Source organism: Lagopus muta, chromosome 5 (genome assembly GCF_023343835.1).
Source record: "Lagopus muta isolate bLagMut1 chromosome 5, bLagMut1 primary, whole genome shotgun sequence".
Taxonomy (NCBI): Eukaryota; Metazoa; Chordata; class Aves; order Galliformes; family Phasianidae; genus Lagopus; species Lagopus muta.
Window position 1 is genome coordinate 3,190,275 of NC_064437.1, and position 576,716 is coordinate 3,766,990.

A 576,716-nucleotide genomic window follows, 5' to 3' on the forward strand; every position below is an offset into this window, starting at 1 on the left:
GCTGATACTATGCATTTTCAGATTTGCAGAGCTTTGTTATGTGTGTGCCATACATACTTGAGTTTTCTGGCTCTATGCAATCCATTTAGCTATATTTCATAGACCTGTAGTCAGTGGTCACAGTCAGATAAATTATAGTTCCTAATGGAGGGCTTGTTTGTGCTCTCAAAGAGTAAAACCACTATAAAATTGATCTCCTCTTTTGAGATGCCTTTGACAGGGGCTGTCGTATGGCAGTTCAGATGAGATGGAAGCAAAGGGCTCCCTGTGGATGGAGGACTAATGAACTTTATTTCTGGCTTGGAGACTAGGATTGAATTCTTAACTTCTCGGTGCCTGAGCTTTCTCTTCTCAAAAGTGGAGACTAAACAGTGTCTTCATGATGGACAAATGCAAACTTCAGAGGAAATCCAAAGTTTGGGTGTGGATAAATAATGTCTTACTGTGTGCCCTTCCCTAATTCCCTGCAGCAAACTGCTGGGTGGCATTTTCAGGGCATCTCAGATGAGACAGGGAAGGCATGGGACACCACAGCTGCATTAGACACTGGTTTCCACTTTACTTTTCTCACTTTGCTCCATAAAGCCCCGGTCATCCAGCCCCAGCAACCTGATCGATGTCACCTGGAGAGGTTCCTGCAGAGGTCATCGTCAAACATCTACTCTTTCAGGGCCCTGAGGAAATACTATGAGGCCAGGTGTTACTTCCCAGAGAGCATGGCTGAACAAAAATTATGGAGCAGTTTCTCTGCTGCTAAACCCCAGACTCAGCAGAGATTTTGTCAGCCTTGAGCAGTGAATCCTATTCGGCTGGGAAGTGGCCATCACTTCATCCTGTAATGTTTCATTCGTCTCATCTATTTTTATCTTTCCAGTTCTCTTTCCAGTGGGAGCGCTCATAGGCAGTCACAAACTCTGCTACTGGGGGGAAAATAGGATTTGAAACAAATTTGTCGCTGTTAATTTCTTTCAAATTGTTTCATGAGTCAGAGGATGCAGCTCTCAGTGGTGAAACATCTGTTCATCTGCAGCATAAAGGCAGCCTCTGACACGGTGACTGGGAAGAGGCCAAGAGTGGAGGAGATGAGCTCCGGTAGGGATCAGGAACTGGGAGGGCAAAGGAGAGAGCTGGAAAAGTCACCTGCCTGAGCATTCTGATACCCCCCAATGGTATTATGTGGGCATTCCTTCCAGTCTTCTGCTTGTGGAGGTGACATGGGCAGAGGCAATAAATTTTCTTAAAAATAATCATAGAATCATAGAATGGCCTGGGTTGAAAAGGACCACAATGATCATCCAGTTTCAACCCCCTGCTGTGTGCAGGGTCACCAACCAGCAGACCAGGCTGCCCAGAGCCACATCCAGCCTGGCCTTGGATGCCTCCAGGGATGGGGCATCCACAACCTCCTTGGGCAACCTGTTCCAGTGCTTCATCACCTTCTGGGTGAAAAACTTACTTCTAATATCTAACCTAAACCTCGCCTGTCTCAGTTTAAAACCATTCCCCCTTGTTGCATAAGATAAAATGAAGAAAGCTGAGGACAGAGGAAAAAAAGGCTTGTCATGTCTGTTTTCAGGAAGACCATGGACCATCCAACTAGCCAAGGGCATGTGGAAGGAAGGGTGATTTTGGTGACGTTGGAAACCAGCAGTGCTGGTTGCCATTCTTTGACTCCATTGACAGCCAGACTCATTGGCTGGGTGGGAGTTGTGCTGCTATTCATCAGCAGGCCCTTAAAGGCATGGTCTGCAGAATTAAATGCATTCTGAACAGACAACAAGTGGCCAGGTTATGGCTGGAGAGCAGGAACACAGCTATGCACTTTCTTCATCCTCTTTTGCTGTATATCCAAGGGCTGAGAAGCAGAGAGAGAAATGCTGAGTCTGCTAAAAACTGTTCAGATACTTGTGGGTGCTTGGAGAAGTTGGCTTACAATTACGAGGCCATTCTCTCTGCTGGCAAATTAACAACTTAGGAAAAATTACAACAGGAGAGAAAAAGAAAATGAAAAAAAGACACGAAAATTCTGCTAATGAAACAGAACAATGAAAATCAAAGCTAAAGATGGAAGAAACTGAGTGGGCCCCATCCAATTCATTCCCTGCTAGGCTGGATTTCTGCCTATAGTAATTTATGCCATAGCCTTAGAAGTGAAAACAGATTTCATTTACTACTGAACACTACTACTCTGTGCAGACAGAGTTCATGGCCTTGCAGCATTTCTGAGGAGGTACTGTAGGATTATTGCTCCCACTTTGCAGATGGACGAGGTAATGCCACTCGAATTCTTTAATTTAGGCTCTGGTGATGGGAAATCTGAATGAAGACTGGGGTTCCTGAGGGCTGTCTCCTTGTCTCCTGCTGTCACGTTGCATGGCCACCTTGGGAAGTATGGAGATTGCAGAGGTACAGTTAAAATTGGTGTTTGTGTGCATGAGGCACTGCTTGAAGGTCATTCCCTCTGCAGGGGTTTGTTATTCAGTGGTCTGATGGGATAATCAGGTGGAATATACTCCTCTGATAGACAGAAATCAACATTCAGCTTTAACTAAACCATAAGATAGAAGAAGGCTCGAAATTCTGGCTTGCTTTTCCTTTCCACTAGTCTCACGGCATCAAAGTAGAGCCCAAAGAAAGGCTTCTTCTACCCTATAGGACTGGGATGGTGTTGGTGGGCCTCTGCTTGCTCATAGCACCACCTCTGCCACAGTCACAAACTTTCCCCAGGGAGCTGAGCCTTGAGAAACACACACATTCTGTTGCACAAATGGCAAAAAGCAGGTAAAATTAGCATTTGGAGGAAAGTTCTTGTGGAAAAAAACTATATGTTCCCTGAGAGCCAAATGAAAAAGAAAAAAAAAAGCTCTCCAACCCAAGCTTGCAGAGTCTGCTGTAATTTATGATATACCATATGAATCTAACTATAGAACTTCATTTAAAAATTTTATAAAGACTGTAAATCTACAGTGAAATGTTCTAGGGACAATCTGCTGGCAGTAACATGCACTCTACAGGCTGACCTATGGGAGAAACTGTTTGTCAAGGGCTTGATCCAAAGCCCGCTGAAGACAATGGAAGTACTCTCATTGACGTCAGTGGCCTTTAGATCAAAAAGCCCCAAAAGCCCAACACAGAAAAACGAGTAGTAAGGAGAAGCAAACCACTGTAATCAATAGACACTGCTGTACGAGGGTCTTTAACAATAGCTTAATGGGCTACAATGAGCTTCTTTGGACACTTTTATTTTGCGTTGTATATGGCTTATAATCTTTATCCTGAAACTTCTAATGGAATTTATCTCACTGGAGAATTTAGGAGAACATCTGCTGCAAATGATGGGTAAAGACATAAGCTGTTGTGGGTGGGGTGAGCCTCAGGAGGTTCGCAGTTTGGGTTTGGCTTCTGCTTCGGATTCTTATCTGAACTATACAGATCTCCTGTGGCTGCAAAAATTGGACTGGAAATCACAAGAGTATGAGACTTCTTGTGAGATTTCCAGCACTTTTCTTATGGTTTTGACTGAACACCAGATGTGGAAAAAATATTTAACAAAACTGGATACAGTTTTATTCGTGTCTGGTTCTAGAAAGAGATGAAGGTTCAGGAATCTAATTTTATCCTTTCCAGTTTCACTCATTGGTTAGATTAAATTGTAGGTTTTTTTAAAAAAAAAATTGCAATTTAGACCCAAAATTTAGCTATTGCAACCAGTCCCTGAAGAATCGTTCAAGTAGATGAAACCCTAAACATTACATTGATCATGAACAGAATTAAAACCGTATGCCTTTGGCAAGTGGAGTGCAAAGAATGATCAGGGTGAATGGTGACCATTAGGAAACGTCCACTAATATTCTCTCTCTTTCAGAATTATTTTTATTTGCTTTCCATACAAATGCATTTATATTTTTGACCCTTTCCTGCCCACTAAACATCCACACTCATAGGCTTTGCCTAACACTGATATTTTAAAGATTTTTTGTGCAGTTGAGCTTATCGTGTGAAAATTTAAAATTGTACACCTGACCATAGAGTTTACTTTTCATCAGAGAGACTTTGCAGTCTACTTTCACAAGCCTACAGTACTTTCTGGGTGTAACGCCAGTACTAAATCTCACTAAGCAAAGGCAAGTTCTTCTAAACCATAGGCTTTATGTGTTTCTGTGGACAACTCACTAGCAATGCAGTTTACTCTGATTGCACCACCTGTTACACTTGCTTTTAAACTGATGGTCTCTCATCAGAGGTGATTTTTTTTTTTCCAAGCTAAACAGTGAAGGTGAGATTGGGGAGCTCTGAAGTCACAGGAAGATTTCAGGCCACGCATTGGCATTTTTGGGTGATGGAAAGTGGCCTGAAGAGAAGTGAACATCATATGTCAAAGGATTCACACTGTGCTTGAATCACTGATGTTGGAAGCAAAGCTGAACAGCAAAACCAAAGAGATCAAACCAGAAAACAAATTGTTTAGAAGTGACAAGGCTGGTGATGACCCAATTCATTAGGGTACTTTATCAGTCATGATTGCATGTAAAATCTTAAGTTTAAGTGGAGACGCGGGAGTAAGTTTGTCCCTTTGGGGTACATAAAGGCCATGCTGAATGAAAACTAAGTTGTCATTTCTTTCAAGCTCCTAATTTGTTATGTATTCTCACATATAAATCAAATGCGACTGATGAAAAGGCCAGATATTATCCCATCCAGGAATCCATGGAGCAGTGAAATGTAACTCCAGTGCCTGAGGAGATTGCCTCGCGTTCACCATGGCTCACCATTGTGCTGAAATTATGGCAGTGTTGGGATGTCTTCTTCACAGATCTAAAGCCAAGCCTCCTGTGAGCCTCTCCCGTCTTTTAGCAGCAAATAAAATAATTATTGTAAGAAACAGCTTCGAAGTGTGGACACCAACGCTGGAAAAGGATGGAGGAGAACCCCTCCTCCTTCTGTCCCTCCCCCCACTGGTGGTGTTTGTTTTTAATCCTATTAGTTTGGAAGGAGAGAGGGGCTCTGGTGAGCTGGGAGAGATGTTATAGCTGTCCTTCCAGCTCCCTGGATGGAGCAGTTTGTGGAGAGGGATGTGCCAAGGCACTCTCAGTGCCTCTGGTCCCATCAGAGGTGGGACCTGGCCTCAGTGGGGCTGGAGCAGGCCTGGAGCTGGCTGTTGCAGCTTCCTTGGGAGCTGCTTCTTCCTATAGACCTGGGAAATGCCCACCGGGATCAACCCTCCCAGAAAAATACTGGTTTTAGCAGCACAACTTGGGAGAGGCTGAAGAGAGGGGTGAGGAGGGAGGCGAGGGCTCTCCCACTGCTTGGCGTGCTCCTCTCGCCGGGCTGCACCTCCAGCCCATGTGGAAGCAGTTATGACCAAATAACACATCCCGCGGGACTATTTCTAGTTATTTCACAGAAGCCTTATGAAAAAAAATAGAGACTTTATTAACCTGAGATTCAGGGACTTGAAGTCATGATAGAGGCTGTAAACTCTCAGCCTACGGTTGGGTTTTACAAGGATGATTTGGGGGCTGGAGGAGGAAATCTTGTGGAGAGAGACTTAAGGAGCTCCAGTCGGTTATGTGTAGCAAAAAGCAGATCACACAGCGATCTGGCTGTGCAGTAAATGCCTTTGCAGGAAAAAATACTGCATACAAAGGGCCTTTATAGCCTAATGGAGGAAAACATAACGAGATGCAGTGAGTGGAAATTTAAGACAGGCAAAATGCAGAGATTGGAGAGAGAAAGGGGGCTGAGTGCTGGGACAGAGTGTTGAAGGGGGCAGGGAATTTGTCATCCTCATACTGAAGAACTGGAGGCCAGCCCAGATGACTCTGGTGAAACGTACACTGGTTGGCTCAATTAGTGAGTGTATGTGTGAAGTTATTTTCTTGTGGGTTTCTACTGAGAATTAGATCTGAATTGTCCCTTTCAGCCTTAAAAACGGGGGAACAATGCCACGGAAGGAGCTAGCTTCCCAAGTCGTACCAAAATGCAATTTCTAGAGTCCCCAGACCCCTTTGGAAAAGCCATAAGTAAAAGAAGTGGTTTATTGCGAGCTGTGGGCTCGCGGAGGACAGACAGAATGATGCATGCCACCACAGGCTGCTAGCACAAACCAGTTTTCTTTCTTGCTCCCCCCAGCATGCTTTTCTTTTTTATATTTATTTTTTTGAAACTAAAAATATATCCTCAGAGGCATTAGTCACTCTGCCCACATATTAATAAATTGCATAATGATGCCACCAAGCATCCAAAAACCTTTCAAACCGTTATATATTATTTCTTCCAATAATATTCTAAAAGGCCAGTGAAGCTTAATGGAGCCACATGGTATTGTATTTAATCCAAAAATCTGGAACTGTCTAAAATCTCATATATAAATTAAGATAATATACAATATGTTTTTTCATTTAATTTGGTTCTCCCCATTTGAGAAGGCTATAACTGAAACTCTGTAGGGCTGCGTCTTTTGCAAGAGATTTTCATCTCCCAGATCTTAGATTTGTAGATGCTGTTCTCACTTCTAATTGCTCAAGGCCGTTCTCCACAACAACTCAGTCAGTCCTTTGCCAGCCAAAGGAAAGTTTAATAGAACACAGTTTATCTGAGCAAAGTTTAAAAACTGTGCAAGTTACGAGAGGTTTCCTGGGATTTTTTCCTTCTGGCCTCCCCCAAAGGCTCCTTCTGCCTTGCTGCTGGGTATCTCCCTGCCCTACAGAGGGCACGGTAAGCTGTGCACAGCATTGAACACTGCTCAGCAGGTGCCTTCTTGACTCTCCATGGTCTCAGCTGGGTATTTGGTATCCGCACACAGGAATGTCTTGGAGATCAAGAGTTAAAATAACTAGCAGATATAGAGTGAAGAGCAGTGAAGAAATCCAAACCCAGATGCAGATGTTTTGCAGGTTGGAAAAACATAAGATTTAGATTTGGGTTCTGAGCATGAGGTTTACTTTTACAAAAGGCAACTCTGAACAGATCCACCTCTGCTGTTCAATGTCTGCAGGAGGTGGCAGAGGGGTTTCCTGTAGTCTGGCAGATGATGGGAGATGTCACAGACCACGAATTGTGAAAGTCAATAAATGACATCTCTTCCTCCTCCTGTCTTTTCATCCTTAAGAAACGTCAGCTTTAAGAAGCTATGTCTAGGGTGGAATTAGGCTGTGCAACAGGAGCTGTGCACATCAGGACCAGAATTCATGTCTCTTCTTTGTCAGCCTTTCTTATTAGTAATCCCATAGACCCTGAAAATGCACATCCATTCACCAGACTGAGAGCCAAAGAGGGAGAGAGAAAAGGATATATATTCTTGGGCACGCTCTGCTCTGCATTTTGACATCCTGCAGGAGAAGAAAGCCAGGTGTGGAAACAAACTGAATAAGATGATTTCTTGCAGGGTCAGTGGAGTAATAGCAGAGGAGGTGCCGAAATCCAGGGCATACCTTTCATTTGAGAGAATGTGTATGAGAATTAAACACGTTCTGGAAAATAACAGCTCTATGCACTATGAGTGAACAGCTTTGAAACTTATGAGCCCAGGTTTTGTTGATCACTTGAATAAGATCTCTTTCAGGCTTAAATACTTCTTCTGGTAGTTTCTGTGCTTTATTATTTTTATTTTTTATTCGACTGGCTTTGAATTCTCCTTGACTTCATCAGGACTACAGCTGATCCTGGATAACAATATTCTCAAGGCTGTAATCTGCTTTTGACAAACTTTCGGTAGGTCAGAGGTCCATCGCTCTTCCACAGAACTGATCTGGTTTTGGAAAGCTGTGCAAAAATGCTTGCTGTATTTACACTTTTCCTTGCTGTATTTACTCTTTTCCTTGTTTTATTCCACTCCCTTTGTGACGTCTCGCTCACCAGAAGGGCAATCTAAAGCTTTTTCATCTTTTCACACAGCACGGACAAAACTGCATGGCTTGAACTGACTTGTGTGATCTCCAGTGCCTGAAGCCTCTCCAAACAGGGCTGTATGTTGCTGCTGCTCTTCCAATATCAAACTACAGTAATAACAAGCATCTCTAAGTGCTTTACTTAATGCCAGATTCATTACCCTGAGAGTCTTCCCATAAAAATATCTGGGATATATAATCAGATCTGTACTGGTCTTCTTACAAACCTCAGTGTGAAGGGCAGCTTGGCTCAGAGGAGGCTGCACTGCATGCAAAGGAGGGAGATTATCCAGAAAGCTAGATAGTTTCTGAAGCAATTTCATCTGTGAAGACAAGAGCAAGCCCAGGCCCTCAAGGCCACTGCAGCCCCATCACTTGTGCCCTGAAGGCACCGAGCTGCTGTGCACACCTTCCTCACCACCTCTGTCCTCTTCTGTGTGCTTTGGGACCCACAGTGAAAGCCTGAGTTTGGACTTGGGGCACTGTTCCATAAAATACTGCACCATAAAATATTATTGTAGGGAAGAGTGAAAATTTACTCATTTTTGAGCAGGGAGGCAAGGTAATTTTCTCTCAGTCTAGTAATTCCCTCATTTTTATTGCTGGTGTTATAGACCAGCTCCTCCGAGGTGCTTGGATTTTGCCTATATTGCATCCTTCTTCACATCCGCTTTCAACAGTAAAAGCCGTGCGGTTTTGATCTCTTGCTTTCATGCTTGCTGCCACACTCTGGAAAATTTAAGAAGGGCGCAAGGAATGGGTTAGTCACACTTGTTAATATTTATCCCATTGCAGAGTGAGTAGGGCTGACCTCAGAGCTCGGGCTTTGGAGAACAGTTATGAGAACAATTCCACCGCGCCGAAACGAAATCTGCATGCAAAGCTCGTTTGGTGCCTGGAAGGAGCTAGAAGGAAATAAAGGTCTTACATGATGTATTTCCGCAGTTAATGTTTTGTCCTGTTTACAGAATCTCACTCGGATACTGGGGGTTTTGTTTTGTTCATGTGTTTTTCATGAAGATAAACAGCCATGCAGTTTAAATATTTTCATTAGACTGAGACAAGAAGGAGGACGACACGGGGCTATTTTTTTCTTTAATTGTTAATATCTTTTTTTTTTAATGGTTATTTCTTGTAAGGTCCTTTAGAAATAAAACGTCAGGTAAATCAAAGAGATGGGGAAAGTGACTCTCTTTAATTATTCTTGGAGCAATTTTGAGTAATGTAGGCTAAATTAAAAAAATATACAAGCAAGATATTTTGGCTGGGAAGTATGTGTAAAGTATGAACAGCAGGAAAAAAAAAAAGAAAAAAAAAAAAAGCCTTCCTTTCTAAATAGAAAATCTTTGAAAGTAACAGGGGGAAACTGATGGGAAGGGCTGAAGTCCATATATTCCCACCTCCTCCGCCTTGTGCTCTCTTAAAGGTGAGCTGCAAAATGCAAAAGAGAAATGTGTTAAATTCAGATGACTCGCTCGGGTGTCAGGAAGTGGTTCGAACAAACACACCAAGTTAACTCACACATTCCCAGCTTTTTTGTTCACTCCCCCCTCCTTTCTCCTTCTCTTCCCATCCAATCTCTTTTTTCCTGGTGTGTTTCTGCCTCCATACACTGTTTGCCCATGGGAGCAGCACCCCCGGGGCTCGCGGGCAGCCATGGCTTTCTGGGAGGATTTTCCAGGGAGAAAGAGGAGGAGAATTTGAGAAAATGTATTCCTGTGCTATCTACCCTGTCTGCAGGAGAAATGAGACAGGCTGTGAGGACATATGTGGTGAGCTTTGGTGGCTGTGCCACTTGTGCTTCATCCCAACTGTCCTTCTTGGTCCATCCACCTGCTCTGCCATGGGTCTTCGGCAGCATCGTGGCTCCTGGCATCCACAACGTGAAGTAACGTGGCCTCAGAAACACCAGATTTGAGCAGTGCTGTGTTTGCCAGCGAATGTGTTCAGTGGTAGGCACAGACAGAAGCAGTTGGATGTGGGGAATACTTTTTGAGCTGCCAGTGGCAGCGCTTGGTTTGCAGTTGGATGTGTGAGATAGAAGTAAGTCTCATTCGAAACACTTTGAAACTGGAATAGGTCACCAAGATTAAGTCCTGAAGGCAAGGCATCCAGCTCCACTGTCCCCCATCCCATGCACCAAGCACGCTCCTGCCCCATGGAATTGGCACACATACAGGGCTGTTCCTCATTAGCTTCCACATCTCCCTCTGGAAATCTTCCCCTTTCTCCCCCTGTTTGGCAGCAGGTGTGCAAGGGAGAACTTGTAAGTCTAAGTGAAACGGAGTTATCTGATTTATGGTAAGTAGATTTTCTATTTGGAATAGCAAAGCATAGCAGTGTGTGCATTACCTTGTAGCAATGTAATATAAGCACGCACAAACCCCATGCCTTTCTGCCTAGAATATAAAAGGACTGTATTATTGCAACACCGTGTGTGTGTCTGCACAGAGCTAATTCGTGTACTACAGCATGTTTGTCAAAGGACCCTCTGTAATTGCACTCCAGTATGTTTTAATTTGTGATCAAGCAGTAAGACTGGTATAAGTCTCCCTGCTGATTTATGTTTTCTTCAGCTACTGCATAACTGCATTCTGCAGCAATTCCTGATTTTAATTTTCTGTCCTTTAATAACACAGGAGGCATTTAAATGCTTAGTTTTTGTGGGATTCTTTTATTTTTATTTTTTTATTTTTTTGCAAGAGCAAATCCAACTGCACACCTGAGACTCTTCAGCTAAGGAGAGCCAAAATGGTTTATGAAATCAACTGCTGCTCTCCTTTGTTAGGGCCATTTCGGTTCTGTTCCCCCCCTCCCCACCCCAACAAAATTTTCAGGACTGTTTGCTTTCCATTATGGCCAGAGAAATAAACTGTGGGTTTGGAAATGTCTCTGCTTAGTCTCTGGAATAGAAATTAAGTACATTAAAAAAAAAAAAAGAAAGAAAGAAAAAGAGAGAGAGAAAGTGAATATTAATTCACATTTCTCCTTGGGGAGAAAGATTTAATGAGTTTAAGAAAGAGGTTCTGCTCCTACCGAGTGTTGAATTTGATGAAGTTGCCCAACTTATCATGGTTTAGTGGAGGAGGCTCAGCATTTGACAAAAACATAACAAGACAGAAATTCAGGAAGCAGTCCCCTTGGAAGGAGGGGGTTATTCATGCAGAGGATCTCTGCTCCATCTGTTTTTTAGCTCTTTATTTTTCTTTCTGGTGTAAGCGGTTGTCAGCACTGGAGGAGGACAGAAGTGAATAAAGTGTGGGGACACTGGGACAAATATATCCCAGTCTTGAGACTGTTTTGGACACCAGCTGTGCATCTCGTTCTCCTGATGCAAAGCAGCAGTGGGACTCTGGCTTCACTCCTGGAGCTTCAGTTTGGTGGGGGGGACGCCCAAAGGCCCCAGCTCTGAGGTAGGGTGATGAAGCAGTGACAGCATGGGTTCCACAGAGCCCAGCCGTGATCTCTGGGCTGACGTGCTGTGGGGTGTGCACAAGGTGGTGTTCATGGTACATTAAGCGTTGCAAACTTGCCACCCCATGCTCCCTGTTAAACAAGGGCTTTCTTTTTCCCTCCCCCTTTCTTTTCCCCTCGTGTCCTGCTGTGGCAGCCCAGCAGAAAGGTGATAATCTTGTATAGCATTATCTTACCTCAACCCAGTAGGCAATAACTGGATGCTGCAGGAGATGAAAGTGATCCAGTTGAGCTGAAGAAGGTTTTGTTACAATGTAGTGTTGGTAGTGACAGTCGTTCCTGCACACATTCAGAATGGCAGAGCTGTCTGAGATACTGCATTATAACATAGAACCAAAGGATCATTGAGTCCTAAAGACTGGAAAAGACCTCTAAAATCACCAAGTCCAACCCATCCCCACTGCACCCATCAAGCCATGTCAGTCAGTGTGACATCTACTCTTTTCCTGAAAACCCCCACGGATGGTAACTTTACCATCTCCCTGGGATGCATCCCAAAGACCTGCATGCGTCCTGAAAATCTGCTTTCACAATGAAAGCCCTTAGCATCTGACATGGCGACGCTAATGGCAACATGCCACTACCGGGACTGCTGCAAGTCCCTTTTTCAGCTTTGTTTTATCATCACCTCTCACCTTTCCCACAGTGTCCACCTTTCAGGACTTGTGGTTGGTGCTTTTGTATTTATCTCTCTATTAATTCTGCCATGCCATGGTTCCCATCTGGCATGAGACGCCGCACTGCAGGACTCATGTTTACAACATATCACAGCACCACAACCAGCTCCAAAGCATCAATTCACATTACAGCTGGTCACCTCATCTTTGGCACCTTCCTGTGCCACCAACTTCAAAACCCCAAAATCACTGGTGGCTGGGAGTTTAAAAACTTTGTGAGATGCTGCGGCTCCATTTATGCAGCAAAGCTGTGTATTGAAATATGAATTAGTACCGTGCGTATCGGCAGGGAGGACCATCTGCTGTGCTCAGCACCCGGGTTGGAAGCTGGTTGGCTGGCAGGACAGCATGTGTTTACAGAAAACCCTAACAGTTGTAAAGGAGCCATTTAGGTTTATCGTGTCAATTCCTGTAAAACTCCACGAGGAGAGATTCCTTTCACAAACTTGCATAAAAAAGACAGATAGACTACTTTTGACCTCTCTGAAAACATGTGACAGTTGAGCTTGCTGCAGGGGTAAAATATCTAGAACGGCAAAAAAAAATCTTGTCATTTCCCCCTCTCATACATTAGACTCTTTGAGTACAACATCCATTCATAGCTTGGTTCTTGCATTATAATTTAACTGCCTTTTATTTTCCTTCTGAGATTCAAATGCAGGAGTCGTACATGATTTTCATGCCGTATTATGTGAGCCATTGTGAAAAAGCTGTCCAGAGTAATGGCTCCATTTCAAAATGATGCATGTGCCAAGATACAGAGATCATTTATTCTTCTTAAAAATGAAATGAGGATGGGATTAAAAATGTTGTGTTTTGCGTGTATGAGCAATATTCCTCTAATCAACCATTCCAAAGGTACTGCCTCCCCGTAGCTTCTCTGTCATACAAATTATCCAAGGGAAGGCGTGTGTGAGCTCACCAAAGGTGCTCGTGGTGCTGCATAAACATCCATCTTACAGGGGCTGTGCAACTTGCAGAGTGCCTGGAGTTGTCTCACCTCTGTGCTAAGGACAGGGTAAAACCAAGCAGCCCTAGGGATGTTTCTGCATCAGGCTTTTAGTTCTATTTCCATGGAAGGAGGAATTATTAAAAAGCAATCATAGTGAAAGTGCTGAAGTCCTGACTGTTGTGTAACTGCTGTATTACACAATCCACATGCATATGGAAGCAGAATAAAAAGGGATTGTTCTCTGATGTCAAGCTGAGGCTCACGCCAAGCCCTTCAGTCGTGGTATCCCATGCGTGGCTGTGGCTGTTGAAATGGGAGAACAGAGAGCAGGCAGGTTTAGGGGCATCTCTGCATCAAATTGCAATGTGCAAATAGAAAAGAAATTTTAAAAAAAGATTGTAACTGATATCCTAAACATGAACATAGTGTGGTGGTAGTTCACAAAAGGCCCTATGGCTTACATTAGATAGCCAAGATTGGGTAGGGACAGGAGACTGGTGGGAAGAAGAGAAAATGATGCTTACCCTTAGCCAGGCACTGTGCTCCCTAAAATCTTCTCTCTGCATCACCTGTGAAGGAGCCTAAGGCTGCCTATTTTCAGGCTGTGTGCGGTGCCCTCCTGGGTCAGAGCAGAAAGGGAAGAGCATCACAAGCCGGCGTGTGGAAGATGACTCACCACGTTGTTTTCCACATTTAAAATATAACCCTGTGTTCTTGCCAATGTATCAATAGAGTCAGGCTCTCTCCCCTGCAGCATCTCATGTGTTTATATTTGTATATACACTACGTAATGCCTCAGCCAATAGATCTAGCCATCTTTTTTTCCAGTCTTCTTTATTTTATTTTCTACATTTTTGCTCCCAAATGGGCACTGAGAGACTGGAACTGCAGCACATCCAGTGCAGCTCATGTAAGCACGAGGTATCAGCAGTTTGACAGCAGTATATTGGGAACCATGATCCCATTTCAGGACTGGTCAAAACTGGTCAAAAAAAAAAAAAAAAAAAAAAGGTTGATCTAACTGGGCTAAAAGCCAGCCCAACAGTGGCTTGTTGTCAATGAAACAGCTGGCAAAGCTGTACTGCGTGTTCATCTGTGAAGATTCTCTCACCTTCCATGGGGGCACAGTGTGTCCCCACCAGGGTTTAATGCTCCTCGTGGGTTTGGAGTTGGGAGGTTGAGTTGAGACAGTTGTGCAAAGCTCACAGTAAGGAAATAGGGCTGACAGCCCAGCTAAAACCTTCCCCAAAAAGCATCCTGACTCAAGGATTGCTTTCTTCTCAGAAAGTGGGGCATAAATATAGAGTTAATTGGGACCGGGATCTGTGGCAATAACCTGTTTATGGGAAACCTCCTTTCCTGGTCCAGAAGAGCTGCAATCATGCTCTGCCATCTAAAATTTGTTGCTTTATTAAGGTTACATTCTCTGCTGAAAAAAAAAAAAGTGAATTAGTTTGATATGTTTATTGTCCTTTGTCAGGGCGGCCATATTTTTTCCCGCTTTGAAAATAGATGTTGCTGCTTCTATGTCCGTATATTTATCCTTTCTTTTAGCTTTTTCATTACCGTTCCCTCTAATCATTTAATGAGGAGCGTTCAGGTTCCTGATGATTTAGAATTATGACTCACAGAGACACTGGCAATATCTTTGCTGGAGTAACGCCGATCCTCTAAGTTGAAGACTTTAGATTGAAACCACATGTTCTTGCCGCCAGCTCCCATAACAACCCCTGCAGTTGTGTGACTGTCACCGGAATATAAACCATGGCCACTCTGTAACCCTCTGCAAACAAAAGCTGCAGTATTTAAATTGCAGTTATGCTCCCAAAAGTGCCTATTTTAATCATCGCCCCGCTTTACTCGGGAGATCTGCTCCCTCTGCACATTCCAAATATCTCTGCAGGTTTTTATAGACTGAAATGAGATTTTACTGCTTTCCACTGCTCGGCCCTACAACCAGACAGTGCGGGGTGGGTGCGCCAGATTTGTTCCAGACCTTCTGAGCAGAATGAGCTGAATTCCAGCCCTGCAGGATGGGTGATGTGCCTGCCTGCTCCTGTCCCTGGGGTGTGTGGCATTGGGCAGGAAAGAAAGAAAGCCAAAACGCTGTGTTTTCCCTCACCTGCAAACCAGGTTGTTCTTTGCAAGGGGAAAAATCCCTGTGAGGCCCCTGGAGCTGGAAGGACTCTTGGTTTGCAGCTACCTGGATGCTGCCTGCTCTGGGAATGGGGGAGGAAATCAGGTTTAAAGAAATGGAATCGAACGCAGAAGCTGAAGACAGGAGAGTGCCACGTTTTTGTGTGCTTGCTGCATCAATATAAATAATATCCCATTTAGAAGCTTGAACGCACATTCTACATTTATGAAATGTAATATATGTATTTTGCTCCTGTGAAAAAAAACTCGCATTACAGTGTTGGGAATGTTACTCTGATATATGTGTACTCAAAATAAATGTTGGTAGGATAGGACCTAATTCATTTTAGATGGTTTTATTAGGCGTCTCCTAACAAATCCCAGAGTATGTAAATGAAATATAACGGTACGTACATATTCATCAGTCTGTTCTTGGAATTAAATATGAGCGCTGTGACATTTGGTTTTCAGGAATGACTAATTAACATGTGTGCAGGATGTTCTCATCTTCCTGCTTTGGAGTCCCAGAGTCAGGGAAAAGCAGACAAAACATATTTCCACTCTTTCTGTCGTAGTTTGCAAAGCAGAAAGCCTTGCACAACAGCCAAGAACTTCTTCAGCTTTTTTTGTACCTGTTTGGTGCTGACACAGGGCTCCTTCTTGAGCGTCGCCTTTGTTAAATGTCACCTCTTCTGTGCCAAAGCTGGAAGTGCATACAATACAACCCGCTTTGTGTCTGGTCACAGAGCAGGTGAGCAGCAGAATGGCCTCTGGAGTCAGTGATGCTTTACCTCCAGGCTGCAGAATTGGGCTGAGATAGGGCTGCTGCCCGTGCTGTGTGGGGTGGTTGCTGCAGGGATGTTTGGGTTTGATTGATTTGATGCTGTGTTGGGGAGCACCAGGATTAACCACGCTGTTGTGAAAGCCCTGAGGAAAGCTTACTTTTGTTTGCAGCAGTCCTGGCCACCATCACTTTTGTGCCAGAGCAAAGTGTGTGTGGGGCAGTGCTTTCTGTAGCAGAAAAAAATAAGTTAAGAAAAAAGAAGCAGACTTGATTTCTGTTTGAAGCAGGGAGGGCCGGCACCACGCTGCCCCATCTGAGCATCCCGGAGGAGCTGAGCAGAACAAATCCCAGCAGGAACACACAAACCCCTATTATAGCGCTTATAAAGCTTCCCATTGAATGCAAGCAGGTAGGTGGGAAGGGCCCTTTTATTTCTTTTCTTTTTTTTTTTTTTTTTTTTCCCTTTCTCAAAGCTCACTCCCTGCCTTTCATGCAGCCAGGATCAAAGGCATGCCGCAGGCATCACTGCCCACCCCATAAAGTCCTCTGCACCCCCCCAGAGGAGCCGGGCTGCTCAGGAGCATTCAGGAAGACTTCAGTCCTGAAGTCCTTTCAGACTTTCTGGGCTGTGGGTGGCAAATCATGCACCCACTTCACTGGAAATGAGCTCCTTCAGCTGGCTGGGGACAATTTTGGGGGTAGTTTGGTGAGATTCTTGGTGTGGTTTTGTTTTTGGCAATGGTTCATGAAGCAGTAGGTTGTTATTGCTGTCAGTGTTTCAACTTGAAGCCCCCCTCCCCTTGCAATAATCCTTCATCCTCACTCCCCAAAGAGTGAAATCCCCCTGCCTGACCCTGTGCTGGGTTCCAGCAGGTCTGCCCTCACTCTGCTGCTGCAAACACTTGGGTTGGAGCCATTTTGATGTCAGAGAGACACAACTGGGACTGAGTCATCCCCGCTTCTTTTTCAGTCATCTTCATTAACTCTTGCAAGCTGCAGCCATGGATGCAGCACTCTGGAGTGATGCACGGGATGCTGATGCTGGGTAAAAGCACAGTTCTTGCAATCTTTCCCAGCACTGCTGCTTTTCAGCTGCTACAAGTCAAAACTTACTGGGCTGTGCTGTGGCATTTTTTTTTTCCCCCCAAAAAAGCTGTTTCCTATGTATTTTACTGACAAAAGCCCAAAGCTTCCTTTCCGTGCTTTATTTTCTTTCTCCTCCGAAATGATCGTTAGACAAAAGCAGTTTTGCTGCTGGTTAATCAAGAGAGTGATGTGGCCTTGCATTTTAATCCTAAACCAATTAGCAGGATTTGACATCATGCCATTAGACTGCTTGAAACAAAAATCAAGGACAGCATAATGCCGCTAGAAAAGAACAATAACCATCAGCTCTGCCCTGTCAAAGGGGAAGGAAGAAATTTGGCTGCGTGTGTAATTTCCAAGCGATCCCTCCAACCTGAGCATTCAAATGAGGGAGCTAAATAATAATGAGTGGGAAAACGTTGAATCTCTAATCGCATTGCCCCAAACCGGACCGGTTCTGAAAGCAGAAATCACTATTTCTGCTCATGAGATGACACAGATCGGGTTGCTTTTTCTCCCATCCTGAGGTCTGTGCTGTGTTTTATTCATCCTGAGTTCCGTGCATGGCTCTGCGGGGAGGTTGCACACGCGGTGGCAGCAATGCAGATGCACAGCGAGCGACCCAACATTTGGCCTCCCCATGAAACAACTCCCTGGGCACAAAAACCTTTCTCTTTGTCCGACGATAATCAAAGAACGAAACACCTCTTAGCAACCGTATTTTGCCGCGGGGCTGATCCTACAGCAGCAGTGCCGGTGCCAAGGTTGGAGCTGGGCAGCAGTAAGCTGCCTGCAGGCAGGAATAAGCCTCAGGAAGGTGCATGGGGAGAGGAGAACACATCCAGGCCCTGCAATGAGCTCCCGCACCCCAGCACATCGGGGCACAGTGCCTGCTGGGGCTGGCAGCAGAGAGCCAGAGCAGAGCGGAACCCGGCGCCTCGTAGAGCAGGCATATGGCCGGGCTGCAAATGGATGGGTTTATGTCCCAGGCAGTGTTTTCGTTGATATTTATTTTGATTTAATTTGGCTAATGTACAGGGCTAAAAAACGAAAACGCCCCGTGCTCCTCAGCATCTGATGGGGAGCTGAATGCGTTTGGAAATTAGTATTCACACATAGGCAGCGATCTGTGAGGTCTGCCCAGCAACTGTGCTTGAAAATCATGAGTCACCCCATGTAAATCAGGAGATGACCCTCAGAGCAGCAGGTTTTTGAAAATATTCAATTCTTTCTATGAACATTAGGGTTTCTTGAGTTTCTTCTTCAGCCTTTTGCCAATTGCTTAATTTTCCTTGTAATAAAATTGTAGCTTCCCACACCCTCAAAATTCCTCAGAGAGAGGGAGTTTAAAAAAGAATTCAAAGATGATGAGATTTAGGATAAAATAGTGGGAGACAGCAATTCCTTCCCCTGGCTTGGAGAAGCTGAGGCAGAGCTGGGGAGGGCTGGGAGCAATGGTTACTGATGGCAGCTGTAGTTTGAGAGACCAAGCAGCAAACCTCTGCCCAACACCTCCAAACTTGGGCAAGTGGCAGAGCTCTTCCTATCTTGCAGCTGCAAGAGGGATAAAAACATTCCATTTACTCCACAGAAGTAAATGCCTTTAAAATAGAGGGGCCACAGCAATGGCAGAGTTGTGCATAGACTTTGCTGTCTTCAGAGTACCACAGATCTTTCTCAACTCATCTCTGGATAGAAGCACATTCTCCCCACATTGTCCAGCCCCATCCCCCAGCTCAATTTGGCCATCATGGCAATGACAGGAGTTGCAGGGGGCTTTTGGGGCTTTGTGGCAGCAAAACGTTTGTCCTGGAGATTTGGGCTGAATCCAACACATCCAAGCAGTGCTCAGAGCAGTGATTTGGACAGTTCTGCAGGGAAATCGGGACCTAACAAACAGAACAGCTAAACGGAGGACAAGAAGCAGCAGAAAGAGAAACCATTTCTATTAAACCATGAAACCATTTATATTAAAATAATCATATTTGTATTTTTTTTCACTTCTACTGTTATCAAGTATAAGTTTGAAGATCACAACACCTGTAAGAAAATAACTGCCTCAGAAAACAAACCCCTTTTTTTTTCCTTTTCTAATCATGCAGCTGTCCATTCCTGGTTTCCACCTCCTGAGTCACTCTCCTTAGATGTGCTTCAATTTTATGTGCATCCACCTTCATTCAAATTGATTCCTTTTGATCTTGGCATCATGTCTATAAGCAAACAGGGATGAAACAGCATCCTGTGAGTTCCGCTGTACCTGGAGGACCAGGTCATGACAGGAAACCCCAAGTCATCTCCTGGAGCCAGTTCTGAGCTGCAGCTCAAGCAACACAACAGTCCTTGTGTGCGTGATAGCTTTTTTAATAGCCAAGCGGTTATCGTAATTGTGTTTGTAATATCAAGGGTGCATTATCACACCAAGTGATGGTGACCATTCAATAGTTACAAGAAGCACTAATTAAAAAGGAAGTTCTCCTGTCCTAGCAGTGTTCCCTAATCCCCATTATGGAAATTGGTTAAGCCAAGAGAATGTTTCCTTTATAGTTTGAGCTCTTCAGAAAGCCTTTGATGTCCTAAGCCAAAGCAAAGACCCATCAGGATCTGAGAGACGTACTTGGGTCCCCCGTGCCAGCTTTTCACTTACTTCTGTCATTTAATTTCCCACGTAATATGAGAAAAGTCTCAGCCAACATCTTCATTTTCATTCATTAGTGAAATCATCGCAATAATACAACTCCGTGCTTAGCTCCCTCAGAGGGACTTGGGAGGTGTCTGTCACTGCTGGGTGCATATATGAACAGCTCCCCATCCAAAAATGAATGGTTAGAAAAGTTCCTGAATATTGAAAAGGTCAAAGCACTACAGGACCATTATTACCACTCAGAGCTACACGAGGCATAAAAATCACATGAGTGGGAAAGGTGGAAGAGGCAGCTGGCTCCCTGGGTAACGCTGGGGCTGCATCTCTCTCCAGGCTCAACAGTAGCTCTTCTCACTCCTCCCTGTTTGTTTTTCCCCTCAAGAAGAGGTCATTTTGTGTTGTGCCTGAAGGCACTTTGTGCATCCGCTGTTATGCCGTCCTCTACAGCTTTAATCTGCATAGGTGAGCTGCATCCCTAAAGAGTTTAAAAGCTGATAGAATGAGAGCACAACAAAATTACCACAGCTCTCTGTTCTAGGAGGGGGGGAAAAAAATGTCCTGAAGAGCTCTCTTTATTAATATGAGATGGCAAATATTTTTTCCTGTTTATTAAATCATATGAAAGGTTAATTATGGTTAGCGACTGTGGGTAGAAAACAATTCTTGGAAGATGCTTTTGTAACAACAGGTTGGCAGTATGCAGAAGCCATCTGCTTCCTGCAAATGTTAAGGTACAATCTCAAACTTGTGAGGTTAAAAATTACAGATTGCATAGTAGTTTGGTAGAAGGAAAATCCATGTTGTGTTGATGTAAAGTTACTCGGTCTCCTTGACACGCAGCCTGGAAGGAGTGCCAAGTTCCCAAAGGACAGTTCTTGGCTGGAGAGGACTTTCATGTGGGGCATTCTGTGCTCACGACGGCGGTCTGCTGAGTTAATTCAGCCAGTTTTGCACTGTGATTTGTTTTTCTAAAGCAGGAATTGGTTTCAAATCCCAACCCGGGAAGAAGAGCGGACTGTGGATATAATACGGGCTCCTTTTATGCACAGAATCCAGCTCCTTCCACAAAAGAGACTAAAACGCTGCTCTCCTTGTCAAGGTGCTGTGCTCCTGGAACTTGTTGCTTCAGTCTGCAATGTGAAAATGTAGCTGCAGTGGGAAAATCTTTGAGGAAAGGATTATGTGTTTTAAAAGGAAGAGCGATCTCCCTCCTCTTCTACAGCAAGCTGGGCAGAAAGACATCAGGCAATTTGTCCAAGAGTGTGTGGGAGGCTGTGGCTGATGGAATTAAACCCAGACTTTTCAGATCACATTTAAGTGCCTTAACCACAAAACCATTCTTCCTCTCTGTGGATCAGCTACTGTAACTTCAGCAGTTGGGCTGGGTTTGCAAACATGTTGATCTTCTTCCAGGGACCGAGTTTAATTGTGCTGAATTTTCCCCTTCCGCAGCGAGCATCGTGTGGTTCTTCCTGCCTGTAGCCAGCACTGCCCAAACTGAGCTGCCCACCAGCAGAAGGAGGAGGGATGGGTCCTCTCCAGGTTCTCCTCAGCCAAACAGGGAGAAATTCTCTTTTTTCCAGAACCTGAACCTAGCGCAATGCCATGTCAATACCAGCCGCTCTCCTGCTTTCCTAATTCTCACAGTAACTTCACTTCCAATTCATGCAGGCAACAGAGACACTGAATTATTTACTATGCAATAAAATATTTCCCTGTCTCATTTCTAGACTTTCTACCCTGAGCAATGTTTTCAAGGATTTGTTTGCATACAGGGGCTTTTCCTCCAGCATATGACTTTTTAATACTTTCCAGATAGACAACTTCTTTTTCTAAAGCACGTTGTAAAGCGTTTGCATCTTCCACTGGTGCCCTCCTCTGTTATCTTCTATTTCTGGGCTGGAATCATTGATGGGGAGGAAGGAGCCAGCACCACTCCTCTGCCTGCCACCCAACTCCATGCCCCATCCCTGAAGGTGCCTAAGGCCAGGTAGGATGGGCCCCTGGGCAGCCACATTTGGTGGGGGGCAACTCTGCCCATGTCAGGGGTTGAAACCTCCAGTCCAACCATTCTATGATCCTATGATTCAATGCTCCGAGCTCTTCAAGGAAACCAAGTGTGGGTAATACCAGCAACGCTAGAATGGACTTCCTGGAGCTCTCCATAAGAGTTGGCCCCACAAGCAGTGAGGAGCACAGAGAAATTAGGGGTGAAATATTTCAGTCCCGCCAAAGGGATTTGGATGCCCAACATTCATTAGAATGAGTAACAATTCCCAGTCCTCATCAAATGGCCAGAGCCCAAATGGCTACATGAGCCTGAAACCATCTTGGTTAATGCATGGACACTTAAGCCACAGCATCTGACTTCACTTATATTTTAATTCCAGAAAACTTGGTTGATAATATCCAATGAAATACCCACATCCCCTCCTCTCTGCACCCATTACAGCACATTGGGCCGGTGCTTGCCAGCTCGGCTATCAGGGGAAGGTGATGAAGGTAGTTAATTTGTTTGCAAGTTGGTGAATGATGTAAAAGGTTCACCGTCCATCATCATAAAGACTCTCAAAAAAAAGAGACAAATGGTTCTTCCTCCCATTTTGCCTGCGTTACAGGGGGACATTTGAAACTGAGGGAAAGTTCAGCCCAGCCATATGTACAGAGGGCTGCACACAAATCACAGCTGCAGCTAATTGGATCCAGAGATCTAATTGGTCCCTGCTGGCTGGCCAGCACTACATGCAGGGTCATTGCACTGGGGCAGCCCCAGCACCTTTTGCTGTCCCTGACCTGCAGATGGGGCAAAGCTGTGTTGAGCAACAGCTGTGGGGCTGCACTGGGGAGAATGTAGGCATAAAATAACATAAACATAAAATAACATAAAATACCTCCAGGTGGTCCCTCCAATTAATACCTCTCCCAGAAAATTCCTTACACCAAAGCACAGAGATATCCCCAATTAGGAAGTTTCCCACATCCCCTTCCTTCCAAAAGTGTTTTGCAAGTTCCTGGACTGTGCTAAGGACGTTGGTCCTTTTTAACTCTTTTTGGATCATCACACATGAGCCATTCCAACAACTTGGGGCATGGATGCTCCCAAAGTACACAGAGAAAGAGGACCCGACAAGTGGGGAAGAGAGCCCACAAGTTCGGTCTGAATGGTGCTGAGCAGCCCTGAGAAGGCTCCAACTCTTCTTACTTTATGCAAATCTCCTCCGCCAGTCCTAATTTTAATAAAGGTGATTAATTGTTGCACCGCGGACAAGGACAGTTATTCCCTGACTTATGCCACAGCGTTTATTGAAGCTGTATCCTTAAATGAATTACTACAGGGATCATTAAATTTTGACTTAAATTGGACATAGTAAGCTCATTTGAAAAATAAAAAGCTTAGCAAGTTATATATAAACTAGAGGAAAAATGAATCTCCACAAACTCTCCACCATCCCCTTTTCAAGCAGTGACTTAAAGGGCAGATTGGAGTTTTAATTTGCAAGGCTACTTTTGATGAGAGAAGTTTGATTGCATTTGGTCAAATCCTAATCGAATTTTTGCTCAACATTTGGTGCTTTTGATTCATCCGACTCAACAAAGAGAAATATAAATAACATGGAATCATAGAAGAATATCTTGAGTTGGAAGGGACCCATAAGAAGCATGTGTAAGGATACATATTATGTGCATTATTTGGGTTCTGCACAGCCATTGCTCCCCACATATGGGGCTGCAGTCCCCTGTGCAGCGCTGTGGGACTCAGTGAGATGCTCACATTGCCCTGCAATAGGTAAGGATGGCTTTTGAGGACAAAGAGGGCACACTGGAAAGGCTGCTCTCAAACGCCTGCCCCACGTGCTGCTCCTTGAGACCCCATCCCTGGCTCTCCATCCTCCACGCCTCTCTGTATTTTAATTAAAAATCTTAATTAATTTTTCACTTGTGTCAACATTTCTTTCGGCGCAGCTATCAATGACTGACATATCTCTTGGGGTGTTTTGCTAGAGAAGGGAAGAATGCTCTTTTTATATCACCATTATGCAACAAACTCAAAAGGGCTGCAGTTCACCCTGGATCTTTAAAGAAATGCACAATAAATGCATGAACCAACGTAAGCCCAAGGAAAAGGAAAAGGAGGAAAAAAAAGAAGAAAAAAAAAAAACAACCAGGAGGAATATAATGTAAAACTCCCATTGCTGTGAAAGTGTCTTTTACTTTGCCTCTGCACACAAGCCTTCCTCTTCATCCTTCACGCTCTTCCTCTCCATGGAAATTTCTATTGCATCGCCATCTCGTGGCTTTTTGCAAAAACTGCCAGTTTTGCAGCTTTACTGTGCAATGGCACTGATGGAAACATCACTCCCACTGGACACAAAGTGCACGAGTAATCCCAGTTATTATTGCACCTGTAGGGCTTTTACATTTCCAGCTTTTATATTATTATTATTTATTAAAGTTTTGTTTTCATATTTGTTTACAGACTTAGGGTGTTTATTACATTATTATTGTGTCACTAGCACTGCTTTGGGGAATGGTCATACTCCAACCCATGCTACCTGTCTGAACAAAAGGCAGTTTTTGTGAAGCCTGTAAGCAAGTTTAGCCTTGTGGTCCTTTCACCAATAGCTTGTGGAAGTCTAAATGATCAAATATCAAAAAACAGTGCTGTGAAATGCAGCTTCATGCGACTCAGAGGTGTCCATCCCTCAGGGAACATAAGGATGTGTTTGCAAGGAGGGATCAGCAAAAGGGAGCCAATAAAGCAGCCACACTGCTACAGCCTGCAGAGGATGTGGCTTGTCTTTCCTGCCTGCAGGTGTGTTAAATCCCCATTACTCACACCCAAGGTTTTACCCAGTCCCTGACACCTGGGTGACAAGTGAGATAGCCTCAAATCTGGCCAGCCCCTAAGCTGGAAATGCAAGCTCTTAGTGCTCCAGTTACAGTTCTCCTGTCACATCCACCTTGTGACTGTGGTCCTGGAGCCTGTTTTCCTGCTATGAAGGAAGAAAGTCCTTGTGTAAGGCTGTGTGTATGCTCCTGGTTTTCCTCAGCATGGCAACAGGTGCGTTAGTTCTGAAACTCAGGTGGGCAATGGTCTCTTCTAATACTAGGTAGAGCTGTGGAAACCTTGTAGGTCTCCAAAGCCCTCAAAATTGCAATCGGGATTTTGATGACAGAAAGCAGAATGAAGTTGAATGCTAAAAAAGTGAGTTTAAACAAACCCAGACAAGAAAGAGCAAGTTTTGGGAAAGAGAATGGGGTGGTTATGGGCAGCTTCAGCTCCTTGAGCTGCTCTGGAAAAAGCTGAGGCACCACGGAAATACCCCCATGGTGATGGGAACAGTTCCTCCACGATTCCTAGGTCTGTCCATAGAAGTACAAATGTGATCAGGGGGATCTGTTTAAACCAGGGAGCTATTGCCTGCAAAGAGCCCCAGGGAACCTGGGGTTTAGCTCAGTTTTGGGGTTTTCTGAGTGCAGCTACCCCCTTTTTTGGGGAAACCTCCCACTCACAAGACACTGGCTATTGGCATCCTGCCACTTTTAGGCCCTGTCCCTGCTGGGTATATTGTTCTGCATTTAAGGTATTTGCAAGAGGCAGTTAGCAGCTTACGTGCCATTCCATCATGGAGTAACTTTAGGAAGAAATGAGAAACTTGTTGCTAACTTGGTTTTCATTGAAATGAATGGCTTCCTTTATACCGGCCACCTCTCAGAAATGTTGAGATTTAATTAATCCCTTGCTGGAAATAATGTACAGCATTAGCCCTAATCTCTAGTGCAGGATATCGTTGCTAATGCTAAGCATAAAGAAGGAGGCTTGTTAAACGTACAGCTGGAAGCAGGCTGCGCCCAGCATGGGCAGCACTGCCATCCATCGACAAGCCCCAGTGTGTGCCCCTCTGGGGTGGGGGAAATATTTGTTTCTAGTTGTGTTTGGAATTATATTTTCATGCTAAAGCTTTGCTACAAGGGTTGTACAGCAGTGTGAGTCCCAGCTTTCAGGAATCTAAATATGGTTAGTTGCTCAGCAGAGGTGCTGGGGTGCTTTTCTGTGCTCAGACAGCTTTATGCCCTAAGAGGATCACCTCTCTTTCAGAGCAATTAGCAGAGATGCTGGAGCCCCTGTTGTCTCTTGGTCATTTTGGTAGTGCTGAAGATTTGCAGCAACGCCCGTCCCTCTGTCCCCCTATGCCTCCTTAGCTCCTGCTGTGGCTCTCCATCCATTTCTCCTAGAAACCACTTCTCTTCCTCACGCTTTGCATTAGGCTTTATATCAAGGACTAATCCCAGCACCAGCAGTGTCAGAGAGAGGGCTGTGGATTTCAGGAGACTGCAAGGACATCCGTTGTTCATTTCAGGGCAGTTTTTTAATAGATGATTAAATAACCAGATGAGAACAGTACCAGCACATCACTGAGAAGCGTTCCGTTCTCTAAGTGAGCCTGGCTGTGATTTCTTTTCCCCAGGAGGATGAAAAATGTGAGGGGTTGGGCCACGTTGGTGCTCACTGATGTCCTTTGATGGGGCTTATCTCCACGTACAGTGTTGTAGGTGAGATGTGAAATGCTGATGGGGTTTCGAGGGGAGGCTGCAGCACTTTCTGAGTATTTCTGAGTGCAGAATATGAAGACGTGCTTTGGGTCTTTACTCACAGGATCCAACTGGAAAGGATCAAAGGAAAAGTGTCTATTTTTGGTTTTACATCTACTAATCGCTCTGAACAAATGAGCAATGCATCTCAGAAGTAATCTTTTTTCAGGTTTCCATCTGCTAAAAGTCTTGTAGGTGCTGTAACTTCAGAATAATTTCATGCCTGTACTTTTCACTGAAGACTCTGAAGTTGGAGTCACCAGTGAGTAGAAGAATGCAAATTTCTTTTCCTGACACTTGTGTCCATTCAGAAAACTACTGAAACAACACGTTTCAGGGCTGTGAACACCTACACCCAAAAATGTTGGAAACAGTGAGCTTTATAGGTTGCACAGCTCCTTTCAGTGCAAGGTAAACTGGCAATGCTACTCTGCATCTTTCTAAGTCCTTCTGAAGACCTCGAAGCCAATTTGGAAGGGATATAAGGGAGAGAGGTGTGAAGTCAGACAGACAGGGCAGAACCCGAGCCCTCCATCGCACACATCACCTCTGCAGGCTTTGGTGCTGATGCAGACAATGGCACATCAGGGAATGCAGATGGATTGCTTCTGCAGAATGTATTTGATCAGTGTGGATTTTATGCAAAGGAAAGAAAGAATGAAAGACAACTCAATGAGCTAAACAAAACAGTGAGTGGAAGTAGGTGAGAAAGATTAAAGGGGATTAATTCAAAGAGATGTTTCCTTTCTGCAACGTATGAAGTTATCCCTTTGCCCTACGTCATGCTCTAAATCCTATTCTGCAGTGATAATGGAGTGGCACAGAGGGAATGGGATAGGCTGTGGGGTAGGATAGCACAAAAGTCAGAGTTATTTGCTGGATTTATACTGACCGAGTCTTTCCTAAAGGGAAGCTTCTCACTATTTTATATCCAAGCAGTATAACTGTGCTTAAATAAATATCTCCATCGTTTGACAGCCATAGGCTCATTCCTTGGAGGCCAGTGGTGATTCTAGGGTGAATTTCCCAGCTTTCTGTGAAAGTGAGGTTTCACACCAGTTGTGAGCGAGTTCCACCCACTGCACCATCGTGTCGCAGACCTGTGGAAAGGAGTGTGGGAGCAGAAAGGGAGACTTCAGAGCTGTTGCTTTTCAGACGCTGGTTATCACAGGGTATTCTGTGCATCATTCTGAATTTGGGCTTGTTTTTGTGTGAAAGCCATTGGCTGGCAAGATTGCAGCAAGCATTCCTAGTAGTGCTGTTTTGAAGGGGAAAAAAAAAAAAAAAATTCTTGGAAAATTTTGACTTTTTAACTGAAAACTTGAAAACTTCAGCTGAAACCTTTTCAGCTGGAGAGCCTTCCCCAGTGCGGCTTCTTGTTTCTTTAAGCCAAAATGAAATAGCATAGAGGGAAATGGAAAATTTTCTGTTCTCGTGTAAAAGGCAAGTTTCTTACTGGTGTGCATTGATGGTAGTCTCTGCCCTGGCTGCCTGCTGGCCTCCAGCTCCACTATGGCTCTGTGGGTTGGTGTTCCCTGAGGTGCAGTGGAAGCTTTGCATAGTGGGAAACTGCCCGTGCTTGGCCACAGATGTTTCAGAGCATGGAAAATTTCCCTTGGAAGTCTCTATGCCATGGGTATCCAACATAGGCACCGATGGGATAAGATGCCTGTCACTATTAAAACTATGAATTGGTTACCAGGATATGACCAGGATCTACAGTGAGAAAGTATATACTGGGTTGATAAATGTTTCTGGGAATATCTGGACCCTCTGTTGTTGAAAGCTTTGTTGAGGAAGCGTGATTTGGGCATTGGAGACTGAATTCAGTGGGGTGGGAATGCCAAAGGGGCCCCACAGCACAGCATCGACCACCCATGTGTGGTGAGACCAAGGGCAAGCCCCTCCAGTGACCTCCAGAGAAGAATTACAGGGGATAAACTGTTCCCCACACATCCCACCCCTGGCTGAGGCCTAGCCTGTTAAATTAAACCCATTTCATGAAGGGTTTTAAATGCTGCTTGCCCATATGCAGAATTATGTCTTTAAAGATTAAAAAATCCAATATAAACAAAATAAATCCAGGGAGCTGAATGCATGAATCATTATTTTAGTACATATTGTCCATTCTAATCTGCAGTCCAATTGTGAAGTCATTCAAAATGCTGCTTCTCAGTAATTAGCAGGAATCTAACTCGGAGCCAATTTCTGATTAAATGTGCTTAAAATCAATAAAACATCATGAGTGATTAGAGTCACGTGTGATTAGCCCTGTCGAACAAAGCAGAATAAGTTATGGCCTCACTTTAACTTGTCAAAAAACAGAACTGGGGGTGGGAATGAGGAGGAACAGCTGATATTTCTATAAAGGGTTTTTCCAGTTCTCTGCCTTTCTCTTTGCTCCTTTGGAAGAAGTGAAAGGATTGGTTTGTTGTCTGAAAATTACAGGCTGAGGGGGAAAGTTTAGGGGCGGTTTGGCTCCTCTCGTGGGTTTGTTTAAGGATACCCTGAAAAAGGACATTTTTAATTCTGCATCTCAGCTGCAGGAGTGTGACCTGCTCTTCCTGCAGTCACCTTTCCCTCTGCTCATTCCTAGCTATCTGCAGCAGGAATAGCCCACACCCGTAGGAAAGCAACACTTTTTCACCTGGAAGAGAAAGGAGGTTGTCATAGAATCATTAAGGTTGGAAAAGGCCTCTAAGATCAAGTCCAATCCCAATCCATCCCCATCAAGCCTACTGTGTTCTCCCCTTCCCTGTGGTCAAAGGCATGTGTTGTCACAACCCCTGCTGCTAACAGAATAAGGGTCCAGCATGAGATGCTGCTGCCAGCAAAGCATCTTTTTGGGCAGGCAGTGTTTTGCAGCATCCCCATCTGCAGCAGCTCTGGGCGGAGGTGTGTGAGCACCCAGCGCATGGGAAGGAGCTGGCTGCAATCTCGTGTTGGGTGCGTGGGGTGGGAGAACTCCTCTGGAGCCCAGTGCTTGGCGTCAAGAGATGGAGAACAACACTCATAGCTACTGCTTCTTCACAGACAGCTTTGTGAACGCACCCACACCAGTAGGACCTTTGGAGGAAAATCTGTATAGATCTGTACTGCACCAGGATGAGGCTGCTGGGGCTGCTTTGTTCCTATCTCAGAAACCAGAGCAAAAAGAACACGTCCATGACATGCAGGCAGTGGCAGAAGAAGGGAAGTTTGGGAAACTCTGTCTCAAGCGTATTTCTGCTGCCAATGGCTGTGTTTAATTGTATTGTTCTGTGGCCGATGGGAAAGTACATTGTTTATTTCAGTAGTATGGCCACATGTTGTTTCCTGCTTGCAGCAACGCTCAGGCTTCCACCCTGTGAAGCTCAGAAAATTTGGCAAAAGCTTATTTTTCTTTCTCTTGTGTATTTAATCCTGATGTGTTCCCTTCTGCAGACAAAAAATTGTTTCTGGAGTTTCTTGACACCGCTCTTTCCAACGAGATGCTTCTTTCTCCTGTTCCCTTGGTTTTTCTAGAAGCTTGCTACCACATTTCACACCTGGGTGATTCAATAAGCCAATGGGAAAGGCTGTCCTTTCTGTGGGTGAAGGATCTGGAAGTGTCCTGACCCAACACAGAGGCTTCTCCTACGAGTAGCCTGCAGTTGGCAGTGCCACAACCTCCAAGCACCATGCCAAGCTTTGGGCTGGCATCTCTTTCAAATGAAAAGGTCTTGCAAGCTTCCAGCCAAAACACAAAGGAAAAAAAAAAAAGTCTATTAAGAGGTGTTCTGGGTTCAAAATCCAGAGTCCTTCATTGTATGCCATTGGTGGGTGAGTGATGCCAACATAGGGATGTCACCTTTCATTGTATGGCAGCACATGCCAATGGGGACAACAGATATGATTTACCACGTATAAAGGTTATAATTTCTGTAGATTTCCTTACTGCTGCCCTAGCAAGCTGCTGATCTTGAAAGACAAAAAACAGTGCAGAAACCAAGAGGATCCGCTGCTGTTGTCCATGGCTGTAGCTGGAGTGCCCCCAAATTACAGCAGCTGAGCCCTATGGTTTGCTGTGCTCCAAGAGATAAATCACTATGTTGACCTCATGGATCCAACAGTGAGGTGGGACCATCTGCATCCATCCTCAGTGCCACGGCACACACCAGATCAGATGCTTATTTTGCTGGGCTTGGGGCAGCAAGCAGTGGGGCATTGGGTCTGTCCAACGGGCTGAAAGTCAGTGCTTTGTACCTGGAAATAAAACCCAAACTGAATGCAGGAAACACATGAATCAGCTAATTATTCCTCTCCCCACAGCCCCTGTGCATAGTTTGGTGTCTGAGTTGGGGTTTTTTGCTTTTTCTCCAAAGCAGCTGGAGATGGGATGTTGAACATGGTGTGTTATTGCTCTTAACGGTATTAAAGAAAAACAACTCAAGTGTTCATTGGCATGTTTTGATTATACGTGAGGGTAAAATGAGTGCCAGATTTGAAATGAGAGAGGCTTTTTCCTCCAGTTCATATCATCAGGGTTTGCTGGGGGAGCAAAGTAGGGAAACAAGACACTGGGGTTGGCAGGGGCACTGGGTATCGTGTCCCTCTTAGAATTAATTTGGCATTTTCACTACACAAATTCCTGCTGTGGAAGACTGGAGTCCTTGGTGGTTCCTTTTCTCTCTTCCTTTGGTGTTCCTATTTGTGGCTTTAATTATTTGTACTAAAAGCCTTAAGCTCGTTATGGCATTTTGTGAAGTGTTTTTGTGGCTTGTGTTGAGTGAGTGTGTGCAGAGCAGTTGTTCCCTGGACCACTTTGGATTTAATGTTTGTCATACGATTGCCTGTGATTTCATGACCTCTATGGCTGAAGTGAGCCCTGTGCTGTTTTTTTTTTTATGTATGTGCAATTTAGCTTTTAATTAAGGCCTTGTTACCAAGGGAATTGCAGCTCAGTTGGCTCACATGCCTCAAGGTTCTCCTGGCTTGATGCTGGAGAAAGGTAGCCCATATTTGGAAATGCTCAGCTTGTTTCTCTTGTTCCAGCCATCCAAACTGTTTGAATTAATCTTCAGCCTCCTTTTCCAATGTTTACTGAAGAACAGCATTTTTATTTTTTTTTTTAACACTCCTTTTTATCACATAGTGTGATCAGCCGAGCCCAGACAATGTGCCTTCACGCTGTGGTCTGGTGCTCATTTAGCAGTCTACAAAGTCCTAACGAAGTGCAGATGCGCTGGGGAAGAGCCTCCCTCTGGCTGAGTCCTCACTGCAGCATTGCAGACCAACGTGGTTCTGCTGGCACTGGTTGGTGGGATGATTTGGTCCTGAGAGGTTTTACGTACTTCTCTCAACCTCATAGACAAGCAAACTGGCCTGTATTTTTATTTCTCTTCCTCTTCTCTCCTAGTTTCCTATGCTAACAAGGTTCGTCCTTCTGTTTGGCTCCCACAACTTATATTATTCACAGATCTAAGGTCTTCCTTTTTCAAGTAAAGAAGCAATTTCTGTAGCCCTGTTTTTAGGTGCTCAGCCTGTACCACATACCTAGGACTGATTTTTCAGAGCTGACTCCCTTCTCACGCTTGTGTCCTCTCTCAGCTGTCTCTAGGATACCCGTAGGTTTTGGGAGCTTTAACAGACACCTGCCTCCAGATTAATGCCAGACAACCAGAGCAGATAGGTACCAGACCTCCATTCTGCCACTTTGAATAGATCTGGTCCCCCCACCTTCCCCTCCCTCCCCCCCCACACTTCCCCCATGCCCCTCCTTGAAGCAGGGACCATAAATTTACTTGGCAGCAAGTTCCTGAGATGCCACCAGGCTCAGCTGCCTTTCTAAAGTAACCTGAAAAAGATTACTGCTGCTAACAGGTTTTCACACATCTGTTTTGGAGAGGTTTAACAGAAGGTGAACTTGAGCTGTGTTTTAAGGCAGTCGCTTGGGATATAATACTGGATAATCATATGCTGTGCCTATGGGTAATTAATAGAGGTGGCTCAAACATCAGTACTTCAGAACCAAGCCAAGTCTGAAGAACCATTAATTCTTGAGAAGCTTATAGCCAGTGCTTTTGTTTTTGAAATGTGCGGGTTTTCTTTTTGAAATCAGGATGCAGATTTGAGCTCAGATTTTGCATGTTTTAAAAGTTTCTTTTATGCTAGGTGTGTTCCAGGATCTCCATCCCAGTCCAGTTTTAATGACTTTGTGTTTTCCTCTTGGGGAACACTTCTTATTGCTGCCTTTGTTTTAAAGCTATCAGTTTCCCCTTCAGGTTTTTCCAAGCCCAGTAGTGAAATGTCAAGCTGGGTCATACAATAATTTTTAGGAATCATTCTGGAGTGTTTAGTATTCGTATAGTGGCCAAACTCTGAGTTCAGTCAGTTGTAATCATCATGCTGGAGCACAGTCAAGGTGAGAAGTTTGGCCTGGACCCTGTGGCCATCTGGCCACGGAGAAACCAGCTGCCTCCTGGGCTAGAAATGTCCTTCATCCATCATGATCAATCTCAATTTCTACAAACAAGCCCTCATTCTGAAGCTTACCTCCCCACGCACAGAAGACCACACTCTCCAAATATTATCATTGATGGTTGTTTTAGGTTTTGCATGGAGAAAACTCAAGTCAACACCTTGGAAACAACCATAAGTAGATTACCAGGCCAACTTCCACATCCTTGGTGGTACCTCCTGGGAGAGAGGGTGCCTGGAGATCATTTGACCCAACGTGTGTAGAAAGGCATTCGTGAAGGCACAGGATCTTCCTAAAGGAAAGGCAGATGAGCAACATTTAAAGAACTGCTCTCAATGGCACAGGAGTCTTCTCCTGATGTTGACTTCTCTGTTGCTTTGTAATTGAGGAAAATAGACACTTGCAATGCAGTAACTGCATCCCACTAAGTCCAGATGCCTCAGGTAGGTCAGATAAATCATGCTTTGGCCACTTATTTCTCTCCACTCGTGCCAAAGGGAGTCTAGACCAGTAGCTCTAGTGTAGACATCAACCCCGGAGACACACAACATCCAGGGAGATGTGAATCTCAGCTGGTTTGTCTCTGCCTTTAAGCCTGAATCTGAGGAAAAAAAAAAGAAAGCCATGCTGCAGGCAAACACAATGGTAAGAAACACAAAACAAAATGCTGAAAAAGAGAAAAGCTATGAGATGGCCAACAGTTCTGGGAAGGTAAGGGCATCTATCTGAAAATGAAACAGCACAATGAGAGAGCAGGAGAGAAAAAGGCAGCATTGGACCAGTGCAGGAAAATGAAAATTTCCTTTCAACGCTGAAAGTAACAGTTTCTAAATTCCACCTTCTCTGTCCCTCCCAAAATGTAAATTCTAGTGGTTACCCCTGTAAAAATCTGGAGCAGTTCTGTGGTAGTAAGTAGCAGATTCTTGGCTACTGGAGCTTCAGTGCAGCAGATGGTTTTTTTGGAAAATGACACTTGCAGGGCCCAGCTGGTAACCACAGCTGAGATCTCCCTATCAGAGATCTTAGGAGTCAACTGCTGCATTGGCTTTGATTGCACTGGAAACAGCAGCTGGGCTGCTGGAGATCGCACCCAGGTGTGGTGTGAGGAGGTACAGATGGGCCAATGGCTGACCCACTTCAGGCAATGCCCCACCAGAAATGTCTGCATTAACTATGACACTGCCAGAGTGTTTAGCAAATACTATTTCTTTTATAGGTGATCTGTTAAAAAAGAATTCCTTCCTTAGGCTCAGGTAGTAATTAGGTCCATTCTGGAACAGAAGCGATCGCCTCATTCTGGCCCTGCCTGAGGCACCTTGCTGCTGAAAGGCCATTCTGCTGCCAGCATGCTGCAAAGCCAGGCCAGGAATAGGCATTCCAGCAGGAAATGTTGGCATCTAGAAACAGATCCCTCCCAAAAAACATGAGTAACTTGAAATATTAGAAGATCTTACTGAATAAAAGGGTGGAAGAATGCCTCAACTTACAAGAGTCAAAATGAAAATCAGTCAGTAACAGCACATGGGGAACTTTGCTGCTGCTGTTATTGAAATGCTCATGCTCCCCAAAAATGTTGAAGAATCATAGAATCATAGAACACTAAGGTTGGAAAAGACCTAAAAGATCATCCAGTCCAACCGTTCACCTATTCCCAATAGCTCCTACTAAACCATGTCCCTCAACGCAACATCCAGTCTTTCCTTGAACACCCCCAGGGTCGGTGATTCCACCACCTCCCTGGGCATCCATTGCAGTGCCTGACCACCCTTTCTGAAAAGTAATACTTCCTCATGTCCAGCCTGAATCTCCCCTGCCGTAGCTTGAAACCATTTCCCCTGGTCCTATCACTAATGACACGAGAGAAGAGGCCGACCCCCAGCTCGCTACAACCTCCCTTCAGGAAGTTATAGAGAGCAATGAGGTCTCCCCTGAGCCTCCTCTTCTCCAGGCTGAACATTCCCAGCTCCTTCAGCCTCTCCTCATATGGCCTGTGTTCCAGACCCCTCACCAGCTTTGTTGCCCTTCTTTGAACACGTGGCATCACTTCTTGCACCAGGTCTCTGGGTGCTTGATAGTAAGTGAAGGATTTCCAGATGTTTTCAGTGTCAAACAGTGGCTGTATCTCAACTTTCCCCAAGAGTAAGAAAATACAACTTTCTTCCTACCATCTGATCTGAATGTTATTTAAGCCTCCTTTCCAATAGTTTTTGTGTCCTCAAACTTTGTCTCTGAAACTTACTTTTTGCGCCCATGCCATATGCACACCCACCTGGATGTGTTATGTGCTATGTTATGTTTTATGCTGTGTTAAGTGCTATGCACACACACCTAACCATGATGTGTTATAAGTAGAGATAGCTGTGGATTTTCCATCCTGTCAATTTCCAACTGAAAAAAAAAAAAAAAAGTACATTCAAAAACATCAAATTTTGCTGTGGAAAAACAGAAGTCCTTTTTCTCTGTTTGAACAGCCTCAAAATAAAGCCGTTATGGTAAAATTGAGATATTTTCTTAGGGAATCAGTTGTAATCAGGGCGTATGTATTGTACGAAATAAATGTTTTGTTTTTCTGTTGTTTCAGTCAAGTGTCAACCAGTTGGTGCCTGTTGGTAAAAACGATCAGTTCTGAAAGTCAAGAGATACAGGTCGTCCTCCCAGCTCCATGGTGGTTGGATTCCATGATGTAGACGTGTAACTTCAGCTCCAGATGCCACGTTGTGTGCTGGGATGTGCACAGAAAGGGTGATCAGGCACTGGAGTGGACTGTCCAAGGAGCTGGTGGAGTTGCTGTCTCTGGAGGTATTCAAGAGCCGTGGGGATGTGGCACTGAGGGATGTGGGCAGTGGGGACACGTTACAGTTGGGCTTGGTGGTCTTAGAGGTCTCTTCCATGATTCTGAGCCTTTCCTATGATTCTGTGATCCATGGTAATACTGGTGTTTCAGAGATAAGATTCCATCTATCTGGGGTCTTGCTGTGATGTGGACCATTTGTTGATCCCTGTGTTTGTGCATTTGGTGCTCTTTAAAAATCATCTCTTTCACCTGGCTTTCTTGTTCTCCAGATGAACCCAGAGCCAACAGAGATGTGCTAATACACAGAATGATAATGATAAAGACTTTGTGTCACTCCTTCCTCACCTCACTTCCTTACAGGGCTTAGACATCACACAAACAAACTCAAGAGTTACTTAGATTATTTAGTATCTCATCAAATAACTTAGCTCATTGATTTCTGTGTTTTTTTTCTCCCTAAATGTATTTTTCTTTTTGCATTCAGGCATGCTGCAAAAGGAAAATGATCCATTCCATAACTCTAGGCTTATCTGTGATCCAGCTCTGAGCACCCTGAAAATTTGCCCCAGCTTTCTGAAACATCTGTCGTAGAGCAAGCATGCATCACAGCTGTTCTGTGGTGTTTAAAGGACAGAGGCACCTGAACTATTGCTCCCCTGCCATCAGTTTCCGATGAATGAAAACCATCTTGAAGACACAATGTTGCTGATCACCAAAAACAGGGCAGGATTGTTGCTTGTTTCCTATTCTCTAACAGGGGAGCACCAAAAATAGAAGCAGCTGCATCTTTCAATGGGGTGAGATTTGAATAATGTTGCTGTGATTTAAATAAAATGGGAAAGCTGGGTGCAGTGGGGGGCTTGATCGGACAAGTGCAAATGAGACCACATTTCAGCATCCTATGGCAGATGTGATTCCAATTTCTCTGACCCTCTGCTCAAGAATATTTGAATCTGTAGTTTATTCTTACGAAGGCAGCGACACTGACACAAAGGATCTCAGCAGGCTGCTTGGAGAATGTCTCACAGCTGATGCTGGCAATGGACAGATGCAGCAGACCAGCGACTGCCAGATGATCTCAATGAGATTTTAAACCAAAAACAGAAGAGGGCTGTTTTTCTTCCTTATTTCCCATACCTTTGGATGATTTTACTGGTTTTAATGAGTTTTGGACTCTGGAAAATTCTACCAGTTTCAGTAAGTTTTCTTCAAGTTTCTTACTACCAGCCATTCAGAAACACCTGTCAGCTGTACTTTTTGAGAATTATATGTATCTCTTGCAATATAGCAGAGACTATCCCCGAATTCAGTCCCTTCTGTGATGCTGTCTCCCGTTGTTCTTCCCTGTAAGACCGAACCTGCAGGTGTTCCTTAGCACAGGTGTTGAACCAGTGCACAGCAAAGCTGGTAATTAGGAGGATTCTTTGAAACAGCCAACAGAAAGCAATTTCTGCATGTGAAATGGATGAATGAAACCATCACAATAATTTAGGTCTGGCAGTACCTCTACACATATGAGGTCCTGATGTAGGATGGAGCTGAGGCCAATGCAGGATCACCATTGTTGCTGTGCTGTGCTTCAAATGAAGCAACTGTGGTCCTGCAGGGATGCAGGGCTGTGGTCTTGTTGGGGTGCTGGAGTGCATTTGTTCCCCCAGCTCTGCTCAGCACTGGCTGAAAGGTTTTGGAGGATGTCTCTGTCTCTGCTACCAGCCCATGATGTTCTCAGGTATCGCACCTCTGCTACACCCACCATCCCCTCCCTCTGAGTGGGTCCCAGGGCTTCCTGGGGGGCTGGCCCTTTGCTCTTGCATCCTTCACATCCTCGAGCTCATTTGTCACGTTCCCCCATTTACCCATCTCACTGTGATGCATATTTACTAATTCTAACATTTCCTCGTTAGTCATTCCCTCCAGGCCCATTAGTCACTACAAATTCCCAAACGAAAGGCCGCGGTGCATCGTTCCTTCCAACAGACAGCTGACACGTAGTAATTAGGCAGCTGAACATAAAAATAATGAGGCTGAGGCTCCTGCAGATCTCTGTCCCCCTTCTTGGCACCTGGGAAGCTTCACACACAGCCCCAGCAGCCACCACTGTACAAGCTGCTCCCTGCACAGACGTGCCTCTTTCTCTCTTTCTCCCTCAAAACTTGCTATCTGGCCCATTGAAGGGCTGCTCAAGCATTTAGTTTCATGACTTCTGGCAATGTTTTCCAACCTAGGCACTGAATTATCGAGCCTCCCTTTCTCAGTATCATGTAGGGACTGGTCCAGCTCCTCCCTACCTCCAGGGCATCCTCGTGCCAAGCTGCCCTGCCAGTTTGCTGCAGACTCTCTAACTCAGAGCTCACTCTTGGAGATGATGCATTTTTTCACAATAAATTTACACACCATAATAAACAGAATGATCCAGGCACTGGTTAGACTGTCGTATGCGATGCAAAGTGTTATGAGACCAAAAGGCTTTATGTGTCCATCCCAATTTTCCTGTTTTCTTGTATTCATCCTCTTTCTCTCTCTTCTGCACTGCTGGAAAACCATTCAGTTGCTTTTATTCTTTTTTTTTTTCTTTTTTTTTTTTTTTCCTTTCTCTTATTTTTTTTCCTTTTTTACTTTCTTCTTTCCCCTCCCCCCCCCCCCCCCCCTTCTTTTCTTTCTTTTTTTCTTTCTCTTTTTCTTCCTCTTTCTTTCTCTTTCTCTCTTTCTTTTTTCTTTCTCTTTTCCATTTACTTTTTCTTGGCTTTTGTGGCACTCACTTTCCTTAGCCACAGAAATACCCTGGAAACCAAGTTCCCATGCACACACCCAGTCCAAATCGCAGTGCCTGGCATCGCTGGAGTCACTGGCAGGTAGGACGAAACTTCCCCTGCAGCTCTTTTTTTCCCCTTCTGAAGCAATGTGTCTGGGCTGCATTTGGCTTAAACAGGCCCTTGATCTGCTTTGTTTATGGTAATTTCTTTATTCCTGTGAGAGAGAGAGGGAAGCCAGCACTGAACGGATATTGTTATGGGACTGCAGATGGGCAGATGGCTTGAAAAAATGATTGCAAGATTTCGCTTGCACTCTGGGCCCGTCTTTCACATTTGGGTGCAGAGACCAAGTTTGTCTTCTGTCACACGAAGCCTCGATTAGTTTCCCTAAAACCAGAAACCACTTTGAAAGCAAATCCCCGAGGTCACTGGCGCCACAGATTTGGAGGTGAAGGATTTGAGGTTAAGAGCTGACAACCAGGATGGCGAGGCAAGATTATGGAAATGAGGATCTGCAGCAAATTCTCTCTTGTTTCCCCCTTGTAACCTGCTAATGACATTAGCGTCCGTCTTTGACAGCCCCTCCTCACAGGGGAACTTACTTCAGCACTAAAGACGCTTTTATGAGTCCCAGAGATACGGCAGAAAAACATGTGGGCAAAGCTGCTAAGACCCAGATATGGGACAGAGTCCTTAAAAGCCCAGCATTGACTTAAAGGACCCGAAGTGAGGAGTGGAGCACTTCTCTCCTCTCTTACAGCTGTGAAGCTGCAATCAGAGGGATTAAAGCCCCCCACCCATTAACACTGCTTTCCCAGCTCAAGCTGCTCATCGCTCAGACATCTCCCCTCTTTTTCTCAGGGTGTTCCCCACCATAACTTCAAGGACAACTGCCCAAGGACAGACATTACTAGAAGTGAAATCGCTCCCCATGAAGTTGGTGGACTCACGCTGTAGGACTCACACTCCTGCCCTTGTCTGCAGGACTTTTCTGCTGGTGTCGGTGAGCTCAGATCCATTCCTCTCCTCCAGTGAGGTGGCAAAAAGCAGGGTGATCTTCTTCCTTTTCTACCCAGTAATAGTTGATGAAACGCTGTCAGTTACTTTCTAATCTTGAAGTGAGTAGTGTCCTGTAAGTACAGTGAACCATCCATGTGGATAGAGGCATTAAGTATGGAAAAACAATGAACGTGGCTGTTTGAGAAGCACCTTACTCACCTATCTAAAACACCTGCCATTCTATTGGTCTCAGATGTATGAATTTGTGGCCTTGTTATGAATATTCTGATGCCTCAGCTCTCTAGCATTGAAGCATTCATTGAAAGTAGCTATAGCTTTACAAATAGAATTTTTTTTCAGAAATAGAATTTTTCCATCTGTTTGTTCCATTTTCCCATCTGTTCCTCCAGCCTCATAGTCTTGTTCAACCTGTTTACGAAGATTTCCTTTAAGTGAATATATATATTTTTCCATTCCAGGACAATTGTTTCTTTCACTGTGGTTTGACTCGTTCTTACACTGCCTTTCCGAGCCCCTCTGTGTGCTTTTGCCACTGACCTATTTAGCCTTCCAATACACATTTTAATCCCTTGATGTGAACATATGCCTTGAGGCCATGAGGATTTATGGTTGGATATATGGAGATCACTGGTGGCCCTTTGGCCAAAACCTGGTGAGAAACCTGGGATGCTCCATGGATGGTATTAGGAGATTTGCCTTGGTGCCACAGGCATGGGTGACAGCAGGGCACTTCCAGTTGTACTGCTGTTGGCCAACATGGTGAGTGAATGTATGCACCTTAGGTTTTTTGCAAAAGTGGACACTTTGCTACCAGAATAAGCACAGCAGCACGCACCCTGCTGCAGTGGCTGCTCTGCACAACACTGCCTTTCGATCACCAGCATTTTCTGCAAATGTACTTGTCCTGCGTGCCCCAGGTGTTGCTCATCTTTGAAAGTTATCACACAATGCAGAAACACTAGGACCGTGTGATAAGCAGCAGATAAATACAAAGTGAAGAATAAATTGCCACCAAACAAATTCTTCTCATTGTTGGTTGCCACTGAAGATGGTCTCACGATTCTTCCCAAGAGCTCCATTACTGAGAAAGCTGTGCTAGCTTCTGGGTGGTACCCAAGGCAGTTCCCAGCCCATGTTTATAGAATCAAATAATTATTCGAGTTGGGAGGGACCCTTAAAAGCCATCTGTTCCAACTCCCCTGCAGCAAATAGGGAAACTTACAGCTCCATCGGGTGCTCAGAACCCCTTCCAGCCTGATCTTGGGTGCTTGCAGAGACAGAGCCCTTAAATGGGAGGAGTTCTCAGGAACATCCAGGCAGTGTTTTATTATAGCTCAATCAGAAGGTGCACTGCGTTTGTCTCTCTGTAAGTGTCTGAGAGGCGCAGGGAAGCTCTCCTCGAGGAGTTGTCGTTTCTGCCGCACGGAGCACAGATTTGCGTCTCTCCAGGCCACCCAAAAAGGGATCTTTGATTTGTCAAAATAACCCTTTCTGCAGGGGAATGGAGAGCTTGGAGGATATCCAAAAATGTGCTAATCTACACTTTTTAAATTTCTCTTTTTATGTAAAGGAGGAGGGAGGGGGAGGGGAGAGAACTAATAATAAGCTTGTAAATCATGTGGTTAAGTTTAAAGAAAAATGCTTTGGGAAACTTTTCCAGTCTTCTGCAAGAAATTTTGCTTTTATTCCTTCTGTCTCCACAAGACTTTTGCCTTCTACTGTTTGCCAGCAGCAGGAAGATTGGAAAAATTCTACTGATTCTGTTATCATAAGCAATAACTGCAGAGTGCTTTTATTGTTATCCTCCTCCTCCAGAAAGAGCGAGGTCAAACCCTCTGTTTAGCTAAACCCAGACTTCTCTTGTGCTCCAGATGTGCTAAGCAGAAGAGCTATGTGTAAACAGAGTTTTTTTCCTATTCAAGAAGAAGTTGAGTGCTTCCTTGTGTGTCCATGAGACCTTGCAGACTTCTGGACTCCACCTTCCAGATAAAAGGTCTCAGAAAAAGTCTTTGGTGCAAAGGAGTGCAATTCCTGCTCGCCTTCAGAAGGACTTCCCTCAGAAGGACTCAAACCAAGCACTGCCCCATTGCAGCCATCTACTTCTTTTAAAGGTTTATATTGAACAGCATCCTGCTCAGGCGTGTATGATGGAGGCAGCAGCCTTCACAGCAGCCCCTACACTTGCTCTTATCATGTCCTTTTGGACACTTGGAGCTAAGCACAGACAAGCTGCACATTTCCTTCCAAGGACAACTGCTTGGTTCTTGAGCTCTTGGGTACCAGAGGCCAGTCCTGCCTGTTTTATAGCAAGCTCATATAATAATAAACTTTAAATAGTTTGATAAAAAGGTTATCCATCAGCAATATGAGTTGTTTTAGTTCTCTTTGTTCACAGAAAACAAAGGTTTTCTGATCACAAGTAAATCCCCCCATGAGCATTGCCTTTAACCAAAGAAAAGCTTTCTAAAGAACATTATCCCTTTGGGTAATGATGCACTCCCCCATGCTCATGGTACGAGGCATTCCTCTCCTTCACTTTGTTACTTTCTGCAGCTCAGCTTCCATACGCTGCTGCTGATGTGCAGTGCCAATGCTGTTGGTGATGAATTTCTTGCAGAGCTGACTTGAGCAATGTCTCTCTGAAGTAATCATTTTTTTTTCTCCCCAGCATTTAGCTGAGCACAGAGTCTCCAAGACCTTTCATCGAGCATCCATCAGCAACGAGTTCAAGCTAAGCAAGAAACTGCCCTGTTCCAGAGGCTAAGCAAATCATGTGCCTATGTTGTAACTAATTATTTGTATTGGCTGATTGCTTTTTAATGTGTCTGTTTTACAGGTAAACAGATTTATCTTAGAAATGCAAACATCATAATGACGTTGGGTTTTACTCATTGCCTTCCTTCAGAGATGGAAAGGCTGAACACTGAAATTGGTGTGATTTAACCTTTTACAGAATTCAGCTGATTTTCATACCTGTGCATCATTATGTCCCAAGTTGCTGGGAAAGATTAGGAAAGCCTGAAAACAATTGTGATGATACCACCCAGCCCCCAGCTCTTCCTGAACACCCCCATTTAAAGTGGAGCATTTAGAGGAAGTTAGAGGGGAAGTGGTTTCTGGAGACCACTGCGTAGGCTGCCGTTCAGAGTTTTAAAGAACATCAGCCATCAGAACATCAGGCTGAATGGGCTCTGAGCACCTGCTGGAATGGTTGGTGTTCCTGTTCATTGCAGGGGTGTTGGACAAGATAGCATTTAGAGGTCCCTTCCAACTCTAATGATACCCAGAGGGTAAAGAGATCCAAAAGCTTCAACCCCCCAAAGCTCATGACTAAAACTGCAAAGGCTGGGTGAAGGCATAAAGAGAGACAGTAAAGCACAGCTTTGTGGTTCTGAGAAGGCTCTCTCAGGCTAACAAAATAAGGAAAGGGAAGAAACTCACCAAATTAAAATTCTTCAGTGTAGATGTCACACGTATGCTGATTGTGAACCCCTACCTCCATGGGCTGGGGGCACAGTCTGGGTGGTGTCTTCACCCCAAGGTACTCCTGCATCTCTTTTACCTTTATTTCTAAAGAAAAGCAGATCTAGAAAATCTCTGGATGGAGATACTCAGGACTGACAGCAGTTGCCTTCCTTTTACCATGTGGCCAGACCTGGAGACCCAAACCAGCCATCAGTTTCTCAGCACATCCCAGCCTTGCCCATAGTGACACTTTAGGTTCCCATTCCCATCAGGAGGGCCCCTCACCTCTTGCTTTCCACCACTGCATAAACTGATTTCAGTGGAAAGGGGCCAGGTTTTCGTGCTTATCCTCCCTACTGCACTGGCCTGGGAGAGGAAAGGCCTTTACCTGCTGCTGGCCGCGGGCAGGGGACACAGTGGAAGAGGCAAGACTGAGGTGCCTGGCGGCAGCTTTGTGGCTGCATTTCAGTTTGCCTTCTGGGCCGGGGTTGCAGCTGGCTGGCCTGATCTCATTCCCTCCCACTGGCTCTCACTGAGAGCAGAATATGCCTTCTCCCGCTGATTTCTGCTTGCCATATTGATTGCAGCAGGGTATAATGGAGACAAGTCGGGCAGAAAGCCAGCCACCCTTGGGAATGATTAAAGGGCAAGCAGGAAAGGATAGAAGTGAAGAAAAACAGGCTGACACTTAGGATGTGGTGGATTTGGGGCAAATTATGCCCCTTTCACCACCTCACCCCATGCTCGGGACCGTGCAGCAGAACCTCTTTTCAGCTCTGCCCAAAAAGAGGCGTTGCACCGACCCCCGTGCACGCAGGGAACAAAATCCCCAGAACGCCTACAATATCCCCATTGTGCATGGATTTGCAGACTGATTATTCAGAGCACAGCCAAGGAAAGGTAAGGCTATGACCCATTGTTTTCGTGCGATCAATTGAATACTGTCATTTGCATTTAAAACGCTCCGAATTCGCACTGTCAATATGCCAAACAGCTGCTCGGGCTTTTCAGCATTCCATGGTGACAATCACACTATCGTACATCATTGGCACCAGGATTTGCAATACTCTCAGTGTCAAAATTTTGTGTTTTTTTTTTTTTTTTTTTTTAAATCCCCCCCCTCCCCCTCCTTCCCTCTCTCCCCCAAATACCCAAACCTGTGAAAAATCCTCTTTTAAAACGATGGCGTTCGGTGCTGCTAAGCAGGCCTTCGCAGATGCCAGCATATCAAAATTCATCTCTTTTCTTCCTCTCCTACAATTAAAAGGTAGTTAAGAAAGAGGCTGTTCCTGATAGATCCACCTTCTGTTTTCTCCTTTGTATGCGTATTATTCATTAGCAGTCTAATAAGAGTTTCAAAATGCTCTGTGCCTCTGCCAGCAGGGCATATGTATGTAGACATGTGCTTGTGACAGATAAGTACATAAACAGCATATTGGCACCAGAAAGACATCTGTGCCTAGAAAAACGCTTGTGATATGTACATAAATGACATTTTAGCTCTAGTCAAGTCCTTGTGGCTTTGAGAGGAATATGTGACTATACTCTTCTCTGTGAATATTGAAAAGGTGCATCTTAGGAAGGAGAGAATTTCAGAGGTTTACCGAGAGCCAAAGGAAGAGCTCTGGTGTGGGAACCCAATGCTGAGCACAATCCAGCACCCCCAAATCTGACTCGATGTGGCCACGTGAGCGCATCACTGCACGGAGCTGGCGAAAGCAATGAACAAAATCTTGTCCTGAAGACCAAAAAGTGGAGGTGTTTGGGGTGTGGAGGCGCAGACAGGGGTCCCCATGTGCTTCCTGTTACCTGTGTGTAATTAAATTACCTGCGTGTAATTATCTGGCTGAGAAATGTGAAGAAAAGCTCTTCAGCACAAATGTCTTCTATGGCAGAAAAGGGAAATGGTGGTTTGTTACAGAAGGGAACCAAATGTGCCGTCCTCTGGAAACCTTCCTGGGTTGCACCAAGGGCCACTTCATAGGTATACTCATATTGTTCAGCTTAGGCTCAAAACACCTCAGTTTAACCATTCACAGTGACAGCCACCTGTTTTACAGCTTCAATCCATTCTGGAAGCTCCATTGCAGCCAGGAGGTAATAAGTGAGAGGTATGTAGGAGAGCATTTGCATCTACTCCTAAGTAGGAAAAAGGGAAGATGTAAAATTGGAGGTTTGAGTATTTGCCATGCACACATAGAAGTAACGAGGGACTCTCTTCCCTGATTTTGGGGCTTGGAGTCTGACTCCCTGAGATATTTGAGCCCTGAGCTCCCATGGGTGAGCTTTTGTCCTGGTGAAGTCACACCAAAGTGTGGAACTTTGGCTTTTCCCCCTTTTAGCACTGGGTTCAAGCACATACTCCGCAGATTGCTCCAGGAGGTACTGGTGCTGCTGTACTCACAGCTCCTCACTTTCTGCAATTACAAATCTCCCATAGGTTTCACCAGATCCAGCAACACAAATCCTAAAAGGAAATGAATGTCCAAAGCCGCCATCGCCTCTGGGTCCATTTCGACTCACCTGGGTTGGATCGTGAAGCGACAGCTGTGCGTGCACAAAGCCCTTTGGGACGTGACCCCATGCACACAGTGGAGTTCTTCACTAGCAAAAATGGTTTTTTGGGATCTGATGTGAGAAAGAAAGAAAGAAGCAGCAAAATATTCCCTGCTTCCTTTGACTTTTCTGGGCCTGTTGGTTGGCATGGCCAGGTGGGCATCCCATACCTCCTGCATCCCCTGGAGGTCCTGCAAGCTGCAAGGGGAACCACAGAGCTGTTACTTGACTGCAAAAAAAGTGTTCAGGGGGAAAATTGTCTCCAGTCATTCTCATTTTGCATGTGATTTTTCCTACATATGTTTCTAATCATTAAGAAATTCTGTAGCTTAAATAATGCTCTGGAAGTACGGTAACTGTTGGACTACATTCTGTTGTAACCTTATTGAATTTCACTTCTCTGGAAAAAATAATGGGATACTATATCTTGAAAAACAAATGGTAATTGAGTTTTTAACAGAATGTTTCTCTTTGTGTTTCAAAACCTTCTGCACACAGTTAGACATCTAGCCAGGGAAGAAGGTACAAAGCATATGGGCCAATTTCTGTCTGTTGGCTGATCAAGATGCCTTAATATTTAAGCAGTGATGGGTGTGTGTCCATGCAATATGGCACAGTGTATCTCTCTGCCCGATACCCACGAGCTCAGGTGAGATGGCCAAAAATTTTGTACCATGGTTAGAAGAGCATTCTAGGAGGAAACGGGGAAAGTGGGCTTACAACCTGCTCCCTATTAGGTGTTGGCATACCATCCTTATCCTGCATGAATTCACATTTTGGCTATTAGACAACAAAGGGTTTATATTCCTGTGTTTGTGGTGCTGCCCAGGGACACAGGCTTACCTTCTAGGTGACAAGGTTTTGCAGAGACTACAGAAATAAGAATTGTCCAACAATTTTTCTTTGCCCATACGCCGTAGTGCTGTGATTTCCTGAGTTCTCTGGGGATTTGCACATCACTGTGCTCTGATTTGATTAAAAGCTGGGACCTGAAACAGCACCATTGCAATGGTAACTTACAGGTGTTATTGCCTACTGAGATTAGGAGAGGCATGGTAATGCTGGAGTATTCTTCCCTGATTTTTAATAAATCTATCAAGTTAGGGACTTTGTGAAGAGATGCATTTGGACATGGGAATCTTCAAGGCAAAGTAATAGGCATGAGGTTTCTGACTGACAAGACACATGTGAGTACATGCAAAATGTGCTCCTCCAGCTAAAAATAACATTTCTCCTGTCAACCACGATGCATCCACCCCCACAACACCACCCAGAAGAACACATTAACACCTTGGCTTTGCACGTAGCCCAATTCACAGCAGCCACAAGTGGTAGAGGGATCTGCACTCTGTGTGCATGCTGACAAATCATATGGCATAGCGAAGAACAGAGGAGTGAAACTGGGCTAGCAGAAGTTGACGCCTTATCATCACAGTCCCTTTGAGCATGCTGTAGGCTGACACCTCCACCAACCGAGTCATCTCCCCGATGCCAGGATGAAGAGCACGAGCCCACTATCCTGATTTAGCCTCCGAGGCTCAGCTCACCACACTGAGAGGATGCAGTGATGTAAAGAGGCAAGGGATCAAACCCAGGTGCACCAGCAAGGGGAAGCAATGAGTGCCCAACCACCACTGCTCACAGCTGTGCTACAGAGATGGTACAGTACAGACCAGTGATGTGCAGTGTTTCTCCCATTATGGGTCCACAGTTTGTGCCCAATCCCAAAACCTGTAAATGATATTTCAAACCTAGGAGTGTTGGGTTGCAGATAGGCATCACCCTTAAGGAGGAATCCTGTGCTAACTAAGGTGCAAATCTGTCATGCAGTCTGTATGCAGCATAGCAGTCAATAAGTAGAAAAGCACATGGACAGTAAAGAGAAATTGAAATCAACATCTTTTGCCCAAAGATTATTTCCCATCAATATGTGATGTTGTGTTGCTGTTTTGTTTTTCTAAAAAAAAATTAAAGCCTTCTAGAAAATGTTGAAGAAAATAAAAAATTACCATACATAGAATCCCAAAATTGCAGGGGTGGGAAGAGACCTCAAGAGATCATCAAGTCCAACCCCCCTGCTGAAGCAGTCCCCTACAATAGGTCACATAGCTAGGCATCCAGATGGGTCTTGAATATCTCCATAGGAGACTCTGCCATCACTTTGGGCAGCCTGTTCCAGTGCTCCATTCCCCTCACCATAAAGAAGTTCTTCCATATGTCAGTATGGAACTTCTTATGTTCAAGTTTTAGACCATTACTCCTTGTCTTATCACTACGTACCACCAAGAAGAGCCTGGCCTCATGCATTTGCCTCCCACCTCCCACCACAGATATTTATGAACATTTATCAGATCCCCTCTCAATGTTCTTTTCCCCTGGCTGAACAGATCCGGGCTCTACTAACATTCTCATCATAATTTCTAGGCCAGCCATTTTAAAATCATTATTGACAGTTCTTCATCATTATAAATGTGGTTTGTGAAGTGTAGTTCTTAGGTGGTGACATACATATAGATAGACAGATATAAAAGATGTGGAAACACATCAAAGCTAAAATATTGGCAGCTGACACGAGGGTGGTTCACGGACGTGGAGGTCACTGTCGGTCCATTGCAGCCTTCCCCTGGACAGCATGAAGCTTTATTCAGAGGGGCTTTGAGGAAATCAAGGAGATTAAAATAAGTAAGTTCCAATCTCTCCTTTAGCCAACAAGCACATGAGCCTGTGTTCTCACTCTCAGAATTAAGCTCCTATAACTCTCATCTAAGTTGAGCCTAGAGCTCTCACAGTGCTTCCCTTGTCCGAACTTCACCTGACTCCAGCAAAGCTGAGCAGGCTTTGGTGGGTGCTGAAGGCATCTAGGCCTTCCCAGACAGTGCTTAGAGCTTAACAGGATCAGCCCCTTGGCAACTTGCATGCTGTCCATCACCTCAGATGCCTTACACTTTTTAATTTATGCAATGCCCACCATATGTAATTAGCTAAGTGAGTGTCATGGCTTTGTGATTTTTGGTTTTCGGTGTTCCACATCATAACACCATGTAGTGCACTGGAAGTTAAAGTGTTAATGCTCCAATTCCAGGTACCTGTTCCGGCACGCCATAGAAGTCATGGGATCTGGCCCTTCCAGTTGGTTCTAGTTGGGCGCTCTCTTACTGCCTTGCAGTGGGTGCTGGAGGGTGCTTTCCTAGCCGTTCCAAGCTTTTCAGGTTTGTCTGGTCTCAGGAACTCTCTCTCTTTCCTATTTTATTTGGTTTATTAGTCTCAATTTCAAGTAGATTGTATTATATTGTGTTATCTTGCATTCTGATATCACAGTAAAATAAGTTTTTCTCCATAGATCATCGCCGCTGTTTCTTTTCCCTTTCTTGAGCCCAGCTCCCATCTTCCTACCCCCTTTCCGTTTTCCTTCCTATTTCGTGGGGCCGGGGGGGCCCAGGGGCCTACTGCCCCCCTGTCATGGGCATGGATTGATCTAGTTAACTCCGTGACAGTAAGCTGCTTTTTCTTAACCTCAAATGTTTGTAATGCTTCTAATCCCGGTTAGGTGTCTGTATAAAGGAGCTCCTTGTTAAGGGCGTAGGGGAGGAATTTTCTTCTATAAGGAAATTAGGTCCTTGACCGAGATGTAAAGCCAAAGGTTTGAAAGATTGCACTGGGCACAAGCTGTCTATGCAAAGCAGCTTGCCCATAGTGAGTCCTGTCCCAGTGAGCCATGGGCATCCTCGTTATTTTTCTTCACTAGTCCGTCCTTACTCCTGTTTCAGCAAGTTTAACACCAGCACCAAGTGCTTTCCTGGGACGAAAAACCGGGAGTTCGTCAACCAATATGGAGTTTCGCTTTTGGCCCATTTCCCAGTTGGAAGAGCTGAACGTTTGGATGCTCTTGGCGGTTCTTGTCATGCTTCTTTTGATTATTGACTTTGTGAGGAAGAGGCGTCCCAGGAATTTCCCTCCAGGGCCACAGCTATTTCCTCTGGTGGGAACCATCGTGGATTTAAGGCAACCTCTCCATCTTGAGATGCAGAAGGTAAGATCTTCATGGATATTTCTCCTACTATTAATATTGTACATTTTCAGTGGTTTTTGTCACCTATCAAAGGCAAAACGGAGGCTAGTTCTGCTTTGCAAGCTGTATAATAACAATGTAGGCAACTATTGGGTTTATCCCTTACCGCCATCCCCTCTTCCAAAGGAGTTGGACAGTTTCATCAGAAGGGAATTTGTACCAGAGGAAAGTCTGCATGTTCCTCCTTTTTCTTCCCGTTTCAAAACAATCATTTTGTGCTTCAGCCCAGGAAGGGTTTGGAGGCTATGGGTCAGGATGGGTGAGAGATAGTGGGAAACAAACTTTGAACAAGGAACTTGGCCTCTGAAAATTGTATTGTTGTTGTCTGTGCCCAAAGATCTGCAATTTGTACCATTACATCTGAAAGAAAGACTAAGGTCCAAAGTTAAACACCTCTGTGGCTTCTTCTGTGTCACAGGAAGAGGCAGTGATAACTTTAGAAAGGTTTCTTTGACTCCCACCAAAGCCAACAACAGTGGTAATTGATGCATGTGGAGTACCTTGTCTGAGAGAGTGGGAGACAAGGTTCTGACGTGCTGGTTGCAAGTTTCCTTCTGGTGATTGACTTTTAGTCTCTTGCTTCAATTTAAAAGAGGACCCCATCTCATCTACCCCAGCCATTAGCAGGGCTATCCCCAAGGGAACAGAGTATGTTCAGGTCATTTTAACATTTATAATTATTACTAATAAAATTAATCACATTCATCTGCATGCAAGCACTGGCAGAGCTGCCCATGTGATCCCAGGCTCATTTCAGTAGCCACCATGTGAGTTCAGGGTGACCATGCATGTCCTCTCCTGCAGAGTCACACTAAGGAGCATGCACATTGAATTCCTTGGCAAATGAGGACCCAAGAGAGGATATAATTGTCCTCTGCCCTTATACATCAGGGAGCTAAATGCTGAAGAGGAGAGGCTAATGCTAGCAATGTCCATGCAAGGAAAATGGCTATAAATTGGCTATAAATGCATTCAGGCTTAAAATTAGAGGAAGTTTTCTGAGCATCAGCAGTTGGAGCCACTTTCTAACTGTGACAGCTGGAGCAAGAAATCTCACTACTTTAAACAAAGTTGGTGAAATAGACTGTGTTGTGCCTTGCTTTCAACAGCAAGAGCCTGGTCTCAGTGACCCAGGTGGAGCTTTCTTCTCCTTCACTCTTTCAGTGAAGAAGAGGGAAGGAGCAGGTGCCCATCAGTCAAAAAGTCCTTGGGTTCAAGTTAAATTGACACAACAACCTGGTAAAAGCCAACATGCAAATCATCCCTGCCACATCACAGTTCACTTATATTCACTTATAATATTTCTTATGCCATCTCCAGCCTTTGCAGAATAGTTTAGGTTGGGTGGGACCTGTGGAAGACTTGGGTTTGGATTTTTCTTAAGCCCAACCCAATGCTCCAAGTGGAACTAAACTCAAAGTTAGATCCCAGGTCTTGTCCGTCTTCTTGCCCTCAGAGAGTAATGGACTCTCTTTCAGCTTACTGCAAGGTATGGGAACATCTTCAGCGTGCAGTTCGGAGGTCTGACTTTTGTGGTAGTCAGTGGGTACCAAATGGTGAGAGACGCTCTTGTCCACCAGGCTGAAATATTTGCAGATCGGCCGCATATTCCACTTCTCCAAGAAATTTTTAGAGGCTTTGGTAAGTACAGCTTCCAAGATTTTGGCAATCTATTTGCAATGATAACAATTAGAGTGAAGGAGGCTGAATTCAGCCCTCAGTAACTGTGCCAATAAAAGCCTGTTGTAGAGGAAGACAAGAACTGAACTCAGCCTAATCTCACAGGTATATATTTGAATCTGTCTGGGATTTAGGGATAACACGGGGATCAACGTGATGTGTTGAGTCAGGTGAAAGACAAGAAACAAATGCAGGCTGTCCAGTGCCCCTTGAACAGTGTTCCCCTTGGATTTATCTCCCCTTTACTTTCTTTCCCTGGCTACACGTAGCTCCAGAGGCGGGTTCTGCTGCTCCTGCAGCAGCTCTGCCAGCAGCGTGATCGTACTCAGAGTATTTTGGCTTACACCTTTTTTTCCCACGCAAAGTGACAAAGAAGAAAATCCATAAAGCTAGATATTTAGCATAAGCCAATTACCCTTGAATTTTAATTCCCAGGCGAAGCTATAGCTTCCCAATGTCTGCTGTTCTTACTTGCTTTGGTTTGGGGTTTTTAAGACCGATTGCCATTTCTGAATCCTGTCACTCACGTTCCACACAGAGTTAGCTTTTGTTTGTCTGTTTTTCTACAGGTCTCATATCCTCAAATGGGCACATATGGAGGCAACAGAGAAAGTTTGTCTTAGCGACGCTGAAAAACACTGTGGTCAGTTTTGAGTCAAAAGTGCAAGAAGAGAGCCAGTACCTCGTGGAGGCAATGGAGGAAGAGAAGGGTAGGCGGTCCTTGGGCAGCACTGTGCCCAGAGCTTTCAACAGCCTCTTACCAGATGAATTCACACCAGTGTGACTCCTAATATGCAGAGCAACTCCGCAGTAGCACAAATCTCTATCTTAGGTTTCCAGATTGTGCTTTTTAGGCCTGCCATTTCAATTCTTCCTAATTAGAATTAAACGAATGTATACTCGGTGCTTATTAAAATCGGTATGTTTATGTGTCTAAGAAAGCCCTTTCTATAGCTGCAAAGGCAGAAATGCAGCTCTCATGATATCAAGCACATTCGCTCAGAGGCTCCGTTAACCTCTGCTTGTCCTTGGCTTTGCAAAGTATTTTAAAACTTGTTTAGTCAGGCTTTCCTTTTGTATCATGCACAGATGAAGCGTGTGCTTTGCTCTTTTATGGTCCGGCTTTTAAGAAGTGCCAGAGAGATATTAGTAAGAATAATTTGTATGTTGGTATATGGGTGATGTAGCACTTCAGCTTTAAATAGAAGCAGATGGGGTTTAGCTAATTCTATGGAGCTATATATAGTAAACAAGAAAGATCTAAATAGGAATTGTGAAATTATATACTGAACTTGCTCCATTTTAATTGCAGTTGCTCTGAACAGGCCAAATACTTCATGTTGCCAATTGATTATAGTCCTTTATAGTCCTAATCAATAAACTAATTAAGCTGCAGTTTCAGGCCTTTCTTCCCATTAGTAATGACAAATAGTGATCTTGTCCATCACTCCAGTATCTGAGCACCAGCCCAGCTTAATTACTTTCTCAGAGTGGAGAGATGAGCAGTGCTGTGCATGGTGCCTTGCATCTCAACATGATGCTCCCCACTGCGCCGGCACAGCTCAGAGCCATGCTGGACTCATTACAGATATTACTCTCTCCTATCACGGCAAGTAGTGATGTGGGCTTTCTAAATGTGCCCTGGGAGATGGTAGCCTCTGCTCGATAGCTCTCCTGAGGAAAGCAGATGTGATGAGCGTCACGCCACGCTTTGATCCTTTAGGAGCCAACGTGCATCATTAGGACCAGAGGGAATGGTTTCAAGCTACGGCAGGGGAGATTCAGGCTGGACATGAGGAAGTATTACTTTTCAGAAAGGGTGGTCAGGCACTGGAATGGATGCCCAAGGAGGTGGTGGAGTCACCGACCCTGGGGGTGTTCAAGGAAAGGCTGGATGTTGTGTTGAGGGACATGGTTTAGTGGGAGCTATTGGGAATAGGTGAACGGTTGGACTGGATGAGCTTTTAGGTCTTTTCCAACCTTGGTGATTCTATGATTCTATGATTCTATGATTCATGTCCATTGGCCATGTGAGCTATTGCTGGATTTTCCTGCTTGAATTCCCCGTGATGTGCGGCCAAAGGCCAATACAATGACATATTTGCAATGTGATTGGTCTTAAGTTTTCTGCCCCAGGCAAAGGTTTGGAGGGACCTTCTCTTGGTGTTTGATGGACGCCAATGACGAGTTGGAGCAAACAAACCCAACAGCCATAACTACTTGTTACTACTGGAAAAAGGCTCAGATCCTGTTTCAGAAGCTCTGTGCTAACACTGGGGTCTGCCACAGCCTAGATGTAAGTAGATGTCCTTGGAGAAAGGATGCTGGGGCACACAGCACCCAGCTTTTAGAGGTAGTGGGGATCCCAAAACAAGGGTGAAGTCTCAGCATCACCATGAGTAGGTAGTAGGTGAGGCCTTACCCCATTTTCACATCTGTTGTGTACAGAGTGCTATATCTGAGATTAAAGACCGAGCCTCACAGTTTTCATTTTGTTCCCCTCAGGGCAACCGTTTGACCCTCATTACAAAATTAATAGTGCTGTTTCAAATATTATCTGTTCCATAACTTTTGGGAACCGCTTCGACTACCACGACAGCAACTTCCAGGAATTACTGCACTTGCTCGCAGAAACACTGCTGCTGATAGGAAGCTTCTGGGGCCAGGTAAAACCAGACTGCTGCTTTTGTAATTTCAGCTCCATGTAAGAGCTTGGAAATGAGTTTCTAAGGTACTGAAGTAATCTGCTTTTCCCTGTAGAAAAAGAGTTGTGTTGTAAGAGAAATGACCATGGGTATTAATTTACATGGGGCTGGGTTAATCCATTAAATCCATCAAGAAAGCAAGCGAGTTAAAATGATTGAGGCACATGGAGGAAAAAAGATTGTGGGATTGTAAAGTCAACCTTGTACCAAGCAGAACAGAAGAGCAATGGAAGAAAGAAAAAAATACCTTTTAAACATCTACGTTTCCACAAAAAGAAAACAGTAGCACTTAGTCAAAATTCCCATCTCCTCCCTTCTACCACTTTCCCAACCAAATTCTGCACTGCTCGTATTGTGTGACAAGATGAATGAGATCCTAAGTTTATTACCAAAATAGATGGCTCTGGGAGCTGCCATAGCTTCTGTATTGCCACACACCTTGGACTGGACAAATTGGTCCCTGCCAGCCCCAACACCAGTGGGCTCCTCCTCATTGACCTAATTGACCTTCGTCTCAAAACTGATTTATCCTTTGAGTGAGTGGAACTAACAATTTGTACTACAATCTCAACTGTGAGACCTGACCTTTTTTCACCCCAGTAAGTGCTTTTGTGCTCTGTTTGATTTCTCACCAGCTGTATAATGCTTTCCCTCTGATAATGAGATGGCTACCAGGGCCCTTCAGGAAAATCTTCAGGCACTGGGAGAAACTTCAGCGTTTTGTGAGGGGAGTGATTGCAAAACACAAGGAGAACTTGGACCAGTCTGACTTGGGAGATTACATTGACTGTTACTTAAAGGAAATAGAAAAGGTGAGAGGGAAATACCTAAGGCCACTTAAAGCTTGATCACCAAAACGAGCAGACAAGACTCAAGGCAATTTTGTTAGAAGAGCTTTTTCCTTCCTTACCTCTTTCATGTCAGACTTTTTAGCAGCAGCAGGAATTTGATCGCTTTGAAAACGCATCGATTTTTATATATTTTTTTTTCATTTGGAAGCATTTAAACTTTATCTTCTATTTCTCATTCTGTCAACTGGCATAGGAGGGCTCTCGGGGAACTTAGTCATGTTCCTATGAGAATTTGCAGGAGGGTGTTTTGGTTTTGGGTTGGGTTTTTGAAAGCATCCCCTCCCTAATAAGCACTTCTACTGTCTTTTTTTTTATGTAAGTTTAAGGATGACACCAACTCCTATTTCCATGAGGAAAATCTGCTCTGCTCCACACTGGACCTCTTCTTGACTGGAACAGAGACAACAGCAACCGCCATCCGTTGGGCTCTGCTCTACATGGCTGTGTATCCCCACATTCAGGGTAGGGCTACTGATGGGTCCTTCATCACATAACCCAAAACCAGATAAGTGAAACAGAAAACTGAGTTGTCTGTAGGCTCACCACACAGGCCATGTGCAGTGGAAATGCTAAGTCACTGCTTGAATCACTGATTGAGCACCTGGTGGGAAGGCAGGGCAAACACAGGGGAGCTCAGGTGCATGCAATGTACCTGAGTGACTTGAAAGAGTGGAGCCAGGAGCCGCTCTTTCCCAGACCTCACTTAAGGGTTGGCAAAGGAGGTAAGAGCATCTTGTTTGAGTTCTCTGCCTATTCAGGGACTGTGTGAGCCTTCCTGAGGTAAGTGAATTCTTTTTGCTTTTTCTACACCTACTGTTATTATATCTGAGCAGCCCATCCCTCACCTTAGTACAAGACCTTGCTGCCCTTCCTTCTTGTAACAGATGTGCTTGTGGCCTGGCTTTCTCATTCGGAAGTTTTTGAGCACGTATATGTATATATATTTTTTGTTTCTGTAGAGAAAGTGCAGCTTGAAATTGATGCTGTGATTGGCCAGTGCCGCCAGCCCACCATGAAAGACAAGGAGCACATGCCCTACACCAGTGCAGTGCTGAGCGAGGTGCTGCGAATGGGCAACATCGTGCCATTGGGAGTGCCCAGGATGTCCACCAATGACACCACCTTGGCTGGCTTCCACGTGCCCAAGGTATGCCCAGGACACAGCCCTCCCCTCACCCTGTCAGCGTGGGGTCTCCACAGCCCCCATCCCAAACCTCACTTGGAGGCACCAACCTGCAGCATCTTGCAACATCTCTCATCTGTGGAGTAGTCCTGGCAGATGCTGTAGGGCTGTTTGGATCTCACCTCTTTATGGAAGAGAACAGTGAGATTCTATTTTGTTGGCCATCACTTTCATATTTTTTTTCAAGGCTTATCTCTCAGGTTTTACAGAAGATGACTTGCATGAATTTTGGAAGCAGAGGACCAAGAAACACAGGAAAGCAAACAGTTTGGATTTGTTAATTCCACAGAGCATTAGAGAACATCTATTAAAATAGCCCTTGATAAATGCCAAGTAATAGTTATTGATGAATGTACACTGTTCTGACATTATGAAAGCAAATATGAGATTTGGATAGATTGAGTCTCTTGCACAGACATGATCAGTTGCTTCTTGGCAAATTAAAAATTAAAAGTTCTGGGCATTTTGCTGCGCATTGATTAGAACATTTTTTTAATTTCTCCTAATGGAAGATAGGAAGGTAAACCAGATACAGTTTTAATAAAAAGTAAAGCAGGTTGATTGACAATTACTTGGTTAAGTTGTTTTCAATCCCTATGATAAGACAACTTGATTGATTTAAAAGTGAATTCATATTAACATCACCACTAACAGCAGCACAAGGTATGGATCAGCAGCATGGAGGTGGACAGTGGCACATTGAAGTGAACAGTCCTGCAGGCTTTTGCCCTCATTTAACCATGTTGGTTTGGAAAAACATTTTGTGTGTTTAAAAAAAAATGAAGTATCTTGGTTCATGTGTGTAGAAAAGAGCTAATAGTAACCCAGGCTGGCAGCATGTTGGCTCTTCATGGAACCTCTTGTTTCCCCCAACCTTTCAGGGTACCACGCTGATGACCAGCCTGACTTCAATAATGTTTGACAAAAACGTGTGGGAGACTCCAGACACCTTTAATCCTGAACACTTCCTGGAGAACGGCCAGTACAGGAGGCGGGAGGCTTTCCTGCCCTTCTCTGCAGGTAAGAAGATGGATGGGGAGATGGTTTTGCTTTTTGTAATGCTTTTTCTTCACCCCATTGGAGTGGGGAGCAAACTGTTCCCAGTCTGATAGCAGCTCATGCCTGGCATTTCCCACAGTGAAAATCCCCTAGTAGTTAATATTGACTGCTGTGGGCAGGAGGGAGATCAATTTGTTATTGCAGGATGAAAAACAAGGCTTCTTCCTCCTGTGTGAGTTGGGTAAATGGGTGCGCTTTTTTTTTTTCCTTTTTGAGTGTCCCCCCCTTTGCTTATCCGAACGGTTTCATCTCTCTGCTGAGCTGGGAACTTCTGGGGATGTGTTCTGCACGATGTGTGGGTGAACATTGCCACCTAACCTTGCTAGGAAGAAAAGCTCCTGCAGCCTTTACAATGCAGCATGGGTGAAAGGAGCCTGGAGGCTGCAGAGACCCCAGGCCAGCGCCCTTGGTCTGCAAGCACTGTCCTTCTCTGTGTCCCATGGCACCATTGACCCCCTTGCACAACACCCTCCCTTCTGTGAGAACAGCAATTAAGGGTGATGCTTAAACTCTGGACTGAGTGTGGTTTTCTTTGCTCCTCTTCCAGGCAAGCGTGCCTGTCCTGGTGAGCAGCTGGCCAGGACTGAGCTCTTCATCTTCTTCACTTCCCTGCTGCAGAAATTCACCTTCCAGGCTCCGTCTGCCACTGTGCTGAGCTTTGCCTTCACAATCAGCCTCACGCGCTGCCCCAAGCCCTTCCAACTCTGCGCCCTGCCTCGCTGCTGAGGGAAAGATGGAAAGCATTCCCTTCTCAGCTGTCCCATGAGGTTGCAGGCTGCAGTGCTGGGACTCCTCACAGCCAGCAGCCCTGTGTGGTGTGTGGACAGTGGGGAGGGCAGGAGGGCTGCATTCTGCACGCCTCAGTGAGGACAAGCACTGGGACACACACCTCCCCCCTCCCCTTGTGCTCCTACTCCTTTCCCTGATCAGTTTGATAAAATACATGAATTCAAAAGCCTTATTGCTTCATTTTCACCCTCAGCAACACCAAGGAAGTGGCTGTCAGTTGTAAGCCATGGACACACTTGTGCTTGCTGTGTCTCTTCTGTAGCGGGCACGTTCATCACCCAGAGACCTTGCAATCGCTAAAACTCAATGCTGCTGCACAGTGAATGGCCATGGGCTGTGTGTTTGGGGGCCTTCCTGCTCACTAGGGGTGGCTGTCTGCACATATGAGACCTAGGCTCATACCCATTGCTTTAGTGGATAGCTAGCTGCCAGCGCAGATCCTGACCTCAGGGTTGGTGCAGTGTGTGTTTCCCCACAAAGCAGTGTTTCTGCTTTGCAATGGGAAGTCAATACCTAAATATAATACATTGCAGAGGAAACATTAACGTCCTTTCTTTTTTTTTTCCCCTTCCATATGTGTTGGAATTTATATAAGGAATATATATATATTCCTAATATATAGGAATTTAAATAAGATGGTAGAAGCATCTTATGGGCTGGCCCATGGGTGTCCAAACTTTTGACTGGCCTGGGCTGCACTGAATGAAGAGGAATTCAGTGATACACCTTTGCTTTGTATGTGCTTTCATCTCAGATGCCACTTTGGCAGACTGCCCCTCTGCTGCCATCTGAATGAACCACTGCAATGAGAATAACTGTATTGGTGGGAAGGTCCAACCTCTACTGCCATACCACCAACAGCTGCCTCTGTTGTCAGGGGCTGACATAAGGCAGGAGGCACTACTTTTGGAGCAACCCTTATATATTATACAGTTAACATCTATAAGTAACAAAAATTATTTTAGCTTTTAATATTGTTATTAAAACTTTAAAAAAAAGTGAGAGAGAGCAATAAAGCCTTAAAACCAGTGGGATGCGTGGCCTCATTGTTGTGCCACTAATGCATCAGCCTGGTTCTGTGGCAGGGGCTGCAGCTCTCAAGGTGTTCACCACAGATTTTGGATGAAATTTTACTCTTCCTGTGCTTCAACCTTGAAAACAGTTATCAAGGGAAGCTGCTTGGTGGGAAGTCCCAAGATCTGCCTCCAACACAGGTCAGGGCCATTTCCACAGCACAGCGCTGGGCTATGGTTGATGGACATTCTCTTCTGCCCATGTGAGGGTCTCTCTTGAAGATTATTCCAAGTCTGCAACTCAAATTTAATACTTCAAAAGCCCATGCTGCCTCCTATCTGCTCTCGTTTGCAATATATTTGCGAGAAATATATATTTTTTTCTTTCTATTTCTCCCTCTGACCTTTCGTAAGTGACTTTTCTACGCACGGATTGCATCAGGCTTCATTTCCACTGGACTTGGACGCCTTCCCAGGCAAGCGCTGTGCTGCCGCGCAGTTGCTGTGCAGTGACAGATCTGCGCCGCAGGGGAGAGTCCTCTGCACATCCCATGCCGGCATTCATGCACTCCAAACTCTCATCCTATTGCGTTTTTAATGAACTTTTCTCTGTTACAGGCACGTTTATTTTATTCCTGATACAGAAGACATAAAATATCAGTGGGCTTTTGTTTTTTTCACGTATGGAATTTCTAAAGCCATTCTGGAGTGGACAGTGACTTCTCTCCATTTCTAGTCTGACCTCTGGAGCATGGGTACAGCTCTTTTATTTGCACGGCGTGAGCAAACACAAGCTGTTCGATTCCCTCATATCGACTTTCCCTCTTACCTTAACGAAACCTTATATACTCACGCTTCCCTCTGAGAGGGAATAAATGGTTGCAATCTTCCTTTACCTACATCGAAAAGCTATAATTGAAAGATCTCTCCACAAAAAAAAAAAAAAAAAAAAAAAAAAAAAAAAAAAAAAAAAAAAAAAAGCAGAAGGCGTAATGGTGTTTAACTTAAGAGCGGAGCATCCCATGTGAGTGCAGGGGAACGCTTCAGGTTGCACGAAAAGGTTGAACTTCTTAAAGTTGATCATAGGACTGCAGCAGCTTCGCTGCGCAACGGCACTCGGGAGCCTCCGAGCAGCGCCTTCATCCGGACAAATCCATTCTGCCACAGCTGCCGCCCCCCAAACAGAAGCAGCCCGCACCGCCCATCGCATCACGAGTGCGGACTGCGGCTGCGCGGCGCGACGGGAACGCGGCAGTTCTCAGCCGGCCGGCAAAAGAAATCTTCGAAGGGGAGGGGACGGGAGGAGGGCCGGGAGCGGGGTCGGTGTCACAGCCGGGCAGGACGCGCTCGTCCCTCCGCAGCGCTCAGCGCCGTCTGCGCCCTGCCGGCACCGCCCCGTGGCAGCGGAGCCTCGGGCCGTGAGTCGGAGGCGCTGTGGGAGCTCCGTGCAGCCTTATCTCGCGTCCGTCGTGGCCCGGCTCCGTGTGCGGCTGTGCGCGGCGGGGAGGCGGCGGCCGCGAGCGGGGACCGTGAGGGTGAGGGAGGGCCGTGCGGGAGCCGCCGGGCTGTGGGAAGGCGGCGGTGGGAGACGGGAGCGGAGCGGGGAGCTGCCGGTGCGCTGAGGGTGGGCTGTCGTCGGCGAGATGAGAGATGCGCGGGTGGCGTCGAGGAGGGCTTTGGCGAACGCGTGTGGCTGAGGCTGAGGAAGCGGCGGCCCAAAGGCAGCCCCGAGGCCGGGCCGGCCCGAGCCCCTCTGCGGTTGTGCCCACAGCTGCGGCCGCACCATGCTGCGCTTCCTGTGGGACAGCGTCTCCCTGCAGATGCTCTTGGTTTTCCTCTTGGTCTTCCTGCTGGTCGCTGACTACATGAAGAGGAGAAAGCCCAAGGACTTCCCTCCCGGTCCTTTTTCCTTCCCTTTCCTGGGAAACGTGGAATTTCTGATGGTTATCAATGACCCCATTGGCATAGTGCAAAAGGTAAGGGGATTCACAACATGTGGTACTGGCCAACACAATGCAGTCTAATTCCAGTCACTTCCATGGCCCACAGAGGGGCTCTAAATGAGTGGGGAGGACGTTTAGCCCATGATCATCAAGGTGGATGATCTTTGCCCAGGACTACAGAGCCACATCCTTGGGGCAAAGGGCATGGGACAGAACCATGGGTTCCACTTCAGCTGTTGGTTGTTCTGAGGACAAGTGTGACTGGGAAAGGAGTTAAACACCAGGTGAAATTCCTTGCTCAGCTAAGTCTTGCAAAGCCTGGAAAATACAGCCTGGAGGGTTTTACCACAACTTCAGAACACTGATAGGAGAAATGAGGAAAAAGTCTGCACGCAGTCAAGCCAACACTTGTGCAGCCATTCTGCTGCCTCTCCCAGGCTCAGTTTGCCCTATTTCCACTGAACTCTGCCTGTCCTTCTCTGCGGGTGCAGGATGCCAAGGCTTTTCTTCTCCCAGCAGAAAATGTCATTGCAAATGTACCCTCATATACTTAATTACCTCATCCCCAGCTTACTGAAAAACATGGAGATGTCTTCAGCATGCAAATAGGCAGCCAGTCATTTGTGATTGTAAATGGGCTGCCACTGGTCAAGGAAACCCTTGTGAGCCAGGGAGAGAACTTCATGGATCGCCCAGAAATTCCTATCAACACAGATGTCTTTGGCAATTTGGGTGAGTTATCAATAGAGTCTTATATCTAAAAAGCATTGATTTTTTTTTTTTTTAACCTGCCAGGAGGAAAGCTGGAGGAAATGCCCTGGCTTGACATTCATTCTGAGCAGTAGCACGAGCATGATTGAGCCTCCTTTATAAAGGCAGATGTCCTCCATCATCTTCGCCTTGCTGAGGACATCTGTCTTTGCTCACATTGGAATGCTTCTGCCAGGGCTGGTCTTCTCCAATGGGCACCTGTGGAAGCAGCAGAGAAGGTTCACCTTGACCACCCTCCGAAACTTTGGCCTGGGGAAGAGGAGCCTGGAGGAGCGGATCCAGGAGGAGTGCCGGTTCCTCACGGATGCGTTCAGGGATGAGCAGGGTGAGGAGCACTTCCCTCAGCAGTTGCACTGAAGGCAGAATCCACCCTGGACCATTTTAATTAAACCTACACAAAAGCCTGCTGAAATGTACCTCATTTCACAGGGAATGCTAGCAACCTGCCAGCATCCCATTTTCTTTATACGGATGTTTTGCCCTCAGATTAACTGATAGATGCAGCTGTGTAACACTCAAAACAGTATTCTTACCCCACCTTTGTTAGATTGCTGAATTTCAAACCTCTAGAAAATTCCATGAGCCTGTTAGTACTAATGTTCACAATTAATTCCTATGGTGTTTCCTCTTCTGCAACCATTTCAAGTCTTTCCTTCCAAAGTAAACAACCATCTCCAAGAAGGTGTTCTACTGGATACCATTCATTTCACTTATTGGACATTTTCCCTCTGATGCTGTCACTTTCTTCTCCTTTTCTGTGGAGAGAAGAAGAGAATTGATTGTTCCCTTTTCCATCTCCAGGAAATCCTTTCAATCCTCACCTTAAAATCAACTGTGCTGTTTCAAACATCATCTGCTCCGTCACCTTTGGCAATCGGTTTGAATACCATGATGAGGACTTCCAAAGCTTGCTGCGGATGATAAATGAGACTGTTACCCTCCAAGGGAAGATAATGAGCCAGGTACAGCCCTCCTGCCCCCAGCACTGGTAGCATGCGGATTTGAAAGGCAGTGTTTCTTCTCTGGAGTCAACCACAAAACCTTGAGCACTTTTTAGATTCTGTGAATGTCCTGAGTTGGAAGGGACCCATAAGGGTTATCAAGTCCAGTTCCTGGCTCCGTATAAGAATTCTTACGGTCCAAACCCTATTTTTGAGAGCACTGTCCAAACGCTCCCTGAGCTCAGTTAGCTCAAGGCTTTGCCCACTGCCCTGAAGAGATGTCCCGTGCTCCCCTCCCTATGGGGCAGGACTTTACTCTGTCCTGAGACAGCTCCATGCCAGTCCCTTGGATCCTGCTGCCAGAGAGCAGAGCTCAGCACTGCCCCTTCACCCTGTGAGGAGCTGCAGGCCATCATGATGAGCTGCAGGGCCACCATGAGGCCTCTCCTCATTCTCCTCCACGGTGAACAAATCAGGGGACCTCAGCACTCCCCATACATTTGACTTCTAGACCTTTCTCCATCTTCTTTGCACTCCTTTAATGCTCTCCAATAGTTTCATATCCTAATATATTGCAGCACTCAAAACTGCACACACTGCTGAAGGTGAGGCCATCACCAAGCACAGAGGTCAGGCCAAGTACAGGAGATGGTCTCTCCTCTGAGACCATGAAGACACAGCTTTGAAGGGTTATGTGATCCTTCTCCACCTCTGGATGCATCCTGGTGAAGATGCAGTCCCCAGTGATCACAAAGCTGAGCTACCTCAGCTGGTTTTCCTGTACTTTGGGAAGGAGCTGAATACAGTAGAGGGTTTGGGCAGGGCCCAGGGGAGGTCATGGGAAGAAGCAATGATAATGTTGCTAAGGACGTTCATTGCCATTCATCATACGGTTGCACAGAGGGCTTCTTCATGTAATTTCATTCAGCCATATTTTCAAGCTGTGCAATGTTCACATTGCTCCATTTCACTCAGCATCACCACCTCCACTGAGTGCCAGGCTTCCTGCTGTAACTCTGAGGAATGCAGTAGTTCCTCTGACAGTGGAGACAGCAATCCTTTGTCATGCTCTTCTGGAAATGAGTTAATTCCATCTACTCCAGCACTGTAGGGTTGTGGCTTTGCAGGCTTTTCAAGTCTTGAAAACAGAAGGGGTTTCAGTCCTTTACTCAGTTTTCCTCTTTTTTTCTGTCCAAAGCTGTACAATGCTTTCCCTTTCATCATGAAGTACCTCCCTGGATCCCACCAAACTGTTTTCAAAAACTGGAAGTTAATGAAAAATTTTGTGTGCAATGTGATCAGCAAACACAAGGAAGACCTGAACCCCTCAGAGAGCCGAGACTTCATCGACAGCTACCTGCAGGAGATGGCCAAGGTCAGCAGTGTGGAGCAAGGCCTTCCTCAGTGGGGACTGGAGATCAGGAGGGCTGAGAAACAAACCAGATCCTACCTGAGCTGCTGGTGTGTCCATATGTGAGCTCAGGATGGACATCGGGTTTGGGGCATCCACTGGAGGGATGAGAATGCAGCTTCTGCCAAAAGCCTTGGGGCAGAGCTGTGTGGGGGTATTGAGGAAGCCCTCGCTGCTCATGTGACACTAACACTTGGTTTTCTGAAGCCCAATGGCAGTGACTTCTGTGAGGATAACCTGGTGGCATGTACTCTTGACCTACTGTTTGCTGGGAGTGAGACCACCTCCACCACCATCCGCTGGGCCCTGCTGTATATGGCCGTGTATCCAGAAATTCAAGGTACAGGTAGCAGCAGGGCTGTGTGCTTCCTGGGTTTTGCCTGTGTGGTTTGGTAAGAGAGTCACTCTTTTGAAAGACCATCAGGAATCCTTCTGTACTCAAGCAGGAGAGATGCAAAATATTGTTTTGTTTATTTGTTCATGTTTGTGCTTTTTCTGTTTTAACACTTGCCGTGGTAATTTTGTAATGTTTTACCTTGGAACCAAGAGACAGATGTGGCCACCAGTCATAGAAGCACTGGAGACCCCTGAGGGCTTTCCAGCAGAGGTGGCAGGAGCTTTACACAAGGCACAGGGCCCATTTAGTAGGTGGAGTGATGGACTCACAGAGCGGTGCCATGAGTCCCCTGGTGGCACATGATTGCCCTGGGATGGTCCTTGGGGGACCCGCACAGCAAACGTTATCTGTTATCCCCAGGAGATCCATGGCTTTGCTGCACCATAGCTGATCCCTGCTCTTTCCAAACAGCCCGTGTGCAAGCCGAGATTGATGCTGTCATTGGGCAGACACGACAGCCAGCCCTGGAGGACAGGAACAACATGCCCTATACCAACGCTGTCATCCATGAAGTGCAGAGGAAAAGCAACATCATCCCTTTGAATGTCCCAAGACAGACAGTGAAGGACACAGTCCTGGCTGGCTTCCGGGTGCCCAAGGTAACCCCATCCTAAGCACTGAGGTCTGAGCAGGAGTCTCCCATTTCTCCATCTATGCAGGAATCAGTATAGTGACCAGGAGGTAGGGTAAAAATCCCCCTCCTGTTAGCAGTGGCAGAGAAAGTGCAAAGTGATTTTCTTTCTCTCGTCTCAGGGCACTATTATGATTGCAAATATATCCTCTGTGATGTTTGACAAGAAGGAATGGGAAACCCCTCACAGTTTTAACCCTGGGCATTTCCTGAAGGACGGTCAGTTCTGGAAAAGGGAGGCTTTTATGCCATTTTCTATAGGTAAGATCAGCTGCAGTTCGATGCTTCTGTGCTGAAGCACTGGGATGAGGCTTCCACTGCACAAGGGAGACCCTGAGCAAATTTGTGATGGAAATAGCAGACGTTGGCTCCACCATGGGAGCTGCTGCTTGCCCCCTGCCTATATTGGTGAAAAGCAGCCCCTTCCTCACCAGTCACCATGGCCCCCCCCCAAAGCACCAACAGCACCATCTCTTAGGCCTTTTAACAAGTGCACGAGACTACAGAAATTCCAGAGACCCCGAAAATGCATTCAGCAAGGTGAGAGCAGTGCTCTGTGCTCTCACTGAGAAGAGGGTTGGCCAGCAGGGACAGGCAGGGGATAGTCCCTCCCTGCTCTGCCCTCGTTAGGCCCCATCTGGAGTACTGCATCCACATCTGGAGACCCCAGCACAGCAAAAGTATGGAGCTGTTGGAGACAGCTAAAGGAGGGAAGGATTAGATTGGATGTCAGGGAGAAGTTCTTCACAGAGAGTGGTGAGGAGATGGAACAGGCAGCCCAGAGAGGTTGTGGATATTCCATCCCTGGAGGTGTTCAAGAGCATGTTGTATATGGCCTTGGACAGCCTGGTCTAGTACCAGATCTGGAGATTGGTGGCCCTACCTGTGGCAGGGGGGTTGCAACTTGCTGATCATTGGGGTCTCTTCCAACTCAAGCCATTCTGTGATCCTATGATGCATTCCCACACAGCTGAGGTCAATGGGCTTTGCCACCACCACCACAGCATCTTGTCCTGGCCAGCATCTTCCTTGTGAAGAGTGATTTTAGCATCTCCAATTTCCTGCCCTAGCATGGCACGCTTTCTCTGGTGATTTGGTTCCATTCCTTGGAGCCCAGCCAGGCACACAGGGATTACATGTGAAGCACTGCTCATCCCAGCAGGGTAGGGTAAAATGTGTGTGTCTACACTGACATGGATGTGCCCTCACTGCAGCACCCAGCTGGGGACATATCATGCTACAGCTCCATGAGGAGCTCAGCTGGGATGACAGTCCTGGTGCTGGAAATGTAAGGTGGGCACGGGGATGTGGGCAGGGTGATGTTCCTGCAGGAGCTGTGTGCCGAGGCTTTTCCAGCAGAGAAATCAGCTGGGCAGCCAGCAGGGCTGACTGGGCACTGGGCGGCTGTCTCCGCAGGGAAGCGCGCCTGCCTGGGTGAGCTGCTGGCCCGCGCCGAGCTCTTCCTCTTCTTCACGGCTCTGCTCCAGAAATTCACCTTCCAGGCTCCCCCAGACACCATCCTCGACCTCAGATGCATTCTGGGCATCACCTTGGCCCCACGTCCCTATAAGATCTGTGCAGTGCCTCGATAGGAAGCAGAGCCACTGCTCTTGGAGAAGGAACATCTCAGCTTTGGCACAGATGCACAAACTGAGTTTTCATCAGCCACCATGTGCCATGGTAACAACCTCCTCACGTGTTCTGTTTCTTTCTAAGTAATTGCGGAATAATTTCTTTTTACAAGCAGATCTTGCAGGCTGTGTCAGATGAGAAGGCCTATCAGCACTTGATGGGCTGGGGCACTGGGGCAATGCCAGTGAATGAGGAGCTCAGGACGTTTTTAATTCCATGCTGGATGGCCATGCATCACAGCTGTGGATCAGTACTGGTAGAGAGCAACACCTGAGCTCATCTCACTACACTGGTAAAAGCAGTAATTGCAAACAGTTCCTACTTTGAACTTAGGAAAGCAATTTGTCAAAAGAAAAATACCACAGTGCCCTGTGATCTCTCTCTCTCATGAGCATTAATAAATCCCAATTGAAGCATTTTTGATGTGCAGCATTTTGCAAAATGATGACTAGCACAGCCTTTTCAGCACTGCCTGCAGTCTCCAGCCGTGCCAGCATTTGGGGCAGCAGGGGGTGGGATGTAGAGCCATGCTGAGCTTGCACAGCACCAGCTCTCCCTTAGCAGAAAGGAGGGCACAGGAACAGCACAGGCCATTCTTTCAGAGCTGATGAATATTCATGATCCGAGCTCTATGAGCAAACCAGCAGGAAAACCACCAAAGCTGGTGGCTGCGTTCTGCCACACCACTGCAATGAATGCAGTGACAGACACTCAGAGGATGACAGGTGCCACTTCTGACATCTGTTTCTAAAATAGCAGCACCTGGAGCCATAGCAAATACAGGTCCTGTCTCCTAGTGTTACCTCAGTAGTCTTCTTTTCCCTCCCCCAATCCTGAGTGCTCTCCTCAACACTGGACAGGCAGCAGTGAGGAAGGCTGAGCTGGCACTGCAGTGCTGCCCAGGATGAAATGCAGGGGCCATGACCAGGTTCAAAGCCTGATGTGGAGATTACACACTGCCTTCTCAGCATTTCTGCTCACCTCGTGCACTTCTCCCCTCTGGTCTACCTAGAAGTCCCAGCAACTTTACTGCTTTCTTATCTACACACACTGCCTCATGGGAGACAATAAATGGCTGCAATCTTTCTTTTCTGCTGCATTTATTTTTTAAAAGGGCAGAAGTAATGAGGATTTTTCCTTTAAGTGTGGTGTACCCCATTGGAGTGCAGGTGAACACATCAGGTTGCATGATAAAGCATTACTGAACTTGTTAAGGTTTATCAGGTGAACGCAGCAGCTCCTTTCATTCACTTCTGCGTCTCCTCAGCCACAGCTGCCGCCCCCCAAACAGAAGCAGCCCGCACCGCCCATCGCATCACGAGTGCGGGCTGCGGCTGCGCGGCGCGACGGGAACACGGCAGTTTTCAGCCGGCCGGCAAAAGAAATCTTCGAAGGGGAGGGGACGGGAGGAGGGACGGGAGCGGGGACGGTGTCACCGCCGGTGTCACCGCCGGGCAGGACGCGCTCGTCCCTCCGCAGCGCTCAGCGCCGTCTGCCGGCACCGCCCCGTGGCAGCGGAGCCTCGGGCCGTGAGTCAGAGGCGCTGTGGGAGCTCCGTGCAGCCTTACCTCGCGTCCGTCGTGGCCCGGCTCCGTGTGCGGCTGTGCGCGGCGGGGAGGCGGCGGCCGCGAGCGGGGACCGTGAGGGTGAGGGAGGGCCGTGCGGGAGCCGCCGGGCTGTGGGAAGGCGGCGGTGGGAGACGGGAGCGGAGCGGGGAGCTGCCGGTGCGCTGAGGGTGGGCTGTCGTCGGCGAGATGAGAGATGCGCGGGTGGCGTCGAGGAGGGCTTTGGCGAACGCGTGTGGCTGAGGCTGAGGAAGCGGCGGCCCAAAGGCGGCCCCGAGGCCGGGCCGGCCCGAGCCCCTCTGCGGTTGTGCCCACAGCTGCGGCCGCACCATGCTGCGCTTCCTGTGGGACAGCGTCTCCCTGCAGATGCTCTTGGTCTTCCTCTTGGTCTTCCTGCTGGTCGCTGACTACATGAAGAGGAGAAAGCCCAAGGACTTCCCTCCCGGTCCTTTTTCCTTCCCTTTCCTGGGAAATGTGCAATTTTTGTTTGCCAAAGACCCCATGGCTGCAACACAGAAGGTAAGGGGACTTGCATCTTGGGGAGGGGGCCGTCCCAAACTACTCACATTCAAGCCCCGTGGTCCACAGAGGGTTCTCAGTGCAGGAGAGTATGTTTGGCCTGGGCTTAGTAGGCAACATGGATGGTGTTTGGCTTGGAATACAGAGCAATGTTCTTTGGGTAAAAGGGTATGGTATAACACTTTGTGTTTTACTGCAGCTGTAGGCATATCTGTTGGGAAGGGAAGTCAGGAAGAGAGTTAAACATCAGCTGAAAATACTTGTTCTGCTGAGCCTTGCAAAGCCTGGAAAATGCAACCTAGAGGGTTTGAGTCCAACCGCAGAGCACTGACAGAAGAAATGAGGAAAAAGAATGAATGCTATCAGTGCAACACTTATGCAATTATTCTATCTCTCCCAGAGTCATTTTGCCCCATTTCCACGACAGGTCTTCTGGTCCCAACCTGTGGGTGCAGGATACCAGTGTTTTCCCTCTTCAAGCAGAAAAATTCATTGCAAATTAATCGTGGTTTATTTCTTTACCTCATCCCCAGTTTACTGAAAAACACGGAGACATCTTCAGCACGCAAGTGGGCAGCATGTGGTTTGTGGTAGTAAATGGGCTGCAAATGATCAAGGAAGCCCTTGTGACCCAGGGAGAGAATTTCATAGATCGCCCGGAATTTCCTGCTAATACAGAACTCTTCAACAAATTCGGTGAGTAATCAGTGGAGACAGGGATCTGAAACACAAAGTCAAAGTGCTGTCCAATTAAATGTGCCAGAAGGCAATGCTGTGGCTTTGCATTCTTACTGAGCAGAGTCACCAGCATGGCTGAGCCCCCTTTATCAAGGCTTACGTCCTCCATCATCTTCCCCTTGCTGAGGACATCTTCCTTTGCTCACATTGGAATGCCAGGGCTGGTCTCCTCCAATGGGCACCTGTGGAAGCAGCAGAGAAGGTTCACCTTGGCCACCCTCCGAAATTTTGGCCTGGGGAAGAGGAGCCTGGAGGAGCGGATCCAGGAGGAGTGCCGGTTCCTCACGGATGCATTCAGGGATGAGCAGGGTGAGGAGCACTTCCCTCAGCAGTTGCACTGAAGGCAGAATCCATCTTGGACCATTTTAATTTCCCCTATGCTAATGCCTAGTGAAAAATCACAGAGTCAAAGGATCATTTCAGTTGGAAAATCCTTCTAAGATCACCAAGTCCAATTCCAGCCCATTCCCAGCATGCCCACTAACCACATCCCTCAGTGCCACATCAACACATTTTCTAATGCCTCCATAGATGGTGACTCTGCCACCTCTGTGGGCATCCTGTTCCAATGTCTGCCCACTTCTCCTAGAAATTCTACTTAATACCTCACCTACATGTATAGCAATTCAAGGCCATTATGTCTCATCCTATCATTGGTTACCTAGGAGAAGGGATCAACACCAAATTCACTGCAACCTTCCTTCTCGGAGTGGAGAAGGGCAATTATTTCTCCACTGAAACTCCTACAAACTGAGCAATCTCAGTTCTCACAGCTGGCCATCAGAGTTGTGTTCCAGACCCTTTACAGCTTTGTTGTCATTCTCTGGACACACTCCAGGGCCTCAATGTCTTTCTTGAAGAGAGGGGCACAAAACTCAACCCAGCACTCAAGGGGGAGCCTCACCAGTGCCAAGAACAGTGGCATGATCACCACCCCCTCCTGCTGACTACACTACAGCTGACACGAGCTAGGATGCCCTTTGCCTTCTTGGCTATGTGGGCACACTACTGGCTCACCTTCAGTCAGCTGCCAACATTTCTCTTCATCTCACAAGCAATGCTGGTAATGTGCCAGCATCCCAGACTCCCTCTACAGGTGTTTTGCCTTCAGATTAACTGATAGGTACAGCTATGTAACAGTACTCTTACCCCACCTTTGTCCTCTTGCTGAATTGGAGACCTCTAGGAAATACCGTGGACCTGTCAGCACCAATGTTCACAATTAATTCCTATGGTGTTTCCTCTTCTGAGTCATTTCAGATCTTTTTTTCCCAAGCAAACAACCTTTTCCAAGAAGGTGTCCACTGAAAACCACTCATTTCATGTTGACTATTTTCCCTCTGATGATGGTGCTTTCTTCCCTTTTTTTCTGTGGAGTCAAGAAGAGAATTGATTGTTCGGTTTTCCTTCTCCAGGAAATCCTTTCAACCCTCACCTTAAAATCAACAATGCTGTTTCAAACATCATCTGCTCCGTCACCTTTGGCAATCGGTTTGAATACCATGATGAGGACTTCCAAAACTTGCTGCGGATGATGGATGAGGCTGTTACCCTCCAAGGGAAGATAATGAGCCAGGTACAGCCCTCCTGCTCCAGCACAGGTGGCCTGCAGATTTGAAGAGCTGTTGTTTCTTCTCTGGAGTCAACTGCAAAAGCCTGAACACTTTCTTAGCTTCATAGGTGATCTCAAGTTGGGAAAAATTGACCAGGGCACTCACGTCCAGTTTCTGACTCCACACAGAAATATTGAACATCAACACCTATGTCTGAGAGCATTGCCCAATGATGCTTTGATCTCAGTTAGATCAAGGCTGTGCCCACTACCCCCGGTGCCTGTTCCATGTCCAATGTTTCCTCTCTCTCAGCCTGACCTCCCCTCACACAGCTCCGTACCAGTCCCTTGGATCCTGTTGCTGTCACCAAAGAGCCGGGCTCAGCTCTGCCCTCTGCTCTCTGCAACAAGGCACAGGTTGCTGTGAGGCTTCCTCTCAATTTTCTCCATGGTGCACAAAACAACAGACCTCAGCATTCTTCATACGTTTTGCTGTCTTCATAGCACTCCTTTAGAGCTCTCTGATAGATTTGTATCCTAATATATTGCAGCACCCAAAACTGCACACTGCTCAAGGTGAGGCCATCAAGCACAGGGGGCTGGTGAATCACAGGAGATGTTTCCCTCTGCTCTGGGGTCATGAGATTTTCCCTGGTGCTTCCCACAGCTGTGTGGTGGCTCTCCATTGCTGCATGTGTCCTTGCAAAGATGCCAGATGTGCTCCCCTGGATCACAAAGCCAGTCTATCCCCGGCTGGTTTTCCAATGCTTTGGGAAGGAACTGAAAGCAGTAGAGATTTTGGGCTGTTCCCTAGGAGAGGTTATGGGAAGGAGCAAGAGCTAATGTACAAGGGGCGTTTGTTGCCATTCATCATTCCATTGAAAAGGGTACATCAGCCAGCAATTTCTGTGCAATGTTCAGTTTGCTCTCCCTCCCCCTGCATCACCATTCCCGACCACAGAGTGCCAAGCTCCCTGCTGTGACTCAGGAACTCACTAATCACTCTCACCATGGAGATACCAATCCTTTCCCATGCTCTTCTGGACAGAAGATAATTCCATCTACTCCAACAATGTAGGCTGTGCCTTTGCGTGCTTTTCAAGTTTAAAGAATAGGAGGGGTTTTTCAGTCCGTTCTTGCATTTGCTCATCTCTCTTTCTTTCCAAAGCTGTACGTCTTTTTTCCGTCCATAATAAAATACTTCCCTGGATCCCACCAAACCATTTTGAAAAATGTGAGGCTCATGAAAAGGTTTGTGTGCGAGAAGATCAGCAAACATAAGGAAGACCTGAACCCCTCTGAGAGCCGAGACTTCATCGACAGCTACCTGCAGGAGATGGCCAAGGTCAGCAATGTGGAGCAAGGCCTTCCTCAGTGGGGACTGGAGATCAGGAGGGTAGAGAAACAAACCAGATCCTGAGCTGCTGGTGTGTCCATATGTGAGCTCAGGATGGACGTTAGTTTGGAGCATCCATTGGAGGGATGGGGATGCAGAAGTCCTGCAGCTTCTAGCAGAACTCCTAGAAAGGAATGGGTCTGATTTTTGAGGAAGTTCTTGCTTTTAATGTGGCACTAACACTTGATTTTCTGAAGCCCAATGGCAGTGATTTCTGCGAGGATTACCTGGTTGCATGCACTCTCGACCTGTTTTTTGCTGGGACTGAGACCACCTCCACAACCATCCGCTGGGCCCTGCTGTTTATGGCCGTATACCCAGAGATTCAAGGTACAAGTAACAGCACTGCTATCCATTCCCTATTTTTAGCCCTTGTAGCTTGGTGAGAGTTTATCCTTGTTGAAAGAAAGAAGTGGAAATATTCTGTTCTCCGACAGATTTACTGCAAGTACTGGTTTTGTTTTCAAGTGTTTACCTTCAATGTTTTAAAACTTTTCCTAATGATTTTGTTGTTCTTTCTCATGGGACAAAGAGGAAAATGTGCCCATATGCCCCACAAGCACTGGAGACCACTGTGGGCTGTCCGGTAAAGGCAAAAAGGGGCTCTGCCAAGGGCCCATTTAGTGTATGAAGTGAGAGATGAACATGCAGAGAGGTGCCACAAGTCCCCTGGTGGCACAGGATTGACCTGGGATGGTCCTTGGGGGATCTGCACAGCAAAAATGTTGTGGTGTCCCCAGGGTTTCTATGGTTTTGCTGCACCATAGCTGATCCCTGCTCTTTCCAAACAGCCCGTGTGCAAGCCGAGATCGATGCTGTTATTGGGCAGTGCCGACAGCCAGCCCTGGAGGACAGGAACAGCATGCCCTACACCAACGCTGTCATCCATGAAGTGCAGAGGAAAGGCAACATCATCCCTTTCAACGTGCCTAGAGAGGCGGTGAAGGACACAATCCTGGCTGGTTTCCGGGTGCCCAAGGTAAACTCAGTTTGGATCAGTGAGGTCTGAGCAGGAGATTTCCATCTCCCCTTTGCTGCAGGGACAGAGCTGCAGCATTGCTGCCTCTCCCAGAGGTCACTGCTGTGGATCGTGTTGTTTTGCTCACCCAATGCTGTTCTCCAGCACATTGCATTCTCAGTGCCCAGGATGAATGCCATGAGGCACCCATGAGGATGAGGTGCAGCATCCGGGCAAAGCAGGGAGGGACAGAGCCCTGAGCATGCAGCTTTTTCTTAGATGAATTTTTAGGAATAGTTATGTTCATGAGAGAAAAGGGTGGATATATACTGATTGCATATCAAAGTAGTTCAGAAGAAGGCAAACATGGCCCATAAAAGGAGTGGGACACATCCTTGTGAGATCTGACTATGGATGCTCTTCATGGCTGGCACATGGAAGGGTAAAAATCCCACCTCATGATGACAGTGGCAGAGAGAGTGCAAAGTGATTTTCTTTCTCTTGTCTCAGGGCTCTGTTTTGATCCCAAACCTATCCTCTGTGATGTATGACAAAAAGGAATGGGAAACGCCTCACAGTTTTAACCCTGGGCATTTCCTGAAGGACGGTCAGTTCTGGAAAAGGGAGGCTTTTATGCCATTTTCTATAGGTAAGATCAGCTGCAGTTTGATGCTTTTGTGCGGAAGCACTGGGATGGGGCTTTCAGCTGCACAATGGAGAACCTGAGCTAAGCACTGATGGAAAATGCAGACACTTGCTTCGGAATGGGGAAGTGCTACTTGCCCACTGCCCTTATCAGTGCAGACAGACCCCTAGCAATGACCTCTTAGACCTTTCTTCACAAACATATGAGACTACAAAAATGCCTGAGAAATGCATTCAGAAATGCAAGTGCTCTAATGCTGCTGGTCCCATACGACTGAGTTCAATGGGCTTTGCCACCACCACCACAGGGTGCCCTGTCCTGGCCAGCAGCTTCCTTGTGGAGAGTGATTTTAGCATCTCCAAATTTCCTGCCCTAGCATGGCATGCTTTCTCTGGTGATTTGGTTCCGTTCCTTGGAGCCCAGCCAGGCACACAGGGAATGCAGTCCTACTCAATCCAGCAGGGTAGGATAAAACGTGTGCATACACATTTATATGGATGTGCCCTCATTAAGACCGTGCTACAGCTCCATGAGGAGCTCAGCTGGGATGGCAGTCCTGGTGCTGGAAATGTAAGGTGGGCACGGGGATGCAGGCAGGGTGATGTTCCTGCAGGAGCTGTGTGCCGAGGCTTTTCCAGCAGAGAAAGCAGCTGGGCAGCCAGCAGGGCTGACTGGGCGCTGGGCGGCTGTCTCCGCAGGGAAGCGCGCCTGCCTGGGTGAGCTGCTGGCCCGCGCCGAGCTCTTCCTCTTCTTCACGGCTCTGCTCCAGAAATTCACCTTCCAGGCTCCCCCGGACACCATCCTCGACCTCAAATTCACACAGGGAATGACCTTGGCCCCACGGCCCTACAAGATCTGTGCAGTGCCTCGATAGGAAGCAGAGCCACTGTTCTCAGAGAGAGAACTCTCAGCTTTGGCACAAGTACACAGACTGAGCCTCTGTGCACCTCTCACCTCTTTCTACTTGAATTTCCCTGCTTCTTTATTGCTTACTTATTTACTCATACTGCTTTGTGGGTTACAATAAAGGTTGCAGTCTTCCTTTTCTTCCTCCTTGATGTTTTACACAAGCAGAAGATATGGTGTAGCAAATCAGGAAAGGAAGGTAAGAGACTAGCCTGGCTGAACTGGGACCTTCTAGTTGCCTTCTACAATAGTGTCACTGCATCAGTGGACAAGGGAGGAGCCACTGATGTCATCTGGCTCAACTTCAGTAAGGCCTTTGACATGGAACCCCACAACATCCTTCTCTCCAAATTGGAAAGGTATGGATGTCACGGGTAGACTGCTCAATGGACAAAGAACTGGCTGCAGGATCGAGTCAGAGAGTGGTGGTCAATGGCTCAATGTCTGGATGTAGGTTGGTGACAAATGGTGTCTCCCAGGGATCGATGCTGGGGCTGTTACTCCATCACTGACATCGACAGTGGAATTAAGTGTACCCTCAGCAAGTTTGCTGGTGCTACCAAGCTGTGGGGTGCAGTTGACACACCAAAGGGATGGGATGCCTTTTGAAGGGATCTAGACAGGCGGAGCAGTGGGCCCAGGTGAACCTCATTCTGCACGCAATGGTATAAAGGCACTTCAGCTGTGCTTTCTGACACACCACCTTACTAGAGTGGGCCTGCCTCAAACCTCTGGAAGAACTGTGAAGTTTTCTCTGACTGGTTGGTTCCTAGAGGGGCCTGAGAGGGTTTTGTATGTGGGTCTGGCAATATTACCTGCTTTGAGGAGTTCCCAGAAGAATGTAGGTAGAACAGTTCAGAGGTTTTTCCCTGCAATCTCCTGGCCTGACAGCAAGTCCAAGCCTTTCTCTGTCCCGCTGCAGTTGACATTCTTTCCCCATCAAAACTAGTATAAAGCCTCAGGCTGCTCACTCTACCCTAGCAAGCCTCACTGCATCCCCTACCCTTTTCCTGCCTAGTGTAAAGCCCTTAAATGGAACTCAAAGGCCTGATAGCAGCCTTTCAGTATCTAAAGGGGAGCTACAGGAAAGAAGAGTAGAAACTCTTCAGCAGGCTCTGTGGTGATAGCAAAAGGGGAAATGGCTTCAAGCTCAAAAAGGTCTAGATTTAGGTTAGATACAAGCAAAAAATCTTTTATAATGAGAGTGGTGAGGCACTGGAACAGCTTACATAGTGATGTTGTTGATGCTACATCCCTGCAGACTTTCAAGGCGAGGCTGGATCAGCCCTGGACAACATGACCTAGCTGTGGAGTCCCCGTGCATTGCAAGGGAATTGGACTAGGTCGCCTTTAAAGGTCCCTTCCAAGTCTACAGATTCTATGATTCTAGGATAATATTCGCTTTAAGAGTGGAGCATCTCACGTGAGTGCAAGGGAGCTTTTCTGAGTGCTTTAGAGTCCATGATGCAGCAGGGAATTAACTTGTTAAAGGGTAGCAGGTGAACGCAGCAGCTCCTTTTACTCACTTCCGCATCTCCGCAGCCACAGCTGCCGCCCCCCAAACAGAAGCAGCCCGCACCGCCCACCGCATCACGAGTGCGGACTGCGGCTGCGCGGCGCGACGGGAACGCGGCAGTTCACAGCCGGCCGGCAAAAGAATTCCTCGAAAGGGACGGGAGGGGAGCGGGGCCGGTGTCACCGCCGGGCAGGACGCGCTCGTCCCTCCGCAGCGCTCAGCGCCGTCTGCGCCCTGCCGGCACCGCCCCGTGGCAGCGGAGCCTCGGGCCGTGAGTCAGAGGCGCTGTGGGAGCTCCGTGCAGCCTTACCTCGCGTCCGTCGTGGCCCGGCTCCGTGTGCGGCTGTGCGCGGCGGGGAGGCGGCGGCCGCGAGCGGGGACCGTGAGGGTGAGGGAGGGCCGTGCGGGAGCCGCCGGGCTGTGGGAAGGCGGCGGTGGGAGACGGGAGCGGAGCGGGGAGCTGCCGGTGCGCTGAGGGTGGGCTGTCGTCGGCGAGATGAGAGATGCGCGGGTGGCGTCGAGGATGGCTTTGGCGAACGCGTGTGGCTGAGGCTGAGGAAGCGGCGGCCCAAAGGCAGCCCCGAGGCCGGGCCGGCCCGAGCCCCTCTGCGGTTGTGCCCACAGCTGCGGCCGCACCATGCTGCGCTTCCTGTGGGACAGCGTCTCCCTGCAGATGCTCTTGGTCTTCCTCTTGGTCTTCCTGCTGGTCGCTGACTACATGAAGAGGAGAAAGCCCAAGGACTTCCCTCCCGGTCCTTTTTCCTTCCCATTCCTGGGAAACGTGCAATTTTTGTTTGCCAGAGACCTCTTGGCTGCAACAGAGATGGTAAGGGGATTTAAAGCATCTTGAAGGAACCCACCTAACCCCATCACATTAAATCCAATGGCCCACCGAAAGCTTTCCACGAGTGGTAAGGAGACCGCCCATGTTCAGTTGCAACATGGATGATCTTTGCCTTGGAACACAGAGCCATGTCCTTTGGGCAAAGGGCATGGTACAGTGCCATGATTTCATCTGCAGCTGTAGGCTGGTCTAATGGGAAAACTTTTTGGGAAGGGAGTTACTGGAATATTTTTTTCCAGTTACAATTACTGGAAAATCCTTCTCAGTTGAGTCTTGCAAAATCTGAAGAATGCAGCCTGGAAAGCTTCACAGCAACTCATGAAATCTGGTTTAGCAAATGAGGAACATGACTGTGTGCAATCAAGCCAACATCCTTGCACTTGTGCAACCACATCTCTCAGGCTCAGCTTGCCCTGTCATGATTGCAAGTCTGTCTGTCCTTCCCTGTGGTGCACGATGCCAGGGCATGCATTCTTTCTTCAGAAAACGTCATTGCAAACCAATCACCATTTATTTATTTATTCATTCATTTACTCCTTGCACAGCTTACTGAAAAATTTGGAGATATCTTCAGTTTGCAAGCAGGCAGCCAGTCATTTGTGATTGTAAATGGGCTTCCACTGATCAAGGAAGCTCTTGTGACCCAGGGAGAGGACTTCATTGGTCGCCCTGAAATTCCTCTTGACACAGATATCTTCAGTAAATTGGGTGAGCTATCTATTTAAATTCATATCTGAAATGTGCTGTTAATGTGTTTCAAATATACCAGAAGGGAAGCTGGAGAAAATGCCATGGCTTGACACTCGTGGTGAGCAGAGTCACCAGCATGCTTGAGCTCCCTTTATCAAGGCAGATACCCCCCGTCTTCTTCCCCTTGCTGAGAGCATCTTCTTTGCTCACTGTGGAATGCTTCTGCCAGGGCTGATCTCCTCCAGTGGGCACCTGTGGAAGCAGCAGAGAAGGTTCACCTTGACCACCCTCCGAAACTTTGGCCTGGGGAAGAGGAGCCTGGAGGAGCGGATCCAGGAGGAGTGCCGGTTCCTCACGGATGCGTTCAGGGATGAGCAGGGTGAGGAGCACTTCCCTCAGCAGTTCAGTTCAGTTGCACTGAAGGCAGAATCCATCTTGGACTGTTTTCATTTTCCTGATGCTAATACCTGCTGAAAAATACCTCATTTCACAGGGAATGCTGGCAACCTGCCAGCATCCCAGATTCTTTCTACAGGTGCTTTGTCCTCAGATTAACTGATAGATGCAGCTAAGTTACACTCAAAACATCATTCTTTGCCCACCTTTGGTTTATCACTCCATTTGAAACTTTTAGAACATTCCTTGGGGCTGCTGACACCAATGTTTCCAGTTAATTCCAGTGGTGTTTGCAACTATTCCACATCTTCCTTTTCAATGAAACCAACCAGAAGATGTCCACTGAGGGCCACTCATTTCACTTGTTGAATATTTTCCACTGATTATGGTGCTTTCTTCCCTTTCTTTCTGTGGATATGGGTAGAAAATTGATTGTTCGCTTTTCCTTCTCCAGGAAATCCTTTCAACCCTCACCTTAAAATCAACAATGCTGTTTCAAACATCATCTGCTCCGTCACCTTTGGCAATCGGTTTGAATACCATGATGAGGACTTCCAAAACTTGCTGCGGATGATGGATCAGACTGTTACCCTCCATGAGAGCATAATGAGCCAGGTACAGCCCTCCTCCTCCTGATGAACAAACCAAGGGACCATATCTGATCCTCATACACCTTGGCTTGTAGACACTTCAGCACTGACATTCCTTTGAACACTCATTGGTAGTTTTATATCCTTTTTATATTGTAGACCCAAAATCTCTCAAGGAGAGGTTTTGGGAAGGAGCAACACTGAACAAATCAAGGATGTTGTAGCTATCCTCCACGCAGTGTATATCAGTCAGTAATTTCTTTCAGCCATATTTTCAAGCTATGCAATGCTGACATTGCTCTCTTTCCCATCACATCACTGCTCCTAACCACTGAGTGCCAAGCTCCCTGCTGTGACTGAGGAGCACACTAGTTACTCGATTGTGAAATGGAGATACCAATCCTTTGTCATGCTCCTCTGGAGATAGATAAGTTAATTCCATCTACTCCAGCATTGCAGGGCAGTGGCTTGCAGGTTTTTCAAGTCTTGAAAACAGGAGGGGATTGCTTTCCTTTATTCAATTTGTTCATCTCTTTTTCTGTCCAAAGCTGTACAATGCTTTCCCCTCCATAATAAAGTACCTCCCAGGATCTCACCAAACCATATTTAAAAACTGGAGGCTGATGAAAGGCTTTGTGAAAGAGAAGATCAACAAACATAAGGAAGACCTGAACCCCTCAGAGAGCCGAGACTTCATCGACAGCTACCTGCAGGAGATGGCCAAGGTCAGCAGTGTGGAGCAAGGCCTTCCTCAGTGGGGACTGGAGATCAGGAGGGCTGAGAAGCAAATGAAATTCCCCACCTGAGCTGCTGGTGTGTCCATATGTGAGCTCGGGATGGACATTGGGTTTGGGGCATCCATTGGAGGAATGAGGATGCAGCTTCTGCCAAAAGCCTTGAGGCAGAACTGTGTGGGGTATTGAGGAAGTCCTCGCTGCTCATGCGACACTAACACTTGATTTTCTGAAGCCCAGTGGCAGGGAATTCCATGAGGATAACCTGGTGGCATGTACTCTTGACCTACTGTTTGCTGGGACTGAGACCACCTCCACCACCATCCGCTGGGCCCTGCTGTATATGGCCGTGTATCCAGAAATTCAAGGTACACATAGCAGCAGGGCTGTGTGCTTTTCCTGTTTATAAACCTTGGTGAGAGACTCCTTTTGGCTGAAAGGAAAAACAGGAATCCCTCTGTACAAATGAGGAACAAATGCTTTCTTCTGTATTCGGGCACATGCCTAAGCTGTTTTAAAACTTTCCCTGGTAATCCTGTAATGCTTTAATATGGGACCAAGAACTAAACGCAGGCACTTCCCCCCACAAGCGTTGGAGATCCCTGAGGGCTTTATAGCAGAAACGAAAGAGGCTTTGAAGGGAGCATAGGGTCCATGCAGCAGCTTGAGTGATGAACATGCAGAGAAGTACCATGAGTGTCCTGGTGGTACATGATTGACCTGGGATGGTCCTTTGAAGACTCGCATAGCAAAAAGTTCATGGTCTCCCCAGAGATCCATGGCTTTGCTGCACCATAGCTGATCCCTGCTCTTTCCAAACAGCCCGTGTGCAAGCCGAGATCAATGCTGTCATTGGGCAGACACGACAGCCAGCCCTGGAGGACAGGAACAACATGCCCTACACCAATGCTGTCATCCATGAAGTGCAGAGGAAAAGCAACATCGTCCCTTTCAACGTGCCTAGAGAGGCAATGAAGGACACAATCTTGGCTGGCTTCCGGGTGCCCAAGGTAACACCAATCCCTAGCACTGAGTCGTTAGGAGGAGACTCCCATTTCCCCATTCCTGCTGGGAGAAAAATGCAGCATCGCTGCCCCTTACAGAGATCACTCCTGTGGATCATATTTTGCTGTCCCAAAATCACTTTCCAGCACACTGCATTGTCTGTGTCCAGAATGAAGGCCATGAGGTGAGGCATCCACACACATCCTCAAGGAATAGAGCCCTCCTCATGCAGACTTTTCTTAGAGGAACTTTGAACAAAAAAATGCTGACGTGAGAAAAGTGCAGATATATCTTGATCAAATAGCCAAGAAGTAGGAAAATATGGCCAGGCAAAAAAAAGAGGAACACATGCTTGTGACAAATTGCACTACGGATGATCTTCATGGCAAGCAAAAGGGAACATTAAAGCACTCTCTTGGTGCAGTGGCAGAGAGAGTGCAAAGTGATTTTCTTTCTCTTGTCTCAGGGCACTATTTTGATCCCAAATCTAACCTCTGTGATGTTTGACAAGAAGGAATGGGAAACACCTCAAAGTTTTAACCCTGGGCATTTCCTGAAGGACGGTCAGTTCTGGAAAAGGGAGGCTTTTATGCCATTTTCTATAGGTAAGATCAGCTGCAGTTTCTTCTTCATCACAGTGCTTCTGTGCTGAAGCACTGGGATGGAGCTTCCAGCTGCAAAATGAAGACCCTGAGCAAACTAGTGATGGAAAATGCAGACATTGGCTGTATCCACGCGAGGTGCTGCTTCCTATATGGGTGAAAAATGGTCACTTCCTTAGCAGTGACCATGCAGCCACCTCAAAGCACCACTCCCATCTCTAAGCCCCTTATTCACAAACACAGGAGCCTGGAAAAATGCTGGAGACCCCAACAGTGCTTTCAGCAAGGTGAGAGCAGTGCTCTGTGCTCCCAGTCCCACACAGCTGAGTTCAATGGGCTTTGCCACCACCACCACAGGGTGCCCTGTCCTGGTCAGCAGCTTCCTGGTGGAGAGTGATTTTAGCATCTCCAATTTCCTGCCCAAGAATGACACGCTTTCTCTGGTGATTTGTCTCCAAGCTGGGCTCATGGGGACTGCACGTGAAGCACTGCTCATCCCAGCAGGGTAGGATGAAATGTGTGTGTCTACACTGACATGGATGTGCCCTCACTGCAGCACCCAGCTGGGGGCAGATCGTGCTACAGCTCCATGAGGAGCTCAGCTGGGATGGCAGTCCTGGTGCTGGAAATGTAAGGTGGGCACGGGGATGCAGGCAGGGTGATGTTCCTGCAGGAGCTGTGTGCCGAGGCTTTTCCAGCAGAGAAAGCAGCTGGGCAGCCAGCAGGGCTGACTGGGCGCTGGGCGGCTGTCTCCGCAGGGAAGCGCGCCTGCCTGGGTGAGCTGCTGGCCCGCGCCGAGCTCTTCCTCTTCTTCACGGCTCTGCTCCAGAAATTCACCTTCCAGGCTCCCCCGGACACCATCCTCGACTTCAAATTCATTCTGGGCATCACCTTGGCCCCGCGGCCCTACAAGATCTGTGCGGTGCCTCGATAGGGAGCGCAGCCACTGTTTTGGGGAGGGGATCTTCTTGGCTTTGGAGCAGTTCCACAAACTGAGCCCTCGCTGGTTGCTGTGGGCTCATCAGCAGTTTTATTTCTTTGAAAGCAATACGAAATCACTTGTTTTTACAAGTGGATCTTGCTCACTGTATCAGGTGAGAAAGACAATTGGTATTGGATGGGCTGGGGCACTTTTGGGCTTGCAGCACAGTACTGTCAATGAATGAGGAGCTCAGGACATTCTTAATTCTATGCTGGATGGCCGTACTTCGTAGCAGCAAGAAAATCTGCAGTGTTAGAGATTGCTTTTCTTGAGCTGTAGCCCAGATCTGTCAGAACACAGTAGCAGCCCTTGCAGTACAACATTAATACCAGTAGCAATCAGAAACTTTTAACTTTGATCTCTGGAAAATAATTTGTAAGAAATAAAATACAAGCATAACTTGTATCATCTCTCCTTCTAGTGCATCAATAAATAATTACTAAACATCATCCTGTGACTCTGCCACATCCTCTACTTCTCTGTGCCAGACAGGTGGAACACAACAGGTTGGGCAAAGGTGATAAGTCTGTTTTGCAGATTTGTAATGCAGAGATGAGAGAACAAGCCCTGGGAACCAAACAAACCCACTGATACAATGCAGGAACCTTGACAGCTTCCCTCTAGATGCAGGATGAGCCCTTCCTGACCCTGCTTTAACCAAACCCTGGCACTATCTGCCACGCAGCTACCATTGCTGTCCTCTTCTTCTCCCACTGAGGGTTTCCTACACCTTCCCTGCACAGCAGAAATGGGGATGTTCAATTGATTTTCCAGACCTTATGTTCCTTCTTTTCCTTCCTTCTTCAGAATAGCGAGAAGGGAATGACAGTGCTTCTCACTGGCTGCTTCAATCCTGCCATGTTTTAACAGACGCAAAATATCCACAGACTGTATTCATGTACATGAACGTGATTTTCTAATGCCATTCCAGACTACACAGTGACTTCTCTCGACTTCTGCTCTCTCTGGTGCAGGTCTGATCCCTGGGACATGGAAACAACTCTTTTATTTGCACTGCGTGAGCAAACAAATACTAATCACTTCCCTTTTATTTTATGCTCTATTGCTTCCTTATCTAGCCACGCTGCATCATGGGAGGAAACAAATGGTTGCAGTCTTCCTATTCTTTTCTTCCGCACTGATTTTTCAACAAGGCAAAAGCCGTGAAGATGTTTATCTTAAGAGCAGAGCATCCCATGTGAGTGCAGGGGAACGCTTCAGGTTGCACGAAAAGGTTGAACTTCTTAAAGTTGATCATAGGACTGCAGCAGCTCCGCTGCGCAACGGCACTCGGAAGCCTCCGAGCAGCGCCTTCATCCGGACAAATCCATTTTGCCACAGCTGCCGCCCCCCAAACAGAAGCAGCCCGCACCGCCCATCGCATCACGAGTGCGGGCTGCGGCTGCGCGGCGCGACGGGAACGCGGCAGTTCTCAGCCGGCCGGCAAAAGAAATCTTCGAAGGGGAGGGGACGGGAGGAGGGACGGGAGCGGGGCCGGTGTCACCGCCGGGCAGGACGCGCTCGTCCCTCCGCAGCGCTCAGCGCCGTCTGCGCCCTGCCGGCACCGCCCCGTGGCAGCGGAGCCTCGGGCCGTGAGTCAGAGGCGCTGTGGGAGCTCCGTGCAGCCTTATCTCGCGTCCGTCGTGGCCCGGCTCCGTGTGCGGCTGTGCGCGGCGGGGAGGCGGCGGCCGCGAGCGGGGACCGTGAGGGTGAGGGAGGGCCGTGCGGGAGCCGCCGGGCTGTGGGAAGGCGGCGGTGGGAGACGGGAGCGGAGCGGGGAGCTGCCGGTGCGCTGAGGGTGGGCTGTCGTCGGCGAGATGAGAGATGCGCGGGTGGCGTCGAGGAGGGCTTTGGCGAACGCGTGTGGCTGAGGCTGAGGAAGCGGCGGCCCAAAGGCAGCCCCGAGGCCGGGCCGGCCCGAGCCCCTCTGCGGTTGTGCCCACAGCTGCGGCCGCACCATGCTGCGCTTCCTGTGGGACAGCGTCTCCCTGCAGATGCTCTTGGTCTTCCTCTTGGTCTTCCTGCTGGTCGCTGACTACATGAAGAAGAGAAAGCCCAAGGACTTCCCTCCCGGTCCTTTTTCCTTCCCTTTCCTGGGAAATGTGGAATTTTTGTTTGCCAAAGACCCCTTGGCCACAACACAGAAGGTAAGGGGATTTTCAGCACGGTGAGGGGACCCACCCAACCCCATCACATTAAATCCAATGGCCCACAGAGAGCTTTCCACAAGTGGGAAGTAGGTTGGCCCTTGATCAACTGCAACTTTGATAAGGTTTGGCTTGGAATACAGAGCCACATCCTTTGGGCAAAGGGCATGGCACTTCCACTGCATCCGTATGTGGGTGTGAGGACAAGGGTGACTGGAAAGGGAGTTAAACAACAGCTGAAAACTTTTGCTCACCTGAGTATTGCAAAGCCTCAAAAATGCAACCTGGAAAGTTTTATATCTAATCCTGAACACTGACTCAAGAAACAAGGAAAAAGACTGCAAACAATCAAGCCAGTATTTATCGCATCACTCTCCCAGGTTCAGCTTGCCCTATTTCCATTTCAAATCTCCCTGTCCTTCCCTATGGGTACAGGATTCTAGGAAAAAAAGTCCTTGCAAATCAATCCCATATTATATACTTACCCCCTTCCCAGATTATTGAAGAACATGGAGATATCTTCAGCATGCAAGTAGGCACCCAGTCTTTTGTGATCTTAAATGGGCTGCAAATGATCAAGGAAGCCCTTGTGACCCAGGGAGAGAATTTCCTGGATCGCCCAGAAATTCCTATCAACACAGAGATCTTCAACAAATTGGGTGAGTTATCAATAGTTACACATATCTGAAGCACAGTGAAAACAGCATTCTTTTGGACATACCAGGAGGAAAGCGGGGGGAAACGTTGTAGCTTCACTTTCGCTCTGAACATGGCTACATTCATAACTCCTCATTTATCAGTATGCTGTCCAGTTTCTTCCCCTTGCTGAGAGCATCTTCTTTGCTCACTGTGGAATGCTTCTGCCAGGGCTGATCTCCTCCAATGGGCACCTGTGGAAGCAGCAGAGAAGGTTCACCTTGACCACCCTCCGAAATTTTGGCCTGGGGAAGAGGAGCCTGGAGGAGTGGATCCAGGAGGAGTGCCGGTTCCTCACGGATGCGTTCAGGGATGAGCAGGGTGAGGAGCACTTCCCTCAGCAGTTGTGCTGAAGGCAGAATCCATCTTGGACCATTTTAATTTCCCCTATGCTAATGCCTGCTGAAAAATCATAGAACCACAGAATCATTATGGTTGGAAACAACCTCTAAGATCACCAAGTCCAACCCCAACCCATGCTCAGTATGTCCACTAATCATTTCTCTTAGTGCCACAGTTCCTTTTTCTTGAGAACCTCCAGGGATGGTGACTCCATGACCTCTCTGGAATCATATGCCAATGTCTGATCAATCGTTCTGAAAATAAATTTTTTGTAATATCCATCCTGAACCTCCCGTGGAAAAACTTAAGGCCATTACCTCTTATCCCATCACTGTTATTTAGGAAGTTAGGCCAAACCCCACTTTGCTCTAGCTTCTTTTCAGGGAGATGTGTAGGGCAATAAGGCATCACCTGAACCTTCTCTCCTCCAGACTGAACCATCCCAGTTCCTTCTGCAGCTGGCTATCAGAGTTGTTTTCCAGACCCTTCATAGCTTCATTCCCCTTCTCTGGACATGCTCCAGAGCCTCAATGTCTTTCTTGAAGAGAGGGGCCCAAAACTCAACTCAGCACCTGTATGGGAGATGCTGAGTCATGGCCTCAACCGTTGATTGAGCACCTGAGGAAAGGACCCCTCAGCCCTGGGAGCACAGGTGAAGGCAATTCAGCTCTGTGACAGAATTCAGCTGTGTGACCAGAAGGGGTGGAGCCTGGCTGCACCTCTCTTAGACCTCATTTAAGGGCTGACTGCCACTAAGGAAGGATCTCTTCTTGGAGATCTGTCCTTGGTGAAGCTTTCCTGTGTGAACCTGGAATCTTCTGCTACAGATAAGCAATCTTTTTCCCATCCTTTATAGTACTTTTCTATTGTGTCACTCCTTCTATCATCATATCTTTGTTGTAATGCCTTTCTCGTTGTATTGATCTGTCCAGTTACTACAGCACCCAAGATGTGGCCTCACAAGTACTGAGCACAGAGGGATGATCACCACCCTGCTCCTGCTGGCTACACTGTATCTGATATGAGTCCAGATGCTATTTTCATTCTTGGCCTCATGGGCATACCCACCTTCTGCCAGCTGCTAACTAACCCACCAACATCCTCTTTCTCCTTATCTCATAAGCAATGCTAAGCAATCTGCCAGCATCCCAGACTCCTTCTGTAAGTGTTTTGCCCTGAGATTAACTGATAGATGCAACTGTGTAACAGTCAAAACAGTATTCTTAGCATACCTTTGTCTATTGCTCCTTTTGAGACCTCTGGGAAATTCCAGGGGCCAGTTAATACCAATATTCTGAATTAACACCAATGATGTTTGCTCTTCTGAAGCTGTTTTGCATTTTCCTTTCTAAGCAAACAGGCATCTCCAAGCAGGTGCCCATCCAGGATCTTTCATCCCACTTATTGAATATTTTCCTCTGATGATGGCACTTTCTTCCCCTTGTCTGCAGAGACCGGAAGAGAATGATTGTTCCCTTTTTCCTTCTCCAGGAAATCCTTTCAACCCTCACCTTAAAATCAACAATGCTGTTTCAAATGTTATCTGCTCCATCACCTTCGGCAATCGGTTTGAATACCATGATGAGGACTTCCAAAACTTGCTGCGGCTGATGGATGAGACTGTTACCCTCCATGGGAAGATAATGAGCCAGGTACAGCCCCCCACCCCCAGAACAGAACAACAGACCTCAGCAATCCTCATGCGTTGGCCTTGTATACCCTTCTCCATTTTTGTAGCACTCCTTTGGATGCTTTCTGATAGTTCTATATCCTTACGTAATACAGCACACAAAACTGCACACTGCTCAAGGTGAGGCCCTCACCAAACATGGGGACTGGCCAAGCCCAGGAGCTGTTTCTCCCTGCTCTGGAACCATGACATTTTCTTTGCTGCTTCCCACAGCTTTGTGGTGCCTCTTCTCCCTTAAGATGTTCTGGTGCTGGTGCAGTCCCCAGTGGTCACAAAGCTGAGCTACCGCAGCTGGTTTTCCTGTGCTTTGGGAAGGAAATGAATACAGCAGAGGGTTTGGGCGGGTCCCTAGGAGAGGTTATGGGAAGGAGCAATACTAAAGTTTCCAAGAGCACTCATTGCCATTCCTCTTTCCATTGCATCAAGTACATCTGCCTGTAATTTATTTCTGCCACATTCTCAAGCTGTGCAGTGCTCACGTTGCTCTCTTTCATCACTGCTCCTGTCCACTGAGCACCAAGCTTCTTGCTCTAACTATGAAGAATGCAGTAATCTCTCTGACAGTGGAGATAGCAATCCTTTGTCATGCTCTTCTGGTGAGGAGTTAATTCCATCTCCTCTGCTGTTGTAGGGTTGTGGCTTTGCAGGCTTTTCAAGTTTTGAAAACAAATTGGGTTTTCAGTCCTTTACTCAATTTTCTTCTTTTTTTCTTTTTTTTTCTATCCAAAGCTGTACAATGCTTTCCCCTCCGTAATAAAGTACTTCCCAGGATCTCACCAAACCATTTTTGAAAACTGGAGACTCATGAAAGGTTTTGTGAAAGAGAAGATCAGCAAACATAAGGAAGACCTGAACCCCTCAGAGAGCCGAGACTTCATCGACAGCTACCTGCAGGAGATGGCCAAGGTCAGCAGTGTGGAGCAAGGCCTTCCTCAGTGGGGACTGGAGATCAGGAGGGCTGAGAAGCAAATGAAATTCCCCACCTGAGCTGCTGGTGTGTCTATATGTGAGCTCAGGATGGACATTAGTTTTGGGGCATCCATTGGAGGAATGAGGATGCAGCTTCTGCCAAAAACCTTGAGGCAGAACTGTGTGGGGTATTGAGGAAGTCCTCGCTGCTCATGTGGCACTAACACTTGATTTTCTGAAGCCCAGTGGCAGTGACTTCTGTGAGGATAACCTGGTTGCATGCACTCTCGACCTGTTTTTTGCTGGGACTGAGACCACCTCCACAACCATCTGCTGGGCCCTGCTGTTTATGGCCATATATCCAGAGATTCAAGGTATGAGTAGAACATGCACAGCCCTCTTGTAGCTTGGTGAGATATTCTGTTCAGGCCAAGAGAGGAGAAAAGTTTGATAAGATTCAACTAAAGCAAGTGTAGAGTTTAGCACCTGTAGAGAAATAACCACAAGCAACAGTACAACAGTTTGGGGATGGATGACCTACTGGAGAGGAGCTCTGCCAAGAAGGACCCCTTTATAAATACCTAAAAAGTGTGGGAGGCAATTGTATGTGGCTGGACTCTTTTCAGTGTTGTTTAGTATAAGAAAAGGAGGAACAGCCAAAAACTGGAACATAGGAGGTTCCACACAAATTTGCAGAAGAATTGCTTTAGAGTAGAGGTAACAGAGCACTGGAAGAGGCTGCCCTGAGTGCTTAAGGTGTCTCCTCCTTGGCAGATACTCAGGACTTGCCTGGATGTTTACACATGTGACCTACAGTAGGGAAGATGCTTAAGCAGGAGAGTTGGACTCGATCCCTAGTGATCTCTTCCAACCCTTGCAATTATGTGAATCCCTCAGTACTCTTGCAAATTAGGCACAGGAAAGTTTGGTGGTTTGTTTGTTTGTTTTTGCATTCATCCACATGCCTCTGCTATGATGATCCTTGCCCTTCTAATATTGGAATACCAACAGACAAAAGGGGCAACCTCTCCAACAAAGACTGGCATTTTGGCAGAGGTGACAGGTGCACTGCACAGAGCTCAGGGCCCCTTTAGTACCTAAAGATGCAAGATGCCCTGGTGATACATGATTGATGTGGGATGATCCTTGGGGGAGCCAAACAACAAAAATGACATGGTGTCCCCAGGGGAGCTATGGCTTTGCTGCACTATAGCTGATGCTTCCTCTTTCCAAACAGCCCGTGTGCAAGCAGAGATTGATGCTGTCATTGGGCAGACACGGCAGCCAGCCTTGGAGGACAGGGACAAGATGCCCTACACCAATGCCGTCATCCATGAAGTGCAGAGGAAAGGCAACATCATCCCTTTCAGTTTGCCTAGAGAGGCAATGAAGGACACAGTCCTGGCTGGTTTCCACCTGCCCAAGGTAACTTCACTATACATCAGACAAGCCTTTAGGAGAACACTCCCATTTCCCAGTCCACAAACGGACAAAGCAGCAGCATCCTTACCCTGCCCAGAGATCACCCCTGAGGAAAAAATACTTGTGGTGGATTTGAATGCAGATGTTCTTCATGGCAAGCACACAGGAAAGTAAAATTTTTCCTCCTGTTGGCAGTGGCAGAGAGAGTGCAAAGTGATTTTCTTTCTTTTCGCAGGGCACTATTGTAGTCCCAAACCTATTCTCCGTGATGCTTGACAAGAAGGACTGGGAAACCCCTCACAGTTTTAATCCTGAGCATTTCCTGAAGGACGGTCAGTTCTGGAAGAGGGAGGCTTTTATGCCATTTTCTATAGGTAAGATCAGCTGCAGTTTGATGCTTCTGTGCGGAAGCACTGGGATGGGGCTCCTAGCTGCACAATGAAGACCCTGAGCAAACTAGTGATGGTAACAGCAGGCAGTGGCTGCACCCATGGGAGGTGCTGCTATCCTACTGCCCATAATGGTGCAAACTAAACCCTTGCTTAGCAGTGACCATGCAGCCACCTCAAAGCACCACTCCCATCTCTTAGCCCCTTATTCACAAACACAGGAAAAAATGCTGGAGACCCCAACAGTGCTTTCAGCAAGGTGAGAGCAGTGCTCTGTGCTCCCAGTCCCACACAGCTGAGTTCAATGGGCTTTGCCACCACCACCACAGGGTGCCCTGTCCTGGTCAGCAGCTTCCTGGTGGAGAGTGATTTTAGCATCTCCAATTTCCTGCCCAAGAATGACACGCTTTCTCTGGTGATTTGTCTCCAAGCTGGGCTCATGGGGACTGCACGTGAAGCACTGCTCATCCCAGCAGGGTAGGATAAAATGTGTGTGTCTACACTGACATGGATGTGCCCTCACTGCAGCACCCAGCTGGGGGCAGATCGTGCTACAGCTCCATGAGGAGCTCAGCTGGGATGGCAGTCCTGGTGCTGGAAATGTAAGGTGGGCACGGGGATGTGGGCAGGGTGATGTTCCTGCAGGAGCTGTGTGCCGAGGCTTTTCCAGCAGAGAAAGCAGCTGGGCAGCCAGCAGGGCTGACTGGGCGCTGGGCGGCTGTCTCCGCAGGGAAGCGCGCCTGCCTGGGTGAGCTGCTGGCCCGCGCCGAGCTCTTCCTCTTCTTCACGGCTCTGCTCCAGAAATTCACCTTCCAGGCTCCCCCGGACACCATCCTCGACCTCAAATTCATTCTGGGCATGACCTTGGCCCCACAGCCCTACAAGATCTGTGCAGTGCCTCGATAGGGAGTGCGGCCACTGTTCTCAGAGGGAGAACTCTCAGCTTTAAATGGTATGCACTGACTGACCCCTCACCAGCTGCCATGGGCCATTGCAACAAGCAGCCTTACGTGTTTTGTTTCTTTTATAGTAATTGCCAATTCTCTTCCTTTTACAGGCACATTTTACACACTGTATCAGCTGAAAAAGATTGGTCAGGGCACTTTTGGGCTTGCAGCCCAGCACTGTCAATGAATGAGGTACTCAGGACTTTCTTAATTCCATGTCTGATGGCCATGCATCACAGCTGTGGATCAGTAGTGGAAGGGAGCAGTACAAATAGTGACTGGAAACAGTTTCTACTTTGATCTTAGGAAAACTGTTAGAAGTACACTGATGCCCTGTGACATCTCCCTCTCTTGCACATTAATAAATCCCAATTGAAGCATTTTTGATGTGCAGCATTTTGCAAAATGATGACTAGCACAGCCTTTTCAGCACTGCCTGCAGTCTCCAGCCATGCAAGCATTTGGAGCAGCAGGGGGTGGGATGTAGAGCCATGCTGAGCTTGCACAGCACCAGCTCTCCCTTAGCAGAAAGGAGGGCACAGGAACAGCACAGGCCATTCTTTCAGAGCTGATGAATATTCATGATCCCAGCTCTGTGAGCAAACCAGCAGGAAAACCACCAAAGCTGATGGCTGCGTTCTGCCACACCACTGCAATGAATGCAGTGACAGACACTCAAAGGGTGACAGGTGCCATTTCTGACATCCGTTTATAGAGCATCTGCAGCTGGTGGTAAAGAAATTGTGGATCCTGTTTCCTAGAATAAGCTAAATTCTTTCTCCCCCACTGAATCTTTCCCCCAAACCTGAATCTTCTTCTCCACACCTTGTTAGGAGGCAGCAGGGAAGGTTGAGCTGACACTGCAGAGCTGCCTGGTAAAGAAGAGGCACACCATTTCTCCCACGGTTGCATACTGACCAAGCACAGTTCTGTAACACATAGCACAATTCCAGACAACAGTTTGGACAAAGATGATATTTCTGGCACTCGTGGCTCCTGTTTCACAGATCTGTAAGGGAGAGATGTGAGAAAGTTATCTAGGAAACAAACACATTGATACAATACAGGAACCTTGAGCAGGTTTCCTACTAGATGCATAATGAGGCCTTCCTGACCCTCTTCTCCCCACTCCCTGGCTGCCACGCAGCCACTACTGTGTCCTCCTGCACCCAGCAGCCTTTACTCCCTCCTCCCACGCTCAGGAAGGCAGCAGCAGCTCCCCTCGAGCTGAGGGGCTGAAAACATTCACAGCTGACAGCCTCTTTCCTTCCCTTCTCCCTGAAATAAACACCTGCATTTCTGTTCTTTGATGGGTTAAAATGCTTTTAGGTCCTGCTTCAGAAATGATGAAAACCAATTCTTCCAAATCTGGCCATTCACTTCTCTCTCACTGGCTATTTCCACTAGCTCAAAGTCCCTTCCTTTTCCACAAGATAGTCCCCAGCTCCCCTCCTCATGGAGGATAAGAGACCAAGGTAATAAAAGTGTTTGCTTACATATCAGGCTGCTCAGGCCAAGGATTAGGATACAGACGAGCTCTGGTGAAAACAGGTCAGAAATGAGGACCTTGAAGGAAACTAGGCTTTTTCCTCCTGCTGATCTTCACTTTCAAGTCTTCTTTTCCAAGTAATAATGAGCAGAGAGCTGTCCTATTAGGTGTGGCTGAGGAGAGCATGCAGAGATCTGAACTTCTTTCAGTACCAATAAGCAATGATGTAAGTCATTCAAGAACTAATTTCTAGCAGCTTTTAACCTTTCCACTTCACCTGCCCAGTTCTCTGATGATTACTAGAGACAACTAGCTGGACAAGGAAGCAGAACATAAAGCAGGAATGAACTGGGAAGGGCATCACACATCCAATTTGTTGCTGCAAGACAACGATATCCCGTAAGGTAATATTTGATACAGTGTGACTGGAACAGGACACAGTTATTTCATACGTTGCCTAGAAGAACAGATGCTTGCATTAGCTAGGTACCATTAAGGGCATAACTGAGAAAAAAGACACCAATGAATTCATTTTAAAAATCTTTATGTGAATATAAAAGAATCATTTCCAAAGAAATAAAACAAAAAGAAGTTTAAAAATTAGTGCAACTTTTCAAGTTCTATGCAATACAGTGTTTACATTTATTTTCAACTGACAATGTAGACACTGATACAACATGAAATCTTACCTCTAGCTGGACTAGTGGAGGAAAAGGAAAAAAGCAAGGAAGCCTTAAGAAAATTATTTTACTAGACATTATCATCTCAAACAATTATTTTTGTTTTCTAATTTCTAGACTATGGCTACTTAAAACATTGGTATTGCTTATATTTTTTACTTTCAAGTAAGTGTATATTGTAGAAAATAGAATACCTATATACATATATATTTCATGAAGAAAAACTTAGGTGAAAAATTTATTTTTAGTGACTGTTTCTTAATCCATTACAATACAGTTGTTCTAAAAATCATCTTCTCAAAACTGCTGCCTGATCCACCTTGAGTAAAAGAACCCAATAGCCCTAAATTTCTATTATTGCTACAAAGCACTTCTCCTCCCTTATGGTTATTTTCTTAGATCCTATATAAAAGAAAATTGTGAGTTAAATGATATGTCACTTATTTTTGCTTCTCAGGATTCATACTACCTGTTTTACCAGAAACCAACCAGAATTACCAATAGTGCTGATGAAATTCAGCAGTATTCCAGTGTCACCTCAGATGAATCTGTTCCTAACTGTGAAATCTGGAAATGCACACTGCATCAAAGAGCGTTGGATTGATGTAGTTCTGCTGTTATGTGGCATGTGAAATGTAGCTACAACACAGCAGTTCTACTCGTAGCTTTTGTTTCATGTTAATGATGTTAACAATACTTTTATTCCTCTTTGCACACCCAGATGAGGTGAAGTGAATACGACAGTATGGCTTAGATTCAAATAATTATTTCTGTGCATCACTTCCTCATTCACAGAGCATAACCCATAACAGCCACTGTTCTGCAGGTTCCCAAAATTCTAAAGAAACACTAAATAACATTGTATTTACCCATCTAAGTTTTAACAGTTTGGAAAAAAGCCAAGGAAGAAAATTTTCTCCAAATACCTGAACATTTTAAATGTTTGCATCCTCAATAGGTTTACTGGAGACCACTCCTACTCTGAAAAATCCTTATTCCCATCTGTAATTAGGTATTTAAATTTTTCATTTCTGCTTAGAAGATAAGCTTCTAATTAAATAATAAGGAGGTTCTTGGTCATTTTTTGGTCCCAGGGTTCGCAGTTTTGAGAAGAATACAGAGATATTTGCTCCAAGGTTTTTACTATTCAGCACCTGACACGACTATTGACACAGCTCTACTACCGTGAGAAACACCGCATGTACCAAGCCTATTAACTAGATGAGTACTTGAAGGATGTCCAGAGTTTTCATGCTGTAAAGAACAAAAGCTAAGAGACTCATTCAACACCATCAACAACAGGTTCATATTTCACCAGAACACGCTGAAGTACCAGGCTTTAAGAAATGTAAGCATCCTGCTAGGGCTTACTCTCATGTTCTACTACTCACCACCATCTCCCACACCACCACCAGATTAAACACACACAATTGTATCTTAAGAATACAAAAAACAAAACCATCGCTGCCGCAGTCAAAGACTTCAAAACTCAAGAGGTAGTCAAAGAAGCACAGAGTCCTGAAGAACACAAACTGACAGACACAACTGTTCAAAAGCAGTTTGTTGGAATGTTCTTTGCTCATACAACCCGACCTTTCAGATGAATCTGGCTTTTAAATAATACCTTGTATAGATGTAAGTTTCACAAGAGGAAATCTTTATGCAGTGCTTAGGTGTATAAGACTGTAAGCCCCATCAACACTATTAAGAAGCAGTGCTTACTAAGTATTACAAATGAGAAGTTTCCTTTTCTCTGGCACTGCATACAGTGCCCAAGAAGGCAGAAGGGAAGGAAGATTGGGAAGGGAAAAATCAAGGAACAAGCCCTGCTGAGGGGCATACAAAATGCAAGACTACTCAAAATTCATAATTCAAACCAAACTCAAAGCAGAAACTTCAATTCTGCAAAACAAAGCTGAACCCAGCTCTCAAATAAAAGATGGCCTTAGTGGTGAAGGTACTATATGTTTTCAGTGACGAGATTTATAATAGATTACAGACAGGTGCAGCAACCTCGTTTGCACACTGTTAAGCGTATTCATTTAAAGGACTGCTATTACTGTCGTTTAACCAGCTACAACAAATTTGTTCTAGACAGTTTGCAAAAAAGGATGGACATAAATTTCTTAAAAATACAGTTCACAAAAATGGAACACTTTTGCAATAAAGGGACACACACATTTGGAGAAAGGTTGCAACTCCCCCCTCAAGTGTCAGATATCAATCCTGACTTTTCTCCCTCAGTCTTTGCTGCCAAGGATTAGCAAAGCAGCATTTCACTCACCTGCAGAGCACAGTTAGTTCAGAATAATTGCAGTGAAACTACATTTAAAAATGAAGAAAAATAATTTCTATTCCTAAGGTTGTATAAATAGCTGGAAATAAAGGTTTCTTCCTACACCATCTCCACCTGCAGCCTTGTCCCCTCATCCTCCCACGTCTCACAAATGCAGTGCACAGGTACTCCAGACTTTTAAAACACAGCCCAGACTTGAGTTAATACAATAGGTCTTTTTTTCTTTTCTTTTTTCTTTTTTTTCTAAAACAAAAGCTTATTTGGCTTTGGTGAATTCAACATCTTCAAGGTAGGATTTCCTTAGTGTATATAAGCACTAACTTGACCTTTACTTAAATAGACTGCATAATTGTGTCTCTGACTTGAGATGACAAAGCCTGTCTCCTGTCATACAGGTCAACTAGTAATACAATTCTAAATTTTGTTTTTAAATAAAAGCAAATATTTTCTTGCTTCTAAAATTGTATTTTATATTATATTATAGAAGAAGTATTTTTAAAGCATGTTACCAATTTTTTAAACTTCTTTTTAGAAGAGGCCAGCAAAAATGTCAAATATTGCCAGTTTCCTGAAGTATATTTTTGCATAACATCTTCCTATTACAAAAGTCAAGTCTCTAGTCCAAATAAATTGATTAGTTTTAAATATATAGTGCCAATTTTTATATTTACAATATATCTTCAAGGCAAATATAAATCTTAAGTTGTGCTTGTAAATACATACTGTAGTTATTAAATCTACTTCTATTGTGCTACCTTCTGGATACCACTGATCAAGTTAATCAAGCTAAGTTCTTGATAAATTCTGATGCTGAATTCACAGATGCCCACCACTGTAACATCATCTTTCACCAAATAGTTGAAGTGGAAGGTATAAAACATTTAAGGACACTTAAGCATGTAAGCTTCCCTCACTGTCTTTGTGGTTCAATCAGGTGTTGCACTTGGTACTTTAACAGGAAGATTCCTTCTAGTATTGGTGACATGGCGCTGTTGAGCTAGGAAGGATCGTCCTGGGCCATCCCTGCAGGCACCATCACTGCCAAGCAGTCTGGCTTCCATACCTAATTTCTGGAGTGTTAGGCTCTGCAAATGAGATAACATTTATTACACACAGCAAACAAAAGATTGGTCATCTTTCACACACATAGTTAATATGCGTAAGTAATTGCTTTTACTATACTTCTAGGAGAACCTTGTAGTGCCATACAAGGTATGAACCAATGCAAAAGAAAATCAGATTCGTTCACCACAGAATATGTTAATTTTAGTTCATTGCAAAGTTGTTTCTTTATTAAGCATGCTATTTAACTTTGCTTTCATTGTTTGATTTTCCTTCCCAGCCTTCATGAAACTCTATACATTGTTTCAAATGAACACAAACTTTCTCTAGTCCTTTTCACAGCAATCTAAGATCTAACACTGCAACACTGCTGTAAGTATGGCTCTAACTTAATTTCACAAATGCCACGCTAAAGACTCTACAGATCTGAAGCAGGAGTCTGAAAGTCTTTGGAATCATGGCCTCTCTTTGCCTAGAGTTATGTGAGAAGTGGCTATTGAGCATTAAAGAATTTGGTTTGACAAATCCAGCTGGAAGCTTATGACAACTTATGACTGTTAAGATGGCAGTCATGACCTATGACAAATTTTAAGTCTCCTGTTCCAAAGCCAAACAGAAAAGATTAAGTATAATAATTTTACCAAATAGTTGACTATTAAAACATTTTCCCTTTATATTACTATTGGGAATGTTGATGCTTGGAATGTTGATTCCAAGTTACCTCAAGACTGGAAATTCTAGCTCATTTACTAACTAACTCATTAAACTTCGCATTCTTGCCTGCAGCCAGCATTAGAAAGTGCAAGAGAGTGATCTCACTTCAAACTCAGAGTCTCAGGCTGCTCTCCTCACCTTAGTTCAATGTTTTTAGGCATGAAGCCCTGCTAACCTGCAAGTTGGATATTTCAGACAAGTAGCTAAATTATTGCCTTTCTGTCCTAAGCACCAGTTCACAGTGAATATCCAAAAAAAAAAAAAAAAAAAAAAAGAATTTTTCAGTGCCACACTTTGCAACATGCACTTTTAAGATTTCTAAAACATTAACAAACGATCTTTTGACCCACCTTGTTGTACCATGCAGTTACAATTAAATTTTCCTCATAATCACGTAACTTAGCAAGTTTGTATTCAGCCTGGAAAGAGAGATTGGAGAAGACAATCTCAAATAAGACACAGAAATTGTCTGCATAAATTTACTGCAGCTCAGTAAGAAAATAAGTTATGCAGAAGAAAACCTTAAGCATGCAAAATAACTAGAAGGTGTACAAATGTAAATAAAGTTGTTTCCTTAAACAACACAGAGATACCTGTGTATACCTGTGTATCTGAGACAGTGACTACCTCAAGAAGCAACTAACCTTTATATAGAAACTGCACTTCAACTTAGAAACTTATTTTCAAACTGGAAAAATAAAGTGTGAAAGTGTATTGCAAAGTCTAGAAATAGTCTTGAAGTCTTTTTGCACTTTAAAGTGAAAGAGACTTAAAGACAAGAACATAACTTGGCAGAATATTCTTGTCACATTACTGAATTTCTATTCTCTATGTACTTTTAATGACTAGTTTGTTCATATAAAAGAAATTTGAGGCTACAACATTTGTTAAGCCAGACCTCTAGGCCTACTAACTCATAGTGATGAATTCTGTATTTGTCAAGTAACTCTTCTAACTTGTCCCATCAATATTGTTATGGAAATAAATGCAGCATTTCCCAGTTTCCCTTTGGCTTTGAACTGCTGCCAATGCTCCTTCCAGAGAAGCACAGGCAATGAAATTTTACTAAATTAGCATGTTTTACTCCTCAGTACAGTTTCAAGCACTCCAGTTGATGAAACCACTGATACCATGGGTCTAATAAAACTGTCATTGCCCTAACACCTAGTTAGCCACACAAACTGAATTTCATTACCACCGAAAAAGATCAGACTCTGCAGCTCTGTACAAGTTACTGTGTGGCAGCAAAATCCTTACTCTTGTGCTGTACTTCGTTAGCATATCTTAAAAGTTTTTAGAAATATTTCATATTTGTGTTTCAGACGTACAAGGAAAGACACTGCTAAAAATCTATAGGTTTAATAGTCTGTGCAGTTCCCAAATAAAAGGAGCATTGAAGGGTACTGGATCATGAGTAACTTCAGTGTCTAACATCCAAGACAGCAGAACACGCTAATTGAAGTTATTTTTAAGTATATATAGATTTTACCTCCAATGCTTCAATTTTTTTGTCTCTCTCTGTTATCTGTTTTCTAAGCAACATGATTTCAGCAGATGCTGGATTCAGCTTGGGATCCAAGGTTTTTATCACCTATAAAAGGCAAAACAAGTGCATTACATATCAGCTTTGCACCTCGTTTGCTCACAGGAGAAATACAAAAACAGACCGAGTACAAGTTGGTCAAGGAGGATGAGAACCAAGCTTTTGTTTTCTTAATCCAGTAGGAAATAGGATATTAAAAGTTACTGAAGATGACTAACGCATCTCATTGTTCAGGCTGAACTATATATTCTCATACATTTCTGACTGGAATCAAGTAATCAAGGGCAGGAGAGGTTTGGGAACAGGACAAATCAATATAGTCAACAATTTGTGTATCTTCAGAAATATGCCACTCACATTTCTTGCTTTCTCAAGGTACATTTTATATCTTTCTTCCATTGCTTTCATGTCTTCGTCTTTTTTTCGTAAAGCTGCTTCCAGCTCCCCAATCTTCTGGGCTATTTGTGGAAACCACGAACAGTGACAACCAAAACAAAGATAGACACGGTACTTAAGCCTCCTCCCTCCTCCTCCCCCCAAGTAACTTTTCAGCTGCTGTGCAGTTTCCTATCATAGGGTTCCATCTGACTCTGAATTCCCATTTATCATTCAACAAAAGTAACACCCCAACCAGCCTCAGCCTCTGTGTGCAAAACAAGTAAGCAAAAAAAACCAAACCACCAAAATAAAAAAAGCCCCAAGCGATTGTTTTTTCAATTGTTTCACATTTCAAATCTACACTCCAGAAGAAAGCCTTATCCAGACTGGTATCTCACAGTCCAGAGACTATGCAAACCATTTCAGAAGAAACAACATAGATCCACAGAGAGGAAAAAATAAACAGACAAAAAAAACCCGACTTACGGTTCTGACTAACATCAGGCTGTAGTTCTGCAAGAGCAGCCTCTTTCTTCTGTAACTCATCGTGAACTTCACTCAATTTTTCCCTACAAATGAAAGAATTAAGCTTAATTCTACACATGATTTCATGCACAGTTCTAAGATACAGCAGTTGCAAGTTAATTGTAGGAAATGTTTAAGCAACAGCTTTAAACTCTGGTGATGCTTTTGAGTTTAAATATTAGTATGCATTTTTGCACAGCAATACAAACAGTAACTGAGATTCAATGCAAAAATTACCTGAAGGTAGAAGCAAGAAAGAAAGTGAGCAGAAAAAAACCTCTCTAGCACCTCTTAAGCATAAACTCCATTTGCTGAAAGGGTGGATACATTTCAGAATACTTAAACGCATTTTGAGTTGCGCAAGGGTTACGTTTATAAGTGTTACAGAATCAGAACAATTCAGTTACTGCTGGTGAAGAAGAGATGGTTAAGTGGATACCACTGAAAAAGATTCTCAAGACCAGAGCACAATATTTAAAACAGGACTCTGAAAAAGCCACAAGACATCACTATGACGACTTGGGCAGTTTACACACTACAAGAATCAAATTATTTGGCATAATTAAGTTACTGTGGGTGCATGTGTGTTACTTACATATGTGCTGCCAATTTCTGCTTCAGGTTGCTAGACTACAAAGGAAAGTTAAAATTTAGTTAATTTCAGCATTTCACAATGTGCAATATTAAAAACAAACCTACAAGCGATCCTTGAAAACTGATCACATCTAAAAAAGCTAAGCAAGCTTTAGAACCTCCATTTTTTACTTATTCCCATAACTGCATTCATATTTTTTGTACCAAATAGATACCAACTCCAGTATCTTTCTTTCTTTAAAGTTATCCTTCTCATCACAGCACCACTTAGGCATAAAACTAGAGACTTACTGCAGTGAAGTAAAAGGCAGAGGAGTTACAGCTTCTTAAATGGGGAAGGAAAAAAAATAGAAAAAAAAAATGCATCTAGCTAGGATCCTACTTCCTTAGTATCAGTCAACACCAAACACACTGAAAAAGAAGAGGTACATCTAAACAGTATTTGATGCTGCACTGAAGGATTTTAAACAAGAACTGCTAAGCCATATTCATCAGGGTCAAGAAAGCTGAACTTTCACTTACTCCTTCTGTCTTAGAACCTTGCTCCTGTAAAGTCTTTTGCAGATCTTCAATCTGCTGTTGTAACTCTCCAATACGCTCCTTGTTTAGCCTTTAAAGTAGAAAAGCCAAGGAAAGACAGTTAATATCATCTAAACAGATCACAGTACAGTGAGTTTTTCTTCCTGCCTGGCTGATAATTTTGCAGAGGATTTACCCAGCAGGACATAAGCCACAAATAAACTCATTCCAAGTTATTTTAGTATGACTTGGGTTCTGGTGAAACAAACATCTGGCAGCTCTATTAAAAATTTTATAATGATTGAACTGAAACCATTTTAAGGTTTAAGTGAACTTAAACCTTAACTGCTCCTAAGTTATCATGTCCTACAAAACTGCTCTCAGCATTTGTTAACTGACAAAAAAATTCAAACCATATCCCAGCATCATTTGCTTGCAACGTTAGAAATCGAGTTAGAAAACCAAGGATCAGAGCTAAGAGTATTCTACAGACTACAGTCTCTTCACACCAATCCAGACTCAGAGCTGCTAAATTTTATGTCATATTTAAGATTTCCATCTAGCTTGTCGTTATCCCTTCCTGTTCATTTCACACTGGTGAAATTAAATGGGCAACTGGCTGCCAGCACAGTGCTATGCTACAGATACCACTCTGAAGGACCAGGAACCACATCTTGCTGTATTTTAGATACTGTTTTGCCCGTCACCTTTTTTCAGTTTCTAATTCATTTACTGTCCACTGCTTTTGCTCCAGCTGTTTCTGGAGCTCCGTAATACGTTCATTTTCTGATCCTTCCTGTTGCAGTAGAAGCATCTTATTTTCATGCTGAAGCTGAATAAACATTTCTCTGAAAAACAAAACAAAACAAAAAACAACACAAAAAAAACCTGAGAAGAAAAGAGTCACCACTGATAGCACTGATTAAGAAAAAAGAAGAGAAAAAGTTCTTGTTCAACTTAAGTTGAACACAAGTTCTGAAGAATATAGATAGGGTAATAATTCAATTTTGGATGGAAAGGTAACTTAAAATTCAGAAACACCACAAAAGCATTTTCTTGAGATGAGCAAAGTTGTAAATTATGTAACTCCAAACTCAAATTATTTGTGTCTTTACGCTTCACTCTGCCAGACTTTCAAAGTAACCAGAGCTAGCAACTAGCTGTTCTATTTTAGCTGCTGCGTATTTTGTGTATTACATATGGAAAACTGTTATGTTTTTAAGAAAGAATGCAAATCTTTCAGTGTGGGGAAATAATTACTAACAACTACATGAAGGGGTCTATGTAAACATGAGGGATGCAAATCAAGAAGTGGGTGAAAAGGCCCTGAATCTGAGCTTTCATGGAGACAATTATGTTACGTCCCATCCACAAAAATCATAAAACAAACTCAACCTTTATGGCTTACCTATATTCCACTGGCAGAAGCTCAGCAGCAAGATTATCGTGACTTTTAATACGAGATGCATCTGAAATTGCAGAAGTTCAGTTTAGCAAACACACAAAAATCACTGATTATGAGAGAAAAGCCTCTGAAGATAAAGCAGTACCTGTTCGACTCAGATGATCCTGCTGCATCTGTGAGTACCGGAGCTCTTCGTTGGTCTCTTTTAATGCATCACACTGTACTATCAGTCTCTAAGCACACAAATTTGAGATGGAAGTAATTAATACTGCAATATTTTAAGCCCAAATAACATTAATAATGGGTAGTACTAACATAAGGGGTAGTACTAACTTTTTTTTATATATTTTTGTTTTACAGAGATATGTGCACACAGACTCACTGAACACATTCATTTTCATTAGCTGCTCAAATAAGCAGCTCACACTTACCTCTTTTTCTTTGACCAAAGCTTCATGTTTTTCTTCAAGTCGCTTCATTTCAAATGCTAACTTATCAGCTCTTTTAGATTCTTCAGACAGCTTGTGATGAAGCTCCTGGACCTTTTTATTAAGAGATTACATTTAGCATACAAATACACACGCGACATTAAGAATTATGTGAGAACCTTCATCCTATCCTATGATCATAAGCATAAATTTTTCTCTTTAAAATGGATTTTTAATATAATGTTAAGAACATTATATACAAGTGGTGATCTCAGTAGCAGCTAAACAGTTTCTCACAAGATTACAAGTTACCTCAGTTAAAGTAAAGGAGAAAAACCTCCAAATAATGGATAACCAACCAATCAAGGAGGAAGCTACAGTTAAGATTGTTAATATGCTTGTTTTCCTCTGTTTTTTAAAGGTGAAGAGCTCTAAGAGGTCTAAGGAGAGAATACAGGTTAAGTCCATGGCCTGTTAATTTAATGTTGATGTTGTCAACCATAAGAGGTAACCACCATATTTGAATATTCAAGTCCATGATATTTTAGATTAAACTACTCATTATTATTTTTTTTTTCCAGTGAAACAAAAATGTTTTCATTTAGGTAAAAGTATCTGAAGAAAAAAAATAACATCTTTATTATAGGTGCAGCCCTACCTGTCTTTTGTAGGTTTCTAATTGGGCACGGGCTGCATTGGCTTTCCTCAGTTCATCTTCCAAACTGACTGTATTGTGCATGTACATCATGTTAGTTTCCTGCAGAGATTTGACTTGTCTTCGGAAGTCATTCAGATCCTGCAGCTTTTTACGATACACTTCAACAGTTGACTCCAGCTTACTTGCTTTGTCTGCTGTAGCTCTTAAAGGATAAACAGGAATTAGAAGACAGACTGTTCTTTCAAAGATTAAATAAATCAGATTCTTCTTACATGCACGTTCAAGCTATTTCCAAAGGAAGGTTCAACATACTTCAGAGCAGAGTTAAATCTTGAAGCTCTGTTTTTAACTGCAAACTTGCTCTTATGTGCAAAGATTGTTTATAAAGAGTGAAATCACCACAGGGCTCACATTGGACTAAGTCAATCGTGCCAGAAGTATGAGCAGACAGTAGTGTATCAAATATCTCTATGGAATCCTGCAGAGTGTAACTTAAATACACAACATCCTGTGCTGCATAGTTACCTCAAAGTTCTGGTAAGTGGAAAAGACAAAAATGCAGATATCCTCACTAGAGGGATACTGTGAGAAAAACCATTAGCAGATATGATCAAGGATTGCCAGCTGACCATTAACAAAATTTAATATCTGTCTCATATCATTAGAAGCTAGTGCAAGGAAGTTACACGAGAAAATCTATTATTAAGATGTTATTATTTCTGATGTTATTTAAGAACCACTATAATATAAACACCTGAAATCATTTTTTTCCATGTTTTATTCCTATTATGGCCATTGATCCTGGCATGAAAAAAAACTAAGCATGGACTTTTTCCTGTGGTGACGTGGCATTCCCCAGCTTTCCCTTCTCTTTGTTGTAATAAAAATGCTGCAAGAGAGACTTGAGATAACACTTGAGGATAAGTACCAAACCATGGGGGAAAGCTGATAGATTGTTTTGTGATGGTGCTGCCCTGCTGTTACTCTTTCTCCTGGTAACTTCTTTCTGCATCAGTATGTTAAGAGGAGTTGCCGGCCCATTCAAATGTCTGATGTAACATGGCAACGAAGCAAGTAGGGACCAGTGGCTGGACCAGAATCCAGAGGTGACTGCTGCTTCATCTGCTTCAACACTGCTGGATGTGGAGGGCTGGGAAATACTAAGGGTACCCCCAACATTTATATGCTTGCACATGTAAGCCAGATAAGTGGTGTTTATTGTAGGCCTTTATGACATTACAGTTGATGTAGTGGTTGAACCTGATTATCTTGAAGGTTCTTCCAACCTAAATGCTTCTATGATTTTCTGTTTTATAAATAGTGGTATCAAGAAGTGAACCTAAATCTAACCTAGAATTCAGATACCAAAAGTTACGTCAAAGTTCTAGCTGCACATGTGCTTTCTGACATCAGAAAAGGCAGGCTCTTGCCAACACGAATGTCCCCCGTTAGTAAAATACATGTATGCATCCCTACAAAAATATCTTCATTCTTCCAGAGCCTAAGTTCCTTTCATCCCACATGAGCAGCAATTTCTGTATTTATTTAATCCTTCTTTACAGAAGAACTCTAAGTTGCTGTTCTTATACAAACAAGAGAAGCTCTGCATGTAATTGCTCTTCATTTCAGCTTTAATTAAGAGCCCTTTTCCAACATGCCCTTTGTATCTTGTTTAGGCAAGAGTTATCCACAGATAGAAAAATTCTTAAGAAATACAAAGCTTTGAGGTTAGTCATTAAATCCTACTAATGTGGAGCAGAATTATATACCTAAGAATGTCATTTTCATCTTTCAAGGCTCTAGATTCTTCAGCCAAGGAGGTTAGTTCGTTGTTTCTATGTTGTAGTTCAATCAATTGTTTTTCTAGATCTTCACAATGGACACGATAATCATCTTTGGCAGCTTCAAGCCTACCACAACAAAAACAGGAAGCCTGTTAAGAATATATTCATCACACATTTGGCTTATAATGTTCCACTTAGTACTAGAACTAATAAAATAGATTTTTAAAAAGGAAACCTATTGATTTAAGAAGCCAAAAAATGGTACAGTAAGTACGAAGCATTTTAATGCCTATTTTTTAACCCACAATGGATTATATTACATATTGTAGATTATATTCGTTATTATTTCAGGGAACCATATGAAAAATGAAAATGCTTTTTTTTTTTTTTTTAACATATGGATCACAAAGATTAACGTGTGAAAGGGCCATAAAATAATGATTACAGAATAACAACTTGTTTTTCTTATTAAGGTTGAGGACTGCCTTTAATATAGATTATGTTAATACAGTAGTGAAGTACTACTGAATTTTAGCAAAAGAAATTAAGATGGAAAATCCTGAAAGACTATCAGAAATTCTCAGGATATATTTGACATGACAAGTAAGGCTTTTTTCAAAGAAAAATAAAATGGTTTCATACCTGAAGTTTTCTTCCTGCAGTTGTTCTAGCTGCAACTGCGCATGAAAATACTTTTTTGCTACCGCAGTATTTGGATCATCAAGAGAGTCATCTAATTGCTCCAGCCTGTCATTCAGAATCTCATTTTCTGACACCAAGCTGTTCTTTTCATCCTGAAGGGCAGCCACCTAGCACAGATAAAACAGCATCAACACTGTAAGACCCGTCCAATTGGAAAGAACTAGAGCAAGACAGCAACATGTCACCAAATTAGTTTATGAGAAAGGCTGAGTGTTTAGAAACTTCAGAATGTAAATACATAGCATACAGATGTTTAGTGTTTGATAGTTGTGAAGCACTAAAGGAAAAGTATCTCTAAAAAAAGAAACTTTTGTAACTGAAACCATGGAAGAGGCGTATGATGCGATATGGAGAGAAACTGATTTTCAGTAGAAAAGATACAATGGGCACCATACAAAAACCGTAAAGTACTGGTGGAAAGGTACTCTCCATCTTGCTTGTCCTTAGCAATAAAAGCAGGATGGCACTGGCACACTCACACAGTACTGCCGTGCGCTCAGCAGTGAACGGCTGCGCAAGAAGCGGTTCCAAGCGCCAGAAGCTGGTAAGCACACACGCAAAAGAAAAAACCTGGACTGCTTCAGATAGAGCATGCATTTTTTGCAACAAGTTCGAAACTGAGTGTTCACAGCTAAGCAAATGAGAATACGGCACTGTACTGAAACAGTAGGTATATTAACAGCCATAAAATGGGGGAGGATTAAGAGGGTGGAACTTGTAAAGTTTTTCTAGTGAAAACTACTGTGTTAATTTTAACATCCTGTCAAACATAAGAGCATGTAGCACGTGTTAGTTAACTGGCATTTAAACAGGGACAATATGCTTTGTGGGTTATGCTTTCCTGAATCATAAAGAAAACCTACCTTTCTTATATTCTTGGAATCTATCAAGGAAGATTGAGACCTTACAAGTGAATTTATTAAGAATTAGTTTAAATGAGAAGTGTCAATCATTATTATGGCTTCAATAAATAAGTTAAAAAGCATATCATGGTGACATTATTAGATAAAACATCATATACATATAACCTAAACCATGCAATACTAAGTAACAGCATGTTTGTGATTGAAATTTAAAAGTTTATCTAACAGATCTAAGAAACAAAACTATTTTTCCTGTGGCACTTCATTAGATGCTGGCTTTTTTAGGTCCAGCCTTTTTTAAGTACTGGATAACAACTTACTGTATACCTGCATGCAGAAACACCTGTGAGTAAACAGCATATCAGCCTTACTCAGTGTAATATTTCCTGTCCAAGGTTCAGCCACTCCTTAGATCATAGAATGGCCTGGGTTGAAAAGGACCTCAAAGATCATATAGTTTCACCCCCCCCCCCCCCCCCCCCGCTATGTGCAGGTCACCAACCAGTAGATCAGGCTGCCCATAGCCACATCCAGCCTGGCCTTGAATGCCTCCAGGGATGGGGCATCCACAGACTCCTTGGGCAACCTGTTCCAGTGCTTCACCACCCTCTGTGTGAAAAACTTCCTCCTCATATCCAACCTAAACCTCCCCTGTCTCAGTTTAAAACCATTCCCCCTTGTCCTATCACTATCACCCTCTTATACAGTTGTACTCCCTCCTGTTTATACCTCCTTTCAAGTAATGGAAGGCCACAATGAGGTCTCCCTGGAGCCTTCTCTTCTCCAAGCTAAACAAGCCCAGTTTCCTCAACCTTTCTTCATCTCTAGAAGTGAGAACTTCTGAATAGTAAATACAATGCTTTCCGAAGTTTAACAACTGTAATCTGCAAATTCAATTGTCAGAGCAATTCTCTTGCACATTTAAAAGAAATTGTTTTCTCCTTCAGGGTTCTATTCACAAGAACTTTTACATCTCTGCTTTTACCAAAAAGACTTACTATTGCTTCAGGAAAAAGAACTGAATTAATATTTTAAGTCCCCAAGAAGATCATCCTATCCTATCTACTAACTGTATCTACAGTTAGTAACCAGAACTCCCTTCCTATGCAGACACAACTATTTCAGTCATTGCTGTCTGTAAGAAATCTAAAATTGGTCTCTGGAGTTATTTATTACTGAGGCTCATACAGCCAGTACAGCACTCTGGCTCCTACAAGAAGATGCCACACAAACGTTTGCTTTGTACAGGATCAAATACGAGATGAGCTGCTTTAGCACATAAGCCTCTTTCTATTCTCACACAGGAATCAGACTTAGGGCTAGCACTTGTCTAATTTTCTTTGGAAAAAAAATAAATAATAAAAATTCAAGTTCTCACTTATTGCTGTGAAATCAACAAATCCTTTCTCAAAACACTCAACTGCTATTACCACTAAAAACAGAGGTACATGTATTATCCTTGCAAGTTAAGCAAGGGGCTAAGCAAGCAATTAGATTCTTATTTCTATTTCTCAAAGTATTCTCCATGATCAAACTGTGTACAAGAAAGCTCAAATTTTTAGATAAATTTTATAATCTTGTATCAACTGCTTTTGAAAACCGCATAATTTTCCTTTGATTAAATCTAATGACTGATTAGTAAATGAATGGCATTTCTTTTTAATATAAAGTTCAAAGGACTAACAGCAGCAGTGATAAAAAGCTGTGGCATTTTTGTTTTGATGGCTGTTTGCTACTAGAGGTGAACATAAAGGTAACAATGAAACAACCTCTGGGTTAAGGGTTGACACAGGACCTCAGCTTACATTTCCATCAGCAAAGTCATTGTATACAGTGTAGAGAACGGTTGCTTCCCCCCTCCAAGAAAATACAATTAAGAAATCTCATCAAAAGTTAAATGAATACAAAATTCAGTTTGACTTTCCTAATTTCTGCATCTTAACAACACCACTACTACACACTGAAGAAATAAGCTGCTTACTATTTCTTACCTGTAAATCTAGCTCTTGACATCTTTGTGCCAACTCCTCTTTTTCTGCTATTGCTTCTTGAAGATCCTCCAAAGCTTTTTTAAGCTTTAAAAGAACAAAGACAGTCAAACACTTCTAGTCTCCGAAGTGTCTCAATTGCTTAAATAAATCATTTAAAGGACATTAGGCACTCACACAGAGTTAGAAACCTGCATCTACTGTTGGATCAGGACCTCAGTTCATTTAAACACAGTTCAAATGAGTACTGCCTGTATTAAGTGTTGAAACTCAAACATTCAAATTCAATACAACTTATGCTAAAAGCAAAACAAGAACAAATAAAACCAGAGGTAACTGTATTGTCACAATTTCAAAGTCTATGCCTGTTAAATGCCTCCAGTTCTTTGGATCACATATGCTGATTAAGTAAGTTGTGAGACTCATACATGTGTATCAAATCTAAAAGTGGGATGCCTATCTTCCTTCTCTCAACATAAAATTCATTGTCAATACAGCAATATCTTTTTAAATTCAAGCTTGCTCTGGGCAATCAAATACCTTCATCTCAGAAGAAAACAAAACATTTAGTCTGATACAGCTGAGTCTTGATGTACCCTTAGCTCTTCTTGCTACATAGATTTGTATTGGTAGGTTCTACACCACCAAGGAGGATTACCTAGCTTCCTTCACATATATTTTAAAGAAGCTTTATTAGCACAAGCCTTTTAATCCATTTCTTAGAACTGGCAATAAAAGAGAGCATTACCTTACTGTATAATAGCCTACATCAGGATGTTGTTCTACCTTTTTTGAACGGTTTAATGCCAGCTCTGACAGAACAGACATCAAGCAGTTTGTGCAGAGAGAAGAAAAAAAGATCTAACATATTTGTTGATTGTTTTGTTGTTGTTGGTTTTGTCTATTTTGTTTTGTTTTTAGAATTGGAGAGGAAGAGCAGTCCTCTTCATTTGAGGGAAGTCAAGATACCAGCATAATCTTCAGTCTGGAATTACAACAACTACAGAGTGTTAAGCACTCACCTGTTGTTCCATTTCACTTGGTGCATCACTTGCAGAAGAACCCATTGCTTCCTTGCTCATGAGCTACAGAAAAAGGCCACGGGAAGAAAAAAAAAAAAAAAAAAAGGTTAAATAGGAGGTTAATATTCTGAAAATCCACTGTCTACTACTGCTGCATACCAGCTGTATTTTCTATCATGTCCTTGTTCCCCTCCAATACATAAAAACAGATTAATAATAATAAAAATATTCATTGTTGATACAGAATTTGAAGAAAATCTAGAGTAAGATGGCTGATCCTCCCCCCCCAACTGAAGCGCAAACAGTAACGTGTTACTTGATGAATATATTCCTCAGTCAAGTTAAAACAGCAGACCAGAAGATAGGGTTTCACCCCTCAAATTTAATAGTTATCATACTTCTTTGTGCCACTGTGAGCTAATTGCCATTAAAAGCAAACAATAGGAACGTTAACACAGCTTTCATTGATCTCTGATACAAAGATGCACATTGTTTGTCAGCAGTTAAAGGGCTTTACTGCTTACTCAGGAAGTACAGTATTACTTCTTGACCTCACTCAGTTTGATTAGTCACAAAACAACAAATGAGGTGTACGGAATGATTTCTGTAAATAGGATGGATTTTAAACCTATATAGATCATTTTAATCAGGAAATTTTAAAGTCTAATACTATCTCCATTGTTATCTTGATGGGGGTGCATTTACACATTAATTTTTCTTCCAATGTCAGTACTGCAGTTATTGACTACTTCCACATTTTGCTGAGCTTCAGTCCTGACCCTCAACAAATGTGACTATGCTCTGAGCTGGATCACTGAGATGATCCAACTAAGAACATAATAAGATGGCAGTGGGAGAGAACCATGACAAAAATAGAAGGGACTCAGCTGGGAGTTTGTACATCAGGAGCTGTTGGAACAATGCAGCCCCACAGTTATGATCAGCAGTCTGGATACAAGACTATAAACAGGGAAGAAATTTCAGATCCAGATTACAATCTAATCAGCAGTTGGCAACTAGATACGTTTCTTAACATTTCTAGATGCACCTCCACAGGTTGTGCATTTGGACATGGGACTAAAACCAAGACTATTTGGTTGGTGGCTATCATCTCCAAATAGTTACACAAATTTCTCAGCTGAGTGCACTAGGCTGGGAGTTACTTACTTCTTGAATGGCTGTCATGACAACATGTTGAACAGACTCTTCAAGGGTCATGATATTTTGTATGTGTTCTGTGGAAAGTAAGATTTGTAGTGATTAATAACAATGTTCATCTTGATGCTTCGAACAACTTGACAACTTTTTAGAAAGACCCAGGAGAAACTGTTCTCTAAAGAGCTGCTCCTAAACAGGTAGTGCTCTTCTCACACAGAGCATTAGCACTAACCAACATCACCATAATCCAATTAAACAGTAAGGAATTATAAATTCCTAAGTGAACAAATTTTATCCTGTATACAACAGAGAAAGGAGATCAAGACACACATACTTCCACAGCACTTTTTCTAATACTCACCTATACAGATGCACATGAATACGTTTTTGCAAAAAGTCAAAACCCTTGCAAGTGAATTAATCAAGTGTAACAAAAGACATTTACTGCTAGTATCTTCATTGCCAATGCAACCTGACAGCTTACTTCCTATGTGCTCTTTGATGCAATCATTCCAGACTACCCAGGAATCAAACCTATTCTGTGAATGAAAGCATGGCAAGGTTTTTTTAGCCTCCAGCTCTTGTGAGAGACAAATAAAACTTCAGCCTCTGCAGATAAACAAAAGGTAGCTTTTCATTTAACTTGCTTGAGTGGTAGCAGTTGAATAATATGTTTGAAGTCTTTATTTGTATTTTACAATGTAGGAATAATTCCCCCACGCATACTTTAGACTATTCTTACCCAATCCTGAACAGTTTGAATCTTGAAGTTTGAGTTTTATACACAGATTTCCATAGGTGTTCTGCTTTTAAGTAAATACCAGTTTCAGGTTAGGCATCTGATTAGGCAACAGAGACATCTTGATACATAAGAAAGATTCTACGTGCCTTCCACCTTAAAAATCACCATGTCCTGAGTCAGTCTGTTTGTTCATCAGATTAAGGCAGTGCATACCTTGTTTCTTTTCACAGTTGACTGCACAGCCTAAAATAAGCTGCATAAGCCTCCCCAGTTCAGTAGGATCTGATTTCTCAGAAATCTTATTTAAGTCTGGAATAAGTTCTTCTGAAATCTGCTGATCCAAAAACTGAAACATAATCAAAAAGAGACATCAGACTTTTGGTTTTGCTTACCATGAAATCATGAGTCATTCAAGAAATTTCGACAATGAAGGGGCCATTAATAAATTTGTTACGAAAAAACTTACGGAAGGAAAAGCTTGTAACCATTAAATGTGGAGATACAAACTAAAAATACTGGTTTATCAGAGAGTACATATTCATTATTAGCCTAGGAAATCTGAAATGGCCTCGATAAAACAAATGTTGTTAACGTATTTGTTACAGGACTTCATACATGATACAGACGTAACACAAACTATCCTTTTATGGGGCAAGAAAAAGCAGTTCTAAACTCCCTCTCCTCGAGTGTGCACTTGTGTAGGTGGCACTCAATACAGTGCTAGCCAGTGTCTTTTATGAACCTCTGTACCTGATGTTTGCCTCCAATCTAATCAAAAGTAGATGGCATTAAGATATATATCAGCCAGCAATTATTGCCATGTAGTTATGCACTTCAATAAGAGTTCATTAGAATTGTCCCAGCAAGAACATAAATTTTGAAAGTCTATTAACTGGGGTGTGTCATCTTTGTTATTATTTTTTTTAAATGACCATTTGCAGAAGAAAATAAAGCAGCAGTAAGTTAAAGGTCTTATGACAGCCCTCAGATATGAGATAATAATTTTCTTCTACCAAAAAGACAAAATATATATATATATATTTATATTTATTTATATATAGAATATATATATATTCTAAATTTATTTCCTCCCTTAGGTTTTCATCAACCTAAACAAACTCCACTCCTGGGCTTGCCAGAGAATCTCAATGCTGGCAATATAGAATGGCTTGGCACTTGATATCACAAGAGGTGAAACCAAGAAGCAGTAAGATGATCAGGTAAGTTTTTCACTGTAATTAATCACTGTAATCACTGTCCATAAAAATTACAATGCTTTCTATTACTCTTTGTTTTTGTTGGTTTTTTTTAAAGTCATGACACAGCACCCATTCACAGCTACTGTACTTGATCTGCTTAAGAGAGAACACCATTATCTTTATCCCCAGAATTTATAATTTATCTCCCAGCTTCTAGATGAATATGAGAATAGGCTAAGGCTGTTAAATGTGTTCCTGTTGAATAGAAAAGGATTAAAGCTTTACTTGGAAGGAGCAAAATGAAGACACATCCAAAAGCCTGCAGGATTCTGTAGTTCAGTACTTCTGACATTTGTCCAGGCAGCAACAGAAAAATAGTCTCCAGATTATTCTCTAAGTCTTATCTAAATTATACATGCTTAAGTATGTATGTGTGTGATACACATAAACATATCCAATTTTATACGATTACACTAATTTTTGTCCATTCAGATCTCTCATTTAACCAGATAATTACTACATACATCCTACCCAAAAAGCCCCGCATACACACTACTTAGCCAAGGTGAAAGAGGAAAAAAAAAGGGCCCTAAGTGAAAGAGAAAAACATATTTATTGATTAGAACAATCAGAATTCCATACCTCATGATAGTAGTCCATAATCCCTTGCAGTATTTTCTTCAGATTACTGGACTAATTGTTGTACATGAAAGATAAGGTTACAGGTTTTTATTAATCTATTATTTAAGTACAGTGAAATCAATAATTTTTACAATCAAATGTTTATAAAGCAGCTCTGGAAGAGGACCACAATGACAGAGGAAGAGAAATATCACAACAGAAAATCTCCACGTGCCAATTCCAGAAGTCACTTAAACTATTAATAAACAGTTCAAGCACGTTCAACGTAACCTCAACAAGTCTGAGCCTAATTCTGATCTGTAGGTTTTGGACGGCCAGGCAGGCTCAGGAGGGACACCAGATCCACACTCATAAAACTTCTGTTACTCAGAGTTTTTAATACCTTTATCCTCCAGTTGTCACCAACATCTTCTTTAATGCGATTTAACCAAGATGCATCAAACCAAGCAACATCTCTGAAACGAAATTAAACGATTGAAGCATTAATAAGCACGCGTGCAAATAAATAAGACATCAGATTCTCAGCATTAAATCATCATGATGTTTAACTAGGGTCTTTAATGAAGCAAGAACTCCAGGAGATTGCATGTCATATTCATGTCACAGAAAATATCCATCCTCCTGGCTGAATTAAGACAGCATCTTCCTGGCCAGAAAGAATTTCTGTACAGGTTTGAGCCATCTAGACCTGGAAACACAAGTAGGTAAAGGCCTTTGTCACGCTCAGTTACTATACCTACCAAAGCTGTCACAGTGCTGTACAGAAATGTCATCATTTGGAAAGAGCTGTCATTAAATTTGCTACCTACTTTTGTACATTTGGACTTTTCACAGCATTCACTGCAATTATTCAAAGGCACTTATCGAGGAAAAAAAAAGACATTTTATCTACTTTCATTTGATAGTAGTTGTTTTTGATAGTTTCATTTCTATCTGTTTACCCTAGACAGAACTATATTCACTTTCACCAGCATAAATGAGTTGTTGGCAGAGGAGTTTATACACCTTAAGCTGCAAAAAGTTACAATCACATCATATCTAACTACATCTCAACTTTACACAGCATTGTTTATCCACTGATATCAAAGCACCTAATAAGAGACAGATATTACCCCCACTATTCACTAACTTGCTTTTAAATAAAATTGTCCTCAACAACCCTAGCATCACAAAACACACAGTAAGCCAGTGTTCTGGCCATTATGCTACATTGCTGCTACAGATCTTTGCCTGTAGGAGTGCTGATTATTTCTTATTCTCTGATCCTGACACGGCTGTCTGACTGACACACTGGTTTAGCAATAGTGGCATCCTGCAGGGACATCTAGCTAAGTAACAGCGACAAGCAGAGCTTGTTAACACACACAGCACAGAGATGCGGGGAAGTGACCCTCAGCAAATCTTCACTAGGCAACCCCACACCAATTGTTGTACACCTCAGGAAAAGGGTGAGTGTTTACACAACACTCCTCAAGATCTGTAAAAATAAACCTTTTTTAGGTTGACAAGTAATTTCTTAATAATCAAAAATACAGTTTGCATAAGAAATGATAATTTATTATTGGAATCACCACCAAAACCAAAACTGCAGTGATAACTAGTTTCAATAAATGCCTCATGTCAGAATCCTCTTTGAGGAGACTTCAAGTTCGAAAATTAACGGGTCACTCAGTTGAACTCTGTCATCATGCCAGTACAACTGCAATGATTTTGCTGGTGATCAGCCCACTCCCACTACTTTAAGTAGTAATGGACCAGTGCCTTTTGAACTTTTAGTTCCTTATTCTATAGAGGAATGTAACCCTAAACTATGGGTATCCACAGAAACACTGCTGATAAGAAAATTGAAAAAGATCGTATTTTTTGCCTTGTTACTCCTAAGTATAAATTTAATAATACAGTATTAGAATATCTCCTCATCCCCTTCTCCTTTCTATCACTTTATTTTACCACTATATTTTTGTTCAGGGGATGATTTAAAGAAACACTTCATTTTCTGCTACAAGCCACCTGCTCTGAATTTATCACTGTAGAATAAACTTCTGGGTGGGAAAGTGACTTACATACACAAGCCTCAAGAAATTAAATACCTGTTCTTTGAACTTATGTATCAACTTACATTTGATGAAGCACCTGAGCCATGGCAACACCATTGGTCAAATCCTGAACATTCCTGCAAGGTGCGGCAGTGTTGAACGTCTGCAACTAGGAGAGTGAAAAACTTAGTCAGTTTTCTTAGTCAGTGGACAGAAGGACACAACATAAGTTACCAATTTCCTTTTCCTCTTTAGGAACGAGGTCCATCTATATACTTTTCAGGCTGTCCCCTTCTTTTGTGGGAGTCTGAAATCTCTTTTGAATGATGTAGATTTTAACCTAATTCCCTCAGTATTTGTAGCTGTTGATTACAACTTGTACCTTAACAGTTTGCTTTACCATGCTTTGTTTTTTCACACTAGCGTTTTTATTATACCTCAGATTATAAATCACTAATTTGGGAACTAAAGGTCCCATTCACCCACCCCTCAGATTATGTTGGAACACTTAACTGTGGATACATATTGCCTCAAGAAAAATTGGCATCAAACAGAAAGTGAATGCTGAATAAGATAAAAATAATCCAGCGTTTTATTGATGCACTTCATAACAGAAGTCACAGCACAAATATGTCCTGACATTTTTTGGTGATTAAGAACAAAAGGGAGAAAATTATGCAAAAACATTGGAAAATGCAGTTATGTGAGAGCTACGGCACACTTGGGGGATATGAAGATGACTGAGAAAGACTGAAGCATTTGAAGCAGTGCAAGCTGGCAATGTATTTATTTCCTTCAACACAGGAATTCAAACATCAGTCCACAGATGTTCTTATTAAAACATACAATTTCAAAATACTGTTACACAAAATAAATTTCTACTGTAAAATCTACTATACATCTTCTCCTGGTACTTGAATTTCATTCGTATACCGTTCCTGATATTTACAGCTAAAATAGCTTTATATTTCCTGGCAATTTCCAAGCATCACACTACCTAGTGCATCCAACCATGTTTAAGCAAGTCACCTCTTCTACATATTTCTACCTAAAGATTAAGCAACAAAGCCCCAGTTTTCACTCTTCACCCCTATTAGAAAACCAGATCACAGATGAAAGTTCTTTATAGGAAGTTTACCCATCTATTCTGTATGAATCTAATCCTTGTGTTCTAGCTACTGCTTCTAGGCACAAGTATAAATGGAGTCCCTTTGTGCAAGGACTACACAAAAGGGATTCAGCTCCCATCCTGACCATTCAAATTTAACAGCCAAACTCAAAGAACGAACAATTTCAACACTTCTGCATTGTTACAGAGCTCTGCAATGAGCATTTGCCTATCAGACTGCTATACACACAGCATATAACCAACTATCCCATCAGTCTGAGGAAGCATCTATAATACCAGCATCACACATCCACAGGATGCTCTTTTGTCGGGCTATCTATTAAGCTCTGCATCCAATACTAACAGTTTCAAGCTATAAAGCCTTAAAACAGATGTACCCAGTTCCTCAAGTCACACCACATCAGGCAAAAAGTTTCTAAAACTGTTCATGTAACCCCAGAGGAGGGAGAAACAAACAATTTTTTATTCATTTATTTTTCAATTTGAAAAGTCTTCTTAAAATCTTGTATTAAAGCGAGCAAGAAGTCAGTAAAATCCCTTGCAGGTTACATAAAAGATTAAGCAGAACACAAACTGAAGCAGCAGTGATTGACAGCACTGCTTTCTAATAGCATAGCAGCTTTTGTGTCAACACAGGAGCAGACATAAGCTCACATGTCAAGATTCAGCACGCCAGAATTCAGGGGTTTATGGCACAATACTTCAGTGCTGCCTTGGATACACAGCCTTGTAAACCAAATAAATTGCTAAGTAGGGTAACAGGTTCTGTCATTTTAGTTCTATGACCAAGGCCACCAAATTCTGCAAAAGCTGAGCAAATAGCTTTAGAAAACCTTGTGGTGTGCAGCTGCTTTATGTATGCTGCTATCTAGAGGAATAAAACAGCTCATTAGGATTAAGCAAAAAGCAAGAACAAGAGTCTTAGTCTATCTGCACATTTTAAAGTTTTATAAACAATATGATAGTAGGGGTATTAATTAAGGATTCTCCAAACCCCATGCCAATGCAGTCATTTCCTCGAGTGTTTTTTCTGTATTTACAAAACCAACATGATTTGGGAGCACAGGGAGGAGGTTGGTAGAAGCAACTGTAGATTTTTAGTTTGCACCAGTACTAATTTTTTCAAAGTTGATTAGTTTTTCTAAATATAGCCTCAAGGACATGCTGCTACTCAAGCTAAAGACCATTTCAGGAGTCTGGCTTAAACAACCACCCCATTTATTTCTACATCAGGAGCAGATATCTTTCTCATAGGCATACACTATGACTATACACAGGACTAAGTCACAGGGACATTAACATTACAAATACTGCCAGTGCCATAAAGCACCGAAATAAAAGCACATCTGTTGTAAAAAAAAAGCCTTCTGTCTCCATGCTGCCATAAGAGAACTGGGAAGGACGACTTAGTTCCATCAGACTTTCAAACTCCTCCCTTTTAGAGACAGTTTTAACACAGTTTTCCTTGTGCATCTTCTGATTTGCACATGTAAAGCTTTGGATTGTGCACTCTCATATCAGATATCTAATAGATACTTTAAGAAGGAGATCATAACCAAGCAGAAACAAGGTTTTCCTGTAAACAAACCAGTTCAGTAGGTTTTCATACCAGTGACTGAAAGAAGTTGTGTCAGTGACTTCTGTACAAACAAGACCAAGCCTTTACCATGACATGACTTTTATTCAGCTTTGGACACAAAAAGATTCAATTTACATGTGTCACACTTGTCACCCGCACCTGATTTCACATAATTCAGCTCTGCTTTTAGATCAGGAGTGCTAATGCAAAATGAACTATGGGGGGAAAACTGATTCTAAGGCACACTGTACTTCCAATCCCCACGTGCAATCCTTATTCACTTTCCTCCCCCTTTTATTAAATTACAGATGACACACACCAAAACACACATACGCTGTAAAACTGCAACATACACACACACACACACACACACACATTTAAAGGCCAGTGTGCACAAATGCCTCACAAATACTTTCAAGGCATTACAGTTCTCTGGCCATTCCCCTACAGAGGATCTGCTATGCAGAAGTGACCCATATGTAGAGAGGTTTATCTTAACACTGCTCCAGTTTGGAGACGAAAACAGCAGAAAACTGAGAGGCACAGTACCAGAACATCCCCAGCTCTACTGATAGAGCTCCTACATGCCATTCATAGAATGACAGAACAGCCTGGGTTGAAAAGGACCACAATGGTCATCTCGATCATCTCGTTACAACTCCCTGCTTTGTGCAGGGTCTCCAACCACCAGACCAGGCTGCCCAGAACCACATCCAGCCTGACCTTGGATGCCTCCAGGGATGGGGCATCCACTCCTACCCAGAGTTGACTTCACATGCAGGAACCAGTTTATTTTCTTCACTTAGGGAATTGTTTCTGCGGTGGACTGGCGAGCTCTTAACACATTTTAACACAATCTTAACACACATTACTTAATATTTCTTAGGAATTTATGCACATCCCCTGTGTAGTTTAATGCAACTATATTACATTTTTCTGTAATGTCATCAAAACATTCAACTCAATGACACCCACGTTACAGAACTAACAGGTAGCATTTTTTAAGCAATGAATGTTTCCTACTATAAAATGTGCCCAAATTGTGGGGAAAAAAGGCCAGGGAGATACAGCAGCAGAACACAGTCATAAACTGCTGAATAAACAAATGCAAACTTTTATTACAACAGAGACCTGCAGAGCCTTCTCAGATGGCTTCTCCACGTTGCCTCAGCATTCCCTTTCAGACCCTACTGGATAACGCGGCCATACTAAACAATTAGGCACATATAACATTAGGAACTTGGAAAGAACAAACTGAACGAAGCTGTGTGGTTTCTGCTCCTGATGATGTTAATTACAGAGCGGTTTCCACACTGGAGAACCGCTGCTCGGGCCCACAGGACATTCACTACAGGTGACATTCACCACACCGCCTCCGCAGGGCTATTTCTGACAGAACGTTTTCCCGTCTTTAAGCACCGTTTCGTGACGCAGGCCCGGATCTCACAGCCCGCCCTCCCCCGCTCCCACACGGCTCCTCAACCCCCGGCCCGCCCTCCGTCACCGCGGCAACACCGGGAGCCCAACAGGTGCTCGCGCGGCCTTGACGGAACGGGCCCTCCAGCGCCACTCACCCACAGGATGAGGCTGTCACAGAGCAGCGGGTCCGCCGCCTTCGCCTCCATGGCGTCAGCCTCTTCTCGGCGCCCGCCGCCTCCGCTCAGGGCGGCTGCGCAAGCATCCGATGCGCGGGTCGCGCTGACGGCGGGAACCACGCGCGGCTGACGTGACGGCTCCCGCCACGCGCCCACCTCCGCGCGGAGAGAGGGACGGCACACTCCGCACGTACACGTCAGCGCCCGCTCCCGCCTTCAAACGTCGGGAGTGGCAGAGGGCCCCACCAACCAGCGGGCAGGGCTGCCGCTGCTCACACCAATCACGGGGGAATATTCGCGTGGGCGGGGCTACTCCGCTTGGCGGCTGTTTACCTCAGCGGTCGATTGCGGCGGGTGTGTGGGCGGGGAGTGGATGCATGGCCGCTCGGTGGCAGGTGACACACCTGCGCGGGAAGCGCAGCTCCGTCACAACATGGCGGCCGCCGCCGAAGCTGCCCGGTACCACAGGGAGCTGCTGGCGCGGCTCAGGGCAGCGCGTAGCCAAGCCGTAGGTAGGTCGGCCCGTCTGCGCCAGCCTCACTGCTGCTTTCAGGGCAGAAATCGCTTAGAATGCAAAATCCGTTTTAAAACTCCCTTCTGAAAAATCCGTGAATAAATCTCTCAGAATTCCTTCACGACGCTTCAATGAATATCCCCTAAGATATCAGATATATTTTCGGCTGTTTTTTAATGTACGCACTTTACTCCTCTGTTACTGATTCTTTTTCAGCAGGTTAAAATCATAGTGGGTGGCATCCCACTCTTAAAGCCACCCAGCAACACAAATGGCTCATTTAAAACAGCCTGTTTTGTTTGTTTTCATGTTAGCTTTGCTTTTTAAGCAGTGAAGACTCACAGACTTCTGCACTACAGTTTGTACTGCTGAGAGCATCTGTTTTCTTCATTATTTGTTTTAGTGCATTATTCCTGTTTTTATTTTTTAACTTGCCCATCAGCCTTCATCATTTAGCTACTACTTCCTCCTCCTGGTATTTTATGTCACTCCCTTTGCAGCAATACTGCACCACATTAATACTCACCGCTTTATGCAGTACCCCACTCAATTCCCACACGTGTATCATTCTCCACACCCTCCTGCTCATTTCACATACACTCCTACACATTCAGTATCTCACACGGTTTCTTCATACAGTTTCTGCAGGCAGCTCCTCTTTCCTGGATTTACACTACACGTGCCAATGAATGCCAGAAGCCACCAGCTACTTTCCAGGGAAGACAAAGACAAGAGCAAGCCAGCCCCATGCCACAGTACTTAAACAAGGCAGGTAAACCAAGCAGGTTCATCAGCCGTGAGTGCAGGTGGTAAGGCAAGTCCACAGAGATGAGGCAAGTACACTGTGCCTTGTCATGATGAGATAAGTATAGAAGCCAGGAAGGCAACCCACTGCTCAAGGTCAGGGACAGTCCCATGATCAGCACAGTGATGAAATAGTTTTGAGGTCAGTCTGGGAATTCATTCCACAGGTCGCAGTCCAGGTCGGTGAAGTCCGTAGCTACGCATAGCTGTAACTGAGCTGAAGGCCCAGGGCTGAGTGTAAATAGAACTCCTGGTCCCACGGGCAGAGGGTATGGAGAAAGGAACCGGGTGAGGCCACTAAGGCCTGTTACTGCACTCACAGCCCTGACAACACGCTCTACTTTCAGTGGGGTCATCTCCCATAAATACAGAAAAGACTGCAGAAAATACTTTTCCTCTAGAGGGCTGTATAGTACAGACAGAAAGGAAGCATCTGATTCTACCAAGGTCTAGTAGCCCTATTCACAGTTGTTTCTTGTTCAGAAGTATCAAAAAATTATTCATATGGAATGGCTATACTGGAAAGGTAATACAGACTGTATATAGTACAGTAATGTTGGTTGAGATCCGTAGGACAGATGCTAATTGCAAAGAAAAGGCAAAATGCACAGGTTCGGTAACCTGGGATTGTATCAGAAGAGATTTGCACACCCGTGCTGTGTGGCTATTGTGCCCTCCTCAGATGTCTGACTCTATGATGGAGTGCTCACTGAAATAACAGTGTTTCCAAGGAATGTTACACTGAAGCCATAAGGAATTGTACAGAGAACTGCAATACAAATTTGTGTAACTTTGTATCTTCCCAGTTGCAGCTGTACCAAGGCATGTCAGGAACTCCACAGCATGGGCAAGGCATGCTCGAAGTTGGATGATGGAGTAAATGTAGTAGTAAGAAGGGGGAGCTGTTTAAGTTATGCAGAGTTGAGGTGGTTAGGTTTTATTTTTTAATCCTAGCTGGAAGTTTATTTGCAACCTTCAGCACACTTGAAAATTCTGGTTTTGTGCCAATCAAGATGAGAGATTACGACCTGTAATAACATTCCAATCTAGTTTGGCACCTCACACCAGTATTGTAGTTCAGTCTCGTGACATTTTATGTCTGCTATTACCTACATTTTAGAGTCAAGATAAATTACTTCTTGTAATAGGAACTTATTTAAACCATGTTCAATCTTTTTGATGCTTCCTTTGCTTTCTTGAGAAGTATCTGACAGTCTTTTAGAAAGGGCTACTTTTCGTAACAGTAAAGAATGGCATTTCCTGCAGTAATTTAAATTGGTAGGCATAAAAATAAAACCTTTGATTTTCAATAGCATTTACAATATCACCAATAATTTGAATGCTTAGTTTGGACAGTATGTCTTGGTGATTCGCATGGCAAATAAGCATACCTTTTGTGGTTTAACAGATATTCTTGTTCTTGCTCAAAAACCCTCACTTAAACGAGTGCAGCTTTTACAGATTTTTTTAAGCACTTGGAAACAAAGACAATGGAATGAAAAATACCAAACAGTGACACTTGCAGTGACACTTGGTGGCTAGTTACGTAACATGCACATTCCTAGCCATTAGAATGAAATGAAAAACAAATCTCAGCTTTTCTATCATATTTAGTAGCTTGACAGACACAATTTATGGAAGTATGCACTTCCCTACTGTAATGCTACAATAGCATAATAGCAGGGTGACAAAGTCCTTAGCTACAGCAAATGAGAATAAACCCAAATGCAGCAGCCAAGGATGCAGAAATGCAAAGAGCTTCTTACCTACAGAAAGCCTCAAGTGGGCAGGGATCCCCAGGAAAGGTGCCCTCACCTCCACTGCCAACCCTTAAATGAGGTCTGGAAAGGGGTGGCTCTTGACTCCACCCCTTCCACTCACTCAGATGCATAGCATGCACCTGAGCTCCCCTGTGTTGGCCCTGCCTTCCCACCAGATGCTCTATCACTGGTTCAGGCCATGTATTTCCACTACACCTACCATCTTTCAAAAGCTTCAAACATCAAAGAAGCTTCTTGATACGCTGTGGAGCGAAGGCATATTTGAATGCTTCAGATGCAAAAAATATTAACTAACCTGTAACCAAACTTCATGCACTTAGTAATTACGGATACAAAGTATATAATACTGTATTTCTTGGGCCATGAGTCCCTTCATGTCCTGTCGTAGTTTTTACACTATACATATCCTGCTGCCTAATCAATCAAGCTCTCTTTATAATGGAAGCTTTTAGTATTTTCATTAAAAAAATAAAGCACTTTATCTCCATTTATCCTCAAGATGTGGCCAGTTTAGAAGCTAGTGTAATAAACATAAATATATGTTCAGCATAACTGAACACCTAAAATCACAGAATATGAAGAAAATGCACATTATTCTAATGTAAAGTCATTGAACTGACTGAAAATCTTCAATACCTCACTGGTCTTGCACAGGTATGGGTCCTGATTGCTCAATAAACAGAACCACAGGTCACTGGCACCCAATGCTGTGTCTTGTGATCAATGCTGCACCCCCATGGCCTGACACTTTGTTACAAAGTTACCAGACAGACCTATGTCAGCTGGAATAGCCATACCAATCTATTGCTTACTCCTCTGGGGCACTGGTTTAGGGAATGGGGAAACAGCTAATTTCATTATTGCTTTCCAATCTCACCATTAATTGCATTTTACAAGAATAGCAGCTCTGAGGGAAAGGGAGACACAGAGACAACCTTACACCACTGTCTGACTTACCTCCTTATTTCTAGCAGGAAAAAACAAACAAGCAAACAAATATCCAGAGGAGATTAAAAGAAGGGAAAAACAAAACCAAATCAAAGAAACTGTAAAAAGAGGCAGTACTGATGACTGAAATGCTGACCAGGGTAGCCAACCATTGAAGCTACAGGTCTATGCACTTGTATGACTTCTGGTGAGGTCAGGAGGTTCTGTTATGTATGACTCCCTTATGAGGGGAAAATACACAATATAGACCTTATGCCTGTTTTGCTGGTGATACCAGCATGACTGACTACTGTGCTACTATGTTGATGCATCTCAGGTGTTTGAAGAACATTATATTGATTTTTCTTTGAGAATGCTCTGCAATACTTTCCAGGTCAATTATGCCCTCAGAAATAGGAGCAATGTAATTATTATGAATCTAATTTTTTTTTTTCTATGTAACTGAAGTATGTGTTTTGTAAAATACTTCAAAAGATTTTTGTCTGTTACAGGGGATGAAAAGCATTTTAATGCATTCATCATGAAAAACATCAGGAATTCTGGATGTTTTAAGTATTTCTTAAATTTAATTTTTTTTTTCTTATGAGTGTATATTCTTCAAAGGAGTCTTGTAGTTGAGCTTTTCTGAAAGGTAGATATATTTCCACATGGAACAAGTGCCTTTCAAATACTTTCATATTTGCTGGAAATACTTTCTCCACTTGAGGCCCTTTCCTTTGAATTTCCTTGAATTTCTTTTCTCATTTCTCCCTTGCAGTGGGAGAAATGAGAGGAAATTCACTTTGCAGGGTCAGGAAGGCAAGGAACACTATACTGAGACAACCTTCCATGATCACTCCTCAAAGAAATAGAAAAGATGAACGTAGCGAGTGACAGATAACATGTGCTTTAGTGTTCCATCACCCCCAAGCAAGGAGTGGTTGAAAAGGCATGGAGATAATGCCACAGAAGCAAAAGTCCTGATAATTCCCAAAATTCCATAAAAAAAAACTACACTGGGAACAAAGTCAGAGGTGGAAAACATTGTATCTTTGGCTTCATACAGAAGGAGAAAAAAATGGTTATAATCTTTAAGGCATGGCCTACCTGCATCTCCTCAGGAAAATACCTCAGAATGAGGAGCTGTCAGGAGCAGCAACTTCAGCAGAATTAAGTTACACCTCTCTAACATTATTGCTTCCCAATGGGACCTCACTTTTTCACTGTAGCCTCCCTTCCCACCATGCTCTCTACCTTCCTCAGTTGCTTTCCTAACATTTATCAATCTCCTATCTGCTCTTTTCTATTTTGGGCATTTTGTTTACTTTTTCACACATATCTGCACTTCTATTTTGGTACTCTTATCTTTTGTGTGCGTATGTGTGTGTACAGTGGACGAGGTCACAAGGAGCAATCTTTTTAGACTCATTTTGTGGCAGGGTACTGACATACAGTTTTGCACCCGCAAACCAATTATGGTAAAATATCTGATCTCTCACAAGACAGAATTTTCAAAACTATGTTCCATATTACTTACTATTAAGAAACATTAACATCAGTATTCAAGATTAGCTGAATAAAATGTTAATAACCTGTTTGCTTCCATTCTGTTTAACTATTCTTAACATCTATCCACTGTTATAAGTAATTCACTAAAAAATACGCTTTAAAAATAGAGTACTCAAATAGTACTCTCTAGCTGAAGAAGAGAACTGTGTTCAAAACAAAACACACCTGTGAAAATATCATAGCTATCACTTGCTATCAAGTGACACAAATGTCCCAAGCCCAATCACAGCTGTACAGGGCAAGATATGTAAAGCATAACATGGATTGTTCTGTTGCTCATCACAGCACTCTGAACACAGCAAGTTAGCAGGCGTGAGTCAAAAATGAGTTCAAATTTCCTTTCATATTTATAGCAAAGTTTTTTTTCCTTGTAAAATAAGCTTCAATTTGTCCAAATGTCTTGAGCACATTTTTATTCAGATTTTAAGATTCCGTATTGCAGAGTGAAATCCAACTCCTGCAGCAGTGGATTGAGCCTCTTTTTACCGGATTGTTCACTCTTAAGCAGTAGCAGAGCAGTCACAACTATTTTAATTGGCATTTCCAACAAAGCTACACTTTGTGCCCGGATCATTCTTTTAAGATAAAATACACTGATTTTGCAAGTCATTCTCTTGTGTTTCCATTTTAGAAGATTTCTCCCTTGCTTTCCTGATGCAATTCAGTGACAGCAGGTCTGACATGCTTTCCTCTTGCTTAGGAGCCATGTCAAAAGCAGCTCTGATAGCCTGGCTCTTCCTTTCAGCAGAACACTGTAGCACTGCCTTCATATTTTGTATTCTGCAGCCAGCATTCACCACTCTTACTCCCCAGAATGGAATTAGGTCACAGGTGGGACACACTGGGAATTCATAACGCAGAATCCCATCTCAGCCTTGAACCCCTTACTTACTTTGTGTCAAATGTCATTCAATAGGCTCTGCTCCAAAACTCTGCTATTTCACATCTTTTTATGTCTCAATCCCAACTTTAGTTGGGAAGTAGAATAGGAAGCTTTATGTGGAAAACTGTGAATTAATAATGCAAGCAATCCAAGAGCTTGGCATGAACAGACCAACTGAAGCCAACTGTTGACTTTGATGGAACCTGACCACTTGAACTCTAATGGTAACTAAGGAATAATAGGTTGGGTGCTATTCAAAAATGAAGACAAAATCCTGCTTATTGAAACGATGCAGCTTTTATCATCCAGTTTCCAAGAGCAGCCTGTCCATAAGGAAATAAGCAACTGCAAGAGACATTGCACAAATGCATACAGCTCTTGGCAAGTAAAAGGCGATCTGGGTTTATTTCACCCTTATGAAAAGCCCATAGTCTTTTTGCTATTACTTTGTCAAGGGGAGTTTTGGTATTAAAACAATCCCAATCCTTTCTTTACTAAGTTGTAATGAAATACTTGTGTGAGCTAGCAAAAATAATTTGATGTGTTCAAATCAATTTTCCAGTGAATAATCTTCCTGTCTAGAAAAAAAAAAAAACAGACTCTTTACAAGGACTGACATCCTTGTTATCAGCCTTTATGGATTTAATATGCTGAGCAGAGAAGAGCAGCTGGGAAGATGTTGGAGAAAATGAGCTCCATTCAGATACTTGGAGTCCAGTGGGGTGAAGCACTGTAGTAGAACAGCCTGGAAAGGATGCCACTACTTACCCATGTCAGTTCTCTGGAAAAAGAAACAGCTCTGGCTTCTGCATCTGTTAGTCTGGCACCTTCAACAAGTAATTAAATCACACTGTAGATTTGTATACATACTTAGATAAATAATAAATGACAGCTATCACACTGTCATGCAAGCATGCATGCATACCCAGGGCAGGAAATCACATACAGTATTTCATTTGTTGCCAATTTATCTCTAACACAGTGAGGAAGATGCCCTAGGGACTGGTGACTAACAAGGAGCATTGTTTATGCTACAAATCCCATCCGGTTATTAGTCTTTGAAAAGTGTTTTGTTTAGCTTATCAGTGCTTCAGCAGGAATGCCAGGGGCATTATTTTTGTACTAAGTGTATTTCTATTCCAATATTACTGACTCCCACTCAACCTCTCCATAAGAGGTTATGTGTTTCTCTAGGGCTGAAAATTAGGCACGTGCTTCAATGCCTTCTTGAGTCAGGATCAGGGTGGTTAGCACTGCACAAAACCAAGGCCTTGACAGGTTTCCTTATTAGTTTTGCTTCAGTAAATTGGAGAACATCTTTGTAGAAATCAAGCCTTTCTTAAGGACTACAGTGCATGACAAAGAATAAATACCTTATGAAGTATATATGCTGATAAATTAAAAATATTTTAACAAGTTAGATCTGCTTAACTTCTACATTTTGCTTGCTTCATTGGATGATACTGTGTTACTCAACCTGATCCTGCACTGCTGCAATACCAAAGTACCACAAGCATCTGGCAAGTTTTAAGCCTCTTTCTCAATAGTACTACAGTTAATGGTTTGTCCACACAATTGATAGGCTGCTATTTTTTCAGGTTATCAAACTACCTTGCAGCGTGCCCTTGATCCAGTTAATATTTAAAAATAGTAACGCAATATTTTTATTACATTCCGGTATCTTTTTGTTCATGTTCAATATCTCCTGGGAGGAAAATTTAGAGTTGCTTTTGTTTGTTTTACCCAGGAGACTCCTGTTGGTTTGGTTTTTGTTAAAGCAGATTTGCTTTATTGAAGGGAACAAAAACCCCTCGCATTTCCTTCATAACCTTATTTAGAACATTTGAGACACTCTTGCCATGGGGAAGCAAGTTAATAATTGACAATGACACCCAGCACGCCTGCATGAATGATTCCACACCATAACACTGACAGCTGGCACAACTTACTGAGCTCCTCTCAAACATTTCCACAAAGAGGAATGGTAAGCTGAATTTTATGTGCATCTTCTGAACCAAGGCAGGAAATGTTTATTAGAATGGTTATTCATAAATAATTGAGGTATTATTAATACTTTTAATCATTAAATTACTTTTGGAAAATTTGTACAGGTAAATCCTCCTTTGTAAAACATCTTATTCTTATTTTACTTGTGATCTAATTTAAATAATGAACTGTCCAATGCATCATCACTGATCATCTCAGTTGTCCTGTAACCAAGGCAAGGAGCAACTGCTCACCTACCACAGGAAGCAGTTCTGTTAATTGCTTTTTTCACTTAAATTCCTTGTTTTCAAACAGGCTGACTCATCAGTGATCTTTAAAAGCATCGCTGTGGGACAACTGAAAGTGCAGTGAGCTGAGCTGTATTGCAGAAATAAAGTTGCTACACCTAGGAGCTTCTGGCTTTATTATCAATGATAGGATTACTCTGCAATTTCATGTTTTTCTCTTACATACAAATATGAAACTGTACTTAGTCTAGTGACATGTTTGTAATACAGGCTTGATTTTGCTCTACCAGAATTTCCCCGAAATGCTCACTTTTCCTTTTGAGCCAAAAGCTGTATCCAAATTTGAGAAGACCTCTTCCTTCCCCTGCCCTCTCCTTCCCCTCAGAAAAATTGACTGTCACACAGGGAACTTCTGTTTTGAAGGGCTTCAAAACCTGAGCTCTGATCAGGAACTCCCATGGAGAGTTCCATCCCAACAGCCAAAACACCTGTGGTGCTCACAAAAGAATATAAACACGAAGCTCTGATTGTAGCAGAACTTAAAGCTGCTTGGAATGTTAGAAGTGACAGTTTTAATTCCGCTGTTTCTAGATTACATATTGAATTAGTGTACAAGAAGAAGATCCCTAGAGGTCTTTTATTTTGGGCCCAGTCACACTAAATGTTGTATTTTGTTATGACTATTTAGTGCCATCAAGAACAAACAGGCACAAGACTCAAAATGCTGGCTGCCATAATCATGGCTTCAATCTCTAATTCAGTCTTCAATTCAAGTGTTCCAAGGCTGGCTCAAGATTTTGGAAGGGGGAAATTTATTCTGGCACATAAATATCCGTATCAGATATTGACTGCCTTCTATCAGGTCCATCTGGACAGTCCTCTTCTAACCAGCACAAAGCCATCTCAAACGCAGCTTCAAGCATTTGAACTAAATGCATCAGAAAACTGATTATTTGCACAAAAATCTATTCAAATAATGAAAGATTCAACTTGTTTTTCCTAGCCTGTCTACTTGGGACAAGCATAAGGCACTGACATCTTCGTTGAAGGCGACTCAAATTGCTTGATGACTGTAAAGATGCCCCCACCAGGTCACACCAGGCCCACTTAGCCCTCTGTGCTGCAGTGGATATTTACAGAAGAATAAAGAAACAGGCAGTTTTATGAAGCTTCCCCAGAACACTCTTTCAGTCAGAGGTACCACCTTTGTATTTAGCAGCACGCGATGCCCAGTACCTATTGGATTCAGAAATCTCCAGCATCCATCATAAGCCCACTCACTGCTTCATTATCCATATAAAAAAATGCCTATTTCTTCTCGTGGAACCTAACACCTGTCAGTCATGAGAGCTGGACAGATTTCCCACATTGCTTCATTCAGTAAAAGAAAGATTACAAGAAAATCAAAGTCGCTGCTTTGTGACATTCAAATGATTTTTCTGCATCTGTACATGCAGATATTCTTCATTGGGTGTCACCATCAGAGGATCACTGGCTGTTTCCTTGCTGTAATTCATAAAGCCCTAACTTTCATGTTTTCAGCATAGAGCTTCTCAACACTTGGCTGATGAGGAGCTTACTTCAGCAGCCAGAACTGGTATCATACAGCAACGTAGCAACATTCAGTTTTCCCATTTTCTGAATAGCACAGACTCCATTCTGCAGATTTGCCCATGTTAAGTCAGCAGAAGATGAATCATTGGAAAAGTTATAATCATTCATCCCCTAGGAATCATATAGCATGTTAATTGCTGTACAACACATTCTAATACAAAATAAACAAGTAGTTTCAACTTGTTGAGACTGCAGAGGGCAAGAGTGCTGCTCACAACTTCCATCAGTTACAGTCTGGGAATGCTGGGTTTCCCTTGACTCAAGATAATCAGAAACACGTTTGCTTTGTTGTGAGACAAAGGAATGTGCACAAAGAAAAGTGTGTTAGTACTTCACAGAAATAGCATAGCTACCTCATCAGTTGATGTAGTACATGGATGTGTATACATATGTAATATGTTTACAGACACAGAGGTTGGGAACTCCAAGCAGTTCCTCAGCTGACATAAACTATTACAGCTTATATCAGTTGAAATAATTCACTTCTTAATCTATACTAGTACTGCATAGGAAAGCAAAATACAGAACTGGTCAGTGCTTGTGGAGTTTAGATAATATTGTGTCAGAAGATATTTGCCCAGAGGTCATTTGTCACTCTACTAGACTTATCTCCAACACTAGTCCTTTCTCTAGGATTACAGAAATAATTTCTTAGCCCAATTTTCACCATCTGCTGAGGTAACTATTAGTTGTGCCAACACATCTATTTAGCTTCTGTGATTCTTTGCTAATTCATAGTAAATGATTTTTGTTAAACTGAGCTTGTCAATTGCAATAGTACTTTACTGAAGACTGCACCACTTCTCTTTCAGGAATCACTCCAAGTTCAGCAACCTAGTAATCACAGTGACTTCAGCTGCCCCATCTGTCTCCAAACAGTGACTCTGCCAGTAGAAACCAACTGTGGACATCTATTCTGTGGTAAGTTTGTGGAGTTGAAAGTGCAGTGCTTATAAAGGCTACTAAACGCAGCACACTTCCCACAGAAATATCAAATCCTGTGCAGGAACCATTCTAAGCATTTCTCCCAGTAACTGAAGGTATGAGGAGCAGCTGAATCCCTAGGTTTTTCAGCTCAGAGAAGAGGAGGCTGAGAAAAGCATTTTTCTCACAATACATTTCTCACAAAATACATTTTTCTCACAAGGGGAGCAGGAGGCTGCACTGATCATCTGCTCTCTGGTGACAGCAGCAGGATCTGACAGAGCTGTGTCAGTGGAGGGTCAGCTGGGTTAGCAAAAGGTTCCTCACCAGAGGGTGGTCAGGCACTGGAACAGGCTCCCTAGGGCAGTGCCCATGGCCCCAAGCCTTCTGGCATTCAAGAAGCCTTTGAACAACAGTCTTAGACATATTTAATTTTTGGGTGGTACTGCGAAGTGCCAGAAGTTGGACTCAATGATCCTTGTGGGTCTCTTCCATCTCAGGATATGTTTCTATGATTTCTGAAGTAAATTCCCTCACTAATAACAAGTTTAATCTTTTTCTGTTTATTGCCTTCATACATACAAGGGGCCACTTTTGAAATGCCCAGGAAGACACAAGACAAAAAGCAACATAATTTTGTAAGGTGCTGTTAAATTACAGCACAAACTCATGGAGTAACTAAAAGGCCTAGAAACCCAGTTTGTATTCAAGTATGTGGAAATGAACTTAGTATCTCTCAGACCTCTGACATACTCCAGTGAGTTTACAGGCAAAGTTTACAACCTTACTGCCCCAGCTGCTTATCAAGTTCCTTGCTAAATGCTGTCATCACCACTGCAGGGGGTGACAGAAAAGAACTGGAGTTTATGATCTGATGAGGTTGAAACTGCCACTGAAGGCAGTTCAGTGCTCCTGTGCAGCATAACATCAGTAAACTGGCAGAAGGTCACCCAGGCTGCTGGAGGCAGTAATATCTGATTCTCCAGCAGCAAAACATATCAAAATGCACTGGGCAAAAACATAAAGCTCCTTCCTATGCTTTTCAAAGACCTTACAGCAAGTTTAATTTATAATTATGAGCCACTGACACTTTCTTCATCATGTAAGACTGCTATAAAAAGACATAAGCAGAAATGAAAACAAGGCCCTGTATTACACCTGTTGGTACAATAAGAATTAATTTTGTTTTGAGGAAGTGTCATTTTTCTCTAGATTGAAATAATGCTCTCTCAGACCAGCCCCTCATCAACACTGCTAATATCTCCATCCTCTGAAGCCACAACAGATCAGTGGGGTGATAACAGCTACAGGCATGCTGTAGGGCCCATCCACAACATGCATGACACCATTTAATGCTTTAACTTTTTTCATGTGTTTTTTTACTACACACTACTACCACAAAGGAAAAGGATAGCTTAAATAAAGCTCACTCCAGAAGAAACAGTAAGCTTATGGCCTCCAAGCGTGTTTCAAATAATGTCACAGAAGTTACAGTTTCAAATACAAAGATAGACACGATGACAGATGTCATTAATTTTTCTCCTTCTCTGACCTAGTTAATTGTCCGTTTCCCCTTTGTAAATATGACACTGTTACAATCAAAAAGGTCAGCACAGTGGAAAGGTGATAGACAAGCATTACAGCAAAAGGACCAGCACAGATGCAATGGTGTTACAAAGGAGAAGTACTCACCCATGTCCAAGGATCCAGGCTCGCAGAAAAGACTCCACAAAGAAAGGCTCTCCCATCAGAAACCCTTCCCTGGGGCAGTCAGCCCTTAAATGAGGTCTAAGAGAGGTGCAGCCAGGCTCCAGCCCTTCCTGCAGCACAGCTGAATTGCCTTCACCTGTGCTCCCAGGGCTGACTGGGCCTTTTCCCAGGTGCTCCATCAGTGCTTCATGCTGTGATTCGACAGTTACTCTACAGACATAACGATCTGGGCTTTATTTTTATTTTGAGGTTTGTGGAGAAGTACCATCTATAAGCTTGGTATACGTTGTCATTAGCTGTATCTATTTAAATAGGCTTTACATTCCCCATATACATCATCATTTACACTCTGAAGCATAAATTCCAGTGCAGTGCATTATCCATGCTCTGACTATGTTGATGTAGTAGAAGCGTAACGTGTCTGTTTTTCATGTCTTAAACCAATAAAATTTTACATTGGGCTTATCAAAACCATTCTGCATAGATCTAAGTCTGTTGTGACTGAAATCAGTAATAAAACTTCTCCCAGTGCCCCATGGAACAGAGCTAAGGCAATGCTGAGCACTCTTAATAAATTCCACTCCGGTAAAAGTTTTATTTAAAAAATGTGGTCAACCCAGAGCTTTTAAAGAAGATTAATATGGGCTTATAAAAAGAAAAACAAAACATTTGATTTTATTATTAGTAGTAATTCATACAGTTTGTCCTGAAGTTTTCCTTTTCAGCTTCAGTTTGAACCATATGCTCAGGAAGTTCAATTGAAAAATGATCCTTGTGCAATATTATTTTTTTCTAATTAACGAAAACCTCAAAGGTATTTTAGAAAAACCTATGGACTCCCTCAGAAGGTTGTGTAGCAGGCTGGATTAAAGCAGGATTTTGCCCATTTTATGAAAAATGCACCAAAGCGCAAACAGGTCAACTTCAGAGGAGTCCTTCCCTTCCTGTTCCACTAAACACAGGATTTTGCATGTAGCAAATTTTAATTTCCATGGGGTTCTATTTTTAAAGCCCTCAAAGAACTGTGAGATCCATTAGTACCCCGTTGTCATCACTGGGACTGAGTACAGGCACAACTGTGTGGCTCATGATACAGGATCTGGATCCAGAGGGTCAAAGCAGTTCCTGAAGTCAGGCATGATGGCTGTCAAATGCAAAAGTTCAAGCAAAGGCTTGAAGCTGGTTGCCAGACTGAGTTCATATATACCACATGAGGATTTAGATATAAATGCAGCCGTGAGCCCAGCTAACTTTGTCTGTGCAAACAAACTAGAAGAGCCTGAAAGAAAAACCCTGCACTGAAATAAAAACAAAGTGCACAAGTCAGAGCAAGGTTCATGAAAATATCCTTAGGGCAAATGTATCATCCCTAATATAGGGATGTCCTCTTTAGGAGGTAACTGACATGAACATTTTTTATACTTGACTTCAGACACGTTTCTCCTCTAAAATCCTTCTTTTCAAAGACAATGCGAAATAAAGTCTGGGTACAAAAAAGGCTGCAGTAGGGGCTCCTGAAGACTTCCTTCTGTAATAGTTCTTAAGCTACTTACTGGTTGTTTTTAAAAACAAACACCATTGTTCAATGCAATAAAACAATCCCAACAAAATGGCAATACAGTGTTCCACTGCTGCTTTCACTCTGATCTTTGTCAAATTTGATCAGTTTACATGTTAAGAGATACTTGTTCTTGACTGTCACACTGAACCTGGGAGCTGAAAGTCAAGCTGTGCTACTTCTGATTAGATGCTATTTATCTTTTGTTGTTTTTGCTGTTAGTACCAGCACTGATATTCATGTGTGTCAAGCACTGCTATCAGGGACGTGCACAGGCTAATGTTAGTGTCCTCAGACTCTGCCCTCTTCAACACCTGAGAGCTTGCTGTTAAGATGGCACTGCATTTGGAAATTAGTTAGCAGTTGTTCTGGTAAATCAAAAAGAATGCATTAATTAACTCTTCCACAGTGTACAGACAGTACTGTGCAATGCATACATGTATGTACACATACTGGAAGGGTCCTTGTGTTCCCGAGTGCTTCATCCACAATCAAGGAAGCTGCAAGAATAAGATACTAAGACACTCAGAGTCTTCGATAGGGGGAAGTTCCATGTTGCTGTATATATCAACACAGATCTACAGCTCCATTTTTACAGTTTGCAGAGTAAAACCACATCTTAAAATGAAAGCAAAGAATTACATTCCATTTCTGCAGTCAACTGTAGAAAGAATGCTTATTAATTCTGATAACATTCTATAAACATTAAATATCCTCAAATATACTCCATGCATCTTAACTTTTTTTTTCCTGTAGGCTCTTGTCTAATTACATACTGGAAACATGGTCCTTGGTTAGGAGCAATAATCTGCCCTCTCTGCAGACAGAAGGTAAGACATCTTCCCTGCACACATCTGCATTACAATAAATAGAAAATGACAAGCTTGAGCTCTTAGGATCAACTTTGTTCATCCTCTAATTTTCCATTGCATTTCAAAACTCACAGTTGAATGACTCTGCAGCCAATCACATTTATAATTTGACACATCTTATCAGGCAACAAATATTAAACAGGCCTCTGGCATTTTACTTTTGTATAGTTTATTGAATCTCTGGGATAACATTCCGTAAAAAGCAATACAGGACATGGGACTCCCTCATCTCCTTCGATCGCTGCCAGAGCCTGCCTGCTGTACTGGCAGTTGGATGCAGGTCATAAAAGGAAGATGTTCTTGCTGTTGCAGAACTGCTGGAACTGTACAAAGGTCAATGTGCAATAAAGAGCCTATGAAGAGACGTGCTACTAAACACTATCCTTCATACTGAAGATTAAAACACACAGTGGTAACGCCTGTATTCTTTCCTTATGAAGGTGGTGGTTCTGGTTAACATCTCTTGTGAAAAGCTACACGATAAGCCAAGTAAACAGACTGTTCACGACATCAGAGCGTACAACAAGCGTTTCTCAGGGCAACCTCGACCTGTAAGTATTTCTGAATCTACATTTATGTAGTTAGCACTGCATAACACACAGAGGATTGCAAGAGACTCAACAATGAAAGCTGGTTGGTCTCAGTATGTGAATTATCTTTTTATACACTCACTGATGGTACTACAGGGGAAGTGTTAACATTCACTGCTGGAGACAGCATCTTCTAGTAATGGTGCTTCTCAGAGTTTTTAGCTCAGAGAAATCACTCTGCAATCATCCTAGCAGGGAGGAGAAGGCAGTGCAAGATGACACTTAGGAAGTGAAGCAGAATTAGAGAGAGTCAGTGTAAAACTTTCACATTTGAACTTATATTTGGACTCCAGGAGCTTAAATTACATCTAAGTCTTTTGTTCCAAAGCAGATCCCAGCTTAGAAAGCAGCTGTTGTTTTTTTTTATTGAGGTATTGCCAAATTCAAACAGTCTACACTGGCTCTGTACTTCATTAAAGCTGGAATCCCAGATGGTGTGGGGACGTGACAGGTACTGGAAGTGATGTGAAAGATGAGGGCTGGAGGCACATGTGAGACCCATTCTTGACAGCATGCAGAATATCACCAAAGCAAATCTTCCTATCCTGTCAAATCCCAGTGGGGGGCCCAAACAGGACTGTGGAATCTGTTTTAATTTGTGGACTAAACTAAGCACTGTGCTTAAGAATGTTATTTTCCAACCCAACAAATTAGTATTAACGAGCAGGAATGATTATTATAATGACTCAGTCCTACGTTTCCCATCCACACTAAAGTGAGACTTGAGGCCTCTTTCTCATGTACTCTTTTTCATGCACACACTTGATGCCAGACTTTAAAGAGAGCACGTATACTCAAGACAGCCATTAAGGACCAGTTTCCCAGAGTGTCAAGCATAATGCCCTGTGCAAAGTGCTGGGGAAGTGAGGATTGCCTTAGGAGTGTGCCTGTAGATTCTGCAAAATAACTGACCTGCCTTGGTGAACTGGGACAGCACAGAAAGGCTTTGCATTCAAGAGATTTGAATCTAGAAGTGCTTAAAGACTCATGCAACCAAAAGAACTGCATGGATTAGAATGGAGCAGAGCTTAACTCACCTGCGTGTTTAGTTTGCAGATTACCTCTATGACATGCCATTGCTCCTGACTCTTGCCTTGCGAGGAATCTTCACCTGGGGCGGTCTCATGTGCATTTTTTTCCTAAGAGTTGTTGTTTGCTCCTTCGGAACAATCATATGCTTATCGTCCCCTTTTGACACAATGCCTGGGCCTCTCTGTAGAACACTCGGAACAGCTGATGACATGGTGGTTGTTTCCCTTCTTCTCATTTGTGTGATAAACATTTGTCAGCAAATTGCAACAAACGGGGTAAATATGGCAAGGTCTGCAGCTCAGAGGATGCTGTCAGAATCCTGAGGGACTCAAACTTTGATTTCTCAGTCAAACTCAATCAAACAGTGACAGGCTTCTCCTCCATTTGGGGCAGCGTGTGACGGATTTGTCATTCTGCTGCAAAGACTGAAGCAGGGCTCAAGTGATATTTGGCATGGCCAAGTGACTCGATGTGCAATTGCTTAGAAGGCCGTGCCATTGTGTATTTACAAGACTCTTTCATGCTTCATGTGTCTCCAACTTATCCTCATACGCAGTGCCTGAATTGAAAATGCCTAAGCCTGTCAACAGGACCTAGAATTACAATGCCAGGCAGCTGGCAGTTGAGATTTTTAGAACTTTTAAGCTTTGACATTTCATGTCTTGGTTCAGTTTGAATACAATTTAATTTGAGAATTTAGCAAACTGCTGTTTGCTAGGTCTCAAGTAACACAAGTAACATTAGATAATACCTCTGCAAAATCTTGTGTTGGTACTTTTTGCTGTCACAGCTGATTACATATCCAATGGAATACAGATTTTTACAGCTCTGCTATGAGTACAGTCCTGGTTCTAAAATTGGACAATATGAACCTGATCGTAATACTGGCTTGGAGCAAAAATGCAACTGTAAAATGGGAGTATTACAAGGGGAGAATGGCATATAAGGATCATGCAAGAAGTGTGGGCAAATCTCTGTGTAAGCCTTTTGTGTGAACCTACACAAAGTTACAGCTTTGGTGAACTCTGTCCTCTTAAGCTTTAACAAAGTCAGTATGAATGGTTGTTTCCTCTGTGGACTCCATACACTCCTTGTGTTTTCCTTGCAAGTCTTGGTACTACTTTAGGGAGAGATAAAGGCTACGTTTCTGATGATAAAGAAGTTTATGGAAAATCTGCTGAAGTTGCTGAGTGTGTTGAGTGTGACAAGTTAAAAATGCTGGTAGTGTGCCAGACAAGCCTAAGCATCTGTCACTGTACAATCTGTACATTTGTTATGTATTTGGAGTCAGTGAACTTCATTTTTACATATGAGTTGTATATTAAAATTGATATGTTAAAATATATGAATATTTATTGTTCACAATCCACTGGTCTCCAACTGTTTTTTTTCTTTTTACACATTTTCAATTGACATATTTTATTGTACCCTTTACTGTATGCTATGATATAGCAGTATGTCACAGTTATTCTCTTGCTTCTTAGACTCTTCTTGTAACGATGGTTTTTTTTTCATTTTATTCCCATCAACTTTCATTGTCTTTAATTATGTCCCTGAACTTGTAAAGCTGTCTCTCTTAACAATGGGTACTTTGGAAATGGCAACAATTGCTTTTCCATGAAGTATAAGGCAGGAAGTGCATTGTTTCTTTAAAAAAAATTCCCAGATGTTTTTGCGTGCTGACTACAAACATGTAAACCTCAGAAACCAGTATTTTCCAAGTTCTCTAAGTGTAGTTTTGTTATTGTCTAACTTCTGTTTGCACTTAACTGGGAATAAAAGCCTATGCCAATAGAAAAGAGTGGCTTTGCTATCAGTTGAAATGTATAAGGATGGAGTCCATTTTTATGAATGTTCACTCTGTGGGCTCGTAAGTTGTTTCTGTAGCATAATAGAGGCTCGCCATGAGGGCCACAAACTGCAGTCTGGAGAAAAGAAGGGCTCTCATTAGTGACCTATGACAGAGTTACAGCCCCCAAACAGAACAGCATCTTTTACTAAGAAGTAAAAGACAAAGGGCAGAGGAAGAACTGCGGAGAATCTCACTGAAGGTTTTGGCAGTGTTTGGATCATGCAAGATCAAAACAGCATTCTCTGAGGTGAAATGTTTCTGCAGTGTACAAACAGAGCATCCAGCCCCTCTACTTCCATGGCCAGCCATGCCATGAGGTGATGTTGGGAGCCCTGCAGCTTCCCATAGGAATAACTGTCCAGCACAGTATTTAAAATCACCTGAAACAAAGTGAAAGCCTCTTGTTGGCCAGCAGGCAGCCAGGAGGATGTCCAGGCACAGACAAGGCAAGCCTAAAGAAGGAAAATCTCTCTCTCCCTCTGCATTCTCTGCACCTGCTGTCACTGGGCACAGCTCTGTGCCTGCGAGTGTGCAGATACACAGGTTTTGAGCTGAGCCTGTGTGTAGCAGTGTGGTAAGAACAGGCATGGAGAACTGGACTGTTGCAGGACTGAGGGCTGAGATGCAGCTGGCAGGGTGGAAGGAATGCTCCTGCATTATGAACATGTTTGTAGCAACTCTGCACAGCCTCATCCTTCAGTATCAACAGCGGGCTGGCTCACTTCTGCACAGAGATTCACATGCACTGAGAGCAGGTTACTTGCAAGAGACAAAATGGCTCAAATTATCAATAGCAAAACCACTATACTGCAAGAATTGAGACAGAAAAAAGAGCAGGAAACAAGAAAGCAGAAGGAAAGACTGCACAGCTGCAAAAACAATGTCCAAGTATGAGCCACCAAAGATATACTATAATCAGAGTAAAAAAAATACGAAACAGAACACTCCAATGGAAATGATGTCTCAGCTGTAGCTGCAGCAGGCACTACAAGGACCACGTGTGCAATACCTGTGCAAAGCACAGCACAGGGGCTCAGATCCACCTGAGCCAGCGGCGCTGCTCCTCGTGCTGCTCTGAGAGGCCGCCTGCAAGCAGCAGCACCGCACTACCCACAGCTGGCTCTGATTCTGCACAGCCCCACTGTGCCTGGTGTGCATGGTGACAGGTAGAAAACACCCTGTACTTCATAGCGAATAGAGTGCATTTTATTGCTCCTTAACAACAAAAATGGACATTTCAAATGATAAAATTGTATTTTTACAATGCATGGTGCAGTAAGATGAATTTACCCTCATCGTAGGCAATTTATCCCTGCTGTTCCCAGAGGATGCCACTGGATTAGGAGCTTTTCATGATGGAGCGATACTCTCTCTGATGTTCCACAAGTTTCAAAAATACTTCATATTTCTTGTCATAGAATCTGTATAAACAAGTAAATTTCAACAAAGCTTGAGAATTTAAGATTTAAATCCCTTGTAATATGCATACTTAGCATCAAAGTAGCTCTGACTCTAACAACAAGCTTGACTCGGATGAGTCCTGCATACTGACTGAGCGTTCTCCACGCAACGAGTGACTCCAAGTTAGAGCCGCACATTTGGTTTCCCCGCAGCCGCCTCTGATGTTCAGTTCTCCCGGAGCCCTACAGACGCTCCCAGCTCCAGCCGGGCCACCAGGGGGAGCCCGCGCCCCTCCGCCCAGCGCCGTTCCGAGGCCGGGTGCCGAGCTGCCAGCGCCGCGGGACTCGGCCGGGCAGGCGCTCGCTGAAGCGCAGCTCGCACCGTCCCAGCCTGCAGGCACCTCCCCAGCAGCTCAGCTCGTCTCTCGCGCTGCGAGCGGCACCCGCGAGCGGCAAGCTGCGGGCCTGGGCAGATATCTATAGGGTAAGGGGCTTCCTGGGAGTAGATCACCACCTTCACCGCGCTGAAGAGTTTGGGTGCCCATGTGATCTTTAAAAACCGGCCGTCATAAATGCTGATGCATTCAAGCAGGGCCAGAAAGACAGAGCGCAACTCAGTTTCAGGTAAATTCTCGTAGGTGAACACACAAACATCAGCATTACCTTTTGTGCTCGTGGTTCGGTCGCACGACTCGCCCGATTTTTCCCATTTTTGCCATGGCCTCCTAGTAAAAGACAAACACAAGCTGGAAAAGCCTGTTTTGGTTTAAAATACTTTTTGACAAGAACAAGATGTTTCAAAACCAATCGGAACATTACTGATGTATTTTGTTTCGACTGAACAGGCCAGATGGCTTAAAATATGTTCAATCCCATAATATAGTAGTCATGAGAACAAAGTACTGCAGACCTCTCAGTAAACCAAAATCTGTTCCTCTTTCTTACTGAGAGTCTGAGACAGAACAGACTTATCTTGTATTATTTACACTAACCAAAGGAAATGTTAAACACTGCATCCCCGGAGGGGAAATTTCTCAAATAAAACGATACATTACATGAGATCTCTTAATCATATTTCTAAAATATCAATTCCCTGCAGCAAGGAAGGACTTGAGAGTGCTTCAGAAGCTCAATAAATCTTGCAAAGTCCTGCCCTCGCATTCCAAGATAAAAGTGTCAGAAACAGATTTTGAACCTAATCCGCTTTTGGCCAAAATAAAGACAGAGGAAGGGATGGATCCCTTTGGAAGAAGTCTGTGGGACAGCCGTGTGCAGGTGGGAGAGGACCAAGTTGTTTGGTTCCTTTCCCGATCTCTGAGATCCTGATTTTCTATCATTTTCCTGAGCAGTCCCACTGGCGTGAGACTGACCACCAATGTGAGCACGGAGCCAAGCTCAAGCTCAAGCTCTTGAACAGGAGAGGAGGCAGCAGCCTAAGGCTATTTTAATTGGAATTTCTTCCACAAGGAGCATTAGAGCTTAAGTTTTCAGAGGGAAAGGCATTAAACATAAAATATCAGGATTCAAGAAACAGTGAGTGACGAAATCTCTATCAGACCTCATAGTTTCTAGCAGGACCTTAAGTCCATTTTAATGTTAGTGCCTAAAGCACAACACAGAAATTCTCAGTGACTTCTGGACAACAGCTGCTTGTGCCAAGCTGCTTCTGCTGGAAGCCACCTCCTCCTCCTCTGGTTACTGCCAGATTTTTAAAAGGGTTGGATGATTTTATAACCTGTTTACTGTAGTAAAATCTCTGCTTTCCACTAATCCAGCATTTTACAGCTGAGGAACTCACACGGCTTTACGATGTGGATGCACAACGTAAAGCAAGTGAAGTGAAGTGAAGATAAGCAAGTGAGCAGCAGACCTTACATCTTCTGGTTGCTGCTTTCCAGTGCGTTAAAGAAACGCCATCATGAACTAACTGCCAGGATGCACGTGGCCTGCCTGTGAGGCCAGCAGCTACCCTGCCTCCATGGGCAGCGGTGTTTGGCCAGCAAGGCACGCAGTGCCTGGGATGCCACACGTGTGCCAGAGCTGCAGGCGGTCCCTATGTGCCATTACTGCCATGTTCCGGGTGTGTTTGCTTTGTCCTTCAGCATCAACAGATCTTTCATACTGCCTATCAAAATGTGAAACACATATTTTCTATGTTTGTCAACTTCAGGAGATAAAATACTGTTGAAGTCGCAGGTCTACCAAAGCAAGACACACTGCCAGTGATGGTGGTCAGCATTTTACTCTGATAAAACAGCAGAGGAGTGTTTTGGTGCACTGATATGCTTGTACTCTTTCGTGCATGCAGAAGTTGGTTGTATTTCGACTCCCTAAGAAACACACTTGAAGTAACACTTCCAGTGAGATAGCGTGTTCTCTTCTCTGGGACACATGAATCTGTTGGCACAGTGATTCTGCTCATCAGCCAGATTAAAATGCTGACACAGACAGCCTGGTATCTTTCCCACTAAAAGAAATGAGTGCTTATTCTCTGTTTTTTAACAGGTGATACTAACTCAAGCACAAGAGTCCATCTCTTACAACTCCTTTACATGGCCAGCTGGACTTGAAGGCTCCCACAAAATGAATGAGCACAGGAAAAAAAAAAAAAAAGAAAGAAGCAAAAGCCAATTTCCTCTTGTATAACCAACAATGCTTTTTCAGACAGTTTCCTCACTTAAAAGAAAAACACAAGAAACATAAGGAAAAGGGGCGCACTGCTTAGAAAAGCCCCTCAAAGCTTTCTCACTAATGGGAAGAGTCACATTGCTTTCAATTCCCTGCTTTACAACTCCTGTTGAATTGCCCTGGTGCTACTGTTCACACCAGTGAAAGAAAAAAAGGGACACCTGAAAGGCTGTAAATGTCTCAGAAAAATCAACTTTTCTCTCAACTGCAAGAAAAATGAAAGGGAGAGCCTTTGCTGCTCACCCCCTCTGTGCACAATTCCCCTACTGGGGAACATTAGGAGAAACCAGACAGTTCTGCTCCCCAGGAAGGTTCTACCTCTGCCATAAATACTCTCCACTAATGTTGTGTTTTACTCTGGGCCTCTTACAGCTTTCAGCATTGAAAAATGCACTAATCACTTCTTTGGGAGATAAGCCAACCTTGTGAGACAAACAGACAGTAAGCCCAGTTTTATTTTTACACTATTCCTCATCTGACTAAAGGTCTTCTCAGGTTGGTTCAAGAGAGAAGACATCAGTGCTGACGCGAGCAGACACAGCCAATGCGGGTGCTGCGGCTCATCCTCTAACTCCCTGCTGACTGAGGCTCCATACTAACACAAGGAAGAATTCTTACCATCAGAGTGATGGAGCACTGGAACAAGATGCCCAGAGAGGTGATGGAATCTCCTTCTCTGGAAATATTCAAGACCCATGTGGACACAGGCTGACCTGTGCTACCTGCTATAGGGAACCTGCTTTCGCAGGGGAGTTGGATTTGATCTCTAGAGATCCCTTCCAACTCCTGTAATTCTGTGATTCTGTGGTCAGCTTCATATTTTGTACTTTTAAATCTACTAAATATCTGCAAGTCTTGGGGAATTGACAGCACTGGGCTCTCACAGCAACCACCACAGCAATGCCAAATGCTATGTTAAAAAAAACACGCAGCCAGCAATTTTCAACAACTTGTTCTAGGTTGCTCAAACTATCATACATGAATTCCTCTCTTAATCTGGTCAATTTGTTCTTTGTTGGTTTGAACAAATACTTTGCTCTCAGAGGAGACTCTTTTCAACAATTTTCTGGGGACAAAGAGGAACAGAACACTGAAAATATGAATTTATAATGAAACTGGAAACAAAGGATCATTAGAATCGCATTACTCAATCAGATCAACCTTGTGCACTGCTCTGTCTCCAACAAAGCCTTAAATATAGCAAAGCGATAATGCTGCTGTTCAGAAATAGTTTGAGGCTTGACATCCAAATCCATAATTCCAGTCACCAAGAATTTCACAATCTTGATTTGAATGACGCTCTATCTTCTTTGTTTGGCAGTCTAGACAGCACAATGAATACAGCGATTTAAACATAATGAATTCTCTCTTAAAACAAAATATTTTGTAAAACTGCTTTTTAATCATTTCTTTTCTCCCTTTACATAAAGGCTATGCTATAAATAAACCCTGAAAGTTCGCATTTGATCATCATTTCTAAAGGCTGGGCAAGAGGCAAGTGAAGGGTTTACACAGAAAAAAATAGAGGCACTGTGGAGCAGAAATAAAAGGATGCATTCATGATTTCTAACCTTTTGTCACAGTGTCAAAGCTGAGACAGACAGAAGCCAGTAAACACTCTGCTTACCATGGAGAGTTAACTGAACAGCATTACCCTAGCAGGGCAGAAGGCAGAGGCCCAGCAAACCAAACTCTCCAGGGCCCACCAGTGTTTCAAAGCAAGGTGCCGTTCTGCAGCCCCTCTGGAAAGTCAGTTGTTCAGAGCCATTCATTCAGCGCTGGTGGCTGAACTCTGCTCTTCAGCACCACCTGGGGCAGAGCCTAAAATTAAGCCTCCACAGGCAGCAGATCTCCCAGTAATATCATGGTCCAGCTGACGGCTCATGCTGGAAATTTCAATCTTTGCCCTTTTAATGATGGAAAGGAAAAGGTTTTTAACACTGTGTTGCAGATGTATGGCAGCAACCTGCTGTGTCATACCAGGAGACACCAGGAAAAAATGTCAGCACAGCAGCAGGAGGAGCAGACAGGAGGTGCTTACAAGGCTATCTAGACTGGGAGTCTGCTCTCCTCTGATTCCCAAGTCAATCAGCTCCTGCAAGGGCTGACTCCAGAGCATCCAGTGTCATCCTGTGCATCCCACAAGAGCAACCCGTCTGCCTCGGGACTGCTGAGGGAGCCCAGGAAGATCAACCTACCTGCAAATAGTCTGTAAGTTCAATTTTCAATGGAGACTCAAGGACTTATGTGGCTGAGTATTACTGAAAATTAATGGGATGTAGGCCCTTGAAAGCATATGACAAATGAGAAATCAGATTTACATACCACAGCCATAGCTTTTAGGATAAACCAAAGTCATCAAGTAACTAAATCTCGTTGAAATGAATGACCTGCGAACATCAGATCCCTTCAGAATTTACACGTATGCTCTATTTAGGTACCTTAAAATTGCATCCAAAGTTAAATGGATGAGGCATTCAGGCACAAATGCAATTTCTCAGCTGTGCTCTTTCCACTTACTCATTTGAAAACCCCAAGAAATGTTAGGATTTTTAACTAGTGTCCTTTTTAACAGTAAAACCAATTATTATCTGAAGTTTGACTGCACCATTTCAGTGGCTGGAAGCATTTGGCCTGTAAATATAAAAGCACACATCAAAGCTCACCAGACTGTTTGGGCACACCATGCTTCAGTTTTGAAAACAGCACGGTCAGATACTTGGAGGAGGAATCTTTAGGCAACATGAAAACCAAGAGGTGCACTCAAGTGCAAATTCAGCATGCTTTCTCTCAGAATGGTGCTGCTTTATAGCTTGTCCAGTGACAGCCATTGCATCAAGAACGAATCATCTAAGAAAGACACGAAGGATGACAACTAACTGCTGTAAATCAGTTTGCAACCAGAAATTGTAACAGAAGTAATTGAGGAATCTCAGAACAACTGGAATGAAATGCACGGCTTGCTTCTCTTCCCAAGCCAAAGTTAATTTACCTCAGCACTCAGGCAAAAGACAGAAATTATACTCAGTTGTATTGTGGCAATAGAAGGCAAGTGATCAAAAGCTGCCATTGTTACAATGGCATTACATTGCCAAGCAATGAGACAGCTGTCCAGCAAACCATGGTTCATCAGGTACTCCTGAGAAAGACAGGAGTGTATGTATGGAAGATCAGCCTCCATTCCAAGCCATGCAGAGCTCTGAAATGTGAATTTCCCCTTAGTTACTCAGACAACATTATCCAGCAAGGCTGCTGTTTTCTTACAGGCTTTTATGTAGGGATTGCTTACCCAATAGCCTGGAGATGGAAAGTTCATCTTATCTACGCTTACAGAAGTTGCATGAATTCAGTTATGTAACAGAGCCCCAGTAGAACATTCCTTTTTAGTGGTATATGACTGCATGAAGAAAGTATATGATGGATCCATACACAATATTTTTCTAGTGGCTTTCCCCCAACCCCTTAAATACGTTTGAGTTATAGGGGAAGATCTTGGCAGCGTGCACAAAGCCCCAAATCTGTAACTCAATTCTCTGTGGCATTCTGTATGGAGTGAGCCAAGTTTTAAAACACGTTATGGATAAATGGGAGAGCCGAGCAAAAATTTCACACCTACGACCGAAGGGTGAAAATTTGGCTTTCATTCATTTAGTGAAAAGGTGGAAAACTTCACACAAGCTTGTGTTTTTCTTTTGCTCTATTCCAACATGGATTTTTGTGTTAGGATCAAACCTCAGAGAGAGAATACAGAGAAAGAGGGAGAAGAAGAGGATGGAAGGGAGGAGGTCCAGCAAGCAGGACAGCAGATCTGGGCCTCAGTTCTACTCTGTCTTCCAGGAAGAACTGCTGGCCCTTTGAATCTCCCTACCCATGTGATAGATAGCAGCATTGGCCCATCCTAAAGAAATATTTGATCCATTTATTCGTTAAAGACTGTTACTGTGGTAGAGGAGAATCAGGCAGATAGGCAGAAGATGCCCAATGTTTTTATACTCCTACACCCATCCAATTGCAGTTGACAGGGCCAACTGGACCGGCCTTGGATGGGTCACTCAGAACTGAAGCAAAGTAGTTTTCTGGTTTGAGCACCAAATCAGGATACAGAAGGTTTGCAAAAGATTCCCCAAGTTACTTTCAACATGTAATTCACTCTAAGTTTCAGTTACCTCTCTAAAATGGGCTGTGCCCATTGTTTTCCCACAGGCTTGATTAGTTATACTCACAGTTTGCACATTAGGTTTAGCTCTAGTACTGTACCATGGGTGGGACACAGAGGCTTTAGTTCTACTCTGCCCTCCGTGCCTGATTGAAGCACATATCACTCGACCTCTCCTGTGACGCAGGAGAATGGCTTTCACTCCTCAGTATCAGAGAGAAGAACAAATAGAAAAAAAAGATCACGTAACAAGAGCCAAGAGCAGCTAAGGCCACCGCACCACCTCTACCTCCTGAGGTACTTTTATCCTGCTTAAATGACCGCTCTGAGTGTCAGACGGATTGTGGCCACCACAGCTCTGTGTCACACAGAATTTGTGCTTTAGCCAGGCTGGCCAGCCAACAAAGCTGTAAGAGGAGCAGCAGTGGCAATGCAGCTGCTGTGAAGGGTGGCTTGTCGTGCTAGCGATGATATTAATTACTTATTCTCCAGACCAAATTTAGAATGGGATAAGGGTCAGCTATGATTGTCACATCATCTATCAGCTGGAAACTATGTTTGGGTCTAAGCTCCAGCCACACTGCTACTAAATATAGGCTGTTTTGTTGTTCATCTGACTCTGCACTCCAAACTTGCCTTTGACTATCAAATAATTAAGCAGTTTGCATTGTGAGGGCTCCACTGCTGGCAACTCTTAGTGTCCAAAGCTGTTTGGATGCAAACTTGTCAGCTTAGCACGGGTTTCAGCTTACCCAGGCAATGGAAAGAGCCCAAATGTTTAGCTCCTGTTTCAGTCTCACAGACTACTGGCACTGGGCGCCATGAATCAACAGTCTGCAGGCAACATCTAAGCAGCCTTTACTGGACTGGGGCACAGCTCAGCCACACTTACCAGACATTAGCCTGTACAAGATCCTTCATGAAATGTATGCCCACTTCTCAGTGCCTGCAGGTGAAGGTCCAAGACAGCAGACACCGCTGTGATGCAAACACAGCAGCACAGAGCTGTGCCCTATGCCCACCCAGCTGCTCCCCACAACCTGGAGCACACTTGGCCTCTTCACTGCTCCCATGCTGTGGGTGACTTTGCCCTGACTGGCAGCTCAGCCACCAAAGCAGAGGGTCCCTGAGCACATCACCAGCTAGCATGGACAGTACGTTTCCCTCAGCCCCTTCTGAGGTGGAATACATTTATTAACCACACACAGCATAACTGTTGAAACAGACTTTGAAGGTTTGTCCATATAAACTACGCAAGAAAATAAATGCATTTAACTCACTTGGGGGCTTGGAAATGAACAGGGAGCTCCGTGTAGTAGAAAGCAAGCTCACCTGGAAGTCAAAAAATCAGATTCCTACATCAGAGCCTAACATAGGGAACTGCAATATAGCTGTAAGCTAAATCAACCCTGTTCATACTCACTGCTGCTGGTGATGGAGCTCTATTGGAGTATGGGAGCACTGTTCTGCTGCACAACTTGGAATGAGTTACTTTGCTTCTCTTGCTCCCTTCTTGTACTGTCTTAACACTTCCATATCCTCAGTTTTAGGTGGGAAAACCTTTGGGGCAGGCAGAGCAGGTGTGTGACTCCACACTAACTTGCAGAACAAAAGAAATCAGCTGGACAGAAAGCAGGAGTCATTTGCACAGGGGAAGGTAAAACAGAGAAGCTGAAGGAAAAGCATCTGCACAGGATATCCTGATGCTCAGCTGTGTACTTGACACAATATTTTGTTAAACTGCACCACTTCCTTTAAGGTGATAGATTCAGATTTATTTAGCTGATTTCTTTTCACATTCATGCTCAGCGTAAGGCTTTCTGCGCATTTAACTGGAGCTTTTATTTGTCATCTGGCAACAGGTTGGGATTTACCGGAGGGGGGGGGGTAGGAATGGGGGCTTTCGCTTTTCTTTTTTCTTTTTGCATCTGTATTTGCTTTATGAGCAATGGCTAAGGCATCATTTACACGTGGGGAACTAGATCGGGTTCCCTCAATTCCTTCCATATGTTCACTTACGCTGTCAAAACATTTTTGCGATCTAATTAATCTGCACACATCTCTTTGTTCACCCCCCCCTCAGTAAGCTTCAGCACTTTGGGGTTACCTGGCTGAGATTTGGTCATAAAAACAATTCCTGCCTACACTTTGCTTTATGGTTACTCCATCAAGAAAACAAACCTATATGCAACATCTCACTCCTTTCCATGTAATTATTCTTCAGCATCTTTCCAAAGTTCTGAGGCATTCCTTTTTCTCTCACCTTTCAGATTTATTTTGCACTATGCTCCAGTATCTCCTGAGATTAATGAGGGAAAATCCCACTGAGAGTTTTGATTTGAAATTATTTTTTAACTAATTAATCCAATGTGTGGCTTACTATTAAAAAAATATATCTCAGATATATGCTTACATTTTACTCAGTCTGGACTGCATTTGAGAAATTACTCTGGGTCAGGGCTCATAAAATACAAGAGGCCTTAAAAAAAATAAAGCCTATCACAACTGTAAGCCAATAGAAGCTCGAGTTGCTAAAATAGAGTAAAACTGCATAAAAATAGGAAGAACCTTTCTGACAGCCTTACAGATATTCTATCTGCAACCACAACAAAAATATTTCCCAAGAAACACCGGTGTTTTTCAAGTATCCAAAGGGTGTAATGCAGAGAAACTTGAGGAAACCAGCAATTTTCTACAACTTCAGAACTGGACTGCACAGCCTTCTGCCCCATGAAACACAGTACAGGGAAAGTATCTGTCTATCTGCAGGGAGCAGCTGGTTTCCCTCCTACAACTGCTCCAGTCAAGGAGTGCTGGTGCTGGCCTGTCTTTAAAGCAGCCCAGCAGAAGGAGAGCCTGGCACAGCACAGCTCTCCATGGCCAGGGCCTGAAGGAGGCACCCTGGGCTCTGTGCCTGGCACAGGACACTTTGTGCAGCCCTGCCCTCAGCACAGCACTTCTCATGCAGCTGCAGGCACTACAAAGACCATTGGGGGAGGATTTGCTGGGCCACCAAGGGCAATTGGCCCCAAGATACTTTCAGCATCCCGTGGGACTCTGGCTCTGCGTCCTCCATCACTACCTCTGTAGTGATCCAGCTGTATAACAGAAAGGTTCTCTATTGTTTACAGAACTGCCTATTGGGCAAACCAGAGCTGGGGAGGGAAAACAATGAACAGACCAGAAACAGTACAAAGAGCTCTGCAGGTGTTGCCAGGGCAGGAGAATGCATCCCACACATTCCAAAGATTGTAGGTCTCAAACCAGCCTTTTGAAAATGAGAATAAAATGCTTGGCAACTCCTCATGGTCTGCTTCTCTTTTGAGATGTGACCTTGTCTTGTTCTGATCCCCTTGCTCCTATAAACATTGGCTTGTATCTGCTGGAGACCATTTGGAAACGATAACTGTATTTTTCTTTATCATTAAAGCACCAACTTACACAAATGCATTGGGAAGAAGCCATTCTTGGGGGCGAGTGTGAAAAATTACCCTCTACTACAATACTGTAGCACTACTAAAGCCCTCTGTCAAGCCTGGCTTTTTTGTGTATAATAACAAAAGCAAGGGTTATTAATCCTCACCCAGAGCCTAAAGGAGCCGCTGGCTGCAGGGATATTGTACAACCCTTTTTAATGTTCAAATCTGAATCTGCCACCCAGAACCCACCACTGCCAGCAGGAATGTTTAAAGGTACCCAAGGCATCTCTTTCCTTAGGAAACCTTCTAAGAAGGCATTTGTCTTCATCTGGCAAACAGAAAAAGAGCAAACTTTATAACTGACTGTGCCCAAAACAATAGCTGATTCTGTCTGAAAACACACCAGCTAGAATTAAAAGTGCAGTTAGCATGTTAGGGAGTGAGTCATTGAGTGGTAGCAGTTTGATGGCTCACAGCCCGAGATCTAACAGAGCACCATCCTGCTCTGGGGGTTATCCTTAAAGCTGAGATCTTGCAGAGTAGAGCACAATAGACAAGAGGAGTCTGCACACCCTTCCCCCTCTTCCCCCAAAATTTTGGCTAGGTGGGAGGTTGGTGAGCTTGCTTATAACCTGCCTTTAACCTTCAAGGAAAGGTGAACCCTGTAACTCCAGCGAGGCACGCTTCCCCTACAGCACCCAGTTGGACACCATTCCACCAGAAATTTCTAATGTTCAGCCCCTAAAGCACTTATGGGGAAAGCAAAATTCTTGACTGTGAGGAGGGCAGCAGGATGTGTCAGCTCCTGCATCTTGACCTTGGATAAGACATGCAAGTCTTCTGCACCTCTGTTTCTCATATATTCCATTGGAATCAATTAACACCATTAGATATCAAAGATGTAGGAGGGAAATCTAGCCAGTGTGAGATACAACTGAAAAAAAAAACACTTTGTGATTTACAATTCATCTGATTATCAGGATTGAGCCAATTCCTATTGCTGAGGGTCCGGCCTTCTATTTAAACACAGCAAGCTGGGAGAGTAGCACACACTCAGATCATGGAGCTTTCCACTTGTAGGTCACCAAGCAGAACCTCAGTAAGGATGATTATGAGTTATCATGGTATGCAAGCTTTTTATAACATCTTTTGCACAGTGGTTTATTGGTTTCAAATTAATTTCTATTGTACACACTTTGCATAGCACGAAACACTCTACTGCTCAGAAACTGTTCACCCTTTGCAAAGCTGTACGAGAGACAGTGTTACCACTCTCTGAGCAAATTCCCTTTTGAAACTGTTTGAAGAAGTGTACAAACTGTGAGCTGAGCCTGGATGACCTCAGAGAGCCTTTTCCAGGCTGTGGTACAGGCCGAGCACGACAGGAAAAGCTGCACTGCAGCTGCACATACTGTTCTTTGGGACAGGCAGAGCCCAGCTTTGCAGGCTCGTCCTTCACTCCCCAGAGTCCTGCAGGTCTCACTGGGCCTACTCACAGACAAAGAGAAGCGTGTGTGCAGGCAGCAGCACAGCCTATTTTTTGCAGAGAATACTTTCTGAAAGTAAAACAGAGGAGAAGCAGCAAAAATGAACAACTCTGTCATTATCTACTGTGCTGAGAACTCAGCAGAGATCATTTCAAAGATCCATATTGTTTACAGCAGCTGATGAGTGCAGCAAGTGCTGAAGCTGTGCTCTCGCTTAAAGTGCTAACATATTTACAGTTTTCAGTCCTGTCCTTAGTGCTTATCTGTCATTTCAAAATGAATGCTCCTTTTGTAAAGGCTAATTACTTGCATGAACACTGCACTAGCTCAAAATCTCTGATTTGTCTCACTTTTCTATTAGCAGCAATCTTGTACTTTGCTTTATACAGCACATGTAAAAAAGAGCGTTTTTGTTCAAAGATATTTCTTTGCTGTGACAAAGCTAGAACAGGGGGAGGGAAATTAAGTTACTTGCCTGATGGAAGTCTTAACTTTACAACATGAAATGCACTTAGCCATTGTTCTGCTCTGGCTTGGTTTCTGGTTTTAGAATAATTTGTCAAGATCTGTACAAAATCAGACTGGGCCACAAACAAAATGCTTGTGAAGAAGCTGTTGGCTCATGCTGAAGAATGGAAATGTAAAAATTTTGGTAGGACCCCATCCCCTCTTCTTCCAACAAATGGTGGGACCTTGAGAGACTGAAAAGCTGTCAGTCATCTCATTTTTACATGAATAGAAGGAATGCAGGCCACTCTACAACTCAGTAACTTAATTAAAATGAAAAAAAATACAACCCAGACATGCAAGAAAAAGGATACAGTTATAACAAGGAGGTATTATCCTGGTTTGCATTACGTTCACTGGGTTACTGATCTGTCATAAACCAGCTTCAGAGACAAATCCAAAGAGCCATGCAGTGCAAGACGTGCCTGCTCTGTGTGCTAACCCCAATCCCACTGCAGTGGGAAAAAAAAGGGTAACATCTGATCAGCACAAGGCTCCTGCACGTCTTCAGCTGCAGCAAGGAGGGCTCAGCACCTGAGCCAAAGGAGCACCTCAGCACTCCATTACTGCTTAGAGGCAGCATTTGATGCCTGCAGCTACAGAAAACGCTGCTTTTGAATTAAGCTTTGTTGTTTCTACCTGCGACTGAATTTGTGCTTTGAAGGATGTGGTTTCCCATTGCTACCCAAATATTTTCTTTAAACCAGAGTTTTGCATAGCAAGTGCATTTCATTGTAAACGTATAATGCAACCTTTGAAAATCATGAGTGATGTAAGTATGGGTATTAAAGCCTGATGTAAACTTCTGAGTGCTATTCACACCATACTACATGAGCCACCTCTCATATTGTATATTAGCAATGAAAACGACCACAGAAAAAGACTATTTCCACTTCTAATGTAAGCTTTTGTTTTCCAACAAAGTTGAAGGATTTTCTGATTAAAGTGAACTGGGTCAGCAGTCTACTGGCCTTCCCACTCTTATCCTGCCTTCAGTCCATCAGAGCAATATCATTAACAACATTATACATCTTCTTTGCACTTCTTATCCTATCGCCTTTAATGGAACTATAAAGCCTGCCGATAAAATACTTAGAGATCCCTAGATCTGATTCAAAGATCAGCCAGACAAAGAGCCAATGAAACAGTTTGTTCAAAGTCACAGACAGAGTAGGTGGCAAAGCCAGAAATAAAAGCCCATGCACTCTGATTCTCATCACGTAATTTTAAGTTTTCTCACTTGCAAAATTTGGCTTTTATTTATACCAAAGTAAATTCAGAAGAACTTGGTACCTCAGTGGTTGATGTGACATTTGAAGTAGTACAGCTGATAACGGAACTTCACCAGTATGCCTGTTACCTTGCACTGGCAGGCTGCTAATAAGCTCCTCTCTGGCAAACGCAGCTCCTCTTCCCCTCATCACTACAAAATACCACACTGCAGTTTATATGGCATTTGTTTGACCCACAGAGCCAGGGAATTCAGTACTTATCTCAAGGACATTAAACAAGCCTGCTGATCTGAGGTGTCTGAACACTTCTAGACATGGGTATCTGTTCATCCTTAAGGAGTTACAATATGAACAGTGATGGTGATAAACAGAGAAAAGTCCTTCTCCCTTAACCCTTACTGTTACTGCTGCAGAAAACAAACCCAGTAGAAAATGTACAGAAATTCTCCTCTCCTCTACAACCTTAAATGGCTGGGTTGCAGATGAAGTTCTTTCCACATTTTCCTGCTTCCTGAAGTCACGATCAGAAGAATGACAACTGACCACTCCAGGAGAATTAGGAAAATTTCAAAACGTAGCAAAAATGTGAACAGGAGGAAAATCAGGCAGAAACTTCAAAGGCAGCCAAATGAAATGCTCATGTGAAAGAGATCCTGTGTAAGTAGCCGCTAGGGGGAACAAGAGTCATGCTGCTTAATTAAGCTGTAGGTTCACTTCTAGCAGTGGGCCTGCAAGGTTATCCTTTCCCAAGCAGGCTGGGGATGCTCCAACACGTTCCCTGTAAGCTTTCAGGTGGGACAAAGCTTTCCTGATGTTCAGCAGTGTTTCAGCTTCGTCCCTCAGGTCTGTGTAGGCCTTGGCACAAGCAGTTATCTAGCTGCAATTAACCTATTTTTTCACCTGAAGCACCTGGTAGAATATTTTTTTAAAAAGACATGGGAACAGAGGGGACAGGAAGAAGAAAAGGAAGAGGCACAGATGAAGAAAAAGGGCAAAAAAGACAAAGCATATGTTTTGGTGCTGACTCTTTTAAAGTAAAAGAGAAGAAAAACCACACACAGCTCATATGTAAACTTGTGTGTGAAATGCAGAGTGCCACACAGCCCACACGGTTAGAATCCTTACTCTAGTAAGAAATGAGGGATGGCAGAGGACCTGCGCCCACACTTTCCTTGTTGTCTTGAGAAGCTGGACAAGTGCTGCCTCAAGAAAAGGAGACATGCAGCTTTCCAGAAGGCAGGAGTAAGCAGGGAGGAGCTACTGAGTGCAGTTCTCTGCTTCACGTCATCCCTCTCAGCTTCCTATAGGGAGATGCAACTACACGATGTACATGATGTTCCCTGATCAGAGCATGTTGTGAAGTTACACCCTCGCCCTTGGGGAAGAAGCTCCACTCCACGTGTGTTCAAGCTCTCCACTCCCACACCATCACAACAACCAGACTTTGTCACCTTGAGCCATGGCTGAAGCTGCAAGAGAAAAATGAATGAGGCAAGAAGTAAAAGCCCCCCTTGGGTCACTCTTTGTCTCCTGTGGCTCAGGACACCGAACTGTTCAACACTGCGGCTGGAACTGAATCACAGGCAAGCAACATTTTCTACTACCATAAAAACAGCAAATAAGTAATAGCTTTCAGCCTGTAAACACAAGAAGACTTAGGTTAAATAGAGTTCTGAGTGGCACACTGTAACTGGTCGGTTGTACTCTAACTGGAAGCAGGAACTCCTATTAGAGCTAGCTCAGCCTAAAGAGTATCAGATGTTACTCAGGCCTTAGAAGGTCTGAGACATAAACTCTGCGTGCAAGACAAAAAGAAGTCAAATGACTCATGACAGAGTTTGTTCTAATATAAATGACTTTTTCTGGCTCTTGGCTTTTAAAGACTTGCCATTTTCAGATCTTGAACAGCTAACCTAGGCAGCTGGCTTCCTTAGCCAGTGTCCTTCATTTTGTGTATAAAATGCTGGCATTTACAAACTCATATTCCTCTGGCTAAGGGAGGGCAGTTTATTTTAGCACTGCAATCAATGCCATCATAAATCTTTCCTCTTCCAGCCCAACACTGGAAGCATAGCCAGTGCTAACAGTGCTGCGTGGATAAAATGTGCACCCATAAAAAAGAGCATGCACCACAATGCTTAACCAAAGAACTACAACCCTTGAGAGTACACCCGAGGAAGCAGCAAACGTGCTGGCTACCCAGTCATTCCATGGGGGCAAAGATATACAAACAAAATGAAAAGCAAAGCTTGCCTTGTCTCCCTTCCATGCAGTACAAGAAACATCCCTTAGATGGGACTATTGCAAAATTAAACAACCTTACAACCGTGGCCAGTAAATAATGAGTAATATGCCTGTATATTCAAAGCTCTTATACCAAACAGTCAAGGAAAGTGAGGATAGTTCATCACAAAAAGACCCCATTTATTAGAAGAGTTTCAAACAGCTTAGCATCTTTACGGCCATTACTCATCTCTTTCACCTAAGCTAAGTGCCAGCTTCCAACCCAGAGACGAACACATACCTCATTTATCAGCTGCAAGACACTCAAGCACAGTTTCTCTCAGTCCAGCCTAAAGACACAGCATTCAATAACTAAACTGCTTAATAAGAGGCAGGGAGACATCAGTCTGGGAAAATTTCACAAACATTCTTATCAGACATTTTGAAAGCATAAGGAGTCTGACCCAAGGCTGCTAGACTCAGAAGTATTTCGCTGAATATATCCAAGATGTTTAGCTCAGTTTTGAGCTACAGGGCTGGGAAACGAAAGGATCTTCCAAATGCAACACAATTATCATCTTCCAATTATCACCACCACTCTGTTCCTTGATAAAACATGGCGCCTCCAACACGGCTTCCCCACTCATGCTCCTTCAGAAGATCTCTGTATGGTCAAGGACTACGTGGAAACTGTGTGAAAAACCTACAGCGTGTGCTCACACAAACAGGTGCTACGTGGATCAAAACTTATTATATACTGAAGGTTAAAAATATTCATGGGAATGCAACCCCCAGTACTGCTACACATTAAGTACATTCCCTATACACCATTCTTAGCTGAAAACTACACCTGTAAAACTTAACAACACAACTTGTTTTGCTGTTTATCCACCCTCGCAAGGCATAGCAAGATATGGACACAATGCTTCTTTCACTGCACTGGAACAGGCTGCCCACGGAGGTGGTGGAGTCTCCTTCTCTGGAGATGTTCAAGACCTGCCTGGATGCCGACCTGTGCGACCTGCTGTAGGGAACCTGCTTTGGCAGGGGGGTTGGACTCAATGATCTCTGGAGGTCCCTTCCAACCCCTACAATTCTGTGATTCTGTGATTCTTTCTCCTTATTCATGTTTACCCACTGTTTTCCAACCCTGACGTGGAGGATTATCTTTGTGCAACAATCTGCAACTTATGCTTTTCCATGCCCAGTTGTTGGTTAGCCCCTCTGCTTATATTTCCCTCAAGAATGACAGTCACGGTCTTGCTACTCATTACGTGGACATTTGTCTCAATTAAAACAAATCAGAACCAAGAAGCAATTTTATATGGATTCTCTCTCTACAGTTCATTGCCCAATTTCTAGTATCAAATTGTATTTCAGAAATAAGTGCTGTGGGGGTGAAAAGTTGTTTCAGAACAAGAAAGTAAGCAAGAGTTGGGAGTGATTGTTGTACATCCATGTCCAAGAAACCAAGGAAATGAATACCCACGGCTTAAAGAGACCAAGAAGGAGACTGAGAACTGGATTCCAATTCTGAAGATGAGGAAAGCCAGTATGCTAATAAAGCCACTGGGATTTCTTGCTAATAAAACTAATAGGGGATCTTTAACATTTCAGATCCATGATTACATAAAAGAGAAGAAAGAAAAGTCTACTTAATATTAACTACAGCAAAATGGAAAGTACTGGAAGTGCTTAGATCATAGCAGCCATCAAACTACACAGATAGGGCAAATTTTGAGAAACAAAACCTTCCAGGCACTTATAGGAGAAATGACAACACAGTACAACAAGGTAAAAAACGTCTTGAGATACAAGAAGGCTCAGGTATGTCCTGATGATACAAACTACCGGCACCAAGTCCCATGACTCAGTGATCATAACGTCCTTCAGAAATTTATTGAAAAAGAAACCACACAAGCTATTTCAGACAGCTATTGCAGAGTCTGCATGCTTGTGCTTTGCTACAGAACAGTCTGATCCCCTGCACTGACATAGCAAGAGAGCAAATCCCAGATGGAAAATTTATCTCACAGCATAGCCCGATTGAATTTCCAATTCTCTGGTGCATAACTTGAGGGCTGTTCTGCTCAGCTCTTGAAGAGGCGAGGGCAAAGAGCCTTTAACTTTTTTGACATCTTTAACATCATTTAGGCAAGATGCTCTGAAAAGGACCTTACTGGCTACCGACAGTTACAAAGGATCCACGGTATCCTGCTTTGTACTCATCCTTCCTATAAAATATTGCTATCATGTTTTCCCCTGTCTAAATGGCCTGGACAGAAAGGGTGTCCAAGGTCCAAATGACTTCAGCCATGTCTTTGAGCATGTGGTAAAATCCGGCCTTAAAATAGAAAGGAGATGGATTACTGTACGCTTTAAAGAAAGCATCTGTCTACTATAAAGACACATTTATGGTTTGCTCATATTTATGGCTTTCCTCAAGACAAGGCCAGCAAACTAGAATAACTGCAAGGTAGCGATATTACACAATAATTTCTTCAACAAGGTGATCTTAGTCTTGGTCTGTTTGGAAACAATCAACAAATTGTACATCTTCTTGCAGTGACTCCAGCACCATCATTTCGGGTCTTGTTACACAGACGTGCACCCGTTGAATCGGAACTGTCCCAGTCAGCATCTTTCTTCCTGTTTGACAGGTCTCGGTAAGAAGAGCGCTACTGGGCTAGTAAGAGGCTCAACTTCTGCAGATTAACAAAACTCTAACTCCTGCTCTTTGCCAACATCAGCTGATGTGAGTTTATTAAAAGCTAACAGGCATGACGATCTAAGTGCTGAGCCCACAGAACAGATTTTGTTTATACACATATGGTCGCTTCTAATACTGTCATTGGGCATGTGCATGCAAGATATAAAAGTCAGGTGAAGCCAGTGGAATTATGCCAATGCACAAACCTGGACGAATCTCCCATATAAACAGTGAAGATTAAATAAATTTTGTGGGTCATTCGAACACGTTGGAGGCCCTAAATGTCTTTTCAGTCCATCCTCATAAATGTGGGAAATAGCTAACAAAACCTTTATCGCCGTTCTCAGACAGAATTAATAAACAGGTAAGCCCACTGATTTCCCGACACAGCGCCTTCCACCACTGCCAAACAGAAGGCCATGCTTTGTGTCATTTCATTAGTCTGGTATTCTGTTACCTACTTCCAGAAAAATAACATGGTCCCATCTTTATCTGTTGGATTTCTGAGATTGTCGTCTCCAACTTCAGTGATTCTGTGCCAGATACTCAGCTAACGGACATGGTTGCAGTTCTGTCACAGTCAACGTATTGCACTGACCTACTGCAGCTGCCTTTCCCTGTCATTAAAAGTTAGCAAGAAATTCCAAATCTGAACATTTGTGTCCTGGGTGACATTTACATTGGCACATGCTAAGTCCGCACAAAAGGACAGCACTGAACAGAAGACATTGCCTTCGTATCCTATTACCTCCAGTATCCACAACTCATATCTGAATGGGTAATAACCAATTGCAAGAGCCATAATAGCCTTTATCATTTCAGGATGTGTCATCTACAGGCAAACTGTGTGTCAGATTCCTGTTTGGGCTCTGATCCAGCAAAGTACTCCAGCAGATGGGCAGCCCTGCTTGTCTTCAACTGAACTTGTGGCCTACTTGAAAGTTAAATGATGTACCTGAATGCTTGACTGGATCAGGGCACCGGAGTAAACTGGTGTCACTGCTCTGAAATCCTGGAGTAATGCTGATTTACATTAACTGAGAATATTGCATTATGATTACGGACTACACTCATCTGTCATTTGAGTCGCTACATGACCTGCTACAACAAACTTTGACATTTTCCTAGACAAGTTTTTACCTGTAATAATTTCAAGTGATATAAAACGGCTACAAATCATCTAAGGTGACAATGAACCAAACACTGCTGTACAGCACGTACTGATCTGATAATTCATCAAATGTATGACAACATATAGCACTACCCACAGCACTCCACCAAGAACATTTAACAGCCACGGAATTATTTCTCTGAACTCCAGTACAAAAAGCAGCCAGCAGGATGATATCAAATGAGGGCAGCCCCGCTTCTCCTAAAAGGACCTCGGGGACTCCAAGGAGATTTGTGTGTCTGCACTTCAACAGCACAGCAATGTGGAAATGTTAAAGTTAGTAAAGCAAACAGTCCTCAAATGAGAAGGGCAACAGATGTCAACTAGTATCACATGTCCGTAAACAGCAACAAGACAGAGGGTACTTTGCTGAGCGCTTTGTGAAAGCATCATGCTCTCAGCTCCATCTCAGCTGTTTGTCTCTGAGCAGTGGTGCTTGTATGTGTGATTTAACACCCGCCAAGAGTGGACTTCCAACCACACATAAATACTGTCCACTGAAGTCGGCTGAAAGAAAGTAGAAATGTTTTCATATATTTATTGCGGCTTTTGAAAAGTGAAAAAAAAAATCATACTGAATGCTCTCAAACCAATTGAAAGCTCATTGTGTGCTTGGCAGAGACAGACAAGCATTTATATTTCTCAGCTTTAATGCAGAAGGATCATCCTTAGGGCAGAAGAGTAGTTCTGATTCATCCACTTCTTACCCTTACTGCTAAGACTTCTGACACAAAGGCCAAAATATGCTAACTAAAAAGGCACTCTTTGTACCATAAACACTACACCACAAGGAACTGGACAGTGGCCATCAAATCACTGCCTTTTAATTTTTCCCTCTCATCTATATTTCTCTAAAGATTTCTGGTAAGAAGGCAGCTGACTCTATACAAAAGCCAGAGGCATTGCCAGCATCTTGGTGGTTTCATGCATGCTGTATTGAATCCAACCTTTTCGATGCAAGCAAAAAAAAAAACACCCACCCAAACCATTTCAATTAGGCAAAGATGTATTTCAGTGTCAAAACACCATGGAGAGAGGTAAAGGAATGGAGTTCTACTGCTGAATCACTGCTTTGAATCCAAGCCTGGCTGCAAATATTGAACACAGTGACCACAGTCACTGAACATCTTAGCTGTTTATGTGGACAACAGCTTGGTTCTCAGCAAGCTGTACTGTCTGCATCACAAACTGTCCATGACATTACTTGATAGCTTTGCTGACAGTCAGAAGTGAGAACACACAAAATGAATGGACTGTGAAGATTCAGCTCTTTTCACCACCAGAATACTGTGTCTAACAATAGCTGTACCAGCTATGCACAAAAATTTCAAGGCATTTTTTTCATGGAGCACATGCCCTTTCCATAGAGACTGATGACGAACATATCCAGGATGGGATTTAAAAGAATCACTGACATAAAGACGTGGCTGTGCCATGCCCAGCCAATATACTACAAAGAAAAGCAAAAGCCAACGCCCAGCCTTGCCCAAGAATGGCCTCCACTGAAGCATGGACTCAAAGCGCAGACGAACAAACTTGGAGCTTCTAAAGAAAAGGAAGGCAAGCTCACAGCACCTGAACACGCAATCTGCACACAGCATGGCATCTAATTACAACCACCTCCTTCTTCTGACTTTCCAAAACACCCCGATTAAGAAAATAGGAGAAAAACATCCCAATGTAACATGAAGGCCCTTAGCAAAAGGTGCATTAATTGGGTAAGGCAAGCCAACGAAATGATTAATTTGCTGCTCTCCTTCATTATTATGTTTACACAAGTTGATTATAGCACTTAATTACTAATTTACCCTGCTCAAAAACAAGAGCACTTTACATTTTTAATGAGATGAAGGAAGGCAATATTACCTAATTCAACAGGGAGAAGTCATTTTATTTCCTCTTTTGATTTCCCAAGTTATTACCATTTCTAAGGAAAAAAAGCTGTCCTCTCCCTGATCTTTCACTTGGTTCTTCCTTTTGAAAATATGGAAATCAACTAGAACACCTGTATTAATTTCAATCCATGACCTGACAGGTAATACTTTGAAAGAGGAACAGAGGATCAGATCATCAACTGAAGCATGTCCACTGACATAAGCGGAGCTACACGAAATTGCAGAGACAGCCTGATCCAGAAGTGAAAACAGCCCCATCTTGCTCCTTCTGTCAGCAAAAAGTTGAGCAGGTCCAATTACTACTTATGTGTCTTCTTAAGAAATGCTGTCAATTCACTATTGCCAGTTGGTCCATTACCAGAGCTGTGGACTAACTATATTGTACTAGAAAGAACCAACTTCTAGCTCAACGTTTTACACCAAAAATGAATGCAGAAAGTTACCAGTGAAACGTATTTTATACAACCAGATGAAGTTCTTCCTCTTCCATATTAACCAGTAAGAGTGACCCACATTAGATACCAGCTCCAAAATAAATTTGGCAGTTTAGTTTCATACTAGCAATTTTATTAATTGCTTTAATATGCAATTAAGGAATAGTCAGTGGAGTGCAGAGTTTTATAAGGCAATAACCCTGTTCCCTGGTGTACAGCTTTGTCCCAAAGAGTCGGGTATCCAAAAAAAGAAAAGAAAAGAGCTGGATGATTGCCAAATCAAACAGCACCTTCTTCCCATTTTCAATTACATACAAGTGAAGCAGATTAATGAGGATATAGTGGAAACTTTGACATTTATTTATTGAACATTTTTACTGAGAAGGAATTGCTGGCTTGCTATACCGGAAACTATATTTTTACTACAGAAACAATCACATGGAAAAAAAACCAGGATCCTGCTGCTGCACATGGAAGGAATGGCGAGAACCAATAAATGGACCCATCTAAGCCAGAAGCAGTAAGGTTATTTCACTGAATGAGGCACGTGTTTCAGAAATCCCCCAAACTATAGTATATGTTTCATAAATCCTTATGTCATATGATTTTTACACAGCACTATCTTCTGTGTCAGCGCTGACCCGGGCAGGCTGTGCTCCAGTTCACAGGAACAATAATCAAGGTATTATAAAACCTCCAAAAGGAAAAAGCTGTAGCAGGGGCAAATGAAAAGATAAACCAAATTGCACGAAGAAATTCAGATTTTCTCCTTTTCCCGGAGACTCTGGAGACTAAATAACCAAAAGATGAAATGGGAAGTAACTCTCACCACACCGCGTGTGGTTTTTTTTCCTTTTTGGATAAACCAATTGTTTTAATTCTCTTTTACCACAGAGGAGAAAAATGCAGTGAGAATAAATGAAGAGGAAAACAGAGAAGTCAACATTCTTTGAAGGAACGACATATGGTGGCCAGGCATGAGAGATGGAGGTTATAAATCTTTCCTTGATAGAATTACCTAAAGATGAAATTGCAGCTCCAAGGGGCTCGAGCTCCTAAAACCACACACATCCAGCAAATTAACCTCAACGGCTACAAATTTTACAGTAACTTTCATTTCCAATCTGTTGTGTTTTTTTTTTCCTCCTGCGAAGGCTCAGCATACTGAGAACTCTGTGACAAATACAGATGCAGTGAACAAAAAGCATGAAAATCTTTTCTGTCCAAATCACACAAGAAGATAAAAGAAATAAGGATTATAAGGAAGTACCACGTCCTGTAAATGGCCACTGCTGTATTACAGAAAAGGGAAGGAGTTGGGAGGTGCACTGAGACTTGCTTCCTTCTGAGAAGAAACTCATTAAGGGAAAAGCATATTTGTGTTCCAGCCATTATAATCAGTTGCCCAAGAAGAGGAAGTGTGAGAATCCAATTGCTTCACAAACGTGCTGATTGGGTTCACTATGCAACAACTGTAGGTAAATCACTCCCTGTTCCTGGAGCAATAATCCCCCAGTTTCTCTGCAGCAACTTCCCCATTTCCAAATCCCAGTGATGGAATGTAACAGGACTAAGGATCAAGACAGTACAGGATTATGGGAGTAACAGCAACCACCACAACCACCTACTTTACCCCTAAGGAAACAACGGGCAATGCCAATCCATTTCCCAACCATTAATCTAAAGTCTAACACTAATTACAGTACACGGTTACCATATGTTTCTTACTCTATACTGTTTCTCCTTACCACACACCTTCCTGGGTACCAAATTTCCTGAGCAAACAGCAGATGGTCAGAGCACTGGCTCTGTCTTGGTGCCCTGTGCCCCCCAAAAGCCCACAGCACCAGAATGAATGAGCAGGGCAGCACTAACACCTGATGCACGCTGCAATCCCAAAGCTGCAGCTTTGGTGTGCAGACACATCCTGAGCTCAGCCCTGCTCCACAGGCTCACCAGCTCCCTGAAGCATCACTCTGAGCAGCACTGCTACTAATGGTTGGCACCGGTGTGCTTTACTGCCTGCTATGTAGTCAGCAGACCTTATGAAATCCAGACTAAGATTACCAGAAGTATTTTGAGAGACCTTGGTTTTGGGTCCTATTTCCAAGCTTTCCTAAAGATGCCTGGATTTTAGAGAAGAGAGAACAGCAAAGCCAGGAAAACCAGACGGCCTTTAAGCATTTTGATTTTGACATGTCCGAAAATCATTCTGAGAAATGTGACCAAAATCACTGGGACAAATACAGCAAAAATTCCCCTTCAAACAAACATAGTCATAAAGAAAGAGGCTACTGCTAAAAAAAACACACAGGGTTGGTTGTTTGGTGGTTTTATTTGTATTTTTTTCTCCTTTACTGTTAGACTGAGCAAACAAACAGTTTTGGAAAACTCAATAACTAAGTAGGAAACATCTATCAGAAGGCAGATAATAACTTCTTCTATTTGCAGAAACTACAATGACACTGAATGTTTGCAGCAGCACCTCTACAAAAGGTTTTGCTTTGCAGAAAGTGTTAGAAAAACAAGAGGTTATTGAACTGCAACGTTAGATGCCCCTTTACACCTAAAAAAACATTTCTATATTTTATACTGTTCCTGATCTCAAGTACCTGAATTCTTTGGAAAATATTTCAACATAATTGAAAACATTTGCTGCACAATACAGCTGATATTGCCATTGGTGTCACCTCTTTAACTACAATCTTCTGAACAGACACGAAGTCAAAACACAGAGTGGCTTCTTCCCACCGCAGGTTTGGTGTCTCGGATGGGGCCTCACCTGGCTCCCAGCAAACACCACTGGCAGTGGGGTGGAAAGAAACATGTCATAAAAGTCCAGTGAGATGAACAACAACAGTTGTTTCCAAACTTTTTCCCCCTTTTCTGTTCCAGGGGGATCCCAAGGAAGTGCCTGGGGCTGACCTGCAACTCAGTGAAAAAAAGGCATCGCCCTGCAGGCCAGCAAGAGCCTTGCAATCAGACCCGACACGAATGGAGAAAGCAGCCTGAGGCACTGGAATGAAATGGGATTTGTTTCTTTTTTTTCTTCATATTCTGGTATTACTTTCTTTGATTCAAGAAAAGATGGGAAGGGACCGTATTTTTATGAAGACAGACTTACTTAATTTAAAGAGTTTTGAGATGGTCACTGATTGCATAGTAGTGTAAGGTATCTTAAACTAGAAACGAAATGCTGCTGTAAATGAAACAGATAACAGAAAGGCAGGAATTAAATATGAGTTCCTATCACCAAAAGCTGCTACTGAAATTACGTTCATCAAAACAATTAAGATTTCCTTAGAAGCACTGGAATTTTTAAGTAGAAATGCATATTGTACAATGTATTTGTTCCAAGGGGATTAACTTTAATGGAAGAATTCTTATGAAAGGAAGCTGTGCTTTCTGCTAGGAGAGGAAGTGCCTTATGGTAGCACAAGGACAGGTGGGAAAACAGCTGATTCTGAGAACACAGATGGTTCTACAGGTTTCTGTGTCTTACTGTCACTTATATAAACACAGTTAAGTCATGCTTTGGCTGATCCACTGAACATAAAAGCATTACTGCCACTTCTACAACCATTAAGGGACTGAAATAACACAAATAAACATGAAGTTCCACTCTCGTGATTAACTCTGAATTCACTGGGAGCAAAACAAAAGGTGTAGGTGTGTTTTTTGTTCTTTTTAACTCTGTAAGTGCTATGGTATTTCTGACATTTAATGCTCCTCAATGTGAAGTGGGACTCGGAGCTGAGATGAAAGTGTGACCTTCTTGCAGGAGAGGGCCTTGACAAATGCCCTCTTCTGCCTTTAGATTAAGATTATATGGCCTAACTTACAGAGAACAGCTTATACTGCATGTCACCACAGCCAAACATTAGTGAATCTTCTGTGCTCATAAGTAACAGTGTTAAAGAATGAGGGTGGACAGAAAGCGATGCTGGCTCCCTCTTGGCTCTGCAAACTTTTCCACTTGAATCAAAGCCTGTGCATAAGGCCAAATTTCCAAACATAAAATATAATTCAAAAAGACATAATTGAAAATAAAAAATCAGGTACTGCATACCTGTATGGATGCAAAATCCCCAGAAGCACAAGCTCCAAGAATAGCGGCACCCACAAGAACAGACTCCACTTCTTTGGACAGGACAACAGGCTTGCCTATACAGGAAAAAGTCACACATCTGTTAGGAAGAATAAAGCAATGCAGCAGTAGCTGCACAATAAATAACTAAAGGTAAAAAAGGAAAAGAAAGGAGGAATGAAAAAGGACTTGAAAATCCATGTTCACGACTCCATTTATACAGTACAACCCACTGCAGATAAATGTTAACCTGTGATGCGTGGTTCCAGGACCCCCCCCCCCCCCCCCAAAAAAAAAAAAAACAAACAAAAAAACAAACAAAAAAACCCAGCAGAATGTAAATAAAACAATTTCAACATAATATTAATGCAGATCTTAAAGCAAATGAAGAACAGTGGTTATTCAGCTCAAAGCACTTGGCTGTAACCTGCTACCCACACCCTTCAAACCAACCTGAAAACTGCAAGTTGACCTTGAGGGGAATAGAGTGGTAACCTTTCTGTTTCTTTTGTAATGAACAGCAAAAAAACAAGAAGGCTGTTTGTGTTTGTTTTTAAATATATGCCAACAAAGCCAGCCTGTTTTTGCTGGAAGGCAGAAAAATATAAATAGTGACCTTTCACAAGCTGTGAATGAAATAATAAAGAGAAATCTTATCTTCCAATACAATATAGTTGAAAAAGAAAATTAAAACCTTAGAAAAACAGAATAAAATACAATGAAAAACTTTGCATATTTTGCAAAAGAAGTGAAAAAAGCCAGTTTCATCACCCATGGGTGCCATCATACTTTTCCTCAGTTCACACAAATTTTTCAGAGACCTGCACTATCAGTGTAAAATCAGAAGGAAAAAGAGCAATGAACCACTAAAAACTGCCTGCTTTCTGAATTCTTAGAGATGCCTAAACTGTGTAACAACTCCTCTAGCTGCACTCTGGATGCTCATCCCACTAAAGCAAAGAATTGTATATTCCTACAGTATTTGGCACGCGTGTAAATTTCCATTACTGAGATAATTTCATTGGATGCATGATGATGCAAACATGGAGGTGGGAGGAGGACTTCCTTTTCCAAATAGCCTCAGTTATATGATGCTCCTGCAAGCCAACTGCGAGATCAGAAGGAGCTGAAAGGGGAGATGTAAAGAAAGCTCTGAACAACTCCTACAGAGGAAAAGCCAAATACATGCTTTTAAAATGGGACAGAAAAGTATTAATATAAAAACCAACTATCAATGCAAAGCAAGCTCACCTTGCACCCCAGCATCTGCCAACATGCTGGTTTTGCTGTGTTCTCTCAGTTTAAAGCTGCCTGCGATCATTTTCCAGTGCCACAGCACTCTTCATGCCATTTTTTCTTATAGTTAGCACAGACAGTGTGGTGCAGAAAGAAAACAGGTACAGCACAGGCTTGTTGCTGGACTGCTGGAATGGCTACTAGGCGTGAGCCAATGCGACCACAGCACCCCGTGGGTTTGTCTGAATTACAATAAACACATCCACCGTGAAAACAAGAGTGCAAAATCTGACTCGTGAGCACTCCTCCTGCTAAGATGGAGCACAGCTCGGGACTTGGGCTGGCTGGGATCAGACACAGACAGCCTAACACTACGCTCACAGCCACGCGGCTGCTCGCCGGGCGCTGAAGCAGAAAGCAACTTTCAGCACGCTCTAAAATTTACTGCACATTTCCTGCACCATCAGAATGAATGCAGAATTCTTACCAAGCAAACAAAAAGATCAAGATACTTTTTAAGTGGCCTGTAAAGTTATCTACTGGATGTCTGCATGGCTGAGTCACGGGCATTTGCAGCTAACAATAATATATTCAGATTTTTTTCCTCTCGTGAAAGAATGGGGGATTGATCCTGGAATGTTAGTTATTTTATCTGATAGGCTCAAATGAGTTCAACACAACCGGGAGCATTTCACTTAGATGAACTCTGACATCTCTTGTCAGTCACAGATTTTACAAATGGGGGAGAACTCCAGACTGCAAAAGGGCCTTTTTGTACTGAATTGTACTTGGCCATTAGTTACAGTCAAAGAACTCCTGATTACATTTTAATCGGAATACGTTTTCACAGATCCTTTGTTTTACACCGCAGGAATCAGCCTCCCAAACTTTGCATGCTGAAATTCACCTAAAACATTTGAGTCACGAATGGAAAGATATGCACCTCTCAACATTCTTCACAAACAAAGTGCCACCTCGACCACAACACGTTCAGTGAATTGTAAGGCCAACAGGCATTATCATTTACTTCTCCATTTCTGTTCTCAACTCACTACAAAAAAGAATATTTTCGTCTTCCCTTCTGCATCAAGGTTATGAAATGTGGTTTGATGTTAGGGCAAGTCAGATCTCCCAACCAAGTATCCCAAATCTGAGCATCACTGTGCTCATGACAGCTCAAACAGTCTTCACATGATATACACTCTAAACACATACTGCTCAAAGTTATTCTGAAGTCTTTGAAACTAAATTTTGTTATTTTTTTCCCTGTTATTGAAAGTATATTCAACTGACTCAAAAGTGTGCTAAGACAGCAGTGCACACAGGTTAACAGAGATCAGAAGCACTGAAGCCACAAACCCAGCACCTTCCATCTATCAGTAGTTGTACAAAACTAAATGGAACATCATGCAGGAGCAGGAATGCAGAAATTGCCCTCTAAACCATATGAAAGGTAATTTAGAACGGATTTGAACTCTACAATGCATTGTGTGTCCAGCATGAGCAGAAATTGAAATAGGATGAACCTGACAGAGATTTCACTAGAAATAAAGCACATCTGACGTAGAAACAAACTCATCAAACATATCACGCATTATCCTCATCAAATTAACTTCTTGTAATCTGATGAAGTGGAAGAATTTTTATATCATGCCTAGAATACTTTTTATAAATCTGGTAGTGAAGAACATCACAGACATAACTTACACCTACTGGTTCTGAAAATTCCACACAGCTTTTATATTAATTCTACTGCACTTTCTTAGGAAGTTGTGGATCTTAGGCTAAGATCCACAAACTAGAAATAAGTTGGAAGATCCTCCAAAAGTCCATTTTCTAACAATACGAATTATGGAGCTTTATTTGCACCACATCTTGGTATTATTCTCTAATGCCTTTAAATTTCAGGAAATCCAGTCTTGCAGGAAGTTACATTTCATTCCAATATTTTTGTCCAACCAACAAAATTCAGTTCTATGTAAAGGAAGTATTTATTTTTCCAGACACGAGGCACTTGGCCACCTACAATAATAAAGCAGTTGACACTCCTTTACCCAAACTTCCTCTCGCTTACCAGTAATGTCAGCATGCATCTGCACAAAGAGAGGGTTCTTGCTCAGCCCACCACACAGGAACAGGGTGTTGATATGATGGCCTGCAGCCTCCATAGCTTCCAAAATATGTCTTGTTCCTAACTTGAAAAAGGGAAAAAGAAAAAACAAAAACTCAACAGATGAGCACAAGAGAGCAGCCACAGGAACAGAAGAACAACGTGCTACAAAGTGTGACAGAAATGTAGAGACACTACCTGCCCCTAGCAGTAACCCGAGGGCTGGGAGTAAACCAGAAGGGTACAGACTTGGCTTAGCTTGAAAGAGTAAATGGTATTGTGATTAAGGACAAGAAAAATCATGCAGATTGCACAGAGAATTCAGAAGTACAAAGGCACAGTACACTGCAGTGAGCATCCTTGGGCTGGCTGAAAACAGGAAAAGGTAACTTCCACTCTATAGTGCTGGGAAAAAAGGGGCTTGCAGGGAAGTACTTACAAGGGTGAAGACTGCAATTACTAGAAGACAGAAATGGGCACCAGCTAAACTGATGGCAGTGATAAGCAGCTGTTTGTGACCATGAGCAGCACGACACAGAAAAGGTTTCCATAACCCTTATATGTCAAAGACACTCCCACCAAAAACTCCTGTTTTCTTGTTTTCTTTCTACAGATACATCTCAGTATCACTCTCAGTATTGAGATTTCTGGCAGAACAGAACAAAAAAATAAAACAAAAAAGGAGCAAATGATAAACCTGTACTTTCTGTCTTTTCAGCAAAAAGGAAAACCTGAGGAATTTTCTATTGGCTTAACTATTTCTCTTGGCCTTTGCCCTGCACAAAATAAAATGTTCCATTTCATGCCTGGATTAATTGAAACATGTCTAAAATGTGGGTATATTTTTAAACTTTTCATTTCAAAGTCTTTATTCTCAGGAGCTCATATTAGAACAGGTCAGTGTTCTGTAAATGACAAAAGCAAACAGGTTGCCAATAAAAAATCTTCCCTCTTTGTGCTGCCCCTGCTTGCCATTGAAGCCAGCGCTCTCTGTTTTCTCTTCCAGTTTCACTGACCGTCTGTCCCCCTGAATTCCCAGCTCATTATAATACCCTGGAAGTTAATTCTGAAGTACAAACTTGACAAAATACCAAATCCAAGTCAAAACTTCAACCCAAGCTGACCGTTCTTAGGCAAACTCCCCACCAAACACAATCTGGTCCCGTTCTGACAAACCGTTATTTATGTTTTCTTTATGCTTTGCTGCGGGTTCACTAAGAGGTCTGCTGCCTGCAATAAAGCCCTCTGCAAATAAACTCCACTAAAACAGAAACTAGCAGATTTTCTGCAGATTGAGCCACGTGCTGTGACTGGCACAATCCTGGACAGGTCTTCAAATGTATTTTTGAGTATTAAGGCAAGCGGTTACGAGGAACTTCAGCAGCCGCAACGCAGCTGACTAAATCCATCACTTCCCTATTGACACAGAGAGCTCATTTCCAAATTATTTATGGAAAAAAAACCCAAAAAACTACTTGAGAAAGTCTGTCTCCTCTGACCGGGCTCGATGGCCACGGCTGGATCTCTGTTCTCACAGGCCCAACTGGCGCATCGCGTTCTGCAGTGAATGGTCAGAAGGATTTTCTCTTTCACTACTTCTGAAATTCCAATGTACGAACAACTTGTCTCCCAACGTACACATGCCAAAGATCCTGAGAAAGGACACGCTGTGAAAATTATTTTGTGTTTACCTGCCTGGAAAATTGTATTCACAGAGCAATTTAAATTAAAGCCTGACTTATTTCACTGTGGGTCGGGGGGGGAACTAATTTAATCCTGGATTGGAGAAAATGCAAATGGAGGGGCTTGAAATGCAAATTTTATATGAAAAGAAAAAAAGCGTCTCCTGCTGAAAAGAAAACCAGAGATTAACATTCTGCAGGCAGGCCTACACTTTGTACAGGACTTTTACTTAGCTTTAAGGATGTCTTGCTGCAGTGGTTAATGGTACGGGACTGGGGCTGTGCTTCTGCAAAGCAAAGCTAACCTGGGAGTGGCAGAGCATGGGAGGAAATGTAAAATTTCCAGGTACAGCACCAGCAGTTGGTAAATACATCACACCAAACCCAAGGCCGCTGCTGTCTGCTTTCCAGCTACTACCTGAATAGTGTTTACCAAAAAATTAATTTCTGTTAACTTACAATGAAAAGTATTGCATGACCTTTTGATATTAAATCACACGATCGAGGCAATTAACGATCACAAATGCTGAATGCAGAGCTGAACTCAGTATGTGTGTTTTCCAATAAAACGTGAGTTGCATTGTACAATGAGATAATAGGTGACTTTCCCAGGATTTCCAGCTGAGAAGGTTTCCACCTCATTAGCACAGCACAATACCTGAGCACCTGTTCGATACTGGGAAGTTTTCAGTTTCTTTCAGGGTTGTATCAGTAGCTGGCATTGATTAAACTCTCCTACACATTCTCATTCAAACTGTGGGATTAGACTGAAACATCAGGTAGAACCCAGCTACATACATCCTAAAAAAGATCAGAACTGACAACCATCCATTCCAGACCCAAGTTATTTGCTGAAGATGGAGGGTTAACACACGACATGTACAGCTCACAGTGAATTTACAGCAGCCGCCCACCCTGTATCCCAGATGGCTGACCCAACCTAGCGAAGTTGCTGTTTAACCAGTAGAGGAGTTTGGAAGTTTTCCAGCCAAATAGAGGTTTGTCAGGAAAACTCCCCAATTCATCAACATGTTAATGTTTTGCAAGTTCAACAAGTTCTGTTTTTTTTTATAATTACAAAGAGGATGTCAAAGGAATGTCAGCTGCAGTCACTGAACGCCTGGGGATAGCATGCCCCATCGCAGATACCCTGTGCCAGTGCCTCAAAACAACTCCTTTGACCCAGGTTCTTGTGTCAAAATAGAACTTCTCATGAACTGGAAATCCTGGTTTCTGGAAAGTCTCTCATCTGAGAAAACGAGGGCAGAAACAGAAGTATTCCTATCACATATCCCATCCATGCATGCTAGCAAACTTCTGTGCCATTTTCATAAAGGTGGTCTCTCTGCTTTACAGAAACACAGCCTCAGATTGCAATTGTCATATATAAGACAACTGCTTGCCTTCCAACGGGGAGACCATGAGAGGAACGAGCTGTGGTTCATTCAGTATGTAGAGATACAGACCCACTCAGACTTCAGCAATGTGGTTCTGACTCTCCCATCACACAGCGAGGGGAAATCTGTGCATTTAGGAACAGTCTGAAGCTGAGGTAAATTTGGGGAGAGCAAGTTCCTTCCTAAAAGGAAGTCAGTGCTTTTTTTCCTCCACTATCTCGGCTTCGCTCTAGACAGCCCACGATGCCAACACTGCCCCTCATAGCATCGGCCTCTTTCTCACATATGCACCAGAAACAAAGGCTCTGAATTGTCATAAGGGGAAATCTTTCTAGGGAACATATTCTTCACACCATTTCCTACAGCGGGGAGTAGTCAGCAATGTGGTAAACAGTATCTTGCTCCTTTAAGAAGTCCATTAAGTGAATTCATCTATTACTAGCAATCTGTTTAGTGGAGGGGAATGATCAGTCTGCCACAGAACACAAGACAATTCATTTGTTCTTTTATGCACTTAAAATGGCTTACAGCAATTGCTTGAATCGTGGCCAAGTAGATAAGGGCAAGTTCATCCAGACCCCGAGACAGCGTCAGTCCGACAACCTGTGCAAAGATCAAAGAGAAAGCATACAAATCCAGCCAAAGTAAAACTCCATGGTTTCTTGTTGTAACAAGTTTAAGTGATAATTCTAAGCCTTATTTTTGTGAGCTGTACACATAACGTTATGTCAAACATGTTATTCTTGATCTAGGGAAGAACCACATAAATTGTTATTATGCTTGCAAAGAAATAAAGAACAAGCAGCATATACTATGAGATTAGAGATAGATTAACTCTGACAGTTTTATGCTATGACTCAGACATTGCCTGTGAATGTATTTTATGTAATAATATGAAAATGTTATCACATAAAAACAAGTTTTTGAAAGCACTTCTCACTTCCAAGTGCCATAACACTGAAAGACAATTAATAATTAAAGACTACACCTTTGCCTTCATTACTCTGAAATAAATAAATACCGTACTGTAGTTACTCTGGGTTAATATCAACCTAGGCCAGATGTGAGCACCAGCAGAGAAAATGACTGCTATTACCACTGTTTGCATACAGCTCTCATACCAAGGGAAAATCTGAATCTGCTGCAGTGTAGAATTCTTTCATAAAATCATATAGGGATTAGTGGAACTCCACAGATAAGTAACCTATTTTTTGATGCTTCCTCTGTTTGTGGTTTAAATGTGTGGTGGTGCTTACAACTCCCTTTCCTACCTCAGCCTCACGCACAGCAGATTTTGGTGCTGGTGAGTAGCTTGAGGTATTCATTACAAGAACACGATGCCACTTTGAAGTAAATTTTTGTCTCACTCATGAGGTATTTTGATATCATCAAATGATACCTTTCTGATAGCTTTCCAGCCCTGCACAATTACATCTGGCCTGCTAGCTATCCAGTCAGCAACCATGAAGAGAAATAATCATCCAAATCTTTAAAGATGGGCTGAAAATGGTCCCCAGCAGAGCATCTCTGGTGAGCTTCCAAAAGCTGCTTTCTGGTTCCACACTGCAATGCTCTGAAAATTTCCTTGTGCAGAACACAGTACTTCAAGCCCTGTGAGTTCTGAAAGTAGCATTTTTAAAACTAGAAGCAAGCATCAGACCACATCCAGCTTTGAACAAAGACCTATGAAGCACCATGACTGCATGTTTCCATGCACGACAGTACGGCCATTTTTAACAATAAGCAGAGGAGCCTTTAGTTTCTGTTGAGATTTAACACCCAACAATTATAATACAGTTCATTTACCAAACATTTATCTGCATTTGTTTTATTCCTTTCCCACACAGACATACTCTAATTTGTGCTGAGATGCAAAATTAGGCAGACAGGTGAGCTAATGACAACTGTGGGCGCTGCTAACAGAGTTCTGAAGTGTAAGTTCTAGGAAGGTTCCTGGGAGATGTACACTCTCCTTATTTTTAGGAAATAAACGTGGTTGTAATGATATCTGAACTATAATGATCTCTGGTTTTCTACTGAAACTTTAGCACACTTCAAAATGCAGCAAGAAACCCAAATCCTATGGGACAGTTTAAATAGCTAAGGAGGAGTATGTTCAAAATTAAATCTCCTTCCAAGTTTTTTTTTTTGTTTTTTTTTTTTTACCCTGTATTGACCTTTTTGCAAAGACAGGCTGTTTCTTACCATGCCCTTTAGTGTCAGATCTGTTAAGGGAGATCTGTTTCCATGGAAATCTGGCCAAACATGTAAATCAACAGTGAGGAAACCCACAGGCAAGGATTTCTTAATCAGATCCAGGTGACTGTTCAAGTATGTATATATACTTTGAGCACTAGAAGAAAAACAAGTCGGAAAATGAGTGGGGGAGGTTATTCATCAAACATAAAACATTTGTACTACTATCAAAAGCAGAAAAACCCAACAAAGAATCCCAAATCCCAGAAGTAAAACAAAGAGGGAGAAGCACCGCAGTGTGCAGCAGTGGGGATGCCTATCTGCATGCCTCAGTTCTGCAGGACTAGAGCTGGAAGTTTGTGATCTTGAGCCTGCACACTGCTTCCTATGGGTCCCTAATTGAGCCAAAGCTGTTGGGTACTTTGGGGTCTGATGATGCTTGTCTCTAACAGCAAGGTGCTGACACGGTGAAAGGGAAAGCTGGAGGAAAGAAAGCCGAGAGAGAAGAACGAGGAGGATTCCAGAGAGAAATGAAAATTCCTTTCCAGCAGTTAGACAATTTCTCTGATTAATCAATAGCACTTTCAGCTTTCCTTTTTTAAACCATAATTATTTCAATATGTGTTATGATTAAAATGTAGCACTGAGGGTGGAGGAGAGAAAGCAAGTGGCTGCTATTTTAGGGAGGAGCCGAACATGGGCCTAAACACGCTTGCATCTCAGTTCAGATACACCCAGCTCCACAATATCCAACAGACATTTTCTTGGACCAACGGTGATCTTTGGTCTAACAGTGAATTCTTCAGTGCTTTGGCTTCCAATAGCTCCAGTGACATTCCATTTAAAAAATGTTGCAATTATGCTCAGAATACTTTTTCAAAGACTCATAATGTCATAAACAGATTCATATATATTTTTCAACCCCTTGGAAATCTCCAAGTGGGGCATTTAATTCTAGACATGTGGGTCAATAATAGCATGTAACCCTAATTACAATTGATTAGTCATTGTCTCATCCACTATAGACCCAAACAGTGATATTCACTTAGCCTCTACATGTATATTCAATCACACACTAATGAGATCCCTAAGGGAATTTGGCATATGCTTTACTAGTTTGACTTCTGACCTGCTAGCAGCTGTATATTTATACTTTGCATTCAACCATTCAGCTGCATGTTTTTTCAATTATACCTTACCATGTGTATGCTATCAGAGGATATCATTCAAAATGAAGTACACTTGGAAGACATTAAAATAACTAATTCACATCATTATTCACATACTTTTAAATGTGCTTTGTGTGTCTTCCTGGACCTGAATTATGGTAATTTTGAGGTCACCATTCCCCCTCCCCCCCCCCCTTGCAGAAGTGGCCCTGTATTCTACATCTCTAAAACTTACTTGTAGGTAAGCAGCACACCTTAAACACAAAGTCATTGTATTTCCAGGCTAAATCACGCTTTGATGGTGGGAAGAAGAAGAAAAGAAAACTTCACTCATCCAGAAATCTACCAGGCAGACATCTCAGCTTCTATCTGATCTCTGTGCTGCTTGACCACTCTTGCAGGGATCAGCTGTTCGTACCCCCCTGACAGAAGACTGCACAAAAGAAGCTGGAGCTCACCCAGATACGTTAACACCCAGATCACCTTGGCATTATGCTTTTTTTTTCACAGCTTTTCCTCTTTTTTGTCTGTACAAGATGTGAGTGTGAGCGATTGGCAAAATCCTTCAAACTTCTGCCAGTTCCAGTTTGTACCAAACCTCTGCTGGACGTAATGTTACAGCATGAGCTCTCTGGAGCTTTTTCTATCCAGTTCCATGTGAAGCTATCAGTAGCAGCTGGATCTGGTTTGCAGAGCTAAGCACAAGCTAATAAAAACGAACAATGCTGAAAGTGGAGAATAAGAATTGAACATGAGTTTGCTCAGGATGATGTCCTTAGTGAGGAGAGAATTTCAGAAAGCAACAAGAGTTTGGTAGTTAATCTGTTTAGGAATCTAGAAGATGTCAGTCTGAATTTTTGAGAAAAAAATGGAAAAATTTTCCATTTCTAAACTTGAAATAAGGCTATAAAAATATGCAGGTATAGCAAACTGTCAAATACTATGATTGTATTCTGCTTGAATGGTCGCAGAAGAGCTGACAGATGATGTGTGTGTTACTTCATTGCTTTCCCTCCCCCACCTCAGGAGCCATGTCTTTAGATGGAGAAATGGCATTGAGAAGCAAAGGAAAAGCAATTCTGTCCTAAAATAATACCTCTTTGCAAAGCACCAATGAGCATGGCATCTTTGATGGCAAACATACTTCTTCCACCAGGAGATTTGGAACTGTGATACCAGGAAGCTAAGTATTTAGACTTAAAATCATAAATGATGTTCTTTGATCTCCTACCCTAGACTACACAGAGTGGATTTTACCATATCATGATGGCTAGATGTCAGACCCACACAATAAAGAGGCTGAACACCAAATGTGATGTCTCCTACAGTGATTTCTGCAACTCATGAACTGTATGAAAAAAGGAGCATGTTGTTCAGAGTACATCTATGGGTCAGACCAAAGGCTAAATTTGCAGCTGTTCGGACAGCCCTCATGCAACTCAACCTCTTCACTTCCAGTAAGAGAATGGAAAAGAGAACATGGGAATAAGGCTGGGAAGGCTGCACAAATGGTCAGCAGGAGCTGGTTTCTGGCAAGCCCATTTAAGCCACACATGCCCTAACAAGCTACCACAAATCAGCTGGAATAGTGCTAAGTGCAGCATGCAAAGTCTCACTGCTGGTGGATGCAAAGGAACAAAAATCTGAAAAGTGAAGCTTCTGAGACCAGCTCACTGACACTGCTGAACCTACTTATGAGCAGCGCTGCTAGATGGAGAGGAAAGGACAGGCTTGGGAAGGCAGAAGTAGGCAGCAAGTAAAAGGCACAGATTTTTGACATCACATGTTTATGACACCATATCCACAGTATATGTGGAGTTCTGTTCCCAATATTCTGTATTTAGTGTCCTATCCAGATCACAATCCAAACTTTTAGCTCTATGAAATTAGTTCTGGTCAGTACACTACCACACCTAGTATGGACAAGCAAGCTGCTGCATACTCAAGACACAGAAAAAAGTCATCAGAACAGAACAAGACACAGAAAAAGTCATCAGAGATCAAACTCATTCTTTGTCTTAAGCTTATGCTTCACATGGGGGCATGGGGAAAAAATGGATTGGAAGCCAAAATCTTGAAAAAAACCCAAGCAGTAAAGATCAGTCCTTATTCCAAACACAAAGATGCGTTTGTTTCCTGATTTTCTTTCTTAAAGAACAACAAAGAGAATTCTAGGAAGCGTGAATCTATTCCATATTGAAGGAAGTCCAATAGGTTTCTGAGAATTCTGGTCAAGGTCTCAGCAAATAATTAAGCCATTTAACATTAAAAGCTATGAAAGGGTCATCCAGAGAAACCAGGTAGCTTTATCCCCCCAGGGAGGACTAACTGTAACTGAATGAATTCTAGTACATCCCTCAGGACTGGCCCTTGCCATTTACACCAGAGTGATAAACTGGAGATTAAAGGACAGATTCACTGTTTCTGTCTTTAATCCAAGGAGGAGAAAAAATAATTAGGATAACTAATTTTTCATCCAATGTACTTTACTGTTCAGCTAAGTTGGTCTCATAAAATTCAGATCTGATGGAAGTGGTCCTCATCCACTTCCAAAGTACATCAAACTAAAATTCGACATCTCTCATATCTGCATGCTCAAGGAATCCTGGAATTACCAGCAATACACTCCCACATCTTAAGTTTTGTCTGAAAATGTATCCTGGCTTTTTATGTTCTATTTGTGCTGTCACATAGGAGTTCCATACAATGGTTATAACTTCCTTTAGATGTTTATTCCAAAAATATTGCATAATATATTCCTAATTTAGCTCTATTTCACCCCTGGAGCTCAATAGATCACCTACAAATTAAGACATCGTTAGCCTAAGGCACACAGCTTAGCTGAACAGGGCTGATGCTACGGTACCAATATGCTGGGTTGGGTAAAACAGGCTGAAAAGCAGGAAGCTGGTGAAGCTGGTATCACCATCTAGCTACCCTCAAAATATCTGAGAGGAGATTAAAGCTTTCCTCTCTGAACAACCACCTGAAAAGCCTTTGTAAATACTTCCAATCCACTGTTGCTCTGTTGATTCCCATGTTCCAGAATATATACACAGCAGAGCGATATCTCAGTGCTGGGGATACAATATGTCAGTTGATAAGGCAGGCATGTGATGAAGAAATAAGAACAGTGACCTGGCTGCAGCTTTGGATTGTAATTCCGGGAAGGCAACATGGCCTTGGACCACATGCTCTATCTGAAAAAGAGGAAAGCAACATTTTTTTGAATGATTGTATCTTTAAAATTCAGTCCTGGAAAGGAGCAATGCAGTTTCCTAACTTTAAAAAGACAAGGGAGCTTCTAAGTTACTCATGAGGTGTAAAGTCCCAACCCAAGTGAAGCCAATGGCCAAACTCCCACTGACATTCCAGGATTCAAGATTTTGCTTTAAAATGGTAACAAAAAGCAACGCACCAAGCAAGGCAATATGCTGAGCATGCAGTGCCTCAGTCAGAAGAGTAACACCGAAAGGATGGAAGTTTTTCCTGCCCAGCAATACTTGAGAGTACAACCTCTAAGCTTTCCCACTCAATTGCACGCATACTTTCATTGGAACTCTACCAGGAGCATCCTCTTGGCTCGAATCCCTACGTCATTCTATATCATACCATTACAATAAAACACAAGGTGTGTTGTCATCTGGATAAGTGCTCCATATGTTCATTGCAGGAAACAAAATGTTTCCTCTGACAAGCAATTATTGCTTAAAGAAAAAAAAAAAAGCTGAATACTGGTTCTGTTCGTGCTGTATTTATAAATCATCCAGCCCTTTCACATCACAGCGACTACCATTACTCACATAATGAAGTATCAAGTAGAATCAGTGTTTTGCAGCCTCTTGAAGTGACAGTAAAAAGTAAGGAGGCAAAACTAGAGCTACTCAAGAGCACAGACTGCATTTGGCAGTATATATTGGCTGTAAAACACATTATGTATTGTATTTTTCACAGTCTGTGTCTAGACCGTAATCAGTGTAGAGAAACCTTTATAATGAAGCATATACATCAGAACACAGGAATAAAAATAACACACGCCTGTTCTTTCTGAGATTTACATCAAACACAAAACTCAAACATGCATTAGAACAAAGCCCTGACCTAACTGCAATATTAATAGTCACCTAGAACATAGGAACAACTCATAAATCCAGAAATACATCTATAGATAAATATCATATATACACATGTTATGAAAAAGATTTAAACAGAAGTGTTACTGTTAGAATGAAGTTAGATATTTAAATGTCCTGAATACAATGACTACAGCTTTAAAACCATAATGATAGTGAATGCAATCTATCTTCCACACCACTTTACACATAAACCATGTCTTCCTGTATGTGCAACCTCCACAAAATGGCACTAAATATTCTAAGAATGTTTTAATAAGATAGCTTTTGTAATATACCTTTATTTACTCTCAGTTGACCTTTGCTAAGTGTCCCTAACAAGCACATAGGTTTTGCAGCATTTTCGTAAATGACTGAGGAACACCTTGTCCTCTGGTACCGGAATGGAATCCAGCAGTGGCTGAAAAGGATCTTTGAAATCATCTTCCAGATAAACCCCCATGAGGCAGCCAACAAAACACATTTGATTTGCTGTATCCTCTCCTGGGCTCGGTTAAATGTCTCCACCCACTTTGTGTTAAGCACACAGAGACTTCTCTCAAAACTGTTTTTATGAAGTATGCACAAGATTTACCATTTTCCCTTTGAAGTGGTGTTGTTGCGAGTGATAATTAAATCTTACTTCTGGCTGTAGCTGTTACCTGTAAAATGGGATGCTTTGGTTCCACCTTTGCCTTACCTGAAAAATGTAACACACACATCCCACCTGCTGCAAGAGTGATTTATGCACGAGGCTCAGTGCAGACCTGGGATGGGAACTGGAGGTGCAGATGGGGAAGAGTGCTGAGTGTCCCACTGAAGGTGTGACACTGTACAGACAGGAACCAAAGGTTCACGAGGCCAAGGACTGCACACACGAGGGAACATCAAGTCACAGCTCACCACTCAAGGTGTATCTGGGCTTCCTGATCCCAGATTATTTCTGTTCCTTGTACCGTGATTGTTTCATATGGAATGCATAAATGTGGTGATGCCCAACTCTGCTACTTCCAGGACACGTGCATCGATCACGAGGATTTTAAAAACATGGGTGGTGCTAAGTCTGAGTAAGACAGCAATTATGGCTGCAATTTGCAGAAAGCCAAACCCACCTGTATGTTTGGAGCTTAGAGCTTGTCCTTGCAGGACCAGGCCCTGTTTCCTGTGGTTCCTCAGTAGGAATTTGGCACCTTGCCTCTAAAGGCAGATCATATTGATTGAGCAGAGAGACACATGGAGAAACACAGAAGCACTCACTGAGGTCTTCTTGACCTCATGTGTACATTTCCTCATCTCAAAGCCTACCTTACCCTCTTGCTACTACAAAGTATGAAAGCTTACTTGCCTGTAGAATTATAAAAATCATCACTGCAATTATCAAGAAAGGACTGCATGCCCTTAGAGCTCCGCCCCACATATAATCCCCTAGCAGAATGGAAATGAACAGGCTGTAAGGGCATAACAACCAACTAATTGTTTACTGCTTTCTGCTCTGATCTTACAAGGATGCTTTAGGCATAGCTCTGGCTGAATTGGCAGTGAAGCTATCTCAGATGATTGCAGTTAGCTCCCATCTCAAGCTCTGTGCTTCTGTACACTTACCAGCTTCCCTGTAGCACTTTGACCTCCTTCATTCAGCCACAATCCAGGTACCATGGCAGAGAAATAAGGTCCCCAAACACCAGGAACAAAAATGGGTGTTTCACTGATCTGGAAAAGTAAGAAATAGCCTCAGTGACCTGTTGTAGTAGGTGCTTCTCAGCTAATGTTTGGCAGCTGTCACAATCCAATACTGATTTGTGCTCCTCCACTGAAGTTACCATCATCAGCAAAAATGTGTAGGTGGAGATTTACTCTGAGGAGAATGAAGGAGAAATATGTTCCCCATTTGCATCATTTTCAGATGACATGATACAGCTGCAGCTACTGACTGCCTAACTCCTATTTCTCCCACTCACACCCATTTACACAGCAGCTGGGCCTGGCCACAGGCCTGGCCACACCAAAGAATGAACTTTCAGGAATAAGAACTGTATTTCATATGGAGAAGGAAAGTGCTTTGCTCCTTCAGAAAAATACTCTAGTTAAAATGAGCATTTGGATAAAACATTCTGTGCTTGATTATCAGCAGAAAACACAGCTAACCTGGCCAGGCAGCAGTGCTTACAGAGCACTCATCCTGTGTGTTTTTATAGCTGAGAATCAAAGGGAAACCCAGCTGACCGTTCCCAGTCAGATTCCTTGTGTGGAAACTGCAAACCTGGCCTGGATGGCAGGGAGTTGCTTGTCCCAAGTCAACAGGAAACACGTGCCTGGGTCAGCTTCAGGTTCCCTATTTTATTTAGGCTTAATTAACTTAATTACAGAAAACTTTCCTTCCCTCTGTGAATCCTTACATCAAGGCAGCACTCTCTTTCATGAACTAATAGATCATCCATATCTACAGTGATGTCCTGTCCCTGCACAGCACTTCAGTGGATAGATCAGTCAGGATGTGGGACACACTTTCATTTCCTTTCTCTGCTTCAAAAGATGCCAATTACCAGTTTATAAGGGTGGAGGGCACTTTCCTTCCTCTTACTAAAACTGTCAATAGACTAGATAAACTTTCTCTACTTTCTTTTGAGTGCAGAAAGAAAGGTAAGGAGGTATGACAAGCTAGCAAGCAAGGCACAGAATGTAGTACATGCTACAAATCAGCAGTAAATTGCCATAGCAGCTAGCTGAGCATTCTGCACTGTTTGAACATGACTTACTCCTGCAGTAGGGACTGGAGAAGGCAGCTCATCCATTGCCATAGGTAGATGACCTGTCCTCTCATTTGGAGAATGATTCACATCACCTCTTCCAGAACCAACAGGTTGAGACGTTCAAGGTACATGCAGCCATAAATTCAATGGGAAAATAAGATGGCAGTACAGTTCTACGCCATCAGATGGTGCATGAATGCACTGCCCACTAAGCTGTGTTAATGAAGTAAATCTGCAGCTGCTGTTCTCTAGAAGGTAGGAAATGCCCCAAGAGGAGGAAACAAGAATTCCCTAACAATGTTGAGTCTGCACGTTTGCAACACAGAAACAAAAATTAAGAAAGGTCTCAGTCAATGGGACAATGCTTTTTTGTATTTAGAGCTTGTTCTGTGTTAGAAAAACCCTGCACCCATTGAAGGATGCTTGTGGATTGATGTTGATTTCAATAACACCAGGATTTCACATCCAAATAGCTTCAAGGAACAGTAAACAAAAATTCAGCTCTGTTTCTGTTCCACTCAATGCACATTCTCTGTATATTTAAACAGGCCAAACCTTAAAGACAGTTTTTGCTGGCAACTGGGGAATATGCTGGATGATGCAGTTTACTGGCATTTGTGTATCACACATGTTCAGTAAATATACCAGCAGCAGGGAGGGTTCTGCACAAACAATAGTCTGCTTTAGCCATCGTCTGACATTACAGCTGATTCTCGTCATGAAATAAAGTAGAAAAACAAAGCAGCAAAGACTGGTTGCTCCAAATACATCATGACAGTTTCAAGCTATCCTCATTTCTCTTTGGAACGCATCTAAATAAGAAGAGAATTCTGCTCAATCCCCCCTATCAGCCATAGGACACTGACTTACTTTCACTAAAGAGGTATGCCTGCACATGTGTCTGTGTGTCTGCGTAACGTTTTGGCTGACTAAACCCATTAAAGAGCAAGAATAGCTGCACTGAATTTAAAAAGGCATTTATGACTCCAAGTGGACAAAGCTACGTCAAAAACATTGCAAAGACATTTGGTTTTGTTTTGTTTTCTCTTAAAACTACAAATTAATGCAGCCTTGGGTTTTCAACACCTCTGTGGGGCAAGCCTTCTCTTACAATTTCACTAACAAAAAGAAGTACAACAAAAAGTATTGGCTAAATGTTTCTAAAACTTAGAAACCTAAAATAAACCGATCTTTAAACCAATGCCACATTGCCAACTTTACTGAGAACGCAGACAGCACAAGATCAAAATTGCCAAATGTTATCTGCTCCAAACTGATGATGGGAGCACACTGAGAACCCCAGCATCCTGTCTCATTTACGTGGCAGGGGGTTGGAACGCAATGATCCTTGGGGTCCCTTCCAACCCAAGGCATTGGCACAGCACACCTTACTGTAGGTAGGAAGGGACCTTCAGGGCAGAAGGGTCTGCTTGTTTGAAGCCTCCTCTAAACACATTGTTGCACAGTGGGAAGAGACCAAATACTCTAAGGATGTTTGAGGCACAAAGGTGCTTTATGAATACATGGGAAGTCACAAACATAGAGAAGGACAACAGTTTAAATACATTATATAGATATATAGATACATCTATCTTTCTTCTGTCCTTACTCCACCTTTTATCAAGTCGTCCTGCATGCCTGATAAAACTAAAGGGTTTAGATTGATAAAAGGACCAAAGTGTCCCTGGAGCTCATACTGGCGTAGTATTTTGGACACCCACAGGCATTTGCCAGGACAGTCTATTGCCATGCTGGCTTTTCACAAATTGCACTGAGACTTTCCTATCATTTTACTACTGAAGTAGTTTGTATATATTCCAGCAAATTTTCAGCACCCATACAGAGCAAACAAGAGAGCTCCACACTGATGGATGGATGGATGTAACAGGTGGGATACCAGGTTATCATTATTTTTCAGTTGCAGTAATTCTCCAAAGTAAAGAACACCGGCTAGCATGCTGGGATTTATTAACACTGTATGTGGCATTGCTCAATTGGATTAGTTTTTTTTTAATTTTTTTTTCTACCTTCACTTCAACAATTCAATCCACATTTTGCAGCCATCCGGCAGGTAGGTTAATTCTGGGTCAGTTGTGCCTGGTTATTGATAAGAAGTGCAGTAATGAACTCCCAAAATCAGGCACATGCTCTTCGAGAAGAAATGGTGAGCACTGTTCTGCAGATACATGTATAAAAAGAGACAGCAAACAGCTTCCATTTCCCCTCCTTGATATGACTCGGACGCTTGAATTTTTCAAGCCATGCAGCAGCTGGTGTTTGTATTTTCATTGTAAATTCTAAATTCTGCCTGAGTATACATACCACTCAACCCCACTAAAACACGAGTACACATAAGCATAAGGTTGGAGAAAAAGTGTGCCACAGAACTCAGAAGACAAGCACAGGGTGCCACTCAGTTATTCTTGTGCCACTAATACCATGTCACAGAATCACAGGGGCTGGAAGGGACCTTTTTGGAGTTTTCTATTGCCTTCAGACATACTTATGATGATACAGATGGATCAATGTGGTGTCACTTTATTCCTTTAATGAGCTTAAGAGAATCCTTAATCTTTTTAGTAGAAAACAACATCTGTTTTAGATCTCTGGGCAATTGATTTTTATTTTTAAAGCAAATAAGAGATGACATCCTTCTTTGAAAGTTAAAATACATGTTCAAAAGAAGCTTCATATTTTCTTCCTTCTATTTAACTTAAATCCACCCTGCAACACGCTCCTATTGTGAGACATGTTACTGTTTATTATTTTTTACATATAGAGAAACTGAAACACAGAGAGGGTCAAGTTACTTGTCCCCTGCTGGGTGTCAGAATGCTCTCTGCACAACAATTACTGCAGCAGGCAATTGAAGACAGGAGATGAGAAGCATTTGATCCTATTCCCACAGACTATTGCCCCATCTATGATGGTGTTTACTTACGGAATTATTATACTCCATAACTGTACCCCACAGTTCATCTGGCATTGGATGGGGAAGAATTCTTTTGTGCAGGAAAACGTCACCTTTCACATCTCCCCAATACAGGATCGTAAAGGTTGGAAAAGACCATTAAGATCATCAAGTGCAATTGCCAACCCCTCATCACCATGCCCACTAACCATGTGCACTGCTATATCTTACCCTTCGTTTCGGTACAGGAAAGCATTAAGAAGTTTCAAAGTTTCCATTCATTTTAATGGAAAAAGAGAAGTTCAACATCTGAAAGGGCAAATAAGGAGGAAGAGGTTCTGTCTGGGAGGACTTAACCTCAGTGTGTGCTCTATAAAAGTTCGTACTAATATGTAAGATATGTAAACATATAGAGCAATCAGAAACAAATGATGAATTCAGTTTAATAGTATTCAGCTGCAGTGCAACTGCCAGAAGGCACTTTTTGTTATGAATAGACCATTTGGATGAGTTACAGACCAGATTTCTACATTGGTGTGTGCTAGGAAAATCAATGTCAACCGATCTGAGATCTAAGAACGCATCACTAGCACATCTGGCAGCTCACAGGAATGAAATATATCTTTAAAAGAGATAATGCTATATGGAACTAAGCTAAAGAATGAAGGAACCTGTTCAAATGGCAGCAGTACAAGGGTAGAAGCATATTTGGTTTATTCCTCCCCCACTTGCCACTCCCTCAAAAAAAAAAAAAAAATTCTATTGAAAAAGATGGGTTAAAAAACCACTGCTTACTACCTACAGCTAACTTACAGCTAATGTAAGATAATGAAAATGACAACATTTAATCCAAACTAAGTTTAACTTTCCCAAATGTCATTTGGGACAGAAAATGGAACAGAACACAGACCTTCACAAAAGAATCACCAAGGCACGTGGCTATTCCATGAAATTAGCAAGACAAAAAGCAAGATTTATTTGACTTAGTTTTGTTTTGCTAGACTAGCCATAATGACTGGGCACATGCTTGTGTTTCCTCATCAGTTCTGCGTAAATGTTACAGTAATCAGAACAAGATAAAATAAAACAGGCCCTGCCGGAGAGAGCAGTTTTATGGAAGCATGAATTCCAACACAATTTTCTTCCTTAGATGACACCTTCTGTTGCTGTTAAATGCTTACAAAAAACTCCTAATAGCTTAAAAAAAATTCCTAATGACAACATTGTTGAAGGACCTGGCTATTACTTGAAAAGCAAATCTTTGTATTTACAGGGTATGCTGCTAAATATACAAGCCTTTCATTGTATTTTCTTTTTTCCTAATATTGTGCCTGTGATTTCAGCCATAAGATTCTCTATTAACTTGCAGTACAGCATGCAGGGACAAAAATTAAACTATTCGTGACCTATAAAAGCCAAATTAAACTTGCATTCTACTGTCACTAATTATTTGAAGTAAGAGCTTAATAATGAGAAGCTAATTCAGAAAAGTTGTTTCAAAATCATTTCACTTATCAGTTTCCATAGCCAGAAATTCAGAACAGCTGCCTTCGTTATGCTAAGGCAGGTATGAAAAAGAAATCTAAGACACTAAAGGAGAATAGGGTAAGAAACAAGGCACAGCACTGTATCAGTCACCAACAAATGAATGCTCTTTGCAGGTCTGGATTCTGATCATCGACAGGTCAAATGCTTTCATTAAATTCTTTGCTGACTTTTAACTTCCAAACTTCATCTTACTGTAGATTAAGAATACTGATCTTCATCCAATGCAGGGGTTTTACATTGATGCATTAAATCCTGTATTAAGAAAACTGCATCATTTTGCTTCTGCTGACAGATGGGTCTTAATCAGCCATTTGGCCACAACTTTCTGACAAAGAATGAGATTAATTAAAAAAAAAAAAAAAGAGAGAGAATTCAAAGGGAAACCCAAGAATGTTTCATTTCTAGGTTTCGGGTTCAAATTCAGGTCATACTGATAGCTACTGGATGTATGATGCATATTGTGGAGCAGGGTTGGGGTGCACAGCTGTTTTTTTTTCAGAGTACTGATGCCTACTGTACGACTGCCATCTTGGCACTACTTCTCAAGCACTAAACAGGTTTAAATCTTAGCTTCCCCATAACTCTGAGGGCAATTCTCCTGGTCAAGGTTATGATGAGTTCGGTGAACTTATTCAATGTAAGTATTACTAGCATATAATTACTAATTAAATAGTAAACACACATCAATATTCAAGCTTTAGCCTGATATTTCAGCAAATAAGGTCTTGGAACACACACAAAAAATGTACTTCAGAACCCAGAGAAAGTTAAAATTAATTAATATTCCAACTCCTGAAGTTGGAATTCCAACTCCTAAAGGTCACATACCACCAGTTATTTATTTGATTATAGTTCAAACTTCTATCCTCTGACCATCATGGGTTTGCAATGTAGCTGCATAGCTTTTGGTGGCAAGTGACATAGCTCTCCTCCCTGTGACAGGTTGGCATCACGTGGCCACCCACAGGGATAGAGTTGCTCTCCAGCCACAACAAGACTGGGCCACAACAATTTTGGCACAGAGCTAACTTTAACCCATTGAAAGCATGGCAGTTATTGAGTAAAGACCACAGAGGCAGAATATGGACTTTGGGATTTTGCCTCAACACATCCAACCACAGATGTTTGGGGAATTTATTTACAGGCAATTTAAGAATTCTGATTTATGTGATGCAATCACTTTCATAAATGCCTTGTTGGCATGGACACCATCATTTGTTGCAAAGGCTACGTCATGGGTTTATCAAGGACACCTAGAAGGTTTCTAAACCTTAGCAACTGAGAATGAATTAAAGCAAAACCAAATTGACCAGTGACATCTGTGGAGGTTAAACAAGAAACAAACAGACAAAAACACCCCTCAGTCAAAGGCATCAAGTGACATTTTTTCTGTAAAAGACACCACAGATAAGATTTCCGGCTGTGGAGCCAGCCAAGGTTGAAAGAGACAGACAAGAAAGGCAGGTATGATTCAGTGTGCGACCTACAGTAGGAATGCTGAAAGCCAGCACAGCTTGCAGCAGCTTAGCAAACGCAACAGATCCACTCAGGCCATAGAAACACACAAACACCTGTCTGATTTTGCTGCTTATTCTTCACTTGGTGGCATCACAAACTAATCACAACAACAGATGGTTTTCTGAATTTTCCACAGAACACTGACTGGTCTACAACCTACACGCCAAATAAGGTATGTGATTAATGCCCAGTGAAAGAAATACATGCCTAGGACAACCACCTAATCTCTGAAAATATTCCAGGTGACTTATATGATGGGATTATACATTGCCCAATCTGGCTTTATATCTTCCAAGAATTAATGAGAGGAAAATTTCACTGAAATTAGTAACATTTTCACCGTGAGAGTTTTATTCAAGGCTAAATGAGAAAGGTATTTGCATTTTTTCTTAGGATTTTTAATGAAAAAATATTTTGAATCACAATAATATCATTTAATCAACTTTATATTTACATGCACAAAGATAAAATTGTCTGAAGCAGTGCTCCTGGCCTTGGAAGCCAAAGCCTTAACTTGTTCAAACCTGCATGCTAACCACCAGCTTCCTCAGAATAATGCTGATGTACACTGCTTGAACCTGGGCTAGCACTCACTACTATTTAGACACATATAGGTCATCTGATTTCAAAATGCCAGAGACACGCATTTCCCATTGATTTCTGGAACACAGAACATGAAGCCTTCTCTTTAGGTATCCAAGAATGGACTCAGGCACTCACCCTTAGGAGGGTATGGTGGCCCTAGCTTTTAAGTGTCTAGAATTAAGAAAACTAGCATATGTCCACAAAGGTGAGAGACATCTCCTTGAATGGGAGACGGTATACAGTTAGATAGCAAAGGAAAAGGGAATTTGTTTGCTTCTGCATGCCCATGTTCCTTATTTCAAATAAAAAAAAAAGGTAGGGAATAAGAATAATTAAAGACAGCTTGTGCTGTCAGAGTTTTGTTTGTTAAGAGTATCAGTCTAGCTGCAGATACACACTTCAAAATCCAAAGGCTGGACATGACTTTACCAGACATATCCCTCACTCAAGGGGGATGACGACCTACTCACACATTTACTGTTGAAAATGTAGCCACCAGCTGAAATGATTAGGCAGGGTTTGGGGGTTTCCTTTCCTCACCCAAAGGAACCCGGTTCTCAAAAGAGTGAAACACATCACCTAAAACATTATTTGCAATCGATAACAATTTATTTCTAAACTTATCAAGAAACAAACAAACAAAAAAGCCCTGAAACTTTTATTCAGCTGCATTTTCTTTTATCTTCTTAAATGCAATACAAAAGGCTCTTGCCAAGAGCTGGGACTCTAAGAGCTCACAGACTGCACTCCCATAAGCAGCTTTCCTGGAGCTCTGTCACCAGCAACCAGTTTGAAGTTGTGTTTCTGAGAAAACCTTCTGACAAAGGGATGCTGTGGGGCTAAAAGAGCTCGCTGTGCCCTTAACAGAATAACAGGCACCTCTACATGGCAACCCATTTTGAGATACCAACCAGTTCCAACCTCTTCAGCTGTGCTAACTGTGGGTATTTCACGTTTTTCTCCACATACCGCACCAGTTTTCAGCCAACAGTGAGTATGGTGTCAATACATCTTGGGTACTGCCACATGAATAAATTATTACAGGCAAAAATAGGAGGCCAGTTGCCTGGTAAAAACCACCTCTACTCATCATCTTCCTGTGGCATATCATGTGACAAATCCCAGGGACCTTGCACATTCCACAGGAAACCAGGGCCAGGAGTGCTACTGCAAAGTCGCTGACAGCGTGCAAATACACCCCATAGATTACACAGTTAATTTCTTCACATGCCTATACTCTTAATTACTTGATTACCAACTTGGCAATTGCTTTGTCTATGCTGATTTTAAAATTGCTTCCCTTTCTTTTTTAGATACCAATCTTACAAAGCAAACATGCAATGATATCAGCCTTCAGAGAATTGTTCAGCGTTAACCGGGAAAGCTGAACAACTGAGACCTGTTTTAATCAGTAATATTTTTCATATTATACCAGACTACCATTTTTCTTGAGGGGAAAATATAATGCAAGAATAGCACCTACCTACTAAATCAAAATTGGGGGGTATTTCATTTTCACTCTGTATTGCCTACCTGATCAGAGCAAGGCAATCCAACTGTAAGAAAGTTAAATTTGGCTCGCTGCATTTAGGGCTGCATTAAGCCTTCCCTACTATTTTCTTTCTCACAAAGAGGGAACAAAAACAGAGTGGGTGCTCCAGTTCAGAAATGATATGGAAATCCACACAATGTGTAGTATTTCAGCACTGAACTTTTACAAGGCCAACAGCTATGTCCTTGCAGCTCCTCCCCATTCAAACTAATATTTTCCTAGCTCTGCATAAGGAGAGTGTCCTTCACATACTTTATGATAATAGAGACAGCCTACAGCTACATTCTTCTCCCGGTGCCATTAGAAAGGCATTATGAGCAGGAAAAGAGATATCACAAACTAATTGTGATCCACAACCCACTATTTAATGAGGAGGGTGCACCACGGAAAAACACACAAGGCACTGTTATGAAGTGCAATGCATCTCTCTGTCACCTCATCTTTTACTTAACCAGGAGTGCTCTGACCACAAAAGGTGAGAGGACTACATCTGAACAATGCACTCGTCAAGTCTCAGACAAGTTATGCTGTAATTTGCCAGTTTGAGAAAGTTGGAGCTGTAACAAGACATGAGTGTTTGGTACTTGGCTACTTCAAAGCACAAGCTGGAAGATGGGCATGGCTTAATGGTATCCATATCACACTACTTACGTACGGACACTCTGTGAGATGAGCAATTAGAGAGAGAGAGGAAAGAAAAGTCATTGTCCATGAATAAATACAAACTTCTCAGCCTCCTATGAGATCTGCAGAGAGCTGGCAACCATCTCCTGATGGCTCAGAGATGACTCTACTGACCCACTGTGAGCAGCAGACATCTGCATTCATGTGAGTAATGCACCCACGTGACTACAAAACTCCAAGGAACACATATATATCTATATATATATAATTTTGAATTAGAGTCACTGACCTCAGACATGATGGAAGATGGTGGCAGTTTGGAGTTTGGTTGCACTACCATCTTGGAAGTTGGACCCCAAATGCTGTTCATGTAGAACTGAAACTCACGAACAGAAAATAAAGGCACTAAGATCTATCCTTGGAATTGAGCATCCTTGGAAAGGATTCCTGAAACCAATAGACTAGTGAGGTTGTGATTCAACAGATGATCTAAAAAGGTATCACAAAGTAAAAAGGTGTTGGAGGACTATGATAGAGCTGTTTTGTTTATAGAAAAATGACATTTTATTTATACAAAGCTTTTCCGAGGAACATTGGTTGGTTATGCTGGTTGAGACACTGGTGCCAAGACCTGAGAATTGCCCCTAGAGAGGTGCTGGGACCAGCTGATCAAATGGCTTCTGTGTCAGTACCAGGAGAGGCCAGGAAAGTTGAGAGAGTACTTCCAGGTAAACAGGTCATTCAGAGTCATAGATGAGATAAGCCTCAAGAAGTAGTGAATAGGAGCAGAGGGAAATCTGAGCACAGTATCCAAATCTAGAACTGTCTCTGGGTTGAATTGCCTGAGACACAAAAACAACACTGTTGTCCTCAAAAGAAAATCCGCCCCTGTAGAATTTTATTTGTTACGTGTGAGGTTGACCTCCCATGTTTATGTCAGGAAGCAAACTTGGAGCTGAGCCTGGGACAACTTGAGACAGTTTCAACTCTGGAAAAATTCAAATAAGAATGAATTCATGAGTAACCATTCCAGGCATACTCAGTTTGCACCATTTCCATCCACCTTAATCAGAGATGCAAGAACGTCAAATCTCTTCTCAGAGACCCTAACCAAATGCTCAGCTTTGAAACAAATCCTATAAACTAGATACATTTTGGCTGTACCAGGCTTAAATACTCATATTTAAATTCTGTCATTTTTCAGAATCCGTTAACATCAGGCACATCTTGTGCTACTGCATGGGAAAGCAGACAGTAGGTGCACAGCAGTGTATTATGTCTTGTCTTTTCACTCTGAAAGGCCATGGTTTCTTACATAAATTGGAAAAAAAGAGTTTTAATCTACTAAATTGTTTTCAATGTCCAAAAGAGGAAAAAAAGCCCACATTCTTCATGGATTGATAAGTTTTTTTTGTGAAGCACTGAATAACAGTACCATACTGATTTATTTTAGTTTTATTTTTGTGCAATGTCTGGATATAGACATACAGATTAACCTTTTTTTGCTCATATTTACTGTGTCGCCTTTCTTGAAATGGGAACTACAAGCATTTTGATAAATGGACTGAAAGGTTGTCTGGTTACACAATAGCTTCTACTTGTATCCTCTGCTGAAATGCTATTCAACACTCTTCTAAAGTTATGCTGCTGGAGATATAGGGCTTCAAATGAGCTGGAACAATTTATACCACTCATTTATTGTTACTTCTCTTCCAATGATAGATTCTCACTGTCACAAAATGCCACTTGATGTGAAGATTATAAATCTCTCTGCACACACAACTCACTGCAGGACATTTCAAATATTCACTTTAGAAGACTAAATTTGCTGCTATGCTGAATTACATTCCTGAAAGTTTACCACAACAGAAACTATCTCCTTTCAGTGATCTAACAACAAAAATAAAGTCAAACCAAAAGATCCATATAGCTCAGTCACCTGTTTGCAGTGGCTAACAACAGATGGCTTAGGGAAGACCATAGGCACAGGGCAATCATAGAATAATCCTTCTCCAAAGTATCCTTCCAGGCTCCAGTATTTCTGTTCCCACTTCCAACCCACATGAGATGCCAAACCTTTAGAAGAGACTGAGACTGCACACAAAAAATGAACACTAGAAATCTCTCAGTAAAAACTTCATTTGTGCATTAGAAAATGCATTTATTATAATGCTGACTTAAAGATCAATATAAGTCTTTAAAAGAACATAGGAGTTTTTTGGGTTTTTTAAATGTCTCAGCACTATTCCTGCAGCTCGCAGTCCCTCAGCTTCAGTTCTCATTCCTAAATAAATATGCTACAGATATGATTTGCAGCACTACCTCATTTTATGACACCAGCAAGACCTTGCCCCAACCTGAAAGGTTAGGAAACATGCACACAGAACAGCTATGATACAAATACTGTGACTGCTCACCTCGCATGCCAGACAGGATAACAATTCTGTCTTCAAATAACACTTAAAAATCCCTGAGGTTGTCTCAATGCAGTCTGAAGTGGGCCCATTCCTTGTCACTGTGACTAAAGGACTGCAGCACACAAATACATTGTCCATAAGGGAGTTTGAGTGCTGTGTTTCCACAAGTAGCTGATGGCAGAACTGCTAAGTTGCAGAAAGATATGAGCTATCCTGCTTTACATCCTTCCCCACTGACTGTACCATAAGACCCTTGCTTTTTCTTGAAAGTATTTTCACTGTCATCTCTAATATGCACGGTAAGTAGATGAAATCTTGACAACCCAACTTGGCCAACCCATTCTATCAGATGGTGACAACCCTGAAGAACTTGAAGCTCAGTAGCTGACGTACCAGAAATTTAAGGGAAGGGTGGGAGACAAATCCCAGGTGGTACCTAAACAGGTAGCCCAAGTTCTCTTGCATGAATGTAACATTCCTTATTATTTACAGGATTGAATTATTCTTCAAAACCTGCAGTTCTCACTGCAACTAGTGAAAAATATCAAGGAAAAGAAAATCTTTTCAAATGAGGTCTGGCTTATTTATCTACTTGGAATGCCCTTCCCATGCACCTTAAGATATTTACTGCATAATGCAGTACATTTTAGAGAGATGTTTCTCTTTTCTTTTTCACTGTTTGGTAGTGCAGGCCACTACCAACAACAGTATCAAACTTACATGTAAAACTAATCTTCTTTTACAATACCTCTGAGTTAATGGAAGTAGATTTACATTATGTGGGATATGCCATCACACACTATTTTAAACATGCTTTTATTTGAATAGCTAAATGGGTAAATCCTGAGAACCTTACTTGGTGTTTATTCAGCCCTTACTTACTGAGACAAACTCCCAAGGTCAGAATAAACACTGGGAGAGAACCTCAGGCCTTCACCCACAGTTATAAACAATGAACTCAGCATAAACTGTGATTCCCAGCTGACACTGGGAAAAAAGCAGCAGCTAATGTTTCTCCTCATTTGCATCCAGAATGATTGTATGAAAAGGGATTGACTTTCTTGCTAACAAACCTTGCCCCATCTAAGTCAATGAAGGAAGGTAAATTGCAGAACAGACGCAATCAGGCAGAATCACATGGGACACCAGCAATATATTTTTTGATCCCAAATCCCATAATACTTGCTACAAATACTGCTACATCCAAAATTTTAAAGCTAACACAAAACAATGAAGTTGTTCTTCATGCAATTACTGTACTCCCTTGAAAACTGTTCATTCCAAGGCCCAGAGATATCCCAGCAGATGAATAAGGACATCCCTTATAATTTGAATCTTAATTGTTCCTTCACAGTCCAGCTAAGTTCTTCTGAGAAAAAGACTAGCATCAGAGAAGGACATCACTTGTCCTTTTGGTTCACCATGAGATCTAGAATCATAGAATCACCAAGGTTGGAAAAGACCTAAAAGATCATCCAGTCCAATCATTCACCCATTACCAATAGCTCCCACTAAACCATGTCCCTCAACACAACATCCAGCCTTTCCTTGAACACCCCCAGGGTCGGTGACTCCACCACCTCCCTGGGCATCCATTCCAGTGCCTGATACACCAAGAGAGCAGGCTGCTTGACAAATTCATGGCACCAAACAAAAACTAGGTAAACAAGACAACTGGAAAGACCATTAATTATACAGAAACATGCTCGTGATGCTCGTGATCTGATCCCCATCTGTCTGTCCTAGGAATGCCAGTAAGACACTCAAGACTACGAGCTTCAGGCTAATATTTTCTTCTTGGGCTGAAGGGAGAAATCAGAGTTGGTCAGTTTGCAGCATTGATAAAATATCATACGTGTCACGTCTGGCAACATCATTTTGAAGAATATAGAAAACAGGAAAATCTTTTGTTACAAAGGAGGGCCACAGTTGCTGATAGACTGTTGTGAACATAATAATACAATAAAACAGAATCAAGTCGTTTTATCCTTTCCCTACAATACTGTGATATCTATACACCAATGAAGCAACAATTTTTAAATTCAGTTTAATTCAATTTTTAAAAGTTTTCTTGCTGTAGAATCTAGTCTCCCTCTGCTGAGAGACAGACAAAAACCCCAAACCCTATTAAAATACATAAGAGCTTCAGTTAAGAATTAAAGATACAAAGTGGTGGCTGCCAGAGCTTCTTACAGGTAACATTCAATGCCACAGCGGAGGGTACAAATCAGGTGACAGTATTTCTGGCAGGCAGACTACACAAATCTTACTAGTGTCAGCATAGCTAGGTAAGAAGCTCATGCTTTCTAAGGCAAAACACGAGTCAAGCAGCGACAAACAGGAGATGGGCCCTATTAGGGGACATATCTGGAGGAAGTCCAACATAAGCCTTCACATCCATTGTGCTCATGTCATAGAATAGAAAACCCAGAGAAGGAAGAAAACATCTTTGTTTCATGCATTTATTGTACAGGGCAACACAGTGTCATCTGCAGCATATAAATGTTGTCATTTTAGAGCAGGGAAAAATCTTGCATGCTTAAACATACTTAGCAAAATTTCTCACTTGAATCTACGGTCCCAAAGCACTGTATAGGTGCAGTTTGTAAAAGTAAAGATTAATAATTAAAAAATCTACTAAACTACAAAGTGTCTCAGTCTCCTGTCTAATAAAAATGAAATAGTAGTTCCCACTCTCTTACTCCATTCATTCAACGTTGCAAAGACCACCAAAGAGAAGGCACTGCAGAAAGGCTTAGTATTATAGAACAGATATCCTAATGTAAGGCTGCATGTCACACAGGACGGTTTGCAGCTAACCGCAGCATGAAAACCACTGCATCTGCTGGAATTTTCAAAGCAAGCATTTTCACTGATGTCAGTGAGACGCCTGTAGAATATCAGTCCTCTTATAGGCTCCAAGCAGAATATTTTTCAAAGCATTTGCTCTATCCCCATCTATTCTTCGAGTCTTTGAACTCAAATGATCTGTTCACAAAAGGAAAGGAGAATGGACTGCAGCTTTCTGGAAATGCTGCTAAGCATTATCTAGGGCACGTACAATATAGTGACTGTACTGTTTTCAGCTGCATCCCATGAACAGGTTGACTGCCCACAAAGTGACGCGATGCAAAATTGGGTTTCTGTGACAGGCATGCAGTGAATAGGAATGTCCTATTCTCCCAGCCACCAAAGCTTACCTGAGCTTTGAATTATGCCAGGCCAGGAACAAAGAAATATTGCTCATAACAAAAACTTTTAATAACTCATTTTCTGAAAAACCCTTCCTTTCATCTCTGCCAAGCTTCAGAAAAGGCTGGGAGGCAAGCAGAAATAAACATGATACAGACTCACCACTGCTGGCTCTAAAGTAAACTCTCCAACTTCCTATTTACATTTTAAGATCTGAAGCTTTGTGGTTTACTAGTTCTGCAAGTAAGTGCTTTGGGTTTTGGAGGCTGCCTGCACATGATGTCCCACCACTACTGAATTCTTCCTAGCTTTTATTAATATAATGAGGTCAGAAAAGCAACAATCTTTTATATGCCCTGCTAGCAGAAATATTTTACTTCTTGCCTTTTATAAACAAAACAAAGCAAACAAAGCATACAATGTCAAATTAATGCCAGTGCAGGGGATATTACAGCTTTGTTTGTTTCTTTTGCAAACCAAAGATGCTAGAGCATGGAACAAGGCAGCCTCATTAAAAAAGGGTGTGGAGAACTTCTTTGAGGGATGAGTAGAAGGCGGAGGCATTTTTATGGCTATGTAACCCTTCCAGGGCCATAGATTGAAAAATACCTAAGCAGACCCAGTGACCTCCTCAGAAGACACAATCTGTGCAGAGCAAGGATGGGCAACCTGTAACAACAGTCGTGAAGAAAATGTGGTTTTCATCTCACACAGCCCTCCCTGAACGTAAAATGTCTTCATTAGCTGGGAAGGCAGCACTGTGACTGCTGCCAAACTCAATATATAAGCTAGCAGAACTGAACTGAATGAGGACAGAGCAAGGGAGAGGTTCCTGTGACACTAATTCAGTCCTCCCATTTGAAAGACACCAGCTCTGTGACTCATGTGTAGAACTGGCCTTACAGAAGAGGAGAATATTAAAAAAGCAGGAGGGCAAGCACTTATCAATTTCAAAAGCAGGCACAGGTCATTGAAAAAGCTTCTTCAGATTGCCTCAGCCTCAGAAGTGTTGCTTTTGTGTTGGTTTTTTTTTTCCCCTCCTGCCTTCCTCCTCTCTCATCTCACCCTCCCAAACCCAGCCCCTTTTCCTTGGTCAGCAGAAGGACAAGTTGCTGCCTTTGCTGAACCTGGGTCACAGCCAGCTGGCACCCAGGCTCCTCGCTGAGGGCTCCTGGCCCTGTCCCCACGGAGACTGCACGTTTCACAGCAGGGCCACATGTGCAGCCGTGCTGCAGGGTGCGAGGCTGAAGCGCTGCTCACAGCTCTCCGCTCCAGAAACACTTTCCTCAGTGCCATCCGATGAGATTAAATATAGCTGGGAGAGCAAGCACCAGGCTGTTTTGTCTCTGCAAGTTTTCCCCTCATCGCAGATGATTTCAAGCAGCTGAGGAGTCCTGTAATAATTACTCTAAGGTCTGCTGCTTTAACAACGTGGCATGTTCTGAAGAGGAGACTCTGGTATCAGAGCCAAAATATACGGAATCCACTTGCTGGTCTGGCTCCCACCGAGATTACAGAGATCAGGCTATGAGAACACTTCGAGCCAGCATGTCTCTGCAGCCTCCACTCCAGGATGTACTGTAAAGGACACGTACTGTGCATGCTTTGGGGGTGGAAACGTGCTTTGCACTCTATTTGTGTGAACAAAGCTGGCAGCTTGGGTGGATATTGTGGAGCAATGAAGCTCTATTGTGTTTGCCAGTCATCACGAGAATCAAATGAACAAATTTAGAAGAAGCAAATTGGGCTGAAGTTCCCTTAGAAGAAAACAGGCAAAGACTAGTCAGGCTTGGTAAAACAGAATACGGGATATTCTTCCTAAAATAATCCATAGTAAGCATTGGAACAGCAAAACAAACTGCCCATTTTGCTGCTCAAACTCAGTTCCTCAGATCACGTAGTGAATATAAGCAAGATAGAAAACAATCTACTTGTGCCTCTCAAATTTTAAAAAAGGACTGAATTCCAAAATTCAAACCACACATACATTACCACCAGGGGAAAAAAATAACTTGTGCACCACAGAAGATGAGTCAGCTCCCAGTGACAAAGATGGAGGAATAACAAAAAGATGTAAAAGAAGAGACTCCATTCAAACCAAAAAAGACTCCCCGACAATCCCAAAAAGTAAGTGTTGCATACAGAGCGCTGATAAAGAAAACAGAATGACTGAAGAATGACCATATCACTAAATGAGGATGGGAAAAAAAACAACACACCAAAACAGAGACCCTAAGTAGAAAGGGACAAACCCATCATATTTCAAAACAGCAGTTTTGAAATTCAGTGCCCCCTCTCTCAGTAAGCTGAAATCAGCCCAGACAACGCTCCCATTAGATGATGTTCTAATTCCTCCAGCTATGAATTCAGAAAGGTGTTACGGCAAGGATAACAAATATTTCCCAAATGGAACAACTGTCCTGCAACCTGTACTCTCAAATTGCTTACAGTCTCCCAACACATGTTATTATGAGGGGGAAAAAGGTGAACTTAGTGTCCCTGAGAAGGCTCTATTCTTTACCAGGTACGGGAAATCGCAACGTTCATCCATCAGAAAGCAGCAGCAGTACTGCTAATTAATGCAAGGAATACTAGGAGCTCTGTGATACAGGACACTTTGTGTAGTTGCCGCGGCGGCACAAGCAAAGTTTCCTTTAAGTTTCAAAAGTAAGTGTGGGTGCTGGAGCTTAGACACCCTTCCTACAAAGCCCGATGGGCGGCAGCAGCCCACGCAGAACAGCCAGCCACTGCGTACCATCACTTGAAAGGAATACCTACACTGCTCAGAGATCAAAGCCACAGCAAATGAATCCCAGCCCTACACTAAGGGACCGACCTTCAAAAGCAAAAGGACAGCTTATTTGCCATTTCAAAAGCAAGCTGCACTGATGACTTCTGCTTGGGCAAAGGAGGCAGCAGAATATCATGTAAAATGAATAACTGCTCCAAAATATTCAAAACACTATCAGTCCCCACGCCCCCAAGCACGGATAATGGATGAGCCCTCAGGTGGCAGTGACTTTAGCAGCTACCTGCTAGGACCTGGCCATGGTTCCTAATCACACTGTGCTTTTTGCCTCTTTCACAAGCTAGTTAAGTATCTCAGCAGAAACACAGTGCTTTGCATATGCTTGATCATCCAAAACTGTCACTGGTTAATTCTTAGAAGTGGATCTTCTCTTAAAAGTGATACCGTTACCACAAACTATTACAGCCATGAGTAAAATTAGGCTCCATTTGTACACTCTAAAATATCAAAGGCATAACTAGTAAAGTCTTTTGTTCAAGATCTCTAGAGTCCTTGAGGTAATAAAAATTGGGTCATGGAGTAGTTTCTGTTAAAAGTTTAAAGTCAATGCCATGTTCAAGCAATACCTGCTCTGTGACTCATGGAGGATTCGGTCTGAGAGTGGAAATACTGTACCAACAGACACAGCAGCAGTAATGCTCCTGCCCCCACCAAGAGGAGGAAGGGAGGGGAGAGAGGCATAGCAGATGATTTTGAACAGTTTCCTGTTACAATCTCTTGAAAAAAATCCAGCCGTACTTTCACCCTGCTTTCTGTTTGCTGAAGTTCTCCTGACAGTTGGCTCTTTCGGTTGCCAGAACCACAACAAAGGACGGCCTTGAGTTTCCACACAGGCCATTTTCTCCCTCTCTCGTCTCTGATCATCTCACAAAGGTATTATTGTTGCTGGCTCACTGGGGCTCAGTGCACCTGAGGCAGATCAAAGGCACTTTTTAATGCCCGCCTGACCACACAGGTCTCTCTCCCACTGCATTAAATTAAACTCGATGATTAATCTCTATAGCCCTGAGGGTCCCTTGGTGCACACAGAGAGAGCAAATATATATTTCTATCAAAACACAAGCATAATATACTTTCATTTTATAGCCCTAATTAAAAAAAGGAACAGCTAATTCCAGCCAAATGCAGCTGCATATAGGTCTCATTAAAACACAAATACAACTGTGCTGTGTGCTCGGCATTCACTTCATGTAGTGTACGTAGGTAATAGATAAAATAACAGTGAACAGAAATCTTTCCATAGATCAAATGCAGAGCAGTTTAGAATTTGCCTACTAAAGATTGCTATACCTCTGATCAGATAAGCGAAGGAAGATAGTTAAGGAAATGATTATAAAATGCTGAGTAGTTATATCTAAATAAACCCAACACTGCACAAGCATCTATTTCTGAGTTTGCATTCAAATGATTAAGAGTCTTGAAAGGTTCCATCTTGTCTCTGGCACACAACGTATGCACACTTCACTTCAGCTTTAATGACAGAACAGAACAATGAGTAACACCAACATGGATGTTGCCATGCCACTTCTGTTACATTAGTGCAGCTAACGGGGCCACGTCTCACAGCATCTTGGAGTACGCACACAAAAAGTGCTTTTAAAGTCTTTACACTGATATGCTTTCATTCAATTTGTTGTTTTTTTTTCCCCAAACTGCAGTTGTGAACTGAGTTCAGAACCATGTTAGAATTTACCAATACACACATTTTAAAAATTAATAAATAACCATACACATGTCCTCCTCCAGGGTGAGTTACACTAAAGGAATAAGTTACAGCCAGCTGGCTCGTTTCCAGCCCTTCAACATTGCCCTCAGACCTTTTGGGGGAAACTGATTGAGAAGTTCTTAGCTCATTTTAGCCCAGTATTATGTATCTATTAACCCAGCTTATTTTAATGATTTAAACTAACTCAGCTAAATGAAACAGGTTAGGAAGAGTTCACGCAAATGGCTTCTTCTGAAGGACCTTCACCAAATGAACTGCAAACAGTGAAAGTAAGGGCATGCTTGGAAGGGCAACTTCACCCCCAGAGCTGGTGTTTGCAGGGTGCCATTCCAGCACCTTAATAGGTATAGACACCAATGTGATTTTTCAGAGACAAAGTAAGCTAATAGCAGCACACTAGATATTCAAATCTACAGCTTGGGTACGAAACCAAATATATTCCCTATTGTTTTACAGCATCTAAGCTTTTGTTAAATCTCTGCTTCACAATACTGGGATTATTTTTATCTTTAAATTCAATCGTGCCTAAATGCTTTGCTGCACTACAATCCATGTGACAAGATCACTTTAATGCATGCTGTTACTACAGAGGCAACTTATAGATTCTGCTAAACCTGATGCTTTATTATCTGCTTCCTTTCTTTTTCTCTACAGGAGATCTCTCTCCATGAAGCATGTTAGACCTCTCTAAATTCAATAGCACTCCCACTGCCATTTGCCCATTTAGTAAAAAAAACAAGTCAATAATCAGTCTAAATTTAAGAGTGAAATGAGTTTTAAATAAAAAATGTGGCAGAAAAGGGTACTTATCTAAATGGAATGCTTTCAGACTCATACATTTTAAAAAGGTATAAATTTCAAAAGCAGACACTAAATTTTAATTGCAATTTCAGAAAAAGCTTTTGTATTAATTCACCGAGAAAAATTAGCGAAGAGAAAATTGCTTATCAAGGTTTTTCTTTCTTTTTAGTCACGATACAGATTGTAATTCCATAGATCATGGCAACTTACAGAGGTAGAATGATTTATATTGATTAAGTGAAGTGGTGGCGGAAAAGGGCTGTGACTGGAGACACGCATTCCTTCTCCAAAGACACTATTCTGTAACACATTAGTGACAGGCTTGTCACAGATAACTCAAGCTCAGAGTCTGGCTCAGATTTCAGCCTGCTCTTTAAGCCACTCTAGCATCGTGGTTTCTACTTTTCATGTCATTTTTCACTATTGATTTCTACCACTATTAAAGTCCTTGCTAAATGCATGGTAATACATAATTAATAACCAAAGGTAAAGACAGAGTTAACAGAAAAAAAAAAAATCAAGGGAAAGGACGAGAGGCACAAAGGTCAGTTTTCCCTCCAAACACATAAGTTACTATATTCTCTACAAATTAGGACTATACATACAACCTACCCCCATGTGGCATGAAGATGTTCCACAGATCAGAGCAACTCGTGATGTAATTGGCTGGTTTTCACATGGCAGGTTATGTCCTCTCACATCTGCTCCAATTACTCCTATTAAAATAAAATCAAAATGCTATTTTAGTGAAGAGCAAGCCAACCCTCACAAAACAGTGCTTTTCCATGCACAAATAATTGCCAAATATCTCACACCACTACCACAAATCATAAAATTCTACTTTCTCAATAAACAAAGCTATAAAATAACTCTGATAAAATATTTCTTTTTTATTACAGATGCATGAGGACACAAGATGTTTTCTTGTTCATGTTTATCATCATGATCTTTAAGCGTTGTATCAACTACAACCTGACCTTCATTCCTTTGAGCAGTGTGCTAACATACAGAGAAAAAGACCGCCCTGCTAGGAAAGGCACCACAGCAGGTATGTTTATTTGTTGACAGTTTATCACGCACACTGTTTGATGTGTTTTGTCAGGGGATGAGTTGGTAAAAGGGAGAACTTGGCAGCAGACTGGAAGGCTGCCAGCCCTGTTGTATTGGCTGCTGCTGCTGTCTGTGTCAGACAGAACTATCTACAGCACACATTAGTCCTTCCCTGCGAGGAGCCATTCTTGGCTGTAACTTTCTGCATGAAGCTTCTACATGCAGGATAGCACAGGAAGGAGGACAAATACAGCAAGCGCTCAGCCTGCAGCAGAACTTCATACTGGGAGATGCCAGAGAAGTGCCAGGAACTGCTTCCAGAATGGTGCAGATCTGCAGTGAAACTTCACCACGTATCTGATTATGCTTAAATCAGTTAAGGACAGGCTGAAGTGGAAATTTTGCCCTTCCTTCTCTTCTTAAGTTGTATTCTTGCTTGCATGGCATTGCAGCAACATAACAAACCATGTTTTCTTGACCATTATTTTTTAATAGATAATATGCAGTCTAGAGACTGGTTTGGCAATCCTACCACATAAATAATAATATTTCTCTTTCTAGAAGGATAGCAAAAACATGTGATGGATATTTTATATTTTCAAAACCATAGATTTTACGAAGTGAAAGGTGCCAAGTGTTGTGGTTAGTATGCTACATTTGCTTAACACTTTCTTGTTTAGGTCACAACTGCAAGATTCTGTTATCAATCTGTCTGCTGGGTCTTCTCTTATCATGGTTGCCACGGTTATCACAGAATTATGGTTGAAAGTTACTTAAATAATCAGAAAATCAAGGGCAAAAAAATCAGTGTCTTTAAAGATACGTCCTCATATCCATTCATCCTAGTTGGCTTGTGACTACATAGCAGCACAGCTGACATACACAGGGCTTATTTGTAGGGAGCAGCAGAAAGCTGCAAGTATTTTACTTATGCTTTATTTTTCACTGCTCAGCACAGGCAGGCATGAGTTTGTATTAAGAATTTTGGATAGCGTTATCAAAAAGGTAGCACTGTTTCAATAACACCAAAACTTCCTGAGGCAAGATTTTTTTCTAACTTACCAAACTCAAAAACCTCCATTTCCTGCTGAAAAAGTTACATTGAATCACTTTGTTTTTTACTTTATTTAGATAAAGCTAAACAGTATAGTAAGAAAAATACAAACGTATTTCAATGTATCTGGAACTGAGCACATCAGAATATTGTGCTAGAAAAGAAAAACCACTAACATTAGGCCTTCCACACTCCAGCTGTGGAAAAAAGCTGGAAGTCTCAGATGAGGATTGCCTCTCATAGGCCATCTTTCTCTCCATTCTTGTTTGCTAGTTTAGATGAACAGTATTTACCTAATCTTACTCCTAGACCAAAAGCACTGTTGCTGGTAGATATCCATGCATTCTGTTAGCATAAACTTCCATGAAAAAGTACCCACTGCAGTATTTAAAGGATGAATATCTCCTAAAGCAGGAACGAAAACCAACTTAGACATGAGACTTCTTACTTGGAGTTTAAAATATTTATTTTTCTTTCTTATCCCCCAAATTTTGAGCAGTAGAAGATGTGCACTCTCATCACATTGCCTTGCCAGCCCAAAGGTGTTTCAGCTCAGGAATTCAAAGTGGAGCTGACAAGAGTTAATGCACAATTTGGAAGTCCAGCTGCTAAGAAAGAAGCAGCAATACCTGAGGGCCTATCTATAAACAGATATTCAATTTTGGTACTTACTGTTTGTTGTTGTTGTTGTTGTTTTTAATTTTAGTTATGCTATTTTATAAGAACAACATCTGAGAAGGCTGCTGGATATAAAATGGGCTAAGCAAAAAAAAAAAAAAAAAGCTAAAATTAATTCAATACATTCCTGCTTCCCAGAACAGTAAATATGTGACTAAGTACCTAGTCCTCCAGCATGTGCATCAATGAGAGATGCTGCTACTGCAATCCCTTCGGGGAGACCGAGTTCTTTTGCAGCTTCTGGCGTTAGACCTTTTCCAACAGACTCTCCAGGAGACAAGACGTGGTTTCCTGGGCAGACACAAGAAAAACCATACACCTGTGAATTTACTAAACAGAAAAACAAACATGTGTGTTATTACAAGAACTCCCTTCCTCTCCCTGAAGTTAGTTGGTATACGTAACTCTAAAAAGTGCATCAAAGAACTCTATCTGATTAAGAAATATCTCTCATTATGTACCTGTATGTTAAACACAACCACGCTACATCAGGCTGCTCCATAGTAATTTGAAAGTTCAAAAGCATTCAATGCCCTGTCTAGCCACAGTGAAAAATCTCACCACAAGCAATTAAATTCTGCTTGGCAGCTTTCCAAGAGATATGAAATACTCGTACAGAAATTCCAAGTTCCTGTGGTAGTTGCTGCATACACTGCCTGCAGCCATTCTCTATGCAGGGGAATGAGACTCAGCTCAGCCCATGCTCACCACTGAAAGTTGATCCTGTTAAAAAAAAAAAGACCTTTTCCCTTTCCACCTCCTCCTCCCTCCCCATCTCCATCCTCTCTAAGAGCTTCCACTAACAATGAGTTGGCTACAGTAACAGAAACTCTGAAAGATAAACCAGCAAATTACTGCATTGTTGCAGCTTTACTTTCTCATAGGTTTAACCATCCATCTTTGAGTCCTCATTGGAGGTGTGAAGAATGTCGTGGCCACCCCAAACACGACCAATGCAACTCTCCTCTCTCAGGCTTGTCACTAGGAGTGACAGATATCATCTCAGCATAGGTTTACACTATCATAATGCATATTTATTTTTTTCTAGCTGAAATGTAACATATTTCAATAGAGAACGTCACACATATAGAGCATTTCAATGTGTATAAAGGGAGCAGAACATTGTCCACAATAGAGGTTAATTAAGAGGAGCAGCATATTGCTATTTAGCAGGAATACACAAATGCCTATGAGTATTACGTTCTAGAAATTGTTATGTTATATCATTGTTTAATGAAAAGGTTACAATATTAAATTCACAGTTGGAAAATGGGTTGTCTATATATCACAGTGGTAGTTGATCTTAGGCTTGGCTGCAGATGATACCGATTCTTCACTTTATGGAAGGCAGCCACATCCTGACCGAAGCAATGCATGGGGCACTTGGTGATTAGACAGCACACAAACTTCTTAGAGTTCACTTCTCCAAGAGTTTCTATTCTGTTGAAGCCACACCTCCGCCTCTGAAATATTAGATTGGATTTTACACTGGAAATGTGCAACAAATCTGTCATACCCAAAACTCCTGGCTTGACTTTAGGTTTGTATTCAAACATTAGGGGCAGTAACCACAAGTCATCATTTCCAGCTCTCCACTAACTTATGCAGAAGAATGTGATAACATCTTCACATCTCCTCTCTCAAAAAAGTCTACATTTTATTAATTCTTATTCACTGTGCTAGCTTTTACAAGAGATGTATGTTTTGTGATTTTTTTCCCCACAGTAGGATTTGAGATCAGGTTGCCTCTTTTCAAGTTAAGTTTTTTGTTGTCTTCTGATTTCTTAAGACATCAGAAAATAATACAAGTAAAACAGAAGTTGCATGCTTCACCTGACATTCAAAGACCATGCAGGTGGAAGGAAGTTAAAAAGAGTTCATGCAGCTAAAACCACATCTTTTTCTCCAGAATCAACTGCATGACATGAAAGCACACAGATATATTGTATATACAGCATGAGATGAAAATAATCTGAAACAAAACATCTTTCCAGGCACTCAATTTCACTGTTGGCTTATTGAGGCTTATTTGTATCAGTCATATTGGTTAAATATTTTCATGTTCAATTATTATATGGTTATGCTCCAATTTAGAAATCAGGGTTACTAAAAAATCTTTTCCTACCAGCTCCTCAATTACTGTATTTCTAGTTAACAAGCACTAATGGAGCATTTCCAGGTATAAGGAGAATCCTCTCTTCTAATGGAACAGAAAATGACCCCATCAATTCTGTTGGTACAAGTGATGTACCAGAATGACCAGCAACAGTCCTCCACAGGATTCAAATGTGTGAGAGAGTGCCCAGGGATGGGTTTCCTGTGATTTGAACACACAACACAACAACAATGTGTGTTAATGAATTCAAGGTAGAGTTCAGCCCACCTCATTTATGAGTTAAGGTAAAAGCTGAACTATTATTCCTTGACTGAAAGCACCTCCAGACAATTTGGGAAGTGACAGCACCCAGAAATCCCCCTCACATGGAATGCAAAGGGGACTCTCCAGCAATCAGGGAAATCAGCAAACAGAATATTGACTGTGACCCTCTACTTCATCCTTTCAGTTTTAGCAATCAGTGTATGTTCTCCTACATGCACACGATCTGTTCTTAAATAGCTTTATAAAAGAGCAAAGCAGGCTCTGTGTGGCCACTGTAATCACAGGAGTTGCTTTCTTGCACCCACAAAAGAGTGAGTAAGTAGGTGTGGAATGGGCAGAGACCTAGGAAGGGAATTATTATTCCCATGCTCTAATCCTCACTGAAAAAGTAGAAAATTCAGCTAAGCACCGGTATACCTGCAGTCTGTAGCTATAAAGCTATTAAAAGATAAGGTAAAAGATGTAACATTGCAAACAGAGGAGCCACAATTGAAAAGCAAAGTATTTGAAACAGATTGTACACCAGTACTTGGCTCGTAGAGAATGGAGATTCTTACTTGAGCAAAATGCAGTGGCTCTTGAAGTCAAGGGACAGCTACCACAAGAATAAAGGCATCGCACAGCTACTCACCAGCAATTCAACAGCAGGTGCTGCCACCCTTAAATCCTACCTGTCATGGAAAAGAAGCTGCCAGAGGGGGAGGAAGGGAAATGAGCCGCCCGCGTACACAGGCAGTCAGTGAGAGTATTTCAGAGGCTGTAAAAAAGAGGCAGTGAAAGGACCGAGTCTTCTCAAGCCTCCTGCCAAAGTAAATGTATCGAGTCCTTTGTTTACAGTAGTCTCCTGTGCAAGTCATTTACCTTTGCTATAACGATTTCCAAAATTAGACCTAGCCAAACAAACCCATAATAGCTGAAGCTGGAGAACTTTCTGTTTCACATTCGTACAGCTGTTTCACCAAGGCAATGCCTTAATCCACAACCTTTTCACTTCGTACGAGACATATTATTTCTAGCTATTTTTCCCCTATAAAGCAGCAAGTTTACAAAAGGAAAAAGCTGTCTGAATCTCTTCCTCCTCTTTAATCCTTTTTTGAAGACTAATGTTAGAATTTGCTATGATCAAGTTTTGTTTAAAGAATTTATGTGGTACCAATGACCCTCTACCTTTTAGGCAGTCACCACAGCAACCAGCTATTTACCAGACGTAACACACAAGGCAGACAATACATCTTCAGTCAATTTCAGTGATCAGAACTCACTCTACAGTCTTGCTAATATTTAACAGAACTAGTTTTTTTAGTACATAGACCTTTTTAAAATAACAAAAGCAGGGGGCCAGCTAATTCAGTCATGACATACTCATCCACTTGAGAACAGCTTTTCATCCATCATGCAGAACATGACTGCACTGCATATGCAATTAAATTTGGCTGTATAAGTGCATAAAAATACAGAAGAAAGAAAAGGAAAAGGGGTTGCTCCTTTTCTTCACTAACTTGACACAAACAAAGTTGAAGGGGTATAGCAATCCCTCAGAAAGAAAAATAAAGGATACATTCTGTCTCTGTTTCACAGACACCTCCCTAAAACAGGTCATTTAAATACTTTTTAAATCACAGAATGGTTTAGGTTGGAGGGGACCCTAAGGACCACTACTCAGCTCCAGCCTCTTCCCATGGGCAGGGCTGCCACCCAGTAGATCAGGCTGTCCATGGTCCCAACCTGCCTGGCTTTGGGCACCTCCAGGGATGGGGCACACACCACTTCTCCGGCCATCAGTAGAAAGATGCACTGCCCATTTGAGTAATCCAAGGAATAAAAAACACAGGTGTTCTTTAACCTCCTCTGAGCCACAGTATTAGAAGCTTTGTGGAGCATTTTCTCCAAAGATTTGCTAATACTTGGAATAGCCCATTTACACAGTGAATTCATTACAATGCTTGCAGGCAATTCCCAATTTTTGTTTCATATAATAATCACTGAACGCCAGAATTCTGGGATATGCAAAGAATCTGAGTAATATAGTTCTACTGTTGTCATCAACCCCATCTCACATAAAATAAGTTACCATTACATACAATAATCATGTTTTACTGATGAATGTACTTAATACAACTCTTAAATCTAGCTGGAGAGCAGAAGTGGCTAACATTCAGAGAAGAATGTAGCAGGACAGTTATGTTAATGCAAAAATAGTATTCATTTTTTCTTAGAACTAATGGTATGGTGGTTAAAAAAGTGTTATAAATGGTCAGATTTTTTACTTTTTAAATATAGAAATATCCTTGGTAAAATTTCTCAGTTGATAGTTGAAAACATGAGAATTTTCTTCCAGAAAAATCAAAACAAATTACTATAGGGCAGCTTATTTAAAAGTGAGAAAACCACTCGGTTAAACAAAAACACTTGGGCTTTCTTCAGTTCAAAATTCATCTCTGTCTACGTGAGCTGCCATAGCAGCTTTAGGCAAATCTCATTCGGGTTCTTTCCATCCCATCCTTCCATACAGCTTATGCTTCTGACTGCACTACATCTCAACTACCTAACACACAATTACTTAAGGCAGACCTGTTAGGTTGCTAAATACTGGCAAAAGCAACCTAAGTGCAGGCAGATCTTGATTCATTAAGCTGAAAAGTTGGTTTGCAGACCACAGGAGCCTACTTCAATAAATACTATTTCTTCTTGTCCAAATGAAAGAGAGCTACCTCATGGAGAAATGAAAAGCTTTCCTGGTTAGAGGTCAAGAGAAAAAACATTCTGCATCATTGGATCAGTAAGCATGTATGCTGATGGACATGACTGAGTTGTCATCTTCATATTTCAGTGAAATAGTGCAGAATGAACATCTTTTATAATGCATGGTTCACTACTCATTAAGCTGACATGCATGTAGGTATACAGTACATGTATTTAAATGTCTTTCTAAGTACCTAGACGTAACATGTTGGCATTTAAAGTCAGCTGCCCGACCTCCCATTTTGCTTGCAATCAGTAATTTCAATACACCAATCATTTGTATTTCTGAAACCTACAGTATGTTATTCCTAACAGCATCTCTAGATACTGCAGCTCAACAAGCATCATCAGTGTAGATGATGTGACTACTGCTGTACTTTCAAAGCTGCAGGAATCAGAGTCTGGTTTGGTACAGTATGTCACTAGGATTGCATGCACAACTGTATAGCTTGTATTATTTATAGGTTTCTACTTAAATTTCTATTACAGGGCAAGACTCCTCTCAGTGGCATGCAGTAGCAATGCCCACAAGCTGATATACATGAAAATACATTTAATCATAAGAATAAACATTCTTATTGAGAAAGGCTGGCCAACGCACTGGAAAAGGTTGATTTTGGAGTCACCATCCTTGGAAATACTCAAAACTGAAGATACAGCCCTGAGCAACCTCCTGCAGATGACCCTGCTTTGAGCAGTGGATTCTGACTACATGATGTCCAGAGATGCTTTCTAACCTCAACCATTCATGTGATTCAGTGACCTCAACACTTAAAAAAAAGTAGAAGTCAATGGTCAATGTCACTTTTCTAAGAAAAAATAACTTGTTACTGATGAATCACAGATTATGGAAAATGCCTCAAGCCTCGAGGCAGGAGGAACCCTAAAACTGCTTTGCACTGTGCCAGTTTCACCTCCTTCACAGTTGCTGCAGCTCTTGGATGGTTTGAAGTGACAGGAAGCCAGAAAAAAAATGTTAATACATCTGGAACACTCTTCACTTGTAAATTCCACAGATAAGTGTAAATATCCTGTGATTCATTGTTTTAACTTAGTTCAAAATTGTAACCTGTTTTAATTTATTGGGAGTAGGAGAAGACAAAAAAGATGAAAGGATTCCATATGGAAGAGAAATGTTTTACTTACCATTGTCTACTATTTGCGAAGTGTGATGTTTAAAGCTCATTCTTAAAACCCAGTTTTGTGAAGAACTGGCAGTTATGAGTTGACCTGAATAAAAATCATCATCTGCCTCTTCTAGCCTTCAAGGATAATCCCTCATAAACTTTGGAAGACCTGGCATCAAAGGCCTTACAGAAGTTAGAAAATTGGCTGAACTAATAGATTGCTGCAATGTAAGTTAATATTCACTCTATTCTCCCACCCTGCGCTGATTCTTCCGTTTTCACCCTAAAATGTAAATAAATTAATAGAATTTACAAGGATTAAAATGGATTGCTTCCAACAAAACACAAAAGCAAAAGGATGCTAAGTGCAAACAACAGAGTACACAATATCATTACCTCTGTTAGTTTTGTATACGGAAGTACATAATAGCATATGCAACACTATAACTGTTCATATGAAATCTTCATGAACAAAAAGCTCGCAATTTTCTTAATTGTTTGAATGCTTAAAAGACCAAAAGGCTTCACTTACCCACATCTGAAAATCCCTCATATTGTAAAGCTTTCTCACAGTAAGAATGATAACCTGCCTGCTGTAGGGGCCCTGCTTTGCAGGGGGCTGGACTCGATCTCTAGAGGTCCCTTCCACCGCCTACAGTTCTGTGATTCTGTGGTAACATATCAAAAGAGTCACAGCTACCTTGTCAAAATCCTAAACTGGATAAGGTTTTCTTTATTATTAATTTATGAGTAAGTGATACAAATTAAAGAACATTAGATATGAATATTCACATATTTCTGCAGTTCAACAGATCTTACTTTTCAGGACACTCAGAAATGGCCTAGGTAAGCACATGAAACCATCAAAATTCCAGGTCTCAGTGTCCTGGAATGAAGGGAGGGCTTATGGTCAAGAGATGGCAAAGAGCTAGGGTTGTCAACAACGTGTCAGCCTTCCATACACAACACACAGGAACAGTGCCGGGTAGTACACACAGTGTTCTCCCAGGTAAATTGAGCCATTTTCAAACAAAAACAGACCCAGAATAAAATATTACCATTCAATAAGAAATCATTATCTGGTCCCTTAAGTAGCCCCTGAAGTAGAGAGTCGTGGTGAAAATTTATCAGTCTTTTTCCTCCAAATGGAATACACACTGCAGTACCCTAAGAGGTCTACAGCACATGAAATTTTAAAGGAATTGTTAATGTCCTTCTAGGTTTTAGAATACCACAAAGAGATACTTGTCATGCATTTTCACCACAACAGATAAATGCTAATGCTTGTAGTACGCAATGCTTTCACAGTGGTTTTGAATACAAGCCATCTTCTGCTCTCTTGGTGGGCAAATTAATGAGATCAATAAATTTTAGAATATTTCCAGATACAAATCTTTACCTTCACCAAAGCGATTGGAACGTTCACAAAGTACACAGACAACTTATTCTGTGGAGTCCCCAAAAGGTTACTCTGCTCTGAGAAACGCAAAATGTCAAAGGCCTGGGAATTTTCATATGTGAACCCACACTTTGATGTGGGAAAGGTCTGTGGATGATGCTAAAGGTCAGAAGTGAGGGTCATCCTTAATCAACAAGGTTATACGTTACATTAAACTGAAACTACAAGAAGCATAGTACCTGGAACCACAAGCACTGCTCTGATTACAGTAAACAGATTCTTAAAGGGCAAGACCTTTTAAAGTGATGCTGAAAAGCGTATTTATCAGAATAAAAAAAAATAAGTACATTAAATAAGTTTCTCTCAGGTAATTTCCATACATATTTTCAGTGTCATGAAAGTTAAAGCTACTTCAAAAAACCTTCCAGTCATAATTATTCATCCTCTGATTGGAAGCAACACCAACTTCAATTACAGATTTAAGAATGAATAACATTTCCACCCTGAAAACTGGCAAAACTACATATTTCTGTTACAATAAGAAAATTCAGCTGATTTTATTTTGTGATTTTTGCTTTCTTTAGAAAGAAATTATGATTCACAGCCTAGTGCTTCTAATCTTTTAGTGGTATTTTTCTCCCCTATCTGTCCTATCACTCTTTTCAATGGGAACGGGCAGACATTAAAATATATCCTTTTATTTGAGCTAAAGAAACCTTGAGCAGACGTATCTGGGCTTGGGCAAGCTCTACAGGAGAACAAAAGGGAAATTCCATAAGAATTACTTCAGACTTATTAGGGTCTTGTTTATATTTTTATTCGAAGAGGAGTTTTTGACCTTGCACAGTTTCCCACCAACCTACTCCTACCCAGGTTATCTGTCAATTTCGAGTTCCTTAATCTGTAAGGCAGCTAAATGTACTGCTTAGCATTCTGTTCTGTTAGGCACAGCACAGTATTATAAACACACTGCTGACCATACGAGTTACTTAAACAAATAGCTTTCGTTTTGTATAACGTGCTAAAGTTAATGGGAACTGAGGTAGTTCATTTCATGGGACATTGCCTGAAGCAGTATTAGAAATACAGACTCAACTGAGATTGTCAAAGGCTTGATCCCTTATTTGTTGTGCTTAGAGCAGCATTCCTGGGCTCTTGGGAGGAGGTCTATGTGATGCTGCTTCCTCACCAATAGTGCTGACACTTCTGGAGCTGCCAGGGGGTCTTCCATAATGCAAGATTGTTCCCGCTGCAGCTCGACCAGTGCTGCTGCAGTCAATGAATGGCACTTCCCTGGTAGATGGACCTATACTGCTTTCATTAATTTAAATTAAGCAAAGGAAAGCTGAGCTCACTAAGAGTGTTCCTAGTAAGTTAGGTAACACTTAACATTCAGTAAACCAAATAAAACCCCCAATTTTCACTGGAACAGTGTTATAACTGTCTTTTTCACAAGTACAGAGACAACTATAAGACAGGGTTTAGACTGATGGTTATTTGTTTGAAAATCAGTACAAGTGTCCAAGTAAACAGATGCTTTTCCTGTTAACTGAAAATAATTTCTTTTTTTCCAAGAAGCACCTGTCAACTGAAGCTAATTTACTGATTTGCTCTGTAAATATTGTATTTTGAAAAAATTATAAACCTCATATTGCAAATTCATTATTCTCGTATTGCCAAATTTTGAGCCATGAACAGATCAGCTTTATGAGGCCCCCATCACAACAAAAAGGTCCTTTTTATTAATGGGTACTTGAAACATGTATGTTGAGTTACTTAAAGAGGCAAATTGTTTTGCGCTGCCTTTTAAGTGTATTGCATAAATATTGTATTAAAGCCTTAACTTACAGTTCGTAAATAATTTATCTTAAAAATACTATTCCACAAGACCATCAGCTGCTGAGACATTTATTTTCTGCTAAAAACATGTATTTGCTGCAAGTCTTACTTTAAGCAGTAGAAGATTTGCTAAAAGCCACATGTTTCAATACCATTCCTGTAACATTTGTCACCAAAACCTCAGAAAGCTACAAACCTTATATTCAGTAGGTTTTATACCTTTGAGTAAGCACTTTCATTGGCAGGGGGAAATGCTGAAATCTACTCAAGGAAGTTTTCAGATACAATTATCTATCTGAAAATAGCTTATAGTATATTTTGTGATGATCAGAACAGTTCATAATTTCATTATGTTTCACTTCACTACAGTCCTTCCCGTGCCATTTCTATTTCATGTTGCTGCATTTTAACTACTGTACAAACTTGTTCAAAGTACTAGACATTAAAAAAATCAAAGGAAATTTCAGATAATTAACTTTGATGAACGAGCATATTTTAATTCATGTCTGGTAATATTCTTGTTAATGACATGTCTGCTTAGGACATCCATTAAAAGTCCATTAACTTAACAGGGAAAGTCTAATAAAGTTATCCTGGAAATTTTCTGGTATATGAACATTATGGACTTTTAATGAATATCTGCTGTAGGAATTGCTATTAGCAAGCCTACCATTCTAATTAAACTCAGGCTCAAAGAGAGTGGAGAAACAGTACGAAGATACTAACAAGCAAAAGTCCATTTTTGGAAAATTACTGTAAAGGACATTGGTATGGGTTACAAACATGCTAACAATAGCTGCCATAAGCATTTTTTTCCCTCCAACACACCTATTTTTTCATATTTGTCCTTCACCAAATCTTCCAAGCCAATCATCTTCCAGAAACTGTCATCCCAACCTCCATCTGAAGCATACGTCCACTTGCACACTAGCGTACATAAGGACCTGAAAGGAGAGAACACATCATTTTAAAAGTGCACAAAACTATCTCTTTAATCACTGCTCAAAAGTCCCAAGCATAATGCTAACAATTTATTTATTTAAACTGGTTAATGTTTGGACTGTAAGCCTTGAGACACCTTTAAAAAACCTGATGTTTAAAATGTTTTTCTGCTGTAACAGCTCCTTGTCTAGCCACTTGATTGCATCAATCAGTCAGTCCGGCCATGCAGCTTCTATGGCATGAACATAACAGCCCTTCAGCAAGCAGCTCAGGGAAAAGTTGTTGCTTCTCCAGGCTGTACCTAAGTAGAAATGTTTTGCTTGAAGTATGTTCTTAGAAAACCTATTTCTTACGTGCAAGCTGAATTACAATTTGCAGAAGATGCATGCACTGATAATTAAATGGCACTGCCTCAATACCTGCAGGTATAAAAATGCCTTTGCCAGGTGAATGTGTTCAAGTAAATTGCACAGAACTGTCAGAGCTTCTGTCCAGCATGTGTTTAAGTACCACTATCATCAGCTCTGTGTTTCAGTAGAAGCTGATGACAGTTCAGTGAAATGTTGAAATAGCATTAGCCATGATGCAAGTGAATGCAACATTAAAGGTTTTGATTCAGGTCTCATTGCTGATAATGGTAAATGATGAACTTCACCACGACAGTACAGCATCACAAACACTTATACTTCTCCTAAAGTGATCCATACTCTTAACATACCATTTCCCTCCAAAATATGTTCCAGGAGACATTGTATTTTAATACACTGCTGCCTGTCCAAATGCTAAGAACTACCTCAGATCAGTATTCAATCATTTTTCATAAGTCAGTAAGCTAAAAGGCATTAATAATGGTATTTTCCCCAAATCAGCTCTTACTGAAAGGAAAAATTAGGACACAGAAATTCAATGAAAGATCATTTCATGACATTAGGAAAAAATGTACATATAAAGAGTGAAACAATAGTGCATTATGTTTTCCCAAACGCAGTAAGTACCAAATCATAACAAATTATCATCAAAAGTCAAAACAGAATATGCATTTTTGTAATTACACCAATGTTATGAACAGCTGCCACATCCTGAAAAAAAGCCCTATGACAACTAGATGTCATGGCTTCTCACTTTCAAAGCTGATAAAGCAGATCCCTCTGAGTCTCCACGCTTATCCAAAGAGAAACTTAGCCAGCTCGCTGGGCCCTGAAGAGCAGGTTTTACACCTGCAGGGGCCAGTTCTTCCATGCAGCTCACTCTAAGCAGCATTACATATATATAGCTCAGTGAAACGTTGTGAACAGGGGACAGACTGGCCTGTGCTAAGTATATCCACAGCCTTATACAGATTCTTAATATCTAGGAGAAAGTTGTATATTGCAGAAGGGCATTCTGCTCTCTTAAATTACAGCTCAAGAATCTCAGTTAATGGATTTGCTTGACATGCTCACAATGACCAATTAACTTTACTACATGGTTCAGAAGAACGTAGCTGCATTGGTCCAAGTTCCTGCTGCTTGCCTGATAAGATGCTCTAACAATTACACACAGATGTGCTCAATTCCTATAGCCTGGAGAGCCTCTATACACGCAGACAGGATAGTTTCTTCATGTTTCCTCACATTTTTGATACAGTGGCATAGATACATATTTGTTTTATTGGCATTTCCCCTCCAGCTTATCCCCACAATGAAGCAATAGCTCAAATGGTGACTTGGAAAATCTGCATCCAAAAGACTGATCAGTGAAGAGGAAGCGGAAGAACCAAAGCATTTACATTACCAGCAACTCCTAGATTTTATGAGATGAAGGCCAGACATTAAACAGAAAAGGTACTAATGTTTGCTGCAGCATACTCCCTCTTTTCCCCTACCTCACAGCACTACCTCAATTATTTGGTCACAAACAACAGACTTGCAGCAACTGATCCTGAGAAGGAGACTGATAGAAGCTAAATCTCCCTTTATTTTGCTATCAGAATCACTGGGTTCAAAGGTGTTGAGTTTATAAGTAATAATCCAGGCAACCATCCTTTCCTGGCTGCCTCGTCCAGCACAGGACTTCAGAAGACATGGTGCAGAACCCCTCAGAAGCACAGGCCATATTGAGCTAGGCTGACAGACACTGAAAAGAGAAGATTCTTTTCTTCAAGCATATTCCAAATACGAATAATTTCCCCCTTTTCTGCTCTGAACAAGATGTTTCACTCAGAATATTCCCACTGAAATAAGCAGCACTTTTACATGGAAAATTTTATTTTATGTAAATCATATTTTCAACAGGAATATGCTTATGTTTAGAGGTTTGGTTGGTTGCTTTCTTTTTTTAAAACAAACAAACAAACAAATTCTAGTCTACAAAGAACCATAGGATCCTATTTGCATCCAAGAGCCCCAGGAAAAAAAAATCACTGCCACATTCATTACAAAGTAGATTTGGCTAAGCGTGGCATATTACACAATCCCTTTTATTTACTGTCTAGTTTTGAGCTCTTGCACATCTCTTGCTGAGAACTGGCTGTGGATGTGCTGATGTCCTGTACGACCAGAATCTCAGTATGTCCTCATAAGAAAAACATGAGCTTCCAAGTGCAGTGGTTGAGCATATGCTGATACCTCCCAAAATGCTGTCTGAAAGGAACCAGCTGCCCTCATTAACCTCCAAAAAGATACAGGCAAACTAGACTCACAGCCAAAGCAACTCAGGTACTCAGAGGTAGTTAAAATAAATGGGCTATGCTCACATTGTCTTCCCATTCTGAGAATTCTTCTCATACTCTGTCTTGCTCCTTGGAGAGAAGGAAATCAGAAACACTCAAAGAAAAATGGGAAACACTATATGGTCTTTTCTACCTGCATGAAAATGCATCTAAAAATAATTTACAGAAAGCTTTATCATGATTTGAATATTACCTATTTAAGAGTTGCCACAGTTTTATGCATTGGTCTGTTCTTTGCTGGGATAGCACTTGCTGCCTTCGACAACAAAATACATTTCAGTCCATATTCTGTAATGGCAGGGGTCTTCTAGATGTCTTCCTACCTTGGGGTATAAGACTTAATATAGAAGTCCTGTCATTAAGAACGCTTACCTTTAATACAGCAACAACAAAACAAGTTTCCTCCCTGAAAAGTGACCTCATAAGGTATTCCCACATGATCTGCCATTCGAGGTGCTGGGTACAATGCTAGTTAGCCTGCAACACGAGTCAGCTCCCAGCTTTAAAAGGCAAGTATTCTTATCTTGATCACCTTGAAGTGAATAGAAGCTTTGCTCTTGATTCCAAAGGAGAAGCATCTGCTTCATTCATCCAAGCAGGTTAGAGATTAATTCAAACTAATGAACTTAATTGATTTTTCAGGCATCATTAGTACTGCAAGAGTTTAAGCACAAAATACGGATCATTTTAATGAAGAAAAAAAAAGCCCTTGCAATCTGGGTCACACATAAAGAGACTTTGTGGTAATGAACTAACTGCACCTGCTGAGGAATGCAACCAAAACTAAGCTCTGCAGAAGCTACGATAAAGCACGGCTAGGTCCCAAAAGCAATGCCATGCAGTAGGATAAAGTAACTTTCTGTAGTCTGTTGGACAGATTTACTTCAAGCCACAAGCAATCAACAGCTGAGAAAGCTATATGAGGTTCTAAAAGCAAGAAACAGATCTGAAACAATGGAGTGCAACTGTCAAAACATCAAAACATTTTTCCTTTTGTTATGCAAACTTGAAATTCAAAACAGATTTTGAATTCAAAATGAAACCCAAGGCTTAGGTTCTGCTCAAACTTCTCCACATCCTGACATCTGGACCAAGCTGTCAATGTCCTTGCAAATTATGCATCCCAGTCTTGAGGTTTTTTCACCAAAAAAAAGTTTTGCTGTTTTTACAAAAATGTTCCAGACAAAAAATTAAGACATAGCACACACACTCCCACCATCCAGGCCTTATATTAAGCAGAACTAGGCTGCTTCAAGAGCTTGAAATACAGCAGACATTATCACAGAGTAATAACGTGCAATTATTCTCTGCTCCATATAACTAATGTCATGTATGTTAAGACATGATCTTCTGAATAAAACCAGATTACTACTTCCATATACATCCCTGTTAATCTGTCATACCAGTGTTTCTGCCTACCTGCTGTATCTGGCTACTTCGGGGGAAAACAGGAAAAGAAGAGGGTAATTTGTCTTAGGGGAATACCTCCCAGGTAATAGGAGAAAAAAAATGTGACATCTAGTCATTGAGACTTGGAATGTATAAAATGTATGGCATGCTGCCCACATCAAGTGCTTGCTAAAAAGAATCAAAGAGCTGTGAGCGGAGTTCACAGCAGTGTAAGAAGAGCTGCACCTGTTGTCACTCAGTCACTACTATCAAACTCTTGGGTAGATTAGCGTTAAACCACAGGGCCAAGTCTGGGTGTGCTCCACTTCACATGTGCTGTCTGCATTTTACTCATTTCACTTATTCAACAGCTCTTTAATTGCATGTAGACAAACCAAAACATGTCAGGGTCTGTTCCATCTACCCAACCATCCAAATCTCAAGTCCCTAATATTTACAGCACCCCACTACTTTTTATTATTAATACTCTGATTTAAATCCTATGAAATTCCTGCTTGCCCAAATCCATTGTCTTAGCACAGCAGCTCAATGCGATTCAGTGCGAAAGCCAATGGTATCCTGGGCTCCATCAGCAGAGGGGTGGCCAGCAGGGACAGGGAGGTGTCCCCCTCTACTCTGCTCTTGTGAGACCCCATCTGCAGTACTGTGTCCAGGTCTGGAGCCCCCAGTACAAGAAAGACAGAGGGCTGTTGGAGAGGGTCCAGAGGAGAGCCATGAAGATGATCAGGGGACTGGAGCACCTCCCCTACGAGGACATCCTTTCAGTACCTAAAGGAAGCCTACAAACAGGAGGTGAGTCAATTCTTTGAAAGGGTAGATAACAGCTGGACAAGGGGAAATGGTTTTAAGTTGAGAAAGGAAAGATTTAGGTTGGATGTCAGAGGGAAGTTCTTTACAGAGAGCGTGGTGAGGTGCTGGAACAGCTGCCCAGAGAGGCTGTGGATGCCCCGTCCTGGAGGTGTCCAAGGCCAGGTTGCATGGGGCCCTGGGCAGTCTGGTCTAATATTAAATGTGGAGGTTGGTGGCTCTGCATGCGGCAGGGGGGTTGGAGCGTCACGATCTTTGAGATCCCTTCCAACCCTGGCCATTCTGTGATTCTGACTCCTGACAAGGACTTCCTTCTAACATAACATTAAGCATGCCAAAAAGAAAGAGATGGAGAAGCAAGTTTGGAACAACTAGCAGACACATTCCCATTGCACTCAGAGGTCTTTGCAACAAAGGTAGCAAGGACATTGTTTTAATTAGCGACAAATTCTACTGGATTCATCCTTTCTATGCTCTGAATAACATTAATAATAATTCTAATAAAAAGTAGTCTGCCTGCCATTTAGAGTTTTGAAGGAAACAGCACTTCAGTTTCAAAAAAGTTTTAGTAGGAAAGACTTTTTCCTGTAAGTAGGGAAGTCTGGTGGAAGCCACCAATCCACCAAAGCAACCAGGATGGAAAACAGCTTGGGACCTCTAAGCTGCATACATTGAAACGAATGCAGTGACATAGTGTCTGAGTAAGACCTTGTACACTTTCAGCATAATTTCTCTTTCAGACTCAGATATACTGCTACATCTTTTGCACAGCCTTTCCTTAAAATATGCATTGAAAGTATTTGAGTTTCAGCAAAGATAGTGTATGCTCTCCATTTTTTCCTTAATGCCATTCTGTGAATTCATATGGGGCTCAGAGATTCCCTCACAATCAATGAGATTAAAGCTCAATGGAAACAAAAATTCATGGCCTTCTGCTCAGCAGCTCTGCTCTCTCTTGCACCTGGGAAAGTTAGAAGCCTCACTGAACTGGGCGCATAACTTTCCTTCAATAATGTCAAACAGGTCCATCTCCCTTCCTCTACCACAAATCTTCCTGGCAAAGCACAGCCCATGACAGAGCACCATACTCTTATGAAAGAGCTATGCTCTTAGAGACAGCCCTTGAGGCACTGGGATTCCTTCACATCTCTGACCAACAGACCCAGGCATCACATGAGTGTTTAAAACCCGCTCTATCACAAGAGGAAATGCACTGGGCTGTAACAGGCAGCAGTTTTGCTTTATTTCCACCGAGATGAGAGTTTCTTTTCAGAGTTTGAGGTATTAGATCAGATTTTATCTCAGTATCATAGATGTTCCCAACAGCATCCAAGAAGAAAATACAACACAGTTGCTTGCAGAGCTATAACATTGTTTCCTCGCAGTTTTTTTCCAGGACCTCAGTGAGGACACATCTCAAGGCAGACAGATGTATTACTGTGGGCTTTCAGGCCTCTTGCCAGGATACAGCACACAGAAGCAGGACTCTGAGCATACACTGATCTGTGATGAAGTCTCACTCAGGGCCATTAGCAATAAGGAGCAGGGAAGAAAGTTTTTCAATTTGACAATTAAAAAAAGAGAGATCAATTATTTTTGCAAAGGGTGGGAAAAGTAATTAACTGAAACTACACTGCAGAATTTGGTGTTTATGCTGTAACTCTCAGGAGGTTTTGGCTAGCTTTTTACGTTACAGAATTTTCCAAGCAAATATGTTGCTTACTTAAAGGGAAAGATTTTATTGCCTGAAAAATACAATACACATCTGCAATTTTCTACACCCACAGCTATAATTAATCTCCTCTGATTACAGCCACTCCCTGACAAGATTCCATGTTATATTTAAACACTGGATGCCACTCTGACAGTAAAAAACAAACAGAAAACAACAGAACAATAGGATCATTTTCAAAGACTCCATAGCAGCATAAGATTTAGAATCAGCAATGTCCTTTAAATTGCACTATCAACTGCCCATCCCAGCCAGAACTCAGAGTGACCTCTAATTGCCACTATAATGGGCTCAGAAGTCTCTTGAGAAATATAAAGCGTAGATGTTGTCTGTGCTACAGAAGAGGTATGAGATTGATGTTGTATTATACAGAAATACTTCAAACTCAATGACATATTGTTGGGGAAAGCAATACTGTGACACTCAGACTCTAAGGATCAGCCCCCATAAATAAAACCCTGGGTTGTCTAAGGCACCTTAAGAATGTAACCTTTGTACATCTTGCCAGAGGTTTGAAATAACACACACATGTGTTTATATACATACAGATATGTACTCAGGATTGGGAAGATGTACATGTCTGTAATTGTTTGCTGGAATCTATTGAAGCCTGTCTTTAGTAAATATAAACAAACACATCAAACACTGCAAATGTCAAATAAAGTCATACAAGAGAAGATGAACCTCAAAGTTAAATGAGAAGGTATTTCTTTTACTATTTGTAACAGAGTCCAATTGAGAAGAAAAAAAAGTATGCTTCTCTTTAGGAACAAGCTATTAAAAGCCTTAGAGCATTAGATTTTAAAATTCAGTTTTCCTAGAAGTTATGTCATCAGGCCTGAAGGGAAACACCCATCCCAAAAGCAGCATGGCAAGTCAGATTAATCCCCTGAGCATATCCAGTAATTTCAGTGGATTCCTACCAGGGATGCATTTAGCTAAACATGTTGAGTTGGATGAAAAACTATAAAATAAGAATATCTTATCCACCCACATATGCCTCACCACGTCATGAGGCAAGGGGAAGCAAGCAGTCAGACTGCTTTTTTTCTTTTTAATTAATTTTGTTCTGTTTTATATTACAGACATCCAACTAAGATTCAAGCCCATTGTCTTCGGCATTGTTGAAAAACACATAATGAGGCACAGTCCTAGACACAAAAATGTATTGTCTAGACAAATCAGACATAGCATGTGGGGCTGGAAATATTAATCCATTCCATGAAAAAATGGCAAACAGGGGAAAAAGAAATGGAGAGATTTGGCCAAGGGTCAAAGGATAACCATCAGTCAGAGCCCTGAATTGAATCCTGAGACTTAGTCCAGTGACCTGGGCAGAAAGACAGATACCATCATGCTGAACATACCAGAAATCCTCCTATGCACAACTATGGCCTGAAGCTTCAGACATGAGAGGAATAAGAAGCATACACAAATAAATCTATCTCTACCACCACAGTTTTTAAAACCTTAATAAGCAAAGGAGAGATTATAAAAATCATCCCAAAATGACAATGCAAATGAACAGCAAAACTGGCAATGAAGCCCATGCACCCAGATGACCATCAGGCACTTGCCCTCCAGCCAGACCTATGCCACTATGCAGCATCAGCAGCACTTCAGAAAAACAGACTCTTTCAAGGTCAGTATTTCAAGTAAACAATAGGAAATCAAATACCTATTTCAATAAAGAGGCTGTATTTAAAATATATATATTGTTTCCTGTTACACAATAAGAGGAGCACACCACTACTCACACATCCACACGCATCACCTCACACATCTGCCAGCAGTAACTGCTGCTTCAGCCATCGGTCCTCACATGGCCACACGTATCCCTCCCATCTCTTGGCTGTGTTAGGCTTCATTATGCAACAGAACCAGCATCAGCAGCTTTTAGGAAGGCTGCAGTTGTTGGCACCGTGACACTTCAGGCATCCCCCTACCACATGAAAAGTCAATGTGGGACATGCACCACCAACATTCTTCTTCAGGGAGCACAAACGATGAGCTATTTTGGACTCTTCCAGGTTTGGAAAGCATGGCACGATGCTGAGAGCACGTCTGGCCAGCAGCAGTGCACACACTGATATCCTCTGCTACTGCAAATCTGACACGAACAATGCCAAACTTTGTGATATGGTTTGAGCTGTTCTCATAATATTCCATCGAGTTAGGGTAGCAGGAACAACCTAAGATCAATATTTTGAGAAATATTTCTCAAATTTGCTAGAAAGAAAGATTTTACCACTTCACAAGTACATAACGCATTTTTCCTCGAGTTAAAACTGTTGAGATCCTAATTCAGCATGGCACTTAAAGCATATGAAGAATTGTCAGCAGAGTTAATGGAGTTTTTACCAGCTTTGTCAGGCATGTGCTGAACTGGAACCCAGGCTGTCATGCACTTGTGGCCAGACAAAGGCTAAGTGAAACCAGAACAGAAGCAGGAAAATTGCCAAGAGGAACGCAATAAAAGAAAGTTTTAGTAACTACGTTTTGATGGAGACCGATCAGATTTCACACTCCAAACTCCAGTATTGAACCATCCTTTACATGGACAAAACACCTTCAAGCCTGATTCAAGTTAGATGACAGGATTTGGCTGCCATGTGGATCTGAATCAAAAATGCATGTCAGAGATTCCTGCACATGCAATGAGGTGTGGTTTCACCTCCAGTCACAGAACTCAGCTCAGTTTAAGAACATATTTTATAATCTGAACAATCAAAAGTCATTCGTAAGTACAAAACACATTTGGTCAAAACTTAAAAACATTTCTTATGGCTATATTAAATGCAGGGTATTTAAATCACATGAAAAACATGTACATCACATGCTACTTTGTACTTTAATCTCTTACACGCTGCTCTCAGCCTACTTCTGGAGTATATTTCATTGTAAAAATAACAAAAAAGATTATAGTTTACAGTTGTTTGCAACTGCATTCACATTAAAGAAAGACTATAAAACCACCAGGAGTTGGGAAATGGGTTACAGAGGTGAGTAAAAGCACTTATTTATTTGGTAGGAACACAAATACAGACAATAAGTAAGGCTGCTATCCAGGTAAGTCAGCTGTGCAGGTTAATTATTACTCAGAATGCAGCAGTTAAGGCACTGCAACAAAACAAGTGATCATGCAATTGTAACAGGATATGGGTATTATTGGGCCCAAAACCTTAACAGAAAAAAAAAAGAGATAACTAACAATTAGGTACATGGAAATTTGCAGTAGTCCTGATCATAACAACAGAGATAAATGACATAGGAGAATATGAACCCTCACTACTTCAGCATGATCAAAAGAACTACAACACCCCCCCTCCCACCCAGTAGGGAGTCAACATTGTTGGCAATTCTAGAATTCCTCCCTTGTTCTTCCCTCTGATACAATTACTGCTGGACAGAAGGCACTGGGAGAAAATGAACCTCCTCTTTGACTTGTTCTAACAATAAAACCAATCAACACAGGTCCCTTGGAAGAATGGCTATAAGAACGGTACGGTTCTCATTTCAGATGCTTAGAGCCTGTTACACAGGAAAGGTGGACATCAGCGGTTTTCACGTTCATTTAAATCTTGAAAAACAGCTTGATCTGGGAATAAACATCCACAGCGCTCTCAGAGATGGAGCAAACCCTCCCAGGTAATGCCTGGGTAATGCCTGAGCTTGCCTCAGATTAAATACTGTGAAAGGTGATGGGTGAACTAGAAGGGTGGAGCTTACCACAGTTCTAATGAACCTTCATGCAGTTCTAACAACACTCAAGTATTCCTTTCCCTTTCTCGAAGAAAGGGAAAAATTGCAGAAAATAAACTTGCAAATGCAAGAGAGAATGGACTTAAAGTCAAATAAAAATTCTTATGTTACATGCCAGAAAAAAAAAAACACAAAACAATGCCCTGATCTTTCTTTACTGCTTTATATCTTTATAAAGAAAAAAACCGTGCAAGAGTTTCCATACTTGTAAAAAAAATCCAGGGATGAAATTAAAAAGATCACACTTCATAGAAGTGCTGCACATTTTAGTGTCAGAAGAATTAAGAACCAATTGTAAAAATGCAATTATGCAAAATTCTGTTTGTCTGTGAGCTTGGTTCTGCCAAGACTTAGGCACATGTAATCTGAGCTGAACGAACAATGTAATGCCCTCAGTGTCAATTGGAGCACTTATATCAGACAAGCCACTCTTTGCATAAGCATTCTGCATAATTAAGTCATTTCCTTAGTATAAAGAGGTTTGCAGTTTAAGAAAGATGGCAAAAATAAAATTAATGCACTTCTGCTCTACAGTGGCTCTAGAGGTGAAACGAGCAACTTTCACTGTTGTGAGAAGCAGAATGAAATCCTAAGGTTTGAATTTGAGTTCTCTTCTCTTGACTTGCTATGGATGGTACAAGAATAAAGAGGATGGCACACAAGATTTGCAGCCCTGCAGTAATGAAAAGCAAAAACAAACAGCTTATCAAATCCATAAATAAGAAGAATGTTCACCTAAAAGGCAGTGAAGAAGAAGGATGTGCCATACCCATGGTTAGGTACCTCCAGTTCCTGAGGATGTCCTTGGACCACAAGCACTACCAACCATGTTACTCAGGAGTAAGGCATCAAATGAAAATTCCTCTGAGTGGGCTGCCCTTGATTTTTCCCAAGCACACAATTACTTCATAAACTCTGCCTATTAATCTCCATCGACAGCCTGCAGATTGTTTGCAAATTGTTATTTGTGTCATGTAGGATATCGTACTCAAATTACAAATCTTTTCTGAGCAATTAAGTAACAAAAAGTTCAGAGGAGAAAAATCAATAGTGTAAAAAGAACAGTTCCCCAAACATTCGTACAACCAACAGCCTGTTCATACCAACGTGCCTGCTGAGCAAACAAAGGACCCAGACCAGCAAAGCACTTAAGCACATGCTTTAACTTTAAGCACGTGCCTAAGTGCTTTGCTGGAAAAAGGCCCAAAGAGAAGAATGAGCATAGTTAACTGAAAAGCCCTTCGGAATTGGATTGACTGCTTTGTTTTTCCATTAACTCTAGTTGCTAGTAAACACACATTTGGTCTCAGCATCCTGCCCAACATATTTAACCTTCATCACAAAAACAGCGATGGGATAAGGCTACTGATAAGATGCAAGTAAAAGCAACACTCTTATGTCCCTCCGACAGGCAAACATACAAGGCGGCCCCAGCCACCAACACTTTAGAATGTTCACCACACATCACTGCTTGTCCTTTTCCTCCACCTCTTATGTCGAGCTCCACACAACATATTCTTCCTCCAGCAAACCCCTGTGAGGGAAAGAATCCCAAGGCTGGAGGAGATTGCTTCCGACTGTGGGCTTTGGGAACATGATTGGCTTTTGAAGAGCTCCACCTTGGTCATTAATAACACTTCTACATGCATCAAATTTAGCCCAAAAAGAAAATGAAAACAAAATTCCCTAGAATATCTTAAGAAAAATGATTAAGTTAAAAAAAATACCTAGAGAGTCCAAAAATGGAAAGATGATTAGGGAAGGAGGTGAAGTTGGAATGAAGCAATAATAAAAAGCCCTAAGAACACATCATATATTCATAGCTCTTGAATCATTAGGGCTCCACATGACAGCTCTCACAAGCACTGGTACGGCAAACTTCCTCACTTTTAAGCAGGAGTGAAAGTGGTTAAGCCCTAGGACAAATAATTTGAAAATCTCAGCACAAGTCTGATCTCAGTGAGTTGAAAGGAATGCAGACTGCCCAAAAACACAGCAGCTGTTTGTTTTTTCTGCCACCTTTCCAAGGTTCATGTCTGGAGTGAGGATAAACAGTTCTGAAAAAAAGTTATGTGGAGTTCAGACTTAAAGAAAATAAAACATCAGACTAGCATTTCTTGCAGAAAGATTAAAAAACCCCAAACCTTAAATTATTCAGTCCTGGAAGTTTTCAGGTAGAGCTCTCAGGAGCAGAGAGGTAGATGGCTTGAGGCTTCAATATATTAAAATGCTTTCTCCGAACCAGTCTGCATTTTCAAAAGCTTGGCGCGATGTGATTCTCTTGAGCAATATTCCTCCAAGCACAGTTTCAAATTTAATAAGGTAAAATCTGTATCCCTTGTTGCATGTACGCATGTGTGCCTGCAGACACAGCAACACAAAAACCCCTTCAGAGAAACCAGCACAAGAGAGATGCTTCACAAAGCCTTGAGATTTTCCCCAAGTGGAAAATCAGTGCAGTAACAATGCAGTTGGTGCCATGTCATTTTGGACATACTCTTTTTACTCTCCTTCCTCCTTTCTCTTCCTATGGTTCTGTTTGTGTTTAAATCAAATGAGTACCTGCTTTAAGTACATAATTAATAGCTCATGACAGGTTAGGCAACTAAAAATCCCTTGACTTTTAACATTTTTAGTGAGGTATAACTTTCTTTTGATCTATAACATAACCCAAAAAACAAAGAGTTAATCAGAAATTTACTTTGATAGATTACTAGTGGAGCTAACCCATATAAATAAGGATTGTCTGTGTTGTTACAGGCATGTCAGAAACAGCAGTAAATTCCAGGCACCATGTTGAGTTCCAACATCTGTTTATGAACTGTCCTTACTCTCAAAATGAACAGTTGCTACAGGATAAAGCATACAAAAACCTGAAACAAACAGGAATTTATCTAGAGAGCTCTCCCATTATTGTCATAGCTGGTGCTACTGGGATACTGGCATGAGGAATGGTGAACAATACAGAACTCTCATTTGCCTGAGACACTCACAGATACGTACATACACACATGTGTATCACATATGCAAACATTACCCAACCTGACACAAGATACTATTCATTAAGTAGACTGCAGACACTACTCCTTTCCAAGTCTAAACTGTGCTTGTATCTCCACAGAGCCTGGGGGACAGAAGCAGAGGGTAAGAATGGCAGTGGATGGGGATAAGTTTGAAGAGAAGATGATAACTGTGCTCTATACACACCCCATTTTCCCTTCTTTACAGGGAGATCAAAGTTCAGTCCAACATTAACCTCACATACAAATGCTGTGTTCCAGAATTCAAGGACAACATCACACCTACTTCTCCCATTAAGACAGGAAGCACACTCAATTCATTTCTTGAAACTAAATTAATATCATAATACCGCTTTTATCAAAGGAGACTTTTCTAAGTACATTGTATACAAAGGACAAACAAGTCCCAACTACAGGTTCATGGCAGGAATCTCAGGAAATAGAAATAGCTCTCTGCAGCGGTACGCTCTTCCCTCCCATGCTAATGCGCAGATCCAGTCTCATCCATTGAAAGAAAACTCTTGGACAGTAAGGATGGAAGAAGACACCATCTTCAAAATTTCAGAGGAGAGTGAGTGAAAACAGGAGCTATTTCTTCAAGCTTAACAAAACCGTATTATGCCTGCAAAAACACAAGTAGGTTAAGAGGGCTTTTCTTGTTTGTTTTTCAATTTGTTTGGTGTTATCATTTCATTTAAAAACAAAACAACAAATTAAGTTTTGCTCAGGCAACTTATCCAGTAAGAAGGACCCCCCAAAAGCCCTTCCTTCCCACTACAAGTCACCGTGTGTGGGTACTTAAAGCAACTGCAAGGCTGCTTCTATGGACTCCCTCCTGCACTTACAGGCAGGCAGAGGGAGCATGGCAGTGATTTGGCAGTGACAGCAGGAGAGCCAGATCTGAGCTGGCTGTAGCCTCTCAGGTAATACAGGGACAGGCTCTCTGAGGAATGCTGCTTGTTTCCAAATGTGCACTCAGGAAGAGCAGACGGATGCATACAAACTGCAGAGCACCAACAAGCTCATAACTCAGGCTGACGCATCTGAGATAGCAGAACTTGAACTAAAATAAAGTTAACTTATATTAGCAGCTCCGAGGGAACTTAAGCCTGAATATGGGTAAACTGAGAAATAAAAATAAAACTAAGTTGCTCGTTCCTCTTTCTCTCTCTAAAATCCAAATACTACCTGAAGGCAGCCAGTACCAGAAGACAAAATACAGAACTCCCTCCCTTCACTTTAAAACGAAGCTAACAGACACAGCAGAACCTGAAGTTTTAACTGTTCTGCCCACAGCAGATTTAAGTTTCTTAACAATGGTAAAAATAACTACAGTCATCTTTAGCGTGACACACTGCAATCATTATTGCTTTGTCTTCTTCTCCCAAGTCAGACAGTCAGAATCCTACCATCAAAATTTAATTAAAGGTAGTAAGAAAATAAACAGCCTTCCTTGGAACGTCTTTGATTCCATAAGCACATACACATTTCATCCACTGAAAACTGAATTACAAGCTTTCATCTAACGAGCAGCTTAATGGAACAGCACTGGAATAAAGGAACAGGGGAAGGAAAAAACAAACCCTTGTCGATTTCATACAACACGTTATATATTTATATAGCACTGGGCTCACTATCTGGGCACATCAATTTGTAAGCTACAATAAAAGTGCTTGCTATCTTAATGTGAGCAGAAGGCAAAGCCAGGGACTTGCACCGAATCAATAGCCAGATCTTACTTAATGTGCCAGATGGTCTACCACAAAGAAGAAATGACAGAACACGTAGAAGCATCTGCCTTCCTTAGAAGCATTCTTGAATGCACTGTATCACTGATCTAAGATGATTTTTATATGCAGATGACAAGTCAAGCATAAAAGTACACTATTATAAAGGTTACAGAGCTGGCAAAGAAGTAGCATCACTTCTATGGACAAAGAATCGCCTTCTTTTGAAGTCTGGGTTGTCAGGATATTTACATCTCACAGTTAAAAGGCTCCTCTCTGGACAATATGAATGCTAAAACAAACAAGAGAAAAAGTCCTATGTAAGCTAATGCTACTTTAAAGAGATAATGTAAATCAACCCTGACATCATCAGTGTCATCCTAAAGCACGATGAGAATTTCCAGTGAAAGTTACTGACATTAAACAGATTTAGACAGCCAGCCAACAAAAATAAAGCAAACGTAAAACTAAACTGCCTTCCAGTCTAAGGCTGTTCTTCAACCATGCATTACAGTGAAAAGGGTGGCAGGAACATTCCGGTGGTAAAAAGTGTTTGTTTGGGAAGCCTGGAGAAAGAATTGGTCTCAAACAAATAATTTCTAGTGTGATCTATAAAAATCCATACATCATTTGTAACTGTAAGTTAGACAGAAAGCTGGACACCCAGCTCAACGCTTACAAAAACCTTAGCCTTCAAATCACATGGCTGTTTTCCCATCCATAAAACAACCGTGCCACCTTTTTACTTCAGAAGAGTATTCTAAGGCTGAAATGATTAAGGTTCTTTCATATACAAGGTATGGCAGAAGGGTAAATTATTTCTTCCTTTTTTAAATAAAAAGAAGTAGAAGGAGAGGAGAAGACTTACGGAACAATAAGTTTAAGTGAGTTTTAATACTTTTAAGCACAATATATACTCACTGCAATGCACAGACTTCACCCTACATAGCTTTGTTTTTTTCCTTCACTGGATGAGAACACTTCTGGAATGTTATTGTTTTCAGGGGGTGGTTTTTAAGAATTTACTGTGAATGCATGCATTATATATGTGCACAGTGAAACACTCCTGGGGCTGTAAATGACCCAGGAGTTCATAAACATGGCTTTTTCTTATCTGGTTCAAATTTATGCAAGAAAGCAATTGTTGCACAGTTCTTGCTGAATGGAGACCCAATTTCACAAGGGACAAGGGCTTTGCATGGGGCTTTCCACAACGTTTCACATAAGCACGAGTTCAAAGAAGATGACAGATTGTTTATAACATGTCTTGTACCATCGGGGTCTGATCCCTGATGGTGTTCTCAGAAGCTAAAGCAAAGGAAACATACACCCCCTGAATGCAGCCTATAACAGCAAAGAACCACGAGGACTGTTCAAAAAAGAAAAAAAAAGAGAGAAGAGAACTGAAAAACAACAAGCCTCTCTGTGGTTTCTGCCTCGTCCTTCCCCAGAATTGAGTGCCATAAGATCACAACCCCCCACACACAACACACTTACAGAGAAGCACAGTTATCCAATGCTATGATTACTGAGCAAGTCAGCAAGCTGGATCTGAAGGACTCCCAACCACCTCTTTGCAAATGTTATTATGGGAAGATTATTATCTGACCCTTAGAGAAGCTATTAATTACAGTGTTCATGTGTATATTGCTCCTGCACAGGATCAACAATGAAAGGGTTGTTTAAGCAAAGCTCCTTTGCCTTCATGGAAAACTTGGTGTGTGTACCTCTCATCAGCTCAACTAAATGTTAATGACTACTTTGGAAAAATAAAAAACAAATATTTTCTAATGTACCATAGCATTCTTATTTAAAAGGCTTCTTACAAGGTAGGATGCTGTATTTTCAAACTGCAGAAATAAGACCTGTAGCAGCAATGAATGTATGAACCCCAAATTTTATTTCCAAAAAGTGCTGGAGAATGTTTTAACCATCACACAGACACTCGCATATACATGCACTCTCAAACTACCACACTAGGCAAGATCAGAGCTTAACAGCCAACAAAACACACATTCAATCCCTGAGATCATTTTCCTGAAATAGAAAACTACATATGTTTCTCAAATTTCACATCAAGCCACTGCACAGCCCGAACTGCAGGGGAGAGCAGAGCCAAGCCTGCTTTTGGGCTTGGGAGAGTATAAGGAACCCGAAAACAAGATGAGTCCTTGTATTTTGCCACATTTCTCATCCACAATCTAAACTTACAAACACCTCCGTTTAACAGCATTTCTAGCAGAGGCTGCTTATCAAGCAGTCTTTGCTTTGTCAAATTAAGACACATTGCCTTGGATTAGTGAGACTCCCTGAGTTCAAAATGACTTCATGGTTGGCTCAGAGTTCACTGTCTCTGTGGCAAGTTGCCAGTAATACATCTACTACTGCGCCTGCCCCCAATCCTTTTCTATACTGACCTAGCTGACTTTTTTTTTCCAGCAGCAAATGAACACAATAGAAAACTAAGGGCTAGATGCTGTCACAGCTAATTAACAATCCTAACAACTTAAAAAAAAAAAAATCAAAGTAGTAAATATTTGAAGATCTGAATTCAAATCCCTGAAATGCAATGTCTCAATGTATGTCAAAGCTGCTGGAAGGGGACAAGGCTGTTTTTCTTCACTGTGCAGATACAGTTCGACACCATGAAGGGCTCCCGTTCTTGTGGAAAACACATTAAGTTTCTCTTGCTAATATTTTGTAAAGGGCATTTGTACAACAACAATAGCTAAAGCTTCCTGTTTGCCTGTATGCTTCCTGGCTTACATTAACGAGACCTGCTAACAATTTTCTTATTTAGCACACAGAGCTCTTTCAGCCTCCGCCGGCCCAAGGACAGGCCGTTTTTAAATTAATCATTAAGAAGAAAATATCGAGCAGTAACGGCTCACATTGCACCTGCCCTTCACATCCCTGATCATTTTTGCAGCTACACGCTTCCTATTTTCTTACACTGCATCAGTCTGTGTGTCACCAGACTCCAAAGAACATGTTTTGAATTTATTAAAAGCCGAATAGAAGTGGAATTCTGTCTTGTTTGGCAAAGGCACCATCACAGGGACACTTGCTGTTGGCTTCAGGACAGGAAATTCGTGGCACTTTCTTTGTCTGATCCACAAAAACACCACCGCTTCCCTCCCAACCAGCCCTTTGAGATAATCCCCTCTTCTCCAGAGACTTCTCAAAACAAGTCTCCACGTCTGAAGCCTTGGGTTTCATTTCATAAACAGGATGTAAAACCCGAGTGCAAATCAGGATACTGTCACTGCCACATGGGCTGCAGTCTTATCAGCAAAACCTTTGGAATATTCCCAAGCCTCTTTCTTCACAGAGAGGGGTTTTAATTTTTAGATCAGGCATCTCTAAGTAGGCACAAAGTATAAACAAGAAGCCAAACACCAGAATCCCAGCCAAAAGGTATACATTAGTCATGGCACAGCTAGGAAGGAAGGGAAGGGCAGAATCTGGTGTCTGTGCTGCTCCAGTTACCACATCTTTCTTACTTATTGCTCAATCCTTTAAAAGGCACAGACATTCTTCAGATAACCATCCAACATACAGCAGTCTGTTTCTTCTACAGTACCTCTAAACATCCCCTTCTCTTCCAAGCTTTTCCACTTTCAAAGTTTTTAGCCTATCTGAAGAAAAAGTTTGGTAAGGACTCTACTAATCGTAGAGGGAAAAGAAATACTAATCAAAGGGAAAAGAAAGTAACCTCACCGAATCATAGAATGGCCTAGGTTGGAAGATACCTTAAAGGCCATCCAGCTCCAAACCCTGTAGTGGGCTGGTTGCCACCCAGCAGATCAGCAGGCTGCTCAAAGGACCATCCTGCCTGGCCTTGGGCACCTCCACGGATGGGGCATTGACCTACTATCACTGTGTGTCAGCTTCACAGATGAAGAGCAAGCGTAAGAATGAAAAAGAATCAAATCCTCAAAAGGTATTCAGCAGCCTGAACACCTCCATAAATGTAGATTTAATTTACTTATCCAAAGCAAAGAGGGGAGATAAAAGACTTAAACCTGGATTCCCAGATTCAAACATAGTGAATATTAAAAGAATATACACCCCTTTCTCACAAACACTCATGGCATAATACTAGTTAGCTACGTGGTTCCTAGAAATCTTTAAGAACCATATCCATTTGTATTTCAGTTTACAGCCTGTAATTAACATAACACTAAGAACATCTTTCTTATAAAACTGAGTTTCTCTGAACAAACTCATGATCCTGAGATGTGTGTTGGATGTAGATAGTTTACAAAAGACTCCCCAACAAAACATGTCATATCATTTTCCCTGACATGAAAGCTAGCAATTTAAGGCTGACTAGACAAGTATTTCCACAGGAAAATTACTTGGGTCACCACTCATGTATGAGATAACATCTCTACTAGATAAAAAGTTACTTTCCCCAGCTATTAATACATTTGCAGTGTGAGAACACACACAAAAAAATAGTTTTTGTACAAAAACTCGCTTTGTTCCAACTTTTTTCTGCAATTTTGGGAGCTACTTTAAAAGAATCCTATGTCTCTGTTTCTTCACTCATTCTGGCACTTCTTGAATCTTTATGAATGATTTGCCAGCATTTTCTTTAAAGATACTGAATTATTCATCCTCAACCAGTGGCTTATAGCACAATGCTGGACACTCTCCACCTCAGTTACTGTCAAGCCTGACATTCTTCCCTGCATTTCCAAGTCCTCCTCCACAGGTTCACTCTCTTTGATTACCAATCATGTTACACCACGTAAATACAGCAGAGACCATCTCTGTTTCCAGGCAGTGAGCTGGAAGGGCTATGAAGCAGAAACTGGATCTAAGTACACATGACTTCAGAAACGTGTGTGAATTCTACCTGATACCACAGCTTAGCCATCTTCCTGTCTGCAATCTAATTCTTCACGAGACATCAGAATAGAGACAGGATTGCAGAAGTGCAACTCTGGTAAAAAAAAATACTCTGTCCATAATACAGTTATCTCTAAGTCAGTCAGATATTTATTTTGATTTTAAGATAACTTCAAAAACACCATATAAAGAAAAAGTGATCAGAGGTTGTAGATGGTGGGTGGAAGATAGCAGTGAGTCACACTCACCATGAGGAAAAGCGCTGAGCCTATGAAAGCACTGCTAGTATGCCTGAAAAAACAGCATTCTCCCCACAGCAGCACTTCTGCAATAATACCTGACTATCCTAGGGGCCAAACCAATGTTCCTTGATGTAACCTTGGGTCAGGAGAAGGAAAGTTGCAAAGTTTTCAAGCTTTTAACCAGGGATCTGCCAGGAAAGCTTTTTAATGCAGAAGAGTCGGCTTCTGGATCATTCAAAGCATCTGCATGGTCGTACATTAACCCAAATGAGAAATACTAAGAATTGAACTCTTTTAATAGGGAATATTACAGGCAACAATCTTTTAAGAACAGTGGGAATCAATGATTTGAAACTCGTTCTATGAAGTTCATAGGCAGATGCTGTTCACTGAGATACACAGACAGCACTTCTAAAGGGAGTAGGTCAAAGTCTCAGAGTATGTTTAAGTCCCCACCCCTCAGGTATTCTTACCTGAACTTTTTGCTTATTATATATCCACTGGAAAAAAACTTCCCTTGGCAACAAGGCACTTCAGGCCAGCAGAATTGTTTGCAGGTGAAAGACAAATGATTTCATACTCAGAAACATGAACCAATAGCTGCTTTCAGATACTTCAAAGCCCAATCACACGCTGCTTAACTTTGGGCACTGAGTAATCTCTCCAAAGCCAAAAAGACCACACAATGTTTTTAAATGTTAAATACACACAAAATGTTTTAAGGAGCCACTTAAAAACGTAAGGAAGCAAGAGTAGGAATTTCAACACATGCAAAAATCCTTCTTACAGAAATGTCCCTGGAATTACTTGATTTTACCACCACCAAAACAGATTAAAAAAAAAAAATAATAAAAATAAAATCTGTCTTCTACCAGGGTCAAATAATGTGTGATTCACAATGACTTAACACGGTGCCTTGCCCTGTGAATAGGCTCCTTTGTGCTCAAGGGAAAAGGTGGTAAAAATCTTACACGTGATAAAATTCCACTTCCACAGTATTATGAATGATGATATGCAGGATGAAATACTTCACTTCAAACTACATGGCAAATCTTCAGAAAGAAGTGTGCACAGGGGGAAGTAGAGGATGGGGGAAAAAAATTAAGGTTTGATTCCAAGAAAAAAATTCTTGTCCTATTTTCCTATTTGTTTCCCTTTTATTATCGCCTAAGACATTCCAGTAGAGCAGAAATGATCAGTTTAATTTGGGGAAGTGCACATTAAGGCAGCAAAGGATGATATACAGGGAAGTACTTTATCCAAAATAGTATGATCTTTTTCCAACTGCTAAATTGGTAATAACAACAGTTATATTTTAAAGTCTGCAGGAAGGTGCCCTCCATCACCTCACATAGACTAAACTATGTTGGAAGTTAGGAAACAGGTTGGAGAAAGGGATTTCTTTCATACAGTACAGCTGCCTCTATTAAAAACAAGAGGGACAGAAGTTGCTATGGGACAGAGAGGAAGAGCAGGAACCCTCTTCATCAATGCTAGAGACCCCTTTGCTCAAACAAGATAAGAATTCTGTTCCATGTACATCACCACTCTCTCTGGAACTATCTCCCTCTCTTTAAAAGCACATTCCAAATAATATTCGAAGTCCAACCCCACTTGGATCATATTCTGTTTTAGCTTCTTCAGCCAGCAGCACAAGGTGATCCTTTTATTATTTGCCCGCACTTCTCACACCATCTATCAGCCATCCTAGGATCACAAAGCCAAATTCTGCACTTCGTACAAACTTTCTATCAGCATCTCACCATGTGTGATACAGAGATGTTCCTACATATAAGGGCAAATAAAAGTGTTTCCTGTGTCCTATTAAACTTATCAGAGGACAAATTTAAAGAATCTGTAACCACATACACGTGACATTTAGACATATCTGTTTCCCAGGTCATATCTTTTCAACTGCCTCAAAAAAGGCTCTCTTAAGAGAGAAAGCCAGTTTTCTCCCCACAGCTGTACCCAAATTTAAGTAGCACTTGATATATATGATATTGATCATTATGGTCCTTTTCAACTCAGGCTATTCTATGATACTGTGAAGCACTCAAGTTGCTTGGGGAAAAAAAAAGGCCATTACCTTTCTCTACTTAGTCCCTGAGCAGAGGGTGCCAGTTCTAAACTGAAGTCTTGAGTATTTGTACAATACAGAGATCCTGTAGGGAACAGCGAGCCTGGGATTTATCCTCCTGAAATTTGATTTGGGTCAACTGACAGGTCAGCTTACACTGCATGATCTTTTGGGTGAGAGTTCCTTTGCTATGCAGTTGACAGCTGTACAGAACACAGTAGAACCTGACTATATTTGCAATACCATCTTTCAGTTCTTTGTGCAAGAATTTACTAGCTTCCATTCTCTTCACTTTTTCATTCAAAGTCAAACAGCACCTTTATATAATGCAAGATATGTATTTAACAATAGCTGCCTATTAGGGAGACTGGCCAGGGAGAAAGAATGCTCAAAAAGAAATCTGACATGAATGCATTTTCCATTGCCCCAACACTAAAACTAACTCCTTACAGCTTTCGTTTTGGACTAATTTTTGCACAGATACAACTCCAGAGACTCCAATGGAAGTACCTGTGAGCTGTGCTGAGCTGGGTGTGGAATTGGGCCGTAAGATTATTTTTTTTTTTAAGTGGACACTGTATCTCGCTTCTCTATTGGAGGATTTGTTTATCTGCATGTGTATTTCACTTGTACTAATGTCACTTGAATCAAGATTTTAATGGAGTTCTCTCAAACACCGCTGTTTAATTTATCAGCAAGCACTGTATGATGCTTTTGGGGAGTGTTTTACAATGAAGTAACCACTCCTAGATAGATTTTATACGATGTCTTCCATACCCAAAAGAAGCATTTTGTTTCAGTTCTCAGAAAGTCAATAAATTTGTCAACAAAAATAGATTTCAAAGCACTATTAGGAGCTTATTTCACAGTAACAAGAGCAACTATATTTATGTTCCTAAATAGAATATAAGACCAATGGACTAACAGTTGTAGCAACATACTGTATATGTGAATTACGCTGCTCACAGGAACTGTGTTCAGGAATGTACAATGGAAGCAGGAGATAGGTTCAAGATGTTTTAGAGCAGACTGAATTACAGACAGATGTATGTAACAGCACGTCCAGTCAAAATGAATTAGAGCAGAAACACACATAAGAAAATAGACTCAGATGACTAAATCATCCTGTTACAATTAACATACCTTGCAGTGACACCTGTGGCTTTCCAAGATAAGAAATCCGGGAGATCAAAGAAGTAGCCTGCCTTCTCCCAGCACGACTCTTGTAAGTTCTAACAAAAAAACATTAGAGAAATACAGATATGAGGGCAGACATGATCACCTCCTCCTTTTAATGGCAATTAAGAAAACTGTTGTGGGGAAAATTTTAATTTTTCCAAATTCAATACCCTGATCTCTCTCCATATTCCTGCACTGCTCACTTTGCAGTGATTTACTGTCTGAAGAACTGAGTTCTTTCCCCACCACAAATTGATCATAAGGGCTTCCCAAGAAAGTTAATGGAGACACATGGTTCAGATCGATAACGTGGGATCTTACAGTTCCCTGTCAGCTGCTCAGTGTCAGAGCAGGCAGGCACAAAATCAGTAGACAACTCACTTTAAAAACATTTGCTCAAAGCCATGCCTTACTTTCTAAAATAAACCATTTTATATTTATTATTTCTAAATTTTAAGTGCAGGAAGAAAACAAATACCTCTGTGAGCACAGAACAAAGCTTTGCAATCTATTAGGCCAGTTGATCAAAGCAAGTAAGAATCTGTAAGCTTTCTATGAAGCTTCACCCTCCCAAATTGCTTTAAAAATCTCCAATGGTTTTCTAAATAGCTGAAACAGTGGCTCATCTAAGCATACATCCTAGCTGGGGTCTCTGGGGCATGGAGACCTGCTAGGTGGCACAGTTTCAGCCAAAAACACACATTTGGTCAATGGTTGCATCTAGCAGGCTATGACAGAGTTGGGGAGGTACTCCAGAATAAGATGGGAAGTTATTTTGGGGCTTCATCTCTATTGAAGAAATCTAAGGGGTGATTTGCTTGCCATACGGTGTATTTGCATTTCATATCCTACCATTTTCATCTACTCTTCATAAGCTCAGGCAAAGGCAATTATAAAAGATTATACAAGATTGCAGATGCAAAGGATTTTTAGAAAAGTATTAAACACTAAGAGTCTTAACAGCTTACTGTGTTAAAAAAAGACTGATGCAACTGCAACTTTTAAACAAAATGTACAAGCTTTGCATGCCTGTTCCAAACTTGAGTGTAGCTTACACACTAGATGTAGATGGCTACTACTTCCAATTTAACTTTGTATGTGAAATGCAAAGGTGCTCCTTAGCTTAGTACAAAGCTCACTCATCCTATTTCGATCATGCAAACTATTCTGCATTGGTTTTTAAGAAGCAACAGAAGTAGATTTACTATTAGTGTTAATGATAAAAGATATTAGATTAAGAACAACTTTGCCCTTCAAGCAAATCTGCTTTATCAGAGATACTCACTGGGTCCTTATTCTATTACTTAGGGAATTCCCAAAAGCCACACGTTAGTGACATTGAAGTATTTTGTTTCATGAACATCCAAATGATTCATTCTTTGCCATCTCAATGCTTTGTCATCACTAATTAGTAAAGAAAGACAAAAAAACCATAGCATATCCTGATGCTTTTTCCAAACAAGTTTAAAAAAGTCTCCATGTTTTTGATACTCACTTAATTTAATTTATTCTTACTCGTAGTCAAATCTGTGACCACATTAAAAGCAGGATGGAAAAGATCCAGGAACATTCCCAGTACTGTATTCATATCCTGCATCTCAGCCATCAAACTCACTGCTGAAGAAACACATTCAACCTTTCAACTGAGGGGCACCCATGGATGCTTCTTTTATTTAAAAAGAAAACAACCACAGAATTGCAGAGGTTGGAAGGGACCTCCAGAAACTGAGTCCAACCCCGTGCTAGAGCAGTAACCCTACAATAGGTCGCACAGGTAGGCATCCAGCTGGGTCTTGAGTATCTCCACAATCTCTTCGTTGTGAGAAAATACAACACTTCTCAAAGGTTATTCAGAATTATCTGGAGATTTTAAAGTAACTGTGGGTAATGAGTTTAAGAATTATGAAGCACAGAATCTTCCTAGACCAGAAGGATAAAAGTGAGAGGTGGGGAGAACTGGTACAGAGGTCAAGAAATAGGTAGAGGTCATTTCTGCCAAGTCAAAAGATTATCATGAAGCCATGCTGCACAATTTTGTTTCATGCTATGTACACTGCTCACCTATGAGTTGGGCTGAAATGCACACACTTGTAGAACTTCACATGAGCTTTTCTACGCAACAGGATTTTTCAGAAACACATAGGAGTGTTCTCCTTGAGAACAAGAAAGGAGCTTTCAGATTTGTACCTTAGTGCTTTGCTGAGGTATTTTATTTCTGTATTGGAAACTTCTGCTTTTACTAGCTATATTATTTTCTTGTAAGATTAAGTGATCATCAGACAACTAAAAGTAGTGAAAATGCTTTTACCCCCACACCAGAACTAAAATATGAAGACAAACACCAAAACTTGCCTAACTTTCATAATTGCTAATACAGACTAAATGTGAATTGGAAAATATTAAATGTCTTTACAGACAGCTTTTATATCCAAACTCTGTTGGACACTGGATTAATTTAAGATGGGCTTGAAGTAAAACTTACGATTTAGCACAGGGCATTGGCCTGTATTTCATGGCTACCTATCAGTCAAAACCCACACATTCTGAAACCATCCCAAATTGGTGTGTGAGAAACCTAGATTAAAACCAGCAGGGACAGATGGAATCAGAAAGATGTTTTACCATTTAGAGTAAAAAAAAAAAAAAAGTTGGCATGAGCATTCAAGTTCCATATCAGGTTAAGATCTAAGTCATCTGAAAATGAGACACACTCACTGAATAATAGTCTGCTTTTCCCAACTCAACCTGAATTTTGAATCCCAATCTCCTAGGCAATCTGCATGAACAGACTGAAGACAATACACACACTCACGAGGACATAAGAAACTGATGTCCCACACCCTATTCCGACTCAGACAAAGCAAGAACTTAGAACTTCCATCTCCCATACTTCAGAACTAATGCCAAGCCATGTGATAGAGCCCTTCTCAGACATCCAAGATAAACTGTACGCACTATTAAAATCATTGCTGGAGCCAGGGCTGCAGACTGATCAGTTTTGCAACTGTAAGTTGCACTCAAAAAAAAAGATAAAAAAAACCCTAAACAAACAACACAAACAAACAACACCCCCCTTCTTTCCTCCCCCAAAAAAGCTCAACCCACCAAATGAATCACCAGATTCATCTTAAGGCCTTAAACGTGTTCTTGGGGATAAGAGGCCACCTTAGAAAGTAAGCTGTAAGGATAAGGCTACTGCCAAAGGTGGAAAATTCTGCTTTGGTGCATCACACTGTCTCCACAGACAAGACACTGTCTTAGACACCTGCAGATGTTTCCAAATCCATGAGGCAGCCTCGGGGTAGCACCAAAAGTCAGGCAAATATCATAGTCCAGGTCAGGCAATGCCACGTGCACGACAGAAACACAGACCAGCGCTATCAAAGGCTGAGTTAACTGGAGCTGTAAAAAGGGATGAAGGAAAAGCTGTGGGAATGTTCATAAAGATCATCACATTGTAGCAGAGTTGAGAGATTCTCAGAGGTGCAGGTGTTTCAAGCATTCCAGATGTTAGTCCTCTTTTTTTTTTTTTTAAGGCTATTTTGCTTGATTAGTAACTGCTACCAAAAGCCCGACTGAACAGTCCAAAGTACAATCTATGCAAACATGTCTAACTTATGTATGGATTTTGATAGCAAAAAGCTGTTCAAGCATTTATAAACAGTCCTTATCAAGAGTTCAGTTTCAAACCCAGTAGCTTGGATTCTGTTCACTAAACATGGAGTTGAGAGCTTTTTATTGGTAAAATCTTACCAGTTGCATTCAACAGAACAAAATCAGCTGCAAATGCAATAAAGAAGAGGACATACACAACAAATATGTTGCTGCCAAGCTAATGCCCCTCCGTAGCCAGGAAAATACATGTTTTAATTGTTTCTGCAAATTATCCCTTTGGCTGATAAAGCTGCAAGTCATGGGTGTGCAAAAACAAACTAAAAGAACGATGATGCATAAAAATGTGGCTGTAACTGAAGATGTGCTCAGTGAAAGATCGCTGACAACGTGCCATAAAAAATATGAAGAAGATAAACTGAGAATTATCAATTTTAGTTATCAATTGCAAGGGATTTCTGCTAGTCATTCACTCTGATTATTTTTTTTTTGCTGGAGGGAGGATCTTCTCACCATACTTAAATATGAGGTGTGAAAATACACTATAGGAAAACTGCATTCCATTTGGGGACAGTTACCAAGCAAATACCTATTCCCAGTTCAGCACGCTCCACCCATCTGGAATATGCCACAGCATATGGGATGAATGTTTTTTAGAAATAGCTGATTTGTAATGCCATTAATATGACAAAAATGTAACAAGCATCCTCCTGTTTTGGCACAAGCCACAATCAAATCTCCAGCCAAAAATTAGTAAACAAGATTCTCTCTTCTGCTACCTTTGGGGAAAAAAAAAACACTAACATTAATTCTAGAGCAGAACCAACAGTAACCACAGACCTTGCAAGATAATTCTAAAAAAAAATTGATATCTAAGGAAATTATAGCAAGGTAGGAGAATTATCTGGTTATTCTGAGAGATTCAGTAACTAGGGACTACTTTCTTTTTCACTTTAGTTTACATTTTTACTTATCTTATGGAGTTCAGGAGGACTTTGTCAGCATTATCTTTCAGCTGGTTTCTAAATATTTGTGAAAGGATAATATATTTTTTTTCCCCAACTTTATCTACAACATTCCACACTCTTAATTCAGCTGACAACATTCCAAATTCAAGTGTGACTGTACCTACAGAAAGTAGATTTAAAAGAAAGATATTCATTTTGGTTTACATATACTGCAGATCTAACATTTAAATGGATCCTCTCAGCACACAAGGAGCAAAGAAACAAAGTGCTGCTCCTAAGCGAGCCACTAATGTTGACAAGAAAGCCCCAGAAGCTTATCCAGCAGCTGCATTCAGTTGATCATTTACTGCAAAGTGACCGACAAGCAAACTTCACAGGCATTGCTGACTTTGCCATATGACACCTATCTTCAGTCACAGACATCAGGACCCTCCAATTAATTTCATGCAGACCAGCCACTGGATGCCAGGGCATAAAGTGATTCATCAGTGCTCAAACTGAATGTAAGCTAATACAATTCAAACAAAAGATTGCAAAGAAACTTGTTAGGTCCTCCACAGTCTGGTTTCTTAATTTGAAATCAAAATGTGATAGAGTGAAATAATTAAATGTATAGAATATGCTCTGAAGCCTCTACTTTCTAGTTCTTCCTAATCTCTGCGCAGTGAAAATGTAAAGCGATCAAAAGAAACACACAGATAAAATACTACATAAAAAAGAAAATCTAGAAGAAGCTGAGGAGAATATCTTACAATTTGGATGAATAACTGCAACATCCTTCCACAAATAAATACAAGTCATTTATAACAGGAAAATTACAAGAAATAAAGACCAGTATCTACTCCTTGTGTAATTAATTCAGCTCACTCATCACGGTGAAGTCATCTTCAGTATAAATTCTAGTAAGAAAAGATGACAGAAGTGGAAAGCACAGTTAGGTCACCTCCCCCTTGTCCTTTCTCTTCATTACTTCCAGAAGTTCACAGTAAATTTGATAAGTGATATTCTTTAGGAATACCTAAAATTGTTCAGATGAAAATTCTTAGAAATTTCTTTCCAGAAACACAAGGTCAGGTAATGACAGGGGACATTTAGGGTAGGTGTCAGGAAGAAGCTTTTCACTGAGAGGTTGTTGAGGTGTTGGGTTGAAGTTGCAGATGCTCCATCCCTGGAGGTGTTCAAGGCCAGGCTGCATGGGGCCGTGGGCAGCCGACTCCTTTGATTCATCCAGCGGGTGGCAATCCTGACTGCAGCATGGGGTTGGTGCTCAATGATCTTTGAGGTCCCTTCCAACCCAAGGCACTGCACTGAATCTGGCAGAAAGTAATCTACTTTTGGCCAAGCATCAACACCAAACGTAAAAGCCAGACTAGAGGAGGTTTTGAAAAGTTCAAGTGGTGAGTGTTTTTCCTTTTCTCTGACAGTTGTTAAAAACACAAGAAAGAAGCAGAGTTTCGCATTTTGAACAGAGCATCTTCCTTCTACAGATGATCTACTTCCTAGAGATGACATGCAACTAAATTCTTCAGCTCCTTCTTGGAAAGCTGATGAAGCTCAAACTAGATTGCCCTGTGAGCAGCTGAAGGCATCACACATTCCCTCACTGTTGGATGCAGTGTCTCAAAGGCAGTAATACATCCAGCAAGGATGCCCAGTGCTGAGACACTGCTGCTTTCACACTGATACAAAAACCAACCCAGAAGTGGAACCTAAGCCCTTTTTAAGCATGTTCAGCTACAATATTTTAAGTATGTGTACAGCTCCATAACTAAATACTAGGATACTTCCAGGACACATTCATCACCTGCACCGAAACTACTAAATACATCTGGTCTTAAAATTACATAAGAAAAGCATATTAAAAGTTTTCATCTGAGAAAAACTGAACCTCGCTAAAATTAATCTCTAAATAATCAAGAGGTAAAAAAAAATCTCAAAACATCTTCATCACATCTTAAGGCTGGCCTTACCTTGCACATCTCTGATCTCAGCGCTAAGGTCGAAGAACTTTGTTTCTGAAATATCATTCTCAGGCATTTACAAATAAAATGATATTGATCATTACTAAAAACACTGCAATCTTAGAGGCACTCACTTCCTTTATCCACAGCAACTTAGGAGGCTGCATTTCCACAGACATCACTCCCCCAACGTAGCTCAAAATCCGGTGTTGCGTTGCATTGATGCGGTCTACTTGACTGACTGCACGATGGTCCATCCACATAATAACATTCCTGTTGTTTTGCCCTTTAAAAGACAATAAAATAAAACAGAGATTGCTTTAGGTCCTGTATAACTCCACCACAATACTCTATGTTACGAGGCTGTAAGCGCTTCACGCTTACACCTCTACATGGAAAACTCTAGTACATAAATATGCTAATAATTCACAGTAGGTAGCTAGAGATAAAATTCTAGCCAACTTTTAAGGCATGCTGAGGGCTGAGAATGCCCTGAGACTGAAACTAGTCAGGCTTGTGAGAGTCCAACAACTGTGACAAGCTATGCTTTTGTAAACTATGTTTCATTCAAATAACCCAAACTACTGGACATGGTACACATTTATTTTAAAACACAAAAAAACATTTTAAATTCCCACTCATCAAAATATGACAAAATCTGAGCAAATAAGTTATAAATTGAAGTAAACTTGGCCAGTCAATTAATTAAAGAGTAATAAGGGATTCTACAGTTAAGAGAGAACTATCCTAAATTCTTCCAAAAATGGGAAGCATGGCTGTAGTTGACCAAACTATGTTTATTTTGGGTGTGGAAGGCAAAAGCATTCAGCAAGTCTGTGTAATACATCAGAACAAAAAGCAAAAAACATCTGAGTTAAATTAACCTACAAAAGTCCTACTAAACAGGTGAAGGAACAATCCAAGTGACACTTCACATCACTCTCTTGCTGAGTACAGTGCATACTCAACTCCACAGAAGAGCCACTCATGCATTTCAATCTTGAAAACATACTCCAAGACAAGTCAGGTCTATGAGGAGCAATGCTACACTAAATATGGACTCAAACAATTTAGCCCTCCCAAACTGCCTGCAATGAGCTTAGTGCATGCCCAGTGTGACAGCATTCTGTCTGTTCTTCTCTTATATTTGATAGCATTGTTTAAAGCCCAAGTTCTTGAGGATATCGGACAGCAAAAAGTGAGAACTGAATTTGACTCAGTAGACCAAAATAGCCCCAGACATCATCAGATACTGAACAGATCAAAGACTCTCAAACTGAAAAATAATCTTTCCTAAATTTAGCAAAGGACATTTTGGGGACAAAGCTGCTTTTTTTTTTTTTTTTTTTTTTTTTTTAAAATAAGGATAGGAGATGACAAATAAATATGAGAACAGAAAGGGTAAAACAACAGAACTGTGATTATGGCTATGTAACTACTGAATTAGCTGCCTCCCAGTCATAAATGGGATTGTGTGAGGGGAAAAGAAGGCTTCTGAAGTATCAACTTAAAAATTAATAACAACTTCATTTTCTTTTTAGAAAAAGGTACCAGACTGTTTCAGAGGCTTAGCACTGTCCTAGGCAAAGACAGAACACCAGTGTAATAAAAATATGCAAGCTCAACCTCCTGCTTGCAACTCTATGACAGAAGAGGCAGTCAGGCTACACTAATACTACATTTCTAGCATTCCTTTAGCCAGTGTGGGCAGGTATTCACACAGACAAGAAAAGCCATGATTAGTAAAGTCTGAATGAGGATGAAACATCTAAAAATTGAAAATGAGCAGAGACCTCTAAGAGGCAGCCCCTCTGATCCACTACGAAGGAGATTGGTGTTAGGATGCCAAACAGAAAGCAATTCATCTCCCTTTTGTCCTACCTTGTGAGTTGACTGCCAAAGGTTGGAACTGTTTATCCACGACAACAAGGGAGCATGTAGCATCAAATCCAATGCCTCGAATCTGGCTGGCATCAACATCACAGATGACTTTCTGCAAATATATAAAGCATACACAAATACAAAGAAATCCATGTATATGGCTTACCGTGTGAACTAATGAGCACAGAAAACAAGTTAGAAATTCAAACTACAAAAATTTAGAGATCCAGTATTCCTTAATATCTCAATCTGAATGCTAATAAAAATGTAGCAAACAGTCAAAATTTGGTTTTCAGAACTGTATTCAAACATATATGAAAAGATCTTTAACAGGCTTCGAATCTTTCTAGCACTGTTATTTCTTTTCTAAAAGTTCTGCTGCATGTGAACCTGGAGACAGGATTAGGGTTATGCATTTCCATCACTTCATTCAGTTTGCAGGTGGCAAACGAGTGAAGTATCTTATGAAACTGCTCTGGTAATACTGTGCCATCATTTTTGTTACAAAATAAAGGGTCCCAAAAATAAATTGCTGTCAAGTTGGTCAAAACCTAAAGCAGTGCTAATACAACTGTAATGCAAACCTTTTCAGAAACTCTGCTACCAAGAGTTTGGAAAGCTTACTTTCAGAAAATAATCTGAAAAACTCATCACCCCCAAAAGTTCTGAACTTCATGGCTTCAAGCAGCACTGGAGAAAAATATATAACACCCACATGGATCAAGTGCTATGTAAAGTTGCAAGGCATCTAAAATGTAACGCAGTAATAAATTGCCACTTCTCAGCAACAATAAAAATATCATTATCTTAATTAGTACTATAATGAAAGACTTTAGACTTGCAACAGTGCCAGTGTCTTATTGGCTTTGTAAAGCCAAGGTTCCAGAGACCATATTTTAATCGCTTAAATATGAGATTGTATTTAAAGATCAAGAAAAAAGCAATTCACAAAGAAAAGCCAAATAACTTGCTCTGTCTGTAATATCAGGCTGCTTTCCCTGTCATTCCTGTCACACTACTCTTCTCCTTCCCCTCCCCTCACCACTTGTCTCCTTCATCACAGAAGATTTCTGCAGAGCCAAGCTCACTGATGTTTGAAAAGGCTGACCAATAGCAAGAGAAAGAGCAAACTGCCCATCTGCAAATTACAAAGCATGTCATGAATATTTAAAAAAATAACCTTAGATCGTGGAGCAGGCTGTGGCTTTATTACAGAGGATGAAATAGTCTGCATGTAGTCTGCCAAGCAAGGTCAGTCATTTACCACCAGCATGTACAGGTGGATCCTTGGATCCCTTATAATTAGGTTTATTTCAGTCTATTTTTAAGCTTGATATTATCTACAAATACATAAAATTTCTTTCAGTTTTATAACACCAGACAGATGTCTTAATGGGGATCACAGGTGATAGACATACGAGGCACCATCCATAAAACAGACTGAATTTCTATAATAACTGCTCCTTTTTGTCTGCAGTGCAACACCACACACACCTCTAAAGGGATGCATTATCAGTTCTGAGCAATCTCAGCTCCTCAGAGAAACTGTGGCTAAAACATGCAGCAGTGGAACAAAAATCCCTGATGCGAATCCCAAAGGCAGTGGAAAAGTCCTTTAGATCTAACATAAAAAGGAAAGGCTTTCCTCCTCTTTTCCATTATATCACTCTGGCCTTCTGCTCCTCACATGGATAACAGGCACTGTGAAGCTACGTATCCTAAAGATGCCTTCAATGTATGCAGGTGGTTCAAGGTAGAGAAACATGGCAGAACTGAATATTAAAGGCCAGTGACTGAAAGACTTCCAACTTCCAAACTTTGAAGCGCTGCTTGAAACTCATCTCCTTCATTTCTTTTCCTTCAGGTACCTTGGTGACTGCACAACAAGCAGCCCATATGTCAGCAGAGGATTGTTCATAGTGGTCTGGTTGAGGTTCCCAGATCTGTATTGGTTGTTCTGCGTGCATCACTACTGTCCCAAACTCATCTACCAGAGCAGCACGAACACTTGCTGATCCAACATCAATTCCAACATAGTATTTCACTGAAGTCTGCTTCTCACTGTGCATTTTCAATACAGCCTGTGAGGAAAAATAAAGTAAACAAGTAAACAAATTGAGCATAAAAAAAAACAAAATGACAAGCAAAGTTATGCTGAACAGGAAACGAGATGCTGTGTAAGTGCTTGTTTGGTAACTTCTTTGCAGCAAGTCTTCACACAGCATTTTTCAATTAATTTGAGTTTTCAGGCCTTGGACGAGTTTTTCTGTTTTTATCTCCAATGTTTGTAACTGGCTCTAGGGAACCTAAGGGGGTTGGACTGAATGATCTCCAGAGGTCCCTTTCAACTCCTAGGGTTCTCTGATTCTGATTGCATCTAAGTTGCACGGCAAAGAAGTTCCTGAAAAGGAAAATGTGAATTTGCATGTATGCTCTGATACATGCTCTGATAAAGCTCATGCATGCACACAAGGAACTGAGCAGTAGTCATACACTATCATACCTGTATAAAGGAAAAAAGGAAGGAGACAGGGAGCAAATGAAAAGGTCTGGATGCAAACTCAGCAGTAACTGGGAGCTGATACCTTACATGTTCAACCCAGATGCTCCTGGGTTTTCCTGAATTCTGGCAGATGGGAAAGCTGCTAACAAGCAGTAAATTGGATTCACTTGTGAAAAAGACAGGAAGTAACACCTCGGCCATGTCAATGCATCAATGCAAACAAATTAGGCTCCTGAAGCAGTGAAAGGGGTTGTGTGCCTGGCTTCACTGAGCTCTGAACTGAAGCAAGATGAGGAGGCAGGAGCCAATGCCTCCCATGTAGCCAATAAGCCAAGGAGTGGCAAATCACTGCTGGATCAGTGAGTCAGGCTGAATTCTGCAGTCTGAAAACTGTTCCCTCCTCCCCTCAGAAAGTGGTGTGATGCTGAGAATTCAAATAGCTAAGTGACAATCCGGCACATCTTAACCAACTTTGAGCCTTGCAAAGGAAAGAAAAAAAACAACTGAAAAATAAACTGCTCAGGTTTCTAAGAGCTATCCACTAGGAATTCACATGATTTTAAAGACTTAGAAAATAATTTGCTGAAATTACTTCATTAAGTTATGAGAACACCCCAGGAAATGTGTGCCTGCTTACTGGCAACCTAAAAGAACAAAGTGAGCCTAAATCGATTGATTTAATTATTCACAATGAATTGCTTACTTCACTGTATCACATTTAAATAAATGACATTTTTATATAGTGATAAATGCACTGCACTTAATTTCTAAGCTTGTCCTTAATTAATAGTTAACATTAACATTTAATCAATCTGGGAAATGTTAATTAAGAGCTGATACAAAGCATTCGATAGGTCACACAAGCACCACATCAGTGCTTGCATGAATCTCCTACCAAAACTCAGAAGCATACAGAACTGAGCTGGTGCTTGGAGAAAAGGAAAACACTCCAATGTTTGTACCCTAAAGCAGCTATCACACAGCACTCTGCATGCACAAAGGAAGGGTTACTAGGGCAAGTTGTACACATCATCAGCTTTAAAAAAAAAGAAAAACCCACAAAAAAATAGATTTAGAAAATATAGATATCAAAGCTACAGGGTACACTGCGGTATTGGTAGAAACCCTAGCCACTCTCCTTCAGCATCCTGATTCTGCGTGGTAAATTAGGTGCAATACACACTAATCTTGCTAAGCAGGGTCATCTGCTCAAGAGATGAGCAATCAGCTAAAAATAATGGTGTGCCATGAGGCTAACACCTAGGGATATTGGCAAGAAAGCTCACTTTATTTGCTTGGCCCTGGCTCTATGACCTGGTCTGGTTGACAAAAGCTAATGCCTCCGACAAAAAGAGGACAATTCTCCTGCGATCGGTGATTAATACTGCATCTGTCAGCTGGGATACTCACAGCACTCTGCATCTTCCTCCCAGCCCTCGGCTGTAAAAGGAGCTTTAAAACATTCTTATCAACAGATGATGATCACTTTTTAGAGCTGAAAAAGCCTGGCTGCAGGTGCTGCTACCTACCTGCTAGAAGGTTTACAGTAAGGAGGAAATTGCATGAAACTATCCCTGCTGCTGTCTCATGCATTTGCCAGTTCTCCCCTAGTTTGGCACTGCCTTTGGCTGCTGACTCATAAGAAGAGAGTAAGCCACAAGTTGCAAAGCTGATTTTATTTTTTTAAGCATAGGCAAATCTTTCTTGCTTTTCACAAACAGCAAAAGGAGTACTTTACTTTGTATCCTGCCTTCTCACACGCAGCTTTACTCCCAACTACTTCCCCTCCCTGTATGGCAGCACTGATTTTATTAATGTATTCTGCTGGTTAGAGAACAAATTTACCAGATGTTAGAGAATTAAGCTCATAGTACCTCCTACTCAGCACTTATAATTACAGCTTTGCATTGAATTCTTCCCACAAACATTTGAGATCTGGAATCCAATCAGCCCATGTAATATTTACTCTTTTTTCCTTACTAAGCAACCAGGATGCACACATGTGAGTGATCGTGCAGGACGCCAAGCTTGTCTGCATGCTCAAGCAGCATCTATCAGTTTACAAATATCCCTTATTTTATTTCTGTAAATTGATGGACATGAGCAAGAAACCAAGTGTGACAGACCTCAACAGTGAATACAACAGACCTATTAAAAACTGTATTTCTCTAAGCAAAAATCACCTAGCATTACAAAGAAATATTTTGCTATCTTGCAGAAAAAGGCTAAAGGTTAATCTTTTCTCAAGTGCAGCAAGCAGCCAGTGCTGTTCAAAGTATGGCTTCTCTAAAAAAGGATCTGATCTGCTTGCAAAAACATCAGTGGATGCCAAGGGCTTTTCTGGAATGCCACTCACATTCCACAAGAAGCACTGTCATCTCCAGCTCATAAGTGTCACCAACAAGGGAGTCTGCCTAGAGGTGCTTCTTGAGGACCTCTGAACTCAGTAATAAGGCTGGCTGAAAATATTTAGCCAAAGTACTTCGTTAAGAATTTGAAGATGAACGTTCTTATTCTGAATATTCCTTCTGTACAGGAGGAGACTCCAAATTGAAGACAAATGAAGAAATGGACCTGTGAGCTGGAAGAAGCTCTTTCCAGCTCTTCTGTCTCCAGCACAAACATCCTGTTTTGGAATCTGGACACCAACATTTATTGCCATGTGCAAATGAAATTTTGTTTTGCAGTAAAACTCCATGTTGCATTTTGCATCTATTGGAACCTTTGCCTACAGTTTCTGCAGTCAATATAATAAAAACAAAGAACCAGAAAAACAGCTGAAGACAAAGTCCTGCAGGTGAACAGTCACAGGTCAACTCCTTGAGCACAATATTCCTAAAAACACAACAAACTATGTGATGCGATGCAGCAGAGTAGTGAGCTGTAGGACATAGCAGGCAAACTCCTGCGGCCAAGAAAAAAAGGCCCCCAGAACTTCAATCCAGTTTTGTTGGTCTGCTGCAGACTGGGGCCTCATATGTGCAAGTTATTATTTGAGCTTGCAAACAGAAAGAGGAGAAAAAAATAGCAAATTTAAAAAGACATTCCCAGCTTTACTATGTTACAGTCCATGACTAAAACTGCTAACACAGGACAAGCCAAATCTCCCTCCTAACACTGAAAAAGCAATGGTCTCTTTCTTTGCAAATCACAGCAGGGACAGAACGCCTTTTCAAACAAGTGTTTATGATCAAAGAGCTGCAGCATATGATAAATATTTATATGGCCCATTAAATACTAGTCTCTATAAATATTAACCAAAACGTACATGCTGGAAACCACTGACTTCCCAGTTTATCTTTACACAAATGTGCTAGTTTTCCCACATACGCAAGGAAAAAAGAAAGTGGGGTGGAACTGTAACTTGCAACAATATTAGTTTAGTTTTTGGTGGTTTTTTGTTTTTTCTTTTAAAGAGAGAAAACCCTTAACAGTCTTTTTAAATTAATACAAACAATAAGTGCTAAGTAACCACATGACTGTTCATTACAACTACTAAATTGCATTCACCCTACCTTATTTCATGGTTATCAACCTGCAGGACGTACCTTTCTGTTAAAGCTACAGGACCAGAGGGCTGCACACAAACACACACAGGCTGAAGCTCAGTAGAAGTATTTATCAGCTGCAAGTGTGGCTTACGTGGTTTCATGAGATGAAATAAAAGGAATTGTGAAGGACTGGCACGTCTCCTTTAAACTTTGATCTTTGGAACGCTGCAGGCTGCCTGGATGCAGAGATCATGGGTAAACAGTATGTTTTTAGTAGTGCAGCTGTGCTTTTCTGTGGGTTACTGGGAAAAAGATTAACAGGCTCAAATTAGGCTTCATAATCTTAGTGTGAAAAGATCTAAATATGTTAAATAAAAGGTGTTTGTCAGTTGTAGAAAGGAGATAAAATGAAAGAAGCATTTTTGACATTACACACGAAATGCAATACTGTTGCCTTTCTAGGGTTCCAGTAAGCTACCAGAGCTGGTGGTAGAAAAGTGGCAACCACTGTTTGAATGTTCCTTTTCCAGGATCTTTAACTGCTGCGTGGATGGGAAGATACAAAGGTACATTTCTGTGGGAAAGTGAGAGCAGATGGAAATGCTGAAGGCCAGTATTAATATAGAATAATACCCTTCCCTGCCCAAGGGACCGTGCTATAGCTATCAACAAGCACTTATTTTTCAGCTTTCCAACAGCAAACAAAACGAAAACAAGGAGAACAGCACATCTCACCTCCCTTTCTCTTCCCCAAACCAGGCACACACGAAGGAGATCTCTGAGATTTCAAAATTTGAGGATAACAAAAGTGGAGTAAACAAAAGCATGCTGAACTAGTATGTTAATCACTGCCTTCTTCACTATAAACCAAATATTCTCCATCATCTACCCATTCCCTACTAAACTCTGCAGAGCCTTTTCACATCCTAGAACAAGGGGAAGCAGCTGAGCATAGTGAAATGCTCTCACTTTGGTAGCAGGACCAGCCCCCAACACCCAGTCCCATAACACTCAGATTGCTCCTCCAAAGCTTTCCTACTTGCCCTGCCCTCAGTGCTGTAACATCATCTCAATAAATCCTACCACAGGTCTGGAAATATTCTACTACTTTCTAGTATCTGCTTTTTTCCACTCTATAAATTATTCACTATGTACTAATCTTCTGTAATGTCTCTCCATATCTTTTTTTTTTTTTCCCCTCTCTGTGTCCAAGACAAAACCATTACTTCATCACTACCTTCTGCCCTTTAATTCTATCTTTTGTATTTTAAATCCTTTCAAGCCAAACCACCTTCACATACCCTGACAAAAAGCACATCACGCCCCGGTTCATCCCGCTGTAACTTAACAGACCACTCCAAGCTAAGTCACTTGAAACAAGAAAGTAGCACGCAGTAGAAAAGCAAAAATGACTAAGCAAATTATTCCAATAAATGAGATCCAGAACTCATTTATTTTCAGTTTCTATGCCTACTTAGAGATCTCCAAAGAACAGCAGGAAGATGTCAACATGACCAGTGTCAGCAAATATCAAACTCATAGATGCTCAACAGCGCTGTTTTTCTGTAGAGTCTGCTCTACTCCAGATTTGCACTATCACAGAGAAGTGATTCTGCCCTTGCAGTTCCACTCTTGAGCTCACACTAGAAGATACAGTCCATATGGCCACTGATGAAATAAGAGCAATAGCATGCTGAACTCTGGTTCAAGAGAGGCACGTGGCTGCACCAGGTGGTGCTCAGGAGCACAGAGGTGTCTATTAAAGGTCAAGGACTTCAAACTATGGGCAATTCCCTATGCATTGGCCTTCAAGGAGCGTTTGCACAGAGGAATCCAGCCTGCAGAAGACTAACGGCTGCTGCTCACCTTGGTCTTCTCTGGAAGGACACTCAGGGCTCCCATAGCTGCAGTGCACCCTGAGAGGCCCTCCATTGCAACCACCAGAGACAATGCTGCAGGATGCTCCCAGTTCCCAGTCCCCAGCCACAGGCAGGCAGAACAAACACTGACTAGTTCTCCCACTTCAAGATTTTGGTACTTGACAGTGATAGGACTGCTCCATTTCTTCCCCAGCTTGCAGCTACGCCTTACAAAAGCAGTCAGTTCAACTCTCTGCTCTGCTGCTTGTCTAACTGCTGGAACAGCAGGAAGCAGCTGCAGCCGGGAGCTCTCAGGAAAAAGGAAGGCCAAGCAAAGAACCACAAGAACACGTAAATTAGAGATGAGGAGCGAAGGCATGAGCTATTAGGGAAATCCAGCAGCTCCAACTCTCATGGGGCTATCTTAGCCCTGCCTGGACAGGGCATCACTTCCAAAGCAGGGTCAGATCCTGCATCCACTGAAGTGGCAAAACTCCCGAATTAGCAGTTCATGATTAGACTCCTGATACTTGTGAACATCACAGGTGCACTCTCAAGCTGCAGGATTTGAACGCTTGCCATAACCTACAATTTGTCAAACAGAGGAAACGTTCATCAGCCCATGCCAAGACACAATTCTCACGCTGGAAAACCGAAGGAATTAGGAGGGTATAGAGCTGCACCCTTTCTCCTCCACAACCTGAAAACTACAATCATACAACACATGCACACCAACCTATGTAGATCACTCTCTCCTTCACAGTGCAGCTGCATGCATCCCTGAAGGCTGTTCTAATGATCTGGCAATCAGGCATCTCCCAAATGACATTGCAGAATGCTAGAAGCTCTGGAAGAAGATGTTCTTGCTTACATTGACTGTGAAGGGGGGAAAAAAGCACAATCTGGCTATTGTAGAGATTGTAGCAGTAACAGCTTCAGACTAGCTGAAAGGAGGCAACAGGCTCCAAAATGACTGACATATCCAAGTGGTTGGATCCATCCACTTATTAATGTAATGCTAAGGAAGACGACCTTTCTTATTCATGTCCACCACTCTATCCTAACCCACACTGGGCAGGTAGAACAGCACCAGTTCACTGGTTGTAAAAGTGCCAGGCTCCTGTGCTGTGACTTCTGTGTTGTTGCAGGTTTTTTTTTATTCTATGTTAAAACAAGCGAAGAAAATATCGCCTAAGTTGTAAAATACAAGTTGGAGTAAAAGATGGTTCAAAAGGCAAGGACAGCTCCTGTAGCCACACATGCTCTAGCTTTAAAATGCATTCTGCAGCAAATAAGCCTTGATATCACGAGCTTCAATGCAGGCACCTAAGCTCACCTGGGTAAATGAAGTCATTATGCTACTGTAGCTATCAAATTAGTAGGTTAGTGCTGATACTGTAACTTTTCATACTGGTAGCGTTCAGTGCTCCATCAAGAACAAGCTTGGCCCTAGCTGTGCAATTATGTATCAGTAGATCAGTATAAAAATAATTTGTTCTGAGTCCGTAGCTTTACAAAATGACAAAACATCAAAATTAGCATTTTGGCTGAAATCCACTGTGTTTCCCATCAAGGCTTACACATTTAAGCAACATCTGAACCAACCGTCTATAATTACTCCTGGCAGATCCTGGAACACTTAGGCCAGTAGGTAGACGCAATAGTGAAATCAATTTTTAAAGACATGCCATAAACCACTTCTATTAAAATGCTCAGCCCAGAAGCAAACACGTCTAGTAGCTGAACGCAGGGTTTATCATACAGTATTTGTTCACTCTTCTATGGTAAGAGCACGGGAAGAATGGCAGCTGTAGGTAATCTGTCACTTCGAAATTCCACATTTATTTGGTCTACAACATGGAAAACACCAACCCTGAAGCTCCTCTCACAAACACCCACGAGCAAGTGAGGCTGTGCTAGGTTAGGTTAAAAGAAATACATTATGCCTATAAATCAGATATCTATCTAGATACAGCATAAAAGTATAACATGTCTACATCCACTTCTTTTGTTAAGAATAACATCTGTTCATCTGAATGCAGTGAGTAATCTTCTTCCTTCTCCCTATATACACAGCTCTTGCTGGGGGTGGGGAGGTTATGAAGGGCATTTGTTTTAATACATGCAAAATCTGCCTTGTTAATGATCCTATCAGACTGGTAATTTCAAACTTTCACAAGGACAAACCCAAATGGGTATCAGGCCACTGCTTTTCTGTGTGCTTCCTTCAGTGACTTTTGAAAGCATCTCTGAAGCCATCAGCTTCTAAACTTGCTTGCATCAAACAGCTGAAGGTCACAGATTTTCCAACATCATTTTATGTACAGTCTGAGTACTTTCCACTTCACACGTGGAAATATAGAGAGGAAAACAGTAGGCAGCCCAAGACACCAACCTGAAGGTATTACAAGAGCCAAACAGACAATGCTGACCAGAGACTTCCCTTCAGAAACAAAGCTCAGAAACTCATTTCTACAAAGACCACACCACTGCTTTGATTTGCTTTGACTTTGCAGGCCAGGCACTTCAATATTCCAGTGGCACGTAGAAGGGAAAAACTGCAACTTGAATCATCACTAAAACCCAAGACACAAAGCAGGAACACACAGGGCAGCTATTCTGATCCTCTCCTGTAAACCCACAAGTTCTCAGACAGCAGGCCAACCTTTAACAGAAACAAAAGAAGGCTTAAATAAAGCCTATGGGAAGAGAGAAGGCAGACTTACTGAGGAAATTCATGAAACAAACAGTGTGAGAATCTTTTCTGGGGAAGTGGATGATTTATTGAAAAGAACCGGTATTTTCAAAAGATAAGTTACAAATAGCACTGTAACAAACGCACAGCAGTGTAGCAGAAGTGGCTACGAGTCCACAAGAATATCACTAGTTTATTTAGTCTCTCCTGACACTATACATTTATTTCTGCCCTGATTCTTACAGCTGGGAACAGCTGTACCTACAAGAATCCAATTCCCTCTGCTTTCTCCTTTCATCCTCTTGTCCCAGGCACCTCTCCCTCCCAGAAAGAAAAAGAAGTTATAAAGAAAAGAGGGAAAAAAACCACAAAGCCTTTTTTGCCCTATCCCGACACACGTAGAAAAGAGAACCATTACCATTTGAGAAACTTCAAAAGCACGGTATGTTTTAGTATTAAATTTCAGCACTTTTAGGAAAGATGATTTCAATAAACTAAGCAAACGGCTCTCTGGGATGAAGGGAAAAACACGAGGGTGAAAAACAAGGAAATCGCTTTTGCAGTAATGTCTCCATTTGCTACTTTTCAGGAGCCGCAGAGCTACGAGAGCCCCCTGCCCTCCTTCCCTGATGCTTGTTTCTTAAGTGCGCTCCAAAATCTCCCAGGACACAGCGGATGAAGCAGGCACACGAGGCGGACGCATCCCACCTGCCTATTCGGGTCACGCGAGCGCTGCCGTTGGGAAACGAGTGGGTAAATGGGGGAAAGGCAGCGGGGAAGCCGGAGCTCCAGCACGGCGCCAATAGGGGGAGGCGCCCATAGGGCACAACGCACCCTCAGGCGCTGCCAGGGGGAACGGCGCAGGGCGTGCTGCATACGAGTGTCTGGGCTTAAAGTCAGAATAATAAAGTAGTACATTTTTATTTTAGAAAGCAGAAAATGCGACATTTGTCAACAAGCAGCGCCTCGTGAACAGGGCAGGCGCTCTGTTCCCGCGCCGGGCCGGGGCCAACAGCAGCGCCGCTCCGCGCCAACGCCGTTAACGGTCGCAACGGTCGCCGGCGGCGCGCGCGGGGTCACGCGAACGCGCCCGCCTGAGGAGCGGCCCCGCCCGGGCTGCCTGCCTAAGGGAGCACGCCGGCTTGCGGCGGTCACTTACTTGTCCAAACTGAAACACTATCTGAGCTGCTCACACAAACCGCGCTTTTCCTGACAGGGCGATTTCCTGCTCGCGGGCCGCTGCCGGGAAAGCCGCCGCCGCCGCCGTCGCGCTCCCCCGCCCGAGTCGAGGCGGACGGCAGCGCAGGCGCAGCCGGGCCTCCCCAGGTCGGCTTTGAAGGCCGGCAGCTGGTTCGCATTTGGGGACCCTGAGTGTTTTTAAAAGCACCGTGCCCGGTCAGGAGTTCAGCTGTGTGGCTGCCTCGGAAAGGGAATAGTAGTTGTCTTCCATTTAAAAGTGAATGAAACGGAGGGGGCTTCGGGTCTTAATGTTTATTAAAGGGGATGATGCTGTCTCAGCTGTAGGCTGGCTGCCTTCACAGCACTGCAGGAATACAGGGGTGCTGAAGTGCTCGGCTGTAAGCAGCAGGCTGGGGAGGCAACCACGGAATGATGGGTCCGAAATGAGCACCTCCAATCTGCACTCGTTGCTTCTTAAATAGATAAAGCAGGCCTGCCAGCTGGGAGCTTTATGCCATCCCACTGTGAAGGAAAATGGGCCAGCACGATCCTCCATGTGCAGCCACGTTCCTCCACGTGAATCACAGAATGGCCCGGGTTGGAAGGGATTCCAAGGATCACCAAGTTCCAACCCCCCTGCTGCATGCAGAGCCACCAACCTCAATATTAGACCAGGCTGCTCAGAGCCCCATCCAACCTGGCCTTGAACATCTCTAGAGAGGGAGCATCCGCAGCCTATGTGGGTTTGAAAGCCACATTCCTCACCTCCATACTCCCATGTCCCAGCCTGTCTGAAAAGCCCCCAGCGAGCCACCGTGGATTTCTCCTCTTACCCTCCTCATCTCCTAATCCTCTTACCCTCCTCATCTTCCACATCAGGAAATCTTCTAACAAAAAGCTCTCTTGCAACATTTCCAAAATTTTCCCACTTTGGCCCAGGCAGAAATAGTGCAAGAACAACCTTGCTCAGGGAAAGATGAGTGTTGTCTTGTGGTCGGAGCACAGGGTTAGTGGTCAGGGGCTGTGGGTTCGCATTCCAACTTGGCCACTGAATCATTTTGAAACCTTTGCTAGTCACTTTTTATTAGCACCAGTTGGTAATTTTCCGTTGGAATAACTTTCTGACAGAAAACACCACTTTACAAAACTGGTATCTTTGTGCAAATCGACTTTCCATTGGGAATACCTTGCATCTTGACAGGGCAGGAAAGGACATGAAACCCACACTGAAATATTCATTGTTTTCCTGAGTTAGTCCAAATGTTTTGCTTTGAATTGATAGATTTAAAAAACAAATACCACTCTGCTGGCAGTAATTCCAAGTCAGCTCATTGCGCCGTGGGAGTTTGTGCTCTCATGCTCTACTTCACGCCCCGGGAGGTCTGCACCTCCTGTAGTGGGATGCAAATGTCTCTCCTGAGCTGTGCACATCACGATCTGAGTCAGACCAGTCCTGGCATGCAGGACCCGGCCCATGGAAAACGTCTGCAGCAGAAGGGACTGGTCTGAGCAGGGAAATGGGCCACGGGGAGAAAGTATAAAGAGCATGGACACAAGCTGTTTCACGTTAGCTCAGTGATCCAAAACAAAGTGCTGCGACTGTGATTTACCCACATGTTTTGCTCAACTGAGAAGCAGTTAAATGAAACCCAAGTGAAATGAACCCAAATCTTCTACTATCCTGGACAGTCAAATTCTATAAACTCTTCCACCAACACACTGTGCTTCAGTTTATAGTTCTTGCTCTTCACCCCCCCCCCCCCAGCTATCTCTCTTCTTTACTGTTCTGTTCCGGAATCCTATTTCACTGAAAATAAAAGTTGTGATTTCTGTCCTCCATACACTCATGGCTGGCTGACACTTTCTTTTAATATAAATAGCACTTGTTCTCCTCCCACAGTGCATTTGTACACACAGTTCGAACCCTCTTTTGGCCTTTGTTTTGCAAAGTTAGATATTAACCACTTACAATTTCTTTCATGACAGCAAAGTTTGCACTACCTAATAAGCTTTCACTGCACTTATTTCCATCAGGATTCATTTTTTTTCTGTACCCAAGTGAGCATTACACACCACCATGGATAATGTTGACAGTGGTGTCTTGCCATTGACTCATGCAGTGGTAATAACAATTCCCTGAGCACCCTTAGTTACGCACAGAGATCAACATTTTTTTATACCTGTATCACACTGGTATCTCATTTTTTCCAGGTCTTTTTCCTCCAAGTCGTAGCAAAAATAAGAGGAAAATAGATATATATTTCATTTAAGTTGGAAGGCACCCTTAAAGGCCATCTGGTCCCCCTCCCCAGCGATGAGCAGGGACACCCACAGCTGCACCAGGTACTCAGAGCCCTGTCCTTGATCCTGGGTGTCTCCAGGGACAACGGGGCACCACCCCCCCTGGGAGCTCTATGCCAGTGCTTCACTACCCTGATCATAAAGGGGCACATTGCACAGCACGGTGTTATCAGCAAACTTGCTGAGGATGACTTGATCCCACTGTCGATGTCACTGATGAAAATTTTGGCCAGATTCACTTAAAAAGCATCCTGTTACATTTTCATTTGAGAGTAACTAATGAAAATTCCCTGCTAAATGTGCTTTCTGAGAGACAGGAATGTTCTTTTCTTTCTTATGATCACCCAAAGCCCATATTTTAAGCCACAGAGCTACTTCAGGTAGCGTAAATCAGCCTTGCTCTGATACGGCCTGCAGTCCTCTCAACCAGCATTGCGGAACAATTTAGTGTTTTCAGATGACAGTTGGCATCTTTGAAATATTCTCTTTTACAGAACTAGACTAGATGTGACACTTGCTGGAGAAAAAATCTTGCATAAATCTGTCCAAAAAGACTCACTTAATCATATTACTTCACTAGCAGTGGTAACCTTTGGGGGCCAAAGTCCAGACAGGTTGAGAAATGGCACATGAGTACATAAAGGTGACAATTCCATTAACTGCAATCAAATAGGAAGGTGAATGGTGAGATAAAGACAAATGACTTGCTCTACAAAGAAAAGAAAATATGTGTGTGAAGGGGAAGGAGACAGAATGAACACTTTCCAGTCTTGTCAAGGAAATAAAGCCCCACTCCTGCTCCACTGAGATCCACACACAAACATCTTTCTGCCTCCCTGAAGGCAAGGATCCTGGCCTGCTGGTGAATGGTGGTGGGAGCTGTTGTGCCAGGAGCACACGTGTGCACAAGAGGAATGTCCCTGCAGAAAACTGGGCAGTCTTGCTGCATTGCCCATCACAGCCATACCAGAAATGCAGATACTAGCTTACCTTTGAAGGCAACTGGATCTTTTCCAACAAGCAGAAAAATCACTGCATCCAGTGATTCACAATTCTCAGATGTACCAGACAAGGTTTTTTTTGGTCCAACTGGTGCCCCAGAGGATGAATAGGAACAGCTTTGGGACTTTCCTTTGGCCCCCAAATCAGAAGGCATGGCTATGTACTGCTGACTGAAACTACCACAAGAAAATAAAAGCGGTTGTGCTGGTTCAGTGCCAAATTGCAGCACAGATGAAAGCTGCTGGGAAATATTCCTACCCAGTATCTGTGAGGCCAGGGATGGCATCAACAGCGCTGCTAAGACAAATTCACAGCACCCAAGTTTTTTTCAGAGGAAGAGGAATCTTAAAGAGAACAGCCATGCTAGCTATAGCATTGCTTTGCAACGCTGAAATAAAGCCACAGAGATCTGTTCTCTTGTAAATCACTCTTAAATTTATATTGAAGGAGAAATGAATAATATATAATCCATCTACATAACCACTTTCTTTCTCTTTTGCCATTTCCTCACTTAGATATGGTCTTTTCAGGAATTCCTATGCCAAAAAGCTCATCTAAAGCCAATGCATTTAGCAAAGCAAAACAAGCAGATAAGTAAATTGCTTTACTCACAGCAGAACTGTAAAAGGACTGCATCTCTGAGCATTCAAAAATTCTGCTTACTTAGGTATTGATTAATATAACAATTGAAGGGAAGAAAAGATGTATAAAGAACCACGTAGCATGCATTTGTTTGTGCAGCTTATACAAGCACCCAAAGCAGATGGAAGTCTCGTTCTTAAGCAGGATAATACTGGAGTAGGAAACTGAAGTTGGGAAGTGCTCTGGATGAGATGCTTTTAAGCAGTCAGATCAGGACAGGGAGACAGGGAAGGAAATATCAACTGACTACTATGTCACAAGAACAAGGGATTTCTGAGTGGAAAGAAAGCTAAACATTCTGAGAAGTGTACCATAGGAAAAAGAGGAAATTTCCCTTTTCCTGTTTTTAATAGAGATGATCAGTTACTCTTAAACAATAGAGCAGCTGAGATGGAAAATCCCTTTAGAGCTTTATGCAGCTCTAAGTATAACTAATAAAATGATTCAGATTTCATCAACCTCTGAGCCATTTGCTTAACTTTTGGGTAGTTCACCTTCTAATACAAAATTCAGCAGCTGATATAAACAAGCATGCAATATTTCAGGCTCCTGCAAAATTCCAGTGTCTTGCCTAGGCCTGTTCCTGCCTGCCCTCTTGGCTGGATACCAAAAACCTTTATTCTCAGGGGAGTCAGCCTTCCAAAAAACCACTTGGCACTCGAATCAGCGCTGCTCTGTTTTCCTAATGCCTACTGCAGGCAAGGTGTTTGGGGCTCTGGTACCCAACAGTTGAGCACTTCAGAGAACTCGGGGATTTTTCTTTTGAAACCACACTGACAATGCCATAAGAATAAGTGAGGCTCTGTGACGCTGTGTGAGTGTGGTGGGAAGATGGGATGACTTGCTTGCCGTACAGTGGTCTACAAAGGGAAAATGCACACACCACGTCCTCTATAAACTGCCTTCTGTGATGTGAATGCTGAAAGTTCTGGCTTAGAGTTGTGTTTTCATCAACTGGCTCCCCCTGGGAAAACTGCCAGGCTGCCACAGATTATGGTAAGAAGAAGACACCCCCCACCAATGCTTGGACAAGAATTCCACTGCTGCAGCACGGTAGAGGGCTGCTCAACAGTCCTTGCACACACTTATTGCTGCAACCGCTCACGTTGCCAGCCTGTGAAAATGTCCTCTTTGCTCCCCAGGTTCAGGCAGTGCACACAAGGCACAGCTTTGCTTATCCCTTTACCCTCTTTGCATATCTCTTTACACTCAGTGTTTCCTGAGGCCACTGCTGTCAGGGTCAACTATGACAGTGCAGCCTTTGCCTGCTGGGACAGAAGCCTCATGGCAGGTGTGGGCAGGCAGGTTGCAGTCCCAGGCACCAGACCTCACTGCAGGAGCAGGCAGATGGCCCTGCTCTGTCTGGTGGCAGACTCATCAGACATCTTCCCTCTCAACCCATGGCAAACCCAGATGCACAAAATTCTGAAACCACAATCTGCTGAGCTGGAAATGAATTTCACAAGCCAAGCAGTGAAAATCTCTTGAGCTTCTTAAATTTCACAATACCTTAAATCTCATGAAAAATAAGTAGCAGAGGTTAAATATTTTTCTGCAACAACCTCTCAAGAGTTTTGAGTTGAGTATAACCAGCGTATGCGAAGTAGTTCGTTACAGAGGTGATGTATCATAGCGATGCCAAAATCCAGACAGCACAGAGAAAGGTAGAAAATGACTCTAACCCTTGAAGCAGCATGTCTTGTCTGCTTTTGTGGCTGTGATTTCCTACAAAAGGCAGATCCTATTTTGCCCTTTGAATTCAGACACTTGTGAACACAACAAGAGTTGAAACACCATCAGCATCTGCTAATCTGTGACAAACACAGCTGTCTGCTCTCCGAGGGTAAGGCTGTTAACTGGAATCTGTACTTTCAAGATTATAAACAATCTGCAGCCTTTCTCCTAAACATGTTGCAAAATGTACAAATGACAATAATCTAAAGTCAGCACTGTCAGCTTTTAGTATCTGAAATTCAACAGGGGCTCATGCAAGTACATATTAAGAAATTTGTAGTGTCATAAACCCACCTGCACATCGTACAGAAAAACTGAAGAGCACGAGATACAGGAATAAATTCACCATATATGTAGATAGTTCCAATGCAGTTATATTATTTTCCTGTTCTGCATACAACCCAAAACAAATTGCTAGTAATTAAAACATGATCCTGATTGCAGAAGTTTTGCCCCTAGGGAAGTAATTTTCTATCACAGAGCAGATTCAGCCCTGTTGTAGCATTTCTGATTTTCATGCAATTACACCGTTAATCAATTTTGCCCCACAACTTACCCACAATGATGCAATTCAACTTCAAAGGGACAGTTATGGGGTTTCCTCCTGACTCAGGCCAAGTTTCTGGAACAAGGAAGGTCTGTAAGGGAGACAGTTTGAGGGACGTTTCAGTCTGTCATTTAGGAACATTCACACATTAAAAAATGTCACGGGATTTATATTGTAACATCTTGGATGTTAGAATTACCTGCTTTTTCTTCGCTCCTTACAGATACATTCTGAGTAGGTGCTCGCCAGAAAACAGGGCAAATACCAGATAAATGTAGTGATATGATTAGAGACAGCTGTTAGCAGAAAGATACTGGGGATCCAGATAGTTCTGCCTTGTCTTTGTTGTGTAGATCTATGCTCTCAACTTAATACATTGCCTGAGCTTGTACTGTATGATAACAGAATGTCTGCAACACTCGGAACCCTGGAGGAAAATATAAAATATTTATTCTCCAATATTTTAGGTGACTTCAAGTATTTTGGGCAGGATTGATCTCACGCTTGTGAGATTTATACTTTGCATGACAGATGGAAATCAGGACGCACACACTGATGCTCTCATTGGTGTTGAAAACTTCTGACTTGTGTATAGAATCAGTGAAACAGAGCTGCAACACTTCCCTCCTCCAGGGGCTAACCTGCTTTTTCCTGATACATGCAGCTTCACAGGTCATGGCCCAGAAAACAGGAGTTTCCTCAGCAATTCCTGCCTACGTGAACCAGGCAAGTGGGATGCTTCCAGAGAACTGGGGGCGATTATTCCATTCTCTCTGCAACTGTTTGAGTTGCCAAAACAGCATGAAGCAGATGTCCAGGTTCTTGCCTAAGGCTTCCTAGGAAAATTAATGCTATTTCGAAATCGTATCAGAGACAAAACTACTGAAAGATACTCAAGCTTGGATCAGGAAGGAAGAAGAACGTAGTAGCTTTTGACATGCCCATTGCTGAGTGCTCTTATGAGGCAGAATATCCAGTGCACCACATCAAAAATTCCTTTAGACTATTGACACAATATTAGAAAGAGACAGAACAAGACGGTAGACACAAGAGAACTATCAAAGGTACACTTTAAATTTCCAGTCTACATTCTGACACTGAGACTTGATCAAGGGCAGGCAGCGACAGGATGAGGGGAAATGGCTTCAAACTGGAAAAGAGTAGATTTAGACTGGATATGAGGAAGAAATTCTTTACTGTGAGGGTGGTGAGACACTGGCACAGGCTGCCCAGTCAGGCTGTGGATCCCCCCTCCCTGGGGGCCATTCAAGGGCAGGCTGGATGGGACTGTGAGCACCCTGGTCCAGTGGGAGGTGTCCAGTGGGTGTCCAGTGGGAGGTGGCCATTTTTTGACCTTTCTGTCAGCTACAGCAATGAATTGTGATGAATCAAGATGAACATTTGAGGAAGGAAATAAAATGGTAGCTGTACTCTTATTTTAGTCTATTTCACGTCTGATTGTTTTCAAGACGACAAGACTGGTTGTGTAACTCCACCCTTGTGATGAACTGCCAGGATCGTTGTTTACGAGCGTGACCCAAACGCCGGAACAGCTTCCTCACCTACAGAGTGCTGCAATCCCGGAAATACCACGGGATGTCTTCACCACCTCCTTCCCATCAGCACCACGTGCACTGGAAAGAACATCCCGAGAGATACAGGACTGAGAAATTAGGATGGCACATAATGATCCCATGGGCTGCAAGCATTTCCCTCGATAGAGTCATGGCCACCAAGGGTCAGGTCTGTAGCTATGAAGCAAGCCTGCAGGCAGGGCTTGACCCCGTGCTGGTGGGCATACAGCAAACTGCATGTGCAATTTGTATACATCCATTCGTAGGTTCTAATGCTATAACTCGATTTTCCCCACATTATCTTAAAGTAAACTGAAGATTTGGGGAGGGAAACAAAGCTTTTACCAAATGAAATGCATTTTTCAGAGCTCAACTGCAACCCTCCTTGATCACCTATTACAATCCGAGCGCCATGCTTCAAGTTTACTTGGTACTTTTTCCACACCTTATCTCTTTAAATTGACTAGCAGCTCAAAATTTAATCTAAAGCTAATTTGTGTGCTTTTTTTTTTTTGGCTTTAAAAATTCCCATTGAAAAGTCATCTACTCTGCCAGTTGTAGGAGGTCAGCTTGATATGGGAGAAAAGTATCCATTACTCTTGCTTTGCTTTAATATGTGAGCGAAAGGAAAGAAACCCCAGATAGAGTTGAAGATATGTCTGATTGCCATCCTGTTAGAAAATATGTATGCTCTAAATCATATCACTGAGTTTCTGATGTTGCTGAAAACTGACACCAACTCCACCATCTGAATAGCTTTGCATTTTCACCCAAGAACAATTTTCCCCTTCAGAATAAACACCTCCAGGGTTGAGACTTCAGCTGCTCCATCCTGAGCTAGAGAGCTGTTTTTCCAAGCTGCTGCCTGTATTGGGCTTCAAACCAACACTGAATGAATGCAAAGAAGGAAGCCCAATACACAGCAGGCTTAAATATATGGAGGCTTTGGGGTTTTTGGAACATCAAACACTTCACAGTAGAAAATATTTGCAATTTGGTATTGCAAACATTTCCCTTCCCACTGCAAGGTTAATTTATCATAGAGGAATATATTGTTCTCAGACAGTATTGCTAGCTGGTGGTGTTCTTGTTACATTAACTTGTTCTCAACCAGAAGAAAATTAAAGTGTCACCCGCGGTGAAGGCTGCCTTTGTGAAATTGCCTTCTTTTATGTCATGCTCCTATTTATTCAAGGAACCAACTCAGACATTGAAAGTAAGGCTAAGGGTCTCAGTGGTGCTTTTGACCTTTCAGCTATGGCCTTTTCAAGGTGTTCTGCATTTTAGCATCATCCTTTAAATGTTACATTTTCATCTGTAACCTGTTGCTGCATTTATTCCACAAGACTATGCAACAGCAATCCAGAACCCGTGACCACAGAGGCTTACTGGTTGCAGCTCCTCCTAGCACAGCTTCCAGCAATACATCCTTGTCATTTGCAGTGCATTTTGCCTTCAAAAACCTCACTGGTTCTCTGAGTTGAGTAACAATGTTGTTCTTACACCCACTCAGTGTCCTTAATATTGGGTAACAGGAAACGAGGGGACGAAACAAGCTATTACTTCTGGTTCCTAAGGCCTTGAATCTTTAAGCTGTAGTTCTATGTGGGTATCTGCTCTTTGACAACACTTCCCATACTGTGTTTCAGCCAGGAAGATGGATGTACCTTAGTAAAAGTGAGTCATTCACTGAACCTAGGCCAAACTCTGAAGCAAATCTGGGCCAGTTTATTGCCTCAGGAGGAAACCTGGTTTTTGCATGAATTAGACGTGAAAATAAGCAGAGCCTGACTGACATCTTCTCTGAATTCCATCTGTAAGGGTAAAACCCAGCGGGCAAGAGCCTCAGGCATGACAAAAATGAGGAGGGGAAAATGCGGCTTCCTGTCTCCCCTCCAAGAACCGAGGACACGCTACTCAAACTTAGGGTAAATTGTTAATTATTCATATGCTAATTAGCCAATGTTTATAGAACGTCCTATATATGTAAATTGGAGTAAATGTGCTTACATTTTTCCTGCAGTCTCCGACTTTCATTCTACAGCAAAACAATCCCAACTTGTTACGCCAGTTCTCTGGCCAGGCACTTCTTACAGCTCTGTTGCTAAAATTCCCAGCTCAAACTGCTCAATTGTATTTCCCTACAGAAATTTCTGCTCCGGTTTCTAGTTGCTTTAATTCCATCACAGATCGCATTCTGTTTAATGATAATTTGATTTTGCATTGCAAGACCCAGACATACATTAGGAGGTCACAACCTTTCCATTTATCTCTTAAAGTAACTATTTTTTCCCCAAGTTCCATCAGGTTAAAACAGTTAGCAATTTTTCTCCTTGAAGCGTCCCTTCAGCTTGGCCAAGATATATAATAGATCAGTGTAGCTACGAATGCATTACAACATTAGTCATCAATTAGTTTTAAACCATCACAGTAATATATCATTTATCTAGCTTGCTGTAGCACTATTGTGAACGTTTAATTTTTTAAAGGCATCTTGATTTTTTAACCTGACGGCTGCATCCTCCTTTTGTCCCCTGTACAGACATCTCCTTAAGGAACAATAAAAATTAGATTTGTTTGACCTGCACTCAGGGTTCGTTTAAGCGAGATGGATTTTAATTGCTCTGCCTACTTCACCAGACAGCTTTTTTGTAATATTCCAGACATTTACGCACTGTCTTTCTCCTTGCTGCAAGCAGGTGTGTGTGCCCACAAATGCCTGTGAAGCAGCTCTCATTCATTTCACATGTCTGACAATCCTCTGGGAAACTGCTTACTCTGAGGTATCATTGGCATCAAATTAAGAGCCCGAGTCAATGCCACTCATTTCTTCCTAATGCCATTTTCTTTTAAGACTCAACCTCTTGAGTGGATAATCCTGAAAAATCTTTGCTAAGCTCCTTGTGCTCGTGTTGCCATCACGTTGTGCAGATGACTCACCTCTGCATCTCCTGATAGCGAAGATGTGTACAGAGCCTGACCCGTCTCTCCCCAAGCTCACATTGTCCTTTCTGCCATCTGCACGCACTTGACTTACATTTATGGTTCGAAAGAGTTTGGAGTATCAACTAGCCGAAGCTGAGAGAAGCATGCCTACACCACAGATATTCAGTATCTTGAAGGATCTCTAACTTCAACTAGAAAGTCACGCGAGCAAGTTATCACAGCATTGACTCAGGGCCGAAACACCCTGACTGCTCTGCCAGCTCAGAGCAGAGGCAGCATGAGCTCACGTTTGCCCACAGTGAACCTTATTTGCTCCAGCTGCTCCACAGGGAGAGGAGAACCTCATGTAGAGTTCTCTCCCTGTTGATTCTCCTCTTCCACAGATGATACAATCTGATGATGATGTCCTCTGTCTTTCCTCTTCTTCCCATTCCTAAAAAGGAAGTTTTGGCTGTCGAGTTACCAAATCAGCATTAAAAAATGGGCCTCCTAAGCAGTTATGTGTGCCTACAGCTGGTTCTGTTCTGCTCTCTGTGGACACACACATGTACTCAATTCTCATTTGTGCTGGATGCCTATTAAAAGAACAAATCTGTGAGTGAGGAGGGTCCTTTTTACCATGTCAATGGAAGTGAAATACGTAAATCTCATGCATGCTGAGGGAGAATGTATGCTTAAAATGCTTGGGAGAACAGCTGTGAAAAAGAATAAGCTGTCTGTATAATGCTGCACAGCGTCATTGATCCAACATGCTAAGCTGATCCTCACGCAGTACATTGTGCTTGCGTTACACTGCCCACTGCTCCATGTGTGGGTTATTCAAAATACACAGCTTTTCAGACAGTACAAAAAAAGAAGCAAACTTGGCTTCTTCCATCACAATATAAGCAGCGTGGTTCACAGCAGCCAGGAAAAACTGGATTGGAAAGAACTATTCCAGCAAGGGGCCCTGTACAGCGAGCAGAGGTGAAGGTCAAGGTGAGCCTGGAAGGCATTGCAGGGATCGGAGGGGCTGCCTGCCTTTCCTATGCTGGGCAGCCATGTTATGGACTGGCATCATCTTCTGTGGTGCCAATATTTTAATCCTTCTTTAATCTGCCACTCACTCAATCTGAAACCCACTCACCTGGGAGACACCTCAGAGTGAGACCGGTGTGTGATGACAGGGGAACTACGAAACACCGAAATAACATTAGGAGTTCTACAGGAGACTAACAAATGAAATCCACTTCATTTCCTAAAAACAAAGCAGAATTACGCACTTGACCAAAAAACAGAGTGCAACATCAGAGTGCAAGGTACAACTCTTTGTAGCTCGAGGCATTCTTCTTCCACCTGCCCATCTGAGCCAGCACCTGAGCCCCAGCATAGATTGTGCTAAGGGTTTCCCTCTGGACGAGAAGGAGAGGCAGCATAACATGTGAGTTGTTAATTATGGCATCAATAGAAGAAATGCAGACGTCACATTGAGAGAAATCTTGTAAAACTTGTACATGATTTAGAAACTGTAAATACAGCAATGACATCAGGAGAGAGATGGGAGCTCCAATGCACTTAATTTGAAGATGGTCACATAATTCTTCCATTTCTTATTGTTTTCTTCCCAGGGCTTGTATATCCATCAGTAACACACTACATTTTTTACTTCTCTGACAGAGGTACTGAAAATCAGAGCCTATTAATTTAGTGCCAAACAAAACCAGAAATAAGGCCTGGCTTCAATACTGCAATACAGGACCTCTGAGGATGAGATGCAGCAGGGCTGGAGTGCTCAACAGTCAATGTGCACCCAGGAGTCATATTTGTTCAAAAAGAAGTCACGTTACTTAGTTTCATTGGATACGTCCAGCTCATCTAGAGTCTACTTAAGCCTTGGCAAACCTCTAACTCAGAGACTTAACAAAAATATTAATGTAGACTTTTTTTTATATTATCACGTTTCGTAACAGCTCCCACCTTTGCAACCTAATACTTTCTCTTTGGAACACAGAGAACTATTGACTCATAACTGGACTGGGGTGCCAAAAACTCCCAAATTTAGAGATGTTTGGAACAAGAGAGTTTGCTTCAGACCTATCCACAACAGCAAATTAAACACAAGTCATCATCTGTGTGAGTGACATTTTCAGCATGTCCAGAGCCTGGCGTGAGCAGACATTCCTTCTCCAGTAAGATTTACAGAATTTGCACATTGACAAGTATTGAGGTAAACCATGGTCCAAGGGCCAAGTGCATAAATTAGCCCTGTCCCCTCCCTGCAGTAAATTACACATATACACACTGTAGGTTGGCTAACTATGCTTTTGGCAACTTGAACAAGTTTCTGAGAGTGCGTGTTAACAGAAGGGGAGTTTGTGTCATGCTCATGCATTTACATTTTCTTTTCTAACATTTCGTTGCAAGGAATATGTTGTACATATTTTGTTTCCCTCCATTCATCAGATCCTAGATTAAGCAGGAAAAAAAAATGGTTGCATTAGAAGTTTTGGCACGTATTGCACTTTCACAGCAGAAATGGTGTCACTTGTAGATTGGGTTGGTTTAAATTATGTAGATCAGTATAAGGTCAGCAAGAAGTGCTGGATTAGCATCCTCAGATACTGCGATCCTAACCTCATTCACAGAGCAAGTCCAGATCAAGAGGTGTCAATTAAAGCTCCGTACACAATGCTTCTTCCATGGAAGACAGCTGTATTTCCTCGGGAAATCCAAGTGCTCAACATCTTCCATGAGCCCTCTGCTTGTACAACAAAACAAAATGACCAGCTGGCAAGATGGAAAGGGGACTGACACTCTCTTTTCTTCTTTAAACACTGTCAAGTTGTCTCATGAGCTGCAGATTTGCAGTAGTCCATGTACCTGTGAAATATCTGAATCACTGTCTTCCATGTGTCAAAACGATGCCATTTCTGGGCTGTTCCATCTTCCTCCCACAGATTTACCACATTTTAGGTAAATTACATGGCCTAAAAACCCAAATATGTTTTGCAGCTCTGACTGGGTATTGATGACTTCTAAAAACATCAGACAGTGAACGCTACCAGGAAACCCACATGTTGCCCCAAGGGATGCAGTTTGCACTCCAAGCGTTCAGCTTTCAAACTGGATTATCTGTGGCAAAGCTTTTCTCTACGACCCAAAGAACCAGTAGAATTATTTTTAATTGAAGGCTGAAAGCCTCACATAATCAGATGACAGAAGAAATGGGGCTTTCTGACAAATGGAAAACACCAAATGATTTTAGATTCAATCACAAAAGAACTAAATGCTGTGTATAAGTCTCCTGAAAACAAATTCAAGCAAATCCAAACTCCTGCCAGGCTTCTCACTCAGCCCAAGCCATCTTCTTGCAAAATGCCTTTGTATTCCATCTTCCAAACTGTCTGATATATCTGCTCCCCCTCAAATCCTTGCACAAATCCTTTCCTTGGGTCGGTGGCATCCCAGCTTTGTGGCACTCCCCAGCATCCCATGGAGCAGTTGGAGGCTGTGCTGCTTCACACACAGCGTGCTCAGGCTTTTCCTACCATGTCTTCAGACTGTCCCAAGGTCTCTTATGCAAAGTGAGAGAGATGAAGAGCAGAAGCCATTTCAGGACTGTGTGATGATATTGGAGAGAGGTCAGAGCTCAGCTCCTCACCTTAGGTCCCCTGTATTCACCTTGCAGCAAGCAGAACTGTTGTTCCAGATATGAGATCCAGAAATTAGTTCATTCCAGAAATAAAAGTGACAGTAAAGGTTTCCTTCCTCCCAGGCCTTTTCTAAAATTATGTCCAGGAAAATGAATTGACTGCTAGGGGCTGTCCTTGGGAGTTGGCAAAGCATCACGAAGGGCAGCAGGGAGGAAATCCTGCATGTTTGTCTGCCAGAGCATTCTGTCCTTCCCTTTTGGCAGTGTATGCTCAGCCCTAGTGTGGAAGTGACCAGGGAGGGAGAGGTGTATTTACCTGGAGAGGGAGCAGAAGCAATGACAAATAAAGAGGGCTGTCAGTCCCTAGCCAGCACAGGATGGCTCTGCCACTCTGCACAGTCAGGGATCTACATTCCAGAGCACCACTGCCTCCTACAGCAGCTCCCTCCTTGGCTTTGTGCTCCTGCTTCCTCCTGTGCCTCATCTGCAAACAGAGATTTGCTGCTTCACCATCCCTTCTCTCCTCTGCAATTAGGACTGCATGCCATTAATGTCCCTGAAATACAAGCCTGAGTGCAATTCCCAGACACACGGCCCTGGAGACTCTTCTCAGTGCACACCACATTTTAAAAGAAGTGCTTTCTCTTAAGCTACTCTGTCTTATTCCCAACAACAGAAGAACCTGGTAGCAACCACAGCAAACTCACAGTAGGAAAAATATCGTTAGAGAAGCATTCAATGTTCACAATAATCCCCTTTTCTACAGTTTAGCAGAAATGCAGCTGGCATGGCCCAAGTATAAAAACCAGTCCTTAGAGCACAGCAGAAACCCCTGACACAAAATTTGTCAAATTCCAGAGCTTCTGTTTCTGTAAATAAAAAATGTCACAGGGAGAATATACAGAGGACAGTGATGTGAAAGGCAATCAGGAAATTCAGGGTCTGGTCGCAGCCCTGGTTGCAGATAGGTACCTTGGCTCACTCTGTTCCCACTTTCCATCTTCAGAGCAAAAAAATGATAATAAAAATCACAGTGAAAGCAAATGAAAAATATCTGCCTCATGATATGGCATACATTCGTATGCTTAGGTATGCTAAAGAAGAGGTTGTTTCTCAACCTACAATCACAGGAAAGGGAAGTAGAAAGAGGGTAGGAGAACTGGAACAGAATTTGTTGTAGTAAATCCAGTTTCTTAAGGAAAGAAAACAAGCTGAAGTGCCAGTTTCAGAGAAGCTAAGCGTGCAGAGACTCAGAGCCTGCTGTAAAAAGTCATAGAGTTCGTATCAGGAAGCAGGCTATGACACAGAAGGAAGCGTGGCCATCACTGCGGAATAAGCCAACACACAGGTGGAGCGGGCTGGAATTACCAGCCGAGCTGCAGGCAGGTATCGCAGCAGGTGCACTGACAGTGAGGATGATGAACGCATTTTCGGTTTGGCTGGTGATGAAGCAGGAGTCCTGCTGACTAAGAGTGAGGCGGCACGGACGGTGACTGTGAGGCTGCGCTGCTCCAGGGCGAGACGCCTGCGTCGGAACGCCGCTGGGACGGCCTCGGAAGTAACGCGACTGCTGGGGGTGTTATCTGCAGATCTCGGCTGATTCCAAAGCTGTGCTGAAAGCCAAGCCCCCGCCTCAGCACGACTCTGCTCCACGGCTCCTTGACGTGGCACATTCACCAGCAGGTTCAACCCGTAATTCAATTAGTCGAGTCAATAGGACAAACGCATGCGGGAACAACTGAGTCACCTTGTCGTGCACTGAGCTGAGCCCATCCCGGAGCTGCTCCCCTGGCACTGTGTGGGGCTCTGCCAGAGATCGGGTCCTCCACCTGAAATACCAAACCCTGCCTCTGCTTTGCCCCGCTTAGGTGGACATGCCAGGTGATGTTTCTTAAACACTGAGACATCAATGGAGACAAAAATACTGACAAGCATCAATGCAGAGATATGTCACCTTGCCAAATTTAAGTTACTTCATCCCCAGTGTGCTTTGGCAGCTTTCACCTGTGGCTGACTATATGATTTGCTGTAGCAAAAGGCCATGAAAAGGCTGGTTCAAAAAGAAAAAGAAAAAAAGCTGAAGAGAAGCTGAGGTTGTCATACTCAGCAAAGTAATATAATAAACACCTATCAAGAGGAAAATACATGATAGATGCCTCTGGCAGTAGAATTCCTAAGAGCCGCACGAAGTACAGGTTACAAGAAAAAAAGACGAAGACATAAAGAAGTACAGATTAATTTGGTCATGGCAGAGCAGCAAGAAAAGCAGCTGGTTCTGATATTTGTATTGACAAAGCTCTGGCTAACTATCAAATGTACCCTTCCCACCCAGGAATACTTTGGACTTGAAGGGAGCATTAACATCCCTTATCATTCTATATCATTAATTACAGTTCTACTGGGTCTCCAAATGCCAGAACATTAGGGATTGAATTCCAACACGATGTGGTCCCAATCATTTAAAAGTAACAGCGCATTCTGCCCCACTGTATTCTCCTTACAGTTCACGTGGGGAGAAGCATGACCTGCCATATGGAAAATATCAATCAGAATAAAACATTTGTATCATACTTTAAGAGTCGTTCATGGTCTCCCAATGGTATTTGCCATAAAATCAAGTAGAAGGAAGGTTGTTCAAGCACTATTAAACTCAGAGACTGTGAACGGATGCCCATCTAGTTTTACTGCAGTCTGGTGTAGTCTTTCTTAATGCAACACGCACATTTAGCAGTCTACAAATTCCATGGATGACTTCAGTAAAAGTGGGAGGTTGTGCTACCAAAGGAGAACGCGAGCCAAAGATGTTCTATTATCCATGTCCTATTAAAGGTCAGAGAGAGCTCTTACCTCAGTTCTATAATGTGACCAGAAACTTAATTGAAAATATACAAAAAGGTTATTAATAAAGGTTATTAATAAAGAGATGAAGCCACAGTAAATTTAATATAGCTCACAGAAGGACTTTTTCTAGAAAGAGAAGGTTATATAGATAGATAGATAGGCCTTTAATTAAGGTGTATAGCTGAGTTAAGTGTAAATTTTCCAAGCAAGCAAGAAGATGAAAAACTGGTAATTGCTTCCAATTTATATTATAAAAATCAGTCATGTTCATTTTGCTTCCTATGACAGCCTTACTCCATTCTAAAGTTCATTCACTTAATTGGAAGGGAGATATCTCAGTAAAATCATAAGGAACTGAAGAAAGGGACAGACAGAGTGGAAAAATTGAACAAACAGCACTTTAAGTGAAATCATTTAAACCCCTCATCCAAGATTCTCAAGAGGTTGTTTGCTGCCCTCGGGGGATATTTATTATCAAAGGTGAGTAGGAAAAGATCAGAAATCAGATCACAGAAAAGTCTCAAGTGGTCGTTTTGAACACTGAATCTTAAGAAGACCCCATTTCTAAAACTGCCATAATTTTTCCACATCTCACAATCAGCACAGATGAGAAACTCAAGGATTTCTCTCACAGAGACCTCCTGCAACAGCAAAATGCCTCAGTTAAGGATCACCAAAATGTACCCATGCACAAAAAACATATTTGCTTCAACCACGTTCTCCTCTTGCACTTTTTCACAGCTCAGAGTTGAAGGAGTTTCATACCCCTCTTCATGCAACTCTTGTGGCATTAATTGACCTCAGGAAAATGAGTCTTTGTGGGTTTGGGAGTTATCCAGTTCCTTACATGGAAATGATACTTGGTGAGTTAAGTGGCAAATAACAAGCAGGAATGGTAAGAGATAACATTTATAAATTACAGTCCCGGAGAATAATTTACAAGTAATTTACAAGACCAAATACAACCTCAGGAGCACTTGCTGACTACTTTCAAATAGCAAATCTACATCTCTTTTGCAGGTAAACTGCCTCTAAAAAGATTAACTTGAGGGAGGGAGGTATTTAATTTTCAGTATGAGTATTCACACAGCATCAGTGATATCAAGAAACCTGCCAGCCTCTCTCCTCCTGACAAAGACTTACACAGGACAGCTGTTTCCACATCTACTGTTAATGGATAAGAGATAAAATTCTGTAATTATCATCCACAAAAGAGCACTGAATTTTAATCTTCCGATAAATAAATCAGTATAACTGCACCATTAATATATTCCTGACTTGGACAGTGGGCTCTGCTGCAGACAAAATCACTGCCAGTGCTGTGCACAAGCCTCAATGAACGTCATTTAAACAACCATCCAGAGGATCCAGACAGAAGACAGCACAGACAGAAGTGGGGAAGGCTGAGGTAAGTCACTGGTAAGTAGCACAGAGCTAAATCTCTCCCTGTCAGATGTCTGATGATGTTACAGAACTTACAGGTGGCTTTGGTTTTCCATCTTTGGTCTCTGTAGGGAATGGACGTGGGACACTGTACCATCATTAGAAAGAGAAGGTAATAATGCTGTAATGCTAATAGCTTACAAAATTCAAAGTAACCACGGTGTGAAAATATTTAATACTTTCAATAATCAAACTGGCGAGCAAGGCTTAACTAATGAAACAGCAAGGTCAGAGTAAATAAAGTCTGGGATGTTAGGTTGCTAATAGGAACAATTAATGGGTTATCCTTAAACAATGCAGGACTCAATCAAACAACCAAAACATTCTTCAGTTAAGATGGGAGGAATGAGATTTCCATACATGAAGAACATTAAAGCTAGCAGCAATCAATTTTTATCTGTCAGCAGGAAGCAACGATAGGGCTCCAGAAAGCACAGGGAGGATTAGGGAGAACAGCAGACAATTGACAGCGAAGCAAAGACAAAGCTGGAAATATAACTATAAAGTGCTTGAGGAAATCCCTAAATCCACTGGTATTACAGCATCTACAATGACTTCTCAGTTTTGTGGCCAACCACAGTATCAGAAGAGTTCTGTCATTTGTGGGACTGGAAGTAGGATCAGGTCCTGACAGCAGGATGTTAAAAAAGCTTCAGTGAGGTTTGAAGTTATTTCATGAAATGTACCTATGGTGACTTGCTGAGGAAGACAGAGGTGGCCTCAGCCACGAAGGCAGAAAGAAGTCAAAGAAAAGCAAGACACTGAGCCGAAGCATTTCAGTAAGGAGGCACTTGGAGAGAGCAGCACTAGGCAATGGCAGCAGCCAGGCTTGCTGCACACTTTGCACTTTCTTCTGTTGATGTAGCAAGACAGCTGCTGGTGGAACTGCATGGGAACTGCACCACTGACATAGCACAACTCCTAAATAAGAAAAACTTGAAAGCATAATAAAACAGAGTGAAGGTGTCTATATTCTGTAGCCCACGTTATTTCTATAATCTACCTTATAGCACAGCATCGCAAACGGTTGCACAGGTCCCAAGAGGAGGCAGTAACCTCCATCACGAGGGCAGAAAAGCAGTTCTAAGAGTAGAGAACTTCTTAATGTGGTCTTATTGCTTTGCTTTTGTTTTCAGTAAATGCCAAATAAGCTGCCTTCAGGAAAACGGAAGCCTGCTAATCTCCTTTATCCAAGTGGGCACAGTGCTGACGGGTTGATGGTTGGACTTGATTATCTTAGAGGTCTTTTCCAGCCTTAATGATTCCATGACTCCACAAATCAAGGGTAAAAGCAAGCATCCAGGCAGTCATCCCAGACTTGCTGAGATGATGTCTTAACACCTTGCCTTACTCTTCTCACTGACTGAGGGATAGAGCAAGCACAAAGATTTGGCACTAGAAACAATTTGGATAAACCTCCACATTTGCTAAGAATTAAGCCCTAAAAAGAACTTATCTGGCATCTGAAATATAGTAGGATGTGAAAGACTGGCAAAAGCTAAAGATATACAATGGAAACTCCCTTTGCTTTCAGCAGGGAGAGCAGATAAGGTGTAAGAAGGACTGAAAGGATCTGTTATTTCAAGGAAAAAAACATCCAGGGTTCTTGTCCAGAGAGCTGTTCTGAACTGGAAGTACCCCACATCCCTCTCTGTGCCAACTTCTGCTTCTGCCAGTAAAATGAGTCCTTACACTACATTGCTATTGTGCAGTGCTTCTAAAAGGATGCAGCATACACAGAAAAATGCAGCTGTTAAGATCAGCTTCCTCACTCCCTGTTTTATTTAATCTTTTTGCTTGTCCGTGTGCCCTGAAACAAATCACAGAATGACAGACAGGCCGGGGTTGGAACAGACTTCAAGGATCATGAATCTCCAACCCCCCTGCCACATGCAGAGCCACCAAACTCCCCATTTAATAGCAGCCCAGGCTGCCCAGGCCCCCATTCAATCTGGCCAAATGTGAAGCCTTACATCCCAGTGCAATCATCCTTCACTCATCCCCTCTCCTGACATATCCAGTGAATCTTTAAGCATTACTAGAAAGGGAATAACACCACACAAGCCTTATATCATTAGAAAGTTTGGCTACAATGATCCCAGCAGCAGTTAGCACCGTTTTTTTGAGGAGAGTATGCATGAACAAAGATAGGATGTTGAAATACATTTCCAACAGTTCTGGTATCACTGCATGTTACACACCATTCTTAGAGAAAACTGGGCATGTTATCTACAGCAAGACAAAAAAACAGCAACAAAGCACTACCGACTCAAAAAAAGGTACAACCCATCAAGAATTAGTTTTGCTTCTTGACAAATCTTCTCCTGTGACTGTCCAATGTTCTGGTTTTTTTGGTAGATTATTTTCTCATTCAATACATCACACATTTTTTACCAGTCTTGTTCAAAACACCATGATTTTCCAGTTTCTTATTCTAGTATAGGCAGCAAAATAAGTTTCCAAAATCAACTGTTACGCAACAATAAGAAAATAATGCAGAACATTGTTGCAATGTGGTAATAAATTTAAAAATCTGTTCTTTGTTAGGGCCCAACCCAAAGCCCTGTAATGTCTGTGGAAAGACTTCAATCAAATTTGATCTGCTCTCGTAAGTGCAGCCATTAATTCAGATTGAAATGTTGATAGTGCTTTACTTTTCACAAACAACCATCAGCAACATCAACAGGACGTACCCATGTGCAGGCAAAAGGGCAACAAGTGAGCACACTGTTGGTGTCAAGTTGTTGTCTTACCCAGCAAATGCTATCCCGAGGTGAACACACCAGCAAACTGTCAGTCAGCCTCATTTGCTCCCCAGATAACAATTTACAAGCACCAAGATGCCAAACATCACTGAAAGATGCTACAGCAGGAAGAGGACAAACTGCAAGCTGAAACCTTGGGGAAGATCCTGCCCTTTTTTGCTGTCCAGTTGCACCGATCTCTTTTCACATCATGGGCTTTATCCCAGAATTATATATTCATCAGTCTTCTGAAACAAAACAAAGCAAAACAACCACCAGTAACTTCTATACTGCCCCTTAAGCACCAGTTGCACCACTAACTTCTATCCTGCCCCTTAAACATTCCCATTTTGACCTGCCTCAGCCTTCATTCCCCTGGCTGTGTTTCACTGCCTTTGGTTTTGTTTACCTTTATATTTATAGGTAAAGGAAGTCATTCTATGTCTAGCACTTAAATATATAGTAGATAAGATAAATAGGATGTTGTTTCTTAAACTCTTAGCATTCTAATTAGCATTAGAATATGAAACTGAAAGGCAGGAGTGATTTATGCAGTCACCACCATTCCAGAAGGTAAGTTGTTGCATGCTCTCATGGACAATACACAGGGCAGAAGCCTGAGCTCATTTTGCTCCTGACATCCAGTTCAACCATAGGCAAACCACACAGTTTGATCCTAGACCTACTGAAGTCATTGGCAAAGGTTCTTTTGTTGCAACAGCACAGGATCAAGTCCTGCATCTCTCCTTTTCCTTTGTTGCACCCCAGGGTGGAAGCGCGTGAAGTGTTTCAAAGATCTAAAGCACTATGGTTGTCATCCAGCAATTCTTATTCATGCCTGCTAATTTTTACTTGTGGGAGTAGATCCATTGGCCCCATAGTCGTCATTCTTTCTAACACTGCTAGTATTATTCATCACACATCTAGTTTTCCTGCATGTTTTTATTAATTTTAAAAGTGGAGTATTTTTAGCATCACATTTCACATGTTGAATAGATGCATGATACAATTGACTAAAGAAATGTCACAATAAACACAAAGAAAATATTATTATTACATTTGATAATTGCCCCTAGTTTCTCTCAAGTCAAACGTTCTACTGCTCACAATAAGCTTCAGAGATTGGTTCTGCTCTTTCATGGGTTTTTTGTGAGTCTAAGCCAGGATCTTCCTCAGCCCTGTGGTGTTGCTGTATTTTGTAGATCCTTCCTTGGATTCTCATAAAGCAATAAGATGAAGTGGGTCCAGAATGCAGAAATGGGTTGGGCCAAGTTTGCCAACATCCAATTTTATGACTGAGTAGCCTAATTATTTTTCTTTCATTATTCCCAGAGTTGGAATTGCTAATTCTCTGCCTATCATCCATTCTGTGGTTTTGTTACTTGAGAATGAGGCAGACGTCTTCCTTTGGGAAAGGGCCTTATGGGGCAGAGGTTTAGGAGGTTGCCCATAGGTTAGATGCATTTCTCTTTTCACTCCAAAAGGAATAACAAAAAGCTGCTACAAGTGACATCTATAAAAGAAATAAAGTTACCCAGCCACTCTAAGTACATGGGCATGCCTGGAACAAGGTTAAGTGAAAAACTGCTAGCACCCATTTATTTCTGTGATTGTTTTCATACAAACCAGGCTTTGGCCCATCTTTTATCAAACACAGCCCTTTGCACATGATAATGTATTGGTGTTAACCTTCATCTTACCTAACTTAAGCTAACATCAATCAGCAATCATCATGTTTTGTAGAGTATTAGGAAGTGGCATTACGAAACAACTTCAAAGGGCAATCCACCTCACCCCAACAGAACTGAGACCAATGGGATGAATCACTCTCTCAGGAGTGCTTGTCCCCACTGACAACAGGTCAAGAGCTGGGTGGCTTCCTTAGGCTGAATGCTTACCTTCAGATGGCTTAAGCTGGGTGAAATGAATCCCACTCAGATTTGTACTCAACATCAAATTCTGCTGCTTCCCACAAACCAAATTATTTTAGTCATCAGGCGCCTTACTCACTGCCTTTTGCTATTTTGTTTGAGGAGCTGACTTATGGAGTAAAAAGCCTTTCCTACAAATGAAAAGGAAAATGATTCTCGTGTTTTTGACTTTGCTTCTGTTAGTGAAGTACTGAGTGCAGTACGGCAAAGTGTGGGTGTGGTGAGCTCTCTGTGTGTAAGAGATGCCGATGATGCTGAAGCCAGAAAGTAGGAGATAATGTTTGAAAGCTGCCTTGCAAGCAGTTGGCCAACCAGACATCAGAAGAATCCAGAAACTGGCCAGCTTTGCAGCCAGAGCCATGTTGGCTGGTAGACCAGAAATCAGCACTTTCCAAAAAACGTAATGGAAGTAGATACACCAATCCTATGGAACATCAGCAGCAGCTGGGGGCATCTGATTCCACTATAGTCCTGTGAAACCTTGAATGTTGGAATTCAAAGATGCAGCTAATGGAAATCCTGGTGACTCAGCATGACTCAGCCCAATTAAAAACTGAATCAGGCTCTCCAAATATTCCCATGAAGCTCTTCCCCCTGAAGTCTTAAAGTGCATTACTAAGATTCAAGCTGCTACCAAGTAGGATAATCCAAGTAGGATAATCCAGTGATGGTATCAATTCCGGCGTGACGCACTTCTCACACGATCATGGACGAGTCCATGTAGAGGTAGACTCTTCAGATCTTTAACTGTCATAGGCATTTAAGAGGTTTAGATGGAAATACAATAAAAATTTCATCTTGACAATCTTATTTCTGAAGTTCTACAAATTGATTGTAAAATGTTATATATATATATATATATATATATATATTATATATTATATATTATATATATATATTATATATTATATATTATATATATATATATATATATTATATATATATAAAGAGCTTTCCTCTAACAATTTCCTTTCAGGGGTTTGCTATAATAAACCCCTGCCCTGCTACATTTGGGAACTAAGCTTTGCTGCTCAGCCACATCTCCTGTCTGAACCACGTAGCCCTAAATTCATGATTTTGCTACAAACCTCCTATTCTTCTCATAAGAAAATGGTAAGAGGCAAAGCTGAACAGAACCGTGTTACATCTTTTGTATTTGCTGATGGAACTAAAAAATACACGAACAACAATTACTACACACAGTAACTGTGTAGATTTAGGACTCACCTAGTTCCCTCTGAGGACAGCAGTGAAACCATATACTGTTTCTTTTGAGTGAAGGTGTTCACTGTGTTCTTAGAAAATAACAGTGGGCTGGCCCTACAGAATAACAAAGTTTTTGAAAGCAGTGATTGTAGGAACAGGTGAGCATATTCAGCAAAACCACTGCTGCTGTCACAGCGAATATGCTGCGTGCACAACACTGAAGCCACTGAAAGGTGGATGTAAGCAACAACCATCCTTGGGCTGAGCCTCATGCAAATGCTCTCTGTTGCAAAGTAAGAATGGGCAAATCAAAATTGAGAAACATTTTATAGGTGGCAGAAAGTACATCTGTCCTTTGTATTGTGCTGGTAAGTATAAACGTCACCACGGTATCATACCTGGGGAAATCTGCAAACACTTGCACAACATCTAGACAATGTGGGGTGTGCTTAACCCACCCACCCTCATTGCACAATGGTGCACCAGAAGTCAGCAGCTGAGCTGCAGCAGCATCTCAGTGCAGCCAGAATGGCTCAAGATCCTACTGCTCCAGGCCCCATGCAAAAACATCCTGGCCATCTCTGACAGCCCCTGAAGATCCTGACCACCCCTGATCTACCGTGGGGTCGCATTTATACTGCAAACTCAAAAGAACATGCAAAGTGAAAGCTCATTGCTTTTGATTAGGTTTGCCCTCTGCTGTGGCTAAGCTGAGGACTGCAGTCTCTCAGGCTTCCATCCAGCTGGATTGAAAGCAATTCATTCACTAAAAAATGCAGAGAAAGAAACAGGAAAAAACGATATGAAGTTTCCATGGCCACTGGGCTGTCTACTCTCTTCTGACCATTATCACAAACTTCAACACTTGCCAGTTTGCCATACAAACAAGCAACAGATGTCAGAAGTAATCCTTGTTTCTGGTGAACGTTCATTTCAGATACAGCACAGGGAAAGGTACGGCCCTAGCTGCAAGTAAATCACTTGCTTTGAGCCCAAGCAAGTAACACATTTTCAGCTGTGGGCAAAACGCAAAGATTTCAGACTTCCAAATGCTGACCCCAGATTTCTTCTTCAATAATAATTTCAATATAACTTCCCTGTCATGTTGAGCTTCTAAAGCTCATGTTCTTTTGTGATGGTTGTCAATAATAACATAACAGGAGTAACAAAGTATGAGGTTTACTAAAGGACTAACAAATGGCTGCATTTGTTGGAGAAACTGCAGAAACATTGACTTTAATATTCCATAACAATGAAGGGAGGACAGAAGTAAATGAGTTCTCATCAGTGTCACTGGACTGCAAAGCAGAATGCCTTGAATTCATTTATGATATATTCAAAAGCATCAGGTGGAAGTGCAAGTGTTCTTCTTCATCCCCCTGTGTGCTTGGTCAGCTTATCACTGTTACCTAGACAACATAAAATGCTGCTTAAAAGGAAATACTCTCTAAATTGTCACTAACCACTGACTCTATTTGCTTCCCTATTATTGTCTCTCATCCTGTTTCCCTATTTCAACCCGCGCATCCTGGTCTGCTTTGGAGGAATAGCTGCATTCTGCACTTGCTACAGGGCCTTCTTCCCTCACTTTGCTGCTCTAGACAAGTTTAACCTGCTTGCAGCTTTTACAAGTTTACAACTAAAAGGGATTGCAGAGAATTTCCTATCTCAGCCCAAATTTGGAGCATAGACTAAGGATTCTGCTAAACGAGAATCTCAGGGCTGTCAAGTTACTGTTCCTGTAACTCCCACTTTTGTGCCAAAATATAATGGATTAAAAAAAAAAAGAAGTTTCCTTACTGACTTCTTTGCTGACTGCACAGCCTGCAGGAGCCACAAGCTACTCAACAGTTAATAACAACAAGGTTCTCCCCACAACATTTGGTTTGAAAGGACTCCCGAGCTCTGAGTCATTGCACAGTTGATTTGAGCTTAACCCTAATAGCTCTGTTATGCTGCGGCTTATTCTTAAACCTTCTTGGAAGCAGGAGAGTGTCAACAATAAACTTGTAAGGTTTAACGCACTAACACCAGGTAAGCTGCATTATCTCAGTTACAAGGATCGGTCCTGTCCTTTCCACTACATCACAGAGCTGTAAAGCAGTGCTGGAGCAGAAGCATGTGCCTGCTGGTATATGCCTGAAGAGGTTCTGGGAATTAATTCTGCTTTGCAGAACTATTCCAGTTATTCATGTGACTCAGCGGCTGAGACTGGGATCTTCCTGCACTCACATGCTGGCTGCTGATTCAGGCTGGTTCAGCAGCACGGGGCAGGAGAGGCACCTTATCAAAAGAAAAGCCCTCTTTGGGACAAGCTATCCCACAAGTTGCAAAGGAAATTTCCTCTGCATGATCTGCACCGGTCTGGTTGGGCAAAAGCAGAAGTTATTTTTAGATCTGGATGATTTTGGGGGGTAAGAAGAGAATCGTTATTTTCAACCAATAACATATTTCTTAGCACTGTTGCTGTGATGTCTGCCCAGATGTGATCTCAGGCCAAATGCTAGCACCGTGTCAAAGGGAAAAAAAAGTGCTCTGAACTTCTGCATGCAGAGTCATACCTAACTACTTCAGTCACACTTGGTATTCTGGATTTATTTATAAATGTTTTAAGAAGGATAAATTCCTGGCCAGCCCTTAGTATAAGCACGTTGCAGATGGGAACAGCAAATTGAAATTAATGTATCCAGCACCCCCCAGACTTATTCAGTGTTGTGTATGATCGCTGAGACATTCGCAGTAGGTTAACCCCTTATAAGCCAACTGCAAATAGTTCTTGTCCTGCAGGGCACTCATCATTCCCACGAGGCACAGAACTCAGGAATTATCTGGTTACATGTAGGCAGGTGGGAACCTCAGCACCTGTGCCATCACCCCATGCTCTCTCTGGATAACAGAATCAAGGGAATGAGGCCTGCAGAAGGAAATATCTAAGACAGGTCTAACAAGTGGTAGCCAAAGCACTTTCCCAGGATCTTACAAAACAGACTGTGGCAGATCAGGACCAAGACTCACATCTACCTCTTGTCCTCATTCTCAGGCCACAGAGATCACATCGCTTCCTTTAATATTCTGCACTGTACAATATTTTTGTAGGAGCAACCAGTGCAGCCAATACAGCCTAGCTCAGCCACCTGAACGTGGCAGCACACAGAAGAAGCACCTGGTTATGCGTGGGGTCACATTTCACACAGAGCACTATGGTTGCATGCTCCATCCTGATATAAATAGCAATTACAAAGTATTTTTGCGAAGCGTTTCAGCAACTGCACCATTTCCTGCACTTACTGCTTCAGCAGCCCCCTTGCCCTGACCTGAGGCTTGGATTTTCTCTTTCAGGAGATTATTTTCTGTCTGCTCTGCTGCTCACTTCTCCCACAAGTGGTGTGACATTCAAAACACAGGGGAAACACTGTATTTAACTCCTTCTTGGGTAAAAGGATATGACTGTGACAGCAGTGCTTGATGCCATCTGCTGAAATAGGCTTTAATGGGGATCGGTGGATCGGAGCAGAAGGAAAAAGCATCTACAACACAGAAAGCAATGATGACCATAATAGAAATGAAAAGAAGGAGGAAAAAAAGCCGACTGTCTCAGGATGTTCTTCTCCCTTTCCACTCCAAAGATATGAAAGGCTTCTTACTGACTTGTCAGAGCACAGCTGCTGATGTAGGTACAGCCTCTCACTACTTCCTCCAGACGCTACAGCTGTAAGTTCCTACCAAAGAGAGAGCTTAACCATTTTTCTCCATGTGAATATCTTAGAGACATCAGGTACAGGGGCACAAATCAACACGGAACTCGAGGGTTAAAAACAGAGGAAAACTGCAGCCTGGGAAAATTAGGGGCTTTCCATTCCTGGTGTAACAAAATGACAGATTTTAAGTTCAGAGTGAGGAAAAGCATTGAAAGGAATTAGATTTCAAGCTTTCCGAGACATACAGGCTTTGTTTTCCAAAGCTATTGATAAATCTATCAGTCTCTTGATTACTGTCCCCTCTTCCCCTGAAAAACCCTCTAAAAAGGAATCTGCTGCCTTAATTGGAAGGAAAAGAGTTTAAAGAATATCCACTGTAAGGTTTCTCTGAAGAACGAAAGTCCCTGGAGGCAAAACAATAATTGGTTTTGACCTTCCGCAGTTAAGGAGGCATGGGTAAAGACTGGGCTTAAACACAGCCTGACAACTGTGAGTTCCAATCAAATTCAGAAAGAGACGGAAATTGGATAAGCAAATTCCTTTTTGTTCATGACCTCGATCCCGCTCTCCTTTCCCCCTGCAGCATGACACATCAGAATCTGTCCTGCGTGCCATAAATCACTCGCAGGACAGCAGTAGCCTTTGAATAGCTGTCTTATGTTACGCTGCTCTCCTCCAAGCAGCAGCAATAGAGCCGCTGTCTGCCCGAGCTGCAGCCCTGAGCGCAGCACAGAGGCTGCAGTGAGGAAGGAAGCAGCGTGAGTTCATTGCTGCTTCCAGCACGGTGTAAATTCCCTCTCTCAGCTTGGAAGAAGCCTTCACATTGGCACCGGTAGCTGCTTGCCAAATTAATGAAATTTGGTTTTGAACGCAGAAACTCATAATCCTCATTCTGCCTGTTGCTGACACCTTATGCCAGCACTGCTCCAGGAAACACCGTGCTCGCTGCATTACCTTCTGCATGGCAAACACATCTCATTTGGGTGTCCATGCAGAGCTTGGCAGAAGTCTCAGGCTCCTCCACTCTTCCCACAGCCTATGCCTGTCCATACTCACCAGCACTGCCCAGCACAGCCCTGCTGGACCAGGGCCACTTGGCTTGCAAATGCCTCCTCTAGCTCCTCACATTGTTTGTTGCCTCCAAGCTCTACTGCTTTTAGAGAACCTGAAAAGCATTTTTCTGTTTCAAGGACACCTTAATAATGCCTCAAAGGCCAGCAGAGCAAAGCTTTCCTTACGATAGTTCTGAGTAAATTTGCAACTGGGTATTGGTATATATATATACTTTAAAAAATAATTTCTGATATCTGCCAGAAAAGAGAAATAGGAAAGAGTCACAACACAAAGCCCACAGCCCAAATAAAAGTGCGTGAACTAATGGGAATGTTTCCACCTTAAATGGCCAGCCTGCTGGAGATGGGCACTGCTGAAACTTGACACATGCAGTTCACAGGTATGACTCACAAGAGTCGGAGGCCCAAAAGCAATAAGAGCATGGCTTGGAGGAATATCAAGACTTGGGAGACAAAAGTTAGCTATTTTTAGGGTCTGATGAGACAGAAGTGAAAGTGTAAGCATATATAATAAGGTACATGCGATGTCCAGGTATTTCTTCAAGGTTGATATGGTTTCACTTTCTCCAGAAAAGGAACAGAAAGCTGGGAATGGCTGCACACAGCAAGCTACAGTCACCAGCAGTGGGACTGCACCACAATGCCATCTCCGTTTGCTTTCACCCTGTCTCAGATCTTGGGAAATGTTGCCTCTTCCCGCCTCCTCCTGCTGAACCCAACTTCACTTAACACATCATCCATGGCTCTTCCAGCCTTTGGGTGCTGTGCCAGCTGACACCCGCTGAGTCTATGGAAAGCCTCCTTCCTTGCTTTTTCACAAGTGCCCAAAGGATCATTGTGACATTGAGTGTGACAGCAAAGCAGAATATCCCGACAGTGTTCAGGCCACACTGCAGTAACTGCAAGGCTCAGACACTGACCTGGCAGCTTACGCACACTCTGAGACCAGGGGCGTTTGGCCCAAGCCCACTTGCAGTGAGCAGCAAACAACCCATCCAGAAAGCACAACAACAGATCTTTGGAAGCATTGGGTTTGGAATGTGTTTCAGAATCACAGATCTCCACCATCTGCATCCTCAGTGTCTCTGCCACTGTGCTTCCCAACCTGAGTCCTACCCTGCCTTTGAATTTCATTCTATAGGCTCAGACTTCTGCTATGTACTTCTCCTGTCCTTAGGTAGTACTGCAGACTCCTACCAGGAAGGCACAAATTAAGGGGACAAAGAATCCCTGTCTGTAACAATGTTCAAATTGCATGTAGACAATGGGAATTCATAAAACTGGAACAGGCTCAGCACTGGCACTTTATGTAGGACAATACATACCTCCTGGGTCACGTACCCAGCACGTCCTTGCTGAAGTGCCAGCTTTGCCAAGGAATGCTGACACTTACAGGGGTGCTGCCATGTGCTATAGTAGAGCAGAGGCTTCTGCAAAGAGCCAGCGATGCTGGTTAGCTGGGAGCATATCAAAAATCTATAAATAATGTTCTATAAATGACACTCCATAAAAGAGCTAAAAATACCAGGAAGGCAGTTTGTTGGTTGTTGTTTTTTTTAAAAAGTTGTTTTTATCAATTTACAGAGTTCTAAATGAATGGAAGTGAAGATTTAGATAAGAAAAGTGAAAAATCTAACATTCCAATTGCAAGATGCTAAGCATCTTTAATTACCCTGGAAATCAAAGGCACTGAGATCCCATCACAGTGGCACAGTCTAGCCTAAAAACACAGCCCTAAACCTTTGCTGACTCTTTGCACTTGTCATCAGGCATTTGCAGTTGTGTTCAGAAAGGATGGTCCGCACTCCCAAGAAGTCTTAATTTAAGCAGCAATGCAGCTTTTTTGGTTCTGCTTCTTGCTTTTAATTTTACGTTTGGGAGCACTTAATAGTGAAGCAACAAGCTTCCGCCATAGGTCTCAAAATAGTTCAGGAGAAAAACCACACAGTTTTCAGAAGACAAAGCACAACCTCAGCACTCTGAAGCAATTTACTCGAGCTCCCTGGGCAAGTCAGTAGCAGAACCAGAAAGTGAGCCCTGCCTTTGCTGTCATCAGCAAGGCCTTGTCAACCCTTCACTCTCCACCTGTTTTCAATGCAGTTGCAAAGAAGGGGAGCCCGTGATGGCAGAGGTGACAGTGGGGCAGGAAGCGAGTCAAAAAGAGTGACTTGAAAGAGCTCTTAAGAGAGGAGCAGAGCAGAGCAGAGCATGCTTAGCTCTCCCCATTAACTGCTATCGCCATTTCTGTCGAGGAGGTCAGGTGAGGATCTGAGACAGAGAAACTTCACATACTGTTCCAGCACACGGCCAAGGGAGTGAGCCCAGCAGGGCCCTGCCATCTACACGGGACCTCCAGTCAGGACACCATCGGATCTCCTCAGCTATCCTACGCAGCTGTTCCAGGAGCACACAGTGGGGCTGGGATGGGAGCACGTCCGCAGAGACGCCCCATGGCACAGGAGCTGCCCTTGAAGGGCACTTTGCTCTGCGTAGCCATTTAGGTCACAACGTTTGTTTTTGAGGTCTCTCGAATCCTTCAAATGTATGTTTTACAGATCACTGAGGCAGAAATCTGCTCCTGCTTGCAGCAACACCGCTGTCACATAGGCTCTGCTGTAAGAGGGGAGCAGCTCGCTCTCCCCTGCGCAGACATCCGTGCTATGAGGATGACACACCGCCAGTCACACTGTTCACACCAACTGTGGCAGTAAACTTGATTTCAACTTTGACATTTAGTTCCTGTCTGGTGACTCATGAGCGCCTATGATGCTCCGTTTAGGGATGCAAGACTCCAAGGCCAATGCAGGAAAAAGCAGCAAGCTCCAGGAATGAGAAAGCATTATTTGCTGAAACAAGGCACCTCATCAGTTCTAAAAACTGCGGGGACAAAACAACAGATGAGGACAAGTCCCACGAGTTGTGTTCTCCCGCAGAGAAAGGCTGACAATTCATATTTAAAGTACAATTTAATATGTGTATTTTTACCGAGCGTGCTTTTTAAAAACAATATGGCATCACCAAAACCCTTCCAGCTTAACGAAAGCATCAAACCTTCCAGTTCGTGGAGTTCTACAAAAATACGGGACGGCACAAAGTGGTTTTTGAGTGCAATGAATACAAACATAAGGAATACCACACGCATAAAACACAAACGCTTGCATTCGTTGTCTTGATCAGCCTATGTATAATTCTTCACAAAGTTTAAGCTGTGCACCGAGGGACAGTTTGTGTCCCTTCTGACCAGGTCTGGCTCAGGACAGGTGGTAGGGATGGCAGCAAACGTTCTGCTTCTGTTGCGACAATGAAGCATGTGGGCCTGGGGCTCTGCCACCATCCCAAGGAACCCACTGTGCTGGGGAAGCCAGGGCAAAACCCACAGCTGACCCAGACACAACAGAGTCCATTCTGCCTGCCCCCGTGTTCTGGATCTATTTATGTAACTGGTGCTGAGAGGGCACTAGGAGAAAATAATCCTTAAAATTCAAAATTAACTCTTTATATGTGGGTATCTACAATTACTTTCCAGAAACCAGTTAGGACAAGTGTGATTGCATCTCAGGAGTTAATTGTTTTGTTTTTGTAGTGTTATGGATTATTCTCTTTGGCTCAGTGAAGGCATTCTGAAGACAAAGTAACACATTTCAGCAGTTAGCATTTACTGACAATCTATGTTATCAAAGACATCATCAGCAAAAAGCTGAGAGGTTGTCCTTTGAAACCTTCACAGGGAATAGTTCCTCATGTTCACAGTTTACATATGGAACCATCAAACCCTCTCTGCAGATGAAGCTGAGCTGTGAGGTCAAAGACAGCAAACAAACTTCTCAAAGTAGCTGGTGTCAACTGAGAGAGCTCTTGATTACTGCTGAGCTGTAGTGACTTCACCAGCTGAAGATCTGCCCAAAGTGCCCAAATTTCCCTCAGGTTTCCACCTATAGCCACAAAACACATTACCAAACTCCTATAGCAGAAACTCTGTAAACAGCCAACTGAGGGCATCCATGTGTCTGCTGACTGGAAAACATCCAAGTCAATCTACTTGGAAACTCAACTCCTTTCCCTCATCTTGCATCACAGAGTAATTTATTTGCCTAAAGGCAGTTTGAGGCAATCAGTATACTCAAAGGCTGGTATTAAAAGTGCTATTGATAGTGACATAGGGAAGAAAATTGCAGTTGAACGTCAGTAATCTGAACATTTTTGGACAAGAATAGTGTTCGGATTAATGAACGTCAATGCTATTTCAAGGTTATGCTTGCTAATATTAGTATGTAGGCAGACATACCAGAATGATCCTTTTTTATTTTTTTTCTTTTTTTTTTTCTATTTTTTCTCAAGGCCCAACTTCTGACTTAAGCAAAATGTAGCCATGGCAGCAGGAGTGGCACAGAGGATAACACGTTACCATTCAGTTGGCCAAGACATTTGTTTTAGCAACTTCTGGAAGAAAGAGGTTTCAGTGTATTTAATTAACTTGTCTTAAGAGCTCTTGATCTTGTTTCAAACCACTCAACCTTTATGGTCTCTGATGAGTCAGTGTTTCTCGCCTGAGACTTGCAAGAGAATTTTTGAATGCACATGAAGTGGTTTAGAAGCTTGTTGGTTTGTGGATGAACTTTTACTCCTGAAAGGTGTTTAAAACAAAAAAACAAACAAACAAACAAAACAGCTCAAACAACCCGAGTACTTGCCAAAAGGTACAGCTAATCATAACTTGTTTCACCTTTTACCAAGGTAAGAGAAACAATTATACTGCTCATTCCTACATATAGCTGCAGTGAATGTTATTATTTTTTGTTTCCCTCTAGCTTGGAAATCATTTTCTAAGTTCTGCAAAGCCTCAGTATATTTGCCTTTTACATGAGCACTTTGGAAAGGTCAAGCCTAAGTGTTTTATATATAAAAAAGAAAACCAAGTTATTAGACACCATTACGAGATTACAGGCACTGAGATGTGCCCAGGCAGACTATTCAAGTGATGCTTAGTCAAAGTTATGCCTTCTGCATCTCAGGCAGGCCACCATGTCAGTGCTTCCACTGTAAACTTGAAATAAGGTTTGTAAGCGAACCAGAAAGCTGAGCAGAAGCTCTGCCATGGACATATCCATTTCAGTGCAGAGCTGTGTCAGAAGCAGCTTGCTGACTTTTAGTGCTTACAAGGAGTGGAAACAAGAAGTCAGTGATTCAAACTGGATTTTTTTGCTCTTGCATGAGGGAGCCTAGGAGAAATGGTAAATGATGGGAAGATCCTATACACCAGCTCCTGGAGCCCTGTGTCCCACCGTGCTCAGGAGCCTAAACTGGAGTCAAGATTTACAGGAGTAAATGAAGAGGTGAGAAGATCATAGGCATTAGTTCTCCATCTCCCACCTTTCCTTCCCAGATCCTGTCCACAACTCCCTTTTGTTGAACCTGACAAGCTTCACACCTGTGATGCAAGGTAGGACAGTAATTTCCCTTAGGCATTTTTTTTTTCATGTGAGATGAGGTGCTGAAATAGAACTATCTTGTCCATGCCTAGATGATCTTAGCTGTGCTGGAAAACAGGCTTGAGCTTCTAACAGCCAAGTCACTGGATCTCTTTGCACCTGTACTTCAGGACAAAGCTGGTGTGGGAGCCAGGTCTGCACTACTAACAAGTGTCTCTGCCTGGAGGCCAGCTGGCTGGCTGGGTTACAACTGGACACAGCACACAGAGAAGAGGCAGAAGAGCAGACTCATGAGTTCTTCCATTTGGCACCATCTTAGGAGAAGCCTCAGGCCCTTGGTATCCTACAGTGCTGTAGAGAACCCTGATCTCCGCTAAACATCTGTTTAACAAACCACCACCAGTGCCTTTCCAGAAGGAATTATGCCATGAAGATATTTTGCTTTTATTTATAGCAAAGCCTTTAAAAAGTCACAGTGTGCCAGCAGCACTGCTCTGATACACAAGCTGTCAAAAAAGCTTTCTCTTCTAAGCAGCAGGAAAAAAATTCTGCCATAACTGAGTGGTATTTGCAGTCAGAAGGTGACTTTCTGATGGTGACCACCACACCAACATAACCTACATTACCCTATATGCAGATTACATCACATAATTTACATGCTGCTTATTTGCTGCCTAGCACTAGTCATTCAACAAATATTAGTTTGATAGGTGGGCATCTTAAGCAGGCATACAGGAATAACACCAGGTGTAAAGAAGCAACTTGGACTCAATGGTCAGAAGGGCTCTCTGATACAGAGCATGCAGACTTGTTCAGAAACAATGTGGGTTTTGGGGGAGATGAAGGCATTTAAACAAACATGCTGGAGAAGGTAAAAGCCAGAATAAAGGAAGAGGAAAGCCAGAAAGGGAGAATGATATCAGCTAAATACGAATAAGAAACAATCTGCCCTCTCACTGGCAGAGTCTCAGCCATCACTCCCTTGTATCAGGTAACAAAGAAATGCAAAGTGACAGCACATAGCAGATTAAAGTAAGTAAAGGTACATCTCAAACACAACAAACATCTCTCTAAATAGTCCTCCAATCTACAGACTCTTGTTTGTTTGCAGGTAAACATTTATAGCTTCTGATACCTGGAGTTGTTGAGGTTGCTTTATAAATAGATACGAATTGCTTGACAGATGCTGGGGTAGGAGGGGAAGAATGCTTTCTGTTGCAATCTCTATAGGCTCTTATATTAGAACACACTTTCCTGCTGCCCTCTGGTAGTCCCTTAAAAGTAAATAGATTCTAGATAAGATCCTTTCCCCACATATTCCCCACATAATTTCATCTTTGAGCATTTACAGCGATGCAGCCTCTTCCCCCCAGACTCAAATAATGATCCTTCTTCATTTTCTTCAGCCACACTATTGGTATTGTACAGATGCTCTGCTCTGGGGTCAGTATTAATTCTTTAAAAAAACAAATTACTCACAGTACGTGTTCAGCTCATTATCCATGTAGGAGTAAGGGAGCGAGATGTACTACTGTTTACCCACATAACCATTCTATAACTAGCAGACTTTCCCTCACGTTGCTATCCTACTTTTCTCTCATCATGACTGCAAGGAGTAACTCGCAAATAGAACTCTCTGACCAAACCTCCTAAGTAACTGGCAGAGTTAAACAGACTCCCACTCCTCTGAAGTGTCCGGTGTTCAATTAAATCCATTACAAACTCTCCTGTAAAGCCAAAGGGGCACCAAAATCTGTATTTACCTTCAATCAAATAAAAAATGGCTCAGATCTTGATCTTTTCATTGCACACGTGCAACATTAGGGAAACAAATGTGGAAAAAAACACCACTTTTTGGCTGCATGTCTCTGGAAGAACAGGGAAAACAAAGCAATGGCAGCTTGCTCCGGGACTGCCAAGATGACTGTGATACAGCACACAGATGTGAGAATGCCCTGGAAAGCCCTCAGTTCTGCCTGATAGTCAAGCAATGCATAGCTTAAGTTATTCTAAAGACGATGTTTCTGGAAATGAACAGCTCTGACAAGAGAAGTCTTTAAGGTGTTTAGCAGATATTTCAGAGAACCTAAGTCATCTCTGAATCACTGGGAGATTAACCTGAAGTTCCCTGGGGCATTCTGGAGAATGAACCTATCAATACTATGCATTAGGCAGGACTTTGGCTTACAACGCCCAGACAAACACTGTTCCTATCTCACCTTTCACTTAAAACTTCATGTTTTCTTCTAACTCCCTTCCGTGCCCAACTGTTTTCACTTTGAAGAGGTCTGACTTTTATCCAAAACTAAATAGCCTGCTAAATGACGTACTAAAAACTGGACTATGATCTCTGAAATACACAGATTTGTATCAGAATTCTCTTTGATAGCAGGTGCATCTCACCTTCCTTCACTGACATCTTCACGTCTGATAACCTCACACCAGCACTCACCTCCTGCTGGGTACCAAACCAACCACAACAGGATTCCTGCCACTGCCTGTAGCTGGACCAAAAGACCATGGACAGACCCAGCAGTTGCCCATTACACAGGCTGTGTTTCAGTTGTGCTGGCAAGCTGCACTCATGCTCACTATCCCACTCTGAAGACTCCGTACCATGAACACCTCCATGGTGAACACTGCACAGAGAGGATTTGTAGAGCAGGAGGAAATTTTGCTTTCTGTGGATGCTACAAACCTTCATCTGGGTCTTGCTTTCAAACTAGGAACAGCAGCATCTCCTCCATTTTGGTGCGTGAAACCACCCTACTTCCCATGCATAAGCATGGGATTTGTGGACACACTGGGAGATGAACATCAATCTCAGTGCAGCATCTCTCATCTTATTGCCTTTTAAAATCTAGGGGAAGACTGTGCTGTTATTGTTCTGCTGCCATTAAACAAGCCCTTTCATTTTGTGCCTTGTGCAGGGCTTTTTGTTTTGCCTTTGGCTTCCTTTGGACTTTGATTCTTTTGTGAGAGTTTCAATCTCCCTTCCGAATGTCCCACCCACACTCAGCATCACTTCAAATGAAAAGAGTAGATGTCAACTAATCAGCAAGCACAGAATTAGAGAGACCAACAAATTCTACCAAAGGTCTCACTCAGACTGTAAAAATAAAAGATGAGTTTGTATTGGCAAGGGCTTCCCTTGATCTGTTAATATCAAGGAAGACAAAATTATCTGTGTTCTTTGTGAAGCAGCGGTTGTTTTAGTGGGGAAGGAAGCCAAGACAGCTGTTAGATAGTTCAGTACGGAATACTGACAGGGACACACCAACAAGAGCACTAGCAGTGAGGGGCTCGGCTGAACCTCCAAAACACCAATCATTACCAGTGCTGCTGCTGTTAAAGAAATCAGCAATCTGCAGCAATTGAACGTTTTTGAACAGAAAGATGTCTTTTTAGCCCAACTTTACCTACAGTGTTTAAAAAAATAATAATGCAGAAAGAGCAGCAAAATCTTTCAGATCCAAACAGCATTGCTGAGAACAAAGAAGCAGGTTTTGATCAGTGCTCAAGATTAAGTGGAGAAGGATCGGTCCGTGTTTGCCTTGGATGCAGCACTATGCTTTATTGAGGAAGGAGAAGCCATGACATTTCAACAGCTTTTGTGAAGTCCTCAGTTCTTACTGCTCAACCAAATGGCCTTGTCCATGTGACCTATAGCATCTCCAACCCCATGACAAAGGATTATGAAATCATTTTTTCCATTTCCTTCGGGCAGGATGAAAGACAGCAGGCACTGTGGTCAGAGCGAAGCAGAGGTTCTGACTGGGACCTCGCTCTCACCCCGTCATCCTGCTCTGGTGACTTGACCTCTCCTGCACATAATTTTCTCCATTCCTTCTTATTTCCCAGTTAGGTTTTATTTTCCAGATCTTCCAGATTTTCAGATAGAGTTAATAGCTAAACACAAGGCTTTATCTTTGCTTTCACTCACCCTTTTCATATGCCCCAGCCGGAGTAAACAGGGTTGCACTGATACATGCTGCATGCTAGGCTCAACAACAGATGTTAGGGAGCAAAGTTTGGCCACCTTCTTATTTAAACAGAGCACGAGCTCCAACCTACCAGTGCAATGCAAGCTGTTGAGGACTGCCCGAAACTTGCACTCTGGCCTGGTTTGGATGGTTTCATGTTCAATTTCTCCCCTTCCTGGCCCCTGTGTCCTCTGGAAAAGCTTTCTTTTATTCAACTACACCCTTCTACATGGCACATAACTTTTCCCTCCAGCTGCACCTTCAAAGCTTTGCTAACTCCAATTACTGTCTAAATCACATTTATGGAAAAAAAAAAAGTCATTCTCTTTGAGCTCAGAATTACATGCCAGCTGTTTTCTTACAGATTTGGATCACAAAAGAATTCAGAAGGAAAAAAAAGTAGAGAGTCCCAGTTTGGCTGTAAGTAGCAGGCTTTGTCCTGCATCAATGGATGCAGCGGTGAATGGAGCATAATCCTTCTCTATAGTAAAGAGAAGAGCCCAGACATCATGGTCCTCTGCCCTACCAACAGAAAGCTCTCACTGGTGCTACAGGCTTGTTCCAAAACTGAATTCAGCCCTAGCTCTTCCTAAATGCTCACTACTTACATCTGTGGAGAATTTAGAATTTCATCGCATCAGTGACTCCAGCAACCTTTTCCCCCTCTTTTTATGAGGGATGCATCTCATCCTAAACTCTGTAACAGATGTTCTTTACAAGGCAAGAATAATTTACGGGGTTTGGTGCATAGGGAGCTCATACCTTTCAAAACCTGGTTTTACATGTAGGTACCTCTCACCTGCACAGCCAAAGTCAGTGAAAATTCCTGAGACCTTCTAACACGAATGGGAAGATTCCCATAACAGGAATGGACTTCACAAACCAGTAAGTAAAGAAAAAATACTTAGAAACTGAAAGCCAACAGAAATTCTGAAATATTCACAGTAAGATCCACCTTCAGTGTACATCATTCAATATTTCAGCTTTATCTTGTTTTCCCAGCAGGGTTTTTACTAAAGGAGCAGATTCCTTCCTCACTCACCTTCCCAAACTTTAATGAAGTTGCTCCTTAAATTCATGGAGATGACTGTAAAGTTGTAGCTCTAACAGCAACAGCACCTGACAAAGCCTCTGGCACTTTATAGCTAACAATCTTTTCTGCAACTTCTCTTTTCTGCAACTTCTCTTAGTATTTTCAACAGCTGGATCTTACACTGTATTCAGAGGCAGGTCCAAATATAAATAGTAGCTTCTCTACTGACCCACATACTTGGCCTATATTCCAAGTCTTTTGAGAGGTTTCCATTAGCTGCAGAGCACTGTCAGGTATTTCACTTGTGTAATTTTATTTATGAGCTTCTTTCCCAGAACAAAATAGGACCAGATCAACCGGAGTTAGGCTCTTTAGTCACAGTTGAGAAAGCCTTTTTTCCCCCTATCCTCCATGGAAATGTACCTTCATCCTCAATATGTTCCATGGCTGCTGAGTTCTTACTGCCTGCCTGCTTCCTCTCTGGCTACTTGTAAATGCTTTTGCTCCCATAGGCACAGAGCTGCCCTGAGCAGTCCCCACTGCCCACATGGCTGAACTGCAGCCCAGCTGGCACCAGACTCTTTGGACATAAAGGAATGACTCCTCCTTTTATCTTTTCTTCAAAACAAACAAACAAAAAAAAAAAAGAATTACACTGCATTTTATGCCTATCCAGAATGAACTACAATTGTCAATGCCCCTGGATTTAGTGAAACATGAAGGAAATGGAAGGAAAACCATCACTGATGAGGAAAAGTGGAAAACCAAGAATCGGGGAAGGAAGCTGAAGTAGAAGCTGGAGGATGTGGCTGCACAACTATTATTTACAAATATTTTATAAGCTCATTTACCGTCTGCTTAACTCTCCTTGTCTGTGAAGTCTCCAAACCAGACAAATCAGAGTCTAACTCGATTAATCTAAGTACAAAAACCATGGCCCAAATCCTTTGCCCTTTATCTGGGGAAGTCTTTTATTGGAGCTTTCAGCTGGAAAGAAACGGCAAGAATTTGTGGCTGTGGAGTGTGCAGTTACAATAAATACATAATTCATCATGGAGAGGCTTGTTAAAACCGTTAGGAATAAGATAAATGTTCTTCTTTCCTACTAAAAAGAGATGTCAGTTTTTCTCTTAAGATTACTCAAAGGGCCAGCCAGGCAGAACAAAGGCTCGTTACATTAGAAAGCATATAGAGCCCTTTTATGAACTCTGGCTGCAGCCATTCTCTTTGTGAGACTCTTTGTTTCAATTTGTTTTTCAGAAGCTGTATCTGATCTGTATCTTGTACACTTTCATCCTCTGACAAAACACAGCTGCGAGAGACTAGAAGCTGCTCCTGTACGCCTGTGCACATTCTTACAGATGGGCCAGGTATGAGTGAGAAGTACCAAAACCAACTTATGGGTGTTAGAAGTGATAAATAATTTGAGGTTGAGTCATGAGGTCCAGTTCTGTGTTCATCATTCTTGGAAATAGGAATGACAGCACCATAGTCAGAAAGATACTGAAGTTCACCAATATGAAGTGAATGCAATTACTGGCATGACGCTGTGACTAGGATTGCCACCCCCTGAAACCTGAATTTTAGGGACAGAAATACTCCACTTTCAAATGCAAAATAAAAAACCAGTCATTATGTGGTTAAGCTAAGCTTCTTATTCTAAGAAATCCTTGACACACAAGCACAAGGGGCAAGATCACCACCAATGCACAACAATTTCAAGCATCCCTTTGCCTGATTTACACAGGCATTATCAGGGTGCATGTTAGTGCTCCATTTAGACACAACTGCCTCATGAGAGAACAGCACTTATATAAACGCATCCCCATGTCTTCTCTACCACGTAAAATGAGTTTTAGAAGTCATGTAGGGGGGTGTTCACGCCGTACTTGTGCTTACCATTTCAGAAGTACCACCTTCCACAGCTACAATTGGAAAGGAGACCTGGTGACATTTACAACCTCATTAGGGGGAATGTAGAAGCCAACGTGCAGGAGCAGGATGATTTTACACAGTGGGGCTCAGTGAATTCAGTGCATCAGACACCAAAGAGAGAGGCTCGAATGCCACCTTTTCTCCCACCTTCAAAATCAGGAGATGTAAAGATGTTAGGACTGCTGGACTCAGCATCTCCCCCAAACTATTCTCTCTCTTGAAGTTTCCTAATTCTCTCTAAAGACTCCTCCTTCCTACCAGAGGTGCTGGTCAAGGGCTGCTGGAGAATCCCACAGCTGCCAATTGTGATTTAGTCAGGGGGAGCTAAGATACTCTAATGGCTGTGACTCTTACCACTAATTACCACTTATTCAGGCACTAATGGACTTCATTGGCCAGCATAAGTCTAATGTAAAACCCTCTGCTGTTTGAAAAGAACCATTTTAATTTATTAAACATTGTGAGTCTCAGGCACTGATAATGGTAAACATGCCCACAATTAAAAAAGGAGTGTATGCAGCAACAGCAGCTGCACCTGCCTGGCTGGCCGCATTTGACCTGGACTGCATGTTGAAATTCTACTGTTATCCTTACTTTGGAGTTTAAGAATAGTGAACCTGCTCGATGCAAGTGATATGAAGCAACAGTTCTGCCTGCAACTTTCCAGAATTCAGGAATACTGGAAAACAGTCCATTTCCTCATCGAGAAAAGAGACTTTTACATCACAGTACGTCTGCAAAGAGCAGTGCGCTCCTACCCAAAGCTTAACTTTGATTCCTGCTACTAAAGGGCTTGAGCCAGAGATTCCTCTGCCAGAAACCTTAAAGCAGGTTCTGTGGAGCAGGTTACATAGGAAAGCATCCAGGCAGGTTCTGAGTATCTCCAGGGAAGGAGACTCCCTTGTGTGCAGCTTGCTCCCTCACAGTAAAGAAGTGCTTCCTCATGTTCACTTGCAGCTTCTGTCTTTATTCTGCTCTTTAGGTATTTATATGCATCGATCAGATCCTCTTTCAATCTTCTCTTCTCCAGGCTGAAAAGCCTCAGGTTCCTCACAAGTTTCCTCATCATGGAGACACTCCAGTCCTCCCACTTAGAGGCACCGGAGGAAGGATTTAAGAACTGAGGTGGAAATGGAGCTGAGCCCTGATGTTGTCCATGGTACCCACAAAACAGGACCGAATCAGACATTGGTCCTATTCCACATACCATATATTGAGATCATTTTTTATTGCTTCCATCTTTTTAGTTTGTACCTTTTCAACAAGATATGGATGCTGAGGATGCCCTGTGTCCTACAGAACTGCTGGAAAACTCAGGAGAAACCACAAGTCAGTAACACAGCTTTGTTCCCTTCCAACTTTGCACACAAGACAAATAAAGCCAAGCCTTCTTTTGAGGGCACCACTTCAAATACAGTGACATAAAGGCTTTAGTAGAGGTAGGCACAAAGTACAAAAACATAGAACAGAGGAATTTGTATCTTGTAGAAGACTACGACGCTGGTATTTGCTTTTCTGCTAATCAGACAGAACAGCAAAATATCAAATGTTTCACAGAATGGAAACTTTGACTTATTTTTAGCTGAAAGCACTAAAATTACTTCATTAAGAATTTCTATCTCATAATGTCAAACCACCCGTATCTGTTATTAATCTCTAATTTTTTGGAGGCAAAAAAAAAAAAAAAAAAGCTTAACTCTAAAGCAAGGAGTCAAAATGAAAGTTGCTATTTCATTCTCAAGTAATATCAATGTTTCCGTTGAAAACTTCATCAAGATGAACTTCCCCCAAAATTCTAATTCTGCCAGAACAGCATTTTCCAAAAGAAATATTTTCTGTTTAAAAACAGAAAAAAAAAAAAAGAGAAAAAGAAAAAGCTGGCTGCCTGGCTGCCTCAGCCTCCCTACAACAACAAAGCCAAGTAGAATCCACCCACCCTCCTGCCCCCCCACAATTGTCGCCTCTCACAATCTGATTACAGATCTCATGGAACTGTGTGGTTTTGCTTCAAGCTGTAGGTTCTGGAGTCAGGCTAGTTACAGGAACACCCCATGGCTTGCCTGCTCTAGAAAGGATTTTCTCAGAATTTGTTTAGACAGAAATATCAGTAGATCTGCCTTGGCAAACAGCTACAGCGGACATGCGGCTCGTTCCAGCAAACAGAGTTCCCCAAGCTGAATGAGCTCTTTCACCAACCAGACTGGTTTGCTGGTAGAAGCTCTTTCCCACCACGACGTCTGCCCACAGAGCTGTGTCACTTTGAGACATGACTTTGCCATGCTCCTCATGGATCAAGTTGTGGCAGTACAGCTTTTTGATGTACATTGTAGTTCTCCCCTATTTCTGGCATTGGCAGAAGACAGTACTTTAATTAAGAACCCAAGTAAAATTGAATGGACATGGAGCACTACTTCCAGTACTTGATTTAAATACTTTTATGGAATGAATTAATTATGTATTTACTTAATTTAATTTAAATTTTACCCACTGAACACTTCTTTCCATTTCTAGACACAAGTCACGTGCAGACGCACCTTCACATCTGAGGAACCAAAACTCAGCTAGCAGTTTAAATCATGCAAAATCTTCAAAGTAACTTTGAACTTCGGGCTTTCACGTTCCCTTGGCACCCACTTTTCATGGCTGTGATTGACTTCAGTAAGAGGGAAAGCAAAGAAACAAGGAAGATCAGTGTTACACATCACGTTGGGCCGCAGCAGGGTAGGGAAGCCAAGAACAGAGCCTTGGTGTTTCTTTGCTGCTACACATTCACAGGGAGGAGGTCTCAGGGAGGAGAGATGCCAGGTAACCATTCTGTCGAATCAAAAGGTGTTTCCGGGTCACCAGAAATTCCAAAATGATTCTGAGCTTTCTCTTCTTTTCCACTGCAGAGACCAAAACCTGTCCCATCAGATGCCAACCAGGCTGTTACTTGTTTTGTTTTGCATGTTGCTAAGGAACAGGGCTGTTTTTGCTTACTTGCCTCCCTTGGGCTATTTCACAACACTTTGTAATATACACTGCTCTTTTTTGTTGCACATCTGGTTTCGATTTTAGGTTTCAGAACCCCTTCTGAAAACTGAGATATTAGTTTTTCATATCTATCATCTAGACAAAGTGCATCGGCCTGTCAAGCTGAGTGCACCGGTGAGACACGTTTAACCCTCTCAAGGAACTCTCAAGTTACTCGCCAAAAAACTATTTTCATTCTCTGTCGAGTTCAGGAGGTGGAAGCAGCTCAAGTATTTAGTCTGATTTGCTGTGTGAAATTAGCTGCAACCACCATTAAATTTTAGGTATGAAATAAAGGTACCCATTTCTTGAAGGCATGACATTGGATAGGAAACCCTCATGCTCTGCAAATGCTTGCAAAGAGAGAGCTGAGCGGTGGATTAACTGACCACTGCCCCAGCACATGCTCCACGACCTCCCCTAAAACTTCTAGTCTTTCATTTGCACTGAAAGCAACTCCTCACAGGAAAGCAGCTAATTAGCACAACGAGGGGTTCTCCTGTATCTGCAAAACGGTGTTTCTGAATGCCAAATTAAGGGAGGGCTGCTCACACAGCCTTTGGGCCTACCTGCACAGCCAGCCAGGTGAGGTGCCCATGCTTCTGGCTGGCCAGGCTCAGGCCTCATAACCCAGCATCACGGGCAGCAACTCACACACTGGTGGGCACAATAGGCATTCTTATTCGTCTGATATTCCTAAGCCAAATGATCCTCCTGTAAGACCTCTGCATGCACTGAAAGCAAAGCTCTGACAGAGAGAAGGTGGGTAGAGCTAACTGTGTTTCTTTAGTTTTCACCCATCCGGTCTCAGCGTCACTGAAAGCTTCAGTTAAAATTTATATCACTAGGCTAAGGTCACTTAGAAAACTTACGCCGAGAGCTACACACATCTGACACCCTGCAGAGAAAAGAAACTCTGCTTTATCCTGAGAGTTTGTTCTCTCCACCACACAAAGGATTTGTCTCTGTGCTTTTCTGCAGTAATTCCAGTGGCTATCTGATCCTATGAAATTGTATTTTTACAACTAAAGATGATGATTTTCTTCATTTTTGGAAGGGAAAATATCAAGTCTGCACCTCTGCCTTTCAGTTTGGAAAACCATACCAGCTTTGCACGGTGTTGTTGGTTCTTATCTCCATATAGATCTAAATATACAGCCAGCCTTCAGAAACAATGCAGGAAAAGCCCTGCTCCCTTTCTGGGTCTGCAAACCCATCCCATATCAGTTCCCACTTGGGTGATAGCTTCCTCTCTTGCTTTCTCAAGAACTGAATACTTAGGGAAATAATCCTTTCTCTATAGGACCGACAGGCTTTGCAGCTCCTCAGCAAGGCTTCAGGCATTCAGTCCTGCAGGCTGTGGCACGTGGCCCTGCCTGGTGCACCAGTGCCTAGGAAGTCTGGTAGTACAGCAGGTTTGAAGGATGCAAGTCTTTCTGAGCATCACTGCAAACCTCATTTAGATCTGAGGGCCAGGTCTGACACCAGAGATGGGTGAGCTGCAAGCTGCTGTGGGCTGTCCACTCATGGGTGGGAACAGTAACATCTCCCACAGGGCATCCAATGCTTTCAGCAACACCTGACTGAACCCTGTTAACCTAAAGGCACAGACTTCACCCTGTAAACCTTAAGGAAATATACAGCTTTTCACCTGTCTCCAGAGACCTATCCCAGCAGTGTTACACATCCACATCAAAAAGGTAACTGGAGCCATGGAGGCTCACACTGTTAAACAAAGAGATTTGAAGTTTGCCAAGTATTTTTTCATGAACAGACCTTTCTTTCCTAAGCAGAGGAGTATGGGGAAAATGTAACAAAGAAAAGACTCCATCATGGAGGAGCTGTATGTTTTTAAGACTGGACAGACTCCAAAACTTGCAGATTTTGGAGACACAAAGCTCAGGATACGGTACCAGAGGCTGTACCTGAATGTAACATCCCAGTGCTTTGGGGCTTCTTTCCTCATGGAGTGAGCCCAGGGACTGGCAGCAAGTCTTCCTATGGCACAGAACTGCAGAAGACATCCTAAGGCTGACTGATACAGGGTTTCCTTGCTCCACATAATCACAGGCATTGTGGTCTTGCGGTGGAGTGGGGATTGAGCTTGTACAGGACAAAAAGCCTGAGCATAAACCTCATGATAAAGCATATAGTTGGTCTCTTCATTTTGCTTTCATAGCTTTTTAGATGCTCTGGAGAAAAACGAAATAAAGTTTTTAACCGTTAATAGTGGTAAGCCACATCTTTCCATGTCCTTGCATCGAACGTGAACCTACCCAATGCTTGGAGCCCTCAGATCCAGTTCTCCCCTCTCACCCCCCTTCTGGTTTTGGTGCGGTTGGGCTCTTCCCTCCACACTCCTCCGCACAGCCTCTCGCCAGTTCAGCCCTGGAATGCTCCAGGCAGCTCCCTCCACCCAGCCAGCACCCAGCCCAAACTGCTGTCCTCCTGCCGGCATGAGCTCACCCTGACCTTTCAGCAAAACCCAGCCCTCCATTCCTCCTTGGATTCAGAGGGGCTTGTGAAAAAGCCTTTTTTTCAGCTTGTGCACTTCATGCTTAACTAATTAATATCTCTTCCTGCAAAGCAAAGCAGTGCTTGGTGCAATATTGGCCTGAGACAAGCAGCACGTCCTGATTGATGCATCAAAGGCGAGGAGAGGGTTAAGAATGTCTGGTCTGGAATATGGTCTGGAAGCAGTTTAAGTAACCTAAGGAGAATCTGATACAGACCAAAGACACACAAGTACAGATGCATTTAATAGAAGCCTCACTCTGGAGATCTACAGCTGAGACTCATGCAGCAAAATGTGCTGCTCGGAACATACTGTGCTCCAACCACGATGGCTACAGGAGGAATTGGAGCCAGTATCATGTGCTGGTGCTGTTAAGTACTCAGTGTTCACTTAGCATACACGTTTGTGGGATGTATATTTATGCATACATTTTGGGATGCAGCACATCCCATTGTGAACTTGGACAGCAGCTTGCTCTTCGATCTAAGAACTGGTCTATTAAGAAACCCCTGTATTGTGTAACTTCAGGCACAGCCCCATGTGTTGTTCCAGCCACAGCTGAGCCAGGTTAAGAGGTTACCACCTCCAGCCTGCCCACAGCTATTTATCCGCTGCCCCCCATTAGGGGTTACCACCCTCCTCAATGAGCCAAATAACTGCATGTGCAGACACTCCCAAATCTGGCTCAATCAGAATGATCCAGCTTAGCTTCAACAATTTCAAGTCAGCTTACTGTTTGGGCTTATTTATTTTATTTCAACTAGCTCATCTTCAGAGTGACAGTTTCTTGACTCAGATCAGCCACAACTGGAATAGTATCTCTGACCACGCTCCAACAAAGCTATTGCAAAATTGCATCTGTTAGTCTCTTCAACTAAAGCCTATAAGACTTATCTAAAGCTAATATTTGTGTTCCTAACATTCTTTTGTTCTCTACCTTGCAGATCCCTGGGATTTAGCAGAAATTCAAACATCTCGTGGTGAGCCGTCCACTTTTGTTTGCAGCAGTCTGTATTCTCTGTCACTTATTTACGGAGATCTGAGAAAATCAACACTCTGAGGAAACCATCACAGAAATCTTTCTACTGCCTCCTTCTTCCAGAGGATTTATAGCTTCCCTCAGATGCAAAACTGCAAGATTCCAGTGAGTCACTGAGGAACTTTTACAGAGACCGCCAATGCATTTACACTGTTAGTATTATTACTTTACTTCATCTTCAATTCTTGGCATGTGGGACCTAGAAGACTTGTCAAACTCGGGCCTCACAAAGCTGTGCCAGCATGCAGAAAAGGTAGTTGGGGGAGACCAAAATGTTTGCTTTGCTGACCTCTCTGTTTGGCTCCTAATGAAGTTTGATTTGTATTCAGAGTTGCGCATGTGCTCCCAGGGAACACACATAGCTCAGGCCAATTGTATGAGCTTGGAGTACAAAGACAAGCCCTACTCAGGCTCTGACATTTAGCAAGCCAAGAGGTTTGAAAATGGAGCCAAGTCAATTGCCTGGCTTGGCTGTATAAACCAAAACACAAGCCTCGCCACTGGAATTGATTATATACACATGAAAAGAAAATACATAAAATGATACATAAGGTTCTTGTAACCTCCAGGAGCCGATGCCAGAATATGCTCACTGGCTTGGGCCTTCCCTGGCTCAACGCTACAACTGAGCACAGAGCTCAGCTGAGGCCATGCTTCAGTTTTCATCAGATTAACTCTTCGGCGCAGGTCAAAGCACCCCATTTCACATGCTCTAAGATCTGCGCTTTCCCTCGAGCCCCCAGGGAAAGTAGTAGCTGATTGTATGAGCGCAGGATTTACGGCCCTTAAAGCTGGTGCAAGAGGTGCTATAGCTAGCCACGGGAGGAAAGCAAATTGAATTAAACGAGATTAGGAAGCTACACAGAAGACTAACCAGGAGAGTGTTTATGCTAAATGCAAAAATACTTCTTGAGCCAGCCTTACGTAAAGTGCTTTTTCCTCTGGTACAGATCCCATCCATCTCTAAACATAAATCGGAGTCTCCGACTGCATTTCTTAGCTTAATTACACATTATTCTTTAGTTAGGAAGCTTAACCCACGCCGACTACTGCACTGATTCTGACAACAAAAAGACAGCAGGCATTGAAATGTGACATTTCTTGGAAGAACATGGGCTATTAATAACATTCTTTCCAATGAAAATATTTGTGCTTTTCTGTCATATCTTACTATTCTCCAGAAATATACTTTTTTCCTCAGTTTGAAGTATTTGATATTATTATTTGATACGATTAACTTACAAAGCAGCTTAATGCATTCAGGAACAGCTTGAAAGCAGACCATTTTATTTTGCCACATTTATTACAATAAAAGGGAGACTCAACATTTCCCTGGAAATAAGCAGAGCTAATAAGATGTTAAGCATTTTCCAGTTACCCTTGTGCCAGGTGCTATTGGAAGCTTTCTGAAAATATCACCATAGAGTTCCTCTGAAAAGTGAAAATTGCTTCTATCCAAAGAACTCAAAAAGTGAGTTTCCTCAGCTGGCTTTACTTGTGGACAAGCACCTTTCCATTTGGAAATACCAGAGCCGAGAGGTTGATACAAATAGAAAGTTTCTGTAGGACAGGCAGAAGTAAAGGTAACGTTGCAAGAGCCAGCAATCAGTACGCTACCTGTTGGATAGATTTCTAATCCCAGAGTTTTTTTGGCAATAGATTTAGCTTTAATGTCTCTCCAGCAGGAGTGATAATACACTCATCTTTGCCATTAAGAGCCTGCAAAGCTCAACTCAAAGTCTGCTTTCCACCAGCAGTGGAAATCCAATGTTCACGTATATCACATCATCTAAAGAACACGCTGCTCTTGTGCCAGCTAATAGAGGTAAAATGATCTCATCTTTCGGACTAGACAGACTAAAGGCTCTCCTTATACTCCTGCAGCGGATACTCAGTGTGACTTCAGCCCAAGTTTGCTGCCTCTTCTCCCACATGTCCTCATCACATCCCTCTTCAGCCATGCATCAGCTGTATCAGCCAACACACCACATCTTTGCAGGACACTCCTCACTCTCCTGGCCACTCTGATGATAGCTTTTCATAGTGCTACTACCATGCCATGGTACAGGGTGCAGATGGCTCCCTGCTACTGCATCCACACACTTTGCTTCTGCTACCCGCATTGTTTCTTCTGTGATTTGGACAAATCCTCATGCTCCCAGGGAAGCAGACCTGCTCCTCAGCAGGATGCAGACTGGTGAGCCACCACTGAAGCTACAATTGACTGCAGCTTCTTCATAATTGCAAACTCACTTCAGCCAGGTTCACAGGCTTTTCTTGCACTGTTCACAAGTGCATTTATTGCTCAAAGCCTAAAATAATTTACCACTGATGCTGTTACTCCCTACCAAGCTCTCTTTAGATTTCAGAAACTTTTGGTAACGGCACGCAGAAAAAGCTCAATATCATGCTATTTATATGTAGTCTATCCATATGAGATTTAACCTTCTCCAATTTAAAGACATTTCATTTGAAAGTGTTTCTGCCTTACAATAAACAGATCATTGGTTTCCTACAGTAAAAACAGAAAAGAGTATATCTTCAAATGCTTAAAAGCTCACACAGGACTATCTTTAATTTTACTCTCCAGCTGTGGAATCTGCACTCATTAACAGTGGAAAGGGGAGATCTGATTGCTATTTGTGCTTCTGAAGTTTGCATTTGTATGCCAGCTCGCCCAAAGGGGAGGCAAATTGGGCAGAGGTGCTTTCACTTTCCATTTCTAAACCTCTTCACTTCCTGCTGCAATGTGGCACCAAAGCACAAGTTTGGATTTCCTAGAGTCCAAAGAAACAAGCAGCTAACTACATATGCTTCCTTTCAGAAAGAGTCTTTCCAACAGCGTTACACCAGAGATACTCAATGTCTTCAATTTTTTAGAAACTATGAATTTTGGCAACTAGTTGATAAAAGAATAGTAAAATGGACCAACGCTTTCCCTGCTAGAAATGATCTTGATGTGTTGCTGATCTGAATTTGTAAGTCCTTCCCAGTTTTGCTGTATTTTTTTCTACAGAAGCATACAATATCTTAGTAATAAATCCAACAGAATTGACCTTACAGGCCTGAATGGCAGTTGGATTCATAACAGCAAGCACGAGACAGCCAACAATCTATCCTGGTGGGATGGGAGAGAGCAAGAAGCAACAGGAGTTTCTGTCTCCTCAATTTCCCAGTTCTGCAGCCCAGCCATGCAGCTGCTGGCCCTGCCCAGCCAGGAGCACACCCTTGCTCCCTCCCCAGTTTGCCAAGTTCTAAATGTCGAGCTGTCACTTCACAGCAAAGCAAAATAAAGCCTCACAGCCCATGTGCAAATCAACAGCATGTGTACAAGTTTTCTCTGCACGGCTCCCATGCCTTTCATATGGTTTGACTGCGGCGTTCAGACTATGGAGTTGTATTATAAAGGATATTTAGGAACTCCGCTCTCTTTTTGCTAGGAATAACCTCAGATTCCTGCTTCACAAGAAGCTGTTGTTTCAAAACTAGTTTGCATTCGTATACAGAACCATAATGACCCAGCCAACACTCTCCATGCTAACACAATTAGCACAAAATCATTTCTAGAAAACAAAGCATGCCTTTCAAGATTTTCTATTAAAACTCATACTTTTTCCATAGGATTTGAGTTTGCACTATCAGGATTGAGAGATTTTTTTTTGCTTTGTTTTGTTTTTCCCACACAAAGACATTAAAAATAGACAGGCATTATGTGTCAACTGAATTATTTCTATGGGCTCAGAAGGGTTCATCTCACCCTGATTTCCAAATCCGATTCTTAACACTCCTTGAAGGAACCAAGAAAGATGCAAATATGAACGCAAATATTGACATGAACTGATTGACGTTATCAGAAGATCTCTTTGCCTGAAGGTATCTGAATGAAATTTAATTGCTTCTGACAAGTTCCTGAGGAAATTTTTAGTTCAAATGAAACCATATTTCAGAGGAAAACATTTCAGAGAAAAATCTGCCCCCCACACACTCAGCGCAGCTCAGCCCCAGGCCCTGCCCCACGCATTGGCGGAGGGGAGCTGTGCACTGTGCTGTACTTTCATTCTGAATTTGCCTATTTTTAGTGCCCTGTGTCAGAATGCAGTGGCAATTTGGGGACTTTGCTTTCATTTTTCTGGTTTTGTCTACTATGAGTCATTTCTGCTGTACATTTATGTTACTGCTGTTTGTAAACAGTGGATTATGAGCTGTTCCTAAAAACTAGAGCGGGTTTTACCAGAAGGCTGCCCAGCTACTGCTTTTCCTTCAGGTCTTCTCTCTGTGCATTCCTTGTGCACTTAGCTACACACTCATTTCCATGTATTCTTGTAAATGTAAGAGCAGAATAAATTTAGGAACCACAGCACTTTCAGCAGCTTCACTTCATTCTCACACCAGAGGTTTCTAAACTACTCCTTACAGTCAGCTACTACAGATATGCATGAGCAGCAAACCACCATTGCCTCCAAGGCATGTCTTGTCTGCACACTTACTTGCAGCATTTTTTCTCTGGACCATTTGCATGGGTCTGATTCTGAGGCTCTTCTCTGTTTTTGCAACAGGAGCCTACTGAAACCAGTGAGGCAAAGTATCGTATGATCCATGCAAACAGAACTGATGAGACAAACTGTACGTTTCACAAAGAAACTCAATGATCTAAACAGTTTTGTGGGACAGAGAATGCAGCCTTGTCCACCTTAGGGCCAAGCTGCTGGTTTTTGGCAGCCCTTGTGTCTTATGGATCATGCAGCCCAGGTAGCTAAAGCATCTAACTGGATGCAAACACTGCACGTGGAATTCAACTGACAGACCTTCTAAGCTCTCCTTTGGATGTACTCCCTCTCCTCCAAGGCAAAAGGCTCGATAAAGAAAATGATGGAAGATGTATTGTAACACCACCACTGAGTCTCCAGCAGCTACACTGCTGTAGAGCTTCTCTCCTGCTGTATCAGCATTTCTGCTTCCATGCTAAAAACTAGAAGTGAAATGCCATATTGTTAGCATAAATCCGAGTCAGAAAGAAGTAAAGAGCCAGGTTACAAAACTACAGAAATAATCAGAGGGAAGACAGGGACAAAAAAGGAGGAAGAAGATGGTTTCTAAACATTGTTTGTATTTGCCTATGCGGGTAACCGAGTTACAGATTGACCAATCTGATAAAAGTAAATCTGCATCTTAACTCTCTTTCTTATGGCAGCATCTCTGAGTTATTCCTATCCCACACTTTCTCCAGAGGCATCCATACCCATGTCATGAGAAATCTATGAAAATCAGCTAGTAAATTTTTGTCCTATAATGGACAGAGCCGATGAAATGCGAGATTATTTCATAACAGTTTCCCAATAATTATGTTTTTGATCTTCATAACATTATCCAGAAATTAGACAGATATTTTTGTTCAGTTGAACCCAGCTGGCTATGTGGAAAATATTTCAAAATCTGCCATAAATCTTTTTTTCCCTGATGTCTGTTCATTTACTTAAAACAAATCAATTAAATGTCCTAATTAAAACTGAAATATATGACTATGTTATGCACTCAGTTCAGAGCATGCTAATGAAGCAATCACTGCCTTCTTATTAGGCACTTTAAAACTAAACCCGAGTAGGAATGGAAAAATGCTTTTCTGCATCTTCAAATGAGGCACTCGATCCATTCTTCACTTGCTTGTGAACTTCTCCTTGAGGAAAACAGGCAAAAAAATACATGGGATCATTGCATGTCTTTCCTTTCAGACAAAACTCAAGAAAAATTATCATGCAGGAAGGTGGATCAGCTCACTTGTAAATTAGAGACTGTTCACAACATACATTTTAATATTTTGCCAGAAGCCTTTTGTAAAATTAGCATAAAGTTACAAAGACAATGTACAGCTCTTTTAAAATCAATTTTCCATAATGCCTACCTTGAAGTTGGCTCCTAAACAGGTAGGGTTTGATTTTAAATCAGCTGTCAACAACAGTCTGCTGCTGCGTATTGACATCTATTGGAGGTGACAACAGTGTTCAAGCTACTGATCCTTACACCCCCTGTCATTTTGTAGGTAAATCTCTCAGCTACGTAATCATAGCCCACATGAAGCCTGCACATCTGCCCGACTAGAGGAAGACTGGTAACAGCAGTAAGGCATAAGGTACTGATAAAGAATAATGGACTAGGCAGCATCGCGACCCTCTTGCATCACAAACTGTGTGCAGTACAAAAGGACTTGGGCCCTTTTTAGGCCCAGAATCTGAGACCACCCCCCAGATGTATTTTTGCTAGGCTCAACATTGCTCTGTAGCAGGAATGAGCAGCTCTGAACTCTTCATGCCTCGGATGCATCCTCTGTTTTGTGATTACTAGAATACTTCATACCAAATCTAATTTAGATGAAGAGTATCTTGGCGAGTGTGCTTTGCCTGCCTAACCAGAAATATTATAGCAGCTATTTAAATGGTAATTGATAGATGCATAAAATTACTACCATTCAAACTGCAAATCAGTTAGCAAAACTCAATGAAAGTTTAAACATTTCATTGCGTTAATGATAGAAATGCATAAATTTATCTAGAAGAGCATCCAGGCATTTGGCAGTCTTCCACTGTATTTACTTAAAGGTGATAATACATTTAAAAAGCACTTGAAGCAGAATATGTATTAAGCACTACGAAACTTGCATAGATTTATTAGCACAAGCTTTTAGACCGTCTCTGCCCTGAAGCAGAGACTTTTTTACATCTGGAAATTTAAAAAGAAAATAGAGCAATACTTCATTTTAAGACACATTAGAGGGGCTGGAATGGTAGTTATCTTTAAATACTGTATTTCTTCATGACAAGTGCAGCTTTGGAGCCCTCAGCCTGTATGCGACTGACTGATAGGACTGCCTAAGAAATGCTGCTAACAGGAAGTGGACATTCACACATTAATGAAAAGAAAAGGTAGTTTTGAAAATTCTCTAGTATCCCTAGGGAGTAATGATCTGACACAGGTATGTCATGATTTGATACAGCTATGCAAAACTTCACTAGTAGAATCCACTGGATAGTCTGCATGTGAAAAGAAATATCCTAAATATTAAATATATATCTCAGGATAAAAGCTAAAGCTGGGTATGTGCCTGCATGAATATCCTCCCTGCACAGAGCTGGCACACCACCCCACCTGCCATCACATCCAGCAGTATGTGGTCGGCACTGATTTGTTTTAATGTGGGCAGAAAACTCACACAAAGAATCAGAAAGTCAGCCTGAGATGGAAGAGGTCTGCCCAGACATTTTGCTCATCCCTCTGCCAACAGGTGAACAGTCCCCAAAACACAGCCTTGGGAACTAAGCCCAGAAAGCGGCACTGTGCTTAGACCTTGGTCAAAGCTTTGGAGTTTGGAGCCCTGAGTCATTACATTAGGCAAGGCAGAGGAGAGTTAAGAGTTTTCAAGACTTCTCCTGACAATGGGAAGAGTGAATTTCATATAGAAGTGCTTCTCAATTTTAGGCTTTGTGGCCCTGCCTTGCTTGTGAAGGAGCACACAGGAAAACGTGAGTGGAAAAGCTCAGCACATCTTCCCTCACCCTCCGCTGAGGCTGAATTGCCCGCTGCCTCATGCCTTGTACAGTCAGCAGTGCACAGAGCATGTGTGAGCACAGCCCTTCTGATCTGCTGCAGATATGCACGTCCTGCACTTGCCTTTTCTGTGTGTTTACTTACAGGGTAGGCACCCTTGTCTTGGCTGGGACAGGTTCTGAATTGATACGCTGGAATGAGTAGATGACAGAGATTTCTTTCCATTTCAAGGCTTTTCTGGCCAAATCTTCTCTGGGATTCAGCTCAGCAAGATCTTTAAATACAACTGAGAGCAGAATTTGGCTCAGTGTGCATTTCCCCCATTTTATTCCCTGCAGCATTTCATTACCGCATTCTAAATCTGTAACAAAATCAGGATTGCTTTATGGTGCTCTGTGCTGGAGTGTTGCTAATAAGTAGCTCCATTAAAATAGTAAACATAAATCATTTATTCGTTTTATGCATTTTTAGTCCACTTGAGAATATTTTTGGCTGAGCTAAGACACAAGTAAGGGTGTTAATTATTATCTTACTACAGTAATCAGTTAATAAGGCAGTTAGGAGAGATGTTTGTTAGGAGGATCTGAGATGCCTGGAGGCTACTGAAGTCATTGTCTGGGGAAGAACACCACAGCCGAAGCAAGCAGGAGTCTGATGGCACCCAACCAAAACCCTTGAGGCCTCTGTCTGCTGATGAGCTGAAAGGAGAGAGCAGACATCAGGTCTGAGCAGGGAGCTGTAAACAAGCAAACAGGTAAAGCTGCTGGCACAGCTCCTCACATACAGAAGAATGTCAGGGGCCCCCTGAAGGAGCTGGAGGGTTTGGTCTGTGTGGACAGGAGTGTGGAGGAGGAGACACAAGTGGCTTTCATTTCTGTCTGCTCCCCAAAGGCTGCAGCAGCCTTGCCAGTGCACTGCTATGTCCTCAGACCAAGGTGCAGGGCTTTGCATCTCTCATTCAATCTGGAGACCAAAGACAGAATGCATTTTAAGGTTAAAAGTTGATATTCAAGGAAAGCAGTGCATCTCGCTGTCCTTCTGCCTGTTTCTACCTGCTCAGTGGTCAACAACTTATATTTCCCATTCACCATTACAGCAGCAGTAGTGACAAGAACCAAGTATTTGCACTGGTGATTTGCAGAAGAAGGTTCCTCCTGAAGCTGAAGGGAAACCACAGCTTTCTGCCCTCAGCCTAGGGTGTGTCAAGGAATCTATCCATGAGGGAAGCATTTCTGGTTATGCACTATATACTAGAAAATCCCTGTGGCCCTATTAGAGATGCACTTCAAGGTGCTCCAGGGCTAGCCTGTATTAGAAGTTCAATTCTCCCCATGGGAAATAAGAAATATTATAGTGGTTAACAGAGAAGGAAGAAGCCACTTTCTGATGTTCTTCAAAGCCAAATAATCTGACTCTTTCTGTCCAGCATCAGCAGAGGATGTTCTTATGCAACTTCAAAGCACTTAATCTGACTTGCAGCATAGACATCATTTTAAAAAATCCCTTTTACTTGTCCTCCCTAATCCAGATAGTCCTCAAAATAGGACTGCGGTAGAGACAACACGTTTAACTTACACTTGGGAGACTCTGTTTACTTGAGGCAGCCCAAGAATAAATCAGATAATAAACAGATCTGTCTTACTGTCTTACAGTTTAGGATAATACCTGAGCAAAGGACTGTGACTCATCAGTGAGGGAAATACGGTCATTCCCATTTTGCAGATGGTAAGTTGAGAAAGAAAGGAGGTCAACAGCTTATCCAAGGTCACAGGAGGATCTGCTGTCAGGCTGAAAAGTGAGCTGAGATCTAACTTCATCCAGTGGGACAGTGTTGGGCAGATTCTTCTTTCTCTCAGGGGGCACAGCAAAGCTTTCAGCAAATCCAGCATGAATAGCACAGAGCTGACACTGTCCCAGGGAGCTCTTCCTTCACTGGAAGAACTTAGATGGAATATAAATACTGGATATATCCAATTCAGTATTTAATAACCTATCATTGTTTTAAGCTAGAACAGCTTACCCAGAAGTACAAAAGGATTTCTGGTTGAGTGAGGACGGCAGCACTGAAGTCCTGACATCTGATCTCACTGCTGGAATAGAGCTCTGCCTGCACAGACTGCACTTTTTCACTAATCCTCTCAGTCTTCTAATCTACCTCTGTCTGGTGTGTTAATACTTGGCGCTGAGGCTGTGATCTCCATCACAGCTCTTCAGAGGTTAGCACAGAGAGAACCCATTTCAGACAGGAGCTGTTCTAAAACTGATTTAGAACCATCAGCATCACCAGAAAGCTTCATTGTCTCCCAGAGGCAACCTGCAGAGTGCCCCTCTTTGGGCAGCTCCACATTTAGACAAACTCCTCCTTAATGTAGACAGTGAGACATGTCACAACCATTCTAGAGTACAGTTTAATGGACACGTTACAAGGCACTTTCACACAGACTAAGCTGATTCCCTCCCCTCAACTCAGTAACTACCCCGAATAGATCTCATTGAGAAAACTTCACCTGGTAAAAGACATGATTTATAAGCAAGATAAAATGTTTCGTTAAAATACAGAGAGAGGAAATTAAGAAGCTGCTCTTTTTTTTTTTTTTTTTAATATATGGTTAAAGCCAACTTTGCTTCAGAAGCAAATACTTAGCCTTTTTTCAGGTCACTAAGTTGAAGCCTGGATGTTATAAATCCATCATCAGTGTTTCCTTACAGCTATAGTAGCTGACACATCTGAATTACCAGGAGCTAAAAGCATGCCAGAAGAAATGAGCACCATCAAAACACATCAGAAGGAGAGGAACAGCAATTGCTTCTGTAATGCACCTGACTGCTGACGGAACAATATTAGCTTGCTTTCTTTGAGAGTGGCCATGTGTAAAAATGAGTTCATAATGAACAAATGTCTGTCCATGAAGAAATTGATGTAAGTGTATCAATTAAAAATCAGCTCCGGTATCACTAGAGGGATGTTTTTAGCACTATTAATGCAAAAAGCATAATAGAATTCTTTTTGAGGTTCAATCAAGTAACCCAGATGATGGTGCATATGCATCACTCCCCACTTCCAGGGAGTGTCAATGACTGGTCCACTTCAGTAGTTGTAAAACCTTGATTATATCCATATCATATGGCTTTTCTTCAGGACAGAGCTGCCCAGAAAATAATTCCTCCCTTCCCCATAAAACATTAACATTTCATTAGACAAAGATGATGATGATTAAGCAAACAATTGTGGATAAAGTAATCCCTAAGTTTTCAACGTCCTGGTGAAAAATTTATGTTAAAAATGAGATCCTTTCTCAAAAAGTTCAAAGGTCATGTTCATGTCTAGATTCAAGCAAGCAATAAACGTGTTGGTCACATTTCCATCTGGAACATTATTTGGTCTATTTAATAATGTAAATTAATTCACAAGCAAAATAACTCTAATCTGTGAGGGAAGGAAGTCCAAAGGATGACTACTGCAGTTTCATTAAGTATAGGATACTTCTGTAAAAAGTTAGGGATGAAATACCCTAAAATGATGGTAAAGAAATCTTTGGGCTTTGAAACTGTTTTTGCCTCAAAAAGACACAGTGCCCAATGGTTTTGTCTCTTGTTTGCTCTGTAGGAAGAAGATTGCTCCTACATGCAGCTGCCTACTGTGCACAGACGTGATCTCATGACAAGGAAGGGGACGTGCAGAAAGAGGAGAGCCTGGGGTAAGCTGTTGGGCACCAGAATAATTCATCATGATAGAGACCACCACAATGTCAGCATCTCTAATACTGAGCATGTCAGAGAAGTCCTCAGGAAAAAGTATGGTGAAGATGGAGCCGTGGGCTATGAGATGTGCTCTGGTGATCAATAGTTTGGATACCACTCTCCCAAAGAACTCATTCTTCTCATATTCTTTCCAGAATTTTGTGATGCTGAAATGTACATAAAGAAGTTAGGAAAAAATGTGCCAAAGTTTTCTCTATGAAAAGTCAAAACTCAGTACTTCCTCTTTATTTCTGGATGTAATCTGGACAGAACTACAGAACCCTGAGGAATTCAGTGCTTTGAAATTCTACATTTTATAATGCATGCTTGGCAGCATTTAAGCTGTCATAAAAGGATAAGGACAATCTGCCACTGTAAGCACATTGATATCTCAGGTATATCATATCAGTGCATTATCAAAACCAAACATCTCAAGAAATGTTGTGTGCTTTTTTAAGAAAGAAGATATTTGTGGCTTAACATTAAAGGATGATGCTTAAAGAAATCTGGGATGGTATTAATCATTTTAACTACTCACTGATTTAAATGCTAGTGTGTTGATAGATAAATATGCACCTGCTGGTCACGTTAACTTGCCTTCACTAAAAATACATCATGCGATACAAGAAAATGCTGCAAAAATGAATCATGACAACCTAAATCTAGACTAAAACCTTTAAAAACTGAAATGATGGCATTTTTTTCAAGCCATGTTTCCATATTTCCGTAATACCATGCCTTTGTTTTTGAGGAATCTCTTCCCCCTCTCCTTCAAAAGAGCGTTGAAGAGTCAGTGCTTGCTTACTCAGTTCTTTGTGACTTGTGACCTCAAGGCCTTCTGCAACACCAGCAGCCATCACATCAAGAAATACAAACACGAGGTTGCAGTGCTGTTGCTCATACACTGGAACATAACCACTTCATTTTCACTGGAAGAGAATGAGGCTTGGAGCTCAGTTCTTCATTTCTCAGTGTAAAATCCTGCAACAAGAATAGCAGGACAGATGGAGAGGCATCTTTAGGATTTCAGTATTTTCCTTGGTTGCTGCACCATTTTAAACAGCTGTAATTTATTTTGTGCTCGTAGGAAGAACAGGAAGCAGCAATCTGCTTTGTAGCCACAGCTCCTCTTTCACGTGTTCCACCCAATGCCATTATTCGAAGATTGGCTTATGCAACTTCTCTATTTATTACCAGTTTGTTTTCCCTTTTGTTGCAAGAACCAAGCTGACAGCTGAACATATGCACTTACAATATGAGCTCATGCTCAGCAAGAAAAAACTAATTACAGTGGTACACTCTTGGCCCATACCCTGAATATCTTGCCTCCAAAGACAGCAATGCACCACCACTGCACTGCCTTGGGAACAGCACAGATGCAGTGGCAGAGCTTCAAGCTCAGGTAACAGGTTCTGCTGCAGCACCAGCTGTAGGAGACACATCCAGGCAGAAGATGGACACCAAGTGGTGATGAATCTGGCAATAGACAGGTCCTTGGTTACTGCAGGGACCTTGGTAACACCTCTGAGCATGGCTTTTTGGTTTATCCTAGCATGAACCTTCAAATGACAAAATAGGCGAGTGCCATCCTACTCTCTACATAGCAGGAGAGTGTTCATAGCATGGTAGGAACCTTCACCACAGCCCCTGCATCCAAAATGCAGTCTGCACACAAGAAGGAGAAGAAAAACACACTACTTCTCATATGGCTTCTTAACAAGGCAATTCCAGGGCTCAGTGCCAGCACTCCTGGTATGAGTGCTTACGTTCAGCTGATTGCTCCTTTGGACCATCTCAGAGCTTAGGGTTTTGTACACCAAAAGTCAAGTTCATATCCTGAGTGCAATAATAGCTGATCTGCGCCACGATCAGCGCGACCAAACAATGTGTTGCTGCAAGCTTCCAGCATTCCCTCAACTGAAGAGCTCAGAACCCACCGTGTTACTGCAAGAAGACTGTATTATTCCAGATGCAGTAGAAATCAAAATCATTCTGCATTGTAATACGGGCTTTTTTACACAGCAAAAGCCTCCAGCCACAACGGCAGCAAGAATTAATAACCACACTTATGAGGTCCAGATACAGTATATGTTTTATCATTATTTTGCAGGCATATGCCTTGTGTGACTCGGATCATTTATTTCCTTTTCATTTTCAAAAGCTAACACATAGCCCTGTACAAAAATTACACTTTGTGTTGTATTTTTTCAACTCGGTTAAAACCACGGCACTGGTTTTGTGGAGTTTTACATAAGAATGTGCTGTTTTCTATGACTTTTATGTAATTTAATTCCAGTAAACCAGCCAGAAATAATCTAGAAAGTCTACAATGTGTTTCTGAATTCAGTGTTAGGGATTTTAATACCTTTGTTGATGTCAGACTTGAAATTTGATTTGAGCGTGGGAGTTAGTTGCTTCCCCATCTCTATACAGAAATAAAACCCACAGGGTGGACAGGACAAACTCTTTTGTTGTCTCCAGGATTAGAAGGGAGGACTGTTAAACTCTGATGCTCATCTATTCAAATGGGGAACTACTGGAAAATAAAGAGCTGGCAACCACTGATTTTTTGAGTGACCAAGACTTGAGATATACTGCAGAACAGTGAGGAAAAAAACAAGTTCTCTCCCTTATTGTTCTGTCTGTTGTTGACAGACCTGAAGCAAGTTTTTTTGAGCAGATGCCCAAATAATGTGTCTGTCTTTCCTTTATCTGTTCAGCTGTGCCTGGCTGTTAGAGATTAAATCCACTGCACAAAGCAGGACTTCTGGGAAAGAGTGTGCTGGATGGGGGGAAATGAAGGGATTAAGGCCGGTCTTGAGAAGGTACCCTTTTGAAAAGGTAGCACGTGTGGCTGGTGATCCCCAAGGCCAGGGAAAATGTTTGTGTGGCTACGTAGTAAGGAGTGTAAGAGAGAAAGAAAGAAGCTTTGGTGGTGGGACCAACCATTGCCCGGCCTTGGGCTGGACCAAGGGAGCTGCACCAGGCACTCGGACATGGCTCTACTACAGCAGTGAATCAGAAATGAGACAGAAGTGATTCACAAAGGGTGAAGACTTCACCACTGGCATCCAAGGAGCTATGGGGACACACAGCTTTGAAAAGCCCACAGCATGCTGAACGGCAGCAGTATGTGCCCAAAGGACAACAAGGACCAGTGCTAGATTCTGAGAACAGCAGCTCCATCTCCCCATAATTTTTCACCAAAATTGACAGTGTCTCTGAAGGAAGGCCACAGAAAACAAACAAGTCATTCAATTTGTAACACTTAAGACACATTTCTTGTCTGCATCCTCCTTCGCCTGCTTTCCTTCCTCTTTTCTGTCTGTTCTGCTTTCACGTGGACGCTGTTCTGAGCACTGAGTGGGATTCTGACATCAGAGGAGAAATTGGTTGCGACAGAATGAAGCATGATGCACACAGAAAGAGGAAAAGGAGCAGCAGGTGGAAGAGCTTGTCACGTATTCAGCACTGCCATTTGTCACTTGTGACAGCAGACCGCACCAGCGTTTGATGTGATTGCTATGAAGAACTGTATCACTTCATTCTTGCTTTGGTTGGAGCGATAGTTCTAAAGGTTCAGAAATGCTCAGCACGCATGTTTTAAATTACGGCTAATTCATTTTGATACGCCTTTTTCTTGGATCCATAGACAATCTGACTGCAGTGAGGTTTCAAAAAATCAAAGGCAGGTTTCCCTGGGAGATACACATCAGGCTATGCCTGTGTTTCTGGGCTGTTGCAATACAGCTCATAGCAACCAAGCAGAAATCAGTTCTCCTTTCCTTGGTAAGAGCTGGACAAACAAAGCAATTTCTAGCATCCCAAGAAGAAAAGACTTCCCCTGTGTTGTTGCGGGCTAACCAGCACCAGAACCACAGTTACACCAAGGTCAAGATTGAATTTGTTGCCTGAAGAGATTGTGATTGCATTTCAGTTTCTATTAACGTTCCAAGGTAGCACAGCAGTAATTTGCCAGCGAGAGGCAGGGGTCGAGGGGAAAGTAATGAAGTTACAGTCCTTGATTGTACAAATGCAACTTGAGCCTTATTTTAGGATGTTATCTATCAGCCGGTCTGGCAAATGTCTGTCTGGTAATAATGTATCTGTCTGCTGAAACAAGCCTAAATAATGCAACAGTATATCAATAATTAATAGGCACATAGGTCAACAAGTTCAAGATAGCTACAGGCAAAGGAGATGTGAAGGAAATGGTTCATTTGGGGCAGCTGCCCGGCCTGAAATAACAAATGCAGCTCTGCACAGAAAGGAAGACCCAGAGCGTGGCTCTTTGCATTGCAGCCTCACAGAAAACAGGAACCTGCCCCAATGGCACTTCCCAGGAAAATGGGATCACCCAATGTGGCAAAGAGTGGCAGGAGCTGCCCTGCGATTCATGCCTGCCCTGAAATGCCCAGAATCACTACCTTCAGCACCAAAAGAAGGCATTGTTTCAAGATCAGGCAGGCACCTCTAAGAGTTTCTTCATGCACTCAGTTTCACCAATGCACATACAAACCCAGTGCAAAAGATTTTGTTTTTTTCCTAATCCCAAATAAAAGAAAGGCTTTACTTCATCTACCTGTACCTGTCTGAAAGTTAGGTGCCAGACAGCAGCTGGGGCTTCCTCTACAGAGAAATAGACATTTTCAGACGACGACTCACATCACCCCAAGGAAAGGTTTCTAAGGTAAGCAGGATGAAGCAGCTTGTGAAGGTGCCCCTCTCTGGACAAGGGACATTTTGGGTGCTGAAGTCAGATAAGAGAATCCCTTGCAGAAAGTCAAACGCTGTGTCCTTCCCATGAGTGGCTTGGGGAACATCAGATGTCCATCAGATGAGGATGGCAGTGCTGAAGGCAGGTTGGTCTTCACAGCTCCAGAATGTAACTCACAGAAGAAAAAAGCAACTGCAGCATCCCATGCTCCTGATTTGGGCATCTAACCTCTTTAAGGACATCTAATAGCCCTTACAAGAAACGCCAGCAGAACAGGTATTGCTGATTTTAGTACAAGCTGATGATAACAGCACCTGAGGTCACTTACTGACTAAGAAAATCTGTGTCTGAAGTAACCTCAAGTGTTTTAAAATGGAAAGAACAAAGAGTCACCCCTATCATAGAACAGTGATCAAAACCAGAAAATATCTGAAAATAGAAATACAGAAAATAAAGCATTAAAATAATAATAACCATCTTCTGGGAAGCGTGCAGAAAGTCCCAGCATTTTGCTAACAGTAATTCCTGACCAGCAGCCAAAACGGGGGGTGGGCTCCCATTCCATGCAGAAACACGATGACATTACTTGGATCCGGCCACACAAACACAGCATCAAGGATCTTATTTGTAACTACACAACAATAAGGTGTTATTTCAAATCTCACAATAAGCACAAGCACGGTGTGGTACAAACACATTACCTTGGTAAGCAACTGTGCATGTTAAACTCATCTCCATGGTAGAAACTTAAATGCACGGGGAAAATAATTAGTTTTATTTATGGTTGGTCTTCTCTGTTTTCTAAATAGAAGTATTAGAGAAGAAAGCACAGCAAGCATCACAGCTACATGTTGAGAAAACCACAGCCTACTTACAAGTGATGCAGTACAGAAGGGAAACTGAAAGTAAAAAAAGGGAATCACAAGTTGTAAAGGCAGTTCTAGTAAAATGTCATTTTTAAAAAGCAGATGACCAAGATAGAAAAATCCCAAATTAATATTTACAGTAAATTTTACTTCTGAAGTTTTGTGATCAGTTAGTTACTGAAGATTCTGTCAAAGGGATTTTCTTCAGAGTGAAATCCCAGACCATGGAGGCTGTTTTGCCCTCTAGCCTGCTTCTAAATAAAAAAAATACTGATTCTCCTCTCAAGGATTTACAACAAACTCAGTGTCCCCAGTCATAAGGGCTCAGTGTGATCCATTTCTGAATAAATGTGAATTAATACTGGGAAAGCCAGGGTTCACAGTCACAGCTCTTGACAATGCATGCGAAGCTCTTCTGTGTTCCTTTAACATGGCACGAGGCTTCTGGGGAAAAGTTTTCAAAAGCACCAGAGGAGTAAGAGCATCACTTCCAGCCCTGCAGACACCTCCCAGCTTCTGGGGAGTTAAAGCAGCTGCTTGGGAGCACCATTCACACAGCCACAGTCCTGCAGATGATCCTGGGCATTGCTGAAGGGTGAAATGTGTCTCTGAGGGCACCTGCAAATGATTCCAAGATGCAAGGCACTGAATAGGAAAAAGAAGTATCTGGCACCTACACTTAGGTGGAGTGCAAACTTTCCGAATTAAAGACATTCCAGTTGTACAGAAATGATCAGATGAGAGGACTCCTGGCAAGAGCTGTAGTTTGTAATTTTATAAAGAGCCCTAGGGAGGAAGACACCCAATTCTCTTTCAATCTGAGTGACTAATGCCCTTCTTCTCCTTTGAACATCTGCCTACGTTACCTGGGACGTCACCAGGTTTGCTGCATCTCCTAAGGGTAGAACAACAAAGGCCAATTTTTACGAAGCTATAAAACTGGACGTCCAGAGTTCACTTATGAAGTAAGAGCAGACATCTGATAGTGCAAAAGTAATTGCTTTTATCGTAACGCACCAGTCTGTCCACTTTGGTGTCCTGAAATCAGAAAGCAAGTTCCAATGGTACACATCATCACCACCGTCTTCTGATTCCTGCAATTTCATTTCTCTGACCTCTGTTTATGCCATCTCCATTTCCTTGGTACAAAGTTCCTCTGTTCCGGGTTGCAAAACTCTTCTCAGCACTTCAGACAAAAGACAGAGAATGCAAGAGGCACTCTGCTCTCACAGCAGAATCCAGGAGTGCCCAAACTCACAATTCATTTTGTACATACAGTTACTTGATCCCAAATCCCTTCTCACACTTATGGCAGGGAGGATTATTCTATGCATGCCTCACAGTCTTTAATGGATTTAGGACACAGCCCTTAAAAATGTATAAGGGAGACGGGCATCGCATGAGTTTGCTATGGATATTTTATGAGCAAGTCTGGGTACGTGCTGTGTGCTTGAAACAAAAGACTGCACAATTTGCTACCAGGGCAGGATCTGTGTTATGTCTTGTACTCAAGGCTTCTGAGAAGTCTTGGGCAAGAAAAACTGCAAAACAAAGGTGTGGAAGAGACACCACCATCTAGTGAATGGTCAAGAGAGCACCAATGTGCTGCACACACTAATAAATACAATTCAGCCATTTCAGGAAGCAAATTTGATTTAGGAAAAGCAGATCGACCCCTCTTTTTTATTGGCTATTATTTGGGGGTTGCATTTGTCGGTTAACTTACATTTGGAGCAAAGACTTCCACTGCTGTCAGTCTGATTAAATGCTTTGGTTAACATTTTTGAAAGCATTCACCTAACAAAAAAGACATCAGTGGCGTTCAGGTACCTAAATCTCTAAGGTATGTATTTAAAGGTTTCCTAAAGAAGCCGGATGTGCTCAGCACAAAGCGCTTTCCTGTTTCCAGTTTGCCTACATTTCCTTTCTCATCTTTAGGGTAAGATAATTCTGTGCACAAGGTCTGCCAATGCCTGATAAAGGCAATAGGCTGGATGCAACCTCCAGATGAAGAAATCCGGGTAAGAGCTGACCACCAGAAGCCAGGAGGAAGACTGTGGTCCAGGCTTCTCACCTTCTTCTCTCCACATCTATAACAACTCACCCCCTCAGGACACGGGTAGAGGAGCCCCTTCCCTAACCCAGCACAAACTGGAACTCAAGAATAGAAGGAAAGTTTTTGGTCATTGGAAGATGGGCAAACAACTCATGAGCATTACCAGATTTTTCTTTTATAATCTGGTCCCTGCAATCCACAGGAGTAAGAGAGTGATGAGGCAGGACACAACACTGGACCACGACCATCTGCCCTAGGAAGACTCATGCTACTGTGATGTGTGCAATCTAATGCTCATCAGCCTTTCCAGACCTACTTTCCTCAATCTTCCACTGCAAATATAGCAAATGCTATTTACATTTGCTTTGTTCCCTTAACATTATTATCACTAATAGATAACTACTACTATATTATGTCGTGCATAAGACACAATTATTCAGTGCATTACAACTGGAAAGCTGAAGAAGACTGCAAAGCTTAGTAACAGAAACTAACACTTGCATTCTAACTGCACTCACAAGCGTATGTGATCAATGCTCCATCTAAAGCTAAAAATGTCAGCATTTTCCTTGTTATTTTACTCAGAAATGAGCTTTTAAAGAATCAGCTCTGACAGAGATATTAGATTCAATCTTCTGTTTCGGTGCAGATTCATCACCACAGGGGGCCCGGAGGAATTTTCACACATTACTTTTACATGTCACTATCCTTTTTCCCATGGGTAAACTTGAGTCCCTTCTTTGCTGTTACTTAACAGTTGCTACGATAAACGTGGCATTATATTCAACAGACCCAGAATTTATAGAGCAACCCAAAACAACGCTTAGAACACACCCACTCTTTTGTAAACATTATATTATTATGAGAAATGTAATTCCTATTTGCCATTCATGGGAATGCTCTTTCTCAAGATGTTTCTCAGTAGAGAGAAGTAAATAACTCTGAAATGGTAGTTTCTATAGAAACTTCATCTTCCAATGAATTGTAGGATAAATAGCCCAATTTTCTACTTTGCTTTAAATCTCAAGAAATGTGGAACATCTTTCCAAAGTGGCAGATAACACTTTACAACTGCATAGCCATATTGTCTTTGAAGCTTGCTGAAAAGATGAACTACTTAAGTCTTCAGAGGTATCCTTAGGTACCATTTCCACTAAGAAGGGGAGGTAGAAAAGTAGATAAGAGACCTGGAACAGAGCAGTGTGTCACTGCCTCGCAGCTTGATGCCCACTCACAGTTTTGCTGCTGGCTCCACCACAGCTGACGGTTCATCTTATCCCAGTCTCAGAAACCATCAGTTTCACTCCCATAAAGAAACGGTTTCTCTCAGCAGCAGCTGTAGGGTGAGGGCTGAGTACAACCCAAAACCAGACAGCAGCAGTAGCATTTTTCAGAAACCAGTTGATTTTGCCAAGGTGTGATGAGTGAACGAGTTCATCTCAGGGCTGGCAATGCTGCTGCAGAGAACAGTGTGGCCGGCACCGGGGGGCTGCCTGGACTCGTAGTTTTCAAGGAAAAATGCTGGGAAACCATTTTCCATGGCATCGACAGCCTGCAAAGCTCCCATGAGAGCCACAACGAGGAACTTCTGGCTGCTCCCTGGGCCACTGGGGAACGTTGTTTCCATTAGGTTGCTTGAGGAAGGAAGCTGAAGCTCAGCTGGGCTGAGCAGCCACTGCTGGTTTTTTGTTATGACGCTTCCTTACATGCCATGGAACAGACAGAACAACATCACGAGAGCGGAGCCCCTGAATGATGCTTCCCAGGAAGGATCTGCAAGAGTGGTGTGTGCCCCAGACCCATTCCTGCTGCTCTGAAGCTTCTGCTCCCTTGGCTATTGCAGCAAGTGCCTGGGCATCACGCATCTCCTCCCCCAGGGTGTGTCAGAGCCAGATCTTCATCTTCCTAATTGTGCTGCACATCCCCATTATCGCCAGCCCCACACAGATGCTGTGTGTTCGTGCTGAGATCAGAGCTGTAGGAGTCGGCCCTCCTCCGCACACCAGATGGCTCGCTCTGCTGTGCTTGTTTTGGTGCTTGCTTACCTATTTGCTCCTCAACTTCTGACAGTCATGTGAATTTGAGAAGGGAAAAGGAAAAGACTTCCCAAGAGCTGATAGGGAAAAAAAGAGATCAAGAAGTTTCCTATTCGTGTGTTATCTCAAAACACAGAAAACATACTCAAGAAGCATTCTGAACCTTCTCTGAAAGGAGAGAGATGAAGAAACAGGGCAGGCAGAGATGAGGAGAGCTCCTTGGGGTTGAGTCGTGTGGACATCTCCACCAGGGCTCCAGTGCCCCAGAGACAGAAGGGGACAAATCAGCCCTGAAGATTGCTCAGCCTGCACGGCGATTCGACCGACCTCCAGTTTCATGGCAAAGTAAAGAGCAGATATTTTCCACTTGAGCCTTCCTCTTCAAGAAATGGTGATATATAAAATACTGCAGATCTGTCCAAACACAGAGAATCTGATTTTGCTTTCTTGCTTTTGAGAATGAGCATGTTTTGATTTTATCTAAACAAAATAGCTTGTACTTTGGCATCACCCTTGCAGTAAATAAACATACAAACATAAATAAAAACTAGTGAAAGTGAAGCATTTTACAGATGTGTGAAATTTCTTCCATGAGCTATTTCAGTCTGGTACAATCCTACTAACTGTTGTGATTTACACTGCAAGTTGAATGAGATCCAGCCCTGGGAGGTATATAATTATGTCTAAAAAAAAAATTTCCCAAACACTGATTGCATGAAGAATCTTGAAAGTGGGACCCATCTGCATTCTCAAGGCTTGTAAACAAGAAGGCAACGTGCAAAATTTTTACATGATTTTGTTTTCAAAGGTATCTTAGAAAAACCTTATAAAAGGTTATCTGAGATTTGTGGTTAGTTAACATAGACCACGTGGTAATCCTTGTATGCTGACATAAAGGATAGGCCACTTCATTGCTGCAGTCTTAGACTGTGCCATGATAACTGGTAGACAGCTCCAGGCACTCCTCTCTAGTGATCAGGTCAGGAGCAAATCCATAGCACAGTGAGGCAGAAATTGTATGTTGTACCCAAGGTATAGCAGAAAGGCAACAATAGGAGGCAACTGGTCAGTTCACCATGAAAACAGCAAAGCATTGGTTAAAAATCTGTTGAGGAAAACACCTTCAACCAGCTACATGAGCAGAGCTACTTTCCTTTAACCTTTTCCTGTGCAGTTCATTTCCACCTCCTGTTTTCGACTTCTCAGCCAGTGCAAACATCACACACAGGGAGCTGTGTGCCAGGCAACACCAGGCTTCCTATTGCTCATCCCATCGCTGGAACCCACATGGTGCAACATCTCTTCTACACAGCACCAGCTTGGGAATGACCTATAAGGGCAAGTGTTACTCAGAAAAGCAAGTTGGGTGTCCCCAGGAAAAAAAAAAAAGGCTTTCTTTGCCAATCACCACATTGTCCCCCAGTATTTTTGCTATAGATAGGGTTCAGTGAACATACCTTTTCCTTTTCCCCACCACTACCCTCCCTGTTGCTCTCCTATCTAGTTCCAGTTTAACCAAACGACAGAACCCTGTTCTCCCCCATCAATGATTTTATTTCTTTCCCTAATTGTTCCACTGCCAAAAGTCCCATCTATCTCTTCCTTTTCCCAGAGGAGAGCACTTTGTCACTTTGTTTCCCATCTGATTTGAATTCCTCCCTCCATGTGTGGGCGATGAATCACTGAGTAATGGCATTTTAAAAACTCCACAGAGAAAGTAGGTAGACTCAAACCTGGGGGAGTGCATATAGAAAATGTCAATGTGTGCCTTCAACCCTGAGATCAGAAGTTCCCAAACTTTCCCACTGTATGAACAGTGCCAAAGGGCTGGGTGCTTCCTTCTGGACAACTTGGTGGCAGCTACCACAGCCAAAACTGGAGCCATGTTATAGACACGAAAGTATCCTATAACTAGATAATAACACCTAATATTTTATCTTTTATTTATGATGATCATTACTGATCATGTCATATAATTATACGACATCATCATATCATAGATAGAAAATTTCAAAAGAAAACTTAGCTACTGAATTTACTTAGAAGAAAAAAAAAAGTGCAAAAACTCAACAAGTCTCCATCCCATATTACTGCCTGGGGAATAGAATTCTTACTACAAAACACTTCTATGTCAATAACACTGCCCTTTCAATGAGGAGCCATGGAATCAAAACATGGCTTGGGTTGGAAGGGACCTTAAAGATCATCCCGTTCCAACCCCGATGCCATGGTCTGGTTGCCACCCACCAGATCAGGTTGCCCAGGGTCCCATCCAACCTGGACTTGAACACCTCCAAGATCCACTGAGCATAACATTTTTCCACCAGTTGCTTATCAACTATTGTCTTTTCAGATGAAAGTGAACTTTAATTCTTGTTATTGCTCCTAGCCCTGCAGAGGTTGCCTGCGCTCGTGCATCAGCAACAAAAAACCCTTCTAATTATAGGGTGATTGGAAACAGTGGTCATATATTCTCACTACAGCCCGTGTCTCAGTGACATTTTCATTCTGAATCACAATTTGATTCAAGGCAAGAAATGAAATTCTTACTGCTGGAAATTCTTCAATACTCTTTATCACCTGCGCACATGACACAGAAAAGCTATAGCACAAATCTGTCCAGAACCTGATGTGCTTAACAAATAGCATGTTGTTTAATGACTTTATTCCCAACACCTACATGTTTTGTTCCTATTACTTGTGCAGCTGTCACAGATGACAAAGAGATTAATTCTTCAACTGAGGAGAGAGAAGGAGAGGGAACAGCTTACAGCCTTCTAAGCATGTCTTTTTTTCCAAGAGGCAAATACAGTAATAGCACTATGGGCTCCATACTGGTTATGCCTCAGTGACTTCTGTTCAACTTGTTCAGCCTATAATTGAAGGATACTTGCTCTGATTGCCAACTCTACCAGCTCATACTGACATCAGAAAACCCAATAGTGTTCTTTCTGGCTTACGGTTCATCATCAGTTAAGAATTCTGCAAAGAAATTTTCCTCTGTGTGCGTGAGTATAATCCTGAAAATTATGGCCTTGGTTATAATTGCACAATCCCCAGCCCCCTGCAAAATCCTTGCGGTGCACACACAGCCCACAAGGCACTGCGTATGCACTGCTGCGTCCTGCTTTCTGCTCCCAACAAAGCCCCAGCCCTGTGAGCACTGATGCTGCTGAAGTCACAGGGATGTTTGACATTCAGAGCTCCCCAGTGCACCCCCAGCTCCAGCCCTCACTGTCTGTAGGTGTGCCTGGGGTTTTGGCAGATGTGAGCTATACCTGCTTGACATGAGCACCTTTTGCTCAAAAAAAGCTGTGCCCTGCGATCCAAATTCCATGGGTACAGATCTGTTACAGACACCTTTTATGAGCTTCCTGCCTGACCAGAATGAACTGGGGCAGAAATAAGGAACTGCAGAGGTAAATGTCAAGTCTGTAAAGAGCAATTCAAGACCAGTGTTTGCTAAACACCCCAAAAAGTGCATTATACAAGAGTCAAAATGAGCTGAGACATAAAAATCTTACAGTTCATTACAGGACCAAAAGAAAATTTAGCAGACACAGTGATGTGCTGCCCTTTCTGAAGAGCCACTTCTTACCTTGAAAAATCTATTCAAACCCAATTAAACCTCAGTTTTCCTTTGGTCATGCTTCTCAAGTGTCTGATTCTGCCAAAGTGCAGATTCCCACGACATAGATAGAGTGGCCAGAAGTGACAGAGAAAACAACATTTGAGCAAGTGTTTTGCACAAAAGAACTGTGATGAACAATACTTTCAAAAACCTATTTTTGAGCAAACTGACACTGCAGTTTTTTTCACTTGGATTACAGACAGAGGCTCACAAACCTTAGAGTAACAAACCTGATGGTTCTCACTCAAATTAGAGAGTGACTCAGCACTGCAAGGAAAAGCAAGACTAAATGTTGTGAAGTTTCAGCGAAGCCAGCCGAGGAGTGAGGAAGCAGGAGTCCAACTTGGAATCAGACACAGAGTTTGCATCAGGGGAAAACTTTACTGATTACATTTTGGAAGGGGGTTGTCACAGGGCTGTCTCACTGCAAAGCTGAATCTCATGTTTACATTGGAACCAGCATCAAATAATTCCCTTCTGGGTATAAAATCACTCCAAAGAATTCCAGGAAGCCCTTCCTTACCCAGGAAGTGTTCAGAGTCCCCAAATACATGAGAAGAAAATATCTTTCCTTCCACGTTTCCCAATCACAGGCACCTCCTTCTGGCTCTGGGACGACCCTAGCACTATTTTCAGAGTTCTCATCTTTCACCCGTATCCACAAGACAGTTGGCCCCATGGAACGGAGCAGCCCAGCCCCTGCTCGTCTCCAGCTGGGGATAACTTGTACTTCTCACAGATTTCTTGAGAGCAAGCCCTGAGATAACCTGCAAGCAGAGATAACCCCTGCTTGCCTTCCTGCATCTCTTGACAGCTTCTGGAGGAGACTCTTTGAAAGCGGGACTGAAGGGGTCAGATGAGGGCTATGAGAGATAAGGAAGATTGAAGGGTCTGGGGGAGTGCAGAGGCACAGGGGGAGGTTTCACAGGGGCTGGAGCTGCCTGTAGTCGAAGAGGCTCCAGGGCAACCTTCCAGAGTGACCTGTGCATCCCTCTGACCAGCACAGCTGACAGATCCCAGGTCACCTTTCTAATCTTCCATGCTTTACGTGCAAAAAGAGTATAAATGTTTTTATTCTTCTGGATTATTCACATGGGCTAGAAACGTAGCAACAAGGTCCAGTTACATGAAGCTGCTGCTCCCCACCTAGGTTCACATTGAGTCTGCTTCACAAATACCCAAATGTGGGCATGGCTGGGATGAAGCAGTGCGTTCCAGAGCCAGGCAGGAGCAGACAAAGCTGGAGGTGGGAGCAGCAGCTAGCCTCACCTCAAACCATCAGGAGAAGCCATCAGGAAACACTATGACCAATCTCATCCTCTGCCAACACATCTGCTTGGGCTGGGATTCCAGGCGGGGAATTGGGTAAAAGGAGGAATAATGCCATTCCCTTACTGACAAACGTCAGCAAACAGCGTGTGCTTCTGAGCTGTTACGTCCGTGTCCTGCTCACGCTCACCCCAGACGTTCCTTTTTAATATCCTGTTCTGGCTGCTCCACATTTATCATGTGAATTAATTGCGAGTACACGCAGAATGTAAAAATTAAAGTTGGTCTGCATAAAGATTATAAAATATGAGAACTAGTTGGGGGCTTTAATAATGCTCAGTGTTAAAGCCATGCTGCCACTGCACAAATACAGAAGGACAATATGCACCATGAGTTGTATTTATTTCAGATGAAAGTAATTTGGTTTCCAGCATCTCCTAACTAGCTTTCAGATTTCTTACAAATGCACAAGCCAAACAGAGGCAGTAACACTTGATCATCCCAGTAAAGCCCACTGGTGTAAACCCTTTAGAGACAGTGTGAAAGGAGCACTGAGCAGTAACAGATACAAGAGCTGGATTCCAAACATTTTGAAGTGAAAAATTTATCTCAAGCAGTGTCATAATGGCAAAAGTTGGAATATGGTGAAATTTTGGTAATTGCATTTTTCTTACCTACTGAAAGGAGATATTTTGTCTCCTAAGCAGATCTTCCCATACCTGAAGGCCACATTGCTGTGAGAATTGCTCTGGCAGGGAGATGACTGCAGATCCCAAAGGCAGTGCCGCCTCTGCCCTTGAAACAGAGATGGCTTTATGGCTTCCCTGGGGCATCCTCAGCTCCCACCAAGGGACCCAACATGCATTTCTATGCTGACAATATTCTTCTGCCCTCTACTCTTGTGCTGGGTGTTAATCTAGGGACGTTAAAGTACCGACCCTCATGATATCTACTCAGCCCTACAGTATCCCAATCCTTCTGATAAGTGTACCTGTTATTGACATAATATTGTCCCAAACACAACAGCATGCTTATAACTTAAACAGCAAAAGAATATAATTCAGACTCAGCATCTACTGTAAGTAATACTCTCAAAAAATGGGAAAAAAATATTCCAACTCAAGCTCAAGAGAGCATTGCAGCTACTGCCTCCAGTCCAGCAAGCTTCTAACAAAGTGACAATTCTGTGACATCAAGGGTAACATTAATGGCAATCAGGCTTGAAACAATCCATGCATCAAAACACTAAGTGCAGGAAGCTTGGCACTGATTTTCATGCTGTAGGTTCAAATGTTTTGACAAATTTAGCAGGCTTTCAATCAGAAAATAAGCAAGGAATCCTAAGACGCGGGAAAAAATCTTCCTGATGGAAATATATCCTCACACCATCTCCGAAGGGACTGTAAATCTTCAGTGAGTAACACAACAATCCTTCTCCTGTAGCTTACTCAAATTGTCTCAGAGACTACCTATATTCACTGAGCAGGAGCTGCAATCAGGTTACTGCTGGCTCCCAACACACAAGGTAGAATATTTCTATTTAAAAGACTTTGGTCCTCATTCCTATTTCAAGTCAATCTTCATTGACAAACAGCATTTCTTATTTAGAAGGTGGTCTTTAGGGACTAACACCCATTTCCTCTCAGTTTCTCTAAGACAACATGAAGACCTTTGAACTCACTGTATAAGATATGCCCTAAAATCTCCTGGATTGTTTAACTGCCAAAGTAAGGATTCTCCCAACTGAAGGTAAAAAGGAGGGAAATATATACTATGTGGAATAAAAAACGTCTTCTGCATCACTGGTTCTTCTTAGAAACGTACAGAAGACTGTTTGGTGTGCACAACACTGTTGTCTCTGTTACAGACTTCTTCAAAGCCTAAATAAAGGGATGGCAGGAAAGGGAACTCCTACAGAGTGAAGCTCATTTAGTCTGATCTGGTGGAAGGGACAGGGCCCTCATGACTCAGGTTACCTCCATCTCTCCCACTCTGGCAAGGGTTGTGTCAGTGTCACTGAGATGTCCAAGGGTGCTGCATTCCTGAAGCACAGAAAAGCTTATTTCACTTCAGGCAGAGCAGATCCAAGTGGATGAAGCACCATGGAGAAAGCTATTTGTGCTCACTGTTCACACAAAGACTGAATATGCAGATAAATGCATCTGAGGAACAACAACACAGTTATGCTGGTCATCAAAAATGCTCTGCAATTTTTGTTCTTTATTTATACATGCATACCTATCTCATACAAGAAATCTTCAATGCTGCTTATGTGTACTGAATTGTTTTCAACATGCTAGAAGAAACATTGAAGAGTTTGAACTTCCCTGAGCACGACCTGAAGAATTTGTATTCATCTGGACAGAAAGGAGCATAACTTCTTAAAGACAAATGATGTGACTACAGAACCAGCTAATAATTAATATAGTGTGGCCTCATTCTCCAAGGGAGAAAAAAAATGAGAGAGAGGTTATCACCATGAAATACTAGCCCAGATTCAATAGAGGATGAAAGAAAAAGATTAAGATGCGGATTGTGGTTCTCGTTCAGATACACATCTTTAGAGGAGTACATTTCACCTAATAAGTCATTTTTGCTCCATCAACCAACCGTTAATCTCTGGTAATGGTGTTCCAAGTTACTGAGTGAGTTGAAATAGGTGGAAAATGAATGCGTCGTGCAGACCCTGGATGCCTGCAGTTGTGAGGCTGTTGACACAGCAGAGGCTTGGTGTGCTCCTGCTGCAGCCATGTTTCCTGTTTCTAAAAACATGTCTGTTTGAAAAGGGGCAACTATGGGCACATATGTGCTGTTTATAGCTAGCTTTGTGCCAACATAAATCAAGCCCAAATGCCATCTCGGTGACATAATGTAAAACTTATGCTTAAGGGAGTCCACAGTCACAAGTAAGTGGGTTCCAAAGCAATTAGTTTGAGGAGTCGACTTACATTTCCATCTCACAAGCAGACAGACTGCCTCGTGGTTCCCTTGGCTTCTTAGTGTCAGACTCCCCAAATTTCACTCTTCCATTTCCTTCACTTCCTCACCTTTCAGGGTCAAGACTTAACACAGTGAAGGGAAATGAAACAGAGAAAAACAAAACAAGCTGTGAGCAGATTAAAGCAATGTCTGACGTCAAGAGATGCACGATTCCATTTTCAGCTACAGGTAAGAAGTAGCAATCATTTTGTGTCTACAGCTCCCACTATAACCAAAGCTTAAAAAAAATCAAAGTTTTCTCAATGCATCCTGACTTTTAAACATACTGCAGCATTTTAAATGAATTCTATTTTATGTACAGGTCAGCTGAATTCTAGTATGTTATTATTATTTGCTTAGAAATGGGCTGAGAAGTAGACAGAAACTTTCCTACACTTCCCTCAACTATTGGTGCTCTAAATGTACAGCCTCTGAGGTAAAGATGTTTGCAGAGTAAGCCACAGTAATGTATCCTTCTGCTTCTTAGAAAGGATGGATCAGTCCACTCTGCTGTCTGCTAAATGTCTTCTCCTGAGCAGGATTGAGAGAATTACCATCAGGCTATGATTCTTGCAAAATTCCTGCTCTGGCTGCACTGCTGACACCCCCATCTGCTCAGAGGAACTAACTTGCTGGAGTCAGGGTCCAATTCCTTCCCCAGGAATATCAGAACATTAATTCTTACTGCCTTCAGCAGAGACTGGATTAAAAGTAAGTGACGAGACATTCAATTAGTTCTGAGATAAAATGGTTCATCCAGAAGCAGGCTGAAGAGATGTTTTATGGGATGTAATTAGCTGTTGCTTACCCAGTTTATGTACACTTTCCTGAGTCAGTGGGCATGAGGCCATTTAGCAATTCATGGGATCAGCCTTAAATCAGGGATTCCCACGTTTTCATGGCAGAAAAAGCTGGAACAGATTCACAAAACCAATACAAAGGTAATAAAAGGTTATTAGCTATCTCCCACAACATTTCTCCCTATAATATGCTCACATCTCATTGAGGAGGTCAGAGGAATTACAGCATATTTTTGCAGATCCTGGACTATTGTTAAACTGTGCTGTTTCTATATTCATTCCAGCAATACTAGAGTGAAATCTGTTTCTATCAGACAGCCCATTTCAGCCTTTACGATTTTTAAAGAAGAAAGGACAGTGATAACAAGGATGTTGTCAGTGAGATCTCCCCTGTTTCATTCTAAATGTTCAACCCCACTTTCTGAAAGTACTTCAGCTCTGTTTCTGATCTACTCTGATGAATGTGCAGCAGGTGAAAGGGCTGCCTCAACACTTAATGCATGTATCTCAGAGAGTTTCTATAGAGGTCATCATCATAGCATGATCAATACATAATGAAGGAATGTAAGAACCCAGTAAGAGAGGTCAGATTTTGTGGACTTGGGGAAAAAAGTGCCCAGAGACAAAGAATGTGAGAACAGGTGTCAGAGCATAAGAGAGCACGGCAATAACCCTCCCTGGTGAATATGTATTTAGGTAGCTAAAGCTTTACTAAACTACAAACCAGCGTGAAATGAAAGATTCTCACTCCCAAACAGAGTATTGATTTTTTTCTTCTTTCTTATTTTTGGTCCAAGAAAATCAGTTTTCAGAAAACGATGCCATGGCTTTGAAAATTCTAATACAGTTTGCTGAGCATCAGCAGCTTTTTCTTCATCTGCTTCAACAGGGATACAACATTTCCATGAAGATGAAGACCTGAGAGAGGAACTTGGTTTTCCTTTTTTACACTTGGAATTCTGCCATGCTTGCCATGCATCTGAAGAGATGCAAACAGAGTGGGAAAATTATGGCTGGAGGAGTTACTCAACAAAATGAAGAAGTGCATGTGTGTACTCATAAGGAAACAAAGAAACACACACAGGGTTAAGTTTGCTATAAGAATCTTCTTATTTCAGGGGAGGAAATGCAATGATTGTACGATTTTAATGTTTATGCAAAGATAATGAACAGGTAGAATAACTGAACAAAGCCATTAAGCAAGACTAAATTCCCCAGACATGGTTACACAGTTTAACTGAACTCAGGCTTATATAGGACTCTCTTAATCATGTCTGAAGACAACTCAGACTTCAGAAGAGTAAAAATAAATGTTCTGAGTTTCAAAGGGTGGGTCTGCAGCTCAGGGATGATGTAGCTTTTGAACAGTTATTCCAAATTCAGAACCAAAGTCATCTGCTACATGCCAAATAGACAAATATTCCAACTCAGAGACAAAAGGATCCTGAAAGAAAACGCACTGAAGTAATCAGCCACATCTAACACAGTAACAAATGGGGTGAGAACAGGGGAGTTACAGTGAGTATGGAAGTAGGAAAGAAAGAGATAATGGACTTGATGACTGGCTAAATCTTATTTACTCTTTTAGGAAGGGAAATTTCTTCTACCACCTCCTGACTCTTGTTTGCAGTATCATTTTGCAACTTCCAGACTTCTACCAGTTAGGAAGAGAACACTCTTAGTTTACATGTGATGGTAGGATACCCTATATTGATGGGATGATATCACATGACAGATGAAAGATCTCTCGTCCTTCTCTTATCTATGGTTGTAACCAAAAATCCAAAAGAAGCAAAGGTTTGCAGTAGGCAGCTGTTGGCTCGTCTGCCCACCAAGAGATTTTCTTGCATTTCTCCTGAATGTTGCCCTATCCAGGTGATAATACATAGCAATGACACCTTCAAAAACTCCTTAATCAACATCATAATCTGGCTTCACCAGCAAGCTCCTGAAACTCATACACATGCAGTTCAGAGAAGACACTCCCAAAGCTTAGAGAGGTCCCCAAAAGAGGAGCACAGAAAGCCCCAGCGCTGAGATATTGAACTGGGTGGGGGAAGGAGGGGGTAAAAATGCAAGGATTTCCCATGTACTCCCAGCTTGCTGGTGAGTTCTTGACACAGGTCTTGGCAGAGGTTTGTACCCAGCTTGTGACTCCTCCTTTTCCTGCTTCTCTGCACCCACCAGATGCTGAGTCCAGGTGGTGCACTGAGAGCCCACTTTCCAGCTTCCCTGCAGGAACCAACTTCTGGCTGTACAGAAGCACATCAGTGAAGGACAAAGGAAGAGGAAGCAGAGGCTGCTTCCAGCAGCAGCAGAAGGGGCAGGGGGCCCTAAACTGGTGGTTTTAAAGCTGGAGGAAGAGGTGGAGCAAATCCGAAGAGTATGTGGGAAGACGCAGGAAAAAAAGTTTGGAGCAGTGCTGATATAGATCCTTAGGTCAGTGAAACCAGTAAAAAAGATCACACAGTCAACCAGGAATGAAATCATGGCTTGAGCATTGATTTTGTGCCACCAATAAAATCCTGTGGGTGTAGTCATTTAAAGGGTAGGCTTTGCCTGGCTTTTTCATACTTTGGAGCAAATGCAGTCATTGTAGGCAGGGAGCTGAAGGGAAATGATTTATGAGGACAGAGCTAAATGCTTATAGCTAGGTTAAACAACAATAAGGGCAGACATAACAGCCTACAAATACCCACAGGATTAAATGTCAAAGAGTGTGAGGAATTGTCTTGAGCAGTAAGATAAATGAGCTAAGACTGAGATGCACTAGCCTGTGGTACACTTGCCCAAACAGCTGAAGTTTTGTTGGTTGTGACTAACATGGGCAAAGCATGAGCAAATAAAAGGAAGGAGTGATTCTGCCCTGCTGCACAGGTGAAAGGGTTTACTCAAATCTGTTCCACATTCAGATCAGCTTTACTTCTCCATCACAGCAGAAGATATCTGCAATGCTAAGCAAAGTACAGGAGTTCAAGACAGCATTCTGGAGACATACTGCAACTGCCTTTCCTATTATGATTTTTTGACAGCAGCAATTACAAACCTTATTTCATCAGGAAAGTTTCAAGTTGATTGTATAAATGAAAAAGTCACATAGCTGCTATTGCAACGAGTAAGCACATAAGATCACTCATAGCCAGAAAGACTATCCACCGCAGTTTCACTACAATTAACACCCAAATTACCCTGCACAGAGGATGTGTTAACATCACACCTTATTTCATGCCCACTGTAGCCCCTGAAACAGCTCTTCAAAGGGCCTGAACTTCATTTTGTGCTGAGCACCTCTATGGGGGGTGAGCTCCAGCCCAAGGTCATGTTTCCAGGAGGTGAAGATTTCAGCAGGAGCACTGGGGAATGTGCTCGATGGGCAAAGCTGCTGCTGGGGCTACACTGAGGAAGAAGGGAAGAAATACGAGGTGAAAAAAAAGAAACACCTTTGAACTTTGTTTCACGGCATAGTATTGCAACCAGGGCAGGGTTAGGAGCAAGAGGTTACAACTAGCAAGGTGGAGAGGTAAAAGGAGATTGCCTCTGGATTCCTCAGATTGTGAAATTATTGCCTCACTGAAGGAAATACATACAGGCAAAGGGGAGAAAGAGCTGCTACATACGCAGTCCTGAATTATAGTGAGGGGAAGATGAAAGAAAAACTAAAACAAAGCAAATGCACCATCACAGGAAACAAATATAACCCTAAGATACTTTGCATCTCCCTCCTTTCTGGCAGATATCTTTCCCAATCACTGCGAGTTGATCTGTGTGCATAAATTGGATGTTTCCTTTTCTTCCTGCCCTCACTGGGATGCTGGATCACCAATGAGTGTGTTACTTTCCCCTGGGCTGTCAGGAACACCATGTGCACTTATCACTGACTCCTGAAAAACAATCTCAGCACTGGGTGCCCACTACAAGAAAGAAGAGAAACAGTTCCTTGGCCTCTCTGCATACAAAGAAGGTAAATTGCTTGTGAATACCCAAAAAACTTTCTTTAGAGGAGCTACACATGGGTGATTGCTGGAGAGAGAGAGGACTGAGTGAAACCCAGGGAAGTTGGGGAGGGATTTGCTCTGGCTGAGCGTTGGGAGGTGGCTCTCTTGATGGCTATGTGTTTTCAATGCATGTGCAGAACAAAAGACATGGCTGAAATTAGATAGGGATTTCAGGAGTATCCAAAAACATACTATAATTGGTCTGCCTTCTGAAGGCTAGGAAAGAGCTGGGCATCCCGGAGGAAATTTCACTCAATGTCTGATTTCAAAGCATTTTTCCAGAAGATGAAGGAGTATTCAAGTACAAAGAACCAAAGCAGCCAACTCACCTTCAGCTCCCTGTTCTTTTTGTCAAAGGTTTACAAGTGGCAGGAAAAAAATTACTGAGGAAGAAGAGCCTTGTAATTAAATCCTTAATTTGTGATTCAGGTTCTTCTTCTCACTTGAGCTTAATGCCTATAAAACAGTCACAACAGGAGGTGCCCTATATAAGTGTAAACACAATGATGCTTAAAGGTACACAACAGATTCCAAAGGTTTGTGAGCCACAGCACGCCGTCAGGAGGCCGCAGTGGGAAGAGCTGACTGACGAGGCTGCTGTGGCAGATATCTCAAAGAATATTCAGGCAGAGTCATGCTATGCAAAATTGTGCCAGAAAGAGATTCTGAGACTATTCTGTCCACCTCTGTGTTGTGGAAGGAAAGTGTTTTCCACCTTCCAGACCTGTATGGGGCTTTTATCCTTTGTAGATTTTTAGATGAGCAGGAAGTTAAAGCCGCTACCTGAACAGAATCATTCAAGTTACGAGCTCTGATTCTCTCAAAATCCATTTTCCCTCTTACAGCAGACTGCAACGAGCAAGGCACCTTCAGCCCTTTGCTTCTGTTTCACTAGTTTTGTGGTGTATCACAACACACCACACTACAACCCGAGGTAGGAAACGAGAAGAAGAAAAGAATCTGTTCTGTGAATCTTTACTTTTGTCTGGAATCCTTTTCTGGATGTTTATGGCATCCCATAAAGTTGCTGAAACATGCCTGCTGTATTTTTAATTGTCATTTTAAATGCCAAAACCCAGAAGTCCTGCTTATATTGTATGCGAACACAGTGTCTGCTTATGTTCAAACCCTCAGGTGCTTTAAATAACTCTACTGTACACAGAGAACGTTGTTCATTTTGTTTTTACAATTTTTGCCTGTGTAGAAGGAGCTATAATGTCTTGAGAACATAAATGTATGTTCATAACCACGGAGCGAGATCACAGCTGGAATCTACCTGAGCCTTGGATCATATTTCAGCAGTGGCAAGAAGCGAAAGAGCAGCTTATTTCTCTGTTTAATTTACAAGAGCTACAACTGGAACGGCACATACTAGACTTACTGATGTAACACACAGGTGAGTGTGTTACAGGTCCACCTCTGTGCTGGGTCCCCAGGGAATACTGGGTTGTTTCAGCCAGACTTAAGATTCGTTACTGCTGCAGCCCTGGAGGAAGCTGGTCCGAACCCTGGTGAGCTAGTAAAGGTGGCAGCTGCCATAACAGACTTCTGTGCAGGCTACAAACGTGGGGCATAAAATGGGGGTCTTTTTATTGATTCCAGTGAGTTTCGTAGCAAGCATCCACTGTTCTGTCTTAAAGTATAAATCATTACAGAGAATTCATAAGCAAATTTGCTTTTTTCTTTCAAGGATTAAACAGTAGCAGACCGTAATTTCCTTTAAATGCATCTATTATTCATCAGTATTCAGTAAGTTTTACTATGAGCTGCAAAACAGCATATGTATTTTTATACTTGGTTCCAGTCTGTTCCATACTTGTGTTCTGCAACATCCATTTTCAGTTTAGAAATGACAGGTCATGAATGTCACAGGATAATATGTGTTTCCTGAGTAAAGACACAGACAAGTACCTGGCCTACGTTCATTTTACACATTAATTTGCTGTAAATAATCTCACATGCCGTTTTGCCACTTCCTTTCTATAGGAATCTCTGCAAGTATGTTGACATACCTTGGCTTGCAGAAAGCTGACATGTAGTATTTATGAGCAGAGAGGAAGTAAATTAATTTCAGTGCTTGATTCAACATAAAAGAAAAGGTTTCTGCAGTATTCATCTACCCACAGTACTAAGAGAAGGTACAGTCCCTCCTCTACTCCAGCCATATTACCAGGGAACAATAATTCTGCTGAGTTAGAACTACAGATAAGGGGTTAAAGAAAGAGAGGCTTCATTTCCTAGTGTGCTCCCTGTAACAGCTATCATTATTTGCAGCATGCACGGTACAGGGATAGGTGCAGAAATGAAGCCGTGCATGTAAGGTAAACACCCTCTTCTTAAGCAACTACCATTTTTTCTAATGATATGTACAAGGATCATCTGGGGACTTCCTTCCCTTGAAGTCTGGGTTTCCTGAGAGGAAGGAGAGATGAAATACAGGAACAAGCGGCTGCACATCATTTCCAGCAGTGTAGTAGACCTTCCTTATTAACACAGGTCTAGGAACCACATCTGAATCCCCAAACTTCCTGATGTTCTCCTTTTGAAAGGAGGGATGATGGGGAAGGAGATGGGTGGAGAGGGTGAAGAGGTGGTTCTGTCCTTTTAAAGGCCTTTCAGGCACAACAAAACTGCTCCCATACTCTTAAATCTACCATAAAAAGTAGGTTGCAATACAAGTGGGAAATACAAGGAAATGTTTCAGCTAATAAAATGTGCTGGACTGGCACCAAACTTCTGCTTGAAAAGCTGTTTATAATCAACAGTGATTACTTACAGTGTCATTGCAAGACCATTGGAGGACTCAGTGATTGAAGGGTAGCTGGTTCATCTGGATGAGACCTGGAAAACACAGTGCCATGAATCAGTAAACACCCACAGCAAACAACATGTTTTTATGAGTGCTATTAGAAAAGGAGGAAAAGTCCAAAACCAGACTGATGAACTGCTCCGTGACCAGAGAAAATAAAATCTGCCCTGTTCACTAATTCATCACTGATATAAGAGAAGCAAATCAAATCCACTTGATAAGAACATCAGGGCTGTGTTGCAGATCACTTTTAAGCCTCTGAAAGCGTTAATGGGACCCAAGAGATAATAAATGCATTATGCAGCTGTGTAGGTGCCAGAAAGATGAATATAGGTTGATTTTTAAAAACTTAACCTATGCAGAGTGAGTCATAATCTGCACCTTGCGTCATTCAATAAATGGGTCTTTAGAAAATGAACCCACTGTGACTGGGCTGCTGGCTCTCAAAAAGCAAGCGCCCTGTTCTCCTGCCTACAGCCTGCCCAGTAGTAAGGATCAAAATAGCTGTTCCCCATAGGTTACAGTGTGATGGCAACAATGGGATCAAATACATGTTTGTGGGGTTACTGCATTTGTCTTACGAGGTCGAAAGGTTTTGACTGAAACAAATGTTTCCATATCATGAAATATTCATTCTTAATCATAAATGTGCATTATTCTCATCACAACTGCTGCTGTGCCTTGTAACAGTGTTTCCTCGTTCAATTATGCCTCACTCACAGTCACTTTTTAATTAACACCTTCATTAGGAAAACCTTGAAGGTTTAGATAAATAACATTTGTTTTTGTGCATTTCAACCACAAGTTTCTGCATGAAGGAAATTTCTCTGTTTTGTCGTCACCCTGGAAAAGAAAAGCAAGTAGAGAGGAGGTCTACTTGTTCACAAGATCTCTGCACTGAGAAGACAGAATAATCATCTTTTGTTGCATAGGAAAATAATGCAAAACAAAGTAAACAACGCCCTTTTGTTCTGCACGAGAAAGACAGGGCTTTAATAGTCTTTAAACGAGATAGAAAATTTCCATCCAAATGGAACCATGGAGTAGGTAGACACATTACCACGTTTTGGAGCTCAGTGATTAAATTTAATACTGTGCCAAACAGCGATTAGTCGATGAAGGGCATTCATAAATGGAATAGAAACAAGGGAAGTGTAGCTCCAGTATAACACTGGGCCTCCAGTACACTTTGGTGCTCAGCTTTTTACTTTAATAACAGGGTCAAATGAAAATAAGTTTAATTTGATTTATTTCCCTAAGGAAACTCAGTGGAATTGTAAACACGGGCTGACTGGGACATATTACTAAAACTTCAGCTTCAGGGTCAGATCCAAGAAAAGGGTTTAGGTGCCTACTGAAGCGCAGCAATTTATCCTTTTCTTCAGCATTTTTCCAGCTCACTAGCTCAATCCCCCTGCTTAGAGTATCGCCTCACATGAGCCCCATTACAAGGCACTGAATTCCCCCAACTCAGTGTGCAGGCAAAGCAGCATCCTAATTAAAGCTTCTGAATCCCAGCCTCAGAGCTGGGCGCCTGTGTCCTTTATGGATCTCTGCATTTGTACATTAAAATCCTTTGCTGAGCCCAGTGCAGCACATTGTCCTCAACACTCTCCATACGTGACCGATGATCCAGGAGAACAGGAGCACAAATCCTTTTTAACTTATCTGTGTTCTCTGCTAAGCCCATCTAAACCAGGCAGCAAGCATGTGGTGTGCAGGGAAGCCAGCAGCAATGCATGAGCCCCACGCACACGGAAAGATCAGGTCTGCTTCAGCAGTCACTGCTCTGGCACAAAATGAAGAATTACTCCCTGACCTCTGCTAAATGACCTTTGAAGAAAATGAAATTGTCACTTCAGTTCCAGCTGAATGAACTGTTTGAGCCCATCCCAGCATCTGAAGTGTCAGCACCTGAATTCTCACATACACCAAAAACATGAACTGAATTAAACTATCTGTGTAGACTTGACTCCCCTGGCACAGCTCTTCTTTGCTTCCCTTTCTTTCTTCACCTATTCCTGCAGCCCAACAGGAGGACATCATCGTTTTAATTTGAAAGTAGTCCTTTTATTTTAAAACCTCTTTTGGGCCAGATTCTGTTCTTAACTGCAGCAGCATAAATCTGCTGGTTTTCATGGGCCTTTTCCAATGACATTCTGATGTAAGCAAGATCAGAATCTTGTTTTGGTGAGAAGTCACAGAGTTATGCTAATGTTCAGTTGTGGTACAGGCCGCAGATTCTGGTGAAATCTCATCTATTTATGCAGAAGAGAATTCAGGGTTAGGAATTCCAATAATAGCAACATGATTGTTGAAAATGATAAATTACACAGAATGTCTCAGGCACTTTGCTTAAAATTTGAAACCCGTTCATTAATTAACAACAATTAATCACCACGAAGCGTGTTATGCATGCTAACTAAGCTGCAACTGTCATTCCAAGAAAATAAAAAAGTCCAGGAAAAATTCTCTTGGAGTCTCTATTTAGCACCTCAATGAATGGCTGTGTGAAGCTCCTGTCAGGATCCTCCATCACCGGTGACTTCCCTGCCTGCCAGGGGGCCTGGGAGCTTTTATCATCGGGGCAGATGTGATTTGTACCTTAGAAAAGTTCCAGGCTTATTCTTCATGTATGATTTGTGTTCCAGGTGATGGTAAGAGGTAAGTCTGAGAGGCTTTCTCCACGATGATCGAATGCCAAGAAGTGGAACAGTTTACTGGAACAGCAGCAGCTTCTAACGTCTTCAAAATGATGGTTTCACAAGGAAGGTGGGATATTTTACGTTCTGTAAAGCTGAGCTAGACCATTTTAGCAAAGAGTCTGCCTGCCTGCCAAGGGTGGGGTAGGTATTTGCTATCTACATAATCACTTCCTACTGCGAGTGGGTCAGGTAAGTCAAATAACTTATAGCCAAAGGAGCCTTTGGTCGAGACTGGTAGAAGTCTAGCCTGTAAGTAAATACATCCCTGTGCTACACAGAGCACATCCTCCGTCATGTGATGTCTCAGCCATTTCCTGGTACTGCCCTTCCAACAAATACTTCACTTTATCTCCCTCTGATTGTAACATTGGCAGTTTCACCACTGAGGTTGCTGTTGCTGCACTTTCTAGTGTCAATGGCCTGCTGTGAACTGGAAAAATACCTACCGAAAAAAACAGTCGAGCTCTTGAATGATACCAAAGGCTCTCTCTTTCTCTGCCTTTTTTGTAGCACACCGGGCAGTCATCCAGTTTGTCAGTTCTGCCTGTCCTGCTCCATACTGAACGTCTCAGAATCACTAACTATCAGGTTTTCAACAAAAACTGCAGCAAAAGATCAGCTTGCTGTGTGTGATCAGTGTACTGCATGGCTTTCCCTCAACCTGAGCCTGGGTGCCTTACATCTACATGCGTGGCTTTGTTTGTTCTGGCTCCTGGCTGGCGTAAAAGGCATTGTATGTGTGTGATGGGGTGGTAAATCCCAAACTCGGCCATAGTTCAGAGTTGCTGCCTTGCACGATGGTAAGAAATAACTCATTTTTGACTGAAATGCTTAAAAAAAGGTAAGTAACCTGGATGGTAAGAATTAACTACTGGCTCCTGGCCAGCTCCTGCACGCATGGATGGAGCAGGCAGCCCTGTCTAGTGGCAGATCCCACTTGTGTGCTGAGCAGGCTCTCCTCCAGCCTAAGCAACGGTCCCTGCAGAGCTGCTGGGAAGAGATGCAGTGGTTCCTGAAAAGATCCTGTAAGTATTCAGAACATATCTGATAGTGGTATGGCTTTGATCCCCATAAATATTTTGGGCAACGCTGTTTGAAATTTTGCCTCAGCTCACTAAATTGTCTATCTCTGAAAGTCAAAATCATTCTGCCAGACTGCAGCTGAACCACAAAAAGAAAGGAGCAAGGAGATCCTCCAGATACCAGTCAGCACGACCGAGAGATGTCCAAGTGTTTCATAATCCTTTACTGGAAACCAAGTCAGCAAAACAAAAAGATGCTCACAGACTCTAGTGGGGTCTGGATTACACCAATGCCTTCCAGGGAACAGCTCAATGAATCCTGGCAGTTCAGAGCTGCCTCCTTTAAACTAAATTTCTGAAAATGAATAGGCTAATTAGCAGATCCACTGTGTTATCATGAAAACTTGTTGCTGTCCACCTTTCACAATAAGCATATTTCTGTAAAGAACGAATGAATGCCAGTATTGTCACTAAGTGAATTTGAAAATCAACACTGCAACGATATGCCATACGAAAGTACTCTGGTTTGATCTTCACAAGGTCATCCCAGTTGTTTCACCCCATAAAATAAACCACAAACACAATACTGAATGAGTCAGAACACACAACTGGCTCCAAGAGAAGGGATAAATGCCTCAAAGAGTCCAGCAGACAGAAGGCACAGTGCAAAGCTAAAGGTGCAGCAGTGCATGGTAGCAGTTGCATGAACAGGGGCTGAGGAAGTGAAGAATATTTTTCTCTAAACCCTCCTTTTTCGTGCTCCTCCATATCCCAACAAGGCTAACAACCGTTATAGGCCAGATCAGTGTCTGAAGTGGGAAGCTGGGAGATCCCAGCTGCAAACTGAGCAGTGGCCACAGGCTCTGGCACTCCTTCTGACTACAGCCTTGGAAAGAGCTTCCAATGGTCTTACACAAAAAGTCCTTTCAGGAGTGCTCCATAAAATATGTCTGAAGAAAGACCGTTAGGAGGAGACTTGGTTCAGTTCTGGTCTCTTCTGTTTAGCTCAGGTGTTGTTTTTTCACACACAGAAACACATGTACAGACTTAGTACACCATACAATGCCTCACTAAAGTCATCAAATGGTGGTTACAACTTCATCCAAGATCAACAAGGACCTTTTCCACAAGTAAGCCTTTGTGTTTGGGAAGCCTTTGCCCTGAATTTTACTGTCTCCCAAACTAGCAGGTGCTCTGCAGTTGGACTCGAGCTATTTAGGGGCAGCCTGCACAGCAACTTCCCAAGCTGGCAAGCAATCCTGACTAGCAGTTAGGTACTAGAATGGCTAAGTTTTATACAGGCAAACAGAAACACTCCCAACAGGAAAAGAAAGGAGAGGGGGGAAGAGGGAAAATGATAGCTTTCTTAGTTTCCATTTCATTTTCTCTGTGTTGGCATAATAACTCTCAAAGAAAAGCATGAGGCTTCCAAAAGCAGATACTGGGGCAAGCTGACATTATACAGTGGTTGTTCTTAAGACTTTCCAGATTCGTTTAGGCCAACAACACAATTTGTTGGTTGTATATGTGATACTTTCTACACTGTCATAGATAGATGTATGCTGCTAATACCAAAACCATATAATTTAGGGCAATTTGACTTTTATTTTTTTTTCCCTGGAAAAAGAACATTGAGTTAGGAATAAAAAGTGAAAAAGCCAGATGCCAGATGTGTCATCTTTCAGTGTAAAGCCACACCAGAACTTTCTAAGCCATGCAACTGCTCATTTGTGTGCCTTTCTCATATCACATTTGTCAAGTCTGTCTCTAGGATCTGTGCACTGTACGGCACAAAATGTGATGTTTCTCACCCATGAGCATTGTACATATGTATACTGTTCTACAGAAGATCAAGCAGCAGCCTCCCATCACAGCCCCACTGAAGCCTGGCACTCCCAGTGGCAGAGGGCACACAGTGACACGTGGATTGAGGGATATAGTTCAACTTCATTCTGTTAGCTTGTTAGGGACTGTGCAAGTGGCATCACTGGAAAGAAGTCTTTTGGTCACCAAGTATTCATAAGCCCTATGATCTGGATGTCCACAGTAATTCTCATTCACTGACATACTTTAATATTCCTCAAGAGTGAAAAATATCCCTGCATAAGTGCTAAGTTTCCAGGCAATGATAGAATTATATTCTTCGGTAGACTGTGACTTTACTGTAAGTGTCATCATTTCTGCTGCTGCAATGTTTCAGTCAGCAAAAACAAAACTCTTACCTCTTCTGCTATCTCTTTTCCCTTAATGCCAATACAGAAGTACTGGCACTGAGTGACTTTTATATTTAATCATAACTGTTGATATTTATGGAGCTTGGAACACATTTACAGCAGAGACAAAGAAGATGTGCTCATAGGCACTGCTGGCTCTGTCAGAGGGACTGTGTCAAATCCAGGAATAACACACACGCTGTTATAATAAGGAAAATTGGAAGTATTTTTACTGTGCAGCCTCAGTACCTGTTATATCAAGTCTGATAAAGCAGCTCTACCAGTGAGAACCAGTGAGGCTCCACAGATTCTTCCATAAGAAAAACCACAAAGTGGCAGCTGGGCCAATGCATTCAAGGCGAGGCTGGACCAGGCTCTGAGTGCCTTATCGAGGTGTACATGTCTTTGTTCATAGAATCATCACAGAATCATAGAATGGGTTGAAAAGGACCACAATGATCATCAGTTTCAACCTCCTGCTATGTGCAGGTCGCCAACCAGCAGACCAGGCTGCCCAGAGCCACATCCAGCCTGGCCATGGATGCCTCCAGGGATGGGGCATCCACAACCTCCTTGGGCAACCTGTTCACACCCTCTGAGTGAAAAACTTCCTCCTAATATCTAACCTAAACCTCCCCTGTCTCAGTTTAAAACCATTCCCCCTTGTCCTATCACTATCCGCCCTCGTAAACAGCCATTCCCCCTCCTGCTAATACTTGAAGGGAGAGCCATTGAAGTACTGGAAGGCCACAATGAGGTCTCCCTGGAGCCTTCTTTTCTCCGAGTTAAACAAGCCCAGTTCCCTCAACCTTTCTTCACAGGAGAGGTGCTCCAGCCCTCTGATTATCTTAGTGGCCCTCCTCTGGACCCGCTCCAAAAGCTCTGTATCTTTCTTGTTCTGGGAGCTCCAGGCCTGGACGAGGTACTCCAGATGGGGCCTCTCAAAAGCCAAGTAGAGGGGGACAATCACCTTCCTCTCTTGCTGGCCACTTCTCTTTTAATGCAGCCCAGGATATTCATTGAAGAGGAGTTGGAACAGATGACCTCTAAAGGTCCCTTCCAACTCAAACAATTCTGTGATGTTACGGTTATGGATTCTGCAGAAAGATGGACAAGTGTCTTCCTGCATCAAGACATTCACAGATACATACAGACATCGGCATGTGAGTTGCCTTTGCTTGCACCGAAAACGATGCACAAGCAATGAATGGCAGAGGATGTGGCAGCTCACATTGCTCAGACTGGGCAGGTCAGCAGGTGCAGAGCCTCTCTCACTGCAGACCGACTCGGTATCAGTTATGCAACAGGTTATCAGCGTGGGCTGCTTCCGTATGGGTCATGGCTTGTAAGAGTGGAAAAACTTGTTTTGTAGTAGCAGAGGGATTTTCCTGAAGTAAGTTAAAGAATATTTAATGAAAGCTTGAAATTGCTGGAGCTGCTCTGGAGTGACATTAGCAGAGCTTGAAATCTTTAAGCCTCTTTCACCTACTGCAATCCAGAAAATCGGTGACGATTCATTTATGAATTCAGTCAGTGTTTATACCAGAAACTCAGAACTCATTTTCTGGATCCCTCAATCCTTCAGACAGAGAAATCTGAAAATTTCTCAAACCACAGGAAACTTAAAAATAGCATTTGTTCCAGCACAGTTACACACTGTTGTTCTTGAAATCTGGGTTAGAAAATACTTAAGTCTCTAAATGAGCAAGGCCTGAAGCAAAGTGTCTCCATACTGCACGCCTTGTTTGAACAATTAACTCTGTGAGCAGAAGAGTTACAGAAGCCAGAGTTGCCGCTGATATTATTCCTTGAGATTAATTCCTAGGTGCATTCCCCAGTGTTTAATAAGCATTTCACCTCTGCTGCCATCAGCACCTGGGTAGAGATGAAGGCACCACAGTTGGAGACACAAATTGGGCCTCAGCATGGCTCTGCGTTCAGTTTCCTATTTTCTCAAAACAGGATTTTTTTATTATCAGCACCTCCGTTTTGCTTATTTGCTTGAAACTGAAGAACAGGTTGGCAAATTGCTGGTGGGAAAACACAGGTGTTTCTTTAGCAAACGATGCCACATATTCTTTGTGCCACTCTGCTTTATCATCCAAGAGAGGCACGTGCCAGCAGCAGCTTTGCAGTGCTCCACTGGAGCACTCTGCAGCGCTTTTTAGAAGGATTGCTTTCAGTAAAGTAGAATACAGACCTCACGTGGCACAAACCAGCAGCTCCCCACTAAAAGCAGCAGTGCTGTCTGTTCACCCTGCATCCTCACACTTACAGGGGCTAACAACACTGTTTTTCCCACAGGAGACGACTCTGATAGACTGACCTGAGCTCAGTTAACAGCTTCAGGTTTGGATTCAAATGGATGCTACTAAGGAGCATTCTTCCCTAGTAAATATGCCTGTCAAAGTGTTTTATTAGCCTACACAGCAGCTGCAGCTGCCTCTTTCCTCCCTACCTGAGCACACTTGCACTTAGCATCTTCTTGGCCAGCAAAATTAGAGACATTACATGTTCCAGCAGTGAGTGTTTGGAGAGACTAATAAAACAATAAAAGCAATAGATGTGTCACCTTAATCCACTTTAGGGACCTACATTTGTTTAATATGCATCTGCCTATTTTAAGCACTCTCCCAGTATTACACGCTTCTTTCCTTGTCTCCTTTTTGAACTTCTGCTGTATTTCAACAACTAAGGGGGATAACTTCCACTGCAAAGATGCTTAACAGTATTTTCAATTATAGTTTGCTTCTGAAAGAGCCACAAGCATTTGGACTGAACATTTCTTCACAATTCTTTTCAAGTGCAGACTATTACGAGAGGTCCTTAAGCCAGGACACAGCCTACAGAGTGAAGAGGTAATGATGTTTTGTTTCTACTGTAGGTGGACCAGTATGCACTTGGGATGAGATCTGCTATCTTTTAGGAATGTTTCCAGTCAAATCCATTCTAACCACATTTGCTTTACTTGGTTATGCTTCAGGAACTGCAAGTAGCTTGGCTCCAGCATTAAATAACTGTGCAGGAAATAGCAGAAGGTTTACCATATACAGGCTGGGTAGGGGTGGAGCAATAAACCAAACTACAAATAAAGCAAAGATTGGTTTGAGGACATTCAGATTGGTTGCATCTTAATTAGGAGACACACAAGTTCCCAGTGATGGTGATTAAGTTATCTTTGTTGAAAACACATTCAAATATTTATATGCTACCCTACTTCAGAAAGGGATGTACTGAGACATCAAAGCTAAGTGCCCCTAAATGAGGATTCATTCAAAGGCACGTTCTGCAAACTCTACATTTGACCCTATGTTGTTTTTTGAACAATAAATATCTTACTGTCTCCCGTCACATTCTGAAAGAATGAATCCTACTCCACATCTTAACTGGACTGCAAAAATAAAATCTAGACAGCTCATTTATTGATACAGTCCAATATCCAAACAAGTAATTTTATTGCTAGTAAGCAAAATGTAACAGCTGGAAAAATAAACCTCAAGCTATCATGAGAGTTCAGCTGTACAGAAAGAAAGCAAAACGGTGCAAACAAAGAGAAAAGGCACTTCCCAAGAAACGGCAAGAATGGAGTGAGCTCTGGTGGCCCTGATTCCCAGCAGATCAATGTGGCTGTTGGATTTGTTGGTTGAAGTGATAAGAAAGTTGGGCGGAAAAATGCCCCCATGAAAGTAAAGCTGCAGTGTATCTAATCCACTGGGAAAGAAAACTATATGAGACAAACAAGGTTGCTACACTGTGCTTGCTGAACTTCAGAGGAAAACAGGAGCACGGATGTTAGTATTAACACAGGGTCTCCCTAGCCTGGAAAAAAAGGCAAAGAAAAGAGTGCCTGTCCAAGAAAGTTACTCCTATCATTATAAGTCTGTCCAGTTCTATTTAAAGACAGCAAAGGAGCCAACATGAGAAGCTGTGTTTTGCAGCTCTGCATAAACACTCGCAGATAAGGGTGGTACCAGGTGTCAGCTAGCCCTGCAAAGTCACCGAAATGTCAAGGATTGTTTTTCCTCTACTCCCTTTCTCTTTCCTCCGACTGGGAACTGCCAATGTTTATTTAAAAGATATCCCTTGTATTTGGCAAGAATGCCAGCGGGGCAGACATTAATGGATTATTATTTGGAACTGGAAGCCTGCCAAGGCGATAAGGATAGCCTGCCTACCCAAAGGCCCAAAGCCGTGCCATTAACAGTGGGAGTCAGAAATGAAATTGTCCTGCCAGATGCTTTGCTGTACTGAGTTCAGCTAAGACTTTAAAAATGGACTGGCTCCAACTTCTATTTGATCTGACCTATGAAAATAATTAAATATATACAGAGGCAGACACGGGCTATAATGAGAGACTAATCCATCTGTAAGGCCCAGGTCTGATTCTTCTGTTTTGCAGCGGCGTGAAGAATTTGCTCAGAGCACCATGAAGTCACTGCGTTTGTTCCTGTTCACTTCTCTGCCCTTGAACTAGATCCCAACCTGGAAGCCCTGAACTCAACAGCTAAAAGCAGTGCGAGTGCGAGCCCTCTTTGTAGTGCTGTGACAACAAAGCCTTCCTCACTTTTAGCTGTGAGCCAAGCAGGAGGAACACGTCCTTGTGCAGCTATCCCCACAGTGCCAGCAGCACCCCCTGAGAAGACAAGCCTGAAAGAATGTGATATTTTATATGTGAGATATATTTAGATTAACACTGTTTACTATTAATCTTCTCTGCAAAGCTCCTTGTTTCCCAACAGTTAAAAAACCAAGCAGTACTGCTCCACCCTTGTTATCATGTTCTTTGGAAGACGACCTTTTCCGTGGCCCATCAGACATCACGCACTATAATTAAGGTGCTTACAATACCATTCAGTAAAAGCAGGAGCTGGGGTACAGTAGTATTTGCTGCTGTGATTGAAAGCCTTAAAGATTATATGGATTTTACCAAGTTAATATTTTTACCTGTTTGGAGCTGGCAAAGATAAAAGAAACTTTGTGCTCCTTTTGAACAGTTGGTCTGCCACTAATGAAGTCGAACTAAACAGGGCAGCTTTCCTACTTCTCATGAATGTGTGCAATGAAGCATTACCCCAGACAGGTGTCTGCTGCTAAAAGAAAACACACAGAAAGATTTGACTATTTTTTTCTGTGGGTTTCTTTTTTCTCGCCTTCAATAAGCCTACAGCAAACCCCCAAGTTCAGGTACTGCAGCCCTGCGGAGAGCACAGGCAAGGAATTTCAGCACCAAAATAAAAGCACATCTCTTTGTTCTCCTTTGACATTTCACTACCCTTTAGAGCAACTGCTTCTCAGGTTTTTAAGAAGATTGCTCTCTGAGACAGGACTCTACAAACAGCACAGAATTCAGACACCTGGAGTTGCAGAGCTATCCTCAGTACCATGCAGTCATAAGGAAAGTGTCAAGCATACAAGTCAAAGAGAGAATTAATCTAACAGCAAACCTGGGGTGTGGAAGTTGGCCTGACCTCTCTGTCTGCTTTTCATAATGCACTAGTTATGCAGACATCTGAGTACTTGCTCTGTAGCCGAGGCAGCACAGTACCACTGATTCTGAACAATTCTGTCCTCTCCCTACAAACTCTCTAATAGACAAATAAGGAAAGAAAAATATATCTTTTTCATCCAATATTCCTGTCCAGTTTCTTCATGGAAAAATGTAATTTAATGTGAGCTTGAACAAAGTTTTTTTTTTAATGGATGTATCAAGAATTAAACAAGACTGAAGTTACTCTACTTTCTGGAAGTCATTTACATTTTAAGATCGATGTCCCCTCTGGAATACGCAGTTTAGCAGACCCTAGATTTATTTTTCTCCACGGTCCTTGAGGATAATCTTCACAACAGGAAGCTGACAAATGCTGAAACTCTACTGAGTTGTCGGGGTGAAAGTTATTAACGTGTGGACGTAACTCTATACTACCATCAGCTCCTGTAGTGATTATTTAATATAAAGGATGCTTGGTGTCTAAGCCCAGCTATCACTGGAGCTTAAGGAAGGTAAGTCAGCCCTGCAGGCAGTGCATGGGGTCCCCAGTCTGTGATGGCACAGGGAAAACCTTTTGTAGAGGAAAAAAGCACTGCTATGAAGAAGAATAAACTTGGCCCCATAAATCCCATGTATTATTGTTTCATTGCCATTCACTAGGAAACAAAGACTGTGTTTCTCAGCAGCAGTTTTACCATTACAAAGAGCAATCTGATTCCATGGCATCACAGGTTATTCCTAGCCCTAGGAGTGGGTGCACCAAGGAAGGACACGTGGAGGCTGAGCCACAATCAACATCCACCAGGGTGTCTGTCCTCACCCACTCAGCTGCCTTCTCATTCCTTTCTGACTGCATTGGGACTGCTCTGACACCACCCCATAAGCTGTTTTTTCTTCATGCTGTCTCCTCAGTTGTTTTTCAAGAGCTTTCTGGCTGCCCACATGTGTCTCCTCCTCCTCTTGGATGCTGTGTTTTCTACAGAAGCAACAGATTGCTGTGATGTTGTCCTTCTGATCTAATGAGAAAAACTCCTACAACAATGTGCATGTGTTTCTTTCTGTATTATTTAGCAGTGGGATTTGAAGGCACACATCTCTCCCAGACTTACATTTTTGTTTCACCCTTATTGCCAGTGGTCTCTCAGCTCATTAAGCTTTTCCCTCTCCCAGCCCCACACCTGCATCCTTCCCTTTTGCTCTCAATGTGTGGCCACTGGAGCCCCCACCCTTTACTTGCTCTCCCCGGGCATTTTTTTGCTACTTTGCAGGTTTCTTTCTCATTTTTGCTCGTGATCATTTTATACCTGAAGCACAGACACAAGGATGGGTCTTAAAACTGACAGCAGTCATTCTTTGTATATATGTATATAGTCTATGTTAATACCTCAAAACTCTGCCTTCTTACACCAAGAAACTTAGCCCTTCAAATCATCATAAAGATTAGAAATAGTTGCACTCATCTTGTACTGCAGACAGGGAGGTAGTTACAGATGTGCCAAAAGATAAACCTGGGCATCAGTTAGGAACTGATATGGAACCTCCATGCCATGGTTGATCTCAGTGCAGAAAACAGCACTGACGAGCTCAAAAGCGAACTCTCACTGATCAGAGGAAATAGAAAAGTGCAATTAAAGTTGCATCTATGGAATGAAACTTAGCAAACTGGACATTACTCATTCTTTGCCCCTCAACAGTGTAACATACCTTGGGATCACCAGTTTCTTTTTAGAAAACACTATTCTACGTGTGTCACCTTCTTTGTCAGCACTTTACTGGATCGATTCTATTTCTCTGTAAAGTCCTCTCTTTCAAAGTCTCCTGTCTTCCCCCAGCAGCAGCACTGGTGAGGTTTCCCTAATGGCAGCGACACCCTGGGACCATGAACAACTCACTACCATTCCCAGGGTTGCAGTTGGAACCCCATAAAACAGCTACTTCACTTCTGGAGCCTTGAAAGACACAGCAATGAACATGATGTGCTGTGTGTACATGGAGGAACAGGGCCTCCTGTGTGCTGATGCAGGGGAACAAGGCCTTCCAAACCAAGGGCAGCAGCTGTAAGAGAGTGCAGCACATGAGATATACATTTAGGAATGAAGTACCTTTCCGTTACTGGGCTGAATCTGCCCAAAAGGATGCTGACACATTTCAGCACATGAGAGCACAATCATGTACTAAAACTTCTCCCATGCCCTTCATTAAAGTGGCAAGAACCAAAAGCAATTCTTCCAGAGCTCAGCTAGATCAAACATAGGGTTTCATTTGCCTGCTTGGCTCATTCTGCCATCATCTTGAAGGCACAAATACGGGCTAGGAAGGTACCACGAGAGCAGAGCTTCGTAAATCACTCCCTGTATTAGCAGGAGGCTGCATCAGCAAGCCCTGCTCATTTAGCTACCTTAAGCTTCATCCAACCTGCTTATCCCCCAGCTGCAGGAATAACAGACCACTTGAAAGGTAATATTTTTGCTATTAGTGAAGAAAGGAAAAAATGTGATCTTTGCTGTAGCTTGGGAATAATTTTTCCAGTGCTACATAGAATGAGCCTGAGTGAACACTGCTATTTTTGGCAAGGGCTCTCCTGCTTAGCTCACATCAATAATTTTAATACTTTATTTGTGGTTTGGGCTGTAAGCAATGGTGAAAGCCTGTGGAGAAAAAACGTGGCAAAATTTGCTAAATAATTTTGAGTTCATGACATTTATAAAAATACACAAAAGTTTTCGGAATTCTTAGAGTCCATACATGCTCATAAAGCTGAGCCACGAAGCATTTTATTTTACATATGCAAACATCACTGAGTTACTCTTTATGAGGTTTTAATTGGACTTTTAAGGTTTCAGTGGTTACAATAACGGACTGTCAAACATGTACTCAGACTCCTGTGCCTTGCAATGTCATTAATACAGGGAATCTCACGTTTTGTCCCGGAAGCTTTTTTCTCTCCATGTTTTTCACTGTTTACATCATAGAAGTCCCACTCAGAGGTCAGTGTTCAGTGTTTCAGGTGCTGCATAACAAATAACTAAAACAGACTTTCAAAATCTGAAAGCACATTTTAGGAAGGGATATTTCAGCGCAACACTTACAGCTCGTGTCGTATCTTCTTCCTTGCACTCCTGCAGTGGTTCTGACCCCTGTGTAGGTGGCCTGGCTTTCAGAGCTGCCCTGCTCGCTCTAGCATCACTTCTCCTCCTACGTGCCACTGCTTGCTTTTTCTTTGCCTAACTCTCCACTTCAGGAAAAAAAGAAAGCAGTGCAACTGCACTATATTTGGAATAAGAGATGCCATAGGGGAGGACTTGTCCAAACAAAAAGTCATATTAAAGCACTAACTAGGTCATAAGGATCTGTGAGTGTGGACAGTGATAGGACAAGGAGGAATGGTTTTAAACTGAGACAGGGGAGGTTTAGGTTAGATACTGGGAGGAAGTTTTTCACACAGAGGGTGGTGAAGCACTGGAACAGGTTGCCCAGGGAGGTTGTGGATGCCCCATCCCTGGAGGCATCCAAGGCCAGGCTGGATGTGGCTCTGGGCAGCCAGGTCTGCTGGTTGGCACATAGCAGGGGAGTTGAAATTAGATTATCTTTGAGGTCCTTTTCAACCCAGGCCATTCTGTGATTCTATGATCCACCAAAATATTCATGATCCCTTAACTTTTGGTACAAGAGGAATCATATTGCACTTACTGGTAATACTCAGGCTCCTATAGTTAGCCATATGCTTTTTTATCAGTTGGATCAGACCAGGAAAAGCATTAGCTGGGAGAAATTCTGACTTCATCAAAATCAAACAACAAAGATCCTACAAGCATCCTTGAAAGAATAAAAGTATTTGTATGTTCTCTAACAGGCAAATGACCAGACAGAAGCATCAGTTTAGGCCCAGCAGACAGCGTTTAGGACTGTTGCTAGGTGAGTAACTTAGGCCAGAGAAGGAATAATAATTTTTACTACTTCTAGCTACTCTTTTTTTCCCCTAAAATGACATGTTCAGGTTCAACGAATTCTGTAGCCAACACCAAATTCCAAATGATCACCATAATTGAAGGCAAAGTGCAGAGAGGAATATTCTAGTGCCTTCCTCCAGTCAACAAATACACATTAATGATGTCAGGGTGGTACACAGACAGGGTGAAGTGACCAATAAATTTTTTGGTTTGTTTTTCTTGATTGGAAGTTAGCAGAGTAGCACGGCCATCTGCGTGATGTTTACAACATCATGTACTGCTTGCAATTAGAAGTTGTGGATTTGGTCATTAGTTCATTGGTTTAAATACAAATACATTGGCTGAAATACAGTCATGCTGGGTTTAATAACAGCAACTGTGGAGTGCATTATTTTAGTTCATGTTAGTACTATGAAGACTTGGGAAAAAACTCCTTGGCAGACAAATTCATCTTTTAAATTCAGTGGAGCAAACAACTGACAATTGGCTGCTTGCCTCTGAATCAAAATACATGCAGAAAGTACATCTGGACCAGTTTCCCAAGCAGGCAGTACAGAATATTCCGGGCTAGAGCACCAGTAAGCCCCTTCTGCTTGTAGGCCCCTTCTTGTTCTTGAAGAACCTCAACAAGCACCAAGCCAGCCAGAGAGAACGACCTATAAATCAGCCGCCTTATGAACTTGACATGCTCCACAAGGGCAAGAGACCAGTTCCAGAGAGCAATCCAGAAAACACGATGTTCTCTCTCTTGAAAATGAAAAGCCAGTCCTAAAATGCAGTGGTTAAGACCATTCCCGGAAGCTGGAGATAGGATGCTTCAGTTCCCTCTGGAGAAAAAGGACTAGAACTCAGCTTTCCGACAGCCTGGGTAAGTACTCTTGCTATTAGACTTGTTATTTTTAAGCATTATAAATTCATCCTTAATGTCTGATAAAACAGTGATTCATTCACAAGAAATAAATGATTATCAATTATTAGATAAATTTTTAAAAAGCTGAACTATACTGGAAATAATAAGAGCTGTGTTGTCTAGAAAAATTAACATTTCTGAAAGACAAGCTATAGTTTAAAGCATCAATACACAGACATCTCGATCAGCTGAGAGTCTCCTCTAGCAATTCTGCAATTGCAGCAGGATCTTCATTTAGGAGAAGATGGGAGCCCTTAGAGTCCCTCTCAGTGATGGGTGGTCATCCTTCACAGTTCTGCAACGTGTTCAAAACATGCAGATTACCTTTGGTTCAAAAAGCCTTCCCTCTTCACATATTTCTTCAAAGCCCAAACTGTTATTTTAAAGTATTGTAGCTTTGCTGCATAAGCTTCTAGCTCAAGCCAGTGCTCAAGGCACAGTTACTGCAAACATCCAGAAAAATATTCCCTTGTATAAGGCAGTAAAAGGCCATTAGATGGAGTATTGGTATCTATATACCTAGAGCCTGACGTGTCGAGTCACTCCGGTACAACTTGATGAGAACAGGCAAACTTACAATAGCATAAAGCTGGAATAACAGTGGTTGAGAGGAACGAAATAGGAATCAGCCTCACACTGATTAGGGACCATAAAGGCACATGTGGCCTCAATCACGACAACGCTGGGCTCTGAGAACAAAAGCTGCTTCTCCCTTTCATGGGGACACTTCTTGAATTACATACTCCTTTGAGACAGGAGACATGCTAGGCCATGATATGCAGATAACCACTAGCCTAAGCAAAGGACTTCCTTCTGCTCTACACTACTTTAATTATCTTAAGCAGGATTTTAAAAATAAGAAGCACTACCTCCTAGCCTCCCATTTAAGTATATTCCACCCATCATGATATATTCCAGGGCCACAAGCCACATGCTGAGTATGCCCTCTGACTTCAGTTCAAATAGCATATGGCTCAAGGGCTTCTGAGTTATTATTTGATAATACTGAAAGGTATTACAGTTGTGTGGTCCATCAAAGGCATCCCAAGCGTTCATTCACCCTACAGCAGAGGAAGGTTCCCTATGCTGCTGCAGTCGACCCTGCCTGTAATTTGAAAAGAGTGATTTTAGAGCTGGTTACAATTTAAACCTTCCAACTCTGAACAGTTTCTGGACAATGCTGTCAACATTCATTAGGGAAGGAAATAGGAGAAAAAATCCATTCGAATTTATACAGTTTTAGACAACTGTATTTGTTTTACTGCATGTTTGCAGGGCTTCAGCATCCTTGCATGGGCAGAATTACACAGTAAACGTGGCACAATGAGCTTGAGTTTAGAAGAGAGCCAAATTCATCACGATGTCTCCTCATATATCAGAAACTTATCAGCCTAATGTGCAAAAGCATTACGTGCATGTGTACGTTCCCTCACCAATCCTTAATCGCTTTTGAACCAACTAGCAGATTTCAAAGATATTTACCAGAGCAGAAGAGATTTCTGAGATATTAAATGTCTATCAGTGGTGTGAAAACAGGTTAAGTGGGTAGATAAGAAAAAAGTGATGTCTGCTTCCAGCAAGGGAAAGGTTGCAAAATGGGCTTGTACTTCATGAGACATCACTGACTTGTTTTCACACTGGAAATGAGAAGTATGATGCTTTTCCCAGTGGTGAGATATTTAATTGCAGTTTTGACCTTACATTCACTAAAATATTCAACACAGAAAACCAAAGTCTGTATATTTTATCATATCTTGTTTGGACAAAACTCCTTGTTTAGATATTAAGGTAACAAGAAAACTTGCTGGTGGTTAAACTGTTAAAATATGGCAGTCGACCTGCAGATGAAAGCATTGATGCAGACAGAGAGAAGACAACAGCACCATTTTAATTATTAAAAAAAAAAGAAAGAGTACTTGCTAAGTTTAATCAGATTTCCTTCCCTCACCCCAAACACCAAATATAAACAGATGGGGTGCCTCAAGTAAAAGCTATCTGGCAGCATGGAAAGATTTCTTCCCAATGGTAATGAAAAGATGGATCATATTATCTGAACAAAGTAAATATGATTTTTTTGCCAAAATTTCAGGTGTATTTCATCCTTTGTTTTCTTCCATCTCTGAACAGATCATTCTGAGTTCAAGGGGAAATCGTTTGGCACGTTGCTAGGATTGATCTGTACAAAATGATGGATTGAGAAAAAAATAGACCCAAACCAATAGCAAATGTCCAAATGTCACTGCTGTCACACATTTCATTTGGGTTTTCCTGGAGCCTCACACTTATGGTTTGTACTGGGCAAAGAGCTCCTGATGCAATTAATTCTTTGTAAAGAATTGTAAAGACAAGTAATGTTCGTGAGGTTGAGTGCACAGTTTCACCTTGTCGCCTGTGCAGGAGTTCAAGACGGCTGCACAAAGCTTTCATTCAGAGAACAGGAGGGCTCACATTGACAGAAACGCTTTCCAAAACATTTTTACTGGAATTTTGGTGGAAGGTGTTACAGAGCTCCAAATATTTGTTTCTTTGTTTCCATGGGAACAACAGCACAGTGGTTTAATAATAAAACAACATTGATCCTCAGAGTTTAAGAGAGTTCCTTGATTTTTCTTCTGAGTTAAAGATTTATTTTTCCATGGGTTTCTCTTCCCCCCCCTCTCCCCGAAACCAGCAAGTTGCACAGTTTAATGCCCTTTCAGTATTGGGAGTGGATCCAAAACATTAAAGACAAGTCTTGCAAAACTTGTATTATCCTGCTGCATATTATAAAACCAAGCACTGTATAAAAAACATTCTAAGAAGTCTGTATTTGTAGATGTAGCTTACTTCTTCTCAGACCCTTAACACACGCCGTTGTTCAATCACCTTCTATCTGTGTTTTGGAGACTTGATGTAATGTTGTTGGAGAGCAACAGAGTCCAGAAATTGGGGTGCAAAACGTCAGCACTTGAAACTTTTAATCCCAGTTGCAAAAAGAAAGGAGGAAGTAAAAAGGGAGTTTTCACAAGGCTTTACTTTAAAATGTCCTTCTACCTAATCCAGACCTCCTCTCCAGCAAGAAAACCCTGACAGAGGGTCAGACCAGAAGCTAGCTTGAAAAGCTTCTGCAAAGGCAGCTTTTGGTTTACTATATAAGGGATCCAGAGACGTTGCCCTCTTATGTTAGGCATCTAATTTAATGTTTAAAGATGGGTTGCATTTAATGTCCCCAGGAAAAGTGTGTGATTTTGCTCAAGCCACAGTATCTGAAAGTTGAAGATCTGTGGTGTAAAAATTTGCAGTCGTGACAGTCATAGCATCAGTGGTTTTGAGACTGAAGAATTTTTTCTTTATGTCACAATAACATATGGTCATACCTTTATTCCCAAACCCGATACACGTATCTGAATATGCACAAATCTTATTAAAATATCTGAGGCTCTTGGGTCATCATTTGGAAGTGGAAATTCACAAAACATTCAAAAAAGGTCTTTTCCTTGCCTCTCTGTGGGCCTTAGATATGCAGCTGTGTTCAGTGCCTTCACCTTTGCTAGGGAGTAATCAGTATCACTACTATCACAAAAAAAAAGCATGGAACTTCTATCTCTGGTAGCCTCTGCTCAAAGTGGACCCTGTATGATAAGAGCAAGGAAGAGGATAAGGAGAATCTCAGCACTAGTAAATAATAACCATGCCACTGGAAAATAGAGACTGACAAATTATTGCTGACGTAGTGCCTGGGAGAGTGTCTAGACTCAGGGAGTCAAACCTACTGTCCGTAGGCTGAAGCTGGCTCCCTGGAGTCTTTCCACCAGCCTACAGCTTCTTGTGCAACATTCACTGCAATGAACGGGCAGGCACCTGCTTGTTCATCGTCCAAGAAGGGCAAAGAGTGCAGACAGCGAGGGCTGGAAATGAATTCTGCTCCTCCACAGCTGTCTTGTCTTTCACTTCTGCTTCTCCAGCCCAGGAGCAGTGCAGGTGCCCCCAAAACATCCACTATCTCTCCATCTCTACACCAGCACCTCCAGAAACGCATTTGATTCTCTCAGCCTCATTTTGTGTTCATAGGTTTCAAAGTGGTTATTTTTCCACAAGCAGTGCCTCCCTTTTGTTTCCTGCCAAGGGAAAAGAGAGTAAAGATGCAAAGGAAAGATTTTATTTTTTTTTTTAAGTGAAGATGAAGAGAAGGGTACTGGAACAAACCCAAGCAAGAGCCAGGAATGACTAATGTGGAGAGAAAGGCCCAGAACAATCAGAAGTTGGAGGCAAAGCTAGAACATAGGTTCCCTCACAATGCAGCTCCCAAGAAATGAGAAATAAAGCAAGAAATAAAGAAATGTTTCATCAAGGCATTTTCTTCTTTAGGCAATAGTCTTTTTTTTTTTTTTTTAACTTCAAATGAAATCTGCAACATTCAAAAATAAATAAATCTTTTAGCCGTGTGACAGGAGTGCAAAATGTGTCTCTTCACTCATCACCCACAGACTTGAACTGAAATAGTAATTTGGCCCTTGCCAAGGTGTACAACCACTTAAATAGCAGTGCTGTAAATCAAAAGGTCCTCACAGCCTCCACACAAGCAAGAGTTTGAAGGTCACCAAGCATGATGCAACCGTCAGGCATGAAATATCTCTACGGAGACCTGGTACTTGCACCTCACTGTCAATACCAGGGAAAAAAATTTCCATTATCTACCTGTGCTCCTTCACATCTGTCAGGATGGGGCCAGATGAGGCCAGCAGGGGTTAAGAAATTGCTTCAGTGCACAGTCAGATAGACAATATAGTACAACAAAACAAAAGGAGCTCTTGCAATCAGGGTGGAAACAGTAACTTCCCTGAGATTTGCCAGGCCAAATAGTTGCGGGAAGTTTTGAAACTTCATTTCTTATGCCAACCAAACAATTCAACACTCACACACCAGCCATCTCTACACCACCACATTACCAGTACTGCAAAGTAAGAACTCCTCATTCCCAAAGATGGCAAGTGCTTCAGTACCTGCATGACTTCAAGCCCTGCTCTGCCTCTCAAGTAGGGTAACAAAAGGCTCTAAGAGGGAGGGAATATTTATTTAGGTTGGACGTCAGGGGGAAGTTCTTTATAGAGACAGTGGGAGGTGCTGGAACAGGCTGCACAGTGAGATTGTGGATATCCCATCCCTGGAGGTGTTCAAGGCCAGGTCGGATGGGGCCCTGGGCAGCCTGGTCTAGCATTGGGGATGGAGGTCGATGTCCCTGCATGTGGCAGGGGGGTTGGATCTTCGTGATCGTTGAGATCCCTTCCAACCCAAGCCATTCTATGATCCCACAAAGTTCAAGTGTTTCAAGTCACCCAGAGAAGCACAGGCAGAGTTGGTCAGGGACACCTGTCAAGCCGAGCCACAAGGCAAACACAGCATCTGAGTGAGAAAAGCTTTTTCTGATCAGAAAAATTTGTTACAGCCTCCCGAGAGGCTGTAAGTGGTAGTTTACTGAAAAGGTCCATGCAGATCAGGAAGGCTAAGTGAACACAGGATATAAAAACTCATTGTAATGACAAATACAAACAGTGTCAATTGGCTGCAGCAGCTTTTGGAACCTGGAGCTGAAAGTGCCTCCAAGGGAAACAAGTAACACTGACCAGTGGCAGGATGTTGTGTGCATGCCTGGCCAGGTTACCTGAATGGCACACCACATCTTGCTCTTCTATCGACTCAAAAGTAATGAAGTAATGGCATGGTTTTGTCCCTGCTTATTATCAGGATGTGGGTCACTGTCTGTAGGCTCTGACTGCAGTGGCTATCAACCTATGCCCACCATTTCTGGGATAGGTGGCACAAAATGAAAATGAATGGATGCGTGATGTGCTGGAGGCAGTAATTCATTCCCCACAGGATCTGCTCTGCTCTCAGCAGATGCACATGGCCAGGACCAGCCAGCTGCCTGCACCACTGTGGGATGAATGGTCTCGCTGCTGTCCAGGCAAGTGACTACCACTGCTAGCTTGATTAAATTACAGTTGCTTTGAGAGACTTAAGCAAATTATCAAAATAAGCAGAGCAATCAAAACTATTCAACACAAGAAATCATTAGCCCTCATTCAGCTCAGGAGAGAAGAGGCTCTGCTGCTACCCCGAGCCTTGGGAGAAAAGCTCTCAACTACTCAGAGAGGGAATCCAAATAAATCTTCTGTTCCTTGGGAATCCTGCATCTTGTTCTCAGCCTGTCTGTTAGATCAGCCTCTGAGCTCCTTCACTGGACTCACAGCCTTTGGCTGAATCCCACCACCTATGTGTTGTTTTCCCAGCAGAGGAAAAGCAGCTGCTTTCCCAAGGCCTTAGAAGACCCCTCTGATACACTGAACTGCTGTATTCTGGGCAGTGCAGACACTCCTGACTTTTGGTAACATTACAATAAATCTACACAAACAGAACTAATCTTTGGCTTTCCTTCCAGCCAAATGGGTTTTTTTTCTTGGTTTTTTTGTTTTTTTTTTAGAAGTTGCTTCCACCAGTTCTATCTTACTGACTACAAGGACCAAAGTGAAAAATAATCCTAATACAGAGAAGGAAAAAAAAAGAACAACAGAAAAGTCAATAAAAACTTTGTCAAAAAATATTCTTCATGCCAGAAGTGTTAGTTAACAGTCTGATTACTGAAAGCTACTTTAAAGCCTTGCTTCACTGGACAAAGAAAATGAAATGTGAATTATTTCCTGCTCAACCTCCATGGGGGCTGTAAGTGCTGGGCAATCCATGCTCCCCCGCTAGCAGCCACCCCTGGCCCTGTGAAGGATCTTCCCTGCTGCAAGGCACAGAGTGCTAAGGCAAAACTGCCTTTTTTTTTAAATAGATGTCACTCAACGAGAAAATTCAGACTTTTCCAGTCATTCAGAGATTTTGCCTCCTGGTCATTTACATGCCAAACAAGCCTAATAACGTCTCAGATTCTCCCAGCTTCAAGTAGACACTTTGAGACTCCAGCTTTCTGCCTTGAGATCTCCAGATGAAAGGGAATGTTCAAGTGCCAAATACCACAGATTACCAGTGGTCTCCAATATCCTGAAAATATGTTATTTTTAGTATGTGGTTGGCAGAGAAAGGAAGTGTTAAATCTTGGACCTATATCAAATTGGACTGAAAATTAGCAGCTAGAAACATCCTCTTTGAGTATTTATTCTACTTTCCCATATCCAAATAGTCCCAGAGGAACAGTAATGACAACATCACCAGGAAAACACCTGATGAGAGCAGGTTAGCACACAGCACTAGCACTGCTCTCCATATGAAAACATCCTCAAGTTATCCCCGGTTTTTGACAAGCAGATTTCTGACACAGCTGGGTCACTGTGCTCTGCTGCAACTGCTCCACTGAAGCTCTCATAGGAGAGCAGGAGACAAGAAGCAAACAGTAGACAAGCCACATCCAGGTGCCTTCTTATTTTCTCAGAGGTCCTTAGGATGCACCAAGTTGGTTGCTTGCATTTACAAACACAACACGAGTTCAGCACGATTTGTCATTGCTCTGACAGGCTTCCAGGCCTTTCCTCCCAGTACCTGCCAGCTTCTTTCTAAATTAAGGAGCTACAGTTTCGACAGCGTTTTGATCTTGATTACATTGGCATGGTGCTCCCATGTAAATCACTGCAGTGTCTATGGGCACCCATGTGTGTAAAATTGGAAGTCACTCCCCTTGCCTGTAGGGCGGACATGGCCAAAGAGAGGGTCACTCTAGCAGAACACAGCTCCATTCATTCAATAATAAATCAAAATTCAGACGTCAACACCATTCTTGCAGCACTCCAGGCTCGCCCAAGCTGTCACACAGCAACCAGGCCTCAGTTGTGGGCACTTCAGCACTGTTCCTCAACAACAATCCCACCTCATGCACTGCAGCACAGGCTCAGTGTCTGATTCCTGATGATGGTGTCCAAACCTCACAGGATCTCTCTCTTCCACGCAGGGGAGCCTGAGACATGAGCAGCTGCACATGGAGGTGCACAGCTGGAGGTGATCCATGGTTCTGCACTGCAGCTAGTGCAGCTATTTGTTCCTGTGATCCAGAATATACAATGACATCCTCTAAAAAAGCTGTTTACTTAATGGCAGCAAGTGCAAAGCTATTCAGAGCCTTTTCCCTTGGAAAGCAATAAGACTTGGCTGCCATCTCCTCTCACCTACTGAACCAGATGGGCTTATCATCACCATCAAGCTGCTCCTAGCAGCAGGGTTTGATTCCAATTTTGGCTCCATTGCTGTGGCAGGGATGAAGACTTAGCTCCAGTACACAGGGAACTGCTAACAGCTTCTCCTGAACTACAAAGCAGCATTCAAACCCTGCTCCTCATCCCTCCAACTCCTGGCTTGACCCCAGAGCACTCTGCGAGGTCCCAAAAGGGCAGACATGACAGGGGAGGGCATTTCCTCCAGTCAAGGACAACACAAAAAACTGTCACACATGCCCCATTCTGGAGGCAGAATGTGAATAGCAACAAAGCACGAGGGAAGGGAAGCCTGCAGTGTTGCCAACTAATAAGGTCAATACAAAGTGCATCAACTGCTTTAGGTCAGAACGAATGACAATCGGGACGTGCCACAGAAGGCTGCACAGAGAATTCACAGATGGACAGGCAATCTCAATTAAACTGTCCTCCCCTCCCATTCTCCCCTGAATTACTGCTCTAAAACCCCTTAATTATCTAAACTCAATTAGTCTTACAATATTTGAAGCTTCCTGTTCAGACTAATTTCTCTCTCTTTCCTTGTTCAGAGGGTTTGACTTGCATTAAAGAACACTTAGTGCCTGTGGTTGGGAGGACTTGAGGAAGGCAGGTCAGGACTTCAGGGTATTCAAAATCTCTCCTCCATCCTTCCAGTGTCTGAAAAGATCACACGCTCAGTGCAGGCCTGTACTCTATCTAGATGAAATTTCACTATCTCCAATGCTTTTTTTTTTTTCCCAATACCTTAAGCCAAACATTTTTATTGCTAATAGCAACTATCATCCATTGCAACTATTTCCACTCTTAAAGATTTCCATATGTACTTTCCAAAATGATTTGCAAAGTGGTAATTTTCTATTACAGCTATTATTATTCTCCGGAACAAAAACCATGGTGTTCATTCCAACAAAAAAAGAACATCAGTGGTAAAGCAGAGAGTAAGACGAGACAATAGAAGGGAGCAATTAAAATATTCCCTTTCGTTTCAATGATGTGAATTCTTTGTACAAACTGAACCTGCACGTTTTCATTCAAAGGGTGTCAATAAAATTATTGGGTTTTGAAGATTCCCACTGTTTTAGGCTTTGCAATGATGGAGAACCACATCTAGACTTCTGTCACTTCCTTCACTTTCTATTACAACCTTGTAAGAAACTTCAGTCATAAGGTTCATGCCTCTGCTGAAGTCATGCTATCTCATTCTTCCACCAGAACACAGATGAATCCAAAGCCTTTTGAGGCAGGCAGCCCATAGGATAAAGGCCCCAGCTAACAGGGTTGTTGGTAGACCCACGCAAGGCCTCAAAGCTATCTGATCACTTCTGCAGGGAGCTGGACAACAGGTAGTTTCTGTTCTTCTAGACAAGGTTTAGAGAAAAAAACCTTCTTTGCTGCACAGTATGTGGACCTCTCATCTTCATTTCATCCTGATTTGATCCAATTTTTAGACACACTTGAGCAAAATAGGAACTCAAAGTTAAAATTACCTATTCTAGATCAATTTGAACTTTGTCAGAATAGGTTTAAGCTAACCTTAAAGTAGTTAGCTTGCTCAGTAGGCTGCATTATCCTAATATCTCACTTAAAGTAGTTCACTGATGCCTCATGCAGGCAAACTCTCACAGACAGGAAACCAAAGCACAGAGAGATTAAATGAATTGCCCAAGATTAAGAAAGAAATCTCTGGGCAAGGTGGAGCTGAATGTAGTCTGAGTCACAACTCAGCATATAAATCACAAAGCTGCCTCTGTTAGTGCTCTTACTGCTTATGCTGTGTGCTGTTGAACACAAGCTGCTTCCCCGGGAGCTCCATCAAGGAGCCAGACATCTCTGACCACGATGCAGTAGCAGGATTACGTTTTTCATTGAATATTTAAGAGGAAATCTCTCTCTCCAGCACCCTCCACAAGCACGCAGTTGTTCTGAGAACTAGCTGGAAAACAAGAATTCCATTTTGCATCCATTTTTGAGGTTATACTATTCAGTTTTATTCTTGCATTGGGATAATACTGAAATTGGAAAACAGAAATTTTTATCCCTCACATTCATTTGAAATGCTCTTATTGGGTATATCACACATCCCCTGGACACAGTGATCCTCAGATCCTGTAGTGTTTTCCCTCCAGAACTTTCATCTCCAAGTGAAGAAATTTTAAGGAACAAGGTTCTTTGGAACTAATACACCTCCACCAACAGCTGTTTTATTAGCAAGGCATTTTTTTCCCAGCACTCAAGTGACATTTTTTTTCCAGGCAGAAATCTACGTGAGAAGAATGTAGATTCTAGATTAACCAAATGCAATTCCTGGGCTTCAAAATACAGATGATAACGCAAAGAATTATTTTGCATAGTCTATAGCTGAAAATGTTTTGCAGGCATGCTAATGTGGAATGGCTCACTTAACTTTTTGGGTCACATTACAGCTTTTTTTTTTCATTATGTCTGTTGACACACAAGGAAATTAAGATTTTCTGTTATAGGTTTTAGGCTGCAAATTAAAACATGTTTCTTCATGAGATCAGGAAAGAGCACAACTCCTCTTTCAGGGGAGCATTGGATCATCGTGCCTATTTCACCTTTCACAGGCAATCTTTGTACAGAGCTCAGATGTAACATAGGTTCAGGTATGTTCCCAGCTTGCAAAAACCCAGATAGACTCCAAAAAGTATTGCTGAGAACGCCGTGTTGTCCTGTTATCAGAACAATGACTGCAGTGCCAAATTGCTATAAACTTAAAGCCTGGTCCAACAGGTTCCAGAAACATTTACTCCAGCTGTAATAGCATTATTCACACAGACTGCAAAAACTTGTGGATACTGATGTGAAACCATCAGTATAGAGATGAGGACACAAAACCTTTTGGGTTGACTTAGGTACAAGCCTTCTTTCGCCAATAAAGCACTCCAGAAAAGACTAAAGGAAAGCTAAACCTTATAAAACGAAGTTAATCTAACAGTTTGTATAGACAGATGAGAGTCATTACATTATTTATGTACACAGGGGTACTGGGATAGGCTGGATTAGATGGTTTACCCAAGATCAAACAATGAGTCAGTGACACAGTTTTTTGCTGTCCATTGAAAATACGGATGTACAGTAAGCTGAAAAGAATTCATTTATTCCCCATATCAAAAGGATAAATGAGAGTGCGTTCCCTTTACTATCCAAGCTCGTGGTTCCAATAAGCACTGATGGAACTGACTTTGGCAAGCAGGAAATTAGCTGCACTAGTCACACATGCAAAGCATTTGCTGAATACGAAACTCTTGAGTTACCCAATTAACAACAGTTTTCACTTGCTGTAGCCACAGGTCTATCTGACACAGCAACTTAGTCCTTGCTGCTTTCTTGAGAAGTTAGAAGGATGCAGCCCATTCAGTGTTGAAGGCACAGTAAAACCAGTCAGGACATTGTGCAATGCCAGACTCTTGCCTCATGTCTGATTTCAAAGAGCACAAACTGAATTACTCAGTTTCAGTCAACATCAACTTAGATGGTGGGATTTTGAAGTGTTTGTGGATCAGATTTTAGCAGAGCGATAGGATCAACAAGAAGAAGGAACAATTCATCTGAAGGCTTCTCAGCCCTGAGAATGCCCTGAAGTGGGCCATATCCTGCCATAAATATTTGCACAAAAATCCTGCTGACCTCAGTGGTGGTTCTCAGTACAAAATGATGGCAGGATGTGGTCGCAGCAATCTTTCTAATAATAGATTTTCCATTGAGATCAATGGACATCGGTCCTCATTTCATTGCCAAAGCTTGGTTCTGAGCTCTGAAGAGAGACATTGTTTTCCTGCAGCAGGGAGCACACAATTGCCAAATTTACTTCTGGCAGGGCAGACGTTTATTTTTAATGCTGAATAGCACAAAAAATGTCTGACATTAATTAAGACAGTATTTTCCTTCTACATATCTCAAGAAAAATCTTCCAGTGCTGCCGTTGGAAAGACACACAGAATACATGAATATACATACGTTAAAAGTCACACACAGAATAAGCTAAAAGACACCCTTCTGTTATCTGAATGCAGTTCTAAGGAGAGTTTCCCATGAATGGAATTAGCAGGTGCTCCACTCCTCAGAAAAATCAAGCCAATTTATCATAGGTGTCAAAGACCCACAGCTTCAAGTAAGTTCCTCATAGGCACATTCCTAAGTCTGTAGGTAGCACCCTTCACTCCATTTTTCCTGAGCCAATCCCTCCCTTGGCACTCATTACCACTTTGATGCCTATATGCAGAAATTCTTATCTTCAGGATGCTAAAGGATGACTAAATGTTTTCCAGTGTTTTATTCTTTATCTCGGTTCAGCTTTAACTGATTTTAATCTCGTGATTCTGCTATAAAGATAAGCAGCAGCCTGCCAGGGAAATAAGCATTTCACAGGTTAACAGCACAAGTTTTTTGAAGAGGAAGCAGGTTTGTTTTCTGCCTTATTTTCTGGAAAACGTTAAAACAATAAAATGAATGAGAAGCAGTGGAGAACAAGTTGTAAAGGAGCTAATTTCCTGCTCACAGCAGCTCTGATAAATTTCAATCTTGGATGACAGGGGTTGTGGAGCGAGAGGGGAGGGGTGGCTCTTCCTGGAAAGCCAGACAGGATAGGATTGATTTGAGAGCCAGACAGGATAGGATTGATTTGAGACATCTTCATTGCCAGAACAGCCGGTATTGGCTAATCATCAGAAAACAGAGACTTCAACCTACAGGAAGTGGAGAGCAAGGAAGACGTCTGAATCAAACCTTCAGGGTCCAAATGTGTAAATGAACAAAATAATAACAAACCAACAACAACAACAACAAAAACGCCTTTACTCGAACACAAGCCTTCCTGCAGACCAACAAATGCCAAAGGAAGTGCCAGTGCTCTGACTAACAAAAGAATCCTGAATCGCTGCAGGCTCCTGTGCCAGCAGCGACAGCACCAGCACCCAGCTAAAAGTGGGTGGCTGCCTGACACGGCTGCTGCCGGATGGACCGGACAGCTCAGCATGAATCACGGGGCAAAGGATTCCTTCAGTCCGGGAGGAATTGGTACACAGGCTGCCTGCTTTTTCTTTTTTTTTTTCTCAAAACACTCCTGCCTTTTAGAGACCAGCCGTTTCCTTCCTGATGTGCTCCGTGGGCGTGCAGCCGGCAGATGACTACTCACTGCTGGCACTGTGGATGTGAGCGAGCTCATGGACGTGGTGCTGGGGGGTGCCAGACTGAATGTCCCCAGGGATTGAACTCCCCTGGGTAGTACCACAGCTGCAGCCGGCTCCTGGCAGACTACATCTGCCATCACTGCCCTCTCACTGGGAGCAGTTGTACACACAAACACACACAAGATCACTGCATATCACAGAGCAGACTTCAGTCTCTTGGAAATCCTCCCTGGAAGGAGAAATCTCTGCATCTCCCTTGCCACAAGCCTGGAAGCAGGGCAAAGGGCAACAGTGCTTTCTTACGCCCTTCCAAAGATCTAAGAGAGCTCTGTAATTAGGGTTCCAGACACAGCCAGCTTTGGTTTACTGTCTTATGTCTCCTCATACTGGGTAGGGGCAATGCTTATTTTAGCCTGACAATGCATCTTTTGGCTGTTGTTTTTTATCAGCTACAGACTGCTCCAGTACTACTGACACCAGCTGGAATCTCTGCACTTATTTCAGTAGGCTCCAGAACATCTCAATCACCATCTAGCAGGCCAATCTGAGAAGCAACTGCTTCAAAAGGGTCACTACAAAGTGATCTTGCATCTGCTCCTACCAATTAACTTCAGTGACACCTTGTCCAGTTCCAGCCTCTCTCCCTACATTTGTTGTTCGTTTCTAACAATGACTGGCTTGATTTTCTCCATGCCTTAACTCTTCTCTGTTCATCGCTTTCCTTCTGTTCCTGTACTTGTCTCTTCACAGTTTGAAAAGGCACTTGCCAAAGTTTCAAATCAATACTCTTCACTCTCTGTGACTTGTCAGCCAACTTCAGCACTTCTAATCAAGCTTTTCTCAGAGACCTGTCATCCCTTGGCTCAGAGGATTCTTTCCTTTAACGATTCCTCTCCTCCCACTCTGATCAGTCTGTGAACATGCTCTAATGGGGATCATCTGCTGGCTTTGTTATTCACCTTTTACGAGCTTCCCAGATCCCATATCCTTAACTGATTAAATCCTACCTCTGCAGCTCTGTAATTGAAACGCCGATACATATGCTTCGCATAGCAATGTAGTTGGGCTCATTCATCAACCAGATGCCTTTTTACTACAAAATTCCTGACATTGACAGGACTGTTTCAAATAACCTAGCATCTCAACAGTGGCAGCAGAGGCAGACAGTGCACCCCATACTTTCATTTTCACCTTCATTCCACTCACTTAATCAAACAGTTTGCAACTCACTCTGCTCTTTGTCCTTGGGTTTATCGTGACAATCAAGTCCAGCAACGGCAGCAAGTTAATGTATTTACCTTGGGAAAGGGTAAAAGAACAAGTCGTGGTTAAGGTTCCCCACATTTGGTCAGGATCTCACTCAGCAAACAAAGTGTGAATACTGATAAGCTTCCTGGTCTTACCTTGCCTATTCAACCCTGCTATGCCATGGCTCCTGAATCAGCCAAGTGTGGGTAGATGAGGGCAGGGGAAAGCTCATGGTGACTTGCTCACTGCTAACAGAAAAATGGCTTGCAAATGAATTGCTGTAATCTCAAAGGGTGTCTCCACTGCCTGCAGTTCTAATTGTTCCATTGTAGTCTTTAAACAGGTGGTTCATTTACACTAAGTAGTTCTGACTTTGCTGACAGCAGAGCATGCTGTATCTTTGTGGGTTGACAATATATCATTATTTCCACTCATTATTCTTCCTTCTGCCCAAATCACACAAAGATATTGATTGATCAATGATCCGTCAGTCACTTACCAAAAAGAATAAAACTGGAGTGGTAAATTTAATGCAACAGGCTAAACAAATCAAAGTAAATAGAAAATTATGCATATTTGTATTTCAATTATGTCTGAAAATTCACCAATTCTGATCTGCCTCAGGAGATAAGTCCTTATATAACATCATATAAACAATTCTCATCCCGTTTTTGCGGTTTCAAGAGCACAATACTCATATCCTCAGACGTATCGCTTAATTTTATCTGCACATCCTAAAACGATTCAGCCTTTGAAAAAAGAGTTTTGATCTGAGTTCAACTAACACTGCCAAATTTCGTACAAGAGGCTGAAATAGAGTACTGGCATTTACAACAAAACCACAGTACAGTAGTTTCATACAGCACTCCTCCAGCTTTTAAGACCCAGTTGCCTTCAGCGGACCACCAGTTCAAGCCTTAACTTTGCTGACTGACTTAACAATTTGTTCCTGGTATCATGTGACAAGTTTTTGAAGCTCACATATGTAATGGGGCATTTGCTGCTAGTACAAAAAGAAAAAAATATATTTAAAAAATACAGCAGAACATGAGGTTTCAATTGTCAGAAAAACAGAAACATCTGTTGGAGTCATGAGCAGTTGATTAGTGGAGTTCATTTCTAGGGTAAGGCTTCAGTTGATCAGCTCTTCTATCTAAGTATGTCACTGTAGTCACTGGAAGCATTACAAAGAGTTACAAAGAATAAGCAGCAGACATATAAACAATTTTTTAGGGTGCTGGTATCCGTAAAAGCTAGCTATAACGCATTGGTCTTCCACGTTTATTCACTGCTTTCCACGATAGCAGCATGTGAAATTAATAACTGTATTTAAACCTCACTTTTATCTGCAACAGCTAAACATCTGCCAGCCTTTCGGTTATAAACCTCTACTATTTTTGAAGCTTATAACTAGAGACTGTAAAAGTTCTTTCTAAAGATAAAACAATGTACAAGCTGTCAGTCTGTGCACACTTCTTACTTAATAATCCAACCAGTTTGGGTTCTGTCTGCCAGTCAAGATAACGACGAAAACATTCGTTGTTTTTTAGATGCTGCTCAGATTTCAACCCAAAGCTTTTCCAGCTCATTACACTGACATGAGGATTAACACCTTAGAACATCTGTGCAAAAAGCAGAGGTTAATCAGAAATGCTAATTCAGCCCGTGTGCACTGTGGAGCCCTTCAGTGATACTGGATAGATGGCTGAGATGTATAAACTCCTTTAATTAAGACTGCACTTGCAGATCTGTACTCATATCACCACAAGCCTTGGCACCAGGAATACAAGAAGCCACTGGGAAGAGGATATCTTTAAGGTTAAGCCTCCCTTTCATTAGCTTGACTATCTAATTGAAGGTTCACTAGGAATCCTAGCCACAGCTCTTGTTCAGTTCCTGATATCAGTGGCCTGATCTAACCTCCATGTTTCCTAATGCTCCATCACCTGTCACCTCGTGGATATTTCTCAGCCAGGAACAGGGTACTGTTACGTTTAAAATAACAACTAGAACTTGTAGCACTTTTCCTCGTGACTTTACAGACTACTTTGTTTTTAACAAAAGAATAAATAGCTAATACAAAATAACCTGTAATACCGATGGCTTTTACGTTCAGGTACATCATTTGATTCACATCTTGTGTAACCCTAGTGTGACTCTGGGAGACTATTGAGGTAGAAATTAGAAGGTACACCCTTTTATCATGCAGCACAAACTTCCAAGACACTACAGCTATCTAAGAAAATGGTAATCAGTGAGAGGCAGACAATGTTTTCAGTTACTTGCAGCCTAACTTAAAGCAGAAGAATCTTTTCATGCTTTCTCAAATAAATTTGGATTTGACTGCAGAAATTACTACCTGATGTCCCCAGCTGACACCGATTCCATATGAACACATTCAACTTTTGCAAATATTCTTATATCTGAACACGTAAATCGACTTCGGAACCCATGTGAGCAATAAGCCTCTGTGGAAGGAGCAAAGACCAAGCCTCAATCTTCTACGTACGCACTGTGGATCCTCTTCTGCTGCCCCTTCCTAGAATTAAGTCCAATTCTTTCACCCAGGAGACTTAAGTTGACCCCAAAGAGTTCCTTGCACACATCCTTCCCTGTAACCACATCTGGAGAAGCACCCAGTTTACTGTTCCGTTCTGTTGGGCTGTGTGTTAGTGAAAATGCAGCAAAGCAGAGCAGCAGTGAGTTTAGAAATAGAAGCAGAACTTCTCTATAAAACCCAGAAATCATCTCTGTGCACATTATACATCACAGCTTGCTTATACCTCTAGCAGATTCTCTGGGCTATACCAGGTTTTCTATAAGGATACCGGATCCAGACAGGTACAAGACTCTCTTTTAAAAACCCAATTCTTTCAGAACAGCTTGTTTTCTATTAATTCTATTCTTCTTTCATCTGTGCCACTGTATATTTGCTTCAGAGATGGAAGAAGATGCATTTAATCAGTGCAAAGATAAAGTGAGAGACAAAGGTCCGTCCTTTCTCCAAGTCATTCATTGTGTGCAACCACTGCCTTTCAAACTGCAAATAGGAGACTTGTGCTACCAACACACAGCCACTGCTGGTACTGCTACAGCAAGCCTGTAATGAATCTTGGGGATTTATCTAATAGAATCACCAAGGTTGGAAAAGACATCCAAGATCATCTAGTCACGAGTGGGCTTTGAAAAGATCAACAGCAACACTCAACTGCCAGGATCTCTCATATTCTATGCCTTTTCTTCCTGAGAACGGGCAGAAACAGCTTCTGGGTGAGGTTTTAAACCAGGCAAAGTGCACAGTCCTTTCAGCACTGAAAAAGCCTGCAGGAGCCACAGAGCTTGGAGAGCAGAGGAGAAATTGCTTGAGTTTGATGTCTGTATCAGTTATGAGTAAGCCAATGGTGCCCTGACAAGAAGGCCTGAAGAAACTGAGGTGTGGCAGCAATTCGACGCAGCAAGAAAGGGAGCAGAAGCCTACGCAGCCGTTTTCCTCTGGGAAGGACTGGAGAACAAGTGAGGGTAAGAGGTTCCTGTGCTACCACGAGACTGGCTCCAGGAGCTGCCAGAGCTGTGTGACTCATGACAGCAGGAAAAAAAAAGGGGGGAGGGGTGAGAGGTGGGCAAGACTTGGCAGCCCTGGTTGTCTCACACAATAGCAGATTTTGTTCTCTACAGGATAACCCAGGTGTTTGTGGCATTTGGTCAAATTCCTCCAGTAAAGGACAGCACTCCTTGTCACTCTCCGATCATCATCTAACTAGCATTGGAATGCAATCCTTAATTCATGCTGCATAAAAGCTTAAGAGTACTCCAACCGTTCAGATTCTTCCTTGCTCCAGCTGCCCAAATGACAGCAGCCTGAGAAGTGATGGTGGTGGAACTCCAGCATCTCCTTCTCCCTTCTCCCCAGTGGCAGAGCAGCCAGGACAGGACGCCACTCCCACACAGCATGGAGAAACCAGGACTGTGATTCACGAGTGGAACCACTTCCTTGGAACAGTCGTAATGGCTCCCATTTCCTGCTCTTGACCCTACCCAATTTTTAAGGTTCCCATCCTCACCACAAGAAGCAAAGAACTTGCACAACAGCTGCTCGTCTGCTGTAGTTTACAGCCCAGTGCTTCAAGGTATTTCTGGTTAGTACCATTAAAAGCTGGGCTATAAACTGCAACAAAGACAACTGAAGGTGGGACAAAAGAAAGCACCATCTTCTTCTGAGCAGAGCCCTAGAAAATGCCTTTTTGGTGAACTCTATCAGTATTACCCTAGGTTACTTTTAAGGCCTGTGCAAAAAACCTAGATCCTCAGTGCCTTTTGAAGCCAGCACTGCCTTACGTGCAAAGTGGCACATCTGAGCAGCTGTGTTTAAAGGACACTACACTGAAACAAGTAAACCGTGCTGTGATGGTTGATTCTAAATTCTGAAAGTTTGATTTTCTTAAATAGCAATGACACTGACAGATCATAATACATGAGCTGTATTGTTTGCATCAACATGGGGGAAGTTCTTCATAGAGAGGGTGGTGAGGTGCTGGAACAGGCTGCACACAGAGATTGTGGATATCCCATCCCTGGAGGTGTTCAAGGCCAGGTTGGATGGGGCCCTGGGCAGCCTGGTCTAGTACTGGATATGGAGGTTGGTGGCTCTGCATGTGGTGGTGGGGGGCTGGAGCTTCATGATGCTTGAGGTCCCTTCCAACCCAAGCCATTCTGTGATTCTATTCTCTGATTCTACGAAAATATACTTCCTACAAAACTGAATTTGCTTATTAATCAAAGACAGTAGCACTAATATCTTAGCTTTCTATAAACTATATACAGAGCCTATCCCAGGAAGTAATAATCTATTTGTAAAAGGTTGCTTACCTTTAGTGACGTTTCCTGATAAAGGTTCCTTTTATAATCACCAATTACATTTAATATGCATGGCTACAACAGCACCAGCTTGTTCTATAGTGTACTTTATTCTGCATTATCAGAACTGCACTTGCATTCTTCATGTGGTTAAAGGGAAAATTCAGGTACTTTTAGTTACTTTTTTCTACAGGTCTCATTGCATCAACTGGATATTGGTTATTAGAAAATGAACTAAGTGCTGAGACTGCATTCAGGGCTCAAACATGGGCTGCTACTGGGACTTCAGAGCACCTGTGTGATTGAAAGGGCTCCTGCTTCTCTAAATTTCCCCTTTGAAACATTCAAACATTTTATCTGTTCTATCAATGAGGTAAATCAGTAAATTCTCCTAAGTCGGGTAGATTTACACTTCTAAAATCCTACTTAATTCACACGTTGGAAGGGGAATATGTCCTTGATTTGACTATAACTGTGCTCACACAAAGGAACACAGCTGGAGCAGTCTATAAAAATATTAACAACACAAAAACTGACAGAGTTGCTCTGCTACAAGCTTGTACATAAACAAGGACCAGTGAGAGCCCCATGCAGAGCTGCTACATTGTAGACTAAGAAAAGCAACACAATCAGGGGTTGAGAATGGTGCTACTAAGCGTGAGATGGGGCTGTTAATTCAGACTGATCATATAGCAGCGTTGCATCCAAGTGCTTTGTGTACATAAAGAACTTTTCTAAAATTCAAAAGTGTTCTGAAACTAAGATCTGGACAATTCAGCCTCCCTTAATAACACTGTATTGGGGACAAGTTGCTCTGCACCAAAATTACTGCTGACTTTAAAAGAACATACAGGCACTTTCTGAACTCAGATTAACAGCCGTGTTTCCAGCAGTCCTCTCACTACCTTTTCATGTGTGCATCTTCCCTACAACATACAACTTCCAAATCTCACATATGCTGTATATTGGGACCACTGTCCCCAGACAGCCTCAAACCTGTAGCTGTACGTGTTTTTCTTCTGCCAAATTATCAAATTCCATAGCTGTTAGTCAGACATGCCACCTCCCACTGCATCAGACCAACAGTCAATCACTCTCTTCCTTATTGTTCGATCAACGTTTCTATCTAATCACCCTCTTCCTTATTGTCTGATCTGTTTCTTCCTATGCACCTCATTAACTACCATTCAAACACATCATATTTTACACGACAGACATACTAAAAGTACCAGCAGCTATAAAAGCAATACTAGAAAATACATAACAGACCTCAGCTAACATTGTGCATTAAAAAGGTGCGTGTCACTGCCATTACTTCTATCCACACCATCAGTACTGTTAACCTCAACTACATAATCCATGGGAGCTAACCTAGCACTGGTGTAAAAGGAGAATGAGGTAGGAAATGCCTTGTAATCTCAGAAAAAAGAAAAGACAGGAATAAGAAAAGCAGTATTTCATCCTTACAAGTGCGGAATCCGATTCTGTAACAATAATTGTTTGTGCTGCTGACTTCCCTTAACACCTGTGACCCTGCCTGCCACGGCCTCATTGCCTGCTGGAAACTTGGCAAAAGACGAGAGAAGAGATATTAGGGAACCAATGCTACATCCTGAGAGAGGCCATAAAGTCCAAAGGTTGAACAGAATTGCCAGGAGCAGCCTGATAAACGAAGGAAGTGTGTGGCTCTGAAGAGACAAACTGCTGTGCCTGAGTACGTTGCGTTCAACCTCTGTGAGCTGCACCCCAATGTCCCACATGCCCTGAAGAACACAGTGAGGGGGACCTCTGGTGCTGGCCTTTCCCAAACAACCCCCTTGGATATGAATTATTTTAAGTCCCTTTCTGAAATGAGCACGAGAGCACTTAGCGTGCTGCACATGTCAGAATTTCACAGATCTTCAAGTTGAAAAATTCTCTTTGTAATTATTTCAAATTGAGCCAGGATGATTTGTTAATTTAATAAAAACAAAACAAAACAAAAAGGCTGTGTAAAGCCCCTTCTGAATTGGTATATTCAAGCCTTTTCCAAAATCTGGCTTCAGTAAAGAACTTGTCCTTAAAAATCTACCAGACTGTAACTAAGCCTGTAACTTGGCATGTGAAATAAATAAACCAGTAATCAGATCCTTCAGAGCCGTTCAATTAAATCTGTAGAAATATCTAATAAAACATTCAGCAGTTGGAGAGTTTTTCTCCAGAAGGTGCATACAGTAGCTATGGTTTCATGTTAGGAAGACTATGGGGCATTGGTAACCAAGTCCTGTTGCCCCTCTTTCCTATTCTTCACTCAGCTAATACTTGCAGAGCTTTTTGTGAAGCCACACCATCAAGCTAAGCAGAAAATGCTTTTCTGGCTTTCAGAACAAATCAAACCAAAAACACAGCATGGCCCCACAAAGAGCTGCGCGAGCACAAGCAAAGAGGCAGCGCAGGAATGGCAGCCAGGGGAGGAGGAAAAAGGACATGAATTGCTTTGAGCTCATATTGCTGCTGACTACTTTCTATTATAAAACCATAACCTAATACGCTTTCAAGACTACGGCTCTGAACTGCTTCCCACGGCGCATCTCCTTCCCTGCACAGAGCCCTCCGGGCTGCATGCTGCTGCAGAAACGTGCCTGTGCTGGGAGGCTTGCAGGCTCGGGCACTGCACTCTGTTACACTTTCCATTATTCAGAGGAGAGGATAACCCCAGCAGTGCTTGTAAACACAACGGCTTCCTCGAGAAGCAAAAGCCATAAGGGAGGCTTTCCTTGTAAGTGAACCGCTGGTCCTGGGAGGGCCGTCCTCCCCGGGGAGCTGGGCTGCGGGAAGTGGGAGCAAGGAACTGCCTTTTTAGGAGCGTGGCTGAGCAGAGCCAGGAAGCGCTGGGGCTCCTGCAGCAGCAGGCAGAGCCTTTTAAGGACAAACACAGGTATTTGTCCAGCCTGCTGTGAGAGCTGTGCTAGGTAGCACAGCAAAGTGTGGCGAGGCTCTGCCGGCCACCGGGCACAGGGAACCTCGGCCACGGCCATCCTGCACACTGCAGACCCACTGCTGGCCGTGTGGCACTTCCAATAGGCCTTATTAGGAAGGCAAGAAGCTTAATTAATCGTTTTCAGATCTGCAAAGCCAGATGGTTTGTGGGTGAACTGTACGTGATTTTAATGTGACATTTTAAGGCGTTCAATGCAACATCTTGGAGTGCGTCAGGAGTTTTTTTAACTACCTAAATGAGAGGGCAGGCTTTCAGAGGTGATGAGCAACTGGATTCTCTTCAGACTCCAACAGAAGGGGTGGGATACTCACAGCCTCACACATTCAGCAGGTTGCTTAAGCAAGTTTTAGGATCACATATGATTAGGGCTCCTTCCTAGTTGCCTAAAAATTAGTGCTACTGGACAGAAAAGTGTAAAGATTTGGGGTTTATTCATTTTAAATTACGTCTCTTTTTAGTATGAGTTTTATCCTTCTAGGGAGTAGAACAAAGTAATCCAATTCAGGCCAAATCCATCTATTTAGGATATATGGATAAGAGCCCCAAACATGACTTGTCCCATGTTGTTCTTTTTATTTTCCTGCCTAGCTTTCACGAGTAAAAAGAGGAGGCTGCAAGTAAAATTGGAGCTGCCCACCTAGGGATAATGCAGCATCTCAGTTCAGAGTATGAAATGGCAAACTGGAATTCAAGGAATTACCCCTATATTTTGTCTTCTCGGTTTCTCAAGGTTAATCTTTGATAATTGCCTGCCTCAACATGCTGAGCAGTGTGATTTTTAACCAAAAGTGGCATATTTTAAACCAGAGACATGTGAATGATTTAATAGTTTTTATCTATGCCACATTTTAAAGCCACAGATGACAAGCACCTGTTGTACATCACAAACCACTGTCATCATTAGTGCCTTCAGGTAATAGTCTCAGCAGGAAGACCAAAACTTTGCTTAATCTTGCCACATCCCACTTGCAACATACTGGCAAGAAAACATGGGTGAACTACTAATTACACATGGATAATCACAGGGCATTGGTTTCTAGGATTCTTTACATGAGGCCCATCGGGAGAAACAGGTACACAGACAACAGGAAAAGTTATGTTAACCAACCAAAAAATACCTAGATACATGATAAACTTATTCAGTAGGAGCTGAGACATCATGTAGGACATACTCCAATTGCTGATGGGGCTGGGACTACACTTCCACAGCTCTAAGCGAGCACTAGGTTAAGGCTACTTGCATAAAAGGAATAAAAGTTTTGACAGCAGGCTTCATATTGTAAATTCCTCCTTTAAAATGACCTGCTTGCCAAAGCAGCTCAGCTGCCAGAAAGGGAGAAAAGCAGGCAAACTATTCCCTTAAAAGCAATGACCGTGCTACGCTGCTCAGGTACACGAGGCATCGCTCCAGAACTGGGGAACATTGGCTCATTAGGAGCAATTAAAAAAAAAGCAACAAAAAACACCTCTGAGGGGATTTTAAAAACAACAACTTCCAAAAACAAAACATGCATATATACCACATGCATTTGTTTATGCAGCTGTAATGAGTGATGAAATCCATTTATGAGCTGAAGTCACAAGATTCTAAGCAGGTCTTTGTTTAATCTCAGTAAGTCATGACATTTCCCCACTACTTATAATAATGTGATTTGGATCAACATTTTCAAATTTATGCACCTGGTTTTTAACAGTGCTTACCCACTGCACTTCTCTGAGTCACTGGAGACTGAACAGCCTGCTTCTGAGCCACCACTTCAATTAAGCATCCTAAGCACAGATAGAGAAATCTTGAGTTTAAAATAAGCATGTCATGTTTGGATTCAGTATATATTCTGCAGCTCGCTCAAAATGTGACTATGCAACCTGCAAAGAGTGTAATCAAAATGAGACCATTAGTGGAATGAGTACTTACAGCATCAGCCTTTCTCTACCAAAAAGTTTTTCTAGATGGAAGCCTTTAAAAAACTTAAGAATGTTTTCTATAGACAATGGTTTCCTTCCAGCATCGCTGCTATGACTTGGAAGAACAAAATGATGAGAAGCACACCAGTGCTGCTTTCATTAATGCATCATTATGTGCTGAATAACAAAGGTAGGACAGAGTACACAGGAAAAAAACATTCAGTGCTCAGCTGGACTCTAGATTACATAGCTGTAACAATATAGGAATCAATACTACTGCATATAAATCAGCATCACATTTTTAGTTTTGCTGTTAAGTAAATTAAAATAAAACAAAAACCAACGCCACTGCTTTTGCCATTGCACCTCTATTTGCTTTCCAAACATATCTGAGGTTTTATGACTACCAGATCAAAACTAAATGCTAACATAAACAGAATGATTCTTCTCAGTCTTTCTTTTAAGAAGGGAGAACAGACCTGAGTCCTGATCTGGACAAAAAACAACCTATCTAATGTGCAAGAGCAAGACATCCCAGATGTAGAAAATGTCTCACAGCCTTCAAGGTTTGAATGAAAGTATTGCTGTCTCTACTCATTTCTCTATTCTGTTTCTCACCTTTTACTCTCAAGAGCTCCAAATTAGTCACGCAAACAGGTAGATTTTACACCATGTCATCAAATCAAGATGACAGAAGATTAGAAAAACACAAGGATCTTTCACCTGAAACATTTTGCTCCAAGCAGCCTCATTTACACTCACAAAAACTCATAAAAAAAAATTAAAGACAACATCAGCAGCTTGGACTCAAACTTGGGAGTGTTCTAAAGAGGCCAAAGCCAAACATGCATAACCAGCAAAGTCAATATATCACCCAATTGGCACAAAGAGAATATGTTCCTGTACTGTGATTTTTGTTTTCAATCTCTTTTTGTTTATGTAAGAAAATGTTATGCACTGTTGCCAGTGTTTTTCTTCATATGAAATCCTAAAATGATCACCAACATGAGGCAGCCAGGGAAGCAGTGGAACTTCTCAGATGCCCAGGGGCTCCTTCTGTGTCAGCTTCAGATGTAGATTTGGTACGATTTTTTGTTACAGATGAGCACTTGGGAAGAGAGATGATATTTGCAGTAGGACAGCACAAAGGCTTTGCTGACTTCCATTTTCTAAGGAGGGCTGCATCGCTCACGTGTATGCAAGCCTTGACATCAAGAATCTGTAATATTCTTATCGCCACATCACTTTGCACATGGGAAAATAAACTCAGATGCAATACTCCTACCTAAATTGGGATTATATTTTATATTCCTCCATTTCCAGTGTTGAGCTCAGTTATTTTCCCATAGGTTTTTGGAATCTGCTATACCAGTCTCCCAGAAAGAAAACGACTGTGACTACTTAAGTCAGAATACCAACTGGAAAACAAATATCAGAAGAAAATATTGATTAATACGCTAGTCTACATGAAGTAAATCCAGCTGAAAAGCTCTGAAAATGCACATGAAAAATAACTGTGAGAGTCTTAAGTAAACAGTTCCCTTACTGGATTTGCTGTAGCTGACTAAAATCTTTCTTCTCCATTCCACATTAAAGGAGAGCCCTAAAACCACATTTTGCATATTTCATTAGCTCAAATCTTTTCTAACCTGGTTCCCAGGGCAGACCAAGTCTAATAAACTTTTTAAATGAATCTAACACTGTTCTAAAATAACAGCATTAGAATCCGGTGGAGTGTGAACAACAAGGCTATCAATCAATGAGTATCTACTCTTATTCCCAGACCTTGGATGGAATTCTAAACAATTTTGGCCCCTAAGATTCACAATTTACTGAGCCTGAGCTAGCACAATAGCTTCAGTAATCAGTGTTACCCATCTCACGCTTCTGGCTGCTTTCATCACAAAGAATTACACATTTGGAGAAGAAAAACATTTTTGTGGCCGTTTAAATAAATCACAGCCGAAAGTTTGTAGAAGGCCAGAAAGCTAGGAGTTACCCTGTTAGAAACAGATTAGTGGGCAGAGGGCAGGTGAGGTGGTCAGAGGTGTATGGAAAGTATAATCTATCAGATTGATAGCACCACTATGTAGATGGCACAATGGTATCTTATCTTCCCAGCCCTGCAACCAAAATAAACCACATACAAGTCTTGGAGCCTGATTCTGTTGTCTTTAAGTACACACCCCTTAGGGTGGTGACCCAGGACACACCACACATCTTTTACTTCATGTAAGACAAAATCAAAACAAATATAATCAGTATTTTTCCTTTTTGGACTCTCACAGAGACTCTTTGATGTGTTTCCCCTAATCGTTTGGTCTTTTTAATCACCACACTCGGGGGTTTCTCTGAGATTATTATGGTCTAGGTTTTTACGTAACCTCTTCCAAGGGAGCACATTCCCAAGCTCCCAACACAGCAACTGCTGAAACAGTACACAGCAACTCTACACCAAAGAATATCTTGTCCAAATGAAACCAAAAGGGAACTTTAGATGAGTACATTCTGCTTAGGTTGGAATTTTGGCTCAGATACAGGAGTTCACGCTCCTGGTCTTGCAGAAAGCAGCACTAATGGAGATACTGAAAATGAAAGTATCTCTTCTAATTCAAAACTGAAAATCTGGCCACTTCTGTAACATGCTTTTATGCTCTGGGAAATTTTACTCACCTTTACCCATTCAGGAAGGGGAAATCCTCGGTGCTACGCCTCAAAGGGGGGGTTGTCACTCACTGACTAAACACAGGATTCCACCAGCAGTACAATTTAGGATCTATGGTATAAAACTAGCTACATTTCTAGCTTCTAGCCAGCTGCTCACCAGTTTGTCTTTGGAGCAATTATTGTGATTAACGTGTAACTTCAATTCTCTTTATCGATACTCCTATTTACACAGATAATCCTTAAGCAGATTACCACAACATTTTCAGTATTACCTAAGAGGTTCACTGGCGTGCTACAGTTCTGAACTTTAACAGGTCCAACAATAACAAAATGCCTAAACTTAAAATAGGCACCATGCAAAACCTGCATAACTGGAACATGTATAAAGTGCCCTGTATGCAGCTGCCAGTGGATCTGTGAGGTTCTGGAGTTAATTTCCATTTATCAGCTAGGAGTTACTGACACCCTGACACTCAGCTCTGTTGCTCTCTGCTGTCGAGACCTTGCACATGGAGGAAGAGAGAGGTAAGACAAGAACTGGAGACATCTTTATGTGGGAAGGTGCCCTGCTAAGAAACTGCTTACTGAACCTGACAGCAAGTGCACAAATAACATAGCAGGAGCATTCAGATGTACTCCCAGCAAAGGGAAGGACGAGGCAGTGACAATCAGAGCTATTACAAGACAAATACAAATTAAAGACACTGCCTTTAATCTCCAGGATACTAAAAGATTTTTTGAGAGCTCCCAGTGTTTGGGGGAGGGGGAAGGATGAGAAAAGGGAATGGGGGGACAGGAGGCTCTCCTGAAACTTTTCTTACAGTTTGTATCACCCTTTTGAGGGGGGGGGAAAGAAAAAGTAAGCCTAGAAAAAGCAACAGAGGATTTTGAAACTATCAGAAAAGCTTCTGGTTGATAAAACTTTATAAAAGGTAGCTAACTCTTTGCAAAACTTCCCATGAGGCCTCAAAAAGCACCCTGGGCACACTTACATAGGCAGCTTTGCATATGAAGCGCTGTTTGGTTCAAAAAAACAATTGTGTATTTTTACCACTGTGGTTATTGCTGTCAATTGCCCCCCGGTTACTGATCTGTGAGAAGCACAAAAAGTACTCAAAGCTACCACAGCATAACTACTGATGTTTATGGGATTTTCTGCATTTCTCCTTCTTACCCTGAGACTTCAACCTGCTGGTGAATGCTGCCACATACATTGCCTTTGTTTATCTGTTCTGTTTACCTCGTGGACAGAATCAGCACTCTAGCAAGAAAACTGCTATTGCTTATGCAGAATTTCCTTAAAATGAAAGCTTGCTGCCCATTAGCACTTCCCAGAAAGGTATACTGCTCTATCACCGCCCATATCAAATTCAAGTGCACAGACATGTTTACAGTACGTGCGGCAGCTCAGATAGGCTGGGCTGTTGCAATCCTGTTGCAATCCTGAGCAGAAAAGTTAACACTGGCATGCTGCTCCCACGCCCTCCCCTCTTCAGGCTTTACATTAACTCAGTGACACCCTGCTAGGCACAAGGTTTATTTACACAACACAAAGTCTTGAGACGAGCCTTTGTTTGACTACAATGTTGACAGGCTCGTGGAGCGCTACTGCCTATAGCAAAGGTGCGCTAAGAACCAACTGCGGACCACGTGTGAATGAAAGGTTTTGAAAGCAGCTTGATTGAGTTTCCAGATGCAGCACAATTCTCCTTTAGCCAAGAGCTGCTGGGACAAACTAGAGAAGCTCCTGGCTCTCACAGACCAGGGAATTGCACTAAGGCAGTGGTTCTACAAGGATTTTAATCCAGCGTATGCTGGTGACACTCTGAAAAGAAGGCAATTCCTCCTTCCCTGGCCATTCAGGCTTTTTGCTGGGATAAGATTTGAACTGGATGCATTTCCCAAAACGCTTCACCTCATGGTTGTGTCAGAGCAAGGGAGGGGACAGCGTGGGAGCAGGAAGAGGGCAGGACTGCCTCTTTTGTCAGCAGTGCAGGCCAAAAGCACTTGGGAGCTAACAACACGGTAAATTGTGCTGATTTACATCTGCTCCTTGGTTTTCCTAAAAATTGTTGCTGTGCAATTTAAAACATAGATTTATGTAAAAGCTTGCAGGAAAGCTTAGGGGCAGATTTGCTGGGCGGAGTGTCCAGGGGAACTGTAAGCCTCACCTTTGCAGCAATGCCCTTTCATGCGAGCAGGGAGTGACTGTTCAATTCACTCTCTTCCCCAAGGGGTGTGAAATGCAGAAGAGTTCCTGTGTTTCACGTGGTATCTTCTTGTCAATGTTTTGGACTAAGTATCAAAACTCTGTATTCAAAGAAACGGTCTGTGTGATTTTGGGAAGGTGTTGAGCACTGCGCCCCAGCTTCCCCATACTGGGAAACTGAAAAGTATTACTTTCCCCTACCCAGATTTTTGACAGTAACAACTCCAAATCATCGTCAGAACTTCTGACAGTGGTGGGAAAAAAAATACATTAACACCTTTCCCCTCCTCTGCTTTCCCCCTCCAGCTTCCCCCAACAGCAACAAAAAAAAGTCCACAGCAACTGCAGGAAGATATTTGGGCAAAGTGTCAGAGAGTGAAAATGGCATAAATCTCAGTGCCAGGATGTGCTCTACACGTTCTAAATGCATTACAAGGCTGATGAATTAATAAAAATGTCAATAGTTGATATCCTAAAAGCAAACAGGACCACTAACAAATATTTTATGCCAATAAATTAATCCTAGGTATTCTTCCAGATGAAATTCCATCCCTTATCTGTACCTATTTCCTTACTGCATTTTCATAGCATTCTTTTTCCCCACAGAAAGGGGATCTTCATGCTTTACTACAACTTCAGTTATGACTGTTTTACAAGCAAGCAAAGCAAGCCAGAGAAATGCAAAAGTAACTTAAGGTCATTCAGTGGGGAGGCAGAAGCAGGGGAGGTTGTGGTTGTATCCCACTTGAGTTTACTCATTTCTCCTGCTTTTTCTCCACACAGAAAATAAAATTACTTCTCATTATACTTGTGAGGTGACATTAAAGAGGTGAACATATTTTTGCTTCACCTTGTAAATTCTTTTGGTTGCCTTGAATTGAATGTATATTCCCAACCACTAATGGTACAGGGTTAGGTAGGTGTTTTGCAGGCCAAGAACATAAATGTGAAATACACTACTGTTCTTATTAATATTTGTAAAATCATCCGAGGCTGAAATTGGCTATCATTGAATTGACCTCAGATCTTTGACATAAATGCCTATTTGAAGCACTTGGCAATAGGTTGTAAGCATCCACACCCAGAACATCTTTGCCTGGGCTTGCAGATTTGCCAGCCACACATCTTTTCCTACACTGACTGTAAGGAACGCAGTGGCTGGAAGAAATCAGCACCAAACATGCTTATGTAGAATAAGGCTACTTTGTACCATTAGCTCCTACAACATGTGTGCTTAACCTCTCTCATGTGACTCACCTGAGTCCACAGCCTTGGCAGAACAGAAGCCTCTGCAAGTATGTGCACATTACAGCTGGTACCCAGACCTCTAAATACCATGCAGTCCTTTTTGGAATGTCTTTCTAGTTATGTTCTCTGGAAAAAAACAACAGCCAAAGAACCAGCTGAATTTCAATTAGCTGCCATCACAGCCCTCAGGCCTTTGCTTTATTGTTGCCCTTTTATCCTCAAAATTTTCCTTGATCTCATGAGCTTGTTTCTAATATATTCAAATATTATGGCTTTTTATATGTTTCATATGTTCTCAACAGACTGTGTAAACAGTCCTGCGAGCTGACCAACGTGTCTGCCAAATGCACTGCCTGCTGTTCATGCAGTATTTCCTCTAGCACATATGTGAGCTGTGCTCCTGAAGCCACTGCACGTAAAATGAACACAGGTAAGGATCAGTACTACCTGGGCAGAATTTTCCGTCAGTGCCTCATCTCTGAAACGAGGGAAGGTACAAATACTGCAGTGTCAGTGACTGCACGTGACTTTTTACTGAAGAAAAGATGCAATAAGTGCAATTTTCAGGGTTTCAAGTGGCCTGATTCTCCTCCTGCAGAAGCCCTGAGAAGTGCAGTGGACAAGACCAGGACATTTCCACTTCAAGTGGGAGCAGCCAGCACAGTGGGGACTGTGTGACACGTCAGCTGTGCTCAGAGATCTGCCTGCTTACTATTCATCAGACAGGACTGAGGAAGAGTAGCACTTCAGCAGCATCTTACCCACAGATGAAGTCTTTAACTCTCCTTATTGTCCTATCTTTCCTCCTCTGTGCCCTTTCCTCCCTACAGTGCCTGCCTTAGCTGTTTGGCAACCCTCACTGCTCCCACACCATGACTCCAACTCAAATGACTGTCATCCAGAGGGAATGTTTCCATTTGAATGACATGAGCAGGCACTCGGTAAACTTCCCCACAGGCTCTGCCACTATAATCCCTGGGAAGAAGCAACCTGCAGGACCTACTTTCACTGTTCAATGCTTTCTCTGTTTATTGCTACCATTGTCAGAACCAGAAACATCACTCAAATTCACACAGGAGTCCTTACATCTGTCAGCCACCAACCACTGGTGATACTCAGCATCAGAAACTCGCTGTCCATGCAAGCCTGAACCCGTAGCTTAGGGAAGGGGAGCTTGATTTCTCATTGGAAATTCCTATGCTCTGTGGTGCTCTATACAAGGCATTTTTGGTGTCATGCTGACTTGCTTCCTTTCCTTCTCCTGTTGCAAGCACTCCTTTATCCCAGGTTGCCAGAAGCCTACTGTTCCAACAGCTGCTAAGACAGAGTGAGGTGTCAACTTTGACGAGATGCCAGATTGCTTATTAATTAAAAAGCCAGGCATTTTGTATCCATTCTGAGACACTAATCAAAAGTAAACTATTTTATCGACGGCTCCCAACAGTTATATCTGGTTATTCTGAGGTATTTGGTCACAACTGGCAACATAACTCAATGCATTTTGTTGTTCCTGCTTACTTTAATAAAGATTTATCAAAATACCAAAAGGCCAGAAAGCTCATTTCATTTCTGCACAGTGAAATCATGCCTTGGTTGTATCTGAAAAAATGCACACTTTTGTTGGGATCTTTGTCCTCAAACACAGTAAATATCTTTTCAAAGGTGCTCATCTGCCTCTCCAGCACTCAGCATTAGTATGCTTCTATTTGTATGTTAATTTTTTTTTTCATACTGCTAGCCACAACCGAGCACTGCCTTCTGCTTCCCATATGCCACATGTCCTCCAGTGCCTCCTGTATAGCTTACCTTCAAACTCACTTCACTCTCTGGGCTCCCACTGTTGATCAGCTGCCTTTCTGCCAGCCTTGGTCGTGTGTTGGGGATTGCTGAAGTATAAGATCCAAAGGATAGGAACTTTGCCCAATTCTCTGTTTCTCAGAACACTGGATATGCTGTGGGATAGGAATAATGAACATAGAGGCATTAACAGCATGATATTTTGATTTGTAAAGCCCTAAAATTCCAAGGGGAGCAATACCCTGGGATCTCTTCACCTCTAAACAATGTAGCTAGCTTCTATTCACCAAGGTTTTTCATCAAAAATTATGCAAATAAATACAGCTGTTTGAATAACAAAAAACAGCTCATAAATGATTTGAAAATATACTTTTGAGTAACTGCAGTGATAACTCAAAGCCTCTATGAAGCTAGCAAGGAATGGAAAAAACGGAATAACTAAATAGAAGGTCATCCTCTCCACTTTAGAGACAATCATATTACATCTTTCACTCCTTTTTTGCTGCACACAAAACACCCAAGGTTTGAAATGCTCCAACAGTACTCATCATAAAATGGAAAAAGAAAACCCAACAACTGTTTTTAGTGGTTCCTCCTTCACTTCTATACTCTGTTTACATCCAGCGTTGCTGTCATGCCCCAGAGGTAACCCAACAGGTCTTGCAAAGTCTCCTAACTTTGCCCCACCTCCATCATTCACAATCTTGTCTCTGTAACCTACTCATTTTCCTCCATTCCACAAAGTAGTAGTTTCAAAGAAATTCACAGATTAATTAAAATGATTGGTGGGATGAGTAGGTGAGGGGGACAGGCTAAAGGGCTTGACAAGAAGAAAGATGAAAAGGACTAAACGCATGTAGCTTGGTTATGCGATGACTAATTGAGGGTGGAGGAGATGGACACGATACTCATTTACAAGTGCTTGTAGTTCCGAGGAACCCTTTTCATGGACAAATGCTAGCTCAGGACCAAGTGTTCTGCCTTGTCTTACAGATCTGGTTTCAGGGTTCTTCACATCAAGCTCAGAGACCTCCTGCGCATTCACACCTCTCCCTTGGACCCTCAGAGATCATTTTTTAAGTTCAGCTCTCAGCCAGACGCAGTTCCTGGATCCCCACGAGGCCACGTGAGCCGTGGTGAGGGCAAAGAGCAGAAGGAGCGGCCGTGGGGCCGGAAGCCGGGGGTGGACGATGTGGCGGCTCCGCCACACCTCTTGCACTGCAGGCTGAGGTGGATTTGAACCGGCCCTGAGAACACACCTTGAGGAACTCCTGTGAATTATTTTTACTTCCACTTACCCCAAGGAAACTCTGCTCCCTGTGCCCTCGCACCCCTGGCCTCTTTCACCATGCTCTGATACAGAACACAAAAGAAATACATTTGCTCCTTCTGCCCATTCCAACTCTCCCCTCCCTCAGCAGGGCAGACGTGCTCTGTAGCACTTCATCCAAAAAAGAAGCTGCTGGAGAAGGTCCATGGATTCTCAGCCTTACCTCACCTCATGCAGAGGTGAAGCAGGTATCATGTTGGAAAGCACGAAGGGGGTCAAAAAGCAAATAAATGAAGGAGAGCATTTATAACAATAATGCAGAAACTCCTCTGTCATAATATATCTAAGCTTAAAAAAAAAAAATATATATATATATATATATTCTGCACACAAGCAAGCACTTTCCTTCTGTCAGTGCTGTTTCCAATACAGAAACAGTAAAAACCTACTATTTTTTTTTTTCTAATAATCCAGAAATAAGCAAAAAGCACCTGGGATACAGGCCTGCAACAAACCAACCAACCTGTTTATTCCTGGACACCAAATACAGTGCAGATGGATGGAGTACGTATAAGAAATTTTAATTTGTCTTTGAAAAGCCATTTAATTATTCAGATTATCTGATTGCCTCAGTCAATCTCATATTGATTGATTAGAGAAATTTATAAATCAAAACCTGCATTATGCTGGTCAGAGCATCTGCCTCTCACAGCATCAGAGATATGCAGATTCCTAATTTCCAGTCCCTACCCACGGGTTTAGCTTACTGGGACATGTAAATGGCCATGGTTTATAAATGGGCCGCTAAGTGTTTTCGTTCTACTAAAGGAGTATTTGCTTAAGGACATCAGGAAAGAGGGGAAAGCCCTCAAGTAATAGCTGTTTAATAGACCAGAGCACAGCCCCAAGCTGCCAGCCCCTCGGCTGACGGCCATGGAGGATCACTGTGGCTGCACGCACGGGGAGCAGCGCTCAGTGACTCAGGTGGGAGCCGGGCGCTGTGCTGAGAGCTGAGCCGAGATCCCTGCCCATGGCCAAGCACCCGCCTGGCACTCATTCCCTCTTGGGATCAGAAGGCTGAAATCCCCTCAGAGCAGCAAAGAGCGTTGGTCTTGGGTTTCAGAGCTCTCCTGCTACGCGCAACCTTTACGGGCAAGCTGGCTGTCTATTACCTGGTAACCTTTAAGCGAGTAGTAATTAACATAATGAGTGGACTGATGGGTGTCCCCTATAGCTATGGGCCTCAGTAGCAACACGTCTCTGGCAAACTGGAATGTCTAGTCCTGAACTGCACCTTTGTAAAAGGAAGGAAGTAAAACTAAAATGGGCTGGGGATAAAAAAAGACCAAAGAAATGAAATGACTTTGAGTGAATATCTCCAGCCCGATCCAGCACTCACTGAGGCCAATGAAAATTCTGCACCCATACAGGTGGGGATGATGTGGACAGGCTGTAAGGGCCCACTTAACCAGGCTGGAGTGGTTAGAGCTACACTGACCAAGCTCCCTGATATGCAGAATGAATGCGGCTTTCTAGGACAAAACAGATGTGCAGAGGAAACAAAAGGACAACACTTTGACAAATTAAATATGTCAACAGTTAATTGGAACATCCTTTGTCGGGGTTATTTGTTTATACAGAAAACTGACTAAAGCAAAAGACTTGCAACGGTTTCCTACGTAACAAAAGCCACACACATAAAAGCCTTTTAGTATAAAAATCATTTTAAAATAAAAACCTCCAGACAACAAAATGTTTAAAATTCACGTCTTGCCTTTCTCCAGAATTTCTTCTTTGCACAGACAAGCCCTTTACATGGATCAAAATGGTATGCTGACACAACAGAGCCGGATCATTCACAGACTGTCTAAGTGGGAGTGTGGGCACAGCAGGAACATCAGGACAGCCCCATCAGGCCCGATGAGACACTCTGCAGTCCTAAGGCACACAAAACCAAGGCACGCACGCAGGAGTTTTGCCCTGGGATGCTCTCCCAGACACAAACCATTTGCAGCTTTGGGATTTCCAGAGCCAGAGATTCACTGCACTCAATAGCCCTTGAGAGACTTCTCTCCTGTGACTTCATCTAATCACTTTAAAACCCTTCCGTCTGCACAGCACCCTTTTGCCAAGGTGTTCCACAGCCCAACAGCTCTGCAAAGCAATTTCTCTCGTTCATTCTGAACCTGCCATCTGCCAGCTTTGCTCGGTGTCCTGTGGCAGGAGTCAGGCTCTGGCCTCTATCTATCTTTTATGTAAAGCTTAGGACAGAGCTAGGAAGCTGCTTCTAAAACTGATGACTTTCAGCGACTTCCCTACACACATGCAATAACCTCTGCTGAAGCTACAGAGGCAGCCAGGCAGCTTGAATTACCCGCACAGAGGTGCTCATTGCCTACGTGAAGGCTGTGCACACACCTGCAGCACACACCAAGTCCCACATTCGTGGGCAAACTGTACACCACAGACTGCTAGCACAAACCTACAGGGGTGCGTGGATTGGCTGTGTGATTCCAGCACACATGGGCACATGGGTGAAATGAATACAATGACTGAAGTCAGGTGGGCACAGCAGGGGGACCGGGAGGAGATTCTATAGAAAAGGGAGTAGTAACTTCTATCAGTGCATTCAGACATTCACTTTTAATTCACAGCTTTTTTTGTTGTTGTTTATTTCATTGTTGCTTGCCATGTTGTAACAGGTAATTATGTTGTTACGTCTAGAAAAAAATAGCACCGGAGAATTTTAAAGCGCATTTTTAAACCAAGACTTAAGCTTGTCAGCTTGGCACATCATACAAAGCGATGGAACCCGGCAGCCAGCAGCAGGACTTGTTGCCCCGGGTTCCCGTCCCGGCGGCACGCCGCGGGCAGCTCTACCAGCTGAGCTGCGAGTCGTTGCGGTCCGGAGGTGCGCCCCGCAGCTCTGCAGCAGCACAGACCTCCTTCCCCGACCGGATCCCTCCATCTCCCGCCGTTCCCCCCCATGCCAAGCTGCGCTCACGCACTAACACCAGCACAGCGCTCTGCAACCGGGAAGCCGTCCCGAGTTTAAAGAATGACTGTAGGGAAACCCATCCCGAACCCGGCTCTCTTCCCGTCAGCTTTCTCCCGTTACTCCGGGGAGCTCCCGACCCTGGGAACGGACGCGCCGTTCACCGCGGCGGCTAGGGGAAGCCGGGGCTGAAGAGAGCCGGGCGGCCCCTCCTCGCCCGCCGGGGCTCGCCGGGACGGGAGGAGGCGAGGTGGAGCCGCCGCCACCTCGGGCACGCCCGCCCGGCGCTGGGCCCCTCTGCGGTGCGGGGGCGGCCCCACAGCGCTGCGCTCCCGCCCCGGAGCGCCGCAACTCCCCCCGGCCCTGCCTGGAAGCGGCGGCGGCGGCAAGGAGGGGAAATCACGTGAGGGCTCCCCGGAGCGCCACCTCCAGGGTCGTACCACCGGGAGGCGGGAGGGGAGGGGCGGCGGGCAGAACTGCGCCGTCGAACGGAGGAGCGCGGCCCGCCCTCCCCCGCACGTCGCACCTCGGCCCCGTGCGGCAACGCAACGCAACGCGACGCGATGCAACGCAACACGATGCAATGCAATGCGCGGGCGGGGGACGCGGCGCGGGGCGGCAGTGCTGCACCCCGGCACGGCGGCGGGCGGGCGGTACGCGGACCGTGAGGAGGCGCCGACGGCGGCCAACCCCGCTCGAGCTCGGGACGCGGTAACCAGATATTCAAAAACAATACGTCAGCCCACAATGCCCCGGGCCGCCGCCAGCATTACCTCATCCCACAAGGCCCCGCGCCGGCGCTGAGAAGCTTCTAGGGGTGGGGTGGCCATGGCGACCGGCTGCTATGCACCGGGCCGGGCCAGCGGCCCGCCTCCCCCGGGAGAGGCGGCGGCAGCCAATGGGGAGCCCGCGGGGTGACATCATGGGCTATTTTTAGCGGGCTCCCGGTCGCTGATAAGTGAAGGGCTGCACGCCGCGAGCGGGCTCAGAGCGCGGGGCGGGCGGGCGGCAGCGCGACTGAGTCAGCCGCCGGAGCGGGCAGGGCCGAGCGGCAGCGCGGAGCCGGGAAGTACTCGCGGCGGCGGCGGCGGCAGGAGCGGCCCGGCCCGGCGGCGCAGCGCGGCGAGGCGAGGCGGCCCGGGAAGCGCGGCGAGGCCCGGCGGGCCCGGCCCGCGCCGGGAGGAGCGGCGGCGTCCCGGCTAGAAGTAAGGCTCCGCGCGCTCCTCACCCCAACCCGCGCGGCCGGGAGCGCTGTGGGGCGGCGGCCGGGACGCTCCAGCGCGCTGCCGCGGCTCCCGGCGCCACTCCGCGGGCTCTGTTCTATGAGTGCAAAGATGGAGCCTACTTTCTACGAGGATGCCCTGAACGCCAGCTTCGCGCCGCCGGAGAGCGGCGGCTATGGATATAATAACGCCAAGGTGCTGAAGCAGAGCATGACGCTGAACCTGTCCGACCCGGCCAGCAGCTTGAAGCCGCACCTGAGGAACAAGAACGCCGACATCCTCACCTCCCCAGACGTGGGGCTGCTGAAGTTGGCCTCCCCGGAGCTGGAGCGGCTCATCATCCAGTCCAGCAACGGGTTAATCACCACCACGCCGACCCCGACGCAGTTCCTCTGCCCCAAGAACGTTACCGACGAGCAAGAGGGCTTCGCCGAAGGCTTCGTGAGAGCGCTGGCGGAACTGCACAACCAGAACACGCTGCCCAGCGTCACCTCGGCTGCCCAACCTGTCAGCGGTGGCATGGCACCTGTGTCCTCCATGGCCGGCGGCAGCAGCTTCAACACGAGTTTGCACAGCGAGCCCCCGGTGTATGCCAATCTCAGCAACTTCAACCCCAACGCGCTCAACTCCGCACCCAACTACAACGCCAACGGCATGGGCTACGCGCCGCAGCATCACATAAACCCCCAGATGCCCGTGCAGCATCCCAGGCTTCAGGCTCTGAAAGAAGAGCCTCAGACTGTACCTGAAATGCCGGGGGAAACCCCTCCCCTGTCCCCTATTGACATGGAGTCGCAGGAGAGAATCAAAGCCGAGAGAAAACGCATGAGAAACAGAATTGCAGCGTCCAAATGCCGGAAAAGGAAGTTGGAAAGGATTGCCAGGTTGGAAGAAAAAGTGAAAACTTTGAAAGCCCAGAACTCAGAGCTGGCATCCACTGCCAACATGCTCAGAGAACAGGTTGCACAGCTTAAGCAGAAGGTCATGAACCATGTCAACAGCGGGTGCCAGCTAATGCTAACACAACAGTTGCAAACGTTTTGAAGAGACTGACTTAAATAGGAACTGTGATGTTGTGGTATAACTAAACAACAAACCAAAAGCGGCGGCCGCGTAAAGCTCACGGTAAAAGCTGAGAGGCTGCGAGTCCTGCCTGCGTGCTGCAAAGCGCATGTGTGGAAAGACTGGCGAGCCTTCAGCTTGAGTTGGTGAAGCAGCCAGCACCGCTCCGAGGAGTGCTGTTCCTGCTCTGATGAGGCGTCAGATCTTCGTTTAACATTGACCAAGACCTGCATGGACCTAACATTCGATGATCATTCAGTATTAAAGGTTAAACTGCAATAGAAACTGTAGATTGCTTTATGTAGTATTCCTTAAGAAAAAAAAAAAAGGCGGGAGGGAGGTTTGTGGGAGGCTGATAAACAAACAAGAACTGTTCTGCCTGCCTTCAAGTAAATGGTGTATGTACATATCCTTTTTTATTTTATTTTATGAAAGTTGATTAATGTCAATAAACTACTTCATGACTTTGTAAGTTATTTTTATGTTGTTCATTTGGGTACTGCCCAGTATTGTTTGTAAATAAGAGGCTTTTTTTTAGCACTCTGAGTTTACCATTTGTAATAAAGTATAATTTTTTTAATGTTTCTGTTTCTGGAAAAAAAAAAATCTAGAAGGTTCTATTATATTTAAGAAAAATAAAATACTTAAAATGCATTTCCTCCTCACACTTTTTTCTTCTTATTATTATTATTTTTGCCAGTACGGGAGTTAGGAAAACGCCCTTTATGCTGAACTCTAAAGGGCAGGGATTATGTTAAACTCGCTCTGTAACTACAGGCATGTCCTGGAGAACGTGTGAGGAGGAGACGGAGGGGGGGGAAACCAGATCCTGAGCACTGAACAAACAGAACTTTTTGAGTTGTCTTGGAGTTGCAGTTGCTAACCTTAACCTGAGAGGAGTGCTTGTGTATTGTGGCCCTGCTGGGGCAGCTGACTTCGGCTTTAGGCAGGCTTTAGATGGTAGGAAGCCTGTGTGTGAGACTGCTCTGCACTTGTAGCTGGCTGCCTGTGCTTTTGCATGCTTTTTATTAAGCTAATGCCCTCAAGCAGGATCAGGCGAGAGGCTGTTTGCTTTTCTTTTTAACAAAAGTGCTCTAGACTTCAAAAATAGAAATATTCACCTTCATTCCTGTGTGCTCTTTCCACAGTAAAAGGCAATCTCTGTTTATAGTTGTGAAAATGCTGTTGTCGGTGAGGAGAAAAAAGCAACAAAAACAAAAAACTTGTTGTCTTTGAAATCCTTTCAGCTGTTACTGCAGGTTCTGTTTAGCAATAGGAAAACTGGGAAAACAATGTAGCAGGAAGTGAAAAGACATGATGGCAACTTTTCTGGTGCTTCCCATGTATTTTTAATATAATCTTGTTTCTTAGTGCAACAATGTAAACATCTACCTTAGAGGCATGCTACTCAACTGGTGGGGGGAATGATTTTGATGCCACGCTTTCCAACATGCGGCACCCAATTCATTTGCTTCAATAGCTACAAATCTGAGGAGAGAACAGATGTTCTGTTTGATGCTGATGGCCAAACAGCAAAGAGCAGAAGCAGAAAATACTACAGACTAATTACTAGTAAAGTAATGTTATTAAGTTTTTTAGACAACCCTAATCCATATTCTAAGGAAAAAAAAATGTTTATCTGCGGTGACAGCCATGTGTAAGGTTGCATCACAGACTGCTGAGAGCAGACCACTTACTGTCAGCATAGAGATACCCTGAAACTTCCAACTGATGTGCATCCAAACATCAGTTCCTCACAGGAAGCACGGAATTATCTTTCTTTTGACTTTTTTTTCTTCTGCCCAAATTGTATGGAGTTAATGGTAAGGGTTGTTTTAATGGGTAGAATGTGATATTGTGGCAGTATCCTACATCGTAACCCAAGCGTGGGGGCCAGCACTGTTTAGATGCTGTTTGCTGCTGTCACAGGAATGCTCTTGTAACAACACCAACCAAACAAAGGGTTACTAGGAGGATACTGTAGTTTGCCAAGAGCACATTTTGCTGATGTCAGCAACCCGGAAGGTAAGTTGATTTTGACCATATGTAGGAATAGACAGCAGAGGGATAATGCACAGCACTGCTGGGTGTGGTTTTACAGGGATTTAAGCAAGTGCCAACTAGCAAAATAAGCAGGGCAAGGAGATTAATTACCTGCAAAGGTGCCTGTTCAACTCTCCATAGTGCTGGGTTATGGAATAGATGTTACTAGCAAGCATTTTGCTTAATCACCTAATTACGCAAAAAATAAATACATTATATAAAATACTATGTTAATTAAATACAGCTGAGTGACAGTCTGCTCCACCCTATCCTTCTACGCGCACACAGGCACTTAGCACCGCAGTTAGAAGTTTTCTCTCTCCAGTTCCACATTCTGAAGCACTGGCAAAAAAAGTTACTGAGTAGCAGTGCTGCTGGTTCGGCAGACACGGAATTACCTGCCCAGGCCCAGCCCAGGAGGTGCTGTGGTATTCAGTGCCAGTCACACAGGTTCACAAGGAGACAGGGAGGACGTAGCATGAATCCTTTCCTATATCCCATGTCTGAAGATCGAGCCTGACGTGGGGCAAAGTAAGTTTACATTACCCCCACCTCCGTCTGTTTTGTAAACAGTGTGGTGGGATGTGAGCCTGTTTCTGTCTGGTGCACTTCAGAACAGATTAAAGCCCAGCACTCCTAGTGTATTACCAGATCACTTGGTGATCAATAAGCATGACTGTACTGAAAGACATGCATGCGTTTATATGTGGTGAAATGCAAAGTTTTCACACCTACTTAACTTGAGATTAAAATTGCCTAATGCGTTGTGTGCCTTACTTCTATAAGGAAAAGTCCATTTTCTTTGAGATTTAGAAACTCTTTTTGTTGCCCCAGCTGTACTCACAAGGGAATATTTTGCAAATAACAGCATTGTGAGCATGTATTTTGTTTGGCTGTGAGTGCTGTCAGCGGATTCAGGAAGTGAAGTCAGAAAAAGGCAGGGTTTCAAACAGGGCAGGCTACACCGAAATGCCTAGGCAAAGAGCCTCTAATCAGAACAACATGTTTGGGCTACAGAAATATTAATTAGAACTTGGGTCTGCACAAAAACAACCAACTCCTCACACTTCTATCCCATGAACTGAAGTGAGCTGCGAGGAGGACAGAATAATTCTAAATCCAAAGTACTTGTCACTACAGAAACAATAGTAACCATCCAACTTATTCCAGTGGAGAAGTGTTAGATGCCAGCCAGATTTAATGTCAGAGCATTGTAGCAGTTATTGACATAGTCCTTCATCCTTGAGTCGCTCAATTCTCCGCAGGTCAAAAAATACTGACCTCAAAATACAGCACTTCAGTACCAGTGTGCATTCAGGCAGTGTGTCCCCACTTAATGATGAAGATGAGATGAGATGCCATAATTTCCTATAGAATTATAGGAACCCGCCAAGACGCACAGCCATCACTGTTCCTATTCACTAATAACCTGCCATCACTATTCCTCTAAACCTGTGTGGAAACCAGACTGACAGTTTTGTCTTATGCAGAAGCCTAAGGAATCCATTAAGATAATTGTTTTCTGAAAAAGTAAATAAGCCTTTCAATAAAGTACATTGCTGCATATGCATTAATGATCTTATCCTCCCAGCAGCGGAGGAAGCAGAGAATCTAATTTGCAGGCAGCCGGGTTAGTTGTACAGCAGGCTTACATCGCTTATCTAGCATCGTGCAGCACATGCAGAGGCTGCACAGTGCAGTGTGAAGCCTGAACCAGCAGCAGAACTGGAAGGTGTGTCCAGCTGGATCAGCACAGCACTCTGCCCACTGAATAACCTGAGCCAGGCTGCAGGTTTATTAGCTGGGCAGCATTAATGAGCAGCCTGCGGAGGCGGGTGGACCGGCTCAGGCCAGAGCAAGCTTGGGCATCCTGGAGTAGTTACAGCATGGAGCGAGGTGTCCCACGGCCAGAAGTACATGGCAGAGCTGAAAAACCAGAACATTTATCTTTGATACCAAGGTGAATGCCTTCCCTGCTTTTCATCTCTTCCTTCCTATCCCCAAGACAGGTATAAAACAGCGTAGATTTACCAACAACTAGAAATTAAACCAGTTCAGGCAAAGTTTCTCTATTAAAAAAAGTTACAAACAACATAAGTGAATGCAAAATGCTGCTAATGAACAGATGGACAGTAAGGAATAATATTTGAAATTATTGTGTACACAAATCCATTATGAAACAGAATACGTCTTATTAACATCAGCTATGGGACAGGGAGAGGGAAGATGGTATTCGTGTTCCAGCTGAAGAAAAGGAAAATGTAGGTGGGTCGCATTGTGGGAAGGTGATCATTCCAGAGATGTGCTCTTGTTTCTACAAACTGCATGCACTGCCAACAGCACTGCCTGCCCCCGAGGGTGGAGGCCATCCCAATTCCACACGTACGTATTATTGCTGACATCGACATCACAATATATTCTCGGAGCAGAGCTGGTGCTTCTTACAAAGAGAACTTGTAAGAAGTCATCGCCTCAGTTACCATGATAGCCTCTGATTACCTATGCACACCTGGGCTCTCTTTTCCAGTTTCACACATTACTCTTTGCAGTACAATTTTTGTTAAGGAATGATGGCACTACATAAATCAAACTAGGTCCCTTAAGTATTCCAAATACTAGAAAACAGTCGCAGTGGGAAAACAGAGCTTTTTAAAAAGTTAACTGAATATTCAAAACAATGATGACTTTCTTAGCCATAGAGTAACAGCAGACACTGGGCAGGAAACTAATTAAAGAAAATGAGTGAAGAAAGTAACCTACTATTGAAGTCTTAAGGCAGAATTGAGTAGGTTCTGACCTGACGTGATTAATCCAAATCTACACAAAAATACCTCAGAACTAACTGTGGATGAGAGCAGAGGAAGAATTAACATTTATCTTCCTCTGTCCCACAGTTATTTTGTGTTTCGAGCCTTGAATTCTCCAGGCAATTTTTATGTTAATTCCATAAACAAAAGGACCAAAAATTTGCTAGAAACTCCTTCAAACTGACCTTTCTTCTTTATTCTCTTTCAAATTTAAAAGAATTCCTGTGAAATTGCAGCACAATAACACCAAAGATGTGGGAAATGAGACGCAATTCCAGCAGATGGAGCTCAAAAGCAAACAGTGCTGGAACGCACTGCACGGAGGCTTGCAGCACGAGCTTTTGTGTAAATGGTGGAGCAGCCAGAGAAGACTTCAGGTGAAACCTGCAATCATGCAAACCTTCTCAGATCGATGCATTTTAGCTGCTTCACTTAGATCTTGAAGCAACCACTGCAAGTAGTGGGAGATCCTGCATCATTGTGACCACAGAATAACCCCAGCTATTTCAGAGGACACTACGGTTCAAAACCCAGCATCTACGAGCTTTGAATTTGCATCCAGGATGCCAAACTAATGAGGATGAGGACTGTTACTGTGCTTCCTGTGTCTCAGCTAAGGCATGAAAACATGCACGATGTAGTTATCTACTGAATGTTGCCATTCAAACTCACACAGCGATGCAGGTAGCAGCCACACTGAAAAGAAGTGACTTCTCCACTAGAAGGATTAGCAGGAGGTTGAAAAGTGCAGCCCTGCACTACAGAAGTTAGAGATTACCTGGAGAAACTTCTCTAAGTTTCTGACCTCTGTGTGACCACAAATCAAAGCACTTTGGCAGCTTTTGAATGAAAAGCTCATTTTTGTTTCTGTCCAAAAGTAGTTTTGGAACTTTTAACACTAGTAAAAATTGCAAGCTGCTGCTCTCCCTGTACAAACTCTGGTTGTTTTGTTTTTACCTTCAGAAGTGAAATAAGGAAAGTTCCTCTTGAAACAAAGCCATAGCACTTCAAAGGTATGGGTCAGGATTTATTCAGTTTAACTTCTGACAGTGAGTTTTCTAGGTTAGGAGACACCAGGAGCTCTCTTTGGACTTAACAGAGTCCAACAGTGCATACATCTTCAGAGAGTGAGCTGGGTACATGAAGTAGCAAGCTGGGAGTACCCACAACTCAGCTGTCTGGTTCTTTAACTGAAAGGCTTTTGGTCAGATAGGACAAAACCTGGGTCTGATTTACCTGATTAGAAAAAGGAGGCCTTTCCTTCTTCTGAACAGAAAAGTTCATAACCATCATGTGGTAATGACAAATGAATTTCTGTACACAAAACGCTATTCTACTGCATCACACACCAAAAGTACACCATTTTCCCCATCTAGAAACAGCAAGGTGTCCCTTTACCATTCAAAACATTAACCGTTCAAAACTCCTTACAAGAAGTAATTAACAACAAGATTCATTACAAACCCTCCCTTGGTATGTCTGGGCCTCAGTCAAGATATGATCCTTATCACACTGAATAAACACATAGAGTCTGACCCAAATACCTAAAGGGGAGAAAAGGAAACGTAATTCTCAAGGCCAAATGCATCTCTTGTTTGGATCTGCTGTCAAACAGATTGCCAGCTCTCCTTGTTTTCTGATTGAAGGAGACAATTTCTAAATATGAATATTCAAGTTATTTAACAAAGTACTTTTATCCACAAAAACAAACAAACAAAACTATACAAGGCTATACATGAAGCATAGCTGGCTTTGGTACAAGAGTTTACAGTTAGCTTGCAACAAGGTCGTTGACCAGAGCAAACCCTTGGCAAGTTAAAAGCAAAGTTTCCTTCTTTAGATGACAGAAAATAAACAGAATTCAGTGGTCTTGGTCCAGTTTCCTTCTCCTTTAAGCAGAGATTTTCTAACCCATATCTTTCCAGTGCAGCCCTGCAGGAAGCAGTACATCTTTATCTAACTTCCCACCACATTGGTTCTCAAGGCTGTGAAAAATGGACCACCATTCAACTATGCAGATTCAGCTGGGCTTGTAATATTCCAGCTTGGTTAGAGACTTGTGAATTATATTTGCCACTCGTGCCCTCCCCAGTGCAGCTAAGTGTGGCATATTAAGGGAAGTGCCCCTGACTGAGCTTCACCACTATGTATAGCTGTTACTTCCACGTACTTTTGCAAAAGTAACAATAAGGTTGCCTGCTTTGGCTCTTTTCTTCCCAAGGTAACGACGGACAGTTACCAAAAACTAGCCCAAATCCAAAAGATGCTGGGTAGAAATAGCAGCTCTGGAAATCAGACCACTGATAAATACTGTGAAGAAAGCATGTTTTAAAAATCATACTCTCTTCTTGTTTGAGAAACAGGGATCGCTGGCAACCTCCAAACTACCAGGGATTGAGACAGAACTCTTTAATTCATTCTTCCCAACTTCAATTATGCTGCAAAAATGCCCAGGCACATCTTGCACCAGTTTTATAACTTAATTTTCATTCACGCTTTTGGTTAAACAAGCTCAACTTCCCATATGGACAAAGCTATAAAACGTGGTTTGACTTTCACAGGGAACAATTTTCCTGCACCCATTAACTTGACTTGGGAACTGAGTCCTTAGTATACCTGCTTATGAAACTGCTTTTTGTGAGATGACTAACTTTGTGCATATATATTTAAAATTATTTAAGAGGGCAGTGAGGTTATTATTCTAAGTCTTATAAATGGAATTCCTTGCACATGCTCCTGATGTTGGCTTCCATGCCTGTTTTGAATTTACTTACAAAATGTATCAGCACACCCAAAACTTGTTACAAGCCATTTCCCCGGCCCCCTCTGTTGGCTGTTTTATCATTCTTACATGCAGAAATTGCTTCTGTGTTTTTCACTGCACAGGAAATGCCAGACTGGCAATATGAGAAAGGCTTGCTTTTTAGCTTAATGTCAATTGTTCTTTCTTCCACGGTTACGTGCCTGTGGGCTGGATGTGGCATCTGGGTTCATGGAATGCTCTTACTCTCAGCATGTATGGTATCTACTTGCAAAGCCAGTTACTTCTCCAATCCAACTGCAAAAGGTAACAATGACAAAATAAAATGACAAAAGGAATAACATAATGAGCTCAGGGAATGGAAGATGTAACGCAGTTACTCTTTTTCTGTTAGAAACAGCTCAATCCCTAAATCTGCTGCAAATTAAGAACATATGCATCTCAGTTTAGGAACAGTAATGCCTGGTTTTCTGTGGTCTTTCTTATGGCATTCTCTCCTGAAATTTAGTTATAAGTGTTTTGACAGGTCTGCAGTCTGATCTAAGAAGCAAAAGCTAATGTTATCCCCTTTGGGAGTGCACTGTGCAGTGCAGCCACAGAAGTGCAGGCCTGCCAACCTGTGAGAAGCATAGCATTGCTGTCTTTGTCCTTTAGGAGAGTCTAACTTCTGTAATAGCAGTATGATCAAAGGGCACTCAGATGAAATAAAACTCCTTGTCCTGTACCACTGTGTAGAAACAGGAACAACCAAGATCAAGCAATTAACACTCAAAAATAGAAGCAAATTCCTCACTGTTTCTAAAGTTGAGCTGATATAATGTCAGACAATATCACTGCAAGAGGTGAAAGCAGAAGGTCTCCACGTAGCCGTAAAAATGGTCACTTTCACAACACAACAAAAAATGAGAGTTTATAGTGCTGAAACCCCCAAATACATTAAAGGCTGTTTAAATTAATGAGAAGAGTCAGAACAGAAGCAAACTCCCTGAGTACTTTAATACCTTCTCATTTCTTTGTCAGTCATCAGTATTTGCCTACTCTAAAGCCTATAAATGATTATATACTCAAATATATTTTGATTCATTAATTAAAATAAATTAAGCTATGTTTAAACATTGCTATACTTTGATCTAAAACTGGAGAACTATGAAAGGCTTCTCAGCACTACAAAAAACCTGATTCTTTCAGTTCATTTGCCTAATATACGTTTGCCATGCCTAAAGTCACGAGCCTCATCCTAATCTTGAACGCTGGCATTATTTGATACTTCAGAGAGGAATCCCAGAGTGTGAAGCCTGGATTCTTAATTGAAGCCAGCTGTTACACAATAACTCAACATGTGTGGGATTTTCCCACTCAGTGAAAATGAAAACTGGAAGGTTTTTTTGTTTTTCTTTTTTTTTGGGGGGGGGGGTTGTTGTTTGTTTGTTTTTTAATAGGAGATTAAACATCCATTGTGGGATGGCTTCTTCTAAATGAAGGCACAGAAACGATCACATTGGGATCCCTCAGTAATGTGAAGATGATGCCATGCCACATAGCTGCATTTGTTATTTCATGCCTTGTCCATGTTATGGCTTAGCTTACAAAGGGATGCTGCCTTTTCTAGCTTTCCATCTCACTGAACTATACACTTTGCTTGAAGCTGACAGTGTGCAAGTCAATGTTTGTCCTTCCAGCATCACGGTGAAACCCTGTTCCTTAATCTGTAAGATGTGCTGCTACTGAAGCTCTGGTCCAGGGGCAGAGGGCTGTGGAAGGTAAAGGGTTAAGCAGCAGACTGCCCAGCAGAGCTGTTTGGCTTAGTGGGCTTCTGTGAAAACAAACCTTGCACCAAACATTTTTAAATACTTATACTGCATATAACATTTTATGTCATATATTGGTATGATAACAAGCTATATGTGGGCAATTATGAGGAAATTGTACATCCTGCTATTAGAAGCAGGTTCCCTAATATCCAATAGAATATTCTAAAGCATATTTATTTCCTTCTGAATACCATGCACTGAAGGGCATTGGGGGTGGGAGAGGTGTATACATATATTTACACATCTACGAAATCCTACCAATACATTATTAAAACACAGAACAAAAAATAGCACTGAAATATATAGATTTCCAACACTATTTTGATCACAAAAAGACAGGAAATGGGCTCCAGAAGAAAAGCTCTGTTCTACCAGATGGTAGATAAAGGGTTAAAACAAGCACTTAAAAGTAACAGAAAGTTTTCCTGTAAACTCCTTCTATGGTGTGATCCAGGGGAAGGTCCAACTTAAGTGCTGGATGTTCATACAGGATTTCCTATGACTAATGCTGTCAGCATTCAAAACTTTTAATTTAAAATGTGGGCGTTCTACACAGATAGGAAATTTACCATTTACAATTTCTTACTTGAAAATGAATGAAAACGACTCTGATTTTCAGATTCATTCTCCGTACGTGGAATGGCAGCAGAAGAAAAGGAAGTCACTAAGTGGCATATGCTGGGACTGCCTGCCAAGCGTTTACACAAGTCCCTTCTATCTGGATGGGATCCACAGGAAGCTTGTACAGGAAGGACTTTTCCTTCCTTATTTTTGAAAAGCTTTGTTGGATGGAAATTATGCCAGTGAGTAACAGAGGGGAAGGGGGGAGCAGACAACTATTCTGATGGGTCCGGTGCCAATCCTTGCAAAACTGAAAGTCATACTGATGTAGCAGCAATGCAACCTGTTGGAAAAAACACAGGTCCCAATTCAAAACTCCTCCATTTGCCAGTATTTCTAGCAAATAGACTTTGTATATAGTCTTCAGAAAGCTTGCTCTGCATTCTCTCGTAAGATCTCATAATAAGATCTCATAATCACATAACTCTCAGATAGGTTTAAAATAGGGGTATTTTATTGAATTACACGTGAAATGAATATAGTTTGAGCTGTCACAACAATATCCCTTCCTTCATTTCTTAATGTCACACTGATCCTATTTTCACAGTGCTATATTAACACTTAGTTGAAACGAAGCTTTCCCTGCTCTTATGACACAAGGTAAAAATAAGGTTGATTATTCAGCTCTTCTCTTACTGTAGCTACTTCACTGTGCAAGAACTTCCTAGAAATCACTTTATGTTCCTTAATCTGAGTCTTTTAAAATCCCTGGGGGAAACATTACTGTTCTTTGCATATTATGGTATATACATATTGAGCCAAAGACTTCACTGGGAACCATGACAGCAGAAAACAGACCTACAGGTAGGCAATGGCTCCAGATACCACTTCAGCAACAGCTATGTCAGCTGACAGGAGTCCCAGCTTTATCCCTGAGAGTCCTGTAAGCCTAGAATGGCTATTTAGGTAAGGGAATAAGAACAAACAAACAAGCAAACAAAACCCCTTTCTCAGATAGGAAGCCCTTCTACTGCACAGCAAAGGAGGCAGAATTGTAAATAGGTGGATTTGATGACAGAAGAAAAATGGTTGAAGAGGAGTCTTTAGAAAGGTTTAATATAGCGTTCAAAGGAATAAGAGGGAAGTAGCACAGGGGACAATGGAAAACAACAGAAGTATTAGAAAGAATGATTGAAGAGTAAGCAGCTCTTGCAGAGGCTTTTGGTAGAGGTGTGCAATTTTCTCCAGCTGGACATTAGAACTAAACATTAAGAGCATGAAAGCTATTATTAAAAAAACAAAGAAGGATGCTGGCATAATGAGTCAAGCTTATGCTTTGTCCACACAGTAGCTCTGGCACAGGTAACAACCATCATCTGCTGTGAAAAAAAAAGTATTCCTAGAGGAAAGACAACCCATGCTGATATGATTCTGTTGCTCTTGTGACCAAAGGAAACCTATTGGTACAGCAAACATTTCTGTGCTCACAGCAAGCACTACAGGAATAAGGAATAAGAAGCAGTTTAAGGAATGAGGAGAGGTCTGAAATGAAAGCTCTGGTTCAGATGAGAGTGTGTTTGATTTGCAAAATGATGGAAACTGAGGGGGCAGCTGGGTCATGCCTTTCCCCTGCTGGATGAATCACTCTTTGAATGGAAATTTGAGTAGGAAGACATAATGGCTTGGGAACAAAGAGCGCTGCCAGAATATCACAGGTGCAGCTGAACAGAGAAGGATGTTTTGGGATATGCCAAGGGAAGCAAACGCCATGAATCTGGAGGAGTTGTCAGGCTTTTGTGATTTAGGGAGCTACCCAAATCAGCACAAGTGTTTCTCATGGAAGCAGACAGGAGGAAGGCTGAGGTCCTGATTCAGTGCAGCAATCAGACCCTTCATGTTTAAGCATAGTACTGAATTCAAAAAGAGAGGAACTGCTCATGTTTTACTAAGGCTCCTGGAACTCAAACTTACCCTCTGCTCAAGCACCTCTCCGTATTTAAATACAGACTTACACATTTTCTGAACTGAAGCTAAGAATACAGATGCTGGCACACAAGGAGACACAGCCAGGCTGATATCAACTTACTATTTCTCTAAATATAGAATTCTGGATCCAAAAAAGTATCAAAGACAAGAGAGTGACCTAGAGGATTCACAATGAATAACTCGGGGATCAGGGAATATAGGAACCATTTTCAAGGTTAACAGGAAAAGAGACAAGAATCAAAGCTAGAATATTAAGTTCTTTGAGTTCTTTGCTATGAGAGGTGAGGTGCTGGAACAGCTGCCCAGAGAGGCTGTGGGTGCCCCGTCCATGCCTGGAGGTGTTCAAGGCCAGGTTGGATGGGGCCCTGGGCAGCCTGGGCTGGTATTAAAAGTGGAGGTTGGTGGCCCTGCGTGTGGCAGGGGGTTGGAAATTCGTGATCCTTGAGGTCCCTTCCAATCCAGGCCATTCTGTGATTCTGTGATAATTTTAAAAAATGAAAATCAAGGAGGACTAAGATGACAACTGTAGAAGAAGCAAGAGATGCAGAGAAGCTTCTCCAGGTCCAGGTGTTCCAGCTGCCTTCAAGCAACTTGAAGGGGGAATGGCTGAGCCCCCAGTCCCTGCTATCTGCTCTCAGCAGTAGCTTTTTCTTACTGGTGGTGTTACTACAACCTCCAACTTACCCCCACTAACTCAGAAGATTGTTGACAACAGAAAATGCTCTGCCTTTTTTACAGAGTAATTATGAATTCATTCTTCTTAACAGAATAAGAGAAGCTTGGGGTGGTTTTCCACACCTAATTCAGAAGTTTTCTATTTCTTTACATTCAGGAAAAACAACAGCGGTGGAACTAAAATAAATGGAGTTGAAAATTCTGTTGACATAACAAATACAATTTATATACATAAATGGATTCCTCAGAGAGAGTAAAATTTCAGTGTGTGCATAGGTAGACTTCATTGGCAAGACATTGTTTAGGTACACGTCTGTGCTATGTCTGATGCCTGACATCTAACTGTAATAACTTAATAAATAACAGCAATTAAAACTGCTTTATGATGTAGCAAAACATCATTTCCTTTCAAAGTCACATTAGTCTCCATTAATCTCTGCAGCACTTTCTAATAGGTACAAGCAATATTCTGCTTGCATACAGCTGCCTTCTGTGGGAGATCTGGTGGCACTGCCATAGGCACCTTCTGGGAGCAGCCCCATGCCTATGGGGGGCAGCTGAAGAACTTCCACAGAGCATTTCCTTCTGTAAGATTTCACTGACTAAGTGTGCGTTCCCAACTCCAAACCACAAAGGCCTGTTTAAAAATGTAAAAAAATCTGCCTGTTAAGAAAAAAGTAGAAAAGAAAGCCAGTTTGCTGATCCTTGAAGATGCCTCAGCATTTAGTAACAGTGCTTTTACATCGTGTGCATTTAGCGTTAGTGATTTGAGTAACAACTTTCCATAAAAGCTAACAGAGTTAGTTTCTAAATTTAAATTAAGATTGTGACAGTAAAGATTTCTGCAGAATAAGTACATATAGAAGCACACTGCTCATGATAGTCAACAGAAAAAAAATGATCCTTTTTCTTTTTTGATCTTTGCATGATGTAAATTTCATCGTGTCATCAGTAACAATTTTCCTGTTTGTTTCAGAGCAATTTTAATTCTCCTTATTACATTTCAAAACAGGCACGCTGCTTTCCCTTAGCTCTGTGAAGCTGAAGTAGAAAGCTTTCTTCCTTCTACCTCCCCTATGCAGCTTCTTGGAAAAATACCTGGCAAGGAATTCCATGGAAAGTTATGGAAAAACACCTACATCTGATTATTCAAAACTAAACTGTAAAAAAAGCCTTCAAGGTTATTTGGTCACTCTTCTGAAAGTTTACTAATTCACACTGGACAAGAAAACCAATCCTAGTCCTCACTTTGGATGATTCATGCCTATGAAGCCTTGTATCCACAGTTCAATCCGGATCCACAGTCAGTCCTATCAGCATGTAAGGCCACCAGAGGCACGTTACTGATGTGTGCTGCTCTCTTAGAGTCGCCCCAGGACTGGAACTGCAGAAAAGAATACGTTCATCTTTGGAAAAAGAACATTTTGTATTGTAGAGATGCAGCACTTTACATGATCTTTGTGTGTTTACACTTGAGGAAAGTGTTAGGATAACATTTGTGCCTTGTATTGGAAATAAAGTATCTACATTATTATACCTGCTGCTGTATTGTTAGTTAGTACCTCAGAGGCATCCATGACTATTGGACAAGGCAGGGGAGCAGTGCTGCCTGCAAGGCAGCTCTTTAGAGACAGGACCTGGCACAGGGGACTCTGCAGGAGCAGCTATGGCAGGCAGTGTGTGAGCTGCACAGGAGATAAGAGGGGAGCCCAGTGTGCCAGGCTGAGGTGCAAAACACGAGGCTGGACGGATCAGCTTTCCCCTCCCTCCAGGAGGCCCCAGCTGGCGCGCATGTTCTCTGTGTGCCACTCCAAGGGTGGCACTGCCCTATGGAATACTTCTTTAAATCCCTTTAAAGCACAGAGACGTCCCAGCACCAGGAAGGCCCCACATCTCCTGGTCCACTCTTGACAGAAACCTGACTTAACACAAACAAGATCGCTCAGTGCCAGAGCTCCCCTTTGGACTTCCCTAACTCACTGCAGTTACTCTTTATGCAAAACTAAGAGCTAAGCTTTGTCTCTCTTGCAGACATTCTGACTAGTCAACTTCTCTACCAGTGTTATAATAAGTACATTCTAATCATCGCCACAAACACTTCGAGCACTGCTGCTTCTCTGTCTGACTATGCCTAAATATAGTTCAACCTCAACCAGCCAGGTCACTTAGATTTCTGATTATCCAAAACAAAGCATGATTCCTGAGCTCTGTTTAATAGTGATGATGCCTTGATTACCCTGATATATTTCCTATTCCTCACGGTGTTCAGATAATGATGTTGGCTTTACTTTCTCTTGGAAATGGGTTATTCTACAGCAAAGATATGTTCCTAATAAGCAGTTGGCATTACTGCAAACAACTGTCTTAAATGAAATCGAACTCCACACTGGGAAATATAAAAATATTGCAGTGAGCAAAACTGTGATATTAATGTTTGGCTTTCTATCCATTTTATCAAGAAAATGCCCTGGGGAATACAAGCAGTTACTGGCAGTCGCTGGGTTTCAGCAGAAGGCAGTGAGTGCGGTGCAAGGCTCCAGTGCTGGCTGGAGAAAGGCTGACCTCTGCAGGATCCTCGGGCCCAGAGAGCTGCATCCCGGACGGCAGTCAAACAGTGTGCAAGGTGTACTTTTGGCTGCTTTCATCTTTGAGAAATTAAAATAAAGAAAATTAAATGTGTGCTTGATGATGACATAGCAATATAAAATAAGCTCGAAAACACAGGCACGTGTTAATTTAAGAAATAAACGCTCATCTTTGAGAAGTCAGAAAACAATACTTCAAAGGAGCAAGACTTCAAAGCCCTCCGTAACTTCAAAGCACTGCACCACCGTTAATGAACACACAGGACATGTCTGTGAGGGAGAAAAAAATTTCCTATTTTAATGCTTGTGTAAACAGGGAGCAGAGATGAAGTGATTTGCCCAAGGACACGTGTAAGCAGCAAAGCTGGGACTCCAGGTATGAACGAAGTGGCTCGAGCTGCGTTCCTCAGAGCAGCCACAGCAGGGTTCAAGCAGGCATTTGATGGTCCCCAATGGAAACCCACTCAGCAGAGACATAACTGCAGATCCTTCCTATCAGTAGCATCACCTGCCCTTTTTCAGGCCTGCTCTAAACAATCACGTTGTTCTCAGCTGGCATCCTCCTACAAAGTCATTGCTAAGTATGCACAGATCTATAAAAATGATGTCTTTTCTGTCTAACCATATATTCAGAGAGCATTATTTCTGCATTTAATGATGATGTGAGAGCTTAAATGTGTTATTCAGGACTTCTGTCATGACAGCCTGCTCCCTGCAGGGATCCCAACAGCACATGATCAAAACACAACCAGCACACCTACAGCACAGAGCTTTCCCAGTGACTGGGGAATCAGAGCCTGCATCAGTACCAATCTGAGTTTTATTCCATGTCCTTCTGGAGTAAAACAAAGTTTCCTTGATGCATGTATGCTCATCTGCTATGTCCCCATGACTGTGAACACAAAGACCCTAAAAAGTGCTCTAATTTGAAGAAGACAGAAGCAAAGACCACCACTTTCTTTTATTTTTAGAATAACATAATAAGGAACAGCCCTTGGATTTGCAGAGCTGAAGATGCCAGTGGAAAGAAAAACAACACATGAAGTACACTGCAAGGAAAAAACAAACCTCCTCATGCCCCTCAGACATCAAATAAGTGTAAAAGTTAATAGAGAATGCCAAAGGTCTGGCTTAGTAATAAGAAATTTTGCCATTCAGACTTCTAATGAAGAGCTTCCTGGAAGTCCTACACATATATGGTCTCATGCACTTAATTAAAGGAACACAGATATGGAACCTTAATATATTTCCTTTCCCTAAAACATTTATATGCCAAATAAGTAGAGTAAATAAGTTTTGAAGATATCAAGAAAAAGCATACTTCAAACAGCCAGTTATTAATCTCTTATTCATCTATACAACAAGCTTCCAAAACTTCCTTGACGAACGCGATTCCTGTTTTAACAGAGAATTTCCTCATGTCACCTCCACACGAAGAGCTTTTAAAAATATATCCAGAATTACGATTTGCAGACTAAGATTTGCACAGTAACTGGCCAAGTAATTGGCTGCATACTATTCTCTAAAAGCCCAGTTTCCCACTGGCTCTAAACAGCCACTGCACACACAGGGCTCCGCTGTCCCCCCCCACGGCCGGTTAGGGGCACTGCACCTTTAATGCCTGCTGGTTTATTAGCACAGTTCCTGCACATAAGGAAATTGCTGCCATACCAACAGATTCTTAAGGAATATCACAGTTGATGGCTTTAATTTTTTTCACGAGTTCCACATTTTCTGTGTGTGCCAGCTGTATTCATGACACTGCTTAGCACTCGCCATTCTCCATGGATAGGACTCAAAACTGTGAGTGCAATCAAGCACTGCTTCCTCTATTTTGCATTGGAACAATAACAGTGAAGACATAACAACCCAATCTGAGCAAACTTTAAGTAAGACCTATTACTTTACTCAAGAGATGGATATATCTGAAGTACTTTGATGAGTCAGACCTGAAGACTAAATAATTTGCAGCTCGCAGACTGAGTCATGAGCAGATATAGGAACAGTTGGACCTCCTGACAACAAACCACACTTTTCCATGTTGTGTGTTAACAATGATTAACTAAACGACAGAAGTTTACCCATCCTTGGGGCAGTGCCCCTCTTTGCATTTCAGAGGAGTTACTGGGCTTTTAAATTGGCTGTCCAATTTGCTGACTCTGTAACTGGCTGGCTTTCAAAACTTATATTAGAAGTCTTGCCTTTCTTGGCTATTTCTTCAATAAATCTTTCTTGTAAAAAGAAAAAAAAAAAAAAGAAGTTTTGCAATCTAGCTTATAAAATAGAATAAGTTTTGCAATGCAAGCTTATAAAATCAACTCATAAAAAATTAAAAATCTCATCAGTCACACTATGCCTACTGTTAAAGAAAATACAAGCAAAGGTAGCAGCATGCAATGGAAAAGGCAGTGAAAAAGACCCAGATGGCAAAATGTCCGATTTGCTTAAATAAGGTGAAGCTGTCAGCATATTTTCCTGGGATGGTTTGGGTTGGAGGGACCTTAAAAAGCACCAGACCCAACCACTCAGCTCTAGCTCTTACAGAACTGCCATCTCAGTTTCTCTCAATTGCATTCCAAATACGTAGATGGTTATTATTATATTTCCTCCTCTCCGTGAGGAATTTTGTGACCAGTAAGTTAAATGAATTTCAGCTCGATTCAAAGGTCCCACACTCACACTGAAGACTACACATACAGATTTGAAGTCTCATTTAATTATACTTTAAAAGTTTTGTACACACCTTGATCCACCTCATGGAATAGAATTAGGCTCCAGACAGACAGCAGACACAAGAATGACAGCCTTAAAGTTAAATACAGCTCACAGACCAAAGCTGTAACTCATCCTGGAAAGCCTGGAACACTTTTTACAATCAGCTGCTCTGCACAGTTCATTTTTATCTGGATCTTCGTGGTTTTATTTCATTACATGACAGAGATTTCACCTACAGTGCATGCAAAGGGTACTCCTTCATTTAACACTGTGCAAGTATGCAAACACAGCAACAGTAACCATGCTGTCCATTTTCTCTTGTCAGGTCTAAAAGCCTGGACAACTGGGAACCACAAAGAACAGCGTGGCCCAAAGGAACCTGATAAACCAATATCTGCTATTCAAATATCAGCTCCACAAAAGCATTTTTTCCCTCCCTAACTTTGCATTAAAAAGTCTGGAAGAAGTCTTCCAAATGGAAGATCTTTACATATCATGGGTTTTTGTTTTGTTATTGAGCCTCACTTGTTGCTAAGGAAGAACAGAGAAAATCAAGGGACTTCTTCCAGAACTAAAGGTGAGTTTTGGTTTCTTTCTCATTCTTTAAAGATGTATTATTGAACTACAGTGATTGCTGGTTCAGAGTTCTATCAAAAAGATTCACAGAATGGCTTGGGTTGGAAGGGACCTCAAGGATTGTGAAGCTCCAACCCCCCCACCGCAGGCAGGGCCACCAACCTCCCCGTTTAATACCAGCCCAGGCTGTGCAGGGCCCCATCCCACCTGGCCTTCAACACCTCCAGGGACGGGGCACCTCTCTGGGCAGCTGTTCAGCATCTCACAGGCAGTGATGTGACCCCACTTTGATACTTTGCATTTCACTTCCAATGTTAAACAATAGTTCCGTTCTCTTCTTCCTTATCAAGGTGAGCATGCATTCCACCAGCCTATTTACCAATCCATATGCAATAGAAGTCCTAAGAACCAAAAGAGAAGAGCTAATAGAAGGCATTAATGACCCTGACCACCTTCTGAGCTGCCTCATAGACAATGGCATTTTTTCCCCAGAAAAAAGGATGGTTATGAGTTTCTACAGGACACGAACAGAAAAGAACTCTCGAGTTTTAGACATCCTGGTTTCTCAAGGTGAACGAGCCTGCAGGCTCTTTTTCTATCCATGTTTAAAGCAAGTGGAGCCAAAACTTTATAACAAGATGAGAAAATATGTCAGTGAAGTAAACGAAAGCATCAGAGATGCCAGAAGACAACTGATAGGATACTTACTTGAAAGGGACAAAGTTTGGTTTGAAAAGAGCTGTGAACAGTACCAAGAAGAAAGAGAAAGTCCTCGAAGAAAAAGACACGAAGGGGCTACTAAGAAGAAAGGAAAAGAAACTCAGCTTTCAGGAGCAGCAAAACCTAGAAAACGTCATTCTGATATTGGCATCTTTGACGCAGCTGCCAAGGGTTATATTTCAGAGTTAGAGAAAACCCTGAAAGATAATGATATTAATGCACTGAACTCTTCAAATGAAACCCTTCTGCACGTTGCAGCCTCTCAGGGGCACCTAAGCATAATGGAATATTTGATCAGCAAAGGTGCTCAGGTAGATGTGATGGACCAGAAAGGGAGCACACCTCTGCACAGGGCTGCTGAGAAAGGCCATGGTGATGCAGCCAAAGTGCTTCTCTGCTGCGGGGCTCACATGTACAGTTTGGATAAAGAAGGCAAGACACCACTTCATCTGGCTGCACAGAATGACCACAGTCACATAGTGAAGATGTTCCTGAGAGAAGAAGCAAGAAGCAGTGGGAACAGACATCACTTTTTGCACATGGCAGCTCTTAAAGATGAAAGCAGTCTGGCAAAAATGCTTTTAAAGTGTGGTGCCTCCACTGATGGGAAGGATGAGAGAGGACAGACAGCTCTCAGTTATGCTGTTTCTCAGGGCTTTGAAAACACTGCAAAAGCACTGCTGGAAGCTGGAGCCAGTGTTGATTCCAGTGTGGCCGAAAGAGCCTTCAACAGCAACCACCCATCCATCTTCAAAACACTGCTAGAATATTCTAAAGATTTGCCATCGGACATAATGGAGTCAGCTCTTTTTAAAGCTGTACAGAAAAATTTGCATGGTATTGTAGCAGCTTTAGCTGACAGAGGTACAGATGTAAATGCCTACAATGAAATGCAGTACACTCCTTTACTCCTGGCGTGTGAAATGGGCAAGGCTGAATGTGCAGAAGTTCTAATCGAAAAAGGAGCAAACTTGGGAATAAAAACCCCTGCTTCAGACACAGCTTTGCACCTGGCAGTTCGGGCTGGGGCTGCCTCCATCACCAACCTGCTCCTGCACAAAGGGATGGAAGCCAATGTGACCAATCAGACCGATGAAACCCCACTCCATACTGCTGCACTGCACAACAACGGAGCATTGGTCGGCCCGTTAGTCAGCGCAGGGGCCAAAATTAATGCTGTCACTAAAGAGTTTGTTACTCCCTTGCATACTGCAAGTCAAAGAGGCAATGCTGATGTTGCCAAACAGCTGTTGCACCACAAAGCCAATGTTAATGCGAAAGATAAGCAGTCAAAATCACCTTTACATTTTGCTTGTGAAAGGGGAGATAAAACAATGGTGGAGATGCTTCTGAATGCTAATGCTGACCCCAATGCACAAGACAAGGAGAAAAAAACACCTCTGCACGCTGCAGCTCTGCGAGGCCATCTCAGTATTGTTCAAGTTCTGCTAGCTAGAAAAGGAAGACTTGGAGTTAAGGACATGGATGGATGTACTCCCCTGCACTATGCAGCCATCAGAGGAAACACAGAAGTTGTAAAAATTCTTTTGACATCAACGAAAAATAAGAATATTGATGATAGAAACATTTGGAGAAAGACTGCGTTGCATATTGCAGCAGAATATGGGCACAGCGACTTGATAAACTTATTGCTGAGTTATGGAGCAGCCATTAACGCCTTAGACAGCAATAAGGACACGCCATTGCACTGTGCTTGCAAGGCTGGTCACTTAAATGCTGTAAATTCCCTCATAAACTGGTCAGAAGGAGAAAAAGCCAATTTGCTAGCAGCTAATAGCCTCAAAAAGACCCCATTGCAAGTAGCAGAATGTAACAAAACAAAGAATCAGGCTCACATTGTCACCCTCCTGAAAAAGAAAATGTTGATGGCAAAATAAATACATAAAGCAAACATTTCTAAATGTAAAGGCAGAATTATTCTTTAATATAATTTGGAGGGTGCTGGGGCTCTGTGTGATTGAGAACAGGCAAATTAAGTCAGTAATCAGTGGGGACCATGGAAAACAGGATCTTAAACGTACCATTAAACTTTGGAGCATTGATTACATATCTGCTTTTTCCCATGAACCTCATACTTGGGATCTAAAAAGTGGCAATCTTAAATGCACTGTTTTTGACCTTCTGTAGTATAAATCACAACTCAAGTCTGCACGGATAGCTTAGTTAAACACCAGGTTCTTAACTAGCCATCTATTATGAACAAGGAGACATTTGTATCCTCAAGGATACAGAGCATAGACATGTTGGAGCTGGTAATACAGCAGTTTGGTCTGTTTAGCTCAGGCAGAACTAACTGCAAAGCACTGCTGACGGATTGCCCTGCCCTCCCTTCCAGCCTGGCCATACACTCCTGCTCCAGGCTGGATGTGGGAGCTGAGCCAGCCTATTCCACAGCTGCACCTGGACAGAAGAGAGAAGCAGGGCTACAGGCACCCAGTATCAGGCTGTACCCTGCTCAGACATCTCTGTGTGATACCCCATCGCATGGCATTAACACAACCTGGAACTATAAAAACTGATCTGTGTAGGATCACAAAATCACAAAGGCTGGAAAAGACGCCTAAGGTCACCAAGCCCAACCCACCGCACTGCCTACATCCCTCAGCACCACATCCCCACAGCCCTGGATGGCCTCCAGGCCCGGTGACCCCACCACTCCCCGGGCAGCAGTACCGGGGCTCGATGGCTCTTTCTGACAAGAATTTTCCCTAATATCCAACCTGAACCTCCACAGGCACAACTTAGGGCCTTAGTTAACTCACCCTGAGCGCTTCTCCTCAGAGCACTCCACCCCCTCCCCCCGCACCCCGAGCCCGCTCTCGCCCCGTTCAGACCCACCCTACACCTCCTCTCTCTCCCCACACGGCACCACAGCCGCTGCCCCACGCCTGGCCCTCAGCTGCCCTCTCCCCGCCCGGCGCCCCGCCTACCCAGCGCCATCTCTCCGCCTCCGACCGGCGTCTCCTCAGGGCGCGGCTTCGCCTCTGCCTGTCGCGCGTGCGCTCGCCGCCAACTGGGCATGCGCAGAGTCCCTCGATTCTGCCTCGTCTCGCGAGACTGCGACTCTTCTCGCGAGAGGTGTGAGCCCGCTATCATGGCGGCGGAGGAGCCGGAGGTGGATGTCGAGGGGGATTTGGCGACCGCGCCAGAGGAGGCGGCCTCAGAGTGAGTGAGGGCCGTGCGCGGGCACACCGCCGGTACGGCGCCCGGCCGCTGCGGGGAGCCTGAGTTTGTTCGGCCCGGAGCAAAGGGGCTGAGGGGAGGCCTTACTGCGGCCGCGGGTCCTCGCAGGGAGCGGAGCGGCGGCGCTGAGCTGTGCGACAGGGCTGAGGGGACGGCGTGGGGCCGTGCAGCGGGAAGGGCGGGCGGTTGGGGAGCGAATCTGCACCACAGGCGTGGAACGGGCTGTCACACAGGGCACGGTTCGCAGCTAAGGCATGTCTGACCGACTTGTGGAGTGAGCGGGCAGCCGTGTTACCCGATCCAGCGGTGCTGGGAGAGAGGAGGGGAATCGCCCTGTGACAGAAAGCAGGCCGTGTGTGGTGTGGAGCAGCACCTCCTGCTGCACTGCTGGACGGGGTATCGGGCTACTGAGCTGACAGCAGTAATGTTGTTGGCTTGCATACACGAGGATGTGTGCCTGCTTGCAAAGAGATGTGGGAACTGGTGGCACAAAGCGGTTCAGAGTACAAGAGAATTTGCTTTTAGTACTCTAGCAAGGGAGAGAGGGCTGATGGCTCTTTAGGCAAGTCTCAATGTTCTGGAAGCAAAGATTTGGATGGCAAGGCATTACATAAATTACCGTGTGGTTTTTGCTATGTTAAGGTAGAATAAAGTTGATTAGTGATGGTTTTCTGAAGGTAAAAAGCAAATACCGACGGGAAAAGGTAAGCATAGTCTGGACAAAGTCTGTAAGAGCGCTGTCTATCCCATGTGATGAGATTCTATTAAGCCTTTTGGCAGTAGAAGCTGTCCTCTACAGGCAAACATTATTGCTTTGTTAAGGCAAATGTTCTTACCTCACAAAGGTTGAGCAGTGTTAACTGGGAATAACGCAAGTGAATGACACAGTTAAACAGATGTATTGTCTGTACTATCCATGAAGTTCTGGTATTTTTCTTCTGTACTTATTTTGCAAAGTCCCTTCTACTTTCAGTGGTTCTGGATGGGGCTTCTTACTGTGCAGGGTTTCACTGGTATTTGGTATGGTTTGCAATGAGATAGGTGAGATGTTCAGTCTGGAATACCAACAGCTGACTTACTCAGGGGCGGGTAGGCTGTGCCTTACAGAATATTATAAGATAATAACGTTGCCTAACAGTCTACAATGCGTGACTTGAATTTTAGGATCTCGTTCTTCTGTTCATGGTATAGTTGCTGATGATGCATTCATTTTGATTGAGTATATTTGTGGTTTTGAATATGGGACTTCTTTTCAGAGGTCATGAAAACACAGCATCAAGCTTACTGCAGGATCACTACCTTGATTCATCTTGGAGAACTGATAACAGTCTTGTAAGTTATTTTTAATTGAATGGTGCTTCTAGCGAGGTTATTACCACTTCAGTCTTACCTCCTTGTACATCCCCTTTTAGCTTATTAGACACTGTTTTTTGCTCATTTTCAGAAGCTGTTTATATATTGATTCTTGATACTTAAATAACAGCATAACAGAATCCAAGGATTAAGAAGTGTTTGTGTTGTTTGCAGCCGTGGACGCTGGACAGCAGCATTAGTGAAGAAAACAGGGCCGTCATTGAGAAAATGCTGCTGGAGGAAGAGTATCCTTTTTCTGATTTGCTTCTTAATTACAAAGGAACTGGCCAAATTGGTTCCTTGGCAGTGTGACTGAAGCACTGTCACTTAATTAAGTCAGATAGCTACCATAGCTATCCTGTTGCTAGTAAGTCTGTGGCTTCTTCAGCCTGATAAGTATCCATAGCCACAATTACATAGTTGAGGCATTGGAAACAAAATATCCTGATGTGGTCTGTTGAGAGTATTAAGAATAGGACTGCAAGGCTTTTCAGCTTTAGGCTGCTCCTGGTGCCTGAAATTGTGCTCCTTTCCACATCAGCTGCTTTTTCAGTGCTACCTACAGCGTTGTGCTGACACAGCCAAAGCAAACCTGCCCAAACAGCCGTTTCCACCAACAATTGCTCCAATTCATTTTCATATTCCTTCTGTGACTATGAGTAAGCCCAAACAGCCGTTTTCACCAACAATTGCTCCAATTCATTTTCATATTCCTTCTGTGACTGACTGTGAGAAAAGAAACAAGAAAATAAAGGAATTTTCCCAACGTAACAAATTATTGAGAGTTAAACTGAAAATGGATAAGGCATCAGTACAAAGAAAGTTACTTCATTATGGTTTCTGTGTCAAAAAAGCAAAAGCCAATTGTAGGAACAGGGCACTTAGCTCAGAAAACAAGCATCACTGCCTTCTGTATTAAACTAATAAGAGCACATGAAATTTCAGTTTCTAAAGCCATACATGCAGCATTTCTACAACTGAATTATTATGAACCAATGTGATCAGTCACATTTCTAGAATTCTCACATCTTTGATACTTTGAAGACTTTCTTAGTAACAATTTCAGATATTATCTCTCAAATAAATCACTTTCTGAGAAAATATGGCTCAGTCAAAAGGAAGCAGAAAAAAGATCTGTGAAAAGGTAAGCTGTGTTCTGGGAAAGCTCTCAGATAATAAGGGATTAATCAATAAGAAAATTAAAAGCTGGTTAATTGCAGGTATGTGCAATTGTATCACATTTAATAACTTCTAATTTCATTCTGTTTTTGTATTTGCAGCCCACATAAGAAAACTGGAAAAGCCATGTACGTACATTGTCACAGTTGCCTTTTTTCAGCACAGCTTCCATTTTTTTAATTACAGAATGCACACCCATAAATGTTAGCTCCCTAGCTGTTATTTCTGTTAGCAGAAAATCTGTATGTAGCAAAAGGCCTCTAGTAAAATAATTTGTTGTGCTTTGTTGCTGGTTTGTTGGTTTGTTTTGTAGCACAGTGGCCCTTATTTAAAAAAATTGGTTGGGTTTCATGGTGATCTGTTGTCTTTCTTTGTGATGGAGAAGCTGACACGTTTCCCAGTCTGTCAGCCAAGTTGGTGCTTCAGACAGCACCATGAGCTTTACAGGAGATGATCAGTAGTGCTCTGGTCGTGCAGGGGCTGTCTTCAGTTACAGGGGTTTGGGAAGATGTGTTTAAGAGACTTCATCTCATTTCCTTCCTGTTCGTAGGGTGCGATCTCCTACGAAACCAGGTAGCTACTCATTGAAGTGGACATCAGAAGAAAAAGAACTATTTGAACAAGGGCTGGTATGATTGCATTGATGTGTAATGTTTTGAATAGATCATTGAGTTATCTTAAATAATAAACTAACCATAAATAAGCATGCTGTGTTTAGCTGCTTCTACTCGTGTACTTCTAATTTGATAAGAATTAATTACCGTGTATATTCAGAGTGTTTTTATAAATCAGATCTGTACTGATGAATTGCCAGAAATGGCTCTGTGTGTTTAGCATGCTTTGTTCACTTGGATCTGATTACAATTTGAGATCACAAAATATCTGAAATATGTTGTTTCCTGAATTGCACAGCCACACTCCTGTCATTAAGCGTGCTTTAACTAACTAACTGCATAGGGTAAGTCAACTAAGGAAAGTGAAATCCTGCAGCTAGTGTTATAAGATCTTCAGAGATTACATGGTTGTGCAATGCTGAATGCAATAGGGTTTGCTTCAGCAAGTGTAAACTCATTTCAGTAGGATTCCTTGGGTTAGTAGGCAATGGAATTTACTGCATGTCTACACTGAGTGAGGAATAGCAACGCTTGTTACTGTTGGATGCAATGCTTTTCTCGGTGCGAGGTGATCACTGAGCTTCTCGGGTTCTGCTGTACTGTTGGTGTGTTTGCAATGTGTAACTGAGCTTTTATACAATTTTTGGGTATAAACTGGAATGTTAGAGGCTGGGTAACTCAGCTGTGCTTTGTTGTGCTAGGTGAAGTTTGGCCGCCGCTGGACAAAAATTGCCAAGTTGATTGGGAGTCGTACTGTGCTACAAGTAAAGAGCTATGCCAGGCAGTACTTTAAGAACAAGGTAAAAGGTATTTCGAGTATTGTTGTGAAGTTAGTTTGCTTTGAATGATTTCAGTATTTCTATTGCTTTGTCAGCCCATCAGACACCTCCTTCAGAATGTCCGTCTGCTGTCAAGTAAAATAGTCCTGACTTTCTGGGAGGCAGAGGGGATTGTTTCTATTTTCTTTCCCTTAAAGTATTTTATGCTTTCCTTAGGCAAAAAACGATGGTTCTGAAAGAGAAGAGCAAAGTCAGCATGGTGGCAGCCTTCCCACTGAAGATGGGGTAAGGGTAGAAGCGTGGTCAGCTGGAAACTTGAGAGGCCGTGCAGACCCTAACCTGAATGCAGTGAAAATTGAAAAGCTGTCGGACGATGAAGAAGTAGATATAACTGATGACATGGATGAACTGTTTTCTCCTGCTTTCCAGCAAGATGTTGGAAAATCTGAACTGTCAGAAAGTCCAGCTGAAGAAACAAAAGGAACGGAGCATCCTTTTCCAAGTGCTGGACATAGTTCTGCTGTTTCTTTGCTGAAAGAAGACTCTCAGAATACCAAGCAACCCACAGTGGACGCGTTACCATCTCAGGCAGCGACGTGTTCTCAGCACGTGAACGGTGATAAATCTGTGAACTTGGATTACCAGCAGTGCAGTGATTTTATAGAGAGAGCTGAACAGGGCAGAACAGGAGCATCTCATGGTGCTAGACAAATAACTGAGCAGGAGCTTCCTGAGGAACAGAGAGACCTGGCTGATAACGGACTGCTTTTTCATCCCCCCTGCCAAGTGGATGAAGATCACCAAGAAGAAGCAGAGGCTCTTAAGCCACCTGATCAAGAAGTGGAGATTGATAGAAGCATCATCCTGGAAGAAGAGAAGCAAGCAATTCCTGAATTCTTTGAAGGACGCCAGGCCAAAACACCAGAGCGTTACTTGAAAATTAGGAATTATATTTTGGATCAGTGGTAAGATGCGTTCATTTCACTTCTTTCAGTGAGTCATTAAAATCACTCTTGACCTGCTTTGTTGTAGTTAAAACAGTACAAACAGCTTTTGAAAAGAGTACAAGTAAGTTTGTAGTAATAATCTGAAGATGATCAGTGAATGGTACTGATGGGTGTTGCTGCTTTCATCTCTTCCCAGTTCTGGGATTCTGGAAGCTGAGCAGTGGAAGTGCTTTTTGAAGCATTATGGAAGTTTGTGTCCTATATATAAATATATATATATATTATCAGAATAAACCACTTCTGTTTTTGTTACACTTCTTTTCTTTTGCTGTTGTCATCCAGCATATAAGAATCCTTAGATATTTTCAATAAATGTTTCTTCAGAAGACCTGCTCTAATTCGTTATTGATACATGTAGTGGTGCCCATGCAGAAGAGCAGCAGGAAGCAACATTCTGCACTGGAGGAAATAATGTTGACCAAATCATTTTTCAAATTAAGAACCACTTCTAAGTACATTGTACATTGAAATATCTTATATTCCATCTCCAAAAAAATCAGTTCAAAGAACCTTTAATATCTGTGGTAGCAGGCTGAATGGATGGCTTGTTGCAGTTCTGTTTTGTGTGTGCTCACTGGCTGCGTTACTTTGCTTCTTAGTAGAAAGAATTAGCAAATTTTAGTGGGTTCTCACTGAGTGCTCTCTGTGCTAACAGCTTATTGTAGTAGTAAAGAAACTCTGAGGTTCCATCTTGGAGAGGTAGCAACCCCAAATAACTGCATATGTTTTGTGAAACCTGTGTTTTTGCTGTGATTGCTCTGCACAGCAGTGTGTGGTGTTTGCATCGGGGTCAAACACTTCGCTGTCTCATCTCCACCTGACTTGTTTTCTATTGGATGATGTGTTCTGTTTTATTTCAGGGAGAGATGTAAACCCAAATACCTGAATAAGACCTCAGTGCGTCCGGGCCTTAAGAACTGCGGTGATGTAAACTGTATTGGACGTATCCACACGTACTTGGAATTAATAGGAGCAATTAACTTTGGCTGTGGTAAAAACAAACAAACAAACAAAAAAACAACAACAAAACTTCTATCAGAATCGATTCAGAACTTAAATTTCAGTCAGCATGTGCTGAGACCAGCTATTGCTTGTCAGCTTTCTTATTAACACGAATATTTTCATGTGAAGAATGGATGTTTTTCTTTTCCTGCTTTCCCATATTGAATCATTTTGGAAATAAAACAGTCTCCACCCTCAAGGCTACTTTTTTTTTTAAACAATATACAAATGTTGAAATTAATTGGCATGCTGAAAGTATATGTAGACACCTAAAAGTTACCGTCAGTTGATGCTCAGTTTTGGAGTCCCTGTAATGGGTTGACTCTGGTCCAAAGCTGAAGGATAAACACCTTGGTAGGGAGGAATGTCCTACAATAAATCCTATCTAAAATGGAAGTTATTTCAAATGAATTAGTGGAAGACTTTCCCTTCTTAGAAATGCTGTGGTAGTGAGAGAAAACTATATAATCACTCATCAGCATGAGCATCAAAATCTGTCTTGATGTCACTTTTTTCTTCCTCTGTGGCATTTGTATCCCTTCAAACATTACTGAAGCACAGTGTGTATCTCCTGTATTTCCTGTAGAACAGGCTGTCTATAACAGACCACAACCAGCTGATAAATCTCGGTCCAAGGAAGGCAAAGACACAGTGGAAGCATACCAGCTTGCTCAGCGTTTGCAGTCCATGGTATGTCTTGGGGTCAAGGGGAAGAGAGTGGGTGGTGGAAAATTTGACATGCAGGTCTTTTCAAGCCAGGCCATCTCAGGAAACTCCTCCTCTTGTTCAGTTTGCAGTTTCAGTAGAGCGCCCTTCAGTTCAAGTATCAGTTTAAGCAGAGTTATTTTTTTTGACTGGTATCTGTTCTGTTTTCTGTTCTCTTGCATGTTAATTGCCCAGCTAATTAACTAAGATTTGGTGCAGTCTTCTTCCTGGAATCCCAACCCCTTCCTCCCCAGCACCCCATAATCTGTTCATATAAATTAGTCCAAAAAGAGTGGAGTGCATCAGTAGAGTGAGGTTAAGTTGCTTGTGTCTTAATCATTAAGTAGACTGGGTGTGTGATTTGACTTGCTGAGAGTCTTATGCGTGCAATTAAGTAGTAACTCATTCATAATTAGATGAATTACCAAGGTTTGCCAGATGTAATGTTCATATTTACATTTATTGTAGCATTTTGAAGTAATTCATAGGGAAATAAATCAGTTGATGAGAAGAAAACAAAATCAATCCCATTAAAGGAAAAAAAAGCTTCAGCTGAGGAACAGTTGCTTACACAAGGCACACACATACTGGTTGATAGCTTTCTGCATGGTCTGTGCTATAATTCACAGTTGGATAATAGTTTGCTGTTGCTGTGAGGGACGTTGATGTTCCATGGATCGATATCCAGGTGTTCTTTACAGCCTTAAAAACTTGAAAACATCACTGATGGTATTTTGTGACAGATTGTGAACTACTCGATTCTGCAGAACTCCAGGGTGTTTTCTCTTTTCTGGAAGTATGTCACAGTGTTAGGAAAGCTCACGTGGCAGTGATCTTTTGGATGGTGTTCTTACAGCTGATTAAACACAGCAAAGGCATTTTTTTGCATGAGTTTGGTCCTTGATTTGTGATGATTTACTTTCTGCAGCGTACAAGAAGACGGCGAGTCCGAGACCCTTGGGGAAACTGGTGTGATGCCAAGGATTTGGAAGGGCAGACATTTGAGGTAACCTGGTTTTGAGCCTTCATTTACATATGAGATTATTGCTTGCTGTTACAATAAATGCTGCAGCTGTTACATCTGCTGATAAGTGACTGCACTTTGGTCTTTGCAAAGGTGTTCATGCTGTGAGCATGGATGGATCTACACAGCTGGACACCTACAGAGCTCTTTGCCTCATCTTGTATCGAACTTCATGACCCTTTAGTTAAAGAAAAAGTGTTTTTGCCTCAGTTTAGTTACACCCTTGATGTGGTGGGGGATGGTTTAATGCAGTGCTAAGGTTAAAATATCAAATCATCAAGGATCAGGAAAAGCTGGCATTAATTTCTGTACTGATTCCTTTTGCTTATAACATAAAATAAATCGGCCTTATTTTGGCACATGTCTGTTTTATTTAGTTCAGATTTGCCATGAATCTGGCAGGAAAAGGTTGGTTCCCTTTTCCAGAAAGAAAAAGGAGTTGCTTAACTCTTGTTCACTCTGGATTTCGGAACACTAAGTTACATTTATCCTGAATATTTATCCTGAATATCCTTGTTTATCCTGAGTGTTTAGGATAGAGCTTTAGAATAGAGCAGCCTTGATAGTGTATGCAGACTGTGTACAATGTGGAACTTGATCCTTGGTGTGAGAGGAATTGGGCTAGTTATCAGAAAATCTTGTTGCTCCGTTAGTTCCCTTCAGCCTTACTGAACGGTACAAGAGAATAATATATGAAGTTATTTTTCTTTAGGTCCAGCATGGTTTCTTTGTGCTTGCAATGCAGATGATGTGAGTTGGTGAGTTAGCAGGGATTCTAGCAATATCTCCAGAAGTGCTGTCCTCTGTGGAGATGTTTTAAGGTTTTAGAGAAGATGTGGAAGGTGCTTCCTCAAGTCCATCCATTCTTACAAGTTCAGAATTTAGGAAAAAGTGAAGAACAGGAAACATTCTGTTATTCTTGAACCCTCCCTCACAAAAAAAAACAAACCAAATCTCTAAGTTCACAGCCTTCAGTGGTAAGCATGTGTAACAGTCACTTCTGTTGTGTTATGCTGACAGAAGTGTTTCTTGTACAGCCCTGGTTAGTAAATACACCTTCTGCAAAACACAGCTTTGGTTTGCAATGAAAAGTGAAAATGCCAATCCCTGAAAAGGTGTTCTGGTACTTTGTGGCCACAGGTTACAGTGGGAGACTGTAATTGGTGGCACATAAGGAGGGCAGTGATGTCGAGGATTCATTCAAGACACTGAGATGGGTTTTTGTAATTCTTTTTTAGCATCTGTCTGCTGAAGAATTAGCAAGAAGAAGAGAAGAAGAAAAACTGAAGCCTGCAAAATCATCTAAAGGTTCAAGACAAATAAAAAGGTATTTGCTGTACATCATGTTCCAAAACAGATCTTATAGAAAAAAAAACAATTGGCTTGCATGGCATCGGGCTGGAACACTGCAAATCAGGAGTGTGTGTCGTGGGCAGAAATGACGTGTAGCATTTCAGATGTTTAGTGCTGAGATTCAAAAGTGTGGGAGGTGAACTTCTGCATTTGGTGGAAGTCTTCGTAGTATGAGATGAAAGACACACAGTAAAGAAATCCTCTTCTTCCTCTATTGAGGAGACAGTGGGAAACTAGGAAAGTTTCCTGACTGTCCTGCATCTTTAGAGACATTTTCTTTCGTTTTATAGTTCCTTTGATCCCTTTCAGCTGATACCATGCTGTTTATTCACTGAAGAAAAACGGGTATGTATCTGTGAGTGAATATCTATCATGCTTTAGTTTCTTATGTTACTTTCATTATGCTCATTGTTGTGTTTGTGATTTCAGGAACCTTTTCAGGTGAAAGTGTCTTCAGAAGCACTTTTAATAATGGATTTGGTGAGGAGGAAGTTTTATCTTACAGAAAGCTGTGATGTATGTGTTGGGAGGGGGTTTGATGGGCAACATGGTTGGATTTGGCAACGCCGTATTTACTTCATGCAGTTTTTGAATGCTGTGGGGTTTCTGAAGTTAGCATTGCTTAATGGATGGAGGTGTTATACAGGTGCATTAAAAACATGCATGTGTATAATAAGCAAACATTTTTGTTTGCTTTAAATTGAACCACTGGCTATTTTAGCATCTTTAGCTGTCCTAAGCTCTCCTTACAAATGTCATTGAGAAATTACTGAATTGCAATTGTGAAGCCAACGTGGTCTGTCAAGTGCAAATCAAAGTTTGGAGAAATTATACAGCTTGAACTTTAATAATGATGTTTAATATCATTTTAGCACTCACATGTGTCTATGGCAGAAGTAATAGGGTTGCTAGGTGGAAGATACTCTGAAGCTGATAAAGTTGTAGAAGTAAGTGTTTATCTTTTTTCCATTTTCTCTAAGTCATTAAAACTGTTGTGTTTGAATTGATGCAAATGTTATTTCTCTGGGGCATCTACTTCAAGCATATTGAAGCTGAAGTTAATTACCACAGTCTTGAAATGGTTTTCATGCTCTGTGTTAAAGTGTTGGCTCGTCAGCTCTTTCACAAGGAAGATCTGGCACGCGACTTAGAATTCTTTAAATGAATCTTATTGAACTGATTAAGATTTCTTGCATTTATCCATCTGGAGACTTTCTTAACAGGTTTGTGCAGCAGAGCCGTGCAATAGCCTCAGTACAGGGCTGCAGTGTGAGATGGATCCTGTATCTCAAACTCAGGCCTCAGAAACACTTGCTGCCAGAGGATACGGTGTTATTGGGTGGTACCATTCCCACCCAGCGTTTGACCCCAACCCCTCCATACGAGATATTGACACCCAAGCTAAATATCAGGTACTTACTGGTACTTACTGGCAGGTTAATAATAAATAACCAAAGAAAGTGCAACCCCCTCAAGCCCATTCACAATGTTAATGCACACTTCTGCCCTGTTGCTTGTTCAAAGCATGTTCGTGTGTTGTTCATGCACCATGCTGATGCTGGCTGGTTTAAATGAGGTTGAATGTTTATGAATGCTTCCCAGACTTCCCACTATTCTTGTCTGTCCTTTGATTTCAGGATGCTGTTGTGAAAAAGGCTTATTTCTGATGTGTGGTTTTGTTTGTTTTTCAGAGTTACTTCTCCAGGGGTGGTGCCATGTTCATTGGAATGATTGTAAGTCCTTACAACCGAAACAATCCTCTGCCGTATTCTCAGATTACTTGCCTGGTGATTAGTGATGAGATCAGCTCTGATGGTTCCTACCGTAAGTACTGATAGTTTCCCCACTGTTTTAGCTTCTCTTATCCTTTTAGATGTTAGGGGGAAAAATACTGCATACTCTTGAGCCAGGCCTTGAGAAGCAGGTTGCTAAGGAAGGACTTGTGCTGTACAAAATGAGGAATTGCTCCTAAGGGATAGTCCTGCAAGTAGCCCTTGCTGTTAGGAGAATATGGAAAGGCTTGAATAGATAAAAGGTTGTGTTTGCTGTTTACTGACATTGTAGTATTTCTCACAATCTGGGAAAGAAAGAAAGGAGTCGGAGCAAGGTATGCTTACATACAGCGTCCACGTGAAAATCTGGGAAACTCTTTCAAAAGCTTTACTTGTTTTCTGTAAAGCAGCAGAGTTTAAATCCTCTGATAGAGGAGGCCAGAAATACTATAGCAAAGACTTGGCTGCTGTAGTGGTGGGAAATTCTTACTTGAGTAACTAAATATTCAGAAGGATGAAGGACCAGACTTGCCAGCTGTCCAGGAAAATGCAGATATAAAAGATGAATTATCAGCAGATCCTAGAAATGGTGTGCTGGCATGAATCTCAACCAAAGAGAGTAAGTACATGGCTGCTTAAAAACATAACTGATGTTTTGTGAGAACAGGATGTCTTTCTTTCTTGAGTAGTTCAGACACTTAATATAAAACATTTGGAATTTCTACTGTTGATGGGGTTTTCCTCTTGTTACCTGATAATAATCTGAGGACAAATCCCAGGATAACAGAATATGGTCGTGGTCTCTGCCTCTTCTCTCTTCTCCTTCCTTCTCCCATTTTAAGACCTGATTTCTGTATCCAAACATGAAGATATCCAATGTTTTTGGCAAGCTGGTATAAGAGGCCATGTGATCTGACAGTTCCCCCTCTGTTTTTTCCTGTGCATGTAAGCAATGGAGACCATCTGCCTGGAGACTTGGGGAAGTGAAGTGATCACATTTGTGCAGTACTTGTACTATAAAGTTTAGTTCTTTGGGCTTTCTTTCCTTCTGTTTCCCATTTGTGCCACACCTGTGTTGTGGAGTTAAAATCTATGGGAATGCTATCTGGCCTTAGAAGTAGACATTTTCCTGATCACCTACATTTTCCATCTGAGATGATTTAATATTTCTGTTTTCCTCTGAAAACTGCATCTTACAAGATGGCATCTCAGCTGCCTCTTGAGATGTGTTACGCTGTAGCAGCAGTGCTGTAGCTCTGTGCAAAGGAACAAAGTCAGTATTTAATGAGATCTGTAAATATTTCTGCAGGTTCAACTAACAAATTGTATCGATTGCTCTATTTTCATTACACTGAGGTGTAGTTTGAAAGCATGCAACTCATCTCATTGAATTCTTAGGATCTTGGGAAAGTGGGGTTTTTTGTTTTTTAGTATCTGAAATTTAACACTTTGTCTCATTTTTGGTACCTGACTTTGTGCTTTCCAAGCAACTCTTCTGGAATATTTCCTAGATTTGCCCCTCCACACCTCTATACCTTCAATAAACTAGCAGAATTTCTTCCTACAGGAAGATTCCTCTGAAGCCTGGAACAGTAGCAGGCATTCCATCAGCCAGTTTGTACATGGAAACCAGTCTTCCTTTCTTTCTTGTTTAATAGCCACACAGATCTTACAGAGATGAAGTGGTTCTGACTTAAAAGAACTCAATTCACGTTGCCATTTTTCTGTTACATTGTGGATTTCTTTTTCCCTTCTTGTTCTCTGCAGTTCCTCACACAGACACCCACCAAAATTACGTTTCCCATCCCAAGTATCACACTTGAACATCCTTAACACTGACAAGTGCTAAGTGTCTGTGACCTGAAGATATTTTTAATGTATTGTAAAAATGTTATGCAGTGAGTATTTGTGTTTGATTTATTACAGGCCTGCCCTACAAATTTGAAATACAGCAAATGTCAGAGGAACCTCAGTGGGAATTAATATTTGAGAAAACAAGATGGATAATTGAAAAATACAGATTCTGTCACAGGTATGTTTTGCTTTGTAGTATGCAGAAATTCTAAGCTGAGTATGTTTATTGTTGTGTTTCAGTAAAGAAATAAATCTGCTCTAACCTTTCTCCTGCTTTCCTTCTTTTCTTTCAACAGCAGTGTCCCCATGGATAAAATTTTTCATAGAGATTCAGACCTGACTTGTTTGCAGAAGGTAAGTTTGCTGCTTTTGGTTCTCAGGTTTTGTAATTTAAAATACTATTTGAAATATGTCTGTTCAGTATCATCAGGTGTCACATCTGAATGTTGGACATAGACTAATCCCAGTGAATGACTTCTGTGGTGCAGCTTTTTGCTTACATCACAGTGACAATAAGGATGCTCGCTTGAGATAGTGGGCATAACAGTAACAGATAGCTGCTAAATTTTAGCCTCCTTTTTGGGGGAGAACAAATGGCAAATGAATGACATCTCAGCATGTCGTGTGCTTTCAGTGTGAGAACTGCACACGTGTTGAGAGAGGATTGATCCTAGTCTTTTATTCTGCCAGTGAAGTGGAGTTGTACTGTGTTTATTACACATAAGTGAGAATTTCAATTTTCCAGTCAGTGTAATCATCACTATGAGGTTCTAAACTACAGCTGTAACACTAATTGCACAAACCAAACACAAAATCTGCCCAAAGCAAAAGGCATCAACAGAAAACATACACAATAATTATCCACGTCTCTTTTTTCCCCTCCCAATGTGGCTTTGCCTACAAACAGCTGACGTCTGAAATTGAGGTGGTCGAATTCTCTTGAGTTTAGCTGCTGTGTAAATTTGTGATTTACAAAATAATACACATCTCCCCACAAAAGGCTGTCAGTTCTTTTTTGTCATGGCCAGTTGCTGAGCAGTAGCTCAATCAGATCATGAGGAGTTGTTCCTTTCTGCTGTAGTGGGGTATGGCTCTTTTTTGAGTGTTGTTGTTTTTATTTTAAAAGCCCAGTGTAGAAAAATCACCCATTTGTTCATACATAGCTGTTCTTTTCTGAAATCTGTGTTGTTCAATTGATCTTAAAGTAAATAAATTAAAAACCAGTTTGAAATACCAAGTAGTAAGAAGGAAACAAAAATTCAGGAAAACAACTTTAAGATTTCGTTTTCTCTTGGCTAGCTGTTGGAGTGCATGAGGAAGACCTTGGGCAAGGTAACAAGCTGCTTCATTGCTGAAGAGTTCTTGACTCAAATAGAAAACTTATTCCTTTCCTTGTACAAGAGTGAAAAGAAGAGTAATGCTGAAGAAAACAGGAATGAATGTTCAAGTGAATTAGAATCATAGAATCGCCGAGGTTGGAAAAGACCTACAGCTCATCCAGTCCAACAGTCCTGTCACCAATAATTCTCACTAATCCATGTCCCTCAACACAGCATCTAAAAGTTCCTTGAACACCCCCAGGTTTGGTGACTCCTCCATGGGAGGAGGCCTGACCGCTCTTTCAGAAAAGCAGCATTTCCTGACACCCAGCCTGAATCTCCCCTGGCACAACTTGAGGCCCTTGTCAGTGTGATGGCTCAAACAAAACAAGTCTGGATCATTATTTTTATTTTTTTAATTCTTATTTCACCCACCAATTTCTTTTCCTTCTTGCATTACATCAACGCTTTCAAAACTGTGACCCATTTTAATAGTAATAGTTAAAGTACCCAGTCTCTTTGTTTTGTTATGGTTCAAAGAAACTGAAGAACTTCTGGTGAGTGTGATCAGGCTACGTGAGGAGCAATTGCTGTTAACATATAGAGAAACCATGTATCACAGGGTCAGTGAATTATTTATAGCCCAGCCTGTGGTCTGGGAGGAGGACAGGCTGCCCACAGTACTGTGCTTCAGTCCTCGAGGAGAGTTGTCTCACGTTCTCTCACAGTTCTCTCTTTCAGGTTGGGAATTTTGTTGTCATGTATTTTTTTAATTGACAGGCACGTGTATCTGACACTCATGGATTTGTTCCTTAGTGCTTTCAGAGTCTAAGCTCAAGTGAATTCACAGAGGGGGAACTGACCGCTTTGCTGAGATGAACGCTGTGTACTCAGAGCAGCTGTTTGGCATATTGTTTGCCATCTTGCTTTTATTTTGGGTGGAGAAGGCTGGCCACTTGTTGTCTTCTCATTACTAGTTGTGCTTGTTTCCAGTGGAAATGTGAACTCCTGTTTGTTACAGGTTGCAGTCTTTCTGATCTTCCATTCTACAGGAAGATAATATATTTTTCTGTCAGATCATTGAGATTTGCCCACATTTAATTGCCAGTGTTTCCTGTGGAAACGAGCTCTTCATTGTTGGCAAGCGTAGAGCAACAAACAGAAGATTGTGTCTTTTTTGGGGGGAGGGACACAAAGAAAAACGTGCTTTAAACTTTGCCCTCTAAATCAAGAGGAGTTTTGACCTCAGTACACAGATTTATCTTGGGCAAAGTTTCTTAGATCTAAGAAATATATTTGAAAACATGAAGCAAGCCAGAACGTGACTTTGTACTCATAGGGATAAAGAAGGATTTGATTCTTATTTGAAAAATACATGTGTATGTATATCTACTTCTACATCTATAAATGGGATTTAAGATTTTATATGTTTAAATCTTCAGCTTTTCATCTGAAAAGCTTTAAAATTGTACAGTTGTATCCTAATGAGGGAACTCCTTGCAGAGTTTAGAATTACCTTCTTTCATCACGTCTCATAACGTCAGTTTCCAAGTGGAAGATGCAGAACATGAATGTGTGGAAGTCTGAGCAGTTGCTATTTGATGGTTCTCTCGGTGCACATTTGAGGATTATGGTCTGGAAAATGTTGGTGACTGTTCTTTCTCTTCTCTGCCAGGTGTGTTTGTGCACAGTTTTAGATCACACTGCTGTGTATAACTTACAAACTTGGTGCATCCATCTGTTTAAGGCATGCTGACTCTGCATATATTCGAAATCATCATCTTTGGGAATTCCTAATTAAAAACACTGCATGGCTTTCTGTATTTCTGATTTAGACAACACTCTTGGTGACAAAGCATTCTGTCCTGAGTTGGTTCTGTCCTGGATGATCTGCAGCATGAGGAATTCTGCTGCAGTTTTACATAGGATACTCCAGAAAAATCATATGCTATATATTGTATGTACTAAAAGCTGTAGTTCTCCTATAAACTAGAAGGAAATTTCAGCCTCATATGTAACAGCAATATGAAGTAGATACCATTCTTTGTCCGTATACACGAATGTCAGTGTTACCAAAGTAGTGGTAAGAACGTGCTGGCTGCTTTTCTGCTTAAGAATTAAAGCAAGTTAAAGTAATACAGTTGTATTAATTGGTTTTAAGTCACATTAAGTCAGAAGAATTTGGAGTCAAACTCATTTCTGAAGCAGCTCAAATCTCCAGAGAATACTGTGCAGAACTGAGCTTTTGATACGCGTGCACACAAAGGCACCAGGTTTCCCAAGGGTGATCTGGTACCAAAGGTTTCCATGGGCTGTGTCTCAAAGTGCAGGAAGGGCGAGGGGGGCACGCAATGAGCTGGTAGTGCCACCGTAATCCTGTGTGACCACACTGTGTGGCATGAGGATTGGAAATAGTGTGTTATCAGGGCAAGTAATCATTCTGTGGGCAGGAGTCATGGTAAGAAGTACTCTGCTTTTTGTCCTTTGTCTTTGTGTCTAATAATGAGCTTGGAAGTTGTGTGCTTCTGAGATGTATGCTACTAATACTGTCGGTTCTGCTACCAAACACATACAAGGCATTAAATACGTTTATTGAGAAGCTCGGTGTTTTTTCATTGGATTTTTTTCTTATGTTAGCTCTGTTTTAGGACAAATACTGCAGGCTAATGTATTTTTTTGTTTATGTAAGACCCCACGTCTCGTCTAACCAAGCATTTCCTCCAGAGAGGGGGAATGCTTGAGCAGCAATTGGAACGATGGAATTCAAACTGGGAGAGTCACCCCTGCATCCTAAGATGTAGCTCTTGGCCATTTGTTGTCTGAGTGAAGTTTTGCTGCCCCAGTAACCAGCAGCACTTTTTCACAGCTATTTATACCTTGTTCATGGTGAGGATGGGGGGCTTGTCCATATTCCTTTGAATATTTTTTCCCCTTTCGCTCACTTCTTTGATATTCCTGACTGATGGTATCCAAGAATCTGTTAATAAAGACTGAATATTCTGTACTTCAGAAGATGCGTTCCAAACTTTTAATAGCTTCTTGAAGATAACATCTGCTATTGCTTTATTTGAAGCCGGTCAGAATGAAGAATTGGTTCAGCTCAGTGTAATACCACTAGAGGGAGCTTAGGTACAGATGATACGAAAAAGTAAACTACAGAATACAGCAGAAATGATTGTCATTTTGAACTAAGAGCGAGAACTATTCTTACTTATGTATGCAGCCTTGCGGTCAGTGATTAAGTTCTGTGGGCAGTAGCTTGTATGCTGTTGCTTTTGTTTGTTCTTACCAACTCTCTGCTCTGATCTCCAGAAAATTAGGATGGTTTGTGGCAGGGATGCTGAGATGGTAGAGCTGTATTTGCACGCTATTTCCTTAGAAACAATTCTAGCAGCCTAGCTGTAGGATCACTGAAATAATATCATGCAGTTTTTCTCTCTCCCTCGCCACCACAGGCAACTGCATTGACTTCTGAAGGTGGTCATCAAGTTATCTTTCAAACTGCTGTATGCATTACCCAAATTTCATTCAAGTGTGTTGGCTATAGCTCTATTCCTGCTGCGCCAGCAGGGAACTTGATCTGCTAGGAGTTTCTGGGCAAGGAGAACATTGTTGAGTAGCGGAGAGAGAAGCTGTGCAGGCGAAAAGCAGGCTGCACTGAGGTGTGCAGCACACTGCAGTGTGCCACCTGCGCTGGGGCAGAGCAGTGTAGCTCAGCACTGCAAGGGAAGGAAACAGTGCAAAGGAAACACTGCTGCAAAACTGTGAGGGAAATGGGGATGTGTGTGGCGTGGCTGCAGAGCCAGCGCATGGGAAGTTGCTCGTTCGTGTCTCAGGGAACGTGGTAATGGTGTTTGATACTGAACAAAGCATTTAATGGCCTAGATGAAAGCCTTCTGGTCGTTTAATTGGAAGTGCCTTGCTGTTTTACACAGACCTACTGCCCTATTTTGATGAGACTTAAAATTGTGCAGAAAAATTGTTTCCATGGAAGCAGAGATCACAAAAGAAATAACACTCCGTGTTTCCTGCAGGATTCCTTTTACAGCCTGCTGTTCCCAGCAATTAACTCTTGTAGTGCTGTTACAGTTTAGCATGGGTTCAAGGAGGTAACAGAAAATAATACCTTGAGGGACTGTGTATATATAGTTGACTTTTTTTCCTTTCCTGCCTTTGAAAGAAATCTGTTCTCTGCATGTTTACAGAGGGAAAATCTACAGTGGGGAAAAAAAGTTAATGGAGGAGTACACGCTACTTTGGCAAATTATGGAACTCGGTCAGGGAAACTTGAAGTTATTCCTGCTTTCCCCTTTTCTTGCCTCAGTTTTACATTTTTTTTTTTTTTTGGTGACTAAAAGCACTGCTGTGTACTCTGAACCAGCTTTGATGGAAGCAGCAATTAATGGAGTTTTTAATTAAGGTAACAGTAGTGAGAATCATCACCAGCAGGGAAGTCAGACCATCTGTTTTAATTGCCTGTCATTTTTCTTCCATACATTACTTCTGAAAAACCACTGCGTTATTCTGTTTCACTGTGTCTGTAAGGAAGGAGAAACTACCAAATGGTGATGGGAGGCTCAGACCAAGGCTGAGCATCGCATGAGGAAAGTGCTGTCACCTAAAAACCTTGGCTCAATAAAGTGCTTTCAGAGCACAAGGGCGGCTCAGCTCTCAGCCATACAGCAATTGCTGTAGTTTCTTTGGAATCTGGTTATGAGCTGTAACATTTTATAGCTGGTGAGGGTCCTCAGTGAGACATCTCAGAGGGCAAAAACAAAGGCTGCTCTCTGAAGTGCATAACGTCAAATAAAGACGTAGCATGAGGACGTAGCTGACAGTTAAATAGATTTTGACTTTGAAGGAAGGATATGGATTTTATGTATTTCTAAGATAGGGAAATTAATTACTTGGAAATAAAAATGACATGAGAGTTGGGATGTAGTACATTTGTAAAAAAAACAAACAAAAAAACCCTCAAAGTGGGAAACTGAATTACTTGGTGATTTCATAAAAAATGTATCAGTAGTTCACAATGACTTCCTACAGCTCTTCAATGCTGATATTTTAATCCTAGAGGAGGGGAAGTGAAGAGGTGCAGTAATGAGCTATAGGTCTGAAGAGGAGCCAGGAATGATTTGAAGAACTTGCCTCATCTTTGCTGCCCTAAGTAGTGTGAATTTCTATGGCTGATTTAGAAACAGGAGGAGGTCTATGGACAGATTATGGAGTGAGAGAGAGTGTTTACATCTGCAGCTTCAATTCTAAACCTACACCATGTCATTAATGCTCATCGGTAGCCAGGGTAGCTTCCTACTGTTCACATACACACAAGTCATCATTACAGGCAGCCCTGCTCGTGGTGATTTAAAGCAGGTCAGGCCCTCAGGAAAACAGAACAGGCCAAAAGAATTGTCTGCAAGGCAGCACAGAAGTTGTGCAGATGGGAGAATGGTGCTGTTCAAAATAATGATTTATAACGGGTCTGACACCATTTGACAAACAGATAGATGACTTAATGCTAACTGGAAATTGTGGTTCATGCTTTGTAAATCATCATTAAGACACTTGGGAGCCACTGGAGTGTAGTGTGATAGGCATTACTCAAAGTTCAGACTGAAAAATTTCTTCAGAAACCACTAACAACTTTGTAAGGGTAATGAAAGTTAGGAAATTAGCATTCCTAATACTGCTTTGGGATGAGTAGGAAAAGGGAAGCTTTCTGTAGTGGAAGCTGAGATGGCTCTCCTATGCTAAGTAAAAGTTCATCAAACTGATGAATTGTCTTTCTACCTGAGTTGGCAGCTGCTTCGGGGTTCTGTTGGATCATACATAAAATAAAACCCTCTGCAGTTTTATAAGGATGTGAAAGTGGCATCTGGACAGTGGATGATACAGAAGTTACGTAAGAGGTAGGAAAAATCACAATGAACATAGAGGAGTAGGATTGCCTCGGATGAGTGGGACTTCCTCCAAAAGAAATGGGGGAAGTTCCTTACAGATGCATTTGTCTGTGGGCTCCATAAAAATCCTGACAAGAGAAGAAGGTGAGGTGAAGCCTTGTGCTCTAATCTATAAGCTCAATGCAGGAGCTATGCTTTGGGTCTGCTTTTGCCTCCTCTGTGTTGCTCCCTCACCACGAGGGATGTCAGGCATCTGGGCAATCAGTGCTGCCCACTTAGAAATAATAGATGAAAGCGCAGCTCCTCTGGCATCTGGGCATGAGAGACCAGTTGTTTTAGAAGAACTTGTTTGTCAGGTCTGATTGTACTTTGAAGAAAGGAGCCGCACAACAGCGTGTAGAAACAAGCAGAGTCCCCTAGCAGATATAAGCTCCAGACAACGCTTGCTGCCACTTCCAGCTGTACCCACACGTTGTGCCTGCACTATGGAGCCTCTGCTTGGGGTTACGCTGGGTTTGATTCTGATGGTAGCTTCATCAGCACGGAGCTGTAACTGCGTGACCAATAAGTGGACAGTATGCGACCAGGATGCATCTGGCAACTGCACCTGCAGGCTGGTAGGTTCAGATCATGCAGTAGATTGTTCGACGCTGACTTCAAAATGCTTGCTGATGAAGGCAGAAATGTCTGTCCTGAAGCTCTCCTACAGACCTCGGGTTAAGCTGCTGGATGGTGGCATTTACGATCCAGACTGCGAGGACAGCGGTATCTTCAAAGCCAGACAGTGTGACGAAGCTGGAACTTGCTGGTGCGTGAACACAGCTGGAATAAGAAGAACTAGAAAAGGTGACAAAAATTTGATATGCAATGAACTGATAAGAACAAACTGGGTCGACATCGAACTGAAGCACAAAGAAACATCCCATTACTTCGAAGCTCTTGATGTAGCAGAAGCCCTGACACGTCTGTTTGAGAGCCGGTACAAACTGCGACCCAAATACATCGCAGCTGTGAAGTACGATTCCCCATTTATCCAAATCCACCTAAAACAGAATAACTTGAAGCAGCGGGACGTAGATATAGTTGATGTAGCCTATTACTTGGAAAAAGACATAACAGGGGACTCTGTGTTTCATTCTGACAGCACGTTTCTTGTCTCTGTTAATGGGAAAGATCTGGCTATTGAAAATATACGCATTTACTACGTTGATGAAAAGCCACCAGTGTTTAGCATGAAGCAACTGCTTGTTGATATCAGTGCTGTGGTGGCAGTGGCAATACTGCCTGCTGGTTTCGTCACTATTTTGGTGATTGTTCTGTGCCAGAGGAGAAAATACAGAAAAATTAAGATCGAAAAGATGAGTGAAACAGAAGGACAAATTCTAGAGCTCTAATCTGACAGAAAAAATCTGCAACTTCAGCAACCAGGCAGAGGTGGGAAGGGCAAAATAAGAAGAATGAACAGACTCTGTGTAATGTGGGTGGATTTTGAGTTGTCTCCCGTTTTATAGGAATTGACAAAGCACTCATTTTGAATTATTCTACTACAAAAACAACTTTTCCTTGGGGATAAATTAATCTAGGAGTTGGTAACTGAAATCTGGGACCAAAAGTCTCAGTTCGGAAGCTACACAAAGTGTAACTGATATTTTGTGCCAATATAGCATACGTGCACTTGTACTGCAGACTTCATTCGCTTGCTTAATATTTAAGCCAAGGTTCCTCATGTGTTTGCTTAGAGCAAAATAATAACAGCAATAAAAATGTTTTAAAAGTCTTCAAAGTTGCTGGAACTTCTTTTTGTCAACGATTAATTTTGTCGGTGTCTCTAATCAAATAAATTGGGATAAAATACCTCTATTGCTGATGGCTTTGATGCAGTCAAGTGTTAGCAGGCAGCACTGTGGTCACTTCCATTTGTGCAGGGCCTCAGTTCTTTGTATTCAGGTGGAACTCAGCTTTCCCAGCTCCCGGTCTGGCATTCAGTCAGCAATGATCCCTTGATCCCACTGTAAGTTAACCTTGTTTTTCTTTCCAAATTCAGATAGTAGCTTTCCATCTACCTAAATATCCCTCGTAGTTGTGGCAGAGGAGATATTTTTTGGTTTTTAACAGTTTTACACAACTGCTACATAAAGCTAATAAAACACTTTATTTAGTAGAGCTGCAAGGGGAATTTCAGCAGTGTAATTGCTGCAGAGTCCAAAACCACAACCCCATCCCAAATACAGGAATCTGTCTGGGGAATGACTGGCTACTGGGAAAAGAGTGAAGATAGTTTGGTTCTGTTTCTGCCTGTTTATCATGGAAGAAGAATGGACTTGGATTTGGGAGCAGGGGGTGTTATTTCTGACAGCATACAGCATCACTACTGATTTCTCACCTACTGGAAAAACACCGGATGGGCAGATGCATCACCTTTCCCCCAGATCAGATTTTTACAGCTACATTAGCAACATAATGCAAATGAAATAAACCAAATAAAGATAACCAGTGTTAACGAGAGGCTGTGTGCTATCATTTAGCCGCATTATGTAACAGAGGGAGTGATCACTTTAACTATGCAGAGCTATCTGTTGCCTAAATTACATTGTGCAGTTCTGACTGGGGAAAGTCTGCCTTGGTTTGAAAACTGAAAACAGCTCCCACAGAAAGAACCCCTGGCTCTAAGCTACAGCTCAGGAGAGGCTAATGCTGCCCTCTGCATACAGCGCTGTCTTAGTTCAACTGACTGAAGTGGGCTTTAGTCTTTCCTTTTAGCTTTTAGTTTAAAAAACAAATAGACTTTTTTTTTTTAGCCGCCGGAAAGTGCCAGTTGCAATCCAGCATTAGAGCAAGGAAATGAAAGATAAGGATTCACAGAGGGATTAAAAGCCTCCTCAACTCTGCTCCCTCTGCCGCCCTGGTGAAAACCATGCCTGCTTCCATATGCAAGTATGTACTCAAAGGGTTGGCACATCATCCCTGCATTAGTTTGCAAATTATTGGTGTGTCTGCATTCTCTAGGTTCCCATACCTGTATTTAAAGATGGTTGTGGCAGCAGATCCTACACTTCAGCCAGCCTGAAGCCTGACCTAGCTCTTATCAGTGCTAACGCAGTCCAAACCCGCTGCTGTTCTGGATGACAAAGAATCTCTCCTCGTCTCATCTTTCCCCAGTTAGGACTGATCTCTGTAGGGCTCTTTGCACTGGGACTACAGCAAGATGAGGTTAACTCCTATGCCATACCCATCCCTTCTTGTTTGGATAATAAAACATTAGCGTGTCTGTGATGGTGAGCACTGCATGACAACAGGACACAGGATCCCCCCAGTAGTCCTTAAAATGTCCCTAAAAGTGTCAGGGAGTCACTTAGAAATAAGAGCTGACACACTGAAATCTCTTTTTCAGAGAAAAAAAAGTAACAAATAGACCTTTCTTTCATTTCTCTTGGCTGGAATGATTACTGCTATTAAACAGACTGTCCTACTTGTGCAAGTATTCAGGTATAATTACCCTTTCCAAACCATCTCCATTGATTAGTTGGAGGGTTTAAGTACAGCATCTGTCTTCTGTATGCTAAAATACATCTTGAGTTATTGCAATTACTTTCAGAGCAGGAAAAAACAACTTTTGGCATTTATATAACTATTCACAGCAGCTCCCAACAGAATTCTTTGTACTGGTTTTTATCTGGTGAAGATTTCACACACTTCAGGCAGCCTGACAATATTCACATCTCATTTTCATGCCCATCCCTTCTGCCTGAGGGATAACACTCTCACAGTCCTACTCCAGCACAAATCAAGTGCCACAGAAACAATTAGGGATATTTCATATTATCTAAGTGAAATAATGAGAATATATTTAATTTTCCACTGAGATTTTTACATATGGGCACAACAATACTGGTTTTGCTTGAAATAAATGGATTCATAAGGCCTGAGAACAGAAATCTCTGCGTTTCTGCTAGCCTGATTTTATCCAAAAAAACAAAGTGGAACGACTGCAGAGTAATGGAGGTGGCACTGCTGCAGTCACTGCACTGCACAGTGCAGAAATGCTCAGCTCTCCCCACTCTTACCACACATCTGTCGAATTCTCTTTTTTTCCTGTCCTCATGTGCTCTTTTCTGCTGTTAGAGATACACCACCTTTACAACTGTCTCAATTCTGCCGAAGGACTTAAGTGAAATCTCCAGTACCAAAAGTTAATGAGTGCTCCATTTCTAAGTCTCTCTAAATAAATTTCCTGCTTTAGAGTAGAAAAATTCTGTGGTGTTTGCTATTTGAACTGGGATATTTTGTACACAGTTGCTTTAAAAACCATTTCCAAATTAATTGCAAGAATTAAAAAAAAAAAAATTGAGGGATAGATTCTCAGAATTTCTGCCAGTTTTGCAACTGCTAAGCGTTCAATTCACACTTTAAAGTGCAATGATTGTCAGATACACCCAGCTACCAGCAACAGGGAATGCTGGAGATCATTTGCATTATAAAGACATCTTAAACGGCTCAAAAATCAGGAGCTCTTCAAAAGTATTGGATCCGGATGTTTACATTTGGTTCCTTAACTCTAAATATCTCGTCTGTATTTAGGCTACTCTGAAAAACTACTGAGTGCACTTTGCCCTGGACTGACCAGAAGCCTGGGTCAGCAAGGCACTCATTGTGTGACTCAGTACAAGTCTGATGACAGCACTGCACGATTCCCAAGATGCTAGGACTCAAGAAATGACACTAGCAAGCTGGGAAATCCAAACCAATTCACTGGTAGCAGGAGATCCAATAATCATTCGTGACTCTTACAGAGTCTTTTATTAAAATACAACATTGCAAGCAAATGAGATCACTCTGCCTCTTCACGGATGCTTTGGAAGGGACTATACTGAATTTTACAACAACTTCTATAGTCCTGCAGTAGTTTTCCATTCCGTTGAGTAACTTCATCTTCTAGATCGTAATTTTACTTTTTTTAAACTATACTGTAACACATAAACAGCAGAAATAATGATTACTTATTAACAAATAGATACATATCTACTAGCATCCACGTTCAGGTATGTCAGTGGGACAATGACAGGTTAGCTAATATGATATGTACACAACACAGAGCACTCAGTGGATTGAGACTGGATCTGGTGAACAACATTTGGAAGAACTTCAATAATAATGACACGTTAACTGTTCTTTGAAGTTCACATGAACTCCTTGGATTTCTGCTGGTCAAACGGACATAAGTAGCATTAAATCCAATTTATGACTTGCAGAAGGCTGATAGACTTTATTGTTTCTGACAAGATTTTAGCCTGCCACTGATGAGCAGATGTGAATTACTTTGAAACTTGAATGACAAAACCATCACTCACGATTGTTGGTTCTCTTTTCTGCCTAGATTTAAATAAAAGATAAACATTTTGCCATACGTTGTTTTTTTTTTCACTTAAAAATGAATACTTTACATTTTAAGTGACAACTTTTTAATTGTCAGGATTAAAATTGGTACTAGGAAGATGTTAATATAAAAGGCTTCCACTTGAATATACAGAAAAATCATTAATGTTTACAGTTACCTTGTTTTTAATTATTTTTATTGGATTTCATATTTGGCAACTGCATCCAACTTTGAGGTCAGCCCTCTTCCAAACAGAATATAGGACCAAATTACCTCCAAGAGATCCCTTCCAGCCTGTATTACTCTATGATTACACAACCCAGAATAAAAGATTTGTAAGAAATCGATTTGAGTTGCAATGATCTTTGTAACACACATCCTCTCACTAAAAAAAAAAACAAGCTCCAGCTCTATGAGACAAAGACTCAAAAATACCAAAGACATGGCAGTACTGCCAACTGCTTGAGTGAAGGGTTTTAAACATGAACATTTCATTCAGTTTAGTGTGACTACTTACAGTAATACACAGAGATTGGATACATCTACACAGGCCTTCTGGTCATCTTCAGAAATGCAAATTACAGACTTCTTTTGAAGAAGAGATGAGGCTAGCAACAAAATCTCAGCACAGAAGTTTCTTCAAAAAAGAAAAAAGTTACATGTATAGTTGCTAAAATTTAAGAGAAGCCATGGTGAAAATCACTAGATCTATTTTATTATTTATTATCTCCAAATTGGCAATTTGGAGAAAAACACCACTTCATCACCAATTGCTCAACCGCCTTCCAGATTTTCAGAGATGCAGTTCATGTCAGTATCTGATAGAAAGATCCTATAATTATCTGTGTTGTATTTGCTGCTTGTCTGCTTTGAAATCTTAATTGTAAGTGACAAAACTTGTGGAGAAGTGCAGAACACAATTCTTTATGCACTCAAAACACTTTATGCCCCATCTTTATGCACTCAAAACTCAAAAACACACAAAAAAATCCAGTGATTTTAATAGGAATGAGGAATGAGGTGAGGTTTAATAGGTGAGGCAGGAATGCAGAAATAGCTCTAATAGCCTCTAAGCAGACAGGTAAATAATGAATCCAGATGAACAAATAATAGCAAAAACAAAACAAAACAAATGTTCAGCTGGTTTAATATAAAATGGAGTCTCTGAGGTGGAAGAATGAGATTTGCTCCACAGACCAAACAAGAGAAGGTACTCACGCTTGGCTTAGGAAGGGAGAATTCTACATGAAGAAAACATGGAGAAAAAAGATGATCAGAGGGCTGGAGCATCTCTCCTATGAGGAAAGGTTGAGGGAACTGGGATTGTTTAGCTTGGAGAAGGCTCCAGGGAGACCTCATTGTGATCTTCCCATACTTGAAGGTAGCACATAAACAGGAAGGGGAATGGCTGTTTACAAGGGTGGATAGTGATAGGACAAGGGGGAATGGTTTTAAACTGAGACAGGGAGGTTTAGGTTGGATATTAGGAGGAAGTTTTTCACACAGAGGGTGGTGAAGCATTGGAACAGGTTGCCCAAGGAGGCTGTGGATGCCCCATCCCTGCAGGCATCCAAGGCCAGGCTGGATGTGGCTCTGGGCAGCCTGGTCTGCTGGTTGGCAACCTGCCCACAGCAGGGGGTTGGAACTGAAGAGCATTGTGCTCCTTTTCAACCCAGGCCATTCTGTGATTCCCTGAAAACAGTAAAAACGGACAACAATTAAGTCTAAGAAATAAGGACACCGAGCATCAGCAACGACGAGAGCGTGTATTTCTTGCCATCTAGGACACACACAGGCCTTGGGTTATGCTAAGTGCTTTTCTCCCGCTGCAGCTCCTCTGCTTTCACGTGTGGAGCCACCTCTGCGGCTGCCGAAGGCGAGATCCGCGCTCCTTCACCTCCCCAGAGTGAGGAAATGCTCTGAAGCACGCAGAGCCCCAGGGCCCGTATTAAGCGCCTGTGACCTACTCTTAGCACACACACGTTCCTCACCCTTTCATTTGTAAAGAACGCGTTCTTCACGTCCTTTGCCCAACGCACGACACATCGTTATCAGTTAGATTTGATGCCCCGCCGCCGAGCTGGGAGGGACAACCCCGGAGCTCTGTGACGAACCGACGGCCCACACAAAATGGCGGCGCCCGCTCTCAGCGTCCCGCCCAGCGCCCGCCCTGCCGGTCGGGGGAGGGGTGGAGCGGCGGCACCGCGTCGGACCCGTCTCATCTCATCCTGTCTCCCGGTGCCCGCCCTCAGCCGCGGCCCAGCATCGGCCCGACTCCCCAACCCCCCTCCTCCGCCTGCTGGCGAGGTGAGTAGGGGCGGCGGCTGAGGAGGTGTATCCCGGAGCAGGTGCCAAAGTCGTCTTGCCGTGATGGCGAACAGAGCTGATCCGGGCGCCTTACAGACACACGTCCTCACGTCACCCTCCTCACGTCTGCCAGTATCACGATAGGGCTGGCAGCTCGGGGGGCGCGGGGCTTCTCTCTGAGGGGAGCCCACGGGTGGGAACGGCCGCCGCGCGTGGGGCGGGAGGTCCGCTGGGCTGGGGCTCCTCAGGGAGCGCGGGATTCCTTCACAACCCGCCTGCTCTCGGTGTCGTTACGGAGCGAGGGAAAACACCCGACGCTGTTTTGCTGTCGGTGATAAGATGAAGCACGAGTTTTGGTTTTACAGCTGGCAGCAGCGTCCTGCCCTTGGCCTGCAACAGGATGCAGTTCTAAGTGTGTGTGGGCAAAGAAATACGTAGTAATCTGTTCAGGTGAAATACGGGATCTGTTCAGATGAAGTCACGTTTCCCAGTTCGCTGTTGGGGCGTTTCCTGTTTCTTAATACTTATTCCCCCCCCCCCTTTTTTTTTCTTTTCCCCTCCTCCTTTGTTTCAGGCGAGCCAACCAAAGAAGTTATGAACGTCACCCGTGGTTTCAAGCTTCTCAGAAGGAACTGTCTTTTCTTTCGTTTGGCTTTGATCCCAACGAAAAACTGCGACAGGGCCTGTCTTGGTAAAGGACAGAGATGTGTCTCAAATGTCCCAAATACAGAAGTATGGAAGAGTGCTCATCACGTTTCCAGAAGGTTTTGCTCCCAGTCTCCTCGGTTGCTGGAGGAGAAGATCACATCCGTCCAAATCAGTTCTGTAGGGCCAATCCCAAATCATTTTTCTGCTGGGAGCGCTCAGCTCATCAGGTCTTTTCACACATCGCCATCATTGCGGGCTGCACCGTTTCCTCTTTTCTGGATAATCATTAAACCTGTTCAGAAGCTGTTTGCTATCCTTGTTGGCAGGTAAAATATGATCTTGCTTTCTCTCTCTCAGAGTAAGGCCCTGTTGTGCCAAGGCATGCGGGTGTGTTGAATCTCTTTATAAAGAATGGGAGGTGTATTTATTTATAGGGTTTTAATGGTGGTAGATTTGCAAAGCTTTGAAGGGCTGAAGCCCAGGGCTAAGAGTTTGTTTAATAAGGAATTGTTTCTTATGTATCTTTTTCCCTTTTACTCCTCACCTACACATGGCAGAGGGAAATGGACCAGACATTAAGAGGCATCTCCTTCTCTTTCTCTGAGAAGGAGGAAAGGGAGATAGATAGGGGCCAAGTGCAACAAAACCTCCTTAAACTCATAGCAGCTGAGAATGTAGGAGGGATCAGAGCAGCAGCAGACTCTAACAACCCTCTTTTAGCTATGTCCTAAGTTACCAGTGTTTGTGTCTTACAGGAGCATAAGAAAATGGTGGAAGGGACTTCCTCCTAATAAACGGGAGCTCTTTAAAGAAAGTGTGAGGACAAATAAATGGAAGATACTCCTGGGTGTCAGTAGCTTAGGAGTTTTATTTGTCGTGTTTTATTTTACTCACTTGGAAGAGACACCCATCACTGGACGTGCCAGACTGTTGGTGTTCGGAAAGGAGCATTTGAGACAGCTGTCACAGATGGAATATTCTATGGTAAGATTCTGAAGAAAAAATCAGAATACTCAAAGTGCTAATGCTTTATTTATATATTTGTTTGTTTGTTTAAATGGTGAGATGGACAAACGCACCCAGCAGTGTTTAATTTGTAGGTAAAGGCTGTAACTGTGTTCTCTGGCACACTTCTTGACAATCAGATTTTCTTATATCCCTTAATAAGAGTGAAAATTACATGGTATTTTCCTGCACTTTGTGCTCAGCAGCCCTTAGAGCACATCCAAGAGTAATCTTATACTCTTATCCACTTTTAAGAGTTTTCCCATTAGCAAATCATTCAGGCATCATTTGCCTCCAAAATGAAAAGAGCACATAATAGGTGGGTAGCAAACATTTCTAACAGTGTTATTGTAATATGCTGAATGCAGAAATCCAGTAGAGAAGAGGAAAAACATAGGTAATAAGCACGTGCTCAAATCTATCCTGTGTTCTAATTTGATCATTCCTTGGTATTTCTTTAAGGTCCTTTCTTCTATGAGTTGTAACTCCACCACTAAGAATTTGTTCAATTCTTTTTTTTAATCAGCTCATTTTTCTTTAATTGTTTTCTTTTACTTTGCCCATTGTTCTAATTTCTGAGACTTTGAGTTCTGTAACTTGCTATCGTAATGTCAGTGAAACCTGGTAATCCAGTCATGTACAAATGTCGCTCTATTCCTGTTTCATGGAGAATGTGAGACAACAGAATTAGTACAAGGATATATTCTGTTATATCTTTTGTAAGTTTGTCTAACTTACAAGTTATGACAAAAATATAGAGGAATTATAAATTCTAATGGGAATTCAGGAAGATACAGAAGTCTGCTTAATTTTGATGCCAAGCGTAGCTGCATGTATGAGGAAACACCAGATATAGCAACAAGGCATAGTATCTTATTTTTAGTTTGTGGGTCTGAAAGCATGATCAGTAATATGTTAGCTTGGCTTGTCTGAAAGAAAAATGTATAAAGATTAGCTGTAACGAAATTGTATGTGGCCACTAAACTAATTTACCAAGTAGTCACTTACTGTGTATTTGTTCCACCTGGCAATCAATCAATTCTTGTTTCAGTGGATGGACAAGTACGAGAGCAAAATGTTGCCTGAGACAGATGCACGCTATCAGGTTGTGAAGAGAGTTGTTGGACATTTGTCTGAGAGCAATAAGGACATCCCGCAGGTCTCAGCGCTCACCTGGGCTATCCATGTGGTAGATGAACCAGAAGTAAATGCTTTTGTGCTTCCAGTGAGTTGAACCTAAATACAAAAACTATTAGCGATATTGAAACAGCATTTTACTGACATGCCTTCTTAATTTCCTTATTCACAGAATGGGGAAGTGTTTGTTTTCACTGGATTACTAAATGCAGTTTCTGATATCCATCAGCTGTCTTTCATTTTGGGACATGAAATAGCTCATGCTGTGCTGGAACATGCAGTAAGTAAGAATTTCTTAAGAAATTCTTAAATGTAGAATTCTTTCATTATATTAACTAAGATATTTCCTATCACTGCCAAGCAAAATTTTGCTATGGCTTTCTAGTTAATGAGAAATTGAGTTTGAAAGGAGAGTAGTCTGATACAGTCTATTCTTGTTACTCACCTAGTATTTAGCTGCCAGAAGTCCTATCAGTGTGGCTTGTTTGGGTTTGTTTGCTTGTTTTGTAGCTGTATGGATGGATTATGGCTCACTATCAGGAGTCATTTAGAACGTGGTCTGTAGATGTCTCTCCTATAGGGAGAGATAAGGAGGCATCAGCAACTCAGTTTGTTGCTCCTAGACTTGTTCATATCCACAAAAGTGGATGTACTTTCAGAAATTTTTTGTACACACATGGTACTTTTATTGTTGTAGGACAAACCTACAGGATGCAAAACTCAAGAATGTCTGGAGCTTGGTTTAGAGAGAATTAATTTCACAACCTTAATTATTCTGTATTCTTCATGTGTTGAAATGAATCGTTCTTTGCCCTTTAAACATTAAGGAATGAAAGTAATCATTTTGTTGTGCTCTGTAGATACAACTATGAAGAAAGAGCATGGTATAGAATTATGGTTCATGCTGTTCTGGATTGGGGTGATTTGGTAAAAGGTGCTGTTTTGCCTCCAAAATGATTTCTGTCTCTAAATATAGTTTTTAAAAAATTGCATCCATTATTGCATTATTGCATTTCAGTTTGAGAAGAGATAACGAGAACCTTTTTATCATACTTGCCCTGATAAAGTTGCAAAAGTAATCTGTAAGTCAGTAAATATGTTTTGAAAATCAGTGGAAATCCAGGAGAACTTCTTTACTGCAGATTGTATCATTTGGGGTGATCAAGAATGTTTACGTCACAGTTGTTTGGGTTTGGTTGAGCTGTTAGACTTGTTCAGCCTATTAGAAATAGCTTACCTTGCAATTTGTGTCACTGACCTGATGGAAAGAATGGCACAGCATGTCTTGTCAGTGCCCAGATCAATTTTTGGCGTGTCAAATGAAGAGCTGAAAAATGGCAGAATTTCAGGAAAAATGGCAGAACTTCAGTTTTATTCTTCACCTTCTGAAGTTGGGAAACACAGCGGAAAATAGTTTTAAACAATGTATTAAGTAGAGTCGCTTATTGTCCCCTGTCTAAATGCTGCCTGTCTCATCTCAAGTTAATGTAAACAGCAGTCTTTTGGGTCTTTTTGTAGATTTTCCCTCCCAACCACTTCATGGCCTTTTTACTAAAGGTGGTCTGCACACCACCGTCACTGTATTTCAGGCTTTGTGCCTTTCAGACAGGGAGACATCCAACACTTATATATATATCCAGCAGGAACAAATATGTAGTTAGTGTGGATTCTAGACTGGAAGTACCTTGCATCCAACTGTTCTGTTGGGTGGGGGTCGCTGTTGTTTATTTTCTTCAGGTTTTTTTTCTTTGTGAGCATAGGATTTTCTATTTGCCCCATTCGTGTTGCCTGCATAGAAGAAAACACAGCAAGCAATGAAAACTGGACCTTTTTTTTTTTTTTTTTTTTTTTTTCTTTCAGATAGAGAAAGCCAGTCTGGTTCACTTTGTGGATTTCCTATCACTCATCTTTCTCACTATGATTTGGGCCATCTGTCCTCACGATATATTGGCGGTTGTTGGCCAGCGGATCCAGAGCAAGTTGCAGGAGGTAAGAATGGCTGTGGAATACTTCACACAGCTTAATTGAATACATCTGTTTCTGACATTCATTGCAAATGTGTTGAAATATTCCTTGCTATCCGTCACAGGAGAGCACTGACAGTTTTGGGGGGTTAGTATCTCTAAAGAGTACAAATGGGAAAAAAGCAAGAGGAAAAAGACTATAAACAAAAATAAACATGTCTTTGGGTGTTTTTGGAGGAAATATGTTTTTATAAATAAGCTTCTGCTATAGTTGGTACATATTTCTCATTTGTCACTTTGAGAAACTGTACATCTCCTGAAATAATGATTGGATTTAGTTGGATGGGCTTTTAGCACTTGCTTGCCAATTAAGTTAAATGAGGGTCTTTTTGAAATGTGTCTCATGTTTTATAGATGCTGAAGTTTTTATTTGAGTTGTTGCTAATTTGTTTCTAAACAAACTGAAATATATGGAAAGAGTATCTTTAAATTCATTGCTAATGGTTTTCAAGATAAGAAAGTTGAGAGTCTAAATGTTCTGGGAAAGTAGAAACTATGCTATAATAAAACATAGTGAAATAAACTTTTCAGACAGCTTATTTCCAGTAGTGTAAAATTCAGGGGTTTTGGTGCTGTTTTTTTTCCTGCTGCCTAATTTTCTGTCTTCTTCTGGATAGTTACTCATAAAATTTTTTTTTTTCTTTATAATAAAACCCTTTTTAATAATTTCCTTAAAGGAAATTTTGCTTATTTCATAAAACTTGAGTCTGGAATGCAATGAAAGTGCTCTTTGGCTTTGACTTCTCTTGATGATTTTCCTATTTCACCCAGCTCTTCAAAAACTTAAGTGTAACCAATCTGTTTGGTAGTTCTTATGCTAATGGGTAGATATGTGGTTATGAACATAAATTACATCTAAAGAGCTCGGGTATTTGTACAAGTGGCTAAGGAGGTAATATACTGATGATTGCTAGTCATCATTTTGAACAGCTGGATTTGGAAAAAGCCAAGTGTGAACCAATCCTCAGACTGCTCATAATAGCAAGATTTAATTTCCTGTCGGGGTTGGGATTGCACTGGATTTCACTTCTTTTCATTGGGTTGCCTCGCATTGCGTTCGATTGCGTTTCACTTCATCGCGTTGCGTTCCACCGTTATCGCGTTTCCATTTGGGTTGGGTTGTATTGCATTGGAGCTTTACTCCTGGGTTACTGCAACTGATATTTTGTTATTGTAGATTGGAGTTGTTGCCGGGGTAATTTGGGTTGAAGCTCAGAGTTCTACTGTTGTAGATCTGCTGCGTGCAGGACACAGTCCTGTAGTGTCCTGGTTTAAAGCATCAGTCAGCAATACCTTAAAATAAAATAGAATTAAATGTATCCACATGTAATCCTGAATAAAGAAGTGGGTAATACTGGCCGCACTCTATCCCACACACAAAATATGCTGAATGGGAATTCTTGTTTGCTGCTCACCCATGAGTGCCATGTCTGCTTTATTTTTTCCTTGTCACAAATGGGTTTTTGCCGTGCTTTGGTTTGGCAGCACTTTGAATTTATTAATGGTTTTGTTGTAAATCACACTGGTAGGTCATGTGATTTTTAACAGCACCTAACCATCACTTAATAATCAAATCAGCACTTCATCATCACTTAGTCATTGGTGAATCTAATGTGATGATTCAGTGAAATTTGCTGCAATCAGAACAGCGCTTCAGATAAGTATTTGAGAATGGCAAATTTCACAGAAGACTTATTACAGAGAATAGGAGTTTCCTCAACTAGCTGTGTGCCTTGAAGACTTTTCCATTTAGATGAACTACTCACCCCTTCCTTATGCCTGTGTGTGCAGCCAAGGATTTCTGAATCTTGAGGAGCCTGGCCTTTAGTGAATCACTCTTCTCTTCCATCAGCACGTGGCGGATGATCTTTGATTTCCAGATACAGTTAGGCAGTGCCAGATCAGCCCTGCTCACTGCACTTGTAACAGAGATGGGAGCACAATGCTGGCTTATACTGAAATCATAGAATGGCTTCATCAGGTGTCATCCGTGCTCCCATGGACTGTAGTGTAGGTGACTCCTGCCATGCAGGTAATCCCTTAACCAAGAATTGCACTAGCACTGGATTTATTTTTCAGAATATAACCATATTTTTGTGCACATTTATAAGGATGCAGATAAAGAGTAATATCCTGCTGCTTAAATGTAAGCACAAATAAATCTCAGGGGCAATAGTTAAAATCATGATCTTATGATCGTCTTCATGCTGTCCAAAGTCTCTGTCTAGGTTACACATGCATTCAGACCACCGATTTCCTAGTTCTACAACTTCCAACTTTAAATTCTCCTGAAGCTCCTGGAGAAGAAAAATCACAAGTGGTTGTAATTGAAGAAGTAGAAAACTGCCCTGCTTGTGCAGATCTGTTTTGGTTGGTGATTTGGATAGTCATCTTGCCTTTCACCAGTCTCTGTTTCAACCTGGGGAATTATTAACAATTAAAAAATAAAATAGTTATTTAGCTAATTGGGAAATAGCCCTTGAGGATTACATGACACACTAACTAGGGACGTCTTTGCCACTGTAGACTTTCAGGGCAGTGAAAGTGTATATTACACTTCAAACAATACCTACAGAAGATTTTAGAAATACATTTATAACTGCAGTGTTCAAGGTCTATAAGAAAAGGAGTTACTGGTATCTTTATTGCACCACTGCTTTGGTGCCCTTCATATCTACCTGGGTTTTTTTTTCTTTCCTTTTTTTCCTGGAACTTGGAAGGAGGATCTGCTTCTTTGGCTAAATAAAGATGCAACCTTTTCTTCTTTGATTCCTTGCACATCCTTACTCTGCTCTTTGCTTTTTTCCTAGTTGATGCATAGATCAGAATGCTTTGGCTTTTGCTTACCTCTGCAGGAGAAGGCTGCTTTTCGAGCCCTGATTTGCCTTTACTATAACCTGATAAACTAGGACAGGGTAACCCAGATCTACACAAGCCAGAAGATGTTGGGTTATATGAATTAATAACAACGTGTCCAAGCTACCACTGTCTTTTTGTGCCTATTAATAATTGTCATAACCACAAAAAATGGAGAGTACCTGGTGATGTCTTTTCTTCAAATCAAGCTTCTCAAGGGCAATTTGCAACTTCTGTTGAGAGATAACTGTGGCAAAGGAGTGATTTCTGCATGAAAATGTTTGATGGCATTCATACAGTGGGCTTTTACCATGTAATGTACATAATAATAACCCATAATTTAAAAAGCCTCTGGATTTTTTTTATTTACTGTAGCTACATCTACAATTTTAATGTCAATAAAGGTGAAGTGAGAAAATTCCATTTTGTGCATAATCAGTTTTTGTCCTGACTCTGAATCTTTAATGCAACCCTGATCAGGAATATATTTCTGCTTGTAGTATCTTAAAGCAACACATTTAAAGTTGATGTTCACCCTTTGGCCACAGCAACATACAGTGACACTGGCTGATGAGGAGAACCATGAAAGATGTATAATCTGAGTTAATTTCAACTGAAAATAGGAACGTTGAATTAGATAGATAGATAGATAGAATGTAATTAAAGATTTTATTAGGAAAAATCAATACTGCTCGCATGCAATGCAAACATTATAGATAACACACTTGTTATGGGAAGGTTAGAAAAATAGCTATAACATTTCAGCTTCAATACGTTCAAAAACATGACACACAGCTCCAATGTGCTTTTTTTGCAGTTTATTTTTGATAGACCGTACAGCAGAGCGTTGGAGGCTGAAGCTGATAAAGTGGGACTTCAGTTTGCAGCAAAGGTAACTATAACTGTTGGTTTGATTGCCAACTGAACACTTTTCATTTTCTATTATAACCAGAGGGAGCTTTGCACTTCATACAGAGGTAAACTGCATGGTTGTTTGTTCTCCAGTTGGCACAGTATACAGAGAAAGCCAAACAGTGAGTCTACATAAGTAGGCCATATTAAATTGTTTATTGAAGTAGAGACTGTCCTTTGACTTTTCCTTGACTTTCCCTTTCACTTAGCGTCCATCTTTTGCAAGAGCTTCTGAGGAATGCTTTGCTGTGTTTTTGTGCAAGTAAAAATATTCTGATCTGTAAAATCTATTTTCATAGCAATACAGGAAAATTTCAGATGTTGAAATGCCCGTGGTTGCTCTTGATTAATGAAGTATATCAATACTTTTCAGGTATTTAAAGTTTTAATCCAAATACAGCCTAAAATAAGGCAAATTTGTGAAGAAATGACTCTGTCTTCTTTCATAATTCATTTTCCAGTCACTTTTTTCATCTCCGTGAGTTGTAATTCTAAATGAAACAAAATACTCAGTTCTAGCAAAGTGCAGCATAGCTGTTGTGTTAGATATCTATGAGAGCAGCACCACCTAGTGTTAATATTTGATAAGGTTAATTTCCCTTTCTTATTAGTTATTCATGTTTCTTCACGGCAGAATTTTAAAAACGATCTTTGATTCTGGGACTGAAACTTCATTTGGAGTTGGAAGGGGAACGAATAGCATCCATGAGAACAAAATTGCTGTGTGGGTAACTTGCTGCTTTCTAATAGCAGTGATGCTGTAGGACTGTAGCACAAAGAAACAAGCAAAGTGCTTTCACAGCATTTCTCTACTTTTGCAACTACATTTGTTGTAATAATTGATAAGAAATAAAATTCAAAGGACAAAGCACCACTCATTTTTATATTTGAGTGTGGGAGGAGTAATTTTCTTACCCTGTAAGTGGTCATCTTGTTCTCTTAAAGAAATGGAAACTGTTGCAAGAAATCTCATTCTTTGTTCCACCCTACTTAAAGACAAATGTGAAGGAGTTCGTTGGTGATACACAAACGCTGTTGGTGTAGCATTCCCATAGGTCCATGCCTGTCATAGTTAAATATGGAGGGGGATGGGAGAGTTCTTGTTCCCCAGAACTGCTACTTTTCCTGTTATGAATTACACCCTTAAAAGATATTTAAATCACCCTTTATAAAGGTAATTTAATTGCATACAGAACAGCCTTTGCAGCTTGTTTTCAGAGAGATTTACACAAGAAGTGATAATAATTCATGTTTTAGACTCTGTCTTCGTGTGTATTTTCTGAACTCTGTGGAAATGGATAACTTGTGCTGTATTGAGTCTAGAAAACATAGTGTGGAATAAACAACTGATTCAGGTTTGTTGAGTATTTCAGAACAGTCTTTTGCCTGAGATAAGCTTTTCTAAACAGTCATTGAGCTTTGGAGTTCATGATGTCTCTTAAGATTCAATATCCATTAGAACGTGTGTTGCATTACCTTAAAAACAGCGGTGCAAACATTTTCGTTCTCCTTTCAGGCTTGTGTTGATGTAAGAGCAAGCAGTGTATTTTGGCAACGAATGGAATTAGTAGAAACCATTAAAGGGGAGCCCAGGTTGCCAGAATGGCTCTCCACACACCCTTCTCATGAGAATAGAGCTGAGCACTTGGACCGCCTTATTCCAGAGGTGAGCAGAGCTGAAGGAAGTGGGCCTTTCCCTCTGAGGAAAGAATTAGCTTGGTATTAATTGACATGCTATTTCTTCTTAGTATCAGAGTTATCTCTCTCTTTATCCATAATGCAATTTTCTATCATAAAAATCTTTCTTGATAATTGTATTAAATGAATAAAAATGAGGGTAATACAGGTAAAATGCAATTCAGCCTAGTGACTTTTTTTCCTGATTTCTAATCAAATTGTAGTAATTATGGTTTTTAATTGCTTTTATAATATAGACAAGGTCGCATTAATTCTTCTTCCTTTTAAGCAAATTTGGAAGGCAGATTTTAAGCTGGTTTCCTAAACTGTCTCATCTAACCATTACATCGGTAGCTAAGCCCAAGGCTATCAGATAGAGAACACTCCATTCTATGCTTTCTCTCCCACTGATGTGGAACTGGACACCTTGCATAACAGTGCCTCAAAAAAATATTAGATCCCCAGTAGAAGATTTCTCAGTGGATCTTGTTATGATAGCTCTTGTATAATTTTCAGCCAGCTCTTTTTTTTTTTTATTCCACCCCTCACATCTCATCTCTATTTGTACCATCACACTGGGGAGCAAACTTTAACTCACTCTAAGGGACATAGAGCTGGTTCACACAATTGCCTGCCAGTCTGTTCTGTTATTTGTTTCACATTTCATCCCAAAGGATGCCAAGTACATGGCTGCTTAGAGATGTCCTTAATTTGGTGTGTTACTCACTGGTAGCTTAAACAAAAATTCTGCTATAACCAAGTGCTAGTTTTATATGTGAGGACTGTTCCAAGTTTAGTGATCTTAGCTTGTTTACTGTTTCCACATTTTTTACACCAGTAAAATAACATGGATTTTTTGCCCAGTCTGTTTTTTTGTTCTTTGGTTTTGTTAGTGTGCATTTGTACACTTCACCACTTTACAACAGCGTTGTTTTTCAACAGTCTAAATGCTAACTGGAAATTCCCCTTATATCCAAGCAACTTCTTTCTTCCTCTTTTTTTTTTTTTGTTCTCCCATTCCCAGCCACTTCATGTCTTTCTTAACTCCAAGCTGCAGAAACAGCTGAAGATTTATTGGTAGAGAGAGCACTAAAATGCTGAGGTGTTTACTGATTTCAAAGGGGAAGAGATTTTCTTGAACCTTTTGATGAGAATGAATGCAGTAAATAATCTAAATGATGGCATAAATCAAAACAGAGATAAAGTGTAGGATGTTGGAGAATGGCCAGACTGAATATTTCAAATTAACATACACAAATTCTGTGCTTTACAAAAATAGGTTGTGAAATATATTTTGTGAAGTCTGTACCACTTAAGAGCAGCTGAATGGAAAATGATCTGCATTTTTATGGAGCCTTCACTTTGGTTAGATGGAACGTAGAAGGTTTGAGAGGCTTCATTTTTATACAGTTATTGACTGGCTTCTAAAGTGATGATGAAATAAATTCTTTTCTACACAAAGATTGAGTGAAGAAGTTATAGAAATGAACAACAGTGTAGTCCTGGCAGTTGAGTTATTATTTGTCTTACCCTTGTAGTTCAGCAGGGGCAGCAACTTCTTGTCTGTTTATTACTGCTCTTCCTTGCAAAAGCAGTGGAGGCTAGGAAGTCTTCCACAGGGTAGTTGAGAAGGTGATGTTTTCATTTGCTTTTTACCTTGTGTGTTTTTTGGAGTAGGATAATAAAGGCAGGGAAGAAGGTCCTGTTTTTAACAGAAGTTGACTGGATGTGAGGCTGATAGTGCAAAAGTGGAATAAAAATGAAAGAAGGTGTGTAGAAGTGTTGTTGGAGCCTTCTTGTCTGAACTAGTGACTCCTTGTTTCTTTGAAAGCTGCCTTCCTGAAGCTGGATTTCAGGCATTTAAAAGGAATTCCAGGGTTTTATTGTTGAGTGCTTTTTGTGTACCATACATTGATAGCCAGTAGGTGCTCAGAGCCCAGGAGGAGAAGCTGGATATCTGAATGGACCTTTTAAATCTCTTTATGGAGAAACTACTTCTTGGACTCAACATCAGATCCATCATAAAATTTGAATCCTAAAATAAAAAAAAGATTATCAATAAACCAATCTGTTAGTTTTACATTTGTATTTGGTTTTAATATTCCTTCAGTTGAAACTGCCTTTCCTCTGAAGATGTGAATGAAGTAGAGCAGCTTTTTGTTAAGGATACTGATATTGTGATTTGTACACTGATGGCTTTGAGACTGAGATGTTTCTTTGGACAATGTTATATGTATTCTTAGACAAGCTACCAGAGCTGAGGGAAACAGAGGCAAGTTTTTGATCTTATCAGACCATGCAGTTGTTTCTCTGCAGATTTGAAGCTCACAATAAACTACAATTATATAAAATGAAAATTTTTTCTTCAGGTAATGAAATGGCTTGTCTCAGTGAGGCAACTTAACAGTTCTTAGGAAATGTAAATTAAAGCAGCAGTATCACAAGGATTCTCTTTTCACATAATTAAAAGGCAGGGAGCAATCAAGTAGGTTTTAAAGATCTTGCATCTGGATTTCTGAACAAGTTGCAAGCTACAGCCAAACAGAGGAATTAGTAAATAGAGAACTATAAACAGCTGCAAAGTGGCTGGAAAGGAAATAAAGAAAATGAAAAAGATTATCAGGGTTGTAAGGGATTTCCCCCTCAGTTAGGGAGCAATTTTGGTTGTACATTAGGAGGAAAAAATATACCAGCCAAATGAGAACCCTCTTAAAAAGGAAACTGGAATCTCATGGAATTCCTACATGGAAAGTGGTAAAATACTCAGAGAAGAGTTATTTTCTTTTTAAATAATAAAATCCATAATTCTGTAGTAGAGGGAGGGATGCTTATCATTGTCCTAGAGGGAAAAATCATGAAATCATAGAGCCAGAGAGCAACTAAACGATCTTGTGGTTCATCATTGAACCTTTTATTTTGATGTTCTCTGACTCACTACTTGTCTGCCCTTTTCTGCTCTACTATCCAAATAGAACACTGTACATCAGCTGAAAACTCAGCTATACTGAATAAAGCAGAAGTTGATCTACTAAGCCTTGTCTGTGATACAAAAATGCATCTTGACATTTGCTTGTTTGGCATTGTGTTATTGGTTCACATTCCATTTTTGATTCATTTAAGCTCCTCTTTCCAACATGTTTTCTTGGAAATACCCCACTGAGATCATTTCAACAGTCTTAGTAAGTTGGGACACATCATTTCTACTGCTTCTCATCTGTTTGCTAGGGCAACTAACTTGCCAATAAAAAAAGTAAAGTAATTTACTTTGGCAAGGGTTGTTGTTATCAAATCCATGTTGACTGTTTATTATTTATTCCTATTGTGTAGTTACTTACTTTATTGCCCATTCTGATGTCTTATGGAGTACTGAAGACGTATTGATTGTATTTTCTTGTCAGGATGGCATATTTACCCTTTGCTAATGATGTGCTGAATACCTCAGGTAGTTCTAATACTAGAGTATATTAAGTCCAATCAACTTAAAAAAAAACCTGAAGGAAAACAGAAAATGAAAAGTGCTGTGTTTCTGTTTTCTCCATAAATCTGTTAAATATTTTGTCACAATTTTTCTTTTCTGTGCCAGAAGAAGCAATGAAAGATTTGCAGTATTAGCATTATGAACCTGTTGCTTTTTTCTCCATCAAGTAACAAATCTATCCATTCTTTTCTTTTAATATCTTTTTAACGCTGCTTTATTTGTAGGACCTGGTATGTTTTCTATGCCTGCTAATTGTAACTCATTTTGCAACTGTTTTTCTGACTTATTTATTTTCCACATGCTTATGGTATTCTTTAGCTTTTGTCAGAATTGCAAAATCAGAACAGAATTCAGCCCCACTGAAGTAATCCCCAGTAAGAGAAAGAGATTTTAAGCTTTAGTCTGGCTTGTGGACAAGAGAGTGATGTGAGTTTGGTGCTGAGAGAGCTGATGGACTGCGAGAGGTAGGATGAAGTCCAAAAGTGTTCAAAAGATAGAGGTGCAGTTAGCCTGGTTACCTGTGACAGTGGTATAGGACTAGTGCTAAGAGCTAAGAATTCTTTCTCTTCTCCTGCAGTACATTGCAGGAGGTTACTTCAGTTATATTGATACGACAAACAGAATCACCTTTACTACTTACAGGCAGCAATTTTGATATTTTGATATTTCTGAGGCAGCAAGCATGTAAGTGATCTTTATTCTGAACACCAGTGTATCTTTCTTAACTGAGAAGAATAGAATTACAGTGCTTTTAATTCTCAGGTGCATCTGTGTATTCTCTACCTTGTTTCAGTTCTTTCTGTGTTGTTCAGAACGCTTGTCAGTATGCAGTCCACAAAACATTTTCTTGTTATAACCAACATGCATATGCTTCATTAAGAAAGCTTTTATTTCTCCACTTGCCCAAACTGACAGAAAGCAGCTTATTTGGGGATGTGAAGCATAGTTGATAATGTTGGGCTGTTTTGTCTTTCAGAAAAAACGTGCTACAAGCTCCTCAGCCAGGTATTGGTACATCAGTGATGCTATATTGTTACTGGCACAAAACAAAATAGCCATCAGAGCCAGGGAAAGAAGGCCTAAGTAAGGTTGAATGTTTCATGCATATACATAAGAGGATTGCTTTCATTAGAATGTGTCCTCATAAGTGTGATTAACAGTAAGATGATGTGTCAGCAGAACTTTTCCTTCTCATAACTGTAGCCTTTTAATGGCGTTTGGGTTGATGGTGGTGTGATGGCTGCCTTCTTTCCCATTTGACAGCTGTGTGTATAGCAAGAAAACAGACTTCCACAGACTAGAAGTGTTAACTCTGAAGTATTGTTTTGGGCCTTTGCTGCTGTTACTTCGGTGTTTTAGCTAAGTGAGACCATGGAAGTAAGCCAGGCACTATATAGTGACAACAGCAAAAAAACCCTAGAGGTTTACAATTGCTAAATTAGTTTAAAAGAAGATTATGTTGCCCTTTTCCAGGATGCAGCCTAAATCTTTATATTTCCATTTGCCTTGAATAATGCTGTCTGACATTAATGCAGTCTTGCAGCAGCTTATGTTCTGGAAGAGAACAAGAGAAAACTCTTGGTTTGTCAAAAACATCAGTTTAGAAATTAATTGGTCAGTGAGGCAGAAGAGTGCTTAGCAATAGAGTTATACTTGGTGCCCACATGGACAATCACCCTCTAGAAAAACAAATACTGAAAGCTTTATTTGTGGTTTTTATATTCCTCTTGTTAAATTCCTCTTATTTGCATGCCTAATCCAGATTTATGCATTCAGTAACTTACACTTCAGCAAGGCACATTCCTGCGATGCATCTTTTTCCCAAGGCAGTTTTAGCCTTTATATTCTTTGTTTCTAGCCATTTAAATCAAACTCTTATTAGTTCACTGTACTAAAGTTAGGGAGAAATAAGTTTTGGTACCTCTTCATACAAAGAAATTTAAGAGCTCTGCTCCTCAATTTAATAATCTGCTGTAGTAGGCTATTCCCAGTGTTTCCCATGAAAGAGTACCAAATAGGTTCATAATGATGCACAAATACTTAGACACAGGTGGTATCTCAACTGAACCTGGTGTATATAAAGCAGATTCCAATTTTCCATTTTTTTTCCAGTGTATCATTCCAACTCCTATGTAAACTCTTAGTTTCTTCTTCCTCTTCAATCCTTTTAGGATGGCACACTTTCTGATAACTGTCCACAGAAGTGTCAGGAGACACCTGTCTATGGCTCAGGGCAGATATTGCCATTATTTTTCAAGAACTGTATGGTCATGAAAAGGTGTAGAATGAAATACATTTGAACTTTTTCCATGAAAGGATTAAAAATAAAGTTGGATGTTACTCTGTCAACAGGTTATGCTGTTGACTGAGGCTAGGATACAGTTAACCTTGTATAAAAACTACTGTCCCACAGGTGATTGAATGATGGTAAATAGCATACTAATTATTGACTTGGTGTTTTATTTGAAAGTCTTGAAGAGCAGTTCTTTGCTGAAATGCAGATCGTTCTGAACTTCTACATGTAATGGTATTATATGTAATGTACAGAACTTGGTTAGTTGATATGGCTGTTGTGGGAGAATCCATGGATTCTGAAATGTTCATGTACAACCAATTGGGAAGTACTGCGTTGAAGTGGTTTGTTTGGTCATCTTTAAAACAAGCTGCCTGTTGGAATGGACTTGCTAAAGCAAGTTTAACTTCATTAGAATGAGCACCAAATGAAGCATCTTTTATAACAGCTATTTTATACTGTTTTATACCAATTCTGCACGATTCCTCTGAGAGATGATTCATCCATTGATTGTCATTACCTTTCTCATATCGCCTCTAAGGCAAAATGATCTGTGGGCCAGAACACAGAGCTGGAGGGAATGTGGCTGCACTAATGGATTTTGATTCTCTGGGAAATCCTTTAAATCCTTTGTGCCTTTACTTTCTAATCTGTAAAATGGAAGCTGTATCACTTTCATTATTTAGCAAGCAGGAGTAATTAGAGTTTGGTCTCAAAGTACTTCTTTTAATCCAGATAAATTTGGACATTTCAGAGACATCCTTTTCTGAGAACACATGCCAGAAGTATTCAATTGCTTCTTGAAGACAAGATCATTTTTTGTAACTGGACCTTTACTACACTGATCAGCCATCTTGGATCTCTATGTCAAACATTTATCTATTATATTATTGGAGACTTCCCTGCTTTTTTTCCACTCAGATACCTATATACGTCTTTCCTTCAATAATGAAACACATCTAACGAAGTTTGCAGTCATTTCAATTTACATATGAACGTAAATTAGAAAGTAAGAATTACTGATGTGCACAGATATCACACAGAGTACTCTGAGAACTTAGTGCTTATTTACATTGTATGTGTTAGGACATTTATTCCTCTGGAGGCTGAGAAAACATTTTTCATTCTTGATTCTTTTTTCCACCCCCCACATTGTTCTACAGTATTAAAAGGTACATTTCTTCCCAGGAAATCTTGGTTTCTGCTGAAAAATAGCAATTCTGACTCTATTTTATACTTGCTAAGCTTTATATGAAAACGCAGACTTTGCTGGAAAGCTGAATTGCTGACTGAAACCTTTTTTTTGTTTGTTTATCTTACTTAAATGAGCTTGATTTGTGTTCCTATGTATCCACAGGCTCTTAAAATAAGAGAGCGCTGCAATTGCCCATCTCTTTCTGGACCTGACCCTCGCCTCGTTTTCAGACTTAACAGGCAGCATCTCCTGGAGTCATATAAAGCTCAAGAATCACAAAATTCTACAAATCAAGATCTCTCAAAAACAAAAGAGGATTTTTCCCACACTTAAAAGAAACAAAAACAAAAAACAGAAGACATGACAGTAACTTTTGCAGTTAAACCTACGAACTAGTTACGATCGTTTTTCCATTTTGTGAAACTTGTGGTTCCTGAAGGTCTATCTTTTAGGGCACATTTGTCTTTGAACCATAAAGATGATCTAACTGCTCATATTCTGTGTTTCTTTTATGTGATCTCTCGCTCAAAGCAATAAAGGAGCCATGCCCACACAAGAAGCATCGGTTGGAGCAGAAAGTTTCTTATTCATCAAGGGTTACTAAAATAAATCACTTCTCAGGGGAAAGATAATCTCATACAATCCAGTTGCACAGTATAATTTTCAGCTTTATCAGACTCACCTTGATCAGAGGACAGATGAGCCAGAAGTGTCCCTAAAGCAGAGGAAAATGTGCAATTTTCATCACTTAAGTTGTCTGGTTTATCTTGCTTTAATTTGCGTTAGATCTGTTCAGCTTCGTTTGAGAAATAATGATGAGAGCTTACTGCCTGTTCCACATATAGAATGTTTAAAAATGTTAAGCTGAGATGCAGTAATAGCCTATGGGCTAAGATACACCTCCACTTTAATTAGGTGGATTTACTGCTGGGATTTTGTTTCTTTCTAAGGCGTTTTAGGATATGGATTAATTCAACATTTTTCTTCAAAGCAAACCTGAAAGGGTTGCAAAGATTTCAATTTGAAAATGAAGCTAAATAATTTTCGAGGAAGTCTTTCTTCTAAAATACTGTGTATGATATCTACAGTTTGTAGCCCCTAAAATGCTTTGCAAGGATGATTGTGTTATCATTTAAATGATCAGGGTGCCTCACCAGAGGCCAATTTTACTGCAACTATATTTGATCTGGATACATCACTTTGTACAGCAGTGATAGCTGATGTGGAATTGTGCTAGGTAGTAGACAAATACATGACTTGTTGACTCTGCAGCTTTAGCAGTTGTACCTTGTTCTAGAAGGTGACTGATCCTCAGGAACCAGCATCTGATGCTGGGCATCTAAAAAAATGAAAAAACAAAAATGCAAAAGAACCACAACTACACAAGAAGGAAACCCTCCTGTCTCTCCTGAAGCTGCACCTTGTATGCTGTGGTGACCAATAAGCACAATATAGGTAAAGTTCTATCCTTTGTGATGGATTGCTCCATATAGCCTGCACGTTAGTATTATTTGCAACTGTTTGAGTTATCCTTGCTTTGCAGTTGGTGAAAATATCAAATGTCATCTTATGGGAAGATGCAGAAAGAAGCAGGAGAGAATGAAAGCCAAAAAAGGAAAATCCCTTTCCCTTATCCCCTCACACGTATTTGCTGTTGTTGCTATTCATTTTGTACTAAAAGAAAAATCAGTCTCGTTTATGGTAGGGTTTTACATGGAGGGGACATTCAAAATGTTTTACAGTGTATAGTATTTTGAAGTATTCTTTTTTAATGTATGACAGGGGTGAGCTTTGTCTTATTTTTTGAATTTGATCAGAATACAATTTTTTAAAACAGGAAACAAACAATGTATTCGTTGCTGTCTGTGAATACAGTTGGATAAAATATAGTTGGATAAAATGTTGTGAAACAAGTGATTCCTTTCCTGTCTTCAGTTGATGATTCCGAGTCCTTTGAGAAATGCCAGCAGCTGCCTGACACATCTCTAGTCAGAGGTAAGATGATACATCTGTAAAGTTGACTGCTGATGATTCAAGGCCTGATTATATAGGTCTGGATTGGCGGCTTATTGCTTACAAGCTGTTTTAAAATCTTTGCCCAATCGTACCGGCAAGAGACAGAAGGTCCAGCCTGGCCATTATTCATCCATCCATTTTTATTCTTAGTGACAGGAGTTTTTGTAACAGACGTTTGGTGATGTGTTAAAGCATTTGGACGTTGTCACCTGAAGGTAAACAGAAAAATACACCATTTAGATTTCCCTGTGGACCTCATAGTTTATACTGCAACACCAAGACCCCATTGCTGCTGCCTCTCTCTCGCTCCTGTGTCAAATCTTGTTGTGTTATCCAGGGCTCCTGGATGACATCCAACTTGATGTTTATGTCTGCTTGCAGTAAGGAGAGCATAGAAGGGTTTTTATAGCATTCAAGGTGATGAAACGACACACATTTCACATTCCTGCTGTCTTCTTAAAGCTAAAATACATACAGAATGTTAAAGCTCACCAAGGGAGATTTCTTAGAATTTGTATGTAAATGATCTTGTAGCCATAGTTGTGATGAGGGAGAGAAGTTTTTGAGAGAGAGTAACACAGGACCTGTGTGCTTTCTCTACTGATGATACTGGTCTAACAAAAAGTGTCTTTCTTCCTAGCCTTACATCCACTTGTCCACATGCAAACACACACAGTTGAGCCACTGCATTAAAATACTCAATGGGAAGCTGAAAATTTCAGGTTTTTACTTTATGTATTGAGTTATCCATAACATTTTTCACTAGTGATTTAGGAGGAGTTTCTTCTTTCTGACTCTCTTTTTCAAACACAGAATGCCTTCTGCTCATTCACCTCTTGGTAGGTGCTTTTTTCTTAAACTCTTATTAAATACCGTATGTTGCATCTGCTTATGTTGTTCAAGTATTTTCCTTTTTCTTACTGGAGCAGATGAAACAATCAAAAGTTTGAGAAGTGATAGTAAAAGTTGCACTTTTAAAATTGGAGTTCATATAATGCCTTTAAGTTGTTACAAAGATCATTTCAGAATATATACCATAAGAAACATTGTGATTGCCAGAGTCTGGTAATCTGTAGAAATTTTGCATTGCAGTTGTGAAACTGTGTGTGTTACAGGAAAACTACGCCTAGGAGTGTATTTTAAGGAATACAGTAATTGAAGGGTGCATTTCGTACAGGAAGAACAGTAGTAGCTAACATGACAGAAGATAAGATGGATCAGTAAAAATGTGTCTGTACATGACTGCCATTACTGCTTTCTGTGCTTCACTAGCTTACTGTAGAAAGATAAAGTATGTGGTATAAATTGTACTGAATTTCTTAATGAACTGACTGTAGTGGGAGCATAATGAGCTAGGGATGGACATACAAGGCAGTCCTGTAATAAGAATGGCTTTTAAAGCTTTTGGATTGTCATATTTACTTTATTAGTATTAGCGCTTGAAATACGCAAGTGCCAGAAAAGCAAACAGCTGTTAGATGCTCTTTGTTCTTGAATTCTGTTTGTAGTCACTAAGAGAGAACAATCTTGCAAGCATTACACTTTTTCCATATGCTATGTAGGCTGCCACCGTATTTTTTTTTTCACTGTGGTGCTGGTGGTATCTCAGTTCTTCTGGCTGACAAAGTAGTTCCAATGTAGTAGCCTGTTAGCTATTTCTCTGCCCTTAAAATTCTCTCTACTGAAAATCCTTCTTAGTTTTTTTCCAGATCTCGGGAGGGGGGTGCAGAATGATGACAAAATGTGGTTGATAATAGAGGTAGCAGAATAAGAGGATTCTGTAAGCAATAATGCTGTGGCTTTACAATTGCAATCCATTATTTGAAGTGTGGCTTAGTAGCCCTCTGTAAGGACTAATATTTATGACTCACATTTCTAGATCACTCGAAGCACATCGTAAATGATATTCAAATATTTCATAATGCCTGCATCATTGAACTTTCTAGCACTTACATTGAGGATACTGAAGCTCAATAAGGTAGTGATTTTAGGAAGGTTAGAACTGTGATTCTGAATCATTCCTTAGCTTACTGTAGCATGTCTCACAATGTTGTTGTGTCCAAAGCCAATTTTCTCATAGCTAAGTAAATTGGTAGGCTTTGGAAGGAAGATTGTTATGTTTATGCTGTTTGTCATCTTTCAGTTTGCATCTGCAGAAGTTGGATGGGCCTTTTAGGCATACTTATCTTATACTGCATCGAGAACAAATAACTGTTACTTCTTGACTTATTTCTCTTGTGTATAGAAGGGTTATTGTTTGTTTTCTGCCTGTCATCACTCAGAAGCTGATTCCTAAACCTTTTGACATAGTGGCTATTTAATTTTAATATAGTTGAGAATTTTAAATTCTCAATTCCTCCAAAAAATAAAGGTTTGCTGTATGCCTGCTACCACATTAGCTGCTAAGATAACTGCATGAAAGTTGGCTATAAGCCTTCCCTCCTCTTTTTCTTGTGCTGTATGTGCCTCTGCTAGAAGCAGTGTGGGCTGCTAAGAGAGGAACCTGTCAGCAGAGTCAGACTCTGAGGCCAAATAAAAGAGAGGGAGTAGAATGTTCTGCTTGCAGTACCTTTCTTGATAGGGTTGGTGATGGCAGATCTGTAAAGAGAACTGAGCATCTCTGTGTCCCTCTTTGCTGCCTAGCTGTTTTGTAGGCTTCCACTAAATGTGTTAGCTGATCTCATAGAGCCTAGGTTTCCATGCCAAATACAGGCTAAGCATATTCCTTCTTGCTATGTTACTCTGCTAAAGGCTGCTATTCTTGTTATGAGCCAGGGGCTCTTACACGGATTCATGAATGGATGCAGAGAATTGTTATCTCCAGCACATAAATTCATTATAACTATTAAACTAGGCTGAAATTGAACCTGTTGACCTGGAAGTGAATGGCTCCATAACATTTCATTAATCCTTTGAGATGTTTAATTCTTGCTAATTTGATATTTCAGATACGATCTTCTCTACAGATATAATGGCTTAATTAGTATACATTACATGATGTCTCTTTGCAGTACAGCGTGTACAGTATTTATCCACTAGGAAAGTAATTCAGTAGAGCTCAATTATAATACATTGACTAGAGCATAACTATTTAAAAGGATATGCACAATATTCACTGTAATTTAAGGATAAATATTTTTTCAGTCTTTTATAATTTGGTTGGAAATAAATGATCTTAAAGGTCCTTTCCAACCCAAACCATCCTATGATTTTATGATCCGTTGATATCTATCCCCTTCTCAAGATGGTATTTCTAAATCTTCTGTTACATCCTACAGTATATTTCAATTTAACAACTCCACCCAGTCTGGAGCAGCAGTTCCAGTTCAGTCTGTATGCAAAGAAATGATAAAAGGTGGTCATTTTCATGAGTGGCATCGTGGACAAGGCTTTTGTCATGCTGAACTTTTTTGCACATAGAGAACTCTCTCAAGGCCATGAAAGCAGGGCTATAGCAAGCTAGCATAGCAACTGAAAAAGAGTATAAGGTGATATGTAGTAAGTAACACAACTTGGTGAAAATCCTAAATGCACTGAGCTCATAGGAAGCTCCAAATTTTTCCTTGCAGATTCTTCATATTGTCAAAGACAACACTCAATATTCTTGAGTCATTTAGGTTAACCAGAGGGCCACAATTAATGAGAAAAACCTGCTGGAAAATTAGTAGTTTTCCCTTCTCCCTCTTCTCTCTTCTCCCTGTTCCTTATATATCTTTAGAATTGCATAGAGGATTGGTTATTTGACCCAACTGTCACATGAAATATTTTGTTGAAGTTGGTTTCCATTGTCAGATCAGCTTGTACTGAGTTCTACCAGAATGTAGCTGCTTGCTGCCCCAACCCAGATGTTTCCCCACATACTGCTGTCTGCAATATAAGGCTTGAGGTAATTGAGTTTATCTCTTTTTCCCTTCTAACAACATTGATCTATATTGGATATTTGGACTCTAGAGAATCAGAGCTCCTTATTCCTGCCTAGGATACGTTGTCTTGAGATTTATTCTGAATGTGTATGGAATAAATAATGAAGGAGTAAATGATGAAGGAATAATGTAGGGAAGTTGCAGCAGAATGATTTGTTAGCCACAAGGTGGCAGTTGGGTTGCCTGAGTGAATCTTGAAACTGATGCATCACAATACCTTCTTTTTCAGTCTGGCTTTGGTAAATTACCAGCGTGATTTTTCCCTTTCAATGTTAACTGCAAAGACTCTTCTCTGGAGTAAACTTGAAACATCGATCTTGTGGGCTAGTGGACCTTGCGTGGTCCAGTTGAAGGCTTCCAACTGTTCTTTACCTGGGTACTAGAAAAGTTTACAGAAAGCTGCTGTGTGTTGATCCTTGCTTCCCTTTAGTAGAAATAATAAGAAAAGAATGGCTCAGTGAAGAATTGTACCATGCAAAAATTAAGTATGCACCACAGGATTTTCAGCTGGAGGAGCTGAACACGTGTTTGCTGGATTTTGGAGAATGCCAGTTAGAAAGTTGTCTTCAAATTCTCAGTCTGGGGAAGATCCGTATGTATTCTTTAATTACTTTAACAAAATAGCTGAGGTCCTGTCTGCTTTATGAATAGTTTGCTAGCACTGTGTTTGGTGGGTTATTTTCTTCCACTTCATTGCCATAATATCCTCAGCTGTATCACCCTCCTATTGCACTGTTGGTACAGATGAGGGTACGTGGTCTGTGTTTCACTGTTGGTTTTTTTAATTCAGTGTGCTAGAAGGAAACAAAATCCCTAACAAACAACAAGGTCCAATTTTCCTTGTCAACAGTGAGGCCTGTATTCTGTTTGCATTGAAACCCCTGGCAGAGGTCCCAATAGTCAGATCTGGCTTTCTCCCTCCTTAAAACAATATTCTTCCTTTTGTGCTTTATCCTCTGCTTGTCAGAATCAGCTGATTATGAGCTCCTGCACAGATGACATTTTAGCTTCAGTAAGCAGGAAGGAGGCATGAATTAGGGCTTAGGAAAAAAAAGAAAAAAAAGTTCAATAATTAGCCACAGAGGAAGGAAAACATCCAAAGGGAAAAGAAAAAAAAGCACACAGAAGGAGCTGACTGACTTCATTTGGCTGGGCTGCAAAGTTCAGCTGTAATGATGGTAGTTAAATTAATTATGATGATTTGGTGACAAGGAAGCTAGTTTGTCTTCAAATGCTGTGCATTATTTTCTAACCAAGAAGTAACTTTGCACGTTGCTGCTGCTCTGGTGGAATAATAGATATCAGACATTCCTCAAGACTTGTAAACTGTGCTTTCATTCAGGGTATGATGCATGATGGCACAGTTTGATCCCACACTAACCCTTAGGCTGGGGTTCAGATAAGCCTGCAGAAGACTTGAAGGCTTTCCCTCTTTTCGTTATTTGCTAGATACTGACTCGAACAACACCGTGCATTGTGACCTTGTGGTGTTAAAGTGACAAGTTGTAGGTAGGAGAGGTATACATGGGGCCAGGAGTGTCAGGAGTACACCTTATCTTTACCACTGTCTGCAATTTGAATGCTGCTGATCCTGCAGCTTTTTGTACATGCACACCTCTATTAGAATGCCATCTTGCCTTAGCTACAGCTTTAATCACTGCAGGTGTTTGTGGGCGTTGCTATTGTAATATACATGTTGCATATGCCCCTGTATGATATTGGATTATTTCTCAGGGATTTTTCAGTGCAGTATTTAAATGTGCCCCGCATTCATTTCCTCATGGCTGTTTGGTCTCTGCATTCTAGCAAACAGCTTTATTTTTGATGCTAGCTTCCTTTTGACATGCAGATATCTCCTTTTGGTAATCAATATTGCAAGCAAGTGTGGCTGTGGAAGCCACTGAGACTTCTGACTGTCTCATTTTTCTCTGTGAGCACATCCTAAGCCGTCAGTCTACCCCTGAAGAAATCTTTCTCTCTTCACTTTGGACTTTCAGTTTTATTGTTTAATGTCTCATAGTTCCTGTGGGATTTGTCTGCCAAGAGGTATGTCTGTCATCTTAGAGGATATTTCCTAACTGCTCTGATAAGCTGATACATATATGACTTTAAGGAGGGCTTTGAATTTATAGGGAATGGTGATAAGGTGAATTAATAAAATGAGCACAACATAGCAAAGAAAAGTGTTCATAAAGTAAAATGCACTGATCCGTTTCCAGGGGTCTTTAGGCAATTTTGTCTTTTATTGCCACAGATTTGGATCAGGCTGTAACTCATTACCAGCATCTGTCTGCACAGCTGTTGGGCAAGGGTGTGGAGGCTTCTGATGGTCTGAGTGGTCACACCAAGATCCTTTAATAAAAGCATAGCTATTTTAGAAGAAAAAAGAAAAAAAAATCTGACTTTGATTGGTTTTGGTACACCAATAAAAGTGCATCTTCACCATTTGTAACTGTATCTGCATAGGAACACTTCACCATAATGATTTACTAGTTCTTCTATATCAGTAAGGTGCTCCTTACAACATGTGGAGTGGTTTTTAAGACTGCATATTCAGTTCTGCTGCCTGGAACAACAGTAGTAAAACACATGCATGCAAACTTCTCCTACAGAGGCAAATAAGCAGAGTTCTTCCTCTATCACTAGGCAAAGCTGCTTTATGATCTCTGTCTTCCTCTAAGGCTTCACAAAAGCTTCTTCGTTCTAACCTTCTCTTTGCTTCTTCTTTGCATTTCTGCTTTAAACTTGGTTGCTTGTGAAAGAAATGTAGGGATAAATTTAGATGGCGACTAAAGGAGTAGCAACTACTCCTTTATGTCAAAGAAGAGCTTTGGCAGGTCAGAGCCTAGGTGAGATGAAGTGGCTTAACCCACAGAGTACAGCTGTGGCTGCAGGTAATGCATGGCATCTTGAACTCTTCCTATAGAGACTTTCACCCCAGGTGCTGATACATCAATGGCTCTTAATGTGCAAGTTATTAGCATGTTTCAGTGTAACAGTCTAATGAGTTGCAGTAATCCAGCCTGGAGGTCAGAGATGAAAGGCTTGCTGTTGAAGCTGCTTATTCAACTTGATTCGCCCATCTTTAGAAGGTCAGGACACTTTTCCACCGAGAGAATGACCTTTGCCAGGTCGTGGAGTGTGATGGGCAGGTTGGTGTGTACAGATCTGAATTTTTAAAACCACTCTTGGAAGCAGATTGGATTGCTTTCAGTAAGACAAGGCTATTTGAGGTTTTTGTTGGTTTAAAATGCAAATATATATTAAAAACATACATGTTTTAAAATAGAATTGAATATAAAATAGAATATTTTCAGACTAGTGTACTGGTAGAATCTCATTTGGGCTCAACGAGCTGAAGTTTTCATGTCTGCTCCCATCCATCAAGCTGACCTAGTAAAAAGCTGTTACAAAGGAAGCAACACACAAACTGCTGATATTAAGACAATTAGCTTTTTTTGTTTTTTGCTTCTGAAAAAGTATATTAACACATTAAATAGAAAATATCTGAGAAGACTGTCAAAACTACAACTTGCTTGAGCTCTCTAATATCTTAGAGAATACGATGATATTCTATATATATCATATCTCTATCATATAGAGATATGATTCCCTAATATCTTAGAGAATATGCACTCAAAAGGTGCCCAGAATTGGTTGAAAAAAAAGTTTAGAAAAAGGGACTCTCCATCTCATTCATTGCCTCACATTCCCCACGGCTGAGTTCCAAAGATCCAGCAGCAATGACCTTGAAACTTAATTGTGTATAATTTTCTCCTTTAGTACAAGTAATACTTTTAAAACCTCAGTATTGAGGCTAGTTTTGTTAGTAAAAATACTTGCATACTGTGGAACATGAAGTATCTGAAGTCCCTCCATGTAGGAAATTTTATTTTTTTGTTCTTTCAAAGCCAATTAGATCTTGGCCAAAGTTTTGTGGGAGAAACACCTTCTTCACCTCCTAGATTTCTGGGTTTGTTCTCTCTACTTCGATTTATGCTGTCACAGAGACAAATCAAAGCCTATTCTTTATTTATTATAACTAGCACAAGTGTGCTGTGGACTTAATTCAGGATATGGACTCAAATCCTTCCCTGGAGCAGAGTACAGTACTTTGTCATTTGCAAACACTTGGAAGCACGGTGCTTCAGAGTTCCTGTAAACATGAATAAATTCAAGGAAAATTTTGAATTACATGTGTAGTTTGAGTGAATACATAGGGATCAGAGTAGCACCCAGCAAGATGAATCTATCCATCATAGGCATTTAGTGTAAAGCTTGTATTTGCTTTTCTTTACGATCCACATAGATTCGATCAACATAGCAGTTCTGTCATTTGCTAAATACATGGGCTCTGCTCTCTGGGACACCAGCTCATCAGTTACCAAGTGAGCAGCCTGTCATAGGGCCTGCACAGATCGTTTGTAACTGTCACGTACCCAGAGATCAGAATCTTCCCATAGTCTGATCCTTTGATGGCTTGGAAATAGGCTAGCTGTACTGATAACCGGCCTTGCTGGTTAGAAGTAGAGATGCCGGGCCTGAAACCTAGGCAAGCATGGAATTGGAAAGTTTGGGTCTCTTAAAGTTACAAACTAGGCATCAGCCTGCAGCACATTAACTTAAAATTTTAGTATCCATTTTGCAGTGCTCTCTGAAAACACACAGTCACTTCAGCTCACTCTTTTTGGAATTGTCTCTGGTTTGCTGTGTTTCTTTATAGGGGCTGTAGAAAAGGCAGGAAAATAAAAGAATGAGGATGACCGCAAGGCATCTTTCCATCCTTTCTCTAGTGCATGATTTTGTCAATAGCCAGTGGATAAGACTTTTTAACATCTGTTGTTCATGTGGGGCTTCTGATAACCCTGAGGTGTCTCCAAAAAGGTGAGGCATTATTAAATGTTCAGTGAAGGTGAGCTATAGATATGCTGCAGCAGGAGGATGACCATACCTCTGGGCCTCTGTACATCTTTTTCCAAATGGCTATTTTGTGTAGGCAGACCATGAATCCTTAAGGTGCCTGGTGAGCTGTGCTTGACAATGTATTTAGCAGGGCTGTCAAAAATCCAAATTTCTCCTTTTATTTCTTATTTTTTAGGTCAACTGCGACATATGTTTCATGAGTGTGTCACTGCTGTTATGCTAAGCAGCCCCTGGACATTTATTTCTGCACCAGGAATCCCGCCATACATAGTACAGATCCAACTGAAACCTCCTGTTTTCAGGGAAGACCCTGTCACAGCCCAGCAGATCTCACTAACACAAAACTGTTTCTGATATTCAAGATTGATAGTTCTCATTCTCAAATTTGTGCCATTACACCCAGATCATTGCCCTAAGGACTGAAGCAAACATTCTACTTGTTTGCACCCTTCAAACACTTGATGGTGACACTGCATTTTCACCTCCCTGTCCCTATCCACACATAGCTTCTATTCATACTGGGTGCCTACATTAATGTATTTGAATGCATTGGTGTTTCCAGTGAATAAGCCAAGTCTCTATGAGTATACTGGACCTCTCCTAATTGTGTGATTCTGTAACACTGAATTGTTCCAGTAACATTTCCCACTTGGGACTGAAACACCAGACTTCCACAATGTCTTTGCTTTTTGCAGCTTAGGTCAAACCCTGCCTGAACGCTAACATACTTCTTTGCATGTTAATTTTAGTTAATAGCTGTTCAGTAAAACAATGCATCCATCTCAAGATATATGGCACAAATTAAGCTGAACGCCCAAACAAATTCAGCAACAGACCATGGCCTCAGTGGGCTCTTTAAGTCCAGCATAACACGCATTTACATTATTTTATTTCTCTCTAGTACCGTAACTTGTTCCCTATGGGGTTACATTGAGTTAGTTTCATTTTCACATTGTACTGGCACCGCTAGAGTCTTGCATTTAAATAGTCTCATTTCATTTTGATATCGTGATGTCACCCCCACAAAGGTACACTGATACTGTCTGGAGAATTTAGTGCCAATGGCAAGGCAGAGTGAAGCAGCACTTCTCAAGCTAGCCAGTTGGCTAGATGCATTGCTGTGCTCTATATTAAGTCAGCTTCAGCTCCTGAGACCAGCCTTGTTCTCTGGACTGATGTGGTTTTATATCACCTGAGCCCAGTTCACTCCAATACATATGAAACATGAGGTCTCTGGGAAAGTTCATAGTGTTGATCAGCAGTAGCTGGGAAAAGACACAGCCAAGACTGGTTCTCTTGCTTTAGTGTTTTGCCATGGCTGTAGCCAGTGGAGACTCCTGTGTGGTGATCATACTGACGACTATAGCTATCTGCTGGAAAATCCCATGGGGCAGGAGGGAGAGGTGAGCCCACTGTTGAGGTGCCACAGGATATGGGTGGCTCTAACCTGTCATCTGGCTGTTCTGGAGGCAAGAACAACTAGACATTAATGCACAGATGCCACCAGAGTCTTCCCACAAACATGCATCCACACATCCACTGCAGTGCCTCCAGGTACCGCAGTTACACGAAAAACTTCCAGCAGTAAATGTTAATATCCTAGTAGCAATCTCAGTGCTTCTGCCTGCATTTTAGAGAGACTCACAAGTGGTGTCCTGCCTCGTGAGATATGTGCTATTCTCCCTCTCCCAGCTCAACATAAGCCACTTAGGTAAGAAAGGACCTAAGTTTTACCTGTTGACAATGTGCATCTTTTACAAGGACACAGCTCTGTGACTTTGCCCTTCATCCTCAGCTCCAGCAAGCATTTTGGCTTCACATGGACAACAGAGCAGATACTTCAGGTCAATGCTCTTTTTACAATTTATTTATGGAGTTGTCATTAAATAAGTCTAGCACGGTCATACAATATTTATAGTAAGATTAGACACATGACTGCATCCAAAGCAAATAAAGAGATTCCCACTTCTCAGTGGAACATTCATTTAGCAGGGAAACCTTAGCTTTAATGGGTGTTTTTCTTCCTACTACTGTAATATTTCCAGGGACAAATTGAATCAGGCTGTTTGACTTTAAAGGTGAATTCTTTGTGCTTAGTATCCTTCTTTTCTTTTAATTATTTTGTCTAAAAACAAATGAGCTCTGCAGCTGCTGATCTTGAGGGTTAGTGGATTTTTAAATTCTCTCCCAAAGCAGTGAGGTTACTTACTGCAAAGCTACAAAAGTAATTCTATGAAGCTACTGGTTCTAGCCATTTTCAGAACGATGCAGGAATAAAACTATTTGTTAAAGCTACCTCTGGGATCCAGTGCCTATATACATTTGTCAAAGGATGCATTATTGAATGCTTCGTTGTCCAAACACTAGGCCAAGATAAATTGTACCTGGCTGTTGAGACTTCCTTATATAAATCAGTGGCATATCAATAATAGGACTCAGCTTCTCCCTGAAATTTTAAAGTGAATATATTAGGATCCTTGTGGGAAATATTAGGTTTCATTTCATGGACTGCTGCAAGCGGTGCTGCCAGTGGATCCTGCTTTTTAATGTGGTCTATAGAAAAATGGGAAAGTAAGTATGAGAAGGCACGAACTAAGAGATTGGGATGATGCTTTGGAACAGGTCTTTATGATTGATAAAGCAGTGAGGACATTCAGATTCCCATATAGAACTGATGTAGGTGCTTTAGGATTAGAGATGAGGAAATGAACAGTCTTTGAAGATCAGATGAGACTTGGAAATTGAAGTGGGGAAGGAAGACAGTGTATGGAACTGAGTGTTTATCATACTAGTTTGACTTGAGAGACCTGGGGCTAAATCTACTCCAAAGCCTTAAATAACAATTAATTCAGTGTTTTAATCCCAATCTTCTCTTTTCACATCAGACAAGTGCAGTTCTGAAATCCATTTTTATGGTTGACATTTTATGTTGATTTTAAAGTACTTCTGCTAACGTATAAGGTCCTCAGTAGTGTTTTCATGGACTGTCTTTCAAGGCTGGCTCTTCACTTAAGCTCTCCAAAGAGAATCTGGTAGTTTGCTGTGACATTCATTTTCATCACAACCTGGAAATGATTAAGGCCTGAGCTTTTTGTCCTGTGGCATTAAAGCAGTCATTCTCCTTGTAGACAGAATGCTGAGCATTTTTTTTCCTCCTTAAAAGTTAAAGCAAATTCTACAGTGGCTCAGATCTTCTCAGGACTTTAAACCCAGGTAGGATCACAAGTACCAGTTAGCTATTTACAGGAGGAAGTGTTGCTGCTATCCTTATTTATCCCTCACTCAGAAACTCAAGACACAAAGGAGAATTGAGTTGATCCTATCCTTTGTGCATTTGACACATCAACAGTAGGCACCCAGTTGTACATTTTACACGTTAGCCATGGGCACACAGTTTCTGCACTTGCTTCTGCTGCAGTGAGACACCGTGTAAAGATATAAGAATGAAGAAGAAGAAAAAAAGAAAGGAAATGGAATAAAACAGGATGTAATCCAAAAGGTGGAAGTAGTGATGACAGACACTAGGGGAGAAAAAAGTGTCTTGGAACAGAAGAAATGGAGAACTGGAACAAAGATTGAAAATGTGACAGACTAAGATATATTCTGCACTGTGGATAGACCATCCAGTAATAGAAATAGCACAATAAGAAAAAAGAAACCTCATGAACTGAGTTCAGTTCTCCTCTAAAGACTGTCCAGAGAGTGGATGGCCAAATAGTTCAGATGCCAGGGTCTACACCTGAGAGTCCAAGGTTAATGTAACTGCTTCGTCACAGACTGTACATAACTCAGAAATACTCTTTCAATTGTGCTCCAGTTCAGCAGCAGTGAAATGATACAATTGCCTCTTTGCCTACCAAGAACATGGAAATGCATGTGTTACAACTGCAGAGCTGACTGATGACGATAAGAACCAAAGTGCATTTGGTGATATTATGGGACTGGGCCCTCCTCTCAAGTCATACTTGAAAAACTTCTGCCATCAGTTCCGTGCAGATATACAGACTGGACCAACTAATCCCTACATACTGTGTTTCATTCTGAGTTGGTGTTTTACCTGTAGCTGCCTGTCGAACAATGTGGTTTAATGCTTGCCCTCAATGATTCTACTTATATCACTCTCAAGGGTGGCTTGTAAGATCATAGAGATGAATGCAACTAAGGAAAGAGAAATCATTCTTTTTCTAATACTGGGAAATGTTCATCTAGCTGCATGTTTCTACTTTTACAGTAAACATTGTTTTATTCATGCTTATTATAATATTTTTCCCTGGGTAATATCTCATACAATACAATACATCTTCCTTCTCTTTTGTCTTTAATTATATTTATATTATTTGCTTACTGATGGCAAATACTTTCATAGATGAAAGTAGATGAAAGGAATAGATGAATCAATCATAGAAGACAGGAAAATTATGCATTAGCAACAATCTGTTTTTGAAAAACTAGGGCAGGCAAGAACTTAATACATTCTGGTCACACTTACTGCTGTTACTGTACAGCAAAGTAGCATGGCACTCTGCACTCATCTTTGCCTCCAAAACTGAAAAGAAGAAATAAATCTATTAGTTAGAATAAGGTGAGGCTGGTAGGGGAAAGGGTACACAGCCCTACAGTCATAGCTATTACTTCAAATACTTCAAGAGTTGCAGCCAGAGCACGGTGTCTGAACCCTTCTTTGTTTCCCATGTGTCTCAGAGCCAAAAACGAATGCCAGTAATAGCTATGGAAATTCATTTACCATCGTTGTATTAATTCATCTAAGGGACCAGGTGTGGCATTTGTGTGATCAGCTCAATATGCTACAGTCATGAAGCAACAAACTTGGAATAGTAAAAGCAGAATGCCACGGTGAAGATCACTAGTCCATACCACATATGCTCCAGTATCACCAGCTAGCACTTAAGGTTCCTGTAGTCAGCCACTAGCAATACCATGCTCCCACAGAGGAACACATTAATTGCCCTCTAATTACATGCACAGATTCTTCTGCTATTGTGCATTTGCTTTTCAAAGCTGTAATTTCTATTTTATTCTATTTTTTGATCTTGATGCTTGATATGTTTAAACATTAGTCATGTAAACATCACTGTTACAGCATTTTGACCTAAATGGTCGTGTTATGGCCTGTAAGGCTCTTGTATATCTGTAATTTGCTTTATTGTATAAAACTGTTAAATACAACCCATTCCATATATTTGTAAGGCAAGATCTGCTTCACTGAATCCAATACCAACATTTAAGTCATTTAAAGGATACGATACATAAATTCTCAGAAGTCTGATTATAGGGATGAATATTGTACCAAATGTGTTCATCACTTTGATGTTTTGCTGCACTGGAGTACAACTCAGTAAGCTCTAACTGACCTCACATCACTTTCCTACTGTTTGTCAATTATCCACTTGCCAGTTAGTAGTTCTACATGCAAAAGGGAAGCTGTAGAAACTGGCCAGCTTCAATTTCCATGTTTGTCATTTACATGTAGATACACATGAGCATCCAGACTGCAAAACAGTCTGGAAATATGTTGTTTTACATGTTTCAAGCTACATACATCAATAAATTTAGTGTTTCCTAAAGTATCCTTAACAGGATAAAAAAAAAGTTCTTTCATTTCTCCTTCCACCCAGTATTACTGTTATTGATTGGTCTTTACTGGTGAATAATGGCTTTCTTAGGGTGGAAACAGATTACAAAGTCAAATCCAAGAGCATTCAGGTCAGATTCTGCTTTCATTGGCACCAATATAAATCCAGAGGCACTCAAATGGATTACAGATTTACACTGGAGTAAGTGAAAGCAGAATTTTGCCCTCAGTCTTTAACAACTCATTAGGGATAAATAGCCTTTTAGCTAATGAAAATGTAGCATTTTTGCTAACAGCTTCATAATGATATACACCAAATGCTGCATTGCCTTGGTAATTGGAAAATTTACTTGCCTTTTTTCTTTGGTATAACACTGATGCTGTTGTAGTTGTTTCTTAGTAAAATAATTGAGCCATAAAACCCGAACACCCAAAATATGCTCATAGAACTTAAGGATAAGCAAAATGCACCAACAAAGCCTTGCTCAAAACTGACTGAAATCATAAATATGACAAATATGACCATATTGAGTTCCCCAACGACATGTACTTATGTGCTCATAACTTTTCAAAAACCCTTTCTGTCCTCAACTGGAATCTTGTTTTGTGTCATCATATATGTAGTGAACCTTGAAAAGCAAACTGCCATGAAAAGAGTGCAAGTATTGAGTTAGATGCAGGTTGATTTTTTGTTTGTTTATATTCAGTGATTAATTTATTCTCCCACCAACTCTTTTTGAATTATGAGACTTCAGTTGAGACTGAAACCTTTTCCAGAAAGTTTCAGCCTTGCTCCGGGACGTTTGTGCAATTAGTGGTTTTCCTGATCTCTGGGTTATGACAGATCTTCAGGTATGCCCAGATACATCCATCCTTCAAACAGTTTATCTCAGAGGTAGAGAAAAACACAGCTGCTCCTGACAAAGGCATTTCACAGCTGCTCAGGGACATGATTAAGCAGAAGGTTGTTAGCGTAGTATCATTAGGTTGTGGTTGGACTCGATGATCTTTAAGGTCTTTTCCAACCTGAGCAATACTATGATTCTCATGATCCTCAACTCATTACCCAGCAACCAAGGTAAAGGGGTTGAGGGGCATGGTTTAGTGAGTACTGTTGGTGATAGGTAGATGGTTGGACTGGATGATCTTGAAGGTCTTTTCCAACCTTGGTGATTCTGTCGTTCTGTGATTCTGTAAAGAAGTTAAGAGCCACAAGAACCATCTAGTAGCTCTACCAGAAGTTTGACTACGTTTCTATTGCCTGCCTGGACATTAGAGATGCAAAACCCCTGGGGAGAAGAGAACCAAAGAGGAAGCAAAGGGTACAACTGAGGCTTCAAATCAGTATTGAAAGGGGTACAAAGCGATGGTTTGTAGATAGACTAAATGAAGAAAAGCAGAGCAAATGCTTCTTCTGGGAAATAAAACTGACTCAGAAAATAGGAGTTGATGAAAAGGAATGAGAACTATCAAAATAAAGACGTAAAAGCCAGGTCCAATTACAATGAGCCAGTACAGTGACAAAGCAGGTCTGAAGTCAAGGCAGGAGGTCAATCCACGGGTGAGGACGGGGCATATTGTGACGAGGCAGAGCCAACATCAAATCTGGAAGCCAGTTTGCAGATTGATATTTGGCATAAGGACAGCAAGGGTAGAAACAGGCATGGCTGAGGTTATACCAGAGCCCAGGACTCCTGCAATGGAGCTCAGAAAGAAATTGTGTGGCCAAGGCTCCTGGTCTCATGGTGTGGGTGGAGGTCCCAGGTGAGGCTGGACAGAGCCATTAAGGCTTGTTAGTGCTCTCAGAGCCTGACTCTCTGGCAGCTGTATGAGGTCTCTGCTAGGTAAATTTCACTAGGAATGCTGTATCAGTTCATTGTGGAGTACCATGATACAATAAAATTGTAACACTTCTAGATTGTTAAGTGCTATTCAGAAGTTGTATTTTGATTCCCCAAGGTGTCACAGCCAGTGCACAAAACTGGATAGAAAAAATCGTGTCACCTTTATGTTGCTTTGGTTTCCCCTCTCTTGTCTTTCTTTTTGATTCAAGGTTTGTTGCTCTGGGGATTTGTTCTTGCTGCATATTTGAACGTATTTTGTCAGAAATTTTATGTGAAAATATGATGTGCTCTTCTACTACAAATCATAATTTGATAATACTTGGATAAAACTTGCTAATACGCTTCTGTAGGGAAAAGAATTTCCTGTTGCTTTGATTAACTGGCTATTCCAATTAACTTCTGTGTGTTTGTTTAGGTCTGGGTAACTGAGCTACACATTTACACTGGAATCAAATCCTGTGTGCTTGGCCTTTAGACCAAGCGCACTTCATGCTACTGTGGAATACTTCCTCCAAGTATTTAAAGGCTGTAGCAGTTAAATGATATACATTCATCTGCCAGTATGTTCCTAGAACAAGGTGAACATGTGTTACACTAAGTGCCTTAAAAATGCTTTTTAATCAACCATTTAATACTCACCAATGGCAGTAGAATTGATGCTAAAACACTGTGAATGCTTTGCACGTTTCTCTGTGGGTTTGCAGTCTCTGTGAGTTTTGCTTTCCCATTGTTGGTTTATTATTAGGTGTGGAGACAGATAATTCAAAGAGCAGAAGAGTGATTTTGTTGTCCATTTCTCAAAATCTGCTTATTAGTTTGAAGTCAAACATTTCTGCTTTCTATTATATTTACAAAAGCAAAAGAAATAAATGTTGACAGTGCTAAACAGCCTCTGGGAAGAAGCAGCCTAGAATTGCTATGCAAACATGCTTTAGAAATTACCTACAGACAATACTGCTGTATTAAAATAATAATCCAAATGAGAGTACTTGCTTGAATACTACTTGTTTTGCTTCCGTTTACATCGAGGAATAATGACAGATCTTGTGCTAGTTTGAATGAAAATATCAATTGGGGAGTGGATTTACATAATAAAATTAATAGAGCATGGAAAGCTTTCAGCATCACTTTCTGATTTTCATCTGTGTGTCACAGAAGTTATATTTAAAAAGACAGATGACTGCAAGTTTGTTTAGGAAAACAAATCCACTAGGCTGGCTTGTATGAAATCTTTGCATATGACAGCAGCTGCTGCAACTCACAAAACACTCCTTTTTCTGTTTCTGTAATGAAAACCTCTGATTGTGCAGGGTGCCACATATAGGTCAAAATAGCATGATTTGCTCGCTCATTCACATTCACTAGCCTGCTTCTCTCCATGTAGAGATACTCTTCTTGGTTGTGCTCTCTGCAGTGCACCTCCCATGGAAGAGAAGGAGCCAGATTTCTGTTTCCAGTGCAACACAAATATGAATTTCTTTGTGCTCATTCACAGGGGGATGATTTTGCAAATGATAATTTACCATCAGGCTGGTTAATCATTTCATGGCTATCAGCGCCCGGCCTTTCTGTGACTACAGATTAAATCTAGCAGTCTTTTTTCCAGTACTGCAAACCAAGATATCTCCCTCTGGAATGTGTTGGGAAAGGGGTTAATGTTAGAGTTGAAGGGCATAGATCTGGAAATCCTGCTCTCCCATGGATCATTGTGGATATATCACAAGTGCAGATTCATTACTTCTCAGAGCTGCAACCATCCAACTTTACAGTGAATGACAATGGCTCTTTCTTCACTGCTTTTGAATATCTTCACATCCAGAAATCTCTGGCTGTCCATAAAATGGAAAGAAGATCTGTTTTGTTGAGCCAACCAGCACAATGATGAACTGCCTAAGGCCCTGCACAGGAAGGCCAAGGGAAGGGTGGTGAGAAGACCAGTTTCAACATCCAAGCAGCTAGTTTGTTACATACAGACCCCTTCATTTATTCACCCATGCATCACAATCCTTCTGGAAAAAGATGTAAAAGTGTTATCTAGTTCATTAGCCAAAATGTGTCTTAAACTCACGGATGATGCCTGTTTGACACTCCTCTTCCAGCATACTGTAGAACTGCTGGCTCTGGATTGGTGTTGCTCTCTATGGCCTGCATCTGGCTCTCTATCTGAGAATCTTAGATGAGAATTTTGTGCTTCTTTGAAACAGAGCTCCTATAGGTGGCACTCAGTTCACTGTCTGTTTTATCAATCCTATTTTAAGGTTCACGTTGAGCTAAGAATGAATGATGAGCAATTTGTTAATTTTGAGATAGGGACAAGATTGCAAATAGCTACTAATAGAAATCTTATAGTGCCCTGGAGGTGATGAATCAAGGCAGATTTAAGTTTAAAAACAGAAATACATATTTTTTAATGCTCGGTGGTAGAAAGTACAAATGTTTTCCTAAATCCCACTCTCTTTCATGATAAACCCAGGCAGGAAATTTTTTGTTCATTTCCACTAACATTGGTGAGGATCTACTTAATTCTCAAATGTAACTGTTTTGTTATTCTTACATAAAAATTCCATTTCATATCAACATTATTGCTTTCCAGGCATCTCATTTGAGGATGATTTCTCTACATCACAGGTAGTAAAACTCAGTCGCTCTCGTTATGCAATTCAAGGTATGTGAAGCAGACAATTGCCTATAAATCTGATGCATGATGGGCATTAATTCTTCATTATATTTACTGTTTTCTTTTCATTGCTTCAGGTAGCATGACGAGCTTTTTCCCCAGGAATAAGATTTGTAGAATCTTACACTTTCTCTTGGCAGAGCGTTCTTCCTAATCTGATAATGAACATGCCTCAATATTCTCTATACATTGATGAGAATGTTCTCATCATTACAATTTTTGGCTAAAGGTGCTAAAAAAATAAAATCTATTATGTTTATGTGAGAGTACAGAGTATCTTAACAGAAAAAAAATATCCAGTTTACATGAGGATTTTGGGATGTGCTGAAGTCTCTTCTTGAAAAGATAAGCAGTTTTGTAGTTCTTCAGAAACAAGGGGAGTCCTTGCATAAACCAGTCCCTTATGAGCCAGAACTGCTCAGCTAAAGGAGTTCCCTGTTCATCTGGCTGGAATTGAATTTAGACACTAGGATTAAAACATCCATAGCCGAATATCTTGGCTTTCTTGTTTTTGGGGCTTTCAGTCACAGTTTTAATTACTGTAATTATTAATACAAAAATTGAATACATGGCTACTTCTTCCCTACTACACAGTGATTGTCAAGAGGCTCAGCACATCTGTACTCATTTAAAAATGGAAAAATTACTCAGTGAAAATCAAAAGCATTGTAGGATTTATTCTTCTTTAGAGGTTCTACCACATCCTGTCTGCCTGTTGCAAAAAGTAAAAACAAGAAATAAGGATATAAATGTTGCTGACTTTCTGCAGCAGTGAGCATTTACACTAAGGATCTAAATTGAATGAAGCAGGCTCGTGTGATGATACACAGCCAGGGGTTTTGAGATTGTGTGGTCAGGGCCTGCTGTCTCATAAATTCTATCCAGGATGCAGATACTCCTACACAGAACATTGTGTAAACTGAGATATCCTGTAATAATTTCACCTAGTAGTAATCTAAGGCTTTTAGCTTAGCTCTTACTTTATTACAGACTTTTATATCTTACACTTTTGTAATAGGAATATGACACTGGGGGAGCAAATCTAGGAGAGATTTCCCCACTCACAGAGCCCTGAGATAGCTTTGGCTTGCTATAAACCCATTCATAAATTGTTTTGTTTTGTTTTGTTTTTTTCTTTTGTCTCCACTGGAAGTCTTCCAAAACCCTGGTCCTCTCCTGATTAGAAAACTTCTAGCTAGCCTCCTCATTTTGCTGGTAGCTGATTTATACCAATGGTTTGGGAACTGATCATGTCCTTGCCTTTCTTGCTTGCTGCTAATACCCTGAGGTATTTAGAAAAAGCATCTGTATCACTTCAACTGTTTTATAAAGCACTTTTGGATCTATCCTACTGATGAGTCTATCCAGATGGCCTACCTCTCCCCTTCAGCTATGATCTATAGTCAACTGAGTTACCCCTCACCCATTCTTTTCGTCTGCTCCCTGCTGGCAGAACTTTTTGTGAGGAGGATCATACAATCTAAACCTCATCTGGTCACTTTCTACTAAAGCTTAAATAATTGAAATGTCAATAACATCCCATTTAAAATCTATTCTACTTAATCTCCCAGAGTGGTGTGTTGGCAGATAGTGAATGTCACACTACTGATGAGCAAAGGACTTGGATAACTATGAGCGTCTAATCAAGAAATTCATCTAAAATTATATATCTGCGTAAGAAAAGCTGGCACAGAAGGGTGAAATACTCACTAAAAGCAGTTGGGTATAAAGTGATTACTAAAGCAATTCAGTGTACCAGGAACTTAACAGAACATTGGTCTCTGCAGTGATTCAGCTTTCATAAGTCTGTCTTATTCTCTGCTGCTGCAATGCTCCAGGAGAGAGGCAGTGCTGCAGCATTGGCCTCCAGCTTTGTGCTCACAGCTCTGACTTCAGGAGCAGCAGGGAGACCCAGAACTCGTTCCATGCAGGTCGGGCTCAGTGCCGTGTTGTCGTTGGGCTCTCCCATGGGTGCGCACATCTTCTTGGTGAACCTTTGAAGCAAGGAGTCTTCAAGCCATGAATATTCCCATCTTTCAGAATTACTGTCTCATGGTATCTGCAACTTCAGACGGGCATCACGATATCAGCTGCATTTAGAATATATTTTCAGGATTTTATTTTAAGTGGTAAACGATATTAGAATCCAGCCAGACACTCAGTAATGCCATTTTGGGATTTTACAGTTTAAGTGATTTGAATAATGACTAGAATAACAGTTTATTCTAACCATTTGAAATGCACATCAGCATGGTAACTGAGAATTTATTAATAATGTTTAGAGCTTCAACATTGCATTTCAAAGAGACTTACAAACAGTGGGTAATTAATAGCCTGATGCCACTGATCTGTCTATAAACTTCAGTTGCTGTCACAGGTCTTATTTTCTGTGAAGTACAGTTATGATGGCTGAGATCTAAAGCACAGCTTTACAGTAGATCTCAGATATTTCTATGGGTAAACAGAAAACTTTCACTGTGGACTTATGAGATCTGAGGAAACACACCCAGCTTTCATTCCAGTCATTAGCCTCTGTTTGGCCACCGAGAAAAGGGAAGGCTTCATAGTAGTTTTTCTGGCTCGAAGTGCTATCTGACATAAGCAGTTTCTTCCCTGATGCTTGGAGACTGCCAGGCCCCTACAAAACCAAGCATGGGACTGCAGCATTACTGCTTGGAAGCTGAGTGTTCAAAGGCCTGAATATGGATGACACAAGTGTTTTTCAGCACATGCTTTTCAGCACCCTGAAGATATTCTCAGAAAGGCTGCTGCCTTTTCTACAGCAGGTATTGGTTAGGGCAGAGGTATGCCTGCCATAGAGTGGATAGAGCCCTAAGCAACCCCATGTTCCTGCTGCAGGGCTGGAATCAATACCACGGCCAGACAGACCTGCTGAGTTGGGTATGGATGATGCTATAGGAACATTTCACCACGTGGTGCAAGTTTAGTTGTATAATACAGACAAATTAGAGGAGAACGTGGTAGGGGGAAAGGAAACAACATAACTGTAGAACTATCAAGCTGAACAACAATATCATCTCTTGCATTTCAGAAGGAGGATTGGAGAGAGGTTGACATTTTAATATTTTCTGAATTACTCTGCAATATGTTTTCTGATGAATCTAATCTGGCGCCTCTTCCAAATTGATATTTCATCCAGGGATGTTTAGGTAAATACGTTATTAAACTGGTAATTTAGATTTAGCAAGTTTTATATTTCAGTACATTTAAAAGAAAGACAACCTAATTTCCACAGTTAAAGGAATAGGGCTCATTATTTCCCATGCATAAAGTTAAATTGTTTTACCAGCAAAGCTCTGTGTTGATTTTCATTCCACATCTCAATACTGAATGTTGTTTACACTAAAAAATGCAAGAGAAAGAGTAGGTGTTGAGGAGGCAGGCAATATATGAAAAGAGCTTTTAGACTGTGGGAGTAAATTTCTCTCTTTACTGGTGTCACTGATGGTGGCTCATGGTGGTGGGGTCACTATCTGAAAGCCAAGAAAAATTAGGAAAAATCATTTGTTTCAAATGGTCTTGGTAATTCTCAGTAATGAATGAAACCAGCAGCTCTTCAGTTTTCATCTGAAGCTCTTGTGTTTTGGTGTTGTTTACCAGACCACTCTGAGAAAAGTGATTAACAAAAGTGAGTTGCATAAATCCTTCCCATCTATAAACTCCAGATTATTTTGATGAAGAGGAGAAATATCTTCTCAAAAGTAACTAAATATCAATATTCATCCCCTTGTGCACTGCAGTAAGCAATCAGGTGACCTTCAGCAAATTGCCCATCTTGAGGTCTGTTGGTAGGACCCGCACACTTAGTAGTCTTCAGGAACCTACTCAAATCTGTGAGCACTCTGTGTGGCTGCTGAAAAGTGTAAGGAAGTGGGTGATTACTTCTGCTCTTCCTGGCAATTTACAAATGTTGATGAATAATACTTGAAGCCATAATGAGTGTTGAAGTCTGTTGCTTTGGATTGAAATTTCAAATAAACTACGTCTGCTGGAATAAGTATTGTCTTACTTTTCTATCAACTGCAAGTTTAGAATTTGTTTATAAACATCCTTTCCATATACTGACAAGAATTACTTCTAAACAATTTGTCACCCTTGCAATCTCACCAGCTTTATTTGAAATTACATTTTGAAGCTAGGACTAAACTTATTCACACAGTTTTTCTACATAAAGATGCTGGCCTCTGCTGCTTATGGGCAGCACCACTGCCTTTCTGATGTGGGTGCTGATGGAAGAAGTAGAAAGTCAGGTTACTTGGCACTTGTCAAACTATTGCGGTATGATTCTTCAGGACAGCTGCTGAAATGGTCAGGTTAGAAGGGAAGAAGAAATTTTGTTTTGGGTAAATGGGATTTTTTAAAGACATTATCTTAGGGATTTTCATGTATCAGTTGCTGGCAGCTGAATCTAAGGCTGTGAAAATGGTAGGTAATTTAATGTCTGATTTAGACTTTCCAACACGCTGGCCTCTGTAAAAACATCCATAATCATTGTTCATCTAAAGGAATTTGATGACAAAGGGGAAAACATCTTTAAAGAATTGTGGAATTGCTGCAAGAATTAAGACCGATCTGCTTCTCACCAGCTTGAGTTGTTGTGAAGCTGTCCCTGTTTAGTTATGGAGTAAACTAAATTTTTTGAAGGCCTACCCATTGATTTGTCTGCATCCGATGCAAGGAAGGATTTAATTGGCACTGGCAGAGAGGACTGAGGAATTTTCTCTGGCAGTGGTCTTAGCTTGGCATCATGTAACATCAGGTTTTGTGTATCCAAAGACAAACACATTTACTGTTACAAAGCAATCAGTCATTTAATCACTGAGGAAAGGGAACAGAAAGCTCTTCAATGTATCTGTAGCACGTTAATCTTTTCTTCTGTCAGTTCACTGTTTCGTCTTTGAGCCAGACGCGCTGCATGTCTCCTTTGTCTACTGCATACCCTTTATTTATATTGTAGTCCTAACACTGTTAATCTGCTCAATAATTTATAAGACAGCTGACCTCAACATTAGGTGAGCTATTGAACAAACATCAGGGAGTGTTAAATTCAGTTTAGGTACTGTAGTCTGAAAACCCCTCGGAGTCCACAGGCTCCACCAAGCACACAAAAGGCATGGAACAAATAGGCCTACCTGTGCTTGTGCACATCCTTGTCTTCAGTCATTACCCAGCTGATAAATATTTAAATCACGGACTTCAGTGGGTGGACCACTTTTTGTCCTATTGTCTCTTCTTTCACTTCTGTGGCTAAAGGTATAATCTTTGCACACAGACCCTGTTTAAGTACTCTGTTACTAAGGAAACAAACTTGTCAAGCATGGACCATGTGGGAATAATGGTGATTTATTTAGAAAAGGAAAGGTTTGTCATTTTAAGCTCACTACTACAAAATTGCTTTTTGATTACCTTCAAGCTTATTGCATTGTCTTGTCACAATAAACTATGGGAACAAGTGGAAAGGTTAATAATTGTGGGCTTTGTTCTTGTCAGTTTTTCTGCAAAAGATCATGCTGGAGACCTGTACCCGTAGCTCAGAGGAACAAATTTCAGCAGAACTGAAGCAGGATCCTGGGCTCTGTTTAATTTCCTAGCTGCCTCCAAAGGCAGCATGGCTGAGATGCACAGATTTGCAGGCTGGTTCCAAGGATGGACTCTGTGATACACTGCAAAGGGTAGGCAAGGTTGTAACCACATATTTCTCAGAGAGAAGAAAGACCTCAGTAGAATAGGCAAAGGACCAGGAAATTTATATTTCCTAAGCCTTGTCACTGAGGATTCCTTGTTTGTTGGAAGCAGCGTTTTTTTTTTTCCTGTAGTCAATTTAGATTTTGATAATCAGATTGAAAAACAATTCTAAATTACATCAGTGTGCTTTGAGCTGGGTCTGAGTGATGCGGTCGTTTTCTCAACAGAAATTATTATGAATTAAGGAACTTTCTGCTCTAGAAAGTGGATCACCTTATTGCCCTACAATGTGTTCCCCAGGAATTACTGTTCTGCTGTGAGCTGCCTAAAGCATAAAGCATTAGAATGTTTGATGAAGAAAAGAGTGAAAGATTCGTGATTTTGCTCAGTTTGCGAGTAAATTAAAGAACCTTTGGCATTAATAAATCACACTGAAGACTCCTGTGTTTTCAGATTATAACAAACATTTAGCACGGTGGAGGATTTTTGAAGTGGAAGTTTGTTAGAGCACAATTGTTTTTATGATTTGGAGTAGTGAACAAAAACAGTACGTCATTTGGAAAATGAAAAGGCTTTGTGTTGGCTTTTCTTAGTGTGAAATGATGAATTCTTTTGAAAGTTTTATTGGAGAGATTTTAAGAATATTTGAAATCCTTCATGGGACTGAAGGGGAATTAATTTTTATTTGCAGTTCACATTTTGACTTTTTATTCTTATCTGGAGTGACAACACAAAATGATTTTGAGGTACATCCCAGTGGAGGAAAAATATTTCCTACATACTTCTTGGAGATCTTGCCACTGTCTCTCAGTAACAGCGGGCTTCCCTGCTTTCCAGAAACCCCTGAGGACTGGTGGAAGGAGGAAAAAAAAGAGCCTTGTTAATCTTTTCACAGTCTTTTCCCATGTGAGACTACTTGCCTCACATTTTCCTAGAAAATGAATAATACAGTAGTAAAGGATGCAGCATTAAGTATTTATGGCAAATTAAAACTCATCTCCAGGACAATTTAGATAATAGGAACGTGGACCACACCTGTTCTATTCTTCACAGGAGCAAAGTTTTGAGGAATTATTTATCAGTCTAAGTTATTTTCATTAGCTACAAATACGGGTAAAAAATAAATTAGTCATTACATAATGGGAGTTATATGTTGTAATTATGAGCAATTCGGAATTATTTGCTATATTAAAGTCAGGCTGGATGGCACTTACAGTTAATGAATGAGTTCCTGCCATTGTACTACAGAATCTATATTGAGACATCGTACTGAAGCTATGTAATTGAATGCACTGAAATTTGGTCAGTAGTTTTTCTGGAATAATGCATCAGGCAGTAGCATATCTATCTGTAAGTTGGGAATGAGCAAAGATATTGTAGGATGTTCTGTAGTACATCAGCTGCTGTGTTCTTCAGTTACTGTGCTGGATCCAGGTTCCTAAATAGGACTTCAAAAACATGAGAATTTGAGTCAAGCTTTTGAATTTTTATGTCTCTGTTCTGACACTGGGCTCCAGATTAAAGCCCATGAGTGATGAGCTTTTTTCTTACTTGATGGGAGCTGCTGTTCTGAAAACTAGGACTAGATGAATGATTGAATTTTTGAGTTTTTCCTTACGAAATGTAAAATGAATTAAAATCCATTGTCAAGTTAGCCAAATGATTTGCATTTTTTAAATTAAACATAGATAAATATGTTCTTGAAAATCCAGTTTTAAAACGAAAAGCCAAGAAAGTCATTTGGAGGGGAATGATTAGTATAATCTACAATTTATTCCTGGATCTGGTGTTTGCAATGTCCCTGCATTGTGAGAAGAGCAGAGACAAAAAGGATGTGAAGGGTTTGTGGAGTGAGCCTACAGCTCCTGTTGCCTCCCACCATGGCTGAGTGCAGATAAATTTTTTAATTTCCATATTTGTAAGGTATGGTTGACAGCTGATCACAAAAGTAAGCGACTGTCATACTATCAAAGCTCTTCCAAGCACTGCAGCCTTTATCTCTGGCTTCCATTGCTAACAAGAATCAGTTTCTTAGCTCTAGCACATGCTCTTTTCCAAAGGTTTCTTTTCTACACATACAGGGAGAAAATGTTATCTTCCCTCAAGAAGTGGCTAAAATAATCCTCTTGGGAATGAGAAGCTGTCTTCAGAAATGTTGCTGTTATGAGAAGATTTTTCTGTGGTGTTTCTCCTTTGCTTCTGGAGATAATACCTCCCTTCCATTTTTTTTCCCCGTCTCCAAGAATGTATGTCTGACTCTGCTTCATAGCCATGGGCAAACAATGAAATCACTCTTTTTCAGACTTCTGGTTTGGCCTGGATGTGCAAATGTGTGAGCATTCAATTCTAAACAAAAAGAGCTTTAGGTGGAAGCCTCAGAAAAAAGCCTTTTCCTCTCAAAAACAGCATCCTTCATTTGTTAGCCCCACACTCAATGTAGGACTGACAGCACTTTCCAGAGAGGAGTCTCCAGCCTTTGGCCACGCTTCCAGCCTGGGAAGAACTGCTCAGCCATGAAATGGGCTTCCACTTAAGATGAATTCTAAGCAAAAGGTACTGTGAGCTTTTTAAGTGGATACCAATGGATGATTAAGTAACTTGATTTTGTTTGTAGTTTTGTTCAGTCTAAACGTTTTGCATACATTCTTGTTATGGCGTATAGATGTTAGAGGCAGTTGTTGCAATCATGTCTCAACCTTGTAACTATGATTTTAAATGCACTGACAGAAGTGATAAGAAATTAAAAAAAAATAATTCACTGTTAGGCTTATGAGACACAGAAGCAGTCAGCCAGCAGTCTGCCTGCCCTTCAGTCTGCCCAGCCACTACTTGTACAAATATCTTGTCCTAAGAGATGAACACAACGCACTGCCTTGCTTGTTGTTGGAAGCAGGGCCAGAGAGCCACAGCAGCATGGTGAGGACAGTTGCCCTCAGAAAGTCACCAAAGCAGAGATTCTTGAATAGTTTATACATCTTCACCAAAAAGTACTTTGTGCCTTGAAACAACTGCAGTGTCAACCAGTATTAAAAAAACAGAGCACATTGCAATAAAAGAACACAATAAAAGGGATGAATGTCACTTGTGTTAATGGAGGAAGAAACCTCTATTTTCAATCTTTACTTTGTGACACTGTAATTGATTTATTCTCTCAGTGGTGTGGGACTGGCATTGCTCCTGGATTCTCCTCTGTTGCCTACAGCTCCTACTGCTCTAATCTCTTCAGGTTACTTTGCAGCTTGATTAGGCCCTGCTGTGTGTGTGTTATACCTCCTCAGTAGAGCTGCCACCTGTACATTTGATCTCAGTTGAATTCCAGCTGTAAGAAACACCCAACAAAGTTGTGTCATGGAGGGAACAGAGTTGTTTGGGTTCCTGTTGCTATAGCTACGATGTCTAAAAAGCCTTGGGAAACCCTGGCTGGAGTTTAGTAGGATGTGACATTACTTAAAAACTACTTCATTGGGAAGATGAAAGTAGACCTGTGAACCCCTAGTGATCCCATCAGACTTAGTCTGAGAGCAACTGCTGAAAGGGACAAGTGTCCATATCTGAGAATTCTATGTGTTTCACGTACGTCATTTAAATTTTTATGTTGAATTCATTATGCAGCAAAGAGTAGAAAGGCAGCATTTTCTACTGATAGTTTCCTGTTTCATCTTCAATAGGATATCTTTTATATAGGAGCAGAGGCATGCTGTTCTCCAACTTGTCATTGTCTTCATTCCCCTTTTTGAATTCCTTCTAAAGACAGTGGAAAGAAATAGACAGCTATGTAGAGTGACTCATTCCATTCAAGACTGTGTAGTGTTTTAGGGGTTGGCCGATCCTTTCCTCACTGACTACACTGAGAACTTAATTTAGAATTGACACCTTGCTGAAGTTAGACTGAAAATATTAGGTGAGATAAATCCCACTAAGTACCCAGGCTTCCTCACCTTGTCAGCAGCTCCATCTTCAGGGCCAAATGCTGCACTCTGCTGCTCATGGCATGGCTTTGCTCAGAGGGGAGGTTTGTGGCTTTAGCAGCCTGCTTCTTAGTTTCTCCCTGACAGCAATGATACCATTTGCACTCAAGCAGTTCAGTTTAAAGAGCCAAGGATTAATTTTATTTTTTTTCCCCCCATAATGGGAAATTTAAGTCCCCTGTTTGTGCTTTACAGCTCTGTGCTTGAACTCTGTGCAGTTTTAGAAGCTGATGCAACATTGCACTGCAAATAAAGTCACAGAAAACATACAGTCATAGAAGAATATGGTTGGAAGGAATCATGAAAGCTGTTTTTCCTGTTCCAAGAAAACACCTAGAATTATGCAGATGCTATCAGCCACACTACAGTTAGAATACTATCACTTTGCAGGGTCTCAAATACCACAGTCATACAAAAGCTTTGTGACTGAATACCCAGGGGAGTCTGGCTGGGAACTCAGACATATTGGCTCCACGTGTCTGTAGCTCACCTTCTTCTTTAAAAACATACGTTTTCTTTCCGAGTTGTTCTGATTTCCAGAACCATAAACTACTTTTCAGGCCTTTCTAACATTATAATTGTTACCTGCAGACGAGAAATGATTTACTGGAGAATAAAAAAAGTTCATCTTCATGAGGTGAGCCTCTGTAAATAACTTAGATGTAATTTCATAAAGGTAGATGGCATCATTTCAATTTTTCTATGCTCCAGTGGCAGTTGGCCCAGCAGAGTGAATTAAAGGGAGGAGATAGGATGTCTTACAAATGAATCCACTTTCATTTCTATATGTGAATTGATTGTATTCTATTTACCTCGCCATAATCCAGATCCTAGATAATCAAGGCTTTGGCTTGCTGCGCTACATTCAGTTATTCTCAACAAGTTGTAAGGAAGCAATGCAGTATGCTGGCTTATTTTATAAACCTCCTAAGCTAAGATAGAGTAAATAGCAGAAGTTTGCTGTTGCTGAAAGACAGCCTGCCAGGATTGCATGTCCCAGAAAACATCATTATAACTACTATGTAGGGAATACCAGGGTACCTTGGGGTCACAAAATGTGAGGTTCAAGTTAGGAAGTCACTGTTGAGTGCCAAATTAAATCTCCTTTAGGTAAGAGTGTTATCAAGGAGATGAAACAAAAAACTTTTCTGGTTTTAAAATAAAGTGTGTAGTGGGAGAGGGGAGGAGGGCAGGGGCTAGGAGTGTTGGCAAGGCTGGAAATGGATTGGTTCTGAGATTTAGTTCTAAATCATTTCTGATAGCCTGAATGGACAGATCATAAAGATCTTAATTTCCAGATGAGTTCATACGATGTCTTTTGTGATGACTCAGCTGATTAACAGGATCACATAGATTGATACCAATTTGACTGCTAATTCATGTACAATTGCTCTGAAATTTTAACCCTATTGCTGCTGACAGTCAGGGTTCATTTTAATACTTTCTATTTGCAAGAAGACTGGAAATGGCCTTTATCTCACATTTCTCCTGTCCCCTCCAGTATCTCCTTACTTACAATATTAGCTTATCTTAAGTGGTGCCATTTTTCCTTGAATATGGCATTAGGGCATTCTCATTTTGAAAATAAGCCCTTTTACATTGTTTTAATATCTTCCCATCATTTCTCCTTTTCAAGCTCCCAAAAAAGGTCCTTCACTCTTTTGTGACAAAGTAGCAAGCACTTCCTACTTTGTAAGCCAGGTTGGCACATAAATAAATAGAGCAGCCTCATTAGTGTGTATTCTCAGCTGTCAGTAATGGCTGACAGTTGCAGCTTTGTGTATTATAACCTACTTTATTCAGCAAGGGTGAGTTAGGATGCAAGGGCTATTCCCTGCGCTGCTTGAAAAGTGCCAGAACACCTTTAGCTTCCAGCTGGAAGAACCACCAGAGAGTAGCAGGAGGAATCTTAGTTTAAACACCTCATTTGAAGGTCAGAACCTCTAACAGTGTAGCAAAAGTACATTGCAGTGTCAGCATTGGTTATGAGCTCAGAGCCTGATGTAGGGCTCAAAACCATGACCTTCTACACCAGAGGCAAGAATGCTACCAGCTGAGCCAATCTGACATTAATTAAACCCTCATTAAAAGTGAGGGCTTTTTTCCTGGTTAGAAATGTGATTTCCACTGCAAGATTTTATCATGCATATTTTATTACAAATTTTAGCATGTGGACTGTAGACCCTGTACTGATCTCTTGGAACCACTGTACGTGGCATATGTTTCATGCAGATGGGAAATAGAAAAGAAAGAGTAATATACATATTCATCTGTTCTGGTTTGTAAGATAGGTGGCTATGTTATGGCAGGCAGGGGCAGCTTAAAGGTTAAAGTTTATTGTCTATTATCATATACTGATATGGGGAAATATTCCATGTAATGCTAACAGGGCATAAACACACAAACCTCAAGATTTAAGATCTTCTGCAGGTGAGTTCTCAGTTTTACCAGTGTTTGAGTATCACTTGGCCTTTGGATCTGGGAAGACTCATGAGCCCTTTCTGCTTATTCTCAGTTGCATTTCTGAGAAGGCTGTTTACTCATGAGCCTGATTTACTTGCAGTTTAACAAACATTTTCTTTAAACCAACCAAGACTTAACAGCTTATTAGCTTATCTTACATTATCTTAAGCTTAAGGAAAGCAGCAAGGCAAAGTTCAATATTAACAGTGTCTTAATTTCTATCAGTATCTGAGTGATTTATCAGAATTACTGAAACTCATTCCAATCAGGTGCTGCAGGGGTTGGCAATGTCTGGCGACCTGGGTAATGTCTAAAAGCATTCATGCCTGGGTCAACTTTCATTTTATTGTTTATTTCGTGTTTAAACTCTAAACCTTATCCAGTCTCCCCACTGGGAAGGTCTTGAAACAACTTTGTAGCTAGATGCTGCTTCACATCATTTAGCATACATACATAGGAGCTCACTATCAAAGTGCTGCCTGACAGCACACCCTTCCCTCCTGCTCTGGCACTAAGCAACATGTCCCTAAGTGACAGGACTTTCAAATTTGAAAGCAGGGACCCCTGAGCCATATGAATTACTTCCAGTAGAGGACAGCACTTCTTCCAGCTCTGATCATTGGTTTACTGTCAGCTGGGCACGGGATGTGAAGAAAACTTGTACACCTGTGATGTTTTGGTGTCCACAGAAAGCACCTAATTTAACTAACAATGCCCTAAATAAACAGCAAACCTTCACTTTATCACTCTTAATACATAATACTCTTTTAAACAACAACTTCAACAATCTGACTTTCCTTTGTTTGGATATTTTGATGTTCTCTTCCATCTGAATCACAGCTTTCAGTTTCAGTTATGCATTTTCCTTCCTTCCTTTCTAGCAGGCAGCTCAGAGCCAAACCTCTGCTCCTGTCTTTTTTTCTGTGAAGACAAGACTCATCACCTGGGATTTGTTGACCTGCAGAGGAAAGAAGCTGATCTTTCTTCTCAGCTCTGTGGGAGTCCCTAATGCCAAGACACACTTCACTGGGAAATCAATATAAATAAAAAGCAGTGAAATGTCTTTGTTGTGAAGCAACCTCTTTGCATCGCTTGTGAGCTCATGCAGAGGGCACATCCCAATCGCCAGCCTAACTGAGCAAGTAGCAACACCATCGATTCAGAGTCCATCTTACTTCACATCCTCTCCTGCACATCGATTCAGCCTTATTCCCCATCTCAGCTTGTCCCCTATGGTCAATTGATTAATCATCAATATTACTCACCAAAGGCAGCTACAATTAAACAGGCATTAGATGACTTCCCCTCACATTTAATAACACCGAGCTCAATCAGATACCTAACACTTTGCCTTCCTCAGAAAATTTTAACCGATATCCAGTTGAAATCAAATTCTGTAAATTTGGCAGGGTAATTGATCACAGTGCACAAAGGTTCAGACTACTGAATTTCCAGAACGTGAGCCTGTAGGTTCGGTGTCTGTGCAGAGCAGCATTTCAGTTCTTGGAACCTCTTTTTGTTTAATATTGTAATGAGATGTACTGTGGCCCTGTATAATACAATAATGATGTTGATCACATTACACACAGCCTTTGTATTTCATGTTGTTTCTGTATGTCACGTTGTCAGCACACACAACAGCAAGTATTTTAATATCAAAAACTGATGTAGCAGTGACTTCAGCTCATAAAGGCATACCTGAGTTAGCTGTAAACTAAATAGTCCTCTCCAATTAGCAAAATGCTCTAGTGGCAAAGGCAGCACCTGCTGCAAACCCTGCTGCAAGGCTGGATGGCTGGGCATCTTGTTAAGCTATGGCCTTGGTCATCTTGTACCTTCTTGCTATTGACAGTTCAGCTGTGTGTTGCTATAACTGAGATGTGGATGTTTCTGGGTTCAATTCAAAATAAACATCTTTACATAATAATGTAAAGGAATCAGTAAATATATGGACCGATAAGTGTTGTATGAAACAGGGGGAGGAGGATGTGCACAGGGGTGGCTGTCTGTCTTCCCCCATGGGTACCGACCATGTGAGACTCTCTATAGGGTGGCATTGACCACTTCAGCCACTGGCTGACAGTGCTATGGGAAGGGAGGCCCCCATCTTACATTTGCATAGAAATAAGAACGATATCTCAGGCTTAGACTTTGCATTAATTCATACGTAGATAATAAAAAGCCACTGAACTTCCGCCTTCTGCTCTCTGCTAAATGGAGGTATTTCATGTTGCCTTTGGCTAGGTGCAAATAGATGTGTAAGGCTGTGCCAGATGAGAGTTGTCTTGTTCACAGAGTATTTCGAACCCTCTGTCACTTCCACAAGACTGTTGCAGCTACATGGCTCAGTGTAAAACAGTAAACCCACTCATTCTCTGCAGACGCTGAAATTGTTCCTGTTTACCATCGTGAGGGTAGGAATTATCTGTTAAACTCTGCAGTCAATTGATTTTAACATTTTTGAAAAAACTCAGAGAAATGGAGAAAAGTATTTTTAGATGTGAAGCAACAAAGCAAATTGTCTTTATCAGAGCCTAGTGAAAGTTTCTTTTCTTGTACGCATTCGTCATCCAAAGACTCACTGTTTTTATAAATTTCCTGCTTGGCAAGTTTTCTATCCACACATTTCTAAGGGGTTGAAGCCCTAGAACATATATTTAGCGCCTGCCGACAGGTCCCTAATTATGGCTTGATTAATCACAGCAGTGCCTGCACCTGCCTGTGCAAAACATCTTCATTTTTGCTTTGTGACCCGTGCAGGATCAGGGAACACATCTAACAACGGCTGTGGAAACACCCAGCTTTGTTTTCTTCCCTGCTGTTAGTTCTGCTTCTGCTCAGACCAGAACAATTATTTCTGTTTTGAGGGGTGGGAGGGATTCTTCCTTTGCTGCAGTTTCTGGAGAGGCTGGAGTGCACTTGGAAGCATTTCTTAGGAACTGAAAAGGGCCAAAACCTGATTGCCTTTAGAGACGATTTTTGTACACCCTTCCTTCCACAGAAATGAGCTCCCATCAACCCCAGTGACATCGATGGGAAAGCTCACAGAATTTCCCCTAGATATGGACAAAATTTCTTAGTCTTTTGAAAGCCATTAAGTGCATCAGAAAACCTCATAGGTCTTGAATTGCTGCAGGCTTATAGGGATATGCAGAACTCTGGCTTGGATTGGTTTTCTTTTTTGAGCAAATGCAATTTTTTTTTCCTTTCTGCTTTATTTTGAAAAAAGCCTAGGGGATTGTTAAGGGTAAAGGAGGACATTTTCTATGGTGTAGGACTGGGTAGTTTGCACAGGCCTCATCTCAGTGCCTTGAATAAGGGGAGAAATTCATAGGGCACTTGAGGGGAACTTCAAGCCATTTCCTACTGAGAAATACAAAGACCAGAGAACCCAGTGAACAGACTTTGCTGGGAAGGCACTCAAAGAAGAGGTTAGAGAATAGTTTTCTGCAGAGAGCCCTGTTCTTATTTTTCAGAGAAAGACTGAAAAAAAAAAAGAGACACTTGGAAGGTTTCCAGAGAAAACTGAGAAAGAAATGTCTTTTTATACCATTGAGATGAAAAGACTCAGCTGAAACTACCCTAAGCAAAGAATGGGAGCAAAACACGTAAGATTTCACCTGAGGCACTGAGTGATCACTTTTCAGTTTGGCAATCAAAGAGTAAACCTGGAGGAAATACATGTGGTGTGGATCAAACCAAAGTAGATCTGATGTTCTGCATCCTGAAATTAAAACCAGGAAGTTAATTAGTACAATGCAGAACATTTTTTTGTTTTTGGGTTGAAATATTTTCTTTTCAGGATCTTGTAAAAATAGCCGAGGAAATGAAAGGTTTCATTGAGCACATTGGAGGAACTTTGGAATGTCTTTATTTTTAAGACCCAATCTTATGTCTGCCTGCTCCAAATGAAGAAGGGATCTGCACACATTTCTTCATGTTAGCAATCTGCTCTTGAGAATACTTAGTGAGTCCTTTGTTGGTACTAACATTCCCAGGGAAGGTGCTGGAGCCCGTCTTCAGACTCAGACTCTGTACTGTTTCATTCCCCCTTTCTTCCCTGACAGAACACTCATGTTTAAACACAAATTCAGATATATTTGGATTTATGCTGAACACTTGCAGCTCTTCCACTACAAAAATCTCAGCGCTCTGTTACCTTCATTTTGCAGACTAGAAGACCAATTCTGCAGTAAAACCTACTTGCTAGTATTACATTTCCTTTCAAACAATATGGGCAGTCGTACTCCACAAAAGGACTTACGAAGAAAGTAAATAGCTCTACCCATCACAACACACACTTGAAAAATAAAGCAAAATTTCTCTTATGGTAGCTTTTCTATTTCAGACAGACAAAGGCACTTTGTTACTTGAAATCTGTAAAGCACAGAGAATTTGCTCTGTATAGGGTGAAGCATGGATGCCAGGACTGTTTCAGGTGGCAAACTGAAGGAGCAAAAATAAATATAAGAGAAGACTCTCATCTCTTTGTGGACTGGGACAGAGCTGCAGACACACCACTTGTTAAAGGTGTTGAAGTGAAAATCAATGAAACAACACATGGAAGGAGCACCAAGTTCTGACTGTTGGGCAAAAAGGGACTGGAGTGCTGATATCCTGGATCAACAGCACGGAGGGAAGGAGGAGGTAGTGGAAAAATAAAGTTATGAAGCTGTGAAGATGAAAAGGGCATGAGCAAAGTTTAAGTTGATGGGACTGAACGAAAGGGTCAGATATTATGGAGAAATGAATTCACTAAATCTTGTCAGCCTGCATGTGAGAAGGAAGTAGAAGAAGAATAAAAAGTAGTGCTGACATTGCTGGCCTGGGAGAAGGGGAGGAAGAGGGAGGGAGGAGAAATTAAGAAAATAATGGAGAAAGGCAGGAAGGGGGAGGGTGGAGGATGTAAGAAATAAGGTGCTCAATTTTGTCCAAGTTGCCCTTGAGCTGGCAGGGGGGTTATGCAGGATGATGTGCTGAAGAGATTTATGGGAGTGGGGTAGGGTTGGAAAGGCAGATTTGTGAGTTGTCAGCATAGAGGTGACAGCAGAACAGCAAGAAAGAACCATGAGACCAAGCATAGAAGGAAGAAAGAAGTGAGAACAGGCAGGTCCTGCAGGCTTACAAAGAGGACTAAGAAGCAACATCACCAGGAGAGTCACCAAAGTGCAGGGTGCTCACCAGAGAGCAAGCAGCAGGAGGGACTGAGAAGTTAGGTAAGAAATGGCCAGAAATTAGTGTACAGAGGGAGCATGAGCATTTAGATGTGAATTTTGAGAGAATCCATCAGTGCTGTAGTTAAAGCTGATTAGTTTTGTAACTCCTAATGAAGGGCTTGAGAGAAAAACTGATTTTGGGTACCGTCATGGGCTGCTGTTCAGGCTGTCTATCCCACTTCAGGGTGTGAAAAGGCAGATTTTCAGGAGCAGTCTGTCCTTGTTCCACAAGGAAACGTACACCCAGGTTTTTGTGAATGCTGGAAGAGGGAACTTTTGGGGAACCTCATTCACAAGGCCTGGTTTTAAGAGGTGCTGGGCAATGCAAATGCCCTGCATGCAGTCTGAAGAGTGTGTGGAAGTCACTTAACTGAGAACTTCATGTCTAGGAAGAGCAAAAAATCTCAGTAGGCGCTTCTTACTGCATCTAGGCAGTAAGATCTAATAAACATCAGGCACATGTGGATAGACAACTTGAACTTGGCTACTATACAGACAAAGTGATTTCAGATCATGTATTTTTTAGCTATTTTCAGTAGGTCTTTTTTTATTTGACTTTTATTTTGAAGGATCTGATTTTAGGCTGTTATTCTAAACCTCTCTCAGCTGGGGATTCTGATTGCTTTTCAAACCTTCTATTTTATAACCTTTGTACTCTTATGCATGAATCTAGGCCAAATTACCACCTTCTGTTCGCTTTCCAGTGTCTTTGAGCTTTAAAAGAAATAAAATGCAATTTCAGATTCTGAGGCTGGGATCCTTATGAGAGACCATTGTTGCTGGTTCTTTTTTAACTGGCTGGGACACCTTTGGATGAGCCACCATCCATATGAATTGTTCCCTACACCACATCTTGTTTAGTTAAAGCCAACTGCAATAACATGTGCGTGTTTTTTTGGCCTCCTTAGGAGCAGAGCTTGTTCTTAAGTGACAGCAGAAAGCAAAAGGAGATGCTGTCACATAGCATGAAGAAATTTAAACAGGAGCAAGTTATACAGCTCTCCTGTGGTCATTGTTCAAGGAAGAACTCGGGGAGAATTCTCATGAAGTGAGAATGAAACGTGAATTGATGGTCTGATTCTCCACGGCTGTTCAGCCATCCTTCCCTTCTCTCCTTCTAATAAACGTTCTCTGATTTCACCCCCACATATGCAAGTAAAATCCATGTGACCAGATAGAGAGACCTTTAAGAAAAGACCAATATTTGCATATCTATTATGGCTATACTCAGTGTTATACTTGTTTCATTAAAATTTCTATTTGGATAATATGTAAGGTCAATACTGTCACTGTTCTGGAAAATTCATTTACTTTAAAATTAAAGCTAAATACAGCAAGTTATCGTTCTCCCTCTGCCTCCACCTGTATCAGTCCACTGAGCTTGACAGATTAAGTAACTGAAAGCAGAATTGGGCCCACTGTATTTATGGATGGAGGTCTACTGTGGGGGGACAAAAAAGCATGCTAATTACACGAATCCTTATTTTCAAGGTAAATCACTTGTTAAAGATGCTCTGAGTTACTCCTTTTTATATTCAAGGGATGGTTGTTATTTCAGCTGGCTGCCTACTGAAGTCCATTAGCTTTTACATACCAGTTGCTGGGATTAGAAACACATGAAGAAATTCTTAGGAGTCCCACACCACCTTGTGTAGTACCCTTACCAGCTCTCAAACCTCAAGCAACCATTTTCAATTTTTCTTGTTTGGAAGGCTGAAAATGGGAGCTCTTGTGTCAGAGGAGAGGAAAGATCTGGCTGTCATGGATATTGGTAGGCTCTGTGTCTGGTCTAAGTTTTTCCAGAGTGTGGAAAATGGTCCTTAGTGTGATCAGTTTGTTGGTTTTTGTGAGTGTTGCTTAACAGTCCTTACTTAGCATGGCATCTGCTTCAATTCTCAGAAATCACAAAAGGGGAAGAAGGGATCCAGGGCAGCGACTGTGGAAGTCACCTTTACAGTCTTCCAAAAATGTATTAAAAGCAAAAGCTATTTTAGACACGCATCAAGGGAAAATGTCTATTAAGATGGATCTGTTCTAACTCTACCATTGCTGTAAAATCACAGTGTTTTAAAGACTTCATTTTTTATGCAGGAAACGTTGTGTGTCTGTTCAGTCCTGCTGCAATTACAAACCTGTTTGTTAAACCACCATGTTTGTGAAATCGCCATAAGCAGATCACACTAACTTTCCCCCTAAAGGCAGCTGGCTTGAAAGCTATCAGATGGTGTCTGTTACCATTTTCCAAGGTGGTAGTGGTCTCTTGTATGTCAAATGAGCTCAGTGACTTTAATCCCTGTCCCATATGTCCACACCACAAAGGGCAGGATCTCAAGTAATAATCTTTTCGTCAGTCTCAACAGACAGAGCCAGAACTACATTCACCTTTGAAAGTAGGTGGCTTTATTGTCAGCAAGCAATCTTCTCCAGCAGAATAGAAGGAAAATTTAAACCGGTGCTTACAGTGCTCAGTCTTTTCTTCAGTGCTATTTCTGAACGTTATTTTCATTTGTTGATGGAGTAGGTTAAGTGGATGTCCACAGTAAACAAATGTCTAAGCCCACCTTTTCCTTTGGATCCTTTGCAGAGTGCTGGTAGTAAGCCAACATTACTGTTAGCAGAGGAGGCTGGTGTGTGAAGGTGGGATTCGTCCCACTGGATCTAAGCATCTACCAGTTTAAATCTATCCAAGAGCTGCAGGAGCCCCTTATAGTTAGTGAGAAGGAATTGGCTTCTCCAGAGGGAGAATCAATGGCAAATAAATTTCTTTTCACAGGCTGTGGCAGCTAACTCCTGGGTACCTGAAGGTAGGCCAGGGGAATGTTTCTCTGCCCAAATTTGTCAAGGCCAAACAGAAATCTTTAGCAAGGGAAAGACAGGAACTCAACAATCCCAAGCTCATTTCAGCTCGATTGCTGGGCAGCTTTGCTTTGCTTAAATTCCCGCTCTATTATTGAAACAAATATGTGTAAAAGTTTCATGCACAATAGTGATCTGGGGAACCTGAGAATAAAGACAGTGCTGAACCAGGTAACCCACATTGGATCTAGCTGTTATGTTCAGGAAATCCAGCAGTGCAGCCCTCAGCACCCTGTGTATTTTCTGCAACCTGGAAGGAGCCCAGAGCAGCAGAAGCTTGCACCTTGCATATTTTTCGGTCCTGTGGGGAGCAGGGAATTGCTTTCTTTACTTAAGGCTGTGCTGGAGGTGGGCTGAGCTATAATTTGGAAGGTGGAGGTTTTTGAAAAAAATTCAGATCTGTGTTCAAATCTTGTAATTTGAACTCAGGATCTGTGAAACATAAAGCCAGAAGTGACCACTTCAAATACACTTTGAAGTGCTGTTTAATGATGGTTGAATGTAACTGGCAAAAGCATTTAAATAAAACCAAATTCAAACCAGTTCTACTAAGCTGGAATCATGCAATGCTTGTATTAGGGAGGTGGAAATTTTCCCTTTAAGCATTTTAAAAGATTTCTATCAGCAAAAAGGTTAAATCTGAGAGCAATAGAGCAATACATTTATTAATCTCATGCAAATAAATGGATTTTGCATCCACCTGTGTATGTATGTATTTATCAACTAGTTAGAACTGATTAAAAGGTTTTTTGTTAAGCTTGGTAAGTGCCAAGCTCTACAAGAGTCCTAAATGATGGTAAAATGATATCATCACTTTAACATCAGTGAGCAGTAGTTATTAAAATGGTCATTTCTTTTCAGTGCTTCGCCCACGAGTTGAGAAATCCAATCTCATCCTTGTAGTAACCAGTCTTAGCCCAGGGGAATAGAAAGGAACATCTGGAAGCAGAGAATCCATAGCATTGACCTGGGGAGGTTGAACTGTGATCCTAGCCAGGACTAGAGGAGAGGGGGTGAATGAGGTCAGAGGCCAGATGTGAATCCTCATAGATTAAATGAAGCTCAGAGAGGGGCTCAGAGAGCAATAAAGGCTTCCTAGCCCTGCAAGCCAAGGCTTTCTGTAAGCCTGCGGCTTGATCGCTCTTCTGGGCTGGGAGACGAAGACTTTGCTGATTAGCATGCAAATGCAACAGCAGTGTAAAAAGTTCCAGATGAATTTATGACTAAGCTTTGCTGCAGGGGAAAACATGTTTGACAACGTGCATTAGAAAAAGAATTGAATGAAATTAGGTGTCAGCCTACTATCAGCCAAATTGGGAAGGTACGTGGCAAGAGGTGCAAGGACACGGGTCATGAGAAAGAGAATCCTGCAAGTGAAAATGCAGGCTGGAGAGGGGAGCTCTTGCTGTTTTAAAATAAGAATTCCAGCCTAATAAATGTGACTTTCTGTTTGGTACTAATGAAGTAGATTAATAAGGCTGTTGGAGCCCATATGGCCACAGAGATTTCCTAAGACTAAGCACTGCTAATGAATGTTTTCAGAAAGTAGTGTTTACTTTCAGGCATATTTTGTCCTTGGAGTGGCCTGGTGTGTAAAGTAGCCATGGTGTTGGTCTGTGTGCATTAGATGCATCATCTCCCTGCAGAACAAGTGTTATTATTTCCATTTTGCAGATGGCAAAATTGAACTGAGAGAGTAAAGCTCAACATCTGCAAAAGCCATCTTTGATTTCACAGAGGAAGCACCACTTAAACAGGCATTCTTCTTCCTCTAAAAATACATAACTTGTAACCCTACCAAAAGTGGTTTGGTGATAGGACTCCAGCCAGGTTGTCTAAGTCACATATCTGTTAACTCCAGGAGCGCTGTGGGTTTGGCCTCCTGACACACCAGCTATCTTCCATGCCCAGCACTTCAGAAATCCTGAAGACAGGCCAGTCTTATTTAAGTTCAAAATTAGAGTCTGGCTGCTTGGGTACTGGCAATCAGATGTGAAAACATGCTGATTTCATTCTTCAATGGAGATTCAGTGGGCTGCTTATTTGCTGAACAAACGTATCTGCGAAGATAAGAGGAACAGCAGTGAGAGTCAGCACACAGAGCTCCCTGGTCTGCTTTTTCCTCTCGGAGGTCTCTTGGCTTTCTGTCTTTACACACTTTCCTGTCATTTTGATCTCTGCATCCCTATGTGGTCCTGGCCAGCCAGGATAAATGGCTTTTCTTTTTTTTTCTCTCTAGAAACTGGGAGCCCTAAGCCCTAAATCTCCCTGAAGATAATTCAGTTGTAATCTTTTCTTAAAGATTTCTAAAAGTTCTTGGTCCTGGCTATGCAATTTAGATCAAGCATGTGCTGCATGTCCAGACTCTTGTTTTCTTTTAGCTGATTTCATGTGGACTGCTTTGTTTGATTCTCCAGACAGTGAAAACTGACTGAATCTGGTTCCCTAGTATTAGGGAACAAGTCTGGTGATGTGGCTGTAAGCACAGACATCAGAATTTTGTGTTTAATTGTTCATGAATGTAAATGCACCTTTAAAGAGAAGTTACCTTTGAAAGTCAGACTCAAAGCCTACGTTTATCCAGGACAATTAAGAAGAATTTAGGTCAATAACAGCAGGTGTGTGTTTGTTTTTGTGTGTGCACCCTTTCCAGAGATAACTCAGAAATACACCCAAGATCAAGCACCACTGATGTGAAGGACAAGGTAAGAACAAAATAGATGCATCAGCTGTCTCCAAGGTGTTACGCTGTGGAAGGAAGCAGACCAACACAGCAGGTATCAAATGTCTTTTTCCAGAGCTTGGAAGCGACTGGTGCGTAGGCAGGCATGAAAAACCCTGCATTACTTTTTTGTCAGTCTGCCTGTCAAACTACCTTGCTAGGCAGGGATAACAGGATAGAAAATAGACTGATATTTGTCTGTGTATGTGTGTGTGAAGGCGACAGTTCTTAGAAGTTTATTATAAAAATGTACTTGATAGTGCCAAGAATCAAAAGCAAAGGCTCATACAGACAACCATACGTGTGGCAATGCAAAGAGCAGCAAAGCTGTTGTTCTTCTTCTTAAACCAGAGCTGCTAATCTTTGGAGATTTGTTCATTCCATTCTAAGCTTTACTTGAGCCCTTCCATGGGAGTGCTTTATTTCCTTTTGGAGGAGAATGTCCTCCATGCTCACCTCCATGCTGAACTCAGCTCTCAGTGCAGGACAACAGGTGAGTGAGAAGAGAGCTAGAGCAGGGCACTTGTATCTTCTGTCTACTCTCACATTGCTAAAGGACAAGAGCGTGTTAGGAAAGAGGAGTTCTCTGATAGCAGCTTTGGGCCAGAGATCCCTTGCTTTTCCTTGCTGCATGTGAATGGCAGAGGTTAAAGAAATGGGCCACGTCCAGGGAGGTTCTGAAATCAGTTACTGTTTGCTACCCTCTTGCATACCCTCACTTTTCAGTACTGTTGATCATCACAGTGCTTGATTTCTTTTCAGGCATTTATAAGTTTATCCTTGTCTATTATTCTGAGATAGCATATTGCTTTTCTAGTAGGGTGAGGTTTTGTCACGGGGAAATCAGAGCAGATTCTTCAAAAGAGTCAAGGTTGGAAGACTGATTAAGACTTCTGAAATAAAGTCTATGGTTGTGCATCTAGAGCTGAGTGAGATTCACATGTCTCTGTATCCTGCAAATCCTCTTACAGCTCCCAAACCACGTTCTCAACCTCTTTTCTCTGGGCTGTACTGCGAAAGGACAACGTTCTCTTTGGGAAGCATTCAGCATCCTCTTCCCTGACATCAATCTAGTAAAGTTTCTATTCCAGTTCTGCCAGCGAGAAGTCAGTAATATGTGACTGAAGTGAAAACATGTCGAGAATAAACAGAAGAGATCTCTTTTATCAATTTCCCCTGCATCTTAGGAAGAATTAATATCAATCTGTCTCTTTGAGGCAGGATTGCAGGAACAGTAGGTTTATTTGCATTTAGCATTTTGCTGCTGGCAAGAAGTGGTTTTGCATTAAGCATTTGACCATTTGACCAGAGGATTTTGCTAGCAGCATTTAGAAGGAGATAAATGTTATTACAAAACCTCCTAGGTTAAAATGAACAATAAATATAGGTAAGAAATTGCACAGAGGAATCATGCTGCCCAGCACATGTACGCAGCTGGGTGCCCCTGTCACAGGTACTGGTTTTGTATCTGGTTCCCCAGTGTGCTGTGGAATTTGCTTTCTTTCCTTCACACAGCATGGTCAAGCTCTCACACTCATTTTACTTCAGGCTCTTTTGAAAAGGCAAATGGCACTGCTGGAGACTAATCAACATAATTTTTTACTCTTCACAGAAGCCTATTAGCAATCATTGCTGCAGTCTTGGGCTGAAAATAGGGATGGTCGATTCCTAAATAGAAAACCAGAAATGTTTTGTATTTTCTATATATTTTCTGCTTTGTCCTGTCTCTGAACAGCCTCCTTTGGAGCTTTTTGCTTGTTCCCTTTTTCCCTAGGTGCTACAGCAGGCTGCCAGAGAAGCAGATGCTGCTGAGGATACTGGAAAAGCTCAAAAGGTAATATATAGCAAAAAGCTAGCTCTGACATCACTGTTGTTGTAGGAGTCTTGCAGAACCTCCTCCTATGTTCATATACAGCAAAAGAGTGAAAACACTGGCTTTATGAAATGAGACACAGACATTTTGTTTTTGTCCTATCTGACAAAGGAGATGGAAATTGGCATTTTCTCCATACAAAGACAGAGACACAGCTTTTATGGACTCACCTCCCAACAGAGAGAAAGTGCTGCAGAATTATCACAGCTAAGTTAAGGAAAGCTGTCCTTGGGCTAGACTTCCTTCAGTTGTATTTCAGTAGAAAATGTGTTGGCCCCAATTTTACATCCGAGGAACTATTCTGAGTAGAAGACAAACAATTTGTTCATGGTGTGAGAATGCAACTGAGGTTGATCTGCCAAATCCCATGAAAGTGACTACAGTAATCACTGAATCAAATTTCCTTTTCCTATTGAGTATTTATATTAAAAATAATTAACTTAATTAAAGAACACAGATTTGATTAAAAGTTTCTCTGGAACTCAAAGGGAAGTTATTTGATTTCTCCCTTGCCCAGGTTTCTCTGAGAACCCAGGGATGAAGGCTGTGGGTTCCTTTATACATGCAGCAATGCTGCTTCTCTGTGCTCATTTGAAAGGATTTAAGCCTAAAATGAATGTGAAAACTGAAATTTTCATGTATTACGAGAGCTCATCCATTTATCAGAATAAAAATTATAAGGGTCATTAATCTGTGCATATGTAAATTAGGAACTGTAGAGAGTATCCTGAGAACCAGTGGCAGTGTGTGATGTACTCTACTGCAGCCGTGCCAGGGATGAAATGTGTTGATTGCCTCCAGGCTTAACCCTGCAGCTTTCAAGCAGTGCAAGAGCAGCTTGTTCTGCTCACCATGTGGCACGAGAGCAGGCAGAAAGGTCACACGAGCAATCAAGACCTGCATATCCCTACTCAGGTAGGGACCCCTGTGGCTCTAGGATTAGCTGCAGAGCCTGAGCTGACTTTGAATACATATTTGCTTCTAACTGTCCCAACTCCCTCATATATATATATATATATATATATTTGATTCATTAATCTGTATCCATATTTGCCATGAATGTGGACACACGATGGAACAATGCTTGCCATTTCTTGCTGTTTGTCTGCTTTACTTCTTTCCTGAGTTTTTGAAATGTGAAAACAAGAGGAATTAAAAGGTTAGATTGTTTTCTTAACGTGTCTCCCTGCAGGAGCGAGCTGTAATCTGACAGGCTTCTTTAAGGCCTTTGGTGGTGTCACTTTAATGAGGATTTTACAAGAAAAGGAACAGTAAGCATTTGCAATTATCAGATAATATACATTTTTAAAATATGACTGGAATTTTCTAAAATAGCTGGGAGTTTTAGAATAATGGGTTTGATCAGGGTGAAGAGGAGCTGTACATCTAACACCATGGCATCAGATGTAGAATCTCAGTACACGAATTTCAAGGTGAAACTTAAAGATCTGGCAGAATTTACTCTCCCTTTTCTCTTTACCATTCCCAAAATGGTTGAGAAAACAGTAAATGCACATTTGCTTCAGCAACTCCATTGCCAGAGCAATACTGGGACGAGGGGCAGCAGTGCATCCATGTCGGGCTGTCTCCAAGGCAGAGATTTGTCAGGGAGAAGTCACTGACCTCCTTGTTTCCTTAGCCCTGGAGATCCTTGCACTCTCATTGCCTATTCTCCCTGGGGAGATGGGGGTTCATATGCCTACCCTGGGAGGAAGATAGCATTTAATCTTCTCAGCCGTGTCAGCTGACATCCCTGATGCTGCTGTAGGAGAGCTCTGGGGGCAACCCCCAGCCAGCAACAAGAGAGACGTCCGTTCCAGAGGATCCTCTAAATGAATCCTCAGCATTTTCATTAAAAAGAACTGCCCCTGCTGGACAATTACGGATTGTGGCTCCCTCATTTTTCCACAGACAGGGAGCTTATGTAAAAACTGACTGACATTTAAAAATGCCAGCAATCTTATTAATCCTGCAGTTCAAGAAGGGTTTCTTGGGGCTTCATATGCAGAGTGCCAGTCGGAGGGCAGAAGGGCGATGCAGCCGCACTGACAGGACCAAGCTCCTTACACAAATACCAGACTGCTTTAATTCTTCTTCAAAATTGGGTTTACCATGAAACTTCTGATTAACAGAGAAGTGCACCTGCGAAGGTTAAGGCACCTGGTGCCCTGAGAGCCACAGCTGTATGAATACAAGCTCTTTGTGCTCTTTCCCCATGGCTGACCTCCTTCCTGTTTGGGGAGAACACCTTCTGCAGGAATTAAAGGCAGCTGTTCAGTCTCCTGCTGGCTCAGAGATGTGCTGCTGCTCTTTCCTGTAAGCAGAGGGCGCTCATGTGGGTGACTGTCCACTTATCCCAGGACCACAAGATAAACCAGAGGATGATAAGTGTCAGGACTCTCCTCCACTGGTCCCTGAAGGGTGGAAATGCTGAGCAGAGTAACACCTCTGTTGCTTCTTCTTGCTTCCCCGTTTGTGGGAACTGGCATTCCAAAAATGCTTAGCAGTTGTCTGAGGAGAGCTGGGTTCAGTTCAGCATCTGCTAGAAGAAAATGCAACCTTTCCCCCACCCCACTTTCATTATTTGCTGTGTGAAGTGGGGACAAAAGGAGATGACTTCCAGTGCTTGAATTACTCTGTGAACTGCCTTTGCACACCTTTCACTGACAGCTGAGTTCTGCCAGGGAGGATTTGGTTCCAGGCTGGACAGGCAGTGCTGTTCAGAGAACAGTGTGTTCACCTTCTAATAGTAATTCTGCTATTATCTACTACTAATTCAGTAGTAACTCTGACAGACTGCTCTCTGCTTGTTACTCCTTCATCTCAGAGAGCTCAGCGCTGGGGATGATGACTCAGACTGCTGTTTTTCCAGCACGACTGGGATCATGCATGTTTGCTCTTTGCCAGATGTATGTATATTTTGATGCCAGCTTTGTTATTCTATATTGGAAATCATTCTCACTGCTCGGTATATTGTTTACTTGGGTGTAAATCTAGCTGTGCTGCACATATAGAATCAGAGCCAAGGTTACTTCACTTCTAAATCTCCAGTGACTGTCCAGTAAATAACAGCTTTTGCTGTCCTGGCTGAGTCTATTGGCAGAAAATACAACTGTAGATCACTCTCAGAAGAGTGACTCGTTGCAGCAAGGTTAGGGAGAAGAGAATGGAAAGGTTTCCCTGGTAATTTGGTCGGGTTTATTAACACAACAGCTATTACTGCATTAGCAATTATACGTAGTGTGTGTTGAATGAAAAAATCAGGTGCCTTCCAGTTCCTGCCATTGGTATGGAGCTGCTTTGTGTTGAAAATGGCTGTGATATGTGAAATCATCTCGGGGCAAGAGGTTGTGTGTGCATTAAGGTGACAGCCAGCCTGACGTGGGCTGAGCCATCTGTAAGCCATGGCTGCTGACTGCACATTGAGAAGACACTGACGGTGGGTCAGCCCAAGGTCTTAAATCCTGCTTTTGAGAGCTTTTATTCTTTGACCCATTTCAGTGCAGGAGAATGGGTTTCAATTTGGAATAATTTTTGACCCAAATAATTGAAAGTTAATCCCACTTTATTTTACATAATGTTCTATGATAATGCAATTGTAACGTGTTTCATATGGGGCATAAAGGGCAGCAATCTACAGTAGCTGACATTTTTGCATAAAAGGAACCAACAAGAGGTCCTGAGTTTATCTATTCAAACTGATAACAGCATTTGAGAAAATTAACCTTTTTAATGATGACTTCCTCTCCTTTATTTACTTCTTTTCGGTGTCTCTTGTAGATATTCATTTGTGACACTCAACAATTACCTTATGTTCATAATGGTATAAGTGAACTGAATAGATTTCTAGGTTAAGTAATGCCAGTGAGTTCAAACCAAGCCTGCTAAAAAAGTGGAACTGTAAGAGAGTAAGTGCAATGCAGGGTCAGTGCTGTTTGAATGAAGCAGTGTATTGGTGTAAGTTGCTAGATACAAAATATTTTCCTTCTTGGGGAGTTATCAGAAAAAATGCACTCAGTGAACTGGAAGACTGTGAAATTGTTTAATAAAATTAATCCTCAGCTGTGATTAACAGAAATGTCAGGCTTATTTTGCATCTAGATTTCCATCCCAGCAAGTACAAATTTATCTCTGAATTCTGTTGTCCTGATCTGAACGTTTGCTGTATTGTACTGAATGTTGTTTTTTACCCAGTCCATGTTATCATCTAAATGTGTCATGTGTTTGAATAAGAAATAAGAAAGCATGTTTTCAAATAGAATTTATACCCAAAATATTTGTGTTTAGATAGTGTTGGTTGGAAGCCACAGAATTTCATTACATATCCTTATACATCTGTGTTTTATTTCTTTCTACACTATCTTGTGTTTTCCACGGGGCTACACGTGTTGTGGAAGAAGCACTGAGGTGGATAAGAAACAGAAGAGGCTTGCAGGTCCTTGTTCTCTGTGCCCAAGCTACAGAACACCTGAGCCACAGCTGAAAAGCCTGTGAAAACCCAAACCTTTCAGCCCTAAGACTTTGGGGAAGAGCACAGTTATGAGAAAGCTTGCTACTGATCCTCTTGGATCTATGGGTGTCCTCTGTAGTGCTGAGAAAGGAAAGCAGTGTGTCTCTACTATCACATCATGGATGCATTGCTTACACTGTGGTTCATGCCTCTTGGACACAGATCTTTTCTAGCTCCTTGCTCCCTGCTGCTTGTCAAAACTTCTGTCTGCAGGCTGTTTTGGTTACTGTTGTAGCTTTGGAGCTGGACCTGAATCTTAAGAGGGAGATTTATAGGTGTTTGTGCTTATAAGCTGCAAAAAAAACCCAAGATAATGAAAATACTAACACAAGCCTGAAAGGAAAATAAGGAGATCTTGGAATTAATGAGTTATTACTCTACAGCTATGTCCATTCTTTGATCCAGAAGATAATCACATTAACTTCTCACTCCCCTACCGAGGTAATCTTAAGTATTTTCCCTGTCTCTATCTCCAGTTGTACTGGAAGTTGGAACTTTGCAGATCAGTTGATACAGCTTTTCTCGGCTCTGTCTTTGATTGTTGACCTCCGTGCCAGCAGCCATAGCATCTTCTGCTCCTGCCACAGACTGGCAAAGCAGCCCACCCTTCACCAGAGTGAACAATTCCATCGTCTGCACTGTTTTTAATGCTATCTCCAGTTCCCATTGTCTTGGCCTCCCCAGGCCATCACCGTTAAGAAATCAACCTCAAAATGTTCCATCACACGGACCCAAAGTGCTACTGGCCACACCTGGAGCAGCAGCACCCAGTTTGCAATACAGAGCAGATGAGATGGACAGTGGCACCTACGGTATGCTTCTCCATCTCTACAAGACTCAGGAGTCTCTATCTTGTGCTGCTTTGGCAGCTCAGGGTGTTTCTTCTTCACTGCAGCTTGTTTTTCTCTTGAAATATTTTCCCTGTAAGTAGCCAGAGCAATTGCAACAACCAGCACACGAAAGTGTCTTGCTTGCCCATTGATAGAAAGCAGAGTTTGTGATAGCTTGCCCCTCCCTGGATCAGAGCTTGTTCTTGTTAAACCATGGCCACCAGCTTAATGAGTTGTATGCAACCTGCTTGACTTCACTTGCAGTGCTTGAGTGCCCTGGATGCAAAGGGGCACTGCTGCACTTGGTGCTAGCAGGACTGAAGGACTGGTGACTGCCAGCCCCATTAACTCTTCTCACAGCCCCTTTTGGAGCAGAGGTGACCCGTGTGCATGGCTGGACTCACAACTCCAGCAGCAGGAGCTGAAATCCTCAGCACTGCCGCTGTTCCAATGCTGGAGCAGCCACGTTAGTGCTCATATTCTCTGTCCCAGACTGAACAGCTCCCTTTAAAGACTCTCCTTTGAACTCCCCTCTCTCTCATTTTCCCTAGATGAAGCCATTGCTCTTCTTCAGTCAATGTCAAAACGCCCCTCAAATGAACAGAACTAGGACAGAATGGGGAGGGTGCTATTTCCATGCTTTCATGGGACTGATTTGGGACTGAAACCACCAGAGCTCTTTGAAAGCCGAGTTATTTCCATGCAGATGCCTTAGGAGTTCAAACCGGTATTAGAATATGCATTACTATTTTGATTTTCACCTGTCAGTGCTGACATCAGCGACAGAAAAGGGCACGATGCTGGAAATGCGATCTGCTCCCTTTTCCCAACATGATGCAGCACAGAGATGGATGATTGTTACACTGCTTCTACTCAGCAGCTCAGTCCCAAAGGGTATTGTATTGCTGGATGACATTGTGCTGGAGTCTCTGTGCTTGATTTTATTTTGAGTAAGTCACACCTCTTTATACACAGATAATGAAGCCCTGTGCACCTGGTAGAGGCTGCACAGCGTTATTTAAAACACAAGTGTCGGAGCATGCCTGAAAGTGAAGTTCCCTCGTAAGTATAAGCTGCAAACCCTTATTTCAACATCAAATCAAATCAATGTTAATTTGTGAACTAATTAGCATTTCAGGCTTTTTTTTTTTTTTCCCCAACAGTGTGGTGATTTTGTATATAATGCTATGTGATTGTACCAAAGTACATAATTACAGAGCTGAATACATTGTCTCCTGCTGACATGTTGCAAAAAGAGTTTCTTTCAGCAAAGGATGCTGGCTACATCTAAATTAAAGACACACAGATAAGTCCATGCATCTAACCTGTAGCTGAATTAAACTGATGCAGTGTCAAAATCCAGGCACCTTGATAATGAGTGGGCTGACTACATGTTAACTGAATTTACTCATTCTCATTCCTACTTTATTTTGATGGTGAGCTCACAGGATATCATTCGATGTGAGGCAGAGGATGGGGACATGTATTCTGAGTGCAGAAAAAGCATCGAGGAAAACCAAGTGAGTGTGAAGAGATTTTTTATTTATTTATTTTTTTAATAAAAGAAGGCTGAAGTCTTGAGTGCTGAGGCATGGGAAGTGTTGGTGCTTGCTCAGCTTAGGGCTCATTCTCACACAGAGCCTTCTCTCTTGACAGCAACCAACACCAGGCAGCTGTAATGGTGCAAATTCCATCAGCTCTGCAGTAGCCCCTCTGTTACAGCAAAACTGATACAAGCCTCTTCTATATGCTTACCTAGCAGCAACCATTTTCATTTAAATACCACCATCCACATTGCAGTTTTCTTTTAAAACATAGTTTTAATAATATTTATGTCCTTCATTATCTCTCTCTTGTCTTTGAAGACACCGATTTTTAGCAGTAACACGGTTAAGATAAAAGCCTCCATTCTACCATCATGCAGAATTCACAATCTGCTCTGACAGGCTGAACACTACATCTGTCTAATACCAATATATGAAACAGTAATGCAGCCTCACTGCTCTGTACAGTCATCAACTTTGTTTTTTTTTAAAAAAAAAGCTGTAAAAACATATAAGGTGTAAAAAACTTGTGCCAAATGGAAGGGGAGCATGTGCATATAGTGCCCTGTAAGATTGCTGTGTTAATCAGGAAAATTTTACACCCCTACATAACCCTGTGAAAGCCACCCACCTCCAGACCCCAACAAAGCAGTCATGCCAGCACACCACCTTGCTTTTCTTAGTGCTTCAGCCCAGCAAGTCGCACAGCTTCACATGGCTCATCTGTATTCACCAACTGCAGGAGCACTGGCCCTAGTGAGATCAAACCCTGTTTATTTATTAAACCTCCTCCAGTCCTCAATGAGTCAATCAAAGAAGCATCTCTATTAGAAGTTAATGAAATTAAAGACTTGAGTTTTGTACTTTAAAAGGCCAGGAGCTCTAGCAAAGGGCTAAAACAATGAGCCCAGGTTTAGTGAGCATCGCTCCCTTTGTGAATACCCAACTCCTGTGCTCATTCTGGACATCTTGCATTATTAGATGCAAAGTGTGTGGGAGGAGAATTGGCCTTGCTTTTCAGCATTTACCACAACCTTCTTACATCTGTACACTCAGGGCGTTTGAAAGGTTTAACATTTCTTCCAGTTACATTTTCTGGTTGATTGTACACAGCGCTACCTTTGTGCAAATGCCCCAGTAAACCATTATTTTCAGTGCAAACAGCAGAAAGTCAAACTATTTGGAAAAAAAAATGCAATTTAGCCCAAGAACCATGCTAATTATATCCTTGGTTATTTTCACACAGACAAATATTTCAATCTATGCTCTGTGTTTATATGCTGAAGATGTTTCTTCTTGTCTGAAGTAGGAAATATACCTCAGGGAGCTCTAGTTTTGGTTACACGTTTAATGCAGAACATTATTTGCATCACAGGAAGATCACATCTTCCCCTTGCCCATTTCAGCTTTTCCACACCCAACCTCAGGCTTTCCTATTATTTGCAAAATTACTTTTGTTTCCAGTTGGGATCAGATTTAGAAATGGAAAGATGAGAGTATATTAGAATTTTTAGTAGAATGCTAAACCATGCTGGGGAGAATGGATGCACGAGACAAAGGAAAGGGCTTAGAACAAGGTTTTTTGTTGTCTGATTGCTTTTACTCTGTAAGAGCGAGAGATTAGCAGAGAAAGAGTAAGGTGTAAAACTAGAGAAATAGAAATATGCACTTAAATGATGTAGATGATGATTTTATAGTTGCTAAATTTTGAGGTAAGTGATCTTGCCTATTTGGGAAGAAAGCTGGCATCGGTTTCTTAATCACTTAGAAACCCTCAGGACATGTTTCAGGGAGAAGGTGCAGAGAAAATGTTCACTTTTAAATATTCATGGAGAAATTGTAAGAGGGTTCCAATCTGTGTGGCCAGCACTGTGTGCTTAACAATTTCCCTGTCATTTCCCTGTTTGCGCTGAATCTACAAACGATTTTTTAATTGGATTCTAATAGAAGTCTCTTTTCTCAGTCTATTTAAAAAAAAAAATATCCAGACAACTATTACAAAATAAGCAGCAACTCTGGAGATAAAGATCTGCTCTACTTTCGAGCAGCAGCTGCAATATCGAAAGGGTTAACTTAGATCATCAAGGTCTCATCTTCTTGCCCTCTGAGGTCAGATTCATAAAGCTGAAAAGATGAATTCAGAAATTTCCAGAGACAAATGGGCGAGACAATCAAGATATATGAAAAGGGGGCTGAGAAATTAAGTTCTGTCTCAGTGTATGCAGTTACCAACCAGGGCTTGAAATTCATATGGGTGCAGATAAAGTGTTGAGATGTTTCCCTCAGCATAAGGGCGGTCTTCATCTCCTGGGCCACATTTCAATACTGGTCTGTTGAGCCTCATTTAAGCTTAATTCTATGGAGATGACATTGCTTCGAGCATACTAACATAGAAATACTATTTGGTCACTGATACTATACTGTTCTACCTCACATATTTGTATATGAAACTGACATTAAACCTCTAGTTGATCTAAGTGCCTTGCCCTACTCTCAACATCTCATGGGTTCAAATTGCTGGTTAATTAAGCACCATTAAACTACTACTGTCTTTGATTAAGCACCGTCTTTCTATCAACTTTAGTTTAGTCTTACCCTAAATACCTGAAAGGGACCTGCAGGAAAGCTGTGGATGGACTTTTTATAAGGCTGTGCAGAGACAGGATGAGGGAAAATGGCTTTAAGCTGCAAGATGGTAGATCTAGACTGGATATTAGGAAGGAATTCTTTACTGTGAGTGTGGTGAGACACTGGAACAGGTTGTCCAGAGAAGCTGTGGAAGCTCCCTCCCAGGAGGTGTTCCAGGCCAGGGTGGATGGGGCTGAGCAACCTGGTCTAGTGAGAGGTGTCCCTGCCTACAGCAGGGGGTTGGAACTACATGAACTACATGTCCCTTCCAACCCAAACCATTCTATGATTCTGTGTTTAAATGAGCAAATCTTTATGAAAAAAAAAGAAAAGCCCTGTTGAAAATACGTATAGTTCTAAACCTTTCATGTCTTAACATGTGAGATGTGGCAGTCAGTTATGCTTGAATCTTCCTCTTAACTCAAAAGAAGTGAATACAAAGTTCTTGGTGTCCCCACTGGACAGTTATATTGGCAGCACCTGGTTTGCTTTCCGAATTCTGAAGAGAAGAACTCCAAAATCTCTTGGTCACATTGCTAAAGCATGTTTGAGGCAGGTTGGAAAGCATCACAGGGCTCACTGGTTCTTAACACCAGGCTGCGATGTGCTGTAGTGAAGCTCACTGGAAGTAGCCATGCACCCTAAAGCTGTTGTTATAAAGATGGTCATGATAAACCTTTATTGCAGAGAGGCATATAATCATCTCTTCTGTGTCTCTGGTGGAAAAGACACAGTGAGTGGCTCTGAGCCTAGATTTCAGCAGTGAAGACCAAGTTTGGTATAAAGTACACTTTTAAAATGTAATATTAGTGAAGCACTGGGATAGATTTTCTGGGAAGCTTTGGAGTTTCTTAGGCCTTAATGTATGAGACACCACTGCAGAAACCTCCAATGTAGAGGCATCTAAATGACTTTCTGCCTATGCCATTGCTTAGGTGTAAAAAAAAAATAAAGTCATAACTGGAGTTTGAAAAATATTCGTGGAGGAATGCAGACACACAGAATCCAGGATTAAATTCTGATAGCATCCAAATCTGTTGTCATTTCTGCATTTGCTTTTTACTGTGCTCATGTGAATCCACATGGTTTTGTAAATTTTCTCTCCCAGACACATCTCTCTTGTTCTTGGAAGAAAAGCAGCTGAGAATGTCTGTATAGTTGAATTGACTTAATCACATCCAACCCACAGCCCTCAGGAAGTTGAAACAAAAAGTCGTGGAGCACCTGCACAGCTTCTTGTTTACTTAACGCAATCTTTAAGATTTGATAGCAAACGTTCTATTTCCGAGCTTTCTGAAATCAACCTTGCAGAGAGAAGACTGCTCAATGCACTACTTTTTGAATTAACAAGTTAATCCATAGCTGCTTGATGAAAGAGAGAGGAAGCAATTACTGCTATGCACTAGATCACCTTAATTTCAAGTATGCGTTTGGATACGTCTTCATTGGCCCAAAGAGGGAGTTGGGTTTGAACAGAGAGAGAACAGTGATTAGCCAAAGCAGCCCATGCTCCTTTCTGTCATGAAGTTTAATCAGTTACTTGCTTACATGACATTTTTCAAAAGCTATTCATTACTCACAAAAGGTGCTCGATTCTGTGACAGTGCCAGCTGTGCTGCCTACAGTTGCTGCTTTTCCGAACAGGGTGCTACACATTTATGTTTCAAATCCAAAAAGCATTAGCAGAAATCCCAGATTCAGTAGTTCGATGCCAACATGGAAATTACTGATGATGGCCTAAGGAAATGCTACGAATTAATTACCAGTAGTTGTGCAGTCATTCTGGAAGCATGTGTTACCTGCCATAAGCAACTGCTATGCCCTCTTATACTGCGCAGCATTTCTGTTTGCGTGTTGTTTTTTCTTTTATTAATAGCAGAAATGTTTCTTCCCCAGAATTGCTATAAAGCAGGTATTCTCAATCACTGGGATGCACATTGCTGGAGAGTGGGACTTGACAGTGTAAAGCTAGGATAGAGGCTCCCTCCTTCCCCTGGGACAGAAGCAAAGCATGTGCTATAGCTGGAGCTCCCTCCTGCCTTTCCCCCACAGTGTCTGCAGAATTTCTCAGTGCTGCAGGGCTTTTCCAGCTGCATGACTGAGTGCTGCTGGAGCTGCTCCCTCATTTGCCAGGCTGATGATCAGACCTGTGACCCACTAACCCCCCGGTCCCTTCCCTCCTAGCAGCCTCAGAGTTCTGCAGTTTCTAATGGCCTCCTGCTTCTGTTCTCCTTTTGCCTCCGAGGGGCAGTGGGGAGGAAGGGAAATCAATACAAATGGAGCTCATTTTAAAGAGTGGGAACTGCTAATTTAGGTGTTGAATAGCAGTGTGTAATTCTCTAGGCATTACGCACTGAGAGGACAATTTATTTTATTTTGTTTTACTCTTTTTGCATCATGGATTTGTAGTCTATGGGCTACTTGGGGCACAAGGTGTTCCCCATGGTCACCCAGTGCTTTATCAGCACACATCCCACTCCCCAGACCTCAGCATCGGATATAATTTATCTCCCCATCCTGTGCCATTACAGAAACCCACTTACATGAGGTTGCATTTAGCCATTTAGTCAGAATGGTGAGGTGCTGGAACAGCTGCCCAGAGAGGCTGTGGATGCCCCGTCCCATGAGGTGTTCAAGGCCAGGTTGGATGGGGCCCTGGGCAGCCTGGTCTGGTATTAAATGGGGAGCTTGGTGGCCCTGCCTGTGGCAGGGGGGGTTGGAGATTGATGATCCTTGAGGTCCCTTCCAACCCTGGCCATTCTGTGATTCTGGGATTCTGTGTTTAATTTATACATTCCTGGGGTTTCTGGCTGGGTGAAGAGTCTAACATGAAAAATATGAACCACTGAAATGTGGCATTTAAAAAGAGAGCAGGTAGAAAGCACTTGTGGCTGAGAGAAAGGATGAGTGCTCTCCAGCTGCACTGTTTGAATGGTGTTTATACTGTTCCTGCACGTGGGAATCATCTGGTCACTTTGAAGCAAGCAGCAGCACAGTTGTGCTGTGCCGGGGGAAGTGAACATGAGGAGAACACGAGGGCTGTGTGGTGTGGGTATGGCATAACAGGGCCAAGTGGATCACAGTGGGTTCTTTAAATATACAGCCTCCTTTTCTTGCAGATGCGATACTAATACAGTTGACTTGCAGAAATGAAGCTAGGGACATGAAATTGGATAATAGAGGAGCTGCTGGATAGGAAGTCAGTGGAAACTCCTGGAGGAAACTGAACAGGTGTAGGAACAACAGGCTGAATAGTGATCAGGGAGTGCAAAGGCAGATTATTGCTAAAGCATAAGCAGTCTTTTTCAAAGCTACTTTTATATTCAGGTTACTTGACAATATGCTGACTAAAGAAGTTTGGTGAGTTATTCTTTTTCATTGAATGAAACTAGCAGGTGATTCCTCTCCTCTCCTCTCCTCTCCTCTCCTCTCCTCTCCTCTCCTCTCCTCTCCTCTCCTCTCCTCTCCTCTCCTCTCCTCTCCTCTCCTCTCCTCTCCTCTCCTCTCCTCTCCTCTCCTCTCCTCTCCTCTCCTCTCCTCTCCTCTCCTCTCCTCTCCTCTCCTCTCCTCTCCTCTCCTCTCCTCTCTCTTCCCTTCCTTCCTTCCAACAGTTTCCAAAGGCTGGTTTTCTTTGCTTATAGCAACTGTCCTACCTTAAAATTCAGTTCTGTAAGACATCCATCTCCATCTTTTGCCCCTGCCTGCACAGTGATCTACGTGCTTTTTGATGTTGAAAAAAGTATCTCATACCGATTGCTGCTCGCAGTTGGTAGTGAGGAGGAGTTTTCGTCACCACGCTATTCTAAGGTCTCAGTATGCCTTCTGTAATGTGAGAGGATTATTACTGATGCTCTGCTGGCTCTATTCATTGTTGTGAATGAATTATGCTTTTAAGCTTGGCATTAGCCTAAAAATACCTGCAGTAACTTAAGTGGGGATTATTATTCCTGATCATGTTTATGGTTGTTCTGAAGAGCCCAGCAAGAGCAGAACCCCATTGTGCCAAGTCCTGCATGCAGGATGCTCTCTTCCCCAGTGAGCATCTGCATGATATGATGGCAGGGCCAGGGATGAAGCCTACAAACAGGGTGATTTCACACCATTAGAAAGTTTTCTGCCACACAGGGTAAGGAAGACAGACATCTTTTCCTTCTTAATGCTCTGACTAGTCTGAAGAAGGGAGAGGGTTTCTCCCATTTCCAGCTCTGGTTTGTGGGGTGAGGAAAGATATTGCGGTGCTCACTTGGTGTTTTCTGCTCCCAGGAGCTGCCAGTGTGTTTGCTCACATTGTGTTTGCCATTAAGGTGTCTCCCTATGGCTTCCCTTGGATGTCACAGCACTCCTATGGGGCAAGGGAGCTGGAGAAGAAGAAGGAGTGAGCAGGGCTGAGCAGATCCAGCTCTGCCTTTGTTTTTCTCTTTAAGTTTGTCATTGTCCTTTAATGCTAAATTATTGAGCTTTTGAATCCAGCCATATGTTTCACCATAAACAGAGCATTTTAGAGAAGAAAGTGAGGAATTAGGTCTAATCCAGGCACTGCCAATAGACAGCTTATGGGGAAAGGTGTCAGTGGGAAACAACACAGACCAGTCCATGTGCTCTCCCATTTGCAAAAATACAGTTGCAGGCTTATTTCTCCTATCATAAAATTGTCTCCTTGAGTTTTCCAGGTGGGTGAATCACAGAGGTCAGAATATAGCCTGACAGGTAGAAATCAAAAGCAGCATGTCTTAGTGATGCTTTGTCAGCTGTGAATAACAAGCAATATTTGGGGGTTTGTTCTGAACATCCAGATGCCATCCATTGTCAGCTCTCAGCTTCTGCTGCCCTGGGCTAACCTGATAATATGTCACTGCAGAGTGTTTGCTGTGCCACGTATGTTGCTCCCATAGATATTTGCCTAATCTGTCTGCATGGCAACTCTAAATCAGGTGTCAAATCCTTTCTGGAATGAAATCTCTATTGCCCGTATAATTTGAAATCCAGAGGAAAAAAAATGAATGTGTTCTGTGGTTACTAGGATGATTTATGCTTGATTCTTAACGACTTAGATGGCTAATTGCAAGGCATTAAAAGGAGACACAGCATTATGGCTTTGCATAGGAATGCCAATATATAAACAGACAGTGGAGAGGATGGGAGCTGCGGTGGTCAGACAGGGTGAGGTCACCTCCTCACCCACAGGGCAATAAGACTTCTGGGGTTTATGTGTGCTGCATGCTGCAATACACTTCCTTTTGTATCACTGGGTATTAAAAAGTATAGCATGTCTCTGTTTGACTGAGCACTTCATCATATATTATGGGGATAATATTTTACCACAAGAATGCTCTGCGATGCTCATTTCTCCTGTTCCTATTCTTACTTCTTTTAAACCCCTGAACTCAGATACCAGAAGGAGCAGACTTACCTCTCCTTTACTTTGTAGACTACCTCTACTTTGCTCAGAATAGGTTGTACATAGCATTCATTTAGCTCCTTGGACTACAAACCCAAAAGGTACTTCTTCAGAGGTGTGACATAAACAAACATACAGATCACAAGCTTTGTTAATTGGAGTAACCTTTCAAACTCCAGCCTTCAGCTGATAAGATGGGAGAATAAGAACAGTGAGATCCAGGATAGTGCATTGCATTTTCCCCAAATAAAGATCAGTATGTTTCTGACAAGACTTGTATGCAGAAACACTGCCTTTCTTGTAGAAAACATCCAAGTGAAGTAAATACTTGACCTATCTGACAAACCATAAATGCTTCCATTAGCATGGCATAATTCTAATGCATTTAGTGTGTATGTTTAATGCTAAATGCATTAGCACTTAATGTCAGAGCTTCGGACCTGCTGGAGTCAAGGGGTTAATACAAATTAAGAATTGCAGGAGAGATTTGTCACTCTTTATAGGTCTGTGTTAGAAGTCCTAATTTCATTACTGAAGCTCTGTAAGGAAAGAACATCATTTCTGTTGGGTTCCTTTTCCTTCTTTTGTGAGTAAAGGCACATGACTGCCCTGCCAGTGTTTGCTATTGCGGTAAGATCTGACGGGAGGCCCTGCTGTAACATCACACAAGCTGAAGTCATGCAGTAATACCTGCAGAATACATTAAGAAAATGCATCTATCCAGCTTAATTAACAGATTGACATTTTAACACCAAGTCCACAATTAATTCCTATGTTTAAACGTCATCTTTTTTTGTTTTATCTCTAAAAACAGAACGTTTTGATCTTGATTTATGTGGGAGAGTGAGGCCAGCATGTGAAATACAGCAACCCAGGCTGCAGCCACCCGGAGCATCCAGGAGGTTAAGCAGCCCTTAACCCCTCCACTTGACCTTGCCCATCTTCGTATTTCAGCACAGACAGTGGCACAGCTGCGCAGCGATCCTCACTGGGGAGCAGCCAGGTGAGAAATAACATGGACAGGGAAGTGGGTGCAAGAGATAAACCAGCTTAGAAGCAGGAATGGGCACAGAGGGGTGGGCATCAGCTTTGTCATGTGGCTGGTGATGATTGGACTGCTCAGAGCTTGTTTAGTGCAATTCAGTGTGGAACAAGGAAGATGCACCTGGTCTTTGGATTCCATGAAAAAGCAGCATTGCTTTGGATTCACTGCCTTAATAGTAATTTAAACAGTAATAGTGTTGGAGTCAATGGGACTGCAAACAAAGCATGAAGAAAACGCCAGTCTGCAGGGTGAGGAAGAAGAGCAGTTACACTGATTGACTTCAGGAAAAAAAAGATTATTTGCTTTTGAAAGGTTTATTTGGTGTCTGATTTTAATTAAGACTTGCATGTGACCCTAACTCTTGAAAAAGTTATAGAAATCTCAAGACCATCAGCTCCTCACAGTGCTTTAGTAAGACAGGAACCGTGCTGGAGGTGAGCCCAGCAGGGAAAGCCAGAGCACAGAGATACATGGCAGGAAAGAGGTCCTGAGCTGGCACTTTCCTGTTCCTAGTCAAGGGCCTTTGCTCTGCTTTTCCTGAGAGCAAGTTCTCACAGTTGTGTGGTAACTATACTGGGCTTTGAATGTTTTTCTACTGATAGCAGCTGGATGCACAGACAGACTTTACATAGTATATGTTGACTCATTGCTTGTGCACTAGATCCAGCCTGAGGAGTTTGGGTGTGATTCACCATCTTTTTCCTGAAGAAGGAGTAAATATTGCTGTAGCAGTCAGACACCTCCTCCTGGCAGCCTCCAACTGCCCTTAAACATCTCTTAAGGCTGTAACATGGCCTTGAGTTGCACTAGGGGAGGTTCAGGTTGGACATTAGGAAACATTTATTCTCTGAAAGAGCTATCAGCCATTGGTACAGGCTGCCCAGGGAGTGGTGGGGTCACTGTCCCTTGAGAATATCCATAACCATGGGATGTAGCACTGTGAGACATGAGTGGTGGGTATGGTGCGGTGGGTTAAGCTTGAGTATCTTACAGGTCTGTTCCAGCCTTAATGATTCTATGATGAGCTCAGAGGCTCAGAACCTCTTGTTCATGTTATTCTGTGAAGGATGGCCTCAAGATCACAAGTTTCCCCCTGCCACTGCATTGCTTCCCCACCCAGCATCCCTCATCTCTGCAGCCACTGTTGCCACCAGTAACGAGGGATATAACTGGGCCTTCAGAGGGGACCAAACAATCATCGTGCTATCTAAAAGGATAATCTGCGTATTTCCTTTCTTTTTCCAGGCATGCTGTGATTCTTAACCTTTTAAACCATTCTTAACATCTGCTCCTTTCAATAAGCATGCGTTGCTGCTAACAGGCCAGCACGCTCCCAGCATTCTGGCTGTATGAACAAGTCACTCCAGGGGATGTTGGAGAAGAGCTGTGGAGCAGCTAACGTGCTGTAGAGCTGCACTCCATAACCCTGCAGCAGTTTGTTCATGGAGCCATACTCTGATACCAGTCACATTAACCCTTCTGTGTCCTTGGAGTACACTGCTACTGGATGAGATGTCCGTGGAGCAGTTTTGATTTAAAGAAGTGTTTAGTAAACAACTAAGCAGCAGAAATGCAATGATGAGAAGTTTGCTTTGTTCTGCATTTACATTTGGGTAGGAAGTCCCGATGAGAAAGAGAGCTCTGTGATTTGCTGCAGCTTGCACTGACCCTCATCATGCAGCCTGAGGGTCCGATTCAGATGAACTTAAATGAGGAAGAAGTTAAATAGCAGCCACAAACGTGCTTGCCTTCCCTGTGCAAATTGGAGTTGTGAAGCAGGGTGTGCCTCTGGCTCTCTCATTGCCGGGACTGACGTAACCACAAGGAGGCAAGGCTAACTGCTATTATGAAATGAGACAGTGAGCTGGAGCCAGCAGGAGGTTTGCTCATGTTCTCTAGTGGTCCCTACGATATGTGACATCAATAGATCATCTCCAGAACTGCCTCCTGCAGCAGGAGGGAGGTGAGGGCTGAGGATGCTCAGGTGTGGGCTGGATCTATTTTCCATCTGCGTCTCCTTAACAGTCTCTCTAAGGGTTTCATCAGGCCTGCAGCTTCCACTGCACCTGGCCTCTGGGAAGTGAAATAAGTGCTCCTCTGCTGGCAGCAGCTGAGCTCTCTGCTTTCGTTCTGAGCTGCTTCTTGGACCTTGGGTTGTATTTTGGTCTAACCTTGGCTGCATCTCTGTTCCCTTGGTGCCTGGCTCTAGCAGGATACTCTGCTTATGCCTTGGCTGCCATCACACCTAGCCTGCCTGCCTGTGCTTTGTAAAATGAGACCTTTTCTTCCTTGTGCATCCCTGCTTTAGCACACCTTCAAGCTGAAAGGAGTAAGAAATGGAGAGAAGGCTGCAGTCTGGGAAAAATTATGGCTGTCTGAACAAGCATGCTATGAATGTGGGCTGCGTGTTTTCCTCTGTCCTTTGCTATTTGAAAGGGATGCTTGCTTGAACTGAGTACTGATACTAAAATCATGCATTTCAGTATTCTTTGTTTACATGTTATATGTAAGTTCCAGGATCACTTTCTGCTTATTTAAATTGCATATACACTTAAAATGATCTGAAAATGATTTTAGAAGCACCTGTTTCTGTACCTGAGCAAAGTCTGGCATCTCAGTTGCTGAGCCTTCCATAGTTAAGGCATCTTAACTATGTAGTAGGTGTTTTTATGCTCTCTTTGGTTAGTGGAAATAGGAACAATGTTTTTTTGACAGTTGGTTTTTTTTTTTTTTTTTAGCATCTCTTGCTGAAAATGCCTCTCTTCAGGTATGTAACTGCCACTGTTGTTATTTATTAAATACATGCATAGATTTTGTTTTCATGCTTACAGCAAATGTTTTGCTCTCAGATTTGATTCTGCTTTTGAAACTTGAGTTTATTGGATGACCAAGACAACAGTAAGCTATTTGGGACTTATTGCTGCTCACTTGTTCTGTCACATCAACTCAGGTGCTTGGCACTGCCAGCACTCCCAGGCAGGGAGATTGGAGGACTGACCCTCATGGGCTGTTTGTCCTGCTGAGCATTGCTGGCTTTCCTGTGTGTTGCTATTTGGCCAGGGACAAAGTAAGGAGCAGGCTTGCTTAGCCCAGTTCAGAGCTCAGTTGAGCTTGTAACTGACTTAACTAACCTTCATTCACATCAGAGTGAGAGAGAGCAAGTATAACCCTGGAGACTGGAGATCAAGAATGGATTTTAACCCCAAAGGAGATTCCAGCTTTAGTTCATCTTTATGCAGCGTAATCCTCTTTTTATGCATCCATCTTATTTCTTATCTCCTTAAGTGGTTAAATATTTTATTTATTTGCCAAGTGAGCATACAGACTTAGTTTATATTTCATGTGCTGTGCACTCTCTGTGTGCTGTAAGTTCGGATGCTGCAGTTGTGCACCTCCCAGTCTGTATCCCTTCCTCCATGCGATAGCACTGTATCTATGCAGATAGGTGTTAGCCTTTGGACAGCTGTTATTTTCCTATTAGTCTGCCACACAGCTCTTAGTTACTCTTAAGATGCATTTTTTCCAGCTGCACTGTGATTTGAGTGCACATTCTCAAAACCTTCCTAGGATCATTCTAATCTACACCAGGAATGACCCAAAGAAAAGCTTGCGCTCATTTTCTTCCTTGATTTCAATAACCTGTTTGCAGAGCAAGCACTTTTCTGTGTGCAGGTGCTTATGGCATCAAGGCCTTGCTGGTGTCTTCCAGGTTCATCCAATATCAGTCTGAGTGAATTACAGCTCTGTGCAGTCACTGGGCAGGGAAGGCAGTGTGTCCTGGCAGAGCAGAACCTCATGGGCAATAATTAGTCTCAGCATCCGTAAATTATTTTGCAAACCGCAACCGAAAGGTGGTAAAGAAGCACCTCTACTGGGATTATTAATGCATAAAATGAAAATGTGAATGTTAAATAACTACACAAAACCCAAAGACAGCTGCTAAAGGCGTTCTGGAAAGACAATAAATCAGTTGCCTCTAGGTTGGAACTGAGAGTGGAAGCACTGGAAATGCATCTATCACTGAGATAGCTGAAGTAAGCTTATTTTCTTGCTTCGGAAAGAGAAGCTTTGATCACATCTGCCACTGAAGCACTAATTAAAAAAAAAAAAAAAGAGTTAAAAGCCAAAATAAAGTTTAAAAAAAGAATGGAGGATTATGGCTCTGAAAACTGGTTTTTAATGCTGATTTTCTTTCTCTGTTAGTAAAACATTTTAATGAAAGTAACTCAAGGCTCCTAAGATTTTGAATTTGTAAGTTGTTTCCATCCTTTTCTTCTTCCTTACCTGTCGACCTCATTTCATCTGCTCTTTTAGAGTGATATTTCTTTAATCAGTGAGTAGTGACTAACATTGGGGAACTGGAACTACTCAGACTTCATTATGTTGTGCTGTAAATCAGGTCAAAACAGCACCTGGATACAGAGGAAAATTCTGCTTGCCAGGTGGGTGTTTACCCTGATGTTTTAATTTAGGTCAGCAGTGAGCTTTTAAGGTAATCTCTCATTCAATGCACTGTGGTTCTGGAAGTGCGTAAAGTGGATTTCTGTAGCATGAAACTAACTCAGGAGAGATACACCAGGGGTGCACCTAATCTCTCTGCTAATGGACACCTAGCCCGCTCACAGCAAGGAAGGGTTAGCCTGAAGTAACTGGCCCAAAATTCTGCTATGCTGTGCTGATCTGCTTCTACAGTGCCCATGGAGCTGTCATTCCTTAACTGCATGCTCTGTCTTTTAGTTTCCACCCGATAAAGAAGATGTTAAGACTGTGGGATGTGCTGTGAACCTGTGAGCTTTTCTGGCATTTCGGCTCTGTCCAAAATGGGAACATGAAGGCTTGAGGATGGAGAAGAGGAAGAGGGAATATCCTGTGTTTGTTCCTCACTCCATTGGCTCTGGGGAAGTCCAAAGCATCATAAAATAGAGTCAAAAAAGGCCTGCTGTGAGGAGAATATGACTGTACTTGTTTCTTCACTTTGAAGTAGGGAGAAGTGATTTAAGAGCTGATTGTGGAAGTAGACACAGACATAAAGACAGACATAAAGAAAACATCCTGACACTGCTTCTTCTTTAAGGGAGATGGGAGCTGGGAGTGAATGCTTGGAAAGGTCCTACAAAGTGATGTTTGGTTCTGAAGCTATTCTTTAAACTCTTCTATGTTTTTGCCATGGCTCTGCACAATAAACAGTGCATGCAGAGTAAAAGATATGTTGGTGGGCTACTAGCAAATTAAGAGCTCAGCTTTGGTTTTACCTGCTGCTTCTAGATATCAACCACCTGCAGCGGAGCATGGAATAGCACTTGCATCTGTGAGAGGTTTGTGGTAACAGTGCTAAACTAGGAGATGAGAATCTTTGCTGCATCCTCCATCCAGCCAATGTGATTCCAGTAGGGCTTCTTCAGAGAATGGGGAAGATTCAGCTATAGGTGAGAATTTGGTGAGAAGCATGGAGAAATTGGGCTGGTTGCTGGTATGACTTGGTGTAACTAGGCAGCATCACTTCTACTGGAGCTGGAGCCCCTGTGTCTGTATGGACAAGTACCAAGTACTTGAGTTTTGGCTATGTCTTTTGTTTTATCAGTCTCAGATGATAATAATGACAGGTATTAGGAATGTTCTGCTGAACATTGCCTTGAATTCAGGCCAGTATAACATTCTGGCTAATGTGTTAAGTGTTACATCTCTTATCAGATTGTCAGACCTCCTAAAGCAAGCACATATCTTCGGCTTGTGAATATGTGTGAATCCCAGATAATGCTACAAGAGAAAAAAACGTAAGAGAATCCATCTTAAATGACATCTCATTTCTGCCTTTCACTTAGTTAAAGCCAATAATAGGCTGAATAGGGAGCAGATGTAAGGTCAGATATGCTGTGTTAGCACTTACGACGCTTATTCAGCGATAGCAGTGCGTGAATATTTGAAAGCTCTTCTCAGCAATACCCGTGCAGGTTAGCTGCTATCACATCCTGACATCATATCTTTGAAACAGACCTGGAAGGGGAACTGAGTTTCTGTCCTTGAAGACTTCAGAATTTCAGGTTTTCAGTACTGATGTGCACTTGGCACTGAGGAGTTTAGAATTGTTATGTGGGGGAAGAAAGATAGAGGAAAAAAAACCCCAACAAAGTAATTTCTCAAAGATTTGGAACTTCTTCCATTTCTGTCTCAGAAATCAAATAGCAAAGACATGTTGCATTAATCTCACATCTTCTTCAGCATACCATCCTTGCAACATGCCCTATGTGCAGCAACATGGCTTTGAGCCCTTTAGGGAATCATTACACTGCTACAGCAACAATTCAAAATACAAATCTATGCCTAATAACAATAACTGCTGGTATGTATCTCGCATTATATGTTTCTGTGCTGTAAATACAGGCTGGAAGACACCAGTTGCAGAGAGAAGGGAGTAAAATTTTTGTTGAGAACTCGTTTTTTTGGTGCTTACTTTAACAAAGGGTTCAGCAAACACTGAGGAAGGGAAATCGCCTTTTCTTTTAAGATTGAATAAGTCAGCATTTGTTTAAGCAATATATTCTTCTACCTGTAAAAACTCTGTGCCCTTCAGTCTGGGTGAACAGGAAATGTAGGTTTTGCACTCCAGGACTTACTGCTCCAATGTCTACTTGCTTCTAGTACACAAGCACACGCCTGCATCCCCAGTGGTGAATTCCAGTGCTCTTTTTAAAGACATTTAATTGAATCTATTTAGAGATGCTGGAGAAACATGCATTTCTCCATTTCGGGATGGAGAATTTCATCCTGAAATTCTGAATACGCTGAGTTCATGTTGCTCTGCCAGCCCTGTGTCTGTACATTAAGGCTGTGTGAATGAGGACACGGCTCTGAGTTTATCCTCAAGATTTTCATTTCTATTTGCTTCCTTCTGAGTAGTTCTTCCATTTTCAGTTCAAGCCTTGAAGGGGAGGGTGCTATTTGTTAAGTTTAGCAGTAGCTGTGTAAGCTTTCTTTTTACTTAGCTGTGTTATTTCTTTCTTACAACTGTTGTGACTGCCTGCCATCTGGGGGCTTCTGGGCCTGCTTCAATAAATTGTGCTCTCTTTTCCTGTTGCTCTGAGGGTTTGCAGAAGGATAGGAAACTGGACATGTTGTGTAGTGGGCTGCAAGCTGTGGAAGGCACGTAAGGCATATATTCCTGGCTTTTGCTTATGTAAATTGTTGTAGTAAGTCGCCACAAACAACGGCCAAGGAGAAAATCAGCGGCAAAGCAACTTTTATTTGACAAGTTGCTGCTAACTCCCTTTGTGCTGTGATTCTAGTGGAACATGACTGCTGGCCTTAATGAATGTGTGTGTGCCCTTGGGTGGCTCAGCGTGCTGTCAGGATGTGCCCTTGCAGCAGTCCCTACCAAAAATGCCACCTGCTGGAGGTGCAGCCATCAGAAGCTGCTCTGGAGAGGAGATCTCAGGAGTCCTGCCCATTTGCTATGGCCGTATGCTTGCAGCAGAGTTCTTACTCTTAACAATCAGCTCTTCCCACTTACACATTGTATCTGTGTGGTGTTTTTGTGGGGCTTTTTTTGGTAATTTTTATTTACACCGTTCTTGGGAGCCCTTATTTATAAGTTTGTGTGAAACCACAGTACTGTGTATATCGGTTTTTGTACACAAGAGACCTTGAAGTGACTCAAACCAGCAGCCTTCTGCGGTTCCAGCATCTGTATTTATGAGCTAGGGGATGCGTTTGGTGCAGCATTTCATTTTACTTTGCTTTTTTGTTTTATATACTCATTTTCACTCGGCATATTACTCATTCCTCCCTTTCTGTAAATACACCAGAGCTGGAGATTGCCTCAGTCCAATTTTTACTTTCTCTGCTCTTTCTCCCTGACTGATGGACGTGCTGGAGTCCTTTTGTGGCCTTAGTCACCTTTGGTTTAACTGGCACACTGCAGTTCTGCCAGTTCTTGCTTTCCGAATGATCGTGTTTAATAATAGTAGTTTTGAAATTCAACATCATCAACTTTGACTGTTCTCTTGACCTCCTTATTTTCCTGGGAGGTTATTGGGATAGATATGTGATGGGAGAATACATTAAAAAAAAATGCTGCAGTGTTCATTACTCTTCCTGTGAACCTTCATTTATAAATGCTGGTTAATGATAACGTAGCTGCTGTCCAATGTGTTCTCAGTTAGCATATGTCGTGCATGGAAAATAGATGTGCTTTGCCTGCTTCGCTGCAAAGTAACTCACTATTTGCTTTCCATTAGAGCAGTGAGAAAGGTACTGTTCTGTCCTTTAATGTAATAACTCATTTATTATGCAGGTGGATTAGATCAAGTGGTTGGATTAAGGAATTCCCTATGCAAGAAGAACTAATCATGCTAGGTGTGTAATTAGCATTTGCTTTTGTATTTAATGAGCTTTTCCAAGAGTTGTTCTCTTCGCGGCCTTTTTCTAATAAGAAATGTAGGTGTTCCAGGCATTCTCCTGGTGTTCTTGCAACCTCCCTGACTTGGTGCCAATGCCTTCTTGGAGAGCTAGAATTAATCAGTACCTGCAGGCTCATAGGAATGATAAGCTCTAGAACCAGGTCACTTGAGAAGTACTTATCCGTAATGGGAATTATTAACCAGACTGTAGCAAGTGCTTTAAATATAATAAGGTCAGAGCCAGGTATGAAGAGTTTTCTAATAGGTTTCGTGCTTCTGTTTGGAGCAGTTACTCACCCAGTTGAGCGCACTTATATCTGGAAAAGTTAGACCTTGGATGAAGATTCTCTATATAAAATACACTGGGAAATCTTGTCAGGAGCCCCAGGATCCTGTGGCCACACACTAACATTCTTTTGTCCAAAAACTGGGATAGTTGCTGCTCAGTGACAGGGAAGTTACCAGCCTACAGAATTTTGTCCTTAGTGAAAAATTATTTTCCATCTGTTCAAGTCTCCACGTATCACCTTCTCACATGCACCCAATCTTTGCAGGTGAGAAGCAATGGGACTGTAATCCTTTTGCTCTTTGTGCATTCATGCTTGGAGATGATCTCAATACAATCAGGTTTCCCTGTGCATTGTAGGGCAGTCTGCACAGTAATTGTTCACAACTCCAAAGGCAACTGCTGGAAGTCTATTTTAAAATCTAGTCCATGTTGAGTGGATTCCTTGGGGATAAAAGAGCTTTATATATGCAAAATATTCGTTTTTCTTCTAAGTGGGGTAAAGTTGTTTCCATCTCAAGGGATGAAAAACCTGGGAGTTTTCATGGATTTGAGCCCATCTTTAATGATCATATCAGCAGAGTTGCCAGGCTGACATTTGATTATCTCAGAACAGTGTAGTGCTGCATTACCACCTCTCCCAAATGGATGTTGGATTGCTTATCCATGCCTTTTGCAATGCCCTGGTTGAATTAATCAACTATCCCTGGAGTGCTTCCAACAGAGAGAATTCACTGGTAGCAGCTGATCTAAAAGTTCCCCTTCCAGGACTTTAGCTCAGCCTTTGTACACTGTATTTGTCCTGGGGTGTGTTGTGCTGACTGCATGAGAGCAGAAAGCTGCTGCTAGCTTTGCAGTGCATGGGTTAATGCAGTCATTTTTCATCTCTAAAAACAAAGGTCTAAACTGGCTTAGGGTCACGAATAAAGTGAGTTCAGTGGCCCTGACCTCATCTCTAGCAGATATTTGTCTGCAATATAAACCGACCACATGGGTTCATCATGATGGGCAGTCATTTTTTATGTGAGATCCAGAGAATGGCTACCTGGGGGTGCTAAAGGCCACAGCTGGGGTGAATTAGCAGAGTTATGTCAAAAGCTAAATTACTTGGCATACCTCAGCAAGTTCTACTTCATTACAATACGTGTTAAGTGGCCACCAGGCTATTCAAGGGACATGCTGCACAAAAAATGTCGTTGGTACATGTTGTTGAAGTATTGGCATTTCAGTGCACCTGTAGGGTGCAGCCCATAGCTGCTGTGCTGATTTTTATGAAGTTTAGGCAGAACTTCTACCACTAAACTGTTCATATTCTCTTGTCTGTAAGTCTCAGCTTTAGAAGTCAGTGTTGTCTGTTCGCTGATGTTGCAGAAGGTCTTCACATCGCTGTGGATAGGTTGAACTCTTCCTGCATTTGGATATCTTTCCTAATTATTACTACTATGCTGAACTGTGTAGCTCTGCTTATGACTAATATGACCTGATTGCAGGGCACTTGCAAGGAAAACCTTCGTTGCTTTTGGAAGGAGCACACCTGAAAACAAGCTTTTCATCTGAACATGTCCCACGTCAAGAGGCCTAGGATTTGATCCAGCTTCGAACTTCATGGGTAATGCTCCTGTCTGATTTCTCATTTGTGTCTCTGCCATTTCCATTGGCAGAGCATCAGATCTGAAAGAGCCTCTGACCCAATAAATGCATGAATTATTTAAGACGTGAGTTAATTTTCTTTGGGCATTATAACAGATTTAAACATGATACCAGCAGAGAGGAATTTCTTTCAAGTATCTTTCAGACATTTTAAATATATTTGCATTATGGTCAATTAAAAAGAGCCGAAACAATGCTAATTGTGGATTTCTTATTACTAATGCTTTTAAAATTCCCAGATTTGTGCTTCATGCTTCAGGGTATAAACCCACCTCTAACTAATGAGAGCTAAGAAGAAGCTTCCCTGTGGGCAGATTATCCCATAAGTGCCGTATGGCTGCTGGCTTGTCTCCTCAACTAAGGAAGGGCTAACATCTTGCCAAAGTTGCTTCCAACCTCTTCCCTTAAGGCACTGTTTATTAATTCAGACAAAAGCCTCTGAGAGTAATGCGATACAAAGCTGTTCCCTGAACAGAACAGACTTTGCTCTCTGCCCTCTTTATCTCTCAGCTACAGGGCTAGTTATGGAGGAAATCTCCTTCCTGCATGTTCATTTCACTCTCTCTGGGTTGTGTTTGAACATCAACCATTCCCTTTCCAGATGGACGACAGAGCTGCATACGTTGGTCTTGGCTAAAGCAGGCAGGATCTTTCACAGTCAGACCCTCAGTCTGGGCTATACACCAGCCTTAACATTTCCTTTGTTTCTTTTTTAATTGTCAGTTGCAATATTGAAATGAACTGTGACAGTGAAGCACAAAAATGTTTCAGAGCCACTTCTACAAAACTGGGGGGATGTGGTTGCCTACCATCACCTTTGGCTGTGACAACAGTGGTTGTGCAATCCAATGCCCTGTCTCATCAGAATAGCCTGACTATGGATCCTGCCTCTGAAACATGAGGTGATTCCAGAAAAGTGAGTTGAGATGGTGTGGGAAAGTCTCTGCTTGTGTTCAGCTGCCAAGATTAGGAGGAGCAGGCAGCAGATCCAGAGCCTCAGCTCAGTGTTCTGGTCCAGCAATCAATGTGAAATGTGTGCAGTGAGACAAGTTGGGAAGAGTGCCTCTTCACACCCAGAGGTCCACACAATGTCTAGACATCCATTTTCATACTGTGTTTTTTTCAAGAATTGTTTGATATGAAGCTTGTCTCCAACTAAGTATTACATTCATAACAGGCACTCGTGTCTGAAATTATCAAGAAAAAGAAGTGCATTGCATTTTAAACTAATTACATAAATCATCTGAATTATTTATCAGGGCTGCTTCAAATCTCTGTTGTGGAAGACCTTTACAGACTGCTTGTGATTTAGTATTAAGACAACTGAGATGCAGACAGGGCATTGAGTGCTTCTCCTAACTATATTTTATTTTGGAAAAAATAAAGAAGTCAGTAATTGACTCTTTGATAGTCCCACAACTGTTGGTTTTTAACCTTATTTCAAAGCATGTTTTGAGTGCAATTCACCAGTTCTTGTGTCTAAGTAGCTACCACAGGGACTGGTATCTGAGCCCTTTCTCCCTGCTGGGGGCTGGGAAATCCCTAAAAGGGCACTACCTATAGGCACATAGGTGTAGTTTTGCTAACAGTACTTGCATTAGGAGAAGCCGCTGCGAAAGCACTTCATTTTAAATGAACACAGTTTTACTTGGAAAACAGCGAGGCATCCTTCAGGAGATGGTGGTGGTCCTGAGAATATGGAGAAAGCTTGGAAAAATGAAAGTGTACACTTCTTAACACAACTGGTGTGATTTGTGAAAGGATCCACCCATGCTCTAGCATCTCCCAGTTTTCTTTTTTTTTCTCTTATGTTTATGTATTTTCCTCTTGTTTGGAAGCCTTTGTCTCTATTATATTGCCTACACCAAGAAATGAGGAGTTTTACCTTACTAATGCTTTCACTGTATGCTTTGTCCTTAGGATAACGCAAGGGAAGATCAAGAGCAGCGGTCTGAATAAGCAGAACAGTTTGGGAGCATCTGAAGTGGCCTTCTGCTTCTAGGACCACTGAGCTTCTTTGAGGTTTTGGAAGCCAAACAGAACTGAATTTTGGAACTCCCCTTATCTTTACAATAAGCTAAATCAGAACCCTGGATCTTAATTAACATTTCTTCATTTAGAATTATTTTTGTGAACACAATAGAGCTGATTATTACCGAGAGCCTCTTCAAAGAAGTTAAATTAATCTGATAAATCAATGTGGCCAATGCAGATAAGTCTTGTGGAGCATTTTCAAGCAGTACCAGGATCTGTCAAAAAGAGTAATGAATATCAGATTTCCAAATGTACACATTTTGGGGGAAGGAATAAGATAAATGACACGCATTAACTTCAATAACTTGCGTGCGGTAACGTGAAGATGCAAATGGGAAAATTAAACTGGGTCAGCAGATGCAAGCTTGAAGACAATAATAAAGGATGCTGAGATTGTTCTGAATGAAGATGGCAAAGAACGGGAAATGATGTATGGGAGTAACGGCATGACATTTGTGTTCCTTCAGATGAATCCAACTCAATAATAATAGTAATCCTGCTGTGAACTAAATTTCATTCCCTGTCACATCCAAGTAAGGAGCAGCGCACCGAAGATATCTTGGTGGTAAACTCAGTGTAAAACTGAGGACGTACAAAACGCTTCAGGCTGTGGCTACTGCAGAAGATGGCAAAATGAGCCAGGGGCCAGCCCTGTGGTTCCAGCAAACAGTGGGGAGGACTGAGGAAACATTCTTGCTGCTCTGGGAGAAAATCCTTGTGTAAGAGCATCTTATCGCAGTGCCATGCGTCACATGATCGGTGTCTTGGGATGCCGTGATGCACAATTGGAAACATCAGATAGAGTAGATATTTTCATCAGAAGTGCAAGTGATCAATTTCTACTGATAAAAAAGGCATTCATTTCTTCAGATAGAGAAGCAAATAGAAGAGTGTTACATACAGAGAAGCGTAAAAAGTGAAACATCTAGCCTGAAATCAAGAGGAAGAAAGAGGATATACCTGCAGTAAAGATAAAAGGAAATGGCGCAGTATTGGAGGAGAGTTAGCATTATACTCCCAACAGGCTCTGACTTGGAGGTCTTGTCTCCTGGTGTCAAAGGCCAGGCTTGGCCGGCCTTTTCAATATTCTCATAAGCCTTTCTGACATTAAAGGATGGGAGATAGGCTGGAAAGCACTTAACAAATTAATACGGGATGCATATGCCCACACCCAGTGCTAGTCCTTTGGCTTGCTTCTGGGTTACTGCTCTGTTGTACCACACTGATGTGTTGCTGCCCGTGGCTGACTCTTCCAAGGGCTGCAGGAGGAGTGGTTATGTCATTTATGTATGTACACGTAGATTCAAAGGTTTGCTTAATTTCTATTTTTAATTGTAGTTTTCATGTTCCCTTCGAGTTTCTAGCAGTTTAAGCATAGAGTATCAGGAATCTCATGAGTTTTTAGTCTCAAGACTTCTGATCTAAAGCATTTGTGTACACATCAGATTTACATCCAGTGTAAACCTTTCGAAAATCAACCCTCGTTGTTCCCTAATGATCAGAGTATGAATTCCTAGTAGGCAAGTGATGAGTTCCATGTGTGTGCCTACCAGGTTTCTTTCTTTAAATATTCCTGTAATTTAGGATGATCTCTGTTAAAGAGTCACAGGCAAACCTGCAGAAGTGTTGCATGGAGCAATTCTCAGCCTTGGAGCCGGAGGAGAAAAGCTGCATCCTCTGAAAGACGTGTAGTTCTTTCTGCCTTTGGAGTTAGGGGACAAGGTATGAGAACTGGTAACTTGTTTACAAGTTTTTCTTCTCTTTCAACTCTTCCAGCTGTTTATGTCACCTCTTTCATAGGTGGTACTGAGACAGAGTTGCCAGCTAGAGCTGAAAGATGAAATAGAGCAGATGAAGGGTGTGTGTGTGGAAGGAGGGGGGGGTGGAAGTGTTCTCTTTTTTCAGTTCTGTACGGTGACATAAAAAGTGGGTTACAATTCAAAATATTGAATCGTGGTTCTCGAGGCAGTTTTATGCTTAAATCATAGTCTTGTCAAGTCCGTGTTTGATGTGCTTTAATTAACGCTCCCCCTTACTTTGTGTTTGATTTTGATGTGTATGCAATGGATTCACACAACCTGAAGTGATCAAAAAGAGGCATTTGTCAGTGTCAGAGCCTGTGCTGAGGTCTCGGTTGGCTCCATGCACACCCTGAATGAGGAAGGTGGGGATGGGTTATTAGAGAAATACAGGTGAGCCTTTAAGAAATCACCTACAGTAAATGAAGCTAATGCAGTTTTCATTAGGCTGTTTGCAGTGCCAGGATCAAATGCGTTTGGGAAGTTAAGTCAAGCTGCATATGACATCCCCATAATGCAACAAGGGGGTTGCTCACAGCCTGTGGGCTTGCATTTGTTCCTTTTCAGCAATCACCATCTGAAGGACCTAGCATTTTGTGAGACTTTGCTAGAGCCATTATTATTTGAGACCATGCAATAGGAAGGGGGCAGAGCACACAATTGTGCTGGTGGGGACCAGCAGCGAGACCACACAGAGAGCAGAAAAAGGAGGAAGGGAGCTCAAAACTCTCTGATGGGGATCTGCTCATGGGTGGAACTGGCAGCGAGAGCAGATCCTGCATCAGTGTCAGCCAGCAGCTCTGGGAATCTCCTTAATGAGTTTGGATGTACAGTGGAGTGCCACCTTCCACTCCTGGCCCTGCTGAGTGCCTGGTGATGCTTCAAGCATCCTCACTGCTCCTCACTTCCTTAAGTGGCAGTACAAGTGATACCTGGTATTTGGAAAGTAGTGCTTGAGGGGATCAAGTGCGTTGATAAACTCGTCGTGATATAGTTTCTAATAATTTATTGACTTTCCTTCACAGCAATAGTGGGATGCTTCCAGTGCAGGGCCTTATTCTCAGTGGTGTCACTTGACATAACTCCACTGATTTCATTAATTTATACCCTGATTTCCTTCCCCTCCCCCCCTCTTTTTTTTTTTATACTCAAATCAATCACCATGATAGACTAGGAAAATTGGTTTTATCATTCTTAGTCTCCAAATTGAATAGCTGCAGCAGCTGGATTAGGCTAATCCTCCTTTCTTGGACTTGCATTGCTGAACAGAACCACCCCTTGCCCCCACCCCTTCCTGCAAATTAGGGGATTAAGCCAAGAGGTGCTTAAGCATAGCACGGATTGATACACGTGGTTATGCAAATTGTATCCTAGTGAGATTCTTGAAATGAACTTGAATACTGGAATGACATCTTCAACATGGAGGATACGAGAATAGCAACAGAATCTAAGGCTCAGCTTGAGCAAAAAAGGTGAACTTTGTGCGCCCAGCCACATCAACCAATGACATCCCACAGCCTGTGCGCCCCATTAGCAGGTGGGGATAGATTGCAAACACAAGGCAGCATGTTGTGCAGCTCACACAGACGTTAGATAAACGATGCCATCGACATAGATACATGGCAGGTGGAACAAAATGGCTGCACCATCTACCACAGGCTACAGGGGAGACTCAGTGTGTGATTAAATAATGAATAAAATATCATCGCAAACGATAACGTTATATTGTAAATAATTCCATTTGTTTACTCTCTCCTGGCATTGAAGTTCATCTCCCTTGGAGACTTCTTTGACTTTTGATGCTGTTTTGCTTTGCATATGCTTGAATATTTTTTTTTTTCTGCTTTCCACAGAATCTTCCTAAAGGTTCAGAAAATGACAGAACCAAGTGAATAATTCACAGCAGATAATTCCTTGGCTGCATTTTGCATCTTTATTTCTGCAAAACATCCATCCACGTTATGTATGTTTTGCACTAATTTCTAGTTAAATTAAAGCATGACTTCCCCTCTAGCCACCATCTTCCCATTTTCATGAGCAGGACAATAAAGTCTCATCTGGAAGTAGTTCACTGTTAAAATTAGTGTACTTGTGACTGGAGAAATAGACATCATTCCCTCTTCTTTCTTGGATGGCTGTAGTGTTGCTGCTGGTATAAATACCTCCAAACAACAACAGACGATGTGACTCTCAATATTTAATATATTTTTTATTATTCAGATTTAAACTATTACAGTTTGATCTCTGAAATGCTTCAGAAGGGGAATACAAGGCACTCAGCTGTTTTCTTCAGGAGTAACACATTTGAAAGAAGAAATAATGCAATTATTATTTATGATTCTTGACTTTCACCATCAGAAGTAGTGTTTCTGGAGGCAACATAAAATTACTTAGTTATTCTTTCAATGGATGAGGTGGGTGGGTGTGTGCACTGTGATTGTAGCTCCAGATTAATATTTACATCTTAAATACTAATCTTCAGGTTGGAGTTCAGTGTAAGAGCATGTGGTGAATGTTACAGTGATGCAATGCATTTTGTGGGGAAGCATCTCAGCAAACCCTTTCGACTTGCTGCCACTAATGTGCCTTCCCTCCCCTTTCTTCCAGCCCAGGGATAAAAGAGAAATGCCTTCAGATGGGATGACGGGGGCAGAGGGTACTTGGAGCACTGGGACGTGAGGCACTGTGGTCCGGTTAGTGCTACCCCTGCAAGGACTGATGGAATCTCTTGCTTTGTTTGCTGGATCAGGGTGTTTTTTTGTAACAGAGGCCAGAAGGAAACCTCCAGGAAAGCAAGATCTTTCTTGCAATTTATTTAAGGATCCAATTTATTAAAGGATCGTTTTGAATGATGCGAAAGCAGCCCGTGCTACCTTATCTACTTGAGAGTGCCAAACAGCAGACACCTCAAATCTGTTGTCTTTTTGGTAAAATTGGGGTATTGGCACATGTGTCAACCTCCGTGAGATCTGCAGGTGGCAAATGCTAAAGCAAAAGGATTGCAATGCAAAAAGTCAGAGCATTTATCTATGCTTGTGAAACTCGCACTATTCCTGGGCATGCGTATGATTAAATATCTCTGCCTTGACTACATCAGAGATCAGAGGTCTCTTTTGGTAGGTGCCATCAGAGGACACATGTCTTGCTTGAGAAAGCCAATGCTTTCCTGAAGTCATAAAAAAGAAGGAAAAAAAAGCCCTGGCTGTGATGAAGGGTGATGACAGGGCAAGTCAAAATTCTCTTTTGGCAGACATTTGCATTCACACTTGCCTGGAAGTTACATCTCTGGAAGTTTTTAAGGGTAAGTGCATTGGGTAGGTGTGATTTCCTCATGGGAATTTTGGGTCAAGCGGGCACCTTAACCTGGGGCACCCTTAGCCATGCCTGGGTGCAAAGGGCAGCAGAATTCATCCCCAGCAGCTCGGGTGGGGGGCCTTTGCATGCCTGGCTCCAGGGATCTTTGCTAGCGCCATGGGTGATACTTTGGTTCCAAGCCCATAAGGATGAGAGTTGTAAAGGGAATTTGCTCTGCTATGAGTACATAAGCATACATCATAACCTTGATGTCACTGTCAAGATGTGAGGGTGAACGTAGCTTTTTCTTAACCAGTTCATTACCACATGGGACTTTTTGACTTGCAATTAAACGAACCTCTGAGTTGAGCTGAGCAAAACAGAGTCCATGCTGCATGCTGCTTTCTCAGAGCAATGTCTGCCTTGGCTGCTGAGTAACGTGACAGGGAAACCTCATTTCCATGCCAAGTTCTGCCTGCCCCGAGCTGAGCACAGCCCGTCCCTGGCTGTGGCTGTGGCTGCAGCACTCCCTCCTTGCTGCTTTTGTTGCCTTGTTCCCAGCTCTCTGCTCCCTGCTGCTTGGAAGCACGCAGCCCCAGCAGCTCTGCACGAGCTCACCAGCACTCTCCTTTGCAGCATCCCAGGGCTTTTTGCTCAGCCATCTGTGTTAAGGAACAGAAATTAACAGCGTTTGCAGACATATCTCATGCAGTCATCTTTTACAGACATTTCCCAGCTCCTGTTTGGATGGGATTGCTGATGAGAATTTGCATATTTGATGCTCTTTGTACCAAGCGTTGTATGGTTAAGCTTTTTCCATGCGAGCTTCTCATGGAGTTCCCTCCCAGGTCCAACTGACCACCCTCCCCAGCTTCAGCAATTCTGCTCAAAACCCCCATCTCTTCAATCCCCCCGCTGTGGCTTAGCCCAATGGCTGGCTGAACCTGGTGCATTTCCTACCAACTTCTCCCTCCAAAAACAGGTAAGAACAGTAAGAAAACTGCTGGGGCCTCAGTGCCAGCATCACCACAACTGAACAGCCAAAGAATGCAAGTCTTGACATTGACAAACGTTTTGTGCTGATTGTTGTAATGGGGATGTGGTGGGATTAGAGCAGGTCGGTCCGGCATGGCTCCTCTTCCCGTTCTCCTAAACCCCAGAAAGGAGTAGACTGCAAGCAACTCAACATGAGAAGGGCAATCAGGATATGGTTCAGTCTCATAGCCCATAAGGGTGTCTGGCAGCTTTGTTCACCTTCCATTGTCCACCAGTTAGGGATAACAAAGTGTCTGAAGCAGCTGTTGTCAGATGGCTCAGGGCTGGCACCTGGAACCTAACAGACAGGAGAAACCAGGAGAAACAGACAGGAGAAACTTATCACTACTGTGATAAGTAAGTGGCACAGGCATGCTGGTGAGAGGTCAGGGCTGTGAAAAATGCTGTCTCAGAACCATAGGGGTCAGGAGGAACTTTTGCACTCCCCCGGTCCAGCCCCACTACAGCAGTTCTCTACAGCAGCTGCAGAGAAACACGTCCAGGTGGGTTTGGATCTCTCCAGCGAAGGAGGGTCCTCCACCATTCTGGGCAGCTGTGCTGGGACTCTGCCACCTCACAGTAAAGTTCTTCCTCCTGTTCAGATGGAACTTCTGTGTTCCAATTTGTGCCTATTGCTTCTTATTCTGTCACTGAAAATGGGTGAAAAGATCCCAGCCCCATCCTCCTGACTCCCACCGTGAGATATTGATCAGCTCTGATCAGATCTGCTCTCATCCTTCCGTTCCCCACAGCCCCGGGGCTCTCAGCCTGTCCCCATCAGGAGGTGCTCCAGGTCCCATCACCTCTGGACTCCGTCCTGCAGTTCCCTGTGAGGGGCTCCGGTCCAGCATTCACCCCCCGGGCGGGGGGATGCAGCCAGGCGCGGAGCCGCGCCCCGCTATTAGGGGGAATGCGGTAGCGCGGTGGCTGCAGGGGCCGCAGAGCGGCGCGGAGCTGCGCGCGGGGTCGGCTGCGCGCTCAGCCGCGGGCGCGCGCATCGCTTCGCCGCCACAGGAGGATGAGCGCGGCGCTGCGGGCGGCCGAGGCTGCTGCAGGTAGGGAGCAGGCGGCCGGGTTGTACGGTGTGGGTGTGGGGGGGTCCCGGTTCGTCAAGGGGGACCGTGGAGATGGGGAGCACTTGTGTGCAAAGTTTGGGCCGTTCGGAGCGAGGGAGGGAGGGCCGGTAGGAGGGAGGGAGGCGGGGGCTGCGGGCTGCCCGCGGTCGTTCCGTCACGGAGGGGCGGCGGAGCTGCGCGGCGCGTGGGAGCGGCCGCGGGGAGAGCCCCGCGCGGGGGGCGCGGAGTCGGTGGCACCGCTGCAGCCGCCGGGAGAACTTGGGGCAGACGGAGGTGCTCACGCTCGGTCAGGTTGGTGAGCGATTAGGCGTAACTCCTTCGGGAGGTGGCTCCGCGGCGGTGCGGTGCAGCCCGGCTTCGCGCCGGGATGGATTGAGTGAGGGCTGCGGGCACGGCTGGCTGCGGGTAGCGGGAGCGCTGCCGTGCCGTCCTGCCCGCCGCTACGGTCCCTCCGCCGCCGTTCGGGTGTCGGTGTGCGGGGAGGGGGCTGTCTCGGTGCTCCGAGCGGTGCCCGGAGTCGTTGGCATCGCTCTCGTTAAATGACGCCGTTGTTGGATGAGCGCGGCTCGAAGCCGACGTGCCGCTCCTCAGAGCCCACAAGTTGTTTCTGAGCTGAATTTCTTCTCGTGAGCGGAGAGGCATTTGCACTGCAGTGTTACAATACAGCCATATTAAAAAGGTCCTTGGAGCAAATAACCCTCCGGTGCTGCAGCGACGCGTTCCGCGGTTTCAGTACTTCTACGGGAAATAACCGTGCTGGATTTCAGACCTGAACTGTGTTCTTTTAATTGTGGTTTTAAACTGCTTGTAAACGTTCCTGGGAACGGTAAGTGTGAGCTGAAACCTGGAAAGGAAACCCCCCCAAACCAGCCAAAGCTTTATTCGAAATCATTTTTAATTATTTTTATTTTTATTTATTTATTTTTTGCAACAGGTCCTTTCTGGCTTTTTCTTTCTACTGTTAATTACTTGGCGATGAGGTCTTTTCCTTGCATGTATTTCCCTCTCTAAGCAGAGTGCTGTTCTGGTGCTGAGCAGCAGCACACGATGCCATGGTTGTCTTCTGTGGGTGGTTCAGTGCCTGTGGTGCTACTGGGGATGGAGGCAAGGAGGACCAGGGATAAGAGGGGAAGAGATCGCTGAGGTGGGAGGCATTTGCAAATTGGGCAATGAAGGTTCCTTTTGATTTGGTGATGGTGTCTGCGGGGTGTGATAGTGAAGTCACAGAACAGGTTGCTGTATGTCCTTCAGCAATCTCACACCATGCTCTGTGGTGCGCTCGGATGGAGCGAAGAGCAGATGAGCTCTTCACCAGAACGTGAGCTGCTTACCTTGCAGAGTCAATGTTCGATGTTGAAACTTCTTAATTTTGAGTGGAAGACAAGCAGGTTGCTTACCTCGCTCTGACTGCAGCTCTTATTTCATTACCAGTTTTTGTTTGCTTAGTAAACAAGGGTGTATCTTAAAATTAAGTGTAAAACCTGCTTGAACCAGAGGACTTTGTATCAAGTAACAGATTAAAAAGGCACCTGAAATACTGCCCTACTCCATGGCCAAAAGTGGTCGGCTTTGGGTCCATCGCTCCAAGCACTGCTGCCATGGTTTGGGATAACGAGGGTGCAGGAGGGACCTGCAGGCTGATGTTTCCTTGACTGACAGACACTTATCGCAGTGGCACGTGGTGATGCCTCATTTGGCCTCTCTAATGACTTCCTCCAGCAAGCTGATAGAGAATTAAAATGTTTACAGATGGGTTTTGGAAGGGTTCATCAGGATGCGGAGGGGTGGGGAGGGAAATCCTTCTATTCTTAGATTTCTCTAATCCCAAGCTTCTGTTCCTGCAGTCATGCTAATTTTTTATTGATTGTTGTGGCAGCTGCTGCTGTGTTGTAGAGAGGAGTAATGCCAATGTTCCCACTCCAGGCTGAATAGTCCTGGGAGGAAGTGGGAAGGAAGGAGAGGCCAAAGAGACGTTGTACTTCCATCCTTATTTGGGATGCTCATAAAGCCAAGGCCATTGATGAACAGCTACACACTTTTGCAATTAAGTTTCAATGAATGGATTAAGCTTGCAATCCGGTAGAAATGTCAGTAATCACCTTACCTTGAGCTGGTGTCCTTCAGCTTAAGACCATTTCTCCATTGAAGGAAACTGTGGGAAGGGAGAGGAGTATGGTTGAGGATGGGCATCGTTCCCCATATGAATGTCAGCAAAAGAAGATGAGCTGGGGTCAAGAGTGGTGCCCAGAACGACAGGACAAGAGCAACAGGAGATTCTCAGTCACTCTTGATGGTCAGCTTTCTCCTTACCAGCACCATATGAAGGTCAGGAACGTAGTCTGTGTTTCAGTAACCACCTGATTCTTACTTAATATTCCTATGTGGCTCCATCTGCGCTGATCAGATGAGCCCAAACTGTGCTTGCTTCTCTATTGGCAACTCTTAATTTCACCAATTTCACACTTTAGTAACATGAGTTTTTGCTGTTGAAGTGCAGGACTCCATGTCACTCCTTCCACAGAGGGATGTAGAGATGTAAGAAACAAACCCAACCCAACACTGTCAGGTGTGGATACTTTCAAAGTGACCCCTATTAAGTGAATTCACTATTAATGGAGGGGGGGATGGAAGAGGACTGTAAAAAATCATGAGGAAAATATGAAAATAATGATGCTTTCTATGTTCCTTCTTCTTCTGATTGCATACTGCTTGCAATTGCTCTCAGACTTTAAATGTCCTTCTGCTATTGGAGCACTAAAGAGTGAAGTAGGTGGCGAGTTTATGCTTTGCCAGGCACGCAGAAACAGGCTGGAGATGAAAACAAGCTATTCTCGTCTGTTGATTATAGTTCTTGGAAAAGAGAATGAAAGATATTCTTCTGAGTAACCTGGAGAGCAGATGAAAATGACCCCTTAAACAGTGTCTATAAAACACCATTTTGGTTGAAATTGTTCTATTACAAGAAATAGAGAGGATGAGAAACCTGAGCAATTTTGACAATCGTTCTGGGATTGTTCTACAAGAAGATCAAGGACTTGCCAGATTTTGCTCTTATGCACATAAATCACCTTTGCTCCTCCTGTTCCATAAAATGCATTGGGTCAGGACTTTTCAGTTTGCCATCACATTATTTCAAGTACCTAACATATAGTACCCATCACAAATAATAGGAGATCCATGTTTCACAGCACTTAAATTTTTCCATTGGTGTGCCAAGATAAAGAACCTCCAAATTTTTCGTGCAAGAACAAGCGCATGCACTCCTCTTTTATATCTGCATGTTGATGCGTTCAGCAGGAGCTTCTTTGATTCTTACAACACTTAAACGTGACTCAATGACAAAATTAATGTACAAGTATTTATTTACTCCAGTTTTGATGTAGCAGGAATGAAGTTGGAACAACGTCTTCCAAGCCCTGAAGCTGGGGACACAGCCCAGGACTGCGCTCATCTGCGGGACGCTGGCCGTGGTGCCTCTATGATTGCTGTGCTGTATTGTACAGAAAAAAATTCCTACTGCCATCGCTGGGATTTCTTATTTGAAAAGTTAAATATTCCTCAGTGAGAGGTGTAAGGGTATTGCTTTGCCTCGTGGAGCGTTTTCTCTGAGTAACGCATCCAAATGTATGTCGGGATTGCCCAGTGCTGATAATTCATGCACCTCTGGAGTGGAATTCGGCAGCCATTGCGGGCTGGAAGCATTATGCAGGAGGGGTTTGGGGAAGAGAGATGAAGAAAAACTAATCCAATTGAAACTGTAAGGGGAATTTAGGAAGCAGAATGCAATTATCCGAGTTGGATATTGGCCAGGACATGTTAGTTAACATTTTTACTCTTGCAGTAATTGCCATGGGATTGTTAATGATGATGAATGGTCAGGGCTCTGTCTTACATTTCATTTGAAAGCTTCAGCTGAGGAAGACGTGAACGTTCTGCCTTCCTACAGGGTGTTTTGTTGTGGTCAGCGTGCCACCCACCCCATGCACCGGGCTTTCTGGACGCATCTGCCTTGTATTACTATGTAGCATCCATAGCGAACCAAGGTGATGAAGCTTACTGAAAAGTAACGGATGTTTCAGGAGAAGGATGCTCAAAACAATTCTATAGTAGTGATTTTTCCATTCAGCTGTGTGAACTTGAATCTTTTCTAATAAAAGTAGCAACTATTTTTGATTAAAAAGTAGCAGTCTGATTTCAAATGTTTTTTTATGGCAGGGCCTTCTAGTTGGCTAGAAAAGGAGCAGGATGGCAGTATGCAATGGAGGGGAGAAGAGGCATCAAGTTGTTTTGGAGGCTCAGTGATGCTGCTATTACAATTAAAAATACAGCTCCAGGAACTTCAAGGATTGTTGTGCATCTGCTGGGCTCCTCCTATCTAATGTCTAATCTATGGTCTATCCATGATCTATCTAATGTCTATCTATGGTCTATCGAAGTGCTGATGGCCCATTTGGGGGTCATGAAGCACAACCAGATGATGAGAAAGAAAATTAAGTATGCATCCAGATGCTGTATTAAATTCTTACTAAATGCATTGAGAAGAGCAGTGTATTGGTAGAAACTTAGCAGTGTTATGATGGATACCATTTCTATCATTTTTATTTTTCTTTCCTGAACTTTTTTTTTTTGTTTTTCTGGGAGCTGAAACACAAGGAGGCTTCCAAGCTGCCCACCTCACTCATGTACAATGTGGATAAGTCAAAGATAGCTCTGAAGGGTCGATACTCTCCTTACAGCAAAGGAGATTTTCCTATTTCTATAGAAATCTTCCCCCAAAGCTTTCATGGTAACATCAATAGCAGTAAATTAAAAAGATATTTCAAAGTCACTCAAGATAAACCTAATGTATAAAGTGACACACGGATTTCCTTCCTATGTTTTCATCCTTACAGCCAGTTTATTTAGTAATCTGCGAAGGATAGGTAATGTTAGCGTCTGCATCCACAACTGCCTTGAACTTCTGATTAAAAGAAAAAGTTGAACATTCTAACATGGGTTACATGGACTTACCTTGCATTCTGCAGAGCATGGGCTCCCACAGTGTAGTTATGAGTGCCTGGGAGAGTCCAGAGGTCTCTCGAAGCTGGTTTAGCACACGAGCAAGTCTTAATTGCACTGATCTCCTCTTAGCATGTGAATCAATATCAGTACTCTGAGCTTTTTTTAAGTTGTTTTAAGGACATGGAAATGAATATTAAACAGCAGATGAATCTTCATCGTCTAGAAGCATGAGATACAGCCACTTTTCCTTATCTTTGTTAAAATAAGTGTCTTTGGTACAAGGCTGCTTAAATGCCTGTGTAAGGCCAGATTTCATCTGCCATAAATAAAGTAAATGGGCTTAGGGACTTCATATGTAAATAAAGTGCCCATTCCATCTGTCTCGGCGAGGTTTGACCCACAAAACAGCAACAAATGCTCCTACTGCTTGGAGGAATTGGATGAATATATTATGTTGGTCAGGTGTAAAGCTGTGATCTGTGACATTTCATGTCTCGTGTGGGCACTGCTGCTGTGTGGCATGGTGGGCTGCATTAATGCAGTCTTCAGGGATACGGAAAGGGAAAGAATATGGGCAGAAGCTGTTGTTGAGCAAAATAAATTATGGAGTAGCTCATCCAGTGTGAGCGGTATTGTGAATGGTGCTGTTTCAAACATCATTTTTTTTTCTTTTTTTTTCAGTAATTGTGCTGTTTGAATTGTGACCTACTTTAACAACATTCTATCATTTTTTATTATTTCTTTATTCATCACATTTCGTTGGTTTACTGCAAGCTGTGTGGAAATTACAGGGAAGGTCAAGTGCTCTTTGAGAAGATAACTTATTACTGAAAATATTAACTGGTTGTCATTATTGTTTTCCAGTGTGGGATTTTATTTGTCTGGTGGATGAAGAGATGATGTTGGGTTCATGCTAAAGCGCGTGATTACTGTCAATAGACCAAAGTCCTTCCAGCCATAGATCTGAGATGTACACGATCACTGAATAAGTCTCACTTCAAATTGATTTATTTTCCCTACACTGGTAAGCTGGTATAGACTCTTTCTGGAAACATCCTTCAGACCAGGACTGGCTTATGTAGATTTAACGTTTAAACGCCTTCAGTTAGCTGAAGCTAAACTGAAAATTGCAACTTTAATGTTGAAGTAACCATGCCTACACAGGGTTTGCAGCTGCTTAAATGAGCTTAAATTCATGCTTTAAATTATATTAGTTCAATTTTTATCTCATGTGGAAAAAGCTGTGTGGCTTGGTCTGTGGCAGCACTGCGCAGAGTGGGAGTCGAGCCTTGGTTGGAGCTGAGAGCACTCATGGTTGGTAATGTTGGTGTCACTGCAGTTAGACTGTGCATCCCCTTAGCAATTGTTCATAGAAATGACCTTCCAGCAGATGTTCCACTGTTAGTGGCCATGTAAAGTGTTGGGAGAAGTATGTCCTGGTGCCAGGACATGAGGACCTCTGGCTTCTCAAACCATAATCCCACTTTGGTGCAGTAGATCACATTACTTGGCTTAGAGCTAGCAAAAGAGATACTATTGGGGGGGAAAAAAAAGGCTTTTTGGCATGACTATTATCTTCGCAAAGCACAGCAGATGCGTTTGATACTAATGCATTATTTCTTCAACGTTACTGAAGTAGTTGACCTTTATGTAACATTACTCTGTGTTCAGCGCTTGAAATGTTCTGGCTTTTATTATGCATATTTAAGGTTACTCTTAAGAGTTAAGTATAGGAAGTGTAGAAAGAAAACGAAAGTGTTGTTGTGAATATTCGCTATTTGGGTTGGTGTAGGGGTCAGGGACTGAGGTGTTACCATCTCTATCACTGCATGGCAACTTCCAGTCTGACAGCTCCATGGGATGGGTATAAAGGTTTCTCTGGGGAGACCTCAGCTTGGATTTCATCGGGGTCTGACTCTGGTTCTGAGCTGCTACTCTGTAGTAGGGCTTATTTGCTGCTTAAATATAGAAACTTATCTTGCATTTTGGTGGTGTTGTAAGCTTTGTTTCGTGTTTCTGAGATGACAACTTTCATTTTCGTTATTACTGGGAGCGGCGGTTGTTGGATAATTGCTTGGCTTCAGGAATTAGGGCTTCAGAAAAACATTAAATATCATGAGACTTGTGATAAAATCTTAAGAGTCGACAGCACTGTATAAAACGCTGAACAGCTGTCGGATTGTAATTAGGTTTGATCGTTATCAGCTTGAGCCAGATTTGCACAGGTTACCTAGACATTAAAGGCAAACACACCGTTACTGGTTCCTGGAGCCACCCAATCCTCCCATTGAGTGGTTCCTCGATGGCAGTAATATGGAGTTATCAGGTATCTGTTTCTTTACTCTGCTGCTATAGGCAGGGACACCTCTCTCTGGACCAGGTTGCTCACAGCCCCATTCATACTTCACTTATTGTAGGCTGTTGCCTTCAGAGTCCAGCTTGTAGTGCAAACACAGAGTGCAACCGGTACATGGCAGCACTTAATGAGCACAGTTCAGATGTAGTTGTATAACTGAGTCGGTAGGAGTTCTCTAATAAAAGAGCAATGCAAAAAGGTTCCTCTTGCTGTAATTTTATTAACAGTGTATTTTACAGTTGGCTAGAGATGTTGGGCTGACAACTTTCAATGCATTGTGAAACAAATCAGGAGCTGAGTGGGATTTCAGCATTGAACTTCTTGTTGTGTCTGCAAGGGATTTCCTGCTAACACAAAGAGGGTGTGCCCCTTATTTCAGAAATAGAAGTTAGGAAATTGGATGGTATTTTTTCACTTGTCAGCAGATGTCAATAGACAGGAGCAGAGGTTTGGCTGAGACTGTATTTCTTGAAGGAGCAGCATGTCCATGAGGGCAGGTCAGCTTGTTACTTCAAGATGTAGCCTGGCTCATTTTCCCCCTTTTCTGGAAGAAGCAGGATGAGTGCATGCTCCACTCACATATACTTCAGTATTCCAGAGACTTTCATGAGAGCGATTCATGAACTAATCAGCCTCTTTTGCTGCTGAGATTTCCCTTCCTGCTGTCCGTTGGTTCCAGATAGCTCACGTTTTACTTGCAAATGCAGGCTGCTGGCTCTCCAGCTCTGCTCACCTTTCCTTCCCCTGCAGCTCCCACATCTGATTGGGCTCTGGGCTCTGCAGTCGCCTGGCTAACTCGCTTTCTGCCTCATTTCCTCCCCAATGGCCGCTGAACAACATTTCTCTGCATTCAGGTCCAGCTCAACTCCGTGAGTCAGGATGCTGCAGAAGCAGCCTGTTTAGCAACTTCTGGTTAGAGGTGTGTGACCATACATCTTCTGAATCACAGAGCGAAAGAAATCTAGCTTTGTTGGAAGGCAAGAATGAACATTTGGGAAGGGGGAATATATCACTAACAAAGTTCAGCTACATGATTCAGCATAATGGAGTTAGCATCAACTTTTGGTGAGTGCTTGTATGCTCTTTATGCCCAATGAAGGAAAACAAAAGTCCATGGATACCCGACACATCCTGAGCTTCTGTCAGAAATGCCACACCAGGACACACATTGAGTCAGTTTTATTGTTCCATCACATTTAAGGTCCTTTTTAAAACCCTGGGTAGGTGTACCGTAACTTTATTGTGGAGAGCACTGGGTTAGTTGAATTTTTGCACTGTCTTAATAAAAGCCACCAAACCTATTGGCTTTCATCAGTTTTCTCAACTACCTTGTGGTTTTGTTTCTGGTTTCAGAATCTCAGTTTCTTAAATGTTGGGAGATTTATGATATTTTTGACTATAAATACTGTCCTATAAATATTGTGCTAATGACAGAGGGAAAACAAATCTACCTAAAGCCAAGTAATTTTATCTCCTTAGCTAACTGGGCCAGCAAATACAGTAAGACTGGGGCTGAGATGTGGCATTTGTGTGCTTTGCCCTATTGTGCAGACTTCTGATTTTCAATTTTTGCATTGGTTACCTCATAGGTGGGATGTTATTTTAGAGCTCAGTACTGAAGCCAGCTAGTTGCTCATGTGTATAACTGTAGGAAGCAAGAGACAACAGAACTGGATGGTGGTCTTGCTCATTTTCTACCTTTTTTTTTTGTTGTTGTTTTTTTTGTTTTGAGGAGGCTGAATTTGAGAGAAACTTGGCCCTGCTCCATAGCAGAGGAGCTCACAGTGATGCTGCAGTTTTGCTGGTGCCCCTGCAGGCACAAAGGCCAAAACAAATCAAAATGAGCTGAGAGGAGCAGATGGGGCAAGTGAGAAGTTGGGAAATCATTCAAAGTGTTAGACGCTGAACCATTTCAATTTTCCTGAGACAAGTGGGTGCCATGGCACAACACGGCTCTTTCTGACACTCAACACACGTGAGGCTGTTTTGGAATAGAAGCTGCATCAGGTGTTCTATTTCCAAATTTTCCTGCCTGAGGGAGAGTGCCTGCATTTGGCAGGGATGGCAGGGAGAGGGAGGGGGAACGAGAGCAGGCTTGCTGAGAAGAAATGCCTCCTTTCAGGTGTTCTATGATCTCCTTGAGCACAGCCTGTGTGAGAAACGGGAGAGATTTGAAGGCAAAGCTGCACTTTCTAAGGATGGAATCAGTAAGGTGAAGTTGCATGCTCTGAGAGCATCACCTGTACTGTACTCCATCAATAACAAATCCACATAAGTTCCCCAGAATGTGATCTTTATTGCCCTGTGACATTGTTCTTCTCCTTAAGATTCCCCCTGAAGGGATTTGGCTCCTTTTAAAAGTAGGGAAATGAGATGTAAAGAATTCAGTTCCCATCTGGTAATTGCAGCCTAAACATGCTTTTGCAGTATTTATTGTTTATAACTGCATAAGTAGGCTGTAGATAATTCATGCTTTAAATGCTGCAGGGCACAGGAAAGTTGGGTGTTGGAGAAATATGTATGGTGAGGCATAGCTCCAGAAGAAAGAAATGGAACTTGAAAAGCTGTTGGATCCTTTCCATCCACCCTACACAGAAGAAAATTGGTTTGCAGGAAATATAGGTCATGGCACTGCTCTGGCATCTCTCTGTTCCTGTTTTGTAAGTACAGTACGTTGCCAGCAGCACAATTTGGGACTCCCATTAGAGCCATTCTCTGGTGTCAGGCTTAAAGGCCATTTAATATCCCTTATCTGACATAATGCACTCCTCCTCACATAGACAAAGGAAATTTAGAAGTTGGTTTCTCTCTCTCTATTTTTTTTTAATTAAGTTATTGAAAGCCACTTTGGACTCTTCCTGCTGTTGCACCCAAGGGTCAGCTGCTTTGATAAGGACCCGAGGACCAGGGGTGCAAAATGAAAGGGGCAGTGAAACTGAATTCTTCTCTTCTCTCCGTGGCAGAACACAGAAGAAAATGAAATCTTGTGCTGCTGTGCCACAGGGTTTTACAGACATAAGCTTATTACTGGAGAGCTTTGGCTTTTTGAACATGACATTCACCTTTGATTATGAGATTAATCTAATTTCTTTGCGCTAGAAAAGATATTAAAGGCAGTTGTATTTTGAGAGCCACGGTGAAAACGGAAGGGAAAATCTGAGTGAGGAACTCTATCTACACTGCTGAAGTTACAGGCAGTTGTTGCTGCTCGACCTGGACACTTCCAGGCATGATGAGGATGGAAGAATGCAACCACGGGTTTTTATTGCTGCCCCGATGTTTTTCCAGCGCAGTGTTATTACTTCAGAGTTCATTAGCAGCAAACAAAATCAGTGGAAAGCAGAGTGCTCGTAATGCAGTGCTGCACAGCACGGCTCTTCCTCTGCTGTCTGATGGAAATGGCTGAGCTGCAGATGAAGCAGGAGCCCAACAGTTTCCTCTGCAGCTTGCCTGAAGATTTGCTAAACCTCTAACGTGTTTCATTCGTTATCTGCTGGTACCCTCGGATAAGAAAGAAGCATATTTCTCTCTTCTTTTTTTCTTAAACAGGCAATCAGCAAAATTCCCTGTGGTGATGAGTAGGCTTTCCTTTTGGGTTGATCCAAGTCCTGAACCAGCCTTATTGCGTCTTAGCCACTTGATTTCTTAGTTTCTTATCATCTGAGGCACGATTAGGAAGACTAATCCTTTGCATCCTAAACAAGGTGCTTTTTATTTTTATTTTTGATTTCTTTGATCAAAGAAGTACTTCCATGCTTCTGACTGATTGCTGTTTGAGTCACCTCGCTTGGATAGCATCTAGAGGATTGAGGTTGGAAGCCTAAATTACTGGCAATCGTAGGTGGGGAATAAAGGGAAATAGAGGGACTGCAAAGGATGAATAAGGACAACGGCATGAAGACATCTCTTAGTGATTGCTTTTAAGCACCTATCATTAAAATTCCATATCTTGATGGGCAGCTCTTTTTGGAAGCTCATTCAGTGTTATGAGGACTGTGAATATATTTTCTCCTGGATTTGTTTTAAAACCAAACGTAACATCTTAAAATATATTTGATTTTAATGTATTTTTTAATTATTTTAATGTGCTAGAATAGAAAGCTGTAGTGGTTGTGTGTATCTCATTGAAATACATAGATTCTTATATATAAATTATTGCGTTCAGTTGTGTGGACAAATAGAAAAACTGAGCTCAGGACCCCTTGAAAATAACCTCTTTCTGTTAGACATGCATATCATTTAGATGTATGCTTGTCTGCACAATGTATAATTTTTCACTGGCTCTTTCAGAGGTAATTTTGGAAGGTGAAATGTGCCATGTGAATGTGGTACTTCACATTGTAGAATGCTTCCATGAGAAAATACAGGATTAGTTTGCAAATAATCTCTTCAAAGTCCCTATTACAATTCTGAACTCTCTGGTGGCTTGTCTAGTCTTTGCTATTGCTTTAGAGCAACAGATAATGCTAAAATCATTTACAAGTATTGTCACTAAATAGTTTTATGCAGTTGATCCTTCCTGACACGATGCTTTACAACACGATGGAAAATTCATAAATGTTTTCTTCAATTTGATGTTCAAGTAGCACTTTAAAATGCTTATTTCTCTACAAACTATTTTCTCTCTGTATGTCTGATTCATAGATTATGGTCAAGTGTTGGTTTTTATAGTATTTACAAGAAATGAGTTGAGTCAGCTTGCTCATAACAGCCCTCCCACTCCATCCACCCCCCTCTCAGATGCATCCCTGCAGCATCAGGGAACAAAGAGAATTGAGATTCTGAGCCCTGCTCAGATTTGATTTAGTAGTGCATTTTCCTGTAGTAAATTTTAGGAGGCTGGGTTACTCGTGGTCAAAGATGCTGAGGTTACGTCCATTATACTAAAGACAAGATTAATGGTTAATAAGATCTTTCAACTGTCTGATACTTTAATTGGGGATGGAATTCCTTGTCCTGTAGTTGTGAATCATTTGTCTCCATGAGTGTATGTTTCTGTTTGTCCCTTACTCAAGCCACAGCTGCCTCTCAGTAGTTGTCTTTCTGACTTCTTGTTCATTTAGTGGTGAAGCATCCCAGCCCTTCATCACAGGGACCGTGCCAATGTCCCAGGTGGAATGGGAGCTGTTGGTGCTGTACTGAGCTCTGATGGCTGCTGCTGGAGCAGTTGCACTGCTGTGAATTCAGACGCCATCTACTAACCAACTCTAGATGAGGCACAGAGCGAGGAGGTGACAGTACATGTGTCATGTGTCAAAGCTGCAAAGTGATCTCGTGTTTGCAGACTGGAGAGATCTGCTGACTGTCTCACAGTGCTGAATTGATGGATTTGAAGTAAGAGTTCACAGCTGCTGCGGGGCTTCAATTTCATAATCAGTCAAGTTTGGTCATTCTGGGTGATGGTTTTTAAGGCTGAGTTGGATGTGGTTTTGGAAAATAGATCTGTGTGTGATGCTGGCTATAACTTCAACATGTGAAGTCAGCCTTGCTTTCTGTGTTAGAGAATCCTTCAATACTTGTCTTGCTTCCCTCCAACATGGGGTTAGTTCCATACAGTTAGCTGTTTAGAAGGATTCTATGTTTTAGTTGGCTCTTACTCGGCCATCACTAGCGAGATTTCTTAAAGTCTTAACCATCATTTTGGATTATATGACAGATAAAGTGAGAAAGAGGATGTGGGAACCTTGGTAGCATAATCCTGAGTCCCTCTGACAAACTGTGAGGTCTGGATCCAGCTGATCAGGAACCCCAAAGTCCTGTTTATCCATTAGAAGTGAACATCCTTTGTTCCTGGTTTTATTCTCTTGGTTAAGGTGACATGCTCTCATCCCAACTTTTTAAGGAATATTTTTGTGACTAGGTGTGCAGCAGACACCAAGTGGCTGCAAGGTAAGCTTGTAGGAGCCAAGCTCTTTCTACAGCTCTTTCTACCAGTAGTGTTTGCTCTGCTAACACATTTGGTTGCCTTTTGGCCTTTTTGCTCCCCCTAAATGTTATGTGAGCTTGGGAAGGACGGGGATGGGGAGGTGGCAGGGAAGGCTGTGCTGTTAGAGCTCAGGAGCAATGTGCATGGCATGTCCTCAGGTGAAGAGGTGTGGAAACAGCACAGCTGACACTGTTGCACAGTCTGGGGCGGTGACCAGGGGATGAGGCTGATTTTCACAGAACTTGAGTTGTTTTATGCAACATGAGGAGAGTTTATCAGCCTGTGCACGCAGAGCACATGACTGCCTTTGAACCTCGGTTTGCGTTAGGTGATCTCAGTGGTGAAAGTTGTCTTAAATAGCTGAACAGGTTCAGGAATTCAAATACAAAAGCATCAGCCTGCTTGGTTACCATAGCAAGCACGGCAGGAGGCAGTGCCAAGGATTAGGATGGTATTTGTTGGGGTACACCAGCAAAGGAGCTCATAATCCTGGCTGTACTGCAGCAGAAATAATATAGCTAGCTCAACAACCTTAATGAAAACTTCCCAGAGTGCCTCGTTTCAGATATTGGCCAGAAACATCTTCTGTCAAATCATAAGAGTACTTAGCTCTCTGTAAAGCAGTAGGTAATCTTTTTGGATAAAACCAATGGAAACCAGGAGGGTGTTGGAGGAGTGAGTGTGAAGAAGGCAGCAAAGAGCAGCGGTGTGTACTCTGGAGGTGGTTCACGGCTGGAGATTTTGCTAAGATTGTACTGTGTTACTTTTAATTCTTTCTTTCCTTCCAATCAGATGCTCCTTCCTGAGATGAAGAGTAGCTGCTGTGGCTGCACTACTCCTTGTTCTTGGTGTATTCATAAAGATGCCTGCAGCTCAGGGTAGGCGCGCTTTAAAATGTGTATTTATGAATTTAAAATTGCAAACACTTTTTTTTTTTTGGTTGTTGTTTTGCTTTTAAAATAAGCCCCATAATGAGTTGATCCTTCAAGTCACTCGCAAATCAGACAGTTCCAGTGAGAGAGGCTGTTCTGTGGGATTGATTTTTGGAAATTTAGGGAAATTACTGCATGCTCTCTGAGCAAATTAGTGAGAGCGTGGAAGGACCACAAAAAGGCTTTTTCCCTTAAGATTTGCAGGATCTTATGAAGGGGGAATGGGTGGAAGAAAAAAGAAACATGGTAGTTAAATAATTCTTTATAACGAAACAAAATTATGCGAGGTTGGGTTTTGAACTTGGATAAATTCTCAGTGACTTCTACTAAAAGGAGTTTTTCCTCAAACTGGGGTTTTTAGTAAGGAAAGGAGATTACTGTTGCTTTAAGTGTATGTTATATGTGTGTATTGCTCCCTTGCAAGCTTAGATTCAGGATGCTGAAAAAGAAAATGTACCACTCACAGGTGTGAGACGAGCAAGGCAACTGCTGTGTTGGGCTATGGGGATGTGCAGGGCTCCTCTCATGAGTATTATAATTAGCTGAGGTCCCCTAAGTGTTCATCTTGGGGAAAAACAGTGGATGAAATCTTTGGGTCTTTCACAGGGACTTCCTAAATATCTAAATTGGAGAGGGGCATGTCTTGTTGCTTGAATTCAGTTAATGGTTTGTGGGTATAGTGCTGAGGCGGTGGTGATGCAGGGCATGAGGAACTGGGAAAGCTATTCATGGACCTCTGCTGCTGATCTGATGCCACTTGGTCTGCGTGCAGTGTTTATCTTTATGGTGCTCTTCAGATTCCCTTGACTGATGCAGAACCACGTTCAGTGGAGGTAACTCTCCAGCACAGAAAAGGATGGATGTGGAGTTTGGTGCTAGGGACCAGGTTTCCATAGCAACAGTATCCCTATGAGGCTCATGGACAAGCTCTGAGGTCATGTTCTCTGTGCTCAGGAAGTCCCAGGGCTGGCTGCACTGTTTGAATGCTTCAGTGTTAGAGGAGAGATGCTGAAATGTGGTTTTACTTACACAGGGTTGCAATCACACCTGGCTCACACTGCTGCTCCTGTATTTCTATCAGCATAGCACACTTCTTATGGACGTTGGCACCAGATAGCAGCCAGGCTGAAGCTATTCAAGGGATTACATTATTATTATTATTATTATTATTATTATTATTATTATTATTATTTGAGGCTTTGACATGCTTTTGCATCAAAAGACAGATGCATAATTACGGTATCATAAGCCTGAGACAACTTTGACAATTTTATCTGATTTTAAAACATCTAATTGTTCATCAGCTTTCTTGGGCTGCAGTGGCAACTTACCAGAGATAATATGGGGATGAAAAAGTGTGTATTAGCACTTGGAACTGCTGGGGCTGGGGAACTTTTTCCATTTCCAGTAATACTTTCAAAATGGTGCCTGCTGCTGCTGGTCTCTGCTGCCTGATCTCTCCTGCCTTCCCAGTGCATTGGGACATGATGGTGTAGAGCAGGAGGAAAGATGAGAGACTGAGCAATGCTTTTATTATTATTATTTGGAATTGTGTCTACATCAGGTGCCAGCAGGTTCTCAGGTGATCTGGACAGGTGCTGCCCAGCTTCACAGTCATCATCTTGCCCCAGGCTTCAATGCTGGTGATCTTCCCATTGGTGCTCAGGTGGACCAACATGAGGCAGTGGAGTTGTGGAAGAATCCCTGTGCTACTCGACACACTGAAGGGAAAGGATGCACTAAGAGCTGAGTTGGATTTCACAACTTCAGTACTCGAACTGCTTCCTAATCCTTCCTGACACAAATCTCTGTGTGCAGGTGTGGTGTTTTTCTTTTCCTCCTCTTGTCTCTTAACTTGAATGTTGTTGTGGTTGTTTGCTGTTGTTTTTTTTTTCCTGGATGGGGCTAGCATAGCATAGTAGCCTACTTTCAAAACAAACAAGCAACCACCTCCCACAAAACCTCTGAATCACTGAATTTGTCACAATAATTAAGTATGGTAGCTACTGTTCTGGATGCATTTCACCTGCTAAGAGATGCTGCAGTCAGCACCATATGGTAATCTTTTTTTTTTTTTTTTTTTTCCTTTTTAACAGACTTAGAGCAGCAATTTGTTTCTCCCATGAGCCAGCACCACAGCATGCATTGCTTAAGAGATACAAAGTAAGGCTGGTAAGCTTTTCAATTTAAGCTTTCAAGGAGCATTTAGCTGAGCTCCAGAGCCTGCTTTCAGGCATTGGTCCTGTTTGCACATTAACCCTTCCACTGTGTGAAAGTGAGGTGCTGAAAGACAGAAGGGCTTGATTCTGACCAGAGGCCTCTCAGACCTTCAGTTTTAACCTTCATAAATAAGTTAGTATTTATCTGCCATTCAGATTCATTAACAAGGAGTCTTCAATGTCTGTATGTCACCTTTTGAAAAGAAAACGGTTGCAGATAAGGAAAATACTATTTTCTTTCACACATGGACTGAAACTGCAGATGGAGTTATGGCTTTATCTGTGCTGCAAAAGCCTAGTGTGGGATCCCTGATCTACTTCTGAAACACAGAGCTGTGTTACAGCACAGTGATGCTGTCCCTGAGGACCTTATGCTGAATGGTGCCGTGATGAAGTGTCAGTGTTACTTTGAACTACTATCACAGAATCGTTAAGGGTGGAAAAGGCCTCTGAGATCAAGTCTAGCTGCCAACTGATCCTTACCATGCCCACTAACCATGTCTTCTGTGCCACATCTTCGTGTTTCTTGAATGCCTCCAGGGATGGTGACTCCCTGGGCAGCCTGTGCCAGCATATGATCACTCTTACTGAGAAATTTTTCCTAATATCCAACCTGAACCTCCCTTGGCACAGCTTGAGGATATTACCTCTTGCCTTACCTGTATCTTTGATGTGACTTTGAATAGTTTGATGTCCTGTGCCCAATAGGCGGTCGCTGTTTAGCACATCTGCTGGAGTTGTGCAGCCTAGAATGACATTGCAAAGTGGAACAATGGCCCAGTTTCATAGTGTACTAACCTGTAATACAAGAGGCTCGTTTCATTTTCCTTCCCTTACAAACACTTGATAGAAGTCCAGGTAAAGTGCAGAGGTAGGGTGGCAGCAGAATCTCCTTCCATCAAGGTCTGCAAGAACACACGCACGCCCCAGTGGGCCTCAGATAATGGAGGATGTGTAAGAAGCAGAAAGCCCATTTCAGGCCCTGCCACCTCCCTAGGCAAAAGTCGATCAGGGTTATGCTGAGTCCTCATTCAGATGCAAGTGCTGTGGTTGTGGTGTCATGCATCCTTCCTCCCTGCCCCCTAATTGGTCCTGGGATCTTGCAATTTGTGATGGGCCACTAATTCTGGATCAATATCTCAGGTTACTTCTGTTATATGAGACAGTGTTGATAAGCCCGTTCTGCAAGTCTTTCTGTTAGTGATAGCCACTTCCTCTGCTTAATTAGGAATATCTGCTTATAAATAAGATATGTATCTGGGTGAAATGCTGGTAACAAATGGTTGCAATTAAACCTCGTGTCGTAGCTTTCCTATGTCTTGCCTCACTGCATTCCCTTATTTGTCCTTTAAAGGATAAGGAATGTGATATTTCTAGAGGACTTCTGTTTGAAGTTTGAAATGATCTGAAGTGAGATGAGTTTGAACTGTCACACAACTAACCTAGCTCCTGTCCTACATCTTTGTGATCTTTGGAATATCATGGACTTCGAATTTCACAATGCTTGAGAAACAATGCTGTGTGGGTTTTCTTTTTAAGTTAACCTGCTTATGTAGAAATCCAATGTGAGGGAGGTCAAAAAGTTGTTGAAGCAGCACCCAGTGGTAGTACAGCTAAATCTCTGTCAGTGATTCCTTTAGATTTCTTTTAGACAATTCCAGACTTGAGACAAGAATACAAATTGTCAGCTTTCCAGCTGATCAGATTTTCCTTGTAAATACTGGCCTACCTGATTGAGACGAGGGATTCCATTTGTCATCGTACTGTCATTTTTCTTTGCTTTGCTTACCAAGAAATTACAATTGCATTACCTTATTTCTTACCAAAAGTAGTAATGAAATGGAAATAAGCGTACTTGGCAGTGGTGTTTCTGAATGTGATGTGGAAAAGGTGAGCACAGCAAAGGTAACATAGTGCCTAAGACCTCTTTGCTCTTCACACTCTTCAGCTTCATGTATCATTGCTGCTTGCTAGTGTGCTCACATACTGTTCAAATTAGTTTACTTTGCACATGTAAATGAACTTGCTAATGCTCTCATTTTAGCAATGCCATATTGAAATACTGATTAGAAATGTCGCGTAATGATTTTAATCTATGTGGAATAAGCACTTCTAGAAAAAGTAGACACATTTCCTTCTGAGTACACCTCTGTCACAGCAGGAATGTTCATGCTAATTTTCTTTGCCCTGAAAGGTTTGTGTTCAGCTAGTTATGGAAATAAATGGGATTGGCATTTCTTTTCAGAAGTACTAATAAACTTCTTTTCAGCCAGTTCTGAGCTTGAAATTGAAATTCCTGGTCTGGGAGAAGCCTGGAGAGTTGGCTCTGCATTTGCTTGGAATAAAATACTCTCTTTTTAAAATGACAGTTCAGAGCTCTATACTATTCCCTACTGGAAGAGCAGGGAAGCGCTGTGAGTTTACCCTGTGCCCAGTGCTGGGAAGCTTTGGCTCCCTGCAAAGCAGTTTGGTGAGTCTGCAATGCTGCTATTCATCCAAAGCATCTTTTAATTACTAACTTTTTGCTCAGCTGTCATTAGAGCTAAGATCTGCTGTTATTTATGACAGAAAGGATATTGCATGTTTCTTCTGCTTGCAGTTCTCCAAGTCAATATTTGTTTAGCAAATGCTGATATTCTAATTCTCTTTGCAATACAAAGTCCTTCAGTAATCCAAGTACTGTTCCCCAGAGTACAAATAAAGAGCTGTTCTTTCTCTTCTGGGAGGGTGATATTGTCAAGTGTCCCATTTTGGTCACAGCTGGGACGTGTCTCTTGCAGTCAGCAATACTTCAGCCTTGATGCATATGCAGGTACGCAGCTTAGATTAAGTTGAACTGGGTTAGGTGCAAAAAACCCAGTCTTGCCTCAGTATCTTTGCACTGTAGCTGTGCTGTCTGTGCCCTAAATGCAGTGCATGTGCTTGGGTTTTGATAAGATCATCCTCCGTGGCTGGGGACAACCTAAGCAGGTTGTTATTCATATGGTTGAGGAGGAATGCCCATGAGCAAACACAGAAAGGGATGTGTGGTTCGAATGGGCCCTCATCCACTGCTCAGTGGAAGAAGCAAATGCACGGTATTAATTAGCACATACTTCAGGGCACTTTTTGTACTTACATAGAGGAAGGAAAAGATCAAGACAGCACCTTGTTACTGAGAAAAATGAGATGTGTAGTGACCTTACATCAGAATCCTTCTAAATAAAAAAAAAAAATCAATCTAATTCCTAAAATACTTTGAGGGGAAAAAAACGGCCAAAGGATCCAAAAACTCAGCACCAACGTTTTCCATCTAACAAAGGGAAGAAAAAATGGGTCAGTACATGCCAACACACTAATGTCAGGTGTATTATTTCATATGCGGAATTATCCCATGACTGAGACAAATTACTTAAAGCGTTATGAAAATCCCAGAAATGCTGATGTGGGAAAGACTTTGGGAGGTAACTCAGCATGTTGCCAGGCTCTTAGGCGAGATCAAGCATACCTGTCTCACCTCCAGAAGCTGACAGTCTGCCTAACCTCTTCTTAAACCTCGAGTATTGATTTCTCATCTTCCCTAGGCAACCTGCCCTGGGTCTTCACCACTCCTACTGCTAACAAGCCTTTCATTTTTCTAATATCTCATTCTTTTAACTGCTTGTCCTCCTGCCAGTTGAATGGAGAGCAACTGATGAATGTCCTCTGCTATTACTGCCTGTTTGGATGATGCTTAGCATCTTCCTATCTTAGTGTCTTTCTTTTTTTTTTCTTCTGGGGGGAACAAAAGAGAAAAAATCTTTTTCTGCCCTCTTGTATATCATGCTTCTGAAATTGCTGTTGTTTATTTATCCTCCTGACTTTCCCATTTGTCTTTGTTGTAAGGACGAGCTCTCAAAATGGAGTATCAACTGGGATAGCTAACATCTGTCTAGTGCAATAGCAAAAGAAAAATAAGCTCCTTGACAGTGTTACCTGATGTTTGGCCACGCTTCCCTCTCTGCTCTTTCTGTATTTTTCACTTGTGTTCAGTTTGTGGCTCATTGTAACTCACCTGGCCTATTACCACCTCACGCTTCCTCTATCCTATTCCTTATTCCTAATATTCCTCTATTCCTTCCAAAATGCACATGGTTACAGTGCAGCACTGTGTTCTTGTTTCAGCTGTTGGATGTTGAATCTTGCGCTCCAATGTTTCGATGTGCTCTTTCTCCTTCTGCTTAGTTTGTTGTCACCTACAGACGGCTGTCCAAGTGCTCCTGCCACTTAGTCCTGTAGGAGCAGTGCACATCTGATGTTGCTGCTGATGGTGGCTATTTCAGAGACCATCTATCAGAAAACAGCCTTGAGCTACTTTCTTTGCAGAGCTTTATATGAGCCTCTCAGAATGTCCAATCTTAATGTGTTGAAGAGTAGAACCAGTTTGTAGATCTAGTGCCAGTCGTCATTGATCTGGCACGATTTGTGCACAAGGCTCTACATCTTACACTTGTTCCAAGTTGATCTGAATGCTGTTCGTGATTTAGACCTTTAGAACCATGTGAATGATTTTTCACTGTTGTTCTTCTAATATTCTACAGGAAGTATGTTTTCCTGTACATGTATCAATGCCAGCTTTACTCCAGTGAGAAGGACTTTGTTCACACAGTCCTTGACAAAAGCTCCTGCTATTGTCTCTGGTAGCTCTCAGGAGGAACTTGTTAGATCATAGCAATCCATGTAAATATAACTGCGACATGTAGTTATGAAATGATTATAAAGCACTGTGAGATTCTCAAGTCTTATAATATTATTGGTACTAAATGCTTTCAGATGCAAAGTGACACTAATGCACTTCATTTGAAGTATCGTTACCTCAGAGTTAATTTTACACCCAAACTAAAATAAGGACAGCACTTTAGGAAATGTTTGAGGCTGTTGCTGTGTTATTTTTCATTGCTTGGAAAAACAAGGGTAAGCCTTCCCACACCCTGAAATGCCAGTATTTACCTGGAGGGGAATCAAGGCATTTTTACAGGGAACTGCATTTATCCCCTTACACGAGTTCTAACGATGTTTACCTCAGTGCAATCTAATTATTCATATACTACTTTGAAAATATATGATGCACATGGCTGTAGGTTATCCTTATATTTTATAAAACGCAGGTTCTCTGAAATTGTGACATTTTACAATTCTCCTCTGGGTTTGTTTCCTGATGTTCCATTTGATGTTCTTTCCCTGGGTCTCCCTGTCTTCCCTGGGGCCTGCTCTGTCTGTTATTTTTGTGGTTGTATACCTTGATTTTCCCCTTTCCCCCCACTTCTTCTTGGAGCTGTTTGAAAACTCTCAACTCCTTTTTGTGTTTCTTCTAGTGATGCTTCCATCACTTCCGTGCGGCTTCTTGCTGTTCTTCTCTGGTCTCACATTGCAGTTCCCTACCCCACTCAGCAAGATTTCTTTCCCTGTGAGCTTCCCTATCCTTCTCCTTGCACAGACCTGCACTCCAGCCATTCCTCTCCAATGCTTATCACCTTGCACAGCTCCAATGGATGCCCTTGATGTCCCTGGGGCTGGCTATGCTTCAGCCCAGCCATTTCCAAAGTGATGCTCCCAGCCCATGGTGCTCTTTTCCCCACTTTTTGCCACTCCTCTACTTGCCTGCCTGTCTGTTCAGCTGGCTGCAGGGTGAGAGCTAAATGTCAGACCAATTTTTTTTGTCCCCCAGACTTAAAGGAGTGCCATGAAATGGAATTTGAACACCAAAAAATTTTCTTTTGCTGGGGGATGTTTGAGCTGTGGTTTTCAAATAGGCACTAAATCCCCGCGTGATTTGCTTCCATCTCCAGTGGAAGCAGTTCTCTCCTTAAAATCCATCTTAATAAACAGGGAGACAGCTTAAGAAACTGGAAACGTTACAGGTGGAAATGCAGTAGGTGAACTGATGACGTGAGAGCATTCTCTTTTGTTCTCACATCATGGCTCTCTTTGCTGCTTGCAGTATGGTAAGATGCTTGCAAGTAGTTGCAGTTTGCTTTTCTCTCTGGCTATGACACTTCATAGGTGATAATGTTGTGCCTACACTTTGCATCTTTGCTGTTCAGCCCCTGCTAAATTTTAATTTATTTAACTGTAAATGTGGAATCTTTCAATAAGGAGACAACAGATCATAATGATGTTCTCCTGAAATCTTACTGGGCGTTACAAATAACAAAAATAACATGAGGATGGCTGTGGACACCAGCCAGTAGGTTTGTCTGACCAGCTGTGACCAAGAAAATAGGATGAGTGAGACTGCAGATGATGCTCAATGTTGCAAATTGATGCAGCAGCGACAGGCATGGGGGCTTAGTTCTGGACACTGGGAAAATAGGGAGGAAAGATGAACAGCTTATTTCAAGGGGATCATGGGTTTGTTTGCCTTCAATTGGAAACAGTAGTTAAAAGGTGGTGGTGATGGATGTAGTGGTGGTCTGGTTGTACAAGCTGCCTTTGTGCTGGCTCTTCTTTGAGCAAGATCTGCCATTTAAGGTCCCATGTGCTAAGCTGAGCAATGTAGAAGTGACCAATGATGTAGGCAGTGTTTGCTCCTTGACTGGCACCATGGCAGCCCTGTTGCCTGTGGGAGCATGGGAGTAAATGGCTGCCTGAGGGCTTTGCTGGGCCTGGGCAGGGCCTGCTCCTTCCCAGAGCTGCTCCATGGCTGGGGAATAGCAGGAGAACACTGTGTGCTTCTGAGCAAAACTGGGTTTTGGTCTGCTTTATATTCAGGGACAAAGTGCTTTCACTGCATCACTGAGCCCTCTCTCTCATAATTCAAAGATCTTCTGTATTGCTCTCCACTGTTCACAGTTGCTTTATATTAAGATAAGGATCAATCTTTGTTTTGCTTTTAGAGAGATTTAAAGTAGCCTAAGGGATTGCAGAGCACAAGGCAGGGGCAGTTACTTGTACAGTGAAAAAGACATTGCTACAATAAATACAGCAAGCAAACCAAGTCCAGAAGGAAAGAGATGACGTTAGGAATGAAGCTCAGCCTTACTCTACTGTAGTATTTCATGTCAAGTGATGGCCAAAGGCTACAGTCTGTGCATTCGCTGACTGAGTTGTGAATGGGTCTGCAGTGACTGTGGATAGCTGTCCTGCACTGGTTTCCTTCTTGTGGACTTAATGTGCAGCAGCAGGTGAAAGTAGAGTATATACTTGATTGTGTCTGGTGTTGGGTTATGCTAATAATGTGATGGAGAGGCAGAGAGCTTTGGTAATTGTTTGAGTCCTAAAAATAAAAAAAATAATTAAAAAAAAAAAAAAAAGGAAAGTTAATATTTTAAGAACTGCTTTTGTTTTCTGCATTGGTTCAGCAGTGTTTCTCAGAATGGATAATACTTTGGTAAGTGAAAGGATTGGAGGGAAAAAATGATTCTAGGAAAGAATGAGCGAATTCATATTTTAATTGCTTATTTTGCTTGCTTTTTCCTCTATGCTCCCTGTAACTTTTTGATGAAAATCTAAAAATAAATGAGTCATTTATAACAAACTGAAAATTCTGCTTGTTCTTACTTAAAAAAGAAACAAACAAACATGACTTGGAAGCCAAAACTCATCTTCTGAAACTGGAAGCTAAATTAAAATGGAGTTGTGCAGATGATTTGTAGAGGAACCTAAGCACAAAGGCCATTGACAAATGCACCTGATGGAAATCTTCAGAGATCTCACCTCTGAACACTGAGTGATTCTTACCTGGATGCTTCCAGTTGTGCTGTTGCGTTGGTTGGTTTTAAGACCTAACCACAGCTACTAAAGACTGAACTGGAATCTTGAGATTTGGGTATGAGACCCGAAGCATAGATTTTGTGTGTTGATACTTCAATCCTGTCACATCTGAAGCTCCGTGGGGAAATCATTTAAAAGAGGTAGATGCATTTGTATCAGGCCATTTTTAATTACCCCACCTTTTCACAGTGCTCCCTGTATCGCTGAACATCTCTTCAGTGAGCTGTTTTGTGGAACACGATGCCTAACCAGTCAGAAGATAACACCAGATGGAGAGGGCTGTGGACAAAAGTGGTTTTAATATCTATTACTGCAATGATTTATTTAAAAGCTGTTCTTTTCAGGCAGTCTTTTCCCATGTCAGACTGAATAGTGGGTGGTAGAGAGGAACAGGTTGGTGCTTGGCCTTGAAGAAGAGATCTATGAAGGTGTGGCAATGCAGGAGGTGGTGCGCTCCCATTTCTGGTGATGCTGTGAGATAGCCTTGGCTTGTGAGGCCTCCTTTCCCCTTCTCTTCATTAAGCACTGTATAGCTGGACTGTGCCTCTCGCCTTGAGATTTTTATTTATTATTATTATTATTATTTTTGCCACTACCGCTGCTGGTCGCGATGTGCAGAAACTGTGCCTTCGTGCCGAGCAGCTCAATTTTGGCACCTTGCCATTTTAGGCTTTCTGCTAAGCTCCCTGCATGAAGAAAGCGAGTCATTGTCAAACTGGAGTACTTGTTGGCACGCTGCTTTTTGTGCCCTTCAATCCCGTGGCTTATTTATTTGTCTTGCTGTTGCGCATTGGAACCTTAGTGGTGAAACAGGACTCTGCTGTGCTTGTTATATATAAATACGGAAAGAAAAGAAACACTCCCCTACAGAGAGCTTGGGAATATGATGAGAGACTTTTCATAGACTTCTGTGGACATGAAAACAAATGAATGAAATGAATCCTTCTGAGGGCTGGTTGTCTTAGCATGCCTACTGTTCTTGCAGGCCCCAGTGCAAAGCCCTTTGTAATGCACTGCAATGAAATACCCTTTAACAAAAGCTAAGGACGTATTATGCAGAAGTTCACAAAAGTTCCTGCTAAGGGCGCAGAATCAGGTGTTGATAAAATGTAACATGTAAAGAATATTTATTGATCAAAGATAAGATTAGTTTTCAGTGTAAAGACTGAGAAATGAGAGATAAGGTGGCAAAAAGGTCCAGTGTAGAGTGTTTTGGCTGGAGATAAGTCACTTTGACAAGACAGATTCTGGATGCTGCTGGGGCCCTTTGTTCACTGCTAACCAATAGGCAGTGCAGTTTGCAGTACTGATGTTCTGTTAATTTAGGCTACCCTTTTGTCTGTTCATTTACCTTAGGCTTTAAGGATTAGCATGCAAATCATAACACAACTGATATTTATCTTTCTGCTGTGTATTTGGCGTATCTGTTTTCCAGAAGTCAGTTCTTTCTGTGCTGTTAAGGTCAGTGATTCTTAGTTGCATCTCTCCATCTCGTCTTAACTCTGAGTGTGCCAACGTGAAGCTATGTGCTGAACCATTTCAGTATCTCTGTCACCCTCTTGCTGTTGACTGAGGTTGCTGATGAGTTGTATATCTCCACTGCCACACTTGAATTGTTGCAGGTTGTTTTCACCCATTCAATTCATCCTTGTCATCAGTTACTGCTTTGTCTCAGGATCGCTCTCTTTAGCTTGTGTGTCAACCTTCACTGTTGCCAGCCACTCCAGATGGAAGCAAAGTTGTGTGCCCGTTGTGCCACTGATTGCATGGAGGCTGAGGACAGTGAGCCAGCTGGCTTTGATGGTGCCATTTCATGTCCTACAGTTGCCATTGGTTTGGAATATAAGTTGGCATGTTGATTTTGGTCAGAAATATTTTCTGTGCATCTGTGGCAAGCCATCTGCTTTGTGCACAGTCATTGGTGTGAGAAGTTGGGAAGTGGGATAGTTGCACCTGACCCTCTTCTACTGCATCTTCATCCCTGAATTCTCTCTGTTCTATGTTTACTTTCACGTATCAATCTGCTAGGAATCATAGTTTAAAAAACAAAACAACAACAACAAACACAGAACAAAACAAATGCAAAACCATCCTAGGACGTGTATCAGGGAGAGTACCCACTTTTCAATTACATGTACTCACATTTGTTTATCCAGTACCCTTGGAAACAATGGCTAAAAGCTCTGCCTTGTGCTGTTCTGGCTTTCTACCATGGCTACTGAAGTGGCTTGTAATTTGGCATGGGGCTCTCTGCTACAGATTACAACTAACTTTGTGATTCTATGATTCTATTTACTGGATTCCATTAGGATGTCTTGCATACGTGCAGCCTGGGATCCTCCTACGTGTATGTTCTTCCACACCTATTAAATGTGTCAGTAGAGGAACGTGCTGTTATTGGTGCCTTTCCTGCTAGAAGATCATTGGTAGCAGGAGAAGACTGATGTTATGTTGGAGAATACATTCCTGCACACCTCCCCTACTTTCTGGCTCATCCTATGCACTTCTTTGGGAGCCAGAACGTAGCCCTGATTTTGAAATATGCAACCACCAGCTGGAAAATCAATTAAATAATTGCTAAATCAATGAGGCAGTTTGGGTATGACCGTGTTTGTCTGGTCTGTGTAGGCGTTAGTGGGAGAGCAGTCTTACAACCTGAGTAGAATTAAAGCTTTTGCTCCTTTTCCCCTCAGGAGCAAAAGAGTATCATCACAGCAACTGCATTTGTAGTTGCAATGTTTACAGTGCTGTTTGCTGGTGCAGGGTAGATGCTGACTGTGGTTTCTCCTTACCTCCCTAAACAAAATGGAGCTGGAAATAATTCAGTAGTCTGTATCAGTGATTGCACAGAAATGCACTGGCACTTCCAAATGGGAGTTTCAGGCTTCTCAGATGTGAGATTTGGTGCCTCCATCTTACTGCATATCAATTTGTGAAGTCGTTCTGCATTTGAATGGGTGATGTAAGGTATAATTCTTGTTACTATTGTTCCCAGTTGTTAGGAAAAGCAGACTCAGCCAAAATCACCTGACTGTTCTTGCGAGGAGGAGTTAGATGAAATGTGTTCCTAAACAATCAGACTAAATTACATGTGTACTTTGGCAGACTTCAAATAAATGACACTGATGAATCCTTGAAACTGTGACCGTTGAGTCAAACTGAGGCTTTGATACCATTAATGAGGAAACAATGTTTTGACATGCATAGCTTTGTAAATTCTGACACTTCCAATTGTCCTCAAGTAACAAAACAATGTTGTCATTTCCAGTGAAGCACTCTTTAAAAAGTTCTGTTTAAGCTGCATGAAGCTGGGCTTTTTATACTGGAAAGGGACAGGCATTTCTTGTTTGTGCTTTCATTCCTCTTTCTTCGGCTGCAGGTCCAGCTATGTAAGCCCTCAGCTGTGCTTTGTGCCTATTGATGTAAGGCCACTTCCTTTTCTAGCCTCAAAAAGGGCTTTAGCACTACTTTTTCCTTTGTTGGTATTGCCCTTTGTTCCCATTACAGGGAGAGCAACCTGGTCTGAGAGAGATAAATTTCACAGTTTGTCTTGTCAGACTGAGATGGAGTTCTCCGTTCCGCTGGCCGGGCAGATGAGCATTGAGTGCCATCCAAGCACATCGGGGTGGCTGTGCACTCCCATAATGGGGATCCATGGCACTTCCCTTCAACACTGACCTGTACACATCCAGCAGAAACTCACACCTCCTTGGCTTGATCTGTGCTGATCAACATAGCTTCTTGTTGACTTCCCCACCCAGTAACCCTTCTTGATAAGCCACCCATTATCAACGTGCAACACCATTCCATGCACTTGCACTGCTTAAGGGTTCATTACATTGCCTTGTGGTTGACCTGACAAAGCTCTTCAGTACCTCTCCTTCCAACGCAGTCCTAGATTCAGCTCTGCTCCTGGGACCACATACTCTAGCTCTGGACAGCCTTTGGTAGGAAGGATAGATGGGATGCAGCTGAGAAATTCATTTCTGGAAAGAGCTAGATAGAAGCATTTAAAAATATTTTGCTTACTCAGTAGGGAAGAATAGTGGTGATTGTGCTAAAGGTAATAGGATTCTTCTTCATGTTTTCTTCTGCCCTTTCTTGCAGCATTTAAGTATGTGGTGGAGAAATTCTCTAGCTATATTGCCATGTTATTGTTGACCTATTTTTCCAAACAGCTAATGCCTGAGTACATACTACTACCATTATAATTGTTAAAATTTGCCCCTCTGCACTGGGAATTCTGTGAATATTGTGAGTCTGGCCCACTTTGCTAATCAAACATGAATTAAAACCAGCCCAACTGATTGCTGCAAAAATATTGGTACGCTTCCTTAAGTCTCGTGTACTGAGGGAACTTTGTGACCCTCTCTTAAAATGGAGATGCTGCCATGTATTTTTACAGGGGGTGCAAATGAGATGCAGGAAGGCTCTAAGTCGCAACCTCACAGCAAATGCAGTCTGGCTGCTCCCAGTGTCAGACCGAGCTCTGCTTTTAGTAGGGAAGTATGCATTAGCCACATCTACTTCCAGTATTCTATATGTGGAAGGTGATTTGTAGCCTTGGTATTGCATTTCCTGCTTCAATAAATAGCTGTTTTCTGAATGCTGTGTATTTTAGGTTGGGTGCCAAAAAAGACCATTTCAGGTTTTACTGCCATACATCCAAGCGAAGAAATACATTAACCCATGTATTTCCTTGCGTTTAAGAGCCTCAACCAAAATCGTGCTGTTCTGAGGAAGGGATAAAGGAAGGTATCCTGCATCTCCCTGGAAATGTACATCGCATGCTGTCAGTTGTCATTTCCCTTGTGCTGTACTCAGCGTGGCATCCTATAGCACAATGTAAACAAAATTATAATCTTATCAAGCAGGCTTGCTCCTACAGTGATGACAGCTACTTAGATTGCCAGAAGCAGGGCAGCAAAACAGAGACCATTTTAAAGCAGCTGGCAGTTTTTTTTTTTTTTTTTTTTTTTTTTGTTTTTAGCAGTGTGAGTGGGAAGGAAATTATAAGAGATTTCATTACATAGTACTCAGAAGGGCCAACACATGGAGCTTCCATCAGGCTTTCAGGTCTGCAGCTCCAATGAGGTCTGTGTCTTGGCCTCAGTGATGTGTTGTGAGTTCAGGGGGCAGGATAGGAACTCAGTGGGCGTAATTCTTCTTAGGTGTTTTGGGGGTACTGCACCATCCTATTGAATGGATGGAATCACTCTCTATTTATTCCCAAACTGACTAGACTGATTTGGCCTAGTTAAAAAATGGGGAGGAACGTATTTAACTGCATTATTAAATAATAGGGTACGTCTTTAACTCATCTACATATTGGTCTGGCTCCCAAAAGGCTGCTTAATATATGCCTGTAGCATTATGACTAGGGCTCCTGTTTTTGCTTCCTTGCCTTTTCAGGTCCCAGCACTGTGCACAGGTGAGGATCTGATCATTTCAGAGGTCTCTTTGGGACAATGAACCATTCTCTGAAGAACTGAGGTCTTTCTGAGTACTCCAAATCTTAT

The 576,716-nt window shown here is 42.3% G+C and overlaps 11 protein-coding genes and 2 long non-coding RNA genes across 46 annotated transcripts; 11 read left to right on the plus strand and 2 right to left on the minus strand.

The window, feature by feature from the left end:
• Window positions 1-24,531: 24,531 nt before the first annotated feature.
• Window positions 24,532-38,001, plus strand: LOC125693529 (uncharacterized). The gene is made up of 3 exons (XR_007377139.1): window positions 24,532-24,701; window positions 35,254-35,471; window positions 35,951-38,001. It is a non-coding gene; the product is annotated as an uncharacterized LOC125693529 (long non-coding RNA).
• An 11,088-nt stretch (window positions 38,002-49,089) lies between these two features.
• On the plus strand, window positions 49,090-57,696 carry LOC125692983 (cytochrome P450 2J2-like). The gene is made up of 9 exons (XM_048944264.1): window positions 49,090-49,290; window positions 50,808-50,970; window positions 51,579-51,719; window positions 53,515-53,675; window positions 54,350-54,526; window positions 54,886-55,027; window positions 55,525-55,712; window positions 56,630-56,768; window positions 57,355-57,696. Exons 1-9 carry the CDS (start codon window positions 49,090-49,092, stop codon window positions 57,531-57,533), a joined length of 1,491 nt encoding a protein of 496 aa, XP_048800221.1. The 3' UTR covers window positions 57,534-57,696.
• A 2,146-nt stretch (window positions 57,697-59,842) lies between these two features.
• Window positions 59,843-90,898, plus strand: LOC125693898 (cytochrome P450 2J2-like). 10 transcript variants are annotated; one of them, XM_048946357.1, is made up of 11 exons: window positions 67,871-67,981; window positions 83,920-84,121; window positions 84,618-84,780; window positions 84,989-85,138; window positions 86,651-86,811; window positions 87,579-87,755; window positions 88,000-88,132; window positions 88,996-89,183; window positions 89,416-89,554; window positions 90,300-90,521; window positions 90,627-90,898. In XM_048946357.1, the coding sequence occupies exons 2-10, from the start codon at window positions 83,933-83,935 to the stop codon at window positions 90,473-90,475; spliced, it is 1,476 nt and encodes a 491-aa protein (XP_048802314.1). In that variant the 5' UTR covers window positions 67,871-67,981; window positions 83,920-83,932; the 3' UTR covers window positions 90,476-90,521; window positions 90,627-90,898. The 10 variants fall into 10 exon arrangements, with proteins under 10 accessions (XP_048802311.1, XP_048802309.1, XP_048802314.1 ...); XM_048946359.1 differs by lacking the exon at window positions 67,871-67,981 and adding an exon at window positions 76,301-76,402; XM_048946356.1 differs by lacking the exon at window positions 67,871-67,981 and adding an exon at window positions 76,406-76,519.
• LOC125693899 (cytochrome P450 2J2-like) lies at window positions 60,021-74,754 on the plus strand. Of its 5 annotated transcripts, none has more exons than XM_048946363.1 (10): window positions 60,021-60,144; window positions 60,381-60,585; window positions 61,122-61,284; window positions 61,499-61,648; window positions 62,125-62,285; window positions 63,463-63,639; window positions 63,883-64,015; window positions 64,484-64,671; window positions 64,826-64,964; window positions 74,408-74,754. In XM_048946363.1, exons 2-10 carry the CDS (start codon window positions 60,394-60,396, stop codon window positions 74,581-74,583), a joined length of 1,479 nt encoding a protein of 492 aa, XP_048802320.1. In that variant the 5' UTR covers window positions 60,021-60,144; window positions 60,381-60,393; the 3' UTR covers window positions 74,584-74,754. The 5 variants fall into 5 exon arrangements, with proteins under 5 accessions (XP_048802320.1, XP_048802321.1, XP_048802319.1 ...); XM_048946364.1 differs by lacking the exons at window positions 64,484-64,671; window positions 64,826-64,964 and adding exons at window positions 72,897-73,084; window positions 73,574-73,712; XM_048946362.1 differs by lacking the exons at window positions 63,883-64,015; window positions 64,484-64,671; window positions 64,826-64,964 and adding exons at window positions 72,303-72,435; window positions 72,897-73,084; window positions 73,574-73,712.
• Window positions 90,899-92,532: 1,634 nt separating the features above from the next.
• Window positions 92,533-132,207, minus strand: HOOK1 (hook microtubule tethering protein 1). 4 transcript variants are annotated; one of them, XM_048946337.1, is made up of 22 exons: window positions 132,189-132,207; window positions 115,027-115,112; window positions 113,290-113,362; window positions 112,908-112,958; window positions 111,280-111,412; window positions 110,334-110,401; window positions 109,167-109,229; window positions 108,148-108,231; window positions 105,234-105,400; window positions 104,577-104,717; window positions 102,808-103,009; window positions 102,153-102,263; window positions 101,867-101,954; window positions 101,725-101,785; window positions 101,024-101,164; window positions 100,320-100,407; window positions 99,799-99,833; window positions 99,165-99,247; window positions 98,658-98,758; window positions 98,247-98,348; window positions 97,108-97,176; window positions 92,533-96,066 (listed from the first exon to the last, which is right to left on the minus strand). In XM_048946337.1, exons 2-22 carry the CDS (start codon window positions 115,047-115,049, stop codon window positions 95,908-95,910), a joined length of 2,043 nt encoding a protein of 680 aa, XP_048802294.1. In that variant the 5' UTR covers window positions 115,050-115,112; window positions 132,189-132,207; the 3' UTR covers window positions 92,533-95,907. The 4 variants fall into 4 exon arrangements, with proteins under 4 accessions (XP_048802294.1, XP_048802293.1, XP_048802290.1 ...); XM_048946336.1 differs by lacking the exon at window positions 132,189-132,207 and adding an exon at window positions 122,331-122,372; XM_048946333.1 differs by lacking the exon at window positions 132,189-132,207 and adding an exon at window positions 120,287-120,471.
• LOC125693901 (E3 ubiquitin-protein ligase RNF170-like) lies at window positions 120,433-165,495 on the plus strand. Of its 5 annotated transcripts, none has more exons than XM_048946368.1 (5): window positions 120,433-120,528; window positions 130,385-130,493; window positions 134,521-134,594; window positions 135,077-135,187; window positions 136,276-139,198. In XM_048946368.1, exons 1-5 carry the CDS (start codon window positions 120,508-120,510, stop codon window positions 136,579-136,581), a joined length of 621 nt encoding a protein of 206 aa, XP_048802325.1. In that variant the 5' UTR covers window positions 120,433-120,507; the 3' UTR covers window positions 136,582-139,198. The 5 variants fall into 5 exon arrangements, 3 of the variants coding, with proteins under 3 accessions (XP_048802325.1, XP_048802327.1, XP_048802324.1); XM_048946370.1 differs by lacking the exons at window positions 120,433-120,528; window positions 136,276-139,198 and adding exons at window positions 127,437-127,708; window positions 164,328-165,495; XR_007377294.1 differs by lacking the exons at window positions 120,433-120,528; window positions 136,276-139,198 and adding exons at window positions 127,440-127,708; window positions 142,016-153,050.
• On the minus strand, window positions 139,295-420,783 carry FGGY (FGGY carbohydrate kinase domain containing). Of its 11 annotated transcripts, none has more exons than XM_048946340.1 (19): window positions 420,708-420,783; window positions 391,976-392,121; window positions 343,405-343,469; window positions 264,976-265,057; window positions 248,882-249,094; window positions 247,014-247,125; window positions 245,267-245,418; window positions 238,556-238,644; window positions 214,952-215,067; window positions 204,799-204,927; window positions 202,467-202,570; window positions 181,024-181,131; window positions 178,448-178,509; window positions 174,150-174,297; window positions 172,473-172,547; window positions 168,830-168,950; window positions 165,502-165,596; window positions 140,174-140,235; window positions 139,295-139,531 (listed from the first exon to the last, which is right to left on the minus strand). In XM_048946340.1, the coding sequence occupies exons 5-19, from the start codon at window positions 249,080-249,082 to the stop codon at window positions 139,450-139,452; spliced, it is 1,656 nt and encodes a 551-aa protein (XP_048802297.1). In that variant the 5' UTR covers window positions 249,083-249,094; window positions 264,976-265,057; window positions 343,405-343,469; window positions 391,976-392,121; window positions 420,708-420,783; the 3' UTR covers window positions 139,295-139,449. The 11 variants fall into 11 exon arrangements, with proteins under 11 accessions (XP_048802297.1, XP_048802298.1, XP_048802296.1 ...); XM_048946341.1 differs by lacking the exon at window positions 420,708-420,783 and adding an exon at window positions 390,179-390,295; XM_048946339.1 differs by lacking the exons at window positions 264,976-265,057; window positions 343,405-343,469; window positions 391,976-392,121; window positions 420,708-420,783 and adding an exon at window positions 258,721-258,888.
• Window positions 387,040-391,780, plus strand: LOC125693902 (uncharacterized). Its single transcript, XR_007377296.1, has 3 exons — window positions 387,040-387,237; window positions 390,472-390,599; window positions 390,768-391,780. It is a non-coding gene; the product is annotated as an uncharacterized LOC125693902 (long non-coding RNA).
• Window positions 397,222-399,096, plus strand: JUN (Jun proto-oncogene, AP-1 transcription factor subunit). Its single transcript, XM_048946366.1, has one exon. The coding sequence runs from the start codon at window positions 397,554-397,556 to the stop codon at window positions 398,496-398,498; it is 945 nt and encodes a 314-aa protein (XP_048802323.1). The 5' UTR covers window positions 397,222-397,553; the 3' UTR covers window positions 398,499-399,096.
• LOC125693893 (CARD- and ANK-domain containing inflammasome adapter protein-like) lies at window positions 417,307-420,476 on the plus strand. Its single transcript, XM_048946332.1, has one exon. The coding sequence runs from the start codon at window positions 417,348-417,350 to the stop codon at window positions 419,652-419,654; it is 2,307 nt and encodes a 768-aa protein (XP_048802289.1). The 5' UTR covers window positions 417,307-417,347; the 3' UTR covers window positions 419,655-420,476.
• A 44-nt stretch (window positions 420,784-420,827) lies between the features above and the next one.
• MYSM1 (Myb like, SWIRM and MPN domains 1) lies at window positions 420,828-437,520 on the plus strand. Of its 4 annotated transcripts, none has more exons than XM_048947031.1 (20): window positions 420,835-420,942; window positions 422,217-422,292; window positions 422,488-422,558; window positions 423,380-423,457; window positions 423,594-423,620; window positions 424,043-424,121; window positions 424,808-424,906; window positions 425,102-425,850; window positions 426,753-426,883; window positions 427,481-427,584; window positions 428,528-428,605; window positions 429,862-429,950; window positions 430,267-430,321; window positions 430,406-430,456; window positions 430,849-430,923; window positions 431,200-431,388; window positions 431,668-431,800; window positions 433,675-433,780; window positions 433,899-433,956; window positions 434,902-437,520. In XM_048947031.1, exons 1-20 carry the CDS (start codon window positions 420,872-420,874, stop codon window positions 435,064-435,066), a joined length of 2,484 nt encoding a protein of 827 aa, XP_048802988.1. In that variant the 5' UTR covers window positions 420,835-420,871; the 3' UTR covers window positions 435,067-437,520. The 4 variants fall into 4 exon arrangements, with proteins under 4 accessions (XP_048802992.1, XP_048802988.1, XP_048802989.1 ...); XM_048947032.1 differs by having other exon boundaries at window positions 433,902-433,956; XM_048947035.1 differs by lacking the exon at window positions 422,217-422,292 and having other exon boundaries at window positions 420,828-420,942.
• Window positions 437,521-437,639: 119 nt separating this feature from the next.
• On the plus strand, window positions 437,640-446,695 carry TACSTD2 (tumor associated calcium signal transducer 2). The gene has a single exon (XM_048947044.1). The coding sequence runs from the start codon at window positions 441,307-441,309 to the stop codon at window positions 442,213-442,215; it is 909 nt and encodes a 302-aa protein (XP_048803001.1). The 5' UTR covers window positions 437,640-441,306; the 3' UTR covers window positions 442,216-446,695.
• A 508-nt stretch (window positions 446,696-447,203) lies between these two features.
• On the plus strand, window positions 447,204-467,686 carry OMA1 (OMA1 zinc metallopeptidase). The gene is made up of 10 exons (XM_048944315.1): window positions 447,204-447,215; window positions 448,169-448,502; window positions 449,077-449,476; window positions 449,906-450,134; window positions 451,207-451,380; window positions 451,465-451,572; window positions 453,153-453,281; window positions 456,990-457,064; window positions 458,601-458,750; window positions 465,890-467,686. Exons 1-10 carry the CDS (start codon window positions 447,204-447,206, stop codon window positions 466,058-466,060), a joined length of 1,782 nt encoding a protein of 593 aa, XP_048800272.1. The 3' UTR covers window positions 466,061-467,686.
• Window positions 467,687-576,716: the final 109,030 nt, after the last annotated feature.

Excerpts from the sequence above, each read along its gene's own strand:
- LOC125692983 (XM_048944264.1), top strand. The coding sequence starts at position 49,090 with ATGGAGTTTCGCTTTTGGCCCATTTCCCAGTTGGAAGAGCTGAACGTT. Across the intron at positions 49,291-50,807 it reads TCCATCTTGAGATGCAGAAG|CTTACTGCAAGGTATGGGAA; the intron begins GTAAGATCTTCA and ends ACTCTCTTTCAG. Across the intron at positions 50,971-51,578 it reads AGAAATTTTTAGAGGCTTTG|GTCTCATATCCTCAAATGGG; the intron begins GTAAGTACAGCT and ends GTTTTTCTACAG.
- LOC125693893 (XM_048946332.1), top strand. The coding sequence starts at position 417,348 with ATGTTAAACAATAGTTCCGTTCTCTTCTTCCTTATCAAGGTGAGCATG.
- JUN (XM_048946366.1), top strand. The coding sequence starts at position 397,554 with ATGAGTGCAAAGATGGAGCCTACTTTCTACGAGGATGCCCTGAACGCC.
- OMA1 (XM_048944315.1), top strand. Across the intron at positions 453,282-456,989 it reads TCCAGAGCAAGTTGCAGGAG|TTTATTTTTGATAGACCGTA; the intron begins GTAAGAATGGCT and ends CTTTTTTTGCAG. Across the intron at positions 457,065-458,600 it reads GACTTCAGTTTGCAGCAAAG|GCTTGTGTTGATGTAAGAGC; the intron begins GTAACTATAACT and ends TTCTCCTTTCAG.
- LOC125693898 (XM_048946350.1), top strand. The coding sequence starts at position 83,144 with ATGTTTATCTTAAGAGCAGAGCATCCCAT. Across the intron at positions 84,781-84,988 it reads AGAGATCTTCAACAAATTGG|GGCTGATCTCCTCCAATGGG; the intron begins GTGAGTTATCAA and ends TGCTTCTGCCAG. Across the intron at positions 85,139-86,650 it reads TGCGTTCAGGGATGAGCAGG|GAAATCCTTTCAACCCTCAC; the intron begins GTGAGGAGCACT and ends TTCCTTCTCCAG.
- HOOK1 (XM_048946333.1), bottom strand. The coding sequence starts at position 120,370 with ATGTGTAGGAGTGTATGTGAAATGAGCAGGAGGGTGTGGAGAATGATA. Across the intron at positions 102,264-102,807 it reads TAGAAACCTACAAAAGACAG|GTCCAGGAGCTTCATCACAA; the intron begins GTAGGGCTGCAC and ends CTTAATAAAAAG. Across the intron at positions 97,177-98,246 it reads AAAAAATTGAAGCATTGGAG|GCTGAATACAAACTTGCTAA; the intron begins GTAAAATCTATA and ends CTCTCTTTCCAG.
- FGGY (XM_048946340.1), bottom strand. The coding sequence starts at position 249,082 with ATGCACAGTGAGAAGCAGACTTCAGTGAAATACTATGTTGGAATTGAT. Across the intron at positions 247,126-248,881 it reads CTTGTTGTGCAGTCACCAAG|AAAGTCATCTGTGATGTTGA; the intron begins GTACCTGAAGGA and ends ATATATTTGCAG. Across the intron at positions 238,645-245,266 it reads AGTTGCTGTGGATAAAGGAA|AACTTACAAGAGTCGTGCTG; the intron begins GTGAGTGCCTCT and ends TTTTTTTGTTAG.
- TACSTD2 (XM_048947044.1), top strand. The coding sequence starts at position 441,307 with ATGGAGCCTCTGCTTGGGGTTACGCTGGGTTTGATTCTGATGGTAGCT.
- LOC125693901 (XM_048946367.1), top strand. The coding sequence starts at position 127,634 with ATGATTCCACACCATAACACTGACAGCTGGCACAACTTACTGAGCTCC. Across the intron at positions 130,494-134,520 it reads CTGTGGACATCTATTCTGTG|GCTCTTGTCTAATTACATAC; the intron begins GTAAGTTTGTGG and ends TTTTTCCTGTAG. Across the intron at positions 135,188-136,275 it reads TCTCAGGGCAACCTCGACCT|TTTGCAGATTACCTCTATGA; the intron begins GTAAGTATTTCT and ends CTGCGTGTTTAG.
- LOC125693899 (XM_048946363.1), top strand. The coding sequence starts at position 60,394 with ATGCTGCGCTTCCTGTGGGACAGCGTCTCCCTGCAGATGCTCTTGGTT. Across the intron at positions 61,285-61,498 it reads AGATGTCTTTGGCAATTTGG|GGCTGGTCTTCTCCAATGGG; the intron begins GTGAGTTATCAA and ends TGCTTCTGCCAG. Across the intron at positions 62,286-63,462 it reads AAGGGAAGATAATGAGCCAG|CTGTACAATGCTTTCCCTTT; the intron begins GTACAGCCCTCC and ends TTCTGTCCAAAG.
- MYSM1 (XM_048947031.1), top strand. The coding sequence starts at position 420,872 with ATGGCGGCGGAGGAGCCGGAGGTGGATGTCGAGGGGGATTTGGCGACC. Across the intron at positions 422,559-423,379 it reads AAAATGCTGCTGGAGGAAGA|ATATTATCTCTCAAATAAAT; the intron begins GTATCCTTTTTC and ends TAACAATTTCAG. Across the intron at positions 431,801-433,674 it reads CAGCTCTGATGGTTCCTACC|GCCTGCCCTACAAATTTGAA; the intron begins GTAAGTACTGAT and ends GATTTATTACAG.